The sequence below is a fragment of the Ciconia boyciana genome, chromosome 8, assembly GCF_034638445.1.
Source record: "Ciconia boyciana chromosome 8, ASM3463844v1, whole genome shotgun sequence".
Classification (NCBI taxonomy): Eukaryota; Metazoa; Chordata; class Aves; order Ciconiiformes; family Ciconiidae; genus Ciconia; species Ciconia boyciana.
This window is the reverse complement of record NC_132941.1, coordinates 54,409,067-54,985,782: the sequence shown is the minus strand read 5'-3', so window position 1 is coordinate 54,985,782 and position 576,716 is coordinate 54,409,067. Positions and strand designations below refer to the sequence as shown.

The window sequence follows — 576,716 nt, the reverse complement described above, 5'->3', positions numbered from 1 at the left end:
ATAACAATTATTAGCTTTGCATTTCTTATTGAATGCTTGGAGTCATACCTTTAACGAAATGTTAAAGCAGTGCTTTTTTGCCCTTAGGTGAGTAGATTTTTTTCTGCCTGAAATTTGTAGGCATTTAAGTGCATGGGAGACACTGCTTACAAGTGAATCACTGGTACCCCTTTTGCCTTCATAGATCCAGACATGTCCATCCTGGCATCCATTCATAGTCTCCAAAAAGTACTCAGGAATGTATCCAATTAAAGAACACAGTAAAAAAAAAAAAAAGGAGAAATGGGGAAACTACACACTGCTGCTCTCGCAGAATGATTGCATGGTGAATTTTTCAAATGAGTTACCTGCCCTTCACTCTCCTGCTGAGTACCAACTGCGGTGCTAAGACAAGGCTGTATTCATTCCAGCAGGCATGAAGATAACACAGGTTGGGACTGGTAATGCAGCTCATTTTGGCAGTACTCTGAATTCTGTTGTCCATCCCAAAATGAGGCTGCTCAGCTTTTACCAGCCACAAAGAGACTGAAAACAAGAGCCAAGAACTGAAGTGGCACGCATCCAATCTGAAGTCCCGTTCCCTTTTTCTTGTTTCTGCTCACAATCGTGTTTCTATGCATATAGTCAGGGTAGGGAGAGCAATGTCCAGCCATTTTCATGCTACTTCAGGAACATCTTTATGCTGCGAAGACATGCCCTGGGTTAAACTAGAGAAGATTTTATTTGGCAGTGGTAGCAGGCCTAAGACATCTGTTTCTTGAAGAATGTGAGTCACTAGGTTTTAGAAATTACCTGGTTCTGATCTGTATTATTGGTAGAGCTGAGACCCAAGACCTCATGAGACTAAAAAGGAGGAAATCTGATGGGAAAGATTTCTAAGTAAGCATTGTATAATTATTGGAAGATGTTACCCAACCTGGATACCCAAGACCCTCTCTTTGAAGAACAAAACCAGCTGGAGCAGAAGCTGTCTGCTTTCTCTTACAAGACCTGGAAACTTCAGTTTCAGAAGTCAAGATTCATCCATGCGACTGAGAGGACAACTCAGGTCAATCAATCCAGTGTGATGTGATTCAAGACATCAGAGGCTACAACACAGTTCCTGACATCTTAGAAATAAAATTTAGACCTAATATAAAAGGCAAAAACTCACAACTAGTCAATTCAGCCTCCTTGACTCTCTGCAATCTGTGTTTATACAAATAGCTAAATCTCATCTTGAGCTACGGGGAGTGCATGAGAAGAATTTCATCAACACATGCAGACCTCAAGCCTATTTAAAGCTTATGCCTGACACTTGAGCTCAGGGTCTGTGGAAATAACAAACTGACTTGTGCTGAAAATCAGTCCTGAGTTTTGAAGTAAGAGCTAGAAATAGTCTGGAACAAGGCCTTGAGCAGGTCTGTCTCTTGATCATGACTTGGTCATGTGAAAATTATGCCAATAAGCACAGTATTCCCCTTTCTCATAGTGAGTTTTGCTGCTTACAAAAATGTGTTGGCAAGGCTGAGCTGGGAGTGCATTATGAATACATGGACCATTATAGAGGCAATCCTCTCCTTTTGCAGAGTCCAACAAGATGTTTCATGGAAGATCTTAGTTGCTTTGGGTCTGGGGCTGATAAGATGTAGTAGCTCGTCAGTAGCGTCCCTGCAATACAATTAGTGATAATCTCTCACTTTGCACCATGCTGTTTGAATGTATCTCAGTCAGAATAATTGACTGGTTCCAATTAACTGAAAGCTTTTCAAGCAAAAATATTTGTAAATAAGAATTTAACCCAATAGTTCTGTGTTTCTGCCACCTTTTTTATATGACATTATTGTGGCCAACCTGATGTTAGGCATTTCAAACCTGTTAATTATTCTATCATGTCCAGCCCTTTGGAACTTTTACAACAGTTACCATTCTGTCCTCCCACTCCCTGACACAAAATGTATTTTAGATGCTGAAATCCAGATATGCCAAGCAGTGAACCTTCACCTGCTCTGTAATGCAAAGAAGGCAGCACTGGGAATCAGGAGTGGCACAGAGGGGCTGAGAATTTTCCCCATTGGGGCAGACCCAAAGCAAGACTTTGATTCAGAGAAGATCCCCTTGCTCAGTGCTCCAGACCAGTCCATGTGGGGCATCCCCCAGCCAGTGCCAGAGATTGGTTGCCTTCTACAACACTACTTGGAGTTCTGCATGCCTGGTGTGGACCTGTCTTGTCCCCTCATAGCCACAGCACATCTGTCTCTCAAAATGTCTTATGAAGCATCTGCATGCACGATTTGTAGTTCATTTATTTCCATATTGTAGCTGATTTGATCTTTAAGATCACTTTGCAAGAATCTTCTCTAAAATGTTTCTTTTGTGATGCCAGTGTAAGTTTCCTTCATGCTGGTTTGACTCTGATCTAAACAAGTTTTATTAAAGGCTGGGAAGGTGAAAGTTGTCCAGCCTTTGTGCTGGTAGCTGGATGTTCCTCTTGGCTATCAGCAAGAGGAGCTGCAGAAAGGTAATTTGCAATGCAGGAAATAAAGGAACTTATTGACTGTGAAATAGACTGAGATATCCCTAAATCCAGTTCATATAAAGAGTAGTCATCGATTTTGAGATCCATAACTGGAGAATAGTTGCTGTTATGAAAGTTCTAAGAGCAATGGCTCAAAACCCAAACAAACAAACCCCCAAAACCTCAAATCTCCCAAGCCCTCAGATGTTCATATAATTGTTTAACTTTTCTTTAAAAAATGAACATAATATAGAGTATATCTTTATTCTTCAGGTAGTTCTTGCAGCAGTTCTAGGGTGGAGCAAGCTGGTGTTATGCATAATGTATGTTTTTTGTGGAAGGTAATGTAAACAGATTTCTTTTTTTTTAAATCACCAAAGTCACCTGGAAATATTTAGGCTCCAGGCTTCCTTCTAAACACCACTTTATTGGTTTTTGCTGTAGTGTGAAACAGTAGAGCAAAATTCTCATGTTATCTGTCTCCAACAGATTTACAATATTGCAAGATTAATTATATTAGCTGCATTTCACGACTCAGTGCATTTGTATTACCATTTCAGAAGCACAATCATTTATCAACAGCAAACTTCGGGGCATTTACTTTCCATGCCCTAGCATTGCGAACTTCAAAGTATGTGAGCTTGCCTATGAGCTACACATGAGTGCGTGCTCCCTTTCCCAAAGAAAATTTGACAGTTTCAACCTCCTTCATGAGCTGGAGAAAGTTTTCCTAATTATGATGTGAATACCAGAGTCAGATTCTGATGCCCTTTTTCCACTCAGCTTTTGATGCTGTAAATTACCTTTTTGGTAATTGCGGTTCATCATGGGTGAGTATGTGAAGTGAGTAACCCCGAGGATGGATCAGTAGAAACTGGCTAGAAATTATCTCCAGCTCAATGTGGAGGCTGTCCTGAGTCACTTCATCTGTCCCTCACCCATTACAAGATTGCTCTCCGTGGTCTGTTCTCTACATCTTAGCTCCAACCAGTTCCCAAATAACTCTTTCTGGAATGAGCATCACCTAAACTTCAGCCTGCCTGAAACATATTAGTTGCACTTCAGCTTATTGAATCTTCCTCTTTCAGACTCAGACCTTTTCCTCTTTTAGACTTGATCTTTTTCTGCACTCACTCTAGACATATCAGCATTACTTTTCAAGATGCTAGTAGCATCTGCATAGATATTGCTCTGATTTTACAGAAGGCTTCACAGCTCTTGCTGAGCTCTGGACTGCCACAATTACAGATGCCTAGTAATTTAAAGCTACCTCAGGTATGTCCATATTACAGTGATTCTCACCATGGCTGCAACATAACCATGCCCTGAATTTTATCCACTTTTCTCCTTATCTACTCCTACTTAAAATACTTTAAACATTTCCAGTCCTTTCTTCACAGCAGGGGGTTGGAGGGCTGGATGTGTGCAATGCAGCACTGTTGTCTGACCGCTGAGAACGCTAGCTGGTAGGAGGCTGACAAATTGCACATTATGTTTTTGTGTGACTGGGTTTGGCAGAGTTTGTTATGTCAGCGGCAGTGCTGTGCAAATAGCAACCTGGCTCTTGAACACCTGAGTGGGAATAAGAAGCCTCAAAATGGAGATCTGCTGTGGGAAGTGCCAGAAAGGCCATTTCCTTTCTCCGATTCCTCTGATCTCTTTGAGTCCTGTGGGAGTTAAAGTTGCCCTGTGGCTCTTTTCAGAAAGTCATGATTTCCTTTAAATTGTCACCTTCTTTTCTGGAGAAGGAAATATTCAAAGAGCAGAGAGACATACACTGCCTACCCTCAGACACAAACACATGGATCACCCATCTGCCCACCAAGCAGCCACATACTCAACAATTTAAATAAAAACCACCTGATACTGGATAAAGTGACAATCCTACTGAATTGATAGCTGGTATAAAAAGTACTGCCTTCCCCTCTATTTTCTACTACATTATGGTTTGCAAATTCCCATAATTTTGAACAATCCTACAAAAAAAAAATAAAAAGGCAGACCTGAAGCTGAAGTGGGCTGAATGCTTCAAAAAACACATAAATTAGTCCATGTTCATTTTGACAAAGAGGGTGGTTTGGGACTGCAGAGACTCATTTCTGTTGATGCAATTGGCTCACAAGTAATCTCAGGCTGGTCATTTTACCTTGTAGAGCCTCAGATTTCAATGTAAAGAATTACAATTTTACAGCACTTAACTCCTCAGGATAATGATACTAATTTTACGGTAAAACATTTTGAAACCTAGGGAGGGACATGTACTCTATATATATTGAAGGAAGAAGAAAGCTCTGGTCTGATCTCCTTTAACAGGCCTGACATCACAGTTTCAAATTTCCTTCAATTTACATAGATGTTAGTTGTGATTTTGAATACAGTTGTCCATATGTAATTTTCCCACACAAAGATTAAGAGCCATGTATTTTGGCTGTGAATGCCATTTTGGTGTCCCTGGGACAAAAACCGTAATAGCTTCACAGATGTGAGTGGAGCTACATCACTCAAGACCAGACTCACCTCAGAATACAAATGTTTACCTGCAGCAGCTTGTTGGGATGTGGTGGTTGAGAAAGGTCCTGACCTGCACCTTGGTGTACTCTGTTTCTCATATGCAAAATCAGTTCAGATTCTGGGAAGACCAGCAAAAGGCTGATAAATGTTATCATCATGCAGGCTCCAAGGAGCAAGAGATATCATATTCCAGCCCTTCACCACCCTTGTTATTGTTGCATGAAAAGCAGTTTGGATGACACACTTGAAGAATACAGCATCACACATCCAAAACAAAGGGTATGTAAGGCTAACAAATTTCTGTGTTCAGTAAGTCACTCCTTGGATAGTGCAACTTCACATAAAGGAGGCATTTGAAAGTCCACTGAAATGTTTTATTTTGTAGTATTCTCTTGTTATTAATCTCAATTTTTTGCCTCTGATGTGTAAGTGCCAACATATGGGAGCATTATAAATCACAGTAAGAAATAAATAGTCCCATTTAATCTTGCAGGGGGATACTAAGTTTTCACCACCCCTAACTTCCTATTATCCCATCATCGACCCATTGAATACTTCAGTAGCTTGATGCTCTGCATGACTAAAATTGGGACCCAGCTCACAGTAGACCATGCTTAGAAAAGCAGGTCCAGACGACTATTTTCTATGTGCCCCCTTCCAGCCACTCTCCTATCTGATTTTTGCCAGGTCTTTCCGACACTACTTAAAAACCCGCTGGCAGTTCAAGTGTGATGTGTTTCGCTTCTGGGATCATATATGCCAAAGAACATATATGCCACTGTAATTAAAATGACCTTCTTGCCCACCAGGTGAGTTTGGAGACAGCACACAGTAGGCTGTACCATGTGCTGAGCAAGAACAGTCACAGGAGACTTCAAATGTACCTGCCACTCTCTACTCTCTCACAGACCCTTCCAACTCTCCTGGTTTCATAATGTATTTCCCTCTGGGTAGAGATTAAAACCAGAGTCAGTCTCCATGCTTTCACAAAGCTCAAAGCAAGAATTGTTTTGGCACAGTGTAAAGGCAGGAGACACCACCCCAGGCTTCTTGAGCAAATCCCCTCCCCAAGGTCAGCTGGAAGAGCATGCTGCCTCCTTCAGGCTTCCTTTAAGGACTTGGGCTGGGGACATGAGGAAAACAGAGGAATGAAATTCCTTTTACTTTCCCTTCCTTAGCCATAGTGTCTAAAAGAAGGACCTTCAGGGCCACAGCTTTTACAACAGCAGATGGCAAGCTGTAGCTGGCAAGTAGTGGACTGCTCCAAGTCTCGTTGTTCATGTCCCTTCCTCAGGGTGGGTTTAAATTATTCAGTTGGGTTCAAATTTCTCACTTGCATAATGTCTATCTGATGCCCCTTTTCTATTTGAGTGGAGGGAAAAATAAAGCATGCCCAAATTATCAAGCTTGCATTTTCCTAGCATTCATATCTTGGTGTCCCCAGACATCATCTTAATCTCCTTTAGGAAGAGGCTTAGGTCACTTGGATCATTGAACTAAGCTACTTGAAACAAAAACCAAGGCGGTGGCAGCAAATAGACAGAGGAGTGTTGGGTTAAACTGACATTCAGCAAGCACTTCAGTATTCAAAATAGCCTCTCCAGCGCAAGGAATGCCCCTTTGGCCTGCTCCTGAAGGGCAGGAGCTGATCAAGCCTACTGGAGAGATGTTAATGTCAATGGCATGGCTCACAGTGGGAAGGAAGAGCAAGCAAAGCTCTTTAAGGTGCAGCATTGCAAAACCTGCCAGGGAAGGGACTCCCAGCACAATCATTCATGAATCATTGTCTGCACTTACAAAGAGAAAGGGAAAACATTCAGATTTAAGAAATGACCTTTTACAAAATAGACTACCAAACATATACAAATAGACCAGCAGCTTACTAAGATGCTTTGGGGTTGTCCTAAGCTGTTACGAACACAGTCTGGGATGTTCTTTGTTTTCTCAAGTACAAAGATATCTGTGAGCTGCACTTCACTCATACACTGGCATAGCAGAGAAAACAATTGTCAGTTTACACCAAGTGGAACTGAGGAGAAGGCAGCAATTCAGACCTGCAGTTTGGATGTTTTGGTGCAAATTACAACCCTTCCACTGGAAAATATTGGGAGTGGGGAATAAAGTGGGACCCATCAGAGGAGGTCAGCTTTCTAACTCCAGGAAGCTAGAGAAAAGACCAGAAGAAAACCGGGTGCAGAAGGTGGCATTATTTATTTCTGCTTTAGGCCAGGGAGAACATGATGCTAGACAGAGGTCCCAGGTATTAACTCACAGTCCTGCCAAAGCCTGCTGGTTTTGCTGTGGAAACACTGCATGTCCCACAGCAATTCAGAGGTGAGAGCAGTGCCCTCTCCATGCTGGTTGCCAATGCAGTGCAGTGCAGAAGACGACACTAGTACAGCTCTCCCTGCTGCACTGCAGGGCCGCATCCCTTTCCCTCCCAGATAGTGATCAACTTAACATCTAAAGCTGATTAGATGGGTTGTTATTGCCAGGTTTTGCAAAAACGGAACACCTTCATAAAATATACCTGAATTTGGACACACGACCATGTCATGTGCCCATGAAGCTGTGTTGAATCAAGTCAGGTTTTAGGAAAAGCTAGATTATTTTCCACTGTGTTTATTGTCCTGCAGGAGCCATTACTGTGAGTGATTAATAAACTGTTGTTTATTAACAACAGTGAATAAAGGGGTTCTCTGGTGTCCTTGCTGTTCTCTTTAGATAACAGCTAGGGGAATGCAATGAGAAATTAACCAGTTAATGTGCTGTGTGTCAGTACTGCAGATGGATGGTTGATTATGCTCGTCCCTGCTCTGAATCACACTGAAGCCATTTCACTTATCAAGAGAGCAGAATCGCTGCAAAGGAACAACATCCTCATTCATTATTTGTGTATGGAGGCCTTTTTTTACAGCAGGGTCTGCCTGGATCCACTGGCATGTCAGCATGTGTTGTGGTACCATCTCCTTGCTTGGAGGACATAACAGGGACTCCATCAGCTTGATAGACAGGGCAGCCCCCTTGTAGGAGTGGTTCTGGCAGCCCTAGGAGCAGTGAGAACTTCAAACATTAGGAAGAGAGAGCTTTTTGTCCCCTTGTCAATGTAGAAGCTCCTTACTGAAAGCTATTTTTGCTCAGAGTATTGGTGGTTTAACAGGCCACTCAGTTTACAATAGAGATCATAGTTTGTCCATAGTTTGGACATACAAGATTCACTTACTCTGAAGCTCAGAAGCATGCGGGAGATGTATTAGTTACAGGGTTAAAACTCCCCTTATATTTAAACTGAGGGTTGGAAGAAGAGGGTAAGGCTTTGGCGGGGCAGGGAGGTGAGAGGAGGCAATCAGTGAAGCTCATTAAGGACTGGCGCCTTCTTGGCCCCCTGGCCTTCTCCAGAAAGCTAGGCACTCCAGCTAACACAATCCCTTCCTTTCATGCTCTGGGCCTGTCCCCATTACAGCATTCCCCAAACTGTGTTGGAGACAGCCACAAAGGACAGCATTATGTCTGGGAAGTGAATGGTGTGTAGCCAGTTCCAGCTGAAAGAGAAAGACAAGCGAAAGCACTTCCCGGGGACAATGAGAGGGCTTGTAGCTCAGGAAGCTTCCCAGTCCATTAGCATCTGTGGAGGACAATGGCCGTGTGTGGCGGAGAGGAGGAGAACGTGGCCTTGCTGGTGGCCCCTGTCCGTCACTGGCAGAACAGCACTGCTACTGCGGGACAGAGCCTGAATGGGCTGATTCATGGGCAAGCACCCCGGCATCCCGCTGGCAATGAGAGACCACGGGGGGGTTGCCACCACTGGGCTGATCTGGTATATCGAGTACCTTTCTGACCTTTGGCTGTGCAGCCGACCAGCCCAAAGTCTGTTCCTCCCTCTGGCACGCAAATGAGGAAAGGCTTGTCTAAGGGAAACCCAGTGGTAAACGGTGCAAATTCCCTCTGCAGGCTCAATCCTGGCTGCTCCCATCCTCAGGTTTCAGCTGGTCAGGATGGGCTCAACGCTGGAAGCAAGGGAGCCTGGATTATCTTCATGGGGAGCTACTGGCAAGGGTGAACAATCATCTCTCTCCTGTCACAACTTTATACAGAGCCTCCAAAACAGACTTGAGTGAAAATATTTTTTGGGGAAAAAGAAGTGCCAACATTTCCTGAACAGGAATGAAATACAGTTTGGAAGCATTTGAATATTTTCCTCCATTTATGACAGTTTCAGCTAATTTGCTCATTCTGAAAGACACTGAAAAGCTTGGTTATGTTTTTAACAAGGTAGGTATCTGGGCCCTTTCAAGACACACTGGAATTTTCCTTTTGGAACAACTTTAATTAACTTTACTCTAAAATAATTCACAAATTTCTCAGAACTCTACATAAAAATTCAACATAAAGTTTGTTTTTTCACCCAGTAAACCAGTTCGTCTTATCCAAAAATTTGTTTCCCCTTTTTGAATCATCAATTTATTTTGTGACATCACAACCACCACTACACAGGACCAAAAGCTTTTGGCTTCCCTCAGGAGAGAGCTTTCTTTTGTGGCTCTCAACTTCTGTGGCCTTTTCTAAGCAGAACCAGTGATACTGCTATGATGTTGGGGAGGTTTCATGGAGCAATACAAAGTTCTTGTCAGAAATATGGAACAGATATACCCAGGACTTGGTACAGAAAGTTCGTCTTTAGTTTTTGTTTATGAGCACTTGAAAATGGGATGGACTTTAATTTTAACAGGAGAAAATCTCCTTGCAAGAGAGAAATGAGTTGGTGAACCCAAACGGCCTTTACCATTTACAGGAGGAAAAAAAATGTACTCTGTTCAGAAAACATTGAGCCATGTTTACATGGCATTAGGAGGGGATCCACTGAGCCTTTGATGCTAAGGAGCTGAAATTCCTACGAGCCCTGCTTCAGGTCCCATGCAGGGAGAGCCCATTTGGGATTGGGGTGCAGTAGGTGCATCCTCCAATGTTGTTTTCCCTGGAAGAAGTACAGACAAGCACAACAAATGGGGTCAGTTTGCTTTCAAACACCAGTCCTGATCTGACCAAATGCACAAATGTAGCCATGCCTGACCATAAAAAGCACCCATCCGCATATGCAGACTGTCTTTGATTCTAAGGCATCTCGGGGAAATAGAAATATTTTATTCTTGGAGCCAGAGGGAGCAAAACCACCTAGTCTCATCATCAACATGTTTTCTTAACTTTAAATAAGGTTAAGAAAGGGAGTAATTCAACCGTGGCAACTCTAATTGGCTACAAGTATAATCCAATAACCTCATTTCACCCATATTGTTAGTTAAGTTAATTGGACCTGCACAGCCACCAGCTAAATATATTGGTGTATGCAAATGGTGAAACTAATTTCCTTCATAAACTTTCCTTCTGCCGAAGTAGGAATTGGGCAGAAGGGTGGCGGAGCAAGAAGGCTGTGCTGACGTTGTTACTTCAAAAGATCAATTCTCTTCAAATTATTTGCTCTCTGTAGATAGACAGGACAGAAAATATCATTAATTCCTTTAAATAGAGAGGGGGAGGGAAATAATTTCATTCCCACTTGAAGGGACTGCAGAGCAAAAGTGATTGAGCCTTTAGCTTTTAGGTGCCTCAAATCCAGACTGGGCTTCCCAGCCCCGGGGTCAGGCAGCCCCGTTTTCTTTGCAAGATAAGGGGAGAGGGAACCTGCACCAAAACGAGTTCCTGGGTGTTGCAAGGACTTACATCGCCTGGAGGGAGAAGGGTAAGCCGAACTTCACTCTAACATTGATTTCAGCAAGGTCTTTTGCGATAGAGGATTTGTAATTTGTACCATGCTGGGTGTCAGCCAAATCCGTTTCCACTCTTAACCTAAAAGCCAAGAACATGTCTCCTGGAGTCTGATGTGGCAGACTGACAGTCAGGCCATGTATCCAACTGTCCATACCTACAGTAATTGCTTTTTTGCCATCACGAGAGGGGAGGGTCTTAGGAAGTGAAGGTCTGACCTGAAGCCCAGCTACTCTTCCTGAGGAGGGGAAGTGGAGACGGAGGTGCTGATCTCTTCTCCCTGGTATCCAGTGAGTGGGAATGGTTCAAAGCTGTGCCAGTGGAGGTTTAGACTGGACATAAGGAAACATTTCTTTACCGAGAGGGTTGTCAAACACTGGAATGGGCTTCGTAGAGAGGTGGTCACTGCCTCATGCCTGTCAGTGTTCAAGAGACATTTGGACAATGCCCTTAATAACATGCTTTAACTTTTGGTCAGCCCTGAAGTGGTCAGGCAGTTGGACTAGATGATCGTTCTAGGTCCCTTCCAACTGAACTATTCTATTCTATTCTATTCTATTCTATTCTATTCTATTCTATTCTATTCTATTCTATTCTAATCTACTCCAGCAAGAGAGCACCTGATGGCAGCAAGGCTCAGTAGCTCCAGGGGAAGGTGTGCAAAGCTGACATTGTGGAGGTGAGGAGCAGCCTCTCTTAGCTAAGTCTTGGCTTAAAAATATCTCAGCTTAAATAATCAGGATTGTCCATTATTATTCAGCTGATGCTTTGCATTTTCTTTCTGCTGCTTTTAAGCAGTAGGAATCATAAGTGTTTCTTTACATCACGCCAGCTCTGTGTACCGTTTCTGTTACACCCGCTCATTAGGCTTTGCCTCTTGCAGATTGGAAAAGTTGCGGGACACGGACCATCTTTGATGCTCTCTGCACTCTGCACTCTTGCGTCATGCCTCCCCCCACAGCTGGCTGCAGCCATCCTCCTTTGCGTGTGACAGCAGCAGCGGCATGTACTAATCTCAGTTTCCATCTTTCATAGGCAGTCCCAAACGAGAGGATGTGCACATCCTTGGGTGTCTTTCAACTGACTTTGGAGCAGGCCTGCAGTGAATTGGGACTAACACAGTACGGGGAAAGGAAGAGATGCTGCCTGTGATTACTGTTTAAACTTGATAAGGGGATGGGAAGGAAAAGGAAAAAGGAGTTCTGAAGCAGGACTGAATTGTTAATGCTTTCCACAGTTACACTTGAATTTGAGCTCCTGCTAATATTCCCAGGGAAATCACAACTCACTCACATGCATGCACACACAGGTTTAATTTCAGCAGTAAATGAAGTCATAATGCAAACAGAAAGCTAACAGCAGGGAAGGCTATGCTTGGCCAGGTCTGCTTGTGCTACAAGTAATACATATGCACCAGTGCAAAAAACTGACCCCAGAGAGCAGTTAATTCTTTCTAGCAGAAACACACACTGAGAAGGCAACCGTAACTTTTAACTACAGCTTCCTACAAAAGAAAGTGCTGTAGTCTTCTTTAATATCAGAAAGGGGAAGAGATGAGGGAGGGTGAAGTGGTACAGAAATCAGGTGGAGGATGGTTTGGAAACCTGCCTGCTTTTAGTGAACAGAGGCACAGGGGCAAGAAAACATTTCCAATGAAAATGCTAGATCTTCCTGGTCTGAATTTTGCACATTTTTGTACCAGGAGAGGGCCGGGTGGGGAAAGCCATGGCTGAGGAGGTCATGGCATCACCTCTACCTCTGGGAGCTGAAGTTGAGCTGACACCTGGGAACTACTAACTGAGGGAAAGTGCTTCTGGATGGGCATGGTCCACCACAGGCTGGGCCAGGTCATGCACTGGAGAAACCAACAGTGCTCCTGTGCAATACACAAGGTCAGGGCTGGTTTTGTCTTGTGAGCTTGAGAACTGTGTGATTAAGATACAACCCACAGTGAGCAGCCCTACAGCTGATCTCCACCAGGTCAGAGCCTAACCTCCATCCTTGAAACAGGAGTTGGTTCCACCTGTGCAAGGTGAGAGTAACGACCTTTCTAAATTGGCTGCAAAATGCTTCATGTAAAATTAACTCAATGTGGTTTGAACCACTCAACGGGAGTTAAGGTCTAAGGAGGAGGAGGAGGGAGAGGAGAGCTCTGTATGTAGCTCACCTCTGCCTGGCCTCCACAGAAGCGTACTTCCACTGCTCTGTGGAGGGCAGTAAGAGAGTTTAGGAGAAAGGGCAATCACTTGCCCTTCTAGCCTCAGTGACTGCCAGAGTGATTTTTTGACAATGCAGGGCTGCTTGTCCTACTAAACAGTTCACAGGCCAAGCTCTGCTGCTGCAGCCCCAAGCACTCTCAGGAGGAGGAATGGTATTTGGTCTTCCCATCTCTGGGAGTACCCCGTGGCAATGTGCCACCGGGGTTTGTGCAGAAACCAGAAACAAGCCATACAGAATTAAAGAACAAAAACAGAAACAGGGAAATAAATCAGAGCAAGGAAAGAGGAAAGAAAAGAAGAAAGGAAAGAAAAGGAAAGGAAAGATGTGGTAGTGGAGTAGGGGAAGGGGCTTGGAGGGGGCTTGTATGCCCAGCCCAGGCGAAGGAGAGTGCACAGCAGGAGCGTCCCTCTCCCCCAGCACTGCATTTCCATGAGCAGATACCTGGTCCTCAGTTTCTGGGGCCGGGGTAGGAGGAAAGGATGTGTAACTGGAGATATGAGGACTAGGCAAAGTATTAGCTGGGTATAATCTGTTCACCGAGGAGTTGCATTACTGTTTACTCAGCTGTGGTCAGTGTGCACACAGGGCTCCCAGCGTGCCCCAGCCGTGGATGAGCAGAGCACGACAAGGCCTTGGCTTCCTTTAGCAGGTGTCCTTGTGTCATGGGGAAGGTCTGATGTCCGACTGGGCTGCAGATCTGAAATCTGAGCTTGTTTGTTCCTAGCAATCCAGTCTGTGTCACAGTGTGAGCTGTGGTGTTGCTGATGGCAGCATGTGAGGGTCCCTGAGCAGGATTCCCACGAGTTAAGTGAGGTAGAAATGTGCAGACAGGGATGGTGAGGAGGATTTGGAGGATTTGCTTTTTACTAGGAAGCACTGACACACTCAAACTTGCGGTTGCTTAGATGAAACCGTCCTTTAGCAGCAGCAGTTCAGGTGAATTCCTCCCAGAGGATTTTTTGGAACATATATATTTTTATTTGCCAACATGTCCTGTTCCAATTTTGCAAACAATGTTGTTATGACAGAGTGAACTTCTGTTTGATATTCTAGCTCAGTTATCACAAACTCTAGCGTTTTTGTAAGTAAAAATGCTATGAAATATATTACAGATACTACAAAATTCTGATTTCTCAGAATTGATTCTTTCCTTTGAATGTCTGGTACACTGAAAAAAAACCCAAGAACCAAACAAAAAAAAACCCCCAGCCTCCCAAGATTTTGCTTTTTAATCCTGATCTGGTACAGGAATTATATTTACAACCTTAAATTCTTTATTACAAGCAGACTCATTGCTTATTGCCATACTCAGAGTACAGGTAACCTCTGTTTCTACCTGGAAGAGTTTTAATCTAAGAATTCTTCCAGAGAGTATCAGTTGGCTCATGCAACTGGTCCTTCTTTAAAAATAAGGCTAAATTATGAAAAGAAAGATTTATTCTAAGTCAGGGTCTAAGAAAAACTGAATATTAAGAAAAATTTTACTTTTCTCCCACAAGAACCTAGTACTTAAAAAATATACTACCAGGATGGGAAACATTAAAAAAACTTCCAAATAACAAATCTTTATACATCAAGACAGCTTTAAAATTTTTTTTTTCTTTCTTTCAACATTTCTTACCCCAGTAGGAGAGTAAGCTTTCTTGTTGCAGAGAGTCGTAAGCAAACACTGTAAATATTTGGAGGCTCAAATGACTAGATTAGCAATGATGCCATCATTAACAGCAGTGACAGAAAAGTGTCAGAGTTGCAACTTTTTATGTTTTTTAATTGGCTCTGCAATTGTATTGTCAAAACATTTACCCAAGGGTGTGATTAATAATAATAGCTGACAGCTTCAATTATCCTCAAACATCTTAGAAAATACCAGCGCTCAGATACAATCTTTAAAAGCACATCTTAAGCTACTTTTACAAGCTTACTATGACAAGAATAAATACAGAGATAAAATTTGGAATTAAAACACTTACTTATTTTAATCAGGGTTTTTTTTTCTTTAAGCAGCACAGAGACAGAATGTTTATGTACACATCGATACTTATCTGAGGATCACCAAACATTTTGCCTGCAGTTTTCCTGAGTTCTTTAATTCAGTCCCCAACACAGGCATGACATTGAGAAGCAAAGTCATCTGATGATGTGTTAATGATATACAGCCCATCAGAATTTTGGAAGAATAAAAATAAAACCTCCCAACCCATAAATAAAATTGAGTAAAAACATGAGATATCTTGCACATCTGAGCCACAGGCTTTCCTTTGCAACTAAATAAAAAGCAAGCTTTGTGTCTCCATATGTTTCATTTCCTTCCATCTTTTGCTTGTGTGGTGCATGGTAATGCATTTATCTTTTTTCTGTTTTTTGTTTGCAATCAGTTTGTGGACCATCTTCTCTTCTCCAAAGAAAGAACAGTTGTTCACAGTCCCAGGAAGGGGCACATGAATTTAGTGGGACTGGCTTAGAAAAGGATTCAGGAGACATTTTGTCTTGCCATTTACAAATCTTGTAGCACTATGCAATGCAGGACATGTAGTGCAGGCACCAATGCCCACAACATGCTTTTCAGTGCCTTTAGCTTTATACGGTGGGGCCAGAAGCTAACAAGAGAAGGGAGAAGTGCATCCAGTGTCATACCAGCTCTAGTGAACAAACAACAATTCCTGATCTTTATCCAGGATTTTTTACTGGTTCTTTACAGTCAGTGAATCCATACCTCTACCTGTTTTCCCTTGAGAATTTTTAAGGTTTTAATAATGTATTATTAAAGCAAGCTTAGTATTGCTTAACTTTCTTAGAACCTTGATCTCCATCAGATCATTTAAACCAAGGAACAACATACTTTTTGAAGTGATAATGACTATGTCAGGGGAAAAAAACCCACAGTTTTTGGGCCCAGGAAAGTTAAAACAGTTGGTTCTCAGACACTGGGAGTATTGCTGTGACAGGTGTGTTGTTGGCAAGAAGAAGTGCTGTCTTTGATCCATAAATGATGGAAAGGATCCCAGATCCAAGTGCTCCATCTGTGTTATTTTTAAGTGGGATGGCTCACAGGAATAGTGACCATGCAAAAGTCATGAGCTTCCTCGAAAAAAGACAGCTGAAATCTCCCTACTTAAAGGGCCCTTGGGCAGCATTTCACTTAAGCACATATTTAACATTCAGTGAATGACTAGTCATGCTGACATACAGGAGATTTCCAAGATGCTGAGGGCTGGGCAAGTGTGCAAGTACTTTTGCCAGTTTCAGAGCTGAGTCTTTAAGAATATCTCAGCAATGAGCTATGATTTCAATTGGGTTTATTGGGTTTTTTTAAGAACAAGGTGGGGCATCTCTGATCACAAACCAGTAAGAAATCACAAGAAATGAGATCTCATTATACTATGTGGAATATTCTCTTTGACCACAATGCAAATTTTTTTAATGTTTGGTCAGCTGGGGCTTTTTCCCCCACTGATTGGTTATATGAGTCCAAGGTGCAAAACTTCTAAAGCTTCCAGAAAAAGTACTACCTGTTCCAAAAAATATATCTGGGGATAGTTTCCTGTTGAGATAGAATTTCCCTTTGCTTTGTCTTGTTACACAGAGCCTTTAATTGCAACCTAAACAAAGTTTTGCTTACTTCAGTCCATCTGGAAATAAATAAATAAATAAAGGGGGGAAGGAAGGAAGGAAGAAAGGAAGGCAAGGGGGATATATGGTGGTGGTGAGGGGGCAGAAAGGATGCTGAGCCCGAAAATGCTGCATCTGACATCCTCCTGCTGTTTATTCTGCACTTTGATTATGTGAACATCCTGTTCCTCTTTCTAATCCCACTAAACTGTGCATCTCATTGATTTCCCATGGCAGCAAAGTCAACACATGCTGCATAAAAGACTTATTCCCTTTTATATATTGTTTTAATTTTGCTGCCAGTCATTTTCATTGACTGTTGCTTTTGGATTGCAAGGCTGAAAGAGGCAGAGCATGCAATCTTTTGGGTTGTAAATCACTTATTTATTTACTTATGGCCCCCTTTCTGCCTCTTCTTAATTTTTTTTCTGCTTTTTTTTTCTTTTGTTCACTAGTGAAAGTTAGTGGGACTTTGAGTATGTGGATGATACCATCCCCCTCTGTTGGAACAGCAGAGTTGGCACACTACGGCAGCACCGTGGCTCACAGAGCTCTTCATGGTGAGGTCCTCCGCCTGCTCCACCAGCATACCTATGGCTGAGAAGAAGCTACCCAGCTGCACCAGTGTAGGCAGCAGGTTGAGTCCCAGTCATATAAATCCACTGGGTAAATGTTTTTTACCTTGAACACATTATTTCGGGAGATGGATATCCGAAAGATGAAAAACAGCATCAAGATGCAAAAGGTGAAAATGAACTTTTGGATATTACAGAAATTAGGGAGAAAGAATAAACATCTCTCTAGCTGAGAAGCCTGGATGAGAATCTATCAGGCAGCTGCATTATCAATCTTATTATATTAAGCATAAGTATAAACACTGAAAAATTCATGAAGCAGAATGAAACAGTAAAGCCTAGTTAAAACCCAGAGCTCCAGTTTGATATATGCAGTGCTGACAGGATAAAGTGAAAGGAAAGAAGGAGAAAGAACAAGGGCAGTTTTACATGCTCTTTCCTTCACGTTTTTTTAAGATGATTTGCATTCATGAAGTTCAAATGCTGGAAAGTGGATCTGTGTGTGTTGCATAGGGCACATCTCATTGATTCAACCCTGGAGGTTCCTCTTGGTCCTGGGGATCGTTTCCTTCAGTCAGACTGTTCAAAAGTAGAGCCCTGGCTAGTATCCGATGAGGGCTAGACTTACCAAAAATGAACAGTATGAGGAGAGAGTTTAGACATTAGAAAAGGGAGTCAGACTTTCACACTTGGCTGGGAACTCTTTTGGGAATGAGGCCATGAAAGTGGTAATGTAGCAACTGCTGGGAATTGAACTCCTTTGCTGCAATGGACTCTACTGGGCATGTAAAGGCATTTCAAACTCATCTCTGAGCTCTCTGAGAAGTTTAGCTCTGTATGTGCAAACATTTCATGCTTCATACCTTAGTGCATATATCCTAGCTACATGTGATGAACATCATAGGGATATTACAATATGAGGGCTGTTGTAATTGATGATACCTTGGCCACACGACCAGTGGACCACTAAGGATTACACCACTGCAGGTCTAGACGTGCATGTGTGTGTGGGCACATGTGTGTGCAAGAAGATTCAATTCCTCTCCAGTTTCACTCAGCGCATTTGCTACTGAGATTCGATAACAAAGGCAGATAAAACATCCCACTCTCTGAGGATGTGCAGACAATGCCAATAAAAAGGAGAGGGATCTGAGCTTTGACTCCATAAGTACAAAGAAAGCAGGCAAATGCTCATAGGGCCTTTTAATACTGAGACTTCAAAGAAAGCCTCTGCACACAAAAAAAGGCGGGGAGGGAAAAGTAAAAAGAGACAACCAACAAAAGAAGTTAAGTGTGGAAAAAGACAACTCACTGATGAAAATTTATGGAAACCCCAGTGAATAAGCCAGTTAGATGTTATATGTACAGAGAAAGAGGAAAAATGCAGGTTATATTGGAAGTTATTTGTGCCAAAGAAGAGCCAGATGTTTTGCTTATGAAGACACACATGAGGTAAAAAGAATAAGTACTTTACTTGTGCACATACAGGGACAATTTCCTTGGGTTTGGGGGGTTGTGTTCCTTCAAAGAACCAGACCTTTTCTTTTCTCATTTTCCTTCCTCTAGTCTGGGTTTCTCTTTGCTATCTCCCTCGAGGCCCAGATGGACACAGCATGGCAATCTGTCCTCTTTACTTTAGGTGGAGAGAAGGAAACCTCTGGACTTTACCCTGCCTCTCCTTCTGCCCCATTGGACAGGGCTTAACCTAGGCTGTATGAATAAGCAGAGAGATGTCCTCCTGCCAGGGCTTTGTTTAGGCTTCTAAATGTTGGAATGAAGAGAGTTGGGGAGATCTAGTCCTCAGGTATCTACTGAGTCCTTCCACCCTCATTCTCCAAATCCTCCATAAATACGTAGTACTGGGAGCTATTCTCCTCCTGAAACACTATGATGTTTGCTTCCTTCATCCCCCACAAGACATTGTCCTCCCCATCTCTGCTGGCCAAAGAGGATCTTCTATGCTCAAATAAAAATGCCTTCCTTCTCCCTTAACTGCAGAACTAGGAGATGAGGCAGAGAAGATAGTTCTGCGCTCAGGGAAACACAACGGGATTTTTTGCCTGGAGACAAAGAATAATTTTTACTTTATTGTCCAGTAAAGCTGTAGTGCAAAAGTTTGGAGTTTGTATTTAAGGTACTTAGTGGTGTGGGTGTTGTACTTTCACTTCCCATTAACTGACATGGGACTTGTGGCATTTGTTTCCTAATTGCTGGGTTTGAAGCTATATGTGAGATATTGAGGCTTGAAAATCATCTTTCTCATCTATCCTCAACTGAAAATTTTGGATATATTTAATGTTTTGCTGTTGCACAGTGGAGGGGACTCGTGAGGCAGCCAATCAATCAATCAGTCTCAGAGGACCTGTTGGGTAAGAACGTTTCTTTTGATATATACAGACCTAAAATTTGATCCAAAACCACAGGCAACCACAGTTCAAGCCTCAAGAACAAAGCAGACGACAACAAAAGCCCTAAAAACAGAGCAAAGAACCAAACCAGTAGCTAACTTCTGATGAAGCCAAGTAAGTTTTAACAGGTACATATGAATAAACACAGACATACATGGACATGGACACACACAGAGGGACGTGCACACTTTGTTTGAATAAACTGATTTATTCTCCTTACAGAACAGCTTACCTCAAAGCCAATGTTTACAGCTAGCCAAAGCTAAGTCCCTGACAGAAATCCCATTAGTTTAAGACTGATACTGATGCATTTTGATATTTTGTTTTTATATGTGGCATCATAAAGAAATGGAACAATTCAGAGGGTTCATCTGACTTTTCCATCAGGTGGACTTGTGCTGCATGGCTAAGCCCTAAATTCATCCACACGGTGAGAAGCAGCTATAATCTGTAGTGACTAAATAAGCAGGAGTTAAGATTCATTATGTGAATTTAATCTAGACTAAAGAGTCAGCAATACTGGTACTATTTAAAAACATGAGGACTTCCACTGTACATGGGGCTCACTTTAGAGCTCTGTACTGGCTTTGAAGATACTGTACATATTTTCCAAGTAAGACATGAAATCTATTTACATGTTATGACATCTTTATTTGCAACTCACCAAGAAATCCACTGATTTCAAGGCTGCAAGTCTGAAATAATTGTCTCCTTAATACAGTTGACATTCGTGGACCTTTCTCAGCTTTCATTTGGCTGAGGCATAATGCCATTTTAAAGGGTTAAAAACTTAATTTAATCTCTTTTGAACTTCTTTCAAGTAGTAAGACCTTCTCTGCTGATTATTTTTAGTTATTTCATTGACTACATGGTGTACATCCAGCCTCCAACTGCATTGTACGCAGGAGCACCTCTGTTGTTCTCACCCTTTTTTCTGTCCTTTTTTTCTGTCCTTTATCTATAATTTTACAGCTCACGTCAATTGTATGGGTTGTTCAATGGGACAGTCACTGACTTCATATCAAGGTATTTTGCTAGCTTCACCATGGGACCTTTCATTTTTATCCACATTCTTTAAAACTAACGTATTGCCGAGAAAGTCCCATGGTGAGAAAAATGTCTTATTTAATGCTTAATAATTGCTACACAGTTTTCTGTCCACATTTTTACACCCTGACCTTGTCCTTGCACACACACATGCACTCACAGATACACACATTTACTCAGTGTTTTCAGGCATCAGAACAAATAAATCAAAGAGAAAGTTTCAGACTTCTTGGTATTCATGATATGCAGTGGAAATGTGCTTGGCTGGGTTCAGCCATCTCTCAGGCTGCAAAGATGAGTGAATCAAGGACTCTCTGATCCAAGCCCCATCCAGCTATGGGGAGAGAGGACACATCCCTGAACTGCTTCAAGGAACAAGAATATATTCCAATGAACTATACTCTTTATGAGACATTAAAAAATCTTATACTGTCTTCAAAGTGAGATTTAGAAATGGGAAAACTCATCATTTTGGTCATCCCCAGGTTTTTTGATTTGATAGTTCTCTGGAATTCTTTCATTTTTGCTAACATGAATAATTTTTAACTAACCTTTCCCTAAGATATTTCCTTACAGTTCCAAAATCCTTGAGAAGGTGTATGTTCTGGAAATACTACCACGCTCTGTCTCCAGGCTCAGGATTTTTACAGTATGCAGAATAATATGCAGGGTAATTGATATTTGTCCCAAGTAACATGATAAGAGTCACTGCTCTCCCAGTGATTTCTGCATCCAGGCTTGGCACAGTAAGCAATTTAAACTGAAGTCACCAACAGCAAAACAGACTGCACAATTCTGTTGTTCCTGCTTACTCCTATACAATTTTGAGAAAAAAAAAAAAAAGTTTTGTTTGCCCCCTTGTGAGTTATTAAATGTTTTTACAGTTCCAAACTCCTCTTCTCCTTCTCTTGAAAAATAAATGTAAAAGATGACTGATATATTTTAAAATGTTTGGGAAAACAAGTTTTGACACCATTGAAAACTGTAACAAAGCAAATCCTTCAGTCCTGTCAAATTCCAAATCATCGGATCAGTTCTGGTTTTACTCAGGCTAGATCACCAATTATGGGGAGATAATGTGAAAGAAATTACATAGCTACTGGGTCTGGTTTTCCATTAGTCTGCAAATTGCAAACATTCTGATTTAGTAACAGTTTATATTCACTTTGTAGGGGTGTAAAATTGCAGTCCCGCTGGCTTGAAGGAAGATTAATTCATACCAGCCAAGAATCTGGCCCTTAATGTACTTAGTTCAATGAGATGATCTTTTGGTAATGAGCAAATTGATTCTGATAATAACAGAATCAACCCAAATAGCACAGGAAGCTCTTAAGGCCAAGAGCTTAGTAAGATTCAGCAAAAAGATTGGACATTTAAGTGAATAATAAGTTTATCTGGAGTCAGCTTGTCTGTTAACCTCCACCATGCCAAACTGACCCTCCTGTAGATTTTGAGAGTTTGACCCAGCTCTGATTTTCAGTAAAAGGAGCTGCTGGTGTGAGATACCAAGGAATATGATTTGGGCCCCTTACAGTTTCACCACCATTCCAAGGGGATAAAGTGTACTATGGTGTCTTTGAACATGATAAAGTCGCCAAGCACAGCTGACGTGTTACAGACCACCAACTCAAGTAGTGAAGAGTAACCTCTGTGCCCTAGGCCCCTTTCAATTTGGGTAATTACATTTTTCCCTGTAGATCCCACAGGTGTGTAGGAAAGGGATGATGTTTTTCACTCTGGCTAGGACTTTGTTCCAAGGTGCTGACGTTTAAAAAGGAGCTCAGGGGCTCCCAGTACTTTCCTGGAGACACTCTACCTGCCACAGGCCTGGGTTCAAAGTCAGTTGGGTATCAATGCACTGAACCTAAGCTCTGTGGAGGAAGCCAGAAAGGGGTGATTCTTGCATGTAGAATGAAGATGGTATGAAGTCTGGTGCAACAGAGGTTAACATGCACTCTGTGAGGTCCCTATGGAGTCTGATTTGGCTATTGAATTTATATGCTGGGCTACATTCCAGTCAGTTACTAGCTTCTTGTTTGAGCAGGCATAAATTCCTTAAAAAGTCACTTTGATTTTTGCATCTGACAAATTACTCTTGCATATCTGCTATTTTTCTCTCCTTCCATCCATATTTTTCCTACAGCGATGCCCATCCTTTTTTCCCCAACATTACCATGTTGACAAGTACCAATGTTTAAGTTCAGACAGAAATCACTACTGAACTGCAACGGTCCACCCTTTCATTTTAACAATGATCTGGGAGAATGAGATTGCAGCAGGACCTTAATTTCCCTTGTTAGAGCTGTAGCATTTGGGGCTGATGAAGTTCAGAGTAAACCCATCATAAATGAACCTTACCTGATATATTATCTATCAAAGCAATATAACGAACATCTGGCAGGGACTGCAATCTGTATGCAGTGAGGCAGCAACTATTAAACTGCTGAGGTGCAGTGCATTGTGCTTGGTGAGTTCAGCCATGAGAAAGTAGAATCAGGCTTTCACTGAACTTGTCTTCACACTCATCAAGTTCGGAGACATAGGCTGCCCTTGGGTCCAAAGGACTGTGCAGAGCATACTGTGAAATGCAATGCTTCAGCCTGCCAAGCTGCAAAGCAGCTGTATACCCTTTGCTGAATCTTTTGGAAAATAAGGGTCTATGCTGAAGTAAGGTCACAAAGAGGATTCACTTTTACGATCTGCCAGTGAACTGCTATGAAAACTGATGCCAGTTGACAAGAGAAAGGATGTTTCCTGCTGACTCCAAAACATGTAACACAATTGACAGGTGAGCCTGGATTCAGGGACACGTAGTGTTTGTCACCCAATGCTACACTGGCCATGATAGAGGATCTGCAAGGTAGATAGGACCTTCAGTGAGAGATGCACAACTGCTCTAGCTTCCTGAGGGCTTGCAAACACATGGAAGAAATTTTATGAACAACTTAAGAATGTGAAAATGACTGCACTGGATGAAAACAAAGGAAGTACTTTCAGGGTAAAAGGGTAAGAATAATGAAACCATTGCTTAAGGGATCGGTCACTGTCACCTCTTTCTGAAGGATCTTCAAAGGAAGAGGAAAGTGAATGTCTTTCAAACCAGACATTTAGAATAATTCGTCTTTCTCTTAACTGACTGTTGGAATGGAAATCAGTCAGTGATCAGCAGCTCATAGCAGTGGTCTGTAACAGATTAAGGCACTGAGAAGAAATGCTTCCTGCTAAAATGAATAGTGAATATAAACAGACAGTGCAACTACTCTGAATTCAGGTAGACAACCAGACTTTGTCTTACAAATATGTGTGTGGGGTTTCTGGCTTTGTTTTCAATTCATGATTGCAATGACCCAGACCTCAACAGTACCCAGACATCATGTTAGCAAGCAATGTTGTCATCCAGATAGACAGAGTCTCTCAGCTTTTTATTTCATTGGCTGTAAAGCATCTGAATAGCAGCATGAGCAACTCGGCTGAAAGTCTCACAGGGAAGAAAAAGTTTGTGCACTTAATGAACCAGTTCATGAGGTATCCCTCCCTCCTCTTGCCAGGGATCATGTTTCTCTTTAGTATTCAGTCTGATCTTACATAGATTCCTGCATTTCCTTTCCAAGACACATCCACATACCTCTTCTGTCAAAGATGAGATTTGTGGAGCTTTAAAGCATGAATTTTAAGGACTTTGTTTTCTTGAACTGAATAGGTTTAGGGATTTTCATGAGAACTGGAGAACTGAAACTGCCTCTGTCATGGAGATATCCAAAGACCTGTCAGTGCCAGACCTGGAAATATTATCCGCTCTTGATCAACAGCAGGGTGGAGGGAGTTTATTTCTTCTTCTTCCAGTGTTTCTCCCTTGTAATGCATTTTACTTATGTCACTTTAAGGTGTGAGGCACATTGCCAAATTTCTGGAGTTTGAAAGGAAGGAGTCTGAGGTTTCCTTTCATTTGCTAAAGGCTGCCTACCACTAATCTAATAGAAACCAGATATGTGATGGGGTTTATACAGCTCCACTTTGTCTGGTTTGCAGACAAATCAGGATACAGCTGGGAGGAAAATGAGCTGTAGGGAATTGTGAATTCCTTGGGGGAGATGCCTGGAGAAGAGTTCATCTTCAGGTGGAGGCAACTTGCCAAAAAGAGACTTTGGCCTCAAAGATGGGGCTGAAAAGGGTTTCCTTCTCACCCCAGGGCTTGGGGATAGCTTGTAGACCAGAAACCTTCCCCTGGGTTAAGGAAGGCTGAGTGTGCTTAGACCGTTTCACAGACACACACAAAACGGGACCATTACCAGTCAATGCTACCCATGGACAGCCCTGCTCAAAATGACCTTCGCATTACACAGTTTTCACTGCTGAAAGGCCATTTCCCTGGCAATTGCTGAATCATCAGCTCCAGTTTACCAGAAGAGCTGTTTTCCTTAGCGGAAAGAACCCCATGGCAATTTAAGTTCAAGTCCTGAATGGAGTTTTTATCCCCTTTGTTTCTCAGTTTTTAAATAGATAATGTTGTGTCTCACATTTAAATTTTGGTAAACTGAGAGGTGGAATGTGTATAAGCGTGGGTTTACACACAAGTCTGTATGAGGCAGAACAACCCTCTCTATTATGCCAAACATGTGTGACCAAACTGTATCTCATCCAAAGACATTTTTTAGATGCAGGAAATTCTGAAGACTGACTCACAACACTCTTCACAAGACAGATTTCTCCCCAAACCATGCCTCATTCAACCCATGACTACATAAACTCACATTCTATTCTAAGTGCAGCCTCTATTTCCTTATGACACAAAGGAATTTATCCTCTTTATAGGCAGGCAAATAAAGCTGAAAATAAAACTTAGTTGTTCCAGAGTGTTTTCTGCCTCTGATATTCAGTTGCAAGATCAGGGATAATATAATTAATGTAGGTAAAGGATGGATATGGAAAACAGACAGATCTACAGACCCTGTATTGGTGGTCACTAATCAGTTCTGTAAGCTCATTTGTCTCCAAAGTCTCTCTCAATGAATGGCTCATTGAGGACCACTCTTCACTACAAAGGTCTGGTTAGTATATTTATAGTGGCAAAGTTCTGGTAATGGAGATACAACTTGTGTAGCCAAAAAAATTCTTTTCCTGGTAGTAAAACCACTTCTCTAAGTGACATAAGCTGTGCTGACAAAAGGGCTCTTTTGCTAAGATGAGTTGCATCTGCACAGGGAGTTCTGACATTCAAAGTGTACAAAGTTGAATTATCCTGTTTTGACTATGAATGAATGGGGCATCTTTCAATGTCAGTGCAGGGGAATCCCAGCGGTACTTGTTATTCAGGAAAATTCAACCGTGAAGTTAAAGCGTAATTTTAAAAATCTCCTTTATTTGAGCAGAAGTGTAACAACTCCCACTTTTAGCTCCAGCAAAATGATTTTCCCATCCCCCTAAGGCATGTTTAGTGACTGGTGTGAAATGAGTTTCATGATCTCAGTATTTTGCTTCTTTTTGTTTGAATCAGTAGATCTCACACTGGTGGCATTGTCCTTTGGCCCAAGGCTGACAACACCAACTGGTTGCTTCTGGTCTCCTCTATGCTGCCTGTGCAAGTTGCCTCATGAGTCTAAAAAGGGAATTCTGCTCCTGAATTTGAGGGAATTATTGAATCATACTGTTTGGTGGATCACACTGGTATGGTTCACTATCTCCATTGACACACTTGATTCCATTTTCATACAATCATAGAATCATAGAAGATTCCAAGAATTCTGGTCTCAGAATTTTTCCAGCCATACAGAAATTCAAACAAATTCCACCTGATTTAAGTCTCCCTCTATCAATCCTACCAGTGTAGCATTCACAGGTGAACGGTGGCAGAATAGCTGAAGTAGATCTACTTCTGGGTCCAAAGTAGAGTTCATGCCTTGACCTAGACTTGGGCCAAACCCCAACCCAGCTGGCAAGTTCTAATAAGGGATCTGATCTTTTGGTCTGGTGAGACAAAAGGTGGCCAGCTGGGATGCTTCTGTCACGGAGTACAGAAGAGGCTGTTTCTCAACCACCGTGGAAGAACAAAAGTCATGTAAACCCTAGGTCATGGGCTCTGACGCTGCCAAGGAGACAGCTTTTACTAACCTGGGGGGGACTGCCAGGATACAGGAGTGGCTGGGAACAGATCCAAGCTCTTCTGAGTCATAGCCCAAAACATGCTCTTTCCCTCCGCTAGTCGTAACACTCATAAAAATCACAACAGCTGCCAAATGAGGCACCTTGTACAGAAAACAACAAGTTGCATATATTTAGCCAGTAAAGAGTTGTTACTGGTGAAATCAGTCCTTCATGTTTTATAATGTTCACACCACAGTTAATGTGGGATATTATTTCTGTATTGAAACCTTATTTAGTATCATAGCTATGTAACACCAATGCTGTGCTTTCTGCAGGTTGTAGCACAAGGATTGCAGTATATTTATACCTACAGTACGTCGAGGCAATGGAGTACATTAAATTCCAACTCAGTGGAGATTTATTACATTAGAATGAACATTGCCTACAGTACAGTAACTCACAGAGATAAGAAGAAACATGTTACTGGTACAAGAATTTGCATTTCGTAGTTTAGGATTCTAAATGATATAGCAGGTGGCTTAATCGGGAGGCTTAGCTGTGTGAAGGTCATTTTTGCTTAGGATAGATATTGCTTGGATTGTGGAATAGCAGGTCCAAGCTGGTGATGTTTGACTCTAAAGATGTGTAAACAGTTCAACTGTTTTCACAGTAAATATTTGCTAGAATATAAAAAATGATGTTTTGTTTTGTTCATGCTTATTTGTGTTTGCTTTCTAGTAAGTGACTGTGAGGTGAGAACATGTATAAAAGCAATGAATTTTAAACAAACATCAAATAATATATGTCCCTTAACTTCTTAATTTTGGAATACAAGAAACTGAAACCTAGGAGGGATTTTTGCAGACCCAGGGAACAGTGACAATTCCATGCAATTTGTTACAAAGCTTACAAAGCTAGTCTGTGTGTGTCAAAAGATGCAGTTTGTTAACATTAAGAAAGCAAAGTAAATATTTCTTCCTCTTCAGTCACAGGTTGCATAAAGACAACCACCTTCTTTGTGTTAAGGCATTACTTTCTTCTTGAGTCCTTAATTGAGGAAAAACAAGGTAAGGAAAGGTACGCTTCTTTGAGAGCCAAGAAGATGTCCATGACTTCTAGATAAATACCAAATGAATTTTCTTTTCCTTTCCAGAAACAAGAGTCACCTACCATATCTACCATGGTTGTCTCTGTCTGGATCCCCAGCATCAGGCAAAAGTTGTACTTCATTTGTCTGTTGCTAATGTCAATGGAGAGACTCCCATGGACTTGAAAAGAATTAGGATTTGGGCCTTTGCAAATGATCAGGATATGGGTTTAGAAGGAACTATGCTGCATTCTAACTATTTACACTTATTTGTATTTGCATATATTTGTTATACTGGAAGATCTTGTTCAAAGCAGCTCATTGGAAGTGGCGGGTGCTCATTTCACTGCAAGCCCCCCCTTTGACACCCACCCCTACAGAAACATTCAGGAAAAAGTGCCAGTTTGTTGAAAAGACCTCACCCCCCACCTCCCTGCCAGCCTCTGCTGATATGAACAGTAAAATATGCAGTAACAGACTTTGAGTAAGATTAAAAAAGAGGAGAAAATATGGTCCCAGCAGGTAAAATACTGCTGACATTTTTAATAATAATGAAACACAAGACCACAGTGAGGCAAAACTGAAATTCATTTTACATGTCAAAGAATTGGTTGCATTTAATTTGTTTGGGATATTTTACTAGGTTTCTATTTTTTACGGAATAAGTTCAAGGTTATGAAAAGTTTTGCTAGGACTAAATGTTCATAAGGCTTTGAGACAAAAGAGAATAAAGCAGAGGAAGGTCTTCCAACTCAGTTTTGATTGATGAAGCCTTTTGTGAAAAATTCTCTTCTTCCCTCTCAATTTGGCTTTGAATTCATATTTCAGAAACTAAGATGGGACAATGTGAAAAAAAAAACATTGCTACAGCTTTTTTTTTAGAGAGTCTTAGCTCACATTTATTCCAAACTTGTTGAATTTGTCTAAATGGTTCCCAAAGGCTACGGCAAGTCTTAAATGTCTGCAGTCTTGAGCTGAATTTGACTTTGCTTCTTGCTTGATTATTTCCTTATAAGTCTCTCTTTCCTTTAAACAACCTGATTTCGGTCAAATCTGTACAAGAGCAGCTTCATTTGGGCTCTTGATATGAAAATCAGTAACGGGGGAACTTCAAAAGCTTCTGAAAGGCCATGATAAGCCTCTGAATTATGGGAGGTTTATTAAGGGATTTCATGCGGGTTCTCAGGACATGTCCATGGATTGGAAGGATGGGAATAAACGAGCCCTGGGGAAGGGGAGACAGGGCTATCTCCAGGCACAGTGCTTGCTCTGCCTGCGTGGACAGACCTCTTGATGCGGCTTGGGCTGGCTCTCAGTGCGATGGCAGTGAGGGTGTGGGGTGGCTGGGGGCAACTACCTCGGGCCAGGTAATGGGGGCAGGGTGCAAGAAGTGTCACGGTTTTGGCCCTCTGGACCTCTTGGCTCTGCAGTATTTATCCACTAGAGGTCTGTGTGTGCCCTCGAGAGCCTCTGACTACAGCTGAGCAAGTCTTACCAAGCAACACTTTCCCCTCATTTTTGGAATAAAACATCAATTCATCAGCACTGCTCCCTTTTTTGTGTGCAATTCCACACCAATTTTCATGAGTGGCTTGGTTCAAAACATCTCACCACTTTCCAGAACGATTCCTTTTTACTTTTTTAAAGGAAAAGAAACAAAAGGTCTTTTTGTTTCAAACCTTCAGGATCACTAAATGACAATTGCCTTAGCTTTTAATTGAAAAAAATCCCCAAATCATTTTAATTTTTCAGTGTAAAAAGGGAATGTTTCATAGTGGGAGATTCCAAACTAAATGGTTTGTAAGACCCAATTTCCCTCCATCCCCATTTTTTTTTCAGTTTGCGGGAAACTAAAACAAAACAAAACAATCAACCTCCTGCTTGTTCAAGATACAAATAAACAAGCACCCAAATCCAAATAGTTTGGGTGTGAGGAAACATTTTTTGTCAGTTTTATTTTCACCACTGATCTGAAAAGGCATTATTCGCTCAGATCCAGTCTTGATAAGAAGTAGTGCCTTGCCAAACAAAAGAGATCAAATCTGAGCTCAAGCTGTGTTGAAATGCAGAAGTTTCCCTTCACATTAGATTTATAGGACTACCTGCCATTAAATACAGCCTTGTCTGGGTGAGGCAGGCTGGTGCAGCTCGAAGGTTAACCATGCCATAACCCCTGGAGGACAATTTACTCCTCTTTATCTGTTGCCCATTGCTCCATGAAAAACTAAATCGCAGCTCGTAGAAGTGAGAGCACCCTCAGGCTGCTCCAGATTTGTATGGCTGGCCCTGTACAGCACTCTCACAGACTGAAGAAATTCAAATGACAAGTTTAGACTCTTTTAGCTTTTATAACTCATGCCTAGTCAGTGTGCATTCAGCAGAAATTTACGAAGTTTTTATTTTCAAATGAGGTAGGAGTGTAAAATTTACACTGGTATAACTCCAGAAACATTAATCAAGGAACAAATTTATCTTCTGCCTCTTTTTGTACGTCTAATCTAGGAAGAAAATGACTGCAGCTAGGTTTGATGTTTTGTAAACATCTGTCTGTTCATTTAAATTGCATCCACACAACAAGACACAGAAATGTTATGTTTGTTCTTTTTTATTTTTAATTTAAAAAGTCTTATTGTTTTGTGGTGGTTTTTTTTTTAAGCAGAAATAACCAATTTCAGGAGAACGATAAGTGTGGAACACCAATGAACTGCAAAGTGCAATAAATCTTTTTCCAAAGAAATTCACCTATCTCAATTCTGCTCTCTTTTATGCCAGCTTCAATGCTGAGTGTAACTACTGAGTAACAAAGTTATTTCATTGGTTCTTTTATAAATCAGAACAGAATATGACCCACTAGCTAAACAGAGAAATATTAACATTTCCTTTATGATCCAAGGGAAATAATTTGAAAAATATGGCTACATGATAGAGATAATTTTTATATAAAGGTCAGAAATGCAACTACTGAAATTCTCAGCCACTGAAGCTTCTGAAGTAATAAAACTATACTATTGTCTATTTGAGAATAGAACCTATGATTTAAAAGGAAGTATCTTGAAAAATTAATTCTCAAAGTGAGAGTTATGGTGGTAGAGATTTTCTGGTTTCACCAAAGAGCTGAGTGATCAATGAAACAAAATCAATCTCTTTTTAACCAGCATAAATCCTAAAATGGGATCTCTCAGATTAACTCACAACCCATTTTAAGTGTTGAAAAGCTGGAGAGATGCTAGTCTGAGAGTAGGTAGGCAGAAGAGAGAATCTCTGCTCAGATCACTGGAAGTGTTGTTTTATCAAAGGCAGGAAGGACATTTTAATGTTGAGTAAAGAAGACACACACACCCCACAAGCTCCAGAGATGGAATTATTTGCAGGAAATAGCTAGCAAGTGGTTTTGAATAATGAATGCATTCAAGAAACTAATGATCCTTAATAGAACTAAGATTTAATCCATGGCATTCATGGGCAAATTGGTGACATCAGTGTGCGGAGATCAGTTGATGTTATTTTGAATTTATTAGACACAGTGTTCTTTGCATCTTTTCTTTTAGGAAACATGTTAAAAAAGCAACGATTAAAGACTTTAGTAAAAAAGAAAAAACAAACCCCAAAGCCTGTGTAATTCTCACTTAAGGAGTTTGATTTTATTGGGATTTGATCAAAGTGAATCATAATTAAAGTGGTAAAAGAAAATCAATTTAAATAAAGAAAACTGAGCAGATAACAAGGTGCAGCTTGGTTTTAGGCTGTCGATTGGAAACGACAGTGAAAGATTAATATCAAACAGCCCTGTGTGTCATTAAGCAGAGTAGAGCCAGCATGTATCTTTTGATGTTCCTATATTATTTTTTTAACACGTCATCTTTTTTTACAGAAAAAAATGGTAATCACCTCTTTCTATGGCCTGAAGATACAAATGAATGCTTCCCAGTTGCTTTCTGTCCACATATCCAAAATCAGATGCCAGGAGTTCTCAGGTTTGCCCCAGTGTAAGTCAAGTCTGGGGGAGCCATTCAGTAGATGGACATGATTTTGTGTTTGGGTAGAAAGAAACATCGTGGCTTCACCTTGGAGTCGCACAGGGGAACCCTCACACCCCCCTGCCATGACATTATTTGAAAAAAAGTCAGAACCATTTTCTAATATCAGAACTGTTGCAAGGAAGAAAATTATTTTATTCTGGGCTTCACTGCTATGGATAAAGGTGAAACCCTCATTGGACTGGAAGCTAGTGGCTGGCTAGAGAGCAGTACTCATGACGCCTTTACACCCACATGAGCAAACAGAAGGTAGAAACAACGATTACACTTGCAAAAAGACACACAGATACACAGTGCTGCAAAAGAAAGCACAGCTTCACTGAGCGAAAGGAAAATCATTAGCTGAACCATTTGAAGGAGAAGGAATAGAAAGAAGAATGAGAAGGAAAATTGAGAGCTTTTTTAATTTTAGGAATCGACAAATCAGGAAAAACAATGACTTTAGCTAAAAGCTTATTCTAGTTTAATGTGCAAGGGAGGCAGTTAATTTTTTTTTCAAATCAATTTATAGTTAACATTGAAAAAGGGAAACAGATGGCAATCCATAACCCTGGGAAATTGTGATGTGCACAAAAAAATAACAGGAGGCTACAAATATTAGAGAAAAATCCATGCTTGTAAGTCATACAGACTTCTTCCCTTCAGTTATATTAGGAACTTAAATCCCTGCAAAAGATATTCCTCTCATTGGTAGAGAGAGATAATGAAACTCTTTTTGCTGCAGAGAAAGCAGAATTTTTTCAAAGACTACTTTTGTCCTGTAGCTGGAAAGATGCAGGTGATGAACCTATCACACAAAGATGAATAACTTTCCAATCCATGAATAAAATGAGGATATTAGGCAATTTCTTGTAGAGAATATTTTCTGTCTGATAACAGAGTCTAAGAGTGTTTTTTTTAAAAAAAGATAACAGAGGAGCATCTGTCCACCTGATCTTAGTCTATAATTAACTTTAGCTGGCTAGGGAAACTGCAGAAGGAAAAGACAGTGGTGATGTTGGACTGATATTAAAAAAAGGACAAATATGATGAACTGGTAGCTACTAGTAGATGAAATAGCAGCTATAGTTACTAGTCTGATTAGCTGACCTCATATGGCTCCCAGGTATATTGGTGGAAGGGCTATAAACACTGAAAAGACAGGAATATAATTGTCCATGATTAAAGAAGTTATTTGCTAAATTTTAGGGAGTTAATGATTGTATGATAGGAAATCATTATGTAGTGAAAGAATCAGGGAATAAAATCTAACGTTCTCCTTTGTAAGTGAGATGATGAACAGAAGTATTTGCAAGAGGAAGGAAGGTATGATAACAGAGAGGCCCCTTCATGACCATAGATAAAGGTTAAGCAACAACCGAAGTTGGGAGGTTTGAAGAAAAATTTAGAGAACGCAGCAAAGCATATTTTATTTAGACAAGAATATTAATGGTTACAAATACTGAAGGTTGTAATGAGTGCACCAGCAGCTCCATTTGTAAATCTGCAGTGAATTTTTTTCTAAAAAAAGATCAGAAAACCTCCAGGTTTGGGTGCTGCAAGAATTCAGACAAAATGGGTACAAGCTGCAGCTGATTAAAAGCTATCTCTGTTCATGGGTGTGTGTGCGTGTATGGGGGTAGGTGGAAATTTGGTTGTGCTTTTTATAAACTGCATTAACAAAGAGAAAAAAATAGGAGGTATTAAGAACCTCTTATGCTGGAGGAGAGATGCACCACAAGAAGCAAAGGCTGAAGCTGAATTAAGACTCAAAAGAAGCTTTTCAGAATACATGGTAATGGCGATTAACCACCGGAACAAAGTACAAGGAAGAGGACAGAAACAAAGTCTCTTCAGATTTTACAGTAAAGTCTGACAGCTTTTTTAGGAGACAAGCTTTAATCTAAGACAAAGAATGCTTTAGTCAAATACAAATTATTGGACTCAGGGCTGGATAATTGGGTGGCCTGAGATATTTCAATAAGAAAAGAGATAAGAAATCTTTTTTGGTCTTACTCTTGTGAATCTGTGAGTTAGATTCTGTGTGATTCCTGTTGCAAAGTTTCACCCACTTACTATTATACTGAAACTGGTAACACACATTTGATTCCAAATTAATTTCCAGTAAAGGGCTGGTCTTGTTTTGAAAAACTTCATAGAATACAAACTAGCTAGGAACTAGCTGTTTTTCCCAGAAGCTAGCAGATCTCCACTTAATGTCTAACTTCTGGCTTCAGTCAATCTGATTTTAAACTTCTTGTCACTAAGCCTTGTTATGCTGTCCTCTGGCTGGTAAAAAATTTATTTATTATCCAGAAATACTCTCTGAAAGTATTTTGCCACATTTTACACTTCCCTTTTTCACAAATTAGGTGCATATTAATGGGCATTTAACTTACAAAATAGGACTTCTCAATGGGAGCAGGCATTTTGTTCGAATAGAGGTAATACAAATCATTTCAGTGGATGTATACCAGGATTGAAGATAAAGTAAAGGATGCAGATTTATTAATGTATTGAAAGCTTGCATTGTGGGAAATTTTCCTATTGTTTAGCAAAAAGCAAAAGCAGGATTTTAATATGGGATAATTCCATCCCCACTGGAGTAAGCAGCAGAACTCCCATGTAAATGAAAGGAGCAGCGCTGGGGCAGCATACATCACAGCTTTATATTCCAACCTAAAATACTGTTCTCAATTTTCCACTTTCTTGGTGTCTTGTGTTGTCATTTGCAGCAACGCAAACAGAGTGAAGTGTAGGTATAGAAACAACATTAGGTCAGATTTTTCCACTCATTTATATTAGCTGTAGCATCTGGCAGCCTATTTATATATTAGCTTTACATAGGATCAATGAGTGTGTTTATGCAATAGAAACTGCAGAGGTGCTCCCATTATGCTTTTATTTCCTCTTCAAAAAAGTCTTAGATTTCTTCTCAATATCATCCAGGTATGCTGAATTTCCCCGTTCTTATGCTTTGCTATAGAAACTATACAATGTAATGGTTTCTGTTCTCTGTTGGTGTAAAACAAAGTGACTGACTATGCATCCCACACTCAATACTGCTAGTATTCAGAGAGAGCTCATCTTCATCCCTCATGACATCACATCACCTCTACTGCCTTTAGTGGATCCAGAAGAATCATGACCTAGTCATGCTCTTGGAACTAGGTTCCTTGTGGCCTCAGATATTTAGTATATTTACAGTTGCAATGTTTCTACATTCCAGATACTTAGTATACATTTAAAAGATAATGAAGCAAAACGGTTGTGTGCAATGTGTTATCATGAAATAACTCCCTCACTCCCATGGCCCACCCATCAGCTCGCTATAAGCTTGATCAGTTCCTTAAGAATGATGAATAGTGTTAAAATTTGCCATGTTCGTTTCTGCCAGATGCTCTGAAAAGCCTGTTAAAAGTCTATAAAACAATCAAACCAAGTTCAGTTATGCTCTGCACTTTTCCGGAACTGCTGCCAGCATAAAAATTGATTGTGCTTTGTGCTGGTCTAAATCTAGCCTGTTCACCTGCAAAACACTGCTCTCTTGTACTTTTTTGTTGTCCTCAGCAACATCCTGGTGAATGTTTTTCCTGGTACAGGGATTTCTTTGTAATTCTTGCACTTGCTTGCCTCTTCTCTCCTCTGTGTGCTAATCTCTGTGTGCTAAAAGATTCACTCATTGCCTTAGCGGCACGTCCCCCAGTTGCTGACCAGACTCTTGCTGCTCCTCTGTCACTTCCCTGTAGAAAACGGAAACATGTCACCTCCTTCATAGCACAGGGCTGTACATGTAGAAAGACGAGGTTCTGATAGCTCCCTCAGTATTTACTGGGAACTCTTACTGGCTGCAACAATGTACAGCATTCATGGCAATAATGCTGGGGAATGCAAGTGAATAGCTTAGAGCAAAGGTACAGCCTAATCCTGGTAAAGTGAAGTCTTGCTGCGGTACTTGGTAGAAAAATGAAGCAGCTGTGGTTATTTTTTGGCAGGGAGGAATGTAAAGCATGCATTTGTCTCAGCTATAATTACTACAAGAAGAAAGGCTTGTAATCATGTTGAAAATTTTGAGGACAAATGATTTTCAGGAAACATGTAATATAGAATCATTAAACCTAAAAGTGGTTTGGGCTACTGTGAAGTAAATAGGAAAGCAAAGGTGAATCCTGCCACAGATGTGTAGACATAAAGGAGACAAAACTTTTACAATTGAGGCTGAAAGATGAGTGAACATTCAAGAGACCTGGAACAGAAGTGAATGACAGATTATGGCACAGCTGGGTTGCTAGCTACTAGCCAAAATGAGAAAGCCAAGGTGAAGGAGAAGAGAATGACTTCTGGTGAATGAGAGGAATGGAAGCTGTCAGATAAGGACAAGAGGAATCCAGCAGGTTAATCATAGACAATCAAAGTAAGGAGAGAGGAGAGGATTGAATAAGGGTAAGAAATGTAAGGGAGTAGAAGAAGACAAAAATAAATGTGATGCAGGTGTCATTTTAGTCTGCATGAGAGCTGGTGGGGGTGTTCAAATTTAAGATGTTGATGGTGAAAAAATGCAGGCAAACAGGTGAGTCTCAGTAAGAAAAGCTGCAGGTTTGGTGACAGAAAGGATATTCTGAAGAGCTTGTGAGGGCCTGAGCAGTCCTGGAGAAGCAGAGGAGAGCAGTGTCCCAGGTGCAAGAGAAAGTAAACTTCAAAATTTAAAAGGTAATAAACAGCCTTTGGAAAAGACAAAGGGTGCTGGAGACTACAGAGAGCCACAGAGCTTCTGCAAGCAGACAGTGAGCATATGGTGAAGGCATAAACAAGCTATTGAGATAGATTAACCAACATGAGCAAGTATCGCTTCCAAGAGACGTGCCACGTTCCTTGGACTAGAAAAACCCCAGAGGTGTTTTGTGTGTCTGGGAAAATGTCTTGCATGTGCCTGGCTGTACAAATAGTCATCCAGAAAAATACGCAGCTCTTTCCCAGAGAAGTGTTCCCACTGTAGGGTGAAAGGCAGTTTTGCACTGCCCTGCTCCCTGTTGTGGCCTGTGAACTGCTGCATGCAGCTCCAATACAGCTGCTGGTGGATGAATTTATATCTTCACCTTTGTTACCACAGCCAAATCCATTTCTCCTTGCACTCCTGCTGCTGCAGGCTGCAGGTTACAGTTGTTTTTTCATAGCCTCTTCCCAGGTGGTCAGCAAGCTGCTGGTGGTGGCTGAGGGATGAGAGCCTTTGTTGAGGAGAAATGGTAATGACTCCAGGAGAGAAGCACATCTACTGTGCAATAAGTGCCTTTGGTTTAGGGACAGGATTGATAGCTGGCCCCAGGCAGAGAGCTTAACTAATCCTTAACGGGTCGTCCAGCCAGCCTGGGTAGATTCCCTCAAAGGCTGTGAATGAAAGTAAAACAAATGCCTTACAGACAAGTGAAAGGCAACAGCCAATGATCAAAATACCAACCAACCAACCAACCAAACACTGCTGACAGCAATCACTATCACTCCCAGTCCTCACAAAATGATGACTGTGCACACCTGTAACAGTGCCAGGGTTGCCCCCGCTTTCGAATAGTCCATGGAGAGTTACTCTTTCTGCTAAGAGAGTGTTATGGCACTGTTTAATTTCCCTCTCATAGCCTGAGTGAGCCTTAAGGATGGTGAAATGCTTCCCAGGGGAGTCAGCAGCTTTCTGAAGATAGAAGGTAAAATGCTGCAACTTCAGCATGCATTTTAATAAAAAATGGAAGACTATTATGTTAGTTGTGATGGTATGCGGATCTTATTGTCTGCTCGAATATATTTGGTCATCAGTTGGAAAAGTAAAATTTCAACAGCAGGGTTCAGACAACCTTCTCTTTGCCTTTGGTCTCTGTTACTTGCACAAGAATGCAAAAACCGTAAAATTATAAATTATTTTGGTTGTACAAATCTGATTATATTTCTCTACTTTCATTTCCATTAGCGTTCCCGAGAATTCAGAATTTTTCAAGAAGTTAGATGCAGTGACTAGGGGTATGTTCATGCTGTTAGTTAAGCAGAGGCTTGAGTTTTGTCAAGAGCAATCCATACTTTAAGCCTCTGGCACAATTTCTGCTCGAAATGGGAAATGCTCTTAAAGTCCAGGGTTTAAAGTCAAAAGTAGTCCTGCTTATACCTGTTCTCACTCTTCCAATGGCTTTGTCCTATTGGGAAAAGGAGGATGAGAAAAGCTATGTGGGTTCTTCAGGGCTCCCACAACACGTTTCACAATGCCACCCCTTGAGGCAGCAGCTTGGCGGACAGTGCCTCTGGGGGCTTTGCAAGGTGGTTTGTTGCCAGCTCTCCCAGGTCACTCTCCTAAGATCAGTTTTATGGTATAGCCTTATCCCAGATAGCCAGTGTGACTCAGTTATTTTTTAACTAAACAAGGGTACCGCAGTCCTCTTGTTAGGGCGTTTCTGTTTGCATCTGAAGTTGAGCTTAACATGTACTGTGTTAAGTAACGCTAATAAGTATACTTATTATATAGATATAATAATAATATTAAATACATAATTATATATATAATACATATAATATATCGATAAAATAAAAAGTAGCAATAACAAATAGTAACAACATTCCCTGTTCCCCCCTCAGACACTCGAGTCACCACTGAGTTGCATTCTGCTCCCAGAAAAATAGAGCTGGCTCTTCATCTCTCAACAATGGGTACTTGCTGACAGGTAAAAGAGTATTTTGGTTTTATCTAGATACTGTGAGGTGTACAACATAGAAAAGAAATCAGAGATTGATATCTGAACAAAGACTTTGTAAAAAGAAGAAAATTATCCAGGATAAATATGTTGCACACCCATGCCAAAGCAGACGGATGTAAGCACACCGTAAAAGATCCATCTAATCAGAACTTCAGACTCTCAATTCCAGTGGATGTTAAAATTACCTTGAATATGAATCAAATGGATAAAGCAGTGGATCATTGGTGCTTGTGATGAGAGACTGGTGCAGCAGAAACCCTCCATCTAGATCAAAATAACATTATGATTTGTGCTCTCTTTCTGATGGTCTCAGTAAATTTTTACTAAATACAGGAAAACAAACACTTCCAGCTGTCTCATGCCGTGGACTTGTCCCCATGCCTGTGAAGACGGCAGAATTATTTGCAGTGCAGCTTTTTTCTGGGCATGGGTTGAGGGAGGGCAGTTCCTTTATGTATTTTTGTGGGTAAGGAGTCCTGAACAGGGAAGGATTGCATGGCTTTTCTCAAGGACTTGCACATGAAGTTAGTGCCTAATTATGCTTAGCAAATTTGGTACTCCTCAGTGGTCAGTCTCCTGCTAATTGATGAAGACCTTAGCTCTTCATCACTGTATCTGTATCTGTATCACTCATTTTAGATCACTTTACATTCACATTTAAAGATAAAATTTAAAACAGTTATCACCTAATAAAAGACATTTCTCAGTATCACAAGAAGGTATCTATCAAATAAAATGCTAGACAATTGTCACTTCTAGATTCTTTTTTCGATATGTAGCTGACATCAAATTCTGGGCATGTTCATATCTTATATCTTTGGTTTTTTCTAAGCCCAGATGATCAGACAGACCATGCTGGAAAGTTGGAGGTTGGGTCTGAATTCTTCAGAGGAATGTTAGAACTGATATTCTGCTTCCAGCCTTAATCAACATCCTCAAAGATTCAGCAGATAGTACGAAACTAGGGTTTCTGTCTGCATCTTTCAGGAGGCTGTCCCAGTTCTGGCCTCTCTCTGCTGTGAGCATCCTTAAAAGACACATCAAACAGCACAACATGAGTTCAAACAACTTTGCTTGTAACTGCAATGAATCTGAAATGTACTGATGAAAGATTTATTAATGTCATGCAAGGTAGAGTGTCCTCATGTTAGCAGAGACAGTTTGAATCACTGAGTAAGAAGGCTGTCAAAGAGAAATCAGCATGTTAATTGGAACTGCATGCTTAACCTAATTGCAATGGAGGTTAAGTCATCATCTGAGTAGGGCCTTGGATAGTGAAAACCACACAAATAGAGCGGTAGTAATCTAGGCCACACCTCCTTCTGCTGTTGCGGTGGATTAGGATGGGTGGCTCAGGCTGAGACAGACATTGGTACCTCCCTTGGATTTTCAGCTACAGTAACTCCAGTGGACTCCAGCCAAGATGTGCTGACAAAACAATTTTCCCTGGGGAGAGACAAGCCTTATCATTTGTGCTTGTGGAGATGCTGGTACAGGAACAGTGAAAATTATGACTCAGAAAATGTATTGTGATACTTTTCTAGTGTGCATAAACACACAGGTGAACCTAGAGAGTTTCCTAAGCCTTGATCATGCTGTCCTTTCTGAGACTGGAGAATATTTGGGGGGGCGGGGGGGGGATCCTCACTAAAAATAATTAAAGCCACGTACAGAACAGTCCACTGCTTCTGGGGCCCTTGGAAATATTACTCTGGGGTTTTGACCCACCAGTACAGAATTTCTAAATTATTGTACAGGCCCAACGATTCAACTGGTGATTTTAGCATCTTTCTAATAGATGGACTTCATTCCAGTTAGCAGGCTGAAATTCATTTCTACTCCTATTTCTAAGTCTGAAATGCAAGTTAGTGGTATTGCCTAGCATTTAGCAGAGAAATACTTTGAAGTGTCTAACAATACCTTCTTCTGGCTAAAACTGTTCTGACCTTGCACCTCAGTTTTTGAGGCCTTTTTTTCTAAGTCCTTTGAAAAATGTAGTTTTGTTCAACATGTTTTGTTTAGAGTGACCAACTCATGTACTATACCTGTAGCACCATTCCCAGGCACCACTGGCTTTCTGCCCTTTATTCAATAGGCATGAGTCACTTCCGTGGCCTAGCATCTCACTTTTTTCTGCCTGACACTGCCTTCGCTCTGATTTATTGTTACATTTTCAAGAACATATCTTCTCAATGTCTCCCAGGTTCTCACTTTCTCCTGGGTTCTCCTGGGTTTCTCCTCCCATTTTGGAGGACCATTGTTGTCGACCATTGGGATCATTGAGTATCTGGTGGCAAAGACATTTTGTTGGACTTCAAAATTTATCCCAAACCTCTTTTCTGTCAGAACAGCCAAAACACATGATATTAGGCCATTGATGGACTGATTTTACTATTTTTGAAGCTGACCTTACATGTGGTTTCTTTGCTTTGACTACACTCAACTCTGATAGGCCAATATTCAGACACGTCTGCCAGCTAGTACTAGCCATTGAAAATGCTTCATTTATTTGTACAGCATGGACTTTTGGGTCTGAATGTAAACTTCAACTGATATTGTCTCTGAAACTAGAGTGCCATCAGGCTATAAATGAAAACTCATTACATGCTGACATTCAGCCCTCTCTGAAAGTCAGATTGGCATGGTAACACAGCAGGTGTTCTAGTTTTGGATTCAAAGAGATCTAAGAAACACAACAGTAAAAATTAAAAACTCTTGTATAGGAAATTAACAACAACAACAAAAAGAAGCAGCAGGCATACATTTTTCAGGGTGCTGTTTGGTTAACCCCAATTTAACAAAAAGGAGGAATTTCCTCAGTTACTATTTTTACATGATAGAAAAATGGGTACGAAAATTCTCTGTGTTGAATATTTACCAAAGGAAGTTACAAACACTCACTGTCCAAAGTCAGTCTCCCAGCATGTTGCTCAAATATATTCCATTTATGGTGAATGAATAGATTGCTTCTTACACTGGACGCGGATAAATAAATTCATCCTTCATCGCTGATGGCATGGGGAGCTCAAAGATCCGCTACCCAGACACTATGGATAAGAATGGTGCACACAAGTGTACATCAAACTTACTCTAGAAAGACTATTGCTAGGCAGTTGCCAACAAGGCTGAGACAGGTCCTGGTATAAAGAATTTGCAAGGTCCTTGTTTAACTCCTTGTTTAACTCTTTGTCCTTGCATTTTTCCAGTTTTGCACCTGGGTACTTTGTAGTCCATCCAACTGGTGATCAAGATACTTTCATGTATAGGTGTGCCAATCCCTGGATAAAATGAGGAATGGATGAGGTGGCTGGAGAGTGGCTATGCAGAAGTGTATAACATGATGGGGTATGAGTGTACCTGGTGACTCTAGCGGAGAAGAATGGGCTTAACAGCTGTGTCCACCATCTGGAAAAACACTAATTAAGTTCAATGATCCTTTCTGGGAACTTAGCTTTCTTGCTTAGACTGCCCCCATACAGGGTATTATAATGACTACCAACAGCTCTCTCTAATACATGTGGACATAGATACAACCACGGTTGCTGTAAATCCCACCCAATGATGCTTGCTTTCAGGGGTTGCTTTGTTCTCCATTTCACTTAATTTGCATAAACTGGTTTATTTGCCTGCCTTAACATGTCTGAATCTCGAATGGTGAACTTCTCTGGGATGGCTGCATTATTTGCTTATTGAGTAAGGTTTTCTAAGAGCCCTGGGAATTTTGACTTAACATGGCTGCCTTTCAAATTAGTGGTTAAACATTTATCCAGTTGCTGACATATTTCTTCATTGATAACAGTGATATATTTAGAAAATCCTGCGTATCACAGCCTCTAAACAATATTATATCTAGACTTACTAATATTGAAGCCAAAGGGAAGTTGGTGAAAAAAATCTGGGCTGTGATGACTAATGCAGTGTTGAATCCAAATTGCGCCCACAACACAAAACAACTAATAACTTTGTTAATGAATCCAGTAAAATATAAAGATTCCATTCCATACGGAAAGCAAAACTGTTGGAAATCAATAGTGGTGGTTTTGTCTTTTTTTTAATTCCACATCTGGAATAAAAAAAAAAAACCTGTTTATTTTCACCATTGAAGAAATATCCTGACTCCTTGTAGTCCCTGACATTTCCTCCTCCTTTTTTGTCTTTGAGTGTGTGTGAAAGATTTGTTGATAGCACTTTAATTATGAAGAAAAAGTTGTTTCACACTTTTCATGCAGATGCGCTCCTAATGATCTCCTCCACACTTTTCTCCAGACTCTCTTCCATTGTGAAACTGTGTAAGATCAGTCACAAACAGGGTTGATGGCAGGGAGGACATTTAGCCCATTCTACCACATCTTGTGGGGCTGGGCTTAACTAGTTGAACAGTAGGTATTTTCCCAGTGGCACTCAGATGGTATCCAAGATGGGGTGATTTATACAGCTGGTGAAACTCCTCATGTCTCAGTCAATGTCTTAGAGTGAGAGAATCCATCATTCAGAAGATACATTAAATATTAAGTCCTGAATTCTTGCAGACATTAAAGACTCCAAAATGTGTACATACGGAAGTTAGTGCTGTAGATTAATTCTTGCTCTGACTATGACTAAGATTCAGAATATGGTATGCTGTTTTCTTAGATTCTTCCTCCAGGGCCAATTATGTACAACAACATTCTTCTTCCTGTCCTAAAATGTTACTGCATCTGCTCTGAACAATTAAAACAACCTTTATTTCCCTGCCCCTAGATATAGAGGCATTTCATTAGTGGAGGAATAATGCTGCACATGGCCATTGTTTTGTAGGGTTTTTGGTAACAAGATTGCTCAGTTTTGATTATAAGGGTGGCAACATGAAGATTTATCATGCTGCAGGAGTGCTGGGGGAAAAACCCAAGTCCACTGTTCCTCTAGCTGGGAACCCAGGGAAGTGATGGATGTCTCCGTACCACCACTATTGGAGTAAATCATAGTGACAATGTTTCAAAGATGTCAAAAGCAAAACTGTCTGTCAGCATGCAACATTCATTGCTAACCTATGTGAAAAGGAAAAAAACCCAAGAAATTAGAATCTTAATCTTTACTGAGGCTATGGAAAGGTATCAGTGAGGAATAAAACTGGCTGATTCCCTTGGAAACCTTGATAACCCAGATATATCTGCAGCCAAAAACAGGTATTGGAGGGTGAGAGAAATCTCCCCAAATTTGCTCAGGGGCAGTATTAGCTGATTACAGTTAGGTAGTGTCAGATTGCTCCAGAGAACTGTTATGCTTGCAGAGCTTTTCTTAAGCAAGGCACCTTGACTTCAGAAAGATTATCTTGCTGGTGTAACACAGTTAAAAGACCTGATTGCACTGAGTTGTCCATTATAAAGGCAGTTTTTACCTTACAGCAGACTGGGGAAGAGAAGAACAGTCTTCAATGGGCCCATTTAGTAGAAAACAAGTCAAGTGCAGGGAAGAGATGTTTTTTCTTTCTCTAGCCTATGACATGAATTTTGTCTTGCAAGCATCTGGGGTGGTATTAATAAAAAGTGCTGTTTCTGTGCTAGTTTCTGGCTTAGAAATCCTCCAAGAAAAACAGCTGGAAAAAAATATTTACAAATGAAGATTCCATAAAATCCTCTCCTGGGACAATTCTGTAGCTGTCAGTGCAATTACACCAGAGGTGAATTTGTTTAGAGGAGTCCAGCAACGTGCTAATCCAAGCACTCCAAAACACTCCAAGAATTATGGGTTATTACTGCAGCTGGTGAAATGATAGACACAGAACAGAAAATGAGACATCGCTTCCATTATTTTTGATAAAAATGGCACACTAAGCTGCTTCCAGAACCCATATTGCTTTTTCTTTTTCAGAAAATAGGATAATGCCTATTATTCAGATTTCCTGTCTCATCCTGAGTGGTGCTTTGCTATTGAACCCTTTGGAATAATAATAGAAAATGGACTAAAATAGAAAATAGAGAAAGTGGAATCCCATAATAACACTAACTAGCAATAACCTCTATAACCAGCCACCACAGGCACTCAAACCTTAATTACTAACAAGAAGAAATAGCTTTGCCCTTGTGAGTCAATGAGATACTCATGCAGGGTGTCTGCAGGAGGTTACTTCATGTACTCTGGAAGAGAAGGATGGGAGAAGAATGAAAATTGAAAGTAGATGGAAAATCTGTTGACTGGTTTTGAAATATAGCTGCCTAACCATCTTCTTTTATTTAGACAAAACAGCTTGTAAGCAGAATTCCCATCACTGGGATGTTATTGTTGCCTGCTAAAGAAGTGGTCACTGCAGATGCACCTTCTGTGCATTGCATTTCAAACCCTTTCAGTGAAGGCTGAAGTGTTTTGTTCTCTTGTTTGTTTGAAAGATTTTCTGAAAGATTTTCTGCCAAAAAAGGATCCAAATAACCCACCAAGGAAAAAAAACCCAACCCCCAAACACCCCATGCATTCCACTATTTAACTTTCAGCTGTATAGAAAAATATAGCCTGTCAGAAGACATGAAGGTCTGATGGAGAATAGCAATGGCGAACGCATTTTTAAAGGGTCCATTAAACCTAGCAGGCAACATTAATTTTTTACCTACAGAAGGTGTGAGCTGGAGGTATTTGGGAGTTGGAGGAAAAAAATTTGAACGGTTCAAAAGAAGCTGGATTTATGTTAATGGATATCTGTGCAATTCTAACTGGATGTCCTTACTGACTGTTGGGTATTTTAAAATCTCAACCTTAGAGCTAATCTTGAGAGAGGTAGAGTTGACCAAATGCCAAATAAATTACAGGCAATTTGATTGTCTAAGAAATGCCTGGCATAAGTTTTAGTTGTAAACATATTAATGTATTCATCTAATTAATTATATGACTTTGAATGTTTTCCATATTGTTATATTGTATTATTATACTCACAGTAGATATTTAAATTTTCTGGATGTCTTCAACGATGACAGAAGGACTAAAGTGCTAATGAAGTTTTCAACGTTGTTAGGCTGAAATACTTTAAAAATGCTGGGAAGAGGAGGAAGTTTGGACACAATTTAGTGTCCAGAATGGCTAGGGTCCAGTCTAGGATTCTCCAGTTAGTGGCTAGACTAGTGGAAAAGCCCAGTGTCCTGTTAAATATTCTCTGCTATTTAATCTTTCCTAATCAACAGCTTCTACAGACCATTAAGAAACCTTTAAAGTTGGAAGAATCCCAAAGTTTCAAGACGTTCAATCTACTGTAATTTTCCTATTTAAAAAATAAATTAAAATAATTCTTACACACAGATTAGGTTATGAAAATAGGAACTTCTGCACCAGACATGACGTCTTTACACTTAGGTCAAAAATAGAAAGGAATTTCCAAAACATAGCTTTTTTACATCATTGTACCTCTTTTTCTTAGTCAGCTCCTGAAGTAATATTACACTAATTCCAGATTTGATGTACAGTCTAAAGAATGAAGAGACTTGATGGCAATTACTTAACCTGTCACTGATCAATTAAGGTTCTCCAAAGCAATGGCACTGTGCCCTGATGAATCTAACATTGGGCAAGGACATGGGAGAAATTTGGGTTCTCTTTGTGTCCAAGTCAGTATTCTGCTGTGTATCAATTTCTCTCTCTTGTCTTGTTTATATAAATGCCAGTATTTGCATATATAAACTTGCACACATTTGAGAAAGGAAATATTTCTCCAGATCTACTTGTATAATGTCTGTTACCCCAAACACTTCACCTTTGTTGGGATCTTCAGGTGATATTTTTCCAATTTTAGGACTATGTCAGGGTTCTATATTGTTGAAGCTGATGCTTTTGGAAAGGAGATGAAGCTTTCTTTCCCAGCTTAATGGATTGAACTGTTTCTCAACCTTTTATATGATATATCATTGCTAGCACTGTCTCCAAGACACTAATAAAGAGAAGACTCAATAGTATTGGCATGATAAAGTGAAAACTATTAATAAAGAAAAGCAAGTCCATCATACTCATTAGATTTAAGTGTAAGGGAAAGAATATAGTGTGTGTGATGTGGCTGGGGAATTATATTACAAGGCCAATCAATTTCCTTGCAGAGTTTTTGTTGTTGCTGTTGTTAGTGAGTAATTAATATAAATAATGCTGACTGTATTTAAATATTGAGGATACTAGGGAAAACAGTGTAGAAGATGGCAAGCAGATGGATCATTTAATTTATTCCCCAATTACAGCTGACATGTTGGGTATAGAAATCTGTGAGTCATCTATTATTTTTTATGGTCCATTTTACAGCTGTGTTTATTGTTATAATAAATAAATACATTATCTCATTAGGCTGGTATTGTAAAAAGCTTGTAAAATAACAAACAACCTCCTCTTTCAGCACTCCCCCCCCCATATCAGGGTATTACAGCTGAAAAGGAAAGATGTATTTATACCTTATTAAGGACAAGGTAGATCTCACTTAGCTTGTAAAAGTACAGAGATATCCAGTGAAAACGACACTCTCAAGTCAAGGGAAATAAATCTGATTCTTTTTAGCAGAGGTAATGGGGAGAGTCCTGCTGTATCTTTCCCCTGTTTGACAGAGGAGAAAACATACCGCTCGCCCTCGCTCTCCAGGCAGTAAATTTACATTGCAAATAAATGTCAGATTGGCAATAAAGTTCATTATATTTAAGTTTCAGACTATCCCATAAAATGGCAATTTGATGAGGAAAAACAACTGACTGTTACAGTATTTAAAGTTCAGAAGTTGTCTTTCTGAGACTGGCAACGAGAAGGACTTGTCCCATTCAGTTGGATCCAGCCGGGGGGTGGGACCAGCCCACTGTCTGGGCCAGCTGGCTTTGGGGGTGGCACAACAGCAGGGACCTGCCTTCTTGCTCTTCTCTATGCCAGAGACTCGGAAAATCATGAGTGCTTTGGGGGAAGGGAGGGCAATGGAAGCACAATGGTTGCAGTCACTATGCCCCAACCTACCTATAGAAACAGAAAGTCTGACTCTCCAAGCCTCTCCAAGCCAAGTGACAGGTACCTGTCTCAACTCAAACCATTCCCAAATCTGCCATCCTGTGGCAGAAGAAATGTCTGGCTGTTGAGCACTTCTTCCTCCAGGGGCTAGAATTCAGTTTTGTGCATCCTGCTGAGAGGCACTGCACAGATCAGCATTCGGAAGGGTCTGGGGCTCGCATGTACCTCCTCCCTGAGCATGGCAGGAATCACAGCCTCCAAGTGGGAAAGTCATCAGTCCAGCTGGCAGAGCTCAAGGAAACTACTCCTGTTGCTGGGTGGCTATCCTCTCCCACTTTTAAAATCTGTGGACAAGTTGCACCTAGGCGGGCTGACATCTTCTACAGATGAGGTCCTCAATGTTTAGCCAGGGAGGTGGCACAGGGAACCTGCCAGCTGCTGCCCAGAACCCAGAATCAATAGTTCTCAGGGAGGTGCCAGCTGTCCCTGATCTAATGCAAAAACAGATCTTGCTATGGCAACTTTATTAATGGTTTCACTGACCTCAATCTCTGAAAATGAGTAACACATCAGCCCAAGAAATACTGGCATCTCAAATGGACTGGGCTTGTTTTCTGGATGGAGCAAGATTACAGGTAAAAATGATCTACAGACATAATTTCTCACTGTTTATGCCAATTTACTTGGCACTTTGTATTCTCTATTGCATTTCTTAGGACAACCAAGGGAAAAAAAAAAAAGATTCCTAGCTTTCATTATTTTAAAAGAAGATCGCTTGGTCCCTGCTCTTCCCTCTAGAAGAAAACATTCAGATATCCAGGCAATAATTATTTTTATTCTTTTGAGCCAGGTTGGGATGTCTCTCTCTTAAGTAATTCAACTCTCCTTCTATTGTAGAACCATAACTACACCAAATGCCGTATGCAGCACATTTGCAAGAGTGGGGATCTTTTCTTCTGCATGAGAAGCAGTTGTTCCAGAACAAGAATTTTTTGTTTTAGAAGCTCATGAAAGTTCAGTGTTACAAATTTGGAAAGCAACCATGCTGACTGGTTACACAGCAGAACAGTTAAGGCTGAGCTCTACCTTTTGTGACTACAATGAGAATCCAGCCTTCACTTAGACAATTTTATGTGGGTTACCCAATCAAAAGCTATATTGTCAACTGATATTCTGGGAATGTTCATCTGAGGGGAGCAGTTTAGTAATTTGAAGAAAACCAATGACAGCACTGCTCTCCAAAAGGCTTTGTTTTTTCTTGGTTTGCTTAACTGGGGACTGGGGGAAGATGGCTGTGAGCAGTCCCAACAGGAACCACAGGTGAGTGGAGGTGAAATGATCTACCCAAGGCCACCAAAGAAGAAGACCCTTGGGTCTGAGACCCAGATCACTGCTCCTGCTTTGCTCAGACAGGATGCCAGTCTCCAGGAATAATGAAAACCTGTTGGGAAGTAAGAGAAGAGGTTTGACAGCTGTTGTATTTCAGCCTGGAAACAAGCAGCCCCCTCATTGCTTCTTCCATTCCCTACGGACATGACTTTTCATGATGAGGCAGGCTGATAAATGTGTTATTTGTGTTTTCACATTACATTTAAAGAGGCAGCAAGAGCTTGAACTTTGGCTAGAGGTCACCAGCCTGGGGAAAAAAGAAGAAAAACAAAGGTTAAGAAAGGCTGTTTTAAGCAGTATTAGCTCCTGGTTGCATTGCACACTCATCAGCTTAATCCCCTGAAGAGTCACAAGAACAGAGTTTTTCCAGCGAGTAGAGGAACAGCATGTACAAGCAATTTCACATTATGTTCCTTCCTGATGGATCCATGGTCTCAGCCTCTTAGGTCTGCTGCTGATATACATCAAGCTTCTCATCTGATGTATTATGTCTACCACTGAACTCCTGTCCAAAGGGGATTTCTTGTGGAAGATGGACTACATCTTTAGGAGATATAAAGCAGCTGGGTTATGATTTAAAAAATACTTTTCTAGAGTTCAGTAAGAAGAATATTGGGGGAGAGAACACAGGACAAATTTTCAACCACTGATCTTTGACATCAACAGGTTTGTAAGGCGTATAAAACTTCATCACTCAAGATGAGAGCCTTATCTAAAGAAAGGTAGGAAGAATGTTTCTCCACCAAAAATATGTTCTGTTAGTTATATCCACACCGTGCCTATTCAAAGGGAGGATGCAGGTATACTGAATTATACCCACCTAGTGTGATCTGGGTAAAGAAAACAAACCTGTGGCTCACAAAGTAAATCAAATCTAAATTTCTGTTACTCTATGAGCAAATATCTCAACTTAACTATGTTACCCTATGGTCTGCTGGAGGGCTATTACCCAATCTGTTATCTATGGCTTCATCCTGCTTGGTTGTATTGCTACTCACAGCTTAATATTCCTCCACATAGCTGTTTTCCCTTAGTTGTTTCTAGCTATAATTAGAGCACTGATTTAGCAATGCACTTTTCCCTATTTACTTGTAAGATGTGGATGAGGACTTGGTGGTTCTCTTAATCGATACATCTATCTGCTGCTGCTTCCACAATCTTTTAAAGAATTGCCTGCTCAGGACAATGCTGATGTCTCCAGTGATGTGCAAACAGGCGGAGGTGTAAACAGAGAGCTGTTGCAGCTGTGCAGCTGCTTCTCTGTTATGCAGCAAGAACGTGGAGTAAGCAGACTGGCTTTGAGCGGACGCTAGCAGAATAAGGTGTCTCTTTCTTTAGCCTGTGCTAGAATTTTCGAGGCAGCAGGAAAGTGCATCCAGGCACCTTACTGTTGTCCATGCTGTACTCGTCATTGGGACGCCTGGACCAACATGCTACATGCCTACTGAAAGAAGCCAGAAAACATTTGTTTTTGTTTTAAATAGTGTTAAATGCTGTGGGTCAGAGTAGCAAAAGAAAATCTGTCTTCCCTGTGCAGTCAATTGTTTTCAGCAAGTTTTGGAGAAGTGTGAATGGAGTATGCTTACAAAGATGTAGAGTTATACTGTGGAATCATGTATTGTGCATTATTCTGTCTTCCTTGTGAGAGCATTTGTCATCTCTACTTAAATATAATGCTTTATTAAATTAAGTCACATATTTGTGGGTGGAAAAAAGGAGCTCATGGAGCATGGGGAAGTGAAATGTTATCATAGTATTAGCAAGGATTCAAAAAGCTGTTCTAACAGAGACTCCTTTAAATTTGATTCTAGTCCTCATTGGGTCTGCTCAGGCCCCAGAAGAAAGCTTGCAAGCAAGAAGGATTTGAGTTCTCAGTGCTGGAAACCAAACTTTGCTAACAAGCCATGAACGGTGTAATCAAGTCCACTATTTCTTGGATCTACTGTTTGTCAGGCATTGGCAAGGGGAAATTTCCTGGGTACATAGACCACAAAGGCCTGCAGGTTTTGCTAAGATTTTGCATGCATGTCAAAGCTACAAGGAGCATGAGAGATGAGGGAGCTGAGCTTCTTGCAACCAAGCAACTTTGTTTGTTTTATTACTGATGGCACTTCATTCCCACAACTCCATTTCATTCAGGGAATGACAGGTGGCTGGACCTTGCTTTGTCTCAAAATGCTGGGGAGCTGGATAAGAACTGCGTTTCCATTCCATCAAGGTGACTGCTGACTGCAACAGAACTACATGGATAAAAAGAAAAAAAATAATGCATCAGTCTCTGCCTTACTCCTCTCTCCCCTGAGATGGACTAGATTCAGAAGTCCAGTGTTTCTACTTCTACGTCTTCATTTAAAAAGAGTAGACCTTTGTCCCTTCCATCTGGGAGCTTGGTATTTCATATCTGATACCTGTCTTTACACAGGGCATCTCTGCATTCAGCCATATTGTTGTCCTGCTCCTCTCCCGGAATCCAGAGGCAAAGGCCACATGGGGCAGAGAGGTGCTGAGCTCCGTTACTAGTGTAAGGAGAGAGCAGATCTGCTCTGCTCAGCCACGCTGTGCAATGCTTTGTTGTCAGTCTCAAACCCTGTGAACCTTTCAGGGATTAAAATTGATGAGATTCTCTGCTGCCACCAGGCTCTTCAGAGAACGCGATTTTCCTGAACTGCAGTCACTCAGAGTGGGAATTGCAGTCAGAAGGTCAGAAAGCTGTTAAGAAAAGAAAGTCTATATTGCTGTTTTCCATTATTTGAAGTCTAAAACTGATACTAAACAGCTATAGGTTTGATGAAGCTTTCCTGTACCCCAGCAGCAGTACAGATCATAGAATTAATCCAATGAAATTTTTTTATTGTTATGTAAGAGAAGAAAGGGATCTTCCAGTGCTTTTTGACATTTATGTTGTGGGGAACTATACATTTAAGAGGCTTACGTTAAGAGCCAGTGTGTGATGTTATTCATAGGCTTACGCTGCACTGTGCTGATCAGTCAAGATAGAAACACAAGATGCAACTTTCTAGTCTCAACAAACTTGTCTGATTAATTTCCTTTACTGGCATTAATATACCAGCTGCACTATCTCTGTTTGAGATGCATTTGCATCACAAAGGAATTATTTTATCTCAGCCTGTATAATTTCAAGTGATGTTGGTGGCTCACAAACACTCACTGTCCAAGTTATTGTCCTGGACTGAAACTTCACAGAGGAATGAGCTCCCATCTCATCCATGTCAGTGTTGTCTGCCTTAGTATTACTGGTTTTTTTCTTTTAGTTCATGCAGTCTAGATTTGTTTCAAACCTATTGTGAATGCTATGCTAATCTTTATCCTGCTGAGTTTACATTCAAGAGGAGAAATGAGGTCCCCTAATAGACGCTATAATTTAGGAAGGGAAGGGGAGATAGGGCGTGCCTGCAGATCCATCTTAAACCCTGCCTGTGATGAGGTTCCACCTGTTTCCAAGAGAGGTTTAAAAACCCCACCAGGAGGCAACAGAGAAATATGCAGAAAAAATCATAAAAATATACAAGAACTTTTACCAGTGAATTTATGAGCAATTGTTGCCCCGCACCTGGGAGTCCCAAACATTCAAATCTTTCCTTTTTTTTGCTATATACAATGTGTATTTCTTGTCCTTTTGTGATGTGTGGCCTCAGGGGTATTTTGTATAAGTGATTTGTGCTCTAAGTGAAGGAAGTGGTGCTTCTCTTCAGGAATTTTGAGCCTGGCTTCCTTTCAGTTTATTGTGTTCCCTGTGTGCTGAGATAGGAAGGGAAGCGAGAAAAAGATGATAGAGTGGAGATGCTCAGATATCGACAGCTCTGGGGAAAAAGTGAGCAAGCAAGAAAGAGGCAGCTCAGATGGGAAGGAAATTTAGAGTTGAGAAACTGGGGGAGTGCGGGGAGGGCGGGGAAGACAGCTTGCATTATTTGAATGAGTGTTCCTCTCTCCTTCTGACTTTTTATATGCTTTGGAAACTGAGTAAATGGGAGCATTTTTCTGATCTGAAATGTCTGGTTGCCCTCACTTTGGTGCTTTCAATCTTATTTTTTCCTAGATGTGAGGTTACCCAAAGTGGACTGTGGATTTCCAAAAAGGCATTTTCAACATTGTTTCTCTTAATGCATAAAACTTCCATTGCATGTTTCATTTCCACAGAAATGAGTCACAGGAGCAAAAGCCTTGCTTCCCGTTCTCCTAATATATTTCAGAGAGCCAGATACATCTGCATTCTTTCATCTCATCCTATTTTCTGGCCTCCAGACCTATTGAGGCAGAAACTATTTTCTTTGTCACCACTCACCAGACCCTGACTCCAGGCAATTTTTGTAAATAATTTTCCAATACTACTGCACTAATTTTATATGCTTCACAGCCTATTTGCAAGTAATTTAATCATGTACTTAATTTTTCTAACCAGGGATTATTATGTTCTCTCCCTGGTTAAATGATGACCAGAACTTGCTGCCATTTTGATATATTTGAGATATGTTTGTTTCTACTAGTTTGTAATTTCCGTGCTTCTGAGAGGAAGTCTTTGGTTTAAGAGTATCAGCAGAAGGAAACAGAATATGCAGGAACATGTTTTCTCATAACATGGGGCAGCAAGCTCTAGGTCTTTGGAAAGAGTCAGACATATTATTCTGTATTCAACCACTGGGAATTGTGCCAAGATACCCAAGTGCCAGCTGAGCTGTTGTGGATGACAACTAACAAACTCATTTCACACAGGCAGAGCATAAAAATAATAATTGCACAATAGCCAGGTCAATAGGAACTGGTGACCAAGGTCTCTGGGGAGCACGTCTTTGGGCAGAGAGACCTGAGCCGTGGTGGAGGGGGAGTTTGTCTGAGCTTTGCCACCACAGCAGAATCGCAGTTCCTATTTCTGCTTGCAATTTCTCACCTATCTCTGCTTCAAATAAACTCTATTGCCTTAGATTGCTTTTAGTGTTTTGATACAAGTACCACTAAACAGAAGTATCCTTTGGTTCATTGTTATAGGTGGTTTATAAATGTTACAATGTTATTTCTATTCATTAACGTGGGGTGAAATGTCAGCATTTTCCACCAGTATTCAGTCTTTCATGCTGAAAATAGCATAACATTTATTCCCCCCCTCCACATGTAAAACCCAAACCCAGCCATTTTTTATTGTCTTCAGAAGAAAACATTAGGGGGGTGGGGGTGGTGTTTCTGGGGTTTTTTTTGTTGTGCTTTTTTTACTGCTAAATAGTTTTCTGTTTGTAGAAGTCCATTTTCTGTGTGTAAACAGTTTTCTTTCTGTGATACCTTAACATCACATAACTCAACACTTAAGATCAGAACTGCATAGCACTCATTGTCAGAAATGTAATTAAAATGAGACCTGCAGTACAACGGTCATGAGAACATCAGGGGATAACTGCCTAGCATTACAGCAAGCATTATGATTAACTTCAGACATTTGGCCCAATTTAATACTTACATACTGCAAGCTACTGAGATTCCAACAAAATTTGAGAGATGTTTTCTTCTCTTCTGCTTTAAAGCCTGTAGTGAGAAGCTGCTTTGTATTATTTGCATTTTCATCTAGACTGGAAGAGTGCCTGTTGGATAGCATAGAAACTGCAGTGATTAAAAAGACCCAGTGACTGAACCAAAATCCAAGCTCTGACAGGCATAAGTCTCCCTTCAAAGACTGCCAACGACCCAGAACTAAAGTATTGTCTGAATAACTTGTGCTCAGAGCATTTGAGAACCTAATCTTAGCCTACATTTCGTAGAAAGAAACCAAGCACTAAAGAAAAAAAGAGACTTCCTAATTTGAAGCTCACACAAATAAAGCGACAAAGGGAATTACTGCAAGTAAAATTTTCATTGTGAAATCCCAAGAATTTCTCACAGTCTAGACAGCCCCTAATAGAAATCCCGCAGGCTTCCCACCCAGCCTTTCTGTGTGCTCTGAAACACACCTTCACCCTTAGCTCAACTTACCCTAGAAAATAAGCTGGCTCCACTTGTCTCTTATTTATAGGCTTTCTGGCTATACTAACTCCTTTCAGCTAGCCCCAATGAGTAACACATTTCTTCTTCCTGGTTGGCTTCTGTAGTAAAAGGAACAGCTGCTTGGTTTCTTGAGCCTGGTAACTCCATTCTTACTAAGCTGCTGTATGCAAAGTATATCAGAAACAGCATGTGTGATTTGGGGCGTTTTTTTGTGTTCGTGTTGTTATTGTTATTATCTAGGTTTTGGCCCAGAAAGCTCATTTGTGTTGCTAAAACAGCTCCTTAGCAGGTGTTTCTGCAAGAGGAGCTCATTGCAGAAATGGGTCTAAGTGATACTGTTGGGGTTGTCTGAGGAGATAGGGGCAGTGTTAGAAGGGGACCCCTGGGTCGCGGTCATGCTTGGGTGCTGTAAGGAGAGAACAGGGTCTGAAAACAGCTTGCATGTGAGTATGGTAGCAGGAACGTGGACCTAAAGTGGACTTAATCTTCCGATCTGATAACACTCCCTCATAGTCAAAGCAGACCTCATCCTGCTATTGAGGAAAATTATTGGGTTTCTTGGAAACCCCTTGCTCTCACTGGTCTGATTTTCCCTGTGATGCCCACCCCAGCAGCCACCTTTGCTATGCTAATAGCAGCAGGGGCCCGTGACACACGTGATTAGAAAGAGCATTTTGTTGTGTGCAAGTCTGCCAGCTGCTTTCTCAGCCTAAGCTCAAACCATTGCACGCCAAGGCAGGGCTGCTGCTAGCTGAATATGTAAAAGTTGAGCTTCAAGCCGCTATAGGCTTTATAATTGCTTATTGCGTTAACTCAGATGCTACTATGGAGCATGCTGTGTGTTACTCTGATTTTATTAAAATAAAAATACGAAATGCCAAATTAAAGAAAAATGTAGGGGATTATCATGACTCCAGGTTAAACATAAACAGTAGGATTCAGAGAGCTCCTGGAGAGCAGAACTCCTCTTTCAATAAAATTTCTCCATTTATAAAACATTTAAAAAGAAAAGGGGAAAAGGGGAATACATCTATATGCCGTATCAGGAAAATTGCCCTTAAATGGCACGTTTCTCAGGAGTTTCTATGAGGCATTAGTAGCTCTCCAAGAAACAGAGGCCTTGTTTTTATGCTAATGATAACTGAAATAAAGACAGAGGGAGGGAAAATGCAGAATGCTCTGCCATATAATCGGGGTTCGTTTGGAATAAATATCTATTCTTTATTGAAAGTTTTCTGCCAGCTAGTGGCAACTCTTTAAAGGAAATATTTGTTTTTCTTTGCTGCTTGATGATAATCATTGCCAAATGCAGGAGTGCTGTGAGAGGTGAAAGATTTGTTTTATTTTATTTTCCTCCCTTGTTTTTTGTTGCTTCCTTCCCCTCCAAGAACATAAATAATGATAATAATAAACACAGGAAAAGCCCTCAGGTAACTTACAAATGAAATGCAGGAGATGTATTTTTATAAATGAGAGTGCGAATGTCACACTGGTAAAATTAGAAAGAAATGTGCAAGTCCTGAGCTCCCCTGAGCTGGATGGGAAGGCTTAGGAGATTTGATTTCTGAGCACTGCCCAGAGAAAGAACTGCAATGGAAATCTCTGTTTTCATTAAAAACGCAAGCCAAAAAAATCTTTCTCAAAGCCTGATTACAAGGCCCTGACTTTGACTCCTATTTTAGTTTTAATGCTCTTAGAAAAGGAATAAATAAAATGCGTTTCAACTTGGAACCTCTGGCATGCCCGTGGCAGGGTGCAATCTGCATGCAAATGCCTGGTGAAATTGTTTGGTGGGAGCCAGCACCGTCCTCTGCAGCACCAGAATGAGAGAGCAAGAGAAATGGAAAGAAAGGGAATAAAATGATTCCTAAAGATGCATAACAGCCTGGGGACGTGCTCAATGTTTAAACTTGTGCCAGATTAAGCACTTTCACCAAAGGTAACTAAAATGGAAGAAGGCTGTGGACTTCTTCCCTCTTAAACTAATGCCATGGTGCATGCAAGCTCATTTGGGGTCTACAGAGTAGGATGAGATGTTAGCTTTTTGCCTCCTGAGTCCATATCTAGGAAGTCCATATCATTCCTTTATCACAGGAATGACTTTTTTTAATGTAAAGGAGGATCGCAGTGCTCACTGGGCTGGATTTTGCAGCCTGCTCTAATAACCTGTGTGTTCTCTGTGATGCACTTGCTCTAAGCATGGGTAAATAGACAGCTGGTTTGTGTGTTTGAGTGGCGGACTGCTACAGGTAGCAAAAGAGCCAGGCTCATACGTTGGAGAACAGTATAAAATAACAGAGTATTGGTCATATGTGTTTGCGCTGGAGGGAAAAAATGGTGCATTTTGTTTGGTCTTATGCTCAAAACCTAGGGGAGCATGATGACAAGTGTCCTTGGAAAAGTGTGATGTTGGGAGACTGAAGTGTACAAATGAAGACTGTCTTCACTTGTGTTTTTAACCACTATGTTGCCCAAAAATGCACTTCAGTACCTTTGACTGTAAGTTAATGAAGCATTTCTATGGGTTCTCTGAGATTTGTCACAAGATCATTGCCAGGAGTGGTTACAGCTGCAAATTTAATCATCTGCTTCTGTATCCTAATGCAAATATTGAAAGCTTGTGGAGCAGGTGAGCTCATCATTTATCTGCAGGAAAGTTCACTTGCAGTCAGTGTGCTTATAAATCTTCCCCTCCTGAACAACTTTACAAGTGTTTCTGAAATATTCAAAACATTTTCTATCCAGTATGCTTTTCTGCTGTATTATTTAGATACCAGATTCACACCAGTGGACCTGTCTCAGGTGACTGCATTTTGCTTTCTATGCCTGGTGTAAAACATTCAAGGAGTTCATTAGAAGAAAATGCTAGATAATTTTCTTAAGCTAGATATTCTGGGGTCTGGTAATATTTTCTCTGGATATGAACTGAGGATTTGGAATATGGGATTGACTTGGATAGGTAAACAGGATTTTGAACACTTTTCTGAACCATCTGAATTTTTAAGGCTCATCTATTAGCTGGAATAAGGTCCTTAAATCCTTTCTGAAAATATCAGACCAGCCACTGTATTTAAGAAACACAGGAGCATACAACAGCATCATGCAGGACTACCACCCAGTCCTAGTGAGTAGCTCAGCTCTGTCCTCCTCACTTCTGTAAGAAGAGCTGTAAATGAACAGTGTTTGTTTGAAAAGGAATGAGAAATATGCAGAGAAAGGAAGGCTCTTTTCTGAAGCATGCTGTAAATGGGAAGGACACTTACCTAAGTCTTTGGAAAGGAGTGGGTTATGTTGAGTAACCAAGAGTCAACAGCTCTGTTGCTCACTTTGCGGTTCCCATACCTAGCTCTGAAGAAGTAAATTCTTTGTGTCTGTCGTCAGCAGCTTTTGTTTGAACCCAGATGAAATATTGTAAAGTTTTCAAAACAAGTTTTGTATTTTATCTTGATAAAAGACATTCTCCCAGCCTCACAAGTTCAGAAATAGCCTCCCTTTTCCTGCTCAAAGCCATATGTTGCTGACAGCCTTACCTGATTATGTGATTCTCTTTCTAGATCCTTTTCTTTTTTTGGAAATAAAAAGCAATTTCCTTGACTGAAGTGAAAAATAGGTTATTTTCCCCATTAACAAAGAGAATACTTTGTAAAGCTAAAATAAATGGAAACCGATGTCTGATCTACACTCAGCATGTGTTTCTACTCTAGACACGGTTAAGATGGCTTTGCATTGAATTCTGATGAAGTTGACAGTGGAATAATTTAAACATTTGTAATTTTTCCAGTGTTTTTCAATGTGTTAGCAGTAATACCTCTTAGACTGAATTTCCTGGGACTGAAGTTTCCCTGTAACCGAGCTGACTGCAGTATCTGTCCTGTCGTTTCAGCAAAGAGAAGAGAAAATACTGATATCTGGATATGAATCAAAGCCCTTATACAGACAGTGCTGGATGCACATACATTTATGGAGAGGTTTACTTCCCCTCTGTCTTTCTACCTCCTACAGATGTGAGCTGTGCATGCCTGTTCAGAATGGCAGTAATTCCCTTCTGTCCCTTGTTGTCTTTATTGCCCTGCTCTTCTAGGGACTAAAGAGAAAATAAAACAATGAAAAAGCCTTCTGCAAGTATTTCTGAATTAGGTGGAATCAGGAACTAGCTGCTGCTCTTGCAGTAAAGCCTAGCCCTCTTCATTTTACAGATCACCAGAACCTTGACCGTGTCAAATTTCTGGATCGATTGCTATTAGATTTCATCCAAACAAATCAGGAAAGTCCATCTAGTAGGGCATCCTGAGAGCCAAAGATTTGGTTTCTTTCTGCACTGGGGGAAAGCAGAAACATTTCATTTTTGTGAAATGGAAGCATTCCTCAAAGTGTTTTGTTTCAATCTGATGGGAAATGTCATTTGCCTTTATTATATTGCATTTGAAAAGAAGCAATTCATCTTATTGATGCAAAATATTTTGACTGCCTCAGAATGAAATGTTTCAATAACTTTTCACTGAAAGCTTCAACAAAAGGAACATGCTCCTGCCAGCCTCTCTCGCTAAGCAGGCATTTTGTCCAGGGAAGCTCTTCTGTCAGGACGATTCTGCTCAGCACTAACTTTCAGGTCAGATCTCTTCTTGATTGCTTACAAAACAACTATACCCTCTCCAGGTCAGAGACTGCTGCTTCTTGATGCTTAAAAATGCCTTTGGATGCAGTGTAACTCCTGACCTGTAGCTCCAGGATGGGAGGAAGAAATAAGAGTTGAAGAATATGAAATTATTTTGTTAATATTTCAGTTCATCTAGAATTTTAGAGTAGGAGTAGTTTCACTGGAAAATCAGTGAGCTTTGGGTCAGTATCCATGTTTCTGGAGGTGCTCCCACCAAATCATCAGCCACCTTGACTGCAATGTCTTAATCATTGTGAGCATATTCCTTTCCTCTAATGTTTTCTGCACATGGTTATAATGCATATTTGTTCAGTTATGTGCCAGAGAGATAATGATGTGTTCTTCAGATAAATACATTAACATCTGTATTTTTGCCAGAACAGTTCAAACCAGTTCTATCTTCTCCATGTAAATGTTTTGGAGGTGCTCTGAGATTACCATGGCTTGGGTATAGGATTCAACTGATAGCTATTTAGATGAAGAGTAGTTTTCTTTCATATAAACATGCTCCAATCAGTGCTGTGTTCAGTGGAGCAGCATTAATCTTGGGGACTAAGACCTGGAAACTACAATAATAGAAAGAGAAACTGAAATTGAAAACTGTGAAAATCCACACAACTCTAAATTTAGGAAGGTCACCAGTAAGTGAAAGATATCATCCTAGTTTTGTAGTTAACCATGAGTGAAGTGAGGAAAATATGGTGAACATGATAAATGGGTGATAAATTAGATTTTTAAAAAAACAAACCAAACAAAAACCCAACCTCCTCCCCCACTCAGTTTCATGTCAGGCAATATACCAGGTAAAGAAAATTCCTATTCTGTACATCAATAACATTTTTTCCACCTTGACAAGAGCCCTTTAATAATGTTAAATGAGAAAAATCTTCAACGTTCTCCAAAAAAACCACCAAACCTGCAAACAGTATGGAAATTGCTCATGATGACTTGTTCATTCTGAATTAAGTTCATGAATGAAAAAAAGAGAAGGAGATTTGCTCAAGAATACCCATTACTGTCTGTTTTGTTGAGATGATTTATGTCAGAAGTATGATGCTTTTCCTTCTGTAGGTCCTTCCAGAATATTTGTTTTACAAAACTGTTGCATAAAAGATCTACTTTCTAACCATTCTAAGTGAGAAATAACTCCATTGTGAAAAGAGCGGGGAAAAGTGTCTAAACCTCTCCAGGTGGAAAATAATTCTAAATTGAATTTTACAAGTCACTGTGGTTTTATTAACACTGATAAAATAAAATAAAGTGAGGGAGAGAAGGAGAGAGAGAAAAAAAAAATCAAAATCAATCTTATTTTAGTGGAGACTGCTCAGTGACTTGCATAAAACAAAATTAATCTCGTTTTGGAGCAACAGGAAGTACATAATAGAAAATAAGGGTAAGATTGATCCTGAAGTTAGACAGCTTTGTTGCCAAGCTGCTTATACACAAAGGAGGGAAAAAATATTCAGCTCATCTCCGATAAATTATTAATCTATTTTTTTACATTATTGTTAATGTTTGTGGCATAAAAGAAAAAGATCAAAGCAAGTATATACTCAGCAGCACAGACTTGGTACAGAAACCTTCTACCATTGGAATAAATATGATTTTTTTTTATTAGTATGCTATTTATGTTGCAAAAAGTTAGATTTATTCCTGATTTCCAACCCAAGATTTCTGCATGAAATATGTCAAAATACGTCCTTAGCACAATCAAAAATTGTCAATTTGTTTTCAGTTGATTGGAAAGAAGCTGGGGTCTAGCTCTTTTAATCAAGAAGAATTACAGCCTGCAACACAAAAATAATTGGCCTAGCACCAAGTGAGCATATAACTCTCTGGAGTCAGACATGTACAACCTGTGGATCCCTTGTGCCTCTTGAATGAGGCTGGAGGTGTCGGTGTCTGCTCTGCTTTGTCCCAAGGGCTGGGCAAAGAGTTGGTGTGGAAAGACACAAATTAAATCCTTGCCAATCTCATTGGAAAGATGGTGCTGGTTGGGTATGAAACGGGTTTCTGCAAGCTGTGGGACCCTGTCCCTTTTGGATTTCAGCCACTCGGGGGGGTTCTCTTATGCCTTTGGAAGGGACACACTTTTCCCTGGAGGAGGCATTAACCCACATCTCAACTCTGCCTGTGCTACCGGTAGGGATGCAATATCTTGCTGACTTCCCCTGGCTTAGTTGGATTGAGAAAGGCCCCCATATCAATATGCTGTTAGAAAGATAGACACAGCACAAGTCAACATAAGTATATAAAGCTAACCTCAACAGCAAACAGACAGGAAAGATGTGATAACTTGCTTCTGTTTGTTTAAGAGTGGAAATATAATAAAATTTAGGCAGTAGATGGACATGTGTAACTATTAATGTTTGAAGAGCATGTTTTAGTTTAATTTAGAGATGAATGGTCTTCAATATTTTTCACCTATCTGCCTTCTTCCTCTCCCCTCCCCCCCAAAAAAGCTTCTAGAAAAAGGTGATATTTTCTGATTTCCCTCTAGATTCTTATCTGAATTTTTGTCCTTGACCCCTTTTAGGAGACCTAAGAAAATTTACTCTCTTTTGTAAAAGAAAAGCTATATTATTATTCACTTTAATGCCAGCACTAATAGTATTTTTCACGTTTGAGGCAACTGAATCCTGTGTCAGTTGCAAAGCTCAGTTTCTCCTTTGGCATGGAGAGTTGTTCCATTAAGTTGTTTTGCTGCCTGGGAGCTCTGTTGACAGCTACTCTTCTTCTCAGGTACTGACTCTGATGAAGAGTTATCTTTCTCCTTCTCTCCTGTTCAATATTTTCCTTGCTTGATGGACAGATTGGCTCTTGAGATTTGTAATGAACAGTGGCACTTTTCAGCTGTAGGTGACTAGTATTGAACCTGGCTTGAGCTGGGAATAACTTGAGAGACTACACACAGTCTTTACCCTCTGATGGCTCTTGGGTGACGTCTGGGATACGACTCCCATTCTTAATATCCACATCTCGAAACTTGACCTTGCAGCTGATAGTAATCTCCATTGACATCCTCAGCCACCAGGCTGGGAATCAGATGTGGAGTCTGAATTGCCCATTGCTTTGGCAGGAAGTGACTCCAAAGCCTGTGTGAATTGCAGTGACACATGGAGTGAAATGGTTGAACTTCACGGCCTGCCCTATGTTTGCCTGGTGGATAGTGAGCAGCTGTCACCAGTGCGATGTGTTCAGCTGTTTTCTTCAGTATAAACTGCAAAAAGATTTTAACTTATTCTTCCTTGCAGTTTACTTTGTTCAGAAAGTGCAGTTATTCAATCTACTGGTTTTGGCTGAAATAGAGTCAATTTTCTTCATGGTAGCTTGTATGGTGTTATGTTTTGGATTTGTGACCAAAACCATGTTGATAACATAGGGATGTTTTAGCTATTGCTAAGCAGTGCTTACACAGTGTCAAGGCCTTTTCTGTTTCCCTCACTTCCCTGCCAGCAAGTAGGCTGGGGGTGCACAATAAGCTGGGAGGGGACCCAGCTGGGACAGCAGACCCAAGCTGACCAAAAGGTTATCCCATACCAAATGACGTCATGTTCAGCAATAAAAGCTGGGGGAAGAAGGAGGAACGGGCAGACGTTCGGAGTGATGGCGTTTGTCTTCCCAAGTAACCGTTACACATGATGGAGCCCTGCTTTCCTGGAGATGGCTGAACACCTGCCTGCCCGTGGGAAGTAGGGAGTAAATTCCTTATTTTGCTTTGCTTGTGCGTGCAGCTTTTGCTTTACCTGTTAAACCATCTTTATCTCAACCCACAAGTTTTCTCACTTTTACCCTTCCGATTCTCTCCCCATCCCACCCAGAGGGGTGTGGGGAGCAAGTGGCTGTGTGGGGCTTAGCTGCCCATCAGGGTTAAACCCCAACATTCAGGAACTTGCAGAGGTGTTCAGGAACTTGCAGAGGTATTAGGGGAAACATTACCCTATACTTGGACTTTTAGGAGGGATACGTTTGTGTGTACATGTGTGCTCAGTAGTTTCTTAGTGTATGTCAATGTGACAGCGTGTAGGTAGCTGTGTTATATTTGTGTGCGTGTAGAAATGTGATTGTGTGTGTATGTGTGTGTGAAGACTCAAGAATGTATCTGCTAAGATGGGTGGATTTACTGCTGCCATGGTCTAACCTCTGGGAGGGATGCTAAGTCAAGGGGACAACTTGAGGCAGTGTCTCAGCATACTTATTGGTGCAAAGGGGTGATGTCCAACCCCATCAACACTTATTCTTATCTGCCCCTTTTTCACAAAGTGGCTTTTGGCACTATCTCACCTCTGGCTTTGCCCCTCCAATTTATAATAGAGTATCTTCTATCACCCAGGGCTGGACCATGATGATAAAGGCACAGCCTTATCCATGTTGTCTGGCACCAGCGCCTTCCAATGTTCAATGAAGCTGCCTTTGAGCAGCGTCTGCTCCTTCTGTTTTTGTGATTCCATTTTCCCAGAAAAGCAGAACTGGTGATGCTGTATTTAACAGTCTTGGTGGATTGCCTTTGAACCATCATATACCAGAAATGACATAGAGACTAACAGACTCCAGCAAAACAATGGTTGGATTTACAGAAAAAGTCTATTATTATGGACCATCAGAGGTCCTTAGTCTCAGATATATATATGCCATGTGCTTCATCCCTCTTCCAAACCGGTGTATACAATTTCTAAGCCTTTGAAAGGTCTCGACCAATTCTGGCTCAAGGGGACATCAAGCTTTCAGATGTACATGACTTCTGAGTGTTCTTTTGTTTAACTGTCATAAAGAAACCGTGTAACTGAAATGATGTGAGAAATCACTTTGCCTAAGTGACAATGACATCACATTCTGTCTCTTTTATCTTGCAGTTCTCTGAAAGGTCGCAGTGTAGTGATTTACAAAAATCATCGTTTTGTCCTTTTTCTGATTAATTTTTCTACTGTAGATTTTTTCCAGTCTTGAATTATGCAGCTTCTTCTATCTTTTGATTCACTTTCCCGTCTTTTTGCACCAAGTCTGTTGTGGGGATTTAATTACAGCTGACTCGTAATTGCTGTTTTTTTTTAACTGAAAGTATGTAATTGTTATATCAGCAAGTAATTCAATCATACTGTGTAAAACTCAACACATCAGATGCTGATCTGGCTTTACTCAATATACCTTTTTCTTGTGCTTTTGAAAGTGATTACTTTTTTGTTGTTGTTGTTGTTTTTTTCCCTGCTTGAATGATTTCCTTTTTAATTCTTTCTTGATACAAGATGTATCTCTTCTGTTTATCTATCTCTTCCTCTAGACTCAAGAGGTTATAAGGCTCTTTCTCTTCCCATAACCAGACCATCTGGGAACCTTCTTTTTGCTTCTCCATTGGTTGCATCAAACAAAGTTGAGTTCTTACTTTTGTCTACTAGGTTGTACTGATACATATTATTAACATTTCAGAAGAAGACACTAAAAATTCCTTGATGTAAAGCTCTTCACTGAGATTTCCAAGGCAGCCATGGTTGTTTGGTTTCTTTTATTGAAAAATCTGAACAACCTTAAAACAAATATCCTGTGTTTACCTTCTGAAAATCAGCCTCTTTTTACACACTTTTTCTAGTTCAGTATGTGAAAACCTTGTCCATACAATCACCAGCTACTTTAAAATGCTCAGGAATGTTTTCTTAGCTGTCCTGTGATGCTCAAACTATCCTTCCAGGCTACCAAAAGGTCTGCCATTCTTATTATTGCTACTAAATACTTTGCATGCCTGTGGACAGACCATTATTAGAACTGTGGCTAATCTCCAGTCCAGAATGATATATTTTGTGCAGCCTTTCAGCAACTGCAATGTTGCTTGTGCACCCCTGTCATTTAAGAGAAGATACATTGGAGCAGAAGAGATGCATGAGCAAAAGTTACTTCAAAACACAAAACAGAAGCTTGCTCATTAGCAAATGCCATGTGGTGAGGTTATGGTTCAATGCAAAAACCCTTTTAAATCAATTTCTGCTTCTATTTTGCCAATTTCTAATCTCAACACCACTGCTGAATTGCAACTTCATCATGTTGGAAGGACATAGCTTGATGCCATAAACTATGTCTAAATACACATTAAATAGTTACACATTCCCAAGTGCTTGAGCCAAATGAGAGTTATTATTGATTCTGTTTTACATTCTAAATAGATTTGAATCATCACTGGTTTCAAATGTAAGATTGGGGGAAAACCTATCACAATTACTAAGTGAAATGCAGTTGTCAAGCCTCATTCTTGCACTGAGATGAACACAGCTGGCAGAGCAGAGGGAGGGGAATGTGGGACCAAGGGGAGTGCGGGTGAGCCTGGGTAATGACCCCTGGTGCGAGGAACCAAACCGGAGAGCACTCAGCACTGATGGCGTGTGTCCTTGCGTCTCGAGGTGATAAACCAAATGGTGGGTGACGTAGGGAAGTAGGTGAGGCACTGGGAACAGGGAGAGTTGGATTCAGGTGCCTGCTGAGCCTCAGCTCTTCCTTCTTGACAAATCGTTTAATCTCTCTGGGTGGGATTTGTCTCATCTAACTTTAGTGATTGAAAGTAACTGCTTAGCTACCCATGGATTTTTTGTTACGCATATACTGAAAGGAAATGTATGCCAAAAGAAAACAAGCGCAGGTAAGAGAAAGTTGTCCTGTCAGGTTACACCACTGGAGATAAAAGCAATAGCTGAGCTGAAGCTCTCTGGCATCAGTGGGGGGGCTTTGCATTTATTTTCATAGATTTTTGGGGTAAGATTGAAGGTCTTCAGCTCTGGGCACTCTCCTGTGCTTAGGAAGCAGATATTTATCCACAGGGCAAATCTGTCCAGGCAGAGCTTTCTTTAGCCACCTAAAATTAATTCTTAAGGTCCATTTCTGGAATGGCTTTTCTATCCTCTCCATTGCTTTGGTGTCTCAAAGAGCAGAGAGCGGTACCTGGAGATTTCTGTTTCTCAGGAATAAATGTTTGTGACAGTCAGCAAAGACTTTCCTCAGCCATCCTTTTGGGAAATGAGACTGCTTTGCTTTCTGTCCAGCCTAGCAAGGAGGGATTAGATGAACCACCATCCAAGAGCACACTAAATATGTGTCAAGCCAGACCTGAGAACTAGCTGAAGCATCTCTCTGGACGATGAGGTCCCTGGCTTGGTGACTGGTAGGGAAGCAAGGTGCCAAGCTTGGACACATTTTGAAGTGTAATAATTAATACCATGATCTATCTGTCAAATCCTGAGCTATAAAAACCAGTATCAATGTCCAAAATGAATCACACATGAAAGCCACTGACAAGGTACTGAACATGTAGGTGTGTGCATATATGCCTATGTGGATATTTTTATACACTTATTTATATATGTATGTGTTTGTGTCTGGAAAGTAACCTTTTACTCATGTAGACCAAATTTTGTCCCAGAGAACTAGAAATTTGCCAGATAGGAGTTTGAATTACTAAGCCTTTTTTCTAACAAATAATTTATTGTATTTCTAAAGGTGGGTGAAACATTTTGCACAAAGTCTCATTTTATGGGAAAAAACCCTCTATTTGTCACGGCTGAAAAATTCCTTGGAAACATTTTACCCACAAGGGGGTCTGCACATTGGGGAAAGCATGGGAGCAGTAAGAGAGAAACAATAAAACAGATGCAATTGTAATCTGAAGAGAAATGTTTTGACAAAGACCTTTGAAAGGTTTTACCTTCACTTCAGTGCAGAACTACAAAAACTCTTAAACATTAAAAAAAAAGTTACTTTAATATAGACTAGTTATCCTGCAAGGATATCAATGTTAAAACTTCTGGTGGACTTTCAGGTAACACATTGTATTTCCAAATGCTCTGATCATCTTGCTTGCTAGTCAACAGTTCAAGATGGCTGCAGACTAAATTTACATCACATGAGATGGTGCTAGGAAGAGATGCATCCTTTGCATCAAGTACTGGAAAGAACATTGCCAGGTTCAGCAAGATCATATGATATAGAAGCAGCTTGAGATCAACACAATTAACCTGATCCCAGTATTGGTCCTCATTTCTCAGCTATGTCAGGTTTCAGTTCACTGAATGGTGTTTTGTGATCCTGACATACCTTCAAACCCGAAGCAAACACATGAATTGCTTTATTTGGGGTTTTTTTTGTGAACAAATATAAAGGAGAGAGTGTGTGGAGTACTGTGGTACTCAGCGGGTCCTGTTGTTCTGAGTTCATGAGAAGCCAAGGAGATCGCCCCACATTTCTCAATCTCTCTCAAGAGACCTCTGGGGGTTAAGCACCCATTACTGGTTTGCAGTGTCATTTGGAGTGAATGTGGACTGGATGTGAAGGTGGGACACCTGGGAGGGACCTGTGACATGGAGCGGGGGGAGGTGGTGGTGGTGGGGATGGACCATTAGAAAAACAAACAATACACAAGTGCTAAACTAGCAACATGCCTCCCAGAACAGATGTGGTCTTCCGTCTCTGTTGCCTGCAGCATTTCAGCAAAAGCTAAATTGGAAAAATCTACCTCTCATGTTTATGACTTTCACCAAGGTTTCCTAAATATTAGTGTGGGAGGTAGAAAAGCTAATTTTTCACCAATGTTTTGTAATGATAGTTATTCCCTCCAGTACTTCTAAGGAAAGAAACAATTTTTCATCTCTGTGCTCTTTTCCACATTATCATACCAGGGATGAGTATTAAAAAACCACCTCTCTTATTCAGGAAAAACAAATAAGACCTTTGCCAGTTCAACATTTAAAAAAAAAAAAAAGTGTTGCAGTGTACTGGAATAACAAATGAGAAATTTATTAGAAGGGGAAGAGTATTTGGCAAAAACTATTGTATTTATGACCTATGGTTGTGGATTTGTCTTACTAATAATCCTGCTGACATACTGACTAGACCTTTTGGAAAAGGAATACCATTGGTTGCCACTGACAAATGCTTTGAACTTATTTGGAAGAGAAATGGGGAAGGCACTGAGAGGCTTTCTAACTGCACATTAAAAGGATGTAACCCCCTTCTACCTTTGCCTGCAGTTCCATCAAAACTCTGAAAGTTAGGCAGAGTGAAGCTGGTTCTCCACTTGGCTGGACATCCTGTCTCACATCAGAGATACTCACAAATTAATATCATGGAGGGCCCAAACTAGTGAGCTTCTAAATCTGATTAGATTTAGAATCTAAACAGGCTGGAACAGGCTAAAACAAGCTGGACACCTTCGCAAGGTTCTTTGAGATGACTGGTGGTTTCAAAGGATGCTTGCCATTGAACATGAATGACTCATGAGCATTTAACACAGATTTTATGCACCCCCAGTTAGGCTCTTGTTTGGCTTTGGATCTCTTTCTCAATGTGCTTGGGAACAGGTCACTGTCTCTACTACTTAATACTTTGGAAATGGTAGCAAAAAAAGGTGGGGGGTACGGGATGATGACACCCACCTAAACTACTAAATGCATCTAAATAGCATTCATTTTATCTATGTGAAATGAACAACTTCTTGTACTTTGAAGGGCAATAGGCCCTAACTGGCCTAACTGGCCAAGCCAGAGCACCTCTGCACAGAAATGTGCAGCCCTAGGGAACTTTCAGGCTGAGTAGGAAGGTCAGCTCTTGGGCACCTGAGTTCAGAAAAGTGGTCCAGAAAGCCTAGTCTCCTGATTCAGTGTGCACGTGTGTGGTGTTACGGCTTGGGTTTTTTGGGGGTGGAGGGAAATAGCCTTGTTCCTCATTCCCTTTACTCATCAGCCTTCTCTCATCCCCTCTGAGACATTGCCAAAACACAGTACAGCCAGACTGCAGGTGAAGACTGCAGTGAGCTGCCTGTGCCACTTCCCCTCCCCTTATGCTGAAGGTAATAATATTGACTCTGCTATGCCTCGTTGTAGGCAAAATATTCCATGATTATGGGCCTAATTCCAACCTGATACCAATCATAAGGGCAGCCAAAGTCAGGTCTCAATTTAGGCCAAGACCTGCAGTCTGCTGGGAGAAACAAAACGACAGTGATCCTGATATTCATCTGCATAGTGCAGCAAAAGAAAGTCTGACCACTCTTGAGGGAGAGGCTGAGGTGTGGGATAAAATCTGCTGTTGGGGAGACAGCCATTCCCTACAGGTTTTGTACTCTCTTTTACCTCCATGGTGTCAACAGGTGCATGCAAGTCCAAATCTGAGTTTCTTCTTTGCACTCTTCATCGCAGCTCTGCCCTTCTCATGGCAGGTACAGCTCATCCATAGGGTGGTAAATTGAATTTTCATATGTTTCTGAGAAGTGTTGAGCCAGCTCTGGGTGCATTAAGAGAGCTGGCCAAAATCCTATTGACATTACTGGGGATGCTTGATAGCTTGTGCTGTGGCAAGTGCTTAAACCCTGATGCTCTATAGATCTAGGCTTAAACTGATACCATCGTGAGACATTAATAACAAAGTTCTGTCTATTAAATCATCGATCAGTTCTAGGGCTGTCAAAGCCCACAGTATGGGAAAACTGCTGCCTGACAAATAGGAAAAGCTAGAGAAAGTAGAAGTTGAGCAACTCAACAGCTTTTGAAATCATCAGATTGATGACTCAGACACCTGGTGAAGATACAGCTTTTTTTAAGGACAAGAAAAGACTTTGTCAAAAATCCATCATTTGGGTGGAGATTCATGGAATGCCTGGATGGAAAATAAAACCCTAATACTAATAAAAGAAAACCCTAATTGGCAACATGATTATTACCTATACCACTGATTACAACTTGGACTGTATTGCTTGAAGCCCATACCAACCATCTTTTCAGGTAGCTGCATCTTGATCATTTGTCCCCAGCCACTCCCCAGTTCTGAATGTGTTTTGGAAATGATTTGTCATGGTTTGCTTGGATGAGGACACTGCATCTAGAGACAAGGACACAGGCATTGGTAAGAGGGTGCCTGGTTCATGTGGCTAACAAGATCTCTGTTACTCTAACTAGTGTCTTACGTGTCTTCTATCAAATATGACAGGGCAGTGCTTCCTTGCAAATGAATGAGCAGTCCCGCTAGATATCAAAGGCCATCAATTTGTCCATTAAAGACAAAGCAGAGACGGCACCTGTTCCGTCTGCCTTTAAATCTTTGCCTTCACAACTAGCCTGGCTTGTGAAGATACTGGCCGTAAGTTTAACTTCAGAATCAGCAGAAAACAGCCATTTTCCATTTGCAGGGAGGCACAATGAGTGATTGGAATAGGTATAAAAATCACTTTCTGCTTTATGATGTGTGGATTAATGAAAGTATTAAACCATTCTAAATGACAGATAAGGAAATTATTTCCACTGTAGCTTGAAAGAAATAAAACTGCTCTGTCTTAAATTTAAGAGGTTTAAAACTTTGCAAGCTCATCAAAAGTGCATGGGCAACAAAGAGGGGCAAGTTTATAACCATTTATGGATCACCCTAATTTTTTAACATTCATCATTTTTCTGCTTCATTACTGTTAATGTTTCCCATAAGCTTTGAGAAACCAACTAATTTCTCCAGAAAAGAAGAGTAAATACGGGTCAGGCTAATATGCTTTTATGGGCAGTGCTGGGATTTTCCCATTTTATTGCCATTTTGCACTATTAATTTTATATCAATGACATTGTTGTCTTCATTGCTCATGTCTCACAGGCTTGAAAAGGATTATTTACTGTGCTCAGAGGTTCAAACTGGAACTGAAAAGGGATGAAATTCAAATGTGGTTCAGTTGGACAGTACAAGTGCTATGATGTGACTGTTTCTGGCTTCATACAAGGAGCAGAGTGTAGTGTTTTTTTGTTTCCATGTGCAGCTGTGATTGTGTTTGACTGTGGCTTGTGTGTGAATGTGTTTGCACCAGAATATGTGCAAACAGATGTGTACCTGTGGATGAGTGTGTGGTCTCTTATGCAGTTGTATGTATTCACATGTAAACACTGTCGTCTTGTGAATGTATAATCCTGACTGCATCTATACAGTTGTACTAGTGTTTGCATGGAGGTATAGTTTTATGTATTTTGACATAAAACTGCGTGAATTCAAATGAGAGAATGATGCTCTGTATGGAGTGACTGCAGAACTATTCAGACATACTTCGTGCAAAAAAAGTTTGCTTGAGGATGGTAATTGCCAATAGCAGTTCACACAATGTTGAGTAGAACCAGATCATAAATTATTTCATCTTGAAGAGCACCTGGAAAATGGAAGACATGGGTCTGTTTATTTATTGGTACCTGGAGTTTGTCTTGCTGTCTTGAAAACTCAGTCATAAATGGGTAATAGGCTGTTCTTAACCTGATGTGCTGGATAATGGCTGTTAGAATGTGCTTATTTATGGCATTTATGTAGAAAATAGAGAGCAGCTGGTTTAAAAAGAGGCTGATAGGTCACACGTGGGGGAAGAAGTCATGGCTCCAGTGGACAAGTAGAAGACTAGAACTGCAGGGCAAGGGGAGAGGAGCAAGAAGCCAAGGTTCCTTCAGTGAAAGTGATGAATAACTACTTTTAATTTCCCAGGAAACAGTCTGTTCCCTCCCCAGCACTTTCCTGCCTTGCACAAAACCCTTGTGTAGTTTTCTGATGTGCTAACAAATCAGTCTGTCTATCTTTTTCAAGAACCAGAAGCCTCTTGACCTCATATAAATCCAGACTCAGAATTGTAACTTTGAATAATACAAAGTATTAGTTATGTAAAACTGCAGAATCATCTTCTGGACCGTGCATTCTCCTCATGTTGCCTGCTCTTGTGAATTTTGATAACACAAGAAACAACTCAAATCAAAGCAGAAAAAAATAACTTGGGTTTTCAAGTCCCATGTCCTTCATAACACATACCACAGAATTTCACCTAGTAAATCTTGTGTCAACCCTGCATAATTAGCAATGGAATTATGAAGTGGAACTGCAGTGGTATCTTTAAGATGCCTAAGGATTAGAAGGATTTTAAGTTGTGGCAAATCTGCCATATCTCTGGGTATCCTGGATACAGAAGATCATACTTAAAAAAAAAAAAAAAAAGAAAGAAGAAGGAAATAAACATTTATAAACTATGGTCAAGGAGAAAAGTCTCCAGCTTAGTCTTATCCCTCCTATAATGTAATGATTTACTGCTGTTATGATGGTAGAAATTCACTACCTGGCGGCAGCATAGCATGAGCGGGCTTTGGCATTCAGGTCCATCAGAACCACATCAGCCACATGAAAATTAACACACTCAAATGAGATGATTTTTAGGTGATTAATAATCTCCCATTTCTAATCAAGAGCTCAGTTATCTTAGCAGAATTTGTTAATGTTTCTTGTTTTTTATTTGCTGTATCCATTTTACCCTTATCTAGCATTGGGCAAAGCCATTAGAATATTACAAAATAGTGATGCCTGAAAAATGCTACAGTAATCATGATAGTAGTGTCCCAAATCATGACACTTCCCCTTTGGGTTCAGATTTATGAGCAAAAGAAGGCACACACTCCTTGCCCTCACTAACAGTAACTTACCAGCTGATCTGACTTCTCCATGTGCTGGACCCTGGCTTTCAGCTGCTGCTTCTCATGGTGGAGGCTTCAGTTGATTATTTAATTATTATTATTTTTATCTAATGCTTTTCAGAGTCTTACCAGTAATTAATTAATAGTGGTGCTCTGCTCACCTTGTCTGTCACAGGACAGGCAGATTCCCAGTCTGGCACTGCTCACCCAGTTACATCAGCCTTCATTATTTTAGTGATCAGAGATCTCGAAGCAACCACGTGGAGTTCATTAAGCAGATTACAGCATTCAGCCTGCAGTACCTATTGAATGCCATAGGGATAACTGAAGGTGGTGTTGACTTGATTAAATAATTATACATGAGATACCACTTGAATGTTCTAGAAAAATATTTGTTTTCTTTTTACTTCTTTAGATTTTCAAATTAAGTATGGCTCTAACCTTCAAATGTGGCATATTTAGAACCTGTCAGAATTGCTATTAATTTAGGTGATCCTCTACTTACAAGAATCATGAGCTGGAGAACTAAATGAGTGTAGTGCTAATTTCTACAGAGCAATCTGTATGGGTCATGGCATCTCTGAGCAGGGTACAGCAGTGGGAAATCAAAGCAGAGCTAGAAGTAACAGCTGTCATACTCACCTGTGAAATACTAGTCATCAAGGAATCATGATGAAGCTGCAATTTCTTTTTGGTCAACAGACAATACCTTCACAAAACCTCCTGCAAGAAAGAAAATGTCAGTGAGTTTCTGTAAAGTCCCTGTTATAAAAAGATCTGAATAGAAAACCCTTTCTATTCCATGCCAAATTAAAAATTAGGAAAAGATCACTTTTTTCAGTTAAAGCAAAATTTCAGTGGATGTGGTAAAATGGTTAATACAAATGTCTCTTATAACCAGACAAAACTCAGTTCTAACAGAACTGGAATACTCAGTTATCTGTTCAGCACTTAGAAACAAAATGAAAGGATATTTAGAAAAATGTCGTTCTAAATAAGAGAAAAAAGTGGTGTTTTAAAAAAAAAAAATCACAAAAATGACCATTCAGAACAATTCAGCATGTACTTAAGGAATTAAAAAAAATCATCATACACTTGCAATGTGCTTCAGTTGTGCTGAACCCGACATTTTGACCAAAAATGGTTTCAGTGTGATAACTTCATCTCATCTCCAGGTTTCAGCAAAGCAAATATTTTTAGAAATGTAAGTTCAGTCGGCTTTGAGGCAGGAAATATCCTGTTGTCCTTTCACCTCAACTTAATTTTTAACTAATGCTATGAGAGCAGCAGACACAGACATAAGGCATATTGTTTTACTGTCAAATTGAGCCCACATGTGCAGAATTTTGTTCCCTGCTCACATCACATCAGAGAGTTGTGGGGAACTTTTTAAGTGCTGCAACAATGCCTAGTCTCTCTACTTATGCAGAAAGCAATTTTATGTCCCCTTATATGACACCATGTGTTCAGAATCAGCCCAACCTAGCTATATTTTATGAAGATGCTCTTTTCTGCACATCAGTCAGTAATTTTTTTCTCCTTGGCTTGCCATTTCTGACTGGTCATTTGTTATGGGTCTTGAGCAAAATTTCTTCTCTGCCCAGAATAGGGTGTGAGGTATATATCTGCAATCTTGCTGGAGAATGATGTAGAGTGAAAATGAACTTTTTATATAGGATGCTCTGAGTCCAGGCTAAAATTATTTATGAGTCTATGCTAGTTTTTTCTAAGTCCATTTGTTCTCTGACAGGGATGTTGATGTTTTCCCAACTGTGGGTCACACTGACAGTTTCCCAGGCACCTTCAGGCTGTTGAGAAATGAGATCAGATAACAGCCAACTTGTTTTCTGAACCTGGGAGGTGATGCTACTTCTTGATCTGTTTAGGAGCCCAGGGGATGGCATGGGAGGACATAGAGGTTGTACAGACTACTTTCACAGTGCCTCAGTGGGCCTGATCTTAAAAATCAATGCCTTCAATTGATTTTTGGATCCCAGTGCCTTCCCATGGAGGTCAAGGGAAACTAGAAGGAAGCTAATAACTTATATCTTAAGGTAACCATGCCCCGAGCACCCAAGAATGGTGCTTCCTAAGAGTACAACTTCCCCTAAGCCTTGGAGTTTGGATCTTGACTGACCTCTATATGGCATTGGATCAGATCTCTTAGATCAAGCCTCTGACTATTTCTTATGCTTGTTATCCTCTATAGTGTGGAGCTGCTGTCTGTTACTCACATTCTTTCTCCTCTGTTGTCCATTCAGTAGTAGAGCTCAGGTTCAACAAAGGGGAAATTCCCATTTGGGATTCACCAGTGGCTATCACAGATCAGTGTCATTTACCCAGGGAGATGTCAAGTGGTGTCATGGAGGTGGAAAAAGTGATTCTTAATTTATTGAAGTTAACTTGTGAAATTAGCCTAATTTGCAATTTATGGCCCTTGACCATCATGAATTGGCCTGTGCAGAAAATTCTTGATGCCAGCATAATAATTATACCTTTGCACTAATGTGAAAGGATTTTTCTTTTCACCTTGCTCCAGCATGCTAGTACACTGCCTTTTTCCCATGCCAGGTGAAATTCATCCCTTTCTGGAGCATTCTCTATTAACCTGGCTTTGTTCATATCCTCCAAGGATCTTTAGCTCTCATTTAATGTCATCATGCTAGGACTTGATCTTACACGCTTAGGATAGACACCTTTGCAACTATACACCATAGGCATTGCTTAACTGCAAGCCTAGACAATTTCTTTACAGCTAAAATGAAAATAGGAGAAGTGCAGGTGTTGACATGGGCTGTTGTTATGAGCAAGGAATTTCACTCCCTAACTAGATTCTTTGACACATTGACAGGTCACTTATTCACAGATGCAGATGAATGTAATTACACCCAGGAAGTGATTGCTGAAGTTCTCTTATTTATATGCATGCTGGAGTACTACTAAGATGGGTTCCTTTTTTCTTTTCCCTTGAAAAAATATTCCCCTAGGAATTTATATGCCTTGAGTCAACTTGTTAACCATTATAAAAGGGATGCTATGGAATATCTAATGTGGAGGAGGCTTAGTTGAGTGCTGGAAGAAGTGGAGAATTTTTTGCTTTTGAAAATACATTAGAAAATGTTTCCTCTCTCCTCCATTCATATCCTGAATTCACCTTGCTGCTGAGTGGGGGCCACCCATGCTGTCCCATAGCTACAAGCAAGAAGCCAAGGTCCTGAGAAGGTATTAAGTGCTGATGGGATCTATCAGTAAATGTGTAACATGGTTCTTACACACAGCTCCTCCTACGCTAGACCCACAGGCGGTGTGACTCAGTACAGGCACAGCAAGAGATCCATGTGTGACTAAGTATAGCAGCTCATCCTTTTTGCTCTGGGGAACCTTGCTTTATATCGTGGCCAAAATAATTAAAGGTCATACAAACCTTGCTAGAATAGGGCACTGCTGCTTATTTTATAAACACCACTGAAAGTGTAGGAGGAAGAATGTGTTAGAAGCATGAGACTGGCAACTTATAGGTCCAGAGTGGGAGGGTGGCAGCTCAGAGGACCCATAAGGAGGCTGGGAAAAGCACAGCTGAAACAGCAGACAGTAAGCTGGGCCTGGGGGAAACATGTAGGTGTAAAAATTAACTACTACGGCTTTGCTCATTGGTGTCTTTCAAGAGGTTGTCCCACAGTTGAATACAGCCTCTCTTCATTAATCCTAAAGAGGGTTCAGTGGAATAACACCATCTGCCCATTCCCTGTCCTCCAAAATCACTGCTGAGCTTAACACACTTGATACTAGCAAAGAAGCAAATTAAAATAGTGCATCTAATTTATTGATTTCTGTAATTGTATTCAGCATTAGCAAAGATAATTGTCCTGGTTTCAGCTGGGATAGAGTTAATTTTCTTTCTAGTAGCTGATATGGTGCTGTGTTTTGGATTTAGTATGAGAATAATGTTGATAACACACTGATGTTTTAGTTGTTCCTAAGCAGTGCTTACACTGGTCAAGGACTTTTCAGCTTCCCATGCTCTGCCAGGTGCACAAGAAGCTGGGAGGAGGCACAGCCAAGACAGTTGGTCCGAACTGGCCAAAGGGCTATTCCATACTATATGATGTCATGCTCAGCATATAAACTGGGGGGAGTTGGCCAGGGGGCAGGGATCGCTCCTCGGGGACTGGCTGGGTGTTGGTCAGCAGGTGGTGAGGAGTTGCATCACTTGTTTTTTTCTTGGGTTTTGTTCCTCTTTCACTCTCTCGTTGTTTTCCTTTTCATTATTATTATTATTATTATTATTATTATTATTGTTATTATTTCAATTATTAAACTGTTCTTATCTCAACCCATGAGTTTTCTTACTTTTGCTCTTCAGATTCTCTCCCCTATCCCACCGGGGGGAGGAGGGTGAGCGAGTGCCTGGGTGGTGTTTAGTTGCCAACTGGGCCTAAACCACGACAATAATATACTGGAGTAAATGGTCCACCAACCAAGGGCAATGGAATAAAAATCATGGTGATCCAAACTGGAGAAGCCTTCAACTGGGCTGATATAAAGATGGCTGGTACTTCTGCAGTGCTAAAAGAAGTCAATAATATCTATTTTTTTATCAATGGGAAATGATTCACAGAATTTGGTCTTGAGACTCGTAATGATGTGATTGCAGGTGAAAATAGTAATTAAAAACAAAATATCTTTCCTTGTTCTAACTCAGGGCTCTGTTAGAGTACTGTAAGATCAAATCCTGCAGAGTGCTTGGTAGCTCTCATTAATGGTGCTAAGCGCTTCTTACTAAATCGGAAGTCCCATTTGGCTTTTCCAGCAGCTGAGGTTGTTCTGTGCTTCTCTGCTTGTAATTGCTTTTATAAAGAAGAATCAGCATATTGAAATGTGCTCAAGCCCACTTGTCAGTCTCTGAAGCAAAATGAAAAGGCAATAAATCCTGATTGAAAGTCTGACTTGATGCTCAGACCTGAACTCTTTAATGTTGATGAAAAGATTGATTGGCATGGCATGGTGTGATGCTCACTCTGCAAGTGTGAGCACTGCAGGGTGACCCAGTAACACTCAAACCAAGCCCCACTCTGGGATACGAGATGGTCTGACTCTCTCTGCTGAGGCTACATTTAATTCTTCGTGGGTTTAGAATTAAAATGTGGCGGAAGTTGGAGAGCTATTGTGGAGATGGTGACAGACCTGCAGCAAAGAGTAGAGTAGGGAGCACAGAACTCCCTCCCTCCCTCTCTTTCACAAATTATTCTGGTTTAAAAATAACAACAACAAAAAAACCCAAATGAAAAAAAAAACCAACCAACCAAACAAAACAACCCATCTTACAACAATAACAGGGTGTTTCATGGGACCAGTCTCTGATTTGAGTGCTTCTTTTTTGATGGTTTGGCTTCTAGCATCCTTTTTGAAAGATTAAGATTTTAAAGATTTCCAAAAGCTAGGGCTTTTGAAGATGACCTGAAGTGGGGATCCCAAAATAGAGGTCCTCAGGTTTAACTGTTTGGAGGGAATTTCCTTCACTCTTACAGAAAAGCCTGTGGTTAAGGTTCTGACACACTGAGGGCCATTGGAAACATTTCTTCTCTTAGATTCCCCTAGAGTTTTTCAGCTCTGAAACTTGTTTTCATAAAACCTAGTTTGACTGGAGTTGCTCTGGAAACTATTTTGATGTTTATGAAGCAGTTGGGGAGTGATATGAGATCTACCGAAGACAAGGGGAAACTTTTCCATTTACTATCCATGGACTTTGGACCAGCCCCTTTGAGAGGGACATATGACAATTTATTAGTGTGTAAATTCAAATTACAGGATTGTCAGGAATAGAATGTTTTTAACCTCATATGAAAGGTCCTAGCTTAACTTGTTGAGCTATGAGCTATCTTGGTCACCTTAGAGATGTATTGTGGATGCTGTGGCACAGCATCCTTCTGTCAGAGCTACAGAAGAAGATAATTCTTCCCTTCATGCCTCTGAAAAGTCTTTGTGCCATTTCTCGCAGTTCATAAAAAACAAAAACAAAAACAAAACAAAACTTTGGATGAGGATGAGGCCATGACTGATAGCTCACACAAGCTGCTGTTCTGACAACTGAAGAGGAGCTTAGTCACACCGTCTGAGAGAAGGGGACATGAAGTGAAACATATGCAGTTGTTATGGAGAGCTCAGTTTCACAGAAATGGTTGGTTTTGGAGTTTTTCCTCAGTTTCTGTTGTGGTTTAGCCCCTGTCGGCAATTAAGTACCACACAGCTGCTCACTCACCCTCCCCTCACCCAGTAGGATGGGGGAGAGAATTGGAAGAGCAAAAGTAAGAAAACTCGTGGGTTGAGATAAGAACAGTTTAATAATTAGAACAACAACAACAACAAAATAATAATTTGTAATGAGAAGGAAAACAACAAGAGAGTGAAAGAGGAACAAAACCCAGGGGAAAAAACCCCAAGTGATACAACCTCTCACCTCCCACCGACCAATGCCCAGACAGTCCCCGAGCAGTGATTGCTACCCCCTGGCCAACTCCCCCACTTTATACACTGAGCATGACGTCATATGGTATGGAATAGCCCTTTGGCCAGTTTGGGTCAACTGTCTTGGCTGTGCCCCCTCCCAGTTTCTTGTGCACCTGGCAGAGCAGGGGAACATGAAAAGTCCTTGACCAGTGTAAACACCACTTAGCAACAGCCAAAACATCAGCATGTTATCAATATTATTCTCATACTAAAATCCAAACACAGCACTATACCAGCTACTAGGAAGAAAATTAACTCTATCCCAGCCGAAACCAGGACAGCTTCTCTGCACTGAAGGGAGAAGCGACCTTTCCCTGCTTTCTGCACTTGAAGGACCTCCACTGACACCTTTGTCCTCACCTCAATAGCTTTAATTCATTCTGTTTCCATTACCCTTCTGGCTCCATCCTTTTCCCGCCTGGAAACCAGGGACTGGAAAGGCAGCACTCACATGCACCCTTCATCCCAGCACTGAGAAAAAGTCCAAGTACGGAAGATGCCAGAGGTGAATCTGGGGCAAGCCAAGGCCATGCTACAAAATATGCTGGCCTCTGGCAGTGCTGTCAATTAGTTGGGACTGAAACAACCTGACATAACATCTCAGGTGAGTTGCACCACTTTTCCATGCATCTTCACTTTGCGTTTACTGCTTGTGTGCTTGGTGTATACCAATTATATGCTTTTCAGAGATTTTTGTGTGAATATTCAGTAGTGAACACGACAGTTCTGTACAGTCATCCCCTGACATATGATGTTATTTGGAATAAGATATAGCAAAATTATTGATAGAAATGAAAAACAACATGTCAAAGACTGTTGTGATTCATAATAATGGTGTGATTAATAGTAAAAAAGGTAGTAATATCAATGACAGTAGTAGTGGAAAAAGATGAAAAAAGTGAAACCTCTCCCAGGATTCAAATCCTCTCTGCTGTAACACATAAATGATAGGAAGAGCCATACTGAGTGAAGCCAGTGACTTCTTAGACTTTTATCCTGCTTCTGGCAGTAGTTACTAGCATATATATCTCCATATATGTAAGGAAGAGCTTAAGGGCAGAGAAAGCTTGCAGTGCTTTCCTTGTATGTGTTCCCAGACCCGGTGACTTGTGGTTCAGGAATTTCCTGAGCCAGAGACAGCATGTTTGTGTTTAATAATCCTTTATAGATTTTTCTTCTGTAAATGTGAATCTGTGTAACATTTTGGCGTATTCAGTAGCCTGTGGAAAGGAGTTCCAAAGTTTAACTCTGAGCTATGTTATGAAGTCCTGACTGCTCTGAACCCATTGCCTGGAAATTTCATGTGATGCCCTGCAATTCTTGCATTAGCAGAGGCAGAAACTAATCATTCCTTATTTTGCTCTATGTGCTTTTGAAGGAATTTCCTTCACTCTGGCAATTCTAAAGTATCCATTTTTGAGGACTAACTGTTTGAGGTTGACAAGAAATCACTAGGGGAATAATATTTAAACTAATATATATTTGCCATATCAACCAAGTAAGACTCCTTCCTCCAAATTTTCAATCTCAGAATCAGTGAATTATAACTAGATCGTGGTAACAAAAGTAAAAATAAATAAATAGATAAATAGATCAATAGAAATAAATCCTCCTCTACCACCACTCTCCCCTTCTGTGCAGCACATCTAGTTTTCAGCAGCTGTTATTATCGTCTCCTGCTCTCTGAAATGAAATTGATACATTCTGCTGTAATTTTGTACAGTTGCAGCTCTGGGTTTTTTTGTCTATTAGGCTATTGGTGACTTTGTGCTAAAGAAAAAAAAAAATCCAAGTGAACTAATTTTGTGCTTTTAAAAGACTAGCTCTTATTAAACAATATAGCCATTATGTAAATCAGTGCTGCAGTCTTGTCTTGATGTTGAATGAGGTACTGGTCATTCCCTTTTGAAAAGGATATGGCTGACTTAGAGGGGATTCAGAAAAGGCTGAGCAAAATATCAAGCACTAGAGAAGACTCCTCTGTGAAGAGGCGTGAGAAGAATGTGATAGCTCAGAAAAGAGGTGAATAAGAGAAGCCAAGATAAAAGATCAAATAATGAATCATCTAGAAAAGATAGATAAGATTCTCTTATGGCATGGCCATTCAATTCAATTAGAAGGTGGGAAATTCAAAACTTACTGAAAGAAATACTTTTTTTGCATGGCATGTAATTAGACTTTTGAACTCATTGCCACAGGAAATTGCTGAAGTCTAGACAATATGAAGCTTCAAGAAATAGATTGGCCTCTTATATGAAAAATAAAGATGATGGTGCTGAATGTTAAATAACATTAACGAAGAGATATTACTCTTGGTGATTCATATCTTAAACCAATCTTTCATGCCATATTCTTCTGCATGAGGCATTGGGATGAGATCTAGCTTAGCTAAAGAGGGGAAATCATCACATATATATTTGTTGTGGGCTCTTACACCTTCCTCCCTTTGGTTTGTTACTGTACGCTGTCAGATACTGGACCAGGTTATTGGCTTTGCCTCAGTATGGCAACGTGTCTGCCTTTCCTCAGGAAGGGAGAGATGGGAGAAAGGATAAGAGGAGTCATTTGGCAAGATGGTAGTGTGACTGAGCCATCGTGTGTCCTCTTCACCAAAGCCTGAACTGGAGTCTGCTGCTGCCTTTTACATACAGTTAGATGTTGAGACACTGATCCTCACATGAGGGAGTAAAACTGGGAGGCCATCACCAGCCAAGCCTGTATTGCTGAATCAAAGAGTGGCTGGAGATGCTATCTGAAAAGCTGGAAAGGGCTGGATGTCCTTATATATACTTGAGCACATTTTTTGTTGTCCATGCTAATAGCTGCATGAGGTAGCTCTTTCTCCCTGTGATGCTACTGAGACTTTAAAGTCTTTCAAGAGCAACTCCAAGAGCACTGCGGTACATCTCCAGCTGAAACAGTGGAGCTACACTGATGATGTGCCACCAGATTAGAGTGTTCTAGCTCTTTTTTCCTGAAAGATGCTGAATTCACCCATGTGTGACCAGCAGTGCAATGGCTACTTGCTTATCTGTTGTGCAAATCCCCCTTCCCTCCTTCTATTCCCAGGAAGCTTTTCAAGCTGCTCCTGACTCCTGAATGCTTATGAATTTATGGCTATCACATGGGAGACATAGACATAGGAACTCTGATCTCACCATCCAGTCTATCATTTCAGACATGTTTCTATTGCAGTGCTTTGGTTTCCAGTAAAGCAAAGCTCCTAAATATGTTTAATAACAAGCCTGTGAGAAGTCTATGCAAATCAGGAAAATATTAAAGGATCAGCTTCATTTTTAGTGTATCTAAATCTAGTCCACTTCAGCATTGACAAATTTGTATTAAGCAAGCACTGATATAGGTCTCCAACTTTAAGTACATGTTTATAATCCACTGAAGTGGATTGAGATCAATAGATTTGAGGAATCTGCTTAAAATGAAGAGTATACTTGAGTGCTTGTAGAGTCAAGGCCCTGGTAAAGAGCTAATCAAAGGTTTTCCTAGATGCAAAGTTGCACTGATATAAATTTGAAAGTGATTTGAAATTGATGGGATTAAACTCATCTGAAAGTTTGGTAAATGCATTTGATAAAAGGGTAGGTTTGAGGGTTGAGAGACAAATTTTGCTAAAGCTAGTCAGAGTTAAAGGCACTGCCACTCTCCCAGGTCTCTGTGCCCCTATCCTGAAGATCACTGCCCCCAGGACAGAGTGGCAAAACATATATGTCCCTGTCTCTCTGCTGCTGTGTTTCACAGGCTCCTAGATTAAACTGTCTAGTAAAGTGATTTTATTCTAAAATCTCAAATTAGGAACAGAAGCAGTTGGGAGATGCGTCCAGGTTCCCTTTTGGTCTTCCTGAATTAGTGGCCAGTAACCTCTAGCAATGGGACAGGCAAACATCCAGGGAGTCAGAGCATCTTCATCTGCTCCTGCTGTTTGTATCAGTGTGTGTTTGCGTGTATTAGAGATCGTAAATAAATGTAAATGAATCACTCAGTCTGGAGCGTCCTCATGCAGAAACATTTGAGGAAGGCTTACACCAGTTTTACAGGATCAGCAGTCTACAATCACACAAACCTCCCAAACTTCCAGCTGCAAGCTTGGGTTGGGAATGGGAAGTCACTAGCTTAATATGCCTTATCACGTGAATGTTTGTTAGCCAAACTGCAAAAATTGTGTGCACGCTCTCAGCTCACAACAATCACTGCGTAAATTCTGTTAAATTCATGGTTCACCGGAGAGCTGTGCAATGGAAGCACACTCCCAAAGTTTAATAAAAAACTCATCAAACCTTTAACCCCCTGCCTTGCCTGCACACAATGCCTAAGTGCCTTTAACATGCTTCTGAACAGGCACCCCACTTACAATACGTTGCTGATGTCAAAAGAGACTTCAGAAATTAGGATATGGTTCTACAAATCCATGCCTTGGATATTTGTGACTGCAATGGCTTTCTATTCTATGTAAGATATTAAGTATCTATCATTCACTGTATTTCAGTCCTTATTCCCATTCTCATGCTTTTTATCCTCCTTTTGAAACTTTTATGTAGATGAAAATAAATCCTGAAAAATCTCTAGCTATGCATTCCCCCCCCACCTCCCGTAGCTCCTGGCAACACAGTCTAGTTCAAGTTGAGTTACTTTTATTAAGCCTTTGATTCTGGGGGAAAATAAGAACTTTTTTTTTTTCATTATTGCCAGTATGGGATCATCACATGTTTGAGTTCAATCCATTGCCCAGGAAACTCTTACACAGATGGTCAATAGTTCATGCAAGGAGGCAGCAGACCATGTAAACAAGCCTTTGGATTCAGTCATTATTATCGCCAGAGTAGCTTAGTAATAAGGCCAAATCCTTTGAGAAATTGCTCATTGCTATTGCTAGCATTCAAGCCTAGTCTAATTTAGGATTTTAAAAAAATCTAGAATAAATGGGATTGCTGGAAATTTTATTTCTGTTTAAGTTTATATATATATATATGTATGTGTTTGTGTGTGTATACATACAATTGTAAAAGATAATCAGAACTAGTCTGATCTGACTATACCTCAGCCAACTTCTAAATCTTTGTTATGTCTTAGCCATTTGCCATAAATTCTAAAGTATATGGGATTTTATTGGTCCTAAAAAGTATGCAAGCTATAAAGTGCAAGCAATAGGAGATCAATATATAGTATGTAGACTCCAGGAGGAAAGATCAGACACAAGTAGTAGCACAAGTAGTAGTTCCTCAGTTAATGAGAAGGAAACCTCCCTTTCAGAAGAGGGATTATTTTATTTTATTTTATTTTATTTTTACCTCTGCCCACTTTTGATCCAGAATTTGAACACAGGTTTCACTACTGGATTTTAAATCTCTCTGAATGCTGTGCACTACTTTTTAGCCCAGCAGTGACAGCTTCACAGCTCTGCAGTCTCATTTTTCTACAAAAAATTTCCTCTAGAGAGATTGCCACAAAGTCCTGAAGAACAGCAGCACTGCTCTGACTCATACTGGCATCTGGCAGTCAAAGATTACATCTTATAAGAATTCATCATGATTTAAGTTACTCCCTAGTTTTTCACCTATATAGAGAAATGCAGCCACATTGCCTGCATGAGCCATTGCAATTCAGGGAGGGAAGGAGAACATCAAACTTGGTGGACAGAGAAGCCAGAAAAATGCAACGGTGCTGGATACCAACTTCATTCACTGTAAGTGGATCTTGGTAATGGTCTTTGACAAAATAAGGAGTCAGCTGGGTCTTGGTGAGCGAGTGGTAATCACCTTCCCGTGACTTCCATGGAAATCAGATGGTCCTGCTAAGGCCTGTAAGAGAAGGTGGAGAGGTGAAGGGCTGCTCCTGCAGGTCAGACCTGGGACCAGACTCACTCTGGAGAGGCAGAAAGTGGGAAGAATAGTGTGACTCCAGTGCAAATGCATTTCTGCTCCCGTTTCTGCTCCCCAGCTTGGGTTAGCAAGGGAACAAAATAAGCAATACTAATAGTACTCTGGAGAGAGCAATGGGTTTTTCTGCTCTGCTGTCTACTTAAAATTCTCCGTATCGGTGACAAACTTGAGATGCCCTGCTGCTTACTTCTGCCTTCTTTTAAGTTGTGATGTGGCGAAATGGGAAAATGCATAACTGCAAACACTCTTGGGCTCGCTAATGGTTCAGGAACCACACTAGAAGCTGCTGACTTCCCCTAAAATTATGCTTGCACACTACCTGAGGAGAGACCACCCATCAGACTGCACACATGCATCTCTTATCAGACCTCAGCGTATGCACTGCCCATTGCAAGACCTTTGGAGGCAAGCTGTGGGTATGTGAAGTTGCTAGCTGGCATGTTCCCAGGAAACCAGAAGTGGTCCTTTCGTATACGCTGTGATATCAAACCTCATTTCAAGAGTTAACGGATATGAAGAGCTTCCAAGAGATCCAGAAATGAACAGGATTATTTATAAAACAAAAATCCACTATGGGAGATTAATCACAAAGACCTCAATTTTCGCTCTGGAAAGTCCTGATCCACAGATTGCTGGATCTGGAGGAGCATTTCTCAGGGGATGTAATTTCTGCTGGCCTTATCACTTCAGCACCTGCTGTTGGCTGGAGCCACAGGCCACTGACCTAAAAGGTCTTTTGTTTGATCCAGTATGATTTTCTTACACATAAACTAACACTGAAGAAAACCAGGAGAGCTGACTCCACTCCCAGTGTACCGTAGTTAGCATTGAATAAACACTGATCAGCCCCAGCTGAGAGGAAGTGCTGGTATGGATTAAATGTCCTACAGATATGGAAGAAGTTGGCAGGTTTGTATTTCTTGTGCAAGCCACAGTCATCCTGTGTCCTAAAACACTCTTTGTGTCTGCTGCGGCATTTCAGCTAGGTGCTACTTGTGTGCATCATGTTTCTGAAAGGTGATGGGCTGTAGGGAAGTGGCTGGGAAGGGAGGAAGTTGCATCTTCCCCCTTCCAGTGATGGTCAAAACAATAGTTATCTCTGTGTGTGAAATCACAGTTGTCTCATTAAAAGCTGAGTTATAGCTTGCGGTTCTGCTGCAGCCATTCCTTCACTGGTTTTGGGGTAACGTTCTCAAACTGTGTGCAGTGGGTCAGTCCTTTTGTCCAGGCAACAAATTTGATTTATTTTCCCACTTTTCCCCTGCAATGTCCTCTTCAACACATAAAGATCTGTATCTGAACATGCCAAAGGCAATGTTAAAAATCCATATTTACCAAGAAAAGAGGGAGTACTAACATATAGAAAAGTGGGAGGGTAAATCTTCACTGAAGATACAAAGTCGATAAAGAGACTTGCAGTGACCTGAGCATAGGTCAAGTTGACCTATGTGAGAATAGAAAGAAAAGAATTAAAGGAAAACAAGTTAGAGGAAAAGGCAGCACTAAAAACATGAGATGCAGCCATTAGTTGCAGTACTGTCAGTTCCTGAAGTGCCTGGGCAATACTCTGCCTTTCTTTGTCTCCTGTACCAGGATGTAAAAGCACAGAGAGAATCAGCCTGTGCACTAGTCTTGCAGTAAACAGAATAGGTCTGTTTTCCTGCACAGGGAAACTGAGTCACAGATCAGGAAAATGTGCTGTCATGGGACCTGTGATAGAGCGTATCTGGGGAAAGAAGAAAGATCTTGTGAGCCTGTGGCTCTGTTAGGTTGCTTACCATTATAACGCTCTTTTATCTCTGACCACAGTGCTTCGGATGGAGATCATGATCCACTGTTTTATGTCATTACAGGAGTTCTGCATACAGACATGTAGGGTAAGAGGCACGGTTAAAAAAGAATCCACCAATTTATGTCCTTCATTACCCAGCAGCCTTTGTAACTCTTAGCTTTATGTATTCCAGGCGGGTGCACTTCTTATTGGGGACCATAAAAGAGAATTTGGATGAACTGCAAAGTAGATGCAAGCATATTATACTTCCTTAATTTTTACATTTGTCATGTCCAAGATGTTAGTTGCACAAAGCATAGGGTGAGGGAAGGAATTTCTCACCACGTGATTTGGAGATGCTCATGGGGATTTTTCTTGCTCTGCAGAGAGATGGCAAGGGATCAACTGTTAGGATACGCAGGAATGTCATACTCAATTAATTTCCTGAAATTACACTCTGAAGTTGTGTTTAGAAAATGAATTAATATTGGTGAAAAGCACTGATATCCTTGGATAAAGGGCAACGGAGAAGAACACATTGTTATTATTAAACTGTTGTAGAAATCCTCTCTTTGGCTTTGACTGAATTATTGCAGTGAGTTTCCTTGGTGATGTGACGTAGAATTTACTGGAGTGTTTGTGCTGTATAACTGAAAATGACACTACCTTTATTAAACAATCTATGGGACTCTTAACTCTTTTCTGTGCTGAAAACCAGCTTTGCCAGTAATTCTTATCAAGTGTCCTGAATCAGTAAAGTGGAGGCTGGTCAGACGTCCACTATGAGACATCTAAGTTAAGGGAAGGCTGAGAGCAAAAAATATATGCCTTGTTCAAGGTAAATACAATAATAATAGATGGATAATGAATGTGGCTGAAGTCTCAATTAACCATGCATTAAATTATTGCCCATTGATAACAAAGGAAAGAGTGAAAGTGCTTGTTATCTTGTCATTTTCTCCCTCAAACTAAGAACATAAGGTTCAGGGTGAAGAGACCTCTACATAAGTCATCGTTTAGAGCCAGCTTTGTTGGCACTACCTGAAAGCTGTCACCAATCGCTTGTTCATTTATCTGAGTAAAATGAGTTAATGGTTCAAGTCCAGTTTTTCTTAGACAGGTGTCTGCATCATAACGAATCTCATCTCAATCAATGCTAATTGCTGCTCCTGACAGCAGCCTCCCAAGAGAGTCTTTAGGGAGCAAGCATGCCGTGGAGGTCAGATCTGATGGGGTCACGCACCTAGGGATTAGTAACAGGGCTTGCCTTTCAAAAGCTGCCAGTCTGGCATTAAATACAATGAGTACCGGAGACTAATAGTGTGGTTTGAATTTCTCTCATGCTTGAGATGTTAGAGTGCTCAGATTAAAGGTGTCTAGCTTGTTAAGTGTTAGTGCAAATTATTAATCCATCTTTTCAGTAGTGCTCTGTTCTGGTGCAGCAGGGTCGTAATGTGCTTCACAGACGAACTCCATCCTACGGCAACACTGATTTTATCACCTAGGCTGTAGCAAACCCTTACATTTGGAGTGACTGCAATGCAGCAGTTTTGCTCTCTGATAGGGGGTTTTACTGGTGTTGCATCTATGGTAATCTGTGGGGTCTGATGAAGGAGCTACAGGACTGAAAGTTTATCTGTGTGCTCCAAATATATGCTGATCTCGAAAAAGAAATTACATCTTCGCAGGAATATAATCACCCCCTTGTCAAATTAAATTGAGTGAATTTTCTTCTCTTAAATTGGGTTTGATTTTTGTAATGACTGCTTAGTTTTACAAATATTGGTATAATGGGAATATAGATACACTTTGATTGAATGTAGATCCTCTCCTGGATACCTCAACTTGATTACATATCCCAGTGGATCCTAAATAGGAAGCTCTTGTTTCCTTAAATCAAAATGTTTGCTTCTTTGTCATACCATTAAGAAAAAGCCAGGAGCCTGATTAAGAGCTGGGGTCCAGGCCTCTTTCACAAAGACAAGAGAAACCCTGCAAAGGAATCAACAGCTATGTTAAATATTGATACCTGTGTGGCACTGATGATTTGTAGCTTCTCATTCTGGGATGGGATAGAATAATATATAATGGAAAGAAAGTAAAATTGTTATACAGTATAAATATATGTCTAATGAAGAAAATTTAAATTATTCCCCTATTCAAATAAGACAATTCTGTCATCACCAATCAGACAATCTCTGATCTTGGGTATTGAAATTCTTCAGTCTTTGACTAAACAAGGATGAAATTTGTTCTGGATGTTCTGGGAGGTCTTAAAATGTAAAAATTTTTTTTTTATGTTTCTCCCTAAACCTCTCTTTGCCACCCTGAAAATTAGTGGTTTAATACAATGCTCAACTTCACACTGGTACACAACAGGCCAGACATAGCAATTGGTTGGTCTATAAAACCAACGGTATTGATTTGGCAGCCTTTCCATGATGGGCTAGACCCTCTCTCTTCGATCTTCAGTTTGTGAAATTACCAAGGTGTCAGATGCAGACTGGCACAATCCATATCAGTACAGATGAGGGCAGCGTGTGAGCCGAAACATGATATTTGCTAGTGATTTGCTTATTATCTACATCTTCCCAGCCTTTCATGAAATGCAAGCCTTGGAGGAGGGAGAGAAAAGCAGCTAGATGAGTTGAGGTCAAGGAAAAAAACAAGGCATGTTAGATCAAGTTTGAAACTAGATCAGAAGAGACAGAAGTTTATTTCTTTTTACTTTTCCTATGCATGTTATCATTACAGATCAAGTTATTTCTAATCCACTGATGGTGACTTTGGGATAAATGCTCAATCCTGGGACTTGCTGAGTACTTTGCCCCTGGTCTGAGATCTGCTGAACCCGGTGAAAAGATCTGCTCTGGATCAGGCTTTGCAGCAGGATTTGAGGCTGCTTCCAGCCAGAAGCCCAGTTTCTTACTTTCTCCAAGAAAGCTATTTTTCTTTTCTTTGCTGTCTTAAGTTCTACAAATCTTTCCTCACTGGAGTATGATGTCTCTGAAAAATTAGACTCTTTATTGGTTTGTTACTCCATCCAAGGAATTAAATTATTTTTTCTATATCACTGGAGGAGTCAGAATGAGACAAATCTGAATTAAATAACTCACCAGTGGGCCAGTTCCTTTTGTGTCATCCAACAGAGAGAATTAGTATGAAAGGGCAGTAGGAAAAGCAACTGAATTGGCTTAAGATAACAGTTTGTTTTTCCTGTTGAGCTCTCCCCTTGAATTATTTGTTTTTTTAACTTGTAATGAGTGCTTGTGAAGATTGCGAATGCCAAGAACTGCAACATACCCTGTGCATCTACTCCATCTGATCACAAGCCATGTACAGTTAGAGAGTGGAGCTACAGCTGCTAATCCCTTCTGACTTCTAGATGAATTGAAATGCTTGGCTGATACAGACTAGGTCACAGGTTCATCTCATTCATAGGGAAAAGTGAGAGCTGTCGGCAAACAAACCACCAGATGCACAGTTGAGCCAGGCCACAGTTTTATTCCTTTTCTTCCAGGTCATCAAGTCGTGGTAAATTGCTTCAGAACCCAGTGGACTCCATCCGAAGCCTGCCTTCAGTTTCAGAGGTCCAGGGTCATTATGGGACTTACCTATGGTTGTACCCAGGTGACAGTTAAATGTCTTCTAGGAGCTGGATGAAAAACAGACCAAGATTCACTGAAAATCTTTTGTTTTAATTTGGATTAACCCACAGTATTAATTACGTTTTCAGGTTAGGCTCTGCCTCCTGTTAGCTCATGAAATTGGCTTTGAGACACCAATGTTGCATGAGACATTACATCAGTTAAATGTGGCTGGATTGCATTGACTTGGTCTTGTGCATCTATGTACTCTGTGCATAATCCTGAGATGTCTGTTAAAGTTGTCTTTCCTCCTGGAGATGCCTATTTATACATTCTGTCACTTACTACCTATGGATGTGTACAGTCTGCTTACAATTACTTGGAACTGCTGATTTCATATCCAAGCATACAGTGCATTTAAACTGTGAACATGTTTAGGAAACTCTATTCCTTTTTGATGCCTTATGCCCAGAGGAAAGAATGAAAGAAAAAATATGTGCATTTTTTAGTAGGAGAAAAAAAGGATTGCTCTCAAGAGACTTCCTCCTCAGATTCTGTGATGAGTAATGCTTCTGTCAATTATTGGGTTATTCAGAAACAAGCTACAAAAAATGCTTAATTTTAGCTTCATTCGCTTTTTGGATTGATGTCATTTCTATTCCTGTGAAAACAGGTATTCCCTGTGGAAATGAAGAGCTCTCAGCTGGACGACAAATCAATGCCAATTAAGATCACAGTAATGATTAAGGTCTTCCCACCCTGGGTCTTCATTTGAGATTTTATTAATTCTTTTGGAGAGGTGTATTCAAGCGGTTGTGAAGTTTCCCCACAATATTAGCTTTGGAACATTTAGTATAAGTCACAAAGTGCTAAAACATGTTATTTTCTTCCTTATATCTATGGTTTCTTAGCATAGTACTAGAGACTATAATGACTTGATGGATTGATATCCGTGACTTAACACCTCTTCTTGGAGAAGGTAGAGTGTACCATGCTTGTTGAGTGTTTTGTTTGTTTGTTTGTTTGTTTTAATTTGTGTTAATTATTTGATAGTTGTGTGACTCTTTCTTTAGTAAATCCCCCTCCCAGGATGAGAAGTCAGTGTGAGATGTAAAACCTGTATGATGGCAATGAGGATTTACACTTGGCATTTAAACAAACAAAAATGTATGTCTCTAAAGCAGGTTAATTAGCTAGATCCTTCTCTGCCTTATGAAAATTACATGGCAATTCAATCCACCTATTTTAGGTAGCAGTTTCAGAAGGAATTGCGCTTTGGAAGTCACTTGTCTCTCCTTCACAGAGAGAGGAAACATGGATGCCAGGCTAAGAAGCTGGATGCATAATTTTTATACGGTTTTATACAGCTTAAATTGGTGTGTGAATCCTACCTTTGGTGTGTTTAAGAATACCACGTCTCTTCTCTGAAGAGCTGTAAGGGCTAGGAGCTGGCTATCCTGGTTTAAAGAATTTTATGTCTTTTTGTCCTGAATTCCACTGCTCTGTCCAACACTGTTGGGTGGATTTTGCAGTGATTTACCACAGAAGCAACTCCATTATAGGTGTGGAGCAACTAGTTTAGGTCTGAAACTTTTAAATAGTTCTGACAGACAGGTAGTCACAGGACAAAGGACTATTCCTTGGAACAGAATGGAGTGCTTCAAGTCTGCAAAAATGCATGTGTGGATATTATTTGCTGCTTTATTTGTTTCTAAATTGCTTCAACCTGCTTTAGTGAAAGAGCTCTACTCTTGCTGGTGTACCTGGATACAGCATGATGGTTTTCTTTGGGAGCAGGTAAAGCTGTAAAAGTCACAACAGACAGCTAAGGTCCTAATTTCCTTTCACAGTTGATGGGGTTTATACCCTTAAATCCCCATTGACTTAAAATGGTTTCTTTTTTGTTGGTAAGAAGCTCTACAGTCAAACACAAACATTGCATTAAAAGTGCTTCCTGTTTGTAGCAGCTGAAAAGAATCTTGTGGGTAGATGTTACATGAATAACTCAGAAAAAAATCAGAAAAATAAGAAATGCTTCAAAGAGATACTCTAAGACTTTTTCAACATCTCTTTACATCTCTGTCTCTTGAGCCCTGGACAAAACTCAGTCATAATGCAAATGGAATAACATTGGTGAGATTTAAGAAAAAAATAAATTGAAAAAATTATTTGTTAACTATTAAAGGGAAGGTTAGAGAAGAGGGAAAATAGGAAAGAAAAAAAAAACCAAACAACCAACCCACTAAGCTAGTTTTGCCTTCTGATAGAGGGTTTGGTATTCACATTATTCAGTGCAATCTGGAATGTAGACTAAGAACGTAATTCTATGTTGTAAACTTATTTAAAATGAATGAGACTGCCAGCTCACATTCCTCTAACAATTTTTTATGTGCCTAAGTTTATAGGTTGATCCCATTCTCAGTCCAGATGTCATTCTGATTTCAAAAGGAGGAAAAGAAACCTAAGTGTCAAGGTTTGTAAAGGTAAGACATGTAAGCTGAACCCTTCTTGCTTGGTGTCCCTTGCACTTTCACTCTCCTTTCCCAACATTTCCGAAGTCCGTGTTTTCTTTCTGCTGATGCAGCTGGGGAATGTCTGTCCAAGAGATGTGAGAGCTGAGGTTTGGATCTTCATGCCCAGTCTAAGGATTTCTGTGACCTGACCATGGAAAAGTTGTTTCCACAAGTTGAATGTTGAGGTATGTAAAATTGAGCAGGTGGTTTCAGCCCTCACCTACCTTGCAGATGTCTGTGTCTGAGAACAGCCACCATTTCTGGCACTTATTGTGGAATCACCAAAAAGAGCCCTGCATGGGCAAAGAGAATAAGTTGCTTCCTCACTTGTAGAAGTGGTCCCTAAAGTTCAGCGTTAAGAAGTGAATGGGGAGGCATCATATGAGAGATTTTGCTGCCCCTGTCTATAATAAGGTTAAAAGGTAACTTGATCACATCCTCTAAGTATCTCCAGTGGGGATATCTAGTATATAGTGCAGAGGTGGGAGAGGGGTCATTAATTTTATACAAAGTTGTAACAAGAAACTGTAGCTGGAAATTGAAACTAGACTAATTACAAATGAAAGTAAGATCTTTTTTATTTCTGATTTATTTATTTTCTTAACAGCAGAGATAATTAACAACCTTGGCTGACTGCTCAGAGGAAAAGGAAGGTTTTCCATCACTTTCAATCTTCAAATTGCAATGAGATTTCTTTCTAAGATGGGAGTTTTAACCACTCCAGAAGTTATTGAGCTGAGTAGAGGAATTCCTTGGTGAAGTGTTGCCATTAATATTATTGAGACTTTGAGGCTGCAGGATAACCATGGGTCTTTTTGGCCTTAAAAAAGTCTATAAACAGCTGTGTATAATATAACATTTCAAAGCCATTTTGTTGAATGGTTGAGCTTTTATGATATTTTACCTGCACATTTCTGCATACATGTACAACTCTCTCAGGCTATTTGTGCAGTGCTCTTGAGCTCAGTTTTAACTTTACCATAAACTACATCCTCCTTAACACCACTGCTGGAAATGAGTAAAATAGAGGGAAAAGCACAGATTGTTGTGGCTCTGGCTGTAATTCATCCTCAGGCCTCTCTCTGAGACTGTATGAACTCCTTCCTAACAGATCGCAATGTGTCTTAAATCCACATCTTGTAGGAAGAAAATATTCAAGTCTCTGGGGCTTTTCTTAGCCTGTCCTTATCGTCCTTGTAATTCCTAGACTTTCCTTGTGTTGTCCTCTCCCTGTAAATCTACAAGCTCTTTCAATGACTTTTTGGATTTGCAAGGTCTGCAGACCTTTTGGCTCATATCTCCAGCCTCAGCCCAATGAAGATCTAAATGATGCCCTTCCATACTAATCAACTATCCTCACTCGATATCATCTGCAGGTGGAGATTCTGCCCTGCTGCAGAGGATGAGCAGAGCAAGGAGCTTGCTAGGGCCAGAACAGGGAGATGAGGTAAAACAAGGGATCTATTTAGCACCCTTATCAGGAATCAACACTCATTTTCATAATGAATTTGCCTGTGTTTGTCATCACTGCAGCCTTTCATTAGGAGGATGACAGTTGAGATTTTTGCATCTGCCATTTCCATGTTATCCCCAACAGCACGTTGCTCAAGGAAAGATCTCTTACTTTAATCACTGAAGCATTGGGTTATGAATGGGATGGCCTGTTTCTGGCAAGATAAGGAAGAAGAGAGAATTAAAGGAAAGCTTTCTGTGCCTACAGCTTGTCAGCTTAGCACTAATATATGTGCTCCTGAACTCTTCTTAACTCACTTCTTTATTGATTTATTTGTATATGTGGTACTCATGATGAAGGAATACTGTCCACCCTTCCTTCTGAAATATGGCTGCCTCTGCAGTGGAGCGTGATGGGTATTGAGCAGTAACCAGACAACATGACATTTCAGAAGCAGAAGAAGGGAAAAACAACAGGTTTGGCTGAAGTATAGGGGAAACTAAGGAAGTAGAAACATTGTGACACCATTTGTGGAGCCCATCTAAACAGTGTATAAACACGGTATCATCATGTGGCCCGACAGGTTTTATATGCGTCTAGCTTGGGGAAGTACCAATCTAGGCTTTTTAGCCACACACTTCAAGATTTTGATATTCTCAATTTACAGGAAAGAATTTTTCTTTCAGGAAGGGTGGTGGGAGTGCCTACTAAGCTGCGTCGACAACCGTCTTGCCTGCCAGTGCCGTCCCTTGGCAGCTGCTGGGGGACTATAAGTAATCAATGTGAAGGAACACAGAAATGCAATTGTTTTTCCTTGCTGAAGGGGACTTATCTGATCAGTCTTCTATGATCTGCTTTGCAGCATAAAGGGTTAAGAGTTGAAAAAAGTGGTGGTTATGTGTAGATAGACTCTTCTAGCAGTGACTTACGCACATGCATGCGTGCACCATGGCTTGACTCGAGATGAAGAAGCACTAGGGCTCTGCTTTGTACACTTCAATTTTTCCTGCCTTTGCAGGCATAAGTACCAGGGGAGGTCTCATGTAAATTGGAGACAGAGAAATGATTATCTGTTTATCTTGCTTTCCTTTCAGAGTGATACAATGAAATCAGCAGAACTCTCTTCCCCCCCTTCTCCTCTCTTCCTAGCAAAAACCCCCTTGTTTTAGAAAAATTAGAATGTATTGTGAATAAAGGAAGGTGACCCTAGGTCTTGGATCTGTTTCCTTCATTAGCAGCAAATCAGCATGTAGTGATTGCTGCTTCTAGTATCAATGCTGGAGCATTTAACTAGTCAGAAGAGTTTACAGATGCCAGAAGAGAAAGCCAGCGATGCATATAATATATTGCTGGAATCATAAATAGCTGAGACAAGGGCTGGTTATTGCTTAGTTCAATATTGTTGTTTAATAGCAACTCTAAATACACTCTGCTGGGTTAAATATTGTACTATTAACTCCAGAGATAATGATCTTCCTAGATTGAATGAGGGACAATCATATTATGTGTGATGCATTTCTTTGAGCTCCCCGTATGTGAGCAGGGTAATTGAGGGGACTAGCAATTCTGTAAGCCATCCTGAGGGTCAAATTCTCTCATTGTACAGGCTCCCCATTCCTAGAGAGGGCAGAAGGACTTACTCTATGAATACAAAAGCATTAGATAACTCTGCTTCGTATATTTGTAAAGCACCCATCAACTCAGTGTCCCAGCCTGTGGATATTATGTATCTCTGACTAATTATAAGATATCTGTTCCACAGTAGTAGCTTCAAAGGTAACAATTTATCCAGGCTTTTCCCTCATCCTTTCTTATAGGTAACTGAAGGAATGAGGAAATGAGTTGTCTTCATGTTGGTCTTTTTGTCTCTCTCTTGTCTGAGCTAGAAGAAAAATGAAAAAGGACTCAGCAGAGAAAGGAGCCCTGTTTCTAAAAGAGCAGTAACGTCCCTAGAAAATGTCCTACCCTTAAACCCAGCTGAATAGTTCAATGAGAGCATAGATCACATAGGCAGTTGGAGTGGAAGTTTTTATGCTATTTTAGGAATACATTTTTAGCTGGCCAAACAAAAGAGGAATCTGGAGGATGAAAGAAATGCCCACAGTTTACCTTTGCTTGCGACAGCCTATTCACTTGACTTATATTGTGCGTTTGATACCATAGTGTCCCCCCTTTTCTATATCTCATGTTCTCAGTTCCTGTTTTGTTCAGTGCTGTATTTAAATGTTTCATTTAAAGGATTCAAAGTTATTGAGGAGAGGAAGTTACATATATTTATATATGTATACATATGTATGTATATGCATGCATGTGTATATGTATATACACATATAAAGTTCTCAGTAACAAGGCCAAATGATATGTAGACTTTTCTGTTCCCTTCTGAGATTTAACTCTTTACCCTCTTTACTCTTCTGCTTTAAATTCAGAACCTTTAGAGAGCAGCCTGACGTTGCCGAAACCCACGCAGGCTACCAAAGGCTGGCATCAGCAGTCAGGAGAGATGTGCACCTCAGTTCTGTTTTCTCTCCTTCAGATGACCATTTTAATTTGCATGATGGACACTTAAGGTCTGCAGAAACTCCACACAGACATATTGCAAGAGAATTGTCCTGGTAACTTATGTGAACCATTTTAAAATATTCTGTTTTAAAACCCAGAACTTTGTGAATCTCTCCACATCACAATTAAATGTAATTTACCTTAGCTGTTTGGCGCTGTCCTGGGTAACAGTGGCAAGTCAGGAATTATCCAGCAAGCACTAGAAACAGTTGTTTAAAGCTTAATTTATACTAATCTATCTGCAGAATGACCTCTGCAAGTCTTGCTTATTGGTGGCATTCTGTGCTTGTACTCATTCGCAGGTTTTGTTTCTTTTCTCACTTTGAAGGTCATTTTCAAGGCAGGTTATCTTTTAGGCCTCCTCCTTCATGGAGATGAGGATTTATTTTTATTGCTTTTAAACATGGGTTAGATGCTTCTGATTTGCTTGCTGGTATCTTTTTAATTTCATCATGGCAGTCTTGCCACTGGATGCACTGTGATTTTGAGTCCTAATTTTATTGTCTAGGTAAAATGAAGGAGAAATTTGAAATGTTTTCCACTCAAAGCACAAGGGTACTTTTGATTCACAATCCTGTTGCTGCCTGTGAAACTACTTGCAAAGTAATAACTGTTAAACTCTGGGGGATATATCTGGGTGTAACTGTTGGGTATGTGGGTATGTGATCTTCACACGATCATCAGCTATGGAATAATTTATGATACAATAGCAGAGACACATTAAAATTATAGGCTTGTTGGTATCTGAATGGGAAGATTCAGAGATTCCTGGTCCAAAATAAGTTGCTTCCTTGCTATCTTTGCAATGACTTATGAATTTTTATTGAGCTCCCATTGTTCCTACAATATAATTTTTTCCATGTAGTAGTTTTTAGATTTGTCTTGAGATTGAAGAATGTCTATTGGTTTGGGATTTTGGTTTATTCTATTGAAATCCTAATATAGAATAATACAACATAAAATAATAATAGAAATAAAACACAAACAAAAACTTGCACTATTGCTTGATTGAGGAAAAAGTGAAACTAGTCAGATCATTGGAGATTGTATTAATTTGCACTAATTCAAGACCTAGTCATTTTTGTGTCTTCTTTGCCTTGAATTTTTTTTTCCTTAGAAGATCTATCCTTTTCCCCCAAAAGCAGAAAGAGACTGAAATTCCACAAGGCAGTATATTGCATAGCAGAGACTAGGGAGATACACTCTAAACCACTTGCATGTCTTATTTAAAAAAAAAAAAGAGTTATCTTTATTGAATAACTATAATGTAGAGTAATATACAAGATCATAACATGAAGAGGCACCAACCATCCTCATAACACATAAAATAGAAATTATGGGAAGTTATTGAAATTGCCATAGAGCAGATAGATACTCCTTTTTATGAATGGTATAGACATTTACACTGAAATAAATGTCTGCCTACCTGAACTGACATCATAAGGTAACATGCCAGACTGTTTTGTTAAAACTTTTACCAGAAATAAAGCAGCATATTGTTTTGGAAATGTCTTAGTTGTGGGATTCATTAATTTTAATGCTTGAAGCAACCTTAGCCTGCTTGTCTCTATCTATAAAGTAAGGATTTATCTCTGGTTTTTGAGGGGGAAGGAGGAAAAAACTGAGAGCACAGTGTGGGGGCATAAGATAAAAGCTCCCAGTCACTGCTTTAAAATAAATGTGTACCAAAAAGAGGAGGGTACAACTATGTATCAGATGTTAATCTTCCATGAAATGATGTAGTGTCACTGAGAGCAGAGTACCAATAGCAGCACAAAATGTCAGGTTTTCCTTCAGACCAGCTGCAGGATGCAGCTGCAACATATGATATGGAAAAACAATGAAATATTCTTGAGTCATTTTAATATAAGAATAAAGAAAGAGCAAATGGAGCCAGAGCCATGTCTATTTGTTGGAGGATTAGTCAGTTGTCAAGCTAAGCTGCAAAGCCAAGACCTCCAGAAAGGGCTATTATAGATATGTCTTTTGATGTGGAGAAGAGAAGATGTTCTATTGTATTTAAAACTAGGAGAAAAAAAGATATTCTCAGCAATTGTACTTACATTGGTCCGATACCAGCTGTGTATAGAGGTTTAGAACATATTTGGAGGAAAAGAACAAATAAAGGCCTGGATTTAAATAGAAATCAGGGCAACACGAACCTAGGTTTGCTAAAAGTTGGTCATACTAAGCAGATGTAATTTTTTTTTTTGTAAAATAAACATTCCTCTATACAAGGAAAAAGCAGATCCTCTAATTTTCCTTCTTCAGTAAGCATTTGATGTAGGATTACATGAAGAGTTGTGAGTTAAAAAGAAGAAGATAGGGTTGAAAAATGAGGAAAGAACTGGATAAAAGAGAATATTAAATGGGGAAGGGTTGGTCTGGAAGTAGGCTCCTAGCCAAGATACCTATGAGTTTTCTTAGGCTCAGTTTTGTGTAATATTTTCATTAGGGAGTTTGGTGCTGTAGGAATTTGCTGATGAAATTTGCTGATGGTACAAAATCTGAAGATAGCAATACAGAGGAGTGTTGGAATAGTGTTCAAATGAACTCAATGACCTTCAAGGGGAAGCAATAGAAATGGAATGAAATTCAAGCTAACAAAGGGCAAGTTCATACACTTTGGGACTAATCATAAGATTTTTCTCATTTAGGCTGGGAACTCTGCAGTGGAAATGACAGAGGAGGAAAAGGAAATGGATTAGTTGAGCATAGGATGACTGTGAGCCCTCACCTTGCAGTACTTTGGAAAAGACAAATGGGACCCTTCAGCCTATCAAGATAAGTAATATCCAATGGAGATAGAAAAATCTGAATTCCATGGCTCAAGGCAGTAATACAAAGCAAATCATTGCAGAGTACAAAGCGATGGTGAGACTTTATCTGGAATACCATGCTGAGCCCTGGTAGCTCCTAAAGGAGAAAGCAGAAGGGCTGGAACAGCTGCAGGTAAGGTCTACCATGAGGATGAGTTAGGGAAAACTGACACAGGCTGGGTTGGCAGCCACAGTGGAGTGTAAGGAAGTCCTCACGAGGTCAGGGAAACTTGTTCAGCATGGACTTCCCTGTGTGAAGGGCACATGCACCAGCGTTGTTGAAGTTGATGGCTTTTTCTGTCCATCTGAGTAGGTATACGCTGTTGTGCACCTGCAGAGCGGGTCCAATGGACAGCAGCAGTGGGAGACGCACACCCTACCAAGGTGAGACTGGAGTGTGCTCTCTGCTTTCCTCTAATCTGAGTCAAGTAATTGTCCCATCTGAACGAGTAGAGTACTGCAAGCACAGTGTACACCAGGAGATAGTGTCAGTGCCAGCTGCTGCACTGAGTGGTGTTAGGCTTGGATCTGCTCCCATAATACACCTTTCCAACCGCTGGATTTTTTTCCCAGTGATTTATGCTATTAACTGTCATTCCTGGGGCTAATCATGGTTCTGCTCTAAACTTCTCCTGCCTCCAATATGATGAGGCTCAGGGTGCATGTTGGACCCAACATCGTATTTCTGGTCAACTGCCAGATTGTGTCTGGACTCAGGCTCCACATATGAACATGTACATAACCAGAGAAAGCTTGATTTTGTGTTTAACTACACTTTTGAATATAATGAATCAGCTCTGTCTTGAGCTATCTGGCACCTCCTAAGATGTCACACCACTATGTCAAAGGTTTCAAATAGGGACAACACAACCTCAGTCTAAGTCACCTCTGCTGCTAAAAATTAATTAAACATTATCAAATTAGTCACAGCTTGATGGCTATCAGCCTCTTGGTATAATTAAGATACAAGAATTATACAAAAGTTTCCACCTACTGGGTAGGCAAAATCTACTGCCACTTGATCTTTTTCTGGATTAATCTTTTAGGCTTAATAATAATAATAGGATAAAATGCAATGAAGAGAAGTGCAAAGAGTGGCACATATGAGAAATTCAGTTGGACAAACACAAAACAGGGACTATCTGGTTCAGCAACAGTACTTTTAGAAATAATACAGGATTATATAACAGGGCTCAGCAACGCAAGCTCTGGGAAACTGGGATGATTTCACTGCTTCCCGATGCAATGGGGTTCGCAAAGCCTGACTAGGAATCTGATCATGACGGATTTTGTATTTTTTTTCTCCTGGAAAACTGTGTGTGCCCTTTGTGTTGTTCATTAGGTAGGCAGCTTGGTGGTCTAATGCACAAAACAAACATGCAGACAGAGATCAAGTATAAAAATCTATTTCCAAAGCCGGGGAGTATCTCATTGATTATCAAGTACTGTGTGTTAGCTAAATTAGGATGAAATACAGCTGCAAATAGTTCAGGAAGGATAATTGTCTGATGAAATCAACAGAAGTTCCCACCTTAGGTAACGCTGTTTCTAATAACTTGGTCTTTCAGACTGCTGTAAATCTTCAGGATGATGCTGCATCCTTGGTGAAAGTCAACCAAATGAAAACACCGTGCACAAGCAGTGTATGCCTTAGCAGTTCACTGAATCAAGTCTTAGAGCTATTACAAAGGACTCCATAACTTAAAGAAAATGCCACTGTTATGATTGCTTGCTTTATTCTTGGAGGACTTGCCTTCCCTAGAAATCTGTACAAATTCATCACATCTAACTACATAGGGAAAAAGACAAACAGCATTTTTTCCACCAGATGAAATTCCTTTTTAACTTGTGAGAGACAAGTTAACAGGTATGACAGCTAACTGGATAAGGAAACTCTGTTTATGGCATCTTCTTTGTGGCAGAGTTTTTTTCTAATGGATCTAGAAGACCCCTTATGATCAACTTGAGGCAGATGACTAACTCCCACAGACTGCTTCCAACACATCCATTTGCTTTTCCAGGTGAAGGCGTAAAGGATTTTTTTTCCTGGCCTTTTCTTTTTCTCCTGTGCGGATCTATATTTGATATCTACAGTGCTTAATTCACTTGGGAAATTTGTACAGTAACTCAAATCACATTCTGAGCTTACAAATGGCTAGTGTTGCTCTGGCAGAGCCAGTGCCTGCTTCTCTATTTATTGTAGCATTCTGTGGCACACAAAGCCAGAGAGAGGAGGTTTGACCGCATACAGATTAGGTTTTCTTCCATTTTTCTGCAATTGTCTGAGGGGAAAACGTGTGTCGGTGTTTGCACAAATGTTTAAAGATGGTTGATTCAGATTCATCCCAGCACGTCAGAGCATATGGAGCAGCGTGGGAGGGCGATGGTGGTGCCTTGCAGAGTGACTCCTGAACAACACAACTGGGCTTCCAGACCAGCCAGCAAGTGCTGACGAATCCTGAAGGCGACCTAATGATTTTTGTTCGGGAAAGGGGCTGGTGAATGATGGATTTGAAACTGGACCTCCCATCTGTTCCCGATTCATCTTCCACTGAAGCTAAAGAATGAGAATGAGCAACCAGGCAAAAGATTCATCCAGCCGTCTGGGGATCATGTCACCAAGCCAGACGGCAGTAATTTAACTTTCCTCTCTCGTAAGACCAGTATATACTGGCAAGAAATTTATTGTTTCTTCATTACTAAGGATTTACTGGATGCTTCGTTGTTCTTGGGGGGAAGGCAATATTTCCTGCTTTGTAAATGTGACCTTTCCTTTCTGGGTATTTTTTAGCCAGCTATATTTTGCTTGCATGAAATAAATGTGTGGAGCAATACAGAGAGGACAAAGTCCCAGTGGAGGATTAATAAGGATTGTCCTGCATGGTGAGGAATACTTAGCTGTGTTATTATCTAAATCTTCATATAGAATACTTCTGTAGGGCTGTGATATAGCACCAAATGGCTATAGAAAATCACCAGATTGAATTGAGGGGAGGGAGGGTTGGAAAGCAATGAATTTTAGGAAAAAAATAGACCAGATCCTTAATGATTAAATTAGTGATGCTTGCTTAGAGATAATGACACTTATATCCACAGAAGTTCTGGCCACAGCAACTGCAGCCAGGGACCTGGGGCTGCGGGAACACAGACCCCAGGATGACATGGAGTGTGTACCAAAGACCAGTCTGTTTTCAAGCGATGTGAGCACTTCGTGTTTTGCAAAAGGGCAAATCTGCTCTAGATTAGCTCTAATTAGCCTCCTGTCTCTATGGTTGCAACTGAGTGATGTGGGTTTTTTTATGCTGTAAATCTCTTTTTAGTCTGTAAAAAGTCTGTCATTTATTTTCAGAGCAGCTGTGCTTTTCTGATAGATAGAGAGACATCTGTTCTGGTTATTGTATCAGTCTAACACATTCATGATGGTTTTCCCACCACCTCACTATGCTATGCTTTCACCTCCTTTCCTCGTGAGAGGAAGCAGGAGGGAAGGCATCTTTGATCTTTGGAACCTATTAAGGTTAAGGATGCTACATGCATGTTGGCTATCTGGATTAGGTGAAAATACAAAACACCGTTTTATGAAACACTTTAAAGTAATAAAGCTATTCCCTGGAAACAAACAGGGTTCCTATGACATTCAAAGAAGCAGGCTAGGAAAATATTTCCAAATGAAACTTACGCAAAGTGAACAAGTTTCTTATTGGAAAATAGCTGTCACAGAGTAACTGCTAGCGGTTCCCAATCAAATTGGAAGGATGTGTTACTTTGGGTGCACAGGGAGATGCTTTAGGGCTGGTACTACTCACTATTTTATTAATAATTTATTAATAAATTAAAATTAATAATTATTTTATTAGCAACTTCTGTGATGTAGGCAATATAGTTTACTGATGGTATGAAACCCAGAAAGTCTGCAGATACCACAGACACTGAGAAGAATTCAAAATGAACTTCATAAATCAGAGGAACTGTGTGCAAGAAAAAAGTCTGTGACTCAGTAAGAGCAAATGCAAAGTATCACATAGAAGTCGAGGATTACCTGGCTCAGCAGGCTTTCTGCAGGAGTGGATCTAAGGCTTCTACAAGGTTACAAAAAAGCAAGAACCAGGAATATCACACCGGTGCAGAAACCCCAGAGAGCTTTTACCTAAATATAGAGGAAGGAGTGTTATGCATTTAAAAAACCTCAGCTGCAATGCTTCCTTTGCTTATAGGCTCCACACTTTGAGAAAAATGAGGGAAAATTGAAAACAGTCTTATGGGTGGCCATAGAAGTGATCCCAGCATCTAAAGAGAGCTAGACATATGGATTATGGAAAATTCACTGGAGTTTGTAAAGAAGAGGTTAGAAAAAATGTCAGAATAGATGTAAATATAGTAATTTTCTGATACAACTGGAGAATAGACCAACTGATATCTAAGTCATGTCCAGCCACACTGTTTCTAGGTCAGTGATTTTCTAATTTTTTTTCTATTGTAACTTGAATTTTCCCCACCTTAAAGGAAAATCAGGACTAGTTTTTTGTACCTGAATTTAGAGTAAAATAATTGTGGCTTTCTGTGAATGAAAATTAGCTAACTATCCTAAAAGCTATTTTGATCTGAAAACTGGAAGAAATCCATTGAGCATTTTAGAAAGTATCTATACTATTAATAGAATTACATAGAATGAGAGTGCCTGATACCCAAACTTCAGGAATTAAAATGTCAAACCACATCCAATTTTCAGAGTGTTATTTGTAGCACAATAATACCAAGAAAATGAAGAAAAATCACGGCACTAAAGGACAAGGTACTGTATAAACCAGGTTTGAATGAAATCTCTTGGCCATAGAATAAGAGAAGCCCAGTGTGAAGGAGGATAAACCATGATCCTTAGGCCAGTAAGCTCAGAAGTGCACACAATGGTGAAGTGGCCTGTCCCCTGCTCTCCTTGCCAGAGGCGTCTGTTTAGACTTTGCATTTAGAGCAACATCTGCAGATGAAGCTGCTGCGGTGCAGACTATCAGTTCCACCCAAAGCTGCTTTAAATATTCAGCGCAGTCTTAGCTTTTGGGGCTTTCTAATGTCTTACAACGCTCTTGGAGAAAGATGATAAGACAAATTAACTTCCAGCCTATGGCTTGAACCTCCATTTTTTATTAAATAACCTTTTTGTTGTCTATAGCTGCTCTTCCTGCCTTTGTCTATTGAGGCTCAGTATGGTTGTGATGCTGAGACAATTTTGTGCCAGCCAACGCACGAATCGCTTCACTCCTTTCATTACCAACACAGCAGCATCTGTTTTTCAGATATGTACTCCTCTACTTAGGTATCCTGCAGCACCAAGATCAATTATACAAAATCCATGCTCTTGGGCTTTAAAGACTGTAGATAGTGGGGATTTTGGAAATTAGATTGAAGCAGTTAAGTGTTGCAAATTTCTCCTCTTGAGTGGCTGTGGCTTGATACGGCTGCTTAAAGGATTCTTTGGCAAATGGATTGCATCTCCTAGTGGGATTTGTGCTGTGAATAAATAAATTTCTATAATCAACTACTGATACTTCTGCAGTCTTCATAGCCTGCCTTTCAACTAAATGCACATGTGTATAAAAATTTCTGTCCATTTAAAATCAAGTAAGGCATTGAACTGGAATGAAAACCCCACACCTAGCAAAAAAATCCATCAATTTTTTAATTTGCTTTGTAAATTTTTGAATTTTGTTAGCACCTTGGCCTATTTAATGCTAACTAGGTGTCAATCAAATGCAGAGCTTACTTGCCAGTGGGAGTGCTCTGGAAATGAGAGGTAACATCTTGGAACATCTTGCATTTAAAGAGTGATATCCCCTCAGCTTTCCAAAGATGTCTAATTTCCTTTGAAAGTGATTCTGTCACAAATCCAAACAGCTCTCGTTTCAAACAGAAGCAGAATTAGGGAATGCCAGCCTGGAGGAAAAGGAGCTAGAGGGAAGAAACTCCCCAAGCTAGACTAGGAAAGATCTTTAGGCATTGTATTTATGTTTAAGTTGATAGTCAAGCATCCAGAATACCGACAGATTTGGCTGCAGTTTTGGCATGTTTTTCAGGGTTTTGTTTTGTTTTGTTTTCTCTGAACTTTGGAAGGCCTTGACACTTTATATGCACCTTAATAAAAAGGAACTGAAAATCTGTTTGCTTATTTGGTCCTGAAATGGAAAGAAAACTCTTCTGAAAATACTGTTTTCATAGTAGCAGCTGGTATCGGGCACAGGGCTGGGGAACCTCCACAGTTACAATTTTGAGTCTTAATAACTTCTGATATAAATAGGACTGACTGTAAGAAATACTTCCACAGTTTGCACGCTGTACGCAGTTGATGATGCACAACATTGTGACTGCACCACTGTTCTTCCTTAAATAACTTCCTTACTGCTCTTTGAGTCTTAGCCTAGCGATGCCAGCACTTCTGTCAACTTGGGGAGTTCAGTGCATGCCAATGTGAGAATTATGTGTGAGCTCATTAGTGCTAGCTCTTTGAACATCTTGCTCTTGAACCGCTGGCTGTTATAGGATCAGATCTATTTTCTTGAAAAAGTGGGAGTAAATAAATACCCCGCCCCTGGCAAATACGTACTCACACTTGATATCTACCATTTTCCATAGAAATTTTTATTCTTTCACTTGTTTGCTTTTCTTGCTCTACATCCTCTTCCAAATCCCTCCAAATATTAACTTAACCTAGAAATGGAGCTTTATAGAAACATTTTTCTAGGTGCAACTCCACTTTGGAGAAGTGAATGTTATTTTCTTCTTCTCCTTTCAGAAAACGAAGCATCCATTTTCAGTTGGACCACTGTGCTATGGCCACACGCATGAGGTGGTGCTGAAACTTCCAAGCTTAAAATAAAATAAAATAAAATAAAGTAAGGGACATGGACTGGTCTGGCAGCTCAGAGCCCAAGAACAAGGCTGGGATTCAGTCCTAGTCCTGGCAAATAGACTTTCCATTTCTGATGGGAGCAGGATCAAGATGGAAAATAAAGGGTTTTCATTCCATTGGAAAGGGATATAATTGTACAAAGATGGGAACTTAATTCTCCCCTGTCTTATCTCCACCGACTTTGGGTTGGTAGGCTAGCTTTGTCTTGATTTTGCCTCTGTTTTGGCAGCAAAGATCTCATTCTAAGCCCCTCCATGTAACCACAATACTTCTGTTTTCCCAAATGGTCTATTACATTAGTAGAAGATAACTACTACTTTTTCATTAACTCACTTAATACTGCACTTGATTAAACACAAAGTGCCTGGAGCTTACACACACACATATGGGTATATATAATCAGCCCAAGAAACCTGATCTTCACACATTTTCTATTTGTTTGACTTTCATTGACTGAGGCTGAGGCATTTTATAAGGCAGGGAATTGTCAGTTGTTACTACTCTGTCACAATAATTTCGGAGCCAGGTAGCAGAGCTCAGGATCCCAATTGTGGTGATATCAAATCTGTGTTGCTGATTCCTAGGGTAACCTTTTAATGGGGAAACGGTAGGAGAACAGCCTCCTCTGCACAGAGGTGGCAGCTAAGACACAAGAGTTAGAGCAAGCAAAGGACTATTTCAGTTCACTTTCTGAACCCCCTGACAAGGAGAGTTACTCCCTTCCCTTTGCATCCCTTCTATTAATACAACCCCTTAATATCTCTCTCTGTCACTTTCCACAGAAAAGCTCAAAGCTTTTGCCTACTTTTATTCTAGTCCTTGCTTACAACTTGATATGGTTGTCATCTTTAATGGAGCCAGCTCTCATAATACTATTACAACCCTGTGCAATTTGGAGTTTGTCTTAAATCCTCAGCTGGAGTCCGAGGTTGTGGGACCAATTTTCGTTGTACAAAATGAGAGTTTCTAGCCCTACTCACTCTTTAGAGTTTGCGCAAAGTGTGCTGTACAAAGACCACATGGCTTTCCAGAGCTCCAACAACCTAGAAATGATCAGGCTTCACACAATTCCTTTGAAAGATGGGGATAAGGTCACTTGGCAAAGACAAGTTCAAAAGTAGATGGCTGTTTTCATGCAGAAGATGAACTGAGAGGATTGATTCCTATGGAGTGTGACGGAAGCTTCCTCTGTCCTGTATCTGCTTATGAGAATCTTTCATCAAGTCTCGGAAGCAGATGAACGGTACTGCCTAATAAGTAGAAGTGGTCTGAAAGCTGAGTTTCAAATATCTGAGACAACCTATGGCCTGTTATATACCCTGATGTGTCACCAGCCAACCTTTCCTTTGTGTAACAAGAGGGTTTGGGGTGGGTGTATCTTTGTCCAGCTAATGCTGTCTGGAAATGAATTCCTGAACTCCATGTTGCAAGCAAGGTGCGATTAGGAGGTTGAGTTGGCGTTGGCACATCCAGCTGGCATGCCTATTTAAATCCAGTGTGCTTTGGCAGCAGTACCCCAGATACTGGTGCCAAAGAGGTGGCAAAAGAAGCCTTGAGACTCAGAAGGCCAGTGGTGGAGAAGGAGCAGCAGGCGCCAGGAAAATTAAAAAAAAAAAAGAAGAAAGAAACAATAGCATCAATGAATTTTTGATGGCAGTACTTTGTGTTCAGCAATTAATGTAGCAAGTACTGCCCAATTGGCATGGACAAGAAGAAAGTCACAAATAACTCCCTTGACGAATTAGACTCAATTTTCCCCAAGTGTCTTCACCCATTTACAGCCCCAGGAATTGCTCCCATGTGCAAGTAGCTTCTTTCTTTTTTTAACAGGGCAGATTCGATCAGCATGTCTGCTCTTGAAGGATAGTTATTAGGGTTGGTTTCCCCATCCCAGTGAACCTGTAATTTCACAAATAACACCTATTGCAGCTTCATCTTAGAAAAAAAGAGAGAAAGAAAAAGGAGATGGAAGAGGGCAGGGGAGTAATTTCTGTCAAGCAAAGATTTGGGGCCAAATTCTTAGCTACTGAAGAACAATGTAGCAGCCAAGGGATGGCACTGTTCCCAGCTGTTTCTGTGTCTTTTTCTTCACTGAGGCAACAGGTGCTATGATTTGTCCAAGATGTAGACAATGACTCCAAAGTGGTGCTCAAGTGTCGGTCAGGAGCACTTGAATTTGTGAGAAGAGATGATTCTCTATCCTTGGCTTGTTTTGTCTTATCTAGCTATTTCTTCAGATGGGAAATCGAACTAGGTTGGGTTTACTGAAGTGTGTATTAAAGCTAAGCTCTGTCTGGATGGTCATGAGGTGGAAAAAATGAATGCCTAGCAAATGAGTTCCTCCCAGTTTCATCCAACTGGAAGGGGGAACTGCTCAAACAGACCTTGGAGTGGAAGATTTTTCCTTTCTTTTGTTCTTTTACCATATCTACTCCCCATCACAACTCTGTTGGAGGAAGAACAGAATACAGCTGCCACAGACACAGGAAGAGCATCTCTGGACCTGAACTTGTCTATACAAGCCAAGGTAGGATATAGTAGTTTGGACACTCTCTGCATTGATACCTTTGCTCTTCACATCTGTGTTTACAGTAGTTTTTGATGAAATTAACATTATACCCCTCAGGTAATAGGATTAGCTAATGGACAATTTTGGGGTTTTTTCTTTGCTTTTTCCCCCCCTTTTTTTCTCCTGCTGTCTGGACTGCACTATACGGCCAAACCTGCAAGGCTTCTATTCTGAAGCTGCCTTGATCCCAGAGAACTCAGCTCATATGTGGAGCTGGCTTGTGGTCATGCAAACCTATCTTTACTTCCCCTGTGATCTTAAATACATTATACATTCCATTTCCTGGTTATAATTTGAGCCTGTGTGTCCACCAGTTGTCACACTGCCTAGATGACTAAGGCTCATTAGAGTTGTATTATGTGTTTGAAATCACCTTAACTGGCTAAGAAGGATCTCAAAACACATATCTAGTTCCCAGCCATAATATATCCTGGCCTGTTCCTCTGATATCTCTCTTAGCCCAATGGGCATATCCTGACCTCCAAGGCAAATTCTTCTGAATCCCACTAAGTGTCTGTAAAATAAGGTATTTCCACAGGAAGGTATAAAACTAGGACCAGAAGAGACTTTTAGGTCACTCAGTGCTGTCCCCTGGAATCACAGGCAACCATATCGTTTAATTTCTTTCATAAACTTATCAAGGTTTTTCATCCTGAAAGTAGTTTAGCCTTTCTGGGACAGCCAAAAGGGATTTGAAAGGGCAAAGTATATCCAGAGCATTTGATGATAGTGACCGCACAGGCTTTAGAAAGCCACATTCTGTATGCTGCTTGGCTTTGCTCCTGTGTCTTGAATGCAGCTGGAAATCTTGCCATTGGAAACAATAAAATTAGGGCTTTAGGGGGAAAACCCCCCCAGCTTTTCAAAACCTTTGTATCATTCCTCTCTTCTCCCAAACATACAATATTAATAGAGGTTTTTTTCCAATGGATGCTTGTATCTTTTGACCTCCATGGAAGGACCTCCAAAATATGAGTTCTTTCTCCTCCCTTCCCCCTATAGTTAAAACTTTTATTTGACAAAGAACAACAATGAGTCCCAGAAAAAAAAGACAGGGGTAAAATAACCTCTGGGACATGAAGGAGAAACTGAGTTTTTGCTTGGAGCAATTTTTTGGGTTAAGTAATAAAGTGGAACATGGAGATGTTGACAAAACAAGTAAAATGGTATTTAGCAGTGTTGCCATCACAAATTCTCAGCATGAGCAAGCTGATGTAGTCAGTTATTTACAGGAAATTTAGCAAACAAAATGCTGAAATTATTCCCAATGTGCATTTTTAAAAACATCACCAGGCTCTTGCTTGGTCACTAATTGAAGGCAGTGCCATGACACACAATTTCCTTCTTCATGACGTTTTCTTTTTCTTTTTGAGTTGTTCCATCCTTGTTTCATATCTTCGTGTAGGTGCTGATTCCTGATTTTGTGCTGCTCCACCTTTTGGTCTAGTTTTACTTGAAAGAAGGAGAGTGGAACTTTTTACAAAATTTAGGTTTGATTTTAATATCTTGGAAGCCTGTTTTCTTGCCTATGATGCTGGGAGGGACGGGGAAATTGTATGTGGTATATGAGAGTTAAGGAATACATAGGCATCATTTAACCATCAGCATCCATCTTCCAAGAAGTTAGTCTAGTCACGGTTTTGTAAGCACACAAAATTTTTGCTGGTCAGGCATGAACATTAAGAGAGATCCCACAGCTTGTTCTGTGAATATGAAAGATTTAGATGGGTTAAAGGTATGCTTTTAGCTATTCCCTCTCCTCTCCATGCTTACAGGAAGCAGCACATGGAAGATGTCTGCTGTGTCAGTGTTAAGCTGTTAGTGGAGTTATGAATTTTTGGTACCTTTTGCCTTTTTAGTTCACAGGATAACTCCAGTGCCTAATTCTTTAATTTTTGTAAGGAATCAAATCCCAGGAGCCTTAAAGCCTGGCATGACAAGCAAAAGGGTCCTTTAATTTGCTGCCCTTCAATTTCCAGACAGAACTAGGGAAAAATTCAGCTCTGGTTTACCTGAGGGGAGCCCTTGAACTACTTTGCGTGGAAATTTCCTGATTTGCTCAAAAATGCTTAGAAGGAAATATTAGAACAGCCCCAAAATGCAGGTGTTTATATGAATAATTACATGTATTCTGGTGACATTGACTCCCTTGGCAGACCTCATGAGATACCATCTAGCTGGGAAGCTTTACTATTCAGATCTCCCTTTGGCAACGTGTGGCGTTATCAGTAAGAAATGTAATTCTGAAGAAGTTGAGGTTATTCAAGACACTACTGTGATTAAGAATATTTACAAACACGCTTTTGATATGGCTGCTCATAACATGAGGGGTGATAAATATGCCCCTTTCCTCTCTCTGTCCTCTTCTACCCACACACTGGGGGCTGTTTCCAAGTCTCAGATAGTATAGCCCCATGAATATATTTAAATCTTTCTTTCTTTGGGTTTTTGGGTGATTTGTTTTGTTGTTATTGTTCTTTATTTTTTTTCCAAGTGGAAAGACAACAAGCACTGGAACCTCTTCTGATAATTAGATCTTGGGAGCCAGCCCATCTGTTTCTGTTTATATGCTACCCAAAACCCGTCTATTTTAGCAACACTAACTGCCAGCAAGGTCCAGAAGTCCTTTTCAGTAATTATGTACTTTCGGTCTTTAGAAAACACGTTTAGTAGCCAGTTGACCCTAGTGGAATACCATTTTATAGAGGAGATCTTTGCTAGCAGTAATTGTCCAGCTGGAAATTTCCCTTGGGCAAGTTTAAAACACATCTTCTTTATCTACAAAGGAAAAGAAGTTTGTCTTATTATCCTCCCAGACATAACGATATACTTTAGCCTTACAGAGAACTTTGAAAACATTCCTGTTAGAGAGAGCTCTGCTTATATACAGGAGGGCTCAATATGTTTAGTAATTATTACACAGAGTACATTTGCAGAAAAATGGGAATGTTTTGGCTTGGCAGTTCATGTATTTCTCAGCCAGATCTGCCATTTGCTGTCACATCTTTAGACTCTTTGCAGCATTTTAGTAAATAATTAAAATACTGGGTCTGACTCTCCACTCCATTACGAGCCTTTATAGCAGTGGAACTACATTTAGCATCACAATTATGCATATCTGTCGCCTCCTGGAGGAGGGGGTAAAACACAGAGAGGTTCTGGCTGACAAGTCAAACATTGCTAAAGAAAATTCCAGATGGGAATAATAATTTTTAGGTTTTGGAAAAAAATAACTCTGAAGAGGAAGAAAAAAAATAATTTCCTCATCTGCTACAAGTCATCTAAAGGTTAAATGATAATATCAGAAGGGAAACAAAGTTACTCTAATTTTCAGCATCAGGTTTTAATGAAAAGAGTATTCTTTTCCTCTGGTATTGTCACAATTAATTTATAGGGGGATAACTGGAATCAAACATGATTGATTTCAGGTAGGAAAGTAAGCAGCAGGGGCAGATGAACTTCTGAGCCACAAAGCTCTTTTTTTTCTTTCTATTGTCGTTAAGAATAATAATTAAAAGAAGGCATAGCTCAGCCTTCTTCAAGATATGATATTTCAACAGAAATGTCCCTAAAATTAATGTTCTACAAGTTTTCCACCAAGCCTCAGCGGCTATTTGACTTTTGATCTCTCTTTTTTGTGCTGGTAATCAAATGCTTGTTTCCTCCATTAACAGTAAGAACATCCATAAGAAAGACTGTCCGCTGCCTGTGGCCCACAGGCGTAGGGAAGCCTGCTAGGACAGGGAGCACTGCTGCTGATTTGCTATTTCACTCACATCATTCATCTGAATGCAGGCTGGGGTCTGCCCCTGATGGAGGGGCGGGATGGAGACGCAGGTCTGAATGCTGAGGACCTGCCTCGTTTGGTTTTCTCACACTGGCTGGCAGATGCAACAAAACCTTCTAGTCATGACACCGTTGGCCCTTCAAACGCCCGTGGGATGAGGGCTGCTCTGGCACTGCCTCAGGAATGAGTTTTCTTCAGCCAACATCATTCCAGCATTTTGATCCAGACTAACACCCATAACAAACCTAACCTGTTTTAGCTTGTGAGTCACACATGAACTCATCTTCCTGATGGCAAAGGTACTCATTTTCCCTAAGCATCTGAAAAAGAAATGACCTGTCTGTGGGATATTTCCAAAAAGCTCCCTATAGCTATTTTGCAGTTGATCCTTTAAGTAACAAACTATTGTTTCTGCTCCTTGGTCGGATGACTGAACACAACACGAATAACACATTGCCGGTGAGATATTCATTTGAAAATGTCATTTGAAAGATGCCAGACAACCTTTTTGTTTGGTGGGGGTTTTTTTTGGTTTTTTTTTGTGATTCAAGGTGGCCGAAATCTTTTCTTGGGGAAATGTAACTGTGTTTTGTTGTGACACAGCATCTTGCTCTGAATTTTTTTTTCTGATGCATTTTGCCTTGCCTGAATCTTGTCCTAACCTGTCATCACCTATGTGTTAATAACATGGTCTAGAATTTTTTCATGTGATATTAAATGTTTTGACTATTACCTCTTTTTTATTGTTGCTTTTGAAATAAAACACTTTGCTTTTAGTTTTTCAGAAGAAAAACTTTTTTCTGTTATTTTTCTCCACTTAATGAAAAATGTTGAAATATTGTTATCCTGCTGTGATTCAGGACTGAACTGATTTGGGAATTGCCCACACACATAGACACACACAAACAGCCATGACAAGATGGGAATTAAGTTGTTTTAATAGCACTGTTGCTCTGCTTCTTGCCTAGCGTGCACTCTCTTTCAGTGGTATAATTTTCAAGAAAACATTTTGGAGAAGCTGTTCACTAGCAAGCAGTGTGGTGCAAGAAGGGTGGATCTGTAGAGGGAAATGATGCTGAAAAGCTATGTAGATCCTGCAGCTATTTCAGGGAGTTTTACTCTGGATCAGCTTTAATGGTGTCCCATGAGCTGAAAGCCTATTAGCAGCTGGAGTGGCTTGATTTCATGCTAAAGGAGTCTAATTCACATTCTCCAAGGCTATGTGGTGATGCAAATCAAAATTCTGTAAGTGGGGCTGATCAGGACATTAACTCTGTTTTAACAGGTTACTGCAGATGCAGTCTTAGATATTGCTTTCTAAGGACAGACCACTGCTGTGGACACTTAGTCTTCTCTTATGTTTTACTGCCTAGTAATGTTCTCCATTGCAAATTTTTACCTTCCAGTTATAGAGAACTTGACAATAAAGGGTGTCCTATCATGCTTTCATGATGATCTTGCATTTGTCACACAGAAGGAAAAAAATCACCATTTATTGTTATTAATAGCAACTGTTGACTGCAATGGTAATTACAATGTGAATTACTATGAAAGAAGGGATATCCATTATTGTAATTGTTTAGAAAACTGTAGCATGATGGAAGCTTCTGTTAAATAAGTCTGAAGGCAAGTGTAGAGACTTTTATCTTGCTATTTTTAATCTAAATAAGTGTAATTTCAAGATCTGAGAGACCAAAAATCATACCATTAAATTCAGAAACATAAATTGTTTTGTCAAGTTATTAGTGGAACTGACAATTTGACAGTTTTTTGTAAATGCTGACATGGCGTGTACATACTTAAGTGGGTTTACTCTGCAGGAAGTAGATTAATTCAGACTCTTTTTAGCCCCACAATCTGTCATCTTAGGGAGATGGTTTATTAAATTTACCTGAACATGAAATTAAAATGTGATTGATGTCTTCTTATTTGATGTATGCATAATTTTGTGATACTAGTGAGAGCTGTGTATTTTGAACATTATGTACAATAAGAATTCAGTTGCAATTAAGTTAAATAGGGGATGAGAAAGCAGTTGACGCGGTAGGTATTTCATCACTAGTTAGCTCTTGTAGTCTCAGAAATGGTAATTAACCTGGGAGGATCTGAGATATCTCTAGCTATTGCAATTGAACTGTCTTTAGGGAGAGTAAAAGAGACCTTATCCTTGGAGGGCAGTTTCTGAAGACATTGACTTTCTGGCATTTCTTCAGTGAAGTCTCTTCACATTTACAGTACTGCCTTACACTTTTATGACCCCAAATGTCTACTAGAAGAAAATTTTGATTGGAGTTTACCACATCCTTCTAATTTTATGGACATATTAGCAATACTAGCCTGGTAATGTCCAGAAGCAAGGCCAAAGATAGGGTAGTAAAGTTCAGCTCTGCTGAACTAAAACTGATGCTGCAGGTTCATCTCAGAATGAATCCTTATTTCAGTACTAAATGCATGTCCCTTTCATTTCCTTGATGGCTGAGAAGAGATTGTAAGTCACTACTCAGTTGTGTTGAAGACATTTACAAATTAAAGTCTTCTAGATAAATCTTGTACAAAAATGATTTAAATTTCAATATAAATGACAGAAATTAATGGAATTAAAGGAATTAATGATTTGCACAACTTCTTAAAATAGTTAATGCAAAAAATTCCTGTAACGAAATGTTCTGGCTGAAAAAATTAACATGCAGAAATCCAAGACAATTTAAAATTATAGTTCCCATAGCTACTGTAACTCATCTAGCAATCCAGTTAGGCAGCCCTTGATAGAAGTGCATCTGTCCATGTCTAATTTGGAGCTTTGGAGATGGACATGTTAGCTCCTCAGTGGTATAAAAGTAGATAGATAACTTGGGATATTAGTTGCCCACACTCTCCTTAAATAAGCATGATAGTGACTCAGCTAAATTGTACTATAAAGGTAAAATTCCATCATCACCTGGACACGTTATTGCACAAAAAAAGACTTCTCACTTCAAATGAAGGAATCTCATTGGCTGCAGGGGGTTTGGGAAGGGACCCAGAGATGCAATGGGGATTTGCATGCTGCAAGTGGGCGCATACTGTGAAGATCTTCTAACCTGCCTTCTGCAAACCACAAACATCCTTTCTCCTTGGCAAGCTGATAACACAAGAATGCATGAACACCAGTTAACATTTACCTGCCTGTGATCAGAGAAAGCCATAATTCAAGACCTAACTAACTGCAGCAGTACTGGAAAAAAAAAAGAATTAACTGTTAAATGTGTGTTTTCATCAAAAGCGTCTTCTGAGCCTTTGGAGACAAAATAAATCTTACTATCCTGGTGATAGTCTCCAAAAGTCTCTGAAATTTGGTGGTCTAGATAGTTCGGGGAAAATGGAATCTTGTATATTTGACAGCATAATTATTATGCTCTGTCAGATTTATACAGCTCTTTCATGAGAAACACTTAATACTTCATACGGATATTACTTTTCCCATCAAATATCACTTTAGAAAAAGTTAATAATTTAGGAGCTTTTATATTAAAAAATGGCTAATTCAACAGCTGCATCTGATACCATCATCAGACATTGCATGAAGGGCACTAAAACTTTTCCCTTTTGCCTTGAAGTAAACCTGGTGTTTATGCCAAACTCTCCCAAGCTTGATGATCCTGGATTTCAAGCAGTAGTTTAAAGCTACTCTACAGAGGATAGATGGTTGCCCCCTTCAGTATCGTTCTGTTCTGAGATTCATGGTCACTTTACTCTCCTTACACTTTCTTTGCCCTGCTGTATCTCTGATCTTATTAGAAAAAACATATTCTATTTAGCCTTCTCTTCAAGTTTTGATTTTCAGGTTTATCCCAATTTGCTTGGCACAGAAAATCACCTGTAACATATATCCCACTGTCAATACATCTGTTACTTGGAGAAGTAATAAAATCAACCTCTGTTATAGTTCTTAAAAATGGGAAAGAAGTGTGGGCTTCACTGTGAATATGACAAAGTTTCTTTAGCTAGTTTGAAGGGTAAGTATTTTCCTGCTTTAGAAGCAAGAAATAATTCAGGATACCTAGCATAAAATGGAAGACTTGTGGAAAAAAAAGAATTAAAATCCTTACAGCCATAATTCATTTGAATGTTTTTTTTCATTCGTAAATGCATGCTGGGTAGAAGCCTGGGTGGGACTCCTTCCTTAGAGACAAATATAAATTAAGATGCATATGTTTTACTATGCATGCATACACACACACATGCATTTTCTTAAGCCTAAAAGTATATGTGTGTAAGATGTATATACATGAGCTTCTTTTCCCCTAATTTAGCAGTCACCCAGAAGAAAACAAAGTGCTGTGAAACCTTGCTGTTGTGGGACCAGATTTGGAGGGAATAAATATCCAATGAGGATGTTTTAGGACACTACTTAGGCTCAAATCTCAGTCTGTGAAGTCAGAGGGAAATCTGGATAACATAGAGTAAATAAAAGATTGTTTCTGAAGTATCTTCCATGGGAGCTTAAATATTTCATCCTTGACATTGCAAATGTTCTTCTCCATCAGGGACACCATTGCCAGGTTAGCCTCATTGATTCTCAAGGAAAAGAACTATAACATCACTTCATTTTTCACTAATCTGTGGAAGAATACAACAGGCCCACTGCAGCATATTAAGTGGAATTAAGGGATGTGTGTAGTATCTTTCTGCAGCAGTTCCTGAGACACCCATCAATCTGTGTCTTCTGCTTTGCACAGGAGATGATAGAAGCTGTGCTGTTGTCTAGCTCAGGCTGAATGCCAGCAATAGCCAAATGGACACATTTGATCAGCCTGGAGTGGGGGGTTGTTGTTAATTGCTGCTGCTGTTGAAAATCTAAGTGCTTTGTATGACAAGCTCATTTTTCTGCATGTTTGTCTCTTTGAATCCCAGGAGGAGGCAATGTAAATCACACATCACACAAAAGGTAAGTACAGATAGCAGTGGGAAGTAGGAGGTTTTGGTAGACACGACTTCCTTCAAGAGGCATTTGAAAGTGTTTCTCTCCATTTACCAGGTAGGGAGTTTAGGCACTTACTTTCAGATGATTACCCTGCTTGGTACTTAAACTTATGTATGACTTGAATTTTGCTGTGCTTTTTTAGGATTCATCAGTAGATACAATAATGGAGTATGATACCTAAAATTTGTAGGGGTATGAATCACCTCTCTAGAGATAGCTCACTTGATTCAGAAGTAGGCAATAACTTAGAGTAAGGATCTTATCTGCCTTTGGTAAGTGAGGTGACTTTCCCACTTCTGTCCTGTTTGCTGTTAGCACAGAAACCAGCACGGAAAGCTGAACTTTGGTAGCTGCTGCTTTGTAAGTATAGGTTTATATTCTTTGGGAAATCTGGTTCCAGGTGAAGTGAAACTTGAGGAAAGACACATGTTGTCAACTCATAGAGGCAGTATTTGCCATTACAGCTGTGTGCATACCTGATGGTTCTTACCTATATGGGACGAGTGGCAAGCCTGCCTTCAAGACTACACTATCCTCCCATCCACCCCACAGTGGCCACTGCTGGTTTATACCCTTCCAGCAATATGCTGGATCTTTCAGCTTATTACACTGCATTTCTCATTGCATTGCTTCACTCCAATTAGAAACAGGACAGTAGCTGCCTACATTCAGAAGCGTCTGGCTAAACATAACATGTGACTCACTAGAGAAAATCAGTCACCTGAGTTGGAGTTGAGAGAGGTGGCACTGACTGACCTTGGTATGTATCCCTGTAAAGATATGGGGTCATCAAATACATAGGTTGGCTTAAGATACCAGCAGCAAAAAGGAGACATTCTTCCAGAGCTATAAAACACATTTACCAAGAGACTAAGCATTATATCAACCCTTGAAATATGTGGTCTAGTGAGTTTCTTAAGGACATTCAGTCATCCTAATCTTCAAGAATTGAGGAAAATGACTGTCAACATGTTGAGGAAAACTGCAGAGTGAACTGAGCCCATCCTTCTACCTTCTGCCTTGGTTGGACAGAATGCCACTGTTAAGAAGAGTCAGAGGCAAGTACTGACGCCGATAAAGGGTCTTTGCCACTGAATCCTAACCTGGGATACATCTTTACTAGGTGGTGTTTTGCTTTGCTGGGCTAAGGTTTAAATCCAAACCACTGATAATGAAGATATTTCTATAAATATGCAGTCGTTATTGCTATGCTGACAACTCTTTTAATATCCTGTTATGATTAATTGAAATGCTTGTCTAACACTTGCTACATATCTACTAAACATTTAATTCCTTTACTTTGCATCTCTTTCTTGATCATGAGATGCATAGGTGAGGCAAAGGATTAAGAAAATGCTGTCATTCTGGAAAGCAAAAGCTTTCACTTCTTCTTTTCCCCTCTCTCCCAAACCACAGGCAGGTATATAAAGGTTTTATGTTACTCCATAGGTACAGTTTCTAATATAGACAAAGCATATGTTGTGCCAATAAAAAATGAGATCTTCTGGAGCACAGCTGAACCGTCGGTGTGTTTCAGTAAAGGAACACCAGTTTCTACAGCCAGTGGTACCCATGCATGTCACAGAGATAACACATCATTGGAGTGTCTCTATTGTCCAGCCTGACTGCCTGGAGTTGCTCTTTCGGGAAGGAAGGAAAGATAGAAGAAGTAATAAGCCACAGTTAAAGTGGAGACTTAGGATTAAAGGATGGGCATTTCTGGAAATGAAATGTATCTTTTTGCTGTCAAGAACATAACTTTTTATTGGATAGCAAAGCAAACACTTAGCTAGCATCCGGATACACCAGTTCAAATAGAAAAGAAATATTTACAACATCTGGGAGGCAAGGAATAAGTGAGCTTTTGGAATATTATAGTAAAATCCTTTTTTCTCCGTCTTCCTTGATAGAACACTTCTAATTTATACTACAACTATTTATATTTTCATATTTTTATTATGATTGTCTATATCATAAATCTACAAGGGGACTCACAAGGGTTTGGTTGTATTTGACTGGATTTATACTAATACAGAAGGTGAGACAGCATTTTTTCTTGTCTGCTTCTAACGTCTGAGCATGTGAAATACACTGTTGTGTTTCAGCACATTACAGTGTTATCTCGATATAACACAGACTTTGGTCATGGTGACCTGCTTACACATTACCTCCAAGCTATGGAGCAAACTCAGTGTGGTTATACTTTTGTCAGGAAAAACAATTGCAGTTGCGCTTAAACTGATACCACAAAGTTACAGGGAACTTCTTTTCTGCTGTATATTGGATCTGTAACCAAAAGCTTTCACTGCTTTCTGAATGCAGAGTACTGTGTTGCTCAGATACTCTCAATTAATTATATGCACTGGATAATTTTCTCCTGAAATATGGTGTTGGTTCTTGCCATATGATTCTTTGGTAAGGCTTCTGTGAGCCTGTCCATTTAATGGGTTTGTGCACTTAAAAGGTTGTTTCCTTTAGACTAAAGGAAATGTTATAACAAGCAATGCCAGACTAATAGTGCACTCTGCTCTGGAACTGGTTTTCCCATGATTGCAAGTTATCAATTTGCTGCATCTGTGGACATGAGTAGAGACACAGTAACAGTCCACATGGATGCTCTCGGCACAGCCCAATTGCAAAGTGAGACAGTTTGAGTTCAGATATAGCAAACCTGTTTTGTCTCATAATTGGTGTGAGCTAGAAGTCAGCATCCCAATTGCTATGTGCCAGCTGAAGGTGGGAACTTAAGATGCAATGGTTTGTTGGCTTGCAAAAGCGTGAGCAGATTCTGTCGCTCTTTAAATACAGCTCGCTGAGAGCTGATGCAATAGCATAAAGGAAGGCAATGTATGTCTGATACTGGTCTAACCTACTTCTGGTCAAAGAACCAAGGGGTGGTGTGAAATCATCAAGCAAGTAACCATGCATAGCTATTGATTTTCTCTTTTTTATTTTCCCTTTTCTTTTCCCCCTTCTATTGGTTCAATAGCTTCTTTGAATCTGCTCAGGGACAGTGTGACTTAATGGAGAAAGGGAACATGCCAAACCAAAAGAAAACATGAAGTACTGTAGAGGTCAGCGCAGAACTCCCCAGGGTTTTATTAACTAAGTAAATGACTTGCATGCCAGCACTCAAAAGGTAAATTCTCAAGTCAGAGATTATGCAAAAAAAAAAAAAAAAAAAAAAAAAGAGGAAAAAAACCACACAGGAATGAATAATTGAAATTTTGCAACAGGCAGATGAAAAACTGGATTCTAGATTAACTCCATTGGCTGCAAATTTAGAAAACAGCTTAATATAAATAACAGCAGAATAAAAAGATGCAGTAATGTGAAAAAAAAAGGTATCTTTCAGAAGAGAAGATGTGTAAAGCTGCATACTGAAAAGGGAAGAGACATGGGAGTTTAACTGAAGGTAAGAAATAGAGTAAAAAAAATTAAAAAACCACCCTGTGTTCAGGTGCATTTCAGGATACCATAAGTATTCTAAGTAGTCTTGTATGAGAAATGTAGTATAAATCAAAGAAGATAGTGTTATTGCTAGAAGGCTTGGGGAATGAAGGCCTTCCTCACAGTAGAGTGTTCAGGTTTGGTGACTAAAATTGAGAAAACATTTAATCACTGTTGAAGGGAAAGCAGTACTGAGCAATCACAGATTAGTCCTGATTTCCAAGATTCAACCACACTAAAAAGAGTAAGAAAAGTCAGGCTTATTTGTCCCTTCTAAAGATAAGAAAGAGCTGCATGGGGACCTACACATTTCTGATAGAATCACCAAAGCAGCCTGAGAAAATGTGATGCAATTACATTATTTAAATAACCTGCAAGTGGGAACATTTGGCTGGATGTGTGGAGGAAAGGAATTTCTGATAGCCTTGGATTTCAGAATTAAATTGGCAAAATGAGAAAATTAGTTTTTGATGGGGAGAGTCAGAGAGAGAAAGAGACCCATGGAGCTCAACAGTAAAAATGAACAAGTCTTTCTCAATCAAATAAACACTTCCTTATTGTTCATAAAACTAAGACAACAGTGACCAGAAGGTGACCCCCTGGAAGCACAAGCTGAGGGTGCTTCCTTGCACCTCTCCATTCACATCTGACCTACACAAATTCTGTTTCCTAAAGCTGAATGATTTTTTTCCCTACTGTAGGATTCTGGGAGCAGAGATCAACTCCACAAGGGACAATGGCTTAATATTTGTACTGCAATAGTTGGTAAATGCTTCAATCTGGTATTGGTCTTCATGATGCCAGGTCGTGCACAGGGCAAAAAAGGATTTTTCCCTCTCCTAAAGGTTTTATGAGCCACAAAATCAGAAGTTTATTCTCAAAATTAATTTGTTCCTATGTCCCAAATGATTCTAGTCAAGGACTTAGGCTGAACTTCTAATACATTTGGAGCATCATCCAGTGCTTCCAAGATACCATAAAAGCATAATAGAAATATTGTAAAATGGCTGCTAAACACAAAGACATCATGTCTGCCAGTGGATCTGCAAATTGTTAAAAGCTGGGATCTTAGAATACTGTTCTTATATTATCTTCTTATACTCTGTTACAGAGACCAGGTTGTTGTTGGAAACAACACTGTGCAAGATGAACCTTTGCTCCAAACCAATACAGATACTCTTGTGCTATGCATGTTGTATACAAAGAAACTTCCTGATCATTTTGAATTCTCCAAGGTGGTGTTCTTAGTTTTTCCACAGTCCTTATCGTGCCCTAAATCACCAGCTGGTGCTAAGTATGATGACACTTTTATCATTTTCTGGTTTGCACAGATAAAGAAACAGCTATGCTATAAGAGGTCTTTTTGTATGCTGCTTTAACATAAAATGTATGAGCTTTGTAAACACTTCAGTGGAAATAAATATGCAAAAGGAAATTTGGTACAGGCTTCTGTGTGGTTCTGCAGAAGTCCATGATAACTTATCTGCTTTAAGCTGATGTGGATTGCATTTGTGCTAGGTTTGGTGCAAAGGGAAAAGGTATTCTGATAAGGAAGGAATGATGGGGGGTATCTGATAAGACATTTGAAAAGGCTAAATGTCATTAAGCTAATTTTAACTTAGCAGGTTGGTTACTGGACAAAAGCTCTTCCCTAATGGTATTCTGGTCCGTGATTTGCCCTTTTTCTTTATGAATGACTGAAGGAGCGTAAGGAGCTATGTTCCTAGGCTACAATTGGCTTACAGCTATCTTCCACCCCCCCACATGGCATCTCCTTTGGAGTATATGCCATGCCTAGAGACAGTCTGATGCTAGTGGGCCTTTTAGGACCACGTCAAATACCTGATCCCTTAAAAGCCAGTATCTTTGATAACTTCTCTTGGGGAATGGCTAGGAAAGCATCAGAGAGGGAAATTACCACAAGTCCACTGTGGGGTCTCATCCAGAACTGAAATCCAGCTAAAAAATTGAAAGGCCAAAGTTGAGATATGAACTTCTAATCCAGACCTACCACTTTTGCTGGTGCCAGTCTCCATTTCAGCTCAGGTTTGTTTGAAACCAGTCCTCACACACTTTGAATGTGACCTGAATAGACATGCTCATCACTTGATGTACTATGCATTTGGAATGTATTGTTGTGAGTTTTGCACTATTTGTTACTTCATGTGATAAGTTTCCCCTTCAGTAGTCTTTACTAGTAACTTTAAAGCAGTAGGTTCTAGTGAATATTTACTATCCAAAGTATCAATATCAGTTTTCAGTTAGCAGGGGGATCTGTTCTGAAAATTTTGTTTTGACCACACATAGAACAATCCAAACATGAAACTTCTCAAAGTTTTGCAATGTGTTTCTTGGTGTATCCAAATTGCCCATCTACCTAAATGCTTCCTGAAAATCAGGGCATGCTTTATGGTGAAAACGTAAAGAAACTAATGTTTTATTTTGCACATAACTGTTCAGATCTGTGTGCAAGTAACCTCATTGCTAAGCACTCCTGGTGATCATTTCCCCAAGGATATAACAACTTTTTTTCTTTTTTTTTTTCCTTTTTTTTTTCCTTTTCTCTTTTTTCTTTTTCTCCTTTTTCCTTTTTTTTTTTTTTTTTTTTTTGTTTTGTTTTTTGTTTTGTTTTTTTTGTGTGTATGGACATCTATAGCTTGGTACAAGTGCAGAGGGAGTGGAGGATGGAAATGTAATCTGGAAGAAGCTATGAGGGCATGAAGGGCCTGGTGAGAAGTGACTGATATCATCTGTTGTTGTTCCAAGCAGCCATAGCATAAGTGACTTGTGTTTCTTTTGAAAAAATTCCTCTTATCCCATCTGTTGGCCATATGGGTGAAAAACATGGTTTTCAGCATGCCCACACCTACTCACTGGCCAACAATCTGTCCTGGCCTAAACATTGTTGCTTACTGTGCCATAGCAAATTGTTCTTCTTAGGAACAACCAAGGGAATTTCTGCCTGCGAGGTGGACTTTAGGAAAAATCTGAGAAAAATGAACATATGCATCCATCTATTTTGAGCCAGTGGGATTCTTTAGCTTGCCTTGCTGCTCTTTCAGGGAGGAAGAGGAAATTGTGCTGGATTTTCAGCCAACTGGATCAATTGAGATGATAGTTTTCTGAAGTGTCTGTGCAAAGACTTGGTATAAACTAGGCTGGCCACATTCCAAGTTAGAAGAAACCAAAAATGGGTCATATCTTAGAATCCATCTCAGATTTTACATTGGAACCATATACATTGATTTAGTGCACTGGAGAGGTTGGTTTTGGGTAGGAATTTGCCTTGTGTTTATACCTGGAGTCTTTTGATAGGCACTTCAGTGCAGTATTGATGTCCTCAGAGTGGTTTTATTCCTGGTTGAGCCAAAGTTGAAGCTTATGCTTGAGCACTATCAGAAGCACCCTGCATGTCAGGTGGATCCATGCCCTCCATCAGTCAGCTCTCTAGATATGCACACTGCACACCTGGGAAAAGCAACTGGCAGAAACTTCACTGGAATAAGCACAATGCAGACATATGATCCAGAATCATAATGGATTTCAGCAAATTAAACTCTGGTCCTTCCCTCTTTCCATTTCACCAGGCACAAGATGTACCCACTGAGACCACGGCTTTCTGGAAGGGTGTGTGGCAATTCACATGGCACAGAGACAACCACCAAAATCCCTAATTGTGTGCCTAATGAATGAATCTGAAGACCTGATCCAAACATTATTGAAGCACTAAGGGAAAAGCATTTTAAAATCTTCTCACTGAGGATCTATTTCTCCTCAGAATTTTGTCAGAAGATCCTAAAGACATCAAGAGGAGGAAGGAAGTGAGTATTGATGAGTTTAATAACAACAAATTGTTTTAGCTCTGGGACAATTTTGACAAACATGGCTGGTTCTTTGCCATTCCAGGAGAAATTCAGACTTCATCTGAATAGGTTTTGCTAATGGCCAGGACAGGCAGTTCCTTGCTTGGAGAGCTCAGGCTTTGGGTGATTATGGTTGGAGGTGATGGTATTCAGTGTGGTGCAGACTGAATGTGGGAGATGAGAGCTCAGCAAAGAAAAATGAAGGAAGGAGCAGAATGGTTTGCTGCTGTCATCTTGCTCTGAGTAGCCAAGTGGCCCTTTTTTGGCTCAGCTATTATAGGAGCATCTGTTTTCTCTTAAAGTCTCTTACAAAGAATCCCCCGCTATCCTACATGGCTTGGTCTCCCCAGGGCATGAGCCACTCAGGAAGAGATGTCCTCTCTTGTATGTCTCCTACCTAGTTCCCTGGTAGATCACATATGCTGGTCTGTGTTTGTGCTTTTGCTTCCTTCTTGCCATGGGGAAGCATAAGTTTCTCCTAAGAGTTCTGTTAAAATTCAAGAGCCCTTGGCTAAGAGAAATTAGTGGGATAACCACCAGTTCAATTAGTGCTGCTATGTGATCAAAGTAGAATTTAAATAGAAGTTCAGGGTGGCAGAGGTAGGCCAAGTTCAATGTATGGGGTATCTTGAACTCTGGGTAGAAATCACATTTGCTTTTCCTGTCCTTATCCCACCCCGTTGCATTTCTGAGCACACCTTTTCCAGACCCAGAAAAAGAAAGTTGTCTGACTAGAAGATGGATGAGAGCTCTCTCTAGAAGTCAGTCTGAATTGTGCTGAGTGCCCTGCAGCCCTCTTGCACGTGTATATCATCTCTGTGCCTCTCATGCATAAGAGGATAATTCTGGGTTTTGAATTAGGTGAACTATTTTTGTTTTGCCATTTTAAATATTTGATGACATAATGTTGCTTATTCCATTTGTATCATTTGTATTGTTGGTTTTCTGTGTCATCCAGGTTTGTTTTTTGGTTTTCTGGGTTGATTTTTTGTTTATTTTGTGTTTTTGCAATGTGACTTTCTCTCTCTGCCTGTCATGATATTTCAATTATTCATAATCACTACTATAACACAAGACATCTCATCTACCTGGATTCTTTTGACATTCCTCATGCTGTATGTGCCTAAATTTTTCTAGATGTTTATGTGGCACAAGATCTGACAGCATTACAGACCTTTCAGAGTCATAGATTCTTCCTTGTTCCCATGTTCTTTTCTAAATTCAGTCAATTTTAGGAAACTATCTTTCACCTATCTTCACAATTAATCGCTGTGAACTCCTAATGGCTATTCTGGCTCACCTTCAGACTAAAAACTAAACATAATAATGATCTTTAAGGTGAAATTGTTTACTTGCCTTGAAGCAAAACCTTGACAAACTGTCTTTCTTTTGAGATGGGGACTGAGTGTCTTGTAGTGTCCATGACAGGTATATGCTTTCCAACTAAGAAAACAGGTGACAAGCTCCTTCATATATTCATGTGCTAGTGGCACCTATCAAAAAGCAGTGTACAGAAAGCCCAGCAACAAATGATGACAGCAAAAAATCTCACTGCTGAGTTAAATACCTTTCTACCACCTGGAAAGGCACAGCAATAGCATGTTAATGTTGAGTCTTTACGTGCTTAGGTATGTCATGCCACAGACACTGACACCAGGTCTCTTCCAGGTGGAGATTCCCAACAGAAGTGCCCTGAAGTTGAGGAAATTGTACTTGGGTAAAAGAGCTCTGAGTGAGAGCACAGGGGGTGATGTGGGAATGTGACAGCAGACATGATATGTACTAAACGTCTAACCCCACCACTGCTCCTTTCACCTGGCTGGCCCTTTTTAAGGTCACTGACTAACTCCTTTTGGTTTATGTAGTAACCAGTACCTATTTTATTTATTTCTTCTCCACTTACATGTTGTGGCACTTTTTAAAAATAACAGAGTGACTGGGTTAGGTGGAGGCACCTCAGGGGAAGGAAACATTGGTCCATCCCTCAGGAGCAGTTAAAAGGTGGCCACAGATTTCATGGCAGGGCAGGAAGAAGAGACCGCCCTCCAGCAGCTACAGAGCCAGGAGCCCTGCTCAGCAGCGGGGAGAAGTGGGCACGGACACACAGACAAACGCCTGTGGTTACAGAAGGAGAAACCTCCCAGGGAGCAGACAGGACTGCTATGAGTTTATTGTGCCCCAGAGAGCCACTGAGCTGACAGCAGCCACACCAGCAATTGGCTTTGACCTGCCCTCCAGCGTGTGAAACCCTCCAGTCTGTAAAACTTTCTAGCGCTCCTTTGTCATCAAGTCACTTTGAATTACCTCTTGCTTACAAAATTAATTGCTCTAGTAAAACCTGACTTTTTGGTTTAAAAGCATTTAGGGGAACTCGTGAAGAAAAGAATGAGGTACACTGGCTGGTTGATGGGATGCTCTGTGGCTCCTCTTGGTACGGAGGAGGTTTTGGGTAGGGGCAGTGAAAGGGAAGGAGAGCTAAATGTTTCACTGGAGGGCTGCAGAAGGCATCTGTGAGCTACAGCTCTGCGTGGGCAAACCACGGGTTCCTGCCACAGTCATGGGGAATCACAAAAGTTATTCAGAAACTTTCTCACATGGATGACTCGTGGCTGCTTTTCTTAAAATGGGAATCATAAAGTCCTTCTTGAGATAGGTACCAGTCACCATAAATAATGTCAAGAGAGTGCAGGGAAATATTGAGATGACTAGGCAAAGAAAAAACAAACTTAGCCTGTCTAAATCATATGCAGTCCCACCTGTCTTCAGATCCAGGTGATTTTTATTCAGTTAGAGATAGTAGTGGCAAAGTGGGGGGAGAGAGCACTGAGACGATTTTGGCATGAATTTGGATTGTCTGTGTCTAGTTTCCAGCAGTGTGTTGTCACAGATGCTACTTTACCACTTCTATAAGACAAAACAAGGGCAGATCTCCTTTCCTTCCCCTCCTCCCCTTAATTTTCAGCAACAGTTGCTGTGCTTGAATCCTGCTCCCATTTTTATGACAGTGAAACGCCCTACGTCCTTCTGGCTAATTGGTGCTCTAGCAGCAGGAGATCATGTGCAGAGGCAGCAGAATTCCCTGCCTGTTCAGCATCTGTAGTCTGCTCACATATATAATTTCAATATGAAGTTTAAATGTTATAAAAGCGAGTCTAGATAGTAATTGGTTGAAATACACACAGGGATATCAAAGCTTGTGTAGTTTCATGGTTTCACCTAAAGTTGCCAGCCTCTTAGAAACAATCATGAGGAACATGCTTAAAAGAAAGTCCCTTAAAAATGTATGTTAAAATGTCAAGGTTGATAACTGTTGATACATTACTGGGCCAAACACAATGTTCTCTGAGAGGCTATTTCCCAAATGAAGTGTTACATATTTCCAGCTTAACAAATACATGTATGTATTCACACCGCCCAGAAACTTTCTCTCTTTTAGTGTAGGCTCAAGAATTGCTTTGTATCATCTTTTCTGTGTAATGTGCTCTTAGGATCCTGCAGATATTGAGGACTAACCAGGTAGGCCATCATAGCAGCCAAGCAATCTTCCTCCTTTCTTCATGAAACTGCTTCTTCCCGGGCCCCAAACTGCGTGTTATATGCAATAGGAATTGGGGAATCCAGGGTTTCAGTCTGAAATCATATTTCACCTCTGATCTGTAACCCTCTTAGCTACATCCACAGTGCACTGAGATCCACCAGGAAAATCCTTGCAACCCCCTGTCACCTTTTCTCTTGTTAATGGGGAAGTAGCCATGACAGGGGACAAAGTGGATTTGAAAGCTATGCTTGTGGGAATGGTTTATAGACAAGAAGATAGATGTCATCTAATCATCCCACAATAAATTCCCGCCTGTTTCATGCTGTGTTGTTCTATTGCTGTCCTCTCTCATTCATTCCCATTATGACCCAGGGCATCTGTTTCCCCTTCTCCTGCTCTCCCTGCCCCTGAAACCCTAATCTGCATTTAGTAAATAAAGGGTGAAATGAATTCTCATCCACCCAACTGATGCTTCAGGTCTGAAATGAGAAAGCCTCTGTTGACGATGCAGTGCCCAATTTAAAGCAATATCACCTGTCAGTTTGATAAAAGGCATGGAGAAAATATCCCATCTCAGCCAAGGGGGGAAAAAAAGTGTCATCTAAAATAAATGCTAACCTTATAAAAAAATATACACAAACAAATGGCTGGGAATTGTTTTTATGGTTCTATTCGCTGGGGCTAGTCCTCAAAACATAAATTACTGCTTATTTATGACTCAAACAGAATGGCCAGGAACGAAGCTTGCAGACCGGCAAAGATGCAAACTTGCTTGTGGTGCTTTTTTACCATAGCCATTGAAACATGCGGTGTGAAAGGTGCATTTGCAGAACCTTGGGCTCAGCTGTCTCGGCCCTCTGATCTTTCTTTCTGCCAGAAAATGAGTCAGTGTATTTATCTTTTGTCCTTGCCGTCCTGAGTTTTTGCTCATGTTTCAGCCTATAGAAACGCAAAGTGTCCTTCTTGTTTGTTTGCTAAATAAGCATCTTGCTTAATGCTTCCGCTCTTTGTTTCACTGCATGTCGTGCTGCAGCAGAGCTGCTTCAAGGGGAATGGATGTGGCTCTGGAGTTGGTGCTGTTAGTTTATGAACACCCTTTTCACCTTCAGTTGCAGATTATGATACAAAAGGCTTTACTACTTGAAGACAGTTCACTACCCCATTTGAAATGGATCTGGTCACCACCATCCATCAATGATTGCTATCCCATACTTACAGCTTGGAGAGTTTTCTGTCCAGAGGACCTGCAGCACTTCCCCTGGGCAGCAAAGCTGCAAGAGACTTGCCTGTGGATGGCAGAACGGGGGTAAATGCTAGTGAAGGTGATGTTGCATAGCAGGATGCCCATCACAGATGTGAGTCTTCTGGTCTGGGCCCAACTGACCTGTCCGTTTAGCCAGAGTATACAGACAGGGCAAAAGAAGCACAAAACCCACAGAATGGTTCTGGGAGTTGACAGCTACAGCAGGGTTTAGTCGGGTCTCTGCTACTTGGCTTGGCCAGACTGTTGTAACAGAAGACAAAATATCTGTGAGATATATAAAGTATGTGGTGTTCTGCAGTATATGAAATCAACACCTAGGAGGTTGTCATCTCCCTTGAGCTGGCTAAGAAAAAGATTGCAACAGCTATGCATAAGAAAAAGTGTATTAATTGGAAAGTGAGACAGTGAATTTCATCCTAACAGATGACAAACAAATATGTTTCCACTTAAGAATGGTAATGGATTGAATGGTCAAGAGATCCAGTCTATGTGCCCTCTGAAGAGGGGATAATTCAACCTAGAGCAAGCCCAAATTTATTGGCAAGACTGTGTTTTGGACTCAGGCACCGAAATAATTCTTATTACTATTTTGTTAGCTATTAGACTGCAGTGAGGGCAACCTAGAAGCTTTTACCAATATGAAATGGATTAGAAACTGGACAGAAAAACTTAGTTATATTTTAATGACAACATCTTTAGGAACATTTTGTAATCTGGAAATAGTCAAGTTCTGTACAAACATTTAAGTATCAGGAAAATAAACCAACACTTTACTACCAAACCCTGTGGGAATTTTTCAAAGAATAGAAAGAATATGGACATGCACAATTAAGTATATTTTGCTCTCACAGAGTGGAAATAAGCACATATTTCTTTTTCCAGGAGGATGCTGTAATGAAACCATTGTCCTTTGATTTTGAGGTGGACTTTGGAGCCGTCAATGCAGAATCTTTCCCCAAGATATCTAGCATAGGACTGCCAAAAGGCCTGGGATATTTTAAGAACACCAGCAATATTGGGCTTATAAGTTTATGGACACAATCAAAAGCTTATATTTTGCTGTCTTTCGGTAGTCAAAACCTAGTTTTCCATCGTTTCTTTGCACCTTCTCAGGAGGTGGTGAAGATCATCAGTTTTATAATGGGAGTTTGATCCTTCAGGTAGCTCAGTGCAGGATTATCTAAAAGTTCAGACATTATGCTAGCTGTAAGCCAGCTGAACTCTAGTTTGTGACTTCCAGTAATTCTTCTTAGTCTGGATTCGCCATCAGTTGTGCTTCACTAATTGCCGTCACAGAACCTGCTCCAGATTTTACTGAAACCACCAGGAGTCTTCTGGATTCAAAGAGCATTGAATGAGATCCTCATTGTAGATACAATTAAATTACATTAAACATTTTACTTTAGCTTCAGTGCCTAAGCAATTTTCACCTTTGCCTCCAAATGGATCATGTGTTTTCTGTTTTAATTCCCCAAAAGTCAGGATTTGGCCAGTAAGCAGGGGCAAATTTTTGCTGTTAAGGAAGTCTGGCAGCCTGAGGAGCTAAAAAACTAATGCTGGAGAACACTGTTAAGACATCTGTGAGATGCTGGGCAGCATATCAAGGAGCAGTAAAGCCCATATTAAGGTCAATAACACCTGTAAAGACAGACTGACAGTCATGTAGCTCATGGGAATGCCTCACAAAGTGAGTTGCCTGGTGTGGGGAGGGACATGTGGAACCTGAGAATCACAGTGAAGTGTTAAAGATATCCATAGTGCTCTCACCCTCAGGGTTTAAGTTTTGCTCCAAAGCCAGTTTGAATCTGATTTCAGATGAAGGCTTTTACTCAATCTGTAATGCTTTGTGATATCCAGCAGGTAGAACTCATTGAGGAAAATTGCTTCCCGCGATGATATATAATTCATTCAGTCACATCTCTGAGCTATTTAGGGGAAATTATCCATGGGATTGTATCATTAGTTTAAAAGCTGTCTCAATTGTTTTTCTGTCAGGATAATTTTAAAACATGCAAGAGTATTAGTTGGAAAAACATATTTGAAAAGAAGTCTAACTCCTTCCATATTGCTCAAATCTGGTTTTCAGGTAATATTTTCCTCTTCATTTGTAATCACTCTATTGAGGGGTGGAGAGCAGAGTTCTGTCTCTGGGTTGGCCAGTGACTTTCTGTCTGAATACAGCTACCCTCTCTTAATCAGGTACTCAAATTTCACTGGATTATACTTCAGCCACTGGCCTTGTCTGCCCTTGCTACATCAAAAGAAACACAGCTTTGAAAATTTCCAACCACAGTCCTAACTAACAGCAAAATCCATGAAATAACAAAGTGCTAGCAAAGGAAAGACCCTGTTCACGTTAATCAGTAATGTGAGCTGTTTCCAGGGGACTTTGTTTAATCAGAAGTCTCTAGAGAGGGTCAGAAAGGAAATTTAGACTGAACGATGAAACTACTCAAAACTAGAGATACTGAACAACAGATATGATTGTTGGAGCATTGACGAGTCGAGAGTTGGTGGAAATACCAAGTTAGAAAGCAAATGAAACTTTCTCCTAAGGAAAAGTTCTGTACATCAAAGGGAAAAACTGAATTAATAATAATGGTAAATAGCAAGGTGACCTAAAGACTGAAGGAAAGACAATGCAGGCAGACATGCAGGCATGAGGGGAATTCCCAGGTGACCTTTGGCAAGTCACTTTAGCTTCTAGCAATAAAATGAGGTAGCATGGCTATGTTGCTCAACTAGGGTATAAGGGAAAAGAGCTTGAAGGGTACGAGTACTCTGACAGTAAGTGCTCTCTGTTGCATCTCGGAATGCAGCTTCTGTCTTTAGCTCCAGCCTGTTCACTGACCCTTTCATGACTGTGGTTTCTCCCTTGAAATTTGGATGCATGTTAAGATAACACAGCCAAGCATTCTGCCCTGGGATGGATGACCTGGACTGGCAGCTGCTATGAGAGCAGGCAGGCTGGGATGACAGAATTTGCATGCTTGGTTAATCACAGTGATCTTGAGGCACATGGCAGGACCATTGCCTTAGCAATGTTTTGTAGTAACTGTTGTAAGGGCAGATATTGAGAGGGATCCCTCTATTTCATCCATAGCAAAGCAGGATTTAACATTTCCTGTGATAGGCCAGCTGCGCTTGCTTGCTCTTTTATCAGCAACAGTTCTTGACAAGCCTGAGTGTCTTCAGGTAAACATAAATAATTCCAACATTTCTAGTCCCAAAATTGCTCTTTCAGTTTGAATTGTAAATTAGATTTTTCCATCTGAATCCATAAGAATGATCCAAAGTGGTGTGGTGTATATTCAGTTAGCAGGAAGATGTAGCTACAGGTATCATAGACCACATTTATCACAAAGCAAGAAACAGAGCTTTTGAAGTTTGCTCGGCCTCACTTGCTTTCCACCAGAGGGAAGGTAAGACGCTGTCAATGCACTACTGGCAATATGACTGCTTCTTGAATGAAGTCTGTGATAGAACAGCAGCACTGATGTATGGAGTTTAAAGCACACACTAGGAGCAAGTAACTCTGATGCAAAGAGCATTTTCTTGTGCCTTTTTAATTTTTCAGCAAAAGATACTCAGTAGTTAATAGAAATGTATTCTTCTCACCCTGAAAGAATTGTACACCATCAGACCACAAAAGACAGACTGTATTTTAAAAATTTATGCAGGCAAAAGGGGAAGGGCTTTCAAGATGGTGGTTTATTTTCTGGGATGAGTCTGGAAATGGACCATTAGCATCCTCTTTCTTTCTGTCCCCTAATGTGATCCCTCAGCATTTAGGAGGATCAAAAAAGAATTGGTCTTATAGGAGATGTCTTTCTGAAATTGGTGCCATGAATCAGAGAAATATCCAATGACAAAACATTTGAAAGCATTAAATTTATATGGCCCAAAGGACACATTTATAGAGCTATACACAGAGTCAGATTTCCAGAGCTAACTCCAAGGTGTGCCTCAAACCACTGTAAGGTGCCAAACAAATATTTGGATGTAAATATGTACCAAGGAATTGTTGGAGTCTGGAGAGACTCTGAGACCAGAGACTGTGGAATCTATTTTATTAAAGGACTTCTCCAAACCTCTGGCTTTGTTTGGATTTGTGTTAAACCTGATTTTTGCAACTTAAGTTCTGTAATTAGAAGGGATAGGACGTAAATGCTGCCTGTTCAAAGTTTGGATTTTATGCAGCTGGAAAGGAAGGCTATCCAGAATATCTCCTTCAGCAGACTTCCCTCTCTCCTGTTGCCAGTTAGCATTACAGTAACCTTAGACGGGACTCAGTTGCCTAAACAAGTACATTGTGTCATTTTAGATGTCCTAGGACATCCTACCTGCCTTCCAACTGCCAGAAGAACATGTCTAACAGGTGAGAAAATCGTACCTGGCAGCCGTGTGCATGCTCAGCACATCAGTATTTGTGCAACTGACTCTTAACTGCTCTCTCAGTGCTGTTGGAAGTAAATCCTGTCCCTCCACATACAAAACCTACAGATCCCAATAAAAGCACAATTGCCTGTCCCCATAGCTGGTGGTGTTAGTAAATAGCAAGCTGTTACAGGGAAAGAAGTCCTGCCCATGGACAGAGAGATATCACAAACACTAAATCAGAATGTCCCTTAAATAGATGCTCTGATTAAAAACAACAAAAAAATCTGAAGACATACCCAAATCTATGTAACCTGGATGTTACCAATCACATCAGAGTTCATAATATACACATAAAATTCAAAATATACACAGCTCATTCAGGCTTTTTGGCAGCCTTGGAAAATTTCAGCAGAATACAAAAGCCTACAGAGAAAGCACCAAAGCATAAAGCATATTTTAGTGGGGTGCATTTCAAAAAGAAGTAGATGAAGTTTCTGCATAGCTAAGGGAAAAAAGAAAAGTCTTCACAACAACAAAATGTTATCAGAGGACAAACAATCATGCATTATATTCCTGTTCTTTTTTGTGTTCTTTGCAAATCAGACTTATCTGCCTGTGTATTGTGCTCCATCCTGGTCACTGATGTTGTAAAAAATGTAAATAGAAAAAAATCTATAGGAAGAACTGTCCACAAGAAAGCCATTTTTCAATCTCCTTGTTGGGAGAGACTTTGGGGAAGGCTGACTATTCCACATATGCTGTCTGTGAGCTCGTTGAAGAAAAGGTACTGAAAGCCTGATTAATATATATTTTATGCACTACTAATAAACATCCGCTGTAAATTTTACCTCTAAAAACCACAATATGATATTTCTGCATTAAACTAAAAAAGCTCCTTTTCTGTCTAAGCACCATTGAGTAGTGATGTGCCTAGCGATCTTGAATACAAGGACATTTGGCATCTAGTATTGATGGAGAACAAACCCCATCATCTGTCCATGGCTTGTAATTATCCCTTTTCAATTATTTTCCTGACTGCATGACTTCGTGAAAAATTATTCATCTACAGCTCAAAAAGGAAATCTCCATTTCATCCTCCAGAGGTAAAATACTCCCCAAGAGATCAGGACTCCACCTCAGCTGGGATAGTTTGCATTAGCAAGAAGTGTGTGCTTTGCACATCTGCCTATTTGCTGCATCTCAAAAGGCACAAATGTAAACATTAATTATATGTATTCAGAGATAAAAAATATCCAGCATGAACTTTACTGTTTGTGTGAAAAGGTGGATCTCTGATTCAGAATGAAAAGTAATATGAGCCTCACTAATTGAAACCTATGTGTTTCTAGTAGTCATACCTTAGTATAGTAGTCACAACATAGGAGTTGTGATTTTTTGTTCTTATCGTAAATCTAATTGGGCCATTGTAAATAATTAGAGAGTTCATTTTAAATGACACTTATTCAATGTTCAGTCATGGTGGCAGTTTGGGAAGAGAAGATGCCTTCTTAAAAATGGGGTAGCTCACATGAAAGACATTACCATAGGAAAAGTAACTTTGAGAAGTGCTTGACAGAGTGAGGATGACTTATATATTTGGAAGATGCAAGATGTATAGCGACTGACTTGGCGGGACCCAAGGAAAAACGTGATAAGTGAACACCAAATACTCAGAGATGCTACAAGTGTTGAGTGATAGCAACATTTCAGCATAATCCTTCTCAGGAATGGTGTCATATCCTCTGATATATACTGAGCTGGTGTCTAGCTTTGCTCTATACCACAGAAAATATGCAGACAATAAGAGAAAATATTAGTGTGTGTGCATGCGTGTGTGAGACAGAGCAAGCGAAAGAGGGAATACAAACCAGTGACCTTTAATGGATGGAGTCAGAAGCAATCAACTTCACATCATAAGATCAACTGAATGTCAGAAGCTTTTCAGAGTGGCAACACTGTTGGAAATTCCCCTTTAGCTCAGATTTTTGAGCTTTGTAAGTAGGATGATTTTGGCACCACACCAATATCTCTTCAAAGTTCCTGTGAATCATGACATGAAACACAATGGAAAAGTTCCTAGACAATGGTGGCTTTATTCCAGGATCTCTGCATCTGGAGAATTTACAAATATCAGCCTAATTTTAACAAAATGGAGATAGTTTTTTTGGTTTGTTGTTCGTTTGTTGTTTGGTTTTTTTTTTATCACTTCAGTTCAGAGATCTCTCCCTCCCATCTTTGAGGGAACAAGGGGCCACATTTAGTTACCCTGTATTATGACTAGTTTTGAGTAAAAGTAAGGTGTTTCATGTCTCTTATACACAATAGAAGCCTGTAAATGTACAAATCCTTGTCCAGTCCTTCTTGTTCCATTTCAGTTTCTTCCTCTCCTAGGGTCTGACACTCTTGTATTTCCAATGCTTCCAAGATATTTGTTCCACAATGCATTTTTTTTTAGACTCTCTGTTATGTTTTCTTTTTACTTTTTTTTTTTACATAGAAGTTGTTGAGTAAATTATTTGAAATTCTGGAGTAGGTAATACCAAAGCAGAACAAAATGGTATCACTAGCTCTTCTCGCTCTGGGTTTTGCAGGACCAAATATGCTTCTCTACGCCTTTCTCATCAGAACCACCTTCAATTCTGGAAAAACTGCTGCTGTGGGACCAACTGGGTACCACTGAAGTATTTTTCTAATGGAAAAGCTTTCTGTTAGGAAATGTGGATCTGACTAAGCTGCTATATTTCACAGACAAGTCTTGATTGCATGGAACTTTTCTGTACTTCATTTCTGAGATCCTTGGGAGCAGTGTGTCAGCTTCACAATATAATAACATGCAATTCAGTTAGCACAGTCTAATCCAAGCCATTGCAAGCACTTTTACAAAGGCATTGTGGTATTACCTAAAAGTTTGATACTTTTGCTTTCTGGAAAACCTCAAAACTTCAACCTTTTGGTTAACTTTGGGACTAACCCAACTGTTTGAAATTCTGAGTTTTAGTCAGTTGTAACATGCACGGATGAGTAGTGTGCTGAGGTTAAGAGAAATTCTGGTGCCTTTTGAGTTTATTTACAATCTGTTGGTTACTAATTCAACACTGAATTTTAGAATCATAGAAATTGCCACCTGGACTGAAGGGAGCTATGGTTAGGTTTATCATGCAAGTTTAAAAAAAGAAAGAAAAGAAAAAATTATTGAGATATGATGTACCACAGGTCAGACTGACATCTCCTATTGTGGTTGTCAGTTTATTAGATCATTTGTAGTTGGAGGAACCTGGGAGCCATATCAATGTCTGATGAATATTTAAGGAATCCCAGCAGCACTCTTAACTCTTTTGCTACTCTCTTGTGTTTGCCTCAATTGCTGCTTACAATTATTGCTAGCAATTGCTCCATGGAGGGGAAGAGGAATCAGTGCAAAAAGAGGTGGAGAGCTGAGAACAGAGCTAATGGGCAAATGATCTTGCTCTGTTGTATGTGATGGTGTTGTAATCCTGCACACTAGTTTAGTTAATTCTTGGCTGGATTTTTGGCAGGGCTGCAGTTTCTCTAGGCTGGTTTTGGTGGTGCTAGAAAGCTCCTTTCTTCCTTTGTTCAGGATATTTGCCTGCAATTGAAGCTGGAGCTCAATGAACAGATTCAGAGAGAAACAAAGGGCTTTTCCTGTGTGTCTGTTTAGTGAGTATCTTCTGGCGGGGTATAAAACCCCTAGGTGTCTGAAAAGCTTTTTCTCCTTGCTTGATCTGCAGATTCAAGACAGTTAAACACCTTTGAGTTAAAGACATTCTCTGAGTTTTCCAAGGGCAAGGTTCTGAGCTCCCAATATACCTTGTTTATCTGTATTTTTGGACCCAAGAATGCTTTTGATGTCAGTTACTTCTATCCAAATTGGTGTGAGCCCTGAACATGCATTGTCTCTCCATACATGATGTCCATGACATGCTGGTTTCTGTGGGGAGGAAGGTCACACACGGGGATTAGAAAGGAGCCAGAATTATGTTCCATCAGTTCCCCTGCCTGGAGCATCAGGGGACTACACTCTCAATGTGTGCCCAAGTTTACTTTTCTATTTAGACACAGCTATGATTTCTCAAAATTAATCCTTGGAAATTTTTGTCATAAACCTACTTTTGATATTCCTTCTATTCATTTTAAACAGAATCAAGTCATGATCACATGCACCACAGTTTTATCATGCAATGGCTGCATCTATAATCTACAAAGACCTCAGTCTTCTATAAGCTATAAAGACATCAAAGTTTAGCACTATTTACATTATATAACCTGATATTCCCCCACATTAGAGCTGGACTACTCCCTCCAGAAATCTGCTAAATGCTCTGTGCAATACCAAGCAGCTTCTAGCCAGAACACGTTCCTTTTTAACGCTCAGGTCATAAAGTGCCTATTAAAAGGACATTAAAGCCAAAGAAAATCTATCCAAAGCCTCAAACAGGCACTGGATAAGGCCCACACTAGAGAATATGCTATATAAGCATGCTCATAAATCATTAAAATTAAGACAGGATCTATCATTAATAAGTAAAGTTCAAGGACAGCCTTTATCTTGTTAAATTATCCAAATTTTGCTGTCTATTAGCATACCATTTAGAATGTAAGAACGGCTGTAGGGTTTTTTCACCCTTCTTGGTAATGACATATTATGCAGAATAAGAAGCCTTAGCAACTGTTCTAAGATGCCATAATAATGTTGGAATTATTCTTTGGGGGAGGTCGTTGCATTAAGCAGCAAGTAATTAATGGTAAATTGCACTGGAAATTCTTGGAAAAAAGACAAATTACATACACTCTTGTACTCATACCCGGTAATTCCCATGTAATTAACAATATTAAGATAAATATGAGAGGAATTATTAATGATGAGATTAACTTCACATCATAGTGTGAACATGTATTTCATCTATGCATGTGGCAGGAATTGAAAGGTAGTTGTAATTGCTAAAAATATCTGACGTTACTGCTTCATGGAAATTCGCTGCAGAACTATTGATTATTATGCAACCCCTGACATTTGTATTGTGACTTCTGTCCCCACAGATCCTGAGTCACAAGATTAGTTTTGCTGGGTGGATTGAGGTGGATTTTGTTGGAGCTGCAACTGCTTGAGAATATGAAACACTCATTCTAGATAATGTGGGTAAGATCCTCAGTAAGCATCAAGATGCAGTGACAAGGTAATATATTATAAATTACTAGCTGAGAAGGGGGCTGACCCACTTAGGGCTATATTCAGCCCAGGTTCATGAATTAACTCACGATTAAAACACAAGAATAAGTAGAGAATTGCCAGAAAAGAAAAGGCAGCACATAACAACAGAAGACAAATATTTCAAATGGGAAGTGAAGAAAGGTAGTGTACCCAGATGAAATTTCAAAGGCAAGAGATGGAAGCAGCAGAACAATTTCCTCATTTGAATTTGCTTCAATAACCGTAGCACTTGCTCTAGCGCATTTGTTCTGTGCATCTGGGATCTTTTAGACATAGGAGGAAATCTGCAGATTATTCTTGAATTCAGAAAACCTGGTTTCAATTTCTAGCTCTAGTTCGGTTTCTTTGTGCCTTGGTTTTTCCCACCTATACCAACTAATATCTTGATATCCATTCTTAGGTGCTTCAAAGTCTGTTGACAATATAGACTGAGGTACATGGTTTTGTTCTTGTTTTCAGGCAGAATCATGTCTGCTAATATCAGCTGAAGGGCTATTGCCTTGAAGGAAGGTCCATGCCTCTGAAATCACTAAGACCATTTCTTCTGTGACCTTCCTGGCCCCTCATTTTCCTGCCTCCCTAAGGATCTGCTTGAATCCTGTTTAATTCTGGGATCTGACCAGCTATTATGGTAAACTCCACCTGTGTCGACCTTGAAGCAGGCCCTTCACACAACGACTTTTAGTTTGAAGATGAACCAGACATCACTTTGGTGCCAAGTAAGAGCATTTTGCTTGGTAAAACCATCACCAGGAAGAAAGAGAATTGTGTCTACTTTAGTACAAAGGCATAGGGGAAGTGCTTATAAATCCTGCCTCATTTGACCTCACTGGCACGTACAGAGGAGCAATCACCAGAGCTTCTAGGTTAATTAATCAAGGCTCTCAGAAATGCAGATCCTTAATGGCTTCAGGTGCCTTTCACCTTTCCTGTAGGTCCTGGTTTGAATCCAGCTCAAATCAGTAGGGATGGAGGGATACAAGTGACTTTTGCCTGCTTTGTTCAGCAGTGGCAAGAACTGGTGACCTCAGTTGAGCTTCCATTTCATTAGGCACCTACAGGTTTAATATCAGAGTAGTAATTAGCCATCTCAGAGGGCAGGCTTGGGCTGAACATGTGTGGAAACAGAGATACTAGATGGAGTCCCTTCAGGTCATGCTGGAGGGATGCTGGTCCATGATTGACTGGACACTTCAAGTGTCACAGTGTGCTCTGTACCTGCTCTCATTTTCCATTGCTTGCTCTCTTGCTTGTTCCCTCTCTGAGGGAAAGGGGAATTAAAGGATATAATTTTCTCTGTCAATCAAGTAGACTGGTGTCTCTCATGAGAACCCAACTCCACTCAAAGTCATTCAGCTTATTTTCTAGCCATAAGAATAATAGAAAATTGTTCTACTCTTGAATTATATTTCCCTTTGAATTTTTTTTTTTTGAATATAAAGACACTTGGGCATCTTTTTCAAGGTAAAATAATTATCTCCTGAAGGTAGAGATGCCAGACTGTGTGCCTCTCCATGGATTTTTAAAGCTGTGTTATGGGGTCTGTATTTTCTGATATATTTTTGTGCCTTGCACAAAAGGATGCTGCTCTTGGTTAGGGTCTGCAACTTGGTCCTTGAAGGAAGCATGAGAGTACTGTATCATCATTTAATGCAATTTTATGTGTTTTCATGGGTGTACACTGCACTTCTGACAAACTACACCACTTTATTAGGATTCGAAAAGTCTTTATGCAACCTGAGCCAAGGCAAACACAGAGATAGGGAACTATTAGAGGAAACAGTGAAGACCATGGGAGATAAGAGGAAGCAAAATTATTAGAGAAGAGAGGACCTTTGGGATAGATTTTCTGTTATTCTTCTCTTACAGAACTGAATTAAGTAGTTTAAACCTATAACTTGAAGGTTATAGGGAGGAAAGCATGCTCCCTGAGATGGTTTAATGCAGTTTTTCACCTGTTTGATGTGGTAACAAGATGATTTTTCAGCTGTCTCTGGTGGTTACCTCTCACATTTCTTTGCTGCCCAAGATGGTGCTTTGTTTTCTGTTAGACTGTAGGATTTCCATGGATATTTTTAGTTTCTAATGTGCCTGACAACACAAAAATGTGAGTTTGGGAACCTACACATAAATAACTGACCCCTAGCATTCTTTTGGGAACCCAAAAGGTTTAGACTTAAAAGCCCTCAGGAAATGCAGCATTATTCATGTATGACCTCCACAGTATGCTGAACTCTTGAATGCTTACATCCCTCAAGCCTGGCTTGATGTCCTCATCGGTAATAATGACTGAGAAGACGCTGAGAATAATGATTTTTTACTGTGTCCACAAAACTGCTGCTTTAGCAACTGTAACTTCTGCTTTAAAAGAGGATGTCATCAATGCAAAGGGCAGCTCTATATTTTTCTGTGACTACAGCAGTACCATTACTGTCCAGAAAAATGACAGAGGAATGGATTTACTGTTTTAAGGGCTCCTCTATAAGTCATTGGTTTCAGTGGAGAAGCGTTTGCCTAATTTATTGAGGAAGCAATCAGTCACCAGAAAATACATCCCATACATTAAAGTAAGCCTTTGGGTCTCTGCCCAGCTCAACCAGCTGACCCGACAGGTCTCTGTAAGGGTAGCCCAGACTGCTAGTCCCTGACATTAGGTGGGGTTTTTTTGGTTAGTGGCTTCAGAAGCAGTATAGAAATACTAGCATGGGGAAGATGGAAGCCTTGAGAGACATATGAGAGCACCTTGCACAGACAAAGTGGTTTGATCAGTGTGTCTGCTGTGGAGAAGACAAGGAGTTGTGGGCTTACATTGCAGAGAGAAAGAGATCCAGGTTAGGCTGTGGAAAAAACTATCTAACAGGAAGGATCACTATGGTTTTGAAATATATTATCTGAGTATACTAAGTATAGTTTAGTCAGTCACTAAGTTTTAAGACCAGGAAGGATGTGGTATACATGTAGGTCATTATGGTAGCTTGAAATGGATATCACTATGTCAAGCTTTTTACGCACCTTAAAAGAAACATCCAGAAAGGAGAATGTTGAGGTTTAGAAAGATGAAGCTGCAGTCTCATAGCTCATAGTGGAGCCATCCCAGCCTTTGTGGCCCCAGGCTGCTTGCCCAACTGAGGGGATGGAAGAGGGGGCAGTCCATAACCACAACCCCATGCCCCTTGTCTCTTCCAGATGACATCCTTCACTGTAGTGAATCCACAGTTAAGGCCACACAGGGCATCCTATGATCCCTGCAAGACTTGTTAGCGAGGTTTGTCCTAAGTGGCTCTCACGAGTGCTTTGCAGATCTCTCTTGTCGGTGTCAGCATTTCTCCATCCCATCATTTGCCATAGGTGGCAGTTCCAGGAATCAGAAATGGTCTGTGTGTAACCAGATGCAACCAAAATGATTAGTTCGTTCTTTTGTAACTAAGCAACATAGAGATAGGAGCGGGGTAGACAATGCTTTAATATTGTGTTTTTACACCTATGGCTATGGATATGCTACTATGCCCAAAGACAATTGGACAAGGAGTAGTACAGTCATGCTGCAATGTTCCCAGTACAGCCCCAGCCCATCTTGACAACGAGTCAAGGGTGGTTAGAATAATTGGTTTGTGTTAAGGGTGCCAAATCATTGTTAGGGACCATGCACCATGAAGAAGGGAAGCAGGTTACATAAGCAAGGCGATATTGCACGTGTCTATGACCTGTGCAATATATGCACCTATATGCACCTGTATGACCATCAAGGACCACCAGAGACCCCCACAGAAGCCCCTCGGAGCTCAAGGATGCATGCATAATGACCATGCAAATATGATAATTAGTTCTGAGAAATAGAATGAATATGCATGATCATTCCAGGAAATTTGATGCATATGTGTGTACTTAGACAATATAAGTTTTGGCTGATGTAACCTGCGGTATGCACGCTAGGTGGAACGATCCTCCGTGCATCTGGCACTGTAATAAAGAATGCCTGCTTCTTAATACTACATTGGTGTTAAGGAGTTTGATTCCCCGTTTCGGTGACATGTGTCCTTCCAAATATTTTCTGGAGGGCAGGATTTGGGTATAGGTACTAGATAATGAACTTAACTGCAGGAGATGAAGGAAAGTTAATGCACACTGATCTGATCCTGCTCTGTTGTTCTTGCCCAGCGATATGTCAGACCATCAGAGAACTATACTCCTTGCCCCTGGTTTGAGGGGAGCACATACAACAGCTATTAGGAAGTGACTGATGCAGAGTGCTTGCCACCAATCCTGCAGCATGTTCAAGAACAAACATATTTTACTGCAAACTTATGAGCTCTACAGAGATAATTTTGTAGGTGACCTCTGCTCTTATGAGAGCTATTTACTTCTCATTCAAAAAAAGGTTAGCTGCAGCAGAATAAATAATAGGTTAAATAGCTTTATAAGCTATAATAAGTCTAATGAAAACATTTCCAAGGTTGAACACTACTGCTTCATATGTGCTTTTTTGATTGAATGTCCTGAATTTGTACTCTAATGGACAATAGTAGAAGAAGAAAGAATGGAGTAATAGATATTCAGTATTGGAAACTTAAGTTATTTCACTTCACTGATTTTGATATTTTTCTTAACAGTAATCTCTGAAATACTGTTATGACTAACATCAACTTTAATTAAAAAGAAAAGTTGATTTTGACCCCTTATAGTCACAATGAAAACTGAACATGTGAGCAAAAAGGTACAAGGCACATTCTTTTTAAAAAAAACAAAAAACAAAAAACAAAGCACCAAACTGCAAAACATATTTTTCTTTAACTTTCCTCCTTTTAAACTCATGTCATGATTTTGAGACTCATGATTCCTTGTTGCTGAAATCATTAGATTAAAAATACTGTGTATGTCAGCAGGCAAAGAGGTATCACTTCTAATGGTCAGGTTTGTTCTGCAGGGGTGTTGTCATACTATTGATTTCTTTTGAAGTCTGCATCTTTACTATTGACTTTCCTAGCAGTGGAGATATTTCCTGTATTTTTGGTATCAGTCCTGCTGGGATCTGGAGCTGAAGCACAAGCCCTTGCCCTTTTTATTTGTATTGTAAGTGTTGTATAGCAGCTACATAGCTGGTTGAACAATTTCTGTAAAAACTGGAAAAAAGGACATTTCTTAATTAAAAACTCAGTTTTCAGTTGAATGCTACATTCGTGTCAGAAAACGTGTCTGCTAAGTTGGGGAAATGTAATCTTTTGGTCAAAACATTTAAAGTTCAAAGTCTTAAATAGTTAAACCAAGAAACTGTGTTGTCCTGAGTGCAGAGCCTCCAACCTTTCTTTCTCTTCACCAGGATTGCATCTCCATCACTTACTGCATCTCCAGTAACTGCTCCTACTCTCATGAGCACCTGATAGACCATTTCCTTTCCAGAGAAGCACTAATGGTGCATCACAGAAAATGCATTACCCTCAAGATGCTTCATTTACAAAGGCATTTGAGGCATTTCAACTATAAGTCCCATGAGGTACCATGAAAGAGCTCGATATCCTTCCCAGTACTTTCTGTAATGGTTCCACTGTATACACTAATCCTTCCAAGTAGGTGTCTTAGTCCTGGGATTTTCTTTCTCATCCTATTGATCTGACAAAGTTATTTTTTAAGCTTCTTTGATATGTTGTAAACCTTATCTACTCATTCTGGCTTTTGCTGGAGGCCAGTAGTTTGAGAAGGTTGAAATTCATTTTGCAGGTGTGAGGGAATTTATTCAAGCTGCTTCTTAGTCAATTTTGTGTCTTGTTAATTGATGTTTTATCATTCTTGTACATGCATCCAGAGGGTATCTGCATTGGATCCATTTTTTATGGTGTAAAAATAAATAAAATTACATAAAGAGTCCCTGAGGGACCGTTCATCCCTTTCACCAGTAGAGTCTTCTGTAAAAAACTGTGTGGATTCTTCAGGTGTCACTAATTGTTCCAGAGGTTTGGTGGAGATCCCAGGAGAGACCTCACCTTGTCAGATACAACAGGTGTTAGTTTGCCCCTGGGCACATACCCTGCGTATATGGATCTACTTGCAGTATTTGACATTTTCTAGTGCCATCTCTGGGTGTGCAGAAGCAGAACTGTGAGGGAGAGTCTAAGAACATTTTTCTTGGTGTGCTGGTTTTGGCTGGGGTAGAGTTAATTTTCTTCATAGTAGCTAGTATGGGGCTATGTTTTGGATTTGTGCTGGAAACAGTGTTGATAATACAAGGATGTTTTCATTACTGCTGAGCAGTGCTTATACAGAGTCAAGGCCTTTTCTACTTCTCACACCACCCCACCAGCAAGGAGGCTTGGCGTGCACAAGATGTTGGGAGGGGACACAGCTGGGACAGCTGACCCCAACTGACCAAAGGGCTATTCCGTACCATATGACATCATGCTCAACATATAAAGCTGGAGGAAGAAGAAGGAAGGGGAGAACGTTCGGAGTGGTGGCATTCATCTTCCCAAGTAATCGTTACATGTGATGGAGCCCTGCTTTCCTGGAGATGGCTGAACACCTGCCTGCCCGTGGGAAGTGGTGAATGAATTCCTTGTTTTGCTTTGCTTGTGTGCGCGGCTTTTGCTTTCCCTATTAAACTGTCTTTATCTCAACCCAAGAGTTTTCTCGCTTTTCCGATTCTCTCCCCCATCCCACCAGGGGGGAGTGAGCAAGCAGCTGTGTGGTGTTTAGCTGCTGGCTGGGGTTAAACCACGACACTTGGAAATGGCAAGATGTCATTTCAGAGCTTCCAATCATGGACTTTACTTTGTGGGACTTCTTTAGAGGAACTTGTGTTTGCTTTCTTTAAAAAATTTAGTGAGTGGTAAGAGAGCACAGAGTTCGTTGCAGAGCACATGCTTTGTAGTATTTGAAATTTCTCCTCCATGGTAGCAACAGTGTTACAAAGTTGTGGGTTTGCCTTAGCCAGACAGTTTAGTTAGCAGGACTTTACTTTTATCTGAACCTACCAACCATAAAAGAATCAGGTCTCCATAAATATGGTTTAAAAAAACTAACTAACCGGTACAAGTATCTGCTAGACACACTCTCCATCCTCCTAAATGACATTCAGTTCATATCATGCATGTAACTAAGTGTTAAGATACCTCTTGAGCATTTTAAGGCCAAAGAGATCATTACAATTGATGATTTATGCTGTCAGTAAGCATATGTATTTCAGTAAGCTCACCACATCTCTTTCAGAAACATTTTAGACAATTGCTGCTTATTATGAGTTGTTTTTACTATTACTAAACCATTTATAATGTGGGGTGAGTAGGAGCTTAGTATGGACCTTTTCCTTGAAAGCTGTTCTTAAGGGATCATTCACAGTGTGTACACACAGTGTCATTTAGTAAAGGTTCAGTTGAAGCTAATGTTAAACTCCATGCCTCTTTTTAACTAGTCAGCTGAGAAAGGAGTTTTGCACAGATTTTGCAGGTGACTGGGGTTTTTATTTCCACTGCATGTTTTCTCCATTTTCAATGCCTTTTTTTCTTTTTTATTTACTGGAACACATTTGGCTAGTCAAATCCTAGATGGGGTATGGAAATCTTTTGCTGAATCCCCAGAGAGCTGATTGGTGTGAAGATGCTTTTGTTTGAATAAGCACCATGTGTAAAATAAAAGCTTTCAGTAGTAATTTCCCTTTTGTGATTCCAGTTCATATGACCAGCACAGCCTCATATTGTGCACATTGTGAATATTTCTGAGATTTTTTACAAAAATACCCTTCATTTGAATGTATCCAGGGCTCATCATTTTTTGATCTATTTCTCATTTTCCTCTAACTTTTTTCTGTCTTCTGATTTCACTCCACAAGTTCCTTGCTTTTTTCCCATGTTGATAGAGGCTTTTTATGAATTTCTATTTCTTTCACATTCCTTCCTTCCCCCTGAGTTCCTTTTTTCCTCTTTAGTTCTTTGATTGCTGCTGCGGGCTAAGGTTATAATTTAGTCAGCCTGTTCTGCTCTGCTGCCTAAAAAAATCCTCTCTCTTCCTGGACAGTAAATAATTCTTGAGTTTGCCTGCCTGTCTTTTAGCTTACTTTTTATTACTATTATTATTATTATGGAGTCTTGTCCTGCTGCTACAGTGTCCTCTTATCCTTATCTATGCCTTCCTTCCTCTGGCCTTCCTGCCTTCCCTGCTTCATGCCATACACTTCCGTCCTGCATGTGACAAAATAGAGTGGGATGTCTACTGTTAGGGATTGCAAAGAGATTATCAACTCCAGGGCCATGTCTTCAACACCTATTTAGACAGTGATACCTGCTCTGCATTTCCTATGTCCCCAGCAGTAATTCGAAAGTCTGAATTCTCATTTAAAAACTCAAGCCCTTGCAGAATGTTAATTGTGGTAAATCAGATGTTGATTTGTTTTAATGAAGTGTAAATGAGAGACAGTAGTGGGCTAAAAACAACAGAGGAGATGGAATGAGCATGAACAAAGGACCGTCTGAGCAGGGGGTCCGGGCCACCTGAAAGATTATTGCAGTTATGGGTTGATTGATGGGTTGATTGATCAGGTACCTTAATGGATATTTTTATGGTGAATCACCACACAGGAAGTTTGTTTTCAGGATGGCCATTAGAGAGGTTTTTATAAACGCTTTTGCAATTAAGGGCAACAGGTCAGTGCTCAATTCCTGAGTCTGACATAGATATCTTGTAGGGTCCTCAGTAACTCATTTAAACTCTTTATGCCTTAATTCTGTAAAATGGCAATGGCAATAACCTTTTTGCTGACCTCATCCATTTAGATTGTGAAGCTTAGGAGCTGTCTGATTGAACAGCACCTAGGCAATAGATCTCCTGGTGCAGAAACTGCACAAAATATTTAATCCAGAATCTGAATGCCTCTTTTGGTTCGTGATTTCATAGTGTGATGAATCAAAACCTCTAGTTCTGCACTAGAGGTTTTCATGCTCTGCGGTTTAGCTGGAACTCAGATTGGGATTTTAATCTTGCTATTGAGACTCATTTGGAGTCTTCATGCCACAGATGACTTCACTGATATACGCAAGACAATACTGGGGAGCAAGGACTTGAGAGCAAATGTGAAAAACTAAGTCCAGGATGCAATAACCATCAAGCAATTTTGTACACTTACAATTCAAAGATACATCTTCTATCCCCATTTTTTATAAAGAAACATAATTATCCACATGCACCTCTATATCTCTGCTTACCATCCTAAGGATAGACACTGCTGATGCATTAATAAAAAGTACCCTCAGCCCAGAAGCAATAAGGAAACTAAAACTGAAAGAAGAGATCATTGCACATCACAGAGAACATGTTCAAATTCATTAACCCAGAAGTTATACAACTTGCAGAAAGAATAGATATGAATTAGAAGGAGTCAGCCTCTCCCTGCTATGAACAGGTTTGGGAGTCTCAGGAGCATTTCCAATATCAAGAGACTCATGTTTCCAAAACTGTACCTGGCACTAGATGGCTGTCTGGTTGCCACAACTGTAAGAATAAACTTCAAAAGTATGAAGCACAAACACAGGCATAGCCTGGGGAAGCTGATTGATTTGGTTAATGTAGGCAGTCTCGTCCTCTTTCACATGTCACTTTATCTGACCTAGCTTCTCCAGAATTACAACTGCATTTCATTCAACAAAGTGCAGCAGAGGTATAAAGTGGCGTTTGTTTCAACCAAGCCTTCAGCAAAAAATCTGTATCCTCTCCAACTTCAGGGAATAAAAACATTTTATAATTCCCAATTTTTAGTGAGGGTAAGTACTACTTCTTATCTACCCACCACTCCTCATTCTTTATGCAGCAAAAAAGGTATCCATTCACTGTAGTTGTCCCAGCCTTATTAGGACATCAGCCTGACTCTTTGTCTACTGATATTTAGGAAATCAATCTTTTTCTTGCCAATACCTAGGACAGAATTTTAGTATTTCCCAAATAATCACCAAGCCTTTGTATGAGAAAATCTGAACTCATACAGAAATATGTTCTCTTTCACACATTTATGTAACCCATGACAGTGTGTGTAAGACCTACTCTGGTATTACCAGTTGTTATAACACCAGGTTCAATGTCTGGCTTCTGCTATTGAGTGTTGTGCTTCTAGCTTTTGAGGTTGTGTCCTGGTTTCAGCTGAGATAGAGTTAATTTTCTTTATAGTAGCTGGTATGGGGCTATGTTTTGGATTTGTGCTGAGAACAGTGTTGATAACACACTGATGTTTTAGTTGTTGCTGCACTGGTCAAGGACTTTTCAGCTTCCCATGTTCTGCCAGATGCAGAAGAAGCTGGGAGGGGACACAGCCAGGATAGTTGATCCGAACTGATGAAAGGGCTATTCTATACCATATGACGTCATGCTCAGTATATAAAGCTGGGGAAGAAGAAGGAAGGGGAGACATTCGGCGTGATGGTGTTTGTCTTTCCAAGTAACCATTATGTGTGATGGAGCCCTGCTTTCCTGGAGATGGCTGAACACCTGCCTGCCCATGGGGAGTAGTGAATGAATTCCTTGTTTTGCTTTGCTTGTGTGCGTGGCTTTTGCTTTACCTATTAAACTGTTTTTATCTCAATCCTTGAGTTTTCTTACTTTTGCTCTTCCGATTCTGTCCCCCATCCCACCAGGGGGGAGTGAGCGAGCGGCTGCATGGTACTTAGTTGCCGGCTGGGGCTAAACCATGACAGGTTGTTAGTTCAAATTTTTTTAAAATGCTATATAAGATGGTGCCATCACAGATTTGTGCACACACATTTCTGTTTGCATACATGTAAATAACTTTTTCTCTGGTATATAGTATACTAGAGAATAAAGAATACACTATACTAAGGCATATGCACTCCTTTTACATATGTACATAGGCATACGCAGCCCCATACACATACACTCTCCTATTGTTAATGTGTTTAAAAAAAAAATCTTTGTGCCATTCACTACTGCTTGGTACCTCTTGATATTTTTTAGCTTTTTGAAAAATCTCAGATCCTCAAAGGCAAAAAATCTCAGGCAAGAAAGAGTAGAGATGGAGGTTTTTCTTTTAAGACAATAATAAAAAGCAGAAGGGATTGAAGCAATGTAGCATGAGTATTTCTTATTTCTTTCTCTCTTGTTTTCTTTGCAAGGTTCATTCAAAACTGTACCATTGATGGGTAAATTAACATGGGTAGAAATGGAATTTAAAATTGATTAAATATCAATTTGAAGTTAACAACCTAAGAATCGGCCAAATCCACAGAGATTACTGAAACAAACGTCAAAAGACACATTTCAGGACAGATAGTGTTAGGAATTAAAAAGGGAGTTTGCTGTTGATTCTGGGCTGCCTTCTGTGGCAGTCCCATTATTGCTCAAGTCTGAATGTCTTGAGATTTTCCTCACACTGCTTTCCTCATGTGTTGTATCTTTATAGTCCCCTATTGCTCCTTCCTACTTCTTTCTCAAAAATGTTACTATTTTCCAGTGGGTAGAATAGAGTGGAAAGTTGCTGGGAACCCTCCAGAGAAAGCCTGATCAGCTCAACCGGCAAGCTCAATTGCAAAAAGATCTTAATCCAAGAAAGTCAGTCAATAGTTTTTAGGAATTTATCCTAGATGAGATATGAAAGAATTCTACATGATGGAGTATGAAGTTCCCAGAGCTGATGAATGAAACAGAACTGCTTAGGCTTCAAAGTCAATGGACAAGCACTGGACATTAGCCTTTTGGGGGGTGCATTTGCCCAGTACTGTGGGTTTTAGGTGACTCATCAATGTTGCAGTAGTGGCACCAGAGAAGAAAGAGGGATGAGCTTTCTTCCTGTGTTTCAAAAGATGGAAAAGAGAAGGGACAAGATTCTGGAAATGGATTGCTGGCTGTGTAGGGACTTCTGTAAAACTTGCACTGTGCTTTTTTGGTAGCAACCATCGATTTTGCATCATCTCTTTCTATTCAGTAAATGGGGAAACAATCTTATAAAGGTTGTCATGCTGGCCAGGCTGATCAGGAACAGACTGAAGAAACAACATAGGAAGGAGGGAAAAGATCAAAGATGCATTGTTTTGGCACAAAATTAAGATACTAAGAAAAAAATAAATGAAAGACAAAGAGAGTTAGAAAGACTGGACTGTGTCCATACTCCAGTACTGGGAACTTTGGTAACAAACAAATGTAATTTTTCATTTATGAACACAAATTTGTTTTGATGGGTATTCCTCAAGTCTAGTAAGAGTGTTTACATGCTGAAATTATGAAAATCACTATTTATAACCAGTTTAGGAACACTCAAATTGGCAAAGTTGACTTTCTCAAGAATATCACCATCTGTGCCATTGACAGCTTTGAGAATGATCTTCTATATTTACAGATCATATTAAAATACTCAAGGAATAAGATGGACATTTGTTGCTGCTATCCACTGCCACTCACCAAAGCACAAGAGAACAAGGTAAACACTTCCTTAAAGATCCCTCTGTAAGGCATAGGGGTGGAAATTGTTATGGGGAGACTGGCATGTTCAAAGTTTCACACTGATAATACTAAAATATCCTTCGTAGTGCACAACAATTATATTGCATTCAACACTGGGGAATTCTGTATTACATTTTATATTCACAGTCAAAGAGAAACTGATCTGGGAACCATGAGTGAGGTGTGCATCATCATGTCTTCAATGCAAACAGAATAAATTCAAAATCATTTATATTTATACCTTGTGCTTTAAAAAGGTCAGATTCTCAGAGACAGAAACAATTATGAGCTAAATTTGCAGGGAGAAAGCATTTAAATGGAAAAATGTAAAAAATAATTGGACTTGTTTATGAACATTTTACTGAATGCCAAAAAGTCACAATCACGTACTTTGAGGAAAACACTACGTTGCTTAAAAATGCCCCCAACGCTGCTTAGAATTAAAAAGAAAATAGCCAAATCTGAATGTGTGTGTGTGTATATGTATATATATATATATATATATGTCTATATGAGTGACAAATGGAAGCAAAAAAGCACATGTAGAAATTTGTAGTCAGCAGATGTAAAGATAACACCAACATTTTAATATTTTTTTAAAGTATGTCAAAAACATGAGAAACATTACACTAGCATTGTTACATTACTGGGAATTCTCAATAATACTGGAATAAAGTTTAGTAACGTTTTCTGTTCCTGGGCTCAGATACAATGAATATTAACATCAGATGATGATCACAATGAAGAAATAATTTCAACTCCAACAAAAATCTAGGATAGTGTCAAACAGAACTTTTAAAATTGGCAGATACAGATAGCTTGCAGCTAAGAAAAAAAAAAGAAAAACAGTAGTCAATGTCTGTCAATATTGACTGATTCTAGGAAGGCAGAGCATATCCCAGAGAACTTGAATAAAATCACCACAATACCTATATTTGAAAAAAAGAAAATGGGATTATTTAGGCAATTACAAGTTTGTCAGCCCACCATCAGTTCTGGGCAAAATAAAGGCATGTCTGAGGCATGACTCTGGTAATAAAAGAGTTAATGAGGGGGAAATAACAAATGCCGATCAACATGTTTTTATGAAAAAGTGTCTTGTTTAACTGAATTGATACTATTTTTCAAAATGAAATTTCATGTCTGTTTTATAAATGTAATATTGTTGATATAATAGACGTGTCTCAGACATTTGGAGTGATACTCACATGATGTATTGGTTTGTAAGCTAGAGTGATACAAAATCAATGAGGCACACATTCAATGCATTGAAACCTCATTAAACAACGGATCTCAAAATCTAATTACAAAACGAGAATTTTTGTCAAATGTCTGTGTTTCCTACAAGAATCTGCTCAGACCCACACTATTCAACAAATATATCAACAACTTGGAAATAAAAATTAGAACATAACTATGGATTAAGTCTATAAATAACACAGGCTTGGGGGATCATGAAAGGGAACAGATTGCTGAATGATCCAGCAGTTTGAAGATAGCAGGCAAACAGTATGTGTTTCAGCTGAGCCAAATCTAAGTTTATATGTCTAAAAAATAAAAATATAGGATATGCACATAGTATAGAAGATTTCTGAAGGCAGTGGCAGAAAAGAAGTCATGGGGGTCATAGTCTTCATGCTCACTGAGCGTGGTTCAAAAAGCTAGTGTAATCTTTGAATGTTTAAATGTGAGAGAACTCAGTAGGAGTAGTGAGGTTAAATTAACTCTGCATTTGGCACTGGTGAGATTGCTGCTGGAATACTATTTTGTTCTGGTGTCTACACTTCAGATGGATATTGATGAATTGGAAGGGATTCAGAGAAGAGCCACATGAATGCGTACAGGCTTGGGAAATGTGCCTTGTGAAAGACTCAAGCAACTCTAGTTATCAAAGAAGGCTTAGAGGGTGACTTGATTGCAGTCTAAATATATCTGCAGGGGGAAGGGAAAGGGCAGAAGGAATAAATTTGATAAGGCTCTGCAGTGTAACAAAGGTGACACAATGACTGGTAGTTGAAACAAGACAAATTCCAACTAAAAATGACGTGTGAATTTGAATAGTGAGCAAATTAACCACTGGAACAACTTGCTAAGGGCTGCAGTAGATTTCCTATCATTGGAAGTTTTAAATTCAACATTGGATTTACCTTTCCTAAAAAGGAAAAAAAAAGACAAGAAAAAACCACTCTGGTTCATGGATTTGGAATCAAAATGAGTAGTGTGAAGACCTGTGCCTTGTGTTATGCATGTCACACTAGACAATCATGGGAGTCCTTTCTGCCCTTAAAAAAAATCTATGAATCTTTTTCTCCATACTGACTTCCAGGGATGAAATTGAGCCAAGAGAAATAGAGCCTGAATAGAAAGTAAAAGCCTCTAGCAGTGACTTCCATTAATTTCTGGAATGGTCTCCCAAGAGAATTGTGTGTGGGGGGGCTTACTAGGTTATTTAAAAGGAAGGTGGTAAATATAAGGGAAGAAATATCTCAACATTGAGACAGCAGCTGGGGTAATAGGCTCAGGCATCTTTTCTTACCCTGTTTTTTATACTGCTGAGCATTTAACTGAGCCATAGCTGGAAATGAAACATAGTGTCTCCAAAATTTGCTTTATTCCCCAAAGCTGTCAGTCCCAGATGTTTGTCTGTCCTGTTAGGAGAAAGGAAGCCCACCTTTATGGGCTCTAGCAGCGACCACTGTTCTCACCACTACTTTATAGCATAAATTGAGAACTGAAAGATGGATTTGGCCAAATAGGCAAATATGGCCAAATATGTTTCTGTCCTTAGCAGAAACATGAGCAGCCATGGAAGAGACACGAGGACATCGAGAATGTTTCTCTGCCCTGTGTTGACTGGGGGTTTGTTTGAAACCCCTCCCTCTCATTATTCTCCCAGTAACTCTTCATCTCCCATCCTGTCCCAACCTGTTCCTTTTAGCGTCTTTTTCCATGTGCTGCCATCTCTTCCTTTCTGAGGACAGCTTGTTTTTTAGGGGGACATTAAAGCAACGTGTCTGGTTTAGCCTGGCAGAACAATGTCTGAAGTACATTGCTCTCTGTCTATATCTCAATAGGTAAACATTATGGAGGAAGACAGGCTATTTCAGTTAAAAGTTAATATTCTAGCAAAAATAAATGGACATAAATTTTCTACAATCAACATTCTGCAGTGGTCTTGCAGAATCTAGGAGAGAGAAAAACCTAAATAGCTTTAAGATAGATCCTGATATTTTTATCAAGTGATTACCTGCACTAGCAAAGAACTCGTGTAGCTGAGATTCTTTCAGGTTGTATGTTTCTGTGAAACATACTTCCATTTCTAAATTTGCATTACATATTCCTCTACTTCACTAGAGAGGGGCTGTGTATTTCATATACAGTGTAAATCCATAAGTCTAATGCTGTCATATTTAGAAATTCACTGCTCTCATATTCATGACATGCAAGCATCTGTCACTCAAACCTGTTCATAAATCCAAATTCACTAATAGGTCTCCTGCATGTTCCTATTTATCACGAAGCAGAATGGTGACCCTGGACATAGAAGTAAATGGCAGCAATAATGCAGTTGCAGCTTATAAAGTGGTAAAAATTCTGGTATACCAAAAAGCTGAAATTTCAAAGTTAATAAAAACTCCCCAAACCCTGCATGTTAACGGCAGTTTTTTGCAGTGAGAGGAAAATTAATTTCCCTAAAAAAATCAAAGAAGAAACAAACATATCTTTTTTCCCAAACCCAGTTTATGACCATAAAGCCTAAAAACACGTTCAGTTTTTATGATCCCCACAATATAAATTGCCAGACCTTTAGGTTTCTGTCTGCTTGTTTTTCTCTTGGAGGAGAAAATAAATAACAAAATTATGTGTAAGACTAAAGGCTTACACATTTTTTTCTTTTTTTCTCTGATTTTGTTTTTTCTCTGGAAAATAAATCAGTGTTGTTATAATCCATGTTCAGGCTGTGACAGTTGTTGTCTGAATTTTAGGGATTCTGAGTGTTGGTGGTTCCTTCCAAAAGCAATGGGATACCTGTGAGTAGGGACTTGGGATTTTACCCGGGACTGAGAGTTCCGAATGAAAGTTGTTAAGGAAGTGCTGAGCAATATTTGCTGTAAGTCACAGATACTGGTATTCTTTAACCCTGGTCTTCTGAGCTTGCTGAGCTCTGCTGGCTTGTGCTCCAGGAGAAGTTACAGTGGTTTTAGTTTTGTAGCTAATTGACTGAGGCTACAGTAGTAACTTGCTATTGATGAGGTTTAATTGAAAGTGCAGGGCTTGCTGCATTTAACACCATGTTCTGAGCATAAGCAAAGTGCTCACCACAGCCGACTGCATTGTGGGCTAATGCCAGCTCTCCCATCCCAAGCTAAAAAACCATCGTCTTTATGAACAACAAGAAAACCCAAATAGCACTGAGTAATACCTCAAGGGGAAAAAAAAAGAAAGGCTTATAGTCTTTGTGTGTGTGAAGGGTTTCTTTTTTCCTCCCTTTCAGAGCATGTTTAAGTGGCTTCAGTGTGGCAAGTGGGTAGGTCACCTTGTTCACTAGACCCCAGCATTAGGATTGGATTTGGCTCTAGCTGAGAATCAGTGTAACTCAATACCCATCAGACACTGGTGACACTTAGGTGTGGTCGTGAATATTTTTCCATCCCCTTTCTGGAGAAAATGAGGATTTAGATACCAACAAGCCCGCAACAATCAGCTTAGGAGCACGGCTGGTTTCAGGCTCACTGCCCAAGAGTGGGGAGTTCTGTGGGGACGTACTGGTTTTGCTCCATGGTAACTCAGGAGTTTCTGCCCTGTGCAGTTAAAATGTATGTGATTTACATCATCTCAGTGAGGGTGAAGCTCCTCAGGGAGCAGGATGTTGCAATGTGGAGTGCAGCAATGCCAAAATATTTTAAAGTCTGAGCTTTAGCCAATTACTTTTCAAGGACAGGGTATTCTCGACTTGCTCCCAGTGCCTCTGCAGCAAGCACATCTCTGACTCATCAAAATCTTCCCAAAGCCAAATTGATTTCTTTTTTTCTTTCACTTTGGCCACTGAAGTCAAACAAACAAACATGATTGCCCCTCCCAGCAGGCAGCTTATGATGGCTGTGTGGGAGCCCCATGGTTTGGGAGATGACTCTCCTCTAAGGTGGCTTTTCTCCATTACGCTGGGGACCAGCTTTGCAGAGCTTCCTCTGGGCACCCAGGAGAGTTAGAGCAGAGCCAGGAAGGATTCCCTTTGATCACCCACCTCAGGTCTCTTGTTGCTAAGTGTTTTGTGTAATGTACATCCATCCTGAGTCTTGTCCCTCATGTCCTGGCGCCTCTGGTGATGTTTTGGGGATAGATCTAAATGTAGCCTTCTCAGACTTAATCCTCATATTTTCTGGAGTGATACAGTGAAAAGCTGACAACTTCTGGTAAGCCATATTGTATTTTACCACCTTTCTTGACTGCAAAGAAAAGGATATTAAGGCATTGATCATATCAGATTTCCCCAAAGCTGTGCACCCTTCTCTTTGTCCTTTTTCACAGGGTATCCCACCAGTCTCCTCAGAAATAGAAACCCATCTCTGAAGATAAATGGTGCTTGCAGAAATATAGAAAACTATGTCTTTTTGGTATTAAGTTCAACTTTTTGGAAGTTATTCTGTGATTTAGTCTGGGCCTTGAGCATGTTTAGAGGCAAATTCCTACCACAAAGCTTAGAAGCAGATCTGGAGTCTAAAGCTTGTACATAAGAAATATATCTCTGTATGAGCCCGGTTCCAAGGACGTGAGACACTTTCAAATAGTGCATTACATTTAGAGTCAGATTTAAAATACTCCAAAATGTTAGTTTGCTAAATATTTTCCTTTACACTCAGTCTCTATGCACTACATATAGTACAAAAGACTGTCTGCTTAATCTTGTACAATTCTATTTTTAGCTCAGGAAACCTTATGTTTCTATTTTCCTGATTATGTCAGCACTGATCACAAATCCGCTTCATGATATGCTTAAAATGATACTGTGCTCCAGTTTCTGGACAGTAACAAAATGCTCACAACATTATTGCCTCAGAGACTAAAGCATGGGAAAGATCATGGAGGTAAGGATGGGAAGACAAGAATAAGGAGACTAAGGATGGGAAGAGACATGGAGATAAAATTTTGCTGGTAGTCCTGAAAAGCAAGTCCCTTCCAAACAAGGGTGAAGAGCACTGGTAATGAGAGGAACCTGCTCTCCCTTTTTCCATCTATTTTCCACGTGGCAGATTGATAGAGATTTTCATCCTCCAGCTGTAAATCTAAAGTCATATACTAGTGCACACTCACACAAAAATCACTTAAAAAGAACATAATAATCCTATTTGCTGGATAATTAACAATGAGCAATATCATTCTGTGCTTTATATTTTCATTGAAATTCTTTATCTCATAGTATGGACAGAAAATATATTTCAATTATACAGCTATGCATGTCTTTTATATTAGGTGGAAATGTTTTAATAGATGTTTCAGTTATCCATTTATTGATCTTAATGTATTTTTAATACGCAGGCACCAGTCTCTGCTAACTGAGATATATCTGCTTTTCCCTAGTTGAGTTCTAAAAATTAAAAATAATTCTTTCTCTCTTCTAATAAGTAGTATATGGTGGGCTTCTGTCTTGTGGGCAATATCTGCTATGAGCTGCCTTTTAATTTATGAGATGAATCTGTGCTCACAAAGGGAGATCTGAACGTGAGTAGCAGAATTTGGCTATAGGATGCAGGAGAAACAAGATCAGAAAGAAACGTTGACCTAGGATTTTTTGCTGGGGTGGACCTCCTTTATTGTGGTCTCTATAGGAGGCCACAATTGTCTATAGGATCTCTAAGGATCTAGCTGAAGATTCTTACTTGGGAACAGTGACAACCTCTGTTTGGGCTATTTTCAGTGTTTGTGATTACACATACTTAATTTGGATAGCTGAATGTCGGAGGATTTGCTTCTCATCCATTCTGACTGTGCTTTCTCCACCTATGGGGTCTCACTGATTCCTGATTTCAAATGCTTTGTATGCCAGTAATTCCAGAGGGATGACCTCTGGGCCAAAATACACCTTCCATGAAGCACTGGACATCAACTTGCTACAAGCATTTCTAGTCAGTTACAAAAGGATTAAAAATCAGCAGGGAATTTTCTCTTAGCCTTCTGATATAGACAGGGATGATAAGGACTAAATTCTGCATTATTTTTCAGTGTAGATATTTTGGTCTTCTGAGCACTGGGATAACAGAGAACCTTCATCCTGTGATGATCTGGTTTGCTCCAGCAGTTACCTTTACATTTTGTGTCTTGATCTGTTTCTTGGTCAATGGGAATCATAATGCCTGTTTTGTAAAGTGTTTTCAGATAACTGGCTCTCTGAAAGGGCTATGGATTAGTCATGGTTATTTCCTATGCTAAGGTTCTCAAAGGAAATATCCTTTCTCCTGGTGAAACTGGGAGCTGATTGTGTTGAATTACTTTGAAAGTATCATCTTTGATAGTCGGGGCAAAGACATTTCCAAGAGTCCCAACATGGGACACTAGCAATGAAAACAAAAATGTGATGAGATTTGATGGACAAAGGCAAAACACAATAAGAAAACCATCCAAAGAAGGTTTTAACTTATTCACACAGGAGCCAGGAATCACAAGGAACAGTAACAGTAACGAAAATAGTGAAAAGAAGATGTCTGTGTGTCTTCCACTTTCACCTTGGCAGACAGTGAGCAATGAGCGGAGCCAAGGAGGAAATGAAGGAAATTGTAGGTGCAAATGACAAACTCAATATCAGATGAAATATTGGAGATATTAGAAGTGCTGAGCATGAAGCCAGAGGGTGGTAAAAGACATGAAAGGTCCTTTGAATGGCACAGCAACCAACACAGTAGTAACTGTGACAGATTTTGGAGTTTAGTGAATTTGCTTAAGTAGATGGAGATATTGTTTCTTGGTAACACTTTTTGCCCCCTTCTCTTCATTTTCCAGAATAATAAGGACAAAAAATTGAGAGGAAAAAACTTTCATCATAGAGAAAAGAGAAGTCCCTTTTGCAATATCTTTTACCTGCTCATTTCCAGCCTGGAGGTTGCTGCCAAGTATTTTTGGTTTCTAGTCATGCATCTTTAAACAGGGAATGATTCACCAGGAGAGCAGGTGGCTGTGACCACCCTGTGCTCTGTATGAATCCACTGGGTAACCACCACACCCCTGGGAACCATAAGTCCATGATTAGGGGGTAGCATCCTAGGGGTCTCCAGGGGAATCAGAGAGATCTTCCATTTGCAACCCAGACCACTTCTGCTCAGGAAGCTGAAGGAAACAGCATCTTTTTCACTTCCATGAACTCAGTACTAAGTTGATACACCTGTCATCTATCCTAGCAGCAGTATACTGCAACCAATTTTATTTCCTAAGCCTGTCGCCTCCTAGTTCATATCAGTTTCAGTCTTATGCAGATTATCATTATAGGGAAGAGTTTATTCTCCATGCTGATATTTTATGGAGCATTGACATGCTTTGCCACCTCAGTGCAGGACTGGCTCATGAGGCAGAGAGTTAATATCCTCATTTATAGTTACACAAAGCTGAGGATACTTTTCTTTTCACAGAAATATGCCAGCAGGGTGTAAACAGTGTAATTTTCCCATACAATATAAAAATGATCTTTCATTGTTCTGTGAACTTGGGGTTCTGGATGCAGAATGTGAGAGCGTGTTCTTGCAAACTGAAAAAAACAAGCTCCAAAGAACTTGCTCTCATCTCATGCTAGGGAGAAATAAGAGCTAGTGCCTCTTGTATAATTAGCTGACCCACAAGTGCAAGGCAAAAGGTGGGAGCACCAATACATGAATCTATAAAATAGACTGTTTTATTAGTGAACTGTCATATTAGTGGTCATAATGATGCTGACAGAGGGGAAACAGTTTGTTGCACTTGGTAATATGCTAAATTAAGAACTGAGAAACATGGAATCCATTCCTCACTCTTCCAATTTGTGTGGTTTTGGCTTGCTTCCTTTCTTTTAACCTGTGTCCCTCCTCCAGGACTCCCTCTATCTCAGCAAGTTCCTTTGTAAGCTCCACTGTCACCAAACACAACACAAAAAATATGCAATTCCATTGATGAACTCTACATTATGCTATGATATACGTAATAATGCAATTGAAAGGATAATCATGCCTTTGTGTTAATCCTCTTGTAAGAAAAACCTGTAATCTCTTAGAACAGAATGTATAGGCTATTAACTTGTTCCTACACTAGTCCTTTTTACAGCAGGCCATGAATCATTAACAAACAGACATGTTTCTCATGGTTTTCTCAAACTTATTAAAAAAAATGTATCTGCATTAGCAGAGGTGAAAGTTTTAAAACTATAATACTTCCAGATCTATAAAAATGGCAAATTTATAATTGAATATTTCTAGGGCACTTGTTCCTTTATTATGTAGGTACTATAAAGATGACATGATATAATGTCTATGTATAGTGGTGGAAGCATTTGTGTACGTGTATGTGTCTGTGTGTATGTTAAGCTTACTAATGCATTTCTAGAGAGTGACAACACTGTGCCGTTTGCTCTCCAGCAATTAGCTAGAGAGGGGGCCCTTAAAATTGTGGCAGTGATTCACACAGAGAAGACAGAAAGAGCACAGAAATTCCAGGATTCAGCTAATTATAAATTAAAAAAATAAAAATTGTAGACTGAGGAAAGAGGTGAAAGGTTCAGAAAGAGCTCAGGAGTACAGAGAGAGACATCAACCAGAGAGACCCAGCCTGTTGCTGCATCACGCATTTACAGGGAAAGTTGGTGGATATCTTCTGCTGAAGCTCTGCCCAGATGGAGGGATGGATGTGAATAAGGGAAACATCCTCACTGTGTCTTTGAGTGCCTTGTGGATTTAGGCATGCTAGCTGGTGCTGGAGTGAGCCTCTGAAGAAGGACACTTCAGATACAACAGAAGACCTCCTCCGTGAGGAGGTCTAAAAAAGGAGATAGGAACTCATTGATTGTGGAGAATAATCTTACAATAAGAAGCACTGGGGGCTGGGGTGGCAGGCAGGCAATGAGATACGGGAAGTGTGTTGCAATCATATGCATCTTACAGCTTTCAGAAGGATCCCTTCAGGCAGGGCTGACAAATCACCCACTCTGTGGCCCAGGCAGCTTCATCTAGCATCCTGGAGTACTCACTAGGTCATGCAAAAAGGCAGGAATCTTGGTATATATGTTTTTGGGAAATGAATGTATGCAGACAGACTGAGACTGAAGGTGGCAAGGTTTGTTAACCAAGTTCGGCATCAGTACAAGTATTGGTTACTGGGAGTGAAAGTGGTACTTAGAAACGCATTTACACTTTGGTAACACATGTACTTGGCTTTCTTTGGTGCCACAAGTAGCTTCTGTCCTCTGTCTCTTGGGGCCAATGCCAATCTCGTTGTTTTTCAGTTGTACCAGTTTTCTATTCTGGTTCTCCACCTAGCCTCACAAACTCTCATGCTGGCACCACGCGTGGTGTACAGCAGGGGTAAGAGCAAGCAGACAGGCATGGAGAAGGAATATCAAAAGCTGCTTAAGCACTACTGATACCATCTTCTAACCATTGCTGGATGAGAGATTGAAATGGCCTCTTTTGGTACAGCTGGTACCCACCAGAAAGGTTCTCTATTTCTGTGCCACTTAAAAAGCTGTCTTTGCCTAGGATAGGAAGACATTTTTTATGAGCTCTTCAGAGTTAGAAGTGAGGACCCTTTACCTTCTGCAGAGTTATGGACTCGCTTTGTATTTTGACAATACTAGAAATGTCATCCTCTGTGTTTTGAAGATCAGTTGTTCCCTCTGAGTTCATCTTAACATCATTGTCACTTCTACCAGCACCTCCTTACCTTTGGGAGAGTGCTAGAAACCAAACTGCCTACTGCTAGCACTTCTTCCAGAAGACTGGACTCTTTCTCCTGAATAGGAAATTGGTGTTTGTATTTTCCTTTCCAAGACAAATGTATGTCAAACTGGCAACCTAAGAAAGAGGTCCATCAAATTCTCACTTAAATCCATGCCTCTGCAGCTAATGAAGTTTGGAAGAATGTCACCTTGCTAGAATTGGTGCTGTGTTGACTTTTTCCTTTCTAATGGGAATGGCTGGATTCTAATTTAAGAACCTCTATAATTTCCTTAGCTGTCATCCCAAATGGTCTCTTTCAAATGCTACGATCAATGTGAACCTCCTATTTCCAATAAAGGAAGTTCTGAACTCAAGAGTGCCAACTAGAAAGGATGAGCAAGAAATCACAAAGCACTGGAAATAAAAAAAGCAAAAAGCAAAAGAAAAGCCCGTGTCATTATACAGCTACAGTAATCTGTGGCACGCGTGGTCTTTTCTAATTACTAACTAACATAGAAGCTTGTTTATGGATGGACTGGAGATAGCAATTGCTTACTGTCAGTGCCTTAGCAATTGTTAAACTAATTATACCCCTTCCTAAATGCAAATAATTAACAGCAAGTATCTTCTCAGCCTTTTATTCATCTGTTTATCATTTTGGAAACAACTGGTTTATCTGGGCATGGGCACATCTGAGCAGGAAAAACAGGCAATAATTACAGAAATCACAGATGTTTGAAACAGTCTGCACCAGGGGAATTTATTCCTGGAAGTCTGCAGAAGTTTTGCCCCTATTTTTTACAACATCTGTTAGAACAGTTGGATTTCCCAGGCATAATGCCCATTGTAAGGTCTCTGAAAGTATTTTGCTCCTGGGATAGGTTTCAATTCCATATTAAGACACATTCATTTAGGTGTCTGCTTATCTAGATGTTCACTGGGTGCCTCTGCAGTCAGTGGAGATGTAGTCACTATAGGGAGTGGAGTCAAGAGAGCTGTTCAATTAACTGAATATAGGTGTAAACTTCAGAGGGAGCTGAGCACCTTTCCATAGTCAACAGATGTTATTGATTAGATCCCCATCAACTCTAATGGAAATATAAGCTCTTGGCTCATGCATCAACCCAGTTCTGTTGGAAGTGGAGGCATTTGAGATGGTAGGGTATTCAAGACATCCACATGCAGCTGGTACAAATCCAGACCTGCACCATCTTGGAGGAGCAGCAGGAGTCCAGGAAGGATAGCACAGCGCAGCTGAAATGACTCCACCTGGTACCAAATTCCACCTCTAATCTGGAACTGAATATCCCATCTAGGGTTTTACCATCATGGCCTTTGTGATGGTCCTTGGCTCAAAACACTTGAAATAGTATTGGTCTAAATATCTACACTGTGGATGTCTGCCTCTTAAGCTGGACATCCTCTGCTCCCTCTGGAGTTCATGGACAGAAGGGGTACTTTAAGAATATGTTTTATACATCCTATTCTGAAGGAATATTTAAAAATGAAATAAATCATAATCTAGAAGTACCTGTTTCTCTCCAAGTGAAAAGAAATCAAGAATCATCTTGAAACCCAAGATTATTTTCATCGCACCAGCTTAATAAAGCATGTATAACTGCACCCAGTGCCTAGCTTCCCATTAAATCAGTGGCACTCCTCTAAGTGCAGTCAGTTGGGTGTGATCCATCAATTCATCCACAGATTAAGAGAAGTATCCACTCAGGATGCAGCAAATAATTTCCCAAACTCCAGAGTTGATACTGAGCAGGTTTCATTGGTTATAAAGAGAGAAGGTCTCTCACATTGTACAAACTGTGCTGAGTCTTAAGAATTTTGTTACACAACGTCTTCTTGAGCAACTAATTTCCACTCATGTCACAGGAAGTTTTAATGCTCTTAAGCAGGTGTTAGGAGCCTAAATACTCTGTACTATGGAGAGCTGAAGGTTGACTCTCCAGTCTCTGCCATTAATCACCAAAATGCAATGGCTTAGGGAATGAACCCCTTAACTTAAAGAAGGCACTGGGGTTTACATCCAGAATGAGGAAAACCTTCAGGTCCCTGCCTATCCAGTAAAATATATATGGTTTTCTCTTCTTTCTTTTTGTTTTGTTTTGGTTTGGTTTTTTTTCTTCAGAATCCAAATACTGTTTGGAATCAGAGGTTTCAGGCAGTCATCAAATTGAAAAACAACAGTTCTTTAACCTTCTAATCAAAGCACTTAGATTGCAAAAGATTTCCACTGTACATTTTCTTGTGGAGAAACAAACAAACATTTGTTGAAACATTTGTTGTGGTTCATCAGGGCTGAACATGTTAAATGATTACATTTGCATTTCAAACATTAATTAATGTCTCAGTGGGTCATTACAAACAGCTCATACAGGAGCATAGGTAGGATATTGTTGAAGAGGGAGGGCTATCTGTGCCACTTGTGAAGAAGAAGGAAAGGGTTAGACAAGAAGGTGTTGCTGGATTTCTCCTGTAGTTTTTGGATTGCATGGAGGGTTTTCCAGCTTGTTGGACAGGCAGCCCACACCTGACTGGGTTCACCAAACAGAATGTAGCAGTGGAAAACTGCATAGGATGCCTCTGGGAGTGTCTCTAAGGTGCTTGCAGCTGTAGGAGCTCTTGGAGAATCCTTTGAAGTCAGAGAGTTTAGAAAGAAGTGTTCTGTCCCCACACTGCTTTTGCCTATGGGAAGCAAAACATCTAAACCAGCCCAGGTGTATGCCCATGAAGGAGCAGGAGATGCCTGATCACGGTCTGCCATGTAGAAGCTCTGGGAAGGGAGCAAGACTGGTTTGGAAAGTTGTCCAACAGGACACTGGGGACAGAGACAGCACATTAAAAAACACTGGGGGTTTTGGAAGGGGAATGGAAAAATAACTGATTTTTTTAAAGAGCTGACTACTTGCCCCATGAAAAGATGTGATGCTTTCAGCTGGCATCCTCATCTTCTAAAAATATGTTCCTATTGGTGACATGTACTTGGACAATTTGCTCTGAAAAGCAGGAAGTATCATGTGCAGTCATGATCCCTGCAAATTAACAGTGACTCAGAATTCACCAGGTGGCCTTCAGTGATAGGTACCAATTTCATCCAATCCTGGAGACAGTGTTGTGTCATTTTTTTCCTATTCTGCTAATTTAGATTAATGCTTTTTATTGTTGGTTGTCAGCTTTGACTGATTGAACAGTAAAGTTACATTTCATTTCCCCTCTTTCATTATGGGACGTGGTGAGAAAAAATAAAAATTAATTCATATGTTTAATTGGAGCATAGAAAGATTTTTTTTGGCTCTGGTTTCAAGAACAAGCATAGACAGCTGTGTAAAAGCACTGATTAGGTTAGTGATTGTGTTAGTGTAAATTCTCTAATTGTTTGTTCTTTCTGTCTGTGGTGAGTAGTTCAGACAGAAATTGTTTTTCATTGCCAATTTATCACTTTCCAGGATTCTGTAAATACCTTCAGAAAGAACAGGCTGTTGTGGTTTAGCCCCAGTTGGCAATTAAGCACCACACAGCTGCTCACTCACCCTCCCCTCACCCAGTGGGATGGGGGAGAGAATCGGAAGAGCAAAAGTAAGAAAACTCGTGGGTTGAGATAAGAACAGTTTAATAATTGGAACAACAACAACAACATAATAATAATTTGTAATGAGAAGGAAAACAACAAGAGAGTGAAAAAGGAACAAAACCCAGGAAAAAAACAAGTGATACAACCGCTCACCACCTGCCAACCGATGCCCAGCCCGTCCCCAAGCAGCAATCGCTGCATCCCAGCCAACTCCCCCCAGTTTATACACTGAGCATGACGTCATATGGTATGGAATAGCTCTTTGGTCAGTTTGGATCAACTATATTGGCTGTGTCCCCTCCCAGCTTCTTGTGCACCTGGCAGAGCATGGGGAGCTGAAAAGTCCTTGACCAGTGTAAGCACTACTTAGCAACAGCCAAAACATCAGCATGTTATCAACATTATTCTCATACTAAAATCCAAAACACAGCACTATACCAGCTACTAGGAAGAAAATTAACTCTATCGCAGCCGAAACCAGGACAATATCCACCCCTTATTCTATACCATCTACGTCATGCCCAGGTTCTACCTTTCCAATACATTCCAATTAATCAACACCACTTTCCCTGTCTTTTGATATATACACACAGATATCATTCCCTTGGTCTATGGGCTATCCCTCTAAAATGTCCATTGAGTTCATTTAGTCCATGACTTTGGGCTCCATCTGTCATAACAGTCCTTCAGGGCAGGAGAGATGGTGTGTGATGTTGGATTGTTGCATGCTAAAGTCAGTTCTGGTTCCATCACTGCTGCACTTTGCTTGCTTTCATTGAAGTTCATTCTTCATTAATCTGCGTGATTCTTACTGAAATACTGTTGATATGGCATATAGCAACCATGAAAGTTATGACATACGGTATTATATAGCAATTAACATAATATCATTTAGTTCATTGGCTATTCTCACCCAAAATCAAAACCCCTTGAGGTACATATCGGACTTCCCCATCCTTTCGCATTACCCACCAAGTACACCCAGGTCCTTGAGCAAAAGCAATCCCATAAATGGGCTTGCCTTTGCCCGAGGCAGGAGTAATCCAGACTGTCTTCCCCAGCATATATTTTATGTGCACTACAGAGACTTTATCCCCTTCTACAGTACGTGAAAGTTTTGATTGGGTAGGGCCAGCTCGATTGACAGATCCTCTAGTGTTAACTAACCAGGTAGCCTTTGCTAAATGTGTATCCCAATGTTTGAATGTCCCACCACCCATTGCTCACAGTGTAGTCTTTAACAGTCCATTGTATTGTTAAATTTTAACGGAGGCTGGTGCATGATAGGGGATGTGATATAACCACTCAATGCCATGCTTTTAGGCTGAAGTGTCTATGAGGTTGTTTTGAAAATGAGTCCTGTTGTCTGACTCAATTCTTTCTGGGGTGCCATGTCGCCACAGGACTTGCTTTTCAAGGCCCAGGATAGTGTTCCGGGCAGTGGCGTGGGGCACAGGATATGGTTCCAGCCATCCAGTGGTTGCTTCCACCATTGTAAGCACATAGCGCTTGCCTTGGCGGGTTTGTGGGGGTGTGATATAATTGATCTGCCAGGCCTCCCCATATTTATATTTCAGCTACCGTCCTCCATACCACAGAGGCTTTAACTGCTTGGCTTGTTTAATTGTAGTGCATGCTTCACATTCATGGATAACCTGTGCAATAGTGTCCATGGTCAAGTTCACCCCTTGATCATGAGCCCATCTATATGTTGCATCTGAGGTGTCATGGGCCCATCGGGCTATAAATTATTCACCCTTATGTTGCCAGTCCAGATCCACCTAAGCCACTTCAATCTTAGCAGCCTCATCCGCCTGCTGGTTGTTTTGATGTTCCTCAGTGGCCTGATTCTTGGGTATGTCAGCATCTACATGACATACTTTTATAACCAGGTTCTCTCCCCACGCAGCAATATTTTGCCACAATGCAGCAGCCCAGATGGGTTTGCCTCTATGCTGCCAATTGTTCTGCTTCCATTGCTGTAACCACCCCCACAGGGCATTTGCCACCACCCATGTGTCAGTATAGAGACAGAGCACTGATCACTTTTCTCGTTCAGCAATGTCTAAAGCCAACTGGATGGCCTTTACTTCTGCAAACTGGCTCAACTCACCGTCTCCTTCAGCAGTTTCTACCACTTGTCATATAGGACTCCAAACCAGCTTTCCATCTCCGATGTTTTCCTACAATACGAGAGGACCCATCAGTGAACAGGGCGTATTGCTTCTCATTTTCTGGTAGTTTATCGTACAGTGGGGCCTCCTCAGCATGTGTCACCTCCTCCTCTGGCAATATTCCGAAATCTTTGCCTTCTGGCCAGTCCATAATTACTTCCAAGATTCCTGGGCAATTGGGGTTTCCTATCCGAGCCCATTCAAGTGCAACCCGATCAATGCAACCCACTTACTCCACGTAGCATCAGCTGCATGATGTGTACAGGGGACCCTCCCTTTGAACATCCAGCCCAGCACCGGCAGTCACGGTGCCAAGAGGAGTTGTGCTTCAGTACCAACCACTTCCGAAGCAGCTCAAACCCCTTCATATGCTGCCAATATCTCTTTTTCAGTTGGAGTATAGCGGGCCTCAGGGCCTCTGTGACCTCAACTCCAAAACCCTAGGGGTTGACCTTGAGTCTCCCCTGGTGCTTTCTGCCAGAGGCTCCAGGTAGGGCCATTCTCCCTAGCTGTGGTATAGAGCACATTTTTTACGCCTTGCCCTGCCCGGATTGGCCCAAGGGCTACTGCATGAACTATCTCCTGTTTAATTTGTTCAAAGTCTTATCATTGCTCAGGGCCTCATTTGAAATCGTTCTTCTTCTGGGTCACTTGATAGGGCTTATGATCAGACTGTGATTTGGAATATGCATTCTCCAAAAACCCACAACACGTAAGAAAGCTTGTGTTTCCTTTTTGCTAGTTGGTGGAGACATGTCTGTTATTTTGTTAATCACATCCATTGGGATCTGACGACGTCCATCTTGCCATTTTATTCCTAAAAACTGGATCTCCTGTGCAGGTCCCTTAACCTTACTTTGTTTTATGGCAAAACCAACTTTCAGGAGGATTTGGACTATTTTCTTCCCTTTCTCAAAAACTTCTTCTGCTGTATTGCCCCACACAATAATGTCATCAATATATTGTAGATGGTCTGGAGCTTCACCCTGTTCCAGTGCAGTGTGGATCAGTCCATGGCAAATGGTAGGGCTGTGTTTCCACCCCTGGACCAATTGATTCAAAGTGTACTGAATGCCCCTCCAGATGAAAGCAAACTGTGGCCTGCACTCTGCTGCCAAAGGGTTTGAGAAAAATGCATTAGCGATATCAATTGTAGCATACCATTTGGCTGCTTTTGACTCCAGTTCGTATGGAAGTTCCAGCACGTCCGGCATGGCAGCATTCAGTGGCGGCGTGACTTCATTCAGGCCATGATAGTCTACTGTCAGTCTCCACTCTCCATTAGACTTTCGCACTGGCCATATAGGACGGTTAAAAGGTTAATGAGTCTTACTGATCACTCCTTGGCTCTCCAGTCGACGAATCAGTTTATGGATGGGAATCAGGGAGTCTCGGTTGGTACAATATTGCCTCTGGTGCACCTTTGTGGTAGCAAGTGGCACCTGTTGTTCTTCGACCCTCAGCAACCCCACAACAGAAGGGTCCTCTGAGAGACCAGGTGAGGTAGACAGCTGTTTAATTTCCTCCGCCTCCAAGGCAGCTATACCAAAAGCCCACCGGTACCCTTTTGGGTCCTTGAAGTACCCTCTCCTGAGGTAGTCTATGCCAAGGATGCACGGAGCCTCTGGGCCAGTCACAATGGGGTGCTTTTGCCACTCATTCCCAGTTAGGCTCACTTCAGCCTCCAATACAGTCAGCTGTTGGGATCCCTCTGTCACTCCAGAAATACAGATGGATTCTGCCCTTATATAGCTTGATGGCATTAGGGTGCACTGTGCAGTAGTGTCTACAAGAGCCTTATACTCCTGAGGGTCTGATGTGCCAGGCCATCGAATCCACACAGTCCAGTAAACCCAGTTGTCCCTTTCCTCCACCTGGCTGGAGGCAGGACCCCTCTAGTCCTGGTCATAGTGTTCGTTACCCACTTCTTGTACATACGAGTCAGGAGCGCCTTCATTAAAATCAGGGGTAAGATCAGCCCTTTTACTCTGCCTGGGGAACTGTCCACTGGAAACCGGAGCAGCAACTTTCCTGGAAGAACCCCCTTTGGTGATTGCTTTTCCTTGCAACTCACGTACCTGCACCTCTAGGGTTGAGGTAGGTTTCCATCCCACTTCCTCATGTCCTCTCCGTGGTCATGCAGGTAAAACCATAGGGTGCCCTGTGGTGTGTACCCTCTATATCCTTTCTCTTGAGCAGAGGAACACTGACTCCTAATAGTTGAGATACTGGTCCATACAGGTGGAAAGTAGGACCTATCCTCTTCAAGTTGCTGGACCTTCCGGGACAGTTTCTCCACAGCCGAGACAAGGGAAGAAGACATACTTTCTTTGTATTCCTGGAGCTGGCTAGCCAATTCATCCTCTGTTGGATCTGCTCTGTCTTTCCAGGTCAGTATTGCCAATGAGTTGGCATGATGCTGGTACACTCCGTACCAACTTCCACCACATGGCTTGTGTGCACTGGACTTCATCTGGATCTCTGGATAACTGCTTGTTGTCCAGGTCACCATAAATCACCTCCAGTATGGCTAATTCCCTCAGGTACTAGATACCTTTCTCCACGGTAGTCCATTTTCAGCGGCGATATATAACATCTTCCTTGAAGGTATATCTTTCCTTCATAGCTGGCAGGAGTCGCCTCCAGAGGCTGAGGACTTGTGCCCCTTTTCCAATCGCTTTGTCAATGCCCCCTTCCCTAGAAAGGGATCCCAGCTGTTTGGCTTTCTTACCCTCTAATTCCAGGCTACTGGCCCCGTTACCCCAGCATTGGAGCAGCCAGGTGACAACGTGCTCGTCTGGACAATGGCTGAAATCTTTGCGTGTATCTCACAGCTCACTCAGGGATAGGGATCAGGTGGTTTCCATCTCGTCCATGAGTTCTTCCTCTTCCTGTCCTTGTGATGGTCCTGCTTTTTCATCTTCCCTTTCTAAATGAGCTTGTGAGAGACTGGAAGAGTTAAAGTCTCAAACATTGTGGCGAGGTGAGGCGCAATTTGCATCGCGACAGCAGGTCGGCGAGCATGGGGTGAGGGAGAGCGGGAGCTGGATGAGAAGAGCACGGAGAACACATCGGAGGATGCGCGGTTCCGGGTTCTGATGGACCTTACCATGTATGGCCAGAGGTCACACAGGGTTTATCTGAGGAAGGGGCTTGTGACTGCCCGAGAAACCCCTTGTGACCATCCCCCTCCTCCCGCACCTGCGCAGAAGATTGAGAACTTTCTAGAACAAGAACCATAAAAGTCCTCAAGGGGCGTACCTGGAGGCGGGGATTAGCATATAAAAGACATGCCCCCAGGGAACCACACCTGCGCCCACCACCAGAGGATTGCCGTGCCTGTCATCATCATCGCAGGATCCAAGGGTGGTGATACTTTTTCTTTCTCTTTCATCCTCTCTTCTTTCCTTTTCTTGCTTCTCTCTTCCTCTACTCTTCCACTATATATAAGTTTTGGATAAATTGTGACGGGTTGCCAGGAAAATAGCTCCATTGCCAAATCACCTCTGTTCGTTCATTGGGCTTGCCAGTTCGTTAAGTCTGTCCATTTGTCAAATTTGCCAGTTAATAAAATTGCTACTCAGACTGTTCCTCTGATTCATTGTTGTGACTCTACCAACCCCGCGGCTCTGTCGAGCAGAGATCGGCCTTTGTTGGTACACAAACTGTCAGGGAATCAAAAAGATTCACACATCTCACAACCCACTGGGTGGGACAAGACAGAGCTGACTTCCGCTTCCAAGATTTCTTCTTGCGTATAGGGGCAACTGGTACTGACACGGGTTGGTTCCTTGGTTCAGCCGCATTATCTGTCACTGGGGGGGCTGGAGTAGCTGCAGTGCCTGTCGTAGGGGGGGCTGGAGTAAACGCAGTGCCTGTCGCAGGGGGGCCGGAGTAGCCGTGGTGTCTGTCATTTTGTCACCAGATCCAGAGATCTTCTTTTCCCCTTGAGGGTTCTGAATAGTGTTGAACAGGGCTCGGTAGGCATGGGCCAGGCCCCAGCACATTGCAGTGATTTGTGTCTCCCTAGAATTGCCAGGTTGACAACATACTTTTTCCAAATATTCTACTAATTTTTCAGGATTCTGCACTTGTTCAGGTGTGAAGTTCCAAAACACTGGAGGTGCCCACTGTCCTAGGCATTTGCCCATGCTATCCCACACACCCTGCCACTCATAACTATCTGGCCTTGGGGGAGATCTCTGGATGATATTCTTAAATTGCTTACTAATCTTAGACAAAACTGAAACAATATTCACAAGCAATACCAATAGATGTATCTTAACTACCCAAGGATGTTCAAAATACTGAAAAGTTATTGTAATGAAGGAGGAAACATCATAGTAGAAAGTAGCGAAGGTGCCATTCTGTATTTCCTCCATAAAAAACCTCCCAAAGGAAGAAGTATAATTGCTTATTTTCTCCACGAGGTGGTACCCGACATACAGTAATGGCTTCAGTACAAAACTTAAATACCAAATTAAACTCAAGGTCACTGTTTTAATAACATCTCTCCCAGGCAAAACATCACTAATCACTGCAGAGCACAGCAAACTGCAAAAACCAACACCAATCTTTAACGTGTACAGCAAAAAAATGAGCCTGGTGCAGATCACATAAACCAATATCAAGAACAGATGAATCAATATCGTGGCCCGTAACTATTAACAGATCTAAATTCCTTAATGTACTCTGGTTAATCTGTTATTATCTCAAACCCTTTGTGCCCCACGTTGGGCACCAAAAAGGACTGTTGTGGTTTAGCCCCAGTCAGCAATTAAGTACCACACAGCCGCTCACTCACCCTCCCCCCTGGTGGGATGGGGGAGAGAATTGGAAGAGCAAAAATAAGAAAATTTGTGGGTTGAGATAAGAACAGTTTAATAATTGGAGCAACAACAACAAGAAAATAATAATAATTTGTAATGAGAAGGAAAACAACAAGAGAGTGAAAGAGGAACAAAACCCAGGAAAAAACAAGTGATGCAACCGCTCACCACTGGCAGACTGATGCCCAGCCAGTCCCTGAGCAGCGATCACTACCCCCTGGCCAACTCCCCCCAGTTTCTATACTGAGCATGACGTATATGGTATGGAATAGCCCTTTAGCCAGTTTGGATCAACTGTCTTGGCTGTGCCCCCTCCCAGCTTCTTGTGCAGCTGGCAGAACATGGGAAGCTGAAAAGTCCTTGACCGGTGTAAACACCACTTAGCAACAACTAAAACATCAGTGTGTTATCAATATTATTCTCATACTAAATCCAAAACACAGCACTATACCAGCTACTAGGAAGAAAATTAACTCTATCCCAGCCAAAACCAGGACACAGTCATATTCCTGCAAACAGATTTTTTCCACTACCTCAACTTCAGTTCTCTCTCTGGATTAATTTCCTTCTTTTGTATCATCTTAATCTCACTCTCTCTGACCCACCCACAGAGAAGGGAAGAAAGCCTGAGAAAGTGGGCAGGTGTAAGAAATCAGTGCATGTGCAAATTCAGTTGGATACAAGGAAGAATGTCAGTCCTAGAAGCTGATCAATCCGTCAGTGCTGACAAATACCCTCATGGGCTTTTATAAAGCACAGAAAATGGACAGCACAGGAATGTCCTTTCTAGGCTTTTTGTAGCTGAGCAGGGAAACAGTTTCACTCTTCTCTCTTGCACCTCACAATGTCATTTTGGTAGATGTTGTAATGCTGATGTGGTGTTTGACCTGGTCAGTCACAGACTCCTGGATGCTATGGGGAGTCAAGTTCAGTGGTGTGCTGGTTTTGGCTGGAATAGAGTTAAATTTCCTTATGGTACCTAGTATGGGGCTACATTTTGGATTTGTGCTGAAAATATTGTTGATAATACAGGGGTGTTTTAGTTGTTGCTAAGTAGTGCTTATACTAAATCAAGGACTTTTCAGCCTTTGCAGCTTCCCATGCTCTGCCAGGTGCACAAGAAGTTGGGGGGGATGCAGCTGGGACAGCTGACCCCAACTGACCCAAGGGATATTCCACACCATATGATGTCATGCTCAGCATATAAAGCTGGGGAAGGAGAAGGAAGGGGGGGACATTCAGAGTGATGGCGTTTGTCTTCCCAAGTAACCGTTAGGCGTGATGGAGCCCTGCTTTCCTGGAGATGGCTGAACACCTGCCTGCCTATGGGAAATGGTGAATGAATTTCCTCACTTTGCTTTGTTTGTATATGAGGCTTTTGCTTTACTTATTAAACTGTCTTTATCTCAATGCAGGAATTTTCTCACTTTTACTCTTCTGATTCTCTCTGCCATCCCACCAGGTGGGAGTGAGCGAGCAGCTGCGTGGTGCTTAGTTGCCGGCTGGGGTTAAACCACGATAGTCCTTTTGAAGTAATGAAGGAACTTCAGACCCTGAAACCACCGTCCATAGCATTGGGCTATAGGTGAGTCAGAATAAATTAAATGGAATGAGGTGTACTTTCTGCAGAAAGAGTGGAAAAGATATTTCAGGTCTGCAGGCTGTAGGGCTTGGCAAAACAGGAAAGCTAGGAAGGGGACTAGCAAGGGGATAGTAAGAGGAAATTTGAGGGGGGATAAAAACCATAAACTGACAGGCTTTCTGATTTCTGGCAGTGATTTTTGATGAAGGACACTACTTACTTTGGTTTATTGCTACACTGCTCAGGAAAAACAGAGCCTGGGTGCATGCTTTTTAAAACAGAAGAGTATACACTGAAGAGAGTACCAGTCTCATATGACTGGTGATTTTATTTTTCTCAGTGCAAATGAACCTCCAGCACACCAGATAATGGATCACAATCCAAAACACAAGCAAAATAGATCTTCTGGGTTGAGCAGATTCATTCACAATAAAGCTATTTCTTCAAGATGCTAAATGCCTTCAAAAGGAGCCAATCCCCTGATCTTCTTGAAGTACTTGAAGCCAGGATTAATAACTACACTGATCTAACCTGAGTGTTCCTAAATCCCATTTTTAAAAGTCTTTTTTTAAAGAAAAATGTATTGTAGCTATCTCATTTTCAGCAAAACACCAAACATCGTATCCGACAATAGTGCCTGCCCAGATTTGGGCAGTTCTGCAATGGAGACACTGCTAATCATTGCCTACTCTGCACTCCTTGAGAGCCTTTGCGCTAGCAGCCAATAAACATACCTAAAACGCTAAATTAGCAGATTTCCTCATTTTGTGGTAACCTACTTTCTGTTAGCTCTTTCCATCTCTTTCCTTTTTCCCTGAAATAAATTCAGTGCTGGTAAACATCACTGTAACAGACAACATGACAAAATGCAGATGTTTGTTGTGTCTAAGCACATGAGAGGCTCTGCTAATTATACAGTGCTGTGCAGTAATTGTAGTTGTAAGGGCAGGCTTAAGGTTATTGGGTGTTGAAGCAAGAAGTGATGAGCCTGTGAGTGCTGTCCAGTGGGATAGGCAACAAGACATGGCATGATGTGGGATATACTCCTTCCTCTCTTAGGGTCTGAAGAACTAAGTGTGATTTCAGAGAGTTAAAATTTCTTTTTCCTTGCTCTAGAACTGCAGAAAAATCTATTGCAGCCCTTAAAGGAAAAGCAGCATATTCTCATCTACTTCAACCAATGGATGAGGAGCCTGCAGGACAGGGAGGGATATGTCCAGGAGGAGTTCAAAGTCCCAACTACTTTCTCCAGTGCATTTTTAAAATCTCCTTAGAAGACAGTTTCTTACTTGCTTTAGGATTTTTCTCTGCCATCAGGTCATTTTTGTCTGTGGTCAATGAGTTTTGTTGTTACTGGAATGCAAGCCATCAAACCTGTCTGGTTTCTTTTCTCCATAAAAAGTGAGGCTGTGGTTTTCAAAGTGCAAACCATCAGCCTTAAATCAGTACTTTGCTAAAAGTCCACTGGCAAGAGCATTCTGGAAAGTTTAGAGGTGAAAATGGCAGCTACCTATAAAGTTATTTTGTGAACTCAAGTTGATATAAGGCAAATAATTCAGGAAAGGATTAGGTACTTACATGAATATGAATAACATCAGCAATTGCACTAGCAAAGAGAAAATTTACAGGGGTTATCAATCCTTATGCTTCAGAGCATGGGGCCATTTCTGAGAAGAAATATTTTCCTGCCTGTATAGCCCTTAATCCTCAGAGGTCTCAATGTATGACACCAGCCTTTAAAGCATCTCCAAATGCTTTAAAGAACAAGAGACACAACAAAACTCGGGGTGGGGTGAGTTTCTTTAGGAAGTTAGAAAGGCAGAAGGGCTGGCAAGTCCCACTGATCTCCACTAGTCCTGAAGCCAGGACTTAACAGTTCTGCTCTTTTTCTAGGAAACACTGAAATGCGAATTGTTGTTGCCAACTGAAGGGCAATAACTCTTTTCCCAGTGCGGTGCGGGTCTCTGCCAGGTTCCCCTCAGAGTTAAATACAGGAAACCTTTGCACTTCCCACCTTTGGCCTGGTGAGCATTTTACTGAGTCACCACTAAATCATGAAGCATTGGGAAGAAAGTCCTCCCTTGCTCCAGCTGTACACATCACCACCTGAATTACGAGCTCCACGAATACTGGCTCCTTCTGTCCTCCTCTTCCCCCTGCAAGGTTACACTCCCTGGAGAAACAAAGAGTCACTAACAGTTTTCACAACTGTGGTGTTAAATCAGTACAGCAAAATTTATAGAGACTAAGAGAAGCAAGTTTGTGCTTTAATGGCACTCTAAATAGTAATTTTCTATTGCCTTTCTCAGAAGACAGAGAAGAAGGATTTATTTTGGGTGTAACTGCCAAACTATGTAGAGCTGTGTTGAGCATTTGTCCCTTGTGATGTTGTCTCTACTTGACTGTTGTCTCTACTTGACTGAGGGAGTCTTATCTTCAAATTGCTTAAAGTATTTGTTCCCCAGCCCAAATGATGAAGTAGAGCTTTAGGCTCTGGATGTCCTCCAGGTTTTCCAGTAGGAGTATTTCATTGCCAAAATTACAGACCGACCTCATGCTTGCCAACTCTCATTTGCCTTGATGTCTTGAATGCAATATCCTCGATTTCATCAGGAGATTCCTATCCGATATGGGAGACAGTGAAGCCAAGGGAATTGTTTTTAATTCAAACCCTCTTGCATCATATCATGGTGAAGCCACCAGTTGAAAATGAAGATTGACAGTTTAATTTCTTGAAGTACTGGAAAAGAAAAGACATCTGCCATGATGGCTACTGGCTTCCACAAGTTGATGGTAATAGACTGTGAGGTCCTTTACAGCTAAAGGAATTAATCCTTTTTTCCCCTAATATATCCGTCATTTTCTATATGAGAAAGTATGTTTTTTACAATCTACACCATGGCTATTTTGTCACCCTATCCCTTCTCTGTCTGCCTCTAGCCTCTACTTTCGCAGATTTTACAAGTTTGCCGGTCTAGTCTACCTTGTGATGAGGCAGAAGTGGGTTTGGCCAACAACAAAACCAAAAACTTGAAAAGGTTTGCTCAAAACTTTGTTTTGTTTTGTTTTGTTTTAAATAATCATGTCTTAGTTGAATATAATCAGGAGACTTCTAAATAATCATCTTAAAATAATAATAATAATAAAACAGTAATAATGCTTCTCCACACAACATGGCATTTCATAAATGGCTGTTTTCTTCCTTGACTCAATGAAAACTTCTGGTATCTTGAATCTGTGACAGAAAATCACCTGAAAGGCAAAAAAAGGGGATGAAATTTGGGATCAGAAAAATTAATTGGGAATTTCATAAGCAGCAGAGCCATAGCAGTCAGGTTATGTGTGCATTTGCAGTTGTTGCCTCTTCCACCAGAACAGCAGCAGCTCTCTTTACCCACCCTGGTCCTCTGCATGCCTGTGGCTTCCTGGGATCCCTGTCTGCGCTGACTTGCCAGCCCTCCTTTCCAGCCAGGATGTGCAGCAGCTGAGTTCTCCCTGCCCCTCTTCAGATGCAACCAGTCCTTCATGTCTCACTTCTCCATCCAGACAGTTTAGTGAAACTTGTAAAACGTCACTTTTCCTGGGACTTATCTCCCTCTTTCAAATGTGGTTGAAGTTGGCAAGTGTATTCAAAAGTAATTAAGGGAGAAATGACGGACAGTTTGACAAGGTACTTTATTTCATTAGGAAATCGGGCTAAAAAAAAGGGGGGGAATTTTCATGTAAAAATCATAAACGTTTCCAAAACAAAAACTTCCTTTGTTCCCTTCAGCGTCAAAGATTAACAAAAGCTGGAGGAATTTTAAACTCAGCAGTTGCACTCACGGTTTACTATTGAATTGTCAATTATCTTGGTCTTTTTAATTAACTCCGCTTTTGGGCTCTGGTACAATATTTATTTATTCTATTTTTAAAGAAAAAAATGGAACATAGAACTTAATTGAAATAAAACTGGCTTTCCATGGAGGGAAAAAACCCATAAACATAATTTTGTCCAACATTTGAAGTTTGGTTTTTTTACGGTTTTCCATTAGTGTGGTCTGGCAAATGATGGGAATGTGATTGTTTTCTAATACATGCTATAGGGTTATTCCTTCCTAATCAATGAATTATTTGTAGGCTTTTCTATTGCGCTTATTTCTATAATGTTTTAACTCTTGTTTAGTGGAAAACTGAAGGTGCAGAGGGAAGTGTCTGAGACAGCCCATGGTATGTGTGTATAATTCTTCAGATGGATGTAGCATCCAAGACCAAAGTCACAACAGTCCTCAGGCAGAGGGGAGAAGACTTTGCTGCTTAAAGATTTGACTGCAGGACAGAAGACCTCAGTATCATAGCATATAAAATGCAACAAACATTGATGAATTCTCACACTCCCTGTCCATGTAAATGCAGAAGTACGGAGGTTGCAAGTTGGTAATGAAGTGCAAGAGAGACAGAATAAAGGAGCTCTCTCCTCCTTTGGCTTCAGCCACAGAGTTTGCAGGATCATCTTCCCCACAACACTTTTGTAACAGTGCCTGTGGGTACTTGACTTACATGCCAAGAATTGGATTGGAGAGCTACAGATCTACAGATTGATCTGAGAAGCATAGCATCTGTATATTGAGGCTATAACCTTTCATATTCTTCAGATTGAGAGAAGAGGTTTTTCATGTATGCTATTTACTGGGTTACATGCGGAATACTTAAGCAGAGACAGACTGAGACCAGTACTGCATGAAATTGTACACAGATAATATTAGACTTTATGCTAGAATGTATCTGACTGAGATTTTCTTCCCCCATACCAAATCAGTCAAATGTTTGTCTGGAGTAGCAGAGAAGTGGGATCTCTCTCAGAAATTCCTCATGAGCTTTCTGACACACTAAGATGAAATCTCCTGAAATCTAGTGTTTAGATGAGATTTTGCAGAATCAGAGCCAACAAAAACCAACATTTTTGCTGCAGTGTAGGACCTTTGAGATGTTTTATTTAGCAATTCTGTGAAACTGGATGCCCAAGGTTTATTTATTTTTTTCTCTCTCTGCCTGAGTTCCAACAGTATTTTAAAATGTTCTATCATGAAAAAGCAGTGTTAGGAAAACATTCTGCTAACACTAAATTTCAAAACTTTCAACCACTTCTTCATTTTAGGACTGTTTTTTGGATATTGTTCTTTTTAAAGTTCCTAGGGATGAAAAAAATAGCAAACAGTATCTTGAACTATTTTAATAATGTATGACTGATGACTAGACACATAGATCTTTTTGTAGCTCTTTAACTGAATTTTTTTTTTTAATTAGACCATTTCTTCGAACAATATCCCAAATCACAGTTTTAATCTTTACCAAGAGACAATTTCCTCTTCTTGCACTGTGTTGGTGTCTTTCTGTCACCAGCAATAAATAAATAAATACCAGTAACCTTTTTATCATCTTGCAGTGGTACACTGAAATCAGAACAACCTAGAGCCATGAAGCTGAGTCGATCAATGGACATTTGCAGAGGGCAGTCAGGTTCCAGCATTTTCTTCTGTCTCTTCCCTTCCATATGGAAATTTATCTATAATCAAGCTGCCTCCAACATAATTCTGTAAAGAAACAGACAAGTCAAACCCATGCCTGCAGGTTTCTTGATAGAAATTATGATGTGCCTGCTGGGACTCCTGTTACAAAGAAGGAGGAAGGAGAAACTCTTATCTTTTTCTTTCATAATGAGTCCTTATTGGATCATAAGCAAAAGTGAATTCAAGATCTTCAACTACAAAATTAGACGTATAATTATTAAAGTGCAAACAACTGTAAACTCACAGATAATGTCTTATATAGACTAATGTTTGGGAAGGTGGAATGCCTTACATTCAAAATACCCATTTTCACAACTCCTAACTGCTGTTATCAGAAAAAAGAGTGATAACATTGGAAAATCAGGGAACCAGGGGAGTCATTAACATGCATGTACTTTATATAGCAACATGCATGGTTTGTGTGTATTTACATCTATACATATCATATATGTGTGGGGTTTATATGTGTGTGTGTATATATATATGCACACACAATGCTTAAAAAAGTAACGTAGATGTTCTGCTATGGAAATTTAGGAGTCTGGGTATGATTTATATCTTCAGATGGACCAAAGAGATTTTCCTGTTCATTTTGACCTCTGTATGTCTATATAACTGGGCTCCTACTGGATTGTATCAAAGTGTGTGTCCTTATGAGCTGGTGAAAAATCATGACCTCTATGGAAATGCTAATGTCATACATGTGTTGTACAGCACTGGAGATAAAATCTGGGCAGAGGGGACCTTCAAAAGGCAGGGTAGAATGGAGTGGGGAAGAGGAAACACTTGCTATAGGTTTGCACTTTGTTTCGGCGTTGAAACGTTTTTGAAAGGTCAAACTGGGAGAAAGGACAAGGTCACTAAAGTGAATTGTGAAATGATCTTCATGACTGTGCTTTTCATTGCATCCATGGATGGTCCTCCAATTTGTATCTGAAATCTTCACCCACTCTGAAATGAGTGGTAAAACAAACAGTTAATTGCTCAAGTCTCCTTATAGAGCTGTAAAAATGGTGACAGTGTTTCTGTTCTCAGGAAGTAGAAGTGAACAGCAGAAATGTCTTAAAGTAAGAATTGCTTGCAGAGAGTCTGATGTCAAGCTGCAATAATTGCAAAGGCTTTCTCAGGAACAGCCAAGTCTCAAGTATTTGTCTGTGCTGCTTTCCCAGACTCTTTTGACCATTTTTTAGAGCTAAGTGCCTGCATGACTCTACTGGGTTCAAGTTGCTTTGGTAGCAATATGAGACTGGATCCCGACACCTTGTTTCAGGGTGACCAAAATCGTCTTTTAGAGAGAAAGAACTTCTATTACAGTGATTTTCAACATTTTCCTTGAGAAAACTATTTCCTTGTCCATACTTTCACTTAGAATTGCTGAACTTCCAGGTCTCCACATCTGCTTCCCATCAAGCTGGGATCAATATGAGATTGCTTCTGCTGGTTCTGGCCACTGTCAATGAACCAAAGGCCTAGCAAACTTCTTTCTTCCTCTCAGTTATTTTACTGTCTCCTTTTTCAGATAAATAGCAGTGAAGGAAGTGTCTGTGGTGGCAGGAGAAGGACTGTTTTGAGAAGCAGTTGGCTAAGGGTTTAAATATTTGTCTGCTCCATGTCCCAGGATATTATCTGTGTACTCTCTCCCTGTCCTTACTCAGATTTGCAATGTTCTTGTAGCAGGTGAAGTGCTGCTTTGTGGGTCACCAGTCCCTGAAATGGCTAAATCAAAATGCTCTGGTGCATTGAATTTTGGCATTATTATTCAGTAAATTGTATACCTTCCCCTCATCTGCTCCCTCTTGATACGTCTTGTTATTAAACAGTCTTTGCCTCTGACAACAGATGAATGCAGCCTGGATATCCAGGCAGAGTGAAGCACACCCAGGAACAGAGGCTGCTCCAGAGGTAACTGTCTTGGAGCGCATGTCTCCAGACACGTTAACAACTCTTCATCCAGAGCTGTTTATCAAGTGCCAACAGTGGCTCCTGAAGTGCTATTGGATATGCTTCTAACTCTGTTAAACTGTAAAGCAGAGAAAGAGCCAAATCCCAGCAGCTGTAGGAGCTGGGAGAGCAAAGGCAATACAGGCTAGAGATTAAATCCAACAGCTACACACTAATGCAAAATTCCCTTAGCTTTTCAGTGAATAATCCTCTGGTCTGCAATATTAATTCACCAGTTTGGAGATATTTCTCCAGCCAACAAGGTTCATTCAATCTACTCATGTATTTCTCCAAAGCCTGGATCTGATTTTGGGTTGGGGCATTGCTAACTTCCTATAACAAAACCATGGTATTTACAGAACTATTTTATTTCAGTTGGGTCAACCCGTGCCATGCCCAGTGACGTCCCCTCACCTGGGCAGAAAAAATACTTCATCCTTTAATATTTTTCAGAAAGGAAGGAGCTGCTGTGAACCTAATGGTTGTTCAGTCAATTCAGGCTCTTTTACTCCATTTCTTTTGATGTTAACTCAGCTCTGCAATGTCTTTTCACTCTGCAACCTAAAGCATGCTTTGGTTTTATTATTTAATATTACCTCTACGGAGCAAGCTATGATGCTTGTGAAAGTTTTTCAATTACGCTCCAAAGTCCTTCGGAACAGGTAACATTTGTTTATTAAGCACTTTTCTGATAATGACTTCCTTTTTACTTCTCTGTGCCTAAGATCACACCTTAATGGGCTTGATGTTGGAATTAGTGGGGAAACGCCTATACTCAGAGATTATATACAATGATTATATGACAAGACAGTTCTCTGATATCTATTAATCCTCTGCCCATTTCTTTGACATTGCAACCCTGCTGGCTGCCTTCCTTTTTTGCATGGTCAGTCATCAGCCACCAAGCTGAGGTGGGCTCACACCTGGAAAACTCTTCCCTCAGACAGAAAAAATCTGAAAAGGGAGGAGGGGAGAAAGATGCAGACAAAAATGGTCAAATAAATTATTTGAACTCAACATTTCAAAATCATCTCTTTATTTTCCATCTTGAGATGTTGTGCACCAATTTTATAGGAACACCTATTAGTATACCCCTGTGGAGGGCTGTGTTTTAAATGTCTATAGGGCCTGCTGGAGTTCAGAGAAAAGCCTCTGCAGAAACTCCCACTGAGTTTATTAAGCTAAGAATCAGGTCTTTCCTAGGATAGCTGTGTTACAGCAATTTGTCTGTTGACACTTGGGGAAGGTGGAGCCAGTATAATTTGGCCCATTTTAAAAATAAAATTGCTGTCCTTCATAAAAAGCTTGTTTGTTGCTTTGCAATTGTTTCTGGCAAACACTGACAAGTTGGTAAGTTGGTGGGATTAGTGGGATGGTTTTGGCAAAGTAGCTTGCTTCTTCAGATTCTCCCACCCCTCATCTGTCCATTTCAGCATGTTTTGATAAATTGGAGGCATTTAAAAAATAATTTAAAAAGGGGTAAAATCTAATATTCAGAGGCAGCGAAGCAGAAAGTTGAAATGCAATGGCTCTTACTTTTTTGTCAAATTCAAGATCTATTATCAAGGGTAAAAACACAAACAATGACTGCCCAAAAAAAGAGGCAGAAAAATAAAAAGGAAAAAGCTTTCCTCATCTTAAATGTACCTGTGTCAGTCTTCCAACCTGCAAAACTAAGGGTTAAGCTATGAATTGGGAATAACAGAACAGGCCAGAGAAAGATAAAATCTTTGGCAATAAACTTTGGTAAGGTCTACATGGCACTGACTGGGAGAGATACAGGGACATGGGAGATGCTGTTTTAAGACACAGGGGCAATTTCCTGGTGAGAGAGTGTCCCCAGGTACTGTAAGGCTGAGTGATCTGGCTGTCTACTATCTCTCCTTGCTTCTCCAGTTTCTCCTGGAATAAATGCAGGCAGGTTTTGCTTAAAAGCTTCATGCTGTTGAATTGGTGTACAACCCTAGAAAGGATGGCCATGCCAGAGTCCTTGGGCTTTGTCAGATCTACAATCCATCCTCACCCCCTGCAGCTGCACCAGACTCTGTATGACAAAGGTACCACCCTAGAGGGGTTAGATCTGATGGAGTGGAAGCTGAACCAAGTGATGGATCCCAAATTAAGTCCTGTACACAACGCCTTTAATGCATACTGTGAGTATGACTCTAATCCAAACATGGCTTTGGGTCCATATTCAGAGGAACCAACTTGCTGGTAAAACAGGTTAAGGACATCATTCAGCCTGCTGGTGCAGGTTTCACAGGTGGTACCCAGATGCCGCCAGCCTGGGCATTGGTGTAAAACTCCAGCCTGATTTCACCGCCTCATTTCTCATTCAGTCCTGATAACTGGCATATGTTCCGTTTATCTGCAATAATAGACAGTTTCTTCATCCGTTGCCCTTTCAGTGTGTGACGGCTATAAACCACTGGTTACAAAGCCTGAATGTTTCAGAATCTAGTGACATTTAAGTAAAAAGATTGCCAAGCCCTTGAAAGAAAATACCACTGAAATACACAATGAAGCAAGCGCAACTTCCTTGCTGTTAAAGCGATAAAGAAATTAACGGTACACCAGGTTCCAAAATCACACTGCTGTTTGGAGAGATCTCCTTTTTTCTCTTTTTTTTTAAACTTTTCTCTCCCTTCACAATGTATAAAGGTAGCTGCAGTTACGCAGAAAAGATATTGCTTCCCCTGAGTTTTATAAGCTGATATCAATCTTTTATTTCATAAACTTCAGGCCTGTTATTACCCTAAAAGCATGTTCCACGGCATTTAATGTGACACTGATGAGAATACAAATAAGGGGAAGTGAGGGAGATGGAGGAAAGGGAGGGAAGAATCAAATGATGTTAAATGTGAGGACCTGAACCACGCTTCCATATCCGTTGCCATTGAGGAGAGTTTAAAAAGGCCATGAAACCGCAGAGCATCTGAATTGTGTTTGGGGGCACTAAATCAATTTAAGCTTCAGCAGTGAGGGAAAAAAAAACATCTGAGGAAGGTGAGAAAAGAAATTTGGGTTACGGAGGCATGAAGGTTTGCGTGTGAGCTAATGAGGCATGCTTTATCTGAGTGTTGTGTGGAAAGTCAGGGTATAAATGCCCTTGAAATTGGGATGATTTGGAGTAAAAAAAAAAGCTTTGGATTTTCTAAACTTTCACCTGGAAGTATATGAAATGCTGATTAGTTTTATGTCATGTTTATCCAGTGCTTGGCTAGATTCTAGTAGACATTTGCGTAACTTTAAGTAGAGAAATGTTATTGCTCCTGAGTACTGAGAAAAGGTTGGATCCCTTGTTTTGTTTCTTCTCTGATACATGAATAGCCAACAATTGACACGTTTGAAAGAAAACAAAAGAGATCATTCTTCATACAGGGTGTAGCTATGAAATTCCTTGCTGCAGGACATTGGGGATATGTAGAGTTTGCACAGATTCAAGCAGAGACTGGACAAGATCATGAAGAGAAATCCACTAAGAATTACTGCACATATATGAACCATGTTTGGTTTGGGAAGTCCTTGAGCTGCAAACTGCTGGAGGTTGGAGAGTATTCTGAAGAAGTATTACTACATGGCTGTCCAAGGCTTATATTCCTTCCTTGGCATCTGCTTTTTTGCTTTCAAGCATGTGATGCCAGGTGGCCTTGACTCACTACATTCATTGTGAAGCTTACCAACCTCAAGACTAGAATCATCATTATTTTCAGCATGATTAGAGATTATTCTTTGGAGCATGAGGGACCTCATCAGTTTACACATATGCACACCCCAAGATGACTTTTGCATATTGCATGGAAGCAGTCCATAATCCTCCTTGGGAGACCAGGGCCTGCCAACATCATGGTCTTTCTTGAGACCATTCTTGCATCGCAGAAGATATTTACAGTGAGGCATTGTTGAGTGCTAGGCTAAGCCAAGGCCAAGTGCAGTTTTTTGCAGTTACAGAGCTGGATGCTTAGATGATGTTCATGAGGCCATGTCCTGGGGGAAAACCAGGGTGGCCCCACTGGAGCCAGCCTTGAGCTATCTCAGCTGAAGATCAGACCTGCGGTGCTGCTGACACACATGGGCTCACCAGACTGCTGTAGTGATCATGCAGGATACATAATCCAGCTGCAGTGCCACACGATAACAAGCTGAGCATTCAGCTAGCTCATGAAGTCACTCCTTTCCCCAGGCTACATCCTCAAACTTTATCGCTGTGAGGAAGTTTATAGGACAGTAGAGACAGAAGAAAGTAACAAATACCATCTCTGAACTGAACCTGGAGGAGAAGTGGTGGAGTGCGAGCTGGACACAGACTTGAATGCAGTCAGAGCAATAATGTCTTTCTGTTCATTACATTTTTCCAATGTGATGTAACATCAGCTCTTGAGAGAGTAGTTGAGGAAGCAGAGAAGTCAGTTCAACAGTCTTTTGAGAAATCTATGTTAGCACTTTCGAGAAGTGTTGCTGTGAGCAGGATGTAGCTGAAATGCTGATAAATTACCTGATACTGCCATAGGAAACAACACTGCAGGCATCCTCTAGACAGCCCTTCCAGACTCCCTAAATGCTCCAAAAATATATTAATTTTTTGAATGAATTGTACCATATGTATTAGCAGTTCTCAGTTCATAATTTCAGCTCAGGTACCCTGTGCCAACTTTGCATACATAAGCATATCAGGGAAAATTACCTCATTTTCAGATTATTATTCCAAATGAGGATTCAGAATGTGCATATGAAGATTGTATGTAATTTTCCACAGGCATGAAACTTTTCATATAACCCAATATACATTTTGATAGGAAAAAAACTATTACAACTCAATGTTTGTCAAAACAACTCTAATACTGTTTAGAAATGAAAAAATAGTGATAAAAATTGCAGCAGAGTATCTATGTTTTGAGTTTTGATGAGATGTAAAATTGACTGAAGTTATTTTAGATTTCTGCAAAAGAAGACTGTCTTGAAATGTCAGTATTTGATGAGAGTTTTCAATAGCTCTTCAAGTGACACAGAGTACTCTCATGTCAACCTTAGAAACTCCAACCTGTGCAGCTGTTCCTACATAAGGAATTTGCTTTACAAAGATAATTCATAGCTGAGGACCAAAACAGTTCTTCAGGACTGTTAGAAAGAGAAAACAAGTTTCAGGAGAGATTGCAAGTCTGCAAAGCAATGCCTTTCTCAGGTTTTTTTCTTGACTGAATGCTCAGTGGAGGAAGAGGAGATATCTGTTGCCACATTTTGAAAACAACCAGCATTAACAATGTAATCTGAAGGCTTAATCCTGCAACTCTTTGGAGTGCAGTTTTGCCCAAACAATATAATTTACACTTATTTAATGTTGGACAGCTTTCAACTCCTCTGTGTATAGGCTAACATATCTTAACACTTGGATAACTTGGACTGTAACTTTTTATGGGAAGGGACTGTGGTCTTTGTTCAATGCTCAGTTTGGGGCTCCTTAAGGATTTCAAGAAGCACAATAAGAAGTCGGAAAAAATGGTACTTCATGATGTTCAGGCACACTGTTTGTTTTGTGGGGAGCTATTCTTGAAAAGTGAAATAGTCATGGAAAGAGTTTACCCAGTGCCAAAGTGGTACATGGGCAGCAAATTAGTTCCTTCCAGATTTGTGATTATTTGTGGCTTTGGTACATCACATACAGTAGAAAAACCTTCCCATGTATCTATGCACTCACATTTAATCATGTGCTTAGGATGTCAGATTTTTGAACAGCAAAACCCATCAATTCCCAAATAGAAAGAGTCACCCCAACACTATCAAATTATTCCACAAAAGCCCCAAATGTTTGTTTCTTCCCTGAAAAGCATTCCAACAGTGGAAAAACACTGAAGAATGCCATAATTCATTTTTTTTCCAAATTCAGGAAGAAACCACCCTGAAATCCTCTACAAAAGCATGTCTTTTGGTCATTTCAAGTAAAGGCAGAAAGATCACCAGAAGTGTCCTGGTTATGCAAAGAAAAGCTATAATGATGGTGTCACTAGGTCATGGCCTGTCTTTCTATAACGGTCCTGTGGTACCTTCGTGCCATGACAACCCCCAACCTTTGTAATGAGTTTTTTTCCCCAGCTGCTTGTGAATATTTTCAGGTATTTTATGAGCAGAGGGAGTTTGTGCTCTGCCTCTCTGTCCTTTAGCAGATGATGGTTTTGTCTGCCTGATGAACTTTCTCCTTTCCTCATCTAGTCTTTGTTCCCTTACATAATCCAGGGAACAGATCCATTTTCCTTAGAGGCGACAATGACCTGTAAGCTAGTAGCAGGACAGGGAGAGACAGACCAGGACATGATGTAATTATCTCCACACTCGTGAGAGCAGGAATTGATTTATGCCTTCAAAGCTAATAAAAACCCCCACTTGCTTGTGGGACGATTCTGCCAGCACCCAACAGGTGGCAGAACAATTTTCACCCAACTGAAATAGTATGTTTAAAAAAGGTCCTTCAGGAAATAGAAACAATTTTATTTTATTACTTAAAATTTGACTCTGCTGAAAACTAAAAGACCTATCTAATAGCAATACATTTTTAAAGTAATGAAATATTTACAGCTGGAGCCTTCAGCAGAGAAACAGTACAGTATGTTTATTTTGCGGCTCAGTAAATTATATATACACCAAGAATCAAATTGATGCTTTCAGTTGATCATGCTAATCCAAACAAGCCTTCTTTATGCTTTTTAATCTGGAGAATTTGTTTTCCATTCCCATGCACATAATTATCAAAGCATCTATTAAACACTATAAATAAATCCAGGCCCTAAAATTTGTCTCTAGACTCTAAACACATAGTATGACTGCAGGGCATACAATTTCTCAGCAGAAGCTGGTGGTTTTGTCACTCTCCCTGGGCCCTTGCTAGACCCTTAAAGGAAAACTGCAGTGATAGCTAAATAAATATTTGCTAAATAAGAACATATATATTGAAATTTATGCAAAACTGTTGAGAAATATCTGGCAAAATTTCCATCTCTGTACAGTAATAAAGGGTGCTTGTAGCTTTCCATAAGCTTTGCCAAGTCCAGGATGGACAAGAGCAAGATTCAGTTTCGACATTTATTTCCATAACTTGTATACAGGGGAAAGTCCCAATGTGGACCTTCTACAGCCAGATTCCCCCAAGCATTTGGGAGGAGAGGGACAAATTATATGGAAATACAGTGGATGCTGTTGGCCAGACAAGCTGTGCTGTTGCTTGAACTCAGCAGAGCTCGCCCCAGCACAAGTTAATAATTTGAAAAGGGCAACTTACAAGAGAGAAAAATAAAAATTCAGAAAGCTTAGAAGACTTGAAAACTCAGATAAAACTTCAGAAACCTGTTAAAAAAATAAAGATCTCAATTTATGTGAATGTATGTTTACCTGTGCATGCACATATTTACTCAGAAATGTGGTAATTCCTCTGCTTCCCACCATCTTTCCTGTTATCAGTGCTCATTGCTCTGAGGATGTAACATGAGCTGCAGGATCTAACGCTTGCTGGGACTCACTGGAGAGCCAGTGGCATGACCCTGAGCTGCCTGTTGGATTTGTGCTGAAAGCTACTCCTGGTCACATCATTCCAATGTAGCCATTCAGTCAGTGGTCACTAGGAGGGACTTGAAGGTGGCTGGATGTAATGGTATCGTTTTCATTTGTTGTTTGCTATTAAATCTGGTGAACCTCAAATATGCTAAGCCATAAGAAGGAAGAGGCAGGGACATTATGACAGACAGAATAAAAAAGAGAAGTGGAAAGAAAAAGGTGGCTCAGCCAGAATCAGACTACAGGTCATCACCAGTCCTACCAGAATCCCAGACCTGCTCTGGGATTCATCGAGAAGCATCCTTATCACCAGTACTGCATTCAGATGGTTTTTCTCTCACACTTTCCTCCAGCACTGGAGCAGGGGCAGGCTTTATTAGATGAACATGCCTTCTGCTTCAGCGTGAACTGTGGATCCCCAGTTCCACAGATATTTCATAGTCACCCCAATGGAGTCCATGACAAGTTAATTCCCATTAGCCAAAGAAATGGTCTCAGCTGTTATTAAGGTCTTTTTTAAGAAGTTAAATGAGAAAAAATATCTCTAGAAAAAGTGCAGAAAGCAAAAAACTTGGTATTGCTTAGCTGGTTCTTTCCAGCTGGATTGTTCTCTAATGCTGAACGTTAATTGGAAAATAACAACATTCCTGCCTGCTTTTAGAAAATCAATATGCGTTTTTCTGTCCCCCTCCCCCTATCCAGGTTAATTCATTACCGGGATATTTTTAGACAACTGAATAAATAAAACCAACCCTTTTCCCGTCAAAAATTAATAACTATAACCAGCCAGAAAGACCTCCCCAGTGCAGTCCTTTCCTTGCCTTCAGTGTTGCTCACTGTTGTCCATGCCTGTCGCCTGCCCCAAATCACTTGTCACCCCTTCAACAAAGCTGGATATGCATCCTATGTTACTTTGAACAGGCACAAGCTGGAGGATCAATGGTTCTGTTTGGCAGGGGCTGAGCTGCTGGACATTTTGCAGCAGCAACAGCTTGGCAGCACTGCCTCAGTACACAGATGTCAACGCCAGTTCACCATTCCCTGTCAACCAAGTGAAAGAGCAAGGCAGAAGAAGAGAGGACCAAACTGGAAATGCAAAGAGGTGACGTCATATTTCACAGAAGATGCCTCACAACATAAACAAACAATAATTCTAGCAACATTGTTTTGCCTTTTTTTTAAATACATAGTCCTGCTCAAATCCCCCTGGATCTAATTAAAACTTTGTTGGCCGCCCACCAATCAAGATAATTACTTTGTCTGGCAAAACCAACAGCAACAAAGACAAAATAAGATTGTGCAGAGAGATGCACCTATGTGGTAAAACAAAATGAAAAAAAAACAGGAAAGCAGTCCAGGCCCCATGCCTTGTTTATTTATTTTTGCCTCTTTTGGAAACTGCAAAAAGAATCAAACTGTATAGAAGATGTTGAGTTTGCACCTCAAAGAGTCCTTCAGCAGGTGTTCAAGGCAGCAAAATGCCCAGAGTGTGTCAATGAGGATTTCAAACAATGACAAGGGAATCTTGCAGGAGATCGAGGCACCATATTAAATATTAAAATGAGCTGACTTCTGGGAGAGACTGAATCAGAAAAGAAGCTTTTACTGCAGTGAAGGGACAGATGCTCAAAATGTGTTATATAGAGCAGTTGCCACTAATAAGCCAGGATTTGCTTAAGTTCCTCCCAAGCAAGATCTGAGATCCTGGATTTATTTCTTGTTGTCTCAAGTTCCCTGGGTGATAGTTGGCTTATTCCATGACAGCAAACATATGTAACTTATGCTGCAAATGAACCTGATCCAAATTCCATTGAAATCAATGAAAAGACTCCCACTGATTGCAATCAGACTTAAATGAACTGAAATGTACACGGAGACTTGGCCAGACTGGAAAATTGAAACCATTTTAAAACAGGATATCAAGGAGTCTTGATAAAAATGTTAAAAATTACTTTGGATTGAACGAAGGCAAAAGTGAAGCACATTTAATATCTTTTGAACAAACATTGTTTCAAATGGAGGAACAAATCAGAGTGATTCAGACTTGGACTAATATATGCATTTGGAGGGCTCCAAACCTCAGCAAGCACAGTTTTGGGATAAGAAAAGCACAAACCCTGAATTATTAATTGCATGAAAATACATCCAAATGGAGTTTTTCCCCTATGCTTCCTTGATATGAGAATAGATATTAAACACACAGAGCTACCCACATGCAAACACTCCCGAAAATAAATGGAATCTCAGGGAATGCTTGCAATGAAATCAGCAGAAGCATCGCTTATGAGTTCCTTCCACTGCTTGGGCTATTTATTGATCTTTGTGCATGTATACATGTATTAAACAGTCAGACTTATTGTTTTTTCATCACCCTTGTTTCATAAATCTGATTCTTCTAGAAGAAAGTCTTTTGAGTGAAGATGAGGGGTTTTGTTTCTTTTTTTTTTCCTAAGGGATTCATTGAAAACTGAAATAATTTCAATTATTTCATGGAGTCGGGTTATACCTAATATCAAATTTAACCCTAAAATAAATTATCATTATCAGGGTCCTGTTTACCAGAAACAAATATCCGTATATGAGCTTTGTATAGCTTAATCTTCCAGGTGCTACACCCACAGATGTCCCAGATAAATTGCTAAGAGGTCTGGGCAAGAAATGAACCCAGTACCAAATTTATAGAAAGAAATTATTTTATGTTGCAAGGTGTTCTGGCAAATGTCCAAGTAATTAAAGACATATGAATAACTGATTTTTTTAATTCCTTGGCCAAACTGAATTTTAAAAGGAGACAAGAGAAATTCAAATCAAAGATTCATTTCAAGCCGAATGCAACGGTTTTTTCAGCTTGCAAAAAGTATTTCCTTTTATGTGTGTACATATATATTTAAAATATACATATTTTTTAAAATCTTGCAAGCAGGCAAAATTAGCTCCAGAATACCATTTTTAAGCAAAAAAAGAAAAGGGAAACCCTTCATTTTCGAAGTGTTCAAATGGAATATTTAAATTTGACTGCTTTAGCTTTGTATTTTGTGTTGAAACACTTCAGATTAGATTTTGAGCCAGTAGGAGCCTTGTCTTCATGCTGTTCTCCATAGTTAGGAGGACTAGTCTTTTTCTCTTTTCTTTTTTTTTCAAATGAAGAAAAGAAAACAAAGGAAGAGAGTTGATAATCTCGTAAGAACCCATGATATCAGGAGCTCAAAATTTACTACATGATTCACAATTAAAAGATTGACAACACAAAAATACAGATTTCATTTTTCTCCATATTTTCCACTACCCATTCCAAATCATTCCTTCTGATACTTTGGTCAGAAGACCAGAGTTTCTCACCAAATGTGGGACTGACATGCTGTCTTTCATGACTACTTCTTCTGCCCTCATTAGAAGGTGTATCTCTCTCTGTCCCACCAAACTACAAAATGGTACATGGATGCCACAGATCTGAGAAGCTGTTGAAGAAGCTACCAGCCAGGAGGGAGAAAAGGTCAGAGGAATATTTTCTCTCTTCATCTGCCTTCATTTCTGGCCAGGTGGATCCTATGAAAGCATTAACCTTCCAAACAGCTGCTGTGGTGGGAAAGGTGTCTCTGACTATGCATTGTAATGCTCGGATGTGGATGTCTGTTGGAAAGTATCACACTGGTTATCAACTAGCAGAAGAATTCATGTGAGTATCCTCTAACTTGTTTTAGGCAGAATGAGCTGGGTTAGCAAAAACAGTTTTAACTGATGGCTAGATCTACCTCTGCTGATATTGTACCATTGGAGTGTGTGTATGAAAAGCTCTGCTGGTTGATCTGTGAGTGATGCAGCTGTCTCCAGAAAAGGATTTCTGACCATGATTTAAGAAACGATGCATCAGTGAAGCAGGACAGAGTTGCCTCACAGAAATTTTTGCCTAGTCATTTTTACAGTTCTAAAATAAAATACTGTCAATGAGCAAGCTCACATCTTCAATCAGCCTCAAGGGTTCTTGTTTTTTCTTTTTTTAATTTTTCTTGCAGTAAAAAGGTAAGATAGAATAATAATCTTTTTTCTCTGTCTTCTCTTTCTTCTAGTAGAAATTTTATCTTTAGCTGTACCTGAAACTTATACTTTGTCAACACTTCTGGCTGAGAGAAATCAAGCAAGGTGCACAACCAAGAAAACACCATCTGTAATGATGACAAACTATAAACAGCATTCACAGACCATTAAGTCTGTAATCTTTTTCTCTTCATCATTATTCTCTTACCTCCATTAAATTCTTCCACAACCAAGTGAAGAAGCCAAAGGTGACAGAGGTAGAGTGATAGACAAGAATTTTTATTGTCCTGTCGATACAGATAAACCCAGAGCTGATAGAATGTCAGGCAAACTTCCCCAGTGATGACTAAAGTTCAGTAATCTCTGAAAAAGAGAGAAAATACAAATTATTTTTATGCCTGTTAGGCTTTTAAGAAGATTTATGTTACTGAAGTATCCCGACTCTATGGAAGATGCTTTGAGGGATATTTATTGTTCACAGGAAACTATTATCTGCACTTGATCAGCCTGCTTCAAATTGCAGATTTTCAAGGTTGCAAGACAACCAGAGGCATCCCACAGCTACAGTTCTCTTGAGAAACTGGAAAGGCCTAGAAGATGAGGGAATGAAAATGACTCAATGGACACAGCTAAGCAACTTGCAACTAATTTTGAATAGCTGCAAAGACCTTCTGTTGGTCACAGAAAGGAAAGTTTGCATCTCCACCCAAGGAAAAGAAGAGAAAGGAACATGTTGAGAGCCAAATATAGAACAGATACGTGCCTGGGGGAACAACAGAAAGAGTAAAGTAAAGCCCAAGTTTTTTAGTATGGCCTAATCTAGGATGTTATAGCGCAACTGTCCCTGACTGTTGTTTGCCAATGGATGCCACAACCAGTAGTAGCATTACATTAGACCTAGAACACCAGTTTACCCCACTCTAAAATAAATGCTGGGAGTCCTGTAGGACTCTGCAAAGGTTTGACAACAATACTTGGCAACAATACTTAAGGTAGGTGGGATGGGACCAAAGGGAATAAAATTGTCTGAGTTTGTTAAATTAACTGCTTTGTTAAATTAGTGCTGGAGATACAGGCATCTAATGAAAGGAGAACTGGTCTCTGGAGGAATCTGAATTTCACTATAGGATGGTATCTCAGTTCATGCTGAACCTGGAACCATTCGTCATTGGAAGAGAAACTGGCTTTATCTTGGACAGAGATGGGATTTATTCCTCCCTTTAGCTGTAGACATGTTTTTTTCTTGAGCTTTTTACCTCTCATAGATTCAAATATTCAAAGAAATAGTAGTTGGGAGAGACCAACCTCCCACTTGAAGCCAGGCTGCCATCATTACTAGATCAGGTTGGCTATAGATTGTCTTCCTGAGGGAGATTCTACAATCTAAAGAACCTGTCCTGGAGTGGCACTATCTTCCTGCGTGAGCTTTTCCTAATTTTCAGTCTGAACATTTTAAACACCAATTTTGGCTTCTCTTTGTTTCAGCACCTGCCATGTGTCCTGGTTTCGTCTGGGATAGAGTTAATTTTCTTCCTAGTAGCTGGTATAGTGCTGTGTTTTGGATTTAGTATGAGAATAATGTTGATAACACACTGATGTTTTGGCTGTTGCTAAGTAATGCTTACACTGGTCAAGGACTTTTCGGCTTCCCATGCTCTGCCAGCTGCACAAGAAGCTGGGAGGGGGCACAGCCAAGACAGTTGATCCAAACTGACCAAAGGGCTATTCCATACCATATGATGTCATGCTCAGTATAGAAACTGGGGGGAGTTGGCCAGCAGGTAGCGATGGCTGCTCGGGGACTGGCTGGGCATAAGTCGGTGGGTGGTGAGTGGTTGCATCACTTGTTTTTTTTTTTCCCTGGGTTTTGTTCCTCTCTCTCTCTCATTGTTTTCCTTTTCATTACTACTACTACTACTACTACTAATAATAATAATAATTTCTTTTTCCCAATGATTAAAATGTTCTTATCTCAACCCACGAGTTTTCTCACTTTTGCTCTTCCAATTCTCTCCCCATCCCACTGGGAAGGGAAGGGTGAGCGAGTGGCTGTGTGGTGCTTAGTTGCCGACTGAAGCTAAACCACAACACACAACCAAGAAGAGTTTGGCTTCTTCATCTTCCCTCTCAAGTAACTCCCTCTCAAGTAGTTGTAGGTTGATATTTGATTGCCCCTTAGCCTCCTCTTCTCCAGGCTAAATAAGCCCAGATCTCAGCCATCTCCTTGTAGGTTGTGTGCTCACCACCTTGATAGCCCTCCACTTGGTAACCTTCCTCACTTTCTCCATGTCCCTCTTGAACTGGGGGCCTACACGAGAAATAGTACTCCATGTTCAGCCTCCCCAGTGCTAAGAAGAAGGAGATTATAATTTCTTCTGATCTCCTGATGATGCTTTTCCAAAGGCAGACGAATATGCAGTTTGCCTTATTTGCAAAGAGAGAACATTGTCAGCTACTTGGCCCCCAGTGCAATTCCCAGACCTTTTCCGGTCAGTTGATTCTCAACCTTTGAGACTGGCGGTCCAACCAACTTTCAAAGCCCTGTCAATTGCTTTGACCTGCCCATACTTCCCCACTTTACCATGAGACTGCTGTGGGAGCCAGTCTTACAATAGTCAGCTATTTAGTAACAGGAGACAATCAGGTTGGTCAAGCATTATTTGCTTTTGCTAAAGGCATTTTCATTTTTCCTGGTTACATTCTTGCCTTTCATGTAGTTGGAAATGTCCACAGCGTACATTTCAGTTATTGATGGCAAAAACCTTCTGGGTATTATGGGGTTGCTTTAAAACAGTCAGGATGAAATGTGACAATTGCTGGGTCATCCCAGTGGTTATCATTCATATTGGTGGTGGTGAATGACTTGACTACAAGATACCTCAGGCTTCCTCCTTCAGCTAATGTTTACTAGTTTAAAAGTTGTTATAATAAAGCTCATTCTAGTTCTGAGCTCCAGCTCAGTTTTTTCCTTAGCTGCAAGCTCAGAGCACTAGCTAAGTACATGCAGTCCTGATATAAGTGCAGTCCTTGCAATTCTACTTTACACTCAACTAAACTACGAAACCCAGCAGAATCTAAGACCAGCTTTTCAGGGCAGCTTTCCAGGTTTCTTAGGCTGCAAAAGCTGATCAAGAGAGAATGCCAGCTGGGAATTTCAAACAGAAGATTTTCTCATCAACTGTCTTCTGTAGCCTGGGGTGTTTTCGGCTCCTAAATCCTACGGTAATCCCTGACGGGAGCAGTACTCAGGAGCGCAGGTTGGCAATAGGTTGATGTCTCCAGATCACAAGGGGAGAGGATCGCTGGACCAGTGAAATGCAAGGCCAGCACAGAGGAGAGCTCCCTACATGATTCATAATGACACAGTCACTAGAGAAGAAATGGGATTAAATCCCAGGATCTACAGGCATAGTGGCAAAGAGGGCTGGATCCAACATCAGTGTGGATGTGATAGTTGTGCAGCCACATGGGTGTCGCTTCAGCACGTGACTGGGAGTACGAGCATATTTGGGGGGTGTCACATGCTCCCTTCCTCCCATGGCAAATCCACCCTTGGTTTATCATGGAAATCATTGTGCAAAGCTGACCCAGGAAGCCTGTGCAGCTGTAAGAGCAGGAAGGAGATCTGGACCCAAAGAGTAAAATGCAGAGCCTGGGCCATGGGTATGAGGTTTGCCGTCTGTGGTGGGATGGCGTAAAAACCCTTTGGATCCAGAAGGGGAAGTGAAACAGAGGAGCCTACAAGAGAGATTTTCCAGAGGACAAAGGTCCGGACAACTCCTATTGTCCCCAGAGAGAGCTGCTGGCTGATAAACATGACCAGATATTTCAGTATAAACAGTGCTTTAAGGAAAACTGTCACCAGGTATGGGTGCTAAGTACCTTCCTGTATTTAGAGGCAATGACACTCATCGAATCTGCTCGCCACTCAGCTCTCCTTGCCAGATAAACTGCTATCTCAAATCTCCATCTGAGGATTTAGCAAAGCAAAATGGCTCTTTAAATTATAAAGTGGCAAAGTCTTGCACTTTTTTTGAGATTTCTTTAAACCTCAGTCTTTGCAACAGGCTGCAGCAAGAGGGAGTAAAAGAACAAAAAGCCCTTGCTGTTAATATTTATGGAAACTAATGCAAAATCGCATCACATTTGCAGATGAATAGGATCCCCTGTTAAAAGCTGCAGCAGCTTAATTTTGGGATGGCACTGGTTTGGGGCTTGATTGTCTGGAATAACAAAGGAGAGCTTTCATGTTAATTAATTTAGAGGAATTATTAGTGTTAAAAATAAATAGCTCAATCACCTTTCCAAAAATAATCTGAGTGAGGGAAATGAAATTCAATGGAAAGAAGATACAGATTTTATTTCAGTTCCAGATTTTTCCAAATAATTTTTGTGTGCCAAATGCATTGCCCCTATGTGAGGTCCTAAGATTTAGTTCTGATAATACCTTTGTAACAACTATATAAATATTACTACAAAACAAGTCACATAGGTAAATAATTTCCGTTTGTTCAGTGAAATAAGAGGCACTTGGAAATAGTTGTTTTGATATATATAATTAGTCCCTCTTTTATTTAAAGAATGAAGCATCCAGAACCTATTAAGAAAAAAAGATCTCTTTGTTATATTTATGGTTGAGAGCCATCTTTTTTTTCCTAAGAGAAACTGCAACAAACCCTGTTGTATCCTGATTTGTAATTTTTTTTTTCAAACAGAGATTCTTTTTGGAGGAATTATGTGTAATGTCGAACTACAGTATTCATCGCTCACCGTGGCTTGATAGGAATCAATGGAGCAGTGTTCTTCTTGGGCTCTCTTCATTACACAGTCTTTACAGAGAAAACTGATGATTCAAAATGAGTGTAGATTCACAAAATCCTGATTATACAAATATTTACTAGAGAGAGATTTTACTGCTTAGCCTAAAAGGCATTCGAGTGCAAGATAGACCAGGCTGTTATGACCCTGCCCTATATTGAAAAGTCAGCTGGTTAAGCCCACCCAGTTCTGTTTCTTTCTCTCCACCTTCTTTCATTCCTCTTTCTCCCTTTCTACTCCATCAAAGTGCAGGCAATGTCGACGTAGTCCCTGAGGTGCTTCCATCGTGCAGGCTCCATCGTCTAGCATATTTCGGAAGACAGGAATCCTGTGGAGTTAGGAGGCGTCTCGGGACCACATTTTCACAAATAGTCTCTTACTGCGAGTGTGAAACACTCCGAAGGAAAGGATTCCTGCAGATGGTAGATTATTGCAATCATTGTCGTAAGGATTTATGTCCTCGACCAAGCCCATATTTCCACCTGTCTCTGAACCTGCCCGATCCCAAGTGAAGATTTGTGTACTCAGATGCATTTCCTTCTGTTCCTGCTTCTCTTCTCAAGGCTACATAAATCCTTAGGAAGATGCTTGCTCCACTGCATCAGCTACCTAGAACTGGTATCTACTCCCATCACTAGATTCCTGCTTGTGCTTCCTCACCCCAAAAGTGAACCTCCTCAAACCCTATCATGTCTGTGCAGATCTCTGCCTTGGCAGTAGTTCCTCCCTGGCGAAGAGGAACACCCCCTGCCACCCTGCCACTGCTTATCCTGGTAAAGCAGAGGCTGAAGAAGCCAGCTGAGACCTGCATTTTTCATTTGCTCTCATAGCATCATGTTTTACAGTATCAACAGTTGTGTCCTGTTCCACAGCCCCCAGGACTTGCTCCTCTCCCCTCCCTCCCTTTCCCTGGCTGTGTGAAACAGAAGAGCACTTTCCTGATCAGGTAGTGTAGCAGCTCTGTTGGAAAACACATTTTCATCAGGGGTTGGAGATGGACATGTGTTGTAGCGTGTGCTACCAAAACGCCGGGTCAGGTGTAACCTCAGGTCAGGATACCCACGAATGCAGCCTTTCCTTTCTCACGAGCACAGCTGTGGAGTCTGGTCACTACACACCAGTGCTTTTTGGCTGAGTATATTAATTCAGCCCTCCCCAATGACAGCAAAAGGGCTTGCTGTAGTTCCCAACTCAGAAAGCTATTGCTTACATCAAAAGACAGGGAATTATTTTTTTTGTGCCAAAGACTGTGGCTTCTTATGTCTGATGGCTCAATCATCACATCATCTGTGGCAGAAAGATGGCTGGCAACAAGATTAGACTGTGGCGATTTAAAATGGCTCTCTCAGATAAGTGCAGACCACGAGTATTCAAAAGCACACATAATCAGATTGTAAAATTGACTAACACAGCATGCCTCAGACACCAGGAGTATAAATAAGGATTAGACAAATTTAGGGAAGACAGGTCCATCCATACCTATTAAACATAAGTGATCAGGTGCAATTTCTGCTGCTGGAATCTCCTAAACTGATGATTCCTGGAAACAGGGATCAGGGAAAACCTTGTACTGTACATCTCTGTCTTATATCCACCGACAACAAGGGAAATGCTGGAAAAAGTGACTGTGGTCCTCAGGTCGGTTCTGCTACTTTCTCTCCATGACTGACGTGTACATTTGCTGAAGAGCTCTGCAGAGGTATAGTATACTCACAGTGTATAAGGTGTGCTTTACCAGGCATATCCATATCACTCACTGGTCACTCATGACAATCCAGAGACAATCATCTGCCCAAATGAGACAGCTAGTTTTTTTTCTCTCATTAGCCTTAGCCACTCCTTGGCATGCAAATCTCTATTACAATCCCAGGAGAAATTTCCTCTGACCTCTTTTTAATTTCCTTCTTCCAAGTTCTTTTCCTGTCTCACCCACTCATCCCTTTGAATTTCATCCCTTTAGATTAAAGCCTCTTTAAGAGACTTGTCCTAGGAAGGTGTCACTCTTTAGTGCATCCTTTGGGATAGATCCATCTGGTCGTTCTATTGTATAGAAGATAGGATTGGGCTGATAATAAGGTAACTCCATCTCCAATCCTTGCTGCTTTGCTGATCGCACTGTGACTCAGTTTCCCTCATTTATACAACAAGAGTAAAAGTCACTGGCCTTTGTGAAGAGCTTTGGGCTTAGTAAAGGAAAGGAGTTGTTTAAGTGCTACCTGTTAATTATTATTACCGACAGGCTGTAACTAATAGTAACCATTTAGCTGGGAGATATGGAAACAGGTATGCAGTTAATTGGTTTACAGTAGATTTAGCTGAGGTCTGGTGGTTACATTGCAGACAATCCATCATTGTTGTAAGCAGCATGAAGTTATGCCCAGCCTCAATTACCGTGAGTCTCCCTTCGCCTGTGGTCTTTTGCTAATATCCCAAGACGTGTCACCAGTGAGCATTTAGTGAAATCTCTAGAAGAATGTGGAACAAATCTGCAAATCTCTTTCTGAAATGCCCTGCCAAAAAATACAAGAAAGTCTTCCATGTCAGTAAGGAAACATTAAAATCATTAATTAAAAAATAAACTCTCCTGGAAATCAAATGGGAATGAGTGAGAGCAGGCAGATGAGGATGGAATAAAATTCCAGTGGAAGAGCCTTTAATTCCCTCCAGTTTTAAAGCCCGTGGACATTTGCAAGTGCCTGTTAAAGTTTAGACCCCTGTCCTCCTGCGTGGGCAGTCACCAACGATGCTGCCTGCAGTAAGGGACCAGCGTCTCCCACGGCTGGCAGAGACCAACCTCTGCAGTCAGGGTTTGGTGATCTCTTCTGGCCACCACTAGTGGGGAAGGGATCTAGCGAGAGAGGCCACCACTCTGTGGGGAAGAGATCTAGTGAGAGAGGAGCACAGCTCCTGGGTGAGAAATTGCTGGTCCTGAAAATGTGAGGCAGCTAGAGCAGAAAGGGTTTTTTTCTGCTGATAAACCAGTGGTGGGGAATCTCTCTCTCCCCCTCTCCCGCCACCAACTGCTGTCATTTCATTTCCAAAAGCTTGTCCCTGTCTCCATCAGCATTTATGTGACTACATCTCTGCCATGCCTGAGTGATTTATCTAAACATCAGCAGCTACTGTAAATGATGGTACAGTGAAGCAAAGGTGGAGGAGGGAACGGAGGGGTAGAAATGTGACTTTCCCTCTGTGAAATGAAGCACAGGTGCCTATTCCCAGCAACTCCGGTGCATTTACATCAGTCACAGGGGGAGAGAAAGAAAGGGACATTTCAGAGCCTGCTCAGACATTTAAGGCCACTTAATTAATCGAATTAAAATATTTCCTCTGGAAAGACTATACACAGATGTATGTATGCTTTTATGTATGTATTGCTCCTTCAGTTTGCACATGTGCTTCCAGTTCATGTTTTAGTATGTTGGGGAGCAGGGGTTTAGGGGTTTGAGCTGATGGGGAAGCGCAGGGGAGGAAGGGATCAGATGGTGTGTGAGTTTAAAAGTTGGGGTAAGTCCTTCTTGGAGTGCGTGTGTGTGTGGGGGGTGTGAGAGAGAAGGGGGAGTGAGTAACCAAGCTCTCACGAAACACACCCGGGGCGTCCTGGCGGGGCGGCTGCGGAAGGAGCGTGATGCAGAAGCGGCGAAGTGAGAGGGAGCAGAGAGAGAGCGAGCGGGAGAGGAGCGAGCTGTGACTTCCACAGAGGCAGCCGGGAGAAATCACAGGCAAGGATTTGCTCCTCTCTCTCCCCCTCTCTCTCTGATTTCAATTCAGCTCCTCCCCCGTGTGGTTGTGGCTTTGCCTTCCATCAAAAGCCTGATCAGCAACGCCAGTCTTGGGGAAAAAAAAAAAAAAAAAAGAAAAGAGAAAAAAAAAGGGAAAAAAGGAAAAAGTGCAAAAGAAGAAAAAGAAAACAAGGAAAAAAAAAGAGGGGGAAAGAAAGCAATCTCCTCTACCCCCCGGCTGCACCTAATACAGCGGAGTCTGAAACTTTATGGAGTTCTCGCTGTGTTTACCCCGCGGCGGGTAAATCGGCAGCACCCTGCTCTCTCGCTCCTGCTCTCTCTTTCCTGCTCTTTCTCCCTCGCACTCATCAGCAGTCAGCAGCGATGGAAAAAGTTGCTGGCTGGTACCCAGCCTGGCACGTTGCTCTCCTATACTGGACATGGCTTTTCCTCTTCACTTTTGGCTTTACCGGTGCAGAAATAACTTGCAGATCCTGCCATTCCCAGGTGAAGCCGCAGCAGCAACATCCGCAGCAGGGATTATTAATGCATTTGAGGACCGACAGAGGAGAAAAGGAGCAGAGGAGGTTCCCCGGGGAGAAGGGAGGTGAGAGAGGGCGAGGGGCCGGGATGGAGGCGGAGGATGCCGGGCTGCAAGCGCCCCTCGCCCCTGCTCCCGCGGGGACGAAATTCACCGGCAGGGAGACCCGGCGATTGACGACGCAGCCCGAGAAAGCGGCCGGGGAGAGCCGGCCCCGAGCGGCGGCGGCTCCTGCCGAGGACCATCCTCCCCGGGGCCAGGGGTCCCCCGCGGCGGGCGGGCGGCCGGGCTCGGGCCGGCGGCGGCGGCGGGGCCGGAGCCCTCGGGGCGCCGCGGGGCTGGAGCCGGGGGACGCCGGCGCCGCCCGCTTCGGGCTGGAGGAGCTGCGGCTGGGCAGCACCACCTTCGCCCTCGCCGGCGACTCGGCGCACAACCAAGCCATGGTGCACTGGTCGGGGCACAACAGCAGCGTGAGTACGGCCGCCGCGGGGGGCCGGCGGGGTGCGGGCGGATGGGTGCTTTTGTCCTTGTTTTCCTTTTTTTTTTTTTCCCCATCCTTTTTTCCTTTTTTTTGGGGGGTGGGGTGGGATTGGGGGGGGTTCTGGGTTTTTCTTCTTCGAGGGGGATTTTGCGCCTCCGGGCGCCAGGGATTGGCTTCACTTAGCAGTGTGCAGTGGGGCAGAAGTGCTTCAAAAGGGCCATTCTTCGGGAGCAAAAAAACTTTCCGCCGCCCGCCCGCTGAGCACAGCCCCCTCCAACCCCCTTCTCCTTCACCCTGGAGGCAGAGAGGGATAAACCAGAGCACAGCCCCCTCCAGCCCCCTTCTCCCTCGCTCTGGAGGCAGAGAGGGATAAACCACTGCCACCGCCCGCGGCGGGGAGGGGAAAGGTCGGTCTGGGGGGGGAGCCGTCCTTGCACCCTGCCCTCCCTCCAGGGTAACCCCCGCCGGGAGCGTGGGAGGCTCAGCTGCAAGCAAGGCCCGGGAAAGCCCCTCTGGTGCTGCTCCTTCTCCCAGCCTTGGGCGCCCCCGGGCTCATCCCCAGGCCTTGCTGATGGGGAGATGCTGGAGGGCTTCAGGACTTCATCTCCGAGGTGCCTCTGTGCAGGGGATAAAGCTGCTTTTTGCCTCCTGTTACCAAGGTGTTAAAATGAGACAGTTCTTGTCTCTTCCCCTTAACCTGGACCTTTCTCATGAATAGCAGCATAACGGCTCCCACATGAGCCAAGCAGAACAAAACCAGCCAGAAAAGTAGGAGATTGGTTTCCAGGCTGGAGCAATAGTCATGGCATCAAAGTTACCAAGTTAACTTGAGCCCTGCATCCCTCCAGCCTCCGCTGCAGAGGTAACCTGGAGCCAGAGGGCTGAGGCCTGGGGAAGGCAGAGTGAGTTGCCTGGCTTGCTTTCTGCCTGCCATTAACTCAGCTTGTGGATTAGCAGAAGTGCGGGGATCTGTCTGCCTGAATGCTCCAACTTCTATCACTTTGCCTCTTAGAGACAGCAAGCAGAATGCTAATAAGAGAGAAAGGGATGCCGGCACGACATGGTTGTTGCCCATACAACTTCCCAGGAGAAAGGGGGACTCAGGCTCTTGTCCTCTAAGGTGTTTGCAGCTGTAGTGCCAGAAGGTTTCTGGCTGCTTCACAGAAATCCTTGGCCTCCCTTTCAGCTTTTAGTACTAGGAGCCTGGTTAACATTTTGAAATAATGGTCTAATCATTATGAATTCCTTTTGGTATAAATTGTATTGAGGTATATCACAGCCACCCAATTTAGAATTACAGCGGATGTCGTAAGCACCTCACTGTGGGGTTCAGCCCTAGTTAATTGGGACATGGTTTTATGGTCTCATCCGGAGTTTTTTAATCAATTAATTGACAGAGGAATACTTGTCATCTCCGTTTTGAAGGACTTTCCCTTTTCTTCACAACTCTGCTAGCCTCTCTCTTATGTAGTTGTGCTAACAGAAGCTGTCTTGTAGGAACTCAGGTCTGTTCATACAAACTGAATTGAGGCTGACACTGGTTTAAAGTGACCCATTTGCTAAGAAAAAGCTTCTGATATAAAAAGTCATCCAGTGGGCATCAAGTTTTCCTGGTCTATCACTGCAATTATGTTTCATCTGTACATTTATCAAGACACATATTGTTGTTATATATGTGTTTTATCATACATGTGCTTAGGTATACATATACATGTGTATATGTTTCTGCGCACTGTGGTAGTAGGAACTACTAATGCTAAAGATTGATTACTTTCTGAGTGTCTTGGTGTACAAATGTTTTCAGGGAGCTGTGGGGAAATAATTTGCTGCTGTCCTTCCCAAAGAGCTGTGGGTTGCATTGCATACAGGGAGATTATGCTCCCACCTTGCTGCTGGGGACTCTGGCAGTGCTGTGCTATCTTGTGCTGTGATTGCATCCCCTTCACAACACTAAATGAAGCTGAGCCCCAGCAGGACATGGATGCCTGACAGGCTTGTCCGGGCTCAGCTGAAGCAATGGCTGGTGTTCAGTAGGTAGCCCAAAGTGGCACTGACCCTTGTCTCTATGTGGAGGTTTTGGGCACTCATCTGTGAAGGAGCTGGGAGTGGGAGGGGGTTGGGGTGAAATGCTTCCTTTAGGCTACAATGTATGTAGTTCTGCTTGCATGGGGGTCACAGAGGATCCCATGGTGCTGCTTGTGAGGGATGCTGTGTAACCCCAGTGCCCTGGCTGCAGTCCAGCAGTGGTAGCTGCTGCCTTCCTGCCTGCGTTTCCCTGCTGTGGCAGGGGGATGCAACACACCTCTTCACATTTTCAGTCTAATGTGCTCTGTAAATGCTGCTGTTAAACAGCTTTTGCCTTTCACCCAGGCACAGGGGCACTACGAAGATGATCATAGTTTGCAGCATCTGTGTGAGTACAGGAAAAATCTGAAACAAAGCTCAAAACATTTGAGATCCCTTTAGGTGGAAAAGCTGGAAAATTAAAGCACTGTCTTTTGCAATGTACCTTATTCTGCCAGCTTCAGTGTGGTTCCCTATATCCTTATTTTGATAGTAGTTTGGATACAATTACAATGCTTCTGATGGAGGAGAAGGGACCCCTGAAAGGATTCCTGATTTCTGTAAGGGATTGTTCTCAGTGTTTGCAGCTTCTTTCAGGCTTGGCTGTAATTTCATGTTGAGTGTGTGCACCATCTAACTGATGGCATTCTGCTCTGAGGATGAACTTGCTGTATGCTCAGCCACGGGTACAATAAGAATACTAAATAGTAGTTCAAGTCATCCAGGTATAACTCCAAAGACATAAATTGTCTTACATCAGGGATTATTTTGGCCCATCAATGACTTTAGGCACTCGCTGGACAACTTATTCTCCAGCACAATATCTATAGCTGGACGTTTGGGCTGTGCCCAGCTCACATCTGTAGGGACATGCTTTACACGTGCACTAGTCCCTCCTGTCTACCTTGGCTTTTTCACCAGTGGAGTCAGCAGGAGCTCCCCAGAGGAGAGCACAGGTGTACAGAGTCTGGACTGTCAGATGACTGTTGAGGATGAAACTGGGGGTGTATCCAGTGTTGTATTAAAATACAGGTGGTCCTCAGGCTTTCTCTGACTCCAGTGGAGGTGAGCAAGGCCACACAAGGCCATCTGGCATCTCCACAGTCCTGAGCTCTTTCAGTCTGCAAAACAGAAGAGCGGCTGCAGCTAAATTGGGTGCTGGAAATGGCTTTGGCTTGTACTAAGTCCCAGACGGTCTGGGAATGATCGAAGAAGGTGTTAACTGGCCCATGCCAGCACCCTGCCTGGAACCATTTTAACAGTATAATAAGAGCATAGGCTATTGGGTCTGTGAATGTGTCCTGGTATTGCTTAATTTGCTTGCATTGCTACATCCTGAGAGCCTTCCCACTGGCCTCTGTAGAAACTGGAGTAAAAGATCCTATGAGATAAAATCTTCCTCAAATCTCTGCTACAAGACACACAAGTGAGATCTCCTGCCTTTTTGCACCACTGAGAAATTTCATCATCAGTGTGGAAGTTGGCAGGTTTCCTAGCTCGCAGGGATATCAAACGTGCTTCCTGATGTGATGTATCCAAACACTGTAGATGTGGAGTCCCCATAGCACCCTTAATGCTCTGCTATAGACTAGGAGAAAACAGCTAGCAGAGACTTGTGTGTGGAGCTAAAAGAGAGACTTGGTTTTAATGGAGAGAAGCAAATCTCTAGCAGACATCTGTTATGAGCTTTTGGGATATGAATGGTTCTCAGAGCTTACAAGAAACCAAGACTGCTTCTGTCCTAGGCTGGCTTGGAGTGAGATTAGTGCCTTACTTGTTCCTTTGAAAGTACCCTGGAGAAACAGCAAAAAAATTGGAGGAGGTCAGAAGGTATGGGAGTCTGAACAACAGCCTTGATGCTATAGCTTGTGCTATAATGTGGTGCTGCGAAGGAAAGTGAATGGGTTTTCCGTTCACTTAATGAGGCAGTTCACTTTTGCCTTGCTCTGGACAGAGTGCTCTACTGGGCTGGATGTTGGTGTAGATCTCAAAGTGTTTGGCAAGGAATTTGGGCATGCACCTTGCTGTACACCTGGGGATTGGCTTTTACATGGCCACGGTACCTTTAAACAGCTGGTTCAAACTTCTGTGATTTACATGGCTGGAAAGACAAAGCTGAGCTTCTCCTAGATACTCCACAACAGAAGATCCTCAACAGACTGATGGAGATGGAGTCTGGACCAGATGCAAAACAACCATGGCCAGACAGGTTTTATATTCCACCCACAGTAGAAAATCAATACAACTGATGGGTCCAGTGCAGGATGAAGCCTGCAAGGTCATCATTGCTGTTGTCAGGTTGATTACACTAGACAACAGGGGAAGAGTTAGGTCTCTTATGGGAGAGCTTTTAGGTAAGATGAGACTCTACATTAGGTATTACTTGCAAGTTTTTACTTGATGTTATTGACAGGACAAACTGAGCACAGGTAAGGCAGAATAAAAATGTACCTATATATTTCCAATGCACTGTATTTCCTCCTGGGCAAAGTAATTGTGAATAACCTGTTGTTAGATTTTCAGCTGAAGTGTTCAAACCTATTTTATAAATTAGGAACTTAAAGAAAGGTACAGGGCTGCAGCAGGTATTGCGTCCTACAGCCATAAACTGATCAAACTGCATCTTGAAAACAGTTGGGTTTCTTTCAACCCACCCTCCTATTGCCTTCGTCCTTTCTGGATAGATGTTCCAAGCTTTATTCTTCCGGTAGTTGGAAACTTCTGTCCAATTTCTGTTCTAATGTTGCCATTGGGCAATCTAGATTAATTTTTTTTTTTTTTAATTTATGCATGTGTCTTTAATTAAAGTTATTTTCCCTCCCTGGCACTTAAGCCCCCTGGAATTATTTTACAGGCAGTGATCATATTCCCTTTCAGCCTCTGGTTTGCTAAATCAAGCAAGCACTGTTCTTTCTGTATCCGCTTGTAAGACAGATTGTGGAAAGTGAACTGTGAATTTCTGGGAGTCAGGGTCCCGAGAGCTTGAATTTGAATCAGATTTTTGCTTTTGATGAACGCGATTCCATGCAGATGATAACAAATGTATTCCCTTTTACAAGCGAGACAGTAGAGGCATGGCAAAAGTATCTTAAATTGCCAGTGTTCTTCTGTTCAGACCAGAATGGGGGATCACAACCAAAATGTCACTTTTTACGTCTTCTCACTCTGAGACTTCTTTGCTCAGATGCTGTATTCATACAACAGGCTGTAGTTGGTACCCTCTGTCCTTCCCTTGCTGGCAGAGCTGTGGCTCCAGTGTAAAACTACCAGGGGTGGATGAAGAATCTGCCAACATCATCCCATGAGTTACTGGCATTACATTGTATGGCACTGTGATAGCCCATTGCTCCATTCCTCCCATGGCAATTGCATTATTATAAAGGAGGAGTTTTAAGGAAATAAATATATCTTTGGAGCCCAGAGCCAGCTACGCGGTGAGACCCACGGTGAGGAATGACCCCACTGTCAGTCACTTTGCATTTAGATTGGTTCCTAGGGTGCAGGAAATGGGTCCCAAAAAAGATTAATCTAAGGAGGATGCCTGCATTAAAATGCTTCAGTGAGACGTAGTATGTATTGCTTACATATTACAACGATATATAACAGTGTCAATAGTATTATGCACCAGGTGCTGAGACTGTTTCAGGCTAATCTCTTGCTAGAGCTAATGAGAATATATTTAGGAAGGGCTGAATAAAAAGTGAGGAAACAAAAATTGGGATTTAAACCAGAAAAAATCAAGTCAAAGTATTGCTAAAAGTCTCCTGTTTCAAATTTTGGTCTTCTGAACCAGATGTGCTACTGTGTAGATCACAAAATACTTTACATCCATTCTAGATATGAAACCTACTTTAAAAACAAGCCTTCAGTGAGAGAAAACACAGGAAAATTTCCCATAACTTCAAGTAGGACTTTATTTCTTTAACCAGAAAGTGTTGAGTTTTTTGGATTTTTGTGTGTGTGTGTGTGTGATTTGGCAAAAATGAGTCAGCAGCCGTAGTATTTCTTTCTCTGTGTTGTAATCCATCTCTAGATATACTTCTTGACTGGCTAAAACACAGGCTTTTCATATACAGAATATGAAATAAGATACATAGGAAATTGTTAATAAGAATAGCTGTGCACTGAGAGAAAGCGATGGGTGAAAGAGAATCCGTGAGGACTAGAAGAAAGGCTTGTTGTTGTGTGAATCTGGTCTCTGTGAAAGTGTTTGGGAGATGGTGAGGAGCTTCCACCCGGACTGACAGGTGGGATATGCAAATCCTATCACGAGGGGAGATTAAGGAGAATAATGGAAGAGGTCTGACAGTTGCAACTGGCATTCACGCAATATCAAGAGGTTATAAACTGTATAAAGCAATAGGGTTATAGTTTTCAATCTTCTTAATACTGTACTTTATAATAGAAAAGGGTTTTCTCCCTTTCCTCCTGACTTCAAGTAAGACTTTTGTATTTCTCTGACCTGGCAATAATGATGAGGTCTGTCCAGAGGGGGAAGCAAGGAGGTCAGAAGTCCTCAGCTCATTCTGGAGAGGTTAGAGACCATTCTGACCTGTCCTGTTGTGATACAGCATTGGCTTTGGACAATCTTGCATCCTCTGGGCCTTTCTTACTACGCCAGACTGAATACAACTCTCACGTTGTGCAGAGTTCCAACAAGGTGAGTGAAACTGCCTCATCAAAGACCTCTTCCCCTAGAAAATGCTGTTGTAGCTTGGCCAGAGCATTTCATAGGTTCACACTGATTTCCTTTTGATCCCGAGGCTCCTGAAAAACAGCCCTGAACAAGTCAAAATCTTGAAAGTTTACATGTAACATTTTTTTCATTGTTTTGTTTCAAGGCAGCATTTTTTGAATGGATTTCCAATTCTTTTATTCTATATTTAAAAATGATCCAGTGACACAAAAACCTTGATTCAGTGTCCCACGCAGAGGCATCTAGTGACATTTGAGATGGTATTACCTCTAGCTGCTGCTTCACAGGTGTCGTGGTTTAACCCCAGTCGGCAATTAAGCACCACAGATGCTTGCTCACCCTCCCCCCCTCCCCAGCCCTGGTGGGATGGGGGAGAGAACTGAAAAAAAAAAAAAAACAACAAACCCAAACCCCTTGTGGGTTGAGATAAAGACAGTTTAATAGGACAGTAAAGGAAAAGAAAATAGTAATAATGATAAAAGAATATACAAAACAAGTGATGCACAATGCAATTGCTCACCACCCGCTGACAGACGCCCAGCCCATCCCCAAGCAGTGATCGCTGCCCCCGGCCAACTCCCCCCAGTTTCTATACTGAGCATGACGCCATATGGTATGGAATAGCCCTTTGGCCAGTTTGGGTCAGCTGTCCTGGCTGTGCCCCCTCCCAGCTTCTCACTGGCAGGGCATGAGAAGCTGAAAAGTCCTTAACTATAAGCACTACTTAGCAACAACAAAAACATCAGTGTGTTATCAATATTATTCTCATACTAAATCCCGAACACAGCACTATACCAGCTACTAGGAAGAAAATTAACTCTATCGTCCCAGCCGAAACCAGGACAACAGGGCAAGGGCATCCTACAGGTCCTGCATCCTACCTGACACCCAGGCTTGGGAATAGTAGAGCATCTCAAACTATATTTGCCTATATTTGGGCAACCAATATTATCACAAAAGCTGTGTGTACTGGATCCTGTTCATCCAGAACCAAAGCTACATTCAGGTTTTCATTTCATAGGAGGAGAAAAAAAATCAGACTGACACAAGGCACTTCTTTTCTCTCATTTTTTTTATATCTGGCCAGCAAACCAAAAAATCAATGACTCCCGCAGCTGTAATTGACATTTCTATGTTAAATGAAAATGGGCCTTGATTTCAATTCAAATGGCAGCATTGGGTGATAGACTAATTATTTTGGAATTTTAAATGCATATAAAAGTTGATGCAGTAAAATGATTTTTGTGCCACTTGCAATTTTTTTTGGCTGTCTTAAATCAAACAACAGTTAACATGAGAGCCCTTAATCCCTAATTCTCAGTGCTGGTAACACAATAACACTTTTACTTGGTACCACACTTTGTCTCCTCGGGGAACATAAAAGGAAAGTACTTTGAGAAGGAACAGGATATTTTAGGATATGTCCTAAAATGTAATTCCTTTATTTTAGAAGGTCTCCAAGAACTTAATTTAACCTCACATCATGTCCCTAAACAGGGCAGTGATGTTCTCCCATGATAGCACACCAGGACTCAAAGCTATGTCTGAACTTCTGCCCCGCGTGCTGCCATGCCAGGGACATGCTCATGGCAGGCTGTGCTGAGGTGCCCCTGATATGGGGTGGGTGAGGAGGAGAAGGCTGAGAAAAGAGATGGAGATTTAGGTGGTGAGGGGGAAGAAGGTGAGAAATGGGACCTATTTCTGCTACGAAGGAGGGATGTCAATGCCAAGTATCCCTGCCATGAGCAGCCCATGTTGGGGCAGGGCCTCCAGTGCACTCCCCCTGTGCTGTGGTTAGGGGCAGAACTGCTTCTGTAGGGGCAGGAAAAGTGAAGGGAGTCACACAGGCCTTGTGATTTCTCTTTTCCTGGAGAGAATGCTCAGAGATAGCCCAGATGAGACAAAGCCCACCTCTAGTGAGTGGCTCAGGCAGGATGAAGGGATTGACCCATGCTGTGCCTCTGGGAAGTGTGGCTGAGGAACCTCAGGGCAGGATGAGCAGACCACAAAGTGTACATAAGGCAGAAAATTACATGATAACAGCAAATACCACCCACCTTCACACCCAGAGAGGTTGCTCTCATTAAAAAAAGTACAAACAGCTTTTTTTTTCCCCATAGTATTGCATTCCCTAATGCAGAAGCAGCAAGGTAGGGAAGATACTTTTGGACTGTCTGGGCTGGCAAGAATGCTGGAGTGCAGTCATACATAAAGATATGGCTGGTGTTTAGAGAGGGTGTCTGAAATTAATTCATCAAGACAGTTTTCAGACTGCCACCAGGAATATGTCCCCTGTGCCCTGTGTATCGTTTCTTGCTGCCCCTTGGAACCTAAGAGCCCATTTGCAGAGTCTTCCATGCTTTGCACAAATATGTTAAATCAAGCGATGAAGGAGAGGAGATGGAAGGGGATGATGGGCAGTTGGCATTTCAAGGAAAACGTGTTCCCAGGGCATGGAAGGGCTGGGGTTTTTTGGGTGGAGAGTGTTCAGCTACACATAGGAAGCTCTTGATCCCTTACAACACGGGTCCCAACTCAGTGTCAGTGCTCACACCCTATTTGTATTAGGTTTTATGTCACCTTTGCTGGTGATTATTTAAGGACAGCAGTGCCTTGAGCTCTTGCAGGTCATTTTCATGCAGGTCTTCAGGAGGAAGTGAAAGGTGCTTTAGAAAATCTCAGACTATTTAGATAACCCAACAGAGACATCCCATGTCTTTCCCCAAATGTTTCTCTTCCTCGCTCATTCTCACCTCCCCCGCTACATTTAAGGTTGCGAAAATAATTCAAGGGAAATATTTTATATAACAAATGTAAGCTTGTTTTTCTCTTCATAAATTGTCCCTGCTCAATATGTGATTTTCTCAGGTGCACTTTTATTTGGGGTGAAGTAATCGTAAAGTTCCTGATTCAGAATTCAGTGGGAAATTCCTCAGTAATGAGGGAATGGACCCCATTTAATAATCTGGAATAGACTTTGCACGGAAGATTTTTATTTTAAATCCAAGGTATATTTTTAGTAGATGAAAGAGGTCATATGCTCCCTTTTTTTGTATGTGACTGGGTCAGTATAAACCTTTAGAAACAGCTTAATATTCCCTGCCTTGGCCAAGAATGTTGCCAGTACTGTTCACTGAATATTCTCTGAACAGACCTAGGAGAAGTGAATTCCACTGAATATTCAAATGAATATTCGAGGCCCTTATTTTTTGAAGAATTTACCTATGTATAAGTGTAAATATATTTTTTAAATATATATATTTTAAATAAATATATTTTTCTGGGTTAAAAATCATACTTATGATGAAAATCAAGCTCTGTATGCCAAAGAATATGATATGGAAAATTAATTCCCTTTCTGTTGAGTTTTAGTTCAGGTTTCCAAGAAAAAAATACTTTTCTATAGATGAAAGATAAAAGCTTTAAATTGATCATTATTGGAAACAAAATAAAATTTTGGGAATGGTTATCTGCAAATCACAGTTAGATCTTACTTCGATTACATGAAACTTAATAGATTTTTTTCTTATAGGAGAGGATAAACAGGTAAATAAAAGATACACCAGCAAAACAGCAGATGCATTAAACTTAATACCAAAATGTATAGGTCTGTGGTGAAATGTCACTGGTTAGAGGAGTTTTGAGGATAATTATTCCCTGAGATGGTATTCTGGTTGAGGATCTCACCATGGGAAGGGACTGCACTACACCTCCTCCACTTCATTTGTGTGCGTGTTTCCACACTCCCCTAAATACTTTAAGGGGGACAGAGCCTGAGCTAGAGATATGAAGAATATAGATCTGGGCTGTATAGATCTGGACTTAGCCTGGATCCAGTGGCCTAGCATCTCTACAGAAGAGCTACTGAAGTTTAGTAGTAACTATTTAGGCTATTGTAACCCAAAGATGCTTTGATGCAGATCTGCATCTGTTTGTTTAAATGACAAATGACTGTTTAATTGTGTATCTCCTGGAAAACAAAATGAAACAAATCAAACCTAAACATTCTCCAGCTCATCTTTTGGATGAAAAGCTCCAAGTTCAGTGTTGCCTTTCATTTTATTTTCAACTTTTATAAGTTGACACTTTGTCTTTCTTTTTTCTTCAGAAACTTCTCATCCACTCCCAAACAATTCATTTTAAAGTTGTTAAAGGAATAAATGTAGTTGATTCCAGCTGTCTCTAACCGCAGACTGTGCCTGTGGTTGTGAGCTGGGCAGAACAGCAGGGCCCTGCCATCCCACCTGTGGTGGAGGGAGCTGGACCATGGACACCTATGGGAGCTGGAGCAAGGAATCCAGCTCTGCATTACTGTGCCATTGGCCAGGGTCCTGCCATCTTCTCTTCTTCCACCAAAACACTGGGTTCTGCAACCACTGAAATCCCTGTTAATTTCATCATGCTGCAGGCTGGGATCCCATCAGATAGACTCGGCAGCCTATCAGTGCCTCCCTCTCCCATGGGAACGTGAGTTTTTCTTCTTCCCTGCAAACCCTGGTGTGCTCCATCCTCCTCCTCCTCCTCCTCCTCACCAGCCACCCACGGCCCTGTCTGTTGATGCTGTTGCCTGGCAACCACCCTGTGACGGACAGCTTGGAGGGAAGCGATGATTAAACAACCTGAACTGGCTTCTGAAAGCAGCAATCGTTAATGTAATGTGACAAGCAGTGACAGCTGAGACAGCAACACATTCGGAGTGTGATTCCTAAAAAATCCAAAAAACAATAAACAACGAGGAAAGTGCCGCACACACCTCTGTGTGTAGGTGTGCGAGTGCTGATGCCTTCCCTTGATGCAGAAGGGCCACGGAAGGCACGTGTTTCTTTATTAATGAAAGGCGAACATAACTCTAATAATTGTCATGATGAACAGGCCAGCGCATGAGCCAATGCAGCTTGTATCGACACTGTCAAACATCTCAGCTACTCTGGCGGGCCAAGGCAGCAGTTAAATGGGATGCTGCAGCTGCAGGTGTTAGCAAGGGGTGGCTGCAGAGACAGCAGCTCCTCGCTGACTGCCAGCAGGAATACCCTCGGCACAGAGAGAAACGTGTTGAAGCTTCACTGTGAAGGTGGTGGTACTGCTGGGTCCACCTGCCGTTTCTCCTCCTGCCTTCCAGATGGACAAGACCAGTGTAGGCACAAGGATGCAGGGTGGACTCAGCCCTGATAGGAAACGAATGTGGCTGTACAACCACAGTGCCCAGTTTAGGGGATTGTGCATCACATCTTCCAGCATCAACTGGGAGGCTCCTGCCCGGTTAGCCTTCCTTCCAAATTCAGGTGACACCAAATTTTGTCCTTGCAGAACAAATCTGAAAACAAGAGCAGATGCACCTTAAAGATTGGGTAAACCAGGACACTAAGAAGAAATGGATCACTACTAGTTGTGAAATCTTAAGAAAGCCCTACTCATGAACTCAGAGAATGAAAGCTGTCCTGTTTTGTGGGGTTTTTTTGTTTTTGTTTTTGGGGGTTTTTTTTGTTTTTTTTAGCGCTTGGAACAGGCCAGTTCTGCAACAACTGGACTGGGGCTCTGTGGATTTAGTCATTAAAGTTTCCTTAAGACACAGGTTCCTATAGTCTTCTTACACTGTCAAAAACTTCCTGACAAACTTCTGTAGAAAGCATATTGTTTCCATTTTTCCTCAGCTTCCTTTGACTTCATTCCTTGTAATGCAGCTCAGGATTAGGCCAGGACCTGGGATTGCAATAGGCTACTTGGATAGCTGAGAAGCTACTGGACAGGATCACAGCTGAGGTCTGACAAAATTCAGCATCCCCACACTAGAGAGTTGTGGGCCAGTTTTGCCACCATTTGTCTGAAGCCCAGAAATAGTAGATTTACATCCCCTCCAATTTTTTATCTTGTTCTTAAGTGTAATAGGCTCTAGGGAACTTAAGTGCTGTCACTGTCCAGGACTTATTACAATGTTAAAGCTTATCTTTATGATTTTCCTGTGCACACAAGATAGATAAACACATGATCCAATGGAGCAAATAACATTCATATTGATGGTTTGTTTGATTTGTGCATGGATTTGGAGGGAGGAAATGAATGTTCCTGGTGCTTCCCACTTGCTTCTCAATCTCCCCTTTCAGTTTTATCCCAAGTTAGAACTGATTGCATTTCTGCTGTTCTCACGTCCTGTTTGGGTACTAGTCCCTCTCAGCCCTCCTCAGGGAAATAGCACTGTCTTAGCAGGTTCATTACATCTATATTTTCACCACAAAGAACAGTGGGGGTAAGGTACAGCTTCAATGCAGGTGAACATCACCTTTCTCTTAAAGCAGAGTTAACCAAAGATACTCTGATGTTTCTTTGAACTTTTAAAGTGATGTTAAGTCTAGCAAGTATTTCCAGAAAACTTTTGTGCTCTGGATTATCTGCCTATGCTTTCATGGCTGCTCATGTCCTTTTAAAATTGCTGTCAATGTGTGTGCTTAGTACAGCAGGACTGATTTTCTTCAGTGCTATTCAAGTTCTTAAGGCAGGTTTATCAGCAAGGCATCTGAGTGATGGCTTTAAATGGAAATAAGAAAACAAACCACAAACTACTTTACAAAGATCCTTCCAAAAAGAGTTAAGAAATCACCTGTGCTCCTGTCAGACTGAAAGAGAAAGAAACATGCACACACAAAGAAAAGACAATTTCATCGCCTTAGTTGCTCTATCCTTTCCATCTCTCCATTGCGTCTGGCACCATCCCAGAATGAAATAGTTGAGGAGGAATGTTGAGTCTGTGTCTGTGCTCCTTTTCTGCTCATGTAAATCAGGATTCACTTAGATGAAGCCAAGAACTGCTTTGTGGCAAGCAGAAGGAGAATCCATCTCGGTTTCTTTCTAACATTGAGGTACTAAAAGACCAGGCAGAAAGAATAATTTCTGAGAAATCTTGTGTTTGACAAGGTGGATTTTGGTGAGAAACAAACCTTTATGAGCAAGTAGGGGAAAGAGATACCTTGAGAAATTTAATGAGGAGCAGAGAATATAGTACAAAGTAACCAACATCTCATTATGAAATGTTACTCAGGAAACCTGTACTTAATCCTCTATGTAGGATTTTGTTTAAATAAGGACATACTGTATCATTAAACAGATGGAGATATTTGCTGGAGAGAGTTCAGAGAAAAGGAAAGATGCCTGTAATTTGGTGATCCTGCTTAAATATATGGAATTTTGTGGTTGACATCTGAACTTGGATGATACAATATGAATTGTACTTTAACCCATTAGTAAATTTGTCCTTCTAACAAGCTACTCAGATGATCCAGAAATAAGTTATGTGGTAGCAGCTGCTATAAGATGAAAATATTTCATCATAGAAATACATGGTATAATGAAGTATGGGAAATAAATGCAATATCGCAATAAGGACAAAAGAAGATAGATGACATACAGTTTTAAATATTCACCTTCTGTGTTGAGTTTCCAAAGTACAGGTGACATCAGTAAATTGAAAACACCACTGAGACACATAAATCATTAAACACGAGTAGTAGAGCCACTTGGGGAAAGAAAGTTGTCAGAAGAATTTTCCACTAGAAAATATAGTTTAGGCAAAATCAGAAAATTTCTTTAGGGTATGTAATTTTCAGTGACATTTGCTACACTAAAATATCAACGAAAATGGTCTGCATTCTGACAGTGTCAAAAACTGTAGTGAGAAACATTCCCAGTTGGCTTTTGCTTTGGCACCAAGATTATGACAAGATACTAATGCTATATCATGGACACAACTTTTATACTGAATACATAAGAATATGTGGAGTATATGGGACACTACATGATACATCATCTCACTCCCAGGAGGTGTAAAAGTTTGTTGCTCCTCCTTCCTCTTCCACCTTCTCTTCTAGGAATGGGCCCCATGAACAAGCTGTATTCTTTCTCCCTCCTGAACAGATTTTGTTTCCAGCTGTCTCCTCTTTGCTATGTCTCCTTAGTCACATGGTGGATGCCGCCGAAGGATTTTTGCTGAAGGTAACAAGTTCTTTGGGCAGTGAAGCCACTGAAGGGAGGCAAGTCGGTGGGTAGTCTCAAAGGCAATAGAATGTTTTCCTTTCTGAGCCAGTACTTGTGGAGATTTTACCACTGACACCCTGGAGTGGCAGGAACCACATCTCTATGTATGTTTTAATTAATGTTTAATATTCCAACATTATGAAAAGGAAATGCTTTGGTGCTGTTGATTATCAGCTGAAAAATGTTTACTGATACTCATTTTCACAGGAAGTTTCATGGTCTTTCCTTTCCTTCTTGGGACAGTGTCGCAGATGGAGTGACAGTGCACCTCATAAGAGAGAAGCAAAAATATATTTTACTGAAATAGAACAGGGAGTTAACAAAGTTCAATGCAACAGTGATTTAACAAAATTCGATGGCAAGGCACACTTGATTATTTACTGCATAGAGGACAGGGTCAGACAAAATTGTCAGGGAGACCATCCCGTTGAGTCATGAGGTTCAGAAAAGGATCCCCTTGCTTTCTAAACTCCTTCTCAGAGAGGAGTCTAGGTGCGGCTGGATCCAGTCCTAGTCCCAGACTTGGTCAATGGTTTATGTCTAAAGGATTATATATGCACAATCAATCCTTTATATCACTTAGCTAAGATTTCAAAATTTAGCATGCTATTAGTCACTTACCGAGGATCTGTTGCAGCAAGGAATCTCTCAACCTCGAGGAGTAACCTTGAGAGGCGTCCCTGCTCAAGGGGAGATCCTGGCATAGCAGCCCACTGCCATGCAGGAGAGCTCAAAGGGCTCTTGGCCTGCTCACTATTTACGGGGGTAAGATGATTCCCACAGATTTTAGTTTCTTTGGTGGGCACATTGCACAATAGCCCCAGGCCCTTGTGTTGCTATCTGTCTCCCGAATCCACTTTGAGTCAGATGCAGCCATCATGACCAGATGCATCCATTAGGACCACCACTGGTGGTTATCACCTGAGCAGGGATACAGGAGATAAAGGTCGGGGGTGGGGGAAGCACACCGTCACAGACAGAAACCAAACATCAGCCTGTCTGAATCCCTCACAGAACAGAAACTGTGGCTCTGACACATTCAGATAGAGAATGTAGCTTGGAAGGTGTTTTTTAAATGAATCTCAGCAATTTTTGCCTTCTGTAAAATGATCCTTATTGGCTGCTATAAAGTTAAGGTGAAGGTAACTTGAATATCAAATATTCCTTTTTGTTCCTGAAACAGTCTCAGCTTTTCTAAGGATAGCTCTGTGGAAAGTCAGAAGTGTAGCAGCTTGGCCATTTCTTAACTAGCCAGAAACTCAAGGGGAAAATAGATTGCAAGAGGAACATTTGAAAACCCAGAGCTATTTTTTACTGCTCTGACCCCTTTCACTGCTGAGCAGATTGACACCTGAGATCCTAAGGTGTGTGATTTCCACCTAGGCAGGAGCCTCCTAAAGGTGCTAATAACTGACATTGTTTTAGCACAGAACAAAGAGATGTCTTCTCCCTGATAACTGCAAATCCTGTACAATGTTCATTTTGCAGTACTGAAATGTTTTAAAGACAAATATTTGACTCGTGGCTCAAAGAACTGACAGTCTCAGTTAGTCATGATCTGGGAGGCAGATACAGCCACTCCACTGCAGAAACAGTTACAAGGAATGCTCTGGATTGCTTTATGAAGGAGTGGGATAACTCGATTGCAACGGTTTCTTCCTTAGGCAGGAGGTAGACTAGTGGTAGATAATTGGTTCTTCCTTAAATGTGTGAAAAGGCAACAAGAAGCAGCAGAAACATGAGGTTTACAAATGCATCGATTATGTGGTCGCTCGATTCAGCCTAGTAAAGTTTTTTTGTGATTTAGATAATTAACTTCTAAAGGAAAATAATAATAATGAAGAAGATACAGACAGGCACAAACACACAAGAGATAGGCATTGATTTTAGGGTGTGGTGAGAGGCAGCAGAAGGCAATTTGAAGGAAGTTGAAGGAATCCCTCAGGGTGTAAATTGGCCCTTGAAAGGCAGGGCACCCAGCTGGCTGTAATTCCCTGTCATCCCAGGTGGAAGGAGTAAGTGATTAAGGAGGAGAAAGATATGAGGGGTAAGAATAAAAGGGTGAGGGTTGTTTATAGGACTGCATGAAGTTGTAAGTAGTCTGTTGAAGAACAGCTTTTCTAGTAGAGAAGCTGATCTGTGGTTGTTGCTAAGCTTTAGAAAAAGCTGATATTGAGTGATCTTAACAACTGAAGAAAAACATTGTGGTCTGAAGTGTTTTCTAGCAGTGAAGAGGTGCCAAGGAAGAAATGTGTCCTAAGCAAGTAGGAAGCCTCTCTGTTGTGGGGGGATGCTAACTGGAGAATGAGAGAAGATGTGGCAAAATAGGGGAGGGTAAGGCTGGAAAGCAGTGTGCTAAGATGTTGTCTGGAAAACACAGGGAATGGAGCAGCAAGTTGAAGTTGCTGATAGAGCAGAGTAATGTGATGCTGTCAGAAAGCTAGATTTGTGGGACATGGCCTTGAGAAGTGAAAGAGTAGGCAATGGAAAATGTAGAGACAAGGCAAGGTTTGTAGCCTGGGGTAATGTAATCAGAACAATTGGTTTTAAGGGTGGTTTTAGTTCCAGAATTGGCTAAAAAGAGACTTTAGAGGGGAAAGAACATTTCAGTAGTCAAGATACAGACAGCTGGATTGATTTCATTCAAAAAGAAGAGCATGAGATTCTTGAGAAGGAGTGTGGATTTTCTATTGGGGATTTTGAACTTCAGTGATGTAGCAGTGTTGGCTGGTAACAAAGAGGTAGAAAGAGGATACGAGCTAGGATAAAAGCAACAAAGCCTGATGATGCACTGGTGAATGTTGTGGTGTTGGTGAAACACCAGGAGGAGGAGATAAGGAGATAAATTGGCAGATACTAACATTGCTAGCCAAAACTTAATACTTAGTGGGCAGAGACAGTTGCTGGAGGGTGGGATATAGATGGAAGAGTTTACTTAAAAGTAGTTTTCCATACTGTGACTTTCCCTGCACACACTGTGCTATTTGTTCTCAGCATCTCTGAATGAGAGTCATCTCTCTCAGCCACCACCTGTGGAGGTTTGACATGAGCCAGCCAGCAAGTTATGTCTGATGCATTTGGTTTAATTATATTTCAATGCTTAGAGTCAGAGCTATAATATGTAAACATGACCCTCTTAAGGGATGTAGGTAATTACACAAATTGGTGTGGAGACATTTTGCCAGAAGAGATGTATTTTGTTCACCTTCTTGAATTTGGCAGGGAATGGCCTTGCTATTTGTAGAGGTACAAGTTCTTATAGCTCGAGAGCTGCTGTCTGGGCTCAGGAAGGAATGAAATAAATGGGGACTACAAAAGCCTGTAGCCTAGCAGCTTATGTTTTTAGAAGGATGATGGAAGCAAAACCAAAGGCCATTATTCCCTTCTGTATCTTTGTGACAAAAGCTAATGTGGACAAGGGATTGCCCTGGTCTCAGTAGGGAATTCTGGTGGTGCATTTTTGCCTTGTGAGCATGCAGCCTTAGAAACAAGCTCTCCTGTGGCTGACGATGCAATTGCAGCAGAATGTTTGCAGCCTAGCTTGGATTTGAGGCCTAGACCTGAGGTGCAGTAGGCTGTCATTGTTGAGTCCAGGAGGGCCAATGTCATGCATACTCTTGGCTTGCAGCAAGTTACCTGAAGTGTACCTGTATTTACCTTGGCTCATGCTGAGAGGCATTTAAACCTTTCAAGATGAGGAGGTCTCATGTGGACAGTTATCACAGATGGGCTAATGTGTGGCATCCTTAAGCTGTACTAGTGTGAGATACTTCATTTAAATCCTCAGATTTTTTCAGCTGAAGCTTTTGCATGTCTGCTGACAGAAGCTTGCACTGCAGCATTGCTGCTTGGTCTTTTTTTAAGCTGGTGTTGGCAGTCTGTGGCAAAGGGTTGATCTTAAATGGGCTGGTATGTTATAAAAGGCACAAAGAGGCAGCCTCTAGCACCTGATATCCTGCAGTGTATCATCTCAAGGGGCCTGGGAGTCTGGCTTCACCAAGAATCACAACTCCCCTTATCAGCTGCTCACTCCCTTTGGCTTCTTTCAAAGATGGTTTCTCCCATTCCCATTGATTTTTTTTTTTTTCCTCCTCCCCCCCCCCTTCATTCCAGCTTCTTTAACTTGTGAAAGTGAAGCAAAGCTTGGCTTGCTTCTCTTGAAGATCTGCCAACACCCATGTTAACCCACAAGTATCATCTTTCTAGCCAGTGTTTTGTCAGGAGACCTTCTGTCTTCATACTGCATAGCTCCTTCTGGTGAGTAGAAGGGACAGATCTCACATTACTGTTCATAGTTCTACTTTGAAGATTTTCAAATGTGTGCCTTGAGGTCAAAAGTGTTTTTGAATTTTCTGCATTATTTCTATTATATGAGATGTGAAAACAAATCTGTATTTAGGTGGACTGCTCTTTTTGTTGATCTTTACTAAGGATGTGTCTAGCTTTCTCTGTAGTCTAGTCCTTGGTATGTTTGTGTTCATTGAAAGGCAGTGAGGATGGCCACTTCCACTGGTGAAGGATAATGGAGAGACGATAGTATTCCAACTGCCCCTTCTTCCACCTGTTATGCCAGTACCACTCCTGCTGGTGTCACAAGACAAATGGTATCACAACCCATATGTAAGAAAATGACAGATTGTGTCTTCCCAGAAGGCGAAGGTGATGTAGCTGTCAGTCTAGCAAGGTTAAGGCATAGCAGTTGCATGAGCCAAAGCATCATGCAGCCTATGGTGCAGCTACTCTAGATACCTCGGTCACAATAATCATCTGTCTGCTTATTGCTGATCTGCTGGGAGAGCTTATTGTATAGAACTGTGCTCTGCAGATTATAACAGGGTGCATTAGTTGCTCTGCTGGCATAAGCTCTTGGACTGACTTGGAAGTCATTTTCAGAAATCAGTTGATTTGGGTCTTGTTATTTCTCTTCTGGGCATTGAGCTTTTAGGCTTTCCATTACTTTTTGCCATTAGAAAGATGAGAATGAGTAGGTCTATTTTTTTGTTTGTCTCTGATCATATTGAAATAAAGGGATCATCTTGATAGAGGTCTGGGATGATATCTTGTGGTGCATTTCCATTGAGGTGCCAGGCTTTCTTTGTCATCCTCTTCAGGTTAGGAATTAACTTAAGATAGGACTTAGCATTTGTCCTGCCTTTTAATCCAATTCAACATACCCCTGACTTTTTACATAAATCTGTAGTGTTCACTCTGGAATAGAAAAACAATATTTTAAGGTGTGTGGGAGAAGTGCTTACTCCCAGCTCAGTCCTATTATCTGAAGTGAAATGCTCCAGCAGTCCCATCCATTATCAAAGGTGGGACATCAGGAGAACCATGCAGAAGTCTTGACAAGACTCTTCCAGTTGATGATATCCATTGCCGCTGAATAGCGTTTCCCCCAGTACGTGCATAAGCAGAATGCAGGTCTGTCCACATAGCCACAGCTAGCTGCAACCTGCCATTGACACCACTTCTGTTCCCTCATACAAAAGATAAATTGTAGCCAGGTTGAAATATTTTGCTAATTAAAAAATATTAAATGATCTCCATCTACCTTCTTCCCAATGAACAACACAACTGAATTATCATTAGAGCTTATACAGAATCTTTGATAATGGTGGAGCTATTTGTATTAAATTCAGCCTTAGTTTTCTTACTCCACCAAGTCCCATCATTGTGTTCGTTGTACTTTGAAGTCATAGCGAGCTTCCCTCTCCTGCTATTCACCTAATTTATTTCAGCCCCAACACACAGCTCCTAAATTCTTGCTAAATTTGTTTCTGAATAAAAGGACTAAAATCTGAGTCCATTTTAAATGAAAGACATGAGGCAGTTATGGTTCCATTCATTTGCTTGTATCTATTTGCTGTATCTAGAGAGCTATTGTTATGCATGCAGTACTGGAAAAATAATACTGCTAATAAAAAATAATAATTCTCCCAGGGTTTGCTGTCAATAGCAACAAGCTAAAGAGAACTCAAGCCTAAAGAGTGAGTGATGATATTTCAGTTCTGCTGGTAAACTTTAATGCTTTCTGGATGTAAAAAGAGGCTGAAGACAGACAGGAACTAGAGGGATCTGCTCAGTCTCTGAAGCCAGGTTCTCGCGTGGTGTGGATGGAGTCATTCAACTCCACCCCACACCCTTCAATGGGGATATGCCAGCTGCACAGTGATGTGTGACTTAGAGTGCTGCTCTAAAGGGGTGGTAACTTACGTGGGAACTCTGCCTCCTCATGGCCCTCCTGTCTTTCTCCTCTTTCCCCAGGAAACCCTCTTCTGACTTGGGGACATGCAACAGCTGAAGTTTTACCTCTGCCTTGAGCAGGGCTGGAGCAAGAGTTCAAGAGCTTAGAGAGAAGTTTGAGTGAACTCAGTGTGTATGAAAGGGTTTATAAAGCTGCTGGAGGGTTGCCTGTGACTCTGAGGACTGTGTGTGGATGATGCTGATACAGTAGGATGTTACTGCTGCCTTTATTCCTTCCAGATATCACAGATTTGACTAGCTTCTGAGAACTGACCTTCCGCAAAAAAGAAATTAAAAGTCTTGTCGTTAGCACCCAGTTTGAGTCAGATCAGGGTCAGCACTGGTGATGAACTTGGCCTTGTGGGAGTTGTGCTTGTCTAGGCTATGTGGTTGGCCTCACTCGGGAAGATTTTTTTCAACCTAGATGAGTAAAAACCTACAGAATCCCAGGTTCAGTGAAAAGCCTGGTTATTTAAAACTTACTGCCTCTGTGTTAGTCTCCTCTGAAAACAGAACAGAAGAGCTGGGCAGGTGGGATTAGTTTCCTTTCTCCGATAAAAGCAGATTAATTTTAACACTGGCTAAAATTGCATCCATTTTTTCTTGGTAAATGAACCATAAGACACATTGTCAGAAGTGAGCTTTCCATAATGACTGTGGTTAATATTTTAGAGCCATTTTCTCTGTGGATCAGAGCTTAGGCTCAAGCATGTGAGAATCAGCAATATATGCTGTACGTTAGCTTGATTTCTATTCATTTGAAGCTCGAGTATTCTTCCCTTCCTCCATGCTAATTTTGGAATACCTCTGAGTTCTGCAGAGCAAGGGATTTCCATCTGATTTCATACCCAGGTATATGTGCATTTGCTTTGGGAGAGCTGTCTTATAGGCTGAAGGGAGGTAGGACAGTTCATGTGCTTGTGGGTCTAAGCTGAGGCTTAGGAAATCTCAGTTCAGTTATAGGAACTCTGAAGCAGATTAGATGTGTGTTCCACAAAATCCTTGTGCCTTGTGGTGACTCAGTTTCCTGAATTGTAGCATGCATATTAAAATCCTTGCTCTGTTTCCCATGGGACCCATGAATCTAAATCACTTCAAAGGCTGTGGTGCACTAAAATACCCTGTTAATAAGATGCAAAGGTAGAGGGGGAAGATCTCCTACTGCTTGCTGGCAAAGCACCTATTCTAGTCATATGTAATTCTTTCCAAAGGCTCATTTTGGATGTTGCTTCTACTCCCTTGATTTTTGTTCTCTAAGCATGACAGTCAGCTTGAACAGAGCTTGGCAAGAAGCATTAATTTTAATTTATGGAAGTGTCCACTGACTTAGATAACGACCATTTCTGCAGTGGTTAGTTCCATGAAGCTCATCTAAGCAATTGCTCCTACTGTCCTGACTTGGTCCTGTCCCTTCCTGGTGCAAGGAAGGGATGAGGATTGTGTTTTGGGAGCAATAGGGAAAGTTGGACCTCAGCTGGGGATGAGGTGGCTGAGGCTGCTGTGGGACCATGCTCATGGATTCATGTAGCTAGTTAAGTTTCACAGTCTGAGCATTGCCTGTGGGAGTGGGAAGAGACTAGTGAGAGGAGGTTATTGTGCACTGCGCTTCCAGGAGCATATTTCTCTTCAGCCTTGGATCTTGTGGAGTATTTAATGAAGTAGCCTTACTTGCTGAAGGACAGCTGGTTGAGTTGTGCAAATGCAAATTCCATGTACCAAGGCACATGCCCTGACTGTCTGGGTCTACTGGTCTTCCTCATTTTTTTTCCCTACATTTGTTACATACTGCACAGTACAGGGAACACTGGGACCTGCTACAAAGTGCTCAACACATTTGTGTGGGGTGGGGAAGACCTGCTGTCTGTGTATCTCAAGACAGTTCCCCTTCCTGAAGTGCCAAGCAAAAGATGGCTTTTGTCCCATGTTTTACTCCTGTGCTGACCACTTTCTGCAAAGAGGGTCTTTGGCCAGATCCCTCTAGTATTGTCCATGAGCGCTGCTTCATCTGGAGAGAACGTGAATGACTGAATGCAGTTTCCATTTGCCATGTGCTCCACAGGGATGTTTTCTGCCTGATTCCTGCTCTCACTTTACTGGAAGAAAACATTACATTTCAGACCATGGCACCTCTGCTGTTAAAACCCCATCTGTGTCTGACTGCCTGGGTTTCCTATTACTTTCTAGTCCTAATGCATAAACCAGTGCAGCCGAGTAAACTATATAGTGCTTAAAAATGACTTGACCCTGTCGTTCGTTCTTAACGACTGCTTCAGCACTGCTCGGGGTCTGGAACAACTGAGTAGCCCTTGTGGCTGACAAAGCTGTAGTTGAGAAAATACAGCAGGAATATTAAAGTTTTAAGACAGCCACTTGGGAATGTAAGCTGAGACAAATTATGCTGTGGATGTAGGATAATGGCCTGAGCCTAGGATGAGAAGTTGTAGGACAAATGCAACAGCTCTGGTGTGCTTAAAAAAAAAAAAAATGGACACAGCCAAGGTAATAGTTTTCCTAAGAGCTCTTGAAACAACTGAAATTGTTAACATTGCAATTATTCTCAATAAAGTAGTTTTCTTCTACTTACACATTCTGTTGTCTTGCTTTTTGCCCAAATTAGGGAAGTGAATTTCTTTCTTAATTATCCAGTTCTCAAGCCCTGATGTAGATTTCTAACACTTTGAGGTATATTTAACCAGATCCTTGTTTATGAAGTTGGGGGACAAAAACAAACAGGGAAATTTGGAAAATATTTTTAGCTCCAAAAGGTCCTTAGTGAAAGCATACTGTTCTACTCATTGATAGCCAGTATGGGTAAGCAACTGTTGTTTCTATAACTTGGGTGTTGTATTCATTTCAGAAGAGTGACAGAAGATGGAAGCTGTTATTCTTGCTGTTTTCCCTTGATAAGCCAGTACATTTTTCCCCAAAAGCCTCTACCAGTTTAACACTTTTCATCCTTCCTCACATAAGGAAAAGGGTGCTGCAAAGACTCAGGAAAGGTTTCAGGAACTTAACGCTTAATGAAAAGGAATTAGAAAGTGCCAACAACACAGCTGGGGCGAGCCAGAATTCTCATTTCACATCTTTATTATGGGAATCCGCAGGGCTCCTGCTGGGACTCTGCTCTTTGCTTTCTTTGTCCCGTTTCACAGCTCTCTCACTGCAGCATTACCACAAAAGAAACCCACCTTTTTTATTTATGAATATCCGAGAAAGAAATTATCAGCACCATCTATTGGGGAAACAGAGGTATTGGTTTCTTCACTGATTTGAATATGCAAAATCTTGTGGTTTTCCGCTTGCTTTTTTGATTTCTAGCTATAGTTTAAAGTGAAAATATGCCTAGACAACCTGCTTGTTTTTAACTTACAGCAGCCTGGAGTCTGTGCTTGGGGGATTGTGCCTTGTTTCAAAAGGTACCTTCAAGAAATGCAGTCAACCTTTTAAAAGGGGGCAAGCACACAAAGATTCAAATGTCTAAATGGTACCTTGGCCACGGCAGGTTGTCACATCAATAGGACAAGAGCAACAGCCAAGAAATAATTTGCAGCTGAGGAGATAGGCATGTCTAGTGCCTTGAGTCAATCTAAACTAGCATGTCTGAGAAATCTGGGTGAAGAATGGGATATTTGACCTTCTTGATCTTTTAGGACAAAGAAAACTCTATAGCTTGAAGAAAAGGCAGAGGACTTATTGTTAGCAGAAGACCGACTTCAAGGCACATCTCAGGGTTGGAGTGTAGTCATGATCTGAAGTAATTTCAGGACAAGCATGGTTTGATCAGTGTTGACTCTTCCAGGTCAGATTAGTGGCCTCCCTAGCATATTTCAGGAAATTTGCATGTGTAGAGCCTATTGAGACATCTAGTGTGAAATTATCTCCTAACTCTCACTTATTCTGCTACATTATGGGCCTCTCCCTGTTTCTCTGGTACTCTCACCCATTGCATTTTTGTGCTGTTCCTGTAGCTGTACATCACCAGTGATTTTGTTTTCCCTGTGCTGCTGCTTTGGTAACAAGTAATTTCTTGCTAGGACCACCATGCCTGAAGGCCAGGGTTCAATCCTGCTATTGATAGGCAATGATACTGCAAGAATACAGGAGGTAATGGTCTCTTAAGTCAACAAGATCTGATCCCTGCTGCTGTGGGAAACACAGCTCCTGCACTGATGGACCAAGATCTGTTGTACTGCTGGTTTTAAATGGTTTGCCCTACAATATTTGTTGGAGAACACTTAAATCTTTCTGATCTGTCCATTGAAAAAATCTTTCCTTAACGCCTAGCATAATTATATTTAGAACTTGTTTATCCATTTGCTGTTCTGCCAACACAACATTTTAATTTTCACTCTGTGGTATTTACACTGCTGCCTTCTATTTAGAAACAAAAGTCTTATCCTTTCATAGTCTCTATTTTGCTTAGTAAACAAGCAAAGGTCTTTTATGGCATGGCCATGTGATTGCAGCAACTGAATTAGTGTTTTAAGAATTTAAGGTCCCACAGGTAACTCAATCAGTAAAAGTTTAGCTTTTTAAAACTTGGACAATTATTATTCCGGACTCTCTGGATGGCTATTGGAGAGACCTAAGTACTTTAATAAAGTACTTAAAGTACTCACCTAAGTACTATAATAAATTTCTATTTCAGTAGCTTGCTCTATCAGTGATAGGTGATAAGATAGCTAGATTTCAGATAATTAACACCCTAATATTCAATGACTGTTAGCTAGATGAATGCCATTCTGAGAGTATGGGAGGATTAAATACAAGGGAGAATGGAGCTATATTACCTTTGGGAATGTGGACTTGTTATAGATATGAAAGGGTTATTAAGACCTCTGCAGGTAGTGTAAGCTGGACTGCTTCGGCTTTGCTCCCATGGGCTAGAGGGAATTGCAGCACTCCTGAAATGCAAACTGCAGAATTGCTTAGGCAGTGACAACCTCCGGAGCTCCGTCACTCCAGTTTTAAGTGATCCCAGTGACAGGTTTCCCCACATGCTTCCCTTGAGAGGTGTGTGCTTGGTCTAATTGATTAACCTATTAGCAAAGCAAATTTCTCTTGGTATTCAGCCAAAATTTTCCTTCTGCTTAATTTCAGCCCATCACTCCTAGTTATGCCCCCTGTGAGCCTGCCTCAGCTTCCTCTGCCATACTATAGCTTTATTGATCTTGGCTCTGTACAATACTTAACTGACTGAACTTACTACTGGCAGTACCAGGGCAGTGATGGCACTGGGGAGAGCTTGTTTCTTGGCTGTCTTTGATCCATGAGACTGGAAGAGAGGAATGCAGTGAAAGAGTTTGGTGTTGCTCAGTAAACTTTCCGAATGGCCATATGGAGTGGTGAAAAGTGATTTCTGAGTTTCTCCAAGTCTTCAGATGTTTGAGTTTTCACAGCTGTGGGGGTGTGTGTGGGGGACATTGTGTGCAAATATCCAGGCCACTGGATCTCAGAGCAGGTGTCTTGAATTCAGAAGCTACCTCATAAGTATCTGGCCTCTGGAAGATCTCTCAAGGGTCATTTTGGCTTCCTGTAAGTCAGTGTGTGAATGTGTTTTGTGGGGACAAGGGAAGGATAATGTCTGGGGAAAGTACTTTTCTGCAAGTGTTTGGCTGAGGAAACCTGTCGCCATGTGGAATAGAGGCATCATGAGAACTGATCCCCAAACTTCATACCCTATGATCTTTTCATTTCAATGTCTGGTCTAGGTTACATATTCCAGAAGTACTGCACATGCTTAAGTCCCTATGAACTGGGGGGAACAATCACCCCTGGACTTGCTCACACCCTGTTTAGATCTACCTTGTACTGGATAGATCTCTATCTCACCATAAGTTTTGGGCTGGTGAGTTTATTCTGCTTCTAGGGGTGCTGCTCAGCTGAGTGGCTGAGCAGGAAAAGGATCAACGGTGCTGCTAGATTCCCAAGTTTCCCTGGACATACCCTTTCTGTGCCTCAGTTTACTCCTGGGTGCAACAAGATCTATTTCTCAGAGGTACTAAGGTAGAAAGGGAGAGAATAGTGTTTCTTTTGGTGGGATTTAATTTGAAGACCATTTGCAAGACATTTTGGGCAGCCTGCTCATGCTATTGTGAAAACTGCTTCTACATACTCCTTTGAGCTCATAAAAAATAGATCAACAGGATAGAGGGGCACTATTAATAAGGATTTTAAACCCAAAACCACTGATGAAATTGTTTCCCATGTAGGTGGAAGTAGGGAGCACATGTGGGTTTGTATACACTGGGAAATACAGCCATTCTGTGGAAAAACAGCATACTTGTCTGTACTGTTATTTCTCCCGAGTCTGTTGAAACACTAGCACAAAACTGTAGTTCTCAAGCCTTAGGCACTACACAGTATTTAAAAGCTGAGGTATCAAACTTCCTGTTTTAGGATACAAAGCCCCTATCAAAGCAAGGAGAAGAGCTAAGCCCAGAAAATTGCAGCAGCCTGCTGCTGAAATTCTAGTGGACACTCTGAGCCACCCACATACCGCTGTGTGTTCCCAGGGGCTGGCTGTGCAAGTATATTAATAAATGTGAGCTGTGCACCTTTCCACTGTGACTGCAGAAGCAAAGCCAAGCCAATTATTTGCCCATCAGAGCAAGGTTATGGTGGCCCTCCTCCTCTTTTCTCTATCCATTCTTTTGTTTTTTGTATTGTTTTGCTGAGAGTGTAAATGCAGAGATGATTAATTGCCTTGCTGACCTGATTCTGTCTCTATGTGGGATCTGCTTATATCAAAATGTGCTGGCCCAAATGACTAAAGTGTGTCAAAGTGTGGTGATTAAAGAATTATAAAATACTTTCCGAACATACTATTCTCAACTCATTGTGACTTTGGGCAGAAGCCCAGACAAGAGGGGGAGAGAGAAGGGTGACAAATTTAAAAAAAAAAAAATAAAAATTCTGTGAGAGGGAATTCTGCAATATTTTGCTCTCATTTTATTGAGAAGAGAAGATTGATAACAAATATTAGTGAGACAAAATTACAGTGATTTGTATAGATTCCTAGGTGGACAAGTTTAACATTAATAAAATATTATAGCCTGCTCTATCACAGAACTATTGTACTGATCATAAAATGAAAGGGCTTTATATATAGCCAGGGGAGGGTGTGTGTTCTTATAATATGGATGGAGGCATCTGATTTTCCACTAATAGATTAATTCTGAGTTGGGCTGGAACAGCGAAGTGTTTAACTTTCTGCTAAAGCTGTGGATCATTACTCTGGGAGAGGATGCACCTGGCACACTCTTTTATTTCAGATGCCAAAGCAAACCCATTGGGTCTTGCTGAAATGACCCGTAAGCCACCAGTACCTTAAACCCAGCAGCTCATGCGCCCTGTTTGTTTCTGTTGAGGCTGTCAAGCTGTGCAACCCTGTGGCTCTCATAGGTGTAAGTGTGGCGTGGCACATCAGAGTTGACAGTTTAAGTGCTTTCTCCCTACTGCTCTAGAGTCTGTGGCGGGAACTGAGCAAAACCGAAAAACAACTAAATAGAAATAAACACTTCAGGATGAGAATCTTTTATGTGGGGTTTTAAAAATAGGTTTCTTTTGGGGTTTCTGTAACACCTGGTTTTATTTTATTACAGATGATGCTGAGTGATAGGCTTGATAATGCTGCCTTGCGCTGGCTTCTTACAAGCAGTCATCTGTCTCTGCTATGGTGGGAGAGGAGCTAATGCTCCCTCCCAATCCTGGGACACTTTTCTGATGATTGCTTTAGTTTACAGCAAATACCTACTGGTTTTTGGCCCTAAAATGGTAGAGGTATTCTTTCTCGATTTTTGCCCCTACCCTTTACCAGTTTTTCTACTGTAAATATTTAAGAGATAGAAAATGCAAAAGTAGTCCCTATTCCCTTTTCTTCTCTGTGCTCTCCACGTATACTATAAATGCTGGATTGAAATGAAATGTAAAGAAACATTCCTTTTTCAAACAAGGTCAAAAGAAAACTCAGTCTAGAAATCAAATAAATCAAAATTCAACCAAGAAATTTCAATAAACATTTTCAGAGAGGGATTATTTTTCTCTGTGATGTGTTTTCCTGGGAAAGACTGGTTTTCTGACCAATTCTCATTACTAATTACAAAGGGGACTATCAAAAGGGAAAGTAATATTGACACTTCACTTAATTTCCACTTTTTTGTTTGTCCTTTGAGTCAGAAGATTGACTAATGATTGAAGCCTCCCAGGACTGGAACTCGGGATGCTTTGGTTCAATTTTCTATCCTATCATAGTGTTCCTGTTTGGGATCAAACAAATTAATTTCTCAAGCTCAAGGATATATTTTAACCCAGGCTTATCCTGCAGCCAGCACACTGGAGTTCCTTACTCTGCTTCAGGTGTTTGAATCCTATGGAGAGCAGTACAGCATCTGGCTCTGGCAGAATGTACCTTTCTTGGTCCTTTCTCATAAACTAGTCTTTACTGCTCACTGTGCCTTCTCTTATGCTTTGAGTTCACTTTAATATATGTGTGTCTTTTGTCATGTGTTGCTGTTGTAGTAGTCACTTTAGCATTAGTATCAAGGCTTGCTGAAGTCTTAGGCCCCAAGAACGTTCACCTAGACCCACTGGCTGTGCACTGAACTTTTGCTTGGCTATATGAAGGAAGGCCCCTGAAACTGGTGCAAACCAGAAAGAAAAGGAGGCTTCAGACTTAGCAGAAGCTTCAGACTTAGCAGAAGCTGCAATCTTAGAGAGAAGAGAAGAATCGGCCCACCTAGAGACAATGACAGGGCCCAGTGAAGAACGGGAAGACCCCAGACCCTGATACTACTATTGGTCCGAGCTGTCTCCTGAGGGGAGGGGAATTTAGATTGTAAGGGTATTATTACCCAGGGATTTCTTTGTTCTGGGTCTCTCTCCAGAGGCACCCAGCTCGACCTGTTTTCACTGCTGTACCAATAAATTCATCTGGCGTACATCGTATCGGAGACTCTGCTTTGGGAAACCTAGGGTCGAGCCAGAGGGGATAGGAAGCGCCCGAGAGTGAGTGAGTGAGTGTGTGAGCGAGGAGTCGGAAAGGGGCATCCGTCAGCTCAGTGGACCTGCCCACTGCGAAGGGACTCGGGTCCTAGCAGTTAGTCTTGGGTGGTGTGTGTGCCACTCTCTGAATGGTGTGTGAGTGCTTGGGCAGCGGCTTCTCCTATAAGAGTTGCGGACCAAAGACAGTCAATGGAGGAAGGACATTGAAGGACTATGTGCATGCGTACACTTGCAGCTTTTCCTAAGCATGAGCTATGGGTTGCAATGTTGGGGGGGTAGGGAGGGATGTTCAGTTCTGCCCATGCCCAGGACTGGACAGAGTCTAAGAAACTATTGAAGAGAACCTCAGTAGCAGGGAAAATCTACCCAAGCATTTAGATTTGAAACAATAGCTCTCATTACATCCTTCAGGTTTTTTCTCTGCCAGGTAATTTCTGTTCTAGAAGACCAAGTGATCATGTATTTCAGATGCCTATATGCTGGGGGAACTGATCTCTCTTGGATAGAAACCAAGAATGGAATTAGGGCACCTGGTTTGGTTCATAGCTTGCTGACCTTGCTGGGCAACCTTGCCCTTGCTGGACCCTGCTGGGGCAAGTTGCTCCACTGGTGTCTATTTGTACTGCCAGTTCTTTGAGGCAGCAGCTTTCCATGGGGTGGTTATGTTTCTTTTGGAGTCTCTGGGTCAGTGGTCTGCATGCCTTGCTGATCAGTAGGTAAAAATACAGAGCATGTAATACTCTGGACTGGCTGAATCTTTTCCTTTTTCCCAGGAAGGCATGATTGCTCCATGTGGCCTCAGTCTGGTATACCAGTCTCCAGGCGCCAGAAGTTGGGCACCACTGCTTTAGATGCTTCTCTTAGGCATCTGTTATCCCCAATTTTAAGAGTGCTATCCATGTATTTTCCTTTAAAAAGAAGGGAAAGTGGTGGGGGATGAGCTCTGTAAAGCCATTATTTCCCCCAAGAAGTAAAGATTAATGTTTCTGCATAGCCTCTGCTGTTATTCAGGCAGCTTTAGAACAGCTGTGTTAAAAGTGAAACAACGGGTTGTCACTTCTAAAATGCTGGTGCTGTAAAGACAAGGAAGGAAAGGAATGGCAGATGTTTATCTCCATGCTTATACCAAGTTTTAGTGCATCAATCACTCAGTGCTATCAAGACTCGCGGAGAAAAGATAATAAGATTTATTAGTGGCTGTTGGGATAACCCACCCAGTGCATAAATATGTTAGTAAAACTCCAGGGAGTCTTGGTCTATCAAAATGAAATAGGCAGAAAGGAGCGCAGGCCTCCCAGCTATGGAACAGCTGGGCTTTGTGGGAGGTCAGTTCTTCATGATCAGCATGAATTGCACAAAGCTCCTGGTGGGTTATTTTTTTTTTTCCCCACATTCAGTGAAGGACTGAGAGGCAGAAATTAAGAACACAGAGACTTGCAGTGGAAGAGGAGTAAAAGGCAAGGAATAAGATGTAGTTTGCATGTTTTCCATCCTCTAGTGTTAAGTTATCAATGTGACCATGGCAGCTGGACTTGCAGCAAGCTGCTCAGGTGATGCTGGAAAGGGGAAGTAGGGGTTGTGACAGGGAAAAACACTCAGCTGAAGAACTGAAGTAACCTATGAGCAGTTGAACAATAAGGAAAAAGATTAACTTGCAGTTATTTACTACTCTTTCATTATATGTAGAAGCAGATGATACAGAGCATTTGGGGAAAAGACAGCTGAGTTTTCCCTTGCTTCGCTCCAGAGAAAGAGGAGTGGTGTCTCCAACTAACTTAGTTTTGTTTCTTTTGCACTGATTGGCCAATTCTGATGCTGTTGGTGTCATTTTGAAATGAAACACAAGCTATGAGCATGATGTGTCTGTGTAGTTACTAGTATACAGGTGTTGACAGTCCAGACAATTGATTCTACTTCAAAGTTACCTGTCACTTTTGGATTATATACATGGAGTTTTGCATTTTGTATGATTCAGAGCTGAGTGATAAGCACTCATCTAATCACAAAACTGGTCTGGAACCAAGCCTAGTTATCTCATGACATGCAGCACTCTGGGATTCATGGAAAAACAAATCCCAAAGAATAACTTGAGCATCTGTGGACCAGATGGAACAAAGACAAGGCAGACTAATGCAGGGGCTGGTCCTTGTTACAATTCAGATACAAGGGTGGACTTCAGTGCTGCAGGCTCACTCCTGCTTTGTAGCAAGGAAAACATGCAACAGTTTCAGCTATGCTAAAATGAAGACCATATACGAAATGGCTTCCCCTTCTGCTGCGTGGATACAAATTCATGCATGCCTACCTGTTCAGGCAAATAAAATTCTGGGTCCAAAGAACAGCCAGAAGCCCATGTGTTAAGCCACCAGCCTATGTATACAACCCAAGAGAAGCCCCTGAGGTTTCAGTTTTATGCTCGCACATTTGAACTTGGACTGCCTGTTTTGCAGCAGAGTGCCCCCCAAAAAACATAATTCAGAGTGGGAGGAAGATCAGGAATTTTGCAGTCTAATCTCCTGCTCAAAGCAGGCACAGTTTGAGGTCCAGCCAGGTGGATCAGAGCTATTCCCAGTTGGATCTTGAAAACCTCCCCAGATGGAGACTGCATAACTTCTCTAGGCAACCTGTCCCACTGCCTGACTGTCCTCACAGGGCAAATGTTTTTCCCTCGTGTCCAGGCTGAACCTCTCCTGTTTCAACTTATGCCTGTTCTCTGGTCCTCCCACTATGCCCCACTGTGATGGGCCTGCCTCCTCTTCTTGAGGAGGTCCCTGTTGACTCTGGGCGTGAATCTTGAGCCCATCAAAGCCATCTCCTCTCCAGGTTGGGCAGGCTCTGCTCCTGTAGCGTTTCTGCAGAGGTCCTCCGGCCCCACTGTCCAGGCACCTCTGCCCTGAGCTTGCTCCACCTTATCCAAGGCTTCCCTGCACTGGGGGTCCCAAAACTGTATGTGGTATCTAACAATTGCTGAGCAGAGGGAATAATCACTTCCCTTGATCGCTGGCTGGGCTCCTGTTCCGGGAGGCTGCCAGCTGCCTTTGCTGCCAGGGCACAGGGCTGGTTTGTGCTCTGCTCGCTGCCTGCCAGGACTCCCATGCCTCCTCAGCGAGCTGCTCCCCCGCCAGGCAGACCCCAGCCTCTATTGAGAATTTGGGCCCTTGTTATAAAAAGCAGATCATAAACACAGCATAGTTCCTACGCTTGCCCATGGTACACGTGTCCAGAAGATGAGGTTGCCGTTGGGCACCCTGATGCAGAAGATGAGTTTCTTTGAGCACGTAGCAACTTGCCAGTGTTTGAAGCACAAACATGTTTTAATAAAAAAACAAAAGACCCTTCTTAACAGCCCTGAGTGAAATGTTCTATGCTCAGAGTCAGTTCCAGTCTAGGGAGTTTTTTATTCACCTCTTTTTCTCCTCTTGAACAGGATGTCTTTAAGAACTTATTTAATAATCCAGGAGATGTCTCTGAGTCTTAAACAGCAGCTACTCAATGTGATTGTGTATTTGCTTCAACATAATAAGAAATTCTCCTTTGCATCCGCTTGTTACTGACTGACATTGCTTAGAAGTGACACTGCATGTGCTTCCTTCCTTTTCTCAAAGGTGCTGTAAAATTCTATCTCTGATAAGTTAAAAAACAATCTTCCCCTTAACTTCTAAATGACTGAGCTAGGTGAGGATTGGCTGCAGACAAACAGAAACCATCACCCCTCATGCTTAATTGAACCATCATCCCTCATGCATTAGACTGAACAAATTTCACTTCAGTAGTGTTAAAGCTCCATGGGTGTGTTAACTAGGGTTTCTCCAACTGAGGCTTTATTACTTTATAATTAATTTTTTTATTAATGCTTTAATTAAAAAAAAAACCATACAAGACTGAGAATGGGCTTGATGTGTTTCTCTTTTTTTTTTTTAAACACTGGCATGCTGCAGTTTCCCTGCTGCAGCGTTAGCAAGGGGATCTTCCCATCAGAAGAGCCCCACATACTGTCATGGGACCAGATAAAGAAGCTGATGTGCTCTGCTTTGCCTTTGGGTGAATGGACCTGTCTCTAGCTCCAGATCTGTGTGCAGGGTTGGAACCCAGCAGTTCATTTCTCTGGTGGGCTGCAGAAGCTCTATACCCTCACAGAGCACAAATATTTAAATAGCTCAACAAAAGCATGTTCTCTACTGTCAGTCATCACATAGCCTAGTCCAGCTATAGATGACTAGTGACAAATTTATGCAGTCTAATAGAATCAAAACATATTTCTTCACTTTTGTTTTCTGATCTGTTTCATCTTTGTAATTTGCCACACTCCGATATTTACTCATTACACAGACCCTTTTCTTTCTTTGATTTAATCCCTTAGCTATTTCTATACCATGCTGTTTTCTTTGCTAAAACTATTATTTAACCATAATGATGTTACCAGCAGTACTATTTTAATGAACAATACATTTCATGGCTGGAAGTGTGTCCTCCTATAGTTCTGATTTCTCATGGGAACTGGAACTATTCCATGCAAGACATGTCTGATGTCTTGTTTTAGTTATACACAATCCAACTTTCCACCTGTTAGGAGAGGCAGATTGTGGCTAACATTTAACATCTTTTATAGCACTGAGAGATGTAAAATGAAGAATGGGAGGATCTCTTTTATTTTTTAATTCTCTTATATTTTCATTTTTGGTCTCAAAGGTGCTATCCACCTACCTCTAGCCAGCTGGGAAGCAATGCTCTGACTTCAGGTAAATCTCAGCTTTGAGTGCTTTGGAGCTCAAGAAAAATCATAGGGCTGGAAACTGAAAAGAAAAACACAATTTGGCAATAAATAGACCTGACATGATGGAATCATTTAAAATGAAAATGAAGTCCTAATTATCAGGGACAGCTGATTGAAAGATGGACAAGCTTTTGTTACCACTTTCCTGGACATCTGCAGGAGGAGCTCCATCTGCTCTGAGTTTTGGGACTGCATCCAAGGCCAGACTTGCTGCCCATATACACAGCGAGTCAGAAAGGCTGGCCCTGGAGGTTGCTTTCCAGAGCCTGTGCACTGGGGTGGCTGAAGCTAGCCTGCCAGATGCTGCCTTCACAGTCAGAGGTGGGTGAGCTGCTGAGTGCCCAATGTTTACAACTGCTCCTGCACTCAGCTATAAAGCCTAGCCTAGACATGGCCGTGGTCCTTTGTGCAAAACCAGAGCAGAGGTACAGCTGAGCAAACTTGCTGTGAGACACAGCAGTCTTCAGGTTGAGCCAAAGCAGGAGGAGGTTCAGGACAAGTCAGGACTTGGCACTTTCATCACAGTGTGCCAACTGGCCTCCTGTGCAGATGGGGATATCTGGGTTTTGTGCTGTGGGACCGCTGTAAAGACCTGCAAATGTGAATCAAATTGAGTGCCTTTATTAGTCAAGAGAAAAAGACCATAAAGGCAGGACTCCTGGGTTCCCATGCCACTCCTCCTGTGCTCCTCCTAATGCAATTAACTGCTCAGTGTTTCAGTGCAAGCCATCTGTAACATAAGCATCATGATACTTACCTGCCTCTGAGGGCCATTTAATTAAATTGCTGAGATCTTCAGGTAAGAGATAGTTTAAACAAGTAGTTCTGTGTGCAGTAGAAGTAATGGAGCTTGGTTTCTAATGGCTTTGTCTTGTGGTTCATTGCCAGCTCTGACTGAAACTTTCCCCCTGGGTCAGGACTTCATGAGGGTTTTCTGTCTCTTTCTAATTCTCTCCAGGATTCACAGGTGTTCAGTAAGAGGTAAGCTTGGCCTTTCCTGTAGAAAGGGCACTCCCAGGGGATGTTTCTTGCATGTCTCTCTTCTGCACAGCTGCCTCGTTTTTTTATAGATTTGTCTGTGTTACTGCAGCTGTAAAACTTGGTTCAAATCAGCCAGTAAGTTCAAGCGGTGCAGCAGGAGGGGAGACTTGCAGACACATTCGCATGCAAGCTCACAGGGCAGCTTGCAAAAGCCTTGCTTGCTTTGGAAAGCAAGTGTAAACCAGAGCATGATAGTGCAGACCTGTCGCTTAGAAGTGGTGGAGGAGCTGAGACAGGCAGTGAGGTCAAGTGTCTATCTTGGGCACTGTTAGAAAGAGGTGTTGTGATCAAGGCTCCTAAATCACTTGGACACTTTGCTTATCTGCTCCAGTGTGATGCTATCCTAAGTGTGCCCACATCCCTTTCTCCTTTTTAATCATTCCCTTTGCATCTGGACACTTTACTCTAAGGAAAGTGTGGTTTATGGATTTTCCTCAGTGCTTAAGGCCAAGGAGAGCCTGTCAAAACCAGTTAGCTGATCCCAGGTCTCTTGTGTTGATAGCTCTGCTGCAGCTCCCCTTGCTGTAATTCCTTCCTGCTGACAGGCTGCCTGACTGGGAAGAGCTTTGTAGGATTTTTCAGCTGTTCCAGCTTTTGTGCACACTGCCTTCTGGGGACTCCCACAAACAGATTGGAGATAATGCAGATGCATCTTGGCACCCCACTTTAAATTAGGCTGGTGAATGCATTGCAAGTCTAAGGAGAGCAGCTGGGGAATCGCTCACTGCAAAGAAGGGTGGCTGATGAGAGGGCTTGAGATGGGGATCAGGGAATGGGGAACATATCTGGTGGCCTCTATTTGAATGTGAATGTGTGTGAATACACATATCAATACATCTGCATCCTTTAGGCAGTACCCCTACTGTGGTTAAGCTTGTTATCAAGTCAGCTCAGGAGTTCACACTTTCTCCCTGTTACAGTGATAGTCTGGGTGAAGCACAGTGAGAAACTCCTCTGAGCTACATTTCTGTTGCCTTGGGTTCTGCTCAGCTGAAGCTGGGAATAAACTGACTGTAGGGTGTAAATGCAGAGTAACATCACTTACTGGTGGAGGAATCCATGGGTGCAGGAATTACACTGCAGATGCAGAGTCTGGCTTTCAGGCTTGCAGCTGCAGAGAAAATGAGCAATGAATAGGCAGTTAATTGAAAGCTAAAGTAGCTATTTACTGACAGTATAGTCTTGCCTTTTCTCCTATGTGTAATCCATGTGAGATCACTCAAAGTCAGCCTCTTTGACCCAACTTGTTTCCAATATTTGTTTGTTTTCCCTTTTCCAGCTGAATTTATATGCCATGCTTTTCATTCTTTCTTTTTTGATGCCAGCTTCTTGTATTGTTGATCCTCACTGTTAAACTGCTGCTATGCATCAGTGGTGGACAACTGATTCTTTCACTGAGCCAGTTAAATTCTGCTAATCTTCGCTCAACAAGTAATTGCAACTTTAGAGAATAGGAATGCAAGAATGACTACTTGGATAAAGAAGGGTTTACAGGTCTGGGCAAAAGGAGTTTTAAAAGTCTTTTGGGATACCTAGAGTAAAGGTTGTGTCAGGAAAAAAGGTCAATATTTGTGGCATCTCATTGATTGAACGGGGCTACTTAAATCTGCTTAAATTATTTTCAGGGCTGAGGGGTTCATTCCTTGAAAGAATAATGTGGTTAATAATAATGCTCCTGCTGGCTGAGTTGCTGACTGGTAGTTCATACCCGCTCAGCTTTTTCATATTTAAATACACTGTCTTATGAATATTTAGTGTCAGTGCTTTCATTTAGAAAATCACATTGGTCAAAAGTGTAGAACAGGAAAGCCTTTTACTGAGAAGACGAAGTTTTCTCATGTGGAAGATTATAGAAAACAGCACAATAACACTTTAGTATTCTGATGATGTAGCTTGCTGATGGCCTCTGACTCTAAAAGCTCCCTAAAAGCTGATGCAGAATGTGATTACCGAGCAGAAGCCCTGACAATTGGTTTGTGTGTGGATACAGTATTGACAATATCCTAAACACAGCCAATACAGCGACTGCTTGCAATCAGTTGCCAGTAGAGCTGGCTGGCATTTCTTTCATTAATATTAAAATAATTAGCAATATGTGAAAAAGATTTTTCCAAAGGGTTAAAAAAATTGGGGGAGAACTGAAATGAAATGTAGCTCTCTTGCTGCTTACTTAGAAGGTTCATGCCCCATTCATAAGCTGTCTGCACATAGCAAGTGAAGCCAAGAAGAGCCTTCCAACCCAGTTGCCAGAGATGGAGGCAGGCAGGGCTGTCTCCACAAAGAGCCATGCATATACTTAAAAGAAAGGAGGTTGTATAGCTGAGAGGAAGAAATTGGGGTGTTCTGCTTCCAGCAGCCTGCTTGGATGTCACTTGTCAGCTTCACTAGGCAGGTATCAGGTTGATTCCCCTCCCACCCCCCTGGTAGAAAATCCCTTTTAGATGCAGAAGGGAGAGAAGGAAGAGGATCTGAAAATGATCTATGGAAAACTCATTTTAAGAGTGTTTCCACCTGCAAATTATTCTGACACAAAATTCCCAACTAGTTAGTAATTTTCTTCAAATATTTGAGGAGCAGTCAATCACAAAAAGTGCTTTAGGAAAGGATTTTGCTTTAATGAGGCTCAAAGTACACAATGAGGAATGTTAGAACAGCTCTTTAACTGCTTAATATCTGGACACCATGCTAATGAACACTTCAGAAATGCCAGAAGCACAGCATAGACTTGCATTAATATTCTATTCTATTTACATTGAAATGTCCAGGACTTAAAACAAGGATCTGGTATGGTTGATGATAGACAGAGGTGGTTTGTGGTTGGTAGTGGTACTTGTGGTTGCAAGGTGGTACCATGGTTTATGGTACCACGGTGGTACTTATGGCTGCAAGTAAAGCCATGAAGGGTGTAAAGGGAAGGAAGCTGAGAGCTAATGTGGGCAGGGTCACCAAGGTGTGCTGGGAACATGGACCTGGCTGTTGAGCCCAAGGAGTCATGAGTGATGCCCCAGGTAAGGGGAGAGGTGAGACAAAGTGTCAAGATGCTCACAAAACCACTGGAAACCTGACAGCAAAACAAGACAGAGATAGGCTATTTAGATTAGTTCTAAAAATGGATCCAGGGATGTTTATGGCAGCAATTTCTTTGCTTGGAAACATGGATTTTTAATATCTTAGCTTTGTGTAATATACGCAGTTGCATCTCCAGGGAATTAAAGCAGCAAGAATTATTTGGATTGCCTGCATATATTTGTATTACTGTTCAGAAGCTGAATCTCCTTTTGTTTGTTTTGTTTTGATTAATTTCCTGGATTGAAGCTGCACATGAAAAATGTTTCAAGCCGTTTAAGGGGCAGGCTTTTATTTGGTAGAAGCATTTTGCAATTGGTTATTAAATCCCTTCGCTGTCTTAGAGCTGAGCCTCCCTTTGGCTCTGCAGGCTTGACAGCTGGATTGGAGAGTGCCAGATTGCCCACCAAGTCTGGAAAGATGAATGGGGAAAAAAGTTTTCCTTGTAAATGAACCCAGTAACTTGGCAGAAAACTTTGCCTTCTGACTTGCTTGCAATGTCTCTGCCTTGGAAGCAGCAGAAACTGCTTTGTATTAATTTGAATTTGGTTATACTCAGAGCAGGAATAGCTGCATTTGTGTTATTTATGTCGGAGAAATAAGCCTCAGAACAGGTCTCCATTGTGCTTAGAGTGGTACATCTAGCTGGGAGTTTTTCTCCAAATTCAGTAGCCTTTAGATTGTCTGGTTGTGTTAATGTAACTGCTGAACTCAGCTTCATGCAGGAATCCTGGTTTGGAAATGGACATCTGAGGTGGTGGTGCTGGGGAGATGCAGCCCCAGTCTGCACTCCAGGGTGATGCAGGTTATCTGCAGATAATTTGGTCATTGTGTTTAATCTAATTGCTCTGTGCTGTGGGTGAGATTGCTTTGAGCCTTTGTCTCGGAAGAACTGTGCATTTTCACTTTGCAGGGAAGGAAGATAGGAGAGGTCAGATCCCTGCCTGTGTCAGTGCCTGACTCTTCCTCTCTAGACAAACCAGTTCTTCCCACGTGGTAAATTGTCTTATCTTCCAGGTCACCTTAATCAGAGGGTGGTTACCCTACAAAACGGTGGACTTCTGGCAGTGGGAAGCAGACATTGACTGGTATGTCTGTCCTGAGAAATACCTTGTGAAGCAGAGATTGCCCAGGCTGTCAGTCTCTGTGTGTTTCCATACAGGTTTACCTGCTTGGGTCTGCTTGCAGGGATGAGTCCTGCACTGCATCCCAAAATGGAAAAGAGCATTCAGAGGCTGGTCTAGAGCTGCACTGTGGCCCCAAGGGCACTGCTTCATACCTGTGTGTGCTGCTGTGCCGGGGTCAGCAGGGAGTGGGGAGCTTGGACTGCCCTGACTGCCCCGTGTTTCTCAGATGCTGCTCGTGAGCTTGGTCTTGCCCATGCTACTGACTCTTTCCCATATTGCTCCCTTCAGCTGTGTCCTGAGCGGGACCCCTTTCAGCAGGTTTAACCATCCTGCAGGGAAGTCTGTTGGGATGGGCTGAATTTGACTCTGCCAGACCTCAGCCTGATGCATTTCAGCACAGAATTGCCATTATCTGGACAGCTGGGATCTGCTGACCTGCTGTAACTGGGGCAGCTAATTTGATTGCGGGGGAAAAAGGCCACAGACGTGCCCTAGAAACTTGACATAAAGCAACAGCTTTTAATAAAAGTCTGGCCTTGCCATGGACTCTTGATTACCAGGTGGCCCACCACTGTCATGTACTCATCACGTAGCTGCCATGTGGGGCCTTGCACATAGGGAAGGGAAAGATTTTGGAGAGCTTATAGGTATCTAGGGGAACATGGTATCAGGAAAATGTCTGGCCAGCTTTCATTTTCTTTATTGTGCCAGCCAGAGAGAGAGACTAGGATGGCTCTTCACAAGACGGGCACTTCTGGACACAGTATACAAAATAATTTAAACCTCAGCCAGTTAAATTAAAAAACAAACCACTAATTATTCAACAATGTTCTAATAAAGAAATGAAGGTCAGTTGTGAGGAAGTCAAGACCACTCACGGTAAAGCTTCTGCTGCACTCTGGTAGAAGAAATGCCCCATACCTCAAAACCACTTTTTTTTTTTTCTGGAGAAAATGCTTTCTTCTCAATGGTTCCAACTAGATGGAGCTTTATTGTAGTGCTCAGAGGACCTAGGTTACAGTTATGCATGTCTGATGGCAGAAGACAAGCTGGTTTGTCTTTGTGTCTCAGTGTTATATCTATGGCAAAAGACCGTGACCCAGCCTTGAAGTATGTTGGGACCCCCAGTGAAGACCTGTGTTTAGGAACAGAACAGAGTGCTTATTTACTGTGTGTGTATCTTCATATGAACTTAGTATTTGTAAAACCGCTCAGCTTGGTCAGTCTGGTCCTATTCAAGGACTGAATTGTAACCTTGGGTGAGGACCACTGCGAAGGTCCTGCAGGGCCAGTATTGGCCCCCATGACCTTGCACATCAGGAGGCATCTTCATACAGGTACCACCAGTGTGACAGTCTCAGCGGGGTCAGAGGCTCACTGGGAGCCCCTGGAGGTAAGTGTCTTCCAGAAGCTCGTTTTGAGCATTCAATGGCCCATCAGATATTCACCCATAAAGATGGTCCCTGCGAGGTGGGTGGGAAGGAGGAGAGTGGTTTAAAGAAGTGGTGTATTGTACCAGTGGAGCAGGAGCTGGATTACTTGGCTTGAGACCTCACACTGCAGGGAGCTCTGCTGTTAGGCGGCTGTGGAAGACATCAACCTATGGGCCAGAATAGGCAACACTGCCTCTGTGCCTCTGGACAGCCATGCAAATTTAATATAAGTGCTGACCATCCCTAGCCTAAAGAGCTAGGATTTGGGGTTTGGTTTGAAAATCTCCCATGTCCCCTTGAGTTCCAGTGCTTCCAGATCAAAACCTTCCTCGTTCAAACTAAACCCTCAAATTGTTGATCCTAAGCTGCTACAAATTCCACCTCTGTTAATGGGGAGCTGGCTCGGCTCTGGTAGTTTTGGATTCTGTTCACACATGTGCAGTATTAACGGCTTGAATCAATGAAATAGCTTAGGAGCAGAGGTTACCATTTCAGCTGTCTTGCAAATCCAATCACCACAAAGCATGTAATGTGGTACTACAACAGCATTTGTGCTCGGGGTTTTTTTTTTTAACATGGAAAGTACAACCTACTTCACAGAATGTTACCAACAAAACAACTGCTCAGAAAATTGGCCTACAAATATCACCTACTGAATGCAACAAGGGATCTGCAGATACTGTCTACGATATGTACACCTTTCCTGTCAAAGATGGGACTTCAGCTTGCTGCAGGTGAGCTGCTGTAGCCATTTAAAAGGAAGGTTGGCAATAAAAGAGGAGCAGTCTGTACAGTGGGAGCACAGTCTCCAGAGACTCATGGCTTGGTTGTGCTTTGACACGGGCCTTTGGGTTGTAGATATCAACACACAGAACCACCAAAATAAATTTTGGAACTGAAGGGATGTGTGGCCCAGGTGTGTGCAGAAGAGAAGGGGATTATTAAGGGGACATGTACAGAGGAGTCATCTGCAGAAGGAAGAGGGAAGGGGATGTTTGGATAGAGGGAGCAAAAAGGTCTGGAAGAATGAGCAGAGTGGGTGAAATTTCAAAGAAAAGGAGGGATCCAAACCCTGAGACTTATAGCAATTAATAGAGATTGTTTCCCCTGTACCTCAAGGATTGGCTGGTAGGGTTTTAAAGTCCTTGGGGGGAGTCAGATTAGACAACTGGAACAATTCCTTTAGGTGATGAAAATCCACAGACCTGTCCCAGAGAGCTTGCATTCAGATGAGATCAAGAAAAGCAGTGCAGTGTGGGGAAAGAGATGTACCCAGGTTACCAGCACAGTTGTGAGCAGTCCCTTTCTCCTTGGCTCTCCCATTCTGTACCCAGTCCACCCTGCTTGCAAGGCAACGGTTTGAGTTCACCACTGTAGCACTGAATGCTCTTTCTCCACTCTGGCAAAAAAAAAAAAAAAAAAGAAAAAAAAAAAGAAAAAAAAGTCTATTTTGCTATTTAAAAAGAAAATAATGATCTTGCTTCTGAGGGTGTTCAAGCGTTTATTTTCTGAAGATACAAGCAGCCTGCCTGTTTAAAAACAGAATGAACCCCATACTTTCTTCTTTTTTAAATGGAAACCAAATAGCACTGCAGTACAAATCCAGCAGCACTTCACAGTAAGAAAGGGCTCAGTGTGAGGTGCTGAATAATGCTAAAACAGCAAATAAGTGCGCTGACAACAGTAAGCCCAGAGAATGCATCACATGTTGGACTGCCTTACTGAAGAAGGACCTATTATGTGGGGAAATGTGCAAAAAGGTATTTGTGCATATTTTGGGAGTGCTGCTCAGTAAATGGTTTTGAACCAGGTCTGCCTCACTACTGGAGCTGTAGAGAACTCAGCATAGTGATGGAGGGACCCTCACTGGATGTTTGATAAAGCCATTTTTAACTGTGTTTTGTTCTTTTAGTGTATGTGAAAAGTGTTAACTTTCCAAAGAAAAATGTAGTGCTTAATAAAAAAAAGAGGGGGAAAACACCCAAAGGTAATGAGAAATAAATGCCCTCAAAAGTCAAATTTTTGATAAAAATGGTTCAATTTCAAAGGATGCCAAAATGCCTCTTGAGCTTTGTAGTTCTTGTGCCTTAAGGTCCCCTTCTCCTGAGGCCTGCAGTGCTCACCCCTAGGATGGGCTTGTGAGCTGGACTGCGTCCTTGTTGCACTGTACATGATGTTACCTCCTTCCATCCATTATCACACTTTCCACGAACATTACATGGGGCTAACCTTGCTATGGCACTTAGCCTTATGAAGAGACCAGCATTTTTAAAGTCACTTACCTCTTTTGCCATAATGCTTATGTCAAGTATTGCCAACAGCTGTTTCTCCACAAAGATACCTGAAGTTCGAGTGAGGAACAAACATCCTTTGAAATCCAGTCCTCATTGAAGAGTGTAAACTTTACTGTTGATGCTGATGATAAGATGGTTTTCCCCTTGCTAGCCTGAAAGTATGGCACAAAAAGAAATTATTGCTTTCTCAAAGAGCCTGATTCAAAGCTCACAAAGATTATTGGAATGATTCTTGTCTACTAATGAGCTTTAGATCAGGCCTTCATTAGTTTAAGAGGCTGAATGAAACACTGTTGAGTCTGCTTCTCACTTGAAACTCTTTCCTGAAATACAATAGAAAGTTCTCCACACTTCTATTTGTTAAGAAGATGGACCCAACCCAGGCTGCTTCCTTAAATTTACCATTGGCAATATGTACTAAGTTCTTGGTGGAAGGTCTAAATTGCGTTTGATTATGGTAAGATTTTTTTCAGCTTTAATTAAATATAGATGGAAGTTCTTCCTTAGTAATTACTCCTTGAGAGAATTATTTTAGAGTGGATACATTTCATAAGAAATGTTTCGAAGGGATTCAGTCTTGGCAGAGACAGGAGTGATGGGAGCAAAGTGGGACAAAAAGTAATTTTATCACTTGATAATAAAAAGTTTTGTCTAATTTTCAGAATTAAACTTACTGTGTTCTTAGGTGCTGCTGAATTAAGTCTTGTTGAGTGAAATATTCACACAAAGCACTTGGGTTTTGAGGAGCTCCTAAGTAAGTTCTGGTGCACAAAAGGCCCCTATTTGGATTTGTTCTTTGCATTGTGATTGTGGTCCAGGCTTTGTGTCCTGGGCTCTGCAGATACCAGAATTAGACCCCTTCTTCTTCCAGGAGTGTACAGTGTTCAGAAAAAAAAAGGTAAAGGTGCACCTTCACTGTTGAGTTTTTTGGCAAGAAAATGAGTTCATGCAGAGTTCTGGGTAGTTATAGCTAGATTGCAATGAGTATCCAATTAGGTTAATCATTATTATCCTTCCCTGTAGCATGGATAACACAAAGGCAGTGCTGTCATCTTTCCTGGAGTGGAAGGTGGAACACAAGTATAGGGAAACTAGATGCACTAAGCTTTGACAGGAAAGCTTGTAGCCAAATAGAGAATTGAGGCATGTTCTCCAGAATATGTAGTCTTTGATTTAACAACAGGACTGGCTTCTCTTTCTATTGTTTCTCTAAGTGTCTTCTGTTCTCTTTTTCTGTCTTCTGCAAAGGTTTGTGTGCATTGCACCTATTTTAGTAATCCAATGGGAGGTTGTTTTTTCCTGTTTTTAAGTCTGCTCTGATCAGTTACAACTGCGTTAAATAAGGCTGCTTCTGCTTGGCCTTATGACTGATTCTAACTTGGCATAGAACAACGTTCAACCTCATGGTAAAGAGCAATTAATGACTCCACACAGCTCCCTAAAAAGCATGAAGTAAATATAATTGTCCTCATTATGTTGATTACAAAGCTAAAGGTATATCAAAACTTTCTAGTCGAGGTAATGAGGCCTTAATAGCACTCTGTGCAGTTAGGTGCTGAAGTAAGAGTTAACCTTGTAAGAGAAGTTTCTTGCTAACATCAGTGGGAATTGGGAATTCTTCTCAAACTTAGCTTGTGTATGTGACATTTCATTGACTCTACTCTTGCTGCAATATTGATAATCCTGAATTGTCCAAGGCTGTGAGAAAGGCAAGTTGAGATCAAATCCAGAAGAGTTTGTTTCCTTGTCCTGTGCTGGGGTCTTGCTCTTTCTTGTCCTCAAAAAAGTTTATCGATCTTCAAGTACTGTTGTTGCTAGACCAAACTGTATATTTAAGCTGCAGTCTTCCACTGATGTGCAACTGGTTTCGAGTTTCACATAGTTTGGGAGATGCTGGCTGAAGTAGTAATCCTAGAACAGGGAAACTGGTCAAGTGTAACTATCAGATATAAATATCCAGCAATGGCTCTGCAATGCAAAAGTGCTAATGTTTTTTGTTTAGAAATATTTCATTTAGTATTTAATATCAGTCTGTATTTAACTGGGATTTGAAAGATTTAGCTAGCTGCAGCTTGGACATGGAGTCTGTTACAGACACTATGCCAACAGACATGCGAGAGCCCCCTGGGGAGCTGCTTGTCTTTCTGTGTTGAGTGTAACGGGAGTCTGTGCAATGAGTTCAGTCTGGACAACAAACATTTAGAGAACTAAAATGATCTCAGATGAATTCTATCTTACATAACAAGTAGCATCTACTGTGGAAAACGGGTAGTGACTTCTACACTCCAAATGACCCAAGATCTCTTAGAGATTGTATCAACACACATCTTCCCTGAACTGCTGACACAATCCTTGGAGACATACTGTTATCAGTGATTCTGTTAACACTGAATTTTTGCATGTTCTTTTGTTTGTTCCCGGATTTAAAGGGTAGGGGAGACTTCTTTCTTAAAATCTGCAGGTATGATTTCCCTCATGTAGATTGCATTTTTCTGTGCGGCAGTTTGATCTGGAAACTGAGGATAATGTTTTCATACTTGCACAAAAAGCTCATGGACACTTAAAAGTCTGTGCAGTCTGCAGACCTATTCTTGCCACATCTCTCTTGACAGGTGAGATGTACTTCCTTTTGCACCAGCTGTTTCAAAGGTTTTTATTCATGTAGTGGATAGCTGAGGAAAATCAACTGCTTGAAAGACAGAATTTGACTTCACTCTTTAATCAGGAAGAGAAAGGGCCATTCAGTCACCATCATACCTAGATCCTTGGAGATCTTTCTGTAACAGAGTCCAACTTAAATCACCACTTACATGTGAAGAGGGAAGAGAGGGGTCATCGAAGATCTACCACCTTACTGAGGTTTTCTGTTCCTTCTCTCATTATTGAGGCTGACAGCAGTCCAGAAGCAAGCTATACATCTTCAGGCTAGGGATGGCACTTTTCCAGCATCCCATAACATGGCCATGTAAAGGTAAATATTAAAGATATTTGAAATAGAGTTGGCACTTGTTGTGAATAAGCAGTTCTGCTCATTTTTTAAAAGCAAATCCATGCTTGAGCTGACCTGTGATAGACTTGCTTGATATTTAATCAAAAAATCCTCTCTGCTGAAAAACTGGAGCTGTCATAAACCTTGTCACAAGTGCCAAAGACCTTAGGGGGAAAAAAAAAAAAAAAAAAGGCACAAACTTGGTGTGCTAACCCTGCTGTTTACTCTGTTAGTATATGGTTACCTAGAAAAAATGTGCCCCAGGTAAGGTAATTTCTAATGCAACACTAATCACAGACTTAAAATATTCCATGTATTTAAAAAAAATATTATAATTGGTATCTGAAGCATGCAATTGTATACTTGTAAGAATTAACTTATCAATGACACCTTCTCTCTAAATAATTTTTTTTATTTAAAAAAAACCAGCCTTCACTGCCTGAAATAAAAATATTGTATCTGCTAGTCAGGACTTACATGGTAAATTAAACCTGGCATTGGGTCAAAAACCATCAACCTGGACTGGTAAATATTTCAAATTCAAGTTATTTTATTTCTAGAGGTAGTAAATGGAAGGTATCTGTACTAGTGTAACATAGTTTCATAGATGTATTGGAATGAGATATACAAGTAAAATATACCCTTATGCTGAGTTGTAGTGACATCCACAGGGAGTTTCTTGCTTTAGCTGTATTGATTTATAAGCATAATCATAATGAGATATGATATGTGTAGAGGAGACCTTGGAGTTGTGTTTATGTAGCCAAAGGTATGGAGACATACCACAGGACACACCTGTCCAATCAAAAGAACTCAAACTTTGACTATTTTATATAAATCACATGGTAACAATTTGCAGATGAAGGACGCATGGCCATTTGGTGAATGCATTGTAATCTATGTGAAAAAGCTGCTCTGCTCAAATTGTGGAAAAGGTGGATGAAGATCACCTTGGGGAAGGCACATGACAAGTGTTTTGCCTAGAAATACTTGATGTGCCAACAGAGTGCTCCAGTCTGCCCTGCTTAGTTCCAAAGCAGAGAGATAAGTACCATGGAAGAGCTTTCAGCAGTTGCAGGGGAACCATTTTAAGCAAAGCAGTGTCTTTTACTTATCTAATCTAAATCTTATCTAATCTTATCTTATCTAAAGGCTGTAGATGTTATCTACCTGAACTTTAGTAAAGCCTTTGACACTGTCTCCCACAGCATTCTCCTAGAGAAGCTGGCGGCTCATGGCTTAAGCGGGTGTACTCTTCGCTGGGTAAAAAACTGGCTGGATGGCCAAGCCCAGAGAGTTGTGGTGAACAGAGTTAAATCCACTTGGCGGCCGGTCACAACCGGTGTTCCCCAGGGCTCAGTTTTGGGGCCAGTCTTGTTTAATACCTTTATCAATGATCTGGATGAAGGGATCGAGTGCACCCTCAGTAAGTTTGCAGATGACACCAAATTGGGTGGGAGAGTTGATCTGCTTGAGGGGAGGAAGGCTCTGCAGAGGGATCTGGACAGGCTGGATCCATGGGCCAAGGTCAATTGTATGAGGTTTAACAAGGCCAAGTGCTGGGTCCTGCACTTTGGTCACAACAACCCCATGTAATGCTACAGGCTTGGGGAAGAGTGACTGGAAAGCTGCCTGGCAGAAAAGGACCTGGGGGTGTTGGTTGACAGCCAGCTGAATATGAGCCAGTAGTGTGTCCAGGTGGCCAAGAAGGCCAATAGCATCCTGGCTTGTATCAGGAATAGTGTGGCCAGCAGGAGTAGGGAAGTGATTGTCCCCCTGTACTCGGCACTGGTGAGGCCGCACCTTGAATACTGTGTTCAGTTTTGGGCCCCTCAGTACAAGAAGGACATTGAGGTGCTTGAGTGTGTCCAGAGAAGGGCAACAAAGCTGGTGAAGGGTCTGGAGAACAAGTCTTATGAGGAGCGGCTGAGGGAATGGGGATTGTTTAGTCTGAAGAAGCGGAGGCTCAGGGGAGACCTTATCGCTCTCTACAACTACTTGAAAGGAGGTTGTAGGGAGGTGGGTGTTGGTCTCTTCTCCCCAGTAACTAGTGATAGGACAAGAGGAAATGGCCTCAAGTTGCATCAGGAGAGGTTTAGATTGGATATTAGGAAAAATTTATTTATTGAAAGGGGGGCGAAGCATTGGAACAGGCTGCCCAGAGAGGTGGTGGAGTCACCATCCCTGGAGGAGTTCAAAAAACGTGTAGATGTGGCACTTTGGGACATGGTTTAGTAGTGGGTTTGGCAGTGCTAGATTAATGGTTGGACTTGATGATCTTAGAGGTCTTTTCCAATCTTAATGATTCTATGATTTTTCCTCTGCCTGTCAACCTCAATTCACTTTGAGTACTTGGAAGAGCAAATTAAATTCACTGTTGCTAAATTCTCCTTCTGTAGCAAGGGTCAGGAAGGGTTTTGGGAATTCATATTCATGTTCGTTTTAATTGCCAAAAATGTCTTCTGTACAAGTCTATTTGTGGGAGGTGAGGAAAAGGTGAATGATGTGGTGATGTCCATGTGAATCAAGGTTCACAATGTTGTAGCTCTTAGTGTCACAACCAAAAGCTTAGTGAAAAACCCATCAGAACTGATGGGCCATTTCAACTCAAAGAATTTTCTGAACCTTCAGATTTTTTTCAGATATACTGGAAGACTAGTACCTTTTCCCTGCTCCTAGTAAAACGTAATTATGGAAAAACCAGACATCTTTACATTATGTTCGCTAGTGTATGACTTTTCACCTGAGTACTGAAAACTGTCGGTTTTCCATGCTCTTCTCTGACCAGGAATAGCACTACTAGGCCACTGATATTAAGCTCAGAGTAATTGCTTTTGTTAAGATATTCTCCTGAGTGTGCAGAAAATGCCTTGTAAAAGGGGGGAATTTTGGGAAGTTTTGGGAAATTGTAACTGGCTTCTTACAAGCTATCATCAAAATAAGAAAGTCTACATTTGTCATTTCCTGTTGAAATAACTTAAGTTGCTAATGGGATTTGTTTTCAAACATGTTTTAACAGACTTCTTTAAAGCCTCTGCTTCAGACTTAAATACTGCTCCAAAGCCTTGTTTGCTGGTGTGACAGTAAGCTGACAGGTCAATAGGAAACAAAGGGTTTATCTGGCATGGATTATGTGAGGGGCTTTTCATGGCATACATTGGGGGTGAGTTGGAAATATATCCTGAACACGCTTCATATTTTCATTGATTGGTTTTGTTGGTCTCAGAGGTGGGGATAGCAACAGAAAAGAACTGCTGTGTATTAAAATGCCTGTAGCAGTATTGCACTTCCTAGCAGTACTGAGGCACAGCTTTTGCTTTGTAGACTGGATTAGGGCATCTCTTTTGCAAACTGCATTATGCCAACAAAATGTTTATCAGGAGGAGAAATGCTGGGGGAGAATGCTTTTCCATTCTGGTTTAGAAATTTGTAGCTGCAATTTAATTTTTCAAAAGCAAAGACTGGAAGCACAGAAGGAAGTATCTTGAAGCTGTGTGACTTTCAGGAGGTATGTGACTTTCAGGAGATATGAGCACCTGTCCTATCCAAGCCTAGTCCTTTTCAGGTCTTAATGAGGTGGGTAGCCAGGATCCCTGAAGACTTCTGAATCTTGAACTATGCGAACGTGTCTTCTGTGTTACTGAAGATTTCAGGTGACTACTCTAGCACTTGTTTGTGTGTTCGTTTTTTTTGGTTTTGTTTTTTTTTTTTCTTTAGAAAAAAACAAGGAGAAAACAAGTCGACAGCCCTGTTCGTCTCAAATGAAGCAATAGTGCTAACTACAGTTTGCAAGGTGCTATCTTCTTAGAATATAGGGTCTGAATTCATACCAGCTAGCAGCAATATCTTCTCAGTGACACTAATATAAAGAAAGCAGTACCAGCAGAGCTCTTGAGATTCCAAGGGTTTGACCAGCAGAGTTGAGGGGGGAAGGGATAATATGTCTGATATAGAAGTGTGCTGGTTTTGGCTGGGGTAAAGTTAATTTTCTAGCTAGTATGGGGCTATGTTTTGGATTTGTGCTGAAAACAGTGTTGATAATACAGGGATGTTTTGTTGCTGAGCAGTGCTTACACAGTTGAGGCCTTCTCTGCTTCTCACACCACCTCACCTGTGAGTAGGCTGGGGGTGCACAAGAAGTTGGAAGGGGACACAGCTGGGACAGCTGATCCCAACTGACCAAAGGGATATTCCACACCATATGATGTCATGCTCAGCTTATATAAACCTGGGGGAAGAAGGAAGGAGGGGGACATTCGGAATGATGGCATTTGTCTTCCCAAGTAATCGTTACGTGTGATGGAGCCCTGCTTTCCTGGAGATGGCTGAACACCTGCCTGCCCATGGGAAGTGATGAATGAATTCCTTGCTTTGCTTTGCTTGTGTGTGCGGCTTTTGCTTTACTTATTAAACCGTCTTTATCTCAATGCAGGAGTTTTCTCACTTTCACTCTTTGGATTCTTTGCCCCATCCCACCGCGGGGAGTGAGCAAGCAGCTGTGTGGTACTTAGCTGCCAGCTGGGGTTAAACCATGACAACAAGGAATTGAATCAAAGTTCTTTATATTCATAATTTCCAGCCTGAAACATACATAGGTTTTCATAAAAATATCATATCCACTGTATTTGTTATCAGGCAAGCTACAATATATCACTCCCTTAGTGAGATCCTGGTAGCAGATCTCCATTTATCCGTATTTTCTTTCCAATCATCTTTGACTTTCCCTGTGGTTTTTTTTCTCAACTGACAGTTCTGTCCACCAATTCTGTAATTACTGTCTATCATTTTAAGTGATGGGCTAAGGGTCAATATTTAAGGTCAGGGCCGTGAACATCTGACTTCCCTTGAGAGTAGAACTGGTTGAGTAGGAAGAATATTGATTCACTGAGTAGATCAACCAAAAAGAAGGAAACTTTTCAAATGCTTTTGACCTAATAGCATTCAAACATCTCTACTTGAGGCAAGTTAATGAAGAGGTAAATCATATCTTGTATGAATCATGCGTCAAAATACAAAATGAGAAACTTTGAAAAAGCAGCCCAGAGTCTAGCTGCAGACAGCTGTGAGTGTGTCTTAGCCAGGGGTTAGACTAGATTTATAGAAAATTTCTAAATTTATAGCAAATGCAGAAATGAGTGAATTTGACTCCTAATTGAGAGTGGAAACTGATTCACATCTGTGGCTACTTTAGTGGATCTGCGTCTTAAATAGGAGGATAAAAGTGAAAGAGTTCACTGTTTTACCTAAAAATGTATTATCTTGTTCACATAAAGGGAGAATTTGTAACTTATTCTTCCCTCAAATGGTATCTTTTAATTTAGAAAACAATTGTCACAGTTCATTTCCAGTTATTTCTTCCTTTCTCCCATACATGTAATCCTGAGCAACTATACTTTTCATCATTGGGTAATAACAACACTTACAAAACATTAAAAACTTCCCAAGCTACTCAAAGAACATTGCAGATGTTGAAAAAAGCACCCCCTTCTGCCCCTTAAACCAAACCAAAGATGATTCCATCACGCCACTAGCAACTGGCATTTAAGAAGGTACTAAGTGAGTTGAAGTGCCCATCTCCCATCTGGTGGAAATCCTAGTTTGGAGTCTGCTGGTGTTTGATTATCTGAAATCCTTCAGTTCTGTATTTGTGTCCCTGGTCTGAATGAATTACGTAGAAATGTCAAAGCAGCCTTTTGTATGATGAACAGTAATAGGGAGAGAAGCAAAATAGTGATCCAAAAAGACCTTTAGATGTCTTGGCCGAGTTTAACTTTCTTGGCAAATCTTAGCTACAAATAACAGAAACAGCCTGCCCTGCAGAAGGAAAAAAGTGCCATGCAAGAAATGTCCTATCTTTTTTTATGCTCAGGAAGTTGGTTTCACTGTGACAAACAAGCATTTGTTGAGAAAGCTCAGTATTGGTCCTTTCAGAGCTATCTGAGTGCTTCCTGTTGCCATTTTAGAGAAGAAATACATGGAAAATGGAGAAAAGCTCAGGCTTTTTTTGTAAGGGAATCTAACCAAAATGCTCCTACCTTCTTTGATTTTGTTTGTTTGTTTGTTTGTTTTGTTTTGTTTAAGCTCTGCTAGGAAGCCCATGAAATGCTGCTGACTAGCAGAATGCTATTGCTGTCCACACTTAGCCATTTCAAGATAGATGAGCAAAAATTGTTGGTCTGGAAGGGTTAGAAATAAACACCGATCTTGTTCTTTGCATACAGTGAGTGGTTTTATCATTTCCAGTTTTATCTCAGTACCTCTTTATCTCCTGTTGTCTGGCCACTCTTTCTTGCATTCGTAGCACACCAGCTTTTTAATGAGCTAGTATGGAACAGACAAAAGGGTCCAAGGCCAAACCTTAGTCTTCAGCTTGGATGGAAAACGGAATAATTAAATGCTGAAAAGGTGATGCAGTCAGGTGCACTGGAAATGAGGGCAAAAGGATAATGAACAAAGTGAGGGCAGTTTTGACAAATATCTCTAGGAGAAGCTTCTGGCAGTCAAAGCCACTTGCCAATGTGGCATGGCATGGCTGTGCTTTTACACACCACTGACTGACGGCAATGTTCAAAAAATTCTTGAACAAGGCTACATCCAATTTTCTTTGTCTGCTCAGGTTGGATGTTGCATGGAGAGAAAGTGAGCCCTTACCTTAAAAGGCAGTGTATAAAATGCTGGGTTTCTCCCTCATAGAGGCAGATGAGTTAGAGGGTTTTGTGCTTTATTTCACTCATGCTCCTGGAGGATGAGAGTGCAACACAAATATTTTAACACTTTGAATAGCTCCTGTTACATGGTCAGGCAGTATAGGAGGAAGCTAAGCCATGATTAGGATGGCATTTTCAGTAGCTGTGTGTGTAGGGGAAAACAGAAGTGACACAAAAACTACTGCAGATAAAGTTTCCCAAATGATACCAGATTTGGGGTACCAGTCAATAGCTCAAGGGCCAGGCTGCCATTCAGAGGGAGACCTACACAGGCTGGAGGAGTGGGCCAACAGCAAACAGATGAAATTGAGTGAGCACAAATGTGAAGTCCTGAGCCTGGGATGGAATAAACCCCTGCAGCAATATGGGCTGGGGACAAACTGGCTGGGAAGCAGGTCCGCTGAGAAGCACCTCGGGGTCTTGGTAGACAGTGAGCTGAATGTAAGCCAGCCATGTGCCCTGGTAATGAGGATGGCTAACAGCATCCTGGGCTGTATTAACAGGAGCACAGTCAGCAGATCCAGGAAGTGGGTACCTTCTTCTATTCAGAAATCAGATACTGAGGTCGGCCGAGGTGTTCAGATGGGAAGTACTAGAAAAGCTCATAAGCGATATGTTTTTAAAGATTCAGCCTTGGCCAGTGGAAAGGGCCGCTTCCATTATCTTGGTTGAAGCACTTTGGTAGAGAAAATGGAGATGAAGAATGGATGCAAGACTGGGTGCAGCTGGCAAAGGCCACCCTAGATCCTCAGAATGAAGGATAATCTGCTGGCTGGGCTGCAGAGCCATCGAGGGAAAAAGAAGCTGCTATAGGAGGGATCAGGCACATTAACTAAGAGAATCACTGGCTGGTAACTGGCCATGGTAGACACTTGGCAGTGTGACTGTATACAGCTGTGACCCTCCTGCATCTGGATATGCAGAGATGGGCCTCTACAGTACCCGTACCAGCAGTAGTTAGATGATTTTGTGTCAAAAGCAGGAGTCTCAACAGAAATCTGAATTCAAGTGCAAAGTTATTTCTAATTGAACTGAAGTGTTCATAAGTAGTCAAAGGTGCCCTAGAGCAAAGCTGATACCTTGCTGTCTGTTCTGGCAGTTTTAGGACCACACATGCTAACTGAGCCAGCCTGAGGATGTGGTGAGGCTGGGGAAGTATCTGGCTTGGTGGAGGTGGGTTCAACTCCAAATCTATCACCTGTCCCCGCTCCCTGGTGATGAGCACTGGCCCATCTGTGAGCATACATGAGTGACACAGCCATGGTTTTGCCTGTGGTTCTGGACATTAGGTTTGTGACTGTTGTAATCCATCCTTCCCCTGCCTGCCCTTAGATGAAAGATATGAGGTGATTTTTGTTCTAAAATTAAATAGCTTTGTTCCACTGAGAGTACATCACAAAGGAAAAAGAACAAGAGTTCCTTTTTCCGTCTCCCTTAAAGGATGCCAAACATGGACTGAATTTCTTAGGGAATCTGCGGCATTGTCACTCTGTCTTCTTTTTACCCTCCCCATGTTCATCACCAACTTCTGATGTGCAAATGTGGAAAGCAGAGCTTGGGTTTGTAATGACTGCTGGCTTTTTTTTTTTTCCCTCTTCCCTGCTCTGTTGGGAAGGGAAAATGTGTCTCTTTTTAAATTTTTTTTTCTTTTTTTCTGTCTTTTGAAGAATTACCCCACAAAGTGAAGTAGGCCAGATACCTCCTCACAGAGGTGCCTGAGCAAATGTAAAAGGAGCTGTACACACTGAGTAGGAGAGAGAAAATCAGCTCAAACTTCTTGGATCTGTCCACATTGGTTTGAGGGTTACCTGGACTCTGATGCTAACTCCTCACAATGTCTTTGGGCAGCAGGGAGGATGCTTGGAAGAGAGGACAGAATCATATACCTATTTGATTAGGGTTGTCTCCGTATTTCCCTTCCTAGGGAAGTGAAGGGGAGAGGTTTAAGGGAGATCCCCAACTGCTGAAAAACTCAAAGGGTTTAGGCTAGCTGGGTTAAGACATGCTAGTGTTCACAACCAACCAAAGGACCCAGTCTAGCTAACACTTGTGAACCAGTCATTTCTGACTCACTGTCATGAAAAAGATCAGGTTATAGGTAAATCTATAGGGTAGCTTTTGTCATGACTAGAATTAGGTAAAATTCATCTCCCTAGATCCAAAGAAGGATGACGTAACAACCCAGTTTGCATCATCATACACTGTTAGCATGAGTGTTAAAAATGAAACTAGCAAAAGCCCTTATGGCATAGGTCTTAAAATATTTAATCTATAACAACAGAGAGCAAATGTGGCAGGACTAGCAATAAGCAAAGAAATTAAATTTCTGAAAAGGATCTAGCCAATTTGCTGGCATCAATATGTTACAGACACAACTCCTGTAAGAGCATAGCCGTCCAGCTCTCGAGGTATGCCTCCTGCAGTGCCAAGCAGAGGTACCTGGAGGTAATGCACCCTTTGTAGCATGATACTGAAATTACACTAATTATTCCTGCTTCTTGAAAGGGCTAATTAGCTCAAGAGTAGAGTAATGTAGAAGGGCTATCTACCTTGCAGGGTCTCAGTTACCTTCTTTTCACCTGAGGCAATTTGGACATATTGGCTAATTCAGGCAGAGTGGGTTCAGATACCTCTATCATTGCACATTGCCCTTAGCAATTGTTGGCTTTCAGGAAAAGAACAAACAATGTGTAATTAATTTCATTTTTTTTACAGATTCTAATTTCACTGGCAGCTGTTGTAAGGGAGTGAAACAGAGCGATCTCTTGGATCTGTTTAAATTCAGGACAGACAGCTAGCTGCATCTTTAGTGGGAGATGTTTTGTCTCTGCCAATTACTTCCCAGCTGGAAAGAGTATCCAGAAAGCAGTTACCTTTGCTCATATTGTGTATTATTGGGTATTTAAAAATTTTTTTGTGGTAATGGCCTGTTTCTTCATACAGGTATATGGTTTCCTGGGAAAAGCAAAAATCATATTGGCCATTTAGGTAGTTAAATTAGAAACAAGTTTAACAGTATGGCTAAGTAAGCATTCGAACAAGTTATCTAAGGATATGGTAGACTCACTATCTCATAAAACCTTCGTCAAGATTGGTATTTCTCTACAAGAGATTTTCCAGCCCAAAGGAGCTGTTTGGTATAATGTGAGAGTCTGAAGGATGCTTTTTGATCTGCATTATAGAAAAAGGCAAATACCACCATTATAATAACCTTAAAGTCTGTGGGTCTGATTAAATTGCAGTGGTTCAGTAGACAGTGAGAATCTCAGTAGTCTCCTGCATGTCCAGTGCTGGTACAACTGAGAGCTTGGCTAAGGGACTAGGGAGGTTTCTGGGACAATCAGCTCTTATCTAAAAAATGAAATAATGTTAGAGGGGAGCGAAAAGTTTTACATGTGTTTTTTGCAATTTCTTTTCCTCTTGTGCCTTGCAAACGTAAACTGCTATGCTTTTCCTTCTCCATCTTTGCTGTGGTGGTCTGTTCCTCCTGGATAATTCTTCCCTGAGTGGCTCTTGCTGTCTCATTACATCATCACCATCTCATGATGTTGCATTTTGACAACAGATGTGGTTGTGAGAGCAGAAAGGTGCGACCTTGGGAAGGATGCAGTAGGTTAGAGAGAGAAATACAGGGCAGAGGGGATTACAAAGAAGTGTAATAAAATATGAACCATAGGATCGTTTAGGCTGGAAAAGACCATTAAGATCATCAAGTCAAACTGAAGCTGGACCATCTGAATTAAGCTTCAAAATGATATCTTGTTTTCTACCTTCAGATTTTGCATGCACTTGAACCAGATGTTTAGTGATTTTCGCTAATTTATGGGCTTCTGAAGGGGAATAAGGGCACCGGTTGGAGCTGAATTGGTGGCCTTTGAGCTCTAGGACTGCTGAACAGTGAACAGTTGCTTCATTCCCTATTTTTATTACATTATTTTTAATCCCTTAAAACCTTACCTCATGTTTTAAATGACAGGAAAAACAAAACAAAACAAAACATCAGTTCTTTGGGCTGATGTTTTCCTTAACTTCTGATTGGAAGTACCAACCAGAAGGCAAAAATATTATGTTGCACAAAACATTAAAAAAAATCTGAAAAACCTACTTCCTATCTATAGTTTAATTAAGACATTAAGTATAGATATTTTCATGAATGGAAACAGTGAAGAGCTCAGTGCTTTGGAAAAGATATGACAATTTAAAACTTTAAAATTTCTCTTCTTAAAAAATACAGAATTGTAGAAAAGTAGAGCTGGAAAGGATCACGAGAGATCATGTAGCTCATCTCTGCCCTGTGGCAAGAACAACTCAACCTGAACTGTTTCTGACAGAAGTGCATCTAGCCTCTTCTTCAAGATGTCCAGGCTACTGAAAATAGATGCTCCACAGAAAGTCTCAATAACCCATTCTCGTGCTTCATTCCTATTGCTGTAAGGAAAGTTTCTCTTAGTATCAAGCTTGCATTTTCTTTGTAGATATTACAGGCTATGATTCCTGTCATGCCCACCACAAACCTGGAGAACGGTTTGTTCCCTCTTTGAAACAGCCCTGCTCAAACCTGTCCTGGACAGGATTAGGATAATGCATTAGGATGGTTTTAATTTTTTTGGGAGGTCTTAAATTCACAACCTTAAAAAGATGTAGTATGGGAAAGGAAAGAAAAAGACCAAGAAATGAGCTGGCTTGTATAGCTCAACAAAGCCAAAAGTAGAGACCAGCCCTCCTGACTCCAGATTTGATTCCTTGCCTGTTAGACAGGTCTGTCTTCCTTACCTAAAAAGTACTGAGGCATGCATGAGGGATGTTTGTCATTTAAAGCTACCTATTTTAGGGACAGTCCATTGGTCAGTTTTGAATTCAGGTGCTGGTTGTTCTACGCAAGCCAGATTGCATGAGATTTGAGCAAGCGCTCTTTGCTGCAATAACTCTGATAGATGGGATATGGAAGGAGGCACATAGCCTATATATGGTGAAGAGAAGCACTGAAAAGAGATGCTGCTGAAAACCTAAAAGCTGTCTCTGAAATCTCATCATTTTTTATTGCATAATTAAGCACTATTGCTGACACATCCTCCCTTATGATTCCCTTTAAGTTGGAGCATCTGGCCGGGTGTTGCACAAAAGCCCAGTTTTCTGCTCCCTATACAACGGAGTTTTGATTAATTAATCATTGCTTCTGTTTGAATAATACATTAAAGATGCACTTGAATGTTCTAGGAAAAAAATAAAATAAAAAAAAAAAACAACCAAAAAACCCAAACCACACACAAAAGGAAATACTGCTCTGGCTTGTGAAAGGACGTGCTCTTCAAATGGCAAGACAGTTGTAAAGGTAAATGTATTACCAGTCAGCCTGTATTTCTTTTCCTGCTTGTTTATTTTCTGTGCATTTGATTTGGTGACAGTCACTTGCATCAGCAGGCTGTTAAGTCACAAAAAATATGAACTTTAATACAATAGTATTAAATTAATAGTATTAATACAATAGTATTAAATTAATACAATAGTATTAAAGAGTGGTACAGTTATGATGAATAAACTTTCAGTCAGTGTTTTGCTCTATTTTAAGAAAAGTGAAGGAATTATGAAACTTGCATATTGTTGGCTGCTGTCCATGATAATTTGCGGCTTCACAGTACCTGCTTCATGCTGATATGACCACAACAAGTTGGGTAGTTGTCCTCCTAAAAATCCTACCATGGTTTCAAAAGCGCAGGGTTTGTGTTTGCTCAGCATTGAACTTGCTGCTTCAGAGCAGCTATTACTGGTCCCATGTTTGTGTAGGGACCTTAATTCTACCCTGTGCATATCCTCCACAATCTGGAGGCAACGAGGCAAAGCTTCTGAAAGCACAGAGCAAAACTGCTTTGTATCCGAAGGCCAGGCTTTCCTGGCATTGTGCTCTTTTCCCAATATCTAACCATGGTCAGGATTTTCCAAGAAAGACATCATCCAGAAGTTGCTATCATACTGCATGCAGTCTGTAATGTTGTGGGTGCTCAGTTCTTGAAAATCTGGATGTTAACCCTTGGGCTGGGATTTTTCAGAAATGCTCAGGGTTGGCGTAAGCTTGCCTTCAAATAATTTGAGTTTTCTGGAGTTGCTTGGTGTTTTCTGTAGAAAGCCAGAGAAACAGCATGTTGATGTTGGGTCGGGCATGTTCTGTGTATCTGGTAAATATGACTCTCTGCAACCCTGCTGTATTGACACTTTTTAAAGAAGTCTTAGTAGCATTAAAGGCAGAAGGGATAACAGTGCTGAATGCTGAAATGAGACCTAGTGCATGGGTAATTCTGATCACTGAAGAGTTGGGGTGTGGGAAGAGCTCACTTACAAAAGCCTGGCTATGCAAAGCTGAGGTAGCCTCTGTACCTAACCTCGAGAGGCCACGTGTTCCCTCTTCCCTAAGGCAAGGACTGTGGGGAATTCGGGACCCAATGCAAAACTAATGCCACTGTTCCTGTGTGTCTCACAACTGGTGACAGCAGCACGGTACAGGATATGGCTGTGGGCCTGATTGATTGGGATGTGCCTTCCTAGGTAACTGAGCAGATTTTTCCAATCTTTGCATAGACCCACTCCTGCTGTCAGATGTGACACTCTGCCAAAAGCCCCGACTCTGAAAGCCAACAAAGTCGAGCCCAAATGACCACTGTGATCTCACTCGGTGGAGTGGAGGCACTGCTGGATTTTACCTGCAGAGGCTCTTGCAAGAGCTTTCCTCCCCCTCCGCCCCCTTTAATCCATTTTCAAGCCTAGCAATGCCTCATGTTTACCCAGCAGACCCACGTGAAAAGGTCAGTTTTATTTCTTTGACCTTTTTCAGCTCAGTAAACACTGGCAGCTGGAGGTCCTTGCTGTAGACATGTCAGCTGCAATGAAATGGTGTTGCAGGTAATGACATGCATACAGAGCATCTCTGACCTCTGATGTTATTTGCCCATCAACACAGTAGTCATCCCAAAATCTTAGCCACTGCAAAAGCATCAAGACTGATTTGCTTTCAAAAAACTTGTGGGTGGGTTTTCTTTCCCTTTCCCCTCAGCATTGTTTCAGTTTTTCTCCTTTTTGAGTTAAGATCTTAAATAGTCATAATCTTAAAATTATAAGTGTACTGGTTACCATTAGTGTGTAGCCCTGGGTTTTATCCCTGATGTGGTAGTGCCAGTTTGTTAGGATATAAGGAAATTTATTTTCCTGACAATTAATGTTTTCCTTGCTTCATTTCTTTCTTAACTTTCTCTCTGAACTGGGAGAGCATGTCTGGAACCTGCATGGACTAATGTTTTGGTGAGGGTGAAGGGGAAAGAGAAAAAGAACAAGGCAAGGTACCTACTGAAATTTGGATTGTGACCAGCATCAGCCAGAATCCATTATTGAAATTAATGCCACTCTTGTGGAAGTACAGAGGCAGTGTGAGAACCACCACTAGTGGAGTTTTGACCCACTTCAGTTTCAGAAGTTAGGCTTTAGCATCTCTGGTCCTTCTTTGGACCTTCTTTCTAAGATGGAAGTTAAACTGGTACATGTGTCTGATGCCAAGCTTAACCCGTGGCCATGTATTACCATCAGCCACTGCTGCAAATCCCATAGTCCCATCAGTGGGAACGTTCACGGGAACCAATGAAAAGCAAGTTGTCATGTTACGTTCAAATGGCAAGTGCTTCTAGGTGGAGTGATCGCTACACAATTCCCATTAGACAAGTGACATTTGTCTACTCATCCTGTGCAAAGCTGAACCTCATTTACTATCTTTGATTTCTGATGAACATGAATATCTTTACTGCCTGTATTATATCCAATGTTCAATCTGCAGAGTGTTTTTCATCTTCTGGAATGTAGTGAAGAATTTGTTTTGATAAATTTTGATAAAATTTTGACAAATTTTATAGCTAGATTAGTACCATAAAAATGTAGGAGTCAGTATGCCTCTGGGTGAAAGCCTCTGCTCTGTATCAAATTAATGATCTGTTACTAAACTTTCAAAAAGCACAATAACCTTAAAAGTAATTTCTGGGTAATGATAGGAAAACTCCTGGGTACTCTGTAAGTTCTTTTGTCCCTTGTTAATACCTCATTTTGATTGTTGCATTTTTAATATTTGGATTAAGACAGTGACATGCTCTGATCATTTCTGTTGAATGCATGAACATCTGTTTTTTGTTGTGGTTTAGTGTTGTTTGCTGTTGGCTGGGGATGAAAGGAGAGATCAAATGGTTTGAAGTTGGCTTTTTTTTGTTTTCAAAGTGCCTTTGTTCATAAGCTACAACCCAGGAACTGAGCAGCAATTCTAATTGTGACTGACAAGCAATGATGGGAAGGAAGAAAATGTGAGTGATGATACATTAGCCGTGCTGGGTGAGCAGTGAGAGAAAAAACCTTACGATCGCTCCTTAAAATTGTCCATGCTTTACTTAACAGAGAGATGAGGTTGCAAAAAGAAGGTACTTCATTATGCACTGAGCAATCTGAGTACGCTGCATGCAGATTAGAGACCTGCTGCTTGCCCACAAACTGAAAAGTATTTGGCATCTGCAGCCTGGTGACCCGAGGGCAAGGACATGGGTTCTCTGACCTGTGCCAGCTCAAAGTGGTAAAAAGTGAAACCCCTGTGCCTATGGATTATTGAAACCTGAACAGAAGCCAACATCCTTTTAACAGGTCAGTTTATAGGCTTTGTCCCTTGCCCCTCCTCTCTTTGAATATTTTGGGATTTCCTATAGTAACTTGATGATTATTACCTTGTGCCATTAAACAGTAATGTCAAGGAAAGCCTGTTCCACCCTGTGTATTTAATGATGTATGTTTGAAGATGAATAGCTGGCAAGCATCAGTGTCTAGGGAGAACTTGGAAAGCTCAGGGTACAGAAGTGGGTGATTAAATCATCTGAAAGTATGTACAATTGATTGCTTGCTCTGTGAGTGAAGTACTTTTGCAAGCCTGACGAATATTGTTTCATGCAATGTGCTGTATGCAGCTGGCTAAAGGTTTCTTTAAATACTTCCCACATCTCTCATGCTTGTTGGAGGGACTGTGCTGTCAGCTCTGGAGAATGGAGAGATCAGTCTCTGCTACACTTGCTCTGAACAAATACCTTTTTAAATGAAAACAACTCTTCTGTGTTTAAAGTTAGGCAAGAAAAATCTGCCCTACTGTAAAAGCTAGTGCCTGAGCTCCTGCTGGGCAGAGAGGAGGTGATACAACTTCCAAAGGACGAGCCAGAAAATGTCTTAAATGTTTTTGTAAGAATGGATGATTTTTCCCTCTAGGAGTGCCTCTCTTACCATTGTCCAGAGAAAGTGTCAGGATGACCAACTTAAATTCCTGAAGCTTAACTTAACTTCCAAGAGAGGAAGCCTACCCTTAGTGAATAACAACCTTCCTGGACATACAATAATTTCACTTAAAAACTAGACTGAAGGAGAGGAGATGGTAAGTACACTATCTCTGTAAGTCTTGAAGCTGGGGGTTTGGTGCCAGAGTCCTGCACAATACAGAGTCTGGTGTCTGCACACTCAATCTGCCAATCACTCCTCATCAAGGAGGTTGCTTCTGTGGTCTGTTTGCTAAAAGTCACGTTGGTCTCAGTTGTGTTTGTTTTTGTTTTTTTTTTCTTCTCATGCTTAAGGAGATTCTGACAATGTTGTATAACGTATGTCTCAGCTTACTTAGGAAATTCTTAGTACTAAGATGATATTCAGTCTAGGTGTTCACATAAAACCTCTTTCCACTCTACATGTGCTGTTGCACCATCCACTGCTGAAATGATGTAGCGCGATGCTGCTGCTACTACAAGAGGCATGAGTACACCATGTCCCAGTACAACAAGCACAGAACCTAGGGGAACAATGGGATAAACATGCTGGTGGTGTTACACAGGGATGAATTTGGTCTGCTTAGGCCCTGTTAAAACAAAGGGAGGAATTTGCAGAGGCAAATAGCAGTTACCTCAATGGGAATACAGCCAGGGCATTGGGATTAACATTAATGAAAAAATGGAATAGGATGGATCTTTAACGATTCTTGGGGTTAGGACCTTGGATTTACATCTGACCTGAAAGGTAACAATTCCTGAAGCACGACACAAGATGGCTTTGCTTTAGTATTAGATGAAAAAATGCTGCCCTGTTATTTTGTAAATAAAATGTCTGCTGGCTGTCCCTACACCGCAGAGTACTGGAAAGGTACGCAAAGTGAATTACTGCCATACCTTCTTTGACATATTCTAGTCCCAGCTGAGAGCAGGACATATATGGTACCTTTGCTCTGTCCTGGGCTCACAGCTGTGCTGTGTTCTTATGGCAATATTCCCTATGGGCCTGTTTCTAAATACTATAACGTGGCCAAATCTGGTCACACTTGCACTTGCAGATGTGTAATTCATTAGCCTTCGTCTGTCCGTGCTTAGTAGCTGTAGAGATGACTCTTAGCACCATATAATCAGTATAAAACCTAATTTGCTCCCACTGTCCACAGGTTACAGAGAAGTACCAGTTACATTGTAGTGTAGTAGAATCCTGCTATTGCAAGTTTCCAGCCCTCTGTGGGGAAAAACGAACTTGCTAAGGAGCTTATTTTTCACACAGGGAAGTTCCCATTTAATATCCTTAAGAAGGTAATGTGCAGAAGAGCCTCAGCTTCTCTAAGCATGGGACTGCAAAACCTTCTCTATTGAAAGCTTCCTTGGACTTGATCAGTTCATTTGTAACCTCTCTAAGCATGAATATAAATGTTGCTCACATGATTAGCCTGTTTTATAGCACTTCAAAAGCCTTGATAAAACTGGTCAATGCAATAAATACCTAATGAGCACTGAGCCTCCTTCCTCGGCAAATAAATAAATAAAGCATAGCACAACCCCTAGGTAATGCTTTCAATCAATCAGCATAAATCCTTCTTTGGCTGCAAAAATGAAGCCTGAGATGATAAAATGCAGTGGCTTTGGATGTGCTACACTGATTATATTATTTCTTTTCCCCCACAGTAATAGGGACAAACACAAGTCACTCTGTTTCCTCATCCAGTTTAAATGCAGTCTGCTGGTAGGTTCACATCCTCTTCTAGTTTGTAGTACTTGCAGCATTGCTCTTTTAATATTTTAAAGGAATGTGGCCTGCTGGTACTGAGTTTATTGGACTATATCACTTTCATGAGGTACAGTCAGTGATGGATAGTCGAAACTCCAAAAAGGAAGCCTTTGATTCGCTTGTGGTCCTGTTGCCCTTCCTTTACTCTCACACCCCCACAGCCACTTACACAAGTGACCTTGTTGGTACTAGCAGGTTTATTCTTGAAACACATATTCAGAGGAATAACATATTGAAATGTCATGACAGCAGAGGATGCTGTCTTGATAATTGCTGTAGGAAAATATTTAAGAGAATGCTGAAAAATGTTGTTGGAGAATTAAGAGGATATCTTAATGTTCATCATCCCTCTGATCTCTTCTTAATATGGCTAGGAATGACGAGTATAGTGCAGGTAATCTAGAAGCAATAAAGGGTTCTCAGCATGGTTCATGATAGGTGATCCATGTTACCTCCTATTCATTGTATTGACCTTCCCTGGTCATTGCAACATGCATTGATGCATTTTGTTCTTTCATAGAAGCTCAGGCTTATGGATGATTTATTGAAATCCAGTGTGTGTTACAATTAAACAACCATAAAAATGGCTGTGATCATTCCTGCTGGTGATCTGAAAGATCTGCAGAGTTGGTCCAGCTGTTAAGGACTCTAGCAGTGAAAATAAAAGCATTTGGTTTTGAGCAGAGTGATTTATATCCCAGGCTTGATTTGCTTGTGTTTCTCTAAATTCTTATTTCAGGGTGCCTGCAGCACACTGGCTCAGTCCTTGATATTCCTGTGACAGCAGTAAAAATATGGAAGATTTTAGGCACGTCCCTCTCAGGTTAGAGGGCAGCCTCAGCCTGTTCCCCTTCAGCCACCTGTACATTCACAGTGGCACAAGCAGCAGCAAAAAACTCTGCAGTTCCACTGAATGTGATTGAATCAGATCTTTGTGAAAGCAATGAAGTCATCCTTCCGATTTTTTGATGCCTGATAATGACTGTGAACCACTTGCTTTTCATAAGCACAGAATTTGGCCCTTCTCTCTCTTCTTCAGATCCTACAGAAAATTCACTTCTAACATCCCTCTTCCTTTGCTAAATTTAACTAAAACTAAAAAATGTTTTCTTAAACAAATAGGTCCTGTTTCAGGTATAGGAGTCTCTTAAAGATCGCAGGTAATGTCTTGAATATTACTCAGCATCATAATACATGGACTATGAATGTCAAATTCTTCAAATCTTCTTTGAATCTATGTGTAATATCAGTAAATTTGCAAGGCTTTTTCTGGCAGCTTTTAGGAGATTCCATGACTAATCCAACCTACTGCAATATGACTAATTAAAAAAAGAAGTAGCAGTTTCCAAGTAAAGCTGGAAGAAAATACTCATCTTTCCCTGAATTTTTCTACCAAGAATGATGTTGATCTGGCAACTTTCAAGGTTTCTGAAGTTCATTTAAGTTTCACCAAATTGTTATAAATCCCTATACATCAGCAAAACAAAAAGCTTTATTTTTAAAAATAAACAAACAAAAAAATAGTGTTTGAATATGAGGGGAAAAATTTGTTTCAGGTGGGTAAATTACTTTTTTCCACAAAGTTTCTGCCTCAGTAAAATACATGAAAAAATGAGGGGGAATGTCACTGGGTTTTGCATTGATTTAACAAGGTTGTTTTTCACATGCACAAGCATAAATGTATATAAATGTTTTTATATACATATACACTTACATGTATAATTGTCTAGAAAATCTAGTCATTTTTCAGGTCAAGAGTCAAGCATATCTGTCTTTAAGAAAACGAATCATGCGTAGGCTGGTGCAGGTTTTTGTTTATTCTTCTGATTGCACTGAAATTAGCAGTAGGAAAAATCCTTGGGGTTTTTTTTTGTGTGCTTTGCCCTTTTCCCGGGAAATCATCCTGGTTAATAGCCTGCCCTTAGATGGGATGAAACATAAGTGCAAAAATGTTGTTTGGTTAACAGAGAAAGTAAAGGAAGAATAAAAACCTGTCACATAAGTTGTAGTCTAATGATGAAGTTGATTCTATTTACTGTACAAGAGCTTGTCTCTATTCAGGCAAAAGTGTACCTTTAGGCAACCTTTCCTGTAGATGGGGCAATCTGTTTGTCTGGGTCAGTAATGCAAAGACTGTCATTGTTTGTCCTGACCATTCTGATGCCATCTTAAACAGGGTCTGATATTCCCATCCCAATCTTTAAGACCGCAGTTCAAACAGAAAACTTAATTTTAAAGCATTTATTTTATGCATTGGTGTCTTTTGGCTTAGTTTTGTGCCAGTCTTTGACGAACACTGGGGATATTTGAGTAACTTTTTCCCTGTTGCATAACACATCTTTCTTGCTATTAATATTATGACATCTATTATCTTTGTGATTAAAAAAGATGACAAATTGCAAAACAGTGCATTGTATAAAAAGAGTAGCCTTTTTTCCTCCCTAATGAATGTAAAAGTAGTGCCCAAACTCATCATGTAGGTAATGGCTTTTGGGCCCAGTGACTTGGCCAACATCACAAACAAATCCTTCCCAACTTGGTTGTCCATGTCAATGATGCATTTAATATTTACAAGAATTCATTTACTTGGTTCACATAAGCCACTTCTGTTGAAGACCACCATCTGCTAGGGGGTGGATGCTCAGGGCAGTTCCTCCTTGCTGGGCAGACCTTTTAGTCAGGAAGACAGTTCTATTCTAGATTTACCGAAGATTTCCTTAAAAGAACATTCTAGCTGTTTTAGGAGATGTTGAAGACCCCTTTCCAAAGCCAAGGTTAATGTGTCAAGAGTTGAGTTTGCTCTCCAGCCATGATAGACAAAGGAAAAACAACCCAGAAACTTGTGACTGTTGTACCTGTTTGCTGAGGTCTGTCAGCAAATAACTTTGAAGGAATGTGGGTTTTTTGGCCAGCCCTTGGAAGTCATGACAGAGGGAGGAAAACAGGTGTCTGTCTCACAGTCCTGGAGGATTCTGGCAGAGGTGGAGTCCTGCAACATGTGCCTTGTTATCTGCACTCTGGCATGTGTGTTCAGAGTAAACACATGTTTACTTCTAGTAAACAAGCAGGTCATCAGAAGGTGTTATGGTCAGCCCTGGCAAGCCAATACCCATCAGCCCAGCATGGGTAGGTATCCTGACAACAGCAAAGCAGGGTTGCTCCCACAGTAGAAGGAACTGAAATGTTAGTACAACACGTGGGGATAATTTGCATCAAAGGTTTGGAGAATTGAACTTGTTGGGGGCAGAATAAGTAGGGAAAAAGCCATGCTAATGAAAACCTCCCTGATGGTGGTCCGCAGAGAGTCTGATGTCCGACAGTAGGCAATAAGGTTACCAGCACTACGACACCTACTGAAAGGGTTAATGTGGGGTAGGATTTCGTGCTGGAGGATGAGATGATAATTCAAGGACTTGAATACCCTTGGTGTTCTCACTAATAAATCAGGTTTGAGCCACTGTTCCAATTTTTGATGGTGTCCTTGGAAGAGGTTGTCATACAGTTGCTTAGGAGGGAGCATAATGTTTATGACTGCAGCACCTGAAGTCTTCTCATGGAATGAGTTCCCAGGAGATCCTAATCATACAAAGCTAATATTGCTTAGCTAGTGATAATGTCATGCTGCCAAGCTGAGTTACATGGATTGCTGCGGCAAATGCCTGACTGATTAATTTTAACTCAATGTAAATAGAAATGGTGTCAAGGATATATTGTAAATAAGAAATGGCTCTACATGTAAAGGCATTAGTGGGGGACCAATGAGCCAAGATGGCATGACCACCACACTCCTCAGTCATGTCTGACAGTATTGCTGAGGTAACAAGTGATTCGCAGCTCAGATATGAAATAGTGCAGCAAGCTCTGAGAAGACCTGAACAGAAGCAATTTCTCTCTAGAGATGTGGGTGTAAAAAAAAATAGAGAGAAGAGGCCAAAATGAGGAGGAAAAGCAGTGATACAGGAAGTGATATGAAGTGAGGTTCCTGAAGCTGATGGAAAAACTTAGTGGCAGAGTCAGTGTCAGCACTGCAGGCTCTGCTTTCCTCTAGTGGTTTCAGAGAGAGCTCAGGGCAGTTTATATCCTGATACCAGCCAGACCTAGAAAATAAAGTTTAGTGCCGCCGCCTTTAACTGATGAGGGAGACAGGCTGAACGGAAGCACCACCCTGAAGGGAGCAGGGGGTGAAGCATGGTCTGCTCTGTTCCTGCAAAACACTCTCGCCTCTGTAATTGAGGTGGTTCATAGTTTATGGAGGAAGAACCCAAGTGTGGCACTCCTCTGCTGGGTGTACTCTGCTGAGGATGCCTCGCTTAGCTTTGTTTATAGGGATTAATTCTCCTATTGAATTAACTCATCAGCAAAATTATTTCCTGTAACCCCAGGGTACAGAGAGAAACAATTAGCTGCAGGTTTATATTGCTGATGAAATCAACTAACAAACTGCTTCTATTCCTGGAGCAAGGAAGTTAGGCTTGTTTATAATTTACCCCCCAAAAATAGAAAAAAATCCAAATGTAAATGTAAATGAAGTGAATCACTTAAGCTCCTGTCAAGTTGCCAGTTCAAACCTACTTACTGTGGGCAGATCTCTCTTTATCATCAGAACCTGGTTGCTCACTTTGGACTCAGTCCACAGACTTTCCTTTTTGCCTCTTGAGCTATACGTAAGCAGTTAATCACATTACAGCCAATAAATTACTCCAGGCTGCAGTAGGTCATTAGATTATTTTTTTAGTAGGTAATTTTTTTATTTCTCCAGAGTGTTCTGAGATAGAAACTCTGATGTGAATATTCATGAGAATACTAAAAGTAGCCAAGTGAGAAGATGGACCTGTTATTTATGTTTGAGGAAGAAACTGTAGCCTTGCTTTCATTGTATTGACTTCTAGTAATTTGCATAGTGGACTGAAATCATTTAATTATGTGGGTTATACAAAGAAAAGGATGGCTGTCTGGCTAGAATGCTGGGTTGGAGTTATGAGTGCTCTGTTCTGTGCCGTACACCTTGTTTGACCTGGGCAAGTCATTCTCCTTTAGTTTTTCCACTTGTGCTAAATGGGGATAGTAATTACCCACTTCAGAGGAGGGCATGTGGCTGAAATTAATTAGTGTTTATAATGTACTTGGTTTCCCTGATGAGGTTTGTAGCTCTGTTGCTGAGTACAGTTATTTCTGGGTTTTGGCTTGTGCGTGTGGTACGCAAAGGTTGGCTCCAGCAGAAAGGGTAGTAAGGTGCAGTCTTAAGAATAAAATTGCTTGGCATTTATATAAATGTAATTAATCACTAAAGATTTTAAAGCATTAATGCAGCTGGTACTGGCTTGTACCTTGAAATGTAACTGCTCTGTGGAAAGCAAGAAGGTAAAATAACAAGGCAGAAGGCTTATAGTGTTTTTTAATGGGAGGGGTAAAAATATTGGCCCTCAAAATAGCCCTCAGAGGAAAGACATCTTTAGGACACTGAACACAGCTCACCTGAAACCTTGTGGATCTGAGTGACTGAAAAACCTGGTCCCCTGATTGACTTCAGTGCTAACTTGTTGGAAGAAACTGAAATCCTGCTTGAGCCTCAAATGATTATTTTACAGTATGTTAGTAAGTAGAAGATGCTATCAATCATATCAATAGACATGCTAAAAATCATATCGATAGATGTGTAACAAATACTTAACACATCTTGATGTAATGGCTAGAGGATTTTTTTTTTAGCTGGATTTCTGTACCATTTGTAATCTCTGCCAAACTATTTTCTATCAATTACACAAATCCAGTAATACCTAATAAATTGCTCCAGCCTTCAGAATGTTTTCTGGAAAGCAAATTTATGCCAATCTGCTCAAGAGTGAGGTCTTGGTGAAAAACATTGCGGTGAATGAGTTGCCTTATGATGTCAAACAAAAATTCTTGATGCGAGAGGCCCACTGACAACAAACCTGCATTGGCAATTGTGCATTGCAACCAGCAATATTCAGTTTTAGCAGCAGGTTAAGTTAAGCAGCGGCTTAAATCTTGTCAGTGCAAGGGAAATTACCCTTGGAATTAAGCATATTTTTATGGAGTTTGCCAGATTGGGATGATATCAAGGAGATGTTCAATATAAAGAATGTGTTTAAGTGCTTTGCTGAATCCAGGCCATAATGGCTGAGATCTTCACCTTGCATTGATATGATGGCTAGCATCTACCAGGTGAATTACTACTCCTCTCCTTGAGACACTGAGCTTTTGAGCCAGCCTTAACTGTAACACAGATTTTCAGATGGGTACTCTAGCATTTTCTATTGAGTGCCTTTGATGTTGTCAGTGAATCCTGCTTAACTTATCTACCCAACAAGGGCTCCAGAGAACTCTTGTTTTCTCATCCTGGAGTGGGTTTTTATTTTCTAATAACTTCTCCCTGAATTTTGACTCTGATTAGCAGTGTGCCTGCATTTTAATAAATGATCTTAAAGAGCTCCCTTCCGTCTTCCCCCAGCACTTAATTACAATGTGTAAATACGCACACAGCCCTATTACTGATGTTAATCCCAATGCTGATAAATCTGGATAGGAGAGGATAGAAATGAATTGGAATAAGGATAAGCACAGGTCTTTCATTAGCCCAACTAAAAGTAATCACAGATCTCTTGCTGGTAATATACATCTTTCAGATAGAGTACTAATTACTTCTGGCAGTGCTATGCTCCATCACAGAGATAACTTTATTGTAATCCTGCAGTGATCTAGTGTTTTCCAGTTGCAGCTTTTCCCCCTTTCTCTCCTTGATAATGTGACCTTACAGATTTCGAGCCTTCAAACTACACCTTGTATTGTCAAGGCTGAGGAAATCTGACAAGCTTTTTTGTCTTTTTTTCTCAAAGTTTTTCTTCAATGTTTGCCATAAAGTTGTACGGAATTCATATAAACTTGTATGTTACATGTGCCCAGGGTAATGTTTTATACAGCATCTGATATGGTTGCAAATGTGTCATTGATAGATAAATCAACTACTCCTTTCTACTTGAGGAACCTGAAGTGCTTCCATATATGTTTTGTGTTATCTATATATTATGGCTAGTCTTTTCAAACTGTGCTACCTAAAATTAAGCTCTTAAATCCAACGTTAAGGCCAGACTCTCATCTCCTGAGTTCTTTCCAAGGGATACTAAACTCAATAAATAAAACCCGTTATGTACTTCTAATTAGTAGAATCAAATTCTGCTTGAAATGATTGAGAATTGTTGGGACATAACCCATGGGAACCTGTGGAAGTTGTCTGGTTTTTGTGGTGTGTTGTTTTGGTTTGGGTTTTTTGGGGGGTTTTTTTGTTTGTGGTTTTTTTTTTTTTTTTTTAAAGCAGTGGGAGTTCCATCTAGAGGCACAGCTGTATGGGTAACTGATATTTTCGTTTAGTCATCTTAAAGGCAAACAACAGGGAGAAAGGCATTGTACGAGCTGACTGAGAAAGACAATTAGGGACATTAAAAGGCTGAAATGTCCTTCCCTCAAAATACTTGATATCCAGTTAAATTCTTTGGTTTGAGATGGATCACCAGACTCAGCGTGAAGTATTCATCATCGTGTTAATTAGCAAAACTGAAGGAGCTTTCAAGGCAAAGAAATCATTCTTATTACAACCCCCCCCCGCCCCCAAACACTCAACATATGCCATTTACATGGAATCCCTCCTATATTTTTGGCATTTTTTGAATACAAAAAGAGCAAACAGTTCAACTGAAAATGGATCAATGAAATAAATAACTTCTCATCACTGCATGTTTGGTCCAAAAAACATTGTCAGTGAAAAATTTGCCAGCTTGTACTGACAGCCCAGTTTAGAGTCCTTTAGAATACGTCTCAGGCAGCACTATCTTAGAAGAACCAGAGGTAACCAGATGAACAAGAGTAGCCGTATGGTATCGAGCTATAAGCCGTGTGGATGCACTCATCCCAGTACCATGTCATGTGTTTGCCTCATCCCCTCACCTCCAGCTGGTCACCTTCATACCACACCAGTTTCTGACTAGGGAAACATTGTGGGCTTTGAGAATGTGACTGGTCCTTTTGGCTTTGAGGGTATTGCATTGTGTGATGTGCCAAATCCAGTCAGCACAGGATTTTTCCACTTTCTCCCTGGGGAATACTTGTGATCATGTCATTTTTCCTTCTCAAGATGTTAATTCCCACCTCTGTTGCTAAAGCAGTTGTTACACTGTTACTGAGAAACACTGTCATTTTAAGTAACATGTTTTTGCCTGCAGATAAAAGCCCTTTCTGCAGTTTGTGTGAATGATTTCTGTAAGTACTGGTGTGTGTGCAGATGAAGAAAGTTGCCAGAACAGGAGGCTGAAGAGTATATGCTGAGATGTGGTGTGTGAAAATCTCCCAGAGACTGACAAGGTCCAGAGATGAGTGGTCTGTTCTTATTTAGTCCTTAATAAAAGGCATTGAAGAAAATAATGGTTGTGTTTTGGTGCCCCAGCTTGATGCTGTATTGGGGAAAAAACAATTAGTTTATAACAGCTTGACCATTTTTTTTTTTTTTCCATGACCTGTTTAGCCTTCCTGTGTGAGTGTGGTCTCGTGTGCTTGCATTAGACTCTCACTGTTTTATGGACCTGTCTTCCTTTTCTGGCTGCAACAAAATGTTCTCTTGTGGTCTCATGAAAGCACAGCAGGGCTTGGTTGCATGACTACTGCTTGGTCATAGCATCACACTGAGTCTTGGCTGCTTGCTTTAAATAAAATGGTGCCTGGTATTTTATTCTTGTTCCAAATCAAAACAAACAATTTGGAGGGATTTGTGTCTAGCTTGTAAACAATTTACTTCAATTACAGTTTATCACAGCATGTACAAAACTTGCACACTGGAATGCAATTTAATGAATTATTAAAGACGTCAATCTTATTCTATGATAAACATGAACCTGTAAGTATCAAGAACTGAAAGAAAAATCATAAAATCTGACTTGTATTTTAACTAATATCAAGAATTTAATATCAAACTTTGTCCATACAGTTAGTTTCTGTGTAGTGGCTGCAAAAACTCAGTCCAGAGGAGATATTTCTGAAATTGTATGGGATTTTAAACTAACTTATTTACATAACACTATACTAAAATTTTCCAGAAATTGTCTATTTCAATTCTTAAGAAAAACTTCAGGACTTTTCCCATAAAGCACTGACAAATTGTGCTGCTTCTCTTCTGGCAAGGGTGATAATAATAATGTTGGTAGGTAAGGTGTGAGCTTGCAAAGAAACAGATGGTTTCTTTATAAAATAAATAAAATAAAAAGCTGGTTACTAAGAGACACCTGTTCATCAGACCTATTTAACTACAGAAATGTAGTTTTCTGGTGAGAGACCTGGGGATGATTTGGCTGTAAGGCAGGGCATTGGAACATCTGGCCTGAGATTTCCAGTTCACAGTGAAGCTTCTGAGCTGCTTACCATGGGCAAGTCAATTATGCCCAATAACTAAGGGCAGTTAGATAATGTGCTACTTTGCACTGTGGTGTCTAAAAGAAAACTGGGAGCAGATGGCAGATGCATGTCTGTCTTGTAAGCAGTGGGCTGAGTCGGCAGCTCTATGATGTCCTCTCCTGCCTCTTTTCATGCATGTAGCACCCCAAAACAGCACCATTTCCACACACCTTTTTGCATGAAATAGCCAAATGCTATAGGAGACTTTCTACTGCTCAGTGCATGTAAGACTACAGCTCATGAATTAGAACCCAAGCTAAGCACTGCTAAAGTGCACGTGAAAATATATTTGGCCATAAAGATGATATGGACGTGACTGTCTTTCCCTGAGACTATGAAGTATAAGGTCTCTTCTGAGAACCATAGGCTTGCATTTTAACCACTACTGCATTTCAAACTAAGGATTCAGCAGAATCTCCCACATGAGACTCATAATGCTTTGCTGGCTAATGGAAATAATTAATCTATCCGTCTTAATGTGCAAATGATGAGGCTCAGGTAATGACAGAACCCTGTTTGTAGAGCATGACAGAAACTGGGGATTTGAAGTGCAAGCTTATGGTGCTGATCATTGATTTTTGTATGACTGATTTTTATTTCCATTGCTTAGATTTTAGACTACAAAGTTGCCTAAAAATGAGACAAGAGATTATGAGCATTCTTGTGTTGTGTTACTCCAGTGGTCCTGTGAATGATGCTGCAGGTCTGAAGACAGTTTGCTTCCTACAGACAGTTGCATTCTCAAAACTCGCTTTTAGAAGAAGAGGGGGTTCTGGCACTGCTATACAGATTCGGAGGTGATTTCAGTCTAAACCAGGGAGAAAAATTACTTTTGATATCTGATTTTAGGACTGTGATAAGTCTTGTGTCTGCTTTACAGGCCAAGAGCTAATAAATGTCAGTGTTACAGCCAGTGAAAATATCATGGAATGAAACACAAAGAAACAGTCCACAAATACAGTTTAATTTTCTGCTTGATGTTGCTGCCCCCTGTTTTCCTTGAACACCAGCACTAGAAACTCTTCATCTCACCTTATCTTTTGCATGATGCCTGAAGAGTTCAAAGTCACCTAGGAGATGTGATATGCTGAGTTCTTATTCACTTTATATTTTTACATGGACATCTCCATCTTTTTGTTTCCAGATATCTAAAGCTTTATCCCTTCAAAAAAGGGAGAGAGGAAAGACTGTTTGACTAGGTTTGGGGTTTTGTTTGTTTGTTTGTTTGTTTAATATTTATTTTATTTGAGAAACAAATTTCTGGGACCTCATTCCTTTGTTCCCTTAGAAAGAAAGACAACAGCTGCCAATAGAAGGTGACTCATAAGTGCAAATGACAGGCTTGCAGCAGCTAGATTTGGACAGAAAAAAAATTACACTCTTACAGTCGGAATGAAAGGTGACCCTATTTTTTTTTTAATGTAGCTTGCTTTATTTCTTTAGGACCCTGCATAAAATGAGATTACTTGTCCTGTAAGTAGAAAGCAAAGGACAATAACATCATTTCTGATTTAACACATTAAGGCAAGGTGGAAATACTCAGTTCTCCATTCATGAATATTTTTAGTTGCCTAATTCACCAAGACACCAGTGAGAACCATGAACTGAAATCCTACCGAGGGTAGGTCTCTGTTACTGTGGTGGTTGGAATAACTAATGATACTTTGGAATAGATGGTTGTTTGAAATGTTAAGAATTAAACAGCTCACAGGAGAACTGATTGTGAACCCCTTGCTGCAGGGGATTTTGCTGTGTGTTTTCATGTTTTGTTGGTTTGGGGTTTTATCTGGAGGGGGAGGAGGGAAGGATGGAACAGTTCTAAAGAAAATGGATAAGTGGGGAAAACAGCTATTTGGAGATTTTTAAAACTGTTGAATAATTCAATTTGATTATTTTGGGGGAAGAGTGAATGAGACCATGCCTTTTTAATGTAAAAATAGACAAGTTCAGTTGAGCTTGAACAGTGCACTTGAAGGGAGTTTAGATTGCTTATTTCTATTCTAGCTACATCATCAGCATTTAAAAGCAATTTAAGAACCTGCAGTCATAATAGTCTATTTACTTAAGAAGGAAAAAAGAAAAAAAATTTAAATATGGCATTTTGTTTAATAAGTAGAAAGTATTTTATTTAATTGCAGAGCAGTTGCCCTCAATCTAGAGACTACTGATAGGGTACTTACATAACTGAGGGTGTACATCTATGCTAAAAGTCCTTTGCATATGTAGATATGCTTATATATTGTACTGGTAAAGTACTCTCTAAACCCATGTGGCTGTGTTGACAAGACAGGGATTTGCACTGCTGTGATGGAAGTAGTCCTACTATCCCTTGACCAAGTTTGACCAACACAATCAATGTAGCTGTTAAGTGCTTCCTTGGGGACCTCTGTCCATGCAAGGTCACGTCGCTGGTCAGTGTAGGCAGGCAAGCAGAAAGATAAATATATCTGAGACTGGATTAGAGCTCAGGCTAAACTGAAAAAAAAATTTTTTTGCTGCTATTTTCCCATCAAAAGTCAGAGTATATGTTTTGATTTGCACCTAAAAAACCAACAAACTCAGTTTTGAATTGTAACACTTTATTCTTTGAAAGCTTTTCTCCTGCCTCTGTTGTATGGGTTTGTGGCTTTTAGTTTTCCTTTGGGGGTTTTTCTGCCTCTTCCTACTCCATTTTCCTATATTTATCTTCTATTATTTTCTACCAAGTAATACAGGAAAAAAGTTTTTGAAGGGCAAAGCACAGTGAGTAAAACTTTTCTGTTTCCTGTGAGTGGTGAGACTGTCATTTGACATGAGATACAGATTTTTTTGTTTCATACCATCTTGACCTTCTGCCCCTCCCTTCCAAAAAAAGCCCTGAAATCTCCCCTGTGAATTGTTGGTGGTACCTGTGGAAGGAAGAAATGTGTTAAATCAGCTTTGCTAGTCATCTAGAATTGAAGCAATAGTTTGCTCCTGTACTAATGCAAAGTGCTTGTCACCATAAGACTAGGTCCTATTGCTATCTATACACGGCTTTTTTTTCAAAGTATTTGAAGGCAGAACTTAGAATTTTGGTCCTCAGGAAATGAGAAAGAAGAAAGTAAATTTATTATCCAGCAAAACAGTAGTATCTCTCTGAAATGGACACATCTCCAGAAAACCCATGGTCTACTGCCCTTCCTGCCTACCAGTCTTTCCATATCAGCCACTAAAAGTTTTAGGGCCAGATTAAAAAAATAGTAATAATTGAAAATGCAGATCACTGCATAAACAAGGTGCTTGTGCAGTGCCATGTCTAATTTGTGCATGGAATTAGTGTAATTGCCAGTGCAAGCTGGGTAATTGGGTGTGGAAATTATGACCATTATTTCCTCATCTGCAGAAGCTGCGATGAAAATCAGTTGTGCTTTATTTGTTTAAAGTGGCCTTTTCCACAATAGCTTATCCTTTGATGCAGATGAACTCAGTGGGACCGATCACGCTTTGCTGTGGCAGCATGCGGTTTCAGAAGTCCAAGGATAGCGAGCACAGTGGGTCTGGAAAAGGCGACTGAATTGGAGAGGTTTTCCCCTAAGCAGTCAGTGCTGTTCAACTAGGAGCTGCTCTGTTCCCTCCTGATTTTTTGCACACATCCTCCCAATTAAGAGAGAGAAAAGTGTTTCCTTGAGTAACTCCAGCTTGTGTAACTTTTCACCTGTGCGTGATGTTGGCAGTTTAATGCTTCCTATTGAACAAGAATGAAGACAAACATTAGTGTGTTGCCGCTCTCTCACCCGGCAGCTCTCAGAGGGACTAACCCTCTGGGGAGGAGCCCAGCAGGGGTTTGCAGGGGCACTGGGGGTCATTACCGGGGGTTTCCTGGGTGCAGCAGTGTCAGGCTGCTCTTTGTGCCATCCCGGGTTCCCAGCGCTGCTGCGGCCGCCTGGGCCGAACCGTGCTTTCTGCAGCTGACCGCAAGGGTTGCATTCCATTTGTGCCTTTCTCTCTGCCAGGCATAGAGTTCCTTGTCACTTCACTAGTTTGACATGAGCAATCGCTTTGCTTTCTGCGTACAGAGGGAGGAAGGAACAGGGAAAACTGGGAGGAAACAAACAACAAAAACTCTTTAGCTCTGCCTTTGACTCCAGCGTGTCTGCCTTTTCCTAGCAAGATCGGTATCGGTGAACCAGGGTTATTGCCTCTTCATCTGTTTCTTCTCAAGCAAAATGTTCTGGTTCATTTTGTGCTGATATTTTCTGCACCTTTTCAAGCTGTGCTAGAAGTTTACCATGGAGCTAACACTAAATAATGTGTTTTCTCTGTGAAGGAAATTAAAGCCAAAGGACCTGAGTTCTTTCATTGGGAAATAATGTGACATTTTCTTTTTCAGCCTGGTTTTGCTTTAATCGTCTTCTAAAATGCTTAACATTCTTTTTTCTATTGAAGAAGAAACTGGTTTAGAAAGAATAAGGATAAGACAGTTTTTATGGAAAGAATTTACAGGTTTAGCAACTCATCAGTCAGTTACAGCTGAGTAGTCCTTAATCGTTAGATGCATTTGTGCAGTGATAATCCCTTTTAAAATGATAGGAAGCTCATTACTTAGAGCTGAATTTTATTTTGGGTTGTCACAAGTAAATCTGTAGAGCTGATACCTTTTTCACACTGGCTGTAACTTACCACAGAAAAAGGAGAGGCCACTGTCTGGTAATGCTGTGTCTCGGTATTACATCTTCACTATTCAAAAAAATAATGATGACAGCTTTTAGGTTCATGAGACTTTTTCCAGATGAAAGATGTATATGTTTGTCTCTGCTTAATGAGATTTTTTTTTTAAAGTCATAGTTTCTATCTTTTTAACACAAAGGGGAAAGCAAGCTTTTTTAATTTCATAAAATTGCACATAAGCCTCTGCTGTAGTGTCAGACAACTCTTTTTAGTACAGCAGATATTGCAAGACCTGTGATGATACTGAGGGAGCTTTCTCACAGTGAAGGTACATACAGTGTTGCTTCCCCAGTCACCCTCCACTATCAGGTATGTGTTTTCTGCGAGCATGGTGCAAATAGCATCAGTGTTGTTCTTTGCAAATTGGGAAGTGGCTTTCATTACTTTTTCTGACAAATTTAATTTTACTGAGTTCAGTGCTAACAATTTCTTTCTTTGTTTCAGTTTAGGGGGTAGCCTTCAAATATATGCATTAAACTTTCTCTGCAGTGGAAAAAAAAAATAAGGGAAAGCCCTTGGAGAGCTGAGCTTCCTGCAGCTTATAAACTTTTTTGGGTCTCCTGGGCTTAGTGCAGTTTGTGGGGCAGAAAAGTTGCAGCCCTTGGGCACGTCATCTCTTTCATTTGGGCTTTCCCAGCTGTGTGTGTTTCTTAGTGAGGCAAATCTTTCAGTGAAGGAAATTAGAGGCAATAATTCATGATGTTCTGCTGCTTTCCACTGGCTAAAGATCTGGTCCTTGGAGTACATTACCCTGGTTGCAGAAATTTCTCAGAATGTCTTGCCTTCCCTGAATGATATCCCCAACTGGAAACTGGGGATGGTGGAAATTATCAGTGCTCCACTGGAAACCTATAAAGTAATACCAGTTTGTGTCCTCCCTCTTTAATCTCTTTGGGGAATATAGACTGCTAGTGGTGTTTATGGTACAACACTGAGCTACTTGATTAACAGCAAGCCAAGGGTAAAGGCTAATAATCTGCTTTCCCTACTGAGCTTTATGGAACAGGCAGCTGAGGATAAAGGTGGTAGGTGACATGATGAGAATATTTTTCTTTCATAAGACCTATTTATTCAGTTGCTTGGGTGGCTCAAAGGCAGAAATACGGAAATACCATTCTCCCTGAGAACAGGTGTTGAGCAAGCAGAAGGGATGGTGGGAAAAAATTGTATGTGCTTCCCTGGAGGCACATGTGTCAAATGTAAACCATAAGTCAAAGGGAATGGAATGTAAAGCTTCATTCCATACCCGTGTCTTGATAAATGGCTGACTGTAAGTGTAAGACAAATTAGTTTAGTAGATGGGTCAGTGAACTGGTGACAGGGCTGAAAATTTCTGTTAGAAATAATTCAGAAGGATTCTATGCTATAATAAATGAATCCATGATATTTCTCTAGTGTTTTTTGGGGGTAATGGCTTGCAGGTGAGAAAGGTATGGAAGCAATGTCCAGCTTTGGGGCAAAATTCAGATCTCTAAAACCCCTTCTTAGTAGAGGTAAAGGGCAGATTGGTTTGCTATAGGATGAAATTTAATAAGGTTGAGTGGAAAGATGAGTGGACTAGAATTTGGGAATGCAAAGCTGGAAAATCAGAAATGTGGTGTAAGTGGGAGAGAAATGCTTGTTTGGCTGTAGGTTTGCATTCAGAAATAAAGTGTTTCTTTTGTAGGAAAGGAGTATCTGAGGGTGGAGAAATAATTTTCAAGATGTTGAGTGCTTCTGAAATTAAATCTCTAAACCAATGCTCTAGTGCTCCCAGATTATCTGTGACTTGCCAGAGCTTGAAGTGTCTGGATCTCTTGTTAGACTTCAAGGGATAAATCTTGCCCATAGAGCTTGGGAATCAATACTTCTGTATTTGTAGGAAGGAACTCGTAAGGAACATGCTGTGGAAGAACACCCAGAAATCCTGAAACCCTGAAGTTTTCAGTCTAAAACATTTGTATAACAGAGTCTGAACTTCTCAGAAGAGCTCAAAATATTTCTCCAGCTTTCACTGTTGCATTGATATGGCTGAGGAAACAATACACTTCTATGCAGTGTGTTGAGAGGAATGGGACATTTTTCTATGCTGCACCCTTCAGGCAGGGCGGTTAATTTTGTTGATAAGCACTAATAGTAATTTTTTTAAAGTTATAGGAATTTTGAAAATGACAGTTAATACACTGCTTTCCATTTTTAAGAATCTTAAGGGATATGGCAAAACCAACAGGGAGACTGGGATGTGTGGGCTAGTTCCAGGATCAAGATGATACCCCATAAAGAAATGTTCCTTGCACCTGTGTGTTGGTCTGCTTTTGTTTAATGTAAGAGCTGGGGGTTTGGCGCAAAACATAGCTAATGGTGTTGAAGGAAGGGATGGAGAGACAGACAAAGGAGCTTACACTTTTTTAGAGATCAAAGATACTCTCACTAGTGGGAATGACCAAACCAGTGCAGTTTCTTATCATGTCTGGAAGTCCAAAAGGACATCTGATTCCACCAGAAGATTTTAATCATCATTGTTCCGTCTGGAAGGCAGCACTGGTCAGACATCATAAAAAATGGTCCGTGATTTGGGTGCTGCAGTTCTGGTAATGGGCTTCAACCTAGTAGCCTTTTGTTCTTGGTTTGGCTCTCTGCTGAGAGAGGAAGTCAGGAACTGACTTGGCTTTTTCACTCCAAAAAGACCGCATGAAACCCCCAAATTTAAATAGTTTATATATAATAAAATGAGATTATCTCCCCCTACATCCCCCTTGACAGTGAATGAGGAGGATAAATGAAGATGAAAGTCACTAGTCACTTGGGACTACTGTTCCTCTCCTACACTTTCTGCCAAAGCCTTGAGGATGTAGGCAGAGGGTAACTTAGGTTTGTTATCCTTCAGATCATAGGATCTTAGTCACACATCTTACTGGGTTGATAAGATTTTTGTGCATTGGTTTGTAATATGCTTTGACTTCCCCCTCCTTTTGAGTTAGCTTCCTGATAAAATGTGTGCCAGGGAAAAGAGGAGATGTGAGGTGCAAGTTACCATACTGCCCCTTAATTCTAAGAGGTGAACCCTCTGCAGGAGATAGGCATGTGCCTTTCTTTTTATTTTATAACTAGGAGGCAGCTAAAAACTATCAAGTTATCTTCCTGACAGATAGGAAGGACCCCAGATCAGAATGTCTTGTAATTACAAAGTCTTGACTCTTTTATCATCCTTTTATTCTGTTTTATCCTCCTTTTATCCCCCTCATCCTTCCTTGTCTTGCTCAGAGTCCTGAAGGAGTGCAGTTCCTATCCCTCATTGCTTGGTGGAAAACCTCCACCTATTCCACCAGATCTAATCTCTTCCCCTTTCGCCCTCCAGCGTGGTTAAAAACTATAGCAAGAGAAATCTGAGACTGAAGTTTGCAGGGAAGGGAAAGGTGTAGAGGGCAATGAGGGCCTTTTTAAAGAATAAAAATCCTAGTGTTTTGTGGGGTTTTTTTTGGTGTGTGGGCTTTTTTTTTTTTTTTTTTAACTTGAGAAGACTGTTAATTTGGCCACAGTGCTGCTGGAAGTATCTTGGGCCTAATACCTTCCCTAAAGATATTTAGTGTTAATATGTCTTGACTTATATAGTGGTTATAAATAGTATGGCCCATTAAAAGATGGAATCATTCATTTCTTTCGGACTCCTTCCCAAAGGCATGGGAATGTGAGCTGAATGTGCTTTGAACCCTGTGGAGGCAAATATCAGATATGCTCTTTGTATATGGGGTGTAGTTTATATTAAACAGCTGTCTTTGCACTTCAGTCAGTGGTGAGTCTGCAGCTGGTGCAGATAACCTGTCAGCTTGCTCATGTGCAGCTGATTTGGTCTTTTGACTGGAGGCTCAGGAACAGGTTTTCTGTCCTGCATGGCTCTATCTTTCCTCCAGTCCTGTTACACTCTTCAGCTTTTTCTATGTATGTGTGGCTGTGCTCTAAATAAGATCAGGAGAATGAGAACAATCTAACAGTTTTGTCTGGAGGAAGTTTCCCTAATCAGGTGGATATGTCTCCCCATCACAATACTAATTTCAGGCTTCTCAGATGATGGACTATGAATCCTATCTTGTCACCAGGGACATCTGCATTATTTTACATAATAGACACAATTTTAGTCTTTCTGGGATATGTCAATGCAGCTCCATTTTAAGGTTTGTGTGATCTGCTTCTTGAGGAAGTTTGCATCAGTGCTGCAGGTCAGCAGATGTTCTCAGTTTCCCAAAGTGTTGTTTTGCCAGCACTGATTTCATGGGGATCCTAGGTAGGAATACAGGAAGAGGTCCCACTCAGTGGGTGCAGCTTTCCAAGGTGCAAACTTTATACTTTGTTGTTATATCAGTGCTTGTGCTTGTTACCAGGGTTGCCTCGACTGGCTGTCAGAGTTGATGATGCCAATGGGAGATGGCTCAACTTTAGCTGGCGGCTGTAAATTGTATGGGGGGTTGGGGGAGAGGAAGACAATGAAACAACCCGTAATTCATGTTTTAATGAAAGTCGATTTTGGGGGTGGTTTTTTTGTTTGGTTGTTTTTTTTCCCCCAAAAAGAACTGGGGGAAGGATCTTACTTTGAATATATCTCTCTTCCTTTAACAAGTTGTTTTTGACTAAGTCCTCCTCTCTTTGCTAAAATACAACAGTTTTCATTCTGACAGCATCAACCTGTTCTACAGAATACAGAGCCCCAGAGAGAATAGACCTTTAACAGGAATTTATATCCCAAGTCTGAAATGTGCACTTTATATCTGTTATGATCCCTGTGTGCCTGTTAAGGGATTACTTACAACTTACCATCCTAAGTTTCTTTCCATAAACAAATGAAACCTTTGAGTCTGAGGTTCAAGGAATATGCTCAGATGAAACATGGTTTAACTGCTCTTTGGGGAGAAAGAGATAAGGTGGGAAAGTGAAGAACTGATGACCTATTAACTGTTTCAATTTCCCACCTTGAATTATTGACAACATGTGACATTACAACCTTACAAATTACTGTCTATAAACAGTTCGGAAAATATGACCTTTGCAACACAATTGGTCTCAAGACGCCTTCCAGCTTATTACAAACAGCTGCTGCTGGCATATTTTGTTGCAGCTGGAGTGGGTGAAAGAATGCAAGGAACTGAAGAACTTTTCTTGTATAATCAGACAAATCTCAGATGGCAAAATGTACTGGGTGATGGCTGAAATGTCTCTTTTTGAGACAGGGCTCACTCCTCTGGAATTTTGGGGTCATCTAATTTTCAGTAATAAAGACATCCAGTTAGGTAAGGTTAGTTGTCCTTACATTCTGCCCTGTCTCTTTCTAGAGCAAGTGGTGATTCTGTTTGCAGATGCTAGAAAGCCCTACGTTACCCTAATTCCTCCCACTTCCTTGACTGTGGTGACCAGTGAGTGCAAGCTGAATGGATGGTTTGTCTCAATTGTTCATGGAAAACCAAGTGCACTAAATTCTTGCTTTGTTTTGTTGTTCATGTGATTAACACACAAACTAAAGTAACTGTTGTGCTGAATTTGGCCCTGAGATTTCTGCTGATTTGGGAGAAACTGAGAAACACAAGGACTTGATTTTGCATCTTTTCTTCTTAGCACTATTGAGAAGTAACAAGTGATCGAATTAGTGTTGGCAGCCAGAAAACTCATAAGGCGCTTTCTGAATCCTAGGGCTGAGCCAAATTAATTTCTAATTTAGCTCCATTAACAAAGGGTTGCTATAAGATGAGACCTACCATGTTTGTCTACGGAGTGATGCATTTTATTGTGATTTGTTAGTGTAAGATGCGTAGGGAGTGCTAGAAGAGTGTTTTCGGGGGAACCGGTATTTGGAAGAATAGATGTCCCCAGCACAGTGTAACAAAAGACTGTGCTGAATAAAAATCATCTTTGCACCAAGCTTGTTTGTTTTCTTGGTTTCTGGGAAACATACCTGGTGTCTGTTAGTATAGCATTGTTCATCACTGACTGAAGATCAGTTGAAAAAGTATATGTTCCCATCTGTGGTGATGCAAAAAGACAGTAGGATTACCGGAAGGGGAATAGAAAGCTTGAATTTGACTCATGCCCTGTTAGAGATAGACAGGGTGGAAGCTGTGATTTAAAGTTAGAGCAGGTCAGGACCTTATAAAGTCCATCTCTCCATGTGTTAGAGGACAGAGGAAAATGATTTCAAGAGTGAAGACCCAGGAGTTCATCTGAGTAAGTATTCCCTCCCTGCCTTCTGTAACAAACTCTCTTAAACTCTGCATGCTTGATGTGTGTAATAAAACCAACCTACATCACAGAGTTGTTGTTAGGAGTGATCAATTAATGTTTTCAGGGCACTTTTGGGACCTAAAGATGAAAGGCACTTACGGTCATAAGTTTCACTACCCCTGCTGCCCCAGGATGAAAGTTTTACTTTAAAGATTCAATTTCCTTCCTGGGGTGAGAGGGAGTCAGTCTATTATTCAAGGACATCATCCTTATCTCTGTTGTAGCTGCCTTGTGGCCATGCAACATCACTCAATAATTCTGTCAAGTAGTATCTTTCGCTTGTGACAGTGCTAAACAGTGATTTATTGCTTGAATACACATTGCTTTCATGAAAGTGATTTGTTTAAACAACAGTAAAGTGCTAAATAAATTATTCATTGCATGCTAATTTTTCACTTTTGTATTCTGTAGTGAGCTCCAGAATAAGCAATCTGAGTATTGTATATATCACATGAATCCCAGTTTTTTGGTTGTGTGTATCCTTCCACCACCAGTCCTCCCCCAGGACATGGTTCCTTTCCCAAGGAAAGACCTCTAGTTTCAGCCTTTCTCAACTTTGTTGCCTTTTGTGATATTTTTCCTCTTCATTCTTTCTTCAGAGTTGAGTGAATTATGTTCAAGTGGAGGCTTGGATTACTGGTTTGGGAAATACTGTGTGTGTTTGGAGTTTATGGGTATTTCTAAATCCTTCAGAAACTTCTGAGTCTTAACCAGGAAGGCACCACTATAAATATAGCTTGCAAAGTAGGATCCTAATGGCAGAGTGGCATGTTTTCATAAAGCCTCTTCTTGCGTGCTCCTACTTTTTCTGAGAGTGTTGTACGCTGCTCTCTTTTAGTTGCCAGGGGCTATGCTGGAGCGCTAGTTTGCACGTAAGATCAAGTGTCTGAGAAACTCCTCGGAAGCAAGTTTTTACTTGTAGATATGCGGGCTTTCCAAATTTGCTTCAGAAATGGCTTCTCAGCACTTAAAATATTTGTCCCTTGGCAAAGCCCATAACCTCCTGAATGTCTCTGAGTGTTCCAATAGCAAGCCCGAGAGCAGGCCAGGCACACAACAGCTTAGTGCTTTTCTCCAGTTGACCCTTTCTCCCTTTCTGGGTGTCCACTCTAAATCACTGGCAGTAACTGCATGTTTAAGCAAGAGCTGCTCATTGACAGTGAATATAATAGGGCGTAAGAGAAGAAATTTCCTTCCAAGCAGTTTAGGGCTTCACTCTCTGGTCTTAATTCTGAAATAATCCCCTAAAGGCCTATGTGGGTATTCAGTGAAATGAATAAACAGAAGACTGCATTTCCCTCTTGAAACATATACAGAGCTCTCATGCTAATGGCTTTTAAGCATCAATGCAATTATAGTGTGTAATCAATTTTCTCTATACCAACTTTTGTCTTCTGAAATTAAATCTTGTCTCTTTCTTAACGATTTGCCTTTGTATTAAAACATTTCAAGATGACAGGCAGCTTTTTCCCTTGTTTTTGTCCTTCTTCCCCTCTTTCCTGCCTACTTCTGCCACTGGAAGAAAATGTATTATTACATTTACTTTTGAACCTGAATACCTCTCCTTTTTTTCCTACAGTATTATTGCCTGGAATTTCCTTTTACTCCTTTTAATTTATCAGGTTTGGGGTTTTTTTTAGTTCATTAATCACATGTGGAGCTGCTCAGAAGTATTTCCATGAAACAGATTCTTGTTGAATGACAGGGGAATTTGTGGAAATGGATTTCAATGTTGGAAAAAGGGCTCAAAGCAGGGAATTAATTCCCATTTATAAGTTATTCAGACCCCTAGGTTTGGGTCCCTTTCAGAGCCAGGAGAAGCAGTAACTCAGTGTCTTGACCTTTGGGCTTTAGCTATTACAGAAACACAATTTCCTTCTCTCTGCTTTGGTGGTGGTAGTATTTTAAATGCTTTTTAGACTGTGACAAATTTCTGTTTTATCCTGATGACAAGGATGAAGACTGGGGCTATCTTTAAAAGATTTGAGGGAGAGAGATGCCTCATTTTGCCTCTCTATTAAAATTCGTATTGTTGTCTCCTCTAAAAGTTGTCACCATGCCAGGGACCCCTTTAAGCTGAGTATAATAGAAACTGCCATAAACCTTGCTCCTGCTGATTGAATTATAGAAGACTAAGAAAGGAAATAGTAGTATCCATGTTTGGCAAACATTGAATTTCTTGCCTACAGGTGGTTTTTATAGATGCCAAAAATATGAATAACTATAAACAGATTTAGACAAATTCATGAGGGCTAAAGCTACCTATGGTAGCTATACGAACAAAATAATTGTCATACTTGGCCATATTCCCTCTCCAACAGTGGCCAAAATTGCATGCCTGGGAAAACTTGCACAAACATTGTGGTACGTATATTTTTATTTATTTAATTGACCTCAGTGTACATCTCTTCCCTGAACTTCTCCTGTCTCCCCTTGAACCGACGTTTTCAGTATCCACTGAACTCATGTTTATGTAGTATTTTGAACCTCCCAGTTTCACTTGCTGTCCTAGGTCTTGTGTACTGAAAAACAGTGAATAATCCATTCAGGACACTCGTGACTATACAGATGTCTTTCATATCTCCTGTGTTGTCTCTTTCTTGGATTGAGAGTTGGAGTAATTTCTCACTAAAAAAAGGCCATTCCACATCTTTGATCATGCTTGCTTGCTTTCTCTGATCCTTTCATTATTAGGCACAATAGTGGCAAAAGTTTTTGAATTAGAAAGAGTATAATCTGATTGCTGAAAGTTAGTGAGAAGAATTGCACTGTATGTGGACAATTTTTAATGCTTTCTCTCTAAACTTCTGCTATTGCCTCCTGTCACAGATGGAATAATGGGCAGTATCAGACCTTTTTTCTGTCCATTGAAGGATGCAGAAAAATGAAGGGATTTTTACTTTATGGATTCTTCATAACAAAAACTGTCGTGAAATGGGGAGTTGGTAGTCCAGCTGTGTAACCATGTGGCTATCCTTCAATATCATCACGCTTTTCCTCTCTTCCTTTGCCTGCTGATGTGTTGATCTGCAAACCAGATGGAAAGCAAATCACAAAGTCTTCATGTCTCCATAGTTCTTGGTACTTGCATAGTTGTTAGAGACCCTGATACTTGCTGACTGGTATAAAATTGCTAAATAATAATACGAAGAACAAGATTTGTACCAGTAATTTGCTCCAAATAATGAGTTCTCTAGAGTTTGTCTTTTTTTTTATTCATGAGCAGCCTGTAAAATTCTCAGTCATGAATTATTCAGACTTATTTGTGAGTTTATTTGAAAACATCTCCTCACATAGTTGCCTCACCAAACAGCTCATTGAGAATATTCCTGTGTTCTGGTTGTGTTCCCCCTTTTTCTCCCAGTCCTAAAGTTCTGTGCTGTATTGGGAAGGTAGAGATGGAGAAGGGAACAGATAGGTGTTGCCCAGTTATTTAAAGTCTTTGAATGGTGCATACTCTCAAACACTGCAGTCTAGCCTGAGAAACATGGTTTATTAACACATAATGCATAAGAAAGCTTCAAGTCCTTTAGCTTCCTGCTCAATTATAGCAGACCAACAAGCTTGTGAAACTTAATTTAGTGCTGCTTTGTTATTGACTTATGTTCCTGTTAAGCAGGCGATGGAAGGGATCTCGAGAGGTTAATAAGGTATTCATGGATCACTGCACATTGAGGTGCACTTTGATTGTGGCTGGATATTTGTTTCTCTCTTCCCAATTAGAAGGCAGTGTGGCAGTTTCATCAGGAGAGTCTTGTAAAGGATAGTTACACCATTACCATTTTTTACATGGCTATATGTATTACAATACCTTATTAGCAAAATATTGTTCTATTGAAGACTGCTTGTGTTCTGTACCTGTGTGAGACTGTCCCTATGCCTAAACATTTGCAGCTCATAACAATAGAGCAACCAAACTGCACATGCAGTGTTTTGAGTCCAAGAAGCTCTGGATGTGTTGCATGCTCCTTGCATGGATGGAGAGTACCACAGGAGAGAGAAGACTGTTGTGACTGCTCTTTTCTCAAATTGTGGCACATCCTGAAGATCAGGCTGTTGTGTAGAGTGTGCAGCTGGCACATGACTGAAACTAGAAGCTTTCTATCAGGTTATTAGTTCTAATACAGGACTGATATTGGAGTTCATGAAGACCCACCTCAGTTATCCTATGCTGGAAATTAATATGCTCCTAAGACTGTGGCTTGAGACAGAAAAATCTGTGGTGCTGGACAAGAAGTCAGGACAGAATAGCATCCTGAAGCCTTTCATTGGTGTGGTGGGGGGGGCAACATTCCTTTTTTTTCTGTGACCTCAGTGGTCAAAAAGAGATGTCTGATCACCACACTAACAGTCTACAGAAGAAACAGATTCTCAAACTGATTCAGAAAGCTGCTGTAAGTGGTTTGTAGTCAGGTATTAGAAATATTTTATCAAATGTACCGTTTACATCACTTTCAAATTATTTCAACTAAATGTTGAGTAAGAAGCAGTCCATACACAAGTAATGCTGAGAGCTGATGGTGTGCAAGTCAGGAAAGTGGACTATGGACTAAATGTTTTTAGTGCTCTGGCTTACCCCAGGATAGCTGCAGTCTTGACTGAAACAGATGCAAACATACATGCAAAGCATGGAAGTCTGAAAACATTAAAGCAGAGGTGCTGTTTTTGCCTTCATAAGTAAAGGCCTGTTGTGATTTTGAAATCAGCACTTGAATCCTGTAGGACCAATCTTTCTGGCACAGCTTTAGGTCAGTCTAGAGGTAACATTGCAAAAATCAGAGTCCGAGAAGTTATAGTGAACACCTTTAAAAATTTAATTGTGTTCTTCTGTTTGAAAAATCTCTATCACCATGGAGCTATAAAAGTTGTTTGTTTGAATTAGTGCCCTGTTGTGCTGTGAAGTGGAAAGCATTTGCAGAGAGGACCTGGGCGGGGTGGTGAGAATACAGATGATAAAATTTATCCAAGATGAGAGCGCTGTTGGTATAGATGAGATTGAGTTGGATTATCACAGACCACTTTGCATAGTGGGTCTTCAATAATGGTGATCAAACCCTGAACACAATGCTTGTTCCAGTCCGTGTCCTTGTTTAGCCTAGCTTGAATAAGTATGGACACGTTTTAACATAGGGCTCACATAGCGTTCCCAGAAGTAAATTTGCAATTGTCAGTGAGTAGTGCGAAGCGTTACAGATCCCTGACCTAGTGTGTAGTGTAGGACCAAATACCCTGTCCTTCCTAGAATAGCTGCTGGGAACTGGTTTCCTCTGAGAGACGGGTGAGCCAGGTTTAAGTACCTCTTTTGTTAGCCTGTCTTTTCCCAGGTAACTGTGCTAACCCACCAAGCCGTCTGTCCGTTTCTTGCCTGGTGGGGCTTTTCCACTTTGTACAGATAACTCAAACAAAACGTTTTTAGTGCTATACCTTGTGGTTAGTGCACTCACTGAGGATGTGGTAAATCCAGGATCAAATATCTTTTGCTCTGAGCTATCAATGCAGAAGTGATGAAGTTTTCTCTCTCTTTCTCTTCCCTGCTATGGCAGAATAACCCACTTCAACTGCTGATCCTAATGAAGAACAGACTTTCCGAAGCCTTGCATTTCTGTGCAATAGGAAGGGTTATCTGTATTCACAGCAGAGCTGGCATAAGACTGCATTTTCAGCTCCTTTTCATTGTATCTCTAGTTTGCTTGTTCTTCTCTTCTTGCCCTTGTTAGCTTGCATTGATTGGTAAGTGGTAAAGAAGGGAGAAAAAGACACAGTCCCAGAAAACAAAAACAAAGGAATAAATAAAAAAAAGGCAAGACAATATTTTTCATTTCATTACTGTTCTTCTTCACAGACCCTATTCTGACATTTAGAACAATATAATATGCATGTCTCTGTTCATTAGGTTCCTCAGTACTACATAGTGACAGCCACAGAGAATAAAGAAAACCAACAAAAAACCAAACCAAAAACAAAACCCAAACAATCTTAAACATGAACTAACCTTTGCAGGCTAAATAACAAAGAAATGAGAACAGCAAAGGAGAAATATGTTTTCTGAAAAAGTAAATATAACCAAAATCATAGCTTTGCATACGTTATTCAAATATTACAAAGGGGAAAAAAGAATACTGAACTCTAGGGCAGAAATAACTAATTTTCTGCCCAATACCTTGTTTGTTTTCAACATATATGTTTGAGCAGATCTGTTGCTAGTATTTGAACCACAGTAAATGACACAAGGAGCCTGCGAAACTAGAGATAGGCTTAAAGATATTTGGGAGCTGATACAGGTCCACAAAAATGAGAAAGCTTCCTATAGGAAAGCCCTTATGTGTTTTGGAAATAGGATATCTGCACCAAGTGGAGGTATCTAAGCTATTACTCAACAAACTGGTGCACATGCATGCCACAGCATGGTGTCAAATACAAATATTAGCTTGGAAATGTTAAAAGTTAAGATTTTATCCTAAATTTACTAAGAAGCCAGGATATAGCAATATTATTTAGGGTTCTAGATGTAGCTAGTCTGCAACTAACATGCATATTTGGATGCGTCTAGGGATGCCTCTGCAGAAGGATTGTTAGAGCTATATCAAAAAGAAGTATGAAGAAATGCATCTGGGTTTTTTTCCCCCCATCAATTCCAAGAGAACTACAGCATTCTAAGATTGCGTGGGTTTTACTGAAATTTCTGGGGGCAGAAAAAAGAACAAAAGAGATGTTTCAGCTCTCTGGAAGTAAAATATTTTGATTTCTCATATTGGCACTTTTAATTTTTTGTCATTTCATGTTCTTTTTGGGTTGTCAATTAAATTTTTTTTCCTTGAGTAATGAGATTAAAATTCTCAATGGAGTTTTCTTTCATGGAAGTTTTGAGATTTGTGAATTTTCCTCAGTTGGAAAAAAGCAAATATCTGAGTAACTTCTGAAAAAGAATTCTCAGTCTATTTAACACCAGTAATTACACACTACTAATCTTAAGATTCCACAAAAACTCACCTGATTATAATTCTTGGGTTTTACAGATGGGGAAGGTGTTTCTTGATTCTTGTATGATCTTCCTCAAGACTACATCAACCAGTGGCAAAGAATGGGGAGAAAACCCCACTATTTTTCCTATTTACTCTTCTGAGTTTCTATGCCTGCTACCTTCAGGCCTGCTTTTAAAACTACCAGATGTCAAAATATTCATTAGGGGAATATTCATTAGAGTCATTTACATTTCTGGTTCCTCTGGCAAGCAGAGGAGAGAAGAGGGCCAAGAGAAAACAAGGCTTGGAAAAAGGTATAAGCAACTGTCCTGCAACTGTCCAGCTGCTTTGCAGATCAAGGGAGGCTCGAAGCTGAGGGTGCATGCAACTGCCGTGTTGTATGGAAGGTCTCCATGCAGGCTGGCGCTGAATCTCGTTGAGTTCACTGCTACCTTTCATGGGAGAATAGTTATTCAGAAAGGCTTTATGTGCACACCCCTTCCTCTTCCTTTCCCCCCTCACCCTTAATTTTTATTTATTTGTTAAGTAGGGGATTTATAGACCTATTCAGAGGGTGCTGTGAGGGATGGCAGCGGCATGGTTCTGTATCTGGAGCAGACAGCTGCCCTGCTGTCACTGATAAGCATTCCTGGGAGGGTCAAGATTGAAATTTAGCACTTAAAGCCCTAATTGGCACAAGCCTTTGCGAAGCATATGTGCCCGCTGCAGCTCTGCCATCTGACACCTCGGCAGGCGGCTGGTGCTTTGCACGTTGGCCGCCTCTTCAAAGAGGGACCCTCCAGGGTAGAGGGAGGCACCCCCTGCATGGCAGTGCGGTTGTGCATTTTGGGGGATGGAGGGGATATCCATGTCAGGGTGCCCTGGGGAGCAGAGGAGGTGTCATGGCTGTTGTGTGAACTGCCCCCATCATAGCGGAGGATGCATGTTGTCCTCGGCCCTGGGCCAAGGCAGGAGTCCCTGTGGGGCTATTTCAGGGGGACATGCCACTTGGTGGGCTGGGGTCACCGTGGATCGGTCCCCAGTTGCCACAGGGTGGGTGTTGCTGGGGGGCATGGTGGGGTCTGGGGTTGGTGGTCAGGGCGCCTGGGGGGGCCTGGGGGCGGCTTGCCACTGCAGGGCCATGGGGCAGGCTGGTGGGGGAAAATGTGAGGGACCCCCTGAGGAAACAGGGACCCGGGGACAGACTGGGGGGGTCACGCAGGAGCTCAGGGCTGGGCTGGGCCTGGTGCTGGGGGGATTCTTGGGGCAGGCCCCCTGTCTCTCCTCAGGGAGCCTCAGGGCCGCCCTCAGCCCTGCGGTGACCGTGCCCCACGTGTGCCTCGGGGCGAGGGGTGGCACAGGCTGGCGGCTCCCCCACGGGGCAGCAGGGCAGGGCCTTGCAGCCAGGGCCTGTCCTGCACCCAGCGGGGAGCAGGGCAGGCTGGGGGCAGCCCTGGGCATCAGGCACCTCCCTGGGGATGCTCTTCCACAGTTTTCCTTTCTCTGTGGAGCCGATTGTGTGGTGCACTGAGATACGAAGTTGGGGTGTCTCTCCCCTGCCTTGTCTTCTGCCTGATGGGGTTTGCATTGTAATAGCCTGAGTTTGCAGCCAGTTATCTATGGATAGCAGGATGAGGCTCTCATTTTGGACATAAAGCAGTAAGTGGGCATAGCGGGAGGTGGGAGATTAAAATGGGAGCAGACAATAAGGGAGACTGCTTTTCTTCTGGAGGATGTTTGGGGATGGTTGGCCCTGGTAAACCACTGTTTTTTCAGGTGCCTCTCCTGTCTCCCTTATCAGCTGCACATGACTTGTATTCGTGCAGATAGGAAATGCTTTGGGGAGTCTCTCTCTGTGCTATGAGGGGTTTAACAGAGCTGGGCTGTAGAAACAGATGTCTGTCGATGCGTGTGCTCTGTCCCCTATACCTTCCTGTGTTGCAGTAACTATGTGTCCGCTCATGTCCTCAGCTCCCACATCGCCATGCTTTCTGCTCTGTCTCACATGCTGAACGTATTGGAAAGAGGCAGTTCCTGCTGTGCCTGGTTTGGGGCTATTGGTGTGTAAGAAGCAGGATAGCTTTTGTCTTTGGAAAGGGCAGTGGCGAGGTCTCTTCCTCTCCCCCCTCAGTGCAAGTAGCCACATGGCTATTCCTTTGCCATGCTGGTGCCAGTTTGTGCAGAGCTTATAGGGACTGAATTACCTCCAGTCCTTTGCTTCTCTGCCAAATTGTTAGAAGTTGGCTATGTTATCAAGGGAGAAGGGGGATGTGTATTAGTGAGCCTCATTTCTTAGGAACCCAGGCTGAAAATAATAATGTAGAGGTATATAGATCAGGGTTTTTGTCAGATAAGAAGTGTTGTGCCTCTTTAATTTACTGCAGTTTTAATGGGATAGAGAGAAGGATAAGATATACAGCAACCTGGCAGGGAGAAATGCAAAATAAATTAATAGCAATAGTAATGGTCTGGTAGTTTATGTCCCAAATGTAGGTCTTGTTAAAGGAGCCCATCATCTTGAAAGACAGTCATTTATTTTTTTTTAAAGATATTAACAAAAGAGCAAGCTGAAATATTTTGCTTGAAATTCTTTTTGCTAAAATTCCTTTCCTCCCCCAGGTAAGACAATTTTATTTTAGAAGTGACTGTTTTGGCAGGAGAGAAAAGCTGTTTATCAAAAGAGCTAATAAAGCTCCTAAACCTGAAAACAATTCTATTCTGGCTTAATCTAAAACTTTTCACTGAAGTCATAGGAATGTTGGTTGTTAGAGACATTTGGAGGTCCCTAGTTCAACCTCTTACACAAAGCAGGGCTATCACCAGCTATAGATCAGCTCAGTCATCACTTTGTCTAACCAGGTCTTTAAAACCTCCAAGGATGGAGGCTTTACAGATGTTCTGGGTAGCCTGTCCCAGTGTTGAACTATTTTCCTTATGGAGATTTTTTTTCCTGATGTCCAGTCTGAGTCTCCCAGGCCCAAACTGGTGATCATTTGCTTGCGTTACATCATCTGCTACAACAAAAAGAATTTGACTGGAGACAGGCCAGTAGGTTATCTGTGCACCACAGCTGTGAAAAATATTAGCAGTTTCAGTGTTTGTGAAACAGAGCAGAAAGTAATCACTGTTTCTACTGCATACAGCAGATCTCATATTGTATCCTGAAACATTATGTCTAGCATGTCAGCTCCTTCCCACTGCACTCTGCCTTGTGGGGCTAAGGGAAGAACCTGTTGGCGCTATCATGCAAAGGAGCTGAGCAAGAAAAGGTCTGATTGGCTTAACATACATCTCTGCAAATGCTTCCCATGTCAGTTTAGGCAAATGCTTTTAACAATTCATTCAATTATGTTAAGCACCCATTAAAGGAATCCTAAGCCCTCCCTGGGGTCATTTCAGTTCTATGAGATTGTAATTGTTTGAGACTAACCTTGATTTCTTCTTTTGCCTTCAGGTGATTCTGATTCTGACAAAGCTGTATGACTACAACCTGGGAAGCATCACAGAGAGCTCTCTTTGGAGGTATGGAGATAAACGGAGTTAATAATTACCACCTTACTTAAATAGGAAGAGCCTGATACAAGTCTTTTATTGAATTTAATTGGATTTTTTTAAATGTGCTGGAAGGTTTGTAGCTAAACCCTCTCTCACTTCTGTTCTTTCGTACTCAAGGACAAAGAGGCTGAAGTCTGATTGTCTTGTTTCAGCTAGATAACGTACCTCATGAACGTGCTATCATTTGATTTCCCCTTTCCCATCTTATTCAGAATCAGATCAACCAATTGGTTTATTTTTAGGAGAACTCAACAGCCTTAAGTCCTTGTTTATAATGAAGGATCTCATGGCTGTCTACTGCCCAAATGATCCTCATGAAAAGTCAGTGCTACTGAGACTGGGGGAATACCTGGAAGTGAGTATTCAATATCTCTTTATTCTGAACTGATAGTATTAGACCCAGATAATTGATTTTCACTTGTGTGATGCTGACTTACTAGACTGATTTATAGGGAACGCCTTGATACTTTCATGATTTCAAAGCATATCATGCACTCTGTGAAACAAATGAAAGAGTTGGGCCATGGTCTATTTCTTAAGGCTGTTATTCGGATTCAATGAGAGCAGATGGTGCCTGTTTTTATCTTTCTGAAAAATGGATCTAAGGGGCGTTTACTTCACCTGTCCCTAGTGGTACTTTGAGCTGTAACAGATGAAAGGGAGGTTTTCTCATGGTTCCATCTGTGAAACTTTGGTGGAAAGTCTAGGGATTTTGTATACAGGTCATTGATGGAGGTGGACAGGCTACCGTCTTGATACAAGAAAACTTTGGGTATTTGAAGCTAAAACTTCTTGTTAGGATGAACGTGTTTTTATAAACTTGATTAGGAAAGTTTTTTTTGTTTCCAAGGAAGAATTTTGGGTCAGAAGTAGAAAAAAACTTCTTTCTGTTCAAGGAACTGAGCAGCAGGGTTTTAAGAGAATGACAGAGGAGGGATTTGACATGGAGTATATTCTGAACTCAGGCTAGTACTCTACCCACTGGCCTGAAGAAATAAAACAAACAAAAAGCCCCCCAAAACAGAAAACCTAAAGAAATACAAAACTTCTAGGATTTGTTGTGAACAGCAATAGGAACACTCAAAAGTATTAGTATTTTGTGGGGTTGGATAAATGCTTTCTCATCCTGCTGTGGAAGGATAATCAGATCTTTCCATTTCATATACCTTGCTGCTATGGCTTGAGATCAAAAATGATCTTATTTTGCTCTTTACTATGGTGTGCACACTATAGCAAAGGGCCTTTCAGGACTGTGGCTTTGGCAATGCTTTTCTGAAGGGGGTTTGGCCTGGAGTGTTTCATTTCTCAATGGTTTTGAGAAAGAATATTCATAAATATGAAATATATATTTTTTTTAATTTCCTCTTACTACCGTCAGTCATTTCACCCTAGGAAATATTCATGTCTGTTTCATCAGTCATGGAGGAAGGTATGGTGTTTCACAATGTGGAAACACATCCTTCCCCATTGCTGAAGAACTACTTTACTCATGTGATGCGATGCAGGATTGTGTTGAGATACTGGTTTAGGACTGAAAAGAGGACAGCCGCATCAGAGTGGAAAACACACTACTTGTTGAAGTGTATGAATGTGGGCACAAAATTTTGCTGATGACCTTATGTTGTTGTCTGTTTCAGAACTGGTTTCTGTGGAACATGTGACAATGGCATAAGTTTTACCCTGGTTAAAAGAGAGAGGACTGTGGGGATGTCACTGGAGGATGTACCAGAAGCTGGGGCTTTGGCAATGTAGCAGTGCTAGAACCAGTGAGTGCAGTGCACTTCTCTGGACTTCAGACAGTCTTAATGTCAGAACGTGATTAGCATCATAGTAATAGTCTGATTGTTTTCTCTAGCCCAGTATCCTATTACCAACAAGCAGTCTAAGAAAGCTTATATGAACAGCATTATCATATCTGACACTTCCTCCTAGTATTCTCCTAGCATTCTTAGGGTTGAAGTTGAGGGTCCTTCCTCAACCTTCAGTTTAAGATCTGTCAGGGTCTGAATAATTTTTTTGGTTTTAGTATATACCAGGGGATTAATATCCCATGAGCTAACTTTGTTAATATCTCTTGGAGTGTGTTAAAATTTTTAGTACCTTTAGTACATCTTACAGCAAGGAGTTCCATAGATTATTTGAGGAACCACTTGTCTTTCTTTGAACCCATCAGCTTCAGGTTCCCTTGGCACATGTTACTTGTCAGGACTTGGTTACAGTTGCATGGCCAACCATCCAGAATCCCTGGGCAAAAGCTTGCAGTGCTCCATTATTCTTGATCGTCTCTTCAGTGCTCATGACTGCTCTGAAAGTTGCCAGTGCACTTCTTTGTCATACCTCGATTCTGTTGCCTTACATAAGCCTCACGTGGTTACATTAAGCTCTGTTCTGAGTCTGGCTCTGCTATTAGATCCCCACTCAGGCATGCCTTTAGGTCACTAATAAATAACCCTGTGAAGATCCCAGGACAGCTTCTCTGTTCTTAGTATGGTAGAAAGAAATGACAAGATGGGCATGTCTTATTATTTAATGCACCTGACAGAGAGGTTATTAGCTGTTGCTCCTCCTGGCTGCTTAAGTGACATGTTAATTTAAATCTCCCTGCTTGTTTAAAAAGGATAGAAAAAAATAGAATTGAGAGAAGGGGAGAAACCTATCTTGCACTTTAATTTATTTCATGCCTCTAGGTTTGATGCTGGGGAATGGAAGAAAGCGTGATCTCGTGTCTGGTTTGATTTCTGATGTCAAGAGTTCTGTTTCTGAAGGACAGAGGAGAAAGACAGGTAGTTCTGCAGATACCCACAACTGAAGAGGAATCTGCCTTGAATACATGACAAAGAAATACCACTCTTGCCTCCTGTGCAGAGTGCATTCTTAAAAGGTTGATGAATGATGAGGGGCTGTTTAGAAGCATGTCACAGACGTGAGTCATTTATGCTACAGCTGGTTATAAGCACATCTGTCATTTGAAGGTGTAGTTGGGTGATTTAAGCAGTCTTGTGACTGATGGGACTGTAACCATCTATAACACAACTATGCCATCACCTACAAGATATGAATCTGTCTTCTTTATAAACACACTACTACCTGCTAGGATGGCATTTCTTTGTAATTCTTCAGCCAGTTTAACTACAGCTGGCTGCAGCACTAACGGAGTTCGCCCTTCTAAAACTACCGATGAATTAAGAGACCACTGGTGACAGACATGAAGGGATGAAATACAGTAAGAGAAAAGAGACAGGGAGAATCTATACAATCTTCTAGAGTGCTAAGGCTCTGTGCTCACCAAGCTTTTGATGGCAAGTGAGCTGCTGCTTCTGTACACGGTAAATGAGATTTTGCATCAGGCTGGGCCAGACTTTAATTACGCTGTTATCCTCTCAGCAGACTTTTTCTACAGTTTTAGTTGAGAGATTTTTATTTACTTTTTGTTATTCTTTTTATAGAAGAGGAAGAAAATGGAGGAGAAAAGATTATCTGTCACTGAGCAATTAACTGAGTGTATTGGATTTATTTCTCTTCCTCTCCTAGATATCTCTCAGATCACAAAGAGGATTAAGCTGTGAGAGTTAGGAGAAGATGTTTTTTACCACTGGAGTAAGATAAGCTTATGTTTCTAATAAATAAAAATGTCAGAATAGTGACTATGGTATCCATGAGCTTGCAGACAGCTGTGGAGGAGGACTAATCTTTTTTCTGTTTGTGTAAATATGATGCTCTGGAAATATGTGCATGCAGGACACGTTCCCTCAGGGCCTTGAGAGGCTGACAAGCAATGAGTGCTGCCATTCACCTCTTTGCCACCTTATAGCTCTGTATTTGGTCAGGAATGAGTAATTTCATGGAACTTGCTGTAAAAATAGCAGTAATTAACCTTTGATTTTCAGCCAAAAAGTAGGAAGATGTAGAGTTTGCTTGGTTTGGGAGCATTTATATTCTAAATCGCAATCTGTTGCTTTGTTGGTTCTGGAAGTTATTGATGATACTCCTACACTCCAACACTGTGCTTGAACTCTGAGCTCCCCAGTTCAGGATTGCTTAATGCTTCCAGCCTGTCCTTCACTGCTCCTGGTTTCTGTAGTAAGGACGCTTTAGCACATATGCCATAAAGGAATGTCAAGGACTCAAAAAAATACCAATGCCTCATATAGATCTAGCTTTAACTTCCCATATGTAAAGCAGGGGATGTTAATAGTTGCCTTTTTTTTTTTTTCCCCTTTTTTCCTGGAGAGCTTAGAATGGATTTAGCTAACTGGCATCTGCAATATTTTGAAGATTGCCTGGTGATAAGTATTACAGAAGTCACAGCAAGATAAAAATTCTCAGAACTCCAAGGCTCTGTTTCTAGCTTTTTCATGGCCTTTTTGTTTAACCTTGAACTAGTGTTTTAACCTCTCCATCAGTTTACTCATCCCCACCTTCCAACACCACCAATGCACATCACCCTGCAACTCTGCCCTTTCAAGAAGGGAAATTGGGTATGTATGCCAGAGAAGAATCAGATCCCTCAGAGCATCTCCGCTTCTCAGTATAGGAATAACCTTCATTTATTCCATGGGGCAACTTGATGGAATAAAGAATTCACTGTCCTTACTGTGTTCTTATCCTCTTCTACTCTCAGCCACTTCTGGAGACAAGTTATTGGGCTAAGGTAGACCAAGGTACTTGGTACTGAGGTCTGAGTACCATTGTGTTATGTCTGTATCTTGGGTAGTCCCATAATCACCATTATGCATGGGAGTGTTTCAGTGAAAGCACTTACTGTTGGAGATGGGTTTGCATTAGTATGTCAGATACTGAAAAGGAGCAATGGCCAACAGGAATGTGTTCTTTTCTCTTGCAGCTGCTCTAGGGATAGAAGCCTCAGGGAGAGAGGTAGATGTAGATTGAAGATCATATCTGAATACAACCTTGCAATATTAGCCAGATGACCTCTGTTAGACATCTTTCTCTCCCTTGAATCCTGTTGCTTGAAAAGTCTTGGCTGTGAGTTGACCCCAGCTATGTGGTTATAAACTATAGATGCTTTGAAGCCTCACATATTTATGTTTCTGCATGCAATTTTCTGGCTCCTTGCTGTGTAAGAATGCCCCCTCTACAGATGGGAGCTATAGCCACCCATATCATCTTCAGTATTATTGATGTGTTGGGTAAGATGTGATGTGTAGAGAGTTCTTGCAACAGGAGACTTGAAAGATTGTATTTGCTTACTTCCTTTGATGGGAACTTTCAGGATATGTCTGTTATTGTATTTATCATTCTCCTGCACATTTTATGCTGGTTCCTTACTTCTGTTTTGCAGAGGGGCTGTTCTCACTTCACATTTATTTTCTACCTGCTGAGCCACATTAATAAGGTCATGACTTGTGGCTTAGTGACACAGTGTGCTCTGCAACAGCAGATTAGGGTCTTTTAGCTGAAGTAGGTAGGAGAAGCAAATCCATATGACAGGAACTGGCAAAATGAGGGGAAGGAAAGTCTCATTAAGCACACTTCAACCAGCAGTTTTGTGGGAAAGGGGAACTTGAAAAGGACTATTTGAAATGCTTTTATCTATAAATATGGTGCTTCAGTTGCTCAGTGTATGTAAGTCACTTCTCTTAACTGAGTATCAGAGCTTGATAAATGCTGCTACGTTGTCTCCCATGGGCATTTAGTGAAATTGTAACAATGACATTTCATTGTGTCTTTTATTTTAATTTTTTTTTTTTTCATTTTCGCTCCTGCAAACATAAGAACCACTGACTGCTCTGTGTATGGATGCTGGAGGGCATCTGGGGGGGAAGGAAGAATGAGTTTGCACACTCAGCTATTCATGTAGGAAGCAGTATCTTTTTATGGTTTGATCGCAGCGGGAGATCTGCTTGCACTGGAAGCAGGCTTAGAACATGGATTTCGTGTACTGACTGAGTGTGGAGCTGAGTGCAGCCTTTTTCCTGTGTGATGGGACACTCTATTCAGCCATCAGGACCCCTAGGGACCTAGCAGTTTCTAGAGCTATCAATTTTTTACACCAGGGGGCTCATTTTACCATGGTGACCAACAGTAATAAAAACTTCTAGCACAGTCAGCTCTTCCAGTTGGTTTCCAAAGTTCCCTGGCATGTTTTGCCTGCTATCAAAAAGAGCTCCAATAAAGCTGAGGGGGGGGAGGGGGGGGAACAACCAGCCAATCAAACAAAAAACCCACCCAAAAAACCCAAAAAAGACCTACCTAGGAAACAACCCACAGAAGATGCTTAAATAGATGCTAATTTAGCAGGAAACTTAAATCCTATTGAATTTTACCACATTCTTACTTTTCCTGAAGAATGAGGGCCAGTATAACCCTTTCATTTTGTGGCATAACATCTGTCTTTGTTTAATCAACCTCAAGTAAGTTCTGCCTGGACATAGCTTGAAGAATCATACCCTGATACTTTGAAGGATCAGATTTGGTTGAGGATTTAGTGATGTGCTCCTCGTTGCCTGGTCTGTGTGGATAAAATATTCAGCACTAATGATGATGCAAATTTATTAAGCATATTAAAAATGTGTTCTCTGTTGCAGCCAGTCATGAAATGTAGGAGTGTTATCAAGTAAATCAAAAAGAACCCCAATCCATTTTCTGCATGAAAAACCATGTAAATAAAGATAATGAATATTAATATGACAATATAATGTATTATCAATATACTGTAAATAACAGATGCACAATGTTCATGCCGCTTTATAGACATACAACGTTTAAATGCAGTTTGTCATTCTTTTCTGCAAATTAGAAGATGAACTTGCACATCTGTTTCCTAGACTGTACCTGTTTGTGCAAATGATATTGGTAAAACATAGCAGAACTATCTCTGGTTCTGGTCCATGGGGTTCATCTGTCTGTTGTGGCTGTGTAATAACTGCAGACAAGCTAGACTGGAGCTGATATGTAAGAGGAAAGACAAACAACACAGTAGTTACCAGTTCATAAACAGAAAGCAAAACACCCTTTATGTTCTGATATTTCCATCCCTTTTATATCTATGCACTCACCCTTCCTTTTGCAAAGCTGTGTAAAATTGTACTTATCTTTTCAGAGGGAGATATCCTCCACTAATCACAAAAAGGAAAGAATGTATTTGGGGTTGAGCTTGCGTAAACAAAAAATTACTCCAGTTGAGTGAGTTATACTAGCTTGAGATCTGAACTCTAAGGTCTTCAGATCCAGGTCCCAAATATTTCTGCATGTGCACCTTGGGAATTATCCAGGCAAACATTCAAAGTTTATTGTTGGTACAGAAAGAGCCAGAGGTGTGTCAATACGTCTCTTTTGAAGGACGTAGTGAAACATCTGGAAACTATGTGCTGTAAAAATGCATATTTAAATATATATCAATGGTATGTTTGTGAAGCATAAGCTGACTACTGTTTAAACCAAAACATAGTGGCTTGCTTGGAAGTGTCCTTTTTTTGATTTCTCTAACCTGCCAAATAATAATTGGACAAAACAGAAAATGAGAAATAAAGCCCACAATTAATCAACTTATGTCGTCAATAGTGATAGCAAAGCCCACTTTTGAGTGTGATCCTGCCAGCAGCTCCTGTGCCTTGGAGCACAACATAGTTCTCAGCAGCAGCGGGCTTTTCTTTCCTGTGTCAGAAGCTTAGTGAGTGGGGAAAAAAAAAGTAGGACATCAATGCATGAGCTGTTCATTAGGAAGGCCCAGAGTCCTTCAGGAAGGCCCAGGGCCACTGGGTGAGACTCCAGATCTGTGTGTGTGCGCACCAGAATTGTTAGTGAATACCGTGCTTTGCAGGGAGCTGGAGAAATTAGGGCAAAGAATTGACAAGAGGCAAAGGGTTAATTTTGCCTCTTGTCATTAGGATATACTGCTGAGGGCTTATGTGCACTCAGCATTGAGAAAGTTTGTGCTTGTATGACAGGGACAACTTGAGGGAGACTCGATTCCTGGTGAGCAGGGAATTAGTCTGCAGTTTGACGTCCACTTATGAAGGCTTGGAGCAAGCATGCGGGGATTCAGGAACTTTTCTACCCTGGCTGGCAGCCTCCCCCTGCTATTGCACAGAGTAATTTCACTGGTGAGATGCATTAAGTGGTGGCTGAAGATGTGTCCTGTCGATTATGAACATCAATTGTCATGCACTCTAAACCGATAGTGTGCTTTGCCAACGCAAGGTAAAAAGCCTTCCTTCTTTCTTTCACCCATTATTTCCCCCTACCCTTAAATGAGTTTCTTCTGTAAGGAAGTTGCATGAATGTCCCTAGCATGTATTTTACTGTGTGCTGTATAGTTGGGTGTGAAGATAAAACCTCTTTTCAATGATCTTGCAATCTAGATAGATAGTGTATCTATGAGAGATGCTGAGTTGAAAAGTAATAGAAATTCAGAGATGCCACATGTATTGTGTATTAAATGTCTTCATAAGGAGAGACAGAGAGAGACTGATATCCAGTCTTCCCCAAGGCAAAATTCTTGCAGAAAGACAGTGTTGTTAGTTCTACTAATTTGCTTTTACTGCTGTATTTCCAGACTCTGTGTACATATCTGTGTATGTGTTCCCATTCATTTCCTTCTGTTTTTCCTTCAAGCCTGAGCTCCTGGACTCAGGTGACTGCTCACAATCTCCGCTTTTCTGTGGTGGGAGAAAGCCCCACTTCCTGGTTTTCACATGGTGAAGAGAAAATTGAATGGCTCCAACAGCTGTACAGATAGGAAAGCCCAAACATAGATTCTTCACACTCAGTTCCTGAGAGCTTTTTTCTTCATTGCTTAAAGTATCTTGGCTGGAAAGATAAATCAGGATGGGATGGAAGGGCAATCAGAATGGGATGGATTCCTCTGTGAACTGAATGAGTAGATGCTGCTTTGTCATACTGAAGGCTGAGGTTTGGATCACAGCTCTGATCAGGCAAAGCAGAGCCTTGAGCCTGGCTTTCCTGCAAACCAGCTGAATGTTGATTGTTGGCTTACATGATTACACTGTCTAGCAACTGACAAAAAAACAGCTTCTTTCTGTTCTGCTAATGAACAAAAGCAAATTCTGTTTACTTTAATGAAACTGGAGGTTTTTGCTCTTTCGTGGTGGTAATGCTACAAAGTTGCTCTCTCTCCTAGGGACAGAACAGGAGGAGAGGAGATACCGCCTCAGTTAACTGGGAACCAGGTATTTCCCATATATAAGGGAGAAACACAGATAGGTGGAAAGGACACAGACACTAGAAGGAAGGCTGAGGAGATGGCAGGTTCCTTGTCACTGATTAAAAGCTGCCAGTCTTCCCCAGCAGGCTGTGACTGCTGGTCTTAAGTCCCTGAGAGATTTTTTGTTAAGCTGCAGGCTTTAAAATCTGCACAGCACTCAGCTGCCAGTCTGATGGGCAATGCAACCCCTGGGGAAAAAGGGACTGCAATCAAAAGTGGGACAGCGTTGTGCCTTTACATTTGAATACAAAACCTTTTTAAAATAAGCTAAAAGGGAAACAGAAAGCCAGAAGAACTGTGTGCTAAATAACCCTTCTGTAAGACAGGAGGATAAAAGGAAGCTGTAAGCAGGTCTAAGCTCCTGTTGTGCTTTACCAGTAAGTCATTGTGTTCTTACTGATAGTTTGGGTGTGTTTACATTGTCCCAGGCTGTCTCAGCTCTGAATGATCAATCCAGGAGGCTGGAAACCACACATTTTGGGTCTTCTCTATTTCTGTCCTTGTTTGTAGGAAGCAACGTATCTCCTGTTTAGAGCTGTGGAATGAGAACTACACCTGTGAGTCCCAGCCTTCCTACATACAGCTTTAGGCAAGCTTCTTCACCATTGCATGTGTGGCTAATGGGGTTCTGTTACTCGTCCATTTGCAGTAAATGAACTGAGAGTTTTGGATGAAACTGGCTAATAAAAACCAGTCCTGGAAGAGTTAGAGTGGAAACACAGCTGCATAAGCCTGCAGTCTCCACCCATGGCTGAAGCCTAACAGAGATTTGGCCTATGCTTTACCAAGCCAAACTTCTGGTATATCCTCATCCAATACCTAACAGGACCTTGAGAAACTCTTGGATATCTTTGTAGGCAGGGTGGACTGTCATATTTGGGTCAATTTATGACATCTTTAGTTTGGATTCTGCCTGAACAGAGGTTAATCCTTGCAAAAGGTGAGACATGAGATGGAAACCCATTCCTTTTAAATAGTCAGTTCTCTTTTAAAGGAAGGAAAATCAACACAGAAGATGTTTTATGACCTTGGATTGTGTGGCATTGCTGGGAAGAGCTATTAGATGGGAGAAGCACTAGAGGTAGCAGCAAAATGAAATCTTTATGAACCTCACTTGTAATAGTTGTTTCTTTATGAAGATATGAAAAACCTTTTTTCCTAATTGTGTTTGTAACTTCTCAGGTCCTCTGTTCTTGTGGTTTGTGGGAGGTGAGGGAGGCAGAACTGCAGCTTTTTTCCTCCTTACTCCATGGTAGCACTGCCTAAGTGGAAGCAACACCCTTCCATACTATGGAGTAGGTAAGAACATGGAAGTTTTTGCACAGTTCTTCCTCAAAATGAGTTTTCCTTGCTAGAACCTTCAAAAGGTGGTCTGTTTTTTTTTTTTTCCTAGCCTGCCTCCAGCAGTGCCCAATAAATTACAGCTATTATCAGTGTTAACTCTCAATAAGAAACCTACCACCTTTGGGATAATTTTTCTTTCTTGCCCCGCTAGAGAAATCAGCTTATGCCCCGGAACATGAGTTTTGATGACATGCCATATTAATGTTAATACCTAGTTAAAAATGTAAGTTATACATACTATAAACTATTAAATTATTGTCCCTTTCCAGTAAGCACATCTGTGTCTTGAAAGACTCTGACCTCGTTTTGCTGTGAGCAGTGTGCACTGACTACAGGCACTGTGGAAATATAATTTCTCTTCACTTCCCTGCCAATGCTCGAGTGACAACGTGCTCTATTGTTATGAGGCAGCATAAAATTTAGACGCTAGTCACGATGAAAGTAGTAAGAAAGAAACTTAAAGACCTCAGTAAATTTCCCTTCTAAGTGTTCCCTTTTCAAAGGTAAATGGTCTTATTCTTTGTAATCTCTCTTTGTATGTTAACAGCTTTCACAATGCTAACTCTTTTGTGAGAAAAGTACATTACAATCCCAGTCTACTTTATCTCTGGTAAAGGAGCCAAAGGAAGAAGAAGCCAACACATTTTTTATTTTTTCTTTGAAGTCCACCACCTACTCAGCACACATGTACTATAAATTCAAGATGTGGATGTTACTCAAAGAAGCAAGTGTGATGTCACAAGTGTTTTAATAGCCTTTGATTTATTTCCCTAAGTGCTTTATTAAGATGATGCACAACAGTGTTTGGAAGCCAAATGTAGTCTTAGGAGAGACTTGGAGGAGTTATTTTCAATCTCCTGATTTTTCTTCCTCAACACAGTAATTTGTTTGATTGGTGCAGAAGGGCTCTGGATTCAGAACAGGATTCTACTTATTTAGTGTTTCCTTGTGAGTTAATCAGCCCAATTTGTGATCTAAGTGAGTAGGAGTATGAATGAACTTACTGTGACACAAGAGAGCTGCATGGTTCAGAGAACAGGGTACTGGCTGAGGTTGGGAGATTTGTGTTCTGTTGCTGTATGGGTTTGTGGCTATTAGATGATGAAATATTTGGTTAGGCATAACCAAGAATCAGCAAATTCATGTGTATCAAAAGTCAGCTGCAAGGAATCCTCTCCTGGCAAGATATCTCTAATGACATTCTGCAAGGTTAGTTCTAGGTGCAGTGATATAGGGCATTTTCGCCATTAGTCTGGTAATAAATCTGGTATAATTTCCAAGTTTTAAGACAGGCAGGGTAGTGAATCATAAAGAGACCTGAGGTAGTCACTGTGAGCAAATGGATTACTTAGCTGAGCTCACTTGAAGAAATATGTTTTAGTCCCACAAAGCATAATAGTAGGAAAAGGGCTGAAGGTTGTACTTACAGTACTATATGCAATCCACTTACAGCATGCTGAAGAGCTGTGATCAGACAGTGCATAGGAGCTGGAATAGACAGAGAACTGAACATCATGTCCCATTGTGAAGGGGCCAAAATGGACTGCTTTGATCAATGGCTATATAAGTTAAGGAGCCAGGAGTTGAATTTGTAAAGAAATTAAAACTACAAAATGTTTATTTTAAGATACTGATTTGGCATGAAAAACTTTCTGTGACAATGTCCAGTTTTCAACAAAACTCTGCACCCAGGATGGGATTTCTGGGCAGAATTGAAAGATAAATGGAAAGTGCAACAGTGCATTGCACTGTTTAGGATGTTTCTATGCTCCAGAAACAGTCTAAATATGCCTACAAAGGATGCCATCTGTGGCCCAGAAAGTCACATAATCCCAACCGTTGGAGGCTGGGAGAGCGTTTAGAGGAAATATGAATTCATGGGTCCTGAGGTCTTACACAGATATCTGTTGTTAACCACCATCAGAGACAGGGTACTGAGCTAAATGAACTTCTGCTCTGATATGAGATGCCTACCCTGATGTTGTGGTAGCACAGAACTCTGTATAGGTAAATGTATTCAATGCAAGTGTTGCTATTGTGAGGTAGTTGCATCTCATAGCATAATTTGCTCATTTCCATTTTGGTAAGATAATTATTTTACATTAAGTCATTCCAAATTACCCAATTCGGCACAAGGCGAACTTGGTGAAATATTGATTTGAATTAAAGAATAGACATAAAATTAAACGGATCTGAAACATCCCCCTAAGGTCACGCATATAGCAAGTGCTTGAAATTGCAAATTAACCAAATTTGGTGTCTATTTGTAAGAATAGTGACTTGGGAGGTGAAACAAAGGAAATAAAATATATAATGAGTAGTGGAATAAGGTGGGCAAAAGATTGCTCAGGCCAGGTAAAAAATAACAAGTACCGAAGAGAAGTGGGGAAGGAAATCTAGTTTTTGAAGTGAAGAAGAGTAGACCCGGTTAAGATGAGAGGGGGGTTGCATGAGGAGTCAGCTCTTCTGCTTTTAGAAACTGGTATTAATTCACTGACCTGTGTCAAACTGCACCACTTTCCACTAGCTGTTGATCTGCTCCACAAATGACTTCTGGCCACTGATATAAAAGCAGTATCACCCTTCTTGTTAGGCTTGTCTTCTTACTATTGATATTATTTTGATAGTTGCTATTACCACTCTAGATTTTTAGCATTACCAAAATGCAAAGTAAACAGAAAAGGTGGCTGAAAAGCCAGTAAGTGTAGCTATAAAGTCTATTCAATCTATGTCCCATTAGAAAATAATGGTCAGTATTGTAATAAGTATAAATTCATTGTCCAGCCCCTCTATTAACGTAATTAAAAAGGCATTGGGTTTGGCCGTTGGCTTCTCTTACATTCAGTTGCTCTTTATTGTTTCAGAAGAAACCTGCTGAGCCAATTGGTTTAGAAAGAAGATGGAATAAACCTCTTGGAGTAAACAAGGCTTGTTAATTTGCAGAATTTCTGTTGAAATGGCTTGAAAAAAAACTTGTATAGGGATATAATAGCCTAGTTTTATGTGTGTGGATTATCTCTGATGTGCAGTAACTCCTGGAATAATGGTTAGTGCTCTGAAAAAAGGGAAATTTATTTTTTTTTTGTTAGTTTGGTACAGGAGAAAATGAAAGACCTAGAATTATTCATGAAATGCATTCCAGAGACAGACAAGCTGCATGTTGCAACTTTCTTCCAAACTAAATCCAAAAACCAAGTGTTTCTCATTTAGCTGCGGGAAGGTCTGAGGATATTTACTCCTGTTATAACAGCTAGCACTCTAGCCTTTTTTATTTTATGTAATCCCATCAAGTCAGTAAGAATGGATCATTGACTAAGGGAGGTCCTCTTCAGTTGTACGAAGGGCTATTTTGGATCAAATCAAAGATCTGCTTGTTCCAGTACCTTGTCTTCAATGTGAACCTGCAGCAGATAAAGAAGAAAGGGTGTAAGAACGAGGTTAAGCATGTGTGATACTTTCGTGATGTAGCCTTCCAGCTAATAGTGACTTCTGGCTCCAGGACTTTATAAAACAGCAGAAGTGTTTAATAGAGGTATTTATTAGCCCTTGGTGGGTGTGTTTATGTGGGGGTTATTTTCCCTTCTCAGAATGTATCCATCATTTTATCCAATATAAACTTTTAGCATCCAGAATGGTGGACAGCTGGAAAGCACCAGGTGGTTGTTGGCCTGTGTCAACTGCAGTGAGAGCTGAATTAATGCTTGAGAAGTGAGAAGTTTTCCGTGCCTTTAGCCATCCAGTTTCTTTTCCCTACACCTCTTTATATATGTGAAGTCTTGCTCTGTGATGAAAGCAAATTCATCCAGCTGTATTTTATCTTATAAAATGAACTTGCCACTCCCCATGTTGGATGGAGTGCCCTATGGAAATGAAAAAGAAGTAAATGATCGAAATTGCATTTGCGTGTAGCCTTTGGGGCAAGGAGCTCCATATGGCAGATGGAGAACAGACTGTCTTTTGGGTTTTATTGATTGCTCTTTAAGCATTGCCTTATCCTTTTAATGAATGGACAAAGTAAAAGGGATGACTTTGGAAAGCTCCATTAAGCAGTAAGGAAAAATTCTGGTTCTTTAGTAAACTTGTGCTGTATAGATTTGTACCATGCTGCTTACTAGAAAATGGAAGTATGGAAGAATAAAGTGGTGGTGGTCCTGGATGATCTTCAGCTCTGTATTGCTTCCAGGCTGGCCATATTGTTCCTACCACCTCAGAAATATTTTTCTCCTCAGAGAGGTGGCAATGACCTTGACTCTGAAGACCCAGCTACTTGGGACATGTGACTCCTATTTAATTAGTGTGCCTGAACCTACAATGGGGACCTTATTGGCTTGTTGATTAGTTTAATTTTCTGAATGAACCTAGTGACGACTGCACTGGTTGAATGTGATGTAGAGAATTGAATCTACCTCCTCCTTCCCTGTTTGATAGATCAACTTCCCATGAGAAAGAGCCCCCCCCAAAGTATCTGCAGAAATCTTGGTCAGAAAGGAAAAAGCAGAGGGAGATAAAATTCTAGCAAGCTGTGTCATCTCTGTTCTGAGAATGAAATCTGAAAGGCAGTGTTAGCTTCTGTAAAGCCTAGACGTTCACCATCTGATAGGATGAGTCAGCCTCTGCTGGCTGCAAAATATCTATTCACTGATGGAGAGGGAACCTGGGGAAAAGGGGAATCATGTAGTTATTGCCAGCATTACTTTTAGTGGCTCCAGGTAATGCCACACATGGAATGATACCAACACTCACCGTGTCTACCTGCCCTTATGCAGGAACTCCCCCCGTCTACTTAAAGATTGAGCATTGATACTTATGTTAGTAACTTTAAGGATCTAGTCTTGATGGAAGGATTTCTATTACTTTGGAAAACATAAAAAAAGGTCATAGCTCAGTCTGGCACATAGGGAAAGTACACATGAGATGTGTGGTGTAAATCTGGCTGCATAATTCCATTCATTTTGGCACCTGTTTTATTTCACATGGGAACTGATGTCTTCCAGCTGCACTTAATGAGATCAAATTCATCCAGGAAGGGGGAGAGGATGCCAAGTGAATCAGCAACATCTCAGATGCCTTAGAGCCTTAATTTACATGTGTTACACTTGACAGTCATCATGTACATGTCTTAACAATATCTCACTGGGCATTGTCATCCTGTTCTCCCACATAGGTTTGTCCCTTCCTTTCCTTCCTAAAATGCTGCTTCTCTGGCTTCCCTGCTTCTGTCCTTTCCTTTGTTAGTTTCAAGAAGTTTTATGTCTTACTCTGAAAGCTACATAAGAAAATACAAATGTATTATGTAACATCACATAAGAGCCCAGAACCTTGCTGAATGCAGATGTCATAAACATTTGTCTTCTCAATCACGAAACCTCTAACAGGCTTTTATGTAATTATATATGACAATTATACAGACTCTCCTGTAAACTGTCATTAAGTCTTGTGGAAAGGCTTGTACAGATTTCAGTATGCTTTGGATCAGACTCATTACCAGTTTTTTCCTATCCAAAGAGACAGAATGTTGTTTTCTGCTTTGTTTTGTCTTTTCTGTGCCATCCATAAGTACACAAAGTTCTTATAAATTGAATTATTATTTGTAAAATGGTATGCTCCTTTCTGTTTGTTTGGACACCTACCAGTAATGTACCTCCTATGAAAGCAGCCCTTGCACTAGGACTTTTGCAGCTGAGTATCTAGCAAGTCAGGTGGATACAGCAGACAGGTGAGCCCAATGCAGTGGAGAAGGAAGTGTTGCTGGCATACCAGGCAGTGACTCACAGCTTGCTGCTGCCCTACTTCTCGGAGGAGTTCACACCATCTGCTGTTGGCATCTGATTCCTAGGAGAGATTTGAAGTGTGTGAATAGGGAATAAAGTTAATAACAGAGATTAGTGAACCCAGAGGGCTCTCTGGAGAATCAAACTCAGTTGCCTCAATAGTATGAATAGGCTTATTGTCCAAGGGATTGGAGATGCTAAGGCAGAGGTAAATTCTAAGGAAGAATTTGACTGAGGCTAAAGGACTCTTTTTTTCAGTATCTGATTGGCAGCTGCTGTGCTGTGTCAGAGAAATTAAATGGGTGCAGGTGGGTACATTTGATCAACGGCCAGCTAAGGCTGTTGTCCTTGCTGATGTGTTATTGGGATCACTGTGCCCTTTCTAGGAGACAAAAAGGAAAAAAATCATCAGGCATCCCACAGTTTAGTTAGACTCTCCTGTCCAAGCCTAGCTCCTGCTCCTCTGCAGCAGGGTGCCATGGCCTCTGTCTTGCTCTGTGGGTATCTGTAGTGGGTGCAGGTGGTTGCCCTGATTTTTAAGTCACCAGCTGTGCCCGGTATGTGGCTGTAACATTGCTGTACAGCTGTGGCAGAGGCCTGTGGGAGAGGAATCTCATCTGCTCAGATCATGAGCTGGCAGTAGGTCTGCTAAAATGCCCAAGCTTGCTGCTGCTAATTCACTGAGCTCACAGAACAGTTTGTTCAGAAACTCAGCTATATCTTAAATATCACTCTGTAATGTCTAAATGCAAAAAAAAAAAAAGTTTAGGATAAACTGCCAAGAGGCCTAGATTCTTTGTAGGAACAGGCCTGGCAGCATAACACTTCTACTGACAGAGTCCTGCAAAAATGAGGTAGTTACACTCAAGGAGCTGAACTTGCCAGCCTCTGAATTGGACAGGACTTGTCAGCACTATCAGCTGCATTAATGCCCAGTGGTACAGTAAGGAAGATGGACTGTTAGTATTGCCTTTCTGCCAGAGTCAGAGAGTAGGCAAGTAATAATGTCCTCATTCAGCATAAAAAGACTGTTCCATTAGTTGAAATAATAGACTGGGAGTGGGTTTGTCTGGAGACAGAGAATAGAGATCTAGTCCCAGTCCCCAGGCAGGGGTGTACATGATTTACTTACTGTTTGTGTTCCAGTGCTGTCATTTGCTGCACTCTAGGCTGACTTTCTAGGATTAATAATTTATTATGCTTAGTTACCAGTGCTTCCCCTAAAGTAGACTCTTTACTACTGAGTTGCCCACCAGCACTGCAGATCAAATGGTCTATCAATTGCAACAAGAATCACTTCTGCTTGTCTTCACTCCTAATTTTCTAAAGCAAACTTTACTTTTAGCTGCTGCTTCATTTCCTGCATGTTTTTTGCTCTGTCAGACAAAGACTTCTATTCCAGCAGGTCCCAAAGGTGTGGTTTCTTAATTCCCTGGTTCATTTTGAAATAATTCCCCAGCTGGTACCAATCACTGTGATGAATGTAGGTTGCTGATCAGCTGCTATGACAACTATGTCTAATTAGCTGAGCTGGTATCTCCCTTTCTGAATACCCAAAGGAGATGTTTTATTTGAAGGTTTTATTTAGATGAGCTAGGAGTTAATCATTATGCACAAGTCCAGTGGTTGAAGATGGTTCAGGCTCTGATCTAGCTCAACAGCCTTCATTCACGGAGGCAAAAGAGGCCTTGTGTTTCAGGGGTGACAACACAATCACTAGAGTTTTCCATTTGTCCCTCTCTGTTTCCCTACAGAACAAGATTCCTTTTCCCGCTCTCCTTGCCACAGCCCTCAGAAGATAGCCCTCAGAGCTCAAGCTCCTTCAGGCTCAAAAGCAGAGATATAACACCAGACATTTTGCCCTGGCTGTCCATTTCTTTCGGGTAGTTGATCAACATCACATTTGGGAATGGTGACATGAGTTAAACATCTCCTTCGCTCTTAAAAGAAACTCAGTAAAGCAGAACTGGGACTGTGCTGGTTTTGGCTGGGATAGAGTTAATTTTCTTCATAGTAGCTAGTATGGGGCTATGTTTTGGATTTGTGCTGAAAACAGTGTTGATAATACAGGGATGTTTCCGTTATTGCTGAGCAGTGCTTATACTAAATCAAGGACTTTTCAGCTTCCCATGCTCTGCCAGGTGCACAAGAAGTAGGGAGGGGATAGAGCTGGGACAGCTGACCCCAACTGACCCAAGGGCTATTCCACACCATATGATGTCATGCTCAGCATATAAAGCTGGGGAAGGAGAAGGAAGGGGGAGACACTCAGAGTTATGGTGTTTGTCTTCCCAAGTAACTGTTACGCATGATGGAGCCCTGCTTTCCTGGAGATGGCTGAACACCTGCCTGCCCGTTGGAAGTGGTGAATGAATTTCCTTGTTTTGTTTTGCTTGTGTGCGTGGCTTTTGCTTTATCTCAACCCAAGAGTTTTCTCACTTTTACTCTTCTGATTCTCTCCCCTACCGGGGGGGAGTGAGCGAGCAGCTGCGTGGTGCTTAGTTGCCAGCTGGGGTTAAACCACGACAGGGACCTAATTCACAGGAATTTCCCAAAGGATTGTAAATGTCTGGAATGTAAAAGTGGGAATGTAAGAGTTTCATTGTGCCAAGACTAGCCATATTTCCACTTCCTGGCCAATAAGAGCTCCCAGTGTTGATGGCTACGTCTGTCCTGCAGAATTCAATTATCTTCCTGAGTCTTGTCCTAAATACAGTTTGTATTCTTCCCTGCTTATCAATGTGGCTGAAGAAATTTGGTAACATATGCTCTTTTCTTTTGGCGTCTGTAAACCACTGGTGAATACAAAGGTAAGCTTCCTCAAACTGAAGTTTTTTTTTTTAACAGTAAGAGGAGATGTTTAGAAAGAATATCGTAAATCTCAAGGTGATGAAGGCATGTCTGGCATATCCAATGGTAAAGTAGTTCAGGGCAATTTTTTGTAGCAAGGGTCCTTGTATCTGGTGTTGCAATGGGAAATTTTGGAGTGTGCAATTTCTCTTACTCTTGGGTTCCCTCTTCTACTCTCCCACATTGGTGAACAAGCCATAAAGCCAGTCTTGGGACAGTAGTCACTTCTTTGGTGGCTGTTGTTTACATGGTTTGGGAATGTTTGTCCCACCTAGATGTCTTCCTGAGGGACTTTCAGGGTGGTTTGAACTAGTTTGGATTGTAACACAGTTCCTCTCCTGCAGACACAATTGCTCCTTCACCCTCGGGTCAAAGCCCTTCCTCTACCTGGTTCTGTCAATGTCCCTCGATGATCCTTAAGTGCCGCTTAAGAGGTAGCTTTTCCTGAGACATCTTTTCTCCTTGCTTATTTCCTCTGTTCTCTTCACCGGCAGCTTCCCTCTTAAGTACCACGAGTCTGTTCTTAACAGCAAACACCCCACAAACCAAGCCAGAACAAACTATTGCAGAACAGCCCCACATCTATCACATCTCTTATACACCATTCTGAAATGTCCTTTATAAAAATTGTTAGCAGCTCATGAATCCAATAAAACCTGTAGTTTTTTAACCATTAATAACTTTAGGATTTTTCCCTTTAAGTCTTAACATTAAATTAAAAAAAACCCCCAAAACCAAACCCCACAGGAGTTTTATTTTGTTCTCTCCAACAGTTCTGTTCTACTCTCATAAATTAAACATTCCTACAAAAATACATTTATTTTAATATATTCTTACACTGCCACCCAGCCTGAGTTTCTCGACTCTCAGCAACCTCACGCAGTGTTGATAACTTCATGGGACCACTGCTGTGCTGTGTGTGCTGTCAGCTTTCCGTTTTCAAAGTAGCTTTACTTTTTTCTTGCATCCACACATTTCTCATACAAAGCCTAGCTCACTTTCTGAGGTTTTTCATGGCCCTCCCTCAGAGCCTTGGTTGGCTCCATTGCTACAAGAAAACCTGTCATCTTCAGCTACTGTTTACAATCACCTGACCTAAATGGTTCTATAGGTACAAGGGCTTTCCTTACAGAACCTCTTCTTTGCAGATTTTGTTTGCTGATCCTCTGCAGTGAAGCTAGAAGAGCCAGTCCAGTCTTAGCTGCACCCTATACCTGATTTTTATTATCTGTATCTTGCTGATAGATGAGATTATCCAGGCTATTCCCTTTCCTTCCCTTTTATGGACCAGTAAATCCTTTTTGTTACACTGGAAATGTGCAGAGTTTCTTTTTTATTTTAATGGACTGCTGCTGGGAGAGTCCTTCCCTTTTTGAACCCAATTACTTTGTCAGCTTGATTAGTCAAATTGCTGGTGAATTTATTACTCTCCTCCATAATCATGAGTGTAGTTGCATTATTAAACATCTCGTTCTGTCCTACACACAAGCAGAGTTTGAAGGGCTGAAGGAGAGCATCACCCCACAATAATAAGTAGCATAGTGGCTCAGAGAGCTGTCTTTGGATGGAGGAGGCTCCTAAATTGAAGTTTTCTATCATTTGAGAATGACTGTATGATTGAGAGTGATTGAGAATGACTGTATGAATGTATGTATTTCTATCATTTGAGAATGCCTTTGCCTTGCTGTAAAAAGAAGATTTGATTGAAACTAATTTCAGTATATTGGTGGTTGCTGCAATAACAGACCCAACAGTTGTTTTAATGCTTAGGCAGCTACAAATGCATCAGTACTTTAGCTGACTATTTTCCTATATGCTGTCCTCTCCTTCTACCAAAGCCCGGACCTTTCACATTTCATGTGGATATCTTCCCAGAACTAACTAAACTGTTCCTTCTGATGTTCTGCCAGGAAATTCTGTTCAGGAGCTTTTCTGAAAAGTTTTGCTTTGGCAGGTTGGTATTTTCTAAAGTGAAAACATGTCTGAAATATTTCCAAATGACCCTGCAGATGACTGAATTGAATTTCAGTTTTATCCCTCAACTTTCAATGTGTGTGAGGTTTTGTTTTGTTTTTTTTTCCCCAACCACCCCTTCTAGGCAGAACCACAAGCCTGTGAAATAATGAAGATTGTTGAGGCATTGACAGTACAGATGTCAAAGATACTTTTTGAGGCCTCTCCAGGACTCCTGGAGAGCTTGGGAGTTGACAAGGGAAATTTACACCATGATGAACCTACTTAGCTGGCTGGAAAAATAGAATTTCTGTTTTATGAGGAATTTTGCATTTCTGAAACTGTAGTAAAACATGATAGTGAAAAAGACTGAAACTTATCACTAAACGGATGATGTCATGCAGCTGGCTAGGAAGGTTGGATATGTCCCTGGAAGATGTTTTGATTCTATCCAGAAACTGTCACCTGATGTAAAACATCCTTAGGGAAAACTTTATTTTCAATGAAAAAGTCTACTAAGACACATTACATTCTTGTGTAAGTGGGACAGTAAGAGGTGGTCGTAATCTCAGTGACTGTTAACAATGAAAGGCTCATCAGCAATGTGCAGATGCTACAAGATCTCATGTCATTATGTGTTCTCTAGAGATACTGGTTCAAAGATTCAAATGCTACAGTTTATTTCTTGCTTTTTATTTGTGATGATGCCAGCTGTCAACAGCTGCAGGGTACAGAGAGAGTAAAGGGGTTGCTTTTCTCCCCCTTTTGGCTTAAACGTGCTTTGGGGTCCCACAGAATATTTTTCTGCCTTCCAGCTGGATAAGTCTTGCTGCCTCTGAGGAAGTGTGAACATAGGGACTTATAGCACAAGATTCTGCTAAATCCACGGGAGTAGGCATCTTCTGAGTCTGCTGAGCAACTTCATAGCTCAGATGTGTGATTCACATCAGTTAAGTGGCTATGTACCACTTTTTGCATGACAGTAGGTTCGTCTTGAAGCTCTTCTAAGTAGTGAAACTCAAGAACTGAGGTCTTGATTCAACAGCCATACAATAGTAACAGGAATACTGTTTTGTGTCCAGTTTTGGTCAGTCCTATTTCAAAAAGGGTATGTTAGAAGTAGGGAAGGTTCAGAGAAGAGCAGTAAGGATAGGCCAAGGTATGGAGTGATTTGTGTGGAAGGAATGATTGAGCTGACCAGGAATCTTTGGTCTGGAAAGTGACAACTAATGGGAATATGACAGAGACCTATAAAATCATGGAAGTCTCAAAGAACAAAGGCAGGGATTGCTTGTTCCCTCTCTTTTCTGTTACAGGAATTAGACACCATAAAATAAATACATCAGAAAGCAAATTCAAGGCAGAGGAGGTGTGTTAATTGCCTATACTGCTGTCAATCTGAACTCTCAGTGGTCATGTAAGATTGTAACTGGGAAACTTATTTGACAAGATCCTACATTATATGTTGCAGTGGTATAAACCTGGAACCTGTGACTTGTATGAGGTGGTCCCTTGACAAAGACTATGTAAAACTCGAGAAATTGTGCTGCTGAGGGGCTGGTTCCAGCTAGGGCAGAAAATTTTCCTGTCTCCACATAGTGGTTTGACCAGAACTCTGGAGAAGAGTCCTGGTGAAAAAAAAACCCAAAAAATGGGTACTGCTTTTCTGTCCCACCCAGAGCAGGGAAGGCAGCACCTGCCACGTGTGGTCCACTCAGGACTTGAGGTAATGCTACTGTGAAGCCTTTTAATAAAGAAAATATTTTGTGGAAGAGCTGTCTGGGTGACTGCTGCAGGGCACTTGTCTTCCTAGGCCGGAGGCAGGACCAGCTCCAGCTCTAGGGGAACTGGGCTACTGCTGAGGGTGCCACTGAGACAGCAGTACAAGTATCACTTCTCGGCTTACTGTGCCACTGTCCTGGAAAGCTGAACTGCCTCTGATAGGCAGAGGAGCAATAATAAATCCTCATGGGACACCCGCACAATAGCCCCTGTCTGTAGCACACAAGGTTGTTCCCACTGCATTCCTGTTGCTGCAGCAATTAGAAATTAGAAGTCTGACTTGTCAGGGGCTTGCCTAAACTCTCCCAGCTCTGCCTTCCCTACTTTCTGTGCTGTGGTCTGGCTCCAGTCCAGCCCCAGTCCTTGAACAGTGGGGCAGGAATATTTCAGTTTTGCTCACATGTCTGACCAGCCTTTGGGCTGGCTGTGTAGGGAGGCATCAGTGAACCTTCTCCCTTGGGCACCTGACACTTATCTTTTGATTGACATGCCTCTGTTGAAGCCAGCTTGAAAAGTGTTTGCACTCGAAACAAGTGGAGCAAATTCTAATTTGTCTGGAATGGGCCCTCCTGTTAAATGTTAAACTGACCTTTTCAAGAGAAATTTACTTGATAGTTCTAAGTGAAGCCCTGCTTTAAGCTAAACCTGTCACTACAACATGATTAAATTCACTTAAATGTACATCAGTTGCACATGTTATTAATGGAAATTGAAATAAGCCTAAATGGTAACCATAAATTTTAAAACAGGGGGAAGAGGATGGAGATATAAAAAACCACACATGATGTGAAGGTTAAGGTGCCTTTTTCACCCAAAGATTAGATGGACTGAACAGCAGCAAACTTTATTCTGAACCAGTGAAAAATCACTGACTACTTTTTTGTGTATTTACAGTGCTCCAATTCTAATCCACTGAAGAAGGGGGATTCAGTGCATTTTTGGCAGGGTTTGATCTGTGGAGACCTAGAAGAATTGGTCACAGTTGTCTGGTCTTATTTCACCTGCTACTGGACCTTTAAGCAACAAATTATCAGATTTCTGGCAGCTTGTTTGATAGATGGTGGAGGCATGTGTGTGTGTAGCTAGTGCTGAACGTGGGTTTTTGAGCATACCTGTGAAACAGGAATGTGTACTCCCCAGTTGACCTGCACATTTAAAATCTTGCACCCGTTCTTGCCTCCTTCTCTTCCCCACTATCCAGCATGACAGTTCCAGTGTTTGGCTATTGTGATAACTGTTACTTAAAGTGTCTGTTCTAATTGGGCTCTAATAAATCAAAACTAAATTGAACTAATTTCCACTTATGGGCACTTATCAGTGACTTTCCATCAAGCAGAAGGACAGGACTTGGCAAGTATCTTCCAGAAAAATGTCCAGGGAGTTATGAAAGTTCTTTTTGAGGGTGTTATCTTTATGTAGCTGTATGACCTTTGTCATTCAAAGTGCAAATTTGAACCTTTTGTAATTAATAACTCTTGTTCTACCAGACTTGGCTTCCACACAGGTGAAAATAGCATGGCTTTTTCCAGCTGTTTTGGGACACAGAGTACTTCCATGTGGCACTAAATAATACTCCATAAATATACCCAGATAAGCTGCTCTTTGGGTTAGGAGCTAAGTAGGCTGCATTGCCCACAGCCTGGAAGTAAACACTAAGAACTTGTCTGTCCAACATATGATGGATTATTTCCTTTTCCACCTCCACTTCCTATGATTGGAATATGAGTGGGCACGTATAACATATACCACCATCTGCCCACTGTCCAGCAGGGGACACACGTTGCAGCCTGATTGAGTTCATTGCACTAGTAGCTGCACGATTCTGTTAGCATAGAGCAGTAGTATGCCTGGAAGTGACAGGCTGTGTTGGAGGTAGGTTGTGGGGGGGGTTTATGCAGCTCTTGTGGTCATGTGTGAGATTTGGGGATCAGCGAAGCTGAAAATTGCTGACTTCCTGAGTATGTTGGAAGACACAGCTTTTTTTAGGGAATTGGTGGTGGCTGAGGATGATAGGTCTGTTATAAGAAGGTAGAAGGACTTCTCAGGTACTTGGCTGAGTTCCTGTTGGTAGCATTATTTTAATGACTGGATTGTATAATTAATGTCTTTATGCACCTACAGCTTTGGAAAGACCTTTCTTATAATTTTAATTCCAAATAAATTAAAAACAGATGACTGGGGGGAATCTTCTGGTCAAATTCCATATTTTTTTTAAAGGCACTTGAATATAAGTTGTGAGTAATGGACAAATATGGCCCATCAGTAAGGATTTTAGTATCAAGGAATCTTTTCAAGATGTTTCAATCTGCAATCTTTATTTTCTCACAAACAGAAAATATAATTAATACAAGATGTTTTTGCAATGCAGGGCAAAATGGTAACTTGATCTTGTGCAAGATGTTTCTGATATGGAATTTACAGCCTAGCTTTAACTTTCTTTTATCATTTACCAGTAACATAAAAGCAAAATCCCATTTTATCTGTAGCTGGCACTGACTTAAAGATGACTTTCAAAATCAAAGAACCGGAAGAGCTGAGCTCATTTCTGGACTATCAGCCTGCAATTCCTCTATGCATAAATGCCAGTGTATCAGTTTACTAATAGAGTGTTTGAACACCTCACCTTCACCACATCTTGCTCTGTTCTTAATATGTAGCACATGCTCCTGACCATTTTTTCTGCAGAGTGATCGGGAGCATGCATTCTCCTCAGGCCTAGGAAATGGTATTAATCTTCTGCTGTGTACTTTCATTTCATTTTCTGTAAAAATCCATCTTCTGCTACTGGAGTTGACCTAAGGTTAGGTGTCAAAGGAACAAATTACTGTCACTTGCTTGATACCCCAAGAGTAGCTATAAATAGCAAGCTTTATAACCCCACCGATCTTGAGATACATGGTGATAAATATGCTTCTACCAATCACAAGGAAAAAATAAAGCTGTGTGGCTCTGGGTGATGTATATTATTTCAAACTGACAGAAACAATACAGCTGCATCATTCAAATGGTTTTAAAAAGAAAAAAAATGTAACACTCATTGTATTTGCTGGCTTTAAAGCATTAGTTAGTGATTCCTGGGTACAGTAATCCAAGTAAACCACTAGCACAGCTTTTAAATCCAGCATCAACAAATTCTTAGGTGATGTGGTAGAGTAACAGTTTAGCTAACAGCTAGACTAGGGTAACAGCCTAGCTAACAGCTTAGCCTGTTCACTACTAGGACTCAGAGAACTAATTGAAACTTTTTCAGGGGAGCAATTTTCTGCTGGGAAATGCAGCATTAGTCAGATAAATCTTTTGCAATATTTTAAAAATGAAATCTTGACAGAAAATGTTGGAATGATTTGAAACTGAAACTGTGTTTCATTTTGATTTTCTCCTTGTTTCATTTGAGGTTTTTTCCTATGGGGTGACAGCCAGACTGTATTATAAAATATTAAATTGAATGGATAATGATAACACTGGTACCAGTGGGATGAAACACTCTGAATTTTTTTTTTTTTTTTTGTTTTGTTACTTAATCTCTTTTTCCCCTGTATTCTTATTCTATCCAGATTTTGGGAATCATGATAGTTTAAAACAGGGCAAAAAAAAATTTTGTTAGCATTGCCTAAGGGATGGAAATTCCGTCTTCCAACTAACTTTAATATAAATTAATGCACGAGGCACATTTTTAGCTGGTTTTATAATGCTACTGGTCCTTGGGAATTACTCCATTATAACAACTAAGGGGCTTGGACAATGATTTTGAAAATAATGTCTTGGGCTGTCTGGATCTTTTAAGCTTTCTAGCTGTTGATTTGCACTGACAGGATAGAAGGAAGATTGCATATTACATTGCAAATGCTTGGATGGTGCTAGCTAGAAAGCCTCTTTTGCAGGGTATGTACTAAAAGCCAGAGAAGACCTGCAACATTTTTATGACACAGTAAAACTCCTTCTTACTCTTAATTGGAGATGGGCTAAAGCAGTTTTCTGGATGTATAATGTGACTATGGATGCCAACATAGCTTTGCTGAGCTAGTATATCAAACCTTGTAACTGAGCTCAGCCTGCTGTGAGGTTTGGTTTTTTTTTTTGCCTGGGAACACCCACCTTTTCAACAAAGCTGCAATGACCTCAGTGTTATGATGGGATGGGGAGTGTAGGACATGTATGGTTGTCTCATCTTGCTGATTAATGGAAAAACTTCCTGTTGCTCTGCCCTCAAGCTACAAAATCCATTAACCACCCCTTGGGGTGCCTGAAATTTATTCTGGCCATTACCATCAATTAGAAAGTTAATAGTGTGATGATTACTGGGCTACAGTCCTAGCTATTTGTGTGATTTACACTAGACGGGTGTGGAAATGGGAAGATGCAACACTCAAAGAATCACTTTAGAAGCAAGAATTTGGCATTCAGGGTGTGGTGATGTCAGTATGTCCTGCGTAAACATATGGCAAGAAGAATCATTAGTCATTCTCAGTTCTTCTAATTTAAAAGGCATCTTTTAATTTAAATGTAAGGAAGAACAACTTTAATATCCATCACAGCTAAGCTGAGATTTGTTTTTTTTGTTGATGACTATAAGCCTTGAGTCAGGCTGGGCCTATGGGAATGGCTCCATTCTGAGTTGCAGTGTTACCTGGTGGAGAATACCCTGATGAAGGAAGGCTGGAAATTTGCATCCTAGCCTGTTTGTTTTGACAAACAAGTCAGGTGGACAAGGGGATCTTCCACTGATCGCCCCAAATTTCCTTAAGGTAGCAAGGAACAAGCCTGTTGCCAGTAAACTTTCATTCCTTTCTTCAGGGTCTGTCCCTTCATTGAAAATAATGCTGTGATGGCAAATGGAAAAAATATTGAAAACCAGTACTATGGACTTAGACAGGGAAGGAGAAAATGCTTGTAGTCTACGTACGGTCAGATGCACATATGTAAATAATTTATCAGCTTTTGGTATACATTAATTAGCTCCCAAAAATTAGTGGTCCTACTGGAGTTACTGATCCTTCCCACATGCATCCAGGCACTGTGGCACAAAATGGCTTATCGAAAGAACAGGAGAGATTGCACTAGTGTTTCAGCCAGAGCACCACTAGTGCCACCCTCTTGAATCTTCCACTGAGAGGGTCAAGTGGAGCTCTTGCTTTGATGGCTGTCCTTTTATGTTTCTCGCTGCAGGCTTTCAACTAGCATTGGATTAGAATAGTTAAAGTGGTTATAATTGCTATGCTCCCTACACTCTTCTTGACTTTTGCTGCTTCTGTCAGTGAGGGACCGCAGATGAGTCTTTCAGGCCACAGGAAGATAAGAAGCTGGAAGGGAGATTTGAGGGGGAGAACTCTGGAGAGTCATCCTCTCTGCTGCTCGAGCATTGGAAGTGAAAGCCCCAATTTCTTCTACTGCTGCCTTACCTTGCCCTCAGGGGCAACAGCCAGTCTTGCTGGGGGTCTGTTAGCCAGGCAAAATAGGTGGTAAGTCCACAGTTATTTTGCCATGAATGTAGTCCTCTCCCCTAGACATCCCATCTCCTTTCCCAGAGCTAATCCTGCAAGTGGTCCTTTAGCACAGCAGTGTTTGAGAGGAGTTCCAAAATGTAGCTGTAGCCCCCAAAATAGGGTTGCCCACAGCAAAACCCTGGATTTACAGTCCATTCCTGCAAAACAGTGCCTAGAAAACACTTTCACGGCAGAGTCCAATCAAATCTCGGTGCATTACTTTTGGCACAAAAAGTTGGGAATTGTACACTCGAGAGAAAAATTTTCATGTCTTGCATTCTGACAGCAAAGATTCTTCTGATTTCCTGGAAGCAACTGCTTCCAAGCCAGGGAGAGCTGATCGTTGATGCTGTCCCATTCCATGTTTATGGTGGTGCATCTCCATAATAAATGTTTTGGATTTACATGAGAATGTGATCAGGATCTGACCTCCGATCAGCAGGCAGAGGAGTCGGGAATCTGAATATGGATTTTGTCAACTGCCAGAATCTTCTGTTCTTAGCTTGCTAGCAGGAGAAACCATTGTACTGTGCAGTAAAAGGGGGATTATACTAGTCAAACAGTACAGGACAGACATCTAAAATTAGAGAAGCAGTTAAAGGCGGTGGGAAAAAAAGAATGCATTATTCCCATCTAATCGAAATTTTATATTTTTTCTGCTAAAGTGTTCGATCTTGCTCTTTTCTTTGGGTATCCAACCTTTTTGCAGCAATTTATCTGAAGCCTGAAGGTAAAAAAGCCCATCGCCACAATACAGTGGAATGTTACTTCTGCTGAAAAAGGCAGTGGCATCAGAAACTGGTATAAAAAAAGCCCTTGCCAGCTTGCAAGCACAAGATGACTCTGGATTGTTAAACATGAAAGTTTGATCTGAGTTATGCTGTCCCATGGCTAGTTTGGTAGGATGGGAGGATCTGAAGAGATATTATGCAATGGGATACACATGTCACCAGAGCTGAAGCAGTTACATAGCTCCACATTGGTGTTTTGGCTTCATCTCATTTTACTTTTGATACTTTACTTGAATTTTTAGCCATGTGGCTACAGATTCTGGCAGGCCCTTTACTAAATATATGGAAAGGGATGGATGGTCCTTACTTTGGATATGATAGAGACAGAGGGATAGGTATTCTCTGCTTAGGTTGCTAACCTGAGTTACTAACTCTCAACCGAAATAGCAGTGAAGGCAAGTTAACCAAATTCATTTTTCTTCAACCATTATTTTAAGGGCAAATAAACAACTCATCTGGGTCAGCTACAGATAACATCTCCTGGCCTCCCATCGCCCTATTTCCTTTCTTTCTTATTTGGGTAAGATTTTGAATAACTATCCAATGCAATATATAAACTCTGGATTGGATGATAAAATATGATCTGCTTTTCCTGCTTGTCACATGTTTAAATTATTTATAGCAATAATCAGCTGAACTGTATTAATCCAAAAATTGCAAGAAATTTGAGTGTGTATACTTCTGTTCATTTAGATTACTCCAAATAAAAGTTGATTAAAAAGGAGAAGAATAAAATTGAATTAATTTAACTGATTATGCAGAGAAATGTCAACTTCATAGTTTCCTATTGTTTCTTTGTAATTTTTTAACCTCCTCTCATCCTCCAAGTCTTTTTGATAGGTGGGAAACTTTATTTTGTGATGAGAAAATTATATCCATAAGAGAAAAAAATACACATTTCAGTAAACTCATATAAAAATTCATAACTTCATTTCTAGTGAAATCTACAGTCACAGCTCAAACTGGAATCAAGACCTTTTCAAAATGGAGGCTTAAATCTGTTTTAAAATGCACATTGAAACTGTATTTAATTTTGTATTTCTTCTTTTCGATGTTGATATTAAGGCTCTTTTCAATCCTCATTTACACACACAAAACCCCAGAAAACTTACGCTGTCAGGATGCGTGGGAAGTAGGTGGAGCCTGAGGGGACTTGTATTTGGCTCTGTCACAGACTTCCTTCAAATGTAGGATTAGTTATCTACTCTCTCCCTCCGTTTCCCCCACCTAGAAAGTGGGAACAGTAATACTTGCCAGCCTGCTGAGGGCCTCATGAGAAAAAAGTCATCAGAAATGTGTCGACTTAGGGAGTGAGACATGTGGGTCCCTTGAGTTTTGAAATATCTTCTTTTTTTACCCTGGAGATGTCTTTAAAAGTTAATTTCAACCTGACAGGGTAAATTTGAAGTGTTTTAATGCTGTGACATGTGCAGTGCCATTACAGACATTTAAAGAAATGCTAACCAGACCTTTGGCTTCTCACTGCTGTCAGACCACTTAACACTGCCTTCTTGAACCAAACTCTTATGAAGGCAAAAAAAGCCTCTCTGAACTAGCTCCACTTTAGCTTAATCCCTGCTTAAAGCAAATGAGCTATAGCTAAAAATCAGCCAAGATTCATTAATAAAGGGAGGAAGAGGAGGCCAGGGAAGGCATGGCTGGTCCCAAGCTGCAGAAAGGCCTTTAGCAGAGGCAGTGTATCAGGGACAGGAATCAGTTCAGTGTTGAAAGGCCTGGGCTGCTCAGTGGGATACAGGAGTTTTAAATAAAAATCCTGTGTCCTGCCTTAAAAAGTCCATGGGAAAAATTCTCCAGACTTTCTAATGTGATAACCTGTGTGCTGGGGGGGTGGGGTGGGACCAATAGCCATTCAGAGTGTGACCTCAGGAGAGAAACTTGTACAAATGAGGGCAAGGTCTGCCTCTTTGCTGCATGGAAACTGTGGTCAAGGACACAGGATTCACTGTGTTTACATCTTGCAATTGCTCTTCAATGTGGAGATGTAAAACTCCTCTCAAAATATGTCAGTCTCTATGAGCTAGGCAAACGGTTCCCATTAGAAATGGGCAAGGACTTGGAGAATTATTTATACAATGAGGTAGAAAGACAGCCAGTGGTGAGAAGTGTCCAGGTGAAGCAAGGTAACTTATAAAGCAAGAGTAACTTTCTATGAAAATAAAGAATGGGATTAAAAAAAGCACTTCCTTCCTGAAAGAGAAGCTGAGATCAGACATTATTACTTTCTGGAAAAAAATACCAAGGTTACAGATGAAGGAGTTAAATCAAAACAGCCATCAGACCAAAAGTGACATCTATCAACGGCTTGTGGAAGGCTTAATAGGAAGAACATGTGAACTTAAATGGTTAGCTGTTGAAGAGGACTTTGACATTACTAGCTTTTGTGAAACACGGTGGCGTGGCAAAAATCAATGAGAAACTTTAGTACTTGGCTATAAAACCATGAAGGAAAGAGTTTCAATTTAAGTGATGAGGGAATAGCACCTCAGCCTAGAAAGATCCCCAGAAAGAAAGAATGCAAAAGTCTACAACTCTATGGCAGAGTTCACAAACAGGCTTAAAACATTGCACACAGGAATACAAATATGCTCCAGAATTACCAGCTCCAGTATTTTTCACATTCAGACATGAAAGATCATTTTTAATGTCTTAATTATTCCTTTATTCAAAACCTTGTTCACTGAAAGCCTTTTGCAAGTGCAGCCTGTGACTCCACAGTTCTGCCTTCTGTGATCTGAAAGCCTTCTATCAAAAAATCTGCTTGTGTGGAGCTTAATATGATAGCAACTGGCAAATCTTGTGCTCAACTGGCCAGTCCCTTTGGAGGCAAACCAGGTGGCAAACGTAGTTATGCAGGAGGTTGGAACAGATGATCTAATAGTCATTGCGGTTTCTTACTTAAAATACCTGACTTCTGCCGGGGGATGAATTCAGGTGCAGAAGGAGAAATAGGCTAGAGGCCATCTCTTCACACTGCTCCTGGCCATGACAGGCTGCCCTGCTCTGCTGCTCCCTAACCACATTACAGATGTTTCTGGTCCTGCTTCCCAGGGCTGGCTGCCACTCGGACAGCAGTTAGAGCAGCAAATTAAACTGCGGAGGAAGGAGGGTGAGGACATGATATATAGACAATCTTCTCATGGTGGAGGTGGGAGAAGCAGTCACATTAATATGTGAAAACCAGGCGTAACGGGTGGAAAAAGAAGAAAAAATAGTAAATGGTGCCAGTTAAAGTGATTGCTTCTTAATGATGTGTGTTATAACAAGAAACGTCATCTGTTAACATATGTCTTTCATGGGAAGCAAGCTGCACTCTAATAGGCAGGAGACATAGTGTCACACAGCTTAAAGTCTGCATGTAATGTCTGTCTCTTTTCTCTTGGAGTGTTCCAGAAAGATCTTGTTGCAAAAGAAACCTTGACCACACAATCGACTGGTTGATTCTTCAAGTCTTCAGCAGCTTATGTAAAATAAGTACAGACAACCTTAAATTTGTAACAAAGGAGAGTAAACAGCAACTTGCTAGGGAATTTATTTAATCTATATATTCAAACTGACAGTCCTCTGAATTTCAGTTTGCGCTTCTTGAGAAAGAAGAAAATTTCCATAGGGTTCATGTTACTGGTTGATTCAGAATGCCTATTATAATTGTGAAATATTGGTAGGAATGGATTGAGATATATTCATGACAGTAGGTGGACTAATGGAATTCAGTGACTTTATTTAAAATGTGCAGGAGTTTATTATAATACTGTAATAGAAATGTCATTTACCCTGACGGCAGGAGAGGGAAAAGACCTGTCAATGAATAATAATGAAGTTATTTAAATGTCAACTTTCTTGCAAATAGTTTGCAAAATATAAATTATTCTACATGTTTCTAGTTTTGTTTTCATTTATTACTCAGGGAAGTCAGAGCTTCAGTCCTGTAGTTTTGTTATTTTTTATACTGTCAAATGAACTAGTAATAATTAAAACGTTTATCTTCTTGGGTGTTTGCAGAAATCATTCTGCTTTACTGAAAAAATAGGGAGTCTGATTCTAAATAGCTACTGGTAAAATTTGGGATGGATTTAATGGAAGCAATTACAACTAAAATGGTGAGACAGGTGTGAAGTTCAGAATTGAGTCTAAATAATCTGTTTCTGAACATTATTCTTTTAATAAGTATCATCTGCATTTCAGTAACATTCACAATGTCCTAACACATATCTATTTTTTTTTCCATATTTACAGACTTGCACATATATCAAATCTCTCTACAGACCTTCCTATTTCAAACTCATCTGGACTTATTTTGACTTAGCCTGTAACTGTACCAAGCCAAATCAAGCCAGAATGAAACAATTTACACAGGAATTTAAATTAACTTGATGAAACGTATAAACACCTCCCCCCCCCCCCCATTTGAGAAACCATTGCAACATGCATGTCTACACAAGAACTAATAAAATAGGGCTTACTGTTCACTCATTTACATATAGTTATTTCAGTAGCTGTGACTTTTCAGCAGATAGTTCAGAAGGTATGGAGTTTCATTTTTGTGTTTTAAGCTCTACAGGTCCTGGGTTTACTCCTTTCAGATGATTTATCCAGGCATTTGCTTGCTGTGCTCATGTTATACAGATGCACTAAAACTGAGTTCTCTCTGCAGAGCTTCAGAAAAGCAGCCTACCACACAAAGTGTGGAAGATGGTTGATACATATCCATTCCCCTTCAGATAACTGGGATTGAATTTGTTGATCCTACACTGTTGTTACTGCCTACACCCTGCTGAGGTGCATCCGTCTTTTGCAATACTTCCAGGTTAGGCTGGCTTCCTGGATGGCCAAACGGCTGATATGTTTCATGGGTTAGGAGTCTTGTGCGGCTTTGTACACCCATGTAATAAGAAAAATGAAGATCTCATTATCTAGGCTCTTAATCAATGCCTGTTTATATACGTATATATAACAGGAAAAAGATGAATGCAGGTTGGCGATACCCCTAGGTTAGATCCCAACAGAGGCTTCACGTGTACGCAGTGTTTCATTCGATGCAATTATTTTGTTCCACTGCTCTGTGTGTGTGTATCTGTCACCATTTCTTTGTGTTAAAGCACTTCTAGGTGCCTATCTGCTGTTGTATAACATTTATCTCCCTGTTAAATTACAGGTAATTGTAAAGTGATGTAAGAGAAACAACAACTTGTAACTGGGCAGGTAGAAGGACTGGCTATTGCTAATTTAGAACATGTTAATGAGAGTAAGATCTAATAGTAGGTCCTTTGATTGCTTGTGTATTTGTTCATCTGCAAAAAATTATGTTTTTCTAAGCTTTCCAATCTTTCAGATGCTTTTATAGCTGTTGACAGAAGAACACACTTCCATCTGGATATAACGTTACCTGTAAATAAATCTATGAATGCAAAATAATTGCCTAGAGATTTGAAGTAAGAAATGGCTGGCAATTTTGACTAAGATTGCCATTTGCAATAGGCCTTCAACATCTGTTTGCCTGTGCTGTGGCAGGGGTACTTTTCTTTAACAATTTCAAAACAAGCTTTATGCGTCAGATTTTCTTCACTCCTATCCCCTTTTGAAGGGTCCCATTTTGAAATCACTGTCACTGGTATAAAGAAGAGCTGCATTACTTCATTAATATATTTTTTTTCCTAATTCAGCAGGTCAGATTTAGTCCTTATAATCTTTATATGTCTTTCAGCCCAAACGTCACAAATAATAGGTTTTGGTTTTTAGGCAGATCACAACAGAAATACTAGTTTCTGAGAAGGTGGGGTGGTCAGGTGGACAAGGTAACCAAAGTGAACCAGCAGTCCTTGGCAGGGCTGTGTTCAGCATCCTGCTGTGCCTCCCTTCACCTGAACATCTCTGAAATATTCAGTAGCAGAAATAACCATAACAGTATCCTCCTTCTCAGTCCACTTACTTAGGAAATAGCTCGGTTAGTTTATATGTGCTCCTGAGAGAGGTGACTTTATAAAGGGAAAGATCAATCAGTAGATGAGAATTTGATGTTAATGTTCTAACCAACAAAGGTCGTATATGCGCACAGGGCTGTATATGTTTATTGAGGAGGGAAAGGAAAAAGCTATGGCTGGAAACCATAGGTCAATTGTTATATGACCAGGACAGATACATGCAAATGCTTCGATAAAGTTCCTGAATAGAAAGAATCAGCTTTAATGCAAATCCACATTTTAGTGCAATTCATCTTAATGGGTAAAACCCCAAGCTGCTGCTGCCTTGTTTTATTCATGGACTGATTGCAAAATCTGAAATCCCAGAAGCTGTGGTATCAATGTAGGTGTGGAACCTGATCCAGAAATTAAAAAAAAAAAAAAAAAAAAAATTGTAGACATTAAGTCTCTTAAATACCTTTGTGAATTTATCCATTGTTTCCCAGATAGGAGAGAACCTGGAAATAATGGGTGCCTAGGGTTTACTTTAGAATGACTGGTTATGGAGTGATTAGCAGAAGGGAAAATTCATGTTACTGCTTGCAAGTGAAGTTCTGTGTGGACCCATTTGTACATTTTAAAGACAAGATGCAGATTTATTATCTGCAATAATATGTTATACTTTTAAATGTCTCTGTTACCCAGATTCATGTCACTTTTCTGCAATTTGTGGATACCAACTGTACTGGTTTGGGCTATCTAAATCCCTGCATATTAGGACATAATTCAGGCAAGCATGAGCTGCATAATGAACAAAACCTCTGCTGATAATTGATCTTGGTTCCAGTCACATATTAAGGAACTCTGTTCCTAGATGTTATGGGAACTCTGCATAGCCTTGTTTGTTCATTTGTTTTGTTCTTCCCCAAGACATGTAGTCAGTGTCTCTGTGGGCAACCCTCATAACAGAAATATATTTTTTTCTCTGCTGAATGGTGGCTCTTAAAGCAAGAATAAAGCACATGTGTCCATACTCTCTGCTAGTCCATGTGAAAAAAAACATATAAATTGTAGGAGTAATGCTCATGTACTTAGGTTTTCAAAAGGACATTGATGTTTTTCACAGAAAACTGAACTCCAGCTTTACTGAACGATCAGCTGGAGCAGCTACTTTGGAATATGCTGAGAAAAGACTCTTATCTTAACAAAATTAGTCTAAGCTTGGAGTATACAATGAATTGATAACTTTAGTCTCTTGCTGTCTGCTATTTGGCATTTCTGACAATCATTATCATTGTCTATATGCAGAATTTGCATTTCTTATTGTACATGTTTATTTTAAAATTCTTTGGGAAGTTGATGGTTTAATTTTTCCTAATCTAATTTAAATGCAAATTGTAAGTAGTCATATGATGCTGTGTGTATATAATTAAGTATCATTATATACTGCATGAATCATTCAAAAAACTCTAGAGAGCCATTCCGCTATGTAAAGCATGACATATTGAAAAGCCGCCAAGTGACTTGTGGTTTTATGATTAAGTGTTTGTACTTACAAAAACTCTTTTTGAATTGCAGGTCAACAGATTATGGGACAACATATGAGAAATTGAATGATAAAGTTGGTCTGAAGACTATTTTGAGCTACTTGTATGTTTGCCCAACAAACAAACGTAAGGTAGGTGATAATGTGGTTGGCTCATTTTGAGTTTGATGCAATTTCTGTCCTGGTGATCTATCCCAGTTTCCTCAATATGTGTTACTATTTAAATGGCCAGAAACTCTCTTTCTGTCTCCCTCCCCTTGAGAAAATATGTAGCTTTACCAAAATATAAGCCAGCTTGTACCACCTATACTACCTACCAGTGTACTTTAGGGAATATACTTTAGCAAAAGATGGCCATTAAATGGATAGGCATAATAGGTATCATGCATTTCATTGTTTGCTTACCTTCTGGATGGTGATGATTTTGTTGCCTGAAAGTGAGAGAGACTCATTAAAACGGCAGAAATGCATCTACAGTGGCTGGATTGTATGTAACATTATTTGTCTTTTAAGTGCTCCCAATAGTGAACTGAACAGAATTTGACAAATTCCTGCAGAGAAAATTTCTTCTGAAGCCCAGAAGGTTTTAATCATGCAAGCACCCTACTGACTAACAATTTACTAAGAATTTATAATGCTGACATATTCATAAAAGTCATCTGATGCCTTCTTTGAGATACGTTTTTGACAAAATTTTTGTAATTTGGAGGTATGCAATAGGAAGTGACAAAGTACAGTTCATAATGATGATGAAGACTTGTGTTCTCACATATACTAACATGGATATGCTAGTAAACAATGTGTTAAAAGACTCTCCTTCACATGCTGTTTAAAAAAGGGTTTAACTCTCATATTTGGTAATAAGCAATCATTACTACTGGTGTTTTGGTGTGGAAGCTAAGAATTAATTTAAATCATCCTGAAATTACTAACAATTTAATTTCAGATTTCCTCATATGTTGGTCCAGAAAAAAAAAAAAAAAAAAGTGATTAAATAAATAGCAGCGGTGACACCATTGTCCTCTTGACTTATTAGCTGTGAGGCTACAGTGCACACACAGTGTGTGGAAGGCCCAACTCCAGCTCTTTATCAGAGGGAGTATAAACCTGGCTAGGGTAGTTTTCTCTCCTTGCTTCCTGTCCTAGTGGATAGATCGAGTTATTACAGGCAAAACTGAATTGCATCAGCAGAAAATGCTAGTGAAGACTCATCTCTAAAGGAGGCTGTGTATATTTGGGCAGCTGAAGTCACTATGGTGCTGTCTTCATTATACGGAAACATTTATGTATTCTTTAAAACAAACTGTGAAAGGAAGAGGGAGCTGTCCTAACCAGAGAGGACAATGCTATAGCTTTGTTCTCTTGTAGTTCATGTGTAACTCTTTGTTCAAAAGAAACAGGCACTTCTAAGCATGAGTCATTTGACCTACTAAGAAATTGACCCTAGGACGAAACAAATCATGTCCTAATGTCACCTACTTTTCTTCAATTGACTGTAAGTGGAAGTCCGTACCACCAGCTGAAGTGTAGACATGAGACAGGGTACACTTCATCCTACCCTCTACTCTCCCACCTGAGCCTGTGAATAATGTTTTGTTCATAACCAAGGAACCTTTGACTGATGTTTAATGACTTTCTTCCTTCCCCTGGTAAAACAGTGTTTGCAAACACTGGAACATAAAACTAGAGTGGACTTTTGGGATCATGCATTTCACTTCCTTGCTACAGGCAGCTGCCTCATGTGGTCCTAACAAGACAGCTATCAAGTGCTCTCTCAGTGGTATTCTGATTAATGGATTGTAGCTGTGGAATTCCGATCCTTACCTATTCTGATGAATTTAGGTTTTGCTGGAAGGCCCTCAGAAAAAAAGAAGTTGGCTACCACTTACCTTTGTAATGCCACCTGATTGATTCCTTATACCTACCTACATTGCTATGATTATACAAGACTGGAAAAAGTGTAGGGTGGAGAGATAAATGATTGTAATCAAAACAAACAAGAAAAAGTATGGGTTCAAGTCTCCTGATGAAAGTCAGATTAAATTGGGATTAAATGGTCCCAAATTAGTGGAGAGATGTCATGTCATTGCAGCTGACCCTTAATGAAGATATGAAGCTTTTCACTGGAAGCTAAAGAATGAAATTATCAGATCACTCAAATGTACTTCAGGTTTGAGGTTTGAAAGGTTGGTCTCCTGGCACAGAAACTGTGGTGTTGAGGGTATATATATAATCATGCCTGATGTTTGTTGGAGAGTAATAATACTGTTCTCTAGAACTAAGAAGGGTTTTAGCTGGGCAAAATCTGCCCGATTCCTTAGCTATTGTGGTGCAGAGAAACCTAAGAAGAAACTAAGTGTTTTGCAAGCATGTTAAGCCAACTTAAGTGCAGGCTGGTTCTGAAAATCCTTCGCCACCTCTGGCTGCACCTTCCCACTCCCTTCCCCACACTGCCACCCTTGTTTGCGTAGCTATCTGGTGAGCTGGATCGAGGACTAATCTGCCTGAAAACTAATCCTTTCCAGCTCAAAAAGCAAACAGATGAAAGGAAAAAGCTTTCAGGTGGAAGGGTGGAACTGCCTGTTCTGGCAGTAGACTGCACTAAAGTTGGCCTATAATCAATATGGGACAGTGCCAGCGGAAAGCTGCAATACCTGGGAAGAAAGGACCTATGTATGTAATAGTCTAAGATTGAATTTTCCAAAACTTATTTCAGCAGGAGCAGAATTAGGCTTGCAGGGAGAATTTTTGGAGGCCTTGCTTATGCTGTCTACTTCTCTAGAACATCAGGCCATTCCTTCAATAAACATTTAACTTTAGGCACCTGGCTAGTCTCCTGTGATTAAGAGGGCATGGGGAAGAGTGTGTAGAGCTATATTATATTTCCACACTAAAAATACTTCCACAGTGAAAGCAAAAATACTAAAACTCAGGGCCTTTATCATACCTGCTGTGGAATGGAAAGCAGAAGGAAACATATTTACAAATTTTGCCACCAAGAACATTTTCAGCAAAAACCTATGGATCCTGAGAACCTCAATTTTTTTTTTCCTCCCCCTGAAATTCTGATAACACTGTGAGAAGCTCTGGTTACTTTGAAAGTTGCATCTTGTTTCACTAATGTGGGCTGGGTGAGTAGCTGCAGACGTTTTTTTTAAATGTAGGACTCAACTACTCTAAAATCCCTGAATTTTATAACACTCATACTGTTCATGTGAAGGGTTTATACACTGCTGCAGTTAATACTGGGCAAATATTAACAGCTTGTTTTCCCTAAATATTTGTTATATGTGGTAAGTGATTTTTCTGACTGCATCTGCAGCCTTCGATGTTCTTTGTTCCACAAGGCATTCCTTAGCAGCGAAAAAAGGCTTCTTCAGTAGTGGAAAAGAAATGGTGCATTTTTTTTATCTTGAAGCTATTGGACAAAAGACCTTGCTACAACAGTGATTCATTAGTGGGGCCAGTATGTAGTTAACTTACTGAAGCTGCCTTCTTTAGGAAAAAAAAAAATCCTTTTAGCACATGCTTAACTTTTAGGAATAGTCCCATTGAAACAGAAGGTAAATGTTGAAATTTGCTGACTCGAGACCGACTGCTTCTATTGAAAAAACCAAGTGTATCCTGTACGTAGTCTTGTCTGTTCCTTGCAAAGCAGAGCAGTTGGAACAATGAACTGTAGAATGCATGTAATTGGATTTATTCAAATAATTAATAGATTTGTTCATGAATTTCTGATGATTTTCACATTCTGGAAAAGAACAAACAGCAACATGTGTTGAATAAATTGTTTGTTATAATTTATTTGCTCTTCTCCATCTAGAAAAATATGTATCTATAAACACACACGATTTGCAGAGCTTCCCACAGTCTATGAATGCCAATTTCTTTCTAAAAGCTTCCGAATTCCAATTCTTGTCTCTTTATTGGACAAAATTAAATCCTTTAACCAGACACTTCAGGCAATGTCATATTACAAAAGGGTACTTTGAAAATAAAAATGGGAACAAAGTCATTATTTACAATTTAAACTGATGACCTAGTGCTGTTGCTTGGTATTTTTCTGAATTACAGTATTTTCTTAAGGAAATTACAGAAAATGGTGAGTAATATAGCGATGTATAAGCCCTGGCAATAAGAAAGGTGGAAACCCTGTTTTTCAGTATTCTTTCCTTTCACTGAATTACTGTACTACCTGGTCGTATGACTGATGACACAGATCGGTGGGAAAAAAATTGTAATGCATGGATCTTGCCAAAGACACAGAGCCTGTTTGAGTATTTGTCAACAAGTCTCCAGAAGAGAGAATCCCCAATGTGCAATAAATCCCTAGGCTTAAGTATGTCAACATCAGTTTATTTGTTAGGTTTGTAGAGCCTTTTGTGAGAGGAAATAAAATTATTTAAATGCTTCTACATGAAGAAATAGTGTTTGGGAATAATGCACTGGTGGATTAAAAATTAAACTAAAATAGAAATCCAAGTTGGTATCTTGAAAATCCATTTTCGCAAAAGTTTGTCATTCACTGTCCTAGAAACTCAGATGCACTAAGTTTTATGTTCTTTCTTTATAAAAGCCTTTCAGATACATTGCTTTTAAACGTTGCATGGAAAATCATAGACCTGTGCAAATAAAAAGTGAATGAGTGGTGGTGGGGACTCTACAACTGGTTTAACTAGAGGTTTTCTTTGACTCATAAAGTGCTGCTGGCTAATTTAGACGCTGTATCCTTGTACGAAGCACACCGTGTTCTTTGCAAAGAGCCAGTTTGTGCAGCCCATTTGTCCTTTGTACTTTCAAACGCCTTGTATCTGTGTATTTCCAGTTAATTAATGAAATTCTGGGTGATAGTATCTGCCAGCAACTTTTATGCTATTAATAGGAAGAGTGCATCAGATATTTCCTGTGGGTTTGAATTTTTGTGTTAGTTTTTGTTTTGTTTTCTCTCCCCCTTTCTTTCTGCAGTTCTGCCTTGAATTTTCCCTTTATTCCTCCGACTGTTCAGATTTTAATTGCTGTGCAGTACGGTGTCCTCTTTTCTTTCTCTCTAAAGATGAATGGATTACAGATGCCTTCCTTTTCTTTTATATTTAGTGGTCGTGATTACCACCTTTATCACAGTGTATTAAGCACTGTCCTGTTGTGTGTAGCTCCAAGGTAACAGATATTTATCATAAATACAATTGCATGGGTTTCAATGCTGGCTAGATCGCTAACTACTTCAAATTCATTTCTATTAATGAGTTTTAAATGAAAGGATATGAAAGGAATGGCAGCCCAGCCTTCTGTTCATTCTTCTGTGGAGAGAATAGTTGGCAAACGTTTCTATCAGTCAAGACAGGAGAAGATTTACCCTTATTAACTGAAATGGGAATGATTGAGTGCTACTTTGTATCCTGTGGTATTAGAGGCATTCATTTGCTTCAGGGAGGTTCTGGTTTTGGAATGTAACTACTCAGTTCTATAAAGGGTAAGACCCAGAACTGTGTGCTTTACACTGGCCTTTGCACCTGCTCTCCTTAGAGTTGGGGAAAATGTCTGCAGAGATTAACAGTTCCACCTGACATTGCTGTTTCTCTAGAAGCTGCTACCCCCAGTTGCTAAAATCAGATTGGGAACACTTCTAAAAATCCTCTCTCTGATCTGTCTCACCATGGAAGCTTTCAGAAGTCTGATGTGATGGCAGGTCTCGATTTTTTTTTACTCAAGGAAAAACAGTTATTTCCAGTGGTGTCCTCCTTGTAGGCCTCTATAAATCTTAGTGTGAAGACTATCAGTTTATATTGAAGAGGTTAGAGCTCAGCAGAGCTCTAAGCACACCTCAGTGTAGACTGAGCTAGATCCTGTGGCTGTCAAGGGGTGGCATCCTTAGCAAATTAGGCACAGTGGGAGACCCAGGGTCTACAGTCGATCTGTCATGCCAATAGCCCAAAATGCTATTGCAGTCCACTCTTGCAGAGATAAAATCAATTATTCTGTTGCTCTCCTCTTTTCATTTGGAAGGAAAGGTCCTTGTTAGCTGCAGGCTGTGTGTGCAGCCTTCAAAGAGACAGTCACGAGACCAAAAAGGCATTGTCTCACAGATGTTAATGGTGGTTTTGGTTTTTTTTTTTAATTATGAAGTGCCCGGGAGATTTCAAGGAGATGTTTAATGAAAGTCTTTTTGTACCTTTTGAAAGGGAAGAACCACGTTGTACTGAAGTGTTTTACATAGATTGAAACATAAATTTAATCAAATGAAAACTTCTGTTTGGATTAAACCCTGTATAGCATAGGAAAGTATATGAAGAAGCCCCCAGATTTGTTTTAAATGTCTCCTACGCTATGACCACAGATTATGATTCTTCGTAGCCTCATCTTTTACTTCAGAGACAATATTTTGGAGGGAAGGAGACAAGAAAATGTGGGGTGGGATTCATCCACTGGTTTTGCTAATCTGATAGGCAGTTTGGGGTAGATAGCACTACACATGCCTTTTCTCCAATGGTCTTCCACTGGGAGAACATAGGGGTTCTTCCTCACTTGTATTTTTTCTCTAAATACAGTGGTCTAAATCTGTTTCATTCAGCAGTTTTGGCCTAAGATTTCACCTCCTGATCAGAAAAGAGTTGAAATCCTGAACATACAAGGGTCAGAATTATTATCTTGGACTGCAGGGGTGGTTCAATGGACTTCTGATAACACTATAACATGTAAACAGTTCACCAACCACAGGAAGAGGGATGTCTCACCCCTTGAATGAAGACATTTTTCATTTTCTGCAGTTCCGCAATAATGATGGAATAATAACCATTGGTGGTGACAGGAAAGTCTTATATCCTTATGATAAAACATATATTACAATTTTCACTTCTGCTTGCAATCACTTTAGATTCAAGACTAATGCTTCTACCTGCGCACCAGATAATCAAATATAGACTCGATTTCCATTTCAGAAGACTGTCTTTTCTGCCCCCCACTCCTTATGAAAACAAGGATAAAGCCAAAAATTTTTTTTAATGGTTTAGAAAGGTAGATTGTTCCTCATCTTTTGGATATGATCTAACACAGCTGCAGTTCAGTAGAGTTTCACTGGAGTCATTGAAGACCTGTAAAGTGGCAGTGACTGAAGAGCTGGTGCTGTATTGTTGGTCTTTAATACTGAGTTCATGGGAAACCAATAATTAACAAGCATTTGGTCCATGTTAACAAAGTGAAGGCAGAATCTCATCTTTCAAAGTGAATATTTTGACTTCTAAAGTGTCTGGCAGCATTCACTACCAAACTTTCTGATTCATGGCTATACTATATGACAGCTCTCACAATAGCCATTACACGCAAAGCCCTTGCCATTATTCTACATCCATATCTCTTCTTGGATATGAAGTGAAATCAAAGCCCATTTATTCTGCTGCTGCTCTTGTAAGCCTATCAAAAATAGTGGCAGTTTTGACATTTTCCCTCTCAAAGTAGTACTACAGTATGCTGTTGTATCTCACAGAAGTCTCCAAGGGCACACTGAGTGTTGAAAGTAATGATAGGGAAGTACGAGCTGTGGAATTCAGCTTTAGAGCTAAGATTCACCCAGGCTGAGGAGGGTTTCAAAGGTGTTCTTTCCATTCTGACTCTGACCCCTGTTTTCTACAAACTGGACAGTTAAAATTTATGCAAGATAATATCTTATTGAATGCCCTTCGATTCTTTTATCCCTTTTTAATTCCTCAGCAATTTACCAAATATTTTGGAACAGATGATATCCCTTTTGGCAAGGGAGGATATATGCCAGCAGCTTAGAGAGCAGAGGAGCAGTATGTTGTTAGTTGCAGCCCAAATACAGGCAGCTAGGATTGACGGTAGTGCAAGAATGTGTCTACAGAGCAGACCTGTCTTATTGGCAAAGTTGTAGCTCTGTCTATTTCCATAAGTGAGACAGGCTGTTTAAACCAGGAAAAAAGCCAGTTGCCATAATATCGATTTTTTTTTTCTATGAAAAACTAGCCCCAAGCAGTTGAAAATCACCTTGTTCAGTGTCCCATAAAGTTGGACTAAAAATATGTACAGCAGGGTTGTTTTCATTTACCTTCTGGATTTTGAGCCATTAAAGATACATACCTAAATCTCACTTTTATATCGTTTCACTACTGTGTTGTGGTAGTAACATACTTCTTTGGTCATGAAATGTGGAAATTGTCTTGTTACTATATGACTTCAGAAGTTGGGCTTAAAGGAAAAAATAGCATGATACTGTGGCATAACCATGTGACTGGTTTGTTGGGGATTGGAACTAATAACGTAAAAAATAACACATGTATGAATATTGACCACAGGAGCTCTGAACTCAACCCTCCCTTGTTAGGCCTGCAACAAAGTCATATGTAGTATCTGTTAATGTGCAGATAGTGTAATCCGTAGGGCATGTTTACCAGCAGATTGTAATTGCTCACTCCTTCTGTAGTCTAGATATGTTATTATGAAGAAATGAATGATTAAATGACAGGATACTTGAGTGTTATACCTTCTGTCTAGCTGTACTTGGAGTTCAAGGAGAAGAAAGTGAAGAAAATAAACAAGAAAAATATTCTTGATTATGAAACTTCTGATTGATAAATGCTGGTAATTGGCAGAGAGAGGGGCATGATGGCAAAGATTAATGGATGTATTTAGAAAGTTGTCTACTGCTAACAAAATGTGGAATTTGACTTGTGTGCATATAGCATCAGAATAGAGACCAACAAGTGATGACTCATATATCATATTGAGAGTAACAGGTCACTGAAGAAGCAGCCAAGCTTCTTGGAGAAAATGGGAATAATTCAGTGTCTGGTATGGAAAAGATATTGCAAAAACTGTAAATGAGCTTTTTCCTTTTCATGCTACTAAGTGAAAGATTTAGGTTTCTTGTTGCAGGGACAGAGAGAGATTTCCCAGAGCCAGAAGAGGGGGGAAAAAATCTTGAGTCAAAGATAACACAAGACAGAGAATTCAAGGGTCAAAACTTACTGAAAATAAGGCACTGTAATCCATATTTTTCTCTCTTGAGTCTTTTGATTCCCATTCCTCCACCTCTGTCTCATTAGTAGCAAAAAAAGGATTAAAACATTTAGGAAGTGCATATAACTTGGGGAGCAAAGAAAATACAATGCCTACTGCAGCTTGGAGAATAATGGTATAGAGAGGCTGGGGGTAGGAACACACAGAATTATCCTTATGTTTACCATGACTTGGCTTTCAGATGGGTACAGGGCTCCCACAAATTTGCACAAACCCAGTTTTCCTGTGGAGAAGTCTCTTCTGCTATATTTGGAAGTACTGAATTGTGGTCAATTGTTCTTTAAAGGCAGGATTATTTTAGGGATAAGTGACAGCAAAGGAGAGAAAGCTGATGAGGAAGTGTAGAGTGATAACGGCAATAATTGGAGACAGTGCTGAGGGTGGTGTAGAGAAATTGACATTAACTAAGTAGACCAAATTACGTTCATAAAGAACTATTGGAGGAGTTCTTGCTATGTGTTCTGATACAATGGATCAAGCCCTAGACCACTGTTTCCCAAGCATTTTTTCATCGATAGGGGAGGGTAATCAGACCATAGTGAGTGTTCAGGGCACGCACGTACCTTCACACTGTTTTTGTGTACCTTTGCTAAGAAGGACATGTGAGGATTTGAGAGAAATACTTGGTAGTAAATTCTGAGTGTGGCCAACCGTTCCCATAGATATGAGAGCCAATACATTGTTTTGTTGCTTTTTCTTAAACTGCCAGTGCAGTTAAAAAACTGGAGGTAGTGGAATATTCTCAAAAGATAAGAAATGTTTAAATTAACACATTTTTTGACAAAAAAGAATCAAATTTGTGAAGTGTTCTATTGCATATAGAATGTTATGAATAATGGATTTTGCTATTTAGAGAAAGAAAAATTTCATATTGATTGAAAGCACTTATTCCTATTCAAACCATTGGGGTTTTTTTCCTGCTGAGGTCATCCAAGGCTTTTCTGTCTTGGAGAGATTAATGTTAAATTGACAATGTTTTTGGGGTGAAAAGCTAAAATAATTTTGTTTTGAAACATTTCCGCTTTTAAATTATTAAGAGACTTACCAAGATAAATCCTACTGAAAACAATGGAACTTAATAATGATACTTAAATTACATTCTTAATCACTTTTTCTGATTCTTTCATTGTTAAAAGTGTGCCCTGAACAGTTTCAATACAGTAAAACACTGAATTCTCCTCTGCACATATGTATTTAGGTCTCTGTGTGCCTCTGTGTACACATAAAACCTCTTCACAGTCTCCAGACCCATATACCTAATTACTTCATCAGGGGAAATAAGGAAAATTAGAAGGGAATTCGGTGGACCACAAATGGCAATGGAAAAAAGAGGGGAGAATGATACTAGAAGTTTAAGCAATTTATGAAAGCTGAGCAATTTAGATGTAGCAAGAACTTTCAGACATTAGTCCCTTGGGAGGACAATCTCCAGGGATATGCACAAAGAAACATAAGAATAAACTGTAATCTGGTCCTTGCATCCCAAATTCCCTATGTGCAAGTATTTCTCAGGGTTTTGTCTCTCTTGTTGAATGATGAGATGCTTATGTGCTTGTATCAATATTTTTTTTCCACACAGGCAGTTCAAAGATACAGATAGAAAGCAATGGGATATATTCTCCATGAAACTGCACAGTTAAGAACAGAACCTGCCTCATGTTTTGATAACTAACCTTGCTTGAAAATTAGGAGGTGTATCTTCAGCAGACAAGGTTAAAAAAAAAATCACCTTTCCCTGTTTTAGGGCTGCTTTGCACAGTAAACTGCACGAAGTTTTAATGTTGTTTTGGTGTGTTGTGTTTTTTTCAGCCTTAATATGTTTTAGAGGATTTAGCCTTGAGCACGTGGTGTGGATGCTGGGCTCTCTATCTGTTTGCTCAGAGGTTCAACACTTTATGTGAACTTTACTCTTGAGCATGTTGTCTGATCTGGATGTAGCTTTCTGGTAAAGACAATCCACTAGTAGTTCGTTAATAATAGGCATGGCAATGGGTTTACAGCTGTTTCTGGACATTATGCAGGACTGAGAATTTAATATAATATTATTGTGACTCATCATTCTGCATCAAGCCCAAGTTTCTTCTGTCCTATTTATAAGTTAAGAACTTTGGAGGTAGAGGTTTTTTCTCCATGTTTGAAGAGCATCTGTTCCTTTGGGTTCTGGTGCACAACTTGTCTCCCATTTATTACTATTACTAATGGTAAATAATGAATGTGATAGCATAGCAAACCTGAAGGACAGCAGTCTGTTCTTAGTATTTGGCAGTTAGGGAAGAAATGCAAACACATCCATATGCCCTCCCTAATGTAATGTTGTTCAGCTCCCCGAAAGTAAAGAACAATTGCAGATGAACCAGAGGAAGCCAGATCGTATCAGCTGGGGAAGAAAGCTTAACAGTTTCTCTGCCTACATCTTGAGACTCTCAGTCATTTATGGATTTTGTGTTAATAGGTACTTGAGAAGAAATATTGTCAGTCTTAGTTTATGAATGAGATCAAATGTATTTTTGCTAGAGTCAGAAAATAATCAGCTGCAAAGACAGGAATGGAACACAGGATTTTGGCTGAAATCCTAGCCACAAAATCATCTTTTCTCCGAATTCATGTAATTCTGGAAGATCTGATCTCTTTTTATACCATTCCTTTCTGGCAGGGAATCCCAAACTGCACCCCATTCATGCAAGTTTGTACCCTTCATTTGTATTGCTAAAAAAAAGAAAAAATATTTTCACCACAAAAAAGAACAGAAAGGAAAGAAGTAAGCATCATTCAAAGGCTGCTTGGGAGAAGAGTAGCACTAGGCCATTCCAGAGGGATAGAGGAAGCTTAAGTCAGTCATCCAATATAGCAATGGGCAAAGTTTACAAATCATCTGCTGCTCCAGACCCCTGTGTGTCTAACACCAGTGTCCACTGCAATATTCCTTTTTTATCTTGAAAATAAATAAATTTCTCCCACACCTTTTGAAATACGTCTGGCATTTCGAACCTTGGAGCTGAGAGCTATCTTCCAAGTCACGTCCCTTGTTAAAGTGTTTCACCATTCTCTTTTTATAATACCTCTACCAGCAAAACTCTTCCATATGTTCCAGGATGCCAAACCTTTCCTTTTGCTACTGTTTCAAGTGTGTTACTGACATTTACAAGCTCTCACAGGAGCATTCAGTCAATTACCACCAAAGACTTCCATTGTTCCAAGGAGACTGACCTTTCCCCTTGGGCACCAATTAAAATCTATTACTTTTATTCCCATAGTGGTTGCTGTAATTGGAGCTCTGGCTCTTTGCCAGGTAGAACTTGTTGGGTTTTCGTCTCATTTTCTTTATTACTGAAACTTTGCTAAAGATAGCAAGAGTGAAAATTCCAAAACATATGTATATACTCTAGGGAAAACAACATAATTTTAATGAAGCTTTTAAATTAATCTCCCTTTCACTCGTCATCAGGAGGATAAGAAAAATCCAAGTGAAAGAGTAGATATGTTTCACATGATGGCATGGCTTGCTTGCTTCCTTTTTTTGTTTTCTTCCTTCAGCTAATGTGCTCCAATTATTCTACAGCAGAGATTTGCCAGCAACTGAAGGACAAACATGCTGTGGGCCTTGCTAGTACTTAACTACTGTGCTCTGAAAGCTGAGGGGAGAAAGGTGGAGAGCTGTGTACCTGCCAAGTGCCTTGAGCCTCAAGGCCTGTCCTTTCTTGTATTACAAACCACTAGAAACAAAGACTGTAAATACTGCATTACCAGTAGCAAAGCTTTATATTGTGGTTAAAATTCTTGCTGTAAAGTTATATTTTCATGCTTATTAAGTCTTTCCACCAACTTATGTTTCCTCTTTCAGTTGGAATTTGTGAGGGTAGAAGCAACTGATGATCGAGTATGGACGGTTTTTTTCTATTGAAGATGCCTGTCTGGAGAGCTAGTCAGACATCTGCCAGAATATGTTTTTTGTGAAAAATCAGGATTTTGAAAAATGTGTTCAGGTGTCTGCTTTTTGTCTTGTTTGGGATCTTTGAGGTTGTATGAAAACTTTGTATGTTCAACTTATTACCAAACCTTCAACACTTCTTAAGGAAAAAAGTTACATGTTTTCTTGATATTTATCACAGAATGCAGTTCAGTTTTAAGACCAGCATAGTATACAGGCTTAAGGTATAGATGGTTGGGTATAGAACAGACGTTGGTAAGTTGTCCAGAGGTTTCTAAATCATTATGATGACGAAGACTTCTGAAAAATGTAGTGTCTATCAGTTTGCACAAGTCTAATTACAAAAGAATTTTACTTGCTTAGAAAATGGCCATGTTGTGTATAAGCCAGTATAATACCTGCCAGTATCTCCTTGTCTGATAACTATAGAGCGAATTCTGGTTCCTTTTGCTTCCTGTTTTTGCTATAAGGCAGTCTGTTTTGGTTGCTTATTCACTTGTTTTGCTCAAGTCTTTTAATATTCTAGTAAGTTAGTGGACCATACTTTGACATTTTTGTGCAGAATAATTTCCGTGCCTCCATGTCCAAGTCAAATAATCATCAAGACTTTCACTTACCAGCTGACACCAAATAACTTTACACCTGGTGACTTAGATAAGTCACAGGTGGTTCTAGGAATGTGTGTGCGTAAGATCAAGAATTAATTTTTGCTTCACCTACAAAACTGTATGGTACCTTGAATAACTAGATTTATGAACAATGCTTTTCCTGGGCCCATATTCTTTCTTTAGTGGAATTTGATGAGACATTAAATTTCCTTCCTCACAGTGACTTGAAACCGTCCTTTTTTCCCCCCCACTAGATGGGATTTAAATGAACCAAACCTGTGAACAGCCACTGAGTAGCTTCACTGTTGAGAAGGAACAAGAAATAAACGTTTCTTCTCTGGTCCAAGCAGGATCCCAGGTCCTAGGAAAGAGTTGCTTGTGCATTTTGGTTTCACATGTATCTTTTATCTTAAGGTTTCCATCTCTCTGCAGATTCAGAGAACCACTTTTCCACCACTTTCCCTAGAACAGGGCTACAAATAATTAGAGGTACTGACAGTCCTTTATACTATTCCGGACTTTTAATGCTCTTTCTGTTTGCTTGTTTGCTTTTGCCAGTTCTAGAAGGTTGTTTTAGATGTGAATCAGGCTCAAGATTGATTTTTATGTCTAATAAACCTGGAAAAATAAAACTTTCTGAACTGGGGGCTTTATTAACTGCAGGAACAGATTTGTCAAGCCCTGCTAGATACTATTTCATATATTATGGGGAAATAAAAAATATTGAAAAGTAAAAATAAAAAGTATTTTATAGAAAGGTTTCAAATTTCCCTAGGGATAAACTAAAATCCCTACCTATTTCATTTTTTTTTTTTCCTGGCCGTCAGAAGAGGTAAGTAAAAGATTATGACTTAGGAGGCAACCCCCCAGGGATGAATGCAAACTTTCTATCATCTGAAGCCAGCAGGAGGCAACTAGGTTTGCATGATAAAGAGGCAGTTTGTCATCTGTGTCATTATGTGCTTTAACATTACAAATCCAAAGCAACACCAGTTAATAATTAAGTCTTTTTATATGGGGGATAAAAATGACCTTGATTCATTATAGCCAACATAAAGAGAAACTGAAGTTTTGAGGCTTTCCTGTATGCTTGCTAAAAGTTTCCCTCATAGCTGAAGAGAACCATTGAAGATGATGGTGGAGGAAAAAAAAGGTCCAAGAACCTCTTTGTAATGAACAATAATAGAACAAAATATGTCATAGGCTTTATGGAGTCGAGTAGCACCTGACCTGAGGTTATTGGTGTCTAAAGAATGTTTGACTTTGGCCTGAAGCTTGTAATCACATTTTTGTTACAGAAGCAATGTCTTCACCTTCAGTAAACCTTTCTAGCTGGGATAGTCTGAGTTTGGGTTTTTGCATAACTTCCACATTGTTTTCTCTGATACCAAGCTACTGCTCTGACAGCTGGGAAAAGCCAGTGTGTAACTGTTGTCTGAAAACAACTGCCTTACTCTGAGAAATCTCCCACCCTGTCTTCACACTGCAAACTCTGACAGGAGGTGTCATTGGCTGTGTTAGGAGGGAGGTAGCACATACTGGAGGTTTGGGCTCAGCACCTGGGTTCATGCCATACTAAGACAGATATTTCCATTAAAGCATTTTTAAAAGTCTTAGGAGTGTATGTATCATTTTCCTTTTCAGGCAGCCTGAAAAGTAACTCTGAAACATGTGAATTACCTTGTATATCCCAATGAGCTATTAATTCCAGTTCTAGGTTACCCAAAAGTCCCTGCTTCAGTTTTAACCGTACCATGAGTGCAGGTATATGCTATTAACTCACTGACATCACATATCTAAGCTGATGGGTAACCCTGATCTTTTTGCCATCTGTTATACAGGTCATATATTGCAATAAACACTTTCCCTTTACAACAAAACAAAGTTCGAAAGGGTTATCCTTACAAGCAGAATTTGGACAGGAAATTAAAATAATCTGAGGTGAATTTGGCATACAGGTAAAGCCTGTAAGTATGATCACTAGTTACACTGGATAGGTGTACTTTCCTTCCCACAGTATCTCACATCCTCTAAATAAACAGCAGAAGAAGGTTTATAAAAGCATTTCTTTCTCTCCTAGTGGTTGATAATGATCAAGCAGTGTATGTTAACTGGCTAGCAGCAGGTACTATGGTTGTCACAGCAGAGACCCATAAACCCAGAGGCAGCAAAGTAAAAAAAGGTGCATGTATTATTTTCTAGCTGTGTCAACCTGCCTGTTTACTTTACCCTGTAATGAGGATCATGCCATTAGCTGTTCAGATGGAGGCTGTGGTTACAGATGTAGTAAACAAGGGCTAGGAATAAAAGAAAAGAAAAAGAAAATGCTGCAGAGCACTAGTAGAGTCATGAGTAAAAAGGTGAGTAAAAAATGTCTAAGATGGATAGGTCATTTCTGGCAGTGTTCCACATTCCAACACTTGTCCACTGCTCAGTCTGTTTCTGTGATATTAGAGCCCCTAAAATCATGCTACGTACACCTGTTCTTATGTAAGTATGGCTGCCTCCTCAGTCAGTGTCTTTCAAGAATGAGCCTAAGTGCACTCTAGGGGTGAGATTTGCAAACATGCTGAGTTTGTGCTAAAAGGAAATTCAGGGAGAAGACAAACCACTTCTTTGTCTGGGCCTCAGGATTCCCTTGCTTTCAGTGAGGATGGTCTAAGCTAATAGCGTGCAATTGATCATCACCGAATGGTTGATGTTGATCAGAAATGTCAACCACGAAGTGGCTCTTTGAGGATGTTGATGGTGTTTGCAACCAGGCAAGATCTGCAGGCAATATGAGTTTGGCTGTTTTTTCCACCATTTGGACAACAGATGCAGTGTGACAAGTTTGCATATTCAGCAGTGTAGCCTCATGGAGCTAAGTCAGGAGGACTCAAGGTTTGGATTCTTTCTTTGTCTAGGTCCATGAAGACGCTGTAGATATAGCCAGATCTCTATATAGTTATAACTTGCTAGGGCACCTCCATCACAAAACCACCCATGGGTTGATGAGAAGGATCCCAACATGAATAAAGCTTAGGCTTGGAGTATATCTCTTTTGTAGCTGACTCCAAGTGAGCTACTCCCAAGGTAGCTTTCGGGTAATTCAGCTACACCAAAAGGGGCATAGACTTCAATATAGGTTACAACAGCCTGTCAGGAGCTTGGAGTGCTTTCCTTATGTGGCTAAAACCTGTGTCACTACATCTCAACTGATGTCATTATTCAAGTTAACTGAATTATATTAATATCTGTAGGAGTCTTACCTCCCCAAAGCAGTGGGGAGGTGACTTTAAGCAATGTAAGAATTTTTAATAATCTAGAATTTAAGTAATCTGGGTTTACTTCCCAACTTTGCCACATAACTTTGAAAAAGCTGTATTGATGCTTTGCACTTAGAAGTGCTAGCTCTTGACCTCTGCAAAATAGAAATGTATTTCACTGAGAAATTCTCAGAGTTTCTTTGAGTGAGGTGCTGTATAAGTGCAAACAATTTTTATTAATAGTCAATTCATGTGCATAATAAAAAAAACCAGGTTCCTACTATAAAGAAGGTTATATTATTCAATATATCTAAATTACAGCCACAGTAAAGCTGCATGTATAGGTTCTGTTTGGAATTATATGAATAGGTGCTACATTATACTATATACTCTTGTACATTATTGCTTTGTGAGAGATATACAGCCTGTACCATTTGAGATGGGAAAAGCATGTCTTTCAGAAAAAAGATATTTTCTAGGCTAGATGCACTAATATTTTATAAAAACATGAATAAGTTAAGCAGATTCATCAAAAGGATAATGAGAAAACAACATTAGTTTTGCTGGGGTGGGGGTTAGTTTAAAAATAAAAATGAAACCCCTGAACAGCATCTCTCTAGGTTATCTGCTTTCAAATTCTAAGCAGTGGAAGGGCTGTTCTCTCCTTAAAATGCAAAACCTCAGAAAAAAATAAATGTCTCATCCTTTTAAAAAATCCATCCCTAAATGTCATAAAATATTACTCAGTAATCCGTCAAATCATTCACACTGAAGGCTGCTGTGGTCCAGCTTGAGTTTAATGTAAAGTGAAACTAGCCCACGTGTTTCTTCCTTCTGGGTCAGACTTTCATCCCACGCGGGTTCTTTCCCAGGGGTTCTCCAGGGACAGGGTGGTCATGATCAGAGACAGCATTAATGGTGATGAACGTGTAATGGGAGAAGTGATTTTTCAGAGGCACAGAGGGTCAGGCAGGTACCCAGCTCTCAGTGAGTGCCTTCAGTGAATACTCTTTATATGCAAGTCTCCTTTTGAATGTGTTTCAATCCAGACAAAATGTTCCACCTTGCTGCTTTGTGGAGAGCAGCAAAGATACGTTTTTCCCCTGTTTGAACAAGTGGAAGAGCCCCTTTCCCCTTCAGCCTGTGAATATTTGTAATTATCTTAGTCACTAGCAGGTGGATGTGGTTTTTTTGGCTATCTTTGGTACTTTGGCAACCCAAATGAACAATGAATCTCTCTGAACTAGATTGACAGTCTTACGGATGACTGCACAGGAGCATGTCTTGCTTCCTTCTCTGGAGCGTACTTCTTGTACCTCAGCCTGGTCATTGGTATTGTCTGCAGCCAGGAAAATCAGTGGACCTGATGGTCAAACAGGTCACCACCACATTGCAGGGGAGTGAAAGGGTGAGAGGCTTCCAGTAGTAACCCAATAAGGGAGAATACAGTGGGTATGTATTGGGTGTGTATGGGGTGTTTCAAGTGGAAAACCATATATTTGGTATGTATGGGGTTGTACGTTAGGTTCACCCTGGCTGAAGCTGCCTCTGTTTCTCAGACTGCTGGAGGATCCAACAGAGAGAAGGGATATCCAGACCCACTCCTCTCAGCCCTGTGAGAGCAGGCTGGTAGGAAGCCTGCAGGCAGGCAATCCTTGAGGTTTTAGCAGTACAATGATCACAGACCAAGCTCAGCCTCTGTCTCTACCTTCTTTTTTTACTTGCTGCTAGCCACCTGTGAACAGTTCGGCAGGGAAATGTGCCACAATCTTCATTGTCCGTTTAGCGCTCTGCTTCAAGTTGGTAACAAGGGGTTCGTTGACTAGCAAGTGCAGCCTGTACTGTGACAAGTGCACGCACAGTAGAGATTCATATGCCTTCCCAAATTATTTCCTGTGAAACATCAAACAATGACTGGAGAATGACTGTTATCACTCTGGGCATTGGAGGCATTCTTAAGTGCTACCCACTGTTATTAGCGCCAAAGTTATTTTATTTATGTTCTTCAAAATATTATTCTTCTCTTTCCAGCCTCTCTTTCAGCCATGCTTCTTGGAAAGTACCTATCCCACCACCTTGGTCCCAAAACTCGTTTTCAATACCAGAGCTCTATGAAGGCATCACAGATCATAGTAAGCCTAGTTTAAATTGACCAACTGGACTTTTGAAGATATATCATTAGCTAGACTAATAACCTGTATAAGATACTCCTTTTCTTCATGATTCCCCCCTTTTCTGTAACCATCTGCATCCCTTTAGCATAAGAGCAAATAGAGCTTCAAAAATCATATTTTCCAGATACAGATAATCACTGTCTTCCTGACCTTACCCAGTTGTGTGTCTGTTCTGTTTTCCTTCTCAGTGGTCTTGGGTATTTTCCTTTGAAAGCAAGGGAGGAATCTTTGCATCATTCACGGAACAGAGAGAATTAAAAAAAAAAAGCCCAGGGTTTTTTATGCATCTGACTTCTTTTGCTCTTAATGGCTAATTGCTCCTCTCTTCAAAGACTTGCCAAGGGAAAAAAAAAAAAAAAAAGAACTGAGCTATAGCTCATCACTGCTGCATCGTTTGACTGTCATTTTTGAAAATTTCCTCAAGTAGCAAAAGCATTTAAAAGGGGCTTGGCACTGAGCAGCTGGCACTGCTGGCACATAGCAAATTGTGCTGCTGTTTAGACAAGCAAGCTGGGATGAGAGAGTGCTCTGTGGGGTGAGAACATGCATTTGAGAGGGTAGATGTGTTTGATGGGCTGCATTGTGGATTTGTTTCCATATTTCTTTACATATGGACTGAGAAGAAGAATCTAAGCCTAGTAACAAGGATGTTTTAAATTGAAAAGAGTTGTTCAAAATACCTGTAGCTTGGACTTTTCTGAAAGACTTTTCACTGTCAATTCTTTTTTGACCAGTGGTGTCCTGCCCAAACAAACACACACAAACACACGCAAGCAGATCTGAAAACACCTGGTAGCCAGTCTCAGCCAGTATAAGCTAACAATGTAAAGTGTTTTATTGACTAATTATCTAAATCTGTATGTTAAAGGATTACTTCATCTGCTCCTGAAATTGGATTTGATTGGTATTTTTAGAGGACTTTTTATTTTTTTAGAAGAGGGAAGGCACAGAAGATGAAAAATATTGCTTTTCCAAGGGTGGCACAGTCTTTGGGAAAGACAACTTCAATGCAGAATAGAAATAGTAATTAAAAGTAGAGAAAAAGAAGGAATCTGAAATATCTAGTAGGAAAGAAAATCCTAAGGGAAGAGACAATGTCAAATCCAGGTCTCTGAAGTGCTTGCTTTACGGATTTTATACAGTGTAGATGTGTTCAATGATAACCAGACTGTTTGGCTACTCCAAAGCTAGAAAAAAAAGTGAAGGATTTCAGAAATTTCTTTCTGATGAAGATAAGAGTTTTCTTTTTTAATCACAAACATTTCTAAGAAGCAGTGAAACAAAAATAAACAAAAAGTCTGTATTTCCTTTCTCCATTGTACTTGAAATATATCTTCTTCTAGGGTAGAACCTATCTGGGCCTATTTAACAGCATGTGGAGAAACTACAAAAATGTTTGTGAGGAACGGAAGAAGGAAATCATCTCTTTCTGAAGCTGCAGGGGAAACTTAGGCAGAGAGAATGTAAACAACCAAGCTAAAAAATGCCTGAGAGAACAGAAATTGCCAGCATTGTTCCTGCACAGTGTTTTGACAACATTAATGAATGCACATGGTCAGCACAGTAGTTTTTAGTCTGGAGGCCTGCAGTAAAAAAACCCAACCCAACCAACCAACCAATCAAACTCGGTAACTACAACAAAATTAGAGGTACTTTTGGGGGAGGGGACTTTACTTCTTTATTTTAATATTTGTCATAAATATGTAAACCACAGCTAGGATATCTGTATATTTTCTGGTCATTCAAAGGGAAATTTGCTTATACTTCAGTGTTCAGTTAGTAAAAACATTCATTGAGTCTTAAAAGCTGCATTTAGATAGGGCTTTGCATATGTGAGAGAAACTACTTTAATATGCCCACCAGAGTTGTTCCAGATTCAGGAACATAAAGAAGGAAAGGGAGGCTTCATCTCTGCTACCCCACCACCTTGAGGTGATCCTGCTTCCTGCAGCATTAAGAATATGCCCGTTTAAAAACTGTTTGTTCTATGGCCCTGAAATGTTCCTATGCTATATAACAATGTTATGTAATAATATGAGTTAAAGTAGCTACAATAAAAGGTAGGATAGGAAAGCAGGAAAAGCAAAAAGGAATAAGAAAACCAAAAGTTCTTTGTGCAATAAGATCTGATTATTAAACTATAGCCTTGTTAAGCTGAGTAATAATCAGAATAATTAACATGTTTTGCTCTGATTTTAATTGTGATTATAGCTGGAGTAATTTGAAAAATATACTTTTGATTATCATGTTAAACAAGATCCTTTTACCCTTCTTAAATTACAGTTACTAATTTAATACAATATTAAGTTATTTGGTGAAAATAAGAACAAGGTCCATTATAAATTAAAAATAAGGATCTACGTAGAAGAATACTAAGTGAATTGGAATGAAAACTTGGAAAAAAGAATCCAAGCCTGTCCTGGGAATGGTTTACAAGCTTTTAAATGCAAATATATAAAGCTATTCATAAGCCATGGATTTCATTTTTAATCGCTATTCCACTGTTTGAAAATCAGCCACGTAGGCTCTCACTTGGTTAACATTCATTTTACTAGTCTCAGATCTTGATCCAAAATCTACTGAAGTCAATAAAAAGATTCACTTTGTATGTAAAATTAAATTATTCTTATTAGCATGTCAGAAGAGCTTCCTCTTGCAGTATCCTGCTGTTGCAGCATGGAAAACCAGAGCACAGCAAAATATTTGGCAAGAAGGTGAGATTTTCTTTATGAGCCTGTGGATGAGCTGGGCTCACAGGGAACGTGCCGGACTTCATCGGATCCTCTAATGTATCATTTCAGTAGGTGTTAAAACCTGTAAACCTTTGAGGTTTTTCAGAGGTTACCCCAGTAAGTGTAATTTTTTTATATTTCATTCCTATCTGTACTCAAGCCCCACATATAAGCCCACATATTTAACATGTAGTTAACGTATTAGTTTCATATGCTACTCAGATACCATTGTGGTTTCCCTACCAGACATTGGTGCATGATCTACTGTATTAAAAAGATAAATAAAATGATATCTATACCTCCCAGTAGTTTTGTAGTCAACAATGTACACATATCAGGAAACCAGTACTGCAGTCAACAACAGTTAATAACCTGTACGTCATTCCTAGGTTGTTCTTGTACACCTGACATCCACCATAAAACTTAGTCAAGGGTAACCATTTGTGAAAAGGATTTATGATGTTTTGCAGAATAATCTCTGTGCTGATGCTCAAAATAAAATAACATCATCTGAAATGAGAGCTTTAAAAATGCTGGCCAGCCAAGCAACTGGACCCAAATATTCAGTATCCTCTTTGCCCGTGTGCCCATTCACACGTTTAGGTACCTTTTTACTGGCGTGTGTGTGTATTGAAGTATCTAATTTTTCTATGTGTATTTAGAACTTCTTTTACATCTGAAAGAAATCGGTTGCAATTACTTTGTCTGTATTAAGTTCAAAGTTGCTATTGTCTTCTACATCCAATTTTATGTATGAGATAAGAGAACTACTACGGTCTCTTCTGCCCTTAACATCCATGTCTGAATAGTCAAGACCAGACAACTGATGAGAAGACTAAAAAGGTCTAAAAACATTAAATAATTTGTCTACATCTGTAAGACCACTGGTGAAATGGGAATCTGGATCCCAGTGTAAATCCTAGCCTTTTGTCCTATGAATTTGACAATGCTTTTTTTCCTCAGAAGGTTTCCAATTCAGTTAAAATGCTGCTGAGAATGTGTACATTTGCTAAATCAGTGGAAGGTCAGCAGCATATAGGAGGTTGATGGAGGCCAAGAAAAGGAGACCATCACACTTGTGATTAAATTGAATCACATGTGACTGCAATTCCTTGCACTTAATTTTCCATTAATCAAAAATCATAAATTATTTTTTATTAAACTCAGCTGAATGGAGTATTTGTGGATGACGTATATTAATAGTTAATGGCATGACTTGCAACAATAGTAATGTAAGTTCTTTAGAGAAGTAATTTACCTAGTGCATTCTAGAGAGAGATGTATATAAAGTGTGACAGTGATGGAATACATACATGCAATCATACATATATGGATAGATATGTACCAAAGGAGAAAGGGTGGACTTCTGGGTCCTGATGACCAGCTATCCCAGCCCTCTGAGCAGTACATAATTTTTATCTCACAGACATTACAGAGTAGAGGAGAGGGAAGCTCTGGGATGGTTTTGCAGTTGTGAGTTTGGTAACAGCTCCCAGACATTGCAAGATAGAGCCGTCAGGCTCCACAACAGCACGGATGTGGTTTCAGAGAAGTCTCTTCTTGCTCATTTCCTCCTAGTCAGGGTTTAGACTACCCACTGGACTGTGAGGCATTATAACACCATTTCTGACTGCATGCCATTGAATTTCTTGCAGTTGCATTGCTTGTCACTGTTCGGGTATCACAGGTCTATGGGGTGATATTCTAACCTGCAGATGAAGAAACCCGAATGTATTATCCTACTTGCTGCTGTTTTACTTTACCATAAACTTCATTTTTGTCTTTTGTGAAGTCACTGAAGTCAGGATCTATGGAGGTCTATAGGTGCCTAGCTCCGCTGGTTTCACAGGAATTAAGTAGGAGCTGGATTCTTTCTTTCCCTTACAGTCTGAGTCAAAATCTGATGCCAGTCTAAATTTCTGACAAGGAGGGGACACAGATGGAAAGTGCTCTGAAGGTCTCCTCATTTCTTATCTCTTGTCAAGGTTTGAGAACTGTAGCTTTTCTCATCAGAGTTGTGTAGCTAAGTATTGTACAACTATTGTAGTTACTCAGATACTGCTGGAATGAATAGATATATTAATATATATAGCTGTATTCTTTACTATTAATTTAGTAGTGGTTTGCTTGTATTCACCCACACTTAGATATGAACTGAACCCTACTCCCCTCTGGCTTCCCCTTTTGCTGTGGAGTGAGCCACATGCCTGATGTTCTGAATGAGCAAAACTCTGTGTCTGCCTTGCTGATTTCAAAATAAGTCACTGCAAGTGCCAGTCCATGGGGACACTGAGTCCTTTTCTGTGAATCAGGATTTATTTGCTTTTGAAGTGTTAATACTAGAGAGGAGGAGGAGGAGATGTCTTCCTCAGCTGCCTTAAGGAAGTAATTTACTATTTTAATATGTTGCTGTGGATTAAGAGGACTGTTGAAGGGCAGAATAGCAACCTCCTCTTTGATCCAGATAACTGGCTCTGTAGGTGGTGGTCATTAGAAAGGAGAAACAGCTCCATCCATCCTGTGACTCCAGCTGTAGGGAGCCATAAAGCTGGTTTATATCAGGCCAGGTTTTCTATGCAGGTTGTGTCAAAGCCTGGCCAATTCTTTTTGCATTCCTATTTCTAACACGCTGCCTTTCCTAGCTGTCTACAGGGCTAATGCTCTTATTCAGGCTTTCAGCACCTCATGTCTCAATTATTGCAATGTCCTTTCCCCTGGCCCTGACAAATGTGGCATGGCCATCTTTGATTCATTCGGAATGCAGCTGCAGAAATCAGACACCTAGCTTTCTGCTTCAGCCATATGACACATCTTTTTGAAATGCTCCCCAGCTTATTACACTAAAAAAAGGGTAGCTGGCCTTCGCTTTCCAGATCTCACTACGTTTGCCATACCTCACTGCATATTAGGAGGTCAACTGCTGCCTCTGGTTAACCTGTGATGATAGTCTTCACTTCTGCTTGCAGCCTTTTCAATTAAGTGCCTTTATACGGTTTCTTAGTGTGCCCATGATGCATGGGAGGAGATGCTTTCTAGGGAACATCCGCTGCCCTATGCCAGTACCTTCCTTAAACAAAAGAGGGGGTTTTATCTTTTTTTTTTTTTTTTTTCTTCTGTCATTCACACGAAACCTTGATTGTAGTTGGGTTTGGGCTCCCTTTTGGCTGCCTTTAGTTTGTACATTTGCAGGTACTGTACTTTGTAGTTCTCTGCAGCAAAGACCACTGCTTTGTTGATATTTGCATGTTAATTAGAGCAACAGACTCCTGGACTATGATTGGGCTGCTGAGATGCTGAGTTAACACGAGTAATAATTAATGAAGTAGTTGGAAAGAGCTATATGAAGTAATGAACCAGACAGGGAGCAGATAGTCATCTGTCTGCTGGAACAAAAATGAGAGGAAAAAAGACAGTAAAAGTGAAGGAACCAGAGGAAGAAAGAAAAGAAAGGATGGAGTTGAGATGGGGGAGGGATTGAGAGGATTAACAAGAGGGGATTTAGAAAATCACAGGTAGGGGGTTCTTGCAAATCAAGTTGTTATTTTTTTGTTTGATGGGCACACAATGCATTAAATCATTTGCATAACATTCCCAGGCCCTCCAGCTTAATCCTTACAGTTCTGAAAGGTTCTTTGTTTGAGGGGGATTAAATTCTCTAAAGAATTTAGGGCCAGGTCTACAAGGAGGGTTAGCACCAACTCTTTTCTTCTTTTGACAGTGGTGGGAGTTACACACCTAATTAAGACTTAAATATTTAGCCTTCTGTGGAGTTAGGACTTTGTTCTTTTTTTATTGTATTTATGGAAGGTTGATATTTCATTTGTCTGAAATAAGAGATGGAGGAAACATAATTTAGGGTCAAAAAAACTTGTTTGATTTCCTCCTGGGCATCAGTTCTGAGGAGAATTAAACATTTTATGATTCATTTTTATTAAAATGCTGAATTTTTTTAAAAAAAGTAATGTTTTTTGACACATATTTTTTAGACATTTCATTTTGAAGTGGTTAAAATAAAATAGTTAGGCTTTTCTGATATTTTTTTCCCCTGAAAATGTTTCAGGTTAAACTAGTTTCTGAGGTTGCCAGGATATGTGACTTTACAGTGATCCTCCTGAAACTTCTGTTTTTTTGAAACACACAAAATATTTGCAACAAAAATGTCTATTTCTGCTTGTTAGGAACCAGAACCACATATCAGTCAGCATAGTTATGAGTCATAGGCTTTTCCTTGGATGTCTTGGACAAACAATGTCCTGCATGTGGCTTTTTGAGAATCTGTCACTTCACCTGCTTTATTCCTGGTTTTGACTTAGATATGTGGCATTATCCCTGTTTTGTGAGCAATTTTTACAGAAAGGAAAATAGGGAATTAACTAAAGGACTAGTAAGTCAGGGGGGTGGTCTGAATTAAATCACTCTTGTCACCATAGTATTTGATGACTTTTTTGTTTACCAGCTGCTGTTCTTGTCCTTGCACGTATACCTGTGTTTATCTGTAGGAGCAGACATGGCTCTGCGCTAAAGGGAGGACCATATGTGATTCATTGTGTCGTATAACACAGGATTGTTCTTGTCTCCGGATTGTGCACTCTCAGCTTCTTGTCTCTCATATGTCCATATTGGTTGCATCTACATCCACCTATTTTTAGAGGGAAAAGGCAAGAAAAGCAAACACAAACAAACAAACCTTGCAACTCCCTCAGACATTCTTAAAAGCAACTCCAATGAAAACCCTATGAAACATTGTTTGCTAAGTCAAACCAGCTCTAAATTCTGTCAGAGAGTTGATTATTACAGGGTCTTTCAAATCCTGTCTGTGTAATCCTTGCTGTACTCTGGATTCTCTGCTAATCCTACACCTGCTCTTCCTAATTCCACTCTATTTAGGGATATAGGCAATACATTCTGTTTACTGCTTTGTTAATATGTCTGGACATGGGCTACCAAACCTGTACAGAGTGTTTAGCATTTGTCTGAGGATACAGGTGAAATCTGATGAAGTTGTAATGGGAAAAAAAATTAAAATCGACTTCTAAAATGCAGCTTGGTCGTTCTAAGATTTGTGTAGTGCTGGTCTTGTTCATTTTTAGGTAGTGTTGGAGGAATTTCTCAGAGAAATTAAATTTAATGTCTTCAAATGTTGCTTATACACATAACTATTAACTGTTTGTTCAGTAGCTGAATGCTCAGGGGGAATGTCTTAGTGCTGCAAACAGTGCCTGCTTTCGGAGGGGTTCTTTTCATTAACATTGAAAGGTCATGTACTGTTCCCCTTCTAAAAAAGGGAAAAAAGAAAGAAAAAGGAGAAAAAGTGCACATACCCTGAAACTATTTATACTGAATTGGAAATGTATTTAAGGCCTATCAAGTTAGAACATCTTACATGTTAAAATGTTGACCGATTTGTAAAGCAAACATTTTCTTCTTAAAATGCTGTGTTTGCACACAAATGTTTATATGCGTATTTGCACACACACATTCTACTAAATATGGGAATATATATTATACGAAATAAGTTAAAATTAGTTTAACTTCTTGTTGTTCTATTAGCTTTTTCTTTTTATGAAATGGATTATTAAAACGTCAGGTGTGGCTTCCTCCCAACAATGTTTTCAGTAACCAAAACTCATAAAGCATATTCTAGAGAGAGAGATGGGGGCCAGATTGTCAGCTACGCGACTTCTAGTATGTGATCACAGATACTATGAAATTAACTTTCACAATGGCTGTAGCCTGAACCTCTCCCTTACGTGCTGACTTTAGACTTCTTTACACTAATTTTATACTTGAGTAACAATATGGAATTATAGTCTCAGGCACACAGTTATATAAAAATAATTCACTAGGCTTATAGGTGAACTGCTAATGAATTGATTGGCATCAACATGCATGCATGTCCTCTTAACTTGGCAATGCAAAGTGGCAGAACTTAGTTTAGGTCAAAGCAAAAAATGCTTAAACTAAGTCTAATTACCCTGCATGTATCGGGGATAAAAGTATGTGCATAGACAGGTAAATGCCTTGGGTAACACACAGTAAGTTGTTAAGCTGAGGTGAATTGACTGCAAATCTGAAGATTTACTCCTGACTTGTCCTATCATAACCAAGATCAAAATTGGGTGATGATTTTTAACAAAACATGAAAATTGTGACTAGGTTTTATGAAGTATTGATTTTTAGTGTAACTAGTTATTCTTGAGAATGGGACACTAAAATGAGGCTGAGTATAATTTTCCCCTTCAGGGTAGCAGAATTTTAGGATCTCATATCTCACGATTTGTAGGGGATGGGGTGGGAACTGAAGCTGGATGAGAAATAGCAAGCAAGAGACCTGAATATAATATTAAGTGTATCTAACAGAATGTCTAATAATTTCTCACTTCTGTAATCCTGGCTATTGCATAACATCGTTGGTCTCTTTGCTGTCATCTCTCGTTGTAGAAATAATTTAAGCTCTCTGGGACAAGGACCTCACATTTTATTTGTAACTATGGTGCCTCTGAGGCTGTATAAATAGTGCTCTGGTTGGAAGGCAGAGAATTCCATGTTTCCAAAGATATAAAACTTTTACTTCTAGGCTGGATGCCCTTTGAGGTATTGAATCCTATATCTGTCACTACCCCTTTGATTAGCTCTGCTTTTTTGGCACAGTTCTAGAGCTTAATGTCTGGGGCCTTCTGATGTTGAAGACTCTCATTTTGGTGTATAGAGTTAAGAGTTAGAGTGGAAAGGAAACAAGGTTAGATTGAAAAGCTACGAATTCTGATCTGAAGAACAGCTAATTCTTCTGGATCTGAAAAAGAATTTGGGGAGATTAAGCAGTATTGATGCAACCTGACATGATGATTTTCTTCCAAATAAAACCTTATTCTGATACGCATCAAGCTAGCCATTAACCTTTCAAGTAAGGGACAAAATAGGCTTACAAAGCATGTTCACCTTGTCTTATGTAGGCCTGTTATTAAGATTGCAAAGCTATGAGGTTATCATTCTTGACTCCCTCTTGTAATCCGGACCACAGACTCGTCAGGAGAACAGTTCAGCAATCAAACAAAAGGTGAAGTTCCACTGCAGCCTAAGCCAGTCTATGTCAGGGTTACTGCAGGTCCCCTGTGTCCCCCTTCACATCCTACTCAATAGTTGTGTTTCCCATTTACTCTAGCATTAGGGTTATGTGCCCCTGCAGTGGGCTGGGTCAGGTAGATAAACCAGCAGGCAGATTGAGTTGAATGAATGCCAATGATAACACAAGAGGAGAGGCAAGAAAATCTGCAGCTAGAGCAGAAGAGACAGGAGAAATCCTAACACCTGTGACCTGGGGATTGCGCCAGGGGAGGTTTAGATTGGATATTAGGAAATTTTACTTCACTGAAAGGGTTATCAAGCATTGGGACAGGCTGCCCAGGGAAGTGGTTGAGTCACCATCGCTGGAGGTATTTAAAAGACGTTTGGATGAGGTGCTTAGGGACAGCGTAGTGGTGGTCTTGGTAGTGTTAGGTTTACGGTTGGACTTGATGATCTTATAGGTCTTTTCCAACCTATACGATTCTGTGATTCTGTGGCCTGTGTCAGGCTATATTGCTGTGGCATTAGATTTTCTGAGGCAGTATCTAAAAAAACTGTTTCTCTCTGCTGGTCCAGAGGGTCCAGACCTGTGTATACGAGATGTCCGATGTGAAGCAATGTGACTACTCTTCTCCCCATCATCTCCCATTCAGAGAAAGAGGTGATGAAGCCAAAATAAACTCAGGATTCAAGTTTCTTTATTCTTCTTCCATACCTGTTTTGTCTTGTTAGTTGATGTCACTGCTGTGAGGGGGCTTGAGAAGAAAAATGTCAATATGGACAGGACACACTGAGCTGGAGTATCCTTAATTATCCTTCTGCCAACTCCCTGAAAGACTCTGGAGAGAAGAGCATGTCTAGTGACTACATTCACAGAGGTCAGCATAGTTTTCCAGTGCTGCTTAGGCAACACACAGCTAAATGTGGAAGCTGGCACTGTTCTCATGCTTGGATTTTACTCTGGCTCTTCTCAGAGCCTTAGTATAAGAAGACTGAAATCACTGAGTTTTCTGGAGTTCTGCCATTTTACTCACTATCTAAATTGTCCCAGTGACTTTATTATGCAGGAGAACATGGACAAGGCAGATCTGAATATAATAAAAGGGGGAAAGCTGTGCCAAATCAGCACCTGAATCAAAGAAGAATTTAGTCATCTGACATCTGTTTCACTTGTCAGCTAAAAAAATTATATAATTAGCTCAGATACATGCCTACAAAAAATACAAATGTGTCAGTAGGATTACAAAGCTGGAAAGCTATAAGGTTTACATTTTTCTGTGCAAGTGCTCTGGAACTAGGGGGAAAATCCACATGCTCACAACTGTTGACCAAATGCTTATAACTTAAATAATTGTTTGAGAGAGTGTATATAATCAGACAGCAAACTTCCTAGAGAGTTAGCACACAAAGAAGACTTTCTTTTTAAAGGTTTTAAAAATTCATTTTACTGGGTGAGAAAAGCTGCCTGATGTTTTAGAACTAAACAAGTGCTGACATAAAAGCTATTTCATCCATGGCCCATGCAAATGTTGAAGATTTGCTGGAGTTTAAATCTCTGGTGAATTTTCTGCTATAGCTATATAGCAGCCCAATATTCCTGTCAGAATAGATTTGCAAATGACCCATAAACCTAAGAAGAAACTAAAGCTGAAAGGATGCTCTGGGCAATATTGTTTTCTTTAGTGACTTTTTGTCTGAATCTGAGTCATTGATAAAGTTTTCTGGACGCAACTTCTATTCAAGCTTAATAATCAGGATATGCAGAGGAGTAAACGTTGGCTTGTTAAGAAAAGCAGTTAATTGTTATCATATAGTAATGAGACTTTATTGGCTTCCATGACATTTGGTCTAGGCTGTGGAGAGACTATTTTTCAGAATCTCTCTAAAGAAGATGGATGTCCAGAGGACCAAGAATAGGATATACTATCTATTACATCTTGGCTATGCAGAGTAAGCCGGCCAGCTCTAGAGTGACAAATGTCATTATTGATAAAATTTTACATGAATTGGTCAGTGGTCTTAGAAAACTTCCTCAGGTTACATTGGCTAAAAACTACATGTATGATTGAAATGAATAGTCTGTCTACATTTATACTTAAGGCACTTGAACAGAGGTGAGGAGATACTCATTTGCTGCTTTATGTGTTCTATGAATTACTAAGTAACTTCAGGCCTCCAGGAGCTTGAATCCTCCGGAGAGATTTCTCTTGACTCCAGAGCTTTGGATCAAACATCAGAGAAGGTGCAGGATTCTTTGGCAGTTTTTTGTAAAGCCGTTCAGAAAGACTTTGTGCAAGTCAGTTTGAGAGAGCTATCTGACAATGACAGTGTGTGAAAAGAAACAGTAAACATCCCTGTTATTTAGGAACTTTGGAACTTAACAAAAAGACAAAAAGTATATCAAACAAATTAAATATTCTTTAAAAACATAGCTGTGGAGCTGGTCATCTGAAGGAACCATTCCACCTCCAACTTCTAGTAATGTGTAACCTCTGCCTCAGATTTTTTCTCAGACTGGGACGTTCAGCTGGATGAATTTTAACTTTCTTTTTAAAAGGAGAGAATCACTTTATTCAAAGCTATTCAGAGATTGGGATTGAAATGTCACAAAGTTTGTGTTTGTCAACAACTCTTTTCTTTGTTGACAGCATGTTTATCAGCTGATTGTCCCCCAAAGAAGATACTTGGCCCATAAATATGTGACAGGAAGAAGGATAGTCTTTGTCGTGGTTTAACTTCAGTTGGCAACTAAGCACCACACAGCCGCTCGCTCACCCTTCCCTCCCGGTGGGATGGGGGAGAGAATTGGAAGAGCAAAAGTAAGAAAACTTGTGAGTTGATGTGCTGGTTTTGGCTGGGATAGAGTTAATTTTCTTTATAGTAGCTGGTATAGTGTTTTGTTTTGGATTTTAGCATGAGAATAATATTGATAACACACTGATGTTTTGGCTGTTGCTAAGTGGTGTTTACACTGGTCAAGGACTTTTCAGCTTCCCCTGCTCTGCCAGGTTCACAAGAAGCCGGGAGCGGGCACAGCCAAGACAGTTGATCCAAACTGGCCAAAGGGCTATTCCATATCATATGACGTCATGCTCAGTATACAAAGCTGGGGAGGAGGAAGGAAGGGGGGGACACTCGGAGTTATGGTGTTTGTCTTCCTAAGTAACCGTTACATGTGATGGAGCCCTGCTTTCCTGGAGATGGCTGAACACCTGCCTGCCCATGAGAAGTAGTGAATGAATTCCTTGTTTTGCTTTGCTCGCGCGCACGGCTTTTGCTTTCCCTATTAAACTGTCTTTATCTCAACCCATGAGTTTTCTCACTTTTACCCTTCCGATTCTCTCCCCCATCCCACCGGGGGGCAGTGAGTGAGCGGCTGTGTGGTGCTTAGTTGCCAGCTGGGGTTAAACCACGACAGTTGAGATAAGAACAGTTTAATAATTGGGAAAAAACCCAATAATACTACTAATAAATTGTAATGAAAAGGTAAACAACAAGAGAGAGAGAGAGGAACAAAACCCAGGAAAAAAATCCCGAGTGATGCAACAGCTCACCATCCGCTGACCGACACCCAGCCCATCCCCAAGCAGCAATTGCTGCCCCCCAGCCAACTCCCCCCAGTTTCTATACTGAGCATGACATCATATGGTATGGAATAGCGCTTTGGTCAGTTTGGATCAACTATCTTGGCTGTGCCCGCTCCCGGCTTCTTGTGCAGCTGGCAGAGCATGGGAAGCCGAAAAGTCCTTGACCAGTGTAAGCATTACTTAGCAACAGCCAAAACATCAGTGTGTTATCAATATTATTTTCATACTAAATCCAAAACACAGCACTATACCAGCTACTAGGAAGAAAAGTAACTCTATCCCAGCTGAAACCAGGACAGTCTTCTATTAAAGATACTGCACTCAAGCATTTGAAGTTTGGCACGGGCTTTCGTAAGTCTTTTAATGAATGTGCTGTTTAATTGCTTTTGCCTTATCTTTCCATGATTAAAAGTGAAGGTGAGAACACTTGCTGTACTTATGATATTCAAAGGATAACTGAATGAATGCCTGTGAGGTAATCAAATTTTCTGGAGATCATTTGCCCCATAGAAATCAATGGTAGATAGATGTAATTACCATTATGAGATTGATGTAAACTTGATGCCAATTATTTCTAAAGTAAAAATAATTTAAACTTCACAAATTAGTTATAGAAAGGTTAGTAATTTCTCTGCTTTTTAATGTTAACAATTGGGCACACCATTATCTACTAGAATTTGGGGAAATGGGGAAAAAGACATTTCTGACGCTTTTTTGATAGATCAGGTACAATAGAATAGTATCACGAGAGCTGAATAAGGAAATACTTTTCAAATAATTTATTCAATAAAAAGCCCTGACAAAGTCTGCTATTTGTCATGTTCCTAGCTCTAATTCAGTGAATTCTGTTTTTTATAGTGACAGTTCGACTGATGAGGGTGGCAAATACCTTGTTGGAGACGCAAGAAGATTAAGCAACTATGTGAAAAAGAATGTCTTCACCACATTCAATAATTATTACAAAATCACACCGCTTGTAATCCTTAGCACTATTTGATGACCCGCTATAGTCAGGAAGAACATCTTTTAGTTTATTGACGTGACAATATAAATCTATCATATCTTTGTTTTCAGGGACCTGGATGTGCAGCATATGTTAGTGGCTCTTTTAGGCAGTTCTTTTATTCTCCCTGAACATAATGTAGCCTCAAGAGAAGATTTCTCCTGCTAGTAGACTAAGGGAAGCAGAAAATTCAGCATGAGCTCTGTCTCTCTGTGTGCTTTGGTTTTATTCACAGCCAAAATATTCCTTTAGCAAGGTTAGTGCATCATCTAGAGAAGGATACATTTTTATGAATGCTACATTTATCTGTAACGACTGGGCTTAGTAACATATTTATGAGCAGGGGCTGTGGTTAGAGTTGGTTGCCAAGACCACTAACACTCTTGACTTTTTTGCCTCTGCCTGTTGCCTCTTTCTCACTGCCAGTCCTCGATTGTTTTCTACTTTTGGTTATGTCTCCATAACAAATTACTGTCAAGCACGTTGGGCTGTCGATTTCTAGCATGTTAACTACTGCATAGTAACTGTCCATATGCTCACTCTTACAGTGTGATAAATTTGATGGTGCTTACTCCTTAGTGAAAGTGAGGAGAAATATGTACACATGGGCAACTAATGTCCAATAAATAAAGGACAGTTATCTTGCCTTGTGGGAATTGACTTATATAGCCATAGTTTTTACTTCTTTTCTAGCCTTCTTAGTACATACAATTTTTTCATTTACCCACACACATGGAGTGAAATTAAATTGGTGTGTTTCATTGATGTGATCCCTGTGTTTTGAGGGTCTTAGAACCTGCAGTGCATGAACAAAATATAATTTACACTTTTATGACTTGAGCTGACTATGACAGCAAACGATCCAGCATAGCAGGGACTTCACAATGTTGTTTGGCTTCACCTCTGTTCTCCCTGTTTTTCACACCAACCATATTTGTTGTGAAAGGCTTTTCACTGCATGTAATTCTGGTACCTTTGTCTTAACTGAGTCTAAGTCTGTTTTGAAATTTCACTTTAAAATGCAGTCCTCCTCTCTGGCCTCTGACTCACCTAAACCCTTTCTGTAGTAAAGTTATTAGATCCTATTCCCTCAGCTTTCCACTTTTCCCCCATGCTTGTATGATGTCTCTGTGATGTGTCTGGAACATGTTCTTTCCATCACTGGCTTATCACATCTTGTCTTCTTTACTTATGGAATGTACTGCCATCTGAAATGATATGCTTGGGGCATTTTTTTTAATTTAAGCACAAAAGATCTTACAGAGAAATCAGTTGCACTGTATTATGCTATTGACCCCTATGGCAGTGGGGATAGTATTCCCAGTGGCCAGAATGGCCTATCATTTGTTTTTTGCTTATGCGTTGAACATGGCCAGAGAAAGCTTAAGAAAAGGCTACCTTACATGTCGAGTGCAAATGCAGAACTATTATTAGGAGCATCCAATCAACTAACCTTGTCTGTATCACTGAGCAACTGACAGACCTGGACATTAATAGGTGTCTATATGTGGAGTACCTCCTCCAGGAAGTAGTGCAAGAAAATGCTGGTAATATATGATCCTGTTTGAGGCTGCCTGAATGTAAGAAATGGTAGCTTTGCTCTCATCTAGTATCCATTAGGCATTATAGAAATAACAAATGATTAGTAGGCAACTCAAGAGTTCTACAGCATAGTAGCTGTAAGTATCTAAGCACTGTGATCCTCAGAGTCTTTAATGCAGGAGTTGGGCAGGGCAGAGACAACTGAAGAAATACATATTGGATATTAAGCAGCAGGTGAATAACAAGAAATGGGTAGCACTGGATTTTGCTATGGATGATGATATAATCATTCCTAACTTATTTTCCCTGTCACCAGAAGCAGCCCCATTACAGTCTGAATTGTGTTATTAGAAACACTATTGATCAAGTTCTCATTAGCAGTCATTGGTACTCATCAGCCATTGTTGCATGAGTTATCTGTGCTGCTGAAACTGATACCAATCATTGGCTTCTGATAACAAAAATGCACCCCCATCTTTGAAGCCAGCTAGTTGATTGAGTTAAATTTGTTCTATACTCTCCAAAGTTAGGAGTGCGCTATCACAGGGTTTAACATCCCCAGCTGTTTGAAGCCATTAAAGCATTACAGGCTGAGTCTAAGTTTCCTTTGCCATCTCATGAGTAATAGCACTGCTTGAAGTCATTAGTGGCTCAGCCTTTCAAACATTAATTGAAATTTGGTGAGTAGACACCCAAATACCTGATGTGAGGTATGATACAGAAAGACAATTCATGGTCTCAAAGAACTTTGCTAAGAGTAGAAGCAGAAGGTGATTTTTGAGTTTGACTCCAGAATGCCGTCAAGTCACTAAAGCAAAAATACCATAAATTCTAGTGTCCTCTTCAAACAGTCAATTTTAAAACTGCTGCTAAGCATGATTCCTCTCTTTCTTCACTGTTGCAGGATTACTTCTGTACGGTTTTGGCAATCAGTCTAATAATGAGTAGGATTCTGATTTAGCAAGACCAGCTACACAGCTAGGAAGGTCACTTTAAAGTACCCACCATCTTTTATTCCTTTTAAAAAAACCTGAAATGAGAGTAGGTTTTTATGCCCCTCCTTGTATGCTGTATTTTGAGTAGAAAGATAAGCTCTATTAAAGCAATATTCATATGAAAATCCAGCAATGCTTTGCCCTGGTCTGGTTCTAGTAACTGTTATAGAAGGGCAATTAACTATAATGTCTATTGTGCAAGAAAGCCTTCTTGCAAGCGCCACAGCTGTGTGACTGCTAAAAGCTTTAGTCACACTAAAAAGCCAAGGAGGGGTATAGATTGAACTTTCCATCAGGATGTCTCTGGAGACACAGATGTTATCCTACAAGTGTGAGGTCGTTTACCCGGTGTGCGAGATGCCAATATACACACAGGGCAGAGGTATTTTATTTCATGTCTGTGCAGAGATGGGTGCTAGGTGGTCATTCCACAAAGCTAGCACAAAGTTCGGTCATGCAGGTACAGTATGTATACGGTCTAGTTATACATATGCACAAGTAATTACACAAAGCAGTTTTCTATTGGTCTACATTTCTCTTATTTCAACCTAAAGCTACAGTGCTACTTCAACATTCTGCGCATGCTTGCAGAAAGTGGAGGGGTAGCTTTTTTTTGGTCTTTAATTGAGTCAGTGGTCATGATCTTCCCCCTGCTGTCCTTGCCTTTCCCCTAGTTTCTGTAAATCTTGTTGACTTCAGGTAGTGTCGTATCCTCTCAGCCTGGCAATCTCCCTTATAACAAGATGTTTCCTTTATCAGTCCTTGAAGTTCCTCGTCTTAGTTTCTTCTTCGAAGGTTAGTGATTAATGAGGCCTGCATATTTCCCTTTTACCAGTCTCTTAGGTTTTCTTCATGGGCACAGTTATTAGCAAGGCATGCGTTGTTGTGCTGGTTTTGGCTGGGATAGAGTTAATTTTCTTCATAGTGGCTGGTATGGGGCTATGTTTTGGATTTGTGCTGAGAACAGTGTTGATAACACACTGATGTTTTAGTTGTTGCTGCACTAGTCAAGGACTTTTCAGCTTCCCATGCTCTGCCAGGTGCAGAAGAAGTTGGGAGGGGACACAGCCAGGATAGTTGATCCAAACTGGCCAAAGGGATATTCTATACCATATGATGTCATGCTCAATATATAAAGCTGGGGAAGAAGAAGGAAGGGGAGGACATTCAGAATGATGGTGTTTGTCTTCCCAAGTAACCATTAGGTGTGATGGAGCCCTGCTTTCCTGGAGATGGCTGAACACCTGCCTGCCCATGGGAAGTAGTGAATGAATTCCTTGTTTTGCTTTGCTTGCGTGCGTGGCTTTTGCTTTCCCTATTAAACTGTCTTTATCTCAACCCACGTGTTTTCTCATTTTTACTCTTCTGATTCTCTCCCCCATCCCACTGCGGGGGGAGTGAGTGAGCAGCTGTGTGGTGCTTAGTTGCCAGCTGGGGCTAAACCATGACAGTTGTTTATACAAAAAGTGTCTTGTTTCATAAGGCCTCTACGGCCCTTACATCACAGACAGGTGACACTCAGTCTTAAAGAAGGCTCTATTTGGAGGTGATAACATTGAAACATATAACTTGCTGCAGTACTTCTGCAAAATCAGTGCTCTTGAAAAAAATGGAGCCTGCTTTTGTTCTCATTGATGAAACTATGCATGGGGTGATGAAGATAGAAAGGTATAGCCTCAGTTGGTTCAACCTCTAATAATGCCATTAACTTCTAATCATGCTCTATTAGCCTCAGTAGGCTTTTGCACCAGCTGAGGTTCTCTTTTAAAAATCGGTTTTCTGTCTGTATTGGATTAATTGATCATGCCTGCCATGGTGGTATATGAAGACAAACCAAGAATGCTGATCCTTTGCTTTAGACATTGTAAATGTAGATTAGATCATGAATTGGAGGTGGGGTAGTAACAAAATCCCAGCAGACTGATGTATCATACTCATTTTGTCACTTTTATTTAAAAGCTTTGAGGAAATGACTTGTTTTAGAAGAGGGCAAATTGCATGGAAAGAAAAGGGAAAGACAAGAGGGTCAAGAAGGATAAGCATCAACAACTCTGGAATGGAGTAGTAGTAGGATAAGAGCACCTTACTTTCTACATTGTCATCTGTCTTGGATGTCATATGGTCTGTGCAAGGAGGGAAATGAGGCATGGGGCATCATTTCCTCATGAATGTTTTATCCCTCATGCTCTTTCAACATCTCGGTATGACCCAGAACAGCTTTCAGGTACATGTGTCTGAATAGGCTCAGGGAGACGTGTCTGTGAAAAACAGCTATACTGAGTCTTTGTCAGCTGAACAGCGGTGCCCGGTGCTTAATGTGAGCTTAATGCTCACATTAAAGTTGCGTAGACCACCCACAGGTGGTCTGTGACACTGTAGTTCCATTTGAGACCCATTATGGTAACCAGAGGGTAATAGCAGAACTGAAAAATTTAATACAATAGCTACCTAGGTGCATATGTGAAAGACCATGTAAGAGTGTTACAGAGCGACTCTACACAGTAATTCAACTATTATACCAAAACTGGTAATGAAAAAAAGTGTTTTGTGTTATTGCTTAACAGACTGTACTGAATTCCCTTAACAAAAACCAACAGAGAGAGTAAAGAGAATTATTTATTGTTGGAGGTGGAATTCTTTTCAGGCACATTCGGTATGGATAATTTGAGTTCATCAACTGCAGCAACAAAAATAAAAAGCCAAGCTAACAACTTGCAAGCAGATGCTAATTCCCCAATTGTTCATGCAACATGGAACATAATTTGAAGTGATTATGAAATTAATGCATTAGTACAAAAAATGCTTTGGAGAGAAGCAAATCAGATAAATGTGCATAAAAAGAACTAGCTGTAGACATAATTTGTGAAGCTGTGCTTTATTCCCACTCAGAGGGAAAAAATTAAAACTAAACTAAGGAGAAATTTTAAAGAACGTTTCAGAATTACCATGTAAGAAACCAAAATGAAAGAAAGCATGGAGCTTCAGCACAGCCAACGCATAGAGACTGCTTTGGAATTAAAAGGTACAGAAAGTGTCATGTCATGTATTTGGGAAAGGAGCACTTGCTTATGTGAGTAAGGAAGAATTTCTAGCTATATGAGCACATATCCTGGATAAAGATGACTGGAAGCAGGTAGATGGTAGAACAGAACTGTGTGCCATGAATCTGAGGAGACTTTATACTGAGTGGTGAGAACTGGAAAATTAACAAAGTTGGAAGACTCTGTGCTGCCTTTGGTGTTTTCTCCTCTAAGTGCATGCTTGTCTCCTTTATTGCAGTTAGCAGAGAAAGAACCTACTCTCCACTGTCCTCATTCACAGCCCAGAGTCTAAGGTTACCTTTCCCACATTGCCCCAACTTTATTTGTAGAATCTTTGATTTTTCTGTAACAGTCTTTTGAAATTAACTTCAATGGCACAGAAGGATAGGCTCAACATGTTGCTTGAAGTGTTTGGTTTGGTTTAGTGAACTTATTTGTTAAAATTACAGGGGATTTCGTTGCTCACTCTCACCACTGCCTGAGAACTCACCAGAAAGTAGTTTCTTTCTGGTTTTCCTCCCCACGTTGTTTTGATGACCATTATAGGGTAGGAAAATTATCCTCATTCACACCCTCAAGCAAGAGACTTCATTCATGCTGAATTCCTGTCCCTGCACTCATTTTTTCCATCTCCACACCTAAAAATCAAGAAGTAGCAGAACCAGGTGTACCAAGCCAAAGTTTATATTGATCCAGCAAATGTATGCTCAGCTATTATCATCATCTGTTGCATAGATGTGTGTTGAAAGATATATAATTACTTGAAAGCAATTCCATTTAAATCTAGTCAGAAAATATCACTAATCACTACAATCATTAGATTGTGTAGCCATGTCCCAAAAGAAAAAAGGTATAACTCTCAGTGCAGGCATTATGGTGCCAATTCTCATGATTTTGTCAGGAGCCTTATGATATGTGTCTTTTCTAAAGTTGTCAGCTGGTAGAATAAATTTTACATTGAAAAGAATTTAAATTTTTGTTAAAATAAAGTTTCTAGATCTCAGAGTTCCACAGAAAAGCTTCAAGAAGTAAAGTAAACATTACCTAATGAAACCTCCTTTCCTCATCCGAAGAACAGCCAAAAGGTAAACAAAAATCCTAAATTAAATGAGATTTTTATTAATGACTCTTTGGAGCCAGATTCTTGTTTTTCAGGCAGTTAAGTTTGAAAATACTGTCTGAGTCTTTATAAAATATATGAGCAAAATAAATGAAAAAAATTCTTCCACTAGCTGAAAAAATAGCATTTATTTTTTAAGACAATTTAGTAAACTCATTGCTTTTTTACCATATGTAAGTTTTCATTTTCTTTCACATAGATTCCCTACAATTTCAGGGAAAAAGAAAAGTCTGAAATGTGAATTACTTTTTTTCAAAATATTAATAACTGTTGTGAAAAACTGTACTTTTACTTCCACCCCACCCCCCTTCTACCACCCAGAACATATATCTTGGGGAACAACTGAATACTCCAAGTTTTATCTTGCTATACTTTCTATTAAGGTTATACTTTCTTACTTTCAGAACAAGAAAGCAGTAGACACTAAAGGATCTGATACTTGCCTCAGACAGGTGTAATGTCACCAGCTGCAAGGTTAGGGCAAAACAGATGGAGGAAAAATAGCAGTTTCTTACCAACCCTACCTGGTTCAAACAGCTACTATTCAAAGTTATTACTGGGTTCCAGCGGTTTGTAAGTACTCTTCTAGCTGGAGGCACTAGCCCTCACCTGAGAACTCATGGACTGGTTTAAGTGCTTTGGATAAAATAATGTATGTTTATTGGTGAATTTTAGGTGAAATAAGATGAGACCATTTGTAAGGAATGGAGGTATAATAATCTTGTGCAGAGAGATGGAGATAAGCAGGTACAGGTAATAAAGTCCTTGGGACCAGCAGGGCACCTCTGCCCACAGTCTGAGGTGCATGTAGCTTTGTGATGTCCTCTCCCCCTTGTTTCTTCACTTTGGGTATGCTACAAAACACAACAAGAGTAAGAGCCTCTGAAATATTAAACAGCACAGTGTCACACAGGTGCCAGGGCTGGCCAGAGGCAAGTGGCATGGCTTGAAACAGTTGGCTATGAAACAAAGTGTTTACTGAATTGACCATCTGTCCAAGCTTGGCATAACCGTGCTATAGCAGAGACCATCAGCAGACCATCAACATTGCTATTTAAAATTGTTTACTATGTTAACATTTTTTTAAAAATTCATGGCTGCAACTCGTCACCGTTCCCGTCTCTTCTCTCACTTTTCTGAAACATCCCTGACACAAGGAAATGGATTCCAGACTGTAATGGAGTTGCATGTGGTAGAGACAGGGTGAAGGCCAGGTAGATCTGAAACAGGTCTTTAAGCAACCTGATCTAGTGAAAGATGTCTCTGCCCATGATAGGGGGATTGGATTAGATGATCTTTAAAGGTCCCTTCTGACTCAAATGATTCTATGATTCTATGATCTCTAGTTATCGTTGCATGAACTGATGTAACACTGGGAGTGCAAGAGGCCTCTTTGTGCCAAAAAGTTTGAGGTGAGACCATGGTCTTGTTGCCTTTTGTGGCAGCATTAGAGTGTAATGTTCCTCCCTCGTACCCCTCCCAATTGTTCTCATTTGTGGAAGGCTGAAAGAGAGCAGGAGATAATTTATTCTTGCTCTGTTTTAAGGGCTGAAAAGTGTACAATTTCCTTACCAGTCAGTCCATTTATCTTCATTCCAGTAGCCAGTCTAGTATTACTGTTCCTCTGATTGCACCTCCTTTTCTATGCATCTTCCTTCCTGCCATAATAGTTGTGTCTAGGTGGGTCTGAGTATTTCTTGTAGTGGCATAATCAACCTTAATACAGCATTCTTTATAGAGCATGCATAGAGCATGTACATATGTCTTGGGATAGAGACTGACTGAAGACAATGAACCACCTGAGAATGTCTCTCCCAAGAAGAAAACCTTACTATAGGGGGGTATGAAAGAGGCATAACTAGAGGAAATGGAAAACTAGGCATCACATGGAAAACAGGGACATAAAAGATGAATATCATGAGAATTTCCTTTATAATGAGCTTTATTTACTTCGGAGTAGTCTCCCTTGTAGGCTTGATAAAAGATTCATGCAAAGATTTGAGTGTTCATGAGGCCTAATAAAAATAAACAGACCAGAAATTCCTGAAATTATAAATCTCTCAGACCAGGTAAATTCCTGATTCCCTGTAGCTGGGGGTTGAAACCTATTGAGCAGATGTCTGGGCATCAACTCATCCATCTTCATAATGTAGTAGAGATTTTTCCTGCCCCAGGCTACTCCTGTTTATACTCCGATAATGGGGTACACCCCACTGTCTATATGCAGTAAACACGTGTCTATAAACTTTACAATGCAAGATGTATCAGTTACCCATGATGTTAGACTGTTTTCAATGCCTTTCAGGACTAAGTTCAAAGTACTTGAAGTTCAAGTACATTTTAGGGAATATCACAAGAATTAGTAAAGAAGATCATGTGGATTGTGAGTTTATCACTAACTCGTCCTTCAGGGAAAAATTGCTCCCTTAATGTTCCTCTTTTCCCTGTCCCTTTTGTTGCTCTACTTAGGTGTCATGGTTTAACCCCAGTTAGCAACCAAGCACCACAGAGCTGCTCACTCACCCTCCCCCCCCAGTGGGATGGGGAGAGAATTGGAAGAGCAAAAGTAAGAAAACTTGTGGGTTGAGATAAGAACAGTTTAATAATTGAAATAAAATATAATAATAATAACAAATTGTAATGAAAAGGGAAATAACGAGAGAGAGAGAGAGGGGAAAAAAAACAGGAAAAACAAGTGATGCTACCGCTCACCACCTGCTGACCGACGCTCAGCTGGTCCCCGAGCAGCAATCACTGCTCCCTGGCCAACTTCCCCTGGTTTCTATACTGAGCATGACGCCATATGGTATGGAATAGCCCTTTGGCCAGTTTGGGTCAGTTGTCCTGGCTCTGATCCTGCCCAGCTTCTTGTGCACCTTCTCGCTGGCTGAGCATGGGAAGCTGAAAAGTCCTTGACTAGTATAAACATTACTTAGCAACAACTAAAACATCAGTGTCTTATCACATTATTCTTATGCTAAATCCAAAACACAGCACTATACCAGCTACTAGGAAGAAAATTAACTCTATCCCAGCTGAAACCAGGACATTAGATTACCATACTTTTAGGCCTAGAGCTTCCTCTTCCTTTGATTAGGATTAACGACCCTTAGGGCCCAGTATTTTGTGCTGGAAGATGCTATTGTTTGTAATACGCTTACAGTGCAAGTGGCTTCTTTCTTTTTGTGCCATTGATTGATAAGTGGAGTTTGTCCGAGTAATTTTCCCTCTTGATATGTGCACTTTCCTTCTCTACCACAAAGTTGGTGTGAAGATTAGCTAATTAATCTCATGAGATTCTTTAATGAAAGGAATGCCTTACTGAGCAACAGAACAAAGTACAGGCAATATGTATGAACACAACTCATTCCAGATCTCTACAAAGCTGAGGTTTCTTTTCTCCTCAGAGCAAGTAAGACTGTAAGACTGTCTCAGCTTAAAAAAATTTTTTTTCCCTGTTCAGTACAACGCAGAACATCTGTTGCCAAAGAACAGATGATTAATAATTGAAACTAGCTTGCACTGTCCAAAGTAAAGTGCCTATAGTACTGTAGCTTTCCTGAGTTTTTTGTCTTTGTGTCTTTATTTCTTCTCAAAATATAATAATCAAATACAATAATTGTTATGAGTTAGATTTTATTCCAGACTGGAAGTTTCTATTGTATTTTACTTAAGTTTTAAGGAATAGATTTTCAAGCTGTTTTCGGTGATAAAGATTTTTGTGTCAAATGTATGTAAAAGAAGAGAAAGCAGTATGTAATAATAATAATGAAACAGGAATAGGAAAATTTGATTCCATGTCAGGCTACTAAATTAGACCCAAATGGTCTGTGAAATGAAGAGATAAGAGTCTAGAATTTGATTTGAGGGAGATTTGAAAAACCGAGAAGCTTAATCTTTTCATGTTCCTTCCCCCAGAACTGATTGCTCCAGAGCTAATGTTTATGCGTGTGATTAGGAGCTGAGCCTGATGAATTCTATTTTCAGCACTGCTACAGGGTCACGGCAGGTGAAACTAACCTTGGTGCTTTGGGCTCATACAGCACTTCTAGCTTCCAAAGCTCTTACTAAGTTAAGATGGACCTTTAAGTTAAAAGGAATGTAAAATTGAAGGTGTTCTTGTTTGTTCTAAAACTGACATTATAAACCCAGATATTTAAAATTAAGATTAACACTGAATGGAAACTAAACAGTTTCAGATTGTGTAGGCCCAAAGAGTTTGTGGAATCTCCATCCTTGGAGGTATTTAAATATTGACAGGACAAGGTCCTGAGAATCTATTTGTATCTTTGAAGCTGACTCAGTGTGAAGCAGGTGTTTGGAGTAAAAGACCTCCAGAGGTCTTTACCTACCTAAATTAAATAATTTAAATTATAAATCACTTTATAATTCTAGATAAAGCAAAAGCAGCTCTGAAATATCCTGCAGTAATCTAGTAAGTTATATTAATGAAAGGTTTTCTTTATCATTTTTAGTATTACATTTCTATTTTTGCATAAGGATGACGCAAATAAGAGTTTGTTTCCTTTTTTACAGTCCTCATTAAGACACTAGGTGCATTAACTCAAGTAAGGACAAAATGTAGAATATTTTCATTTAATTCTTGAATAATGGAAATGGAAGCTGCACTTTAAAAAGCTGAGATTTAAAAAGTGATGCTAATCTTCAGGGACTCCTTTCTCCCCCATCTTTTCTTTTTTTTCTCCTTTAGTTAAAAGTTATTACCTCAAAGCAAAGGCATATATTTTAAGAATTCACCCTAGCTGCTGGGATTGCAGCTTACTCTTGGGAAGGTGAAGGTCGATGTTTCTCCCTGTTCACAGTCCAGCCCCCAGGCAGTGACTCAGCAGCACACAAAAAACCTGAAGATGTGGCAACTTCACCCTTAATGGAAAAAGAAGTAGTTGAATCTTTTCAGGTCTGGTCCAAGGTGAGGCACTTTTGAGAATGGGGCTTCTGCCAAAGCGCAGCCACAGAGAGAAAAGGCTGGAGGTAGCAACCTGTCCACTTGATGAATGTCCCCACGCTGATGAGCTGCGGGTAATGAACCAGGCTGTGTGTGGATGCACTGCCCTCTTTTGGGTTTTGATAGAAACAGGATCAGTCCCATCCCACTTGGTGCTTCAGAAGTTTTCTGAACTGACGTTCAGAGTAAGGAGCGGTTGTTACTGTACACCGTTCTCTCAGGAAAAATCTCCCCTGCACCTCTGGACTTTCTTTGTATTCCATTCATATCCAGTAAGATTAACGGAGAGAGTAACTGAATCACATCTGCACAGATGTCTCAGCCTCATGTTTGCTTTTCAGGAGTCTCTATCGCATTGACCCAACCCTATACCTGGGACTTTGGTGGTATGAAAATTCAGATAACGTGGAGAAACTACATTAAAATGGGATTAGTCAAAGTAGAAAAAGCTGAGCAACTATAACAGCAATTGTTCATTAATACAGTTAATACATTAATACTGATTTGGGTTTGCTATGTTTAAGATAGAGAATGTCACTAGTACTTATTCACTGGCATTCAGACAACGGTCACATATTAATGAAAATCTATTGTTGTGTACCGTGCTTGAAAAAGAAACATTGAAATGCCAGCTGACTATTAAGATTATGATTATCACTGAAAATCATAACAGTAGTTGTAATTCTGGAAGTGTTCCTAAACACGAAAAGATAAGTTTTTGTTTAACTTAGATATTTAGATATTGAGAGAATTAAAGCTTTTTTTTTTTTTCATTTATTATAAAATATTAATTATTTCAGTCAATATGGGCAGGGGGAAGGGTGAGCTGCAATGACCTTTTATTCACCTGGAACAATCAGAAATAAGTTTTTTAAAGCTCACAGTTACTAGTCAAAAACTTTTTACAAATTATTAAAAGAAGTCCATTAAAAAACACCTGGATAGGACTCAAAATATTGTGCTCAACCAAAAATGGGCTAGAGACAAAAAGCAGAGGATTAGACAGTTTATAATATAAATGTTTAAGGCCATATTTTTCTTAAATCCCATGACAGAAGGAAGACATCATGTTCAGCCAAGGTAGCCAATCAATCAATGCAGGTAGCCACTCAATGCAAGGTAGCCAATCAATGCCACTTGGTGCATAGGGTAACAGGACTACTCTAGTTTCTAGAAATGTAATTTTAAAACCTGTATTTACTAAGACAGCTGGTGGTGTTTTCCATTCAATGCATAGAGGAATATTCTTTAAAAGCAGATGAAATATCTTTTCTTGTTTGTTTTTTTCTGGTTAGCATATGTGTGTAGTGGGTAGTGGGGTTCAGTGGCTTTTCAATGCTCTTTGCTTAGCCACTTATAAGCATATGCTGTAAAAATGAGTAAAATCTCTCATACTTTTAGTACTCTAAAACCTTTAAACAGGACACTTTGTGCAGAAGAGCTACTGACATCTCGTGTATTTTGTGGTAACTTCCACATGTAGATGCATGCTATTTTCTGGCTATGTGTAAAACAGAGGGGCAGACATATTCCTAAGGTAAAAATTTCTTCCAAAATTCTCCTTTTCCTTTTGAGATTGTTTTGGACTTTCACTAAATAATGGTATTATTCTGTATAACTGCAGAAGCAATCAGCAGATTTTTGGAAGTGACTGTTTCTGTCCCTGTCTGAAGCTTGGATAAGGGGGAGTTACACAGTGTTTGTTTTATTTCTGTAAGTTGTTGATACATACATGCACTTTTTCTGTGTGGTAAAACAACCCCAGATGATTCCCACAGATAATAAAAAATAGAACCTTCATTGGCTACTGTCTTTTGCGGTCACTTTTGGCCTATAATGAACTTCTTCACTAATACAGAACAGGTAAATGGATTCTTTTTTCCAGCCACTAGCCAGCTTTTTATCTCAAACCACATTCATCAAGATGCCAAATGCAATTTTCAACAATTCTTCTGTTAGGAACACTGTACAATCCCAGCTTTCAAAAATATTGGCAGCTGATAATTTTTCTCTCTTAAAAGATAGTCCTTTGCCACCTAGTATTCTGCTGACAAGAGACTGTCTTATCGCTCGGTGAGCTCTATATCTTTCATGTGTGCAAACAAGATGAATGCACCATCTGAACCTTTCACCACATCATTTCTCTTACCTTTAAACAGCAAAGATTTGAGGAAGATGGTAGTATCATACCAGTTATGGACCTCCTGTAGGTTCTTGGGGGAAATGACGCTAGTTTCCACTGTCCAGATCTGGATTGAGTCTGAATCTGAATTACACCGTGTAGTAATCATGTAGTTTTATTTGGGGGAGACTTGGAGTGTGTTACCCTCCATATCAGCAAAGTGTAAACTGATTTAATGAGTTTGGGTTATGCGTCTTTGTATGAATAAGAACCTTTTTATTCCTAAGTTATTGAGTTATAGTTGCCAAATAACTTGTCCACAGACTTTTTCCTTGTATTAAACTGGTCATTTCTACTTATTTCTGAGACCATTCCAACCAGGTCAACATTTAAAGGCAATATTATTTTTTTTTCTTCAGTGTTGAAAGTGTAATTCTGTCACTGAAGTATTTTCTTTCCATACAAAATTACTGCACTTTCTAAGTTAACAGGAACTTCTCGCAATAAAACACTTCACAGTGCCTCGATTGAATTATTGGTGTATTATTTTAATGGTGTCTTAATGAAATTGCTCAGCAACTAACCTTGTCTTTTAGTTGGTGTTAGAGACAGCTTCAAAACTGTCAGCTCTAGCTCATTTCGTGTTTTCATTTAGGTACTAATACTGTTAACCAATTTATTTAAAGCAGAGACTTGGGCCAAATTTTGGTGGCATTACTCATGAGCACAGTTCTACAGCAGCTGATATTAGCCCATGAATAAAGCTTTTTAAACTTTGCAAGGCTTCAGTCTCCTCTTTCTCTGTTAATATCCAAATAAATGCTTGAGTTATTTCTTTTTGGTAGTTTTGTCCCTAATTTATTTGCTCTTGCAACTACTTACTGCAGCCAGCAACTCAGTCCTGTAAAAGAAGTTGGTCTAATTTGCTTTATAGTAGTGTTGCCTTTATTTCAGAATGTCATGGCCAAAGCCTTTCTTTGGTTTGTTTCATTTTATTTCTTATTCTAGGTCTTGAAAAAGCTTAAGCAATGAGCTAGTTTGATTAGTTAAAAGCAGAGCACATTGCTTTGAAATGCATGTGTGAATTGCTGAATCTGGAGAATTAGGTTCTCTCTTTACACAATCTTCATGCCTTGTAAATAGCAATCCAAATTCAGAAGTGATATGTAAAGTGGCAGAAACTGCATTTCATTATGCTGGGACTCCATAGCACTGATGCTCTTGCAATCAGTTACCATGTAAAAAACCAAACCCCACAACCCTCTAAAATTATGTAACTGGCATGCAGAGAAGCTGGAAAAAAATGCAAATGTTTAGAGAATTTAGGTAGGGAATGCCTTGCTTTTGTTAAGAGCAGGAAATTTCTGTTCTTACTTGCTGATTACCTCTTTTACTGTACTTGACTCTTATGTTTTCCTGTGAGAAATGTTACTTGTTCCATGTGGGTCACCAGTGTTGGGTCTACGCATGAAGCATGTGAGGTGAGGAAGGTGAAGGTTCTTTCAGTAGATTTGACCTGATTTGCATTTTATCTCTATTTCTGGTCAGGTGATATAACTCAGATCTCTTGATACATCAGAAGTGAATGAAAGAACATGTGAATCTATGAAATATATTTGTATTTTTTTTCATACTGTTCTATTTCACTGATACTATGTTCTTTCCTACAAAATGTTAGAGAAAAGTTGGTCCAAGTGGAGATATGAAAGGCTAAAATAAAAGATTGAGAGCAGTTCTGAACTTGTTTTGACTAAGCCACTGAATCTAGCATTCAGGGCAGTTGTATAAGGATCATGATTCCATCTGTAGAAGCAAAATCAGAATCCTCTTGCGAAGCACTCCTGGGTTTCTTTCTGAGGACAGCATAGATCCACATAATTGTCAAGGGCAATCTGCCATCAGCAGAGTTAGCACCAAAAAAGGGTGAAAAAAGCATGGACTGTTTAAGATCTATAAATTATGTTTTATGTTCATTTGTCACTTCTAGGAAAAGCAAATCAAGTTTCTCCCTTTTCAGGGGGTGGATGATTAATGGATGTCTTGCATTTGGTTGCAAAAGCTTGTGTCGACTTTATTGACTTTTTTACAGAGAAAAAACCCAATCTGTCTGAAGCATCAGGAAGTGCAGCATGTGCTTGCTGTGCCTGGTGTGAGTAAGCAGATTCTCATCATTGCTGAGCACTGATCTGAACAGAGAGCAATTACTTTTGTTGGGGAGAAGTAGAGTCTTGGCTTATCCTCACTCTTCATTTTTGTTTAACATAAGACAACAATAAACCAGACCAGAGGTACTCTAAGGTTGGTCTCCCTTTACTCGGAAGCCCTTTACCAGGGCTTTTGCTGGAAGTGAGAGGCAGATCTGTATGCCTCTTTTTACTCCTGTGTTAATAGCTTTATTTTGTAATGGTGGAATCAGAAGTAGTTTAAAACCTGTCAAGATAAAAATGATGGGCCCAATTCTTCACATCAGAAGTTGCTAGATCAGCCCACCTGAGATGATAATGTTGTTATCGTTTATAATTTTTATTCACTCTCCAGTGAAGTATGCAAGAACAGCCATGCTAAATCAGACTGAATCTTAACCAATCCCACTCTCTGTTGAGAGGGAAGTGTCAGACCAAGGCAAGTATATAATGATATTTTCCTATATATTTTCCTAGAATTCAGCAATCTGTGGTTCAGATTCCTTAGCCAACAGTGATATATTTGAATTAATGGATTTTTTTTCCCCCAGGAATGTCATCTGTTCATTTTCCCTATTCATATAAACTTTTAACATCTACAACAAACTATAGCAAGGAGTTTCATGGTTTAACCAGGCAAAAAATCATAGAATCATAGAATGGTTTGGGTTGGAAGGGACCTTTAAAGGTCATCTAGTCCAACCCTCCTGCAATGAGGACACCTTCAACTAGATCAGGTTGCTCAGAGCCCCATCCAACCTGACCTTGAATATTTCCAGGGATGGGGCATCTACCACCTCTCTGGGCAACCTGTTCCAGTGCTTCACCACCATCATGGTAAAAAATTTCTTCCTTATATCTAGTCTAAATCTACCCTCGTTTAGTTTAAAACCATTATCCCTTGTCCTATCAGAACAGGCCCTACTAAAAAGTTTGCCCCCATCTTTCTTATAAGGCCCTCTTATAAGTATTGACAGGCTGCAATGAGGTCTCCCCGCAGCCTTCCCTTCTCCAGGCTGAACAACCCAAACTCTCTCAGCCTTTCCTCATAGGAGAGGTGTTCTATCCCCCACATCATTTTTGTGGCCCTCCTCTGGACCCACTTCCAACAGTCCATGTCTTTCCTGTGCTGAGGACTCCAGAGCTGGACGCAGTACTCTATGTGGGGTCTCACCAGAGCAGAGTAGAAGGGCAGAATCACCTCCCTCAACCTGCTGGCCACGCTTCTTTTGATGCAGCCCAGGATATGGTTGAATTTCTGGGCTGCAAGTGCACATTGTCGGCTCATGTCCAGCTTTTCATCCACCAGTACCCCCAAGTCCTTCTCTGCAGGGCTGCTCTCAATTCCTTCATCCCTGAGCCTATATTGATACTGGGGGTTGCCCCGACCCGGGTGCAAGACCTTGCACTTGGCCTTTTTGAACCTCATGAGGTTCATATGGGCCCACTTCTCCAGCTTGTCCAGGCCCCTCTGAATGGCATCCCATCCCTCAGGTGCGTCAACCGCACCACTCAGCTTGGTGTCATCTGCAAACTTGCTTAGGGTGCACTCGATCCTACTATGTCATTGATGAAATTTTAAACAGTACTGGTCCCAATACTCACCCCTGAGGGACACCGCTTGTCACCGATCTCCATCTGGACATTGAGCCATTGACCACTATGCTCTGGATGCGACCATCCAACCATCCAATTCCTCATCCACCGAACAGCCCACCCATCAAATCTGTATCTCTCCAATTTAGAGAGAAGGATGTTGTGGGGGACTGTGTGAAAGGCCTTACAGAAGTCCAGATAGCTGACATCTGTAGCTCTTCCCTTGTCATGGCCTCACCTGTGTTTTGTATCTCACTCCTGATAATTTCATTTGATGCTCATGAGTTTTGTATTATGACAGAGTGAATAATTGTTCTCTAAGCATTTCCAGGCTATTCACAGCTCTGTAGACTTTGGTCAAATTGCCTCTCATTTATCTCTTTTGGAAGTTGAGTAGTTCGTTTATTTGCTGCTTGTATGAAAAATGTTTCATAGTTTTCTTCAATCACCCTTATAGCTATTCTTTGTTTTCTACTATAGCCTTTTTTTTTAAGATGGAAGATGAGAATAGCACCCAGTGTTAAAGTTGTGGGAACACTTTACAGTAGCCTAATAACATTATTTTTTATGCTGTTTAATTCTTTCCTAATAATTCCTACTGCTGTAATTGAGGTTTTTTGGTAGGATCTGAGGACTGTCGCGGATGGAGTGAGAGTGCACTTCACTCGTAAGAGAGAAGTAAAAATATAGTTTATTGATACAGAATAGGGAGTTAACAAAGTTCAATGCGACAATGTTTTAACAAGATTCGATGGCGAGGTACACTTGATTATTTACTGCATAGAGGACAGGGTCAGACAGAACTGTCAGGGAGACCCTCCCGTTGAGTCATGAGGTTCGGAAAGGATCCCCTTGCTTTCTAAACTCCTTCTCAGAGAGGAGTCTAGGTGCGGCTAGATCCAGTCCTAGTCCCAGACTTGGTCAACGGTTTATGTCTAAAGGATTATATACGCACAATCAATCCTTTATATCACTTAGCTAAGATTTCAAAGTTTAGCATGCTATTAGTCACTTACCGAGGATCTGTTGCAGCAAGGAATCTCTCAACCTCGAGGAGTAACCTTGAGAGGCGTCCCTGCCCAAGGGGAGATCCTGGCGTGCAGCCCGCTGCCGTGCAGGAGAGCTCAAAGGGCCCTGGGCTATCCGCTATTTAAGGAGTAAGATGATTGACTTATGGTCATATTTGCATATCAGCAAGAGGTTTAGATCCCTGCTTCAGGCAGCCCTTGGCTACTTTGTTGCCATTCGTCCTCAAGGTCCAGCATAAGCTGGATGCAGCTATCAGGATGACTCCCACTGATGGTTACTGCTTGTGCAGGGAGCGGGGCGGGGTGGAGCACACCGCCACAAGGACTGAGCTTCTATTTTCACAGACCTCTTCACTGAGACCCTCAGACTCCTTTCCTGAAAGGAATTATCTACTCAGAGCCTATTGTTCTGTCTGTTATGCTGGGACTGCTTTACTCTGTCTGCATTTTTTTTTTCATACACCATCACTGAATTTCACCTGTCATTTTACTGCTCAGGTACTCAGTATTGTGAAATCCTTTTATAGATCTTCATAGCTGGCTTTTGTTTTCATCATTCTGAATACCTTACTGCCATCAGCAAAATTTGTCACCTATCTTTTCTTCCTTCTTTCTAAATCGTTAATGAATAAATTGAACAGCACAAAGCATTGGGGAAATTCCAAATGAACACTTCTCTCCTTTGTGGAAACGGAAAGATTTTTCCCTAACCTTTGATGCTGATATTCTAACCATAAATTAATCTATGGAAAGGCCTTTTATCCCATGACAATTTCAGATCCTTTGGCAAGGGAACCCCTCAAAAATCCTATTAGACTTTATCAGCTAGGTTGTCTTTCCCTACAGGCTCTAAGAACCTGGATAGATTTAAGGTGTGATTTTCATGTGCAAAAGTCATGTCGATTCCTTAGTGATGTCCAGAAAATACTTATCCAGAAACCAATGTTAGCTGGGAAAGCAGTAGTATGTTGTATTAGGCACTGTAGAAACAGAGCAAGAAGATTGCTCCTTTGAGGAGCTCACATTTAAGGAAATGCAGCATGCTTTCTACAATGAAGTTGGAAATTATAAAAATAGTTTCTTTCTAATCTCTTATCTTAGATATTCTTAGATATTAAAGTTTATTACTTCTAAACTTAGATTCACTTTGGTTTTGTTGCTGGTTTTATTTTCCATGCTTTTCCTGTTCAACACATCTGTGTCTGCTTTTATTTTCTGTATAAGCAGCTGCATCAAGTCAATGGGTAATAGACTACTTCAAAGCAGAAATTGGCTTCATTTATTTCAAAGAAAATTGTAAAATTTATTTACTCTGTATTTCATATGCTGCAACAACAAAAACATTAAAATTAATTGTACTTTCCCTCCTTTCTCATTTATGCTCCGGGCAAATTAGGCAATAAAACTAAGCTCATGTAGCTGCAACTACATTAGCATGTAGTGCAGTTCAGTGGAATTGGGTTTGTAGCATGAGACAGTTGATGTCGAGATGACATCTATCTGCAGTATGGACATTTTGGAGGCAGAGGGTCTGACTTTAGAGTAGTGCCAACCTGATACACTGAGCTAGATGTCCAGTAGTGGTGGGAGCACATTGGATGCACTCATGAAATGTATATTCCTTGAAAGGGAATTCAGTTCCTGCGCTCTGAGATCACTGTGGTATGAGCCAGAAATCAGGATGTAAGGATTTGCTATGGAGATTTCCCTCAAAAATTTGGGGGATTGATTTCAGAAGCACAGTCCTGGCCTGATCTGAAAGGTTCATGTAGATACACACAGCATTTCCCTCTTGTTTTGACAGATTTTTTTTATACAGGTATCAATTTCTGCTTTTTATCCAGTAAATGTTATCTTCTGGGCTTGTAACTGATTATTTACATGCAGATCTGTTGTAATTAAATTTGCTTTTCTTACCTCGTAAGAAACATGGTGCTCTGACTGTGATGTGAGTAGTGACTGCTTGGTTAACTCTAGCTTGTTTTGTTTTATGGCATCTGTGCAAAGTGATCAGCAATGCAGGGTACGACAGTGGAGAAGACAATGCTGTCCCAGCACTGAAAGTTGGTCTCATAGTTAACAATCTGACTAGTGGCTAGAGAGCCATCTGTCAACTCTTCCTCCTTTGTCTCCAACTCTCTGTATGCCCTTGCATAAATCTGCAGCAGTTCTGCAAAGCTCCGCCACATCTACGACATTGTTGCTATTGCCATATGTAGCAAAACCGATGTGTCCTGAAACACTTCATATGTACAGGATGGCTGGTTATCACAATGCAACAGCTAAGGCTTCTGGAGACCATAGATACCTGAAAACACAGTAGTCATAGCCCAGGGTGGTAGTTAGCAGATTAAAGCCAAAGTCAGCAGTGCTGGCAAGTCTATTTAGGCACTTAACTTTTATTGATTGAATGAGGAATTAGGTGCTTCAGTGCCTCAACAGTTTGTCCCTCAATTCCCTTTCTAAGAAATGGAGATAAGAGCACTTTCACACTTCAGAGGAGTGGCCTGACAGAAAATGTGTTAAGGCAGTGATGAGCTTGGATGTGACAGTGATGAGGTCAGATGAGTTCCTTGTGTGGGCAGAAGGAAATATGTGAGACTAGAGTGGATCTTGATTAACAACTTGCCTTAGAGGCACAGTCCAAAGTCAATGACAAGACTCTTATTAACTTCAGGGAGCTCGGATCAAGCCCATTGATTTGTGCTTATTTCTGCTCTAGTTGCTGTAGTCCAAATTAATGCTGTGCTGTGATATTTTCAAATACCAACATAAACAAAATCCACTCAAGAAGGAAGTAATAAAAATAGGAAAATCATAATGCTTGAATCATAGCACCGAATTGATAAATGTTAACCGTAGGAACATTGTCCCAGAAATTAGTCTGGCAAGAAAAAAGAACTGACTAATAAACATCACAATTAATTTTTGGCTTCAGAAGCTGGATAGGTTACGTAGTGATAGTAAATTATCTATATATTGATGTTTTGATTATTAATGCTTTCTGTGTAGCTTCTATCATGCAATCTTCAGTTTAGAAGTCACATCAATGACATGCATGAAGTATTTGAAAGTGTTAAATGAAAATAAGAATGTTTAATTCTAATAATGCATGTTTTCATCATAAGATTTCAAAAGTAAATCAGAGATACAAAAGAAGACTGTACCTTTATGCTACAATGGAAATATTATCATATTTTACATTAGAGGTACAGTGTGGTAACGTAACTGGTCTACGATCATTAAGGATATTAAAGTTCAGGGATTTTGAAGAACACTAAAATTCCAACTCACAGGCCAAATTGTTATGCTGCCAAGGGTTTTTCTAGAGATAGATAGATAAAAACCTCTGGCAGTTACTGAAGGACATTTCCTGTGTGGATTATGTGTATTTACACCTTCACATACAAATAGTTCTTTAGCATCTGATGTCTATCAAGACTTATGGCGCCCTATAGTTCATAGGTAGTCAGTTAATTATATCTAACCTCTAACCCTGCCTGCCTAAATGAAAGAAAGAGAAGGAAATGGAATGTGTGATTTTTGAAGTGCCCAAGCCCAGATAGGAATTTGCTCTGAGAAATGCCAGGTGTGGATCCTTTCATTTCAGACTTGCCTAAGAAGAGATCAGTGTTTGCCATTTGCAAAGCAACAGCAGTACCAGTACTTAAAAAAAATATAAAATGCTAATGATTCAAGGCTTTAATACTTTCCCAGGCAAACATTCTTCAGAAATTTTCATGTTTGTCATTCATGGTGCCTCATTCCCATTCCTTAGGGGTATTACTTTGTTGCTTGCTGAAATACTGGAATGATCTCTTTCTACTGCTCAAACCTATATATTCTCTCATGCAGAGACACATGAAAGGAGTATCTCATTATTCTCTCTGATTCATCAGCAATGCAGACCAATTAATACCACAGTTAATGGGAAGAAGTAGCTACTACAACTGCAAGCCGTATATCTTCTGTCACTCCTGAACTAACAGTATTGGACAAAGCTAGAAAGCAACTTTACTATGCGGAGATTAATTTTGATACACTACCAAATCTATAATTCACAACACCATAGAAACTGGAGATGGAAAGAACCCAGCACGTTATCAAATGTGTTCTCCTGCCAAAGCAAGATTGCTTGTTGCAGACAGCCAGGTTATAGCATTTCAGGCAATGAAACTGTCATCTTCTCTGAAAATTCTGCCAGAGTCTAACAAACCTCACCATTAGAGATCATTCTGTGTGTGTGTCTCTCCTCTCTCTCTGTCTCTCTGTTTTTCTTAACACCTAACTTTTTGTCTGCCACTCCAATAGATCATTCATGAAGACCCTAGCAGCCCACTGTGGCTGTCTGGTAAGTTAGTAAGTTTGCACTCTGGTATTACAAATTTCAGGTTTGATTTTTTGGATAACGTGAGCACAGCTTCATTTAGGTCTGTTTTAACTAGTGGTAAAGTCATTCCACCTATTTGATCATATGTTATGTGTTTATATACATAGCTGAAATATACTGTTTTCCTTGCTGAAAGATTGGTTACGCTTAGTTTTGACATTACATTGAAATATTTTTAAATACACATATTTAGTAAGCTTATGTGAAGTTCCTAGCTGCTTACTTATTTTTCCATCTGACTCCACCACTGTATTTTCATCTTTCCCTTCTGTATAGATTATGCTGCTGACTGATCCAGAAGTTGAGAGCAGCTTATTAATCAGTTCTGATGAAGGGGCCACCTATCAAAAATACCGTCTGAACTTCTACATCCACAGTCTGCTCTTCCACCCCAAGCAGGAAGACTGGATCTTAGCATACAGCCAAGATCAGAAGGTAAGAATCGATGGCAGCATTTGCTTAGGAAAAACCTAGGGTTTCCCCGTCTCTCTACATAACTGCTGCAGAGCATTCAGGAGACAGTCTTTGGGGTGATAGCAGGACAGTCTTTGGAAGTACCAAACTGGTACTTCCAAGCAAGAAACATTGAGTAAGCCTCAATGTCAAGGGCAAAGTAAAGGACATGGGCATGTACTGTGTTCTTGAGGCCTAGCTCTCTATGACTGACCTGGCAGTCTGCATTCATTCATCAGTCCTTTTGGCAATATCATGTGACAGGCAATGGACAGAGAAGACAGCTAAGATCCTTCACGATAGGAGTAACAACCTCTAATGAGGCTTTTTGTCCTCTTATTTAACAATTCTCTTACTCCAGCCTAGCACCAGCTCCAAGAACAGTGTAAGACACTCCTTGTTCCTATCTGGTTAGCATATTTTCAAGTAACCTTTGATTTTCTAAGAGAAAAGTAGCAGAGAATAAATTTCCTTTGAAGTCCAGTTCCTTCAGTATGGGTAATCCATCAGCTGAATAAATATGTTGTGAGATTTACCTTGATTTTTTGCTGCCCAACTTGAGACAACAGAACGGGACTTGATTGTAAGAGACCTCATTGTTAGAACTTTTTAAAAATCAGGCACATCAATACTCACAAGTCAGTCGTCTTCCAGTGAAGGACATTATACAGCTCAATCTGTTTAGTTTACCAAAAAGCAGATTGAAGGGAAACTATATTGTTGTGCATAAATATATCCATGGGGGAAGACAAAACGTATCAGTAAGCATTTTGATCTAGCAAAAAAAATTCTAACAAGAATTGATGGCTAGGAGTCAATGGCAGATAAACTTAATTGTGAAGTAACTAGCCATTGGAGCAAACTGCTCCAAGAAATGGCAGATTTCACACCCTGACATTTTGATGTTTTTGAATAAAACTGGAAAAAGACTAAAACAATTACCAACAGGGGTAAAAGAGTGAAATATCTTTGCATCTAGTATACAAGCCTTTATACAAAGTAATTTAGTGGTCTTTTTTTGTTTTACATATGATGAATCTATGAGAATCTGAATCTAATCAATAAACAAAGTACTGGCCGAATTGTTCACGTTATACATTAATCTAAATAACAACATAAAAGTTTGAATTTTGTGATGTTTTCCATCTGTGTATTTGAATTCATTTTACAAACATTAAACAACTAATTTTCCTTTAGCTTAAATTAGGCTTGTTGCTAGTATTACTGTAAGCCTGAGAAAGTAAAGGCATAAGGAAGCTAAATAAGTAGGTAAGGTCACAAAATGATCTTATGGGAATTTTTAGAGTAGAAGTTCAGTCCTGTGCTTTAAACTCAAACCCAGTACCCTTCCAGGACTGTAGCTTAATATCCTTCCCAGGTATAAGTGCATGTTGCCTGCCTAATTCTTCCTGTAGAGTCAATTGCATGCAATATTTTTCACTCACCCCTCTCACAGCATTTTGTAGAGCGTACTGTGGTTATAATCTGTTCAGAGGAAGGTGCAGATTAAATTATTTCTGGGTGTTCAGAATGTAATTAGACAAGGTCAAAATGTTTCCTTTCCCTTGTGGCTGTTGAATTCTCTGGACTGATATGAAACTGAACAGAGTCTGGTCTCCGCTGTCTTTTAGGACCCATTGGAATGAAAGTTACTGTGTGTTAGTAACAGGAAATTTGTTACATGAGGATCAATTAAACTTTCAGTGGAAAATTTGTCAAATAAAATTAGGATGTAGTAGAAAATGAATTTTAGCTGTTGTGGTATTCAGCCTGCTCAGGAGATAATTCTGAATTAGAGTCCATACAGCCAATGCTCATCAAATTTACCGTAGATGGCTACCAGCAAGTATATTGTCACTATTCTGTAGGAAACTCCCACTCTTCTTCTGCAGAATCCTAAAAAACAATCTGGATATAAGAACAAAAGGCCCTTTTGTGCATTAACCTGAATTTATGGGGTTGGTGTCGAGTTGTATGTATGGGGTGTTTTGGGTGAGAGGCTGCAGGCTGTATGGTAAAATTTATTTCTGTTATGGCATTGATTAGCAAATTGGATAACTCTTGGTAATTCAGTACTGTAGTTGCAAGGCAAAAATCGTGTAGCACAAGGTCTGTAGATCTGTACCAATTAACTCTAAAATAGCATTTTAAAAGTACTCTGTATGGGTATGAGTCACAGGCCTGGTTTCTACTTTAAAGCCTAATGGATACATTTTCTGTCTTCAACAAGCTTTGGCCAAGAACCGTAGAGGGTAACCAACAGGCAAAGAGTATTAATCAGCTTGGACTAAATTAAATGTTACTCAAACCAAGGGCCAAGTTCAGCCTGTGGCTAAGTGTAAATGACTCCCATTGGTTTAATGCTTGTATATCCAAAGGCAGAATTTTCTCAGAGTAATTAAGAGGTCCTGCAGATATTTAGATAATTGCAATGGGAGCTGTGAGTTAGTTTGGAACAAATGACACTGCCGTTTGCTATTTCGCAATCTCGTGCTAAGACCGTATTTAAGGAAAGAGACCCCATTACTCCTTGGATTCCAGGCACTGTGTGCACACTAAGAGTCACCTGAGGAAGCAAGGGAAACATATTTGCATGGTAAGGAGTTTGCATTTTGATATCGCTGACTTTGATGCCACTGACTGAAGAGGCTGTGAAGGTTTTATTGATGGGGGCCATAAGGAGAAAGTTGGATTTTGACCAGTTAGGATTGTCACAGTAATTTAATTTTGCTGTTGACAGTCAGGAGGGAGGTGAGAATCAACTAGAAAACACATTTACATCCTCCTAACAAGCCACGTCATTGTTGCCATCCATTTGCACCTTGTCATTACAACAGGTGCGACCAGGAGAATCAGGTGTTGAACAGAGCAAGAGCTGGAGAAACAGAAATTGCATTGGGACTGGACTGATTTGGTTCTCGGAAGTTGTCCCTCCAATTCAGGACTGATGAGGGCAAAGCCAACAGTTAGTGCATGCCTCTCATTGCTCAGTTGTAATGAACAGGAAATGGGTCACATAGCATCATCCCACAGTCTCTTCACAGCCCACTGAGTCTCTCACTATAAGTACTACAGATCTTTTTTTATTTTGTTGAATAGGGATTTACTCAACGGTAGGGAAATCTGTGTTAACTGAAGTCGGTTTATGTCCCAGTTTCTTGAGTGTTGTGTGTGGGTAAATGTGGTTAATTACTGGGGTTCAACTGATGAGCAGTAACTCATTAAGCTTCAGTGACTCGGTTGCTTTTGTTCACATATTTCTCCCGTGTGTTTCTGCCTTGGGCAGCAGACTTGAATTACGACTGCTGACAGACCAGTCCCTTATTCAGTCATGACTTTTTCCTGCCAGTCTTGAGGAAAAAAGAGCAGCAAACCATCTGCCACTTGCACTAATTGCTTCATGATTGCATTCATTGTTCTGGCTGAAAGTACAGTTGTTACACGGCTGATTCTTACCCATGTAATTGCAGACCTATTGCATGCTTCTCCATTTTCTCTGTAAGAGGAGTTACAAATCAGGAGGAAACTGCAGACACAGTAAAGCATTGCTTGCGAGGCAAAAGCTTGTTGGAGGTCTTGTATGTGTGAGCTCACATGGGTTTAATCAGCTTGCTTGTAGGATGAGGGGCTGTATTTTATGGGAGTATTGCTTATGTATTACTATGTAATCTTCAAAAGTGGTTTGCTGTGTAATCAGAGGGTGGGATGTAAGAGCCTCTACTTCATGTGGAGACATCTTCTGCTATTCAGATGGGTCAGACACACAGAGGAATGGTTAGTAATCAGCCATGAATAACAGAGCTATTTGGAGAGACGAAATAAAGGTGAAATTGGGAAACACAAGTCAGATGGGCAAAATGCAGGGTTGTAATTGCCCAGCTCAGGAACAAATGCGCAAAGGCACTCAAGTACTGAAAGGCAGCAACAGAGGCTGAAAAAGCAGGTTTAAAATGGAGTTGTTGTTGCTTCTCCTCTCTCATTCTAAACAAAGTCTTGAAAAGCAAGGCACCCCAGACCAAAGGAGCTCTGTCAACATAGCACTAGTAAACGAAGAGGTTTACATTTCCTTTTTTTTTCATGTTTTTTTCATTTTGGCCTTTCCCAAATATCTGATTCCATCTGTATATGTTTATTTACTCTGTGTGTCATGCTGGAAATCAATGAGTTAGGGACTGATACTGAAGTTTAGCAAATCAGGATTCTGTTGCTTGTGGGGCAACATATCTTCTGTCATCAAACCATGTCATCATCTTCATTTTCCTACAGTAAGGGAGGTCTACTCCTCATGCATTCAAGTGGAAGAGAAAGGTGTTCTTATATCAGGGATGACAGAGGAACTGCTTAGAATAGAGATGAGCATGTATTTGGCCACAGGATGTCTGTGTGAGAGAACAGGCCAACTCTTAAAAGTGCCTTCAGCCCCCTACATTCGTGTGTTTGGTCTAGTGCTTGTGTCTTACAGTAGAGTATCTGCCATAGGTGTAGCCAGTACATCTATGTACATCTATGCCATCTCTTCAAGATGTGATGGACTATTTTGGATGCACTTCATAATTCTAAAACCTTTCATTTCACTGCATTAGGATCTAACTTTGAAGGTGACTGTGCTTGGAAAAGGGTCAGACCAGGGACCTCCAGAGGTTCCTTTCAACCTAAATTATCTTGTTTCTGTTTACACCCTCTCAATTTCAGTGGTAACAGCCACTTCCTACATAGACTAGAGAAGGGGGAATAAAATCCAGATTTATTTTATGAGAAATTGCATCGTAGTTTTTTAAAAAAATTGCTGTTAATATCAAGAGACATCATTTTGAGGTGGTTTTTTTTCCGACACTGCTGACAACATTTAGAGGACTATTCACTTGGGCTAATGTTAGCTGAGGGAGGCTAATCCCATCTAAAATTAATGGAGAGGAAAAAAGATTCTCTATAGTGGTAAGCATTAGCCACTTTGAATCATCCTCTGGAAAAGCCTATCTCTTTTGACAGACTGCAGACAAAACCAGGGAGCTAGTTTGCATAAAGCTAACATTAACCTATGTGAGTAACTTCCCCTTTCCCTACAGCATTACTCCTGCAGCAATCTACTCTATTTGTGTTAATATTTAGAGCACCACTAATCAACCAAGCCAGTTTTCCAGCAAACTTGATTCTCTTTGATGCATATTGTTGAAGGTGAAAAGTAATAAGGAATTTGCATGTTAAAAGGTGTTTCTCCCAGGCTCTGCAACGTCTCACTTTCTGCATGATGTTAGATATCCTTTCTAGGTTACCAGCACCTGTGCCAGGGATGGAAAGGGCCTTCCACACAAAGGCCTTGTGAATATTAACCCTTATTTTTAAGTCTTTCCATGTGGTTATGTTTGAAAAGCTATTTTTGAAGCCAGTGTAATGTGGAAATCTTATGGCAGAACCATTGTTTTGTCTTATCCAATGTTTCCAACAGTAGCCACCTCGTTCCAGAGGAAAGTACAAAAGTGCTGGATTGCTGTACTGCTTTGTGGATGAAAACCAAAAATATTAGAAATAATATGGGAAAATCACCTAATTTCACCATTCTGAATAGGGGAACCTTTTACTGAAGTATTTATTATGGGAAAAACTTGGCCTTACATTTATCTGCACTTATAATTTCCTTGTATTTATAATAGATACTGAGAGCCCCAGCAACCTTTATGTTGTGTAAACACATGCTACAGAGATGATTTCTGCTCTAAAGAGCTTAGAAATCTGAGTGATGGGAAGATGTGTAGGAGGTACAATACATAGGTGAACCAGGGAAGAATAAAATAGATCTAGTCAAATGATGGAAGGGGCCAGAGCTCTTTTACAGCTGTGAACTAGCACACGGGTAGATTATGAAACAATACAAGTGTTCATTCTATGCAATACAGGGCAGAAGGGCAAAGATGGATGTGTGGCAGAATGTATCCAGAACCCTCCAAAAAATACAGGGTTTTATGAAGCTAAGATCTTGAGAGCTTTCTGCTTTGGAGAGGTTTTCCAGAGCTGAAGTAAAGAAAAATGTAGAGTTCTTTTTCCTCTTCCCTAGTACACACTTTCCCTTCTAGAAGTGATGTTGTGGTCTAGATCAGCTGAGTCAAATAAAATTCCAGTTATTCTTCATGGAACATTTTGGAAAAACATTTTTTCTCCCTACATTTTCTGGAATTTAGTTATTTTTTATAGTGCAAACTGTCAAACTAAAGTAAATAAGCCAATCAGTTTTAACTAATTTCTGTTAAATATTTTACGTTCACTAAGATTTTATACATACAGCTTCTTCCTCTTCATCAAATGCTTTGTTTTTTTAACTACAAACATTTCTAAAATATTTTATTTCTCTTCCGCATTTTCATTGGATTATAGGAAAGTTATCCTTAGTTTACAAACAATATTTTTTGTTTTTAAAAATATCTATATAATAAAGAATGTTTTGACTGTCTCAAATTGAAGATGTAATCAATGGATATAGCCCAAAATGCAAAAAAATTACTCAAGTCTAAAATTAGTGCTGGAAAGATCAGGAAATTAGAAGGGAAAGAGAAGATTACATGGCAAGTGTATCCTGCTGTTACTCAGATACCCCAAAGCATTTTAAGATGAAGCTTACGCTATCACTATGAAATACATGAGCAGCTCTTATTCTTCTCACACAGGTTGGGAAACAAATAACAGAGAGGGTGAGTAGCATACAGATATTGTTTGGTGTAGATAAGGAAAGAAGTTCAGTTTTCATATGTCAGCTTTCCCTACTCCAGAAGATAGTAGTGTCATGTTGCAAGAAGGCTCTTTCTATAGCTGGGAGATTGTCTTGCAGTTCAGAGGATTTATTTGAATCTCTGCTCAGTCTCAGAAGGTATTTGTAACCTTGGGACTGCCGTTCCTTTTCCCTTGCATTTCTGTTTTCCCATCTGAAAGAGGCAGGTGGTAGGTTTCTACTTCACAGAATATTAGGATTTAAAAAAGCAAAACAAAGCAAAACCAGACTATTAGTGATTGTTAAGTACTCAGGTATTACACAGAAAAATAAGTATACAAGAGAAGAGGAAGCAAGAAGAGAATTATTCCCTGATGAACAAGGCTCAAATGTGAGAGATCAATACAAGATCTGTACTTCATGATAGTTTTGTCTCAGTTAAAACAGAAATGTCAGATCACTACTTGGCCCTCAGATGAAAACATACATTGCAATTGTAATAGGTTCCTTTTCTATTTGTGGTTGAAAAAGAAGTGTAACAAAGAACATTATCTAATTTCAGCCTAATAATGAAAATTGTCATCAGACGGCAGTGCTTGCCAAAGAAAATAAAATGTCATCTCTGAAGGGACTGCATGCACGAGTCTGTCACAAGAAGTCCCAGGAGAGAGAGGGCTTTTATAACAACAACAAAATATGATGCCGGGTTTAAAAAATACCCATACAAGCACTATAATTGCTAAATGGGGAAAAATAATCCCAGCTGTATCATAACTGATACTTGACAAAAACCTAGCCTCCAAATATTTCTTTTTTTCTGGTCCAGCTAAATAAACTCAGTCTAAAATGAATGATACTTAGAATAAAATATCTGAAAAAATCCTGACTGCAAAGGTTTTGGTTTTTTTTTCTTTTTTTGGGCAGTGACACATAAGGTGGGGAATTCCCCCTATGCTAAAGATACCTTAGTGCTGCTTGTGCTGCCGTGAGTCAGTGAAGGCTGAGATTGGTGCTGAGATAATGGTGAAGGAGGAAAAACCTTCTAAAGCCTGGTTATTAAAGTGTCTCATAAAAGACAATGAGAGCTTTGGGCATGTGTTCCCAGGGAGCTGATATTTCCCTTTGAGAGCTGTTGCCTTTTCTCACACACTGTTTCCAGCTCACTGGGCACTGGCTTCTAATTTGAGAGGCCAATCCTGACAGTAGAATTGCTATATCCATTTCCTCCCTTTGAAACAAACTTATAAAGTCTTGCATTTCTCCACTTTTTGCCTGAATCATGTCTCATTCAGGGCACACACTAAAAGAAAGCAGGGCTCCCTGGGTGCTGTGCAGCATCACAGCTTCTGTTCTGCTGGGGGAGCTGTCGAATGCACCAGGTGAACAGCCCCGCTGAAGAGTTGTGCTGAAAGAGCCAGAGGGAAACTGTGGCACTGGGGCCGTTCAACCACCTGGCACTGCAGTGGGACTGCAGGCATGGAGGAGAATGCTACACAAGCACAGAGAAAGCTTTTGCAGGCTGTAATTAATTCATTCTGGATGCTGTTACTATCACCAGTAAATTCAGAGAGGGGATAACCTGCTGAAAGCTGTGCTCAGGGAAACTAGAGAGGGAGTAGGGTGAGAGATACAAAAGGGGGAAAACAAGATTTACTGTAATGATTTCATGCATCTGAACATAAGTGTCCCTGGAAAGCTTACATCCTACATATCCCTGGTCTGCAAACACAGAGGTGTTTGTTGAGTTGTTTGGATTGCTCCCTGTTCTTAATTAAAGGATGTTCTGAACTTTATGAAAACTTAAATTACTCTATGTCAAAGACACATTACTTGGCACGGAAGAAACTACTTTGTCATGAAAAGGAAAACATTGACATTGGAGAGACAGATTGACAGTAGCTTGTTGTTACTATGTTTTTATTTTTGCAGCAATTAAAAAAGCAGGTCTAGAAACTGATTTTGAATGTGAAGGGGGAAAAATACCTCCTATAATGGTAAAGTTCTTGATTAGGTAACCTCAAAGCACTTTACAAAAGTCATTGTTAAATGTTCCAAAAGATTTTCTTTAATTGTCAAAAAATAAAGTTTTCCTTAGTTATAGCTAGGGTCTCCTAAAGTTTCAAATAAAAATCTATCTAGAATCTTCTACTTAAGGAAAAATAACAGACTCACCACTGAAGTTTTAAAAGTGGATGCATTTCTATCCACAAAGCTAAACTGTTTTTCCTTTTCTTACTCTCGTTATCTTCTATCCCCTCTGCCTTCTTCCCTCTCTGTTCTTTGACAGTGTTCAAGAGGAAGGGAGATGAGAAAAAGAGGTGAATTTTTAGTTTTATATTTTAGTTTTATATTTTATTTTAGTTTTATTTTAGTTTTATATTTTAGAGTAGATTTCAACATATGCCAGTCTACTGTTTACCAAAAAGCGGTTGTAATTAGTTTCTCCATGTCCTTCCAAGGTTTTATAGTAGGGAAGTGGAGGGATAGAGGGAGGTTTGCATTGGGAATGTAATGCAGAATAAGAAGTAGATCTCAAGGTTTCTTACATCCCAGTCTCATCATTCTTAAAATACATTCAAATCATCTTTCTGAGCAACCCAAAGCTTTAAAATCAGCTTCTTTTTCTCAGTCATTCTCACAGGCATCCATCTTTCTCATCCCTGCTAATCCACTGCTACTACTCGTTCCAAAAAAAATTTGTCAAGGTTTGCACATAAAGATTCAGATTGCTTGCATTTTATGCAAGATCCCTAAAGTGGTGTCATGAAAAGGCAAGTCACAGTTCAAAAAAGGGGTCCAACATCTTCCTTGCCAGAAATAGGGACTGACCAAGTCTCTCAAGCAAGGGAAGGAGGGGAAATAGGATGAATCTGCAAGAAAAGTATAGGCTGACAGCCTCTCAGTGCTTCCATATGAGAAATTTGAAGTTAAATAAACAAAAGAAAGACAGAACCCAAGTGATCCTTCCCTCTACTATCCTTCTGAGAATTACCTGATGGCAGCATTTACAGAGAAAAGCTGTTTGTAAGTGCTCTATAACAGTAACATTTGTATATCATTCCACAAAGACATGTCAAAGTATTTATAATACCTGTAACATGTGTTTTTGCTGACCTTTCTCGGTCTGGTTTGGTATTTATCATGGAAAGATTTTCTGAAATGATTGATGTATTTGGATATTGTTTGTGTAACCAGACTAGGAGAAGGTGTCACGTTGTTTGCAGGAGAAGGACAGGAGCAAAAGGAGAATAGCGGGTTTCCATGGTACAAGTAACTTGTGCTATTTAAACTTATTCAGTCCTGCAAGAGAAGTCTGGACACGTTAGAGTACTTTTTTTGGTGCCAAATTGAACAAGCTCTCTAGGGATGGATACTGGTAACTGGAAAGAGAATGACCTTCTAACATAACATTAAGGAAGGCAACTGTGTATATCTGTTGTCACAGCTAGGCTAGGATATCAGACTGCTGTGTTATGCTGTACATTTGGTGTCCGCCACAAGTTTAAAAAAATAAAGGCAGCCTTCCCACACTGCACAATTTTATTGCTTGGGAGTGCCACGAAGAGCTAGATGATGAGTTTTCGGTCATGGCAGGTTGTTCGGTGTACCCATACACTGATCCCTCAGGAAATACCGGTTGTGTCCCATGTCACACAGCTCATATTGCCTCTGCCAATAAAAAGCACCGCAGACACTTTTCAGCTGCCCCAGGTATGTCCCTTTGAGACTGGAGGAAGTAGAAGTCCAAGTCACTGTCTCAGAATTGATACAGGCTTCTTCAGATTAATTTCTCTATTATCTTTGTGTTTTACTCTGATTCATGACTGTTTGTTTTTGTCCCTAGTTATTCAGTTCAGTGGAGTTTGGCAGAAGATGGCTGCTTCTTCATGAGGGAGTTGCACCAAACAGGTTCTACTGGTAAGAGCAAAAACCTCTTCCTCGTTTCCTAGACACAGCTTCCCCATAGGTACAGTGATGTTGAAACGGGGCCTTGAAGGCAATGTGGCTGAATGCAATCTGCACTGCTGATTTGTTGAGTTTAATTTAGAACTGGTATGAAAGGAGCATTATTTCTCCTGTTATGCGTTTATACAGCACTTGAAAATGGGGTCTTTGATCTAAGGAAGATACACAACTGAAATATACTGAATAATAGCCTGAAGAAAACATTGATTTGGGAGGGGAGAGTTCTGCAATTTCCTGTGAACATTTTGAGTTTGAACGCAACTCTGTTCAGCATAAACTGTTTTTGCACCAAATACAAAGAAGAGATCGATCTGGTTCTGCTACCAGTGAGAACCAAAGACTGAAGTCTTGGAGTCTTTGAGGATACTAGCATTTCTGCCACGGGTAACAGTGGGCATCCTCCAGTGACTGGTGTTATGCTTTTAACTGCTGTTAGACCTACTTCAGTCCTTGAAAGTGAGCAAGGTAATGACCATTGAACTAGACACACACAGTTCTTCATTATGAGCTTAAATCATTCTGCAATATTGCTTCTAAGCAGCAGTGCAAGATTCCCAGTCAGATTTCAAGCTGTATGAATCAGCCATGTGTAAGTTCCTCTTGCTGAATCTCTGAAATGGCAAAACGTTTGCAAGTTTGATGCCAAAGTTACCTTAAAGAAGTATCATAGCTCTTTGTCATTGATGCAAGCTTAACTCTTTGCTGCATTAAGTTATGCTATGCAATTTGTATCTAAATTCACATAGGGTAATAGCCTACATGGTTATGATAGAATCTGAGCATCTCACAATTTTTAATATATGAGGTGTCTGTAATGGATGATTTGACTTCAGATTCAAACACTTGTAGTGGCCACAGCCACTGAAAAATAACCCCTGGATGTAGGTCCAAACTTTATTCTGCAGTTCTTCACTACTAGCAAACTTCTTTCTATTTTGAGTCTCATCTCCTTCAGTTTTAGTCATCACAGATTTACCCAGTGATTCTGGTGTACTGATTCTCTTCTCGTGATTCTGATTGCAGGCAGATCTCTTTGCATTTGCTTTCCATAGCAATGATTTGCATACCCAGTGTAAAGCTCTGTAACCACGCTTGCAGTAAAATACTTATCTGGAACACCTCCATGCTGTCATGCAATAGCAATTAGTGTAACTTTGACTTATGTGGAAAAGAAAACTGAGGAAGGAAGGAGACACTGGACTGTTTTCCTGCAAATATGGTTGTCATAGTCTAAATCAAAGATAAGTTTATTTTTTTATATTTCAGCTTACTCTTCTTTTTGCTTACACTGGTGTAAATCTATGAGACTTCTGATCAGCTTTTTATGGAGGCAGTATCCCACCTGTGAGCAGAAGCTGGCTCATGTCCTGGTAATCTGGCCTTTAAAAGATAAGTTTTTGATAAAATAGTCATCTTGAAATCAGGAGCAGCTGAACCAGATGATTAAAATGAGACCCCTGTGGAAGCTTCTAAACTAAAAGTTTGTGCCAAAACCACAGGTTTTGAACATATCAAGATTCAGGAGTGGTTCAGTCAAATATTTTCTTTTAATTTATGAAAGATGTCAGAGCTCTAGGTCAAATTTACTTCCAAAGTTGAATTTATATTTGGTCTGCAAAGAATACGACAGAGATTTTGTTTGCTGCTCCTGCTTTTTAATCCTGCTCAGAACCTGTGTTAGCTGAAGCTTTTGCAAACTAAATTCCATTTTTAACTTAAACTTGTTTTTGTGTGAGTGTCTAGATAGACAGGCACATATATATTTATATCACTCCTATTTCTTTCTTACAGGACTCCTAACAGGGTTTCAAAATGTCAGATGCAAACACGCAGCCCCAAACATCTCTTGTTTTTTCTGGGCTAATAAAAGCAGAAAATCCTAGAAATCTGGGGACCCAGTCTTTGAGACATCCAACAAAATTGTACTCACCAAAGAGGGTCAGAGATCTGGAAAGAATGTCCCTGTTCCTGGATTCCTGTGTCCTGTACTGCACTCCAAACCTTTTGAAGTTCCCCATCATTACTTACAGTAGAGGTTTATTGTGAATTGAGCTGATGGATGCCTGCAATAAGAATAATGATGAAAATGGTCATTCTCCCTTTCCATGGAGCTCAAACTTTGAAGGCCTCTTAGAACCTAACAAATAAGAGAAGTCAGGCTTGGAGCTTCAAAGGCAAAGAGTAAGTTGAAAAGACGAAAAGATGTTCCAACCACCCATCTAATTCCCTACAGCCATAAACAAAACATGAAACTGCAAGCCTGTATTTTCACCTTGAACAGAATGTCCCTTGCATAACACACCTCAGTGTAAGCTTGACTGTACTTCTGCTATCGAAAGTAAAAATAATACAACTTGTGGAGGCAGTGTTGCATCTCATTCTGGCTTATTTATTATGATCATCATCACCTTGGAAAAAAAGTACTGTTAGCTGCAATTATATGGACACTGTCTGTCCTCAAAACCATTCATAGCAGAAAACAGAGCCGTGCATGTGTAATTGAGAACATGTACACCACCGAAAGCAACACTGGGCTTTTCCATGCATTTCCATTTCTGTGCAGCTAAGTACCTGAGGACAATATAGGCACTGAAGTGCTGAATCGGAAGGGCAGCCCTTTGCACTCAGAGCGTGGCCACTGCTGACTGCCCATGCAAGAAAAGCAAAAGGGAACTGGTACATGAGAGGGTGCAGATGTACAGTTGAAATCCAAACTTCTATGGCAACATCTGTATAGCCAGTGCTGATGTACAAGTTGGGTAGAGCCTTGCTCAGTGCCCTGTGATATGTTTGGATTTTTTAAAAATTAATTATTATACAAGTTGGCTTGGAAATATGCAGAGTCTAATCAACCTGAAAAGTCAGAAGACTGACTTCCAGTTATTCTTAAGAGCAGAAATGACTAGTGAAGGAAAATGTCCTGAATTCACAACTTTTCAAGGAAAACAGACTGTGGGTATATTCTCTCCTGTTCCTGGTGCTTTCTCTAAATCAAATGCTTTTGAAGGGATCAACCAGGACACAGCTGTATTGTGCAGAGATAGAGGGCTATAATATCTGTGGAGAATGAGGGCTATATTCCAATATCTAAGGAAGGCTGAGGAGTTGCTTTAATACAGACTGCTTCCAGGACTATCTATACTGGGACTTTTCTCAGATCAGGAAGACACAAAGCAAAGCCTTTGGCATCAGGCCTTTGTGAGGCTGCATTTACTTAATGCTGCTTCTTTTGACAGGGAAGGAATATCTGGAAGGCTTTAAAGACTTTTAAACGGATTTGAATGGTTGATGAAAGCAAAGATGCATTTTCCTGATTGCTCACTGATATTTTAATTGCCATTTTACTCTGTCATGTGGTCTTGTAAATAGTTTGTCGGTCACTCTAAGTCTTGTGAATAAACACCACTGAGCTTGCTAGTTTTAGTCTTGAGGAGGCTCTGCCTGCAAATGCTGTCAGAGAAACTGTAGTGTCTTTTACAACTGCATTTCTTATATCTGTTTCCAAGAGAATTTTCTTTTTTATTCACTTATTTTTGGCTGCTGTGTAAAACACCCCCTCCTACAACCACCCAAGAGAAATTTAAACCCCTGAAGAACAACATTAAAGCAATCTGGTGATGCCTACTGCATAACTCTGAGAAAACACTGTGCAGAGACAATTCAGCTCCTTGTAGCTCATACATATTTTGTATTCTTGTATCCACTGTTTCATTACAAGGAATCATTAACATGAAAATAGAATCTTTGTTTATTCAGAGCTCCTCTGTTCCCCCTTTTCATTCTTCCACCTGCAGCTCTAAGTGATGCCCTGACATACACACTTGTGATGAAAGAGATTGTAATGTCACTCTGTGGAGGAAGAGATCAGATGGGGATGAGCAGTTAAACTCAAACCTTTAAAACGAGAGGCAACTGGAGTTTTCTTATCTTAAAAGAAAAAAACAAAAACAAACACAACAAAACAAAACAAAAGGAGGAAAAAGGGATCTGTAATTCTCTACCTCATTAAAAGGTTGTAAGGACACATTTGTGCTGGGCAGGCTTTAGTGATGGGCTACTGTAAAACTGACACCTGTAATAATTGCTGTAATTCAGTTATCTTATCCCATATCTGTTTGCATAATCTAGGTATGTGAAAGTGGTATACTGAGCAAAGTGTAATCCACTCAGAGAGTCAACCGTATGTCATGGGTCTGATGGAAACATAAAAGAACCCACACTGCATACAACCTCAAGGCACTGCAGTTCTGCACTGTATCAACAATTTTCATGGTTTTTATTATTTCTCTGGCAGGTTCTTGAGATTTTGCTGTTAAATGTACTGTGACAGAAAAATGCATGAAAGTTATCAAGTTGCTTAGTAATTCTGGAACTGTGCTCTATGAAAATACCCTAATTACTAGAAAGGAGAATTCTAAGCAATATTAGTTCAGCAGGGTAATACAGAAACAGCAAGTTAATATACATGGCTTATTGCTGATAGTACAGTGTTTACTAATGTAGTTGGCATTAGGGGAAAAGAATGCAGTAGATGCTAGTTAGAAGAGTAGGATAAATGCTTTTTCTAATAATTCAGAGGTTTTTTTGTGATACTTGGTGATTTTCAGCATACATTCCTGTGGTGGAATTTTGCTGGCAAAGACGCTGGTTTGTAGTGAATACAAATATGAACACAATTGGCAAATCAGTCATATTGGGAATTACTTTACTTTTTTTCTTGTTTTTTTAAAGTGGTCCTGTCATCTGGTCAAAATTCATATAGTGTACTAGGTATTCAATAGTGATACCTTGTGACTTGCAAATCCAAACATTCATGACCAGTCCTTGCAAAAAAACCTAGTCAAAGTGCATATAGTTCAATATGGCCAAAATATATATGCAGAAATTGCTCATTAAAAGCTAGATTTTTATTCTGGTCCTCAGATCAAGTCATGCCTTCAACCAGAAATTATTTTCTGAAAATCAGTAAGTCAAGGTATCACAATTAGAGCTGGCCCTAAAAAAATAAAAATAAAAGGTTAAAAAGCTCATTAAAATGTCTGCAAAATATTTTTTTTTAATCAAAAAGAGACATTTTCTGAAAAGATTCTCAGCTAATTCTAATCATAACCTAACCTTGAAAAACTTAGGGCAGGGGGTGAGAAATAAAACCAAATAATAAAAGTGTCTTAAAAACTAGCATAAAATGAACAATAGAAAAGCCCAGCTAGTAAATTATATCATCAAGCTATAATCATTAACTGTATCAGTGGTCTTGATTTTTTTTTTTTACTTGTTTGGGTATTGCACCCAGACAAGCAAGTAGGAGAAATACAAAAGAAATACCACTCCATACTTCAAGAAGATCAGAGAGCTTTAATGATGAGAAGGCTGGAACACCTCTCCTATAAAGAAAGGCTGAGAGAGTTAGGGTTGTTCAGCCTGGAGAAGAGAAGGCTCCAGGGAGACCTTATTGTAGCCTTTCAATATTTAAAGGGGGCTTACAAGAAAAATGGAGAGACTCTACTGGTGCAGGGACTGTAGTCATAGGACAAGGGGTAACAGTTTTAAACTTCGAGAGGGTAGATTTACATTAGATATAAGGAAGAAATTCTTTACTATGAGGGTGGTGAGACACTTGCTCAGATAAGTTGTGAAGGCCCCATCCCTGGAAGTGTTCAAGGTCAGGATGGATGGGGCTTTGAACAACCAGATGTAGTGAAAGATGTCCTTGCCCATGGCAGGGGGTCAGACTAGATTATCTTTAAAGGTTCATTCCAACCCAAACCATTCTATGGTTCTAAGATGACTGTCTTAATTAGACAAAAAACACAGCTCTCGACTTTCATGCAGTACATAGGTGTAACAGGCTGATTAGAAGTAAAAACATTTCATAGTATATCTCATTTCCAGTAGGGTCATGGGTCCATGATGTTAATGATTCCCTGAAGAAATTACAGGAGATATGTCAGTTTGGTAAGATATGTTGTTATGTCTCCACTCTGTCTTGTTTTTTTCTAAGTATGAGAAGGAGAAGAAAATGGATGCAAACATTGTAAAAAAGCAGCCAGCCAACCTTTCCCCTCAAACAATACGAAGATATGCACACACACTGAAAGGGAGAAAAAGATAAACTAGTAAGCAGCTGGGAGGACAGATGAGTAGATAGGGCTATATTTGTGTTTCTTTTATGAGCAATCACAAAGAAAGTTAATCTTCAGAGTAGAATTATAGAGTATATACCTTTTCTTTTCCAGTGGAGGCAAGAGACTGTATTTTAAAAGCTCTGACTGTGTTCAGTGGAGCAGCTGAACGAGCTGAAAATCAAGGGGAAAAAAGTGTCAAAGCCCTGTTAAAAACTTCATTATATTCAAGCAGTTGGAGCAAGCCAGGTGAACTGTCCCAGTGTTCTTGTCAGATCTTGGCTTGGTGAGATTTGGATGCCCACCCAGGTGGGCTGAGGCAATTTAAATGGCATGGTATCTGGGCTGTTTACAAATAATGCTGTGTATTGCTGAACAAGATCTTTTAATCACTGCAGGGCAACTGCTGGAGGCTGACGGGGAAGATGCCAATCAAAGGACATTGTGACAGCCTGTCCAGAAAATCATCTACTTGATCTAACACACAAGCCATACCCGATGAGTTGAAATGTACTAGAAATTTAATTAAAAATATATGCATTTCATAGTTTAAATATGGTGGAGATGAGCACATGCCAGAGGGACACATCACAAAGGAATCCATGACAGTTTTCAGGATACCTGAATTAAGCAACTGAGTGATGGGGAATAGCAAGAGTAGTGAATTTTGCTTGATTTCCATCCTTTTTTGTTTTCTGAATTGAACACCACACATTTGCTTCCAGTTGAAGTTTGTCTTTGGGAGAAAGTCAGACTGACGGTCTGAGCCTCTACAACACAGGCTGCTACTACTTTGCTAATATTTTTCGGCAGCTTCATGGCTGCCAGCCTAAAGATACAGATGAGCTGCAGGCAAGCAACGCTGCCAGGGACCAGAGTGAAGAGCAAATCTGCAACTGTGCCTTTCCTTAGCCCTTACCATGCTGCTGCTGCTAACATTACTGATGGTGAGTAACACACATTAGAGCACTTTGTCACCATTCAGTGCCCCTGACATTTACCATTTTCTCATCTCATCCGGCCCAGCCAGAGTGCAAGGAAGCATACTCTCAGTTGGCAGCGTTCACTAAAGGTCCCACTGGCTTTTCAATGGATTTGGTGAAAACCTCTGCTTACAGTGCTCAGACAGCTGGACTCTGATATAGCTCTATCTTTTTGATAGAAATGAAGGCTGAAATCTTTTAGATTTACCTTGGGAATTAGGATTTTATTCCTGTTTGGCTTCCAGAGATACAAACTTGCCAGTCCCATGTGAGTCAGCAAGGACAGAAAAAAGACATGCAGCATCCTCTTTCTGTTGCTGCTAAAAGCTCATTTAGACTCTTTGAGTTTATGATAAGTTTTAGTTCTTAAGAAACTGAGATCCAAAATACATACCTTTCTTCCCTGGACAGGGCTGAGAAAATTGCCCGAAGTCACACAGCAGAGGTTGATAGCCTTCTGGTCCTCTGAGTCTATAATAACCAGATCCTCTGATCCCACTAGTCTCTTGAGAGAACTTGTTACTCATAATCAAATCAAAATTTGTCAGAGCAAAATAGAACTCTTCAATCCCAAATCCTTAGTTTGGTAGAGTTCCACCATGTGAGAGAAAAAGTGTTCTCAACCCTATTTGATTATCATGAGGACTCTAAAGATGGTGGTAAAATAGTAATTTGAATATTCTAAAAGTCATAACTGAATAGGATCTTGACCATTTACCTGACTCTGCCCCCTTCCTCCCCTTAGAGTCTTGTCCTCCAGTTGTGAATAGGGAGAAGAGGTATATTCACCTGAATAAGCCTTTTGGGACTGAGAGGCCTCAGTCTGATTGATGGCATAGGTTGGTGTGTTTTGATTTTCCCAGTTCAGCTGACTTATCTTAAAAAATCATCCAGAGACACTTTGTAAATGAGTACAGACTCCCACGAGCTTCAACTTCTCTCCCATCATCCACTTCCCCCCGTTGAAGATCTGCATAAGTAGGCAGGCATCCATATACCAGGTTCAAAATCTTGATCTGGGGGTTACGCAGTAGCAGAAGCCTTCAGTAATATGCAGGACCCTGGAACATGTCAGTCTTCAGCGGGCATTGGACTAAGAAGCTGATTTCTCCATATGCACCTATAAAGGGCAGCCCTTGAGAAGGTGAGGCAGTTACATAGCTGTGGATTTGTCGAGATCTGTGTCAGGAAGGTTTCACTGCTATTTTCTGTTGTATGTTTAATGAGCAGCATATTGTGTTACCAGAGTTGACTTTGCACTCTTGCTGTAAATTACTTGCTGGCCTCCTCCGGAGCATACTGACTGGGCCACAGCACTACAAGATGACAAAAACATGCGTCTTAACATAGTGGGAAACCGTGATCCTATTAGACTGTACTAGCAGAGAAACAGTAAATCACGTAGGTTGGGTCCTTATATCAGGGAGCTGAGTTCAGAGGCTATAACTACAGGATACCTTCCTCCTTCTCTCCGCTCAAGCCAGTATGATGTCTTAAGTTTCCTGCAATATATGAAAAAGAGATGTAGGACAGGAGGACTATGTTAAAATCAGGATCTAATCCTGGTAACTGAATTTTATCCACTTAGTTTAGATCCTCATTTTAAGACATTCCTCCCACCCAGTGTTACCAGCAATAGATATCTACCTCCCTGAGAATCCACATCCATCTATTTCAGAGTTTTATCTAAGTTTCCTCTCTGGAGCTTCCCACAGAGAGCTGTGGTGTTACTGTAGTGGGGGAGAAGGCTTGGTTTGCTACTGTCCTCAAAGCTGTGTGGTATGTGGACATCATTGGGTGGAAGGCTGTGGATAATCCCACTCTAGGGTTGTAATAAATGATGGTGAGAGTAGAAGCGACTCCCCATGGCCTGGAAATCACACCATGACCCCCATTTACCTACTCATCTATTTTAGTGTTAGCAGCAACAGCCACCTGTTTTTCTGGGTTAGTGTTGTGAGGTGGCACAACTAGGAAAAGATGGGCTTTACTCACTGCACTGCTATTTTCCATCAGTTCTAGAGTAAAGGTGACAAACTGAGTAAAGCATACCATAGGATGGATTTGGCCCAGTGGCTGCCAGTTGAATTGCACAAAATTATATAATTTCATCTAACTGGACAATGTGAGAAAGAATAGTGCAGAGATGTAGCAGGGAAAATCTAATTAGATTATTGTCAGGGGAGATTTATTGGCCAGATATAAAGAAATGAAGTGCTGATTTATGCCTGTCTGGAATCTGGCCCTTTGTTTCTAAAACATGTCAGGAGAATATGGTTAAGAGATGTTAAAGCTAGAAAGTTATCTTTAAAGCATGTGCCAGGAATACTAAAATCTGTAAAATTTCACATATAGGGACTGAACTAAAGAAACCACAAGAATTCCCTCCCACACTGAGCTCCCTGGGGCAGATTCACTGACAGAGGGTAAAAAGGAACAGAGGGTATCTGCAGAGTCCTCATGGAGTCAATACAGTAGTAAAAGAAAAAAGAGCCTGGAGGACACTCAGGCTCTATTTTTGTCTCTGCCACATAACAACTCTGTGATCTTGGTCAAATCAATGAGGTTCCTGTGCTCTTGACTAATCAGAGGAGTTTATCTATAAAGCTGAGAACAAAAATTTTCCTCAACCCCTATTTCTAACTTGGTCTGCTTGTCTTGTACTTTTCCATAGGTCTTGAGCAAATCAGTAGCATGCAGGGAAGGTTACTTAAAGGTTGATTGTAAAATACTTTTGTATCTTTGGACAAAAAGCTCCCTGTTCAGTGCTACATGTTACTATTTTTATGAATGGCAATTAGGATTTAGAGTGTTACAGAAGCATCAGTCCAACCAAAAAATTGATGCTATTGAGGACTCCATGAACGTCATCCACTGTTGTTGTTTTCATTCTGTCCTTTAAAACAAAAACAAAAACCTGCCATTCACTAAGTTGGAATAAGCTGTCAATTTTTTAACATGAAGTGGCAGGATGTGTCCCAGAGGCAGTGTGGGAGCTGGTTTTGCATAGGCAAGATTTATGATAAGGGATTCGCATGAGTGCTGAGGCTAAAGGAAGATAAATCCCCAAAGGCAAATTCTACCAATAATTGAATTACAAAGCCATTATCATGTGCTGAACAGAGCAACTTTATAGCTCTATTGTGACAGGATAAAGCTTGTTAGAATATTTATGTTCATAGAACAACTTTGGCATAAGGATCTCTGAAAGTATGTTCTCTCTTCCACCTGTCTGTTGCAGCTAATTAGTCTTTCTGTGTAATGCAGTATACGTGGAGATGGAGGTGTGCTCAAATTGGGGCTGGGAAAAACGAATGCTGAAGGTCAGAAGACATCTCAAAATAAATAACACATTAAGCACAAAGTCATCTGCAGAATGTAACTAGAGTCTAATGTCCAGAAAGAGAATTGGAACAGGTTGCAGGAAGGGAAAGAGAGGGCAGAGAGGCAAATGAGCATTTTTAATGATGAGGGGTCAAACTGGGTTTTCCAAGCGATGTGTCACTTTTCTGTTTGGTATTGCATTGCAGCCACTTCTAACCTACTCTGAGTCAGTGTCGATAAGCTCAAAATGGCCAGAACTATGTGGATCTCATTCCACCCACCTCAGTAGAGTCATGCTGTTATCTGTCATTTATCTGCTGCATGAACAAATCATACCTGTTTACCCCCAAAAGAAGGTGAGGGATGGTTGTAGGAGTCCTGATTCTGCACTTGTTCATTTCCTCTGGGACATGGGAAAGCTGCATAACATCTCTGTCCTCATATAAAGAACGAACAACATTTGCACTGATTCTGTCTGTGAAAAGGGCATAGTAGCATTTCTGTTCTCCAGCCTTTCATTCTGGGGCATTTGCAGTGAGGATTCTGTAAAATAACATTGTCTTTTATTGCTTAGCCTAAAAGACCTTTGATCTTGGCTGCTGTGAGCATGTGTGATACAAGGAATACATATGAAAAATTTGCCATCAGGTTTCTTGTAGTCCCAGATATGGTGTGACCGTGTCTGAAGTCAAGTGTCCAAAACCAAAGGCACCCAAAGTTACTTTCCAGAACGCACAAGCCCTTGAGATTGAGCCCTTATTGTCTGGTGCTTAGAGTTCTTTGTTTATGAAAAATGGTAGTTTGAAATTAAGTACACCAAGTGGAAGCTTTTGCTGTCTTCACAATGATGCCTTTTTGCAGTTCTGAGTGGTCTGACTGCCTTGCAAGCCTCATCAGTTCCCAGCATCCATAAACAATTGCTTTTGTCCCTAGAAGTGAAAAAAAGATAGAAGAGGTGGAAACCTCAGGATAACAGGATCTCTATTGAATTTCCTTGGCTCAAAAGACCTGACAGGCCAAGGAAGCCAAGGTTTTAGAAATGTTTCAGACAGAGAGATGGCAAGGGGTTGGTCACTACAGAAATATGCTAACTAGCATTTGCTGTGCAATGGGCAGTGCCAGGCTGCTTTTGTTTAGTGCAGCCTAGTTCTAAACCAGAGGATGATTTGGGGTCTTTTCCCTGTGCTGCTTCTCACGGTGCATGTAGAATTTGCATTCAGAGTAATTACTGTGCTGCAGCCACTGATATTGATTTGCGAAGCTCTCAAGTGCAGATGACTACTTAGCAGGCTTGACGGTGATTAAAATTTTAGGAAGCAACTTTGTAATAAGACTGTGAGGGTTCTACATTTTTCACAATGTGAGCATCTTCTGCGTAAAGCCAGTGGGGTCACTGCCTTGCACTCCCCTTGGCTTTTTTAAATCCTCATTTTCCCAAAAGATTTTTTTTGTCCTTTTTTTTTCCCCCTCCCCTCTTTTCCTTTTTCTTTTTTCAAAACATCCAGACAATTATACCAACAAAACACAAAAAGCTAATCACAAAAATACAATAGGAGCTGTTCAGCAGAAAGTGTTGCAAGCATATCCCTGGTGTACTGAAGTTTCAGGGAGTATTACAGAAAGCCTGAGATTAAAGGGATGGACAAAGGGCATGCTGGCATTTTACCATAAAACAAAAACATAGACCATGGCAAGAAGAAAAGTTTGTGGATATATGAGTGATTGGTCTTTGAGAACGGATACTGAAAGGGAAGAATAAAACTGAGAAATATGAGAAGAAAGTGCTGCCGGCATAGCTAACAAAAGTTGCTCAGAATAGGTCATGGCAAAGTTTTGGACTGCTGTTTATTTTTAGAGAAATTTCTGAGAGAAATCAGTAACTGAGTGGGTCCCAGAGCATTGTTCATCTGTACCCCTGTTCTTTGCAGGGTGCTTGGTTTATAAGCTATTGAATGAGCAGCACTTTTCCTTGTTTAGCTTGTGACGTGCACATTGACCAGGTTGCATTGACCTTGTGCACAAAAGATAATGAAGTAGAGTGGGCAGTTGTATCAAGTTAGAAACAGTGAGTTTGAGGCTTTGGTGTTATCTAGGGCAAATCCAGCATGTAGTTTCCTTCTTCCGTGTGTGAAGCATGTATTTATTGGTCACTCGAGCTTTGGTGTAAGAAACTTCAAATCCGATCATCAGTCAGGACTATAATTTCTTTGTAATCAGTTAGGTTTATTCATTTTGTTTCATACTGATGCCATGGGCTTAACACTGTTAATAATACTCAGGCTTGTAGAAGTACATTGTCCTCCTCAGCTTATAAGGATGATCCTTTTTTCCTCCAACCAAATGAAAAAGCCAAGAAAACCCGCTAATAGTGTAGCTGCATGCTCGGTAGTGTTGTGATAGATCTGGTTGACATACTAAAAATTTAAGATTTCTGATGTATATTCCACAGTTCCTAACACCTTGTTTCCAGTAGATGCTTTAAGAACTCATTGTCCTATGCATGTAAAAGGATATGTCTATCTTCCTACAGAGTGTGTGTTCTCAGGTGTAGTGCAACCAAGAGCTTGGTATTTATCTCCTGTATATGCTCATTGTGGTCAATATTGCATTTCTGAATGTCTCCTAGGCTTTTACATGCCATATAGTAAATAATAAAGCTGAGGTAAGCTATATGAAACATTAGTCTCCCAGAGAGAAGGCAGCCCAGGACGTTCTCTTTCCCCTCTACTGACAATCCATAGTTTATCTGTAATTCATGTTTTTAAATGTAGGTAATAAGCATATTTCAGGTCTGTTGTGTTACCTGCTTTGGGACCTTTATGTGATCACATGTGGGTGTCTGTAGTGTAGGTGTCCAGACATCTTATATTCGATGGAGAGAAACAGCTCTTTCTAGGATAAAGTTTGTCTTCTCATGAAGTCATCTCTAATACCGTTCAGATGAACCACAGTGCAAACCTGCCTGTTTCTCCTCACTGCCTGCAAAGAGAGTTGAGTGTGATTAACTCAGAGTCAAATATCTATAGTGTATAACTAGTTAAGATGAATATTACTTTACGTGGCTTTTCAGGTGGTATGAAGGGATGTATAGAGAAATATCACAGGGCTACCATGGAACAAGACAGCATGATACAATAAAATGTGACATTAAAAAATTCTGGTCAGTAAGCTCTCAGCAGAATCCAGATGGGAGTGATATGTTTCTTGATGTCAGCTGTGTACAGCTAATATTGATTTGAGCAGATATGTATTTGTATTTTGCCCGTCCTTTGCAACTGATTGTTCATGTTATCATTTAATATTATGGACCTGACTGTGATCTTGTGCTGTCACAAGTAAATTAAGCCTATTATATGTCAAAGCAATGGAATGTGTATTTTCTAAGGTATGAAGAAAGCTCTAGCAGATAGGAAGACCTGGGTATGGTTCTTGCCTCTACCTCAGATATCCTATTTGACTTTAGGAACTCCCTTAGATTCTCTGGGCCTTAGTTTTCATCTTCATTTGTCATCACATTTCTAATTTGCAAGGGTTAGGAGATATCAAAAGAAAGGAAGCCCTTGAGTAGATGAATAATGTTTATCACAAGTCATGTTTCAGCTATCCTTGTTTTGTACGTCCTTGGGACAATTGATGGCTTAATTCTACCTTGAGTTGAAGCTTTTGCAGTCCTAGTACTGGCTGACATAGTGTGAGACTAAGTAATATGCAGGTCACTACAGTTGTAGCCTTCTAACTTTCAGGGCTTGGTGGGTCCAGATATTTATATGCTGCTCTTAAGACATTTAAGAGTTTGATGTAAATTATGGCTCATATCACAAGTGAAAACAACAGTGACAATCACATCCCATCCATCAGTGAGACATCTCATTCTGAATTAGCTGTCTTTGCCTGAGAAGATGCAATAGAGGTGTTTGTTGGGGTTAGAATAGCACTGTGACACAAAGCACCTGACTGTAGACTCACGGGCTTTAACTAGGGCAAGTTCTTTGCTGGATGAATACCATTGTTGGGTGTCTCTGAAGAGACAAAGTGTTCAAATCTGTGGAATATAATCCTTGTTTCTTTGGACAGTTCACATCCCCATGGGGCTGTGTGAGGTCAGGAGGAGGAATGCACTGACAAAGCTGTACTGTGTCTTCTGCAACAGCCCAGTTCCAGGTGTGCTTAAAGCCTGCTTGAATAAAAAAGAATAAAAAGGAGATATGCCAAATTACAAGCTTAGTCCTTCTGCAGATTTTTAGAGCTGTTTGTCACTGGCATCTATCTATCTTGAACTGAATTGTAACTAGCAGGCTCAGTATTTTGGCCCTAAACCTGCTGATGACAGCAGGTAAAGGCAAAATGCCCTAGGAAGGTACTCCCTTCCCACCCACTTGGTGTCAATTATCAGGAAGCAGAGATTTTAAATGGAAGTTGAATGTTTAGGAGAAAAAGACCTTCCCATAAATGTTATTAGAAATGGAGAAGAGGTGAAAGCAATGCTGGCTCAGAGTCTTCTTTGAAACTTCCAGTCCTCAGCAAAGGAGAATGAAAAAATCCAAACCTTTTCTAGCTCAAGAATTGTTACAGACTTTGTCAAGCAAAGCTAAGGATTAATCAGGACACAAATAGTCTTGTTATTGTTAACATTTTTATAATGGTTATTAGTTAATGCGCATGATGATTAAGGGCTGGAGCTGCCTCTGATTGCAGTCAGTGGGAACTGAATTAAGGTCTAAATCACTGTTTGAACCTCACTTTTGATTTCCTGAAAAATAATGAGGCTTTGAACAGAACAGCATCTAATTTGTCTATCACTGGAAATGAATGTTTCTCTTTCCTCATGCATCTATTAACTTGGAGGTCAGGCAGCTAACAAAAAACCTGGTTGTTTAACCCTTAGGCTTAATCTAGGATTATGACTCGGATGACCAAGACCAGAAAAAAGGCTGATTGTCAGAGATGCTGCTGAGGCTGCTGTACAATGGGATTGGCACATACTTGCAGTCAGTACTGCCATAATTCAGACTGTCCATCAAACCACTGGCCATTTGGATTGTCCCAGGGAGTTGTCAAGGCCAGCAGTGCCAGTCCAGGGAAACCTCAACAATGGAAGCAAAACTTGAGTCCATAAACCCCTTATTTGCACTGCTCAATGCCTTTATGTTGTTGCTTGTTAATTTAGAGTGAAAAAACAGTCATTTTCTGAGTCAATCTGCCATTCCTTTTATTAATGGACACTTTTTATTAGATCAGAAGTGATAAAATGTCTCAGGATGAAATGGGTTTTTTAAATTTCTTAATTAATGAGGGAATATTGATCATTAAGAGTGTCAATTAAGCAGATGTGCATAAAATGTCCAAGGAACATAAAGGAACAGCTATAATTAGTATGGTGGCAAATACTATTATCCCATCAATTAAAGTCTTCTGTATCCCACCCAGAACTGAAATGCATCCTTCTGACCAAACCAGGGTACACATCAAAATGTCAGGCACCAACAAGAACAGAAACAAGTCTCCAGGTGGAAAGAAGTGAAGGGGTCAGAAGTAAAGAACTCATAAGCACAATGGCATTGATTTGATAAAATGGTAGAATTCCTTTCAAATTTTCAACTTTACTTGAGGGAAAACTCCAAAATACTTTCAAGATAATCAGCTCTTACTTGTGAGTATGAGTTTAGGTCCAGCTAAAGAGGATCTCCTGTGAAACTAATATCTCAGACATTCATGGTATCTGTTGTTTTTAATGCCTTTGTATCAATCTGTCTTTTACAGGTCTATGATGGGGTCCGGTAGAGAGCCTGATCTCGTGCACCTAGAGGCAAAGACAGTGGATGGTCGTAAGTACATCAGCTTCAAAATATTGTGGTATTCTGGACTGCCCTCATATTCTTGTAACCGCACAATGTCATGATGGAAATCTGACAACTCTTTAGTGATTCACTCATTTAATATGAGGGGTTTGACTGTTCCAAGGCAGGTCTGCCAGAAGATAAGTCTTTCCAGCAAGGCAAAAAGTTGGGATTAACAGGCTGTGAAGGGAGCCGAGAACATGGCAAGGAAGAATAGGTGATAAGCAGTAATTGGAGTTAGTATATACAGAACTTTTCTGTCTTCCTACATGATTTTTGTTCATGGGAACATGGCATTGGAGAGAAGTTCCTGGGTCACAGAGTCTAGCTGCTGTTGTTTCACACAGTATATAATATCACCTTGTTCATAGCTTTACAGTTTTAACAGACTGGGGATACTCTGCCTTAGGTACTACCTTTGAAAATACCTCATTTCTCTCACATTAGAAACCTTTTAATGACCAGCCTAAGTGTATTCTCCTCTGTTATTGCCCTTGTCCTGTCATTGCCCTTCACTTTCATTAGCTCCTCTCCCTCCCTGCTTTGCCTCTTGAGGTGTTTTTCTCCGTTCCAGGAGCCTCCTTTACCTGCAACTCCAAAATATTCTCCTAATTGGCTGTAAATTCTCTCAGGCACCCTAAGCCACCCGCTGGCCTTTTTGCCTCCCACCCATGCTTCCTCAAGGTTTATCTTTGAGCTCCACTGCCTTTGCAGATCTTCCTTCATGGGTTTCTTTTCCACAACACTGGGTTGCCTCAGGCAGGCATCACACCGAAAGCCTGGCTGCCATAGATCTTGTCATTGTAATTCCATATTGTTTCCTCTGTAAATAGCAGCTTTGCTGCAACATAACAAGCAGATTTTTACCATTTGCAATATATATGTATTAATGATGCAGTCAATTAATTCCTTTAGAAATGGATAAAACTCTCCCCTGAATTGTACCCCCAAGTGCAGTGTATTAAAATGTGTATTTTGTCATCAGAAACTTAAAAACTGTCTGAAAAGGTAACTGTAAGGTAATCAGTTTTTTAACTCACTGAAATTTAGCATGAAAGAGAATTTTGTAGAAGATGAATTTTGAAAAGAAACAGTTGCGATAAAAACCATAAAGTTTTAAAGGTCTTTCCGTTTCAAGATATGCAAGATTCATAAAAGTGAAAGGATGTATTATCTCTGTTTCTTATCATTTGTGATCTCTGATTATTATTTCTCCTCTCAGTTTCACTTACCTGAACATGGCGGCAAGACTGGGAACATGAGGCTTTCTATTTCTCAGGACATCCTAAATGAGAATGAAATATTCTAACAGGACAGTGTCTATTTCAGCACAAAATATTACTGTTATAAGACATTAAGAATTTGAGGTCATTGAGATGAAGCACTACAATCGATGTTTAAGGAGCTATATTCTGGTGATGCTTTTGAGGGACGTTCAGCTCACAGTGAGCAGAGAAAGTGCCATGCTCCAAATGCCTTGAATGGTTGTTTGAGTTCTTAGGCTGCAATAAGAACATTTTGCACAGCTATAGCACGTTTCTGCAAAAGACTTGTTGAGTGCTTAACAAATTAGTAAGCTTTCTTACAGCTCTTAAGAAGGAAGCCAAAAAACAGGTAGATGAAACTGGCCTTACTGAGGAATCAGGCATATTAATAAAGAATTGTGGAATAACAAATTATTGCTCATCAGCTGAGCTCTAGTAACTGATTCTGTGTGCTTATATTGGCTTAGTTGTGAGGCAGCACAACTTAAGTTTTTTCTGTTAGGCAGTGACAGAACTACTAATGTAAATACAGTGGCGGTGTCAAACCTTCAGCCAGTGGTGACCCCTCTTGCAAACCAGTCATTCGGATGAAACTTCTGCTTATGAGTCAGGAGATCCCCAGCTCAGCTCACTGGCAATATAAGAAAATGTGCTGGATTTTCAGTAAGTGCATTCTCTGGTTTGCCTGTTGTTCCAGGGAGCGTTGGTCTCTGGCAGAGGACTACAGTGGGTAGCTGTTAGTAGTAACCTTGGAACATATCAAAGCATTTTTTGCCAGAAGACATTTGGTAGCACTGCAGGTCACAGAATGTTGAGACTGAGACAGGCTAAGAGTGTGCACATGGTCCATTACTCTAGCTACCATGACCAACTGGGTATATTCAGGTCTCTTGGCTACCAGAGCCTTCTTCTAAGTCCTAAATCAGTCTCCTTTTCCTGGACAAAGTAACCATAACCCTCCAATGGATGAACAAACCTTTCTTCTCTGGAATGAAGCAGGTGTGTAGCTGCCAGTGGGGTGATGGGATGAAGTGTGCTGAAGTGAGAAAGAGACCTTTTTTTCAAGCTGAGGGTAATTTGCAAATAATTTTTCTTGGGATTTTTGTGTGGTGTTTTGTTTTGTTTTGTTTTTTAATGTTCTTGCTTTTACTTATTTATACTTTGGAATATCTCTTTTCAGAGTTAACCAAGTGTAAAAATTCAATAAAGGGATTAAATTTGAGAAGGTAGACTTGCCAAAACAAGGCAGGGAGAAAAAAAGAAAGAAAGGGGAGTGGTGTGGAAACAACCATACAATCCGTACAATAAAGTAAAAGATCCTGAAGTGGAAATATAAGAGCTAAGCAAAAACCTGTTGAACTCAGTACAAATAAGAAAATCACCTCATTCTTGTGCTGGTTATCTTTTCCAGCAGAAGCTGAGTAGTACAACTGCAGCTTTAGGTAAGAAGAAGTAGAACTGTCAGCAGAGTATGGTGTTAGCCCATGTCCCTGGCAGGGTTGTTTGAGAACATCTGTCAGCAACAACCTTAGTATTGGGCTTTCCCTGCTAGAACACCAATAATTCTCTGTCTCTGCTCCCTGATTATAGTCTGTCTGTGCATTTTATTTATTGTGTTTATATACATAATGTAAAAGGTTTACAAGGACCAAAATAGGAGTCTCTTAGCAGGCATAAATCAGTATAACTTCAGTGTCATGTTGATTTACACCTGCTGAGGATCTGGCTAGCAATGTTGTACCTGAGTGCACATTCTCCCTACATTTTTTTTTCTTTGTGATCCGGAAAAATATGGACTCCTTCTGAACACACTGTGTCTCATCAAACTAGGGTGCAGGTAGTCATGAACAAACTGAGTACAGACTGTGCAATTTAGTTGTAATGACAGAGACAGATTTGCAGGGCTAGTCATTGACATCTATGTTTTTAATCCTGTTGTGTAAATTTTGGAGAGCACCAGGCAAATTTTCATCTCATCAAATGTGATGGTTTTGTTTATTTTTTAAAGGCTTCAGGCCCAATTTGAGTCAAGCTGGGACTTAGAGCACAGTAGTAAAACTGATTTTTCTGGTTGGAAGAAGTTCATATGAACCTTATCTCACATTTCCATTTGTACACTTGGGTGTCCCTGGTGTTCCACTTTGATTTTGGAACAAAATCAAAGGCAAGTCGGCAAAGTCAGCAGGAACTGTGATTTTTTTTTGCCTAGTTTCAGGTCAACACCCCAGTAAGACAATTAATCCCCTACAGTTCTTAACCACACGATAAGCTTCTCTTTGTTATGTTCACCACCATAGTCAGCAGGCAAAATGACTGGTGGAAGTTAAATCCACATTTGCTCAAATGCAGTTTGAAGTGCTTTCAGAAGGTGTATAAACTTAATGACATGTGGGTTTTAGGTTTGTAAAGAATACACAAGTCCTGAAAGATCCTTAATTAATGGGTTTATCTCAGAATCACAGAATCACAGAATCGTATAGGTTGGAAAAGACCTTTAAGATCATCAAGTCCAACCATAAACCTAACACTACCAAGACCACGACTATACCATGTCCATAAGCACCTCATCCAAATGTCTTTTAAATACTTCCAGGGATGGCGACTCAACTACTTCCCTGGGCAGCCTGTTCCAATGCTTGATAACCCTTTCAGTGAAGTAACATTTCCTAATATCCAGTCTAAACCTCCCCTGGCGCAACTTGAGGCCATTTCCTCTCGTCCTATCACTTGTTACCTGGGAGAAGAGACCGACCCCCACCTCTCTACAACCTCCTTTCAGGTAGTTGTAGAGAGCCATAAGGTCTCCCCTCAGCCTCCTTTTCTCCAGGCTAAACAACCCCAGTTCCCTCAGCCCCTCCTCACAAGACTTGTTCTCCAGACCCTTCACCAGCTTCGTTGCCCTTCTCTGGACACTCTCCAGCACCTCAATGTCTCTCTTGTAGTGAGGGGCCCAAAACTGAACACAGCATTCGAGGTGTGGCCTCACCAATGCTGAGGTCAGGGGCACGATCACTTCCCTAGTCCTGCTGGCCACGCTATTTTTGATACAAGCCAGGATGCTATTGGCTTTCTTGGCCACCTGGGCACGCTGCTGGCTCATATTCAGCCGGCTGTCAACTGACACTCCCAGGTCCTTCTCTGCTGGGCAGCTTTCCAGCCACTCTTCCGCAAGCCTGTAGTGTTGCCTGGGGTTGCTGTGACCCAAGTGCAGGACCTTGCCCTTAGCCTTGTTGAACCCCATGCAATTGACCTCGGCCCATCGATCCAGCCTGTCCAGGTCCCTCTGTAGAGCCTTCCTCCCCTCAAGCAGATCAACACTCCCGCACAATTTGGTGTCATCTGCAAACTTACTGAGGGTGCCCTTGATCCCTTCATTCAGATCATTGATAAAGATATTAAACAGAACTGGCCCCAGCACAGAGCCCTGGGGAACACCGCTTGTGACCGGATGCCAACTGGAGTAAACTCCATTCACCACCACTCTTTGGGCCCAGCCATCCAGCCAGTTCTTAATCCAGCGAAGAGTACACCCATCCAAGCCATGAGCAGCCAGTTTCTCCAGGAGAATGCTGTGGGAAATGGTATCAAAGGCTTTACTGAAGTCTAGATAGACAACGTCCACAGCCTTTCCCTCATCCACTAGGCGGGTCACCTTGTCGTAGAAGGAGATCAGGTTGGTCAAGCAGGACCTGCCTTTCCTGAACACATGCTGGCTGGGCTTGATCCCTTGGTTATCCTCTACATGCTGTGTGATGGCACTCAGGATGATCCGCTCCATCAGCTTCCCCAGTACCAAGGTCAGGCTGACAGGCCTGTAGTTCCCCGGGTCCTCCTTCTGGCCCTTCTTGAAGATGGGTGTCACATTAGCCAATCTCCAGTCAGCTGGGACCTCCCCAGTTAGCCAGGACTGCTGGTAAATGATGAAAAGGGGCTTGGTGAGCACATCTGCCAGTTCCTTCAGTACTCTCGGGTGGATCTCATCAGGCCCCATAGACTTGTCTATGGGGTCTTGTCTTGTCTTGTCTAAGTGGTGCAGCAGGTCACTAACCATTTCCCCCTGGATTATGGGGGCTCCATTCTGGTCCCCGTCCCTATCTTCCGACTCAGGCGGCTGGGTACCCAGAGAACAATTGGCCCTGCTATTAAAGACTGAGGCAAAGAAGGCATTAAGTACCTCAGCCTTTTCCTCATCCTTGGTCACTGTCTTCCCTCCCCCGTCTACTAGGGGATGGAGATTCTCCTTAGCTCTCCTTTTTCTGCTAATGTATTTGAAGAAGTATTTTTTGTTGTCTTTTACAGCAGCAGACAGATTGAGCTCTAGCTCAGCTTTGGCCCTTCTAATTTTCTCCCTGCACAGCCTCGCTACACCTTTGTAGTCCTCCTGAGTTGCCTGCCCCTTTTTCCAGGGGTCACAGACTCTCCTCTTTTTCCTGAGTTCTAGCCAGAGCTCTCTATTCAGCCAGGCTGGTCTTCTTCCCCACCGGCTCGTCTTTCGGCACCTGGGGACAGCCTGCTCTTGTGCCTTTAGGACTTCCTCCTTAAAGAATGTCCAGCCTTCCTGGACTCCTTTGCCCATTAGGGCTGCCTCCCAGGGGACTCTGTTGACCAGTCTCCTAAACAGGCCGAAGTCCGCCCTCCGGAAGTCTAAGGTGGCAGTTTTGCTGACCCCCCTCGCCGCTTCTCCACGTATCAAAAACTATCATTTCGTGACCACTCTGCCCAAGACAGCCTCCAACCATCACGTGGCTCACAAGTCCTTCTCTGTTCGTGAACAAGAGGTCCAGCGGGGCACCTTCCCTAGTTGGCTCACTCACCAGCTGTGTCAGGAAGTTATCTGCCACACACTCCAGGAACCTCCTAGACTGTTTCCTCTCTGCTGTATTGTATTTCCAGCAGAAATCTGGTAAGTTGAAGTCCCCACGAGAACAAGGGCTAGCGATCGTGATGCTTCTCCCAGCTGCTTATAGAATAGTTCGTCAGTCTCCTCATCTTGGTTGGGTAGTCTGTAACAGACTCCCACCACAATATCTGCCTTGTTGGCCTTCCCCCTGATTCTTACCCATAGACACTCCACCCTATCATCACCATCATCAAGCTCCAAACTATCCAGACTCTCCCTAACGTGTAGGGCTACCCCACCACCTCTCCTTCCTCGCCTATCCCTCCTGAAGAGTTTATAGCCATCCATCGCCACACTCCAGTTGTGCGAGTCATCCCACCATGTTTCCATGATGGCAACCATATCATAGTTTTCCTGATGTACAATGGCTTCCAACTCCCCCTGCTTGTTGCCCATGCTGCGTGCATTGGTGTAGAGGCACTTCAGCTGGGCTGTCGTCCGTGTCTCCTTCATAGAAGAACACCCCTTGTGTGCTTTGAGGTGTTTCACTGGCATTTCCCACTTGGCTCCTATTGCCTCAGTATCCCCTAGCTCAACTCTGTTCGACTTCAGCTGTGCCCCAGTGTACCCTGCACATCTCAGAGACACAGGCTGAGTGCCCTCGCTGGCACCCGCTCCCACTAACCGTGGCACGTCGTCCCTCAGCTTCCCTCGGGCAAGCCTGATACTAACCCCCTCCCCCTTCAAGTCTAGTTTAAAGCTCTGTCGATGAGCCCCACAGGTTCCTGAGCAAAGATTCTCTTTCCCCTTTGAGAAAGATGAATCCTATCAGATGCCAGCAAACCTGGTGCTGTGTAGGCCATCCCGTTGTCAAAAAAACCAAATCCGTGGCAATGACACCAGCCATGGAGCCATGAGTTGATAGATTGGGTACCTCTGTTCCTTCTAGTGTCACTGCCCACAACTGGAAGGAGAGAGGAGAAAATAACCTGTGCTCTGGAGTCCCTTACTAGCCGTCCCAAGGCCCTGAAGTCTCTTTTGATTGCCCTGGGACTTCGTGTTGAAGCTTCATCGCCCTCCACATGGAAGAGCAGTAGGGGGTAATAGTCTGAGGGCCGTACCAGGCTAGGGAGTATCCTGGTGATATCCTTCACCTGGCCCCAGGGAGGCAGCAGACTTCCCTAAGAGGAGGGTCCGTCCGGCATATCGGACCCTCGGTTCCCCTCAGAAGGGAGTCACCCACAACTATAACCCGTCTTCTCTTCCTTGTGGAGGTGGTGTTAATACGAGAGGTACGTTCTTCTGACCTGGGCGACACCTCTGGTGCAGATGGACTGTCATCCACATCCTCCATTGACTGGCCTTCCACCTCCAGGGCCTCATACCTGTTGTACAGAGGCATGTGGGGAGGTGAGGTGGGCAGGGAGGGCCTTCGCCTGCCGCCACGAGCGTGGACTTGCCTCCATTCACTCTCCTCCTTTGAGCTGCTGCCTTCAGCCTGGGGGGGGGGGGGGGATACAGGATCCCCTTGATCATGGGTTCTTACTGGTGGCTGCTGCTGCTCCTGTTCCTGTCTCGGGGGGGCAGAGCATGGCACCACCAGTCTATCTCTTTCTCAGCCTCCCTGATGCTCCTTAACCTTTCTACCTCCTCCCGTAGCTCTGCCACCATGCAGAGCAAATCATCCACCTGGTCGCACCTCACACAGCTGTCCGCACGGCTGCCATGCGTGAACAGTGAGAGGCCCAGGCACTCCCTGCAGCCCGAGACCTGGGTGACCGCATGTTTTCATGGGAGCTCCGTCTGGGTAGCCACATCCACTCTGGCGAGCACAGGGGCCATCGCTTTCTGACGAGTGAATACCATAGCTGAGTTTCTTCTGAAAGGATGGGGACTACCGAATGAACTCACTTTTCACAGTTCCTCTTGAGCTAGTAGGGTGCCTTTGCCTTCCCTACATGCCCCACCTGCACGAACTGCCGCGCAAACTGCCACGCCACGCCCTGTTTGCCCGTCCTGGTCGCTCGCGCTCCCTGGGGGCTGCTCTTGTACGGGAAGGGAAGGGAATTGCCACTGTCACTCTTGTCCTAGCCCGCGCTGAGTCAGAGCCGGGCCCTCGTCAGGACCTGCCTCCTTCCTGCTCGGCGGCCAGGGCGCGGCTGCGGTAGCCCTCTCTCTTCGTGCCCTTTTTTTTTTTTTCTCCCTTCCCTGCACGGTTTTGCCAATCCAGCAATGATTCCCCGACGCGGTCCTCGGTCTCAGAGCTCCTCGCCTTGGAGGCTTCGCTGAAAATCTGATTTGAGCTAGGGAGAGCTGTCCCAGTAAGGCCTGATTCAAGCTAATTGACATGCGAGGTAATTTTTATTCAGGTCATCCCTACTGAGGAATCCAGACTGTTGGTGAGAATTAGGAAGATGGATTCCTACAAGGCATTTGGAGACTTACTGGGTACCCACTGGCCCTCTACAGAATGGTAAAGCTGACTCAGAGGAAGTCTAAGTAACAGTTTCTATAGATGCAATTCAAGAAAACCAACTGTTACATTTATGAGACATGCACGCTCTTGTGTAGATAGATGCCAACTGATTTTGAGTAAAGTTTTTAATTTATGTAATTTATTTTTTTTTAGTGTGGATGAAAGAAGCTTAGGGGTTTTCTAATGTGCTAGCAAATATTTAGAGAGCTCCTGATATTTAAAAAGTGCTTTTGTTTCCTTTGCTTTTCTTCTGCTGTCCTGATTTACACAGCAACTTTTCTTATTGAAAGGTAATTTAGGTGCTGCTGTGGTTGCAGGTAAGACCAAAGCCTCACCTGGAGTCAGCAAGCATGCTCTGGCCAATACTGTCTGAATCACAAAGTTGTATTAGGACTTTAATTTCTGTTTTCACAGAACTTTGCTAGGAAGAATAAAATAATCACTGCAGTGGAAAAAATGAGTAGGCAACCTAGCCTGACAGTCTTTTGCTAACATAGCTAGAGTGGAGAATTAATTCCCATAGTGCCCTAAACCTGTGCAGTGATTTTTCTCCTGATCGTGATTAGTATTTTTTCCTGATCATGATTAGTATTTGTCCTGGAGAATGACATCTGTTAGTTTCTCTAATTATTTCCTTATGCCAGAAATGGCAGAGGATATACTTCCTCATGTAAAGAAAGATTCCTGACTCTGTCATGCAATGAAGAAAGAGTAGCAGCAGGATAAAAACAGATTTGTGAGTAGTTAGTAAATGGGATGGCTTCATTTCACTGATCTTCATTACTGGTTAATTGCTTTGCAGTTGCTGAGTCCTGAAGAGTTGTGAATGTATTCCCATATCATAAATGTTTCACAAATCAACATTCAGACCAGATGGAAATGGATAAAGAACAGTCATTTTGTGTGTTTCTCAAAAAAGGAGTAGAAAGATTAATGTATGGGAGAACGTTTAATTAAATTGTGGTACTCATTTCCATGGGAGGTTGTGGATACTGAAGGTGTACCTGGACTGCCAAGGCACCTGGACAAATTCTTATAATCTTTTCTAGGCTTCTGTTATTAGTCACTGTTGGAGAGGGGTTACAAGCCTGGGACTTTCAGTGAGATGTGTTACTACCATGTTCTTATGGTTCATTAGTGACAGGATGCCAGTCATCCTTCAAAAGCAGAAACTATCCCTAATGTACAAGCTGCTCAGTACTGAACTGGGATACTCCATAGTAAATCTGGAAGACAAACAAGTCATAGATTGTGTGGATGCTTTTTGTGTAAACTCCTGATTTGTCCTTAGTGGATTTATTTGTAGAGAGAAGGACACATTCCTCAATGAATTAAAGACAAGAAAAATAAAAATCAGGAGTTATGATACATTCACAGTGAGTACAGTGAATATTTTCTCTGACTCTCCTTGTGGTCAAACAAGGTTTTTGAAAGATATACATGCAAGCTTAGACTGGAAAGCAATGGGTATTACGGTTTGATATGTCATACAAAATTACAGTCGGCAACATAGTATCCTGGAGAAAGTCCTACTCTGCTTTAGGAAAGGATTTGAAACTCTCCCCTGTACTTTTGCAGAGGCTCACCAACCTCCAGTAACCACCAACGACCTTCCATCTCCACCAACTGAGCCAAGAAACGTCTCTGGGACAGTCTGGATGCATTTTCCTTGAGAACATATTAGCACGGAGCTCGAGCTAAACAGAAAAGACTAAAATATTTCATGGCACAAGCTCCTCCTGGCTCTTAACTTTTGCTATGTGTTAGCATTTGCAATTCACCACTGAAACAGATTAATTTTGTCAGAGGTTTCCGTTACAAGATGTCTCCTCCATTCTTGTGTTCTGTGACTTTTCTTGCTTCCTTTTTAGAAATAGCTGCCATTCCCTGAGAAGAATCCTACTCTAGGTGTCTAAACCTGTCAAAATCAAAGTGTTTGGGGGTGTAAGAGCGGGAGTTGCTATGTTCTTCTCTCCAGGCACAGTGTGACTTTGTTGTTGTATATTAAAAACAGCAGCTGTTGTTGGAGGTGAGGGTTCTGGAACTGAAAAGCATAATGTCCTAATTACCTATGGCAGGGAAAACATCTGTGCAGGAAAACTAATGAAATTAATTCCAGAGCTTAGCAACTGAATACATTAATTGACATTAATTAATGCTAAATTACAAAGCTCTGCCAATGGAATTACATAAAATGTCCATGAGAATCAAATGCCAAAACAAAATCCTTAAGTTAATGTGAGCACAACAAAACTTCCTTTAGGAAAAAAGAGGGATCCGGGCACTGCAAGAAGCCCATTTTCCTTCTTTCTGTCTCCCATAGCAGAGGGAGCTTTTCTTGGTGTGTACATCTTGGGGTTTGGCTGTTTGGGAGATTAGCTTAAGCAATTTCAGTGCTCTGCCCTTTAGTAGTTATTACTGGCATTTTAGAATTGAAGCTGTGGAGAATTGCACTGTAAAAGTTCACAGGAATTGCCTTAGTAAATCTTCATCAATGGTACAATCACTGCTGTACAGACTCCTGCGATCACAGCAGAAATAGACATAGTCCCCATTCCTCCATTAAAACAGGATTGAAAAAACTTTAGTCACCTCTAATGGATGTCTACCTGGCCTGCTCTTTAAAATCTCTTGTAGAGCAGATTCCTTAATCTTTGCTGGCTGGTCCCAGCAGCACCCATCCTGTTACCTTTCTGCGCTCTCAGGATAGATGACCTGTTTGCATGGGAAGTAAGATGGCACTGCAGTCTCCTCTTAGTGTCTTCCAGGCAGCTGGTATGCCTGTGGAACTAAAAGGAAACAATGGTGGTGGGGGAAAAAAAAGGAAACAAGCTGGGAAACAGAGGTCTGATCCGATATAGCTCTATGCTGGGTGATTCGATCCCCTGAAAAGCCACCCAGCCTTGCCGACAGCTCAGGGGGTGGTGCGGCCAGCCGTTTCAACTGATGCCACTTTTTTTAAGCTCAGGATTGCCAGACATTTCACTCAGGACCCCAGAATGAGAGGAGATGAATGTGGGGACAGGTATGGGGGGGGCTGTCCTTTATGATACAATGGATTAAGTTAACAGGAGAAGTGGGAATTGGTTGTGTTGCAGGTGAAGAGATGCATGCCTGTTCTCTGTCTTAAGACTAGGAGGGGACATGTGACACCACACAGTACTATTGGGTGGTGGAAGAGGCTCTGGCCCTGTTGTCCCCCTTCTTCCTGGGAGCAGAGCGACAGAGGGCTGCACAGCTCTGAAAGGGAACTTTCCTGCGCTCACTGGAATGAGCAGGCTGGGAGTTACGTCGTTCCCTGCCCTCTCGTGGCTAATGTGGAAAAAATCATATCCCTCCGAAGGGAAATGCATTTTGATCATGCTGTCCGGGCTGTATTAATTAATGTTTTGCAGTGAGCTGCAAAAGCATAAAATGTTATAAACTGCAGTGACTAATAATACTTAGCACTTTATATATTCCAAGAACTCTGCAAATGCTGGGGTAAAATCATCCCTCATCAAACATTCCTGAAGGTTCGTTACCCTGCATGTCTGTTTCAAGCAGAAGTCAACAGCGCTTAGAAGCAAGGAAAGAAATGTCAAATGATAGATTTTAATTAAAACCAAGATTAAATATGAGATGGTAAAAATCCAGCAATTTCTATTTCGATGTAAAATGCTACTTCTCTGATCAGAAAGTGGTAATTATATCAAACAAGGGGCTGTGCTTCTCCAACAAGGAAAAAGATTAGAAATAGTTCTAAGATTAAATGCCATGTAGTGTTTCTGTCATGTAAGTGCTAATGCTAAAATGCCAAAATCCTTCTTCCTGTAAATCAGCTTTGTCATTAAACAAAGAGCAACTTCTTAATTGATCTGAAAGAGCCCAGATTGAATACTGAGAATCTGCTTCTGTATTCTAGGATAAATTACCACCATGAAGAAATTAAAATTGTTTTTCTTCTGGTGATGGATTATGAGATGAGCACCCTGCAGTGCTTCAGAATAGGAGATGAGGACATCCCATACAATGACAGTGGACAAGATGACTTTAGGGCTGCATTTAGGCCACTTGCTTTGAAACATACTACTGACCGAAACTGCTAAGGCCTCTAGTTTCAAGAGAGTGTGGAATGATTGCCCAGGTCTGCCAGGGTGCATCTACCTACACTGTCAACAGAGAAGTAGGTAAAACCCCTGAACAGGAGGTGCTCTGAATTACTTTCCAAGGTGATCTGAATTGCTCTGCAGAGTGTAAGTGCTGTAGAAAATACAGAGGTGCACCGTGGAAGGGGTCCTGGTGGTGACAGTATGGGGCAGGTGTCCTCATAGTTTTCCTCATACTTGTGTGTGCTCTGGACCGTGGCCATGTTCTAAATAAACTCAGCATGTGACCACGGAGAAGCTGTCATGCTCTACAGCAAATCCCACACCATGGGGATGACAGGGAAACTGTAGAGGCTCAGCACAGAGTATCTGTCCTGCAGCATAGGCACAACTCTTCAGACCCATAGTTACTTTGGGAGTCACAAGACTTAGGCTGTTTGTTGCCTCTGTAAAGTGTGCTTGACAGCTCTGTTGTTCCCTCACTCAGTTCCTTGCTTTAAGCTTCAGCCTGGGTAGCATCCAAGTAAACTCAGCAGGGCAGGTAACAGTGCTGAATGATAGATCCTTGACTAGGTTTCTGTCAGACCTGAGCCACAAGCATTACATTGTGCCACCTTCAAATGCTGCCTCTGGTCTATTTCCAGCATGGAACCACAAGAGTGGCATGGAATAATCAGATCAGCTATGCTGGGCTCTCTCTTGGTATAAAGCAGCAATGTACAGCTCTGACATCTGATGTAGGGTTGAATGAAAGAAATAATGGGAGGCTGAGGTAGGTGAAGAAGAAAGGAAGTTAAAGGAAGAAAGTAATCAAGGGAGGATTTGCGAGGGGTGTAAGAGAGAAAGAAGTGTTGTGTTGCGTGGAATGGATGGTGTCACTTCGTGTCCCGTGAGGCTGGGAAGCAGAAATGCTGTCTCAGCAAATAGGTTTGTGACAGTAGGAAGAATCTGTGCTCAGGATCTCAAGTGTTTTGGTTTTGTTCTTTTCCTTTCAGATGCCCAATACATCACCTGCAAGATGCAGAACTGCAGTGAAGCCACTCGCAGCAAACCCTTTCCAGGCTATATTGACCATAACTCCCTGATTGTCCAGGATGATTATGTCTTTGTTCAGGTGCAGAACACCCTCTTCTTTTATTTATTCTATTATTTTATATTCTATTATTTTATATTCTATTATTTTATATTCTATTATTTTCGCTTCCTTTCCTTTGCATGTGTGTGCATGTGTGCTAGCCCCCAACTAATCAGACAACACTAGATCCATATGATAAAGGCATTGAGTGTATTGTAGCAGTTCATTACAATGCTAACAGTGTTCCTTTTACCTCTAGTATCTTGTCACTGTAGGGTCACAGAGTTCCTGCCTGGAGCATCCACCATATGTACTGGAGTGATCTCTGCCACTCCCTGTAGGCTCATCAGCACTCTAGGATTAGTGCTGTAACCCCCCAGCTTGAAGTCATGTCTCAGTCATCTGCTATCACAAGAGAGTAGACCAAAGCTTTTTTGAACATGAGAGGGAAATAGAAAAGGAGGGAGGGAGTCAGGGGAAGAACCAAAGAAGGAGTAATCAGGCTTTATTGTTATGCCTCAGTTGTGATTATAGTGCAAAGGCTGAAGATGAGATGTACTCAGCCAAGCTGTGTTCCAGGTGAGAGCCGGTGAATAAATCTGAACTAACATGGGTTTCATTAGCCTGCCACTAGTGTCCATTTAATAACAACCAAATAGGACAAAAAATAACAACAGAATTGCAGGGAACATGGAGGTAAACTGGAAATCATTGGGACTAAACTGGTCTTCCAGACATGTTTGGAAGACAATGTCTTCCACACATTATATTCTGCCATGCTTGGGGTGGAGGACTGATATTTTAAATTGAGTGAGTTGACTGTTAATTATCTCCAGTTAATGAACTCAGTCATAAACACCAGTCTAAATCATCCACAAATAAATCTGGGACATACGTTCCAGAATAGCTTTTGTGCCTAGTGTGTCTGAGGCATAAATGAAATGTTTATATGGTAAGGAAAACAGGGCATGAATCACTGTTCAGGCATGCTCTCTAATTTCAGAATGACTGTGTGTTTGTGGCTCGAGTGACACAGGAGCTGGGGAATTTCTCTTTATATGTGAATTGATTCATTACTTCATCACTGATGCCTTGGTTTTGTGCTTTTCAAGACTGTTAATCTTCTCTGTTCTGACCTGATATTATTATACACTGTAGAGAGGCCAACCCCTTTGCCCATCTGAAGTCAATGCTGGGGAGATTGTCTACCTTTCTGAATAGCCCTTGTATTTCGATGCGTTTCTCTTTCTGTCTATAAACTGTTGTAAAGCGTTCCTAGTGCTGTCAAATTTTGGCTTTGTTACACCTCCGTACTAGCTGCATGGTGTAAGGAGGAGCATGTGAGGAGAGGCAGTCTCTTACGATGTTCCCCTTAATGCCCAATGAGACTTTGCTCAACTTCATATATTCATGTTTGTAATGCAGTTTGAAAAGATATAATGGAATATTTGGATTTGGAAAGTTCCTGTTTTAATCCTTAAACTTCTTAGGATTCTTAAACAGAAATAAATGTAACAGGTCAAAGAGAGAATACTTGCCAGTCACTAGTAATTGACACTTACAGCTATGAAATAATAATATTGTAATCCCTGGAAACAACCTCTGCTTTCTTCCTAGTAGTCAGTGAATTCACTGTTGGCTGGCAATTTAAAATGAGATTCTTCAAGTGGTTACATATATATATGGATGTATCTGGCTTGCAAGGAACAGCTAAATAACACACTGTGGCTGATGCTGGACCCTGCCTTATCCCAGGCACTGTTCTTCAGAGGATGAGTAGCCCTACACCAGACAGTAAAGGCTTGGAAGAATAGATGATCACCCTGAGCACCCTCTCCTAGCCTTCCCTACTTTCCTTGATCTCCATCTAGCTTTTCTGAAACTAAGGCATTTGGAATGAGAATTAGTAGGCTCAAAAGCACGAGAATAAAGGAATGTGGGTTTATTTCTCCCACTACACCATGTTTTCTTTACAAACTCACACTTTCTCATAAACAATGCTTCTGGCTTTCTTTCCCCTAACTTTTGCACAATTCCCTTAAAAAATAGTTGAAGAGCTTTAGAATAAGAAATAGTGCTTATTTTACTTAATCTGGTATGAATGTAGCCTCTGTGTATCTTGCATTTTAAACTACTGCAGTGCATTTTAAAACACTTACTTACTACTAAAGAACAATCTTGATAAGCCCAGATATCAGGCATTTACAGCAAAGTTCTGCATGGAGGATCCCTTGGAATATTTGTGCTTCAGTATCTTTCATCCAAGGATTTCAAAGTACTTTACAAACATTGATTATGTTTCAGCAGCACTGGAAGCCAGATAACAGACATCTTTTTCTATTTCTATTTTTTAGCCCTTTAATAGGTGGCAGGAAATGAAACCTCACACTTCTGTAACCCAGCCTTTTCAAGGTATTGCCATCAGTATTTAGGCACTTAAATAAATGGCCAGATTCACAGAGACACCAAATCATTTCAGCTTCTCCTGCCTTCAGGAGCTGTGAATGCTTAACTGATCTGGTAACAGATATGTGTGATGGCTTGTACAGGGCACACAGGAACCAAAGCTGGAGGCAGAAGTAGAAATCAAGCATCAGGTCTGCCAATCTGCTAATCTAACCAATAGCCTACACAGCATCTCTGCAGATAGCAAAGAACAGACTGTTTTGTGGTAAGTCAGAGGAGAGCTGTGGTATCAGCAGGTGACATAACGGCCCAAGTAAAGCCAGGACTTCACTTTCCCTAGACTTTCACCTGAAATTCTGGACTTTGTCTCTCTTTGCAGAAAATGGGATTCCTCTTGCTCTCTTTTTCAGCCACTGTCATTTGGATCAATGTTTATTCATTAACTGTAATAGGGCTGCGGTTTTAAGCCATTGTCACCAACACTGTGGTATTTCCCTTGACAGCTTTTGCTTGATATTTTCTCTGATAATAAAAAAATTTTTTAAAAAATCCTGATTATAACTTTCCTGCTTCTCTCATAGTTGACATCAGCAGGAAGACCACATTATTACGTTTCTTATAGGAGAAATACATTTGCACAGATGAAGCTGCCAAAGTACTCCTTGCCCAAGGTAGGTTGCTGTTGCTGGAATGCCCATATGAACCTACAGATATTTTGATTGTACAGAAATTCTTGAATCCAGCACAAGTAACTGCAAGATGACATGCAATGAATGAAAACATCATTCTTCTTTAATAGAACATTTGCAAGCAAGAAAGGACTGAAAACAAAGTCAGCACTTTGGCTAGTCAAGGACGTCAGCGTGAAATGTAGGCAGATGCCACAGCTCATGTCAATTACCATTTCTTTATGGTTAGTTAATTCAGTTTTGGAGGGGACTCTCTTTTCTTTTTTTTTTTCTTTCTCTTTTTTTTTGGTCTTAAAATTCCCTTCTCCTGTCCTTATCCTGTGTGGGTTGCTTTTTGTGCTTTGCCTCATTAGCGGATTTTAATGGGAACCAAGCAAAGAGATGTCTTTGTGTGTCTGCTCCATATCTTCCCTGATTAAGAACAATGGTGAATTAGCATTGGAGCTTGAAAGGGTATTGCTGCCTTCTGGAGCTGAATTTTTTAAAAGACCTATATAAAATGTTAGCTCCATTTTGAAGGAATCACCATTTTGCAGCTGGGTTCCTAACGGCTTCTTAACAAAGACAGAGGATTTTTTTTTGAGGCCTTTTCATTCTTAATGCAGTCTGGCTTAAATGAAATTTAAGCTCAAAGGTAGCAAATGATTTTGTGGATTCTATGTGAGGTCTAAGATCTGGAGACAAATGTATTCCCAGAAATTAAGCAAGGATTGTCAAAAGGAAAAAAAAAGTGCAAGGTCAGTCTGTTCCTAAAAGTTGAAAGTACCCCAGATTTTGTAGGTAGAAATATTCAAAGGGATAATTTGGCTAATATCACAGCTGGCTGTCTTTGATTCCTCAACCCAACTGACCTGTTTATAGTGGATTGACTGGGTGACCTTCATCATATAACCAGACTGCAGCTCAAACCCACGCCTTCAATGCTGTACCTTACCTACTCTGCTGTTGTACCCTTTGCTCCTGTTTACAACACCTGAAAACCCAAGCTTACCAGAAGCCATGATATCTTCTTGGCTCTGACACAGGAGACCTGTGGTCTGCCCCAAAATCTTCAGTCACGCTTAAAGATAGGTTGGTTTGAAACTTCCTGTCCGAGCAGAAGGGAATTACTCTGTCAATTCAGCTCAAATTTAAACAGATGTTATTTGAAGTAGCCCTTAGCAAAGGTGTTGCATTTTTAGCATGGTTATTGTAACACCCAAATCAAAATTGTAATTTACAGCTGATTTAGAACATCTGTAGAGAGACTGTTTGCTTTGAACCAGTTGTATCCTTTAGCCCACACTTATTTTTCCAACTGTCCACCTTATCAAAGAGATCTCTGGAAAGCCAGGGAAAATGAACTACAATTAAATTGCAATGTGTTCTCAGAGAATAGGAATTGGAGCAATACATTAATGTTATTTGACCCAAAGAAAAAGGCAGATATTTAAGGAGATAAGATGCTTTGTCACAATCTCGGAATATCTTCAAAGACCGAAGAGCTACATTTGGCTTGGAAGGAGCTACAGTGGAGCTGTGGCTGTCTAGGAGGTTGCTATCAAAACAGGATAGCTGCTTTTATTAAAAATGCACAAAGCATTATACTAGTCAAGGAATTGAAACAAACAGCTTCTTTTATGCCTAAATTCTCTTTTATCTCCATCAGCTAAGAAGGTAGGGCCAAATATGGTAAACAGTACTAAGTGACTTCTGGAATTGAAGACGGAAGTATCAAGCTTTTTGTCTCTCCATGTCACTCTTCCTAAACTGGAGGGGTGTGATGGCAGGCAGCTTTGGCAGGTGATACTGCTGCTCAGGCAGGAATAGCCTGCAGCAAATCAAAATTAAATATTCTTGTTGTTGGCATTGATAGCCTGGTAGCCAGTTTGATTAAAAGCTAAATGAACTTGAAACTCTCTCCCATACAAGAAGATGTCTGCACATGTGCATACAGGTTGTGTTAGCCCTGTAAATGGTCTTTATTGAGACCTGTTAATTTCTGCAGTGATCTGTGGGTTGGTACTGCCTATTCTGTACCACAGCACCTCAAAGTGGGCTCTGTCACAGACTCTGTAATGTCACTCATGATAATCACCTTAAATGTACACACAGGGTACATTCACTCCATTTTAGACCAATGCACTGGGCAGACATCTGTGAATACTGAAGCAAGCCGAGCAATTTCTCTTTTAAAAAGACCTGTCCTTAACTGGTGCTGGGCTGAATACTGATGGGATGAGTGCGTGTGGTGCCTCTCTTTTAAATTCAGCACCTTCTTTCAACCTCAGGATGCACATCCTGATGGAAGAAGCAGTAACCACCAAAAAATCCTTAAATACAGACCTTAAAAAGAGCTGACAGTCCCAGTAATTGACAAGATAAAACAGGCATTACACATCCCTGCTATTTAACTTCCCAGGAAGAAAAGTTCCCTGACCAAGTGCAAACAGGGCAACTGAAGCATGTTTAGTAATTCAGAAAGCCTTGGCCTTTAGCCATTTGAGTAGACACCTGATCAAACTCATGCACAGCATCGTGCTCTTACTTTTGTCTTCGGAAACACAAGAGTGACAGATAGTAGATCTGCATATTAATGTACTTCCAGTATGTGCTGGAACAGAGAGAGGAAAGCTCAGGCTCTCAGTAGGCAGATGCATGGGGAGCCCCTGAAGATGACAACAACTGTTTGAGAAAGGTGCCTTGCTTCACTTTCCTGTCCTCTTCCCTTTCTGTAGGGAGGTGAAATTAATATCTGTTGTAGTAGTGGAAGATGAAGTGAAGCTCTTGCTCCATATCAAGATGAAGGCTGTTTTTTGTATTATTCCTCCCCCCAAAAAAGCAACCCCCACCCTGAAAAAAATAAAATAGAAGTGAATATGATATACTGATTAATTTTAATTTTCCAGTGTGGAAACCAGAAAATTCCTGGTTGGTCAAAGACCTGTTTGATGCCCATACACTGATCCCTTTCTATCAAAGCTTTGCATTGTTGCTGTATCTATTGGACAAGGCCATATTAAGTGGAAAAGTTAATTGATCCCCAAAGGCAAACAGTTGGAATGCTATATTTTTTTATGTTATACACTATGTATATTATGCCAATTTTGTCTCAATGTCTGCTTCTCCAGACTTAAATTCCTTCAGCCTTACTGCAGTCTTCTTTAGAGTTATATCTTACAGCACGATCTGATCAAAACTCAGGAAGTATCTAGTGAATAAATTATTTGCTTCTTCAGCATTCATTAAATTGCCTTTAGTTTTCCCTGGTGTTGATCAAAATATCTTTTTACTTCTCACCCCTAGTTATTACAAAACTATGGATTAAAATGGTAAGTTAATGAAACTGTCCATTCACCAGACAAAACAAGTTTTACTTATAATCTCTGTCTATGTTTAAATAGAGAGGTCTGCCCATGTGTATAGACACATATGCAAAAGTTTAAACTTGAGATTAGAGCTGTGCTAGCCAGTGCTGCCTGAAGCACATTGGGAACACCTTCTCACGTAGATCTACCAGCAGATTGACTAGGGTGACAGGCTGAAATAAGGACCCTCTGACAAACAGCTGCGGCAGTAACTTCTACTAGCACAGCTGGAGCTAAGAGAGGATATCTGTTCACAACCACAATTAGTAGAAGGCAGTGGGACTTGTATTGCCTTTCCTATTGCCTCAGGATTTAAGCCAATCTGTTCCTCCACAAAACCAGCCCATCTTCTGGGATACATTTTTCTCCAGCACAAAGAAGCAAGTAAATCAAGTGAATATTCATCCACTCCATACTCAGATCTGGATCTGGATGGACAAACAACTGTTCTGAATCTTAACTTCATGGTGAATCCATTTTCAAATTTATAGATCAGGTTTCTTCATTATATTATTTTTCATCTTTACGTTACAAGGCTCCATCTAGAAGTATTAATTCCCCCTACAAAACCACAAGAAAGTGAATTGTCAAAGAATATTATTAACAGAAGGAAGAAGTAGCATCAGCTTCCAAAGAGTATATTTTCTGATAAAGTTCCCAGTTTTGCATATAGAAAGCCCTGGCTGAGATTCATGGAAGCAGAATAACTTTGGGATGTCTGCCCAAAACAGACAGAACAGCAGAATCTTCTGGGAATCACCTGGTGCAAAGAAATCTGCATTTCTTTTCCTACCTCCACAGATTTTTATGGCATCAAAGAACTCGGGGTGCCTGTGCTGGGCAGATAGAGCCTGGGAATTTCATTATAACAATCTCCTTCTTGGTGGCTTTTTCTGCTGAGTAATAATTTCTTCAGGCATTGAAAGAGGGAATCACGTTTAATAGCTTTTGTTTTTTCTTTAATTATCCAATATTTTCATTGCTTCCTGCCTGCTGTAACACACAGAACAAACAGAGTAAAACAAAACCTCACTCATAACACCAGTGATCTAACTGCAATTCTGCTCTTTATATTTAGTGAGGATTAGGGTTGTCTTTCTGTTATGTTTCTTGCGGGGGGGGGTGTTTAGCACAGTGGTCCAGGGCCTCAGCTTCTAGTCGACACTGTCATTAGAAATAATAAATAACAGCAGCACTGGCTGCAGAGGTTAACCCATTAGATCCTCCTTGTATGGGTTCCCAAGCATACTTGGTTTCTGAATGCCAGACAAGAAGCAGATGTTTCAGATGCTGCTTTTTTCTTCTTTAAAAAAAAAACAAAACACATTTTAAATATCTGTGATTCCACAATCACCAGTGGAATCACTCAGGTGCCAAAAAAAACGCAACCCAAATAAACAATTCCCCCTCCCCCCAAACAAAGTGCTCATTAAAATGAAAGTGTTGGTAGGGGGGGAAAGTGCTGCTGTATAACACTGTACTGCCAATGTAAATGTTCAATTAACACCTCATCAGTTAATTACCACTTTGAAAACTGGCAGAAGACAACTGGTGTAAAATATTCCTGGATGGAATTATCTGCTTACAGGAGTGTTGTCTACAGCTTCCGATTAAAATCCAGCCTAAATATATCCCTTGCTCCTCCACAATTACTTTGGTGCCCTTGGAAATGACAGAGCAGAGCTCTCTCTGGTAACCTTCCTCTCTTTTCTTTCCCCAGGACATGCATGTTATCAGCACAGATGAGAATCAGGTGTTTGCAGCTGTACAAGAGTGGAACCAGAACGACACGTACAATCTGTATATCTCCGACACCCGAGGGGTGTACTTCACCCTGGCCTTGGAAAATGTCAAGAGTAGTCAAGGGCTGGAGGGGAATGTGATGATAGACCTCTATGAGGTATGTCATGACTCCAAACTTCTCATTCCTATCTCAGGAGCCCACATGATGCCAGTACTGTTTCCTTCTTGCACATCAGTCTCGTTATATGCATGTGAACAGCAGAGCCAAAAAGTGACTAAACACATAGTTTTACCTTCCTTTTACTTAAGGGCCTCAGCTGAGTTTCAAGGCCAGGTTTTGTAAAAATTTGTGTTCAATTTAGGCCCAGCCTAATATTATGAACAGATTCACTGCTGTACTCTCCTGTACATTCTCAGGTGAGGAAGAGCTAATGGCTTTTTCATGCATAGGAAGATATGCATCAGAAGATGTAGTGGAATAGTTCATTCAGTCCCTAAGAGGAACTCTTTTAAGTTTCTCAGCCAAAATCCTCCTGACCGATATTGGTCCTACCTATGGCTCTGAAAGCTCCCAACACTCTGAATGGCATCATTCTCCAATTTTTGTTGCATTTCTGATAGCCTGATCTCTTGTTTTGGAAGTAAGGAGAGACAGCAGTTTTCAGCTATCTTTGTCACCTTCCTCAGCTTGGACTATTCTGGGAACTGAAGTGATTTTAGCTACGCACTCTTGGGCTATTCCATGAGTGTGGAAACTCTCCTACCTCATCTTGATTTCCCTTTTATCCTTGAGCCTTTTCCCAACAAGTACATTCTGCCTAAGCTCACCTGTAAGAAGGCCAATTTACATTGTCTTCTATGACAACTGGTCCTAAGAATAGGACTTTTAATGTGCCCTTGTACTTCTCTTGCTCTGCTGCCTGTTTTACTTCTGGAGACAGCACTCATCTAAGTAGAAATTCAGTCTTCAGCTGCTGTTTTGAGGGTCAGCTTCTCTTTTCAGGTCTCCTCCAGGGGATTTTCTGACCATTTAGAATAAAGGCCATGAACTAGATTTGAGTTCCTTTGACAGTGAAGATGCTTCCTGTATTTCCCTTCACCGTCTGAATATTAGCTCTGCTGTATAATTTGCCTTCAGCTGCCCTTTACTTGGAAACCACCTGGAAACCACCTGAATTATTCAAACAGAGAGCCCAAGTGTTGTACATAAATGCGGATGAACTGTAGAAGGATGGGCACTGGCATTTCACTCATTTGAAGATTTTTACTGTTAATCTCTCTGCAACGCTGGCAGCCCATGGAAAGACTGTTGCCTCTTATTACTGTCAGCTCGAGAAGCAGTTTCACTGCATTATATAAAGGTGTCCTACATCCCAGGGGGAAAGAAAAGCCTTTGTTTTGTTTTATTAAGCTGACACCACACAGTAACCTGGATTGAAATTGATGGAATCAGACTTGTAGCATCATATCTACTGATTATCTAGATAGAAAGGATATTGGCTGACACTGAACCTGGCACAAACCTTCCTTTCAATTTAATATTCTAGCTGGAAGGGAACAGAAAGCCATCCAGTGTGATTCTCCCAGTAGGGTTGTTGCAAATGATGAATGCTTTAGGGGTAAACAGAGATGAAGACAAGAAAATAAAAAAATCCATAGATAAATTAAAAGGAAGTGGAGACATTGCAAAATGAGTCCTTCTGTGGTGACAGCAGTATATTATATTATTATATATGTAAGCAAGATTATTTGAGAAGATGCCAGAGAAAGACCTGTTAAACGTGCATGTGTCTGTATGCATGTTTGTCAGGTGTTAGAAGTAAGTTCATCTGGTTGCATTGTAGTGAATGTGTTTGTGTGTGTAGATTCCTAAACTGATTCTACATCAAGGATAAATCTGCTCAGTGCTGCTCGATGGGGAATTACATTGGGCATGAAGAGAAAATTAGAAGTTCTTTCATGGTGCCTCATGTTCTCCCTTCTCTTCTCCTGTAAGTCATCAGGAGCCTTTCACTCAGAGGTTGTTATTTCACTGTGTGAGCTCTTCTGCTGCTGGACCTTGTAGAGAATGAGGAGACCACTCCTAGAGGGACACTATTCCCCCTTCTGCATGTTGGACAGAGCAGGGTGTAAAAATAGCTCTTCTCTCCACCACCTTCTAGTGCCACTTTATCAGTAGCCCACTGGACTCAGCATTCAGTGGGTCTGCAGTCACAAAGGGGCTATCCTAGAGACCATCTCCCAGAGCAAGGGAAGAGCAAGAATCACTGGCCATTGGGTCTGAGTGCCCTTTCTAGTTCCTGCACCTCTCCAGTGGTGTGGTATGGCTCTGCTTGGCTCTGTAGTTGGACTGGTCCACAGAAGGACAATCCTGCCTGTGGGAATCCATGCCTGAAGTGATAACAGACTGTGAGGAGATGTGTCTATAGCTATGGTATATATGCCTATCACTCTGGGACTTATTTTTTTTAGCAGTATGCATCTTGGATGGGACGTATATGTTTGACATATGAGACTGGTGATGGGGAGTGAAGAATGTGTTTTGAGTTGTGTGTTCGAGTGTCTTGTATGAATCTTTCACTAAAACTGTAGACAGCATTTGTATCCGCACACAATGTATTTGGGGCAGTGAGGGCTGTCTACAAAGTCTGTGTGGGAGCTGATGGAGTGCTTTTCTTTCTGACCACTGGTGGTCATGCACTTATTTGCATGAGTCTTTCTCTCTTATGATTGTATGAACAGCAGGGATGAACGGATCATTGTGTGTCATGGTTGTGTATATGCAGTAGGTGTATCTCTTCCTACTGAGAGCGCACAAACGTATAGTGTGTGCGGTCTTTTTTTAAGATAAAGCTATCCAAGGCTGACAGTATAACTTACACTTTGCTTTCTCTGGAAAGGATTCTGAGTCCCAGCCCATGACTAGAATCATAAAAAGAGAAATTCACAGGATTTCAGAACACATTTATCACCTGATATATAAAATGCTCTTTAATCATTTATGGCCAGCATTTCACAGGGACTATATAATATAACTATTTCAGGACAACAATAAAGAAAAGTACAAATGGAGCTATAGGCTCTGGCCTCTGGTAGTAAAGGCAGAACTATGTTATTTTTCCGGCTCTGTCTACTCATGCAGTATCACTGGGAGACAGAGTACCCATGTCTTATCGAGGTGCCTTTCTACTACAACAAAGAAATCCTGAATACTTAGTTGGATGGTACCAAACAATCCAGCTAGGACATTGAAAATACTATCTTTTTATGCTTATATCAAAAATAAATTAGTTTACCTAATTTAAAGACTATTGCTCATTATAGCAAGTCATGTCTAAGTCTTTACGTAACTTCAAATGAAATTCAGTGCCATTGCTCAAGGAGGAAAGTGCTATTCAGAATGACTAAGTACACCAATGTACTGTACCAATGCACTGTACACTATTACAGTGACTGAAAGTGCAGTAAGGTCCTACTCACCGGGAGCTGCAGCATCCAAATCCAGCCACATAATTAAATCAGTTGAGCTGGAACAAACTCTGAATCTGCTGTGTAACCATCTGCCACATGATACCATTTAGGTATCTCTATGAACAAAAAGTCTTGATGAATGATTCTGTGTACTAGTTCTCCATCATAAGAAGTGATGGGGTGGATGACCGAACAGACTTGCTGGAAACCAAAAAGTTTCTCACTTTCCCCCTCCTTCTCCCGATTTTACTTCCCTTTTTATTGCAGCACTCAGATTGCAGAATGACAGCCTAACAAATTCATTCGCAAGCTGCAGCAGCTATTGGGCTATTGATTTTCAGTGTGCTGAGAAGATGGGAACATTCTGCAGTGCGAGTTGTGGTTTGAAGTTGACTTTTTTTCTCCCCACTAAGACACTTTTGGGCTTGGTTCCAACGTGAGTCTGTTAGCATCATGTCTTTACAAAATCCTCCTGCTGGTCTATGGAGTAAAACTGTTGGGTAAAACACCAGGAAAAATAAAAGGATGAGAATCTCATTGTTAGCTCTATAACTAGAATAATGCTAGGGTGGCCTTGCTTGAGTCACCAGTGCTTTGGTTTCCTCAAAATACAAAACCGTAATAAAAATACCTCTGTGCCCCAAGTTATCCTGTTGAAACACTGATAATTGTGAAACACATTGGGATCCTTAGATGAAATGTCTTAAGCAGGCTGTATGAGAATGAAGCACTGAACTGCAAGTTTATGTGTGTATTGCCATTTTCTTTGCAAGGCCAAAATTGCTGCTGTTTCCTGCTACTGCAGTGCAAGAGACAAATAATTGCCCTGTACATATTTCATCTTTCAGGGGGAAGGATGCCTACACAGTTGAGGGATTGTTACTTTAAGATTGGTTAAGATTGACATCTTACCATGTTCCCATGCTGATTCTGAAATATAAGCTTTCTTTTCTATTTGTCACCTTTCCCCCTATTATGGTCTTATCTTGTCCCCAGCACCTCACTTTGCCTTCCTTTGATACTCCTTGGCTATTCTTGCCCTGACATCTAACACACTGACACAGCCACCAGATCCCTGTTGGGTTTGACAGGGCAAGAGACACACATGCACAGAACCTGCATCGGCTTGATCTATTTTTCAGCCATGTCAATTTTTCCTAGGTAGCAGGGATAAAGGGAATGTTCTTGGCTAACAAGAAGATTGACAACCAAGTGAAAACTTTCATCACCTACAATAAAGGGAGAGACTGGAGTTTGTTGCAGGCTCCGGACACTGATCTGAGAGGAAACCCTGTTCACTGTCTCCTAGTAAGTACCTGGGGGGGAACCTGGGGGGTGGTAACATCCCAGAACAATCTTTTTCTACCAGGTAACACAAGAAGGAGAGGGCAGCTCCTCTCTCCGTGCGGTGTATCTCATGGAGGGCATATTAAAAGTGCAGTACATCAGGCTTGGGCTGCCAGGTGGTATTGCAAGAGCTGGAATTTAATTTAGCTTAATTTAATTTAATTTCTGGAACAAAAGGAAGCATCGTAGATCACCTTCCTTCTGCACAACTGATGGTCTCCCCTTAAACAGCAGGTGAAGCTGGATGCCGTTTCTGCGCAGTTGATTCACTGGACACTAGATGGGAGGAGTGAGCTATTGTAGCTCAGGAACTGTCAGGGACCTAATAACTTGAGACAGGCTCAAAGGAAAGGAGAGCTTTGATTTCTTTCAGGCCACTCTGTTGGCAGTATTAATATTTATCATTTTCTCTTTGAGCTCAGAAGTGAGAATCGACACATTCATCCAAATATATGTATAGCTATGTGTTGGGTGGATATTGTATCTGTCTCTGTACTTACTAATATAGATCAACATATAGATAAGTCTTTAATCATCATTATATGCAAATGATTTCCAAGAGTGAAAGTGAAATATAAGCAGTGTGAATAGAATTGGAGATCTCTGTCAACTTAGAAAGCTTAGACTGATCTTGACATGTTTTTCAGCTGGTATAATCTATACACAGTAGTGGGATAATACTCAGAACCCCAGCCTTTGGGATTCTCAATAGCTTTTACATTACACAAATTGTAACATGATTCCAGGCAGAATCAAGGGCACTACTTACACTGCTCTTCCTCCTGCTGTCCTGTACCTGCATGTTATTTTCAATCTGAAAAAAAAAAAAAAGATGTTGTTTCTCATTTTGAGGCTGTAAGTTTGTTAGAATCTGAATCAGCATTACATTTTGTGTATTGTGGTATGTAGCTGAATGCTACACTAATCTCTTAACTGAACCCCATGCATTAGTGCCAAAGCAAAGAATAAATAACTTTATATTTGAAGCTGTTCAAATAATTGATTTTTTTGATGGAGCCAAAATGCAAGCCTTTCATTTTCTCTCCAGTTTGGAAAAAATAAATAGAGAGGACTGGGGGTCAAACAGAAGAGTTATTTCAGAGCATGACTAAATTTGTTTGGGTTTTTTTTCTTCTTGCAAGATTTTAAAATTTGTAAGTAAAAGCATTTTTAAATTAAATCTTTCTAGAATATGAAAACTGAAAAGATGACATTCAGAAAACTTTGCAGACATAAAGCAATTGAATTTTTCAGAAGGGGCTATGTGTAGAAGTCTTTGTGTTTCAAATAGATTGTAATCTAGTTTTAACTCAGGTGAACATATTTGACAAAAAAAACACCTAGATTTTTTCAAATTGTAACCAATTTTATCAGAAACCCAAGATTTTTATTATATGATATGATAGTGTAATACTTTGGGGGGCTGGCAAGCCAGAAGAAATAAAAACCATGCAGGCAAGTGAAATAATCAAAGTAAGCCTTATTCTTTTCCTATAAATTTGAAGTTTGAGTTCTGAGAAAACACCTTTCTTGGTATTGTTGCACACTGATCAAGAGAGATCTGACTTGCCATTGTGGTTATAAATGAGCCAGAGGTAATGCTCTGCAGGGTCCTTATTGAACGGTTGTTTGCAGGAACTATGTATTTTATATACAAGGGTATGCTGCCACTGTAGTTATCCACTATACAGTGGAAGTGCTTGTATGACTGTATATAAACCAGGACTGGATGGTTCTTATGGCGGGAGGGGATTATGGCTCCCTTAAGCCTTCCCATCCATACTGTATCTGCTATTATGCTCATGGGCACCTGAGAACACAATTCACTTCATTTCAATTAGACCAGATATGCCTGGACAAGCTGGAATTCCCTGAGGGTGGTAAACTTGAACAAGCCAGGCAAGGGGTCATGAGCAGGGGCAGAAGTGTGGGCACTCGTAGGGACACAGTGAGAACTGACCCAGAGAAGCTCTTGTTTTTCTGTGGATTGTGTTTACATCCTTGTAGCTCCAGTGTGCACAAGCCACTATTTAAACACTGGTTCATTTTTATTTTGCTCTCTATGCAACCATGTAGTTGCCCTGAGAATTGCTTCCACCTGTGCAAGCTCGATGTAGGTTTGTCATCCTGTTTTAACTGGAAAGCAACCACTTCCTGAATGCTCTGTGACTTGCGTTGGGGTAGGCATCTCAGGTCCATGGGCATCTGTAGAAATTGGTCCATTATTTCAGGGTGGTAAGGGACAAATCCTCAATGGACTTAAACCATGTAGCTCAGTCTTTGCCCTTCCAGAAGAATGGGAAGGAACTTAGTCAGCCCTTCCCCATGATAAGGCCAGAGGAATGTTTAGCCATGTTTATTTTTCCTCTTCCCTTAACATGAGGTAAAACAGCCAAGAAGCCTCTTTAATTTCCTGAACCTGTCTGCCTCCCTCATGCTTAGGTTGTCACAAGCTAGTGGAATGGTAGCAGAGCAGGGATCATCAGCTGAACATGAAGGGTCTCAGGTGGTTGACTTGCAAATTTGCAAGAAAGCAAATAGATGAAATCTGAACGACACTGACTTGTTAGGTCTTACAGGAACAGGCAGTCTGCCTACAAAAGAAAGGGAGGTACAGAAAATGCACCAAAACCACAGAGTAAAATAACAATCCTACAAGAGAGCGCCAAGCTATTTAAAAATCTGATTTGAGCTTCACAGTTAATGATGGGGCAACATGAAGGCAGAATATGGAATGCAAGAATTCAAGAAATGATAGAGAAAAGACCACAGAATTTGGGAGTGGCAGGGGAAATTTTCAAAGCAAGAGCACTGGAAGTGTTGTATGTTCCTGGAAATAAGTCAGGGATCCATAATGACATTCTGCTGAGGAATGGAGACAAGGAATTGTCCCCTGCTCTGAGGCAATTCTGTTCCTTGTCAATGTGACATAGCTGTAGTATTTAAACAGTTCACAAACTCCACTCACCTCTTTAGCCACACTCTGTCTACCCCTGCATCACCAGAAGTTTTACCTCCTTACATCAGCTGTTCCTTTTCCCTCTACATATCACCGTTCTTGGCATGATCCTGCTTCTCCTTATGGCATAGCTAAGTGAATTCTTAGTCGTCCATTGTACATCTAGCTTAGCTCCCATCCTTACTCCACAGAAGATACTAATGCTTTCACACTGCTGGTTTTCAGCATAATTGTCTCTAGCAAAAGCTCGGGACACAGCAATGATGTATGTTCCAGCTTGTTGGCAGAATGGGATCTGCCCTTTCCCAGAGTGACAGGACAGTCCCCAGCCTGTGAGTGCAGTGCTGCTTTCTCTGTGCATCTGGTCTTTAAACCTAAACTAAGGGAGAGTTAATGCAGAAATAAGTACATAGCAGCTAAGTTGGCAGCTAAGGAGGTGAAGAGGGAATCTGGTTGAAACACAAGGCAAGCCAGATGGAACCATCCCTCTACTGACAGTATGCTCGAGGTGTTGTTTTCAAAGCAACTCAAAGAATTCCTTTGCATTTTTTGTGAGATGGCTCTGAATAAAGAGGATGGAGGAAAGCAATGAAATTCCATCTAATCCCAAGGTTTTATTTTTCTTGTTTATACCACTTGTTTTCTATGCTGAATACACTTAATCTTCATAAAATAGCTGCCAAGGTATTATACCCCAAAGATACTGTTTTTGTTTGATACTTATCTTGTGCTGTGAAGTGGTTAACTGAGGAGTGATTCTGTCTTGCAAGTTATGGGCATCTGTCTAGGAGAGTTAATCAATTAGTTTTCAAGGATGGTCTTGTGGTTAAAACACTGGGCTGAATCTCAGGAGAATCTTGATTCAATTTTTAGGCCTATCTCCAATTTCCTGTGTGACCTTGGGCAAGTCATTTATTTTCTCTGTGCCTCTCTTCCCCAGACATCTGTTTATTCCCTCCCACATTTTGTTTGTCTTGTCTATATGGATTATAAGGATTTCAGGACAAAGACCCATTTCTCATAAGGGAGGGCATTCGCACCATCTGCTACAGAATAATTTAAGCATCTAAGTGAGGTGTTTGGAATATCTCTCCTGGAAATGTTTATCTCTCTTCATTGCTCCTGGCTATTACAGGTGAGCAAATACTGTGGCTATCCCTAGCTTTGTGAATGGTGCCTAGCATCATCCTTGTGTTAATTTGCCACACTCCTGATCAAGGACAGTCACTAATAACTGTTTTGTATGTGTCATGCCATTGGACACTCTTCAGGTGGGCTTTGCAGAATGGCTAAGAAGTGGGTTTGTAGGTATTTATGAGAAATTTTACTACGGACTGATGAGCCTCCTGAGAGGGGAGCATAAAAGTACTGGCTTGAAAATATTAGGAAACAAGTAATGAACTCCAGCATGATTGTAAGAACTATGGCAATAAGCAGAGCAATGGGCTATGTCACTCATGCTTTATCTTCTACCTAGGTTGTAAATGCTCCATGGCAGTGGTTGTCTTTCCCTTGGTGTCTGTGCAGCACCTAGCACTGCTGGGTACTAGGTGATGACAGGGAAACCCAAAATTGGTGATTCTGATGAAAATAATGATTTCAGTAGCCTGTTGGTAACAACAAGAAGGATAGAGACAATTGATGGAAATTCTAAAAAACAAAGCTGAGATGTCTGTATAGGAGTTAAGCTGTGGGAGCTAGAGGAGGAACACAAAGGGACCAACAGTGTGATGGAAGACAAACCAGTCTGGAAAAATATCTGAAGGATACAGATGGAGAAGGTGTACATCAGGGATGGAGAAGAGAATGCTGCCACAGTAAGGATGCGAGATGGCCGTGGGCAATAACTTTTGGTGTTTGGCTAGAATGGAGAGGTTAGTTTTTGCACCATACCCAGTTGTCACTAGACACGCTAAGCATTACTGCACTCCAACCAATAAGAAGTCATGCCACTAAAAATACCATCTTTCTGCTTAGACAGGTGACCTGGCTTTTAACATTTGAGATATATATTCTTTTTCTGCGTACTATATCTGTGAAATGAGACAAATTTGAAAGAAAACCTCTGGTAGTACAAAGATTTGCGTCTAATGAGGTCTAATCTCTGTCAGAGTGGGGAATTGGCTGAGTTGCTGCCATTAGCTACTGCCTTCAAAATGCTGAAGTGGGCTTGGAGTATGTTAGTTTTAAAAATATGTTCTGTATTTAGTCTTTTCACAATGTATCAAAATGTAAAAGGGAAGAATTCATGCTCTTGCAATGCTTTTCCACTTCCTGCATGCTTGTCAGCTCGATTTGGTTTCCACTGCCTTCCTGTGCCCCCGGGCTGCTCCAGTGGCTGCCCTCACAAGGCTGTCAGTTAGAGTTAGGCTGCTCAGTACATTCCACTTGGCAGGTTGTGTTCCCTTCTGCACAACCCATGTCCCCTTTTTCTGTCTCACATAAGTGAGATCTCCCATCCTTCCTCACCACCCTCATTCACCTTTGCCCAAAAAACCTCCTGCCTTTTGTTGTCATTCTCCACAGGGAGATTTTCATTTCAGAGTCATAGACACCTGCCTGGAGATGGGATGGATCAGTGCTCTTCCTCCAGAGACCTATGGGGCTAGGTCTCCTGCAGAGGAAGCCTACAACACTTTTGAGGCTGGAGATCTAACCTTTAGGCAACTGATCTTAGACAGAAAGACCTGCCTCCTAAGAGCCTGAAGGGTCTTCTGCATAGCCTCTCCTGCTCGTTTTACAGAACCGTGCAAGCTGAAGCATGGGCCCTGCTGTTTGTTCCTTTGAGATGTCCCCCTCAGTTTGGTCAGTTTGCTTCAGGTTTTCTTGCCAATATTTTTCCATCTCCCTTCCCTTAGCATGTTTCATGAAGGACTTTTCATGAGTTTTGGAAGAAAAATATACTGAAAATAAAACCCAAGAGAAGGCAAAAATTGTCAAAATTTTCAGAAATTACCAGACTACAGATTTGGAGGGAATTGTAATGGCACCTTTGGAAATCTGCCTGTCTGTCTTACTTTCTTGCTCACTTGATTTATTCTGTGCCATTCCAGTCTTATCTGAGTACCTGACATACAAAATCAATAACAAATAGGTGGGATTTCCATGGATGTATTTGTATTGAAAACTCAAAGGTCACATCCAGATGGGGCAATGAAACATTGTATTAAACAACTTTTAAACTAACACTTTCCAGTCCTGGTACTTATTCTTAGTGCAGTGCAGAACAGTGTCATGCGTCAAAAATACTCAGAGTCAAGAAATGGTATGACACTGTCTGAATTAAGTTGTTTCTCATGGCTAATTAGTGGTGACTCAGCACCACACCAATAGGGTTATATTGCTTCTTGTTGCAGATATAGCTTGGGCACTGCTGCTCTGAGAGTCACTTCATCATATCTGCAGCCTTGCTTGCTTCTCAAGAGAGCTGGGAGCTAGGGGAGCTAAGTAGTCCTTACCGTTACCTGCTCTTGCAAGCCTGGTTGCCTCCTTTGTGGGTACAGCCTCAAAGATCTTGTCCTTGTGAGAGGGTTTCAGCTTAATGAATCAGTTTCCCAGTGGGAACAGGTTGCATTAGAAAATGATAGCGAAGCTCTCGCAACAGAACCAGAACAGTGGCCATGTATTTCTAAGGGTGGCTGAATGCAGTGATTAGGAAATAATACAGAAAGACACTGTATATTTCTAAGCCTGTAGAAATAAGAGCATGCACTTCATGTTGTGTCTGCTTTTTACTTTTATTTCCCCTTTCTCCATAGCCCTATTGCTCCCTTCATCTTCACCTGAAGGTCTCAGAGAATCCCTATACCTCAGGAAACATCGCCAGCCGAGACACTGCCCCCAGTATTATTGTAGCTTCAGGTATGAAACATTTAAAGATTGCCTGTGTATGGTGTGCAAACACTGACAAAACCTTGAGTTTGTGATGGGCGTGGAGGGTGTTGAGTGGGGTGTCACACCACCAGTAGCAGGAAGGAAGGAAGGCTGTCAAACGGAAGTCCTTATGGACCTTCAACTTGTCATATGTTTTTTATGGAAACTGACCTTCAAGAGAGAACACTTCTAGTCCTCTACTCCCATGAACATTAGATTCAAATCAGGGAATTTCCTTTGCATATGGAGGTGTGTAGAGCTCTATGCACTGGATCTTTTATAGATATATTTTCTTCAAACTGAAAGTCTTTTCCTTCCCTTCGCCCTCTTTCTCTTCCCAAAACTAAAAGTTCTATAATTGCAAAAGGTAAATAAATACATTTACTCCCCTGATTTGCTAATTCTGCTGTTTCTTAGATTGTTGCATCACTAATCAATGTTCATCTTACAGGTAATATAGGCACTGAACTATCAGACAATGACATCAGCATGTTTGTTTCGTCTGATGCTGGGAACACTTGGAGACAGGTAAATGACACAGAATCACAGGTTTAAATAGTAATCATAGGAAATTGTCATAGAATTAGATTCAAAATGTTGCTTAATTTTTGTTTCTTTTGGTTCAGAGTAGCTTTTTGCAAATCTATACAAAAGCGAAAACTTTTATTCCCTTCTGAGAGGTAGAGAGATGCCCAAAGAAAAAGACTAAATATGTCGTTAGACTTCATATAACAGAAAATTATTTTTATAATTCTACTCAGTTTGACTTCAGTTTAACCCTGTAGCAAAGCGCAGAACAGATGAAAATACTAATATATATGGGGAGAGTATGTGTTTCCTTTCACTGTTGTACAGCCCTTGTACCGATCAAACCATTTTTCTCTTCATCCATTATTATAATTTCCAGAGAATTAGCAGTTGCACTGGTCTACTTCTCCCTCACTATGCATGGGACTCATTTCACCTAGTTGAGTTGTCCAAAGTTCAGTGTCCATATAAACTGATAATTTTGCCTTGCTCTTAAGTTAGTGGAAAAAAAGACAGAATTCCGTTCATCCTGTCTGTAGCTACCTATCTCTCCATTAATTGCGGAAAGAGACTGGATGATGAAGTTAAATCAAGTGCCTAATATTTAGTGAAATCCCACCTGTTAACAGAACATTGCTACCCTTTAATGTGTTTATCCTGAGAACAGGGAGTTCTGTTTTTCCTGTTTTCTGGGTAGGATATCAAGACATGGAGAGGAGGAGTGACTTTCCCAGACTGACAAGTGCTGCTATATAAACTGGAGAGCAGATGTTTGCAGAAACCCAATACAGAAAAGACACAGGAAAAGAAAATCTTTTTTAAATATTTGATATTCTAAGAATCTAATTATTTTACAATGTTTGACCAGCCCTCATTTTTCTGTCTACATAACTTATGTGAGATAGGGCCAGATAAGTGCAAACACATAAAGTTGTTCTTTAAACAAAAATCTGTCATTGAAAGGAGGGAAACTGTTGATCCTTGCAAAAATTCATGTTTCTAACTTTCTATCAAGCAGAGGCAGAATGCATTTTCCAAGGACCTGGGAAAAGTTAAAAAAAAAAAACAAACAACCCAAAACAATAAAAAACAAAACCCAAGAACTTTCTCTATACAGAATGCCTTCCTCTACTCAGTAACTTCCTTAGCACATACCTGTCCTCTGTCATGAACGTACTTAAAGAACTATGACATTTTCTTGATACTAAGGAAAATAGATTTAAATATATGCTTTTTTCCCCCCAGATCTTTGAGGAAGAGCACAGTGTTCTGTACCTGGATCAAGGTGGAGTACTGGTTGCGATGAAACACACATCTCTGCCTATCAGACATCTCTGGTAATGACTCTGTCTTTTCTAAGTGTCTTCTGTCCCTCTTTTCAGATGCCAGGTAGTAAGAAGTTAGGCTGCATCCAGAATTTTCTGTAGCTACAGTCTAAAAAATATCAATTAAGATACTGGCAAACATTACTCAGATAAAGTTAAGAAATCCTGGCAATTCCAGCTTACATCATTTCAGTTTGGCCAGATCTGATATATTGTCAATGTAATTCCATGACTTTCCTGGTTTACCACAACTTGGCTTCTTGTGTTTGGTTATTTCTGTAATATGAATCTGGATTATGGCTTTGTCTCTTATTAAGTTGCCAAAGTACTCTTAATTTTCAAAATTGTTGATAAACTTGTCTTCTGTGTGGCAGGTAGCACTTATGAACCAGAATTTTGTTGAATAGATTCAGGGTTATATAGCCAATAAGGCAAAAGTGTCCCTGCTAGACAGCACTCTTGAGTTTATGTGGTAGGTAGAATATAGTTTTATGATGTTTTGCATGATTTACTTCCACTACAGTCAGTATCATATCAATATCTGAAACACACAGACCCAAGTCTTAGGAAGTGATGAGTGGTTCCAAGCTTTCCCTTAGACCCACCACAGGGAAGACTGCTGGTCAGAAGAGGCAAAACTCTTGTGCTCCAGAAATCTAACCTCCTTAAAAAGTCTTATGTTGGGGACCCAAAAATAAGATGCTCAAAATCACTTGTTTTAAAAAAAATACCTCGGGTACATTTTGCCCTTAAAGCATCAATCTCTAACATAACTTTATTAGTTTCCACCACTTAAAGTATTGGCCATGGGTTAGCAGTATGATGCCAAACAAGTTTGATCAATGCTTTGATTTATGATGCTTCCCCAAAAAGTAGTTATTTAAAGGATTAAAAATGCAGTATCCAAGAACCGAAGCTGCTTCCTACTTCTCCATAGCAGCTGTAGTGGACTGGAGAGTGTCTTCAAGTAAAGTAGGAGGAGAGTAAGGAAAGAAGATACTAATTCTGCTTTCTCCACTAGGTTAAGTTTTGATGAAGGGAGATCTTGGAGCAAGTACAGTTTCACATCCCTCCCACTGTTTGTAGATGGAGTATTAGGGGAACCTGGAGAGGAAACTCTCATCATGACGTAAGTGAGCATGCCGTCATGCTAATGTTGATGGGAACTACACCGAAAATAGCTTACGAGGGTTGTTCGTAAGACAATAGCATTTCTGGTTGGGGACCAAACCAAGTGCTATCCGAAGCCAGGAGTATGCAGTCTTCTGTTGCTAAATCATCAATGTTTATTTGTGATATGATTGAGGGAATGACAACATGGTTCCTTGCAAACTGCAAAAACACTATCACTTAGCTTATCAGCATGAAACCAGACTCCTCAAATTGAATGTGATTTAGCAGAGTTACTCTTGACAGGTGAATATTTGAAAGAAAAATGGTGGGGTATTTTTATAGCTGTGTTTTGCTCCTACTTTCTTTTTTTTTAACTGAGACACAGAAAAATGAAGACATTCTTTTGTAAAAATGAATGACAAAATGTTGCCTGAAGGCTGACTCATGAAAAATTATTATTAGTTTCAGTGTGGTATGCTGAGCTCTGCATGGTGCATAAATCTGGATTCACCCTGCTAGAAATCGTGACATTTTACCTGAGATCAGATTTGCAAAAACAGGAGGAAAATTCAGTTTCTGTCTGTAAAAAATGAACTGACCTGTAATAAAAAGAATATGTGGCTTGGAAACTAACCTGAGTTAATAGAGATGTACAAAGAATGATCCCTTCAGGTTCTGATTTTAATTTATGTGGAAGGGATTCCCAAAGCTCATAACTGAGATATCAAACTCCTGTAGGTATAACTGTCTCCAGCCCCATGTCAAGTCTTCTCTATATAATCATTTTGGGAATTGGCATAAGTGGGAGGATCTTGATCCACAGAATAAAAGCTACATGCAATTTTTCAGAGGGTTGTAGGTATTTAGGAGCCCAAGTCTGACTTTCACTATGTCAGTCAAGTGAAAATCAGTAGGACTGGCACTCCTAAAGTGATTAATGTCTGTTGGAAATTTGTGGGTGACCGTACTTCTGTAGCTACCAGACTCCATCTGGTGCTACCTTTTACTGTATGCTCTTTCTGCTGTATTCTGTAGAGTGTTTGGACATTTCAGCCACCGCTCAGAGTGGCAGCTGGTGAAAGTAGACTACAAGTCCATTTTTGATCGGAGGTGTGCAGAAGAGGACTACAGGCCTTGGCAACTCCACAGCCAGGTGAGAAGCAAGGACACTGGGATCTAACCTGAAGTAGCTAATGATCCTACAGTTAAAAATCAGCATGATCTAATATCTTTTCCTGTGAGGTTGGTGTATCAGATTGTCCCTTACTGGATGGGTCTGTTTTGTTACATAGGCATGTTGGCCTCAGATTGCACTCTGTGAGCCCCAAAGGACAAACAGCTGCCTTCTGGGTTTCATTCTCCCTGCAGGCAATGAGCTCAGACTTGTCCAGACCTGCGTAATGCAACAGCAGCAGAAGCACTGCTGCTGAAAGAGGCCTGAAGTCCTTCAGTCTTACATCTCCCATCCAATTTCATTGTCCTTACCTCCTTTCTCTTCCTCCATCCTTCTGTGTCCTCAGAGCCAGTGTCTTAAGACCCTTCTAGTTGCTTTCACACTTGTTTCTCCAAATTCCTGCCGTCTTAGCCTCATTCCTTACTCACCTGGTTTCATCCTTGTTCTGTCTCTCTCAGCAGTGGTACTTCTGCTGTGGGAGCTGGGCACTTTATTCCTCAGTCTGTTAGGCCCCCATGCCCTGTCCCTTGCACCCTGGATGCAGCTGCTGCATCACTCCTGGAACCATTGCTTAAGTGCCCAGCAAGGTAATGTGCTCCGCACAGTGCGTGCGCCTGCCTGGGGGCACCTTCCCAGCTCTGCCAGGTGTGACACAATAGCCTGTGTTATATCAGGTTAGAATAAAATATAGCCCAAATTCAGTGGTTATATAAACACCACAGGCTCCACTGAAGTCTAAGTGAAAACAGCCATTTATATCATCAAAGGTTGTCTTTCTGTATATATCTTGCTGGGCAAGAGTTTAATGATGAATAAGAAATGAAAGTAGCTTGACTCAGACTAGCTGCTCACACAACGCACAACTCCACACTAAAAATACCGGTTATGACTTAGATCCTTAGATGTGGAAAATCAGTACAGCTTCCTTGAAATTCAAGGAGGCACAGCATTTTACACCAGTTGCCATTCAGGCCCTTCTGTTTCATGGGCAAATCAAAGCCATGAAAAGTTTCTCTTTCCTACAGCGATTTTAAGAGCATAAAAGGTAACAAGTGAGACCCCCCTTTTGTTCTTTACTTTCTTGTGCTTGCATAAGCAAAAATGTCAAGGATTTTGCAGTATATCTTTGAGGATGTTGGCTTTGGAGCTTGCAGAACTATTTTTAGGAAGGCTACTGTGGACTCTTGCCTTTTGATTTGCTGTCCATTGAGATTACAAGGCTGAGCCTTATTCCCTAGATAGAAATATTTAGCAGGGTGCTGAAGATAGGATTGAAAAGACAAGGAAATGTTATCATCCACATAAGTCAAACCCTTAAAACCTGAACTCATAGTTTGTGGAAAGTATTTACATATACAAATATTACTAGTTTCCACTGAATAGAATTATTGCCAAAGAGATCAGACCAAGGAAACAGACCTGCTCTGTGTCTCAGATTGCAGAGGGATCAGACTGGTTTCAGTTGCTGTGAAACCTAATCTCTGAATGAGAAATAGGCCTGAATCAATTGCTCATTGGCTTTGGAACAAATTCAGAACTGAATCAAATACATAAGTAACCTCAGATCATTTCTTAGTGTGTATTGGAAAAGCTGTTTTAGTTTCAGTTGAAGCTTCAGTAGCTTTAATTAGCTTCAGTGTACTGACATGGCATTTGACTTCCCATCCTCTTCTCTTGAGTCACAGCTCCCATTGCACAGGCTTGGAAAAACTGGGTGATACAAATAGCCTGGTGGGTGTCAGAAAAAGATATTTTTGGTTTTGTTTCCAGGGAGAAGCTTGCATCATGGGAGCAAAAAGGATCTACAGGAAGCGCAAGTCAGAGAAGAAATGTATGCAAGGAAAATATGCTGGGGCTATGACCTCGGAGCCGTGTGTGTGCACAGAGGCAGACTTTGACTGGTGAGCAATGGGCACAAGAACTGTGTGCTCTCTACCACACCAATGCAGAACTCACTAGAGAGGCTGTAGGCTTGCAGAGAGTAGATATTAATAAACATGTAAGTGGCTAAATAGGTTGCTCCCTGATAGTGCAGGTATGTCAAAAGAAAAATGGAATAGATACCTGTAATCTGCTAAGGCTCCCACAAAATTGATGCTGAACAGACCACTTTCCAGGTGACATCTGAGCTCTGTGCAGCATTAAGATAAAAGGTCCATTTAGCACATCTAACCTCAGAAATGACCAGGGGTGGCTTTGGCTGTGAAAGTAGTATGCAAGACATATACAGTGTGTGTAAAAAATAAAATAAATTCTTCATATATAGACACACACACACATATATGTATATATGTACATAAGTGTAAAAGTAGATATATGCATATGCAAAGTAGGCCTTCATCTTCCGGAAATCAAGTATCTACAGAATTCCTGGGTCATTTGTTATATCTGGACCACCATGTTTGATAGTATCTAACAGACACTGCCTTCATGTTTTGGGTTAATCTCCTTCTGAAGCCTTTGCTCCTCTGCTGTATGCTGTAGGAAATAGAGTCCATTGGTGAGTTATGAATGGCGTGATAAAATGTTCAGTTTCTAGTTTCATCTCAAGATTCCTGCTGACTCTCAGCAATTTGCACAAAAAAGGCAGGGAACCACATTATTGAAATCTCTCTATCACCTGTTTTCTCCAAGTTTGAGACAGTCCTGAATATCCCAGAAGAGAGAGATGGTGGCTCTTTGGCAGTGCTGATAAACCCCTTTGCACCTCACCCAGCTACATCTATGCCATGTTATTAATTAAACCCAGAAGCTGTAACATGTACCCTGAAGAGGTTAATCTCATAAATATTTTGTTTCTTGCTATATAAGTTCACTCCCGGACCATGGAAATTTACAGCATTTCCCTTCTCACCTTCCCATAACTGTCGTTATATTGATTTTTCTATATAAAATCACAGAAACACAGGAGGCTTTTCCATGTGTTAAAAAAAGTAAATCTTCTTGCACCAAATAATAAAAATTATGAGCATACTTGGGCACTGATTTTCTGAATATGGTTTCCTGATGATTTCCCCATCTTCCAGTGGGTTCTTTGTTAGGGAGAAAATACCTCAGTTCTGTGTGTAGTTCATCATGTAGGTGCCCAAAGGTCCTGGATTTCAGCCGCTTAACATCTCTGGTAATGTAAAAAAGATAGCAGCCAACCAGAAAAAAAAATTAATAGGAAGGAAATTCCCTGAAGATTTTGACCTTCTTGTAGAGCATGCAGTACAAAGCTGTGCCAAGCTCATGCCCAGCTTCATGAAAATAACTGATGGGATTGACTCACAGTCAATCTGTTAGTGGTTAAACCCCTTACACTCGTAAGGGTCATATACTCATGAAACACTTCTGATAAAAATATGCGTTCCTTCAATAACTTGTCTCTCTCTGAGAATGTGTGTTTCTATTTCATTAAAATTGATTGTGTGGTTTGCTACTACAAAACTTTGTTGCTAGGTATAGAACAAAAGTACCACGGTAACATTTGCTGGGGGAAGCATGCTTTTAGTTCTTTTACATTCACTTCGAAGAAACTTTTTCCAGAAGGTCTGCTGGGTTGTGAGAGAATCTATAAGAGAAGGCTTGGATGGTTGGGAATGTATGACAGACATTCACAGTTCACATGCACCAAGAAGACCCCTCAAAATCTGTTGGAAGAGGCAGAATTAGGACTTTGCGAAAGTCATCTTGTTAAAAGTAGCCTGAGAAAAATACCCTTAAAAATACTGCATGTCTCTGTGCTGAGCTGACGAAAAGCTTTCCTGACCTAGGAGGGCCTTCCTCCTTCTGATGGAACCAGTTTTGGTTTAGAGCAGACTGTTGTGATCCCCTCCAATTTTCTCTGAGCTCTTGTTATTCCTACAGTCCTCAGATTTGGATTTTTAATTTATCCATTTCAGCTTCCTTCCCCAGCACCTCTGAGGAAAAAATACTGAAATATTGCTTTAAGCATCCAGTTCAGAAATATTTACCAGCAATACTCATCACTTATTTATCTACTTAATACAGACAGGAGCATAGTTTTACACAGATTTGCCAGAGAAGGACAGAAAAGCCACAGGGAATGGGAGACAGAGGTTTATCAAAGAAGGAGAAAAGACATGGCAAGAAAAAAGCAATTCTGCTGGCTCTACTGTATTTCTCAGCCCGGTTTTATTGTGCTAAGAACAGCAAAGCTGCTGTAGCATTCAGTGCCTGCCTTGTTGAACTCCGCACTAGGCTTCACTGCCGATGCACCCTGCAGAAGTTGGTCCAAAGAGGCATTTGGAGGAAAATCGGTGAATTAATTCTTGTTGTGGAAGGATGTCCTCTGTGGGGTCCTTCCTGCAAAAGGAAGAAACACTTTCATCATTCTCATTCATGACATTTCAGCAGTGCTTTTGAATTCTCTATTTCTCTTTTTGCTGGGCAGGGCTCTTAACAGAAGGAGATTGAAGGGGACATGTATCCCCCAGGCAGGGAGAAGCCCCTTAGCTGACTGTACTTGATTTTGCAATCTCAAAATAAACTGCGTGGCTTTTTATATTAACATCAATGGTTACAGGACCCAGACTCATATATAGAGTTAAAGACGACAACAATCCCTGCCCCAGTCAGAGTAGGACTTTTTTTGCTGTTTAGACACTGAATTTGTATGGAGAAAATTTTATTATCTAAGTTTGTCAGGGCTTGAAGTAAAAAAATATATGTGTGGTCAGGTAAAGTGAAAAAAAAAGTGTTATTGCTGTTAATCCTGCGAGTGCCTTTTTATCAGTTCAGGGGAAAAAATGCCAGTTATAAAAGACATAAAGATTTTATAATATTTTTTTTCTCCTGGTAATACCATAGAACTCCAGGTTCATTTCAAATCTGTATTCAGCCCATGGTAGTTCTTTCTCAGAGAAAAGGGCACATTTGTTTATTGTTTTACACAGCAACAAAACTGGGTGACATTAGAAATGACTGTAGTTTCTCTAGCCTTGGGAACCTGAACTCTTCTGACAGTAGACATCTCTTATCATGGGCGAAAACCAAAACTAGCCGGGGCCAGGGCTGAAGCAGCAGGTATTTGTTCTCCGTGCAGGGGCTGAGGCTCACAGCCAGAGGGCAATAGTGCTTCAGGAATAGGGGGGAGTGGAAATGTGCAGAAGCCCTCGGTAAATCTGTCCTAGCAACGGCCTAGAAACAAGAATGTCCTTCATTTAATTGATTTGGGTAAATGGATGACACCGTTACTTGTGTGTTATTAAAGCATTAATTTACCCAGTTTCCTTACATTGTGTTCCTTCCTGCCATTTGAGCATTATTACAGCAATATCTCTTCAGTAGAAACACCTCCTAGATGCAGATGGAAATCTTTGGTGGTGCTCATCCTTCAGCTACCTGTCTCCCAGGTCCTTTGATAGAAACTTTGAGTTAAGTGTCGCACTGTCAGTCCTTCCTCTGAACCCACTGTCATTAATACTGAGAGCTTCTCCTACCAGTATTCCCATATCTCACACGTTCATGGGAAGTATGAGCCTGTTGACGCTGGTGCTAGCGACTTTGGATAGCCAGAGATGCACAAAGGAGCCGTAGCACAATTGAGAATCAGGCCTATTTATTTCACTGATTGTACCAGCAAGGATCTGGCTAGGTCTTTTTTTATTATTATTCTTTGGCACTTAAATTACAGACATGCCTGCTAGGTTTAGTTCTTATGCAAAAACATCAGAGTCCTGCATCATGAGAAACTGTCCTGACAAACCGCGGGGAGGCAGAAGGCAGATACTGAATGTGATTAGACTCTGTTGGCTTCATGTGTTACCACTCATCAGTTCAGACGATCATGCAGGTGTCAGTTCTGAAATACGCATACATTTGCACCCTTAGGTTAACTAACTTTGCTTTATCATTGAGGTAGGCTTGGTTAGCTAATGAAGAGTAATTTTGAATGAATTTTTAGTTAATTTTGAATGCTTGTGGAAAATGCAAATTCACTATGCAAAGTCTACGGTGCATCTCTGCATCTTTAGGGGCCTAGATATCTACAGGGCATGGATTTATTGGAAAGATTCTGGGGATTTTAGGTTCCCTATTAACATAAGCTAGTATAGCTTGACTCCAGATACTGTGATGCAATTGTAATCATATGCCTTCATAGATCCATAATTCAAACTGAAGCTGAATCAATCCTTCTCTGAGATAAATCCCATGTCAGATCCTGTAGAACCGGGAAGCAAGCACAGCTCCCCTTTAACACAAATCTACACTTGCATCATAGTTCAATATTAGACAATGGTATTAAGTGAATAAAAAGGTGGTAAGACTTTTCCACGGCTGTGGCCACAGTTATTTTTTTCCATAAGGGCTTTTGGAAACTGCAGAACAAAGGTGACTATAATCACAGATACCTTGATTCCACCCCATTTAATATCTGAAAAGTTTGCAAAGCACAGCATACAAAACCACAAGTAGCATTTTCAGTTTCTGGCATAGTTGACCTTAAGGTGAAGCTGTTAGTGTTAAGGAAGTCCTGTGGTTACGTGGTAAGTCATCTCTTGATTTTTAGAAGTATGAGCATGGAAATCACTCACCTGACTTAACTGGTTCTTCCTATATCTTAAAACAGTGGGATTTTAATAATTTCACGTGGATTTACAGTTCTTCCATGACAGTATGTTTGTCAGGTCTGTATTCAAGCTACAAACTTCCTTCAGGGATTTCTTTTCCTTTGATTATTATCTGTGCTGCAAATAATCTTAGATAAGCAAATTTACCATGAGCTTTGAGCAGGGATACAGAACTTCTGGAATTAATTTGTATCTCTCTCTAATTACAGAGAAGGACTTGCAATTCTACTTGACTAAGACAAACAGGATTCCAGTTTAAACCAGTAAAAGTGGCCAGGGTAAAACGGTCATCAGTGAGAGCCATAAGATAGGCTGCTTCATACTGATAAAGCAATCCCTGCTGGTAAATGCTCCACTCTTTTTTGATAGGTACATTATCTATTTTACCTGAGTTCTTTTCAGGCAGGCACAAAATATCATCAATATATGCAAATTCCAATTCCCAGTTACCAGGCAATGACTCGGCTAGCTGATTGCAGTCTAAAGCTGATGCCTTCCCTGTCTCCAGATTTTGCTATACTGGCTTGTGCTATGGCAATCCAATTGATGCTAATGCTTGTTGATTGCTACAAAGCCTGTTGTGCCAAATTGTAGGCAGCAATTTGTTGTCAGCATCAGTGTTCTGCGTGCACCAGCCTGTAGCCAAGGAATTCATTAGATTCCAAGACTGCGGAGGTGAACGGGCGGCTGTTGCATCTGTAGAGAGATACGGAACAGCAATTCGTGTCATTTACTGGGATGATATTTCTGTAGGGCCTTAATGAGCCAGACGATTTGCAAAAAAGGGGTACTGATCCCCTCTGAGGCAGATTTCACTGTATTATTTTGTTTTGTTTTCACCTAACTGATTACAGAACATTGTGTGTGTACAGTGTTACAGCTTTTTAATTAGAGTGACACATGATAATTTAGGAATACAGTGCTGCAGAGTGTTGACAAATGAATTACAAAAATACAGGAGTCCCACTTGTATGTAAATATTTGTTTTGTCTAAGCAAGTCAGAATGGTGATTTTCTTCATTATAAAGTGTATTCTGCAGCTATAGTGTTCTTATTCCAACAAGGATGATTAGAGAACCACATGGCAGTGGGAGAATAGTCTGGCTGATGCTTCCAAAGCAATTAAGCAACATTCAGTCACTAGCATCTGAGTGAAAAGATGCTAGATTGATGAAAATTGATGAAAATTGATTGATGAAAATTCAGTCAAAAAACTGAAGAAAAGACCATTTAGGTCACCTACTTCATTGTTGTTTCCTAGAGTACGTTCTCAATTACTTGTTGTAGATATCCCAAGCACCACAGCTGCCAAAATGTTCCTTTGGAACAGTTGTGCTGTCTAATAGATCTTTAGGAGTTTTCCCAAGTGATATGCAGCTTTAATTTTCTTTTGCTTAATGTCATCTTTATAATTTCTCCTTTTTCAGATTACCTCAAAACCATTACCATTACCATTACCATTACCTCAGATTACCATTTTTTTTCTTGATTCTGAAGGGAAAGTTGCAGGCAGGAGTAAAAAGCGGTAACAAAATTCTTCTCAGTGTCCCGCTTTTGATAACAAGTATAAGAAATTTAACAAAAATAAATTGCAAAATATTCTCTCCTTTTTTTTCCCTTTGTCTCATATCTTAGATTAGTGCTAGACTTCTTAAAATTGTCTAATAGTGATTCATTAAATTTTCGTTTTAAGCCATCATGCTTTGGTCCAGAAAGAAAAAGGCATTTTAAAAAAGCCTTCATAATGTCAAACATTCTTGTTGTTGTTAATATTATTCTACAAATGTCACCTGATAGAGGTGAGGCTGCTGCAGCTCCATGTCCCCTGACCCAGGCAGTAGCAAGGTTGAGTGTTTGCTCCTGATAGGCGCACATATGCACGTACACACAGTACATATATGCATATGTACATGTCTGGCGACACAGATTAGCACAAACAGAAAACACAGTACTCACACAAACACCAATTGCCTCATCCTGTTCCCCTCTCTGGTTGATCAAGATGAAATCCCGTTTGTGGAAAATATGTGCACTCTAAACATACATACAATATTCATCCCACCAGTACCTGGTCTTAGACACACAGGTCTGTCCAGTAGCTGGCCCCTGGATGCCTCATCTCCCCAGTTGCTGACAACTGGACTTCCCCAGTTGCTTCACGCATAGGCATACACACATGATAGGTCTCATCAGCAGGTCGAGACCTATATGGGTTTTACACCAGTAGCCATTTCCCCAGACCTCTTGATCTCTCCAATAACCAATTCACGGACCTAGTATCCAGCCCAGACTTATGACCACATCAGCACCTAGCTCCCAAGTCTTTTATCCTGCTCACTGGCTTGTCTGGCTTGGTGCTCACCTGCGCAGTATGCACACCCTCCAGTCATTCCAGTTGCTGGCAGTGCGGGGACATGGACCCCTGTGACCCATGGTCTGAGTCCAATTGCTGAGACTTAGATCACCACATGCACACAGAACAGATAGCCCCTCACCCAGGAAAACAGAAATGGAGATGCCAGATGCTCTTCCCTGGCATGGCATAATGAGCTCAGTACCCCTGTGTGCAGTAACCCCACTCTGTGATCTGCAAAGTGATCTGGGGAGAGCGTCTCCCACTGACAATCTGGTACGTCTCATCCCAGCCATGGGCTGATGGCTCTCCTGTGACAGCCCTGGGAGGAGCTGGGGCAGGGGCTCCACTGGCTCTGACCAGGTTATTGGGGTTCCTCTGCCTCCTGTTTTTCCTTTCTGCTTCTTTATGTATACGGAGATGAGCTTTTAATCACATTATCATCTAATGCTGCCCTAATCCTCTTTTCTTAGAATATCAAGCTACTTGATACCAAGACATTAAAGATAATAAGCAAAAAAAAATGCTTTGCAAAGAAGTGCCATTTTAAGGATCATGTTGCAACTGGAATATTGGAATGGAGTTGGTGGACTCTGTATAGCAGCTCTTAGAAATGGCATCCCATTAAATTCTCCGTTATGGGCTGTGGAGAAAGCTTAGTAAAAGGAATAAGAATGATTTTTCCAACCGAACGGTCCTCATCACTCAATGGCTGGAGAGTAAAACCACATGTGAACAGAATACTGATTAAAGAGGTTTTGTGTTTGTTTATTTGTTCCACAATAACAATTTTTATAGAGTCTTTGCTTACCTGGAATCAAAACCAATTTGAACTGTTGTTTATTTTTAGTGGAACCAAAGCAAATTTAGTCATAGCTAAACCTAAATTGGGACAAAAGATTACAGTTTGACTCATTGTTTCTAACACACGATTTTTGGTAGCATTTCCTCTTCCAAACAAAAATAGAATTGAAGATCGAAGCCTTCTTTTCCATTACCAAATACGCTGCTAATGCCTTCAGTTGAGAGCTCTCTCAGGGCTGTAAATTTTCCTCTACAGCTCAGGTGATATAGTTTCCAAATACAATTAACTACTTCACACGGTAGTTTTCTACGATATGACTGAGACAGCAGTGATTGAACTTAGCTTAGAGCTCTGGCTTTTATTATATTTGAGTCTAGAGTTGAACCTGAGAAGAACTGTTAGACTGTGGAGGGAGAACCAATAATGCAATAGCTCATGAACTACCTGATCTGGTTCTGCTTGTTTATGCTGGGACATATGTAAGGTAACTCTACCCCCCAAAAAAAAGCTAAAGCGGGATGAAGAATCTGCTGTTATATTAAAAAAAAAATCAGAAATCCTAGTAAACAGATTGAGGAAAATCAAAACTTGTATCGACAGTAGAGAGCATGAGCTAATACTTGTATTTGTTCTTTTGGGTTTTTTATGTTACTGTTTCTTTTAATCCTAAAACAGTGATTATGGATATGAACGTCACAGCAATGGGCAGTGTTTACCAGCATTTTGGTATAACCCATCTTCCTTGTCAAAAGATTGTAGCCTTGGACAGAGTTATCTCAACAGCACTGGGTAAGTGGCACACCAGACTTTATTTAGCTAGAGCACCCATATGGACTTTAACACAACGACAACTACAGATTGCATCTACTATTGGTGTCTCAAAGCTGGCTGAAGCCCTTGGGACCTCTTCTTCACTGAGTTTGTTAGGGTGCACAGTCTGGCACTCCAGATCTCCATCATGTATGGTCCAAACCTTTCCCTGAAAAATGATGCCTTAAAGACTTGGGGGGAAAACTGTTACAGTTTTTTGGCAAAGGCCAAATCATTAAAGTCTCTGAAAAGACTCCTCTTGAAATCATATGGGATCAGGTGAGGCAGAAATGGTGGAAAACAAATTAGAGGAAAGACATGAAACTGATGCATATGTGAACTGGAGTAATAGATGGGCAGCTAGCCCAAATGCTGATTATTCTTTGGCCCTTCTTGGAAGTCAATGGAAGATATAGTTTAAGTTAAGATGCTGACATCAAACTTCATTTCTGATGCAAGTGATTAAAGCAAACAAAGGAACCCAAGCTGTGTTTTGGCATTTTGTACACTCAAAGATAGGCAGAATTTGCTTTTTTCTTCAACTCTCTCATTTTTGTAGTGCTCAAGGGTTGCATCTTTAGAGAGAGTTGCCTCACAACTGATGAGAAGTGGAGAGATGTGAGAAAAGCTGTTAAACTATGCCTAACAGTATAATAATTGAATACAATTCCATACTGTATGTGTATATAATTTATTTATAACTTTATAGTTGTTTAATATGTAACACATTATCATATAATTTTATGTTTTAGGCAATTTATTAATATGTGGTATATAGGTGTGCTATGCAGGAAAAGATTACATGCCATTAACAACAGTATTAACTACTTGTATGTTAGGCACATGAGGAATGCTTGGCTGAGAAAAATGCTAAAATATATTGGGAATTTGTTTTCTTCCAATCTCCTTAGTCTAAAGAAACCTCAAAAATGCCTCCCTGTTCCCAGTCAACCCTGTTATGCTCCCTGTCAGCATCTTGCACAGATTTCTCTTTTCCTTTGCAGATACCGGAAAGTTGTTTCTAATAACTGCACGGATGGTGTGAGAGAACGGTACACAGCAAAGCCACAGCAATGTCCTGGCAAAGCCCCTCAGGGCCTTCGCATAATCACATCTGATGGCAAACTGACAGCCGAGCAAGGACACAATGTCACTTTCCTGGTGCAGCTGGAAGAGGTAGGCTCTATTTTTATGTTGTATCCCAGGCCCCGTGGGTATATTTGAGTCTGATTCATGCCAGACAAAGTTTGTAAAGTGGTGAAGAGGTAAACCAAGAGAGTGTGGGATAAAGTCAGTCAGCTCCATGGTGTAGCTGGGGTGGAATATGCTTGAAAAGATAATGGATGATGTATGGAGATGATGAGAATGAAAGTGTATTGTGTTGCATAGGGTAATGGCTGGGAGAAGTTGATAAAAACTGGGAACTGGTTTGGTTTGGGAATTTCACAGTAGAACTGGAGAGTGCAAGTTTGAACCCTAATCCCTTGCCTTACCCGTGCTTTTGACTTCTTACTGTGTTTGAAACTGAATTTCCATTTTTACTTGCCACTGACTTTCAACCAAACATGGCTAAAAGTACATGCGCAGATCTGTCCCCATCACACAAGTTGGTACATATTGTTTAGGCGTTTGTGGATGAAATCTCAAGATGTCAGCAGCAGCAACCTTAATTGATTGCAAATTGATTGCGAATATGAAGCTGATTCAAACTCTGATCACAGCCTGTGTTTTTGTTACACCTGTAACTTAACTTGGTATTTCACTGTTCTGCTCCCTCCATTTCTGAATCCTTAGAAAAAATGTTTAAAATCTTTTCACCTGTTTTTATTCCTCAGCACTTCTTTATCTATGTTTAATTGTAGGGTCCCAAACAATAACATTCACAAAGTAACGATTTTCTCTTTTTCCCTAATGCAATTTGATTTCTTTAAACTTTTACTCTTTTTCCTTTGTAGCTGGCCAATAAATCCTAAAACAGCTATGCTTTTACACTAGAGCATAATGTACATCCCTTTACAGCTTAGAGTATTCATGGAAATTACTTCTGACTCTCCATAGTAAATGTCATCTGTAGTGAGGAAAGAGAAATGAGGATGACCTCTGGAGCTGAGTTTTGTAGGGGATGTGTTGGGGTTTTTCCATCTCTATTATTGATGCTTTCCACAGCAAACAGGTGTCCTGATTTGTAAAGGCAATAACATATAATAAATCATATATAACCTGAAGCAGTTGTTTGACCTGAATGTTCATTTTCTCCACGATGTGGTCACTTTTATTTCGGTAGTGACAGTCATACAACATTGCTACTGTAGATGCTGTCATAACAGTACAAACATATAGTTTCATCTGAATAAATTATTGATTTCTCTGTTTAAAGATGAAGAATAAAAAGTCCAAAACAAGATTCAAAGTCTTCAGGCTTTAAAAAAAAAAAAAAAAAATCAAGAAAGGTGCTGTTATATACGCCCAAAAAAGTGTTCATTACATTGCCTTTCTATTCTTAGCAAAGTTTTAAAACAGATTGAGAGAAGGAGATGGGTAATCTGAGAAGTCAGTCACAAAACTGTCAAAGAATTATGCCAATAGTCAGAGGGAGAGACAATCACCCACAGTGTGGGAAACTCAGGACAAATGTCCTGCTCTTCCTTCACTGAGCATTTGTATTCACATAACCTGTAAGAATGCCCTGACCACTCTGTTATACAGGGATCTCCTGTGAATCATTCTGTCTTTTCTGTTGATTCTGATCTTTTTTGATAACCCTGCTTCAGTATTCACCAGAGTCTGAAAGCAACACCTTCTCCATCAGGAGACGGAGTCTTTCTCATGCTGTGTATCAGGGAGTATGGGAAGTATGTTTGGATGACTGAGTCAGCTTCTGAGGAGATCTAAAGGGGGGGCCTTCTTTCAGGATATCTGATAGAGAAGAGGTTAGGAATTGCTCTGAGGGCTGAAACAGTATTGATCCACCCCCAGCCTTTTTGATTACTCTCTCTGCTAGGTGAATCTTGACCTCCTGCTCCTAGATTTGTCAATATAAAGAGTTTACAGAGCAATCAACAAAACTTTTGGGTGAATTTGACCCAATCTGACAATGACTTTGGGCTGATGTTGCAGCAAAAGAAATATTCAACAGAGAAGAAAATTTGCCCAGCTATATGCAAGCTATAGGAGAATAAACTGTGGTTATAGCAGCATAATTGTATTACACTAAAGCATTTACCGAATTAACTGCTTCAGTAACAAAAATCTCACCACTCACTAGAAAAGTTAAACAACCCAGCAAAAGAACAACCACCTTCTTATAGAACAGATATTAATTTCACAGAATCACAGAATAATTGTAGTTGGAAGGGATCGCTGGAGATTGGTTAGTCCAACCCCACTTCTCAAAGGGAAGTTTCTTTCCCTTGCAAACAAGGCAGAGATACCACAAAACAAGAACTTGCCATTTCTGTTTAGTTCTGCCCTGCACAGGTATACAGCATAGTACAATCCAGGATGTTCAGCATCCACAAAATCTGTGCCACTCAATTTTTGCTGAAGAGAAGGCATCAGGCAAGTTAAGAAAGGCTGGATATGCCTGTATATGCATGTGCGTTTTTTCCCAGTAGCATATGAAGAAAATGTGTCCTATTCAACCCTTGCCCCATGGAGTGGTGGTCAATATTTTTAAGTGCTTCACTCTGGTGGGGACTCTTCCTTTAGCTTGTATGTCAGTTAATATTTTTATGATGGAAAAAAAACAGCGGCCTTTGCTTATGTTGTAGTCCCTTTGCATCTTAACATCTCCTGTATCCCTCTGAGATAGTTTGTTTGAAGCCTTCAGATCTGCAGAGCTGTTCCATACACCGCAGCCTCCCAGCTCTCTTTTTTCATGCCTATATTCCACTTGACCTGCAGGAAAAAAAAAAATATATAAGAAGCTGGTGAGCCAAAACATGAGAGTTCTTTTGAGATTTGTACTCCTATTATCTTTCTAGGATTTTCTGCTCCACCTAAGGACCCACTTGGGTCTGAAAAGAAGAACGAACTGCAGGGGCAGGCTCACTGGAGGCCCTGAAGAGTCACTGCATCTCTGTAGCGGAGGGGTTTGCTAAGAGGGGAGGAAGAGGCAAATGGCAGCAGTAAAAAACTGTTTTCACTTAGGTGTGGGAGTCAGGGGCAGGAACCGCAGCACAGGGGTTTCTTGTAGAGCCTACTTGTGCCTGTGGTGATGCTGAGGGCTGGGACTGTGTCATTCTGACAATGACACAATGTCAGTAAAAGATATCTGAAGAGAAAAACAAGGACAAGGCATTCAGAAGTGTTCTGCTATTGAAGAAGACACAAACGGAAAATAATAATTGAAGTCTGTATAAGCGAAGAGGGGGCAGACACCAAAACCAGCAGTGTGTAGAGCATTGCTGATTTCTGAGAGCTGGGATTCTGGCCTAGTTTCTCTAACCCTGACTCATATGAAATTTTCCAGGGAAGCATTTCTATCTGGCAGCATATAAATATCATTAAAAGCAAAACCAACCAACAACTCATATTTAAATGATCTGAATGTAAGAATGGTTTCCAAAGTGGTCTAATTTTCCTGTCACCTTTTAGGATTTCTGTATGACTTCTTAAAAACTGTTTGCAAAGTCACTTTGCACTTAATATCTTTGCTCCAATTATTGGAAAGGTTTGTCCAGGTTAGTTCTCCGATTAATCTGAGTATAATCATCATGATATTCCTACTGGGTGACAACAGCCAGGAAGCATCAATATTTCCTTTTATAATTAGCATTTGTCCCATTGTGCAAAGCATTATGGAAGTTTTTAATAAGCAAAGCACCATACTTACACTAGTAATTTTGGTCTTAAATTTCCATTGAGCTAAGCAGAATAGCAATAGCATCTCTGTCAGTAAATGGCAGCACAGGAGAAAACTAGTTATGCTTAAAAGCAAATTTTCCTATTGCCTCAAAATGCTGCCGGTTTAAAGGTTAATCCTTTGCCCTGGCCTGGGCTGTGTGCACAGACCCATGGCTGATACCTCTCACACTGCAGCGTTCAACAACAGAGTTGTTTCTCAGCTGAAACAACCTGAATCCTTACTTTATTTTTGCACAGCAACAAGAGAAATCCAAAACCAAAAATTACAAAGCCATTTTCCTACTGAAGTTCTTTAATCCAATGTCCCTGACATATTTTGCTGCTCTGTTGTAGAAAATAGAGGAATTTTATTAAGCGGGTATTGTTTCTGCATGCCTTCCTCATCACATGGTCATGTAGGTCTCTTGCCTGTCACAAACTCAATTGTTATTTGTGTGTTTGAGTTATTTGTGTGAACATCAGACACTTGTGCTTGGTGTACTGCTTCATCAGAGACACTGAAAGCTGCAGCCTCCAGAACAACGCTATTCAACACAATGGCTTTCAAACTTGTTTCATCTGATTGCTCATACATCTTTGCTGAGGAAATGGACGGTAAAGACATTCAGGGCAGAAAGGTTCAGGGCTTTGGCTGTTTCATTACAGATAATTCACAGAGAAACTGCCTCCTCTAATTTATTTTTTATCTTGATAAAATGACAGCCAAAAGTCTTTGACATTCCAGGACTGCCTCAGTTCTCACTTGACAAAGTCACTCCACTGGGAGTAGATTTTGGCTTGCTTTTGACTACATGCTGCTGCTATATGATGTTTGGATTAGACTAATGTGTGGGGAAAGCTCATTTGTTCCTACAGTTCAGGCCATGGGCTAGAATTCAGGCAATCTGAACTCATTCCTGAACCACATTCTGACTGCTTTCTGTGTGACTTTGAGTAAGAAACTTAACCTTTCTGGTTTTTTATTCCCCCATTTGAAAATAGAGTTTTGCTTTCTCCCTGATACCCTCCATGCCTTTCATTTTTGTGCTTTATGCTTCTAAGGCCAGACAGTTCTTTCTTACCATGTGAATATACAAATGGAGCCCTGAGTTTCCTAAAGACCACTATGGTGTTTTGTAATGACAATGTTAATAAATAGCTGTACAAGGTATATTGTGTCTCTGGTACATTTAATGACCTTAGGGACCCTGCTGGGGGGACAATATCATTGGCATTTCCCACCTCAGCACTGTCGTTCAGTGCAATTCAGAATGCAACTCAGCTGAAGCCTCTGGAGTTGAGCTTAGCATTAGGATTGTTTTGATTGTTGATGTACCCAAATTAAAGATGCAAAACTAGCAGTACTTAAAGGCATAGTCTGTATTTTTTCATGGTATCCTACTCTGTTGCCTCTTTTGATATCAAAAGTTAGTTAGTAATGATTACAAAAATATGAAACCTTCATCCTAACTTTCAGCGCACATGCTGAATCATGGCTGTTTATCTAACACCACCACATTCCTGCTAATAACACACAGATGAAAGACCAGTCCATCCCCTCCCCCATACCACTGTCATCTGAATTATAATTGCGTTTTCTGTGTTACTGATGATGACAAGCTGCTTGGGAGAAATCAGAGCCTTTCATGCATTTTTAAATTCACTGCTGAAATTCCATGAAAATGTATGAAAGTTGACCTCGCCTTCATGATGACACACAGCACTACAGTCTTCTAATGCACCTCCAGTCACACAAGTTGAATTATTCTGCATAATCCTGAGAGGCTCTACTTATTGATTCCTGTGGAGCACAGAAGATCTAGTCCTGTAGAAAAAGCTCATAGCTGAGTCGAGCTGGTACAACTGGCAGTCAGAATGAATGATTTGGTTAATCCAATTAACTGTTTGGGTGTAGAAAAAGAAGCACACGTGAAAAGTATCAAGCTATTTGCTCTGATAAGACAGATTTCTATTCAGTTTCTGATTTTAAAAAGTTAGGAGCATCGCTCTGAAAGCAGGAATTTACACACAAAAGCATATTTTTCAGTACTTGATCAAGCTGGACTTGAATATCTGTTTAAAATTAAGCATATGCTTTAAACAGACCTAGACTAAAGGTATCCCATGCATAGATATTCAGTTGCAACAGAAATATCTTTGATGGATGTTTTCTGATAGTGACAGGAAAATGCCAAAGAGGGAAAAGGGTTAATCTGAAGAAAGCACAAAACATTAATCCATGAAGACAATCCAACAACAGCAGTGTCTGTCTCTTGCAAAGGATAATTAAATCCATTATCAACAACTGTAAGGAAGATGCACAAGTCGGTGCATAATTGAAGACTTAAAAATTAAATCTGAAACATGGGAACCAAAATTAAAAACCTTGACCTGTGTTTCGTTGTTTTAATACTTCCATTTAGATACAAGTACTGGAACTCAATATGGAAAATTCATTGTTGCAACCTTCTGGGCAAGATTCAGACAGAGTGTTTGAGAGAGAATCCTGCTACGTGGGTCTCACATCTCACATACACCAAAATACTGAGAGCTGCGTAACAGTAATCAAAATGTAAAAATATTGTTGCAAACTGTATGGGCTGTTTCTTGATATACCCTGAGGCTGGAAGCTTCACAGAGTTTTTTGGAGGCATCCAGGTCTTGTGTACACTCTAGACTTTTATTCTTTTGGCAAGATACAGGAAAAATGTGCGTTTGGCTTGGGGGGCTGGGGAGGGGAAGGAGAGAGGGGAATCTTTTGTTTATGCTTGGAAACCCCCTAGACATTTAGTGAGAAAATCCCTTAGAAAACAGTAAATTTCTGATTTACAATTTAGTATCAAAGGTTGTATAGGTAAAGGGCATAATATGGGGCCTTGGGAAACTTGTTTTTAATTCCCAGGGCTTCTTTTCAGGCTAAAAAGAGTGCTCATGTGCTTAAAGTTCAGCATACGCTAAAGTCTTTGGCTGGACTAAAGCCTTTATCAAGATTGCAGGGTACTTCTTCAGGTTATATCCAAGCTTGTGCATATTGCATATACCTAGTACAAGGTACAAAACATCCATCAAAAGTACTTTCATTTTTTCAGCTATTGTAATTGGTTGCTGACTAGCTTAGTGTGTTTAAAATACAAGAGCTAAATGCAGAGATATCACCACAAGCAGCCAACCTAGCCAATTTCTCCCTTGATGCCTAAGAGCACTGGCATTAAAGACCTCTTACAATGAAGGCCAGAGAGGCTGCCCAAAGATAGCTCAGTGCTGATTGCATCCAAGTGCTTTGCTGTGGCTGCAGAAGTAATGCAGGGAGTTTTGTGTCTGCCTTAATCGATCTAAAAGCTTCAGAAAACCCCTATCATGTAGTATTGGACTTGTCAAAATGACAAGGAGAAGCTGGAAAAAGCAACAGGAGAGATTTTTGCAAGATGTATGTATATGCATCAAATTGTTGCAAAACAAAACTTCTCTTGGTAAACAGGCACTTGCAAATGGCTCTGGAGAGCTGCCTGAGACACAGACAGCTGGGGCTGATGTAGATCAGGTGTGGGCTGTACAGAAAATGTTTTGATTTTGGCTCACCTGCTTTCTCTTCCTGTTTTATTCTGCCCATGCTCTTACCTGGCATAGATAAAACATTAAAACAAGTCAAAATGCAGTTCTCTTTGTTTTCCTGACTTTTTTCTCCCCCTTCCTAAGCTAGAATTTTAAATGTCAGCTTTTCAACATGTGGCATTTTCAGAGAAGTGATATAGCCTGAATCTTACTGAATGGAAAATGTATTTCCAGTTCAAAGGGTTTTAAAACAAAATAGGAAAGGCCAAGACAAATGAAAAAGACTGGGGGAACAGCAGCCGAAGCTCTTCTCCCATTAGATTTTTAGATGTCTCTGTCAGCATCTTTTCTCCCTAGGGAATTTGGAAGAAAAATCGAAATCTAAATCTTGCATGCCTTAGAAATGGCTCCCTTCCCTGGCAGCACCTGTAGACACCATGTGTTTCATGCCTATGGACAAAATGAAGACAAGAGAAAAAACACTCATTAGAGCACAAATTTTGACTCTTGCAGAAACAGGGCTGTTCTAAAATGCTGTCACCCTTTTTATCTTCCTCTGCTACCTCAAATATGCAGAGGAATATACCTCGACCTGAACTATACTACAACTGCATGACTTCAAATATACTCAGAGATGATAAAGCCAGCAGGGTCACTATGGTGGTGCAGTTTTAACCATGTGAACAGCTTTTGTCCCAGCAGTATGGCTTTACTGAAAAATGTTCAAAGACATCATCTCTTTTTTTAGTAACAAAAGATGACTAAAACCCTAGTGATGATGGACCTAGGGGAATTGGGAGAGCATCTAAGGGTACTTCAGAAATCTCTGTCTTTGGTCCAAGTCCAGCACCATGCTTGAGAGAATATATTCCCCCTCTGAAAGGGGTTCAGAACTGAGGAGCTCATGTATGCTCACTTCTGTCTTTGGAGGCATATCCCATTTGATGCCTTCTGTTGGCTCGGTCAAACAGTCAGGAGTGCCCAAACCACTGCATCGTGTTTGAAACTGCACCTCTTCTTTCAAATAACTCAGCTCGATGAAGGACATAACTCCGTACTTAAGACCATCTCCTGTGTTCCTAATGGCTCTTCATGAGGACTGGGATGATCCCCCTAGTTTGATCCTCTGTGTAACACAGGTAGGAGCGCTTGCCTCAGCAATTCGTGTATCAAATTGCTGAAGAAATGTAAACAAAGAAGAATGTAAGAAGGTGCTTAAGCTTCTAGTAAAGCATCCAATGGAGAATTTGCTAAGAGCTTTGCTGAATGGAGGCCTTAGTAGTTTGCATTGCTCTAGCTCCTTTCTTAGGTTTGACGATATGTAATTGAAAACTTTGGATGTTACCAAGTTAATTACTAAGAGAAACTTAGTTAAGAACTACCCAAGGGCAACCTGGAGCTGAGTTAACATGCAAGAACCCCGTGTTTCTTTCTAAAAGGATATTCAGGTTGGCCTTCTCAGTAATGTCTCAGCACCTCAGGGTTCCTTTGCCCTCGCTGGTGCTCTCAAGAGGAGAACAGGGAGTTGCTGTCTTTACCTTCAAGGCACCAGGAGGGAAATGGCATGAGATATCTGTAGGAATTCCGGGACGTGCCTCTGTCAAGGGATGTCTTTCCCCTGCCACAACTTCAGTCTGGAATCCTCCAGAACAGAGCAACACAGTTATTTTTGTCTCATCCATTTGGAAGCAACGGAGCTTCCAGCAGGGTGCCAGGGCAGTGTAACAACTACAACTTCAGCCTATAAAAAGAGACCATCTGGGAAAATTTGTCTCTCTTGCCATCCCCAGGTATAGCTCTGCTCCTCCTGCTTTCCATTCAGGCAAGCCTCCACTATTTCTGCCTTCAGAACAAGTTATAAAAAGACTGAGAGAACATTATGTTACAATTCCCTCCCATACTCACACACACATTTCCCCTTCTGATGTGGAAACCTGCCTGATGCCAACCATTTACACAGGTACCTTTCATTCCAGTTGGGCAGCCAGAGGACTGTTTCTCTCTCAAGGAAAGAGAAAAATAAAACAAAACAAAACCAAAAACCCCCAAAACCAAAAAAAGGAAAAGGAAACCAAACCAAAGTAAATTAAATGTCCTTTCAGCCAATTACATGAACTGCCCTCAGCTATTAATTTACCGGCACTCTTCCAGATAGTGGCAGCTGCTTCGGTGTGCCAGGCTGTAGAGAGAGCTGCTTCCTAGCAACAGCCAGCAAGCGTGAACATACCCAGCGTAAGCATCATGCAGAGCCACTGAGGGGGACTTTCAAAAGGAGTCAGAAGGCTTAAAGTTAAGACAAGGTACTGCATCTTACCTGAAAGGGAGAGGATCTGCAGAAGCCACAGTTGTTATACAGGTCAGTGTAGGCTGTGTAACTATAAGGCTGTAAGAAACTGCCCTTACCATAGGCATATCACTGCCTTGTGATACGAGAAAATCTTACAGGTGTTTCTAGTGTGTGTGACATAGGTTATATGAATTTTTTTGTATGCAAGCATGACTCACTTTTCTGTCTTTTAAACAGGCTTGCAACCACAAAAATTAAAAAATTGCTTTTTGTTTGTAAAGCAGAATGAGGAAATGACACAATTTCCCTCTTTTGGTTTTTAAAAGCCTTTTTGGGCTGGGTGACTCTGACACAGAGATTGATAAAGCTGCATGCACCAGGCTGGAATTCAGTTTCAGGAGTGGGCGATTAAAACTTGTTTCAGGATTGTTTCACATTAGCGGATCCCTGTTCTGGCATGGAGAATACAGATTCCTGATATCCTTGGCTTTTGGGTTGTGGTAGGGTTTGTTTGTTTGTTTCCCAGCTATGATTTTTATTTATTTATTGTAATTTATTGTAACAATTCTGAAACGTGCTATATTAGCAGCCCAGGAGACTCACGTCATGAAGTGGCAGTCTAAGTTATACCACAAGCCTACTCTGCTGGGATTATCCCTAGGCAGGAGGAGAAGAGTTTAATCAGCTCCGTCAATTCATTAGCCCTTCCCTTCTAAGGCAGGCACAAAGAGTACCACTTAGTGTCAGTAGTGTTGGTAGCTGTTCTGAAATAAATACAAATCCAGCTCATTTTAAATCAGGCCACTGAGCAAGTCATAAGCTGCTGTAAGCTGTTACTATTATGTGAGGCTGAAACAGTTCTTATGACACCCCACCACTTTGATATAGTTGACCCTTCCCTGAGGACTCCTCAGTTTTATCTTTCTGCTTTTTATGGTTTTAAATACAAAAGCTCACAATGTGGGTTGTTCCAAAGACTCCTGAGGCAATCTCAGTAGCTACCTGTGTCCTGAGCGCTTGCTGAGATGAGCACCATTCCCCACTACAACCCTGCTCTTCACTGTAAGGAAACCCAGGGCAAGGAGCCAGCATATTTTCCAGAAGATCCCCTAGTCCCCCTGATGATTGGCAAAACAGGGCTACAGCACACACCTTGGAGGACACCTCCTTCACAGTGCAGCTGAGTCAACCTCAAGAAGGAGTCACTTTCTCTCCACTGACTACTGAGCAAGTTGATGAAGTGAACACCTTTCCTCTGGTAACATCAGACCTTGTGACTATCCTCCAGTTGGTCTAGGTCACTGCACTGATCCAGTCTCTCAGAAGAAAAGCAAAGTCTATTCTGAGTCTTCCTCTTTTCTATCACCACAGGGAGACCTCCAGAGATCACTCATTCAGGTGGATTTCGGAGATGGCACCGCTGTGTCGTATGCCAATCTCAGCTCGACAGAAGATGGGATCAAGCACATCTACCAGAACGTGGGCATATTCCGAGTGACCGTGCTGGTGGAAAACAGCCTGGGTTCTGACAACGCTGTCCTCTACCTGCATGTAACGTGTATGTATGTTCACATTCATTGTTAGCTTCTGTCGTTCTTTAAAAAATTATTACTTGTCCTTAGAGATGACATTTGGGGCTTTGCAGCTGGGAGCAGAGTGATGGGATATGATGAGTGTTTGTCTGTCCTCCAGCAGAGGACTCCAGACTGAGAGGAGCCATAGGCAATGGTGACATTTCCTTTTAAAACCATGTTCCATCTCTAATTTTTGGTAGTCTAATTTGGGACACCTCAAAGGAGTGTCCAGCCCTTTCTGAAATGCACCTTCATTAGCATGTTTACACTTCCAGAAAAACAAAGACATCCAGGATCTTTCATCACTTTTAAAAGCCTTGACTTTTACTTTGTACATGTGTTTTGCCCTCTAATGAAATACAAACACCTCTGGGATGGAAACCAGTGCATTTCAGTCTTTCTGTTGTCATAGGAACCAAAATCTTGGTGTTAAAGAGTATTACAAGAAAAAATATTATCTTCACATTGCTATTCTGCTGTTCTTTTTAACCTTTTTATACTTCAGCTGTCTCTGATTTACAACTGAAATGTATCTCAAGTCCTTGTATAAAACCAGCAATGTGTTCTTTCATATTTATTCTAGCACATGGTTATGAACCCAAAGGGTCAACCTATTATTGAAATTTTCTAACATCCCTGATGGATTTTGTTTGGGGCCCTCGTTTTCCTTATACAGTGGGGTTGTTTTTGTTGATTATTTATGTTTTCAACTGTGTATGTCTGTGCCAGATTTACTGAAAAAAAAAAAAGGAAATTCCAAAACTTAAAGTTATACTTACAGAAATATCACTTACCCTCTACCAAATTAACTCCACATATTATCTAGATAATTTAGCACATTCCATATACTTTAACTCTAGTTTTGGAGTTACTTCATACAGCATGAAAGGAGCTGCCTCTTTCGGGAAAGAGGGCATCTCTTTAATGGTGCACTGTCATATCAACAGATGGGAGCAGAGGGACGTATAGCTGTTGGAGAGAGGAGGTTAATGAGGGAGGACTAGAGAAGCAGGAGCAAATATCTCCCTGAATGCCTCCCTTCAAAAAGACCTTCAGTTCACAATCATAGTGTACCATTTATGATTCCCTAACCTGATAGATCCCAGTCTGTGGCAAACTTTTATATCACATAATCCTTCAGCACACCACATGTTTGAAAAACTCATAATGCCTTTCAAAAAGAACTGTATTTATAAATTAGCTTATTGTAAAGCTCGGGATTTTGATTTGGGGACTTAGCCTGTATCACTTCTGTGCTGAGGCACTGGTGAATCAAGGTAAATTCTCAGCTTTTAGACAGCTACTGATTATTATTTTTTTTAGTTATTTAAGTATCATCCTAAGTAGGGTAGAGAAAAGGGCCTCTGCTCAGAATAGACATATATACACTTTCGTGTAATTTCTTTGGTTCTGGAGTCATATTCTAATTTGCCTCCCTGCATGTGCTTGGGTAATTATCATGGGAGCTGCTGCAGGCTCTCAATGCAGAAATCCCCCTCCCACTGCTGCTGGTTATGAAAGTCAGCTCAGCAGGAGCCGTCGTCTTTTCTTTTTTTTTTTTTACTTTTGTAAAGGTCATTGGAAACAAATGGAGAAGTGTTTTGGTGGTTGATATTTTGCAGGAGGTTCTGACAGCCTCATGCAAGCAGGGTTTGTAATCGTTCGCTGTTTGACAAGAGATGATTCCATGGGGACCATTGCACCCCCTCAGCCTATCTGCAAAGTAATGAGGCCACGTGAAGCAACAACTGCTTTCTCATGCAACAACCACAAAATGGAAGGAGAAGGCAGGTGTCCAGCCTTCACTCTCACTCATAGTGGCTTTCTGATTTACAGCTGGTTTAATCCATTTTCTTGAGACATTGAAGGCTTAAGAACCATTTTGACTGTTTAAGCAGTACAAGAAATAAACAGTATTCAGATATGTTTGTGTGACTTAGCAGCTGATAGTGTATGTGTCTGTGTTTTGCGTAGGTAATGCCAGCATAGGACTTAAATACTGCGTGATCCTTGCAGCCAGACCCAGATTATACGTGCCTGACCCCTTGGAGAAGTGACAACTCTAAGGGATATATCTCACTTTTCTCTATGTGACAAGAATTAGGGACTTCAAGACAGGTTGCAACCGAGCATGGTGCCACTCAGACTAGCAATGGATTTGCTGAGGACAGAGATGTACAGTAAATCCAGCCCCCTCCATAGCCTAACACCCAGATCCACAAAAGCTTCTAAATCCTATTTAAATGCTTGCATTGCCACTCATCTCTCTGCTGTGTATTCTGCTCGGGGTGTATGAGCTTGGCCTTTGGGGAGTTTTGTAAAAATATCTGTCCTTACAATAGACCAACACACTGTATTGCTAAGATCCACAGAAAAGCAGCATGCAGCCTGAACGTCTGGAGAGTTTTAGGAAGGGCTACTAACAGGGTGACTCCTTGTTACAGGGTTGATTTACATGAGTGTGTGCAGCCAGATCTGGGCCTTTCAACACCCTTCCTTACCAGTGGCTAGCAGCCTTGCTGAGGGGAAAACTGCAGGCACTGAACCACAGTGCTTAGGATCTCAAAGATCAGACCCGGTGCCCTCCTCGTCCTGCTGCAGCCGTGGGGCCAGCACACAGTAGCAGTGCCTTTGCTGCAGTTGTCCAGCGATTGAGAAATGCAGGTTATGGTGAGGCAGCAGCATTTTGGAGTGTATGGAAAGTAAATTGTATATAAACTGCTTCTCCAACCAACAGGCGGTCTCTGAACTGTCCTAACAGGTCAAAAATTTCCCCTGAAAAGTCAGTTATGCATTTGTCTGAATGCTTCAGGATAACATCACCTGCCTAAGTGAACCTTTTGAGAAGCTTCTCCCTTTCTGTTGTCTGGGACTTGTACACAGTTTTTTTCCTGGGGCAGGTGAAGGTCTGTAGTCTCCATGGCCCTGCATGAAGCTCAGAAATGAATTCTCTTGAATTCTTTTCAAGCTTACCTGGGAGAAAGCAGTCTCCTACGAAGCTAAGGGCCTATCCAGAGTGAGCTATCCCCATCTGCTGGCCAGATAATGGTTCAGCATTTCAGCCACTTTGACCCATCAGCTATGTGCACAGAAATACTCATGCAGAATTGGCTTGCTTGAGTCATTCTTTCATGCTCTTTCCTAGCCAGCATATGGTGGGGGTCCAAGGAGGTGCTGGGAACTCTCTGCAGTGCAAGATCATTTGAGATGTATTCAGAGCAGCTGTGCAATCATGTTGGAGTGGATTAGACTTTACATGGGCTTCATTGTCACTGCTGTCACTGCATCTAGTGTTAGGAAATGCATTCCTTTAGTGGGCTGTGCTGACATTGGGCATTTGGCAAATATCCCAAAGGATACCAGAGCTGCAAAATATTTAGCCTGGCAAGCTGCTGTTTTTCAGGTCTCAGGGTCTTTCCGAGAGCAGGTGACATTTTGCAGTCACAGAAATGTGTCTGAGCAGGAGAATGCCATTAAAATCATAAGGGTGAAATTCTGGCTTCTCATGAATTTTCAAGAAGAGCATTGAATGCTGATTATAAAAGGCAAAATGAGCCATGGTCCGGTCTATAGCAGGCTTTGGTTAGTCTGATCATGGATAACTCTTAATTGGGCTGAGTCAGGTTGAGCAGCAGCTGTGTCTACATCCCAGAGAAAGCTGCCTTTCAGTAACAAGTCAGGAACTGTTTATGTTGTCATTGTTTATACAGTCTGAGTTGGGAGAATTTTTCCACGTCTGTCTCTCTCTGCTTATGTGTACTGTATAGGGGTACAGAGTGCTTGCTTCAAATGTGTGGTGTTCCTTTAGGTTGAAAAGCAAGGTCTAAGTGGTGATACATGCATGGGATATGTCCTGAAAAATCCTCTCAGGAAATATGTGAGATCCTCTAGCAGTGTATCTTAACTCCATATGGACAATGCAATCGATCCTCCCAAGCTGTGGTCTCCGCTTCTCATCACTGGGGAGCTTGCAGATGTAGGACATGTAGATGTGGCCTTAATTTGTTTAAGAAACCCATGTTCCTATGTCACCTGGGGTTTCTTTCTTTTTCTTTATCTGTCACTCTCAGGACAATTGTTTTGTTCTCTAAGTAAGTGAACAGTCAGAACACATTTTAAAAAATAATCTATAGGACAAGATGTAACAGCAAAGGCCCATCTGTCTCCAGAAGATGGGAAATGTGTAACCCTGGGCATAATGTCACTTGTCGAATGAATTATGTTCTGTTTGTACTAAAGAAATAAAAGACTTTATTGAGGAAAAGGAGGGAGTATAAGGTAACATTAAAATTAAGGCACTCAGTGACTGGCTGCCTTCAGATAGGGTTTCAGCTGATACAAATAGATACACCACTGCTGAAGTTCACCAACTTATGGTGAACAGCTGATGCAGTTTGCATCAGCAGAGGTGCTTCATGTTCACTGAAGCCATTTGTCCTGCACATTCTTATGTCTTCCCAGTGAAGGCCGTATTTACATAACAGGGCTCTGCCCTATTGTTTAAGTTGTATATAATGTCCCTGAGTATATGACTTTCACGCAGTAGAGAGTCCAAGTTTTTCAGCTCCAGGTACAGGGGTAGCTCCTGTTCTATAAGGAACAGATTCAAGCTGGCCTCTCTAGAAATGGCACCAAGCCAAAACATTAACAGTCATGCCCCACAGTGGTTTGGAGGACTTCTCTCCCCTAAACCAGTGGATATCCCCTCAGTTCCCTTCTCTCCCAGGTTGACATTTCAGACGGAGGACTCACCTGCTGCTTCTGTTTCTGCAGGCCCCTTGGAACATGTTCACTTATCTTTACCATTCGTCACCACAAAGAACAAGGAGGTCAACGCCACGGCAGTACTGTGGCCAAGCCAAGTGGGAACGCTTACTTATGTCTGGTGGTTTGGGAACAACACGGAGGTTTGTATTCCCTATGGACTGAGATCAAAATAATCCTGGAGGAGCTCTCTGACTGAGGAGGGAGGGAGAGAGGGATCTGGGAATGCTTCTAAATAGTCACACACGCAAGAAAATTATAAACCAGTGACCGAGAGACTAATGGTTTAACATACCAACGTTGAAATGTAAGAACTGCTTTGTGTTTGTTGCTGTGACTTAGCTGTAGGGTTTATTGCCATTTCATGCAAATTGCCGATAGCTTTCTCCCTGCATTTACATTCAAGATGGACACAGTGAACCAAAATCCGGAAGAGTTTCTAGTATGTTTTTCCCCATCCTCCTTTCTTCAACAACAATGACAAAAAAACTTGGGGGTCTTGGGGTTTTTTTAGGAAACTGACATTTCAAACTGAAGCTGTTTTTATGTCTGGAACTGACTTTACATAGCCCTAGAGCTTAAACCTCATTTCCCTGGTAACTAACAAGGGAAGAGACTGCAATAGTTCTGTGCCTGCCCTTAAATATGCTGAGCTCAATTCTGAGCCCCCACACTCTATGCTAAACCACATGTGCAAGAAGACCTTATTATCATGTGCTACAAGTGGATAAAATGGTTCCCAACACACCTCCCTGCCTCTGGGCTCTGCTCAGATATGAGAACAGCATGCACGGCATTCTGCTGCCTGTATGCTTGCAGTGTTGGTAAATCTGCACAGGCATTATAACTGTTATTTTACATATCTCTGTGGCTGAAGTACCCAGAGACCCTAATTAGTTTCTGGGGGGAGAGATTCTCATGGATTTTGTAGAGCCAAGAGGGACTTTCAGCCACATGTGGTTATCTTCTGTATAATGCAGGTCAGAAGGTTTCATCAGTACTTTCTGCTTTATTTATCTCTCTGTGATTAAGGCAGAACCTGACTTTTTGCTGTTGTTGTTTTGTGTTAATGATTTCCCTCAGATGATGGAGAATTCACTGCTTCTCTTTCTAACCCTCTCCCCCAACTATTTCCCCACAGCTAATTATCCTGAGCATTAAAGACATGCACTATGTTTGTAGTCTGAATTTATCTAGCTTCGGTTTCAAGCTGTTGGATCTTGTTATGCCTTTGTGTGTAGATTAAAGAACTCTCTGTACTATCAGAAATTGTCTTCCCCTAGAGGTACTTACAGGCTGTGATTGTCACCTTTTAACCTTCCCTCTGATCTCCTAAGCTCATAAGTGATCAGAGTTGGTCTAACTCTGCTCTCATTGAAGTGAGAGTTTTACTACAGACTACAATGGGAACAGAGTTTGACTTAATACTGGGTGCTTTGAAGATCTCAGCCAGAGTTCATTAATAAGCAAAAACAGAAGTTAGGGCAGAGACTGCTGAAAGGGGACACAAGTCATTGATAAACTGGTTGCACAGAGAAGCAAGCTGAGGGGATCTGTGTCCTCTCTAAATACCATCACTTTCTGAAAATGATGTCTCCATGCCTAAGGATAACACGGGAGAAAAACTGAGAAATCTTAATTTGCCTCCTCGTTCTGTCACAACCTCCTTGAGCGACCTTAAACAAATCACTGACAGCTAGATCTGGGAAAGGAGTGTGACACCTGAGCAATGAGTCTTGCAGGCCCTCATATTAGGATCTGGGCCTCTCTGGGGAGTGCAGCGAAGATGGACACTTTAACATGGGATCCAGAACAGTCAGCACGCAAAGTGGGAAGGAAATACTGGGATCTTAAAACTTTGCTCCTTACTCTGAGCTTCAGGAGGACATCTCCATCTGGATCCCTGGGTCCTCTCCAGAAAATAGGCTTCCATGTCACAGGACGCCTTCTATGTCTTAAGTTTCCAAGCTGGAACTGACTCCCCAAACTATCCCAATAGGCTAGAGAGCCAAATTCATTTTTGCTTTTTCTTTCCAGCCAAATTAACTAAATTTATCCTTTCCTGATATATTTGCAGCCACTGATCACATTGGAAGGAAGCATCACATTCACATTTTCTGTGGAAGGGATGAACACCATCACCGTTCAGGTCTCAGCAGGAAACACCATTCTTCAGGATACAAAGACTATTGCTGTGTATGGTGAGCTCTTCCCCCTTCATTTCACATAGCAGTCTCCATAGTCAAGAGCTAGAGAGACAGGTTAGCTGGCAGCAACATGAGGTCTTTATTCCAGGATGCTTTGAGTGAGATTATGAGCTCAGTTGCAGTGTTATCAGTTCAGCATAACATCTCTGAAGGCCACTGACTGACATTAGTCCAGACTGAGATGATTGCAGAACACTGATCTCCTTCCCAGAGCCCTCTGCATCTGCTCTATCACTGTTTGGTCATCCTACATGATTGTCAAAATGCTAGGTTGTTTTGCAGGCTGGTTTTCCCCTTTCTTGGCCAGTAGAGGCCTCTTAACTCATGCAAAAGCTGCTTAGCTTGAAAGGTAAGTCAATGCTATGTGCTGCAGTTCTGTACAGAAATCTGTTACTGATTTGATATTGTACTCAGGCCTCAGAAGCAGTTAGGGCACACAAATATCATATAGCGTAGATGTAGTCTAAGAACCACTGGGAATCCCAGTTTTAGCTGTTTTTACTAAGCACATAGTCTTAGTGACCAGTGTGGGCATCTCTGTTATCAGCAACAGAGATTAAGAAGTATGTTTTCTAAGGCTAGTCCTCTCCCCACCTTTATCCCTGTCTCCTTCTAGTTAAGATTTCATGTGTTTGGGGCATGTCTATGAGAGTACAATCACAGCTTCTTTCACAGGGCTTGCCTGCTTCAGAAGACAAGATAGCATTTCAATTACATTCCCAATACAGCTCCCTTTCCAGTGCTATTATCTGTTGAAGTAAGGACTGATCACCCTTTTCGGTTCTGTGACACTCAAGCTGTGAATCTCCCAGATTCTCCAAATCTCTCAGTGAATCTCTCAGACACACTGCTGGATTCTCTGACAGTTTGTGCATCACCTGCAGACTGATTAAGCAAAACATGAGCTGCAGCAGGTTTCACTACGTTCTGCCCATTCATTTGGCACTAAGGCATTTCACAGTCTTTACTCACCACCATGTCATTGTATCTGCAGAGCAATTTCAGTCCCTGCGGTTATCGTTCTCTCCAAACCTGGATGAATACAATCCAGATATCCCAGAGTGGAGAAGGGACATCAGTAGAGTAGTCCAGAGAGCTCTGGTGGAGGTAAGCAATGTGCATAACCTGCGTTACAATGGTTCCAATTTCTGCTTTGTGCCTACATTAGGACTGGATCAGTTCTCTCTGTTTCTACCAACTATAAAAGAAGGCTAGACTAGTGTTTGAGGCCAGAATCCTAAAATTTAGGCAGGTGAAATTATCCCATCCTCTGACATTCTGGTGCTCAGAGTTAGCCTTCAGTTTATTCTTTTTAATGACAGTGGATTATGTGGTATATTTCTGAGAAAAGGGCATATAGAATATACCTACCTATACCGGTACAAACGTCTTTAGTACTGCATAGCAATTCTTACTTCTTCTACTGCTATTCTTATACAGCAGTGGAAAATAGTGCTATTCTAATGGAATTACAAATACGCTGTAGGAAATTTAGGAGACCCAAAAGAAAACAATTTTTTACTACAGAGAAGAACCCTGCAGTAAGTGCTTTATGTCTTTCACATAGCATTAGGTTCATGGGTCAGGATTGGATGCTATTTTTCCCATCAACACTATGGAGAAGCTCTAAAGTTCCTTTTTTAACTGTGGAACAGAATGTCATACAAATATTCTTGTGTGGCTGAAGATTTGGACTTCAAACTGAGAGGCTAAGAAAAGTTTGAAGAGACAGCTGGGGTTTCTCAGCTCAGCAGAAAAATTGTGAAAGGAACTGTTTGAACCAGGGTTACTACTTTATTTTTTTTTAATAAAGATAGTCAGATTTTGAAAGGTACAAGGCTTGTAGATGTTATTAGCAAGCTTATATTTCAATTGTGGCATCATCTGTGCAAAAAGACTGGAAAGACACCGTGCACTAGTCAGGTGCACACAAACATGTCTGGATTGTTTCTGAGATTTTTTTCTTCAATTTCCTCAAAAGACAGGAGGAGAGAAGGAAAGGAAAAAAAAAAAGAACATTTTTCTGGAGCTTGTTCTTCTGACTTATTTATGTCTGTATCAAGTACTCAAGGATCCATTTATCTTCAGGATGAATTTTTAGAATATAAACAACTCAATAAAACAAAATCAAGCCATAAAAAAGGATTATAAAACTACAGTACCAAGGCTACACTCCAAAAGCAGAGCAGTGAAAACACAAAGAGTCTTTTTGTTGTTTGAGGTAAAAAAAAATTAAAAATTGATAGCTAATTATCCCTCTTTATATAGCTAAATGATTCATCTTAAACAAGCCTTTGTGAGAAGTTCCTGTAAAAATTAAAGATGAAACCAATAGATTTCTACAGCAATTAAGTAAACTGTATAAAAATGAGTTGAATAACTAAATAATTCAATAGGAAATTATAGCTGTGCTATAGAATTTTTATGAACTTTTATTAAAGTATTACATTCTTATTACAGAGTACCCTAGACTTGGATAAAAATTCTGCATAAGAAATTATAGTTCCCTACTAAAATCTGATCTTCTCTCTAAGTAGGCATAATTTCAGATTATCACAAAATATCCTATTTTGTATTATGATCATAATTATTTGCTCACGTCATTGATTTTCTGAGTCCTGTCTCCCGCTTTTGATGAAGAAGACAAGAATGAACTGAGTAGATCAGCCAAAAGCTTCCAGACAAAAAAAATCATTCCCAGCCTCAGAAAATGAAGACTTTCCATTAACTGGTAATACTGTGTCTTTTTCTTGACATCTTAAAACAACCTGTTAGGCAAGCACAAATAATGGCTTCACAGAATACTTGGAAAGAATATATGAAACCTTTTATATTGTTATAGGTTTTTTTCTAAATCCACATTAAAAAAACCAACAGCAACAAAACCACGTGCTTTTCCTTGGTGTGCAGTGGAGGGGAAGGGTTCCCTTTTCATAGTTCCACAGGGTATTCCCTGGGCTGTCAGCAATCACGCATGGGATAGCCACAGAATTAGCTCAGGTAATGGTGATGTGTAATCGGTTTCACTGACTCCTTGTCCTCTGGCCATCATTTCCTTCAATGAGCAGCTGCTCCAAGTCTTTGCTCCTGAACTACAGGGGAGAAGAATTCATGAGTTTTAGGTCCAATTGATGTCTGAGAGGGTTGCAAGTCCTGACTGCAGGGGAATCTCTGTGCTACACCCAGCTGCTGTGGTCTGCCCTTATATCTGAGGGCACTTTTTTTCTTTTAAAACTGACCTACTAAATTCAGCACTTCGAAACTTAAGATTTAAATCAAAACCTTGAGATTTAAATGCATTTGCTGGATAATCCACAACACAAAGAGGTAATGGAGGAAGATTCATCAAACTATGTTTCTTCTTTTGTCTCACAAAACTTCCTGAAGGCCAAACTAGCTCCTTTTCTGGAGAATAACTCCACAATCTGATTGTGTAATGTCATGGTAAAAGCAGCTGAAACTCATGACCAGAGATGACCCTGGTAGTGATGCCTGTGGGTACTTTTTTCTGAATTTTGGCTAATTTGTGCTGAAGGGGGATTTGGATTTAAACTGGTTGCTTAAGATTTTCAGCCAACAAGACAAAAAAATAAAAATTTGCAGATTAATACAATCTTTAACACCTAAAGAAAAAAAAAAATGGTCCTCATTAACTTGTGGAATTGACCCAGGATGTGAACTATAAGAATTTGTTTGGGATTCAAACTTGATTCATCATCTTCTCTCTCCCTGAGTCTCTGCAAGGCTTTTAAGATGTTTTGGCTAATCACACCTCTAGAGTGCAATTCTGCCCACATACCTTGCCCTTTAACATGTAGCTTCTTACCATTGACTAAATGAAGAACCTCAGGGACTAACTTGGGATAGTGAGATAACTTTAAAATAGCTAAATTTAGACAAAGCAAATTGTACCATATGCAACTGTTATTTAGGAGCTCCTTTTAGCATGTCTGATTATCAATGTTGCCTTAGGACCCTGCGTATTTTACTGGAGAACATGGTAAAATAGCTTCGATCAGGAAATTATTAATCTCTGACTTTTTACCTGCAGTGGATTTTAAGATTCTCCCTGTTGTACCAGATATATCCTACATCATTTGTATAAATACTGTGATGCCTTAGCAACGAAGCTGTCAGCATTCAGTGCCATCCCCACTGTTTATCTGTCCATTAATTGTCTATGTATCAGGCAACAGGTATTTCAAGCAAGCATATTCTGGTCGCAGTGCTCCCCGGTCTGCCCACATCTGCCGAACTCTTCATTTTACCATATCAAGATGCCACAGGAGAAAATAAAAGAACAGCAGCAGACCTAGAGCAGGTATTGTGTCCATTACTTGGAGAAGTGTATGCTTATGCATTTGTGTATATATATATGGGATTTCCAAGACAGGTTAGAAGAAATAATTGTGGTACAAATGCATCTGATTCATAGGGTCTAAACAACAACTGTGGTACATGCTACATCCTCTTTGGGGGTTTTTTGGTTGTTGTTTTTTGGTGAATTTTTTTTCCTCCCAAACACTGGAAACAGGCTTTGGAGCTGTATTTAGGAGTGGAGACTCCCATTTGGGTTCCCTCAGTAATGTTAAATTGGCATAAATTTGTATGATGTCATGAGGTGACACCCTCTGAAGTTCTGTTCTACTTCATGGAAGTAGGAAGAAAGCAGGAAGGATTTAGAGGATGATTCCTGCTGACATGAACTGGAGTAGCCTCATAAAGCAAAGCTTATGAGGCTGTCAAGAGTCTAGAAAGCACTGGAGGACAGAGCTGGGTGGTAGACCTGAGCAGATCAGAACTTCATTACTTTAAGGCACAGGGATGGGTTTGGATTGTCTGCCTGCTCTCTTCATGATGCTGGCAGTGAGGTTCAGCCGCTACGGATTGTTTTCTCTGTGCAAGGCTGAAGCAGGTTATAACTGGAGGACTGTATCTCCCTGCAGACCCAAGAGGTCCTGCCCACCAGGGGGGCCTAGCATGATTGTGACTAAAAGATAAAACACTGTGCTGGGCAAAAATCCTGAAATGTCTCTCAGCTTATTACCTCAGATTCCAGGGGCAAAGATAACTAGCCCTGAGTGAAGCACCACTGTACCTCTGCCTTCCCACACAGCATGTCCGTGGCTCAAGCAGACATACCCCATGTTGGTATGGGCTATACGAGCATTGGGGTAGAGGGTGTCATCAGCTCATAAATATCAGCCTCAGTGCTATGGTGAAATCCTCAGCATTACTAGGTGCCTGCTACTCCACTGGATGGCATAAGGGTTTTAGCATTTCTCTTTGGATTTGTCCCTCAGTTTGTGAATGAGTGAAGTCTTCCCATTAGTGCATGTATCAACAGTATCTTCCCCTTCTTGTACTCCTGTTTTCTAATAGCCTTTTCATCTGCCTGACCTGTTATTGGCTGTTGCAATTGCCTCTTGCAGTGGTCTAAAGCCTTGTTAACTTAGCTGTGGGCTTCAAACCACTAGGTCACCCATATTCTTAAGCTTTCCCTTGCTCAGCATCCTTAGCCATCATATTTTTTTGACAAATGACTTTTCTCTGCAATTTTCACCACCCATGTAATAAACAAAAAAGATGGAGATTTACTGCTTTGCAAAATCTTTCCTCCCTTTTCTCCTTCATCCCCCTTCTCCTTTCCTCCATCACAAATTGGCAAGGAAGCCAGTCCATAAACTTTCAAATTTGCATCTGACCCAGCTCCCCTCCGGCACTCAGCAGCTTACTGTATTTTGCCAATTACTCCCTCACTTTGTCCCCTTTTTTTTCCCCCCTGTAAAAATGGAGTGTCGGTAGCTGTGGAGAAAGGAAGCCCTGACAGTGCTCTCATGACCCTTTCTATGGACAAGAAGAAATGTCATTTTCAGTGGGACTCCAGCAACTTCTCTGGCATCCTGCAGGGTCCAAGCGGTAACCTTTGAAGAGAGAGAAACTATTTGCCATTTGAAGCCAGCTGTTTCTTGTGGAGAAGTATTTCCCCTGCTCCCATCAGGATGATCAGAATGTTTTTCTTACTAGTCTGTGGGTACTGCATTCCCCTTCCTAGTTACTCCAGTAGAAAATGGCATTGTTTTCAGTGGGAACTGCCTAAGGAGGGCCCCAAAAGGTGTCTCTGCCCTCAGCTCTGAAGCATATTCTGATCCTGTTCCTGTTTTGTCATCCATTTGGCCTGTAATCCTTCTCTATCCCTTTCCCAAAGCGTTTCAGAGCCCATTCAACAGCTTCTCCCTGTGCCTGAACTCACTGGGATGAGTACTGGGAGCAGATGTTTTTGCTGATGACAGCTTAAGTTGCTTCTTAGGTACTTTATGATGTACCGTGTTCTTTTCTGGTAGAAACAGAATTCTGTTTTGTGTTCATGAGCAAAGCAACAAGCTATTCAAAGGCACGTATGTGAGTTTGTGTGTTTGCAGGTGCACACCCAAAGGAGTTATAGTTCTGGATGATTTTTTTCTAATTTGGAAGAGAAACTTCAACATATACAGGAACAAAATGGAAATAGTTTGCACAAACACTGCGACAGAATAAGGTTTCTTAAGGAAGAACTTAATTATATAGGTTCCTTTTTTCATGGTGTCATGTCACACGTGGAAGCTACTCTCCAAACCTGAGACTTGTGGTGAGCCTGTCCAGAGACACAGCGACTAATAGTTTCTCACCCTGGCAAACTTGCAGTCAGAATAGATCAGATGGAGAGGAGTTACAGAAATTAATGTTTCTATTCTGCAAAAGCCCTTGTTTCAGTACCCAAGGGAGGGAAAACCTAACTCTTTCTCAAAAGCAAATGTTGGTGAAACTGAGTGAAATACCACAGAAGGGCATGAAACCCACCATGCACACTGTAGGCACAGATTTACCAGGAGAATGAAGTGTGCTATAGCCCCCTCCTTCTCTTCCCCTCCTATTAGAGCCTCCTCAAGTCGGCATGTGTACTTGCGGTCATATGACATGGACGTGGTGATACAGCCCTGAACCCACCATATTCACATGCCAGGTACCAGAACAGAGGCAAGGGACACTCTGTGGTGCTGATGTTCTGCTCATCCAACCTGGGTTTGAAAGGGAGAAGCCATGTAAATCATGCAGGTGATGCATGTTAACTTTTGTGAGCTTGAACAAGCAAGGCTAAGGACAGCTGATGGAGTGGGAGGAAGGGAAAAGTGATAGAAAGAGTAGGGGAAGAGGGAATTCAAACTACATCTCCCCACATGAAACTCCTGAAGTTGCTGCAGGCCTTGTCTATCGCAGAGCACCTGTGAGGTTTTTGGGCAACTTGCTTATCCAAGCTGTATTTCGTCACCTGAGCTAGACCATTATTCTGCCATGGGTAACAATGAAGGGTATATGTGGTTTCATGGACTTTCGCATTTACCAGTAAATCTGATACATATCTAATGAACATGGGGGCCTTACTTTCTTGCTGTTTCCCCTTGAGGCAGATTAAGCTGGTCTGTTTTTATCTGGTACATACTCATTTGGCTTTTTAAGCATACCTTTGGGTCTCTGTCCAGCCGCTCTGTGATCTCTAGGTACATAATTCCCATTGACTTCAGAGGTAGCTAGATGTCCACTGTCCCTTGAAAATCTAGCTCTTAGTTTCCCATTTGTCAAAGTCTATAATACTGCTCTGTGCCACTCGTATTTTACAAGTCTAAACACCATGAATTGTTGGGTACAGTAATAGTGGGACTGTGGAAGTCGTACTAGGCCCTGCATCACACTTGACAAATATACATTTCCATGCAGCTTTCCATTAGGGTGGTGCATTTGTGTCTCATGCTCTTGTTGAGACTGTGGTTAGATGGTAGATGTTGTTTTCTCCTTGAGCTGATGTACCACTCTCATTCAAGTGCCCCAAATTACTTTTTTTGTGTACACACAGTACCAATTATTGTCATATCTGTTTGCAGATTACATTTAGAAATGTGAACTCTGCATTCCTGATATTTCCCATGGGACACTAAAGTACCTTTTAAAAAGTTTAACTGCTCTTGACAGCTGAAAAAAACCGCTATGTATGAGGCTGGGGAAGTTTTCTCAATGTGCAGCATGGGACAATTCTGCCTAATACATAAATACAGAATTTTTGAGGACCTCAGATTACTTGATCTACTCCACTTTCTGTAGTCAGTGTAAACTTATTCTTCACAGCTTCACAAAAATCAAAAGGTCTTTTCATCCTGCAGAATCCCAAAACATTTTGCATATTCAAAAAGTCCTGTATTTATGACCAGAATGTTGTGACCGCTTTTTTCTTTTAATTGGGTCACTTGGTTCCCCTGCTTCATTTCACAGTAACTGAGGACAGACTACCAACCTGCTTAAAAATGTAGAAATAATTGGCAGTTGTAAAACGCTGCTGTTTAATTTGCATGTTGTTACTGCAACACCACTAAAATATCCCAAATCTTGCAAAAACAGCCACCCAGAATTGCCATTGGGCACTTGGGCTGGCATGCAGTTGTTACACCATCTTTATGGACAGGCTTGGTGAATGTGATGATTACAGAATTCAGATCTGGTGCTTCAGAAACACCAAATTCTTTCTTTCAGTGAAGGGCAAACCTCTGATTAGTAGCATTTCAAGTAATTATTAAGTAATTTTTAGCACTAATCCAATTCAAAATGAATGCGCAGTAGGAAGATATTCTACTTACAACTCAGTAGAGGGCAGTGATACAAATACACAGATATGATTACTCAATTTATTTCAGTGTATGGCTTTATAGGAAGATTCTGAAGGGTTATCTTTTTATTTATGTGTTTCACAAATTATCTTCTCTCCACATTGTTTGCTAGTGGAGGCTTTTTGTCAAACATAGCAAATGCGTCTCGTGTTAGTCAAATGAGATGTAAGCAGAAGATACACGAGAATTCTGATGTGATGTTTTCATATCAAGTAACAGTTTCCGTGTTTTCATGCATTTCCCTTTAGTTCTCCATTTGCATGTTTTTACCTGGCCTATCCAAAATAACTGTAAAAGCAGAATGTAAAATAGACGTAGGGAGCAACTAGTTAATGACATTTGAGGCCATTAATCTTTTCTCTGAAAGGAGCTATCAGCAATGTAGCAAGCATGATGGAGTCTTTGGCAAATGGCAACACCAGCTGGTTGGTAGCCAACTGTGCTCAACATGTTGCAGCTGTGACCAGTATCTGTATCCAGCCAAAGAGATGGGAAATGACATGGATGACTGAATATCAAATGGGCAGTGATGAACTGAGGAGATTAAATACCTCTGGTGAATTTAACATTATGCAGAGTGGCATTCAGGAAGCTTGTATATGTATATGTCTTAGGATTTGTTCCTTAAAGCAGATTTAGTTTTACTTCTACTTCATTGTAGCTGATGGAGCTTCTATCTTTTTTTATACTTTTTTTTCACTCACCTTCCTAAGCTTTAGTGTTTTAGCATATTTACTTTCACTACTTTTCTTTCCTCTGATGTATTTCAGATGTGCCCGTCACTAAAAAATTTTAACAACAAGATCGTGACAGTGAACACCTTCAAATCTTACAGAAAATGGTATCAATCAGTCCTGGAAATTAAATTCCAGGAAGAGGGGTAGATCATCTAGTGTTTACTAGGAGAGATTTTTTTACCTTTGTATGCAGATGAATTCTTCCACTGGGTGCTTAGGGAAGGTTGGTCCAGTATTTAAGAAGTAAAGGCAGGTGGGGAGAGAATAGAATAATATGAACCAGAAGACCTTGTACCAAGGGCTTTTTTCCTTACACAGCCTTTCTTGATCAGCTGCTTGTGTGCTGTAGAAGAGGCTGTCTATATATCTTGTCTTAATATCTTTGAGTTAACTCCTGCCATGTGACTATCAGCCCTCTCGCCTTCTCGTCTTTTACTCAGTGTACGGAGCAGCCCTTGATTCTCAAGACTCCTTCTGGTCACCTTTGGTCATCTAAAGTGGATCCTGGCTTTTATGTCCAGGTTCTCTCTGTGTTCATATGTGCTGGTCAGTTCTTGTCCCAGAGTAATCACAAGAATGTCCTCCACCTTGTGCTCTCATGGCGTCTCTGGATACTAATGGCAGTTTGAATTTAGCATCTTTCGTTAAAAGATCTCAAGAAATTCCTGCTGGACCCTGTACGTCAGTGATTATACTTTTGTCAGTGCTAAGGGAAGCAAGCTTAAGAGGCCTTATGTGAAGTAACCAAGGTTATGCAGGGCGAGTGGCACAGTTTAAAGTAATCCACATTTGCCCTGGCTCCTGATTCACTTTTGTAATACTGGTTAAAGTTGCTTCCTACCAATCAATGTGCATAATTCTTTCCTTAGTTGTTTATTGATTTACTCAATTGAATAGAAGTGTAGCACTCATTAGTTGAGAGCCTTACACAGTATCTGTAAAATTATCTAGATTCTTAGCTAGTTCATACTGGCACAGTTGAGTCACATTCAATTAGTCTAAACTAATTTACACCAGAGGTTTCAAAATTCAATAAAGGTATGGGAAAATGCCCATCTGAGTGATAATTCTGTTTTGTGGTGCACATGGTTCTTTCACAGTCCTAATTCTGACAAAATGCTAAGAGAAGCTAAATTAATTTTTGTTTTGTTCCATTTTTAAATTGGAATCACTTTTTTTCCTTCACAAATTGTCTGTTATTATTATTCATTATGTGTCCTTTGATGAAAAATGATACATGAAGAATGGTTTCTATTACTGAATTATTTTTGCACATCGTGCTTAATTCTGCAAATGAAGCAGATAAAGTCAATGAGGCTCAGTTAAGGACCAAAACTAATTCTGAAAGCTAATTATTTTCACAAGGGAGACTCTTGAAGACTATAAATTAGGAGGTTGCTATTCTAAGAAGTTTTGTCTTCAGCTGAGTTAGTTGCATCTCTAGGACTGAGAGAGGAACAGGGACAGGCCTAAGGTCCACCTGTTCGCCAGCTGAAGGTCTAGCTGTTCAATTAGAGTTGCATAGCTATTTATGAAACAGGCCAAAGTACTTTGATGTTTCCTTATCTGCTTTTTAAACAAAAATGCCTTCATGGTACCACTGTGAATGCAGAAATAAAGGGAGGCACAAGACCCAAAATGTTTCCCATTGAAACCTTTTCATTACCTCAGTGACTGTGAGATCAGCCATCGTGTGGAGATTTACTTCAAAGACACTTTATTAATGTTGTAAACAAATTATATGAGAGTCAGAATGACTCCTAGGTTAAAGTCTGATAACCTGTGATCCACTGAGCTAGAAATATACTTGATAGAATAAGAAAGGCAAAAGAGACACTTCTCCAATCTCAGAGTGAGTGTCCTGAGTGATCTGCGGTTCACAGATCCCCTTGGGACCATGTTAGGACTAGAAACATCGTCAGGTCCAACTTTGGAGAGCAGTGTGCAATCCCAATGTGAGTTTGGCCCTTTAGCTGTGTGTAACCAGCTTGTTGACCTCAAATAATGAAGTTTATAAACCATTATACACGGTTTCTATTTAAGATAATTTTTAAAGTACAGAAATGCATTTTCCTTCCTCTTTCTATACTGTCTATATGTCTGTTTCGAAGAGAATCTGACTTTCCATGCAAAGAGAAATGAAAATATTGTACCAAGCAAGCAAACATTTTAAAAACATGTCTGAATGCATCTGTTCTTCCCTCAGAAGTGTGTGTCAGGAATCTCCAGAGCTGCCTGAGGAAGGCAGATGTCTGATTCTCACAAGAACTTCTGGCGCTTTTGAAGGTCTCGGGCTGTTACTCATTTTTTGACTTGTTCAGATTCCATAAAGACCCAGGCAAAAAAGCTGCACCCAAAAAGCCACTGGGAAAGCATATAATTAATTGAGCCAAGGAAATATGCTGCATACTCTGAGCAGCATGAACAGTTGCTCCCTGTTTTGATGCTTTGCATATAGTCCTGGAACAGTGATGGCTATTTCAAGCTTCTGCTGAGATACTGGTGGTTTCAGGCAGAAATCATTTTATTCTGAGTTGCGTTTGTACAGGATGTAGTACAATGAGGTCCTCCTTCATGATCAGATAACAATGCAATACAATAATAATAGACTTCAGTTGTGACTGTTTCTCTCTGCCTTTCTTCAGTTTTCTTACTACTTCACTCTTACTGCCTCTCCCCTTCCTATTATTCCTTCTTATCGGCTTGCCAGACAAGAATAATGGTTGAGTTTTCTCTCACACACTCACCTTGCCTGCTGGGAAGCTGCCACGGCATCTCTCAGCTGTAATGCCCCTGCCGGTGCTGTTGTTTTGCCCTCCTCACTCTGCACCACAGGAGTCCTCAGGCAGGCCAGGTGAGATCTCAGTGTTCCTTCATGTCACTGGTGCCAAACAAAGTCTCTGGTTCCTTCTCATGCTGACTTTCTTGAGGTTCTCCTATTCTTCCATTTCTTGCCCAAATCCTTGATGAAACCATTCTCCAATACTAGATAGCAACCTTTGCTAGATGCATTCTCAGTTATACATCACATTTTGGTATAGAAGGCATCATGTATGTTTTTTACCTCTACTGTTTCCCCAACCATTTTGTGCAGCTATCACAATGTGTTGAAGAGGAATGACACAATGTGGTTGGCTCTTTTCTTTAGTTTACTGTCTTGTGGTTGCTTTTTTTCATAGGCTCAGCTGCCCAAGCAGCATTAGAATCTCAGAGCACAAAGGAAGATAATTCCTGCAGGGGTGTGGAGGACTGGATGGTATGGGACATGTTTGGGACTGGAAATGGCCAGGATTATATTTTTCCCATTATTTCCATGAGCCATTAATGTACCTGGTTTACAGCATATCGATCTGCATCTGTTGCTCCAGTTTTAGAGATGAAGCACTCTTTATAGTCGTCAATCTTGGTTATTAATATGCTCAAATTCTTAAAGAGGGATATAATTTGCTTCCCAGGCTTTCTTCATGTACTGCACATCTTTGTGTCACCATCCCTGCTGCTCTGAGCTCAGCAGATGGCTCTTTGTAGGCAGGTGGTATTTTTTCTTGCTATTGGAAGAAATATATTTACTGCTCATTCTGGCACCCATGAAAAAATTGTAAACTTTAAAGAGATATATTAAAAATATAAATAAAATGCCTGTAAGAGTTATTGCCAAATTGATATTGGACCAAAGGCACCTATTCAAGTGATCAGCAGCCAGAAATGAAGTGTACAAGCCAAGAGTATTGAAAGAACCATTAAGAATGTTAAAAAAATAAAAGAGGCAGATAAATCTCATACTGTGATGAATGATAGCCAAGGAACATCTAATCATATCTGGGTAGCATTTACTGAAATAACTCAACCAGACAAAAATGAAGAACATGAAAAAGATGGTGTAAAAATTATTGGAATGTTCTTTTTTTCTGACAATTTTTTATTAATCTTCGAGAATGAACAAGGATTTATTTAAAACAAATTAAATTAAGTGGTGAGCACTGGAATAGTTCCTCTTGATCTTGGTATGGCTATAAAAACAAACATTCTCAGCAACTGCATATTAAGGGTTGTGGGGTGGGGGTGTTTTTTTGCAGTTTCCCAACCACCTCTCCCTAATAAACCAACATGCAGAACAGTGGTTATGTTCAATTGGAAAATTTCTCACTGCTGTAAGAAAATGTGAAATACACGAAACATCCAGTGAATGAACATAAAAAAGACAGAAAAAAACTATCAACACCATGTCTATAGGCTTCCATTCCTTGATTAATCTATACGGATTTTTGCTTTTAATGGCAACATGCCTGCAGCTTCTTGGATATAATCAAGAGTGATATGGAGAAAGTGGCACTGTGCATATTTTGACAAACTGAATTTGAAAAAGGAATGTTTACCAACAGATTGGACCAAAGCTTGGCTTCTTCACTGTACAAATACAGATATCATGGGGTCTTATCTCAGCAAATGCTCATCTTTTCTATTGTGTCCTTTAAGGAGGAATAGCCTGCTTCCTTTCTGCTAGAGCTCTGTTGTTGTCATCAGAGTTCTGGCAAGATAATCTAGTGATCTAAAAGCTCTGTGGAATGTCTCTCCCATGAAAGAGAGACTATAAGAGCATGTTGTCTCTGTGTGTAAACCATAAGAATAGATGGAACATGCATTTTGTTTAAGCCACACTCTGTAGTCAGTAAACACTTTCAGATTTGAGCTGGTTCTGGTACGTACTTAAGAATCAGGGAGCAGCTGGCTTGAAAATCAGAGCTGGATGAAATGAAATTTGGTTTTAGGACTTGAAATTTCAGTGCAAGCTGGGGTAAGGACTTAAACTATTCATTTTGATTCAGGTATATCACTTGTTATGAACATGCTCTAAGATCATAGAGCTGGCTACTCAATGAGCAAGAAGTTATTTGCTATGAGTGAATGTGTGTTAACAATTGAAATACTTCTCTTTGCTTGAGCAGTAAACAGAGTTCACTGATGGCTGGTGCTGCAGACACTTACACACGTGGGTGTAATGTTCCTTTGGGGCTCAATTCCCTTTTGCTGCTGGGCTGATCCTAGAGAGGTGTGACAGGGCAACTTGTTGATATCAGTCATTGCTAACCATATACAGACCACTCTGGACATAGTACTGGCAGAAGTGTTCAGCTGCCACAAACCCTCTCTTTATAAGGTGATAGGAAATTGTGCTCGGAAAGTCTGCTGCCTCTGCAAAATCTTTGCTTTGCATGCAGCTCCATTTCCTGCCCACCTATTAGCAATCTAAACCAATGATCAAGAAATAAATGCATTTCTTATTTTCTCCTTTTTTCCAGATTTCAGAAACACTGATCCAGAAACTGAACCAAAACCTGGTCCATTTTGAGTTGAAGCCAGGGGTTCGAATCCTTGTCCATGCTGCCCATTTAACAGCAGGTCAGTATCCTCTTTCTGTGTACACCCTCTCTGTTGCTCTGTAGCACAGAAAGCAGTATATTCCTTGATAGTAGTAGTGTGCTATCAGCTGTATTTTGAACACTTCTTATTTTTATGTCACAATAACAACTCAGTGTATGGGCAGACATTAAAATGCCTGCTCCACCTCCCCTTTCTTTATCATGCCAAAAAGACATAGTGGCATTTGCATTTACAGCTTATCCTTTTGTTTATTTATGTGCAAGAATTTGCTGTTGTTGGAAATGCAGTATAACTAGCAGTAGAAATGCATACTTCTTGGCTGTGTCTGAAATATTCAACAGCTAAGCAGCACTATGGCATATTCAGCCTGGATCACACAGTGCAAAGGTTACCAGCTAGCGTTAGATATATTCAGATATTCTAGAGTCAACAAACATTCAAAGCAACTAAACACAGTTCAGAAGTTGTTCAGCTGTCTGAAAGACTAGAATCAATTTACATATGCACACACACAACATTAGGCAGTTAGGACTTTAACTAATCCTATCTCAAAATGAACCATCTCCAAGGTTCTGACATTTAATTATATGCATGTCTGTGTATTCTGCATGCTAAACCCTCATTTCACAGCACAGGCCCTATTTAACTGTTACAAGAGATGGGATGGACAAATCCGTACTCAGGATTCTTAGGAATTCCTCTTCTCCAGCAGCTGCTGATAATTCTGATCAGTTGGTGTCAGCTTCTTTTGCTAGCTTACAAACAAAAAGCCTCAGTTCACTTATACCAGCTTTTTATGGTACGAACAGGTCTGCCCAAGCTGGTGTCAGTCCATATATTGCCTTGTCAATAAAGGGAAGGAGAAAGAGACTGTTATGAAAGGGTAGGGTGTAATGCACCCTAAGCAGAATCTTAGGGTGAATTGCTAATATCTGCCCTAGGAATATTGCTGCACGTTTCTGCTTTCCATTAGCTGTGGAACAGATGATCAGATGCTTACTTTTAGACATGTTAGAACCAAAAGCATAAAAAAGCAGAGATGCAGCACAGCTGATTAATCTCTACAGAAAAACAAAACAAAACACAACAGCTTGAGAAGTCAGCTTGACTTTTTTTTTCTTCTGTGGATTGTAAAAAAACACAAAAAAGTAATAGACATATGACACAGAAGAATTGCATGACTTTACATTTAAGATTTAAATTAATATACATTTTACATAATAGTTGTTATAAGGGAAGCAATCCTTGGCCTGAATTTTCAACAATGACCAGTGATAGTATATGTACTTTCAGAAAATGCTGAGTGCCCATGTCAGAAAAGAAGGCTATCTGAAAGCACCTTAATGTGAGCTTCAAATGTGGATTTACCTCCAATTGCTCACAATTTCTGATATTTTTTTCTGTGCATTTACTCTGCCAATGCACATGGCTGTTCTCCATTTTGGTCAATGTTCATTGAAGTCAAGATCAAATCCCAAATGAACGTTTAGAAATGACTCCTCTGGCCCTCAATATCCTGTAAGCCTTTTCTAATAAATTATACTTAGAATCACATTACGTATTCCTGGGAAAGGCTCGTCTTTACCTCTTGCTACTGAAGGAACATTCCTGATTTCATGTAGTGGAAACAGATGGCACTTAAAATCACATCTCCAGCCCTGCCTTTAATACAAGAGGGACCTGAATCCGAGTTTTGTGCTGTATGTCGGAGCCTCTGCAGCTTCTTGGAGAGGAATTCTGAGCATCTCTGCATGAGGAAGTGCACAGGGTCCCCAGCTACTGCATCCATGCTAAGAGCTGGCTAAAAGCTGGGTAGCTCCAGTCCCAAAGCCAGATAGTTAGTGGAGGTACTGTAGCACTTTTCTGGGCTACTAAACGTTGTCTGCTGCCTTGCGTGAACCAAAAGGCAGGGTCTATCAGTATGGCATACTGCCATGCTAAATACCAGTATGGCCTCCGGGCATGTGCTGGCCTATTTCTTGCTAGCTCAGGCTGAAGCAGAGGGTGCTCGGCTCAGACATCCTGTGTAAATACTTGATCCTTGTGCTCGCCAAAAATGCACATTTTTATTTGTATTTATGCACACACCAGGAATGAGTACTTTTTGTCCATAATAGATGTGAACACTCATTTGTCCTGCAAGGTAGGCTTTGTTGTACTTCCCTTCAAAGCCACTGGTGAGATGTGAGTGATTGCTGTAACTGGCTTCACAATGTCCTATAGGAACACTATAGGATTTTATCTGTTGCAGAAATATGATTCAGTAAGAGTGCAAAATGAGCCTGGACTGCCAAACTAGATATTAAAAAGCCCAGAGAGTAGCCACTGTGAGGTCTTCGAGGGAATATGGCTCCTTATCAAGGTGCAGAGCTCATGACTCAGTTCCCTGTCCAAATAAAAGGTCCCATTTCATGACATCAAAACCCAAGTTTTAGGTTAGAATTTGACAAAACGCCAAAAGAGAGATTTGCTTTGCTGCTGAAAACTATTGTTTTGGTTGTCAAGGAAGAAGAAAAATTTTCCTTTTGAAATGCAAGCTTTTATAAAAAATTAAATAAAATAAAGCAGGGAAACCTGGAACACAAGCCAGCACCAGAAACAGTCCCTAGAAAACACGGTCCAGGGGGATGCACATGGCCCAGAGGTGCTGCTCTGGTCTATAGTATCCCTTCTTTCCCAGCCTTTCCACTATGACTCTGTGTTGGACTCCGGGCAGGTATGGGCTGTAGTTGAATAAAACACAAAGCTCAGCATGCGTTTATGAAAGTGCATAGATATGTATATGTATATGTACGTCTACATTTATGTTCCCATGCCTCAGTGCACAGGTATGTTCCTCCCTGTGTGTGTGCCTGGTCATGCACAGCAGAAATTTCTGCAGCAGAGGAGCTGCAGGGAACAAAAGTGCAGGTATCTAAACTAGCTTGGTGTGGATATTCAAGCAGAACCTGTAGAAATGAGCCTCTGTTTCTTTGTGTGTGTGTTGTATGTGGGCATGTGCATTCCCTGGAGCACACAAGAATGACAGGCATTGGGCTCAGCACATTTCACACCTCCGTCTTCTTTGTTCAGGCCACACTGGAGGAAGGATTAATTTATGGCAATTATGGACAACAGATTGCAATCCATTCATCATGTTCATTCCTTCTTCTCATGAAAGAAAAAATAAAATAATGTCCCCAACCTAACAGACAACAACCTCAACTCTAAGGCAAACTAAAATATGCCAATATTCCTCACAAAGCAGTTAAATAGCTGTTTATTACCCAACTGTCAACGCAGCATTATAACAAGAACATTGAGTGAAGCTGAGCCTGAATTGGTCAGAGCGCCATTTTGTCATCTCACAGAACTGCAGAGACCCACAAAACACAGATGCAAAGGGGACACAGTGGAGATGTGAAAGGAATTCATAATAACAAACCATTTCATCCTGGTGCCCCACCTTCCTGAGGATAGCCTGCTTGATGTGGGAAAGAGAAGCTTTTTCACTTCTCTGCAAATTTTGGCTTTATCAGTCTGGGTGTGACAGCTGAAAACGTGTGTGTCTGTGATGTGTGTGCCTGAGTAAGTATTTGCTTGCGTGTGCATGTTTTCTTGTATCTTCTGGCTCTGGTTTAGGATGGGTCTGTTCAGTGCATGTGAAGAAGGGCAAGAGAAAGAGGATGTGTATGACAGCGGTTCAAGTTAACTTTCACTGCCTTGCAGAGGAAGGCATTACCTACGCCACCTTCTGTGTGTAAAGCCAGATAGAGGCAGTCAGTGAAGATGTATCTGCTGTGCGCATTAGCTCTGTGTAATGGCACAGCTACAGCTGCATGTCTGTCTACGGTATGTTTTATTAGTGTCTACATGAACAACTGAGACTATTGGGCCTATGCGTGTCCCTTTTTGGATGCTAGATGCCTTTCTGTTTGTGTGTGTATATGAGTGATGGAAACTCTCTATTTGATACTATTTACTTTGTATTTCTGGGAAAGCCATGCTTCTGGCCCTTTTCTGTGGCCTTATTTTGCAAGGGGCTATGAAAAGGTGGTGAGCAAAACTCCAAGGAGAAGCACAGAGACACTCTTTGTTTGATTAGGGTTGGTTTTGGTGTTTTTTTTTTCCTTGAAACTCCATTCTCTTGCATGGAAGACTTGTGGGAGAGAGAGCAGGGCACCAGAGGAAAGAGAGTAGAACGTGTTCAGAAGAGTAGGAAAGAGATAAAGGAAGAAACTGAAAATGTCAGAGGTGTGAGAAGAGCTTGCCATGATAGGGCATGGATGCTGAGACAGTGTCTGTGAAGGGCGCTGCACTTCTGGTCAGGAAGGAACAGGACTGAGCAGAGAACAATCCATTTGGTGAGCATTGTTGCTTCAGTAAAATTGAGGAGCCAGTTGCTCATTATTCACTATGCATTGGGAGCTACCCAAAATAGCTTTAAGCAAAATAGAAAGTCAACATGACAAGTTAGCCTGTGAGTAGCTCCAGGATTGTCCAGAAAATGCTAGTTTTGGTACTCAAGTGACCTCATTTGCAACTACCTTAGGTAATTGTCTGCAATATGAGAGAGTATGTTTCAGGCAGTCCTCTAACAGGCCAGAGAAGAGAGGCCTCTAAGGAGAAAGCTATGGGACTTCACATCAAGGGGTAGATTGAGCACCACAAGTGGTCTGAACCCAGGTTTCTTCCCAGGTGGATTAGAAAGTGAGAGAAGCCCTGGAGATGTGTGGACAGATGAGGCCTGCTACAAGTGCAGTAAGGGGAGAATGGACTATGTTTCTGGATGGAGCAACTTTCACTCCAGGCTGGGGGTGGCTCTAACCTTCTTCCCCTCTCTTGCAGCTCCCCTGGTGGACCTCACTCCCAGTCACAGTGGTTCAGCTATGCTCATGCTCCTCTCTGTCATTTTTGTGGGACTAGCCGTGTTTGTAATCTACAAGTTCAAAAGGTATGACTCTCCCTGAGCCCTTTCCTTCTCCCCGTTGCTGCCTTTCACTGAGGTGTTTGGGTTTTGTTTTGCTGGGTTTTCTTTTTTGCAGTGATTTGTTTCTTGATTTGTAAAAGCTGATACTACATCATCTGCCAGAGTACCCCACAATGATGGTTTCTGTTAATGTTTTAGGAAGATTCCTGGCCTTAATATATATGCACAGATGCAGAATGAAAAAGATCAAGAGATGGTCAGTCCAGTCAGTCAGAGGGAAAGCATACCTAATGTCCCTCAAAGTGAGCTGATGAGCCCTGAGCAACTAGTAGATGAGAAGTTGGAAGTCCAGCCCATAGGTAAATAATTTGCAGCATCCCACAGCTGGTCAGACTCTGACTTATAATTGGCTAACCCTTTTCTCAGCCTCCCCCCTTCCCATATTCCTGCACACTCCTGCTCCCATCCTCTTCTGCTGCAGCATTAGTTTTGCTACAGGAAATCTTGCTAACTCTTCCATCTCCCTTACTTGCCATGTGATGAAAGGGAGGGGAACAACTTTAGGCTTTTTCTCTCTCCTAGTTGCTCTGTGTAGATCCCTCCCCCTTCCCAAAAATCCTGCCGGCACTTAACTTGCGCACTAAGGCAATTTAATTTATTTTGCTGGGGCTGATATAGTTGCGGGGCTAAACCCCACATCCAGGAGAACTTCAGCCACCCTCACCTGGAACATGGAGGTGAGCAGGTGATTTGGTAAGTCAGATCTAAAAGCTAAATATTTGTTGATGTTTTGACTGCTGTGGCCTTTGTGCTGTGCCAGACCTCGTTGCCAGCAGCAATGCTAGCCTAGCTGATTCCCAGAGAAATCGAGCAAAACCTGGGATCTCAGCGTTGGACAGCTGGGTTTGCCCTCAGGCTGATTTCTCCCACAGGCCCCTGTGGTTGAAAATTTGCAAAGCAGGCTTTAATAGGACCTAAAGTGAATAGACTTGAAGCACGCATACTGGGATCAGTCACACATTTGCCCATGCTTATATGTTTTCTGTTACCCTGACTACAGTAAAAGTGTTGGGATGGAGCAGGGAGGTTTCAGCCTGGGGACATATTCTGTTAAAGCCAGCATTGCTTGGGCATTGCTCAGCTTTGCTTGTGAGGTGACAATTCTGCAGGCCCAGACCGGAGGTATAGTACAGGACCCCTGCAAATAAGGACATGGACCTATTTTAGAGGAACTAAAGTTTATAGCTGTTTTGACTTAGATGGGAGTGAAGCATAGTTGTAACTGAGATGCTTATTTGCACGATTTCATCAGCTTAACCAAACCTTAGATCCCACCTGAGGATGTCCCTAAAATGTATGGGAGTGTTTGCTAAAGCAGGCTTGGAGTCATAGCTACTGCAGAGAGGGAGCAAGGGGAAGGGCAATTAAAGGAGGGAATGTGATGTGCTAAGATTGCGGCCTGCGAAACAACCTGGGAGGAAAAAGAAGAAAGTCTCTTGATGAAACTGATACCTAAGCTGGAAACCCCACTGCAATCAATACTGGTCTCTCCTCACCTGTTCACTAAGGAGAGATCTGGTAGCTATTAAAAGCTTTTAAGCAACTATTCATCAGCAGACCTGGACATCCCTGCTTAGCAGAACACAGGATGGAGTGAGGGGACCAACCTTCCCATGTGGTGTTCCCCATACAGAGCAACCCCAGGCCACAGTCCAGAACCCAAGGAAAGGAAATGCAACCAAGGTAGTCTGGACAGAGGACTTCCAAAAGGCTTGTGGATCACCAAGAGGTTTCAAGCCAAGACCCGGAGCGGTGGGTCCTAAACTTTAACAATTCTTTTTTTCGTTTGATTTTTTTTTCTTTTCTTTTTTTCTTTTTCCCCCAGAAGCCTCCAAGGCAAAATTGATGTAAGATGCTAAGGGAGAAACACCCAATTTCAGGTCAGGAAATCTCCTTCTAGAGTTAGATGGGCTTTGAGCTTCTCCTTTCTAAAAGGATGTAATGACCGTGGTTCATGCTGTTCCAGGGGCAGGGAAACACGTTTTCACAGGTCACTCAGACTGAAGCGGCAAGACTCAGTCACATCCTAGCTCTATTCAAGGTACCTTCAAAACTGCTCTTGCTGGTGTTGGAAACTAAACCCTTGATGCCTCTAGGATAAGTGTAATCAAAAGCCAATTTTGGGGGTAGGTTTTCATTTGGTGTAACTATAGCATTTCTGGCTTTCTACAATAGCCAGCATTTTGTGTATTTCTCAGCTGTGCTACTGGACACTGTATTGAACCAGAAATTGGCCTTTTATAACTCTTTGGTTTGCACCTGTAACTGCACTAGTGAGCACAAAAGGTAAATGTGTGGCATACATAGACTCAATTCTCTCTCAAAAGGAATCAGTCCAACAAACTTCCTAAGAATGTTTTTCCATCCTGTCAGTAAGATGAATGAGGAAACTGAATCAGAGCTCATTGACAAAATGAAAAGGTCTGGACCTAGGTGTGAACAGAATAGAAAGTGCAAAGGCTCTTCACTCTCCTATACAACCACCTCGTCTGTTTCTGGAAATCAGCAATTTCTTTTTTAATGAGTTTTCTTTCTTTTGGGAAAACAAAGCAAGACTGTAATTGGGTGTTTCTCTTTTGTATGCTTGTCCAGAAGCCAGGTTTTTCAACCCCTTTGACTAACATTCAGGGATCCTTCCTTGGAGGAATCTGAATGATGTCCCTGGATCATTTAATTTTCTCTCCAAACTGTGGCAGCAAAAAACCACAGTTCCTGTTTTTTGGATGTGAGTGGTTTAGGCTCTTCTTTTGCAAATGCAAAGCTTAAGGTTATTTATGAAATCTCCAATACCTTATCATTGCAAATGAGTTACACATTTCCTCTGAGGACCTCAACCCCTCCTTCCCTCCACCCCTCTGCTCTGGCCTCTCCTTCTTCTGTTCAACATGGGTGAATCATCTTCATTAGCAAAAGAACAGGACATCACCTTCAGTGTTTTGAATGACAAGAAAACATTTCTGGGAAGAACGTGTCAGTCTGGAACACTTGAATCCCAAAGGCCAGCAAGGTGATACCTTCAAACGTCTTCCTTGGCTAAACACACTTGTTATTTACTGACTCTTTTATTTTGTTCTTTCTTTGCCACAGGAAGTATTTCCACAGCTGCTGAGCCCCAGAGCACAAAAGAAATCCCTACCTATGTAAATGGTTGAATTGAGGACACCGATACATATCTATATCTAAAAAAAGAGGAGAGCTCACTACATTTGGACTTTTTAATTCTTCAGATGACAAAGGGTTTTTAGCTTTAAGCCTGTGCATGTGGACATTATACTGAGACCATAGTGGAACTGCATTGTACAGGTGTTCAATTTTAGTGGGGGGTGGGGGAAGAGGAACTGGTACCACTATTCACTCCTGCGGCCCTTCCCCTCACCCCTCCACTCTCTCTTTTTTCTGATCTGTCTCTAATTTGTAGAAAATTCATAATGATATAGGCCAAGAATATGCATGGGGGTCTCTTCTTTAGGGAGAGGGGTGGGCTGGGATGTGGGGGGAGAAGGGCTGGGGGCGGTGGGAGGGGGCCTTTAGGGTTCTTGGCTTTAGATTTAACTGCTCTTTTAGCACTTTGGGCTGTGGGAGGGCTAGCCGCCCCAGCAGACTTTCATAGGACACACAAAAAATCACACTGGAATTTAAAGGCACTGAAAATATTCTTGGTCAGTCTGGTTTATGTCTTTGTTTGGACTCTGCCCTTTGTTCCTCTAGCTGCAGCTGCTGCCTGTGCCCCACGGCTGCGAGGAGGCTGAGTGCGAGTGTGGGTGATCCCAACCGCAAGGCCAGGCTCTTTCTTAAACAGCTTTTTTAGCCTACTCACACCAAGGCATCCCACTGATAGCACTGTTGAAAGATAACTTTTTGCCTCCTAACCTTGAATGGAACAGAACTAGCATGCATTACAGGCAGGGAGATCTGTCCATACTGCACTTGTAGGAGGTTATTGCCAGCATGAACTTATACTGTACTTTGTACCAGCCTTACAACTTCAATTTTGGCTAAGAGAAAGCCCTAGTAACACCCTCAGCTGCATTTAGTGCTCATGTTTGGATTTGTCTGGGGAAGTCCCAAGAGATCTCTGCCTTTTGGGAGTCACCCCAAGGCCTGTCGATTTTTTGAAAGACACCTTGTCCATAGAATAGGGAGCAGGGAAAGGTCTATGTGCAGTTTTCTATGACCTTCTTGGCAACCCCCCTTGGCTGCAGATCTGCAAACTCCTGCCACTCTAGGCAGAGGAGGGAGAATAAAGGAGGATTTGGCCTGAGATTGTTGTCATGCATTTTGAGCCCCAGCACCACCAGACCACTCTTGTACAAGATTTGATTTCTTACCAATAACATAAGCTCGATTCTTACACTGCAACTAGAAATGAGGCTGCAGGACATGTTCACGTAGACTATGCAAGGGAACAGCAGGAAAGTAGGCTTAGCATACCTCAAACAAGTCCTCCCAAGACACTGGATATCTGGCTGAAGCCTAACCTGTGGTCATCACAGCTGTTGATTTCCAACCCAACTCAGGTAAACCTAGCACCAGGATTTTGGTTTGAAGTACAAAGAGAGAAAGACAGTAACCAACGTACGCTTACTTAATTATGTTAGGTGAAGGCAAATAGAGGCCAGTTCATAATCAGCGTAGCACACTTAGGAGGCACCCTGATTTCTGACATGAGTGGGTTTTGTTCAGTAGACATTGCGCACGGCAACCTGAGTCAAAAACAGGAGAAAGCAGCGTGGTAGGCATTGCCCAGAGTCCTGGGGCACGGGTTTGGTGGTGGTGGTGGTGGTGGGTTTGAATTTCTCTGTCACAAATTGGGCACAAGCCCGAATCAACCTACTTGCTGGCAAAGAAAAAAAGTGATACCAAGTGTAAGAACATTAGACACGTAGTAGTTAAAGGATAATCGCATAGAGAGTCCTCTGCCTCTTTCTGAGTTTCTCTGAAGACAGGCAGAAACACAGCAGTTTGTATGGCTTTGCTATTGTCTTTGCAACTACAGCTTTAAGAAAGATGGGAAAGTTTTGGCAGCAACTGTATAATACTCCCCACTGAAGTCCAACATTAGCCAACTTATTTTTATAGTAAGCCAATCAAAAAGTTTTCTTATAGTGTTGGAACTATTTCTAATTTTAAAATTACTTTTTTTGATGTACTTTTTCATCTTCTTTTTCCCTTTCGTTAAATACAATGTAGCGTAATGTATAATTGCTATTGTTTATTGCTTTTACAGTCATATTTATTAAACAGATTATGTCTCTAAATGAAGGCCATTGGTTTTATTGCTCATTTTAGCTCTCTGTCCCTGGTTGGGATCACTAACGACACTAAAACGGTAGGAAGATAACTTCAAAAAGAAAGGGGTGTTCAGTAGAAGTGGGAGAGGGTGGTGATAGTATGCTTCTGAAAATATAGTTCCTAGAAGCAGGATGATAATATGAAGGTAACTTTCTCAGCCCTCAGTCAAATTGCTTTATAAAGTAAAGCTTGATACTATGATCTCCATTTTATGGATGGGGAAGCTGAGGGATGCAGAGGTGCAGTGCTGTTTTTCTGGTTTCCAAATAGTCAATGGCAGAGCTCTGAGCAGCTCCCTGGACCTCCAGCTCCATTCCCTGCTCATGGTTATCCCTCCCCATGCACACTGTTAAAAGTTCCTTTAAAATGGCTTTTTTGACTACCCTTTTGCCAACACTGATGAAGAAAAGTTTAAATTATTCGCATTACCGATTAATCAGGTTTTACATGTGAAGAAAATGAAGCATGGGAAGTTTCTGTCAGCTTGACAGATGACAGTGGATGCATGTTGCTGAGAAAAAGAAAGAAAACATAGCTTCCCTGCTTTTGAAGTCAGGATGCAACCACCAGATCGTTCTGCCTCTTATAACTGGCTCCTGGTTCAGTTCTCTAGCCTTTTTTGAGCCCCTGGCATAAGAAATTATACACAGATAGTCAAAGATCTGGGGTTCAGGCATCGTCAACAACCAAGGCTGTGGTATCGCATGTCAAGTCCAGGAATAATGAGTTTGTTTGTGGGAGGAGTGTGTAGTTTTCACATCCTGGGCAAATCCCAGTATAATTACGATTACCAGCCTAAAATGTTAAAGCGGACACTGCAGCCTTTCGTCACCTTTCATTCAGGCTTAATGAACAGCTGGCACAGCCATGGCCATAGTGCAGGTGACTCAGAGACGTGTGTGTAGACGTAATCTGCTTTTATAGTTTAAGTGCCCACCTGAATTAGCAGGCATCTGTTCTGGCCATAAACAGTAAGTCTGGTTTTGGCAAGCATCTCTAAAGCATTTTCAGATCATTCTCTTCAGCTTGTGTGTGTCCTGAGGCAGAGACTGATTATTATTTGTAGTTGTTGTTTTCTGGTTTGTATAACAACACAGTGATGCACTGCTAATGGCTGAACACTGAAACAATAAACAAAGAGTATACCAAATACTTATAAAATCCATTATGAATTTTCTCTGAGGATATTATCATACCTTGAGAGAATAAAAAAAGTTAATTATCCTTTGTCAGAAAGAGCAGAGAGTAAAAATATGGTTAAAAACTCAAACAAAATATTTTCCTAATTTGTTGTTGATTCTCTACCATCATCTTAACTACCAGAACACAGACATATGGATGGGACAGACATATTGGCTTCAGAGAGATTTATACTTCTCCACCTAGCAGCACATTTAGGCTAAGATGCTGGATTGCCTTTCCTGGAAATCAGTAGGTGTTGGTGTTTAAATACTTTTGAGGATCTGGGCCTCAAACAATTGCTTGCTGTTAGTATGTGGCTACGTTTAATTGCTTAAACTTCTGCTGGAAAGCAAGACTCTGAAAGCACGGGCTGAAATGCTTATGCAAATGAAGCAGCAATTTCCAGTGACCCTAAATGAACCCTGTCTTGGTCCTGTCAACTTCTGCTGAGAATTTCTGACAATTGCATTTAGTCTAGTACCTAGAGCTGATAACAAGGGATTAGTACTTTATCTGTGTGCTGTCGTCTCTCATTGAATGCATGGAAAGTTTCCTTGCCACATTATATCTCTAGGTATATTCAGTGTTTTGAACATTACACCTGGTTGCAGAGCTACCATGTTCATGACGTTAAAAAAGAAAACCTTATTTTCCTTCAGTTAATGAGATGCCATCCTTGCATTTCTCCATGAAACAGAATAGTAAAGCATGTGAATAAATAATACTTGAGCTAGAACAGATCCTTTTAGATTAGAGTGTTGGTATGATCCTGGCCATAATACTCAGAAGAAAAGACTGAAGTCAAATTGTTTTCTGATTGATAAGATCAAAGTGTTATCATGTACCGAGTCATCAGCCTAAGAGACATGTTTCATCTGCAGTTTTAACTTTAGCTTTTTATTTTCCTTTATTTCCTACTGGGGAATGTGGCTATCTATTACTGTTCACTGTGCTGAAAGCGGGACCTAGAGGAAATCTGTGTTGTTATATATTCCTCAATGTGAGAATTTCACGATGTCTTCCTTGTTGTTTGCATTGTCGTACAGCCATGCCAGTGCTAGGTGCTATATGCACATAGGCAGTAGAGGTGACATTGTAACTGGATAAAATGAACAAAATAAGGGAACAAGTTTTCTCACCTCTGTATTGCAGATGATTGAGTCTCACATTATAATCTTGGGTCATTTGGACAAGTGGATCTTAACCAGGCCTTCTCTACGTGAAAAAAACCTCAGCACTGTGTATGAGAGCTCTGAATGAGATGGACAGCCCAATATCTAAATAAGCCCAACATCTGAATAGCCCAGCTCAATATAGGATTAATGATTTGCATCCTAGGAGGTACAGAGATGTGTAGGAGACCAGCTTAGGGCAGTAGCTCCATGCTGTTCTGTCTCTGCAAAGGCTTGCTTTCTGCTGGGATAAGTTAGTGAGATTTGAAGTTTGTGCTAATTTATGTTCTGTTTTCTCTAGAGAGAGTAGCATGACTAAAATACATCCAGTCAAATATCTAAGCTTGACTCTAAGTGCTTAGACAGTAGGGCCAGGCGTGGGTTTGTATAATGAACTCCCACCAAGCTGTAACAGCCCAGCCATGTGTAAGCAGAGTAGGAGCCAGACAACTATTGGATTTCCTCAACTTCTCTGAGGCTGTAGCACATCCAACCACTGTGGACACAAGTATCATTAACAGTAGCCAGGATATTGCTTATATTGTGCTTCATATTTAAATGAATTGTGTAGAAGGATGTCAACCAGAATCATTAATCTGACATGCGAGGTGCCACCAAACTGCAGAGAAAATAAGCTACAATCCCAAAGTTTTGTAGTTTATAATCTTTTATGGAGAAGCCCTGAGAGACAAAGATGCAAGAGAAGGAATGTAGCAAAGCTGCTGAGAGGAGAGTCATGACTGTCTGTCTTTGGTAAAACACAGATGCAAGAAAAAGCCCTCCCTTTTTCTAACAAAATCCTCCTCCAGCCTTCCCTAGACAAAGTTGGACGTGGTGGTGTTTCTGGGACTGCAGCTACCCTGGCAAATAATTGCTCCCCAGCCCGAAAGCATGGGCCGCCCGTCCCATGGACCGTGTCATTCCTTGTCGTGCCCCCCAGAGGCAGCTGGAGGGTAGAGCTCTGAAACGCTAATTGGACTGACAGCTGCCTCCGCTCTTGCTGCCTGCTGCAAAAAGATGAATAATGCATGCAGCACATTTACATGTAGTGTTACAAAGTGCTTTAAGGGAGAAACCCTTCGATTATTAACCCTGCCTCCATGGGAGCAGCATCCTCATTCTGTCACTGCAGAGAAATCCTGAACTGAGGGGCTGAACCCTAATCTCCACACCAGAAGGGTCTGGGATGCAGCGCGTTGCCATCTCTCCGCATGTGCGGTGTACTCCAAACTGAGGGTCCCTCTTGGGTCTAAGGCAGTCTCAGTGCAGATTCCTGCTCTCGGCATTTAGGCTGAAGCTGGAAACCTTCCTTAACCTCTGTAGGAGATAGGGATATTACACGGACTACCCATTTTAAGTGATTCCTGCCTCATGTCACCTCAGGTGAGTGGATGAGACTCAGCAATGTAGAGAAGTGGATGCTGTACATTGTGTGGAATATTTACACCAAATATTTCAGAACAAATAACTCTTTCCCACTTCCCACACTTGCTTAGTCCCACCCAGGGAGTGCGAGATTCAAAACACTGTAATCCTCCTTCCTGCTCCCCTGAAGCTACAACATGTCTATAGCAGAGACTTGAGGTTTCTTCCCTTCCTTCTGTGGCCTTATGTGCAAGGTGAAGCTGTTTGGTCTGAGCTGCAAGCCCCTAACCAGCTGCACCAAGGCGTGTCTCTGGAAAGCGCTTGCTCAAGAGACCCAGAAGAAACACTAATAAATGTAAAAAACAAAATCCTGCTTCGGACCCTGCTGCAGAGCCACAGGACTGGAGAGACTGACCTCTGAGACACTGATTTCTTGAAAAAAATCTTGGAGTGAGCCGTTCATGGAATAGGTTTTCCCCTGCTGCTGCGTTGGTTTGTGTAGATAAAAGTGTTTTCCACTACAGATGAATTTGCAGGAGTATTGTTTGGTTAATTATTTATGTTCCATTAGTGACTAGAGGCCCTGGCACTCTCAACTGTCACAGGATGAAAGACAACTTGTATCCAAAATAATTTGCAGTTCACGGAGGAAATTTTCGAAGCCACAGAAAGCAGTTAGTTTCCTAGATGATATTTACACTTTGAAAAACAGCTCCTTAATGGACAAGCGAGAGGCCCTTCCTGAGTCTAGAAACTTCTTTTCTTCCCTTGAAGTCCTAAAATACAGCAGTTGGGTTATTAATCTCACTTGCCATGACATTTAGCTAAGCCTGAACCAGGGTCAGAGCCAGCATGCCTGTCTGAGCTTGGATGTGGTTGCAGAGGAAAGCTCTGTAGTTAGACTGCCAACAATGCCCCATCAGAAAGGCTGACCTGACCATCTGCTTCGAGTCATTTTTCATTACTGGATTTTTTTTCCCATGTCTTCATGCCACACTGACCTGAAAACTTACTGTGCTGCCTGCTGCTGTGGGCCTTCCTCTCATTTTGTCAGGGTACCCAAAGACTTAGCCCACAGCCTTCAGCTGACCTTGGTGTTTGTCTGTAAAACAGAAGCACTTATTTCCTTTACAGTGTTTTCTTAAGGTTCCTCAGCCCTTTGATACAGTTACAAGAAGAGCTCATTTCTTCTAAGGCACAATCAGGGTTATTGGAGTTAACTTCATGGGAAAATAAACACTGGTTTATTTTCAGCAACACTTTGTTGCTCAAACTCCTCAAGCGCTCAGTGTATGTTATGATATAGAAGGATTACATTTGGCAACTCTTAACAAAAATGAAATTATGATCCCTCCCCAGCAATCTATTTTACTTTCCTGTTAATCTAAACATTTTTATTAATTAAAAGCAATGATTATTTTCCATGTAATTATTGCATACTTTTTTTCTAATTTCAAAGAATATTCTGGTTTCAAGGAGAAGAAATTTACCTTCAGTCCTTAGTTTTACTTGAACTTTTCCTTCATCTATATAATACTTCTCCTAATTATTATTTTTAATTGATATGATAATGCAGAAGGCAGCCAACATTATTTGTTGACTTGTCTGAACTACATTCTAAAAATAGATTATTGTATTGGCTCCCTTTTGAAATTCTGATTTCCTCATTGTGCATAGCAAGATACTAATGTGCATTTTTCCAAAACTTGCAGAAAAAGAATGCCCCGACTCTTGAGAAACAAATAGATAACAAGGAGAAATGATGAGTGCTTCTAGCTCTGGAGTTGGATCCCATTTTCAGATCTTATTATCTTTTCCCTATTATTCATGAAAAATCATGCACAAATTAAATGATAGTGAAGCTAAGAATGAATAGCTGGGGAAATAATAATAATACAAAGTTCTCTTTTTTTCTCCTTTTTCCTTGATGGTGCCTGAAAGAGCATTAACATGTCTACAAAGTATCTCTACCAGCTACCTGCAAACACCTGCTGGTTGGATTAACTGGACACTAGCTAGCCTTTGACTTTGGCATCTTTGAATATCTGAGTGCTTTTCCAATGGACTATAAAGTGTACAGTTAAAAGGAGACTTTTAGAAGCATACAGAGGACCCTTTGTGTGAATTCTAGTCATATTTTTCAAAGAACTGAAAAGGCTTTATTTTTCTTGAAGGACAGATGACTTTAAAAGATTTGTTATAAGCCCAGCCTTGAAAGACCATCAGAGTTGTCAAGGCTTATTGTCATACAGAATTTGGCAGCAGATCTGAAAGATGAAAGTATTTACCTTGTGAGCGTTTCCACTTGCATGGACTTATTAGCTTATTTACAACTTGATCCTGAGTGCTTGAACCGAGGATGGAAAAACTGTAGGAATAAACCTCACTACTCAGGTGCTGCATGATGTTGGCATACATAGACCTCTGCAGAAAGAAAGGAAGGTGACTCCATGGCAAGAGACTGTCCTGGGAGCTACCTTTCCCTCCTGTAATCCACAGGAATCCCTTTCCTCATTGTCTTTCCAGGTCTTGCTCTGATACGATGGCCTGAGATGGCAGGGAACCTGATGTGGTGGTTCATGCAGTCCCTTCCCATCCTATATCTTCCCTGCTATCTTCTCCAGCCTCCTTTGTCACAGGCATCGTAGCTGAGCAATTCGCAGCTGGGAGAGGGGCAGAAGGGAGGGAATGGAGAGATGTGGTGAGAGTAGAGAGTTTTGTAGCAGAGTTGTATTTCTGTGTGAAACTTTTTGGCATTCCTCCAGCCTTGGCGTAGGCAGCTGTGTCAATAGGTAACTTTAGGAAGGACCAATACTGTTTTAGATAACCATTGCAGTGAAGCAAACCCTCAGCTAAGGTAAGATGGTGAAGGCAGTGGATCATACGGAGAACAGCACCAGGTCCAGCTGAGGAAGTTCAGGCATGCAGCTGAAATGGTTCTCAGGAAAGCTCCTTTAGCCGGGAAGTCTCAGAGGTGCCCTCCCTATTAGAAATGCTGCCTGGAGTTCAATACCCCTTTTTCACCTACCAGAAACCCTATCAGCTAATAAATTGTGTCACTAATTTCTCACACTGCTACAAAGTCTTCCACAAAGCTGTTCCCAAAGGCTCCTGCTGAGAAGACTTCTCCCCTATCTTCCCAAGCTGATCCTCATTTATTGCTGATTAATTGCTAAGACAGCAACACAGAGGAGTATAACACAAAACCCTCTCGATATACATTGGAAATGCCTCATTGCTGTGTTTTTAACACCAGATATCTTATTTTTTTAAAAAAATGAAGTGACATTGGAGAAAGCTAAATAAACCCCCAAACAATGTCACATTCTTCTTAAAAATATTACTATTTTATTGAGAAATCAGAAACTGTATCTTTTCATAAAACAGTTCCCATTTTATTTTTTTTTCTAAGACAGCATCTTAAAGCCTTTTAGAAGACACTTCTAACACAGAGGAAAAAATGAAAGACCAGTTACCTTTATCAGAAAATTTTACTGGTAAATATTGCCAGACTGCCTCACCTTCTGAATCTTGTTCAATCCCAAAACACCAACATATTAACAGTTTGTAGATTTTGAGATAAGTAAAATATCATCACTATCAATAGTATGTATAAATGCAGCCAGAAGGTTCCTCCAAGAAAATAACTCTGAACACTGCGGATGATTATTAGCAATTTTTTTTGTTTGTTTGATTAGCGTTCTCAGTTGTTGCAAACATGGTCATGATTATCATATTAACCAGCAGACGCGTTAATTACCAAAACACAAACCTGCAGGTTACTACTGGACTGAAGTTAGTAAAAATCCCATTCTTTATTAAATTCATTAGAATATTTCCTCAGCCTGAAGACTCATAAGTAGATCTTGTTTTTAAAATCCCTTTCAGCCAAATAACCACTTAACTAATCTCAAATTAAGTATCTTAGTCAGGATTTGAAATTATTCAGTCTTCTCAGGGAATTGCATTTGAATATTATTATAATATCATCTAGGGAAATGTTTTATTCCCAGCAATGAAAAGAAAAAAAAAGTATATAAAACATTCTTTTAAATGGGATTTTAATTTATTTTTCTGAAAGTGAATTCAGCACTTGGCCACCTTGGAAACCAGCATCCTTCATTTACCTACAGACTAAGCACTAAGCCCTGTTCACATCATTACATCAATGTACCTACCTCATAATTAGCAACATCTATATCTTTGTTTTTCACAAATGCTCCGTCACTGCTGGAAGACCAAACTGGTGTTATTTCTTTCAATGGATAGTAAATTTCTCAAAGAATTATGTTTTTGGGAGAGGAGAAACAACACTGTATAGTCATTTGAGGGAAATTCTGCCAGGTGTTTTTTCCAATTTTTTTTTTCTAGTTTTTAGTTTAGTTTTGAATATGTTGGTTTCACTGGAATGGAACATCTCTATTTCTCTTCACTGAGCTTTTTTATTCACCAGAGCAGAACAACAGTGAAAAATCCGTCTATCTCTGTTGCTGAGATGTTCATAGCAGCTGGCAGTGTTTGCTACAGAGGGCCCAGCAGAGCACACATGAGTTTGTCCAGACCATTCCCTATTTTGAAGTGCAGCAAAGACAGTTTAGCTCTCAGTCTGAGATCTGTTCCTAAATAATGAGGAATCTTCTGGAACTCATAGGAGGAATCTTCTAGAACTCAGTGCTGCAGGCAGTAGGGTTGGGAAGCCCTTCTGGATGGCCCGTGAAGCCCTGCAGATGCAGTACTTTGCTGTGGGACATGCTGGGGTCAGGTCTGCATTGATGTACTGACACGGGCAGGGCTCAGAGCCAAAGGGAAATGCAGATAGGTTCCCACAGTTTTGTTTTTCTCCTGTATGTGTGCTCTGTTTTCCCCAATTCTTCCATCTCCTATTGTGGTTATACCACAAGACATCAGCCAGCAAGGATGGTCCAGGGTTGTTTCAAGAAAGGCCTTTTCGTAAAGATGCTCCTATGGCAGGTGGACTTCGTAGGCAAGCCGAGCTCATCCTGATTTCAGACTTATCCACCAGGGCAGTCAGGGCATGAGGTACCAGCTCTTGCTGGTATCCCCTTTCTCAGCTTGCTCCTGCTTCCAGCCAGCAAAGACAAAGTGAAGATGAAGTGATTAAGTCTTGAGCACTAAAAAATCAGAAACCAGAAAATTTCTGTCCAATTCCTGCTTTGAGCTTAGTGATGTCTAGCTCAGCTAGGAGATTTCCTTTAGAAAGACATCTATTCTTAATTAAAGCATTTGTGTCTTTTTGGTATAAAGATTCACTTTCAGAAGAAAGTGAATTATGCAAGAAAATAAAAAGTATTCTACAGGGTTCTTTGGAGCTTTCTCATGACAGAAGCCTCATTCACTAACCTGGTAATGAACAAGAGCACAGAGCTCCCCTTTCCTCTACCATTGCAGCTATATGCAGGAAAGATGAGTCTCTGGAAGAGGTCGGGAAGCCACCAGGACTTGTCTGAGTTTGAGCACAGATGGTAATGGCATAACATTTTTTTCCATTTAGTCTAATGACAGGGCAGGAATAAAAAAAAACCAAACCAGTGGAAGAGCAATTTGGAAGCTAAACTTTAGGGATTCACATCCAGAAGGAATCCGTCAGTGTGAATTCACCTGCTTCTAGGGTTGGGCTTTTTTAAAATGTCCTGGATTTGTAAAAAATAAAAAAAAAAAAATTAAGATATAGGCTGAAAAAAATGCTTTTTTGCTTATGAAGTCCATTTGCCTGCTTTTTGAGCAATGTCATGTAATCTCTTGTGAGCAGGGCATTGGGAAGGAAAAGGCTACAGTAATCACTACAAATTCTGCATCCTCAGGCAGACTGACTACTGATAAGTCGTTCCACAAATTATCCACAGAAATCCTTCCTTCTGGGAGGTGATGGTGCACTAAGCAGTATGAGAAAAGCACCGCTTAAGTAACAGGATCTGAGCACTGGTGGTCCTACTTGTACTTCTACAGTGGCTTTTCAACCCGTTTTCATGCCTATACCTCATACCCACTCTGGTAAGCATCCGCTCATCAGAACACCGTAGTTCAGCTCCCAGCCCAAAGCACTTTATTTACCTATCTCTGAACTGCTCTGAGGGTGAAGCACTGCTTTATAGCACTTTTTGTGGTATATATTGTGCTCTTCTAGATCAGAATTCCCATGCCTTTTTTTTTTTAAATCCTTTAATCAAGTCATAAGGAAGAAATTTCAGCAAGCCCAAGAGAGAGAGAAAACAGAATGGCTCCATTATGAAATGAGAACAGACCTCACCTTGCCAAATTTCCAGCACACCAGGCCTCTGCCTTGCTTTGGAGGAAGCTGAGAGGGTTGCAGTCATATGTGTGGGCAAACAAGAAGTTGCTGGGGTGATATTGCTTTAATCAATTCAGTGAGTAGGAAAATCAGGCTGCGGTGAGTTGTCATGTAACAAGCTCATGAATAAAAAACAGTGAAGAAAACATGGTACATGGGGAGATGCTGTTCCTTTCTAGAAGTCCTTTCAAACTTAATGCCAGGGGTTTCAGCTGAGTTTGTATATAATTATACTATTTAGTCATGACAATAGCAAGAAAGATAAAAGAGTCGTTGGGCCCAGAATTGCAGAGTCATGTACATCCCATAGGAAAGAGATCTTCAGCCATGACTGGATGTATCTTGCCAGCTCATGAAAGACCAAGCAATTTCTGGTCTTTCTGATAAAGAAACTTTTGTAAGTCCTTAGTTCAACAAGGTCTTTTCAGTAGCACATGACAAGTGACTGCTTGTCACATTGATGGTGGTACCTAATTGCTTCTGATCCAACAGACAGACTGTGGATAAGCCTCCTCACTCAGCAAAGTGAGAGGATCTGCTAATTATAGCCTGGATGTTAATGTAATCTTTGGTCTAACTCAGGAGTGCTTTAATTAGGTTGCTCTCTGACCTTCTGCATTTGTTTTTTCAGTACAAATCGCTGATCCTTCTCTGTTGCTGTCTGAAGTGATGGGCTGTGGTGCAGCCATAGGGCCTGGTGAGGTACGGCTACAGCAACGTGTTAATACGCAAGTGTGACATCAACAGGAGCAGGATCGAGGGCCAGGAAAAAGCAAGAAAGAAGTGAAAATCCTGCCTCTGAGGCTGTCATTGGGAGATTGCCAGGATTTTGTTCCCATTCATCATCCGTATCATCATTTAGAGGGCATCTAATGACTGCTCAGACAGGATATTTTAGCTGTCCACACATTGCAATTGACCTAGAAAAGGTCAATTGATGTCCTACTGAAATCAGCAGGAACTGATTAAATATGCAGTAATTGTGGTGAACGGTATTGGGTGGGAGAAACCAATGTCATTCCACTGACAACTTCAATAGGAATCTGACGATTTTCACCAAAAATCATCCGAATGCTCTTGAAGTGCACTGGACTTATTCCATTACCTTCAATGAGCTTCTAATCAGAGCACACATCTGGATAAGGCATAAAATTAGTGTGTTATTCTTTAAACATGGAAAAAAATTATATTGGAAATTAATTTTTTTTCACTTAGGCAGGTGTGATTCTTCATTACCACCGCCCTTCCCGTCCTTTGTCCTCATGCCTTTCATTATCAGAATGCCAATGTAATAAAGTTAACTCTCTTTGTTATACAAAAATTACAACTGAATGCTTGGAAGCTTAACAAAGGCAGAGATTAAAATAAAACAAAAACTAAAACCCAGAAAAGTAAGACTTTTAAAAGTAAGAAAAGGACTTAGCTTAAGCACACAAAAAATATTGATAGAATACCTTTAAATATTACCTTAATAGTGGCAACTGACAATTTGAGCAGCAGCATCAGAAAAAAAATTAAATGGTGTCTTGTTTCGTGTTTGCAAGGCTGGATGTGAGGTGAAAGGGAAAATAACACTATAAAATGCCCTAATATTCTTGATTTAGATGAATATGCCCAGAATACTTGGAGTCATGAATATAACCAAGAGATGGCAGCAGTTCATGCACTATTCATTTACTTTATTTAGTTTGCAACATTTTCTTCCTATATTGTACAAGGAAATTAAGTTGTGTTTAGCTTATGATGCAAATTGTTTCCATTATTGTTAAAGGAAAAGGAGGGGCAGAGACAAAGGAGAGAGGGAGGAATAGTCTGATGAAGGGATTTTGAAATTTTAGGCATGCATCCAAGGATTCTTTTTAGAAAGAAATGAGAACTGTTTCCTGTATAAAAGAGATAAAAACCAACTCCAGTTGGAAATCTCTTATGGGTGTACATACTGTACAGCTACACTATTAACTTGTGAAACACACTTCCTGTGATCTGCTATGCTTCTAGGACCATAAATCCACATCCCATTTTCACACGGAAAGATGACTGCTACCATCTGGAGAACCTGACATTTGCTTTGAGGGCGGGATGCTCTGAACGATGCTCCAGTGAGTAGCTTCAACCTTGCTTCTCCAAGCAGGGAAACTGCTCCAAGTACAGAAGTGGTGTGCTAAAGAGAGGACCACAAGGCTCATGTTTAGTTGCAGACGTGCGTCTAAAAATAAACCCTCCTGTACACTGAATCACTGATTTTGACTCAATCATGCATACTCAAAGGCATCTCTCTCTTCAGGACCACATCTTGTAGGGGCTAGACACTTTCCAGTGGCTTCCATCTTTTTTACTGATGAAAATGTGACACCTTTTAAATCTAGCTAGCAACATTTTTGGATAGGCAATAGAATTAAAAAAGAAAAGCTGAAACGACCTCATTTGTAATGTTGGATTACTTCCAACAGAATGTGGAGTGCAAGAGGCATTGCTACAACAGTCAAAGCAAAATACTGCAAATATTAGTCACATCTTATAAAGGACTAAACACAGGGACAAAGACACACTCCAACTCCCTGATTTCAAGGAGGAAAATTTTGCATTAAGAAACTGGGTTTAAACATCTTGAGGGATTCAGCATACATTCGGTGACTTGAGAAAAGATGATTGCATCAACAGAAAACATAGATCATAGATCAGTAGTTCAATCAAATACAGATAATCATAGACTTGCTTATCTAATGGGTAGATAGCTAGATAAATATACAAAAAACCTAAGTTATCACCGTTAGACTAAATGCCTTTGCATTGTGATCAGCCTAGTCTACCATCACTGTCTTTCACAGGGTCACAAATTACACTTTGCTCCCTTCACTGCCTCAGAGACAAAGCAATAGTCATGACAAAATCCAGAATGCAGATATTCCATCTAAAGTGGCTTTAGGTGTGCTTTAACTCCAGCCTGGAGTCCAGATGGGTGATTGTTGAGTATTGCCCAAGCACCTCAGGCCTTACAGGCTGCTCCCCTGGACAACCTGAAAAAAAAAAAAAAGACTCCTTTGTATGTGCGTATGTTTAAGCACTGTATGTATAGAGGATCACATTCATTTGGCCCATAGATCTTGCAAGCACAGTCTGGACTGAAGCAGAACGGGTTACTGCTGCTTAAATGCTACCGAAGTCCTTGAGAAAGATGCCGATCCAGGAAGAGCTGTCTGAGAAAGCTTGCAAATGCTGATACAAACATAAACCCAACTTCTCAGAGTACAGTCTACTCTTTGCCTTGATGATTAGTGCATGCATGAAGGATGTGGAGGATCTGCCCACTAATTCCCCTCCTTTCTGACTTTGTTAGATAGGGATGAAAATATCCAGATTCCCCATGTTTTAGCTGTGTGCGTTATGCACTGGCCTTCATAGTCAGGTTTCCTCTTATTGGTCCCCACCACGAATTTTGCATTTCAGGGTGCAGAGTGGTTCTGTTGCAAAAAGAAGAGGGTAGTGCTGTCATGGTTTAACCCCAGCCAGCAGCTAAGCACCACGCAGCTGCTCGCTCACTCCCCCCTGGTGGGATGGGGGAAAGAATCAGAAGAGTAAAAATGAGAAAACTCATGGGTTGAAATAAAGACAGTTTAATAGGTAAAGCAAAAGCCGTGCAAGCAAGCAAAGCAAAACAAGGAATTCATTCACTACTTTCCATCAGCAGGCAGGTGTTCAGCCGTTTCCAGGAAAGCAGGGCTCCATCACACCTAATGGGTACTTGGAAAGACAAATGCCATCGCTCCCGTCTTCCCCTTCCTTCTTCTTTCCCCAGCTTTATATGTTGAGCATGATGCCATATGGTGTGGAATATCCCTTTGGTCAGTTGGGGTCAGCTGTCCCAGCTGTGTCCCCTCCCAGCTTCTTGTGCACCCCCAGCCTACTTGCTGGTGGGGTGGGGTGAGAAGCAGAGAAGGCCTTGACACTGTGTAAGCACTGCTCAGCAGTAACGAAAACATCCCTGTATTATCAACACTGTTTTCAGCACAAATCCAAAACACAGCCCCATACTAGCTACTATGAAGAAAATTAACTCTATCCCAGCCAAAACCAGGACAAGCGCATACCCCATTTCCAGAGCACTCCAGGTCATAATTCAGGATCAAGATTTTGAGTTTTCCTAGGCCAGAGCCCAAATTCCCCATCTTCAGAGTAATTACTTTCAAATCTGATGTAATTCAAAAGAAAGGATACAACAATAACAGATTTCTGCCTAAAAGTCTTGAATAGTGCCTTGTGATTATTATTAGCTAACTAAGTGGCTGTTCTTTCAGCATAGAGAACATTCCTGACTATTTTTCAGAAATGACTATTTCTTCCACTCACACCATTCACTGTCAATGTAAACTAATGCAAACAGTATGAATTTTTGCCCTAAAGCTAGGTGGCAAGATGATACAGTTAAATAGTTTCAAGGACTGACTTCACATGCTCTTATAAAATGACATAGCATGCCATGAAACACTCACCCCTTCACTTGCAACTAAATAAAGCACTAAAGTATGGTGATTCTAAGTATAGTATATTTATATAGAGTACATTTCTCAAACAAATTCCAATGTCATTTACACTTTTTTTAAAAATCTGAACATGTCAAAATTTATATCATGAATTAATGTGCATTTAAAAAATGGTGCCAAATTAGCACTTCAAAATTAATTTAATGAGCAAGGCTCTGCCAAGTCTTTTGAGAAGCTTTTGTGTCATCATGAATTTGTAAGTAATGTAGCATCCATGGATGGTCATTTACAGGCAATAGCTATTGTCAAGCTACAGTTATTTTCAAAATTATCATGGGGCATAAATTCTTAACTTATAGAGATCCTATTCACTTTCTTTTTCAGTCTTCCACTGCTTTGATTTTATGCTAATGTACTGCCATTGATTCTGTTAGGTCAAAAGGATGTAAAACTGTAGTAACTTCTTGTTGGAGGGAGGTTGAAAAGGAATTGATTGAACAGGTCAGTCCACTGCTGGAATAAGACTCCTAAATGTAGAAGTGGCAGCTTTGCTTGCCATAGTCCAAAGTCCCTCTGGGGATCCAGGCCTGGAGCCATCAGCTCCTCAAGCCAAGGATGGCTTCTTACCGTGTCAGTAGCACCAGGAGCATGATGGGCCGCTGATCCTATCTGTAGCTTTCACTGGTATCTCTAGAGCCATGAAAGATCTAGAAGACTTAGGACCCTAGGACTGGCACACTTTCTGACTACATTGCTGGCTTCAGGAAGAGCCCAGCAATAACATTTTCATGCTTGTACAAAGTCCTTGCAAAGGTCTTAGTACATATGCAGGAAGTGTCCCATGGACCTTTATTGCAGCAATGAGCCTTCCAGGGACGGCTTCTAAGGTTTTTGAGATATCTGTTGGAGGACTGAGCATTATCGCCTTAAAGTCGTCTCAGGCCATCCAGGCAGTGAAAGGATGCTGAGAAATCCTGGACATGAGTGTGACAGGTACGCTTCCCCCCCCCCGCCCCCCGGATAAAGATCGGGGCTTTTGGCACGGCCATCACCGGCTTTTCGCGCCTCATTTTCGCGCCTTTTGTGCTCTGCCGTGCCCCAGGCACGCACACGCCTCGGCAGGGGAGCAGGAGAGGCGGGACCCCTTGGTCACCAGACGGGGTCCACAGCCCGTGAGGCGCCTGGGCTCGGAGAAGCTTCGAGATCGTCACCAATTATGACCACGGCCCAGGCCCGACCCAGGGTAGCAATGGGGCGCCGCCGGAGACCCCCTTTGAGCGTGGTCTTCTCGGAGCAGCGGGCCGGTGTTCGGGACCTCTCCCCTCGGGCTGGGACACTGCCTGAGGAAACTTCCCGGGACTGAGTGCCCTCACCTCCCGTGGTGAGCGATTCCTTCTGGATATATCCTTGAGTGAGCCCTCACCCCACCCCACCCCACCCCCGGGTGAGCGATTACATCTTCTGGGTACCCACGAGAGAGAGTTTCCCCCTTTGTGAGTGAGTGTGTGTGCCCTTTGGGTCATCATTCTGGTGTGTATTGCCGTGTGGTAGCCATACCCCCACCGACACCTCGAACGCGTTGTATGTGAAATGTTACCAGGGCGTTGATTGGTTTCCGTTTACCTGTGTTTCTCATTGGTTTCCGTTGTGTGCTTTTGGCTGTTTTCTGAAATAAAGTTGTTTGAGCTTGTCCCTCGTTTGAGTTAGTTTCAGTGTACCTCCGTGACAATGAGCAAAGCATTCCTGTGAAGACCTTGGATGAAATTTATGTGAAAAGTGCAAAGCATGACTGTAACAGTATGGTGAAAAAGCAGATAACATGGAAAAAACAAGTAGGCAAGGAGAAATGCAATTTTTGAGTAGGTCTTTTCATATAGTCAAATCTGTGTTAGTGCCAGCAATGTATGAAGTCAGTGGGTGTCTGATTATCATCTCCTGAAGACAGAAAAATTGCCATTGTAACAGTTTTTTTTAAAACCAGATGAATTTTTAAACAATAATTGAATGTATATATAGCAGCTTTGCTTTCTTTTCGTTTCCCTCCACCTGGCTTTCTCATACAAAAGCTTCCCCTTCTCATACCATTGGCAGCTTGGAATATGAACAATGTATTTTGTCTTCAGCCTAAGTTCGGTATGTGTTTCTGAACTACTTGGCAGGGAGCAGGGGGAATCCCTTTGTAATGGCTTCTAAATAAATTCAGTATCAATTTAAACTATTAGAGGAAGTTAAATCAAAATAATTAGGATATTAAAATACTTTGTGCATTTCCAATCACTGGTTTATTGCAAATCTGGATCTTTTCCAAGGAACAATAATAGAATGAATACATTAGAATGTTTCCTTCCCCTTAATATGAAACCATTTGCTCATGAAAAGATGATTGATAACTTGCATTAAACACAATACCAGATTGATTTGCAGACACGCTTGAGAAGGGGCTGGAAGGAAAGGAGAATAAATGTCACATTAGCAAAACATTACACAGACGCACATTCACATGCACTAAGTGTATTAACCAAATAAAAAATAAAACAACATAAAAGCTTTCATAGCACCTCTTCTCATTAGAAAAATATACTAACCCTGTGCAATGTAATTGCTAAATACACCTTGGCATGGAGAAAGAGAGATATTTGGAGATTCTGATTCGAAGTGTTCTGAACTACTTCAGAAAAAAGCTAGAGCAAGGTACAGAGGGAGATAAATGTAAGCTGATTGCAGTGTCAACTAAGTTATTGGCTCTGTCTTGTTTCTGATCCCTCTACCATCCTTCTTCACAAAGTGAAGAATTATGTCTTCCAAACTGTGCAGCCTATTGGGACTAGGGAGCATAAATAAGCTTGCACTGTGCAAGTCCTTGGGCTGCGGGAGTTGCCATGCTCTTCTCTGCCACTGCCACAGAAAGTGTCTGTCTTTAATAGTTGCCACATTTAGTCTTAGGGCAGACTCAAGTTTCCAGCCTCACAGGTCTTTGTTTCGAGCTCTGGTGTAGTGTCCAGGGTGGCAAGTGTTACACACAGATACATATGCATCCATGGGCAGGCTTCTGCCAGCTGAAAAGAGCAGGGCTGCAATCAAAGCCCAGTCTTGAGCAAAATACAGGAGGGTGCGCAGTATCACTTGAAGAGATCTCTGCGTATTTCTGTGACTCCTCAACACCTTTCTCAGTTCTAGTTTTTTTGTTCTGCTTACATCTGGGACAGGATTGTAATTTACTGTATCCTCCTATTAGCTTTCCTCTTCTTTCTTTTCATCCCCGCTAAAGAAGGTAAGACTTGCCGTACCGGACACTGTAAATGTTTGTCTGTCTCAGATGGTATCCATTTACAGATTCTTAGGAAGAGTATAAGAAATGATATAAATATTCAGCCATCTGTGGTACATTCCTCCACCTTTCTGAAGAGAAAGCAAACAAATAGTATACCCCTTTTCTGTTCCCTTAAGTGTATTTAGAGTCACTTCTTGGGCCATCAGGCATTCACAAAGTTGCAGAGTCACCCGATGTGTCTGATGTACACCTTACATAGGAGTCTAGTTCCTGCTGCAAAGGTCCTTGCACCATAAACTTCGAAGGAAATCAGTCTGTATGTAGCTAATGTATCCCAGCAGAGGTAGAAGAGGAATGAAGAGTGCTAGACATAGCTGCAGCCTACATAAATGGGGAAGAGTTCTGCTGTAGGGAATTTGAAACAAGGATAAGCATTCTTGAATCAAGTGAACATGATGCTGCCAACAAAAGACTCTGGTGAAAAATGTGTGTTACAGTATAAACAAGATAATTCTGAGTAGCGCTCAAGATGCTGTATTTCTTTGGCATTTGATAATGCTGCAATCACTGCAGGAATATTATGTCCAGGTCTGGTGTCTACAATTCAGGAAGGATATTGCCAATTGTTCTGAAAAGAGGAATGAGTGAAGTGCTGAAAAACATGTCCAAAAGACAAATATTTAAAGAATTCAATCTGTTAGTTTATAAAAGAGATGGAGTAGCTTTATCCCATTTCATATGGATTTCAGTGGGAAGGACAAGTTTACTGTTGAAACTCAAGCCGATAAAGCTACAGTATACCCAGGGATTAGAATCCAAAATTGAATAAACAATCTGTGTGATAAGATACACATTTTTTAATAGGGAAGATATTAATCATTAGAATAATGCAACAAGAGCTTTCACAGTATCACTGAGCAATTTTAGATTACCATCAAATACTTACTGATTTTGCTTGATTTTGTTTTCTTTCCTAAAAATATACTGTAAAAAAAAGCTTAAACAGAATGTAGTTCAATCGTGTTGGAATATCCACATTATACAAATAATCCCTTAGAAGTTCACTTCGGGTCCCTTCTGGATTTTATAATGTAGAAGCTGATGACTCCTGAAATACCTAAGGATATTCAGCTGCACCTAGCAGAGCACAACTCTATGTCTGCAAATGTATTTCGGTGCCAAGGCAAAGCAAAACCATACCTGATGCAGTGGACCATTGATATTTGAAAGTAAATCCCTTGGTTTTTAATTTATGTGTCCTAAGATCCCTCTTTAAAAATGTGTTTCCTTTCTCGTAAGCCACCACATAACTCCCTGCTAATCCCCCTCATTTACATTGAATATTAGCTTTACGGAGAATGGTACTAATTAATCCTGCATAACTATAATTTTGTGGCTGGGCTGCACAACAGCATGGGAATTATCATGGCACTGGGAGGCAGGTTATCAGACTCATTTTCCGGGTAAGTCCTATTACGTTCTGCAGGACAGGCACAGCACACAACGAATTTAATTACACAGCCTTTCAATCTGCTATCTTGTAAGCCAGAAAACTATCTTCTAGACCTTTCACTTTACGGAAAGCAATGCTTTCTCTGAAGCCACTCTTCCATTGTATTGTATTTGACCGGCTAATTGTTCTACCTGGACACTAATTATTAGTCGTAGCTAATGATTAATGACCTTTCCTGCAAGGTCATATCCCAAGATGACACTGGAGTCAATAAACATTCTCCTAAATTGGTAAGGACCGGTAGTAAAGATTGTGATTAACAGCAAGCAGCCCACTTTCTGAATAAAATATAAATGAACATATCACAATACAAACAATATTGCACTGATTGATAGAATAAATAAGTAAATAAATACAGTCTCAACTTCACTTCATGATGAAGTGTGATGTTGTCGTACATCATTCTCTCCAAAGGGGCATTACCCCTTAGATGTTGTCCATTAAAACACTTGGGTTATATTGCGGGGTCTGTCAGTGACCTGCCTCAATGAATCACTCCGACTGTCTCTGCCTGATCCCCCTACTGCTCTTTTTTACTTTTTTCAACTTTGATAGTAAAGTACTTTTGTTCAGTATCCTGACACCAACAACCCCAGCAGAGACCCATCCCATGAAGATGACTCTCACGTTGTCTCTGTGCTGTCACTGGGTACAGAGAGTGTTTTGAGAGGGTGCCTCAGATCTACAGTAGAATGGAGCATCTTTTGGAATTACTCCAGGATACACAGTAAGTAGGCTCCTAGTTGCAGCGGTTTGGGTAAGTACTTCAAATTCATTGAAAGATCCTGGCTCATGCATGCTTATTTCTCTTCTCTATCACCAAAGAAAAAAGGGATGTCAGAGTGAGACTTTTAGACTTTCCTACTGCTAAAGCGTTTGGATTATAGAGACACATGACTATATTTCACCAAGAAAGGAAAAAGCAAGCCCAATCAAGTTAAAACATCCAGAAGTAAGAAAGAAAAGCAGCACCGAACTATGAAGAGTTTGCTGGAGGTTCTCCTTGTTTCATTATTTATATTTCTCCACAGTGGCAAAAACCACATTCCTATATTCCATATAAAATATAATGCACTTAATTGATCTAAGTAATTTCAAGGCTGCTGAATAGCAGAAGCCTCCAGAGTGGAATATTCTGACTTAATGATCACATAAAATTGCTCAAAGTGTTTTTAATGTCATTGTAATTTCTAAGTTTATTTAATAGTTGAGGGGGAGAGAGGGTAACATTAACAGTCATCTGCGTGGCTTGCATGACTGTATATAACAAATGATACATGCGTATGCCACAAAAGCCATCATTTTAAAATGGCTGCAGTAAAAATGCAGTTATACTGAGCATTTGCTTTAGGCCATGACACAGTTTAATGAGGATGATATTGCATTAGGATTCAGGACAATTCAGATTTGTTTCCAAGTGTTTGACCTTTTAAGGAGCCAGATCACTTCTTGATTCCACTGATTCCTTCCTCTTTCTTTCTCAGCCTCATCTATTCAGTTCATAAAAACTTCAGCCAAGAGCTGATCAACTCAGATGTCCACCACAGTACAGCTGTAATCCACATTACACCTGCAGAGTATATGGTAAAGAGATTTCTGTATTTTTTTTTAATTTAGTATGTTGTAAACAGCTGCCTTTCATCCCTAATCATCAAAACCTTGGTTAATTTCAGATTTTTTTTTCCTCACTGGCCTAAACCCAGACTCACTCACAGATGAGGGTTAATACATTCACAGGCCAAAAGTGCAAAGCCACTATGGGCCTATTTTGAAGCACAAGTGGGTATTATGTACGCAGTCTGCACGGATGCTTTTCTCAGTGCAGGTGGCCTCACTGATTTCAAAACAGTGATAGGTGGAGTAGCAGCATGTGTTGCTCTGCTGGATACCTTTGTTCTCCCCAGCCCGGTGTTTGCCTGCTGTTGAAGTCTTTTCCCCAATTTCTACAAACATTGTTCAGAATTATTTTGCAATATTAAAACAAGAATTAAGATTTTAAAGCTAATTCCATATTCTTCTCTACTCTTTCTACCCCTCTGCTCTGTTTGAAGTTATTTTAATCTCCTCTCAACCTTGCCATTTTTTTCCCCTATTGAACTTGTCTAATTTGCCTCATTTCTAAGTCATGATGATATCCTCAAGACACCAATTCATAACTTCCTCATGTTGAAATTGTTCATTAAAATCTAATTTTTACCATCTAATTCTGGCTTTTTAGCTAATGAAATCAGAGTAATTATAAATATCCATCTTGCAACATTGCATATTGACATTTGAATATAAAGACTCGGAATGGAAGAACAGCACCACTGGAGAAATTATTTTCTTTCCTCTAGCTGCAAAGGAAATCAGCTCAATCATAAATATATAGATTAAAATACTCTCATCTAAGTTCATTTCAATATTAACTTTATACTGCCATTAAGGTTTGCCTGAACATGAACCATAAGGGACCATATCTAATTTCACATGAGATATGTTTGGTTTGCTCAGATCCATTATTTAACAAAGAGAACTGAAATGCTCAGAAAGAAAGGTACAGCTCATGCTGTATTTGATCCAGAGTTCAACAAGAACTCTAACATCATCCAAAAATATTAGAATATATTGAAAGAAAGAATCACTCAGGAGAACTTTTAGTACTTTTTTCTAGTCTTATTTTAGTTGATGACTCTAGACTAGATTTGTGGCTGAATTTTACAGGGTCACATTGTATTAAGACTTCCTGTGACACCAAATAGCTACTCCACAATCTTATAAGGTTATAAGAAGAATTTCTTTATATTATTAAATTTTTTGGCAACCCTCACTAGAAGTTATAGACACTGATGGATATTAATATACTGATGCAACAGTCTGAAAAATGTATGGATAGGGGAAAGACAATCAGACTTGTAATAAATTAATATATTATCACCACAGGATGGGGATCTGATCCTGTGTGTAATTCTGCAGTTACAGATCCTTTTGAAATAGTGTGGTTTGGAGAGCTGGATGTCAGTTCTGCAGATACACTGCTTTAAAAAGCGCTTCAGAAAGCCATAGGTAAGGTATTGTAAGGATGATCAAGTAGGTACATCATTATCAGAAAAAAATGATTTGATGAAACCAAAATGATTTACCTAGTAGGATCCGGTTTTATAAACTTCCTGTAGATCCTTGCCCAGTTTCTTCCCAAACTGCTTTGTGAAATGTGGGGATGCTCACTTATTGTTTGCGCACCAGTGAGGCAGCCAAACTTCAGATTGCCTTGCAAATGGGCCCTGCTGGGCTTCCAGGTCCTGTGCCACAGAGCCAAGAGTCTGAATGAGCTGAAAGCCCCAGCCCGAGGCAAAATTCATGTCCTGACCGTAATCTGCAATCTGAGAAGCAAGGACGTTTCAACTCCACTGCAAGTGGGAATTGACTGAAAGGTGATGACAAGTGGAGAAGTTTAACTGCTTTTTTGCGATCTAAGAGCTTAGACTCCTAGATTTGTCGTTATTCTAATTTTTTAACATTATACAAAGAAATACTTCGATGTTCTGTATCTTTTTTTTTTTTTTTAATGAAGCAGTAGATATAGTCATTGAGGAGAGAACTGCTGGGAAGAGTGAAGACTCTAGGCAGAAATTCTTCACTCAGAGTGCCTCAGCCACAACAGAGATGTTGCCTCACTCCATGATTTACACAACAGCTCAGAAGAGAAGAAGTTTGTCTAGCGAAGGCAGCTAAAGTCATCATTGCCAGTCTCCACAACGTACAATTACTTTGATTCATGCAATCTGCCTCTGTAATGAGATGTCTCACAATAAAGACATAATAACCACTAAAATAACTATTTAGTTATTATGGCTAGATGATTCTAAGTTCATTTTAATCAAAAGCTCCAGTATCAGCTGGTTTGATATCCGTTGGCAAAAATACTCTTCTTGGCAATGGACCAATGGATTCACAGAACAGACACAAGGGAGACTTGTTTCAGGCCCAACATGAGTTAAAGGAAAGTATTCTTCATGGACATTATGTCACTGCAGAGAGAATGGAGAATGGTGTGATTCAGAGGCAGAGACGAGAGATGCCTGCATGCAAGAGCATGTTCAGGCAAGCATTCCCTGGGCATGTGTATAAGCTGATCCTCCAGAAAAATGCAGCTTTTCGTGCTGGAATTGTGAGCATTGGTCTGCAGCTTTTGAGTAGTAGGTCCTGATGAGATAACTGGTAGGCCGCTGACATTGATTGGCACCCAGGAATGCAATGACTCTGGGGTTATCTCTCATTAGCTCTGGTGAAAACAACATAAGAATTTAATCTTGTGGCAGACAAAAAAGAAAGAACCTAACACTTCATACCATGTGAATGTTTGTTCTATTTCAAAGCAGGGAATGTTGATCTTCTATGGCAGCCTGCTGGCTCTGATTTTACTTGGAATAATGCAGAAGGGTTATTCTGGAAGTCAGCTTTCTTTTGGAAATAAAAAGGATTTGGCAATTACTGCAATTGAGTATTAACAGGAACAGAAAAAAGATCAAACAAAGCAGTCTTACAACAGCTATCATTTACTTCTATTGCCAATTTAGTAGTGTTAATGCACTGCATATATGCATTTCAGAGAGGTCAGTGGTAGGCGGCACATGACTTTTTCAGAAGATGTAAACAACAGAATAAATATTTTTAAAGCATCATTAATCTTGGAGAATGGCAGTTACAATATCATGGGCATAAAGCTAATGAAGAGAGGATATGGAAAATAACCTGGACCTTGGAACATCTTTGTTTTCAACCCAGTGTTCAGTCAAGCTGCTTTTGTACCAGGGAGACCCAAGTTTAAGGATTACCAGGGCAGTTAAGCCAAATCAGACCCACACTGCAGCCTAGAGCTAAACAAAGAACTGGCATAATTATCTGTTGTCTTCCTCTGGGCACCGAGATCCACAACCAAAATGCGCAGATGCCAATACGTTGTCTTGTCTGTCCCACTGCAAAACCCTAAAGAGGGTTAATATTATCCTTGACAGGATCAAAAAGGCAGCAGAACTAAGGGCAATTGATTCTTTAGAGCACTCAGACCTATTTTCTAGTTTTTCTTTGTATGATTATCTGAGCCACTGTCTTTTGGTGTCATTGGTGTAGGGCCCAGATAACCATGCCAGTGGCCTCAGTGCTGTTGCCAGCAAGTTGCATAATTCATCAAGGAACCATGAGGGGTTTTATGTAATTCATCCTTTTCTTCCATGACCTATGATGCAGCTCTCTATATAATACTATAAATAAACTATCCCAGCTCACCAGACTTTTCCCCAAGCTTAGATACCAGATGCATGTGAGGAAAAGACCATGAAACAAAAGAATATAAATGCACTTTTTAAAAGGCCTTGGCTGGTTTCATCCCACCTAACTATAGGCACCTAAGCAGAAAGTCTGACTAGGGAATCTGGTCACCTTCGGCACCTTATGTCTTCAGTGAAGAAACACGCATTGATCTGAAGAGGTATTTTGATCTCAGCTCCTCCTGTCAAGGCTTTTTTCCCCATTTCTTGCATTGGAAGTGCATGACATCTGGGCAACTAACTTAGAAACCTCAATTCTTGCATAAAACTAAGTGGGAACTGATAGTCTGTGTTTTTTGCATTATTCCCATTCTCTAGCATATTATCCCTATTTCTCTCCCTGTGAATCTTCAAATTCTTCCTCTACTTTTAACTTTTTTCCGTCTCCCATTTTCTCTGTATACAGTATTCCTTCCCTTTGATTCTCCCTTTCTTGTTCATTGCACCTTCAGCTGTTCAGCTCCTTCCTCTCTCTGATTGTGTATTATGTACTTAAGTGGACATTGAATTAACAGCCACTTTTTCCAAAATTGGTCTTGAAGAAACTAAAAAGTGGACTGGAACTTGGCTACTAATATCAGATTTGGTTAATACTGTTAATACTGAATTGTTAATACTTTCAGTATTAACTGAAAAGAAGACAACATTTTGAAAATATATATTAAAAAATTATTACAAATTTTGTCTTTGAGATGCCATTTTTGTTGAAGAATGAAAACAAAGGTGTTTTAAAGCTAAAAAATATCTTCCCTTGAAAAGAGATTTTTAATTACATGACAGTAAAAGAACACAAAACAAAAAAAAGTCTCAAGACTTTTAATTTCAAGTTAAGCAAAATACCTTAGTGAAATTCAAAATCAGTATTTTATTGTTTTTTAGATTTTGTGTTTGTGTTTTTAAAAGTTTGTTGCCATTAAGTTGTGAGCTATTTTTAAAATATTTTTTGGTCTACCACAAAAATGAAAGATCTATTGTTCACCAAACTCTGTCTCCTGTTCCTCCTTTCCCTTCTATTTTTGAATCGTCAATTTTCTCTTTGTCTGGCTGCCATCTATATTATATTGTCTCTACATGGTCTAGTCCAACCTCTCACACAACAGCACTCACTGGTCTATAAACACTAAGAAATTAATACTATATTCAATGAAATGAAGCAGTACTGTTAAAAGAGATTGAGGGCTAGCAACAGAGAAATCATAGATGAATTTGCAATGTGATACAGCACCAAAAGAAAGGGCAATGCAATCTTAGGCTACGGTCAGAGAGACATTACATTATGGAGGAAAAAAAAAAAGCCAATAATTTTCCTCTGTACAGCTTGGCTGTGACTGCACCTGGAATATTATATTCAGTTCAGGGCACCAGAGAGATATCGACAAATGGGCATTCAGAGAGAAGTGCTGTAGCAGTTGATTTACTGGGGAAAATTTAAATGAGCTAAATAAGGCAGCTGTGCTCCTCTGGGTGGCACAGGACAGAAAGCAGCATAGCTGGGAGCAATGCACGCGCTGCCATGGGGATCTGCATGTGAAGCTGTCTTCTAAGGAAGGTCAGAGCACCACCGGTCTGCATCTACATCCTACCTTTTCCTTCACCTATTCCCTCAGGATAAACCCTTCTGAAACAAAATTTGCTGATAACCAAGCCACATAAGCAAATTCCTCCGTGTCTGCGGGCAGAATATTTACCCTCAGAACCACAAAGCTCTAGACCATCTGCCAGAGGTTAGTAATCTCTGCCCAGCTGCACGGGCTGGACCTCTGGGGACAGTTCAGTCCACTCCTTTGCCTGTCACAGCTGGAAGAGGCAAATGCCACAAAAGGGTTAGGTAAAAAAGCTATCTTATTTCCACTTCCCACTTTCACATCAGAATTTAGCACAAGATACTCAAAGAATGGGCTACAATAAACAAGAGTAATAATGGAATTAAATCAACTGTGCAAGACCCAGCCAAGATCAGGGTCCAGTTATTCTTTGGTTGTGCAAATATGTACTGTGGAAAGCCTTGAAATGTCAAGAATTTAAGCAAACATCCTGTGACATGTTTGTATCAGATTAGGCAGAACATTTGCTTTTCATGATGCTTTGAGAACATCTGCACTGCTCCTGCCCAAGCTATAAATTGTATTTCTGCAAGCAGTCTGCCCCCAAAAAAGACACATTACACTTCACCAGAAAAACAGCAGGCTACTGCCCTAGCTCCAGAGAGTTTCTGTCCTGGTTTCCATGACACATCTGAGGAAAAACAACTTTTTTGCAGGTGGCTGTAAGGAGCTGTGAGTTGAGAGTAGGTATAGGAACTGAAATTTCCAAGTTGATCATATGATATGGAAAGAGCTTGTTTTTTAAGATCTGAGTACTTCTGGTGCAGGGAGCACAATTCATATGAGGACAACTGCCATGCAGACAGTAAACCACATCCTCCTAAGGAGGTGTGGAAAAGGACACGATCAGGCACTTGTCAGCACTTGGCTTCTTTAAGGAAGCTTCCACTCTTCAGTGTTTTCAATACTGCATTTTTTTAGCTCTGTTACAGCTTTGTTCTCTGTCTTAATTTACTTTGCTGTGCACTGAGTCTCTGAAGACATATACTTGAGAAGCCAGTAGATACCTGGTAAAGGTAGAGAAGTGTGGTGCAGTGGAAGGCAGGCTCTGGAGGCCAAAGGCTACAACCTCATTACCACCTCTCCAGGGAGACCCCATCTGAGTGTTCTGAGCACAGTCCTGTGATCTGCAAGACCACAGAAGAAACTGGCATTGAGGATTTAATCAGACCTAACTGACTTGAAAATAGCCCACACTCAGCTGAATGTCCTCGAAAGAGGTGTGTGGTGACAGCAAGGGATACTGACTTAAGTGCGACAGAAAGGAAATAAAACTGTTGTCATTTTATAGGGAGGAGATGTATGTAGAACATTTTATTAGGAGAAACAGGAAAAATCAAGGTCTAATGTATACACCCAGGAGTTATTTGAAGCTAAGAATTAGTTGTGCAGTAAGAAGTAGAACTTGCTAACTGCCTCAACTATCATTTAGGAATCTACAGTGAAATGGCTAATTTATTATACAAATTAGACCAAGGCAGAATAAGGCATTCTGTTTAATCATAAAGATTTGGGGGGGAGGGGGGGGGGGTGGAAGTCTTGTATTTTTGAGCAAGACTGAATATTCTATAAAGTCAAATCTCCTCACTTAAATTAAGGTATTAAAATAGAGGGAAGAAAGTGAAAGAGGTCACGCTGTTTCATCAGGATTACTTTCAAGTAGTTAGTCACTAACTCATTAGGTTTTTCATGAGAAAAATGGCTCAAGTTTCTCTTGCAGCTAACTCAGCTGCTATATGGTGCAAGAAGTGGCTAGTTAAATGACTTATATAAACCAAGAAAGGTCAGGACTTCTTGTCAATATATCTGTCTGGGGGATAAGTACGTTTCCTTTTTCTCTGCTCCCAGAATGTATTATCTATATATGCTCTTAGTGACATTAGCAATGAGTTGAATAAGTGCTTGATTTGCCAATTGGTTCACAAGTGGAGATAATTCTTATCTTCGCAGGCAGGAAAAGTGTCTGCTAGGAGGAAAAGCTGCAGTTCATTTCAAGTGTTAATCACAAGAAGCCTGAAGTATGTGCAATATGATTCCCCTCAAGAAACTTTATGTGTTGATTATCGTCAGTGGCCAAATTTGTGAGGTTTATGTTAAAACTGTAGTCTTCTAGCCAGTAAAATGCCTAAATCTCTCTACATCCTAATCCCTTTCTTGTTTTACCTGGCCTGTGATTGCTTTCTCAACTCAATTATGCTGTGAGAAGGATGCAAAGATAATGTCATTCCTTGATCTTCTCAGGTCATCCTGACCTTCAGTAGAAATAGATGGAGCGAGAGAAATAGCAGCCACCCGAGTCTTTTCTTCCTATTCCAAACAGTTTGAGAGGAAAAGTTATAGAGCAGATGAAACCAGAAAGATGAACACTGCTTTGCCACTGGTATGGCAGCCAGTGAAGCTGGCTTCAGACTTTTTTTTCTTTTTTGCCAGTGAAGTTCAGTGTGTGAAGTACTGCACAAGACCTGGGCATGCTTGTCTTTTAAAGGCCCGGTCCAAACTTCTATGAAGTCAAGGCAAACTGTCTATTGAGTTCATAGACTTGGGATTAGGCTTTAAAACTTCTGGCTTAAAGCCATTATTTCAAGATTCAAACTCTCATCCAAAAGTTCCTGAATTTTAGAGATGCTTCTGTGAAGAGCTCCTTGGGGAAGTGTCATTATTTTTAATCAATTTTTGGGATTCACAAAGTAAGCTGTTGTTGATTACATGATTTATACATGCTCTCCATAGACTTGGAGGGGCTTCATGCATTATTTTACAGTGTTTATTGCTTATTATGGAAACTACATGATAATAGTGGTTTCAATTATAAGCCTATTAGGCAGGTAATTGACAACACAAGTATACTATAAAGTTACACTTTGCTTGCTTCAATACAAGTGCCGCGTTGTGTTTTTAGGCAGGCTGATAATCACTGCATAAATGATTCGCTAATTAACTGCTTCTGTCGGCATCCCAGTTTCACTCAACAAGCAAGTTGGCCAGGAGTTCATTTGTCTCTTCCCTTTCCCCCTCAGCTGTATCGTCTCCCATGATGAGAAACTGTTCATCTCAACAGGAGTCTTGCCCAGACCATGGCAGCAAATGCATACTGTCAGTTGTACTGTCGGTGATTACATCTCTTTCAAGTTCATAGCTGCAGAAGATCACTGAAAACAACAGGGTGACAATGCTTGAAAGTGGATTCTGATTCTTACGATTGAGAGATGCTTCTAAGGGAGTCATGGGTATTCAGTTCAGCCTAATGGCTCTTAGCAACTTCTCAGGACAGTTGCAAATGATAACTGAGATCTCAAATGCCTTACAAGTCTTAACTCATATTCCTAATGCATCAGAAAAGTCAATAGTGCTTTACCGGATTATAGTGAGGACAGATCAAATCCTGTGTGAAAGGATACAGGAAAAAAAAAAAAAAAAGTGGGGAAAATACCAGGAACAGAATCCAGGTATTCTGGATACTTGTTCTTCTCTTTGAAATAAGAAAGGTGATAGTTCAAAAAAATATTGGTCTGGGTGATTTTACAGGTAATTAGCAAAGGTCTGAAGTATGCCCCAAAAAACAGTGGTTAAAGGTTGACCAGTAAGGAGTGACATATTCCTCCCTTTTGCCAACTGAGGTGCCAAGATGTCCAAATGCGGATTCCTCCTTATATCAGTCAGAAGGATGTACAAGGTTTACCAATGCTTTCCTCTATATGAAAGACTGAACACAAAAGAAAAGCACTGTCCTCTCTGAAAACTTTTAACCAGGCACCTGCCTAAAGCCTATTAAGAAACTGCTCTATTTATGCTATCTCTGAAACTTTCATTATACTCCAGCTATGGTAGAGCTATGGTGGAGAAAATAAATAAGATTGTCATTTTTCTTAATTATTCTTAAACCTTTAGGCTTTCCTAGACAGCTACATGAGATAGAAGCTGAACTTTGCAAAGACATTTTTACAGGTGCTTTCCACCAAATCTCACCCTACTTTACTTATGACCAACTCAGGGTGACCTTATGAGCTCTTGTTTGGACTCAAATTTCTGATCTCCCATCCTGAGATAGCATAGATATATTTTGCATTCAAATGTCTGAAGTGTCTGCTGTGGAGTTGGAAATACTCTCATACCAGTTCAGAGAATTAGCAAATCATCATCTTTGTCTGGCTGCCACTGATCTTGTTGCTTTCATCATCACAGATCACTGCAGATCTCCAACACATAGCATGTTCCATGTCATTTCACTCTATTTTACTCGTTTAGGTGTGTCCTCCAGCTTTTCTGGAAAGGGGAGATGCATGAAAAGTCGCCTCTCATAGTAACAGTTTCTCTTTAATCTCTGAGAGTAAGCTGACATAATTAGCAGTTTGATCCATTCTGTTCAGAGAGGTTCTAGTAAGACAAATAAGGAAATTAAATTTGTTTTCATCTTTGCTTTCAAAATGTTGCTTCTCTTGTAGCAGCTCAAAGGGAGAAGAAGGAAAGAAATACTACTTTGATATTGCCAGGGTCCAAAGAGTATGAGAATTATGGTGTTTGTTGGATAACAGGCACAGTAAAGAAGACAAAAGCCCCTGTGGTCCTTTTTCACCTATGAAAACCAAAATGGCATAACTGATAGGAAACATCTTTCCTGACTATGTGCAACTGAATCACATTGCCTATTTTCCTACCTGGAAAGGGCTTCCAACACCACACTTTTTGTCCTGGAGAAGAGATAGGACTTTCTCACCCAGCATCTGCTCCTCTGTAAGGGCCTCCCAAGAGGTGGAAGGCTAAAAGGAGGGAATATGCTAGTTAATAGCTAGTTAGGAGATCTCCTTTTAGGGTCCAAGAAAACAGGTCTAACCCACAGGAGGTATTTCTGATGGACGGATGATCTTCTGCATTAGCCGTATTTAAAAGTTGTCTGTTTTCACTATTCGAGGTTTCTAGGTGCAGTCATCATTACTAATAAAGCAAAAGAATGTGGCACTATAAAATGCAAGTTTACCTGCAATCCCAGTTGTCCTGCTGATCCTAACCCCACCAATCCTGTTATGGCATTTGACTGACAACCAGAAATCAGCTGAATATTGGATTTCCTACAGTTCACTAGACTGGCAAGAACCTGGTTTCAACTTTTTAATGAAAAAAACCCAATTCCAGTTATGAAGCTCTCCTCAAGATTTCAGTCTTTCAGGGGGTATGTATGCAACAGTCTGTAAGCGTTTTTGACTGAAAAAGTCCTTGAACGAGGAATTCATTTTCTCAGGTTTTTTGAAGATTCCCTGAACACTGCTGAACTTACTGTACATAATTTTATTATTTATTATTTCTTCTTATTCTTACTATATGCAGGTGATGGAGTGACAGCATATGCCTGCTTTCCCTGAGTTGTTTATTTGAGCTTAATTTTCAAGCTCCTAGCTTCAGGTTTAGAATTCAGTTTAATATTTAATTAATTAATCTAAGGATGCTGAAATAATGTTTTTTACTTGAGTCTACAAAATTAGCCCCACAGTCCATTTCAGATATTTCTGTCTGGGAGAAAAAAATTTGGCACCAATGAACAAGGGGAGATGGTCCTCAGTACTGGACTGATAAATATATATCGCAAAATGGGAGGTTCAGGCAGAAACGCTTAGGAAATGAAGCCTGGCCATTTCATGCCATCTACTTAGAATGGCAGTGTTACTGTTTATATGAGAATTGAAATTAAGATTTCAATTGCTTCTAAATTAGGAAGCGCACATGCACATACACGCGCACATGCACAGAAATTAATAAACCCCAGAAATAGAGAGGACAACAACAATGGGATGCAGAGGGGTTTTGATTATTTCAGCATGTGGCCTAAAACGCGGCAGATTCAGCAAGATGCAGATTTGCATAATGTAATGAGACTGGAATCAAAGTATCAGGAAGACAGACCGAGTGCTAATTAACTAGACACTGCAGTAAAAATACCGGGGTGGCAGGACAGTACAATGCAGGAAAACTTTCCAGGGACAAATGGATAGCGGTGTTAATTGCATTAGAAAAAAACTCTTGGCTAGAATACTCTGGAGCCATTGCTACAAACTTTAGCAGTCCGTTCAAAAAGATTAATGTCAGCTTGAAGTTGTCTGGAGCTACAGGTTCCTGACAATTGCTAGTCTGGCAAAGAATCTGATGAATCCTTCTCTGAATGGAGCCAGCCCAAATCTATGGCCTAGTGTCACAGCACTAAGATGGAGAGCAAGAAGTAAGCCCTCCATCCCCTCTAGAAATGTCTGCTGTTTGTAGCTTGCCTTATTTTTAATCTGTGTATGCAGGCCACGTAAGATACTCTATAAAGGACTCCATGCCCTCTTTGTTTGGTGTTCTGACAGCATGCCATGGCTGGAAAGGAAGAGTTTGGGCCTCTTTCCTTATTCTGAGGACTAAGATTTGGGACTAGGATTATTGTCTCTTGTGTACAACATCACTGATCACCCAGAAAATCCTAACAGTGTCATACTGCTTTTTCCTGCCTTCAGGATTCTATAACCAGAGCTAATCTGATAAAAAGCCTTTTTAATAAAAAAAATAATGAATATTTAACAGCTGGAATAAAACTTAAAGACTTATGTGTGTCTATTTTACATAAAGGTCTGTAATCCCCTATCAATAATTTAGGCATGAGTTTCTTTAGACACCTCCAGCAGTTATATTAAGCTGGTCCTTTCTTTCTTTATAAGGATTGAGTGGATAGGTGTGGGTGTGGACAGCTGTGCAAGGGGAGAGTAAATTCTGGAGGATCACTATGCCCGCCATGTACCATGCTCATAAAAAGGAAGAGGAGCAGAAGAACACTCTTCCCAAGTCTGAGGCCAGCTGCAGAAACTTCTCTTGAAGTCAAGCAGCAGTAATTTGTGCTTTTAGCTCTGACACACTCCTCTACAGTGTGCCAGCTAAAGCGTAAGCCACCACAGTGGTGTAGTCTTCTTTTCTCAGGGGGAAACCTAGTACGCCCCTCAATGGCCTGTTCAGAGGGAACAAAGCTCACTTAGAAGCCCAAGATGAGGCCATTTTCTGGGAAGAGCTCCAAGAAAACTTTAAGACACTTACTTCTTGCTTTCATTAGATAAGTGGTTCTTCAATGAGTGTATTAGGTGAGCAGGAGAGGCTCCTGAATCCTGCTTAGCAGCTAGAAATAATGATGAATTCATTAGATGTGTTATACTTTTGTTCCAGCTACTGCCACCTGACTGCAGAACTGTTCAAGCAGTGAAAAAAGGTTATTTGCAAATGAAATTCTGAAATCTGAAAACAGAAAATCATAGGTAATAGATGTGATGAAAACATTTTGACCATCTTATTGGATAAAAGGGGAAAATTAGTCCCAAATAATTTATGCAGTAGGTGATAGGCATATTAGTTGAGCAGGCTAACCAGTATCTTTTGCTAGCTGTTGTGATTGACCACACTCCACATACCTAACTCCATGTGAGGATATTCCTTTTTCATAATTTTCTGTTAAATACCTTGCCTTATTGCGACTGGCTCTTATACATGGAGTTTACACACCCTTTGAAGATCATTTAGAGGAGAACTAGAACAGATGTTTCTCAATTGGATAAGAGAATAAATTAATCCCAGTCTGAAAGTTTTAACTAAGTCAAAAGAGAAAGTGAAAAGGATTGTTCTGTTTGATTATTAAAAGACCTGCAAGACTCGACAATGAAAATGCCCAGATGCTTACGTTTCAGAAGTTTCTGATATGTGAAAACTGAAATAGTCTTTTCTGTCCATTAGCTGTGGACTGGTGAGGCAACCAGGACAATGGGAAATAAAAAAATATTAAGCCATCGACTCCCTCCTGGAATACTGTTTGTGAGAGACCCAGGTTCATCTGTAGGCAGACAAATGGGGACAATGAGATGAAAAAGCCATAAAAGGAAATCATGTTGAGCTGGGAAGAGGTAGGGTAGGGGGACCTCTTCTTCTCTCCTCTTCTTTCCCTTCCTTTCAAGCTCATTAGTATTAATATACCTTGATACATTGAGCCATCCCACCAGAATCAAAGCCGCTTACTTTGTGTAATGTGATCCACCACCTCCCTAGTCACTGCACCCAGAGAAACAGGGAGGGTCAGACGTTTCTGTATACCCGATAAAAATCAAAGATGAGAAATCCATCAGCTCCATTTGCATTTGATACCAGTGACAGGTTGGATCTGGTGCTTCTTCTTGCTTTTCTAATTTCACATCTGTATTTGCAATCAGAAGATACATATCATTCCCTGTTCCTATTCCTCCTTAGTACTGTCACATTCCAGGTACATCTTCCTTCTGGAAGCTGCCAATGGCTTTTTCAGAGATGAAGGCTGGTGTGTAGGGAGTTTCTACTCATAAACAGTATCCACCTCCTTTGAGATGTGTTCACCTAGTTAGCCAGAATGAACTGTGTCCCTGAACTATATCAGCAGGCATGGGGGAAAAATAAATGTCTTCTGAGTACAGGGATGAATGCATGTAATGCTCTTAAATTATTTTGAAAGTTTCCTCTGGGTTTGGCTTCTATTTCAACTTACCAAGCCTTTCACTAGCTGGTAGATATCCTTCAGGTAGTAAAGTATTGCCCATGGCCATACATTATCTGCGGTATTTATCATATATACTTGAATTCATCCCTGCAAATCTCAGGACTAATGCAATACTCAATCATGCAGGCAACACATACAGAAAATGGAAAACAGTATGGGGCTGCCTCCTTAGGGAAACTCCGGATATATCAGTGCATAGGTATTAACTTCATTTGTTAAGAAATATGTCATGATCACAGCCACACTGTAGGGCTTGCAGCCTCCATTGATCTCCCAAGGAAACTCAGCAAATAATTGATTTTAACTATCAGATTAAAAAAAAAAAAAATCTATATATTTGGATTTGATCCCCAATTATTATTATTTTAATGTTATGCAGTGAGAGAAAAAAAACCCATGAAAAATGTCAGTCAAATGACACCTATGATCATCTCTAGAGAAATAGGGTTTTGTCGTCTGTTTTCTGGGGGTGTATCTTTAACCCATTTCTTACCCCTCCTTTGAATTACATTCCTGGCAACTTTCAACATAGGATATCATCTAAAATTTTTTAAAAATGTATTTATTTGTTTGAAAATGTCTGACTAAATTGTTTTGACTTTTCAGGTTTTATTATTTCTTCTTTACTTTTATTATCTGCAAGATTTTGCTCATTATCACTCGGTGTCACCAATTCAACCAGCCTAAACCTGCAATTTATAAAGAAATATTCTTTGGAAAAGCAATTAAAAAAATTTTCACCTCAATGCCACATATTTTCTGTCAGTCAAGGAAATTACACAGTGTCAGTTAGTTTGATCCCATATTTGTACAAAATATATTAGCAATCTTCCTCTCCCACTGTCCAAGTAAATTCTACATTCACATGGAAACAAATTGTTAGATTATACAGTATATTAGATTAACACCCTAAAAAAGTACAAATCTCAGCAGGGAACTAGCCCTTTCTGCTAGAAGATTGTTCCAGTTTGCTCCCAGGCATTTCTCACCCAGCAAGAAATTCAAGCAAAATGTCAGTAAAATTTGATATTTTGAGATGTAGCTGACAGGAGAATTCTGGCCTGTCGAGTTGTGGGGGGTTTTAAAATATTTTCTGTATTGCAATTCCTTGTTAAAAAAAAAAGTAAAAAATAAAAATGGCCAAGTGCCGTCAGTCAAAGATTTAATATGATAAGAATAATTATGTTCCCGATCCATTAAACCTGTGGCACATACTTTATAAATGCTTCAGGGAATAAGATGCAATATTGTGATAGTAAAACCTGTATCTGCTGAAGGGAAGAGTGCCACTAAAATAAAGGGAAACCTTGTAAAGAAATGGAGTTTTTATGAAGTAAGGTATGGCAGGTAAGCATGATGAAATGCTAATTTATGTCCTTCACAGTACAGTCCTTGCTGCTACAGCAGGAACTAATCTTCTGTCAGTGGAGACAGACAGCACCTGGTACCACATCAGTGATGAACATACCTCTTTTGGAAGTGGTCTGATCAGCCCAGTGCCTCTGCATCAGGAGGTCCTTAGCTGCTCTCTCCCAAAGGACTTATCCTGACATGGTGCAATGGTTTCCACAGTGATAAAATTTCTTCCTAGTTCCCTGCAAGATCAGACCTGCAGTGAGAGAGAAGAAGGGGGAAAACACAGAGCAGCAGATTCCTGGTTTGGAGCTGTTGGGAAATGGACACAAGGAGCTTTGAGAAGTCCTGGGACACCCTGAGGCAGGCCAGGCAAGCTAGACAGGACAGGGATAGAGTCCCTGCAAGGTGAAGGGGACTGCGGAGTCCCTTCCTCCAGCTCTCTTCTTCATCAGCATTGTGGTTGCACCCGGCCCTGCTGGAGCTGGGTGATGATTTTATTTTTAATTTTTAGACAGATGGTCAATTCACTAACCCTACTGTGATTTTGTGTTGAGGACCAGCCCATATACTTTGTGTATTTTCACACCCAGGCATTCAGATTTGGTAAAGCTAGACCATCTCATACCAGTGCTTTCTAAATGAAACATTCAGAGTCTTTCTTTCAAAATGGCATGTTTAATTTCAGAAAACGTCTCCTTTAAGAAAGAAGAGTTTTTCTTCATAGCAGTAGTTTTTCAGTCTGGCAATGAACCAACTCCCCTCATTATTCACCCAATTTCAGCCTTTTGCAAACACACTGAAATCACATAGAATAGGTACTATGACATATTCTTTCTACCCACACAAATATGGTTTCTGGGCATTTTCAATCTCTTTGATTTCTTCTCCAGTCTGATGAGAACTTTTCCACTTTTATACCCTTCACACTTGAGCAAAATGAGAGGGCAGTTGCTTCCAGTGTGTGGTTAACAAGAGGAGTATAATGGGAGTTTGGCTGCTTTATGGAACAACAGGATTCTGTCTTTCCTCACTTCCTTCTTTTTATTAATTCTTTTGGTGAGTTAAAATCCACAAGGTACAAAACTTGGGCAGTTTGGAACAAGATAAGAATGACAAGATTAAAAATAGAGCCTTAAATGCTGTTCAGTAGTTTGGGAGCATGCTTCATTATAACCTGCGGAGGAATTCAAATAGAAAAGAACAGCTGCTTTGGATTCCTGTCCAGAGAAACCATACAAGCACAGCTTGCATAAAAATAAATGCTTTGCATATTAAGGAAATGGTCTGTTATTTGCCATAGAAACATTCTAGTCTTATTCTTCCTTTTTTAAATCATCTATTATAAAGCCTCAGAGTTGGTCATTCACATTCTTGTTGGAATGATTTTCATGCTTTTGACCAATGAATGACTCTAATTGCTAGCCAGGACACAGATAATGAGAACATCAGCCACACGGGTTATTGCTTCTGGTCATCTAGTAACTAATCCCAGAGGGCCAACAACACATCAGTTGAGCCCAGCACAACCCCTGATGACTCCTTTTCCAAATGCCATAAAATTATAGATTGCTAGTATCAAAAAAAAGAAAAAAAGACCTCCACCAGTACTGTACATCACAGGAGATCTCAAAGGCAGAACCAATGCTTTAGGCCTGCAGGTTGAAGACATTTTTTAAGAGCAAATAGCCAGATGTTGATGCAAAATGAAGTATTTTCCACACTAAAACGACAAGGATAAACCTCCAATGGCCACTGCTAATCTGCCTGAGGAATTAATTTCTTCCTGACTCTAGCTCTGCAGATTGTTTTCATCATGCCCATGTGAGCAAGTCACATCAGTCTGGCCAGGAAAAAGCTTCTCCTTTCCATAAGTGATTGTGAGAGCATCTTCCCTTCTGCGTTCATGTCAGAGAAAGGCTGGTCCAGCCAAAGCAGAGCTGGAGTATTGAGCAAGAGTTCTGGCATAAGCAGGTGCACAGTCCCGTTTTATCTGTAAAAGTGTGTAAGAGGTGTAAAAAGTGTGTTAGAGAACTGTCATGGTTTAAGCCCAGCCGGCAGCTAAGCACCACGCAGCTGCTCGCTCACTCCCCCCCTGGTGGGATGGGGGAGAGAATTGGAAGAGTAAAAATGAGAAAACTCGTGGGTTGAAATAAAGACAGTTTAATAGGGAAAGCAAAAGCCGCACATGTAAGCAAAGCAAAACAAGGAATTCATTCACTCCTTCCCATGGGCAGGCAGGTGTTCAGCCATCTCCAGGAAAGCAGGGCTCCATCACGCGTAACAGTTACTTGAGAAGACAAACGCCATCACTCCCAATGTCTTCCCCTTCCTTCTTCTTTCCCCAGCTTTATATGTTGAGCATGATGCCATATGGTGTGGAATATCCCTTTGGTCAGTTGGGGTCAGCTGTCCCAGCTGTGTCCCCTCCCAACTTCTTGTGCACCCCCAGCCTACTCACAGGTGGGGTGGTGTGAGAAGCAGAGAAGGCCTTGACACTGTGTAAGCACTGCTCAGCAGTAACGAAAACATCCCTGTATTATCAACACTGTTTTCAGCACAAATCCAAAACACAGCCCCATACTAGCTACTATGAAGAAAATTAACTCTATCCCAGCCAAAACCAGGACAAGTATATATAAGTGACCCCAAGTGGATCCTAGGGTGAGGAAAGAGCAACCGTCAACATGAACAACATACTTCACCTTGCGAAGGTCTCCAGATGCTGACGAGTCTCCACAACATCCCACCAGCACCACTGCTAGAATGAAACCACTGATCTTAGCACCCTGAGGAGAGGGGAAGGGGAAGTGTAACACCAGGGAAAGGGTAGAAACCAGGAAGTGTGTGTATAATAAATCTAACAATATTATTATTCTTTCTTTTTTAGTGATATTTAATCTGGACTACTAATGATAAGACTGTTAAGATTTCTATTATATTAACAATAAATTCTTGCCTTTATATATATATGTGTGTGTATATATATATATATATATGTGTGTGTGCTTTCTCTCTGCCCATAAACCAAGATAAGATTTCTGAGTGTAACACTTCTCATAATGCAGATCCTTCGTACTTTGGAGTCCTCTTTGGAAGTAGAAGGAAAGGTGGTAAAATTCCCATGCATGGAAGTTCTTATGGGATTTTCAGCCCAAGTACAAGAAGCATCTAAAAAATCTCTTGAAAAAGTCTATTCCCTTAGTAACAATTAATCTCAGTGTTCCTCTACCAATTTCACTGTCTGCTATATCACACTAAAATTTTATTGGATGTGTACAAAGAATAACTAGTGTTACTCTGGTGTGTTTAAAATTTATCATACTACATGATGCTTAACAGTATATGTTGTGTTTTTAAGGAAGTTGTATGAAGCATGAAATTTTCAAAGTGAAATGAGGTGTTTAATAAGATGCTGTTCAGAATTACCACTTCTGGTCAAAAACTGAATATTGCGGAAAATATTACCATTCTTCATCGGTTCAGATCTTTACATCACAATGACACATTCTTGACGTGTTGTTCTAGGCCAAGTGTAAGGTTTGATACAAGAATTATCAGGTGACATTCTTTGGGTTGTGCAACTTAGGAGATCAACAAGAACAGACTTAAAATCTGTGCTTCTACAGATCACGTAGTAAACTAACAACATTTACAGAGGATGAGCAATTCTTGTGTTTTGATGAAAGAAAAGTGCTTGAACCTTGAGAAACACTTGACAAGGTTAAAAAACTGGGCAGTATAATGTCAGTGCAAACAAACGCTAATGAATATGAAACCCAGTAGTGACATATTACAAATTCTGCCTCCATGACATTGAACCCCAGAAGACCTTAGGTGTTCCTTGCTGTGAACGCCACATTCCTCAGTGCAAACCTTAGCATCTCTATTTCAATCTCCTGTTTCAGCCCAAAAGGCAAATGTCACAACTGCGGAGTGCAAGGAATTACTTCTACACATTGCTAAGTTTTAATTTCACTGCAAAGAAAAGCAAAACAAAATAGTGATATAGCACCGCATGGACACAGAATACTAGACGTGTTCCTAAAACTCTGGGATCCAGATGTATGCTGGATTAATTTATGTAGATGAAAGCATGAAAATGGGCAAGGTGTCCCTGCAGACTGTGGCATGTGACATAAGCTCTCTTCATAAAAACTCCCCAAGATTTTCTTCCCTGGGCTTTTTTCCTCCTTCCCAGGCATATTCTATGTGTGCTACTCTTATTCCCCCACATGTCCCCACTTGGGAAAGTGCTGTTGGAGACTTTTAGGAGTGGAGAACATGGGTGGATGCAGCTGGGAAGAGGTGACCAGCATGGGGAAGCATCACAGGCTGAAGCAAACTGGGCTGCTCTATCCTCAGACCAGTGACTTGCAGCCACTTGATGACATCCCCTGCTCCACTTTCAGTGGCTCTGAAGCCAGTACTGTTGGAGCTCATATACCTTCTGATATCTCTGCTTTGGTGCCGAAAGTTATGATGGAGCCAAAAGGACAAAGCAGAGAACAAGTGGGACACTTGAAGAACACTACATGTTGGGGAGCCAGAATGGACAACTCCTTTCTTTCAGAAATTCATGTAATATCTCCTTCCTTGTCAGGAGCGGAGAGTTACAGAGTGGCAGGAGAAAGAAGTTAGACAACACCTTGAATCTAAACTTGATTTTTCTCCAGACATAAATTAAGCTGTAAACTCACCCAGCCAGAGAAATTAGTTGAGGGAAATGTTGGCATTTCCAGACTGGAAAAGAAAACTGACATCCTCTGACATGCATGTCATGTTTCAGTTAAGCAGCTCACTGTTAATAGTCAAAGCTGCGAGGAAGCAGATACGCAGCTTGCCAGTAACAAATGACAAATGTGTTTGCTTCACACTGGGATGTCATTTCAGTTGGGGTTTGCATTCAAAATTTCAGATACTACTTCCATCCCCACTGAATCCTAGTGCCACCAGAAATGTGTATTTCTTCAGCTGCATATATAAAACCTAAGCAGTGCTACAATGAAAGGCAAACACTTAAGCACTGCATACTGGTGGCTTGTTGATGATTCCTTGAGCTCTTTCCTCTCAGAACCCATACCCTGCCTGAGAGACCAATAAATCATCTGCATGGACAGTGATCACCCTTTGTGGGAAGGAAGAAGTTTTCATAGGTCTTCAGACTTTGCTGTTGTCTTGGTCACATAGACTCAAAAACTCTGCTGGTTTTAAAGTACCATAGGAGAAACTGGTACATCTCCTACATATGTTGCTTGGTTGTATTTTATCCATTTAAACCTTTGCTTTTCAGGCTGAGAAATTCTTCTCACACAAACCCCCGGAGTTTTCAAGTGCTGGAGCATCCTGTTCTGGAGGACACTGACGTAATCAATTAGCAAAGCTCCAAACAATCACAGGTCTCCAAAGAGGGGGAGAGACAAGAACAGAGACAAAAGACACCTTGAAGAAAACTGCAAACGATTAATAACTTCAAAATAGGGGAAATGAGATTATATCTAAAAGCTCCCTGAACAGAAGATAGAGTTTAGAGGAAGATACAGTTCTGAGATCATTTATGATCGGCCCCTTCCACAAACAAATATATCAGCACATGTAAATACCAAAGTCCATCATTTATGAAGGCATTTTCCTTGATTCAGGTAAAACCTCAGCAGGAATACTTTGAGGAGTTTTCAGCAATGAAAGAAAAAAATATTTAGAATCTGACAAGAACCCATTAAAAAAACACAAGGCAACCCAAAAACATAGCCCTAAAGGAAAAAGCAGGTTTGAGAATTTTGAGGGAGAAATAGATAAGTAGTCTCTAAAAGGCTTTTAGAAAAAAAAGGCAGAGTATGTTCTTCATGGTGAAGCTTAACATGTGTGAACTGAGTAAGTGAGATTCAGGTTACCTTAAGAGAGGAACTTGCTAATGGAAAGGGAGAGGAAGGATTGAGATGGACATCCTGGGAAGGTGACAAGGGTGAAAGTCTTTTAGGGCAGACTGGACAACTCTTCATTAAGATTAACACTAGCACAAATGGATGAATTAAATGACCACTTGAAATTCTTTCCAACCACATGACTTTATGAAATAAAATGTATTTGTGGGAACTGAGCATTTCAGTTTGGCATGTGCCTGACTAATAGTGGATATAAGATGAATTAAAGGCTGATCTTGCGATGAAGGAAAGAGAGCTGTTTAATTCTTAGCTTCCTGGAAAAACATCTATTCACCTTTAAAACTTGGGTAATTTAGGCAGACACGATATGTATGATACAATGCTCTGTAACAGGTAAATGGCAGAGAAGCTTTGAAACACATTTATTTCTAAGTCATGCATTCAGCACTTCCGTAAAGAACAGACTGTTTGCAGATCAATCTTTAAGTAGTCATTGATATGAGCAACATTTTCTTACCTTCACAACACTGCAACTGAGAGTAGCTCAACAGAAGATGTTAATATTTTTCTCTGTATCTACCTCCTCTACAAGATCCCTTTAGTAACACACATGTCTCTGACACAATGAGTGTAGTATTGATGCCTAAAAAAGATGCATCTCTAGCAACGGGGCACAACAGAACACAGCTGATGTAGCTGGGCTGAAACTTCTCCAAGGGAGATTTTAGCTTTGGGGATCATGGGGAAATGGAGTCTCCTCCATCCACACAGTACCCTTACTTACCTCACTGGTTAAACAATAATGTTAACTGAAACAAAACTAGTAATTACAACTATTTACCTAAAAGAACTTTTGTCATTTCCTAATGTTCTCCAAACAATCACAATTCAGAAACAGGACCTAGCACACTCAGTATTTTCTGTACTTTGTTGGCCTTGCTCCGGAGAGTTAAACAGCTCATTATGGTAGCAGGGGCCTCTGAAGACCTCATGGACATTTACAATGGTACGTGATGTGCAAATGCTAGAGCTAGAAATAACCCACACAGTACAACTGCCTACCATTGTTCAGAGATACAGACTTGGTCCCAAAGTAGTACAGTGGCACTTGCATGATGCTGTTTCTGAAATACACTGTTCTGTTTCTGCAGAAGACTAATTAGTCCAACTTTCCTGACCTGACTGTATGATCTCCTGTGCCACTGTTGCCCCTAGATCATCTCTCATTGCCTGGAGCATACATGGCCTAATTCAGGTAAGATAGTGTTATCTCAAAGGAGAAAGAGCTAATGCAAAGCCTTTTAATGTCTGTTCACTTCAATAAACTTTGTGTCCTAATAACAGTAGCAGAAATCCAGCTGAGGGGAGATCTGAAAAAGAAATGGAGTGATTCAAACAGGAAAGGATACACTTTTTATGAGTCATTTGGAATATATATGTGAATATTACTCTAAGCCTTTAGGAGAAAGATCTGTGAAATGTATGTGAAAGCAGAATATCTCTGAAAACATCTCCAGGAGACTGGCAGAGGAGGGGAGTCATTAGATGGGATTTCATTGTAGGAAAATAATGAAAAACCTGAAAACAGTTCGAGAGCAAGTCTGGTGGTGTACCTATAACTTCTTGCCACTCAGCCATAAGCTGGGCACAGAGCATCTTAATTTACTGGAGAGATTTTTCAAAGTAGGAATTACTACTATGTGATTTGGGGCAGCAGGATTGAAGAGTGTGACAGGCACTTATCATTGTGCAAGTCTGACGTAGTCTTGTCTCAGCTTAAATGCAGTCTTTATGGGTTTTTTAAGAATATTGTAGCATTTTAAAATGTACTGTATCTACTCAGTAAAATGTGTGAAAAAAACACAATTGTTTGTTTAAACACTTTTGTATTATTAAAGCCTGTGAACTACCATAACCACCCTGCATTGCAGACAAAGTCTGAGGGAAGCAATTGATCAAGAGCATTAAAAATATGTTGATGCCTGTAGTTACCAATTTATCATATCTACCTCCCCTGCTCTTTTTTGTAGTGAAATGAATGATGAACCTATTCCAAATCGTCAATTCCCATAAAATGTATACCTCCAAGGAGGAATATGCTAAAGGATTTATGAAGAGCACAGTGGGCCTGGATACATTGTCTTGTTTGACATTGCTTATACAAGAAACCTTAAATACACAAATTGATTGGTTTGTATATTTCATCAAAGCTTGATTTAATTTATCAAGGGGAGAATGCCAATTTGCATTCATCAATAGATAAAGTCAGGTTAGAGTCGAGCTGCTGGCTCAAACCCTATTTTCATGTTGCCTTTATTGTACTCCGTATTCTCTTTGGTTAGTTTTAAAGGCACAGGTGTGAGACACTTCTCCTCATTTCAAAATGTTTTCTGAAATGTTTATGTGAACAGGACAGTAATGCTAGTTACCCTGTGTCTGTGCAGGACTTGCACAATCAGTGAAGTTGCACGTTGGTTATTTTTTAGACCTCACTACTATGGTAGTGAGGCTTTTCATAGCCCTGGAAAAGTCTGCCTAATCTCCGTGCAAGATGAATTAAGGTGGAGTTTGAGGATTTTTACGGCAGATGTGAGACCTAATGCCTGTGCCATCTCCCAGTTGCGATATATAGCTGGAGATATGCAAGCCCATGACACAAATAGGAGTTGTGCATCTAAATTCCATAGTAAGCTTTAAAAGTTCATGCTCTTTTTATTCCTATCCCTTCTTTTGGCTGCTATTTCTCTCCTTCATTTGACCTCCAAATCCCTCTGTTTTTTAGGGCAGTAACTCTTTCTACCAGCAGCCATGAAATCCTTCCTAATTCTGCCCCTACTCCCCTGAATTGAGCCTGAGCCTTTGTCGGCTTGGGATCAGTTCAGGAAATCCTTGCTAGGGAAAGGGACCCAGTCCTTACTCATCTCCCTGACTATCAGATATGGGTGATATCTCTACAGACATGTCTCTGATGAAAGCCTCATTCAGCTCCTGAGGCTTATTCTCTGATCTGGCTTCCACTCACTGCACAGAGATAGGTCAGCAGTCATTTTACTTGTACACCTGCAAAATAAGATGTCAAAACTCAAAGACAGGTCTCCAAGTCAGCCTAGTTTTCAGCACCTGTGTTTTCCACTGATTTTAATGAAATTTCAGAAGAGCTATGCTCTTATGAATTTCCTTCCATTTTCCATGAAGTGTCTCCATAAGTGAGAAGTTGCATAATTCTGAGCCTAATTTCAGACTGATTTAAAAATACAGTTCTGCTCTTCCTACAGCTTTATTGGCAAAATACCTTTCTGAGATGTGTTTTCTTGATTTTTCATATATAGTTAATAATAAGGGAAGCTTGTTATTTAGAGGACAAGATACTCTAATGTAAAGATGTCACATCTGTTAGATAAGGGGACAGTGAAATCTGAAGCATTACCTGTAAGTGAGCTGAATGACAATATTCAGTGGCTCTGATGTAATTAAACAGTACATTGCTCAATCTAGTCAGGAACATAGGAATAGAGAAACACTACTTAGAAGAGACTGGATTGTCATTACAGTCTGATTCAACAAAGCACTTGAGCATGAGCTTCAGATTAAGCACATATTTAATTCTTCCTTCTACTGCAAAACATGTTAAAGTGAGCATATGCATACTTGCCCTACAGAATATGTTAATTATATTCAGAGAAGATACTTGCAGGGCCCACTTCTCTGAGACCATCTCATAATCTTTAATGTATCTATCTTCACAATCCTCCTGTGACAGAAAAAAACCTGCTATTATCTTCATTTTTTTTTAAATCCAAACAGGGATTTGAGGAACAGAAGAAAAAAGACTAAGCTCATGAAATTATTTAGCCCCTCAGTACCCAACTGATTTTGATAATGTGAAGGCAGCTAATATGCTTGGACAATTTTGTGAGTGTCATTAGGAGCAAAGTACACTGAATTATTTTTGCAAATATGAAGCAAAAGGCCTAATCCTGAAAGGTGCTTTGTGATGTATCGGGATCCCAGTGATCCCAATAGTAGATGCATGGCAAAGCTGCTGAACTTTCCTCTTCAAACAAATCTGAAGTGAAACTTAAAGTCACATTTCCTGATGCAGAGCAGGATACCTTAACCATGTATCTAATGTATCCATGTTTACCAAGGCTATGGTAAACAAAACACTCTTGACATCTGAATTTTCGGTTTTGACTATAACCAAGGTGTTCTTCACAGACTGTCAGGTGCTTAGATGTCAGTCTGAACTCGGTCATAAAATCACAGAATCATAGAATCATTTTAGATTGGAAAAGACCTTTAAGATCATCAAGTCCAACTGTTAACCTAGCACTGCCAAGTCCACCACTAAACCATATCCCTAAGCACAGCATCTACACATCTTTTATATACCTCCAGGGATGGTGACTCAACCACTTCCCTGGGCAGCCTATTCCAATGCTTGACCACCCTTTCCGTGAAGAATTTTTTCCTAATATCCAATCTAAACCTCCCCTGGTGCAACTTGAGTCCCTTTCCTCTTGTCCTATGGCTTGTTACTTGGGAGAAGAGACTGACCCCCACCTCTCTACAACCTCCTTTCAGGTAGTTGTAGAGAGCCATAAGGTCTCCCCTCAGCCTCCTTTTCTCAAGACTAAACAACCCCAGTTCCCTCAGACGCTCCTCATAAGGCTTGTGCTCTAGACCCTTCACCAGCTTCATTGCCCTTCTCTGGACATGCTCCAGCACCTCAATGTCTCTCTTGTAGTGAGGGGCCCAAAACTGCACACAGTATTCAAGGTACGGCCTCACCAGTGCCGAGTACAGGGGCATGGTCACTTCCTTAGTCCTGCTGGCCACGCTATTTCTGGTACAAGCCAGGATGCTATTGGCCTTCCTGGCCACCTGGGCACACTGCTGGCTCACATTCAGCCAGCTATCAACCAACACCCCCAGGTCCTTTTCTGCCAGGCAGCTTTCCAGCCCCTCTTCCCCAAGCCCATAGTGTTGCATGAGGTTGTTGTGACCCAAGTGCAGGACCTTGCACTTAGCCTTGTTGAACCTCATACAACTGGCCTCGGCCTATCGATCCAGCCTGTCCAGATCCCTCTGCAGAGCCTTCCTACCCCCAAGCAGATCAACAGTCCCAGCCAACTTGGTGTCATCTGCAAACTTACTGAGGGTGCACTCGATCCCCTCATCCAGACCATTGATAAAGATATTAAAGAGAACTGGCCCCAGTACTGAGCCCTGGGGAACACCACTTGTGACCGGCTGCCAACTGGATTTAACTCCATTCACCACAACTCTTTGGGCCTGGCCATCCAGCCAGTTTTTTATCTAGCGAAGCATACACCTGCCTAAGCCATGAGCAGCCAGTTTCTCCAGGAGAATGCTGTGGGAAACCGTGTCAAAGGCTTTACTAAAGTCTAGGTAGACAACATCCATAGCCTTTCCCTCATCCACTAAGTGGGTCACCTTATCATAGAAGGACATTGGGTTAGAAATTCCCCAGATCCACCTTCCAGCCTTTCTTGTAGATGGGCATCACATTTGCTAACCTCCAGTCAACTGGGACCTCCCCGGTTAGCCAGGACTGCTGATAAAGGATTGAAAGTGGCTTGGTGAGCACTTCCGCCAGCTCCCTCAGTACTCTTGGGTGGATCCCATCCGGCCCCATGGACGTGTGTGTGTCTAAGTGGTGTAGCAGGTCGCTAACCAGTTCCCCTTGGATTATGGGGGCTTCATTCTGCTCCCCGTCCCTGTCTTCCAATGCAGGGGGCTGGGTACCTGGAGAACAACTGGTCTTACTATTAAAGACTGAGACAAAGAAGGCATTGAGTACCTCAGCCTTTTCCTCATCCTTTGTCACTATGTTTCCCCCTGCCTCCAATAAAGGATGGAGATTCTCTTTAGCCCTCCTTTCATTGCTAATGTATTGATAGAAACATTTTTAATTGTCTTTTATGGCAGTAGACAGATGAAGTTCTAGCTGGGCTTTGGCCCTTCTGATTTTCTCCCTACATAACCTCATGACATCTTTGTAGTCCTCCTGAGTTGCCTGCCCCTTCTTCCAAAGGTCATAAACTCTCCTCTTTTTCCTGAGTACCAGCCAAAGCCCTCTGTTCAGCCAGGCTGGTCTTCTTCCCCATCGGCTCATCTTTTGGCACATGGGGACGGCCTGCTCCTGCGCCTTTAAGATTTCCTTCTTGAAGAATGTCCAGCCTTCCTGGACTCCTTTGCCCTTCAGGACTGCTTCCCAGGGATCTCTGTCAACCAGTCTCCTAAACAGGCCAAAATCTGCCCTCCGGAAGTCCAAGGTGGCAGTTCTGCTGACCCCCCTCCTTACTTCTCCAGGAATCAAAAACTCTATCATTTTGTGATCACTGTGCCCAAGACAGCGTCCAACCGTCACATCACCCACAAGTCCTTCTCTGTTCACAAACAACAAGTCCAGCGGGGTGCCTTCTCTAATTGGCTCACTCACCAGCTGTGTCAGGAATTTATCTTCCACACACTCCAGGAACCTCCTAGACTGTTTCCTCTCTGCTGTGTTGTATTTCCAGCAGACATCTGGTAAGCTGAAGTCCCCACGAGAACAAGGGCTAGCGATCATGAGGTTTCTCCCAGCTGCTTATAGAATAGTTCGTCTGCCTCTTCACCCTGATTGGATGGTCTATAACAGACTCCCAGGTCAAGTTACACACAGATTAAGTCATCACGTTGCCAAAATATTTCAAACTCCAGTTAAACTGGTATCATAATATACAGTTGGCTTGCTTCATTAAAAGAAAAAGAAAAAGAGATTAAAAAATCTAGAAGCTTTGGGGAGAAAAATGTGTACCATTTGTTTAAAAGTGCAGTATTACAACTGATGATCCAACATTTTTTCTCTAGAGCTGAAGAAATTTAACAAGATAAAAATAAAGTCAGGGAGAGTTTCAAAAGTACTCTGATACCACCGTGGAAATGGATAGGAAAAAAAATGGGGGGAAAACATTGAGTTGTTTAATCTGATAAGCTCCTAAATTAGATGAGTTCAGTTAATGAAATAATTAAAAAATCCCACTTGCCTAAATCTTGGTAAAAATCTCTTCTACAAATCACTCTTCTGCAGTAGTTGAAACCAATCAAAGTTTCAGAGATGTGAATACAGTCCTTTGGCTGAAAATTCTTCGGAATTTACTTTAAATGTCCAGTGTCACAATACGTTGCTCTTTCCAGTTTTGTTCTTGGTTCCAAGAAAGCTGCCAGAGGGCAGGAAAATGCATCTAACTTCCATTAGCCTTTTCAGTAGGACTGTCATAAATTTTTTCCCTGTCCTCAGGATATATCAACAGGAAGACAGACCACTGTATGCACAAAGTAAAACTAATCTGTTACTCAGAAGAAAGGTAATTTTGTTCCAGTTCATTTGTCTGTGTGCATAATTTATTATATTACAGGCCAGTGAGTTTGGCATGGAAGAAAAAGAAGAGTTGACTAAAAAGAATATAAACTGTGTTCTAAAAGCAGCTAAAAGTTTTAATTTTGTAATGAGCTCATTTAATCCAGGTAGATGACTGTGCTCTTTGATAAACCAATTGAAAAATAAATTGCATTTGCAAAAGCCTATGTGCACAAATCCACACAGAAGAGGATTATATTCCAAGGAAAATATGTGAAGCGTATTGGAATAAGAACTGCAATGACAGGAACACAATAAAGCAAAATAATATTGGGAGCAAATACAAAAAGCTTTGTGATGAAACACCGATTACAGAGTCCTGAAGAATGACCTGAATGGCTATCTCCAGGGTTACTGTTTCATTCCATGAAGTTTATTTTAGGGCTGGGAGATATTTAGTTGCAGATGCTGCCTTCAAGCACTGTTAAGAATTGAGACAGCAGCAAAAGGATTAAAACACATTAAAGAATTGTATGGCTAAACAAGCAGAGACACTTGAGCAGTCCTTCTAGTTACTATTATTATTATGACAATACTTATAGATCCTGTCAATCTAAGTGCTGTGATTACATTAGTTCTGCTCAAGAAAAACATAGGTGAAATAAAGTAGTAATTGTAAAATGTGGTTTTGTGGGAATAGAATTTCTGTCTGCATGGAAATACCCCATGCCCTGTTCAGCTGACATTTCACTAGGGAAGAGGGTCTGGGGAGGGTTTGGTAATATGTAATCGTAATGTGTAACAAAGCTTCTTTGATTTTTCATTTCAAACTGAATTCTAGGCATATATTCACCAGATTTTAAATATAACATCGAATGTTGAAATAGCTTGTGTTTTTTCTTTGCATTTTTAACTACATCTAAGCATAACATAGTTTCCCCACTTTCTCCCCAGGGTTTTCTGGTATTAGCCTTGATTAGAAGGAAAGTAAATGTCATTACCTCAAAACCCTTCCTCCTGACACATTTGTAACAGTGCTGTTCAGTCCTTCCCTTTGGAAGGTTAGGAAGATTAGACAGAGGAAGGATGTGGATGGGGCTGGGTTACATGTACACACTGTGGGTCAATGGCAGAAAAAGGACCAGAATTCAAAAAGCTGAATCCACGTCCAGTGTTACAATACTGCACCAGAGCTGACATGAGCAGGGAAATAACTTTCATCAGGGGACAACCAAAAGATATAAAATGCAAGTCATATTTGGGAACAGTGCTACTGTGATACTTAGTGCCCAAGGTTCACACCTTTCTGCTACTCCTTCTCCTGTGCTTCAACAGCAACCTCTTCAGAAAAGGAACACCCTCTTTCAAGCCTTCTCTTCGAGCAGTTCTCACACTGAGCTCCAAGAAATGTTTCCAAACAAGTCAGTTTTATTAAGTCCAGACTCACTTTGTTTTCAAACACACAGGGACACACTCTTTATTTAAATACATGGTGAAAACAATGCCTTACACGGCATCTAAACAAAATAAAGTATCTTTTATGGAAATGTATTGATATACATTACACAAAGTAGAGCAACACTTATTTTTTAATGTCAACCCAAGTGTCAGTCTTGGCTATTTAAAGCACCTAAGCCCCCACAGAAAATATTATGTGTATTGCCAGTTTAAAAAAATAAAAAGAGCATCCAAAAATTCAGTATTCAACAACAGCCCCACATTATTTACTGCAGTTGCTTAATGGTCTTCTACTAAAAAGAAAAAAACAAACAAAACAACAACAACAACAACAACAAAACCCTCTTCAAACTAAGAATAAACTAAAATTTATTAGAATATCTCAAAAAAGTAAATTCCTGCCAGCTAAGAGATGGTCAGTGGGGTGGAACAGATCATCATTTCAAGGACAGGCTCTTAATCTGTTTCTTAACAGGATGGAGTACATAATCAAAATTGCTGCCAGTTCTCCTGGACACCTTAGCACCAAGAAACACTGGTATGACTATGCTCCTATCTGAATCCATGCCAAAAAGACCATCAGTTTCAGTAAGACAGAATGCAGCTGGGAATAGGTAATAGAGTGAAAGGCTCTTTGCAGTCAGACTTAAGCTCTCCCTGTGTGCACTCTGAACTTCGATGCTGAATAGTTGCAGCATGCTCAAGCTAATAAGCCTTCCTGAAAGACAGGGTGTCTTACTTCAAGCTCACTTGTGGGCAGCTTCCTTAAAGCTGATTTGCACTGCTTTTTCAGGTGTTTAGAGCATGGACAAAGAACCTAGCATCTGTCTGGGGAAAAAAAAAACCAACAAAACAGGTAGAGGATCCTAAGAAGCAACCGTAACCTCAGTCACTTGAGTGGGAACCACTGGAATGGCAAAAGAAACTTGTTCTTGTGCTGTTCCATGGATCAGTAGAAGATCAGGATTTTGTGTTCACTACAGTTTAAACAAAGAGAAAGAATCTCACTGGAGATTAAATCAGTCAGTCTAAAACCTAACTGATATCAGCAGGGGAAACTAAACAAAGGCACGGCAACAGTTCTGTTTGTTTAAAAGCTGTAGGGATGCAAAAGGAAATCCATTTGTCCCAAGGCAGGTCAAGAACTTTCAAAGAATATTTACACTTTTCCTTTGTGTGCAGGGTTTGGCATGACTTTGTGTAATTACTACAGTGTGTAGAAGAAAGAAACTTTCAAAGAACTCTTTGTCACCAACATTTTTGAACTGGTTCAAAGCACTAAAGCTGGTGTTTATCATACAGACATACATTAACTACAGTTCCCAAAGCTTAGTGGGCTGGGCAGCAGAGACAGTTGCTTTCTATGCTTAGCTTGCACAGTAGTGACGGTTTTGTAGTGCAGAGCTATCTTGCCTCATGCTGGGGCTTCAAGTTCCACGTGCAACACAGCAACTCGTCTGTCACACTGTGGATCCCAGGGTGAGGCGGGAGGTCCAGCTTCTCAGGGTTGCTAGCACCTGTGCAACTGCAAGTAGTTTGTAGTAGTGCAAGTTTGTAGTAGTTAGCAAGTAGTGTTTTGTGACCTAAATAATTTCAAATAAGTGTGGCCATGTTGATGTTACCTGTCTATACTTCTGGCACTAAACCCAGTGTTGTTGGCTCTAATAAATCATGAAGGTGTGATGGGTGTTTGTTATCATTTTCTTGCCCTCCATACCCTTCACGGAAAAAAGGTGGAGTGGGGCTCTTAGCACAAGAGAGTTTTGGGAGAAGTCTATATCTTGGGAAGTGCCATCACAAATGAAGATTTAACAGTGAGACCAAGGACTGAAATACCTGTTAAACCTTCACTGACTGCAAACATATGCTCTCAGCAGGAAGGTGAGCGCATCCATGGCCAGATGGAGCATCCACCGCCATCTAAAATGTAACATTTATTGTCTCCCTCAAACCACGTGTATGCAGCTTAACCTAGAGCTGATTACTGCCTTCTCTGTTTCAGACTTTACTTTCTTTCCTGAGGTTTCCCAATGCCTGTGACAGCCCATCCAAACTGCCTGCCTGATGCCAAAGGACACCGTTCTGCAAAGGGAGTGCCATAGCAGAGGATCGGTGTCACTTTGATTTACCCACGGGCACTTTCTGCAGCCAGCTGCCAGCAGGGTGTGAGGCTCCTCTCCTCGTTGCTGCCTGAGGTAAGGGTTTGGTGGGGGGAGCAGGCACAGCACAATGTATTTGCCAGTTGTGAATGTGCCTGACAGCGATGGGAATTACCCTTCTGCTGATAGCAAGGGAAGGGGGAAGTCAGCCCCTGAGAAAACTTCACCCTTTCTTAGTGACTGGAGATGTATTGTGCCCACATGGGGGAAGGAAATTTCACAGATTGTCTGACTGCTTTCGTCCCTTGGGCAGCAACACGCAGAAGTGGGAATCAGTAGGAATTAATGCAAGAAGATAAAAACCAGAAGGGAATTTGAGGAAGGCAAAGAAAATAAGGGGCCTTCTAAATCAATACATAGGTGTTTTTCTGTCAAATGATGCTGAACATTTATGATAATCCTCCAGGTGCCCTAAAGAGCTTTTATGTGACATGGCAATAGACTATTAATTATGGGTTAATAAATAACAGTTACATCAGGGTGTTTACAGAGGCAATTTGATAAGAGAAACAGCACCTAGGTATTACAGGCAGGGGGTAGAACAGCCGTTCCTCTCTGCCTGGGTCACAACCAATTCCCCCATTCAGAGAACAGGCACCTTTCAGTTGCCGCGTGGTCCAATGTGGTGGTCTTTCCTGTCAGAAAAGAATCAATCTTTAATGGCTAGATAAAATCAACAGGTTGACCTGGTCACGATAGTTATAAAGACACAAATAGTGCTGAATGTCTCAAGTTTTGGATGTCCAAGATGAGACAGATCATTGAGATATCAGATCATGAGGAAAATTCTTCTCCTGAAAAGGAGCCTCCAACTTATATTTCCAGAGTTGGGAACAGAAAAATCTAGAAAATTCTTTGACCCAGAAATTTTGTACAAATATGCGTTGCTTATTTACACATCTTAGTTCTGTTCTTTCATAAAGTCATGCTGTACTCACAAGATCCTGTTAAAATATTCAGTGCTTTCCACTCCAGAGATGGCTGCATTCCACAGGTGAGTGAAACGATCACTGCATGCAATATCTGTAGAGCACTTGCTGAACTTCTGTAAGCTTTATTATTACGGATTCAATCTGTGTAAGAGGAAAAAGGGCGTCCAAATGGCACTTAAGATGGTATAAGGAGCCCTTCATAAAGCTATTAAGAAATTAATAATTACAGGAAGATAGATGTAATTACATCCAGAAGATCAATGCAGCTTTTAATGAAAAAGAATTTCAAGACCCTAAATACAAATTGAGATAAGAAACTTCTGAGGCTCTCCCACATACCCCCTGCTAGATAAACGTGGCCAGGGAACAAAGGAATTCCAGTGTTGTTACACAAAACACAGCAATTCCGCGATCCTACTGAAAACATTGAGGAAGCTGGTTTGAGCTGCAAAACCATGTCTTCTTTGATATGTGATTATATTTGATGTTTATGAATGGTCCTAGTAAAAAACCCTTTAGTGTGCTCACTGCAGATGGGGCAAACGATATGAAAAGTTGCCTCCTGTTCAAAACAGTTCCTGTTTTCCAGTGGAGATGAAAAAATCTTAAAGGCTCCCCAAGATTTAAGAAGTTTTAAAAAATCCCTCCCACCTGCAGAAATCTCTATGTAACGGCATGACAGAGAAGGCAACTCATCATCATCCCTTGCCTGTGGTTGAAACTAGGAGACAATGAAGGACACTTGCATGTTGACTGTCTGTGTTAGGGTTGTAGCTTGGTCAAGGAAGAGGAGGGAGAATGTCGTCGCTCCTTTGCTCTCCTTCATTTGAATCCCCTGGGATTAGCATGCGCAAGCAATATAGCATCAAAAGAATAATTCCATTGGACAGGAATTTTTCTTTACCTCCTATCTGCTGTGGAGAAAGTATACAAAGGGGAGCAATAATAGCTGATTCCTGTATTTAGTGGGGAATTATATGGGAACATAAGCACAGAGGAAACCAAACTGAATTAGCAGGTCCACATAAGGCAGTGATATAATTTAAAATATGCCTACAAAAACCAACCACTCCACTTGCATCCAGTGATGAAGCAGATGCCCTTCACACAGGCAAAGGCACACTACAGTGAATTGAGTGTTTTGTCAAAATACCAAAGAAATTAAAAAAGTCCCCAACCAAACCAAACAAACCCAGAGCATCATAAAAACAGAGCAAGAGGGAGTAAGCTATTGCTAAAATCCTAGGGCCTTAAGAAACACCTGAAAATGGTGATACATGGAAGGAAGGTTAGCATCAGCTAGAGAAAAAGGCAAACACAAAAGGAAAATCTTTTTGCCAATGAACTCTGGAAAGGAAATTCTTTCTTGATCTTCTCTCTTTCTGCTCCTTCAGCATTCAAGTACATCTCTGCATTGTCCTTTCCTTACGACTGTCTCCAAATCCCATCCGTTTGCACCTCATCAGGAGAAATAAAAAATAATGCTATACTTGCAACATATCTCTAGTAGGTACAAAACTTAATTAAAAGCAACACTTTGTCTGATCAATGGGAGAATTGGAGGAAAAAAAAATAATCAAAATGGTCTTAGCACAAAACAGACATTGAAGAATAGCTGCAGCTAAAACATTGCAGAACACACTATGCAGAACAATTCTTCACTCACTAAGAAGGGTGGGAGCTAGCTCTGCTCCAGATTTGCAGCTGTTACAGCTCTGCAAGCTTTGCAAGAAGCATGTCAATTCGCACTAGCCAAAGATCCAACTTACTGTGGAGCACATTTGAAGGAATTTCCTGGTCAATATCTGTCTGAATTTTGTTTCCATCACTTATCAGAGAAGTTAATTTGTTGTGATGGCAAAAATAAAACCCTCCTCCAAAGAGAAAGAAAATCCTCAATTATCAAATTACTGGCTTCAGCAGTACTTTGTGAGAGAGCAGGTAAAAGAACAACCTTTCAAGAGATTTTGAGGATTAGGAGGGATTTAATAAGAAAGGCACTGTAGACAGCAACTTGTGTCAGTGATTTGAAGACCTGGATGGTCTGATTCAACAGGACGGAAGACATGAGAATCTGACACTGAAAAAAATTATTTACCAAAACCAGAATTGTCACATTATGAAACAGCAAGTCCAAACTCCTTTTCATAAGGTCAATACACATTACCATTTTTATCTGTTCCAAATCACTGTTACAATATTACTTCTGGGATTACATTTGTCAATCAGTAAGCATCACAGACAGTATGTTGACTTAGTTGTAATACGCTGAGTATCTGGCTATGGGGTTCAGCTTGGAAAAACTCCCTGTTCTTAAAGTGGGCATACCCTTGAAAATAGAAAACTTTCACTAGAAAAGAAGAGATGGATTGCTTAGCACCATATCACATGTGGCTGCAGGGTGTGTAGAAAGAGGTGCGGAATGCCTAGCTGGGAAAAAAGATGTCTGGGACCTTGTCTGGTCCCACTAAAGGTCTTACACAGTATAGGTTTAGCCCTCAATAGCTAAGATATATAAGATGATTATTGATAAGAATTTGAAATTTAAAGTTGTAAAGACATAAGAAATGTAGAAGACATAGCAATTTAAGGACAAGGTTTTCAACCCACCTGTATGAGTTTCCTCTTAGTGGTGAGTTCTTCCCATTTTATTCTGGGAGAAGCCTTTGCCTGGCCATGGGTTTTCAAATAGGACTCAGAAGCTGGTTGTCAACAATAAATAAAAAGTTATCAGATTTGATACCGTTCTGTCTATAGTATTCCCAGATGGGGATGGGGAGGGATTAAACCCAGGAATAGACTTTACAATGTGGCTGTACTATCCACTGGGTTACCAGGTCTGAGAACTCCAATGGATTATTAGTATAGCCCATAATTTCCTTTGCTTTCCTTACAAGCATAGAATAAGAAAAAAGATATTTCAGATCGAACAGAACATTTTCTATGATACAGAAGAAGTGCTTTTCTGTTTGTTTCAGTAATAACCCTCCCCAATTAAATGTTATCAGAGCTGATTTTTCCTTTGATTTGTTCATGTGGGTATTGGACAAAAAATAAGTCATTCTTTCAGCACACAAATAAGTGTCCTCAGCACTTTTTGTAGGATAATGAGTGTACTTAGCAGGATATGGACTTCAATGACAATATCTCTGTGGAGGTTTTTTTGTGTTTTGTTTTGTTTTGTTTTTTTCTTTGGTGTTTTTTTAAACATGTATGATGTATGAGACATAGGAGAAATGTGAGCATCTCAGCCTACTGCTACCCTTTGCTATCAGAAACCTTCCTGACACATTTCTGTGAAATGGATGGAAAAATCCCCTCTGAATTGCTTTGAATTCCATTGTCCTGTTCCTCTTTTAGGCCTTCCTCCTCAAAAAAAGGACTAGTACTGCTTGGGCAGCACTCATGCAAAACTTAGAACAGTGAAACATACTGCATTTGAGCAGCCTTACCCATACGAACTTCTGAGACAGGGATAGGAAAGAGCTGACCATGCATCTTCAGTGCTCTGTCTCTGAGTTACTGGGCAAAAAGAGAAAAGGAAACAGACAGATCCAATTCAACTTTGGAAGTTTAAGTTGGTTTAAGTCTTCAGCAATAGTTTGTGTTATCACAGAAGCCAAAGAAGCCTATCTATCTGATGTGTGTCCAGGAGCATTAAATTTACAATCCTCTTTGTCTTCATTAGTTCTCAAATTATTTTACCACAAAAGGATAGCAAAAATCAGGCAATATCATTTAAATTCACACCAGTACCTAGCCATACAGAATTGCAATGAATATTTGGTCCTCAAAACATAGCCAATCTCCAACAAAATCCGTTACAATTACTAAAGATAGGGTCCTGCACAGCATCCAGATTTTCTGTGTGTGTGGTCTGGCAGCCTTCCTACTGTGCCAGACTTCACAGGAGTCCCATGTGAATCCCTAGACTCTTGGCCAGGACAGCCCAGAGACAGGCTTTGGGAGCCTACCGTCTTCCTCATTAGGGGTTGGCATTGGTTAGTCTACCTGTACTAATGCAACTGAAGCTGCAAGTCCATCTGTGTGGGGTCACCCATAACCTGGGCCAAGCTGGAACATATTTCAGGTAAGTTCACTTCGTTCTTATCTGTAACCTTAATAAAGCATTGACTTGTAGTGGCTGAAACCATTTTTAGAAACATTTGAGCCTGTTAGAGATGGTGTCCTAGGACCTCAGTTTCTCCTCTAATTTATGCTACTGAAACAGGATTTAAATGTATGAATCATGACTGATAGTGGACTGAACAGGAAGTTGTGCTCTTCACTTATTGCTGTTACAAAGATGACTCTTCACGACTCATCACACCTTCATGTACTGGAGAAGAGAAGACATCCTACTGACAAGTATTATTAGCCATGCACATGCCTAAAAATGTTATATAGATTAAGAAGCTGGAATTTCTTTGCGTATGAAGATTTTTTTTCTTTCATTCATATCAGAAATGAGTATCATAATCTCTTTGCCTTTTCCCTCCACCAAACTGTTCAGGACCTCTTAAGACTTCTCTTACCTCATTTCCAAAGCAGTAATATAGTAGTCCATGCAACATAGCTTAAACATGACCATCATATGGATGATAAAACAATTTTGATTCCTCATTAACCAAAACATTGTTTTGTTCCCACTTTCTTTCTCCCTCTTCCTCTAACGCCCCTCTCCCACTCCCCACTGTACATCCGAAGGAGCACTTTGACAACAACAGAATTCATTAGTCAAGCCAGCTCCTGTGGCTTCATAACTCATTCCCCTTGTTATTCACTATTGAGTCATGGAGCAGAAGGTGGGTGTCTTGATCTTGAAGGTAGGACAATGATACAATATATTTCCATCAGGTGCTGGAAGAAAGGTTACAACCTGCTTCATACAGAATTCAATTAGGAATCACAGAGAGGGAAAGCAACTTTGTATTAACTCCTATAGATGCCAGAATGTTTTCAATCTATTTGTTTCATCTCTTTCCTCTGAAAGATTTTTAACTAATCACAACATTAGATTAGTTCTGTTAAAACAGTAGGTGATCAATTTCATTTCAATGCCTGGAGAAAGAAATTTAAAGATTCACGGATGTTTCATGGAAATCACCAAAAAAGATTCAATTGAGAAGCAATTCTGACACTAACTAAATTATCTACCCAAGTATTTCTATTACACTGCTATCTGGGCATTTTTGTATCATGAGGCATTTCCTACTAGGAAATGTGGATAGACTCAAGTAGACAAGGTTTCACCTGTTTGTGCCTTTAAAGGCAAGGCTTTACCAAATTAAAGTTAATGTTTGGTATACTCCATTTGGCTTTTAGTTCTAAATATCTGGGGAAAAGACCTTACCACAAAATTAATTTAACATCTCTGGTTTTAATGCCAGTGAATGCCAGGAGGGTATATGAGGTCTTCTGTTGGGGATTATCAGCTGCCTCCATAGAGGAGGGCCAGATGCTGATCTAATGCTATGATAAAGTAGAAAGTGAAATTTTTGTTCCTTGAAACATTTTGAACCATCACCATTTTATCTCCTCTAATATTTGGAACAAATAGAAATAAACTTTTCTTTCTTTTCTTATTTGTGTGTATGCATATGTGTGTGGGTATAAAAAATTAAAATATCTGTACAAAGCTGATAAATGCATATGTAGAAAAGATATGTTTGGAAATGACAAAACAGTTATACCAAAAAAATGAAACATTCTGATATTCCCAAATCTAGACATGTCATTTAAATTTGCTGTTCCAACAAATTGACCTTTTGAGGCAATTTGACATTTAACTGCCTTCCTTTTTTGCAAAACTTTATCAGCTTGGAGTGGTAGCCTGATTTTCTGATGCTACCATTTTTCCTGATGAGTCAGGAACCATCTGGAAGAAAATCCATGTTTTGATGCTTGATGGAGATAATTTATTGTGCATGGATTTTTGTCACATATTTATGTTAACATTACCAGATCTATCAGTTACTTTCCATAAAGTTCAGGTTACAGAAGTTCATAGGAGGCATTGCTGAATAATTGAACCCATAGCCTCCTTGTGTCAGTCAACAATGTTTTTGCTCTAGCTTCATATTCATTGCGGCTGTAAAGAGAGTTAATGAGAAAATAAAGTTGAAGCTGCATCCTCTGTGCAGATGGCACATATTTGATGGGTCAGATCCTCTTGCATGAGGTGCTTATTGCGTTACTCATTTCATCTACTGTCTGCATCATATCATTAATCTAAAGCACAAGATCTTCACTTCAGGAGTTATTTGAACTGCTTGGAAAAGTATGGTCTTATGGTAACAGCACTGAACAAACGAGATATTTATTTCCCACCTTCCATTTCACAGATTCTTGATAGGACAGCAATGAATTCAAATCCCCCTATTGGTGGGTGTCTGAGAGCTATATTGTAGATTGTAGACTGAGATGAGACTTCTCAGCCAGCAGCTTTGATGAAAAGTGTGGTCAGGCTGCCTCCCAAGGACCACTTCATAAACTTGAGGTTTATGACCTGGAGAGCACGTTAGATGCATGGTTTAAGAAAGCAGTGAGAGAAATTCCATGCAATAACTTGATCTAAAGTCTTTTGCAAAGTAGCTAACGCACAATTGAATTTAGACTTGCAACTTCTAGCAATTGAAACAATGTGAGAGAGAAGTGCTGACTGCTGCCTGCTCTGCCTTTCTACCAGACTTCATCACCCTCTTAGCTGAGACAGCAGAATGAACAGTGTGTCCACCTCTGAGCCACTGCAATTCAAAGCTTGATGTTTTCACTTCAGGGTCCACTTGGAGAGCTGCCCGAATCTGTGGAGGTTACATCCATGCCTCCAAAGGACAACGCAGCATGCACAGAGCCAGCTCAAATTTTCTCAGCAGGGGAAGCAAAAGCAAACTTTACTCCTCTGGGCTAAAAACTAATGCCAGCCCCCTCCTGTCCTGGGAAGCAGAGAGGAAGGAGGAGGAAGGAAGGAAGGCTGAGATGGAGGCCTGGAGTTAGAGACATGGAGAGCTATGTTGCCTATTTTTGCAGCTCTCCTGAGAGTGGGATGAGCAAGATGGTGAGAAGCCACATTTGGCACAACCATGGGTCTGCACGCCCCAGTCCTGCTCAGCAGTGAGCAGAGATTTCTGGAGCTGTTCCCCAGCAGTGGAGCCACTGCCTTCTCAACAGCCCATCCTGATGCCTGAGGAGCCTCTGCCTGCTGTGCCGCCACCTGGTCCTGCATGCTATGCTTTTAGGGGATGTCGCACTGGAGCTAGCTTTAAAGTAGCTACCAAATACTGCAAGAACGATAACTGAGGCAGCAAAGGCCCAGCAGAGACAAGCTAGCAAAATCTTAATCTTTCTCCTCAGCCGTGTGGGGCTGCAGCTGGCCTGGGCATGGCAGCACTCCCCCACTGAGGCTGCAGAGCCGGCAGAGGAAGAGAAGCCCCTTTGGTTACAAGTTGTAAATGAATATAATCCTTTTGCTTGTTCAAGGTGGAGGCGTATATGTTTCTAGGCAACCACGGCTTTTGGGGGAATTTTGAAACTCTTTTGATTCTCTCTTCTAAGGCATAGACTGAGACTTGACCATTTCAGTTTCCTACTGAATATTTATTACTATTTTCCATATAGTGCTGTCTAGTGCTTGGTACAACTAATCCTAAGTTCAGTGAGGAGTTTTATGCACGACCACTAATACAAACTATGTCTTAGCAATAATAATGATGAATTCACAGTGCTAGAAAGCAGGCTTTTCCAGCTAAATCATAATAAATTCAATAAACCTAAACCTGGATAATCTACTGTGCATTCAGTTACAATGCTTGCCTGCCATGAAAAGCAAGTAAGAAAACCTGCTTACTAAAAAACCCACCCACCCCCCAAAAAAAGAAACCAAGCTGTCCTTCCAAGGAGATTGCTCCTCCTTTCTGCCTCCCCCACCCACTGCTGTAGCTTAACAGCAGAGAGAATACATAAGAATTCAAACTAGGTCTTCCTTGGAGGGATGCAAAGGACAATCCAATGAATAATGTTGTGGGAGTGATTTGTAGTTTCCCCCAAAGCGTGAGCTGATTTGTTATGAATAGAACTCAGCCTGCTGCTCTGTTGAAAGCCAAATCTGTGTGACTGATTTTCTTTTAATGCATTTATGGTAAAGAATGATCCTGCATTTGATTGTGTGACCGATCACGCTGACACATACAGCTGATATCCTACCTGTGCAATCATAATTCTACATGTACTGACAAAAGAAAAGCAAAAAAAAGAGCCATGTCTTAGCTGACTGTCTTACTTTCTCATTTCACTAGTGCAAAGGCCATCTGATTTAAATTCTTTAAAGACACATCAGTTAAAAAGAAGAATTTTGGGTGATCATTTTAAGATTGTATTTGCAGTGTGGTTTAAAAGGATAGCATATGAGGATTTTGACTAGAGACACCACTTATTGGAAAGGCAAAACTTACTAAAAATGTCTGGAATGACGTAATTTATTATTGGATGTTCTTGTTAATTAATGAAGTTTAAAAAGCTTGTAATTTTCCTTGAGTAACCAGATATAAACAAGATCAAATTTTATGTTTCAGGGCAGAAACTTACTGTCCCTGTAGGATTGGGAAATTAAATCCTGATATAAGAAGTAATCTGTATTCATAGTGCTTAAATACAGTCTTATATCTCAGGACCTGAATGGAAATTATTTGGCACAATTTAGTGAAAATAAATCTTGTATTGTCCCTAACTCTCTTAGCCTGCTTCTGTAGATGACTGTTTTATAACTGAAACAGCCCTTCTATACAGTGACTTCTGTGGCCAGGGACAAGACCCAGAAGAAGGTGGTTCAAGGCACAGGTAGAGTTTTCCTGCCATGGGTCTGTCCCACAAAGGAGAAATGTTGCCGAGTTCCGATTCTGCAGGGGACATCAAAGTTATTTCATAATGATGTGTCCTCTGCAGAATGGAAGAAAGCCCAGTGCAAATATCTTGTGTATCATCTCCTATCCTGGGAGAAATGATGTCAGATAACTCACCCAGGGGCTGACCCATGCCTGGAAGAAGAAGGAGGTCTTTAAACAGATTAAAATGGCAATGGATAGAGTATACAGCATAATATATTTCCCTTCTATTTTCTAAGCATTAAACAGAGATGATATCTTGTTTTTTCTGAGGAATATCATTCACCTGGTTCCATGCCATCACTGTCCCAAATCAGAGATAAAACTGGGAAAAATGTAACCACTAAAACTCGCCAGCAGTGACCAGTGACCAAATCTTAGCAATGTTGGGTTCACATTGAGTTCAGATACTCATGCTCAGAGAAAAGTCAAAGTCAGCCACCGTTTTGTCTCGGGAAGCCCTTCCTTGTACATCTGTTTTGGTCCTGTTTGCTGCATCACTATTACCTGAATGAACTACACAACACATTCAAAAGCTACTCCTTTGCACTCATTATCATTTGTAAGGACTACTCCGGTCATCTGAGAGAGAGAGCGCCAGTCTCATCTGACAGTGCTATGCAACAACTATGTTGTTTCTGATTTTTAAGGAGGGATGACAACATCACTGTCATGAGCATTATATGAGCATCACATGCAAACAGCCAGTGATGGCTTAACTGTGCTTTTGCAACAAATTTAGGAGTAGTAGCATGAAGTTATACTGACCTGTGAACAAAGACTCTAATTGTAATTTTCCAGGGATATGTTTATACTGACACAAAGGTGTGAGCAAAGCATTTAAATTACATCTAAGTTAGCTAATAGCAAATTACCACAGCTACAACTACTGCTAACAATATTGTTGGAAGTTGATTTTACACAGCACATCACATTGCCTCTGGCTATGAACTCAGATTGTTCACCCATGCCGAAGTCTGCTACCACATTCATAGTTTAGGCAAATATCTCCTATTAATTGCAAAGACATTTAGACATCCAGATAAGTTTTGTGGTTCTGACCCATAAATAATTTTGTAGGAGATAAGGCTAGAATTGGATGTGACTGTTTCTCACATACTATCAGGCAGCCATTTGTCTGTTGAGCAATGAAATGGTTAATTTGTGATAAGTGTGTCAAGTGTAACAAGCAAGATGCAATCAACACTTGCTAATTTTTTTAAAGGGGAAAAATCCTTTGGCATTAATCCCCATGATTCATAAGAAATAGAGGCAGGCTGGCAAAGTTTAAATGATTGAAAATGATGCCCATGGCCTTCTGCAAAATCTGATTACAGCTCCAATGATCGATGGGTTGCCATTAGCAGAAGGAAAAAAAAAAGTTCAGAAGTTGAGCCAAGTAAATCAAGAAAGACCTTTCGAGTTTACAGTGAACACTT

General features: G+C 40.7%; 1 protein-coding gene across 2 annotated transcripts; it reads left to right on the top strand.

The window, feature by feature from the left end:
• Nucleotides 1–203,055: 203,055 nt before the first annotated feature.
• Nucleotides 203,056–510,667, top strand: SORCS1 (sortilin related VPS10 domain containing receptor 1). Of its 2 annotated transcripts, XM_072869716.1 has the most exons (28): nucleotides 203,056–204,098; nucleotides 299,473–299,540; nucleotides 336,231–336,330; nucleotides 392,833–392,991; nucleotides 403,554–403,627; nucleotides 419,865–419,929; nucleotides 433,606–433,724; nucleotides 436,673–436,762; nucleotides 441,848–442,027; nucleotides 446,503–446,649; nucleotides 453,406–453,508; nucleotides 453,972–454,048; nucleotides 455,294–455,385; nucleotides 456,395–456,502; nucleotides 457,522–457,639; nucleotides 459,431–459,561; nucleotides 468,069–468,182; nucleotides 469,208–469,379; nucleotides 480,259–480,445; nucleotides 485,235–485,368; nucleotides 487,303–487,426; nucleotides 488,427–488,539; nucleotides 491,622–491,753; nucleotides 502,166–502,265; nucleotides 507,075–507,180; nucleotides 507,355–507,515; nucleotides 508,850–508,968; nucleotides 510,304–510,667. In XM_072869716.1, exons 1-28 carry the CDS (start codon nucleotides 203,472–203,474, stop codon nucleotides 510,358–510,360), a joined length of 3,777 nt encoding a protein of 1,258 aa, XP_072725817.1. In that variant the 5' UTR covers nucleotides 203,056–203,471; the 3' UTR covers nucleotides 510,361–510,667. The 2 variants fall into 2 exon arrangements, with proteins under 2 accessions (XP_072725817.1, XP_072725818.1); XM_072869717.1 differs by lacking the exon at nucleotides 508,850–508,968.
• The last annotated feature ends 66,049 nt before the right edge of the window (nucleotides 510,668–576,716 follow it).

What these genes read in the sequence shown, in the direction of transcription:
- SORCS1 (XM_072869716.1), top strand. Translation starts at nt 203,472, where the DNA reads ATGGAAAAAGTTGCTGGCTGGTACCCAGCCTGGCACGTTGCTCTCCTA. An exon ending in GGTCGGGGCACAACAGCAGC is followed by an intron (nt 204,099 to 299,472) that starts GTGAGTACGGCC and finishes TTTTGCCTTCAG; the next exon opens with GTGATTCTGATTCTGACAAA. An exon ending in GCCCAACAAACAAACGTAAG is followed by an intron (nt 336,331 to 392,832) that starts GTAGGTGATAAT and finishes CCTTCTGTATAG; the next exon opens with ATTATGCTGCTGACTGATCC.